This window comes from Lonchura striata, chromosome 3, assembly GCF_050655825.1.
Source record: "Lonchura striata isolate lonStrDom1 chromosome 3, ASM5065582v1, whole genome shotgun sequence".
Lineage (NCBI taxonomy): Eukaryota > Metazoa > Chordata > Aves > Passeriformes > Estrildidae > Lonchura > Lonchura striata.
The window spans coordinates 78,979,421-79,424,418 of NC_140705.1; the positions used below are offsets into that span (position 1 = coordinate 78,979,421).

At 41.2% G+C, this 444,998-nt stretch overlaps 8 protein-coding genes and 2 long non-coding RNA genes across 46 annotated transcripts; 6 read left to right on the forward strand and 4 right to left on the reverse strand.

Annotated features, from left to right (window-relative positions):
* Positions 1 to 3,681: 3,681 nt before the first annotated feature.
* On the forward strand, positions 3,682 to 9,846 carry LRRC73 (leucine rich repeat containing 73). The gene is made up of 6 exons (XM_021544117.3): positions 3,682 to 4,047; positions 4,518 to 4,678; positions 5,718 to 5,840; positions 7,021 to 7,121; positions 7,658 to 7,841; positions 9,405 to 9,846. Exons 1-6 carry the CDS (start codon positions 3,776 to 3,778, stop codon positions 9,473 to 9,475), a joined length of 912 nt encoding a protein of 303 aa, XP_021399792.1. The 5' UTR covers positions 3,682 to 3,775; the 3' UTR covers positions 9,476 to 9,846.
* Positions 9,847 to 11,690: 1,844 nt separating this feature from the next.
* On the reverse strand, positions 11,691 to 51,988 carry TJAP1 (tight junction associated protein 1). 10 transcript variants are annotated; one of them, XM_085576902.1, is made up of 12 exons: positions 51,949 to 51,988; positions 50,727 to 50,805; positions 34,160 to 34,220; positions 28,918 to 29,012; positions 26,735 to 26,788; positions 24,461 to 24,619; positions 21,404 to 21,432; positions 20,572 to 20,733; positions 19,897 to 19,963; positions 18,094 to 18,201; positions 17,326 to 17,409; positions 11,691 to 15,653 (listed from the first exon to the last, which is right to left on the reverse strand). In XM_085576902.1, exons 6-12 carry the CDS (start codon positions 24,584 to 24,586, stop codon positions 14,337 to 14,339), a joined length of 1,893 nt encoding a protein of 630 aa, XP_085433028.1. In that variant the 5' UTR covers positions 24,587 to 24,619; positions 26,735 to 26,788; positions 28,918 to 29,012; positions 34,160 to 34,220; positions 50,727 to 50,805; positions 51,949 to 51,988; the 3' UTR covers positions 11,691 to 14,336. The 10 variants fall into 10 exon arrangements, with proteins under 10 accessions (XP_085433028.1, XP_085433027.1, XP_021399790.3 ...); XM_085576901.1 differs by having other exon boundaries at positions 51,828 to 51,988; XM_021544115.3 differs by lacking the exon at positions 34,160 to 34,220.
* Positions 51,989 to 61,708: 9,720 nt separating this feature from the next.
* Positions 61,709 to 71,415, forward strand: DLK2 (delta like non-canonical Notch ligand 2). Of its 3 annotated transcripts, none has more exons than XM_085576908.1 (6): positions 61,709 to 61,840; positions 64,333 to 64,434; positions 65,986 to 66,049; positions 68,437 to 68,567; positions 69,177 to 69,321; positions 69,918 to 71,415. In XM_085576908.1, the coding sequence occupies exons 2-6, from the start codon at positions 64,362 to 64,364 to the stop codon at positions 70,690 to 70,692; spliced, it is 1,188 nt and encodes a 395-aa protein (XP_085433034.1). In that variant the 5' UTR covers positions 61,709 to 61,840; positions 64,333 to 64,361; the 3' UTR covers positions 70,693 to 71,415. The 3 variants fall into 3 exon arrangements, with proteins under 3 accessions (XP_085433034.1, XP_085433035.1, XP_021399785.2); XM_085576909.1 differs by having other exon boundaries at positions 61,815 to 61,933; XM_021544110.3 differs by lacking the exon at positions 61,709 to 61,840 and adding an exon at positions 62,073 to 62,220.
* Positions 71,416 to 72,794: 1,379 nt separating this feature from the next.
* ABCC10 (ATP binding cassette subfamily C member 10) lies at positions 72,795 to 95,979 on the reverse strand. Of its 6 annotated transcripts, none has more exons than XM_085576886.1 (22): positions 95,847 to 95,979; positions 88,553 to 88,747; positions 86,260 to 87,622; positions 84,799 to 85,026; positions 84,444 to 84,600; positions 83,611 to 83,750; positions 83,059 to 83,138; positions 82,738 to 82,909; positions 81,648 to 81,746; positions 81,256 to 81,445; positions 80,816 to 80,893; positions 80,253 to 80,444; positions 79,690 to 79,825; positions 79,119 to 79,314; positions 78,051 to 78,394; positions 77,713 to 77,882; positions 77,253 to 77,413; positions 76,581 to 76,834; positions 76,127 to 76,272; positions 75,604 to 75,701; positions 75,292 to 75,404; positions 72,795 to 73,300 (listed from the first exon to the last, which is right to left on the reverse strand). In XM_085576886.1, the coding sequence occupies exons 2-22, from the start codon at positions 88,711 to 88,713 to the stop codon at positions 73,165 to 73,167; spliced, it is 4,614 nt and encodes a 1,537-aa protein (XP_085433012.1). In that variant the 5' UTR covers positions 88,714 to 88,747; positions 95,847 to 95,979; the 3' UTR covers positions 72,795 to 73,164. The 6 variants fall into 6 exon arrangements, with proteins under 6 accessions (XP_085433012.1, XP_021399784.3, XP_077638194.2 ...); XM_021544109.3 differs by lacking the exon at positions 95,847 to 95,979 and adding an exon at positions 95,680 to 95,708; XM_077782068.2 differs by lacking the exon at positions 95,847 to 95,979 and adding an exon at positions 89,288 to 89,505.
* On the forward strand, positions 95,784 to 121,904 carry ZNF318 (zinc finger protein 318). 4 transcript variants are annotated; one of them, XR_004148009.3, is made up of 11 exons: positions 95,784 to 96,206; positions 101,153 to 101,298; positions 106,082 to 106,715; positions 107,808 to 109,232; positions 111,661 to 111,760; positions 112,466 to 112,752; positions 115,874 to 116,077; positions 116,543 to 116,642; positions 117,634 to 117,752; positions 118,143 to 121,554; positions 121,671 to 121,904. XR_004148009.3 is itself a non-coding variant. In XM_077782066.2 (11 exons), the coding sequence occupies exons 4-11, from the start codon at positions 106,089 to 106,091 to the stop codon at positions 120,891 to 120,893; spliced, it is 5,613 nt and encodes a 1,870-aa protein (XP_077638192.2). In that variant the 5' UTR covers positions 98,068 to 98,182; positions 99,234 to 99,330; positions 101,153 to 101,298; positions 106,082 to 106,088; the 3' UTR covers positions 120,894 to 121,904. The 4 variants fall into 4 exon arrangements, 3 of the variants coding, with proteins under 3 accessions (XP_021399881.3, XP_077638192.2, XP_077638191.2); XM_077782066.2 differs by lacking the exon at positions 95,784 to 96,206 and adding exons at positions 98,068 to 98,182; positions 99,234 to 99,330 and having other exon boundaries at positions 118,143 to 121,904; XM_021544206.3 differs by having other exon boundaries at positions 118,143 to 121,904.
* Positions 121,905 to 126,883: 4,979 nt separating this feature from the next.
* LOC146767955 (uncharacterized) lies at positions 126,884 to 128,387 on the forward strand. The gene is made up of 3 exons (XR_014954389.1): positions 126,884 to 127,023; positions 128,026 to 128,081; positions 128,254 to 128,387. It is a non-coding gene; the product is annotated as an uncharacterized LOC146767955 (long non-coding RNA).
* Positions 128,388 to 133,689: 5,302 nt separating this feature from the next.
* On the forward strand, positions 133,690 to 151,047 carry TSLIG3A (tRNA splicing ligase complex subunit 3A). The gene is made up of 9 exons (XM_021544103.4): positions 133,690 to 133,728; positions 133,922 to 134,000; positions 136,894 to 137,042; positions 138,424 to 138,558; positions 141,380 to 141,564; positions 143,774 to 143,854; positions 145,139 to 145,255; positions 147,535 to 147,702; positions 149,209 to 151,047. Exons 2-9 carry the CDS (start codon positions 133,948 to 133,950, stop codon positions 149,953 to 149,955), a joined length of 1,635 nt encoding a protein of 544 aa, XP_021399778.1. The 5' UTR covers positions 133,690 to 133,728; positions 133,922 to 133,947; the 3' UTR covers positions 149,956 to 151,047.
* A 7,722-nt stretch (positions 151,048 to 158,769) lies between these two features.
* RASGRP3 (RAS guanyl releasing protein 3) lies at positions 158,770 to 217,083 on the reverse strand. 7 transcript variants are annotated; one of them, XM_085576895.1, is made up of 17 exons: positions 216,901 to 217,083; positions 187,295 to 187,487; positions 185,688 to 185,790; positions 184,972 to 185,034; positions 183,673 to 183,804; positions 182,565 to 182,712; positions 180,849 to 181,022; positions 180,315 to 180,431; positions 179,735 to 180,010; positions 174,087 to 174,164; positions 170,140 to 170,253; positions 167,886 to 168,001; positions 166,969 to 167,116; positions 163,471 to 163,507; positions 160,833 to 160,958; positions 159,998 to 160,362; positions 158,770 to 159,493 (listed from the first exon to the last, which is right to left on the reverse strand). In XM_085576895.1, the coding sequence occupies exons 2-17, from the start codon at positions 187,362 to 187,364 to the stop codon at positions 159,485 to 159,487; spliced, it is 2,076 nt and encodes a 691-aa protein (XP_085433021.1). In that variant the 5' UTR covers positions 187,365 to 187,487; positions 216,901 to 217,083; the 3' UTR covers positions 158,770 to 159,484. The 7 variants fall into 7 exon arrangements, with proteins under 7 accessions (XP_085433021.1, XP_085433018.1, XP_085433022.1 ...); XM_085576892.1 differs by having other exon boundaries at positions 170,140 to 170,256; XM_085576896.1 differs by lacking the exon at positions 216,901 to 217,083 and adding an exon at positions 204,176 to 204,312.
* A 13,609-nt stretch (positions 217,084 to 230,692) lies between these two features.
* On the reverse strand, positions 230,693 to 420,011 carry LTBP1 (latent transforming growth factor beta binding protein 1). Of its 11 annotated transcripts, XM_085576881.1 has the most exons (34): positions 419,920 to 420,011; positions 418,818 to 419,208; positions 418,352 to 418,422; positions 403,406 to 403,694; positions 369,913 to 370,088; positions 353,224 to 353,391; positions 335,510 to 335,734; positions 332,039 to 332,316; positions 317,287 to 317,389; positions 311,371 to 311,442; positions 298,047 to 298,169; positions 296,373 to 296,540; positions 293,267 to 293,500; positions 292,366 to 292,388; positions 291,281 to 291,383; positions 290,842 to 290,940; positions 288,684 to 288,809; positions 287,409 to 287,534; positions 286,623 to 286,745; positions 283,869 to 283,988; positions 279,653 to 279,775; positions 277,508 to 277,630; positions 272,736 to 272,858; positions 270,089 to 270,214; positions 263,446 to 263,571; positions 261,122 to 261,265; positions 254,438 to 254,620; positions 253,042 to 253,128; positions 250,590 to 250,718; positions 249,118 to 249,258; positions 246,663 to 246,833; positions 237,085 to 237,207; positions 233,003 to 233,152; positions 230,693 to 231,745 (listed from the first exon to the last, which is right to left on the reverse strand). In XM_085576881.1, exons 2-34 carry the CDS (start codon positions 419,078 to 419,080, stop codon positions 231,576 to 231,578), a joined length of 4,809 nt encoding a protein of 1,602 aa, XP_085433007.1. In that variant the 5' UTR covers positions 419,081 to 419,208; positions 419,920 to 420,011; the 3' UTR covers positions 230,693 to 231,575. The 11 variants fall into 11 exon arrangements, with proteins under 11 accessions (XP_085433007.1, XP_077638186.2, XP_085433006.1 ...); XM_077782060.2 differs by lacking the exon at positions 419,920 to 420,011 and having other exon boundaries at positions 290,842 to 290,937; positions 293,267 to 293,335; positions 418,818 to 419,732; XM_085576880.1 differs by lacking the exon at positions 419,920 to 420,011 and having other exon boundaries at positions 293,267 to 293,335; positions 418,818 to 419,732.
* On the forward strand, positions 419,818 to 429,097 carry LOC146767956 (uncharacterized). Of its 2 annotated transcripts, XR_014954391.1 has the most exons (4): positions 419,863 to 420,116; positions 424,886 to 425,016; positions 426,999 to 427,174; positions 428,934 to 429,097. It is a non-coding gene; the product is annotated as an uncharacterized LOC146767956 (long non-coding RNA). The 2 variants fall into 2 exon arrangements; XR_014954390.1 differs by lacking the exon at positions 428,934 to 429,097 and having other exon boundaries at positions 419,818 to 420,116; positions 426,999 to 428,000.
* The last annotated feature ends 15,901 nt before the right edge of the window (positions 429,098 to 444,998 follow it).

A 444,998-nucleotide genomic window follows, 5' to 3' on the forward strand; every position in this document is an offset into this window, starting at 1 on the left:
CACAAGTGCACAAGGCAGTATGTCAGAACTGCCCTCTTTGGTCCCTTGTTTATATTAATGGGAGAGGATGCAGCTGTAGTAGCACTCAGACTAGTGCCAAGGTGCAATGAAAGAGAGGAAGATAGTGCCAGCTACTGTAGTCACGGTTCTCAACTGCTTCAGTAGAAAAAAAATGTCACTGGACAGGACTTGATTATTTTCAGTCACAGACCTACTTTTCACTATTTGCTTATTCCCACATTCATAATTTGTTCCCCTTTCAAGAGCAGAAAGCTTCACTGCACTGCTAACAATCGCATGCATAACAGACAGGTTCCCTCACTCTCTTCTCCCCTCCTGACCCTCTTCCTTGGGAAACATTTTGGCTGAAGAACAGCACTCAGAGCAAGCTACTTGGGGGAATTGTTAATTATTTTGGCTAGTAGTTTCCATGGGGGTTTTTGGATCAATTGAACCACTTTAAGCTCCTAGAATTTCTATTACTTCAAAACTTGACAAAATGGAAGTGTTAGTTTGTAATGCTGCTTCTGGTATTTCCCTCTTTCTATCTCCATGGGAGGTTTGTTTCGAATTCCAAGTTCTTGCCCTGGCAGCCTAGAATTGATCTATTTCTCTTGGTGCAAACTCTGGAAGTACTGGCAGAGGGGGAGGAAAGGAGAAAGACACAATTGTCACTGGAGTAAGTTCAGCTGAGAGGAAAAAATCTTTCTGCATAAAGCTTGGACCATTGCTAATCTTATGACATAATTGGAGAACATCGGTGCTCCCTCCTGCACTGAGCCACTCAGCTGAACCAGAGGGGTGAAGCTGTGCCCTGTGTTTTCACTCAAAGTACAGAGGAGAGCAGTGAGGGAACTCCTCATGCTTCCCCTGAGAAGCTTAGAGAAGCTTATGTGTTGTGTCAGCTGGAGACATGATCAGGGTGACAGCCAACCACCCTCTTGGAATCTGTGGGGCTTGCTCTGCTCCAGTTCTTTGGCCCTGATTAATTCTTTGTGCAGCAGCAGCTGGAAGCTGAACTGTTCTTTACTGCCAGAAATTCAGTACTCAGCTGAGAGCTTCAGCATTGCCTTTCACTGACAGAGAAGGACATGTTTTTTCAGAGAAATGCATGCATGCTGCAGTTCCAGGGAGCATGCTGAGCATGCAGGCTTAATGAAGTCCTTGTGGGAGGGCATCTCAATGCTTACTCAAGTCTTCTAGTTGCCAGAACAAGCCTTACAACCCTATCGTGCAATACTATCTCTTTGTTTCTTGCTGCAGGTCTTTCAGCAAATCTCAGATCATTTTTGCCGTTCTCCCTTGCAGCAAATCTGAAATAACCCACTCACCTCTTCCCCCTTTTGCGTAAAGGTAGCTCTGTGCCCCCCTTTATTAAATATGGAACAAACATATAAAGCTGTCAGATTAGAAAGCTGTATATTAAAGCTGAAAATGAATATTAAAGCATCTATGATCTCCTCCTCTTCTGTGCAGTACCTGAGAGTCCAGCTCTTCTTACAGTCTATCCTTGTTGCAGTAATGGTCACCTTAGTTGTGATTTTGGGTTACAGGTAGGCTCTTTCTTCTCTCATTTGTTTCCTTTCCTGGGTCTACTCTCACTGTAGTTGCTGTTCATCCAGTATTTTTCTCTATTTATGTGTTAACTCTCAATGGCATCACTCTTTCTGCCCCCAGCAGGTAAACAATAAATGACCTTCCTCATACCTGCTGGGCATTGCCAAAGTCCCCTCTGCATAGCCCTGCATTGGTTTGGTGAGCCAAAGCTTTGGACCATTAGGCCCCGTGCCACTTTCTCAATTAATTGAGCATAAAGTAGGTGGGATACTTGTCTCCTCAATGTGCTCTGGCTCCTGACAACAGGTAGTGATGAGGCACTAGGGCATCTTCAGTGTTTTGAAACTGCTGCTGTCAATAGAAGTGGGACATGTCCCAAGGGCTCTCCTCCAAGCACCTCTCTAATAATAGTCTGCTTAAAAAAGCATGGGTTGAGTAGTGCCTGGAGGTAATTGAGAAGTGAGTCTGAGTGTAGCCTTCTAGTTGACCTGTATGCAGTAGCAGCAGCTGGGATTTTCTTGGCTACCCCCTGCCTATAACTCTGAAAACCAGCCTTCTCACCATTTTGCAGTATGTAGGATCAGATTCTCACCTGGGTTTTTTAATGTGACCTTAGACATGAGCTGCTCCTTTTCTGAAAGCCATAGTACCACAGCTCTACCACAACTGGATGCTTGCAGCTGCTGCTCATATTGCAGCACAGATGAATTGCGAGGCCAGTAGTCTGTTCTTTCTGTAGACTGCTCTTGCAGGAGCAGTATCAAGGTCATGCATCTCTGCAACAGGGAAAGAAAGAGGAGGGTGTGTAGGTACTCTAGAGAACAGTAATGGATTAAAGGGCATGGTGATACCCACACTGAGAGTTTAAACCAAAGTCTTAAAGCTGTTGCTTCTCTAACCTTGTCCAGGACCTAATATGCATCCTCAGCTCAGGTGATCTGCTCCTCCATTTCAGTGGAGAAGTACTCCATATCTACCTCCACACCCTATTTTTCTCTTCACTTTCCATCCACTCTCTGGAGCCCTGGCCTGCAAATCAAGCAGAGGAGCCTGGTTTTGTCTCAGTGTTACCCACTGGGCTGAAACTCATTTGAGCACTGCTATATGCAGCAGCCAGATTAGTTACGTGCAGAAAGCTGCCTACTTAGGCGGTTTAACCTAATTTCCACATCACTGCCTTCCTTTTTCAGCTCAGTGAAGTTGAAAACGCAGGGGCCCTGCTTCCTATTTCTCTCCAAGAACAGAATTACTCAATGGGGAGAGAGTGGACAGATCCCTGTGATCCATACCTGTGATAGCAGGAGGTGGGGTGTGCCCTACATACCTCAGGTCAGGCTGAGGGCAGAGGCTGTGTAGTCGGGGATAAGGAACATTGTGGCCCTTCCCCAGCCCTCCAACTTCCACCTCCAAGCACTGGCTCTTGCACACTCTGGGCCGTGAGGAGCAGATCAGACTGACCTCGCCACTAAGTCATGGGTCGAGGATTCAGGCTTAGCGAGTTTAAGTATTAAACGCCACTGAAGCCTTGGAACACCACAGTTTCTCAGACCAAGCACTCAGAGTGCACCATGGCCCAATGGCTGGGGCCCCTTTCGCCAGGTGGGGAGCAGGGCTGGCATGGAGAGCCTTTCCCAGGTGCTTCCATCACCCCCAGTGGCTGGGACTCAACCCGGCCGGCCCTGGCCCCGCACCTCCTCAGGGCAGTGGGCTGGTGCCAGCGGGCGCTGCCGTCGCCCCTGGCGGGCTTTGAGCGGCGTCGGGGCCCGGGATGCCGGGCGGGATGCCGGGGTGAGATGAAGTCTGCCGGACCCCCCTCCCCGCCCGCTCCGTTGCGCGGGGAGGCGCTGGCCGGGCGGGAGGAGGGCTCGGAGCGGCGGCCGGGAGGAGGCGGGGCGGCCCGGCAGGTGCGGGCGGAGCGGGGCGGGGACCCGCGGGACTGCCCGGCCCCCGCCCGCCGCTGCGGGGCGGCGCGACCCTGCGGCCCGGTGCGGATCAGCCCCCGCCGATGGCTGCCCTGGGTCACACTGCCCCGCCGGGCGGAGCGGGGCGGCCCGGCCACCGCCGGTGAGGCAGTGCGGGGCCGCCCCCGGGGCCGCGGTGGGCCGGGCCGGGACTGCCCGGCAGCGGCGGCGGCGCCCGCCCCGGCGCGCAGCGCGGCTCTCCCCCGGCTCCCGGGCTGCGCGGCCCCGGGATCGGCGGCGCTCCCAGCCGGGGGAAGATGCTGCCGGGGTCTATCCAGATCTCCGGGGAGACGCTGTCGGGGGCGGAGATCCGGGACATCTGCGAGAGCCTGCGGGAGAATTCGGTGCGGCTGCTGTCGCTGCGGGGCTGCCAGCTCTCCGAGCGGGACTTCGGGCACGTCTGCCGCGGGGTGGCCGAGTCCCGCTCCCTCGCTCAGCTCAACCTCAACCTGGGCATCGTCTCCAATATCAACCGCGTCAAGCAGCTGGCCGAGGCCCTGAAGACGAACCGCTCCGTTCAGTCCCTCTTGTGAGTACAGTGCGGCGGGGGGCTGCCGAGGGGGTCCCGGTCCTCTCCCGGGCGGGGACGGCTCTTATGGAGGACTCTCAGCTCTGGGCCAGTCCCTGAATTTGAGTCTTGTCGGAGGGAAAATGCCCTTGATGCTGCAGAGGATAAACCCCTGCCCATCACCTGGCTGGGAGGGAGCCACCTCTGCCCCCGCCGGCTGGGCACGGCCCTGCCTCTCCGTCTCGGTCTTCCAGCCCCGGTGGTGGGGCTGCCCCTTCAACGCTGGCATTCCCTGCACGCCTCGTCCCGGCCGGGAGAGAATGGCCACCGTAGCGGCCAGCCGACCCTAGCGACAGAGGCTTCCCAAAGCTTTTTGCCCACTTGGGGTTAGTATTTGTCATTCACCTCAATTGGCTGCTTCTTCCTCCCTGTCAGGTTAGTTAGCCCTCAGGAAGAAGGCTCCGTAGTAATTTTCCCTTTTGCCTGCACAGCCTCCATGGGAGTCCCTTGACAGATGCAGGCTTGGCCCTACTCAACCCTGCTCTCTCCATCCACCCTTCGCTGGTGGCTCTGGATCTAGGAGACTGCATGCTGGGTGATGAAGGCATCAACCTTATCTGTGGGCTCCTGCCGCCTGACGGGGCCAAGTCTGGTAAGCACCAGGGGCTGTGGGCTGCTCAGTGACTGGTGGAGCTTTCACATAGATCAGATGTATGCAGCACTAAATCCTCAGCCCTGGAGGAGGCAGGCTCTGTGGTTTGCCAGGGCTAAGGATTTATTTCCCCTAACTTAAGAAAAGCAGATAAGCCAAGCAATAGATGAGTGATTCCCTTTGGCAGGTTTGGGCTTTCTACTACTGATCTATCCTGCTAGCAGTTTGGAGCTCAGGGACTAACAGGTTGCTTCTGGTTCATGTCAGCAGCATTGAAACTGGAGGAGAAGACAGCTTGAACTTAGAATTTATTGTTTTGCATTTTTGTGTTGATAATCACTATAGATAAATATATTGTGTGCCCCTATCTGAGCACTTAGCTTTATTATCAGTGCCTGGGAGTTGTCCCTGCCCGCGGGTGCACTCCATGAGCATGTAGTTGCATAGTGACAGACTTCATGCCAAGACTCAGGTCTTTGCAGGGAATGATCTTTGGTGGTGTGAGGCCAGTGACTTATTCAAGCTGAGAGCTGGCATGTGCTGAGGTAATACCACTCCTTTCTTCTGACTCTCAAAGTGCTTTCCACCTTTTCCCAGCACCTCCTTCTTCTGTGTGAGCACAATGCCACCGATGCTGTTATCTCTGCTGGGCACCCCTCTCAGGTGCAGGCTTCAGAGCCTACTGTCCCTGTTATCCTCTCTCCAGCCTGTCACTTCATGTCACCTTCTTTGCCCAGTCAGTTGTCTCACACACCCCTTAGTTTCCATTGAGTTTGCTGTTTAGGGTAAGCAGGACTCAGGTTGGGAGAGCAGATAAATGAGGCAGTTGCAGCATGATTAAATGAAGGGCTGCAGCTGAAGGCAGTGAAACATTTCACTGATCACTGAAATATGTGATGACAGTTGTCAGAGCAAACCAAGCCCTTAAGTCCTACAGAGTACAGGGGACACAACCCAAAGGTGTTCTGGTGAGCTGAACAAGTTCTGTGACTGCTCTGGGGACCCTAAGGCTCTGGTTTGGCTTCTCTCTCTTCTCCAGGCCTCAAAGAGCTAACACTGAGCGCCAACCCAGGCATCACAAGTAAAGGCTGGGGACGCCTAGCCATTGCAGTGGCTCACAGTTCACAGCTCCGTGTGCTGAACCTGGACTACAACCCCCTAGGTAAGCTGGGGGCTGGGGAGGAGGAGCACTCCTTCCTCTGTGTTTGTGTGATTTGCACCAGTGGGTGGCCAGGGACCAAGCTCTGGAAAGGTGGTAGAGCTTCAGCAGCAGGATGGGGCAGTTCCTTGCATAGGTGCCCTCTGTTCCCCAGCAGCAAGTTCACCCTGCCAGGCACCTTCAGCTGTAGGAGAAGCCACCCTCACTGCTCTGCTTTTGTGAGGTGGCCACATGCCCTGCAGGGAGGTGCAGAGAGGAGGCTGTACCTTGCCCACTCCATTGCCTTTGTCATCACGTTTGACCCTCCATGTCTCCCTTTCTCCTGAAGCCCTGAACGTTGAAGCTGGCTTGGCAGATGCAGTATGTCCCCGTGCTCCCCCCTTCATCTTCCTGGAGGAGCAGGGAGGAGGAGGAGGAGAGCCTGGCACTCGTTGCCATAGAAACAAACTCTCTCCTGCTCTGCTGCAAGGTGGTGAGGAGGAGATTGGGCCATGCCTGAGCATCAGGATGACACTCCCCTCCTCAACCTGTCTGCCAGCAGAGCCTCCCCCAGGCCCTCTTCTCTGACCAGGTATCTCCTTTTGGACAGGAAAAGCCCCACGTGTTACTTGACAGCAGTCTGGGTTTTGTTCCAAGAGAAGGTGTCTCAGTTGTATGGCATTTTGACACTCGACAGAGTGGAGTCCTCTCTTCACCAACATAAATCTTCAATGCTCCTCATCCTGTGGCATCCCCCATCAAAGTCTACCCCCTTCCCAGGGAGGCAGTCAGCCAGCTGGTGCAGAGTCCTCTGACTCCAGTCTTTCCCTAGACTGAAGTATTCAGCTGCTATTCTGTGTCTGGGATGCCCTGGGACTGTTAAAAGGCTCTTACCTCCTTGAGTAGGAAGGAGATTTGGGAAGATATGGTTCTTTGGGGAATAAAACCAATCTCACAGTGTTCCTTTGTGTTCCCTCGATAATCAGTGACTGCTCCCATAATCACAAATTGGTGCACCTTTTCCTTGTCTCTTTTCTCAGTTAACAGCTATTTTTTCCACCATGAGGCAACAGATTTGGAAGGCTGTCTGAAGGCAGATATACTCAGAGGATGTTCCCACGACAGCTTCAGGCACATGAGGGCATGTGGCATTACATGAGGGAAGGCAGGCACTGCTGACAGCCCTGGTTTGCTCCTCCCACAGGTGACCAGGTAGCCGGGATGCTCGCTGTCGCTGTGGCCTCCAGTCGAACCCTCGAAGTGCTGGACTTGGAGGGAACAGGACTTACCAATCAGTCAGCTCAGGTATGGGAGCCCACAGTTCCTCTACAGCATCACAGACACCTCAAGGGCCCAGGTCTGGGGTGTCTGCAGAGGCCCCAGGACTCACACCTGCCTCCAACCACACACTGGAGAGCACATGCATCCCCTTCCCTCCCTGCACCCAGGGGGGTTCTTGCTTTTCTGTGGCTGTTTTCTTGGAAGAAATGAGGTTGGATTTTTGACTGAGAATCAGAACTAAATCTCTGTGGACAGGCCAAGGCTCAGTTGCACAGACTCTCAGATCTCCAGCTTCTAGTGGTAAGAGGGAATGGACCTGGATATGTAACAGCAACAGTGTAGAGCACTCCTTTCTTTAGACAGAGGGAGAAAATCCAAACTTGGCTCTTCCCACAGGAAGATGGGAAGTTCTCAGTCTCTCATAAACCATAATGAAGAGAGGTCAAGGGAAGGCAGGAATAAGGGGAGGAGGGCTGGAGTTCACAGGGAGACAAAGCACTGACACTTTCTGCTCAGTCCTTGAGATGCTTGTCAGCCTGTTTATCTTACTCTCCCCCCAGACCTTGCTGGACATGGTAGAGAATTACCCCACAGCCCTACGAACACTCATCCTGGCAGAGAACAACATTAGTCCTGAGCTGCAGCAGCAGATCTCTGATCTTCTCTCAGAGGGCGAGGAAGAGGAGGAGACAGAGGTCCATGAAGTCACAGCCAGGGAGAAGAACCCCTGGATCTGCCAGAACAGTAAGAGCTCTGGGAGCTGGGCTGGGGGGCAGGAGCTGAGGGGCTCCTGGGGTGTCTTGGGTGTTTGCAGTGCCACTGGCCTCTTGCAGTGGGGCTGCTGAATGTGCCTGTCCCTTTTCCCCATGAACTGGAATACATACAACCTACATGGAATACATACGCCTCCAGGTGTGACCTTCATGTTAAACAGCATTGGGCTGTGCCTCTCTTGGAAAGGCAGCCTCCAAGGACAATGCAGCTGCTGCAAAGAGTAGAAATGGTACCTCTGAGACATTTTTCCTGATGCTGCAGGAACAAAATCTGAAAGTCTTAAAACTCAAGGGCAGGAATATTAAAGATCTTGGAAGCCTTTGCCAGATATCCTAGCCAAAACTTGTGTCATTCCTCACTGTTTCCAGAACCTCTTTGCAATCCACACAGCATCAGCTGTTCCTAGCTCTATGTCCCAAACATATGAAGGGTTAGCCAGGTGCCACTGTCTGTCTGTTGCTTATAATGAAAAAAAGGTGTGTTACAGAGATAGCAGTAGCCTGTTCTGTGTAGCTTGCATATATGATATTGTATTTTGTCATGCCTACCTTGTGATCCAAGTGGTTTGGGGGTTTGCTTTTTTTTACCTTCATTTGTCCTTCACCCCTCACAATTCTCATATCAGACTACCAGCAGACACGCACAACCAATCCTCCCAAAGCCTCAAAACATCTGAATCGTCATCTGTTAAACCCATAAAAATAATTCAGTGACAGTTTGGCCAACTTTTGGATTTAGCTTCCAGAAATTGATTCCTGAAATAGAGATTCCCCTGCAGTAGTTTTGAATGTGCAGGGCTGCCACTAGAGATCTCCTCCCTCCCACCCAGGAAAAAACAGGTTTTTTTTCAGTTTCAAAAGGCTTCTGGATGGGAAACTGGTACCCTGCTAAGTTTCTTACTTGCTATGCAGGCCCATTCTCCTTGCAGTTGATTCACTTGCTGTGGGGAGAGTTGCAGTGTTCCTGGCTGTGGCGCTGAGCCATGGCAGAGCCAGCAAGCTGCTCTCACCTCCCCGAGGCAGGCAGGGGAGAGCTGCACAAACCCTCCATTCATGCAGTGCAGAAAGTCACTATTTCCAGGCCTCTGCTGCTGTAACATGGCTGACTGCCCACAGCATTCCCTGCTCTTGGGAAGGCAATACCACCACCCTGTGTGGTGTTGGTTGGCTTGCAGCCTGAAGGCTGCCCCACCTGGACACTGTCTCTCAGCTGAAAAACACTTGATGAGTGTAGATTTCAAGGCCTGTGCAGGGCTGGGTCATGCACCCCCTGCATGTCAGGGGTACTCAGACCTGATGTTCCTCTGGCGTTTTGCTGCTCTCTCTGCTTTCTCATCCTTCACAAAAATTGGTTCTGTTCTGCTGTGAAGCCAGAGCAGGCCTAGTTCCTACCTAGTTCCTACACATCTTTCAGCAGTTTTCTTCCTGCCTTGCTGTGTTTTAATTCCTCATCCTCACCTCTGGATCTGCAGTACAGCCCCTGCACTCTCTGGCAGCCCGGATGGCTCATGGTTCTCTCCCTCTCTCCACGCAGATTCCAGCTCCCAGATGGTCCTGATGACATCAGGCCTCGGTGACAGCCTCTTAGCAGAAACAGAAATGTAGCTGGGCTACCCTGCCTGCTTCTGCCGAGAGAGCCCCGTGCACCTGCCAGCCCTAGCCTCCGCTGGGCTGCCCAGCCCTCTTCTCACACATCTCACCTCCTGTCGATGCCTCCCTCGGCTTCGAGCGCAGGAGCCTGCTCCAAGCGAATCTCTACACACGTCTGTGTCCTCACACGCCTCGTCGGCCGCTTGTGATTGTCCCTGTCGCCGCATGTGTAGCTCACGCCGCCTGCCACCCCCACGCCCGGCTGCGCCCGCAGGGCGCGGGCTGTATTTATTCAGATGCGCCTAAGAGATGTCCTTTCTATCGCTTGTACTGCTGTCGCGATGAGACTTTTATAAAGGTCACAGCTATGGTGGCACCACTCGGCAGCGTCCGCCTCCGCCACTGTGCGACCCCGCGAGGTGCCGGCGGGGCCGGGAGGTGCCGGCGGGGCCGGGAGGTGCCGGCGGGGCCGGGAGGTGCCGGCGGGGCCGGGAGGTGCCGGCGGGGCCGGGAGGTGCCGGCGCTGTGGGGCCGGGAGGTGCCGGCGCTGTGGGCCCGGGAGGTGCCGGCGGGGCCGGGAGGTGCCGGTGCTGTGGGGCCGGGAGGTGCCGGCGGGGCCGGGAGGTGCCGGCGGGGCCGGGAGGTGCCGGCGCTGTGGGGCCGGGAGGTGCCGGCGCTGTGGGGCCGGGAGGTGCCGGCGCTGTGGGGCCGGGAGGTGCCGGCGGGGCCGGGAGGTGCCGGCGGGGCCGGGAGGTGCCGGCGCTGTGGGGCCGGGAGGTGCCGGCGGGGCCGGGAGGTGCCGGCGGGGCCGGGAGGTGCCGGCGGGGCCGGGAGGTGCCGGCGGGGCCGGGAGGTGCCGGCGCTGTGGGGCCGGGAGGTGCCGGCGGGGCCGGGAGGTGCCGGCGCTGTGGGGCCGGGAGGTGCCGGCGGGGCCGGGAGGTGCCGGCGCTGTGGGGCCGGGAGGTGCCGGCGGGGCCGGGAGGTGCCGGCGCTGTGGGGCCGGGAGGTGCCGGCGGGGCCGGGAGGTGCCGGCGGGGCCGGGAGGTGCCGGCGGGGCCGGGAGGTGCCGGCGGGGCCGGGAGGTGCCGGCGGGGCCGGGAGGTGCCGGCGGGGCCGGGAGGTGCCGGCGGGGCCGGGAGGTGCCGGCGGGGCCGGGAGGTGCCGGCGCTGTGGGCCCGGAGCGCCGGCAGGGGGCGCGAGCCGCTCGCCCGCTGCCTCCCCGGCTCGCCCGCGCTCCCGACTCGATCCCGGCGCCGGGGACAGGTCGGTGCCAGCCCGATTTTTTTGTCCCCTGGGCCCTCCCTCGGGCCAGGAGGAAGCGCGCTGGGGTAATCCAGCTCTGCAGGGAGCTTGACACCAGCCGTGCACACCCTGGTGGAGGCTTCAGCCCGCACCAGCACCGTGGGTTGCGCTGCCTGCGCTTTACCAAGCGTCCCTTGCTGACAAGGAAGATCGTGTTTCAAGGCTCACATTAGGCTAGAAGATTAAATTGTGGTAGCAGCTGCTACTCAAGGGAACAAGGAATAAAATAATTAATTATGGGGACAAAGAAACAAGACACTCTTTCTGGTGTTAGCCTTGCATGCAGCCAGCTCAGAAAGGCACAGGGAACCTGACTTGGGAGATGGAAGAAAATTCTTCACAGCCCTCTGACCTCTGCATCACCCTTCAATGTGGAAACACTTCAATTGTCTGTATCCGCATCTTGCAGGAACTCTCTGCCTCATGTTTGGAGGGCTTCCTGACTAGGGTATGTGCAGTCATCCCCTCACACAAAATACTGAATCTAGAATTATAAACCTCTTAGGAACCCCAGCAAGGGGGTATGCTATGTGGTCCTATGTCACTCAGTTTCTGAAGTGAAATGATACTCTCAGATGACTCCAAAAGCTGGGACTACAAGAAAACCAAAAACTATTAAAAGGATTAGCTACACCATATCCTACACTAGATGAGAATGTGGAAATGGGCCAAGGCAGATCAGCCAGTACAACCAGCAAAATATGTGAAATGGAGTAAGCAGAATCTTATGAGTAACACTGAGGGGTGCTTACATTATCAGCTTACAGGTCACAGGATTGCTCTCCCTGGACAAGACAATGGGTGGCACACACAGTTCAAAAAACTTGGGACACTGTACCATGAGTAGCTAGCTCTATGCCTTCACATACTCAGGATCATTCCGGTTCGGGTCTTATTCAGTATAAAGTACAATTCTACCATTGCCATCTACTTTTAAAATAGTTTATTTCTGGTCTTAAAATATACATCAGTTTGAAAATCTCAGAAAAAAACACATTAGTTACAGATTAACAGTCTGGAGTTGGGACAGTGGAACTCAGATGGGCTCAAGGCCCAAGAGCCAATACTGCTGGAGGTGGGCAGGAGTGCACAGAACACAACGCCCACAGGGCAAGAGAGTGTTCCGCTGCTGCTTGAGGCCACCACTCCCCCTCAACCTCTGCCAGCATCCTAATGCTGCAAAGCCCAAGTGCCTGGTGAGGTGGTGGGCATGCACCTTTGCCGCCCCTCCACTTCATTGTTTTGCTTTTCAGTGTACCTTGACAAAAAGCAGAGAGAAGCCAGCTCTGTTCAGCATCATCAGCACCAGCTGCCTTAGCAAGAGTCTTGTCCACTGACCAGCATGCTAGGATTCAGAGGAGATGGGGCTGAGCCCTGGGGGGCCAATGCCACCCCCACTGCAGGCCACCAGCAGCCTCAGAGCTCACTCAGTGAGCAGCCAACCCCAGGTGACATCTGTGAGGCAGGATCTGGCAGCTGCTGCAGATGCAAATCCTCAGCAGTGCTGCAGAAGAACAAAAGAAATGCAGCAGTGGAGTGACTGATGGCAGCAAACCCAAGGACAACTCCCTGCCCCTCCACAATTGGGATAGGGGAGATAAACACTCTGCAGGCTCAGAGAAGGCTCCCACTCTCAGCCTGTCTGCACAGCGAAACACTGCAGTGAAATACCGAGTCCCACCTGCCCACCAGAGGGTGGCATCCAACTCTACAACTGTTCCAGGTGGGAAACAAGGTGAGTGTGTAGGCAGCAGCTCTGCCCAGGGTCCATAAAACAATCTACACAGCTTGCCAGAGAGGCCTGCAGCTCCCCTTCACTGGCCCTGGAGCCTCCAGGCTCAAGCTGAGGCCCTGGCTGGCCCCAGCTACAAGCTGCAAGCCCTTTACAGAGACATAGGTTTGGGGAGGGGAGCAGGCCCCCAGACAGCTCTTGGCTGCAAATCTTGATGTAAGCATATGAACAGATGCTCCCTTCTGGAGAGAATGCTCTCCCTCCAGCTCAGTGAAGAGCCTGCATGGTGTAGGGTGGGAGAACAACACAAATCCAACTCAAAAACCAGACAGCAGGCTGAGCGCAAGGTTTAAAGGGGGACTGGGCTGTTCTCTGCCCTGCACTCCCATGGAAGCCAAGAAACACCAGACAGATAAGAGCACAGGACAAAATTAAAACAGGAGGGCTTTGTAAGCTCTCAAAAAAATACCTACATCTACAGACCCCTCCCATTCCCTCCCCCCCCCAACAAGACACTGAGCACACAAGACTGAGAAGAAAAGTCACGCAATATCACACTACGCTAGGAAAAACACACAGAGAGCCCTACCCAGGAAGGGAGGCCCCAGAGTGGAACCAGAGCCTGGAGCTCCCTAGAGAAGGGGTGCAAGGAGACCCTGATGAAGGGCTGCTGCCGAGACATGAGGTAGTGTATCTGCAGGGAGCAGCTCCTCAGTGTGCTGCCCTCGCATCCCTGTTGGCCCTGCACTAAGCCCTTCCCAGAAAAGCCCAGTAGCATCCTTCATGCCTTGCTTGCCTGGGGAAAAACCTTGTTCCTAAATCTGGAGGGGTTTCTGCAGGCTGGAGGCCAGGATCAGAGGGGAGTGCAGCTCTGATAGCTGAGACTCCTCAACACACCCTCAGTGCAGGCATCGGACCGGCTGCCAACAGCTGTGTCTGTTTATGCGGGGTGGGGGAAAGAAAAAAACAATACACCCCAAAACCAAAGGCTTGGAAAGAAGAAAGAAGCCCACCCAAGAGCAAAGCATCAGCACTGTCCAAACAAAACAACAGCACAGAGAACAGGGGAAGAGGTGTGAGGGAGGAGACACACAAATACAAACCCCAGTGGCACCAGGCACTGCTTCCCCAAACCACCTCAGCAGGCAGCGCCCTTGCCCCACACCACAGCACCAGCCCTTGTGCACTGCTTCAGTGGGGACCAGGTGCTGAGCCCAGCCCTGGAGACACACGACAGCAACCTGCAGAGGCAGACTCTGGAGACCCACCCAGTGGGTGGCTGGGGAAAACAAAACCCAGGAGGAAAATGAGACAGCAGCAATCCCAGCTCATCCCCACGGCACACAGCCATCTGCTGGGAGAGTCCTCGTGCCCCACTCACAGCCGCTGGGGCTCCCAGGGAATCAGACACTACCACAAAGGCACTCTGCCCTGTTGGCACAAGTTAAAAGAGAGCAGAACAGCTGCAGGGAAGCAACACGAGAGCACCCAGGGCTTCAGGTACCTGAGTGGGAAGGGAGATGAGAGCAAAAAGAGGCACAGGCACCAGGACAAGGGGTACCAAGAACTAGCTCTGGTACAGGCACCAGTGTGAGGCTGTGAAGAGAGCTGCAGGTGTGTTGGGGCAGTGGGTGTGCTCCTGCACACTGTGTGTGCTTGTACTAAGGGTCTTAGGTGCCAGGGAAGGGAGATCCCAACTCTTCCAGGTAGCAAAAGAAGAGAATAAATATAAAATCTCCGAGATTTCCCCTGGGAGGAGGGTACTAAGGGAGGCTTCTCCCTCAGGTGGACTGATGGGGGCATCCCACAGCTCTGCTAAGCATGGCTGCTTCTTGCTCTGCTTCAGCTGAGAAGGTTGCCCTGTTCCTGGGCTTGTGTCAGACTGTCTTTGCGATGCAAGTGGTGCACCCCCATCCTCTTGGGGCTGCGGTGCGGCCGACTGAAATGAGGCCTGACCCTGCCTTCTCCACTTTCCTCTTGGACAGCTCCTTGGCTGCTCTCCTTGTTTCCCTGGAGCAGCATTTCTCTCTCCTCAGCTGGGCTCTCAGGAAAGCCAAGGTCTACATAGTCCTTGTGCTTTTCTGGTGAGGGGCTTTCAGGCTCAGCAGTGCCTCCACCACTTTCAAGCAACAGCTTCTGGGTTTCATCCTGGGAGAAATCTGTACCATAGTCTGAGGAGAAATGGCTCCTGCGGGCTCTGGACTCAGTGCTGTCTGTGTCCACGCTTGAGTCCCGGCTCACAGTCCAGCTGCAGCTCTGTGCAGACTCCTCACCATCTGAGTAAGCTGAGGCTGCCCTACCCAGCTCCTGCATGGAGCGGCTGAACCTCTTCTGGAGCTCGGGGGCCGTATCACGGCTGAAAGCCGTGCGGTTCATCAGCACTCGCTCTGAGGTGGGGGGTGCCTTATCCACAAACATACGCTGCCAGTTAGCCAGCAGGTCCTCCTCAGAGCTGGCAGAGCTGGCAAAGGCGCTCGGGATTTGGGGAGGGCTGCTGAATGGGCTGCTCTGTGAAGAGCCGTGTGCCCTGGCTGCTTTGGGGGACTGCTGACAGGAACAGCTGGAGACTGAGCGGTGCCCTTCTGAAGCAGGGCTGCTGGGGCCTGTCCGGTGCCTGTCGCAGCTCTCATCTTCACTCTGTACCAGGCTGAGGGAAATGGCCTGGCGCGTAGCATACGTACAGTTGGGCAGGGGGCTGTTCTTTGGGATCCTTACCTTGTCCTCAGAGAACTCAATCACTTTGCGCCCTGGGTACATAGGATGGGGAGGAGAGGGAGTAGGGTATGGGCTTAGCTTCTCAAAGGCAGGCACCTCCTCAGGCACCCCTTCCACACTGCTCTGTGGCTTGCAGCCACCATTCTGCTGTTTCCCCACATCTCCTCCCTCCTTCCCCATCTGCCCTGCACTGCTGCAGCCATCAGGAAGGGCTCCACTCATGTCCACATGAACAAAGACATCCTCAGCCATGGGACAGCTGCCACTGCTAGACTTGGCTGAATTTAGAACCAGAGATTCTGGTTTTTCCAAGACTCTGGCAATGACTGAGGTGGGCACAACATCAGATGGAGCCAAGGTGTGGGCTGCCTCTTGGCCAGGGCCTGCAGACTCTTGCATGCTGTGCAAATGCTTATTCACCATGTCCTGCAGCTCATAGGGAAGCTAGAGAGAAGGAAAAGAACATTAGAAGGGGACTGTCATGCAAGCAATTTAGTTTAATGAATCTGCTTTTTCCAACCAACCTACATGTGTATTTTGTAGTCATTATCTTGAACCTAACATTCACCTACCTTGCCTTCAGAAGGGTATCTTTTTTTAAAGCACACCTGCCCCATGAGTGACTAACAAGGTTCTCTAACTGTCACAGCAGTCATGGTTGTAGGCTGTGGTTCACAGGCCCCATGTGGCAAAGCAAACAGGTAAAGACAGCACATGGTCTCAGTCCCACATGTCTGTGAGCACAGAGATAAGGCCCAGCCAGCACATGCTAGGAAGGGACCTATTGATCTGTGGAAAATCAGCTGGTGGTTGCACTGAAGTGACTGTACAGCCCCCACTGCTGAGATCCACAGTGCTCCCTGAATGCATAATTGCAGCCATGCTGCCTTGGCAGCCTGCCCACAGACCAGGATCGATGCCTTCTTGTGTTCCTACCAACTTCAACACTTCACCCTGCTTCCTCACTCTCTCCATTTCAGAGAGACAAACATTGGGCTTATGACCAGCTGGGGTCTGGGGTCTCACCAGGGGATAAGCACTACCCCTAGTCTTGCAAATGGGCACTACTGCTCTCCCCATCACCCTGCCAAACTGTCCTCACCTGGGTCACCACAGGTAAGTGATGTATGAAATGGAGCACAGAGGACCCCAAGCCACTCAGTGGCACAGTGAGGTCTGTCCCATCACAGCCAGAAGGAAGCTGCACCCACATCTGGGTGTGCAGGGCACACTGCATAACAGCTGGCTGTGAGGCAGGCTGTCTGCATAGCTGCTCAGAACCAAACTCCCTCCAGTGGCAGCCATGTGGAACTCTGCTCTGGGGGGCAGAATTCAAAGCTCCGGAGAGGGGGGACAGCTGGGAGAGAGGTCAAGGTTACCCCAGCAGTAACTGATACACTGACCTCAAGAATGCTAATCTGAGACACAGTGGGGGAGGGTGACATGGTGGTCACTTGCTAAGATAAAAAAGACAAGCATGTACTTTTGCTGAGATGAACACAAGAAGGGACAGAGACTAGAGGTATGGTAAAGAGAGGGAAGGGTTAAAAGCCTGGACAATACTTTCAACCAAAGAATTGATACTACTAATGTGAAAGAAGATGAGAGCAGGATGAGCTGACCTGCCCCCACCCTCATCCCTCCCCATAAGGGGCAGTGAGTTGTTACCAGCTTCTCCTGCTCAGAAGGCCTAGAAAACCCTGAATGCTGCCTCACACATTTCTCCTCAGAGTAATAAGTGACATTGGATCAGACTACTGCTGCTTCTTATGAGGCAGTATGGCCCTTCCATGTGGCCAGGTGAGGAAGGAAAAAGGATGGAGCAGAGTAGAGAGAGGTCTATCCTCCTGCCAGCTACCAGCATGCACCCAGCAGACTATCAAGTTCAAGGTTATTGTGCTTTTTATAACAGCTCCTGGCTGAACTGTGAAATGGAGCTGTCATGAAAGGGGAGCTGGCAGAAGCTCTGTGCTGCCTTCTCAGTGGGAGTGGGAACAGGAACCTCCCTCCACCTCTGAGACTGAAGGATGAGAGGCCTCTGTGGAGAAAGCTAGAGAAAGCAAAATGCAGTCAAAGCCCATGAACCCTTCTCCACTTCATCAGGATTGCTACTCACATCAGCAAACTTGTGGTTCCTGAAGTGCGACTTGTTACACTTGAGCAGCTGTACTGCAAGGTTACAGTCCTGTCGATAGCGCTCCTGCAAGAGAGGGCACAGGTGTGCAATACTGTCAGACTTGCCCAAACTCTTACCCAAAAAGGCACCAACTGGCCAAATACTGCTTGAACAGAAGCCAGAAGAGGCAGCTGATGAATTGTCATGAGGGGACTGCCATTCCTTCCTCCCTGTACTTTTAAGTATTTTCTTACAACTCAGCCACAGTGTCCCTTTCAACTCAAGTCTTTGTTCCTGGCATATCCACTGTCAGTGTATCAAGCCCCACTTCCTCTGGGGATTTTAACTATCCCCAAAAATCCCACTTTTTCTCTCCCATCACACAGCTCAACTATATCTGATGATGCAGAGAGACTGGAAGGAGTTGAGAGCAGTTAGTGTCAAGCACTGGATCCAGGAACTTCTATATTAATGGTGTAGAAAAGGCTCCCTCCTAGTTCTGGAGGGAATGACCCCTCCTTAGGTACAGCCCAGACAAAAGTCAGACCCTAAGCCTAAAAGAGCAAATACATCAAACTTGAAGATCCATTCTTCCCTGTTCAACCCCACAGACCCTCTTTTGTTTGTCTGTCCCTGCTATCCTGTACAGCTCTTGCACTCCCATACACACTGGAGTCATTCATGTGCTCCTTTACTCTAATGACTTTGAACAAAAGCAAAAGCCCACGCCTCACACACTTTCACAGTCATTTGCAGAATGACACTTACATTGAGTTCCTCCAGCTTATTGATGGTGGTTTTGGCATCAAGCAATTTATTAGTGAGCTCTACAATCTCCCAGTCCAGCGTCTTGCGGTCCATTTCTGCCTTTTTGATCTGGGATGCAAGAATACCAGGTTTAAAACTCTCAAACACAGAACCTGGTTTTTCCACCCACCTCAGCCCAAGCATAGCACAATGACATGTACAGCTGGGATACAAAAAACTTCCAGACAGACAGACAGACAAGGGACACAACCTTCTTCAAAGAAGGTGATTCCAAAAGCCAAATGAGACCAGCTGCTCTGCTAGCTACAGAGACAACAGGTTGAGTCTGAACCTCCTTGATGCAGTATCCTTGCAGCACCAGCATGTTTCCTCTCTGTCCCTGGTTCCCATGGTGCCTCACAAAAAGCTAGTGGTCTTGAGCAATCAATCCCAACCTGCCACTGATAGTAAAGACCTCTCAGATTGTGATACTCAGTAGCCTTCCTTCCTGGGGAAACCAAAACAAGAATACTGCTTGAAAATAGCAGTCAATACTGAATGGACAAAAGGGGGAAGGGGAGGCACCATCTCACAAGAGTTTAAGCCTTGCTCTAGTAAGTAAAAGAACCTGTCGCTTCATTTGAAGTTCAGCTAATGTCCTCCATAAAGAAGGCAACCTTGTCTCTTCAGACTCTCTAACAGTTCAGGTACAGGGACAGCAGCTCAGAACAACCAAGCTGTTGCTGTCTCAAGAAGTTCTTCTAAACAGCCCAAGGGTGTTGTGAGGCTGTGTCCAGCAGGGCCAGCTGTGCATCACAGGTACAGCACAGCAACAGGCAAGTGGATAGGGAAGCCAGTACTTCACCAGTATACAGTCTCTTCAGGCACCAGCACAATGAATAATTGGTAGTGAATATTAATCCAAGAAATTCAAGTTCTAGAACCAAAGAAATCTCATCCTGGGCTACACAAAGGCAATCAGCACCTCAGCTATTTGACTTGCCTGCTCACAGCTCAAAAAGGGAAGGAAAGGGAGCAAACAAGGCTCACAGCCATCCACACCTTATGCAGTGCTGCAGCTTATGGGCACCACTTCCCAACATGTCATGCTCCAGCTGGCTCAGAGTCAAACACTGTTAAGATGGAGCCCTGCAAGCTAGGACCTGCTGCATCTGCGGGCAGCTGCTGGATACCAGGTGAGCCCTTGGCTGGACGAGGGCTGGGGCCCCTCCATCTGAGATGGTGTATGTGGGATTGACAATGAGACCAACAGGCCGAGACACATAAAGAGGAAAAAGGAAAAACACACAAACGAAAAGACGCAACTGCAAAAATCCAGCTTTGGCTGAGAGAGGCCTGAGAGGTGAGTGCACCCAGAGTGTGCCAGCGGCAGCGTGGGGAGGAGAAAGAGAAAGAGAGGGGGAGGGAGAGAAAAGAAACAGCCATGAGTGTTATGAATGCACACAACAGACATACACACACATTGGCTCTGCTCCAACTGCCCCGTCCTCCCAGGATGACCACCCCAAGACTAGCTGACACATCCCTGGCACTTTGAGAGGGACTGAAGCAACATGACAGGACAACATGCAATTTTGTTGTGAGGAACCAAAGCTCTCATGCATGACCAAGTATGGGCTCAGTAAATCAAGAAAACCTCTCATGACACCAGCCAGAATGGGGAGTAGATGATCATGGCCAGAATCTCACCCCTCACTCACTGCCACATCTGCTGGGTAAAGACAGGGCCCCTTCCCCCATCTGCTCCTAACACACATTGGTCTCTTCCACTTCATCTCTCTACTGACTTAATAGGGCACTCACCAGGGCATGCAGCTTCTCCTCCAGGTCTTGGTTGGTTCTCTGGGAAGCAGTGTAGCTGTTCTGTAACCTATAGAAACAAGTTTGTACGCTTGGGAATGGATCTCAGACACCTATTCAAGTTGGCTTTGTAGGTGCCAAGAAAACCACCAACTCCAGAACTCAGAAAGACTGCTACTAAGACAACCCTGCATATTAACTATGCCTCATCTCTGACACATGACGGCTTTCAGACCCCAAGTTACTGGAGGCAAGATGAGGCTGGCAGGGTGAAAGGATCCTGCAGGACGGGATGTAGATGACTTTAGAGGACTCCTCTCAGCTATGTCACATCCAAGCACATTACCAGTGACTGGCACTGATTTTTAAGATACTTTTCAGGTAAAGCAAGGATGTATTTTCTTGCAGCCACCAGTGGCTTTTTTTGCACACACGCTTACATCCAACAGATGAAGAATTCCCTGTCATCAGTCTTTCATGCTGGCAGCATTCCTACACTGTACTTGGGAAGAAATAATGGCTGCAGAGCCTTCATCTCCCCTAGAGTCTGGAGGTGCACCTTTTCAAGGATGCAGCACATCTTTGATTTGCACAACAGGGCACCGCCTGCTCACGCCAGCTGAGGGAGTCTTTGGTGTGAGGGATCTAACTCTATCCCTCTCATTTTCTTTGTCATACCTACGGAATTTGTCCTTGAACTTTTCCAGCTCCTCACGGTTCTGGCCCAGTTCCATCTCCAGGTAGTCCTGACCTGACTCCAGTTCCCGCTCCATTGCCTCCATTTTGTTAGTCACATATGTCAGCCGTCGTCGAAGCTCCTCATTCTCATGCTGCAGTAGCCTGGGGCAGGAACCAGGAGCAAGGTACCACTGAGTGCACAAGGAGTATTCCACACCAGCACCCCCACCCCACTGCCCTGCACTAGGGCCAAAGAGCCCTCACAGGGGCCTCAGGAAGTCAGGAACTGAACCCTCAGGAGACTCCAAGGCATGAAGCAAGAGGTACAGCTCTGTCAGGACAGACAGACCAACACTCTTGGAGCAGGGGAAAGAAGTACATGCCAGCTGGCCAGCCATGGCTCCCAGCTCCCTCTCGAGTTACAGTGCTTGCATAAAGACAGATGAGCTGCACAGCTCCAGTGTCCCTCACTGATGAATGAAAACCAATCAATAATTTAACCCCGTCCTGGCTGGATGAATAGAAGGGAAAAATCCTCTCTCCATCTCTGTTAAAGACTTAATCTACTTTTTTTCACACCCACCAACTCCTCTGCCTGCATCTGCACTGGGGATCCATGTTCCCTCCCCCTCCACCGGGAGGGACATGCAAGGCACAGGTTGGCAAGGCAAAGACCAAAGCTCTCCCCACACAGCCCCAAGAAGATTGAAGATCTGAGAGGAGCCTGCAGGGCCAGTCAGCTTCACTGCACAGGTGGCACAAGCAGGATGTGAGGAATCAGAACCCATACAGTTGCAGTATGACAGGCATAAAGGGGGAGCAGGACACTTACTTCATCCTTTCTGCATCCGTCAAGGGTTCCTGCACAGGGAGAAAACAGTTGTGAGATTCTTTTAGAAGAGGAGTTGGTCTCTCACACTGTCCTAAAAGGCAGTCCTGGTTGCTACACCCCAGCTGTGACTCTTCCTCTCCTGCTCTGACAGTTCATACTAGGCAAGCTTAGAACTACAAGAATTTGTACACATTGCTCATCTGTCTGAGACCAAAACACACTATACATTCTGGTTCAGGGTAGAAGACTAGAAACCACCACACAAGTTAGGTAACTTTACCCTTCCATGGTGCATTCTCAGCATCTCTTTGGTAACATCACCATCTTAGCAGGTCTTTCAGCTTCCTCCACATCCACAGCTGGTGGGCAGCAGGAATTTCACAGGCCAGCATACACAGGATTCACTAGTCACCACAGCAATCACTTGTGGAGCCCCTGAAGCCCCACAAAAATAATGAGCAAGAATCATTTGGGAGCTGAAAAATGTGGCTACCAATTATATGACCCAGACTCTGCTGCAAAAAAAGGTTTCTTTCTGCAGACCTGAAACCAACCACTGTAACTATTCTAGGATAGCAGAAGAAACACTAAAGGTCAGGAAAGCCTGTAAAAGATAATGTTATAGGCAAGATCCCCAGAGACAGCTGGATCAGAGCCCTGCAGAACAAGGAGACAGAGCAGTGACAAGAGCACACAGCTCAGCTATTCTGAACTCTTTGTGCTAACCCATGAGATGGCTGCTGCCTGCCAGGATGGCTGGGAGATATTTAATTAGCACTAGAAACAACTTTTTTTTGTGAAAGCCAAGTCTCTGACCATTATCACAAAGTCCAAACTGCCTATAGATTATTTTTGGTACTTGATACCAAGAGCACTTCACAAAGCCAAGTGTAGCCACACTTCTGATAGTCTATTAAGTGTCACAGTCAGCTCTGGGCTGCGAGACCATGTCAGACAGCCAAGGACGAAGCTGTTGAGCTGCTAACAATTCCATAAGATACAGCATCACAATTCTGGCCTTAAGACATCATGGAGCTGCTATCTTCATTAATTCACACTTTAAAAGAATGGTCTTTAACACCTGCATACACCCTCCTGCTCCTAAGAGCAAAGCATCAATTCATTATTTTCTTACCTCATGACTGCACATGGCAATCAGTTAATTCACACAGAATTACCTACCAATTGCCTCCCTTGCCCCCACAATATACAAACAGCAGATGATAGTGACCAGGCAAAGGGGATAATGTGATTCTTATTAATACAATGTAATGGCATTGCCTCAAAGCAGGCTAAAGAAAAGAGGAGAAAGCTTAAAGGACCTGAAACAGCCATCATACAAAGATCAAGTACCTTGAGGCACAGGGCACACACAAAGCACTAGGAACACCCCAGCACCTCCTGACAATGGAGCTGCCTGCCTCCTGCACACATCTACTACTCAGCAGCCTGAAGGGCCTCCAACCAGCAAACACCTGGGAAGTCTGCAGTGGGGAGAACCTTCCTTCCTTAACTCCTGGGGCCAAAGGGAAGCTGGTTACTCTCAGGAAGATATACCCAACCTCTAACACACCCACAAGAGAGCAACTTCTGGTGATTAAGCACCCACAACATGAGGTCTGGGGACCTGCTCTCAGTCTCTGCCCCTGGCATTACAGACTAGATGAGATCCACATAGGGGTTTGGCCTTTGTAAGAGCCCTGCCTGCAAGTCGGTGACCCTGGCACCTACCTTGTTTAGTGCCAGGTTGAAGGAAGGGGAGGATCTAGATGGGGTAGGCCCCTCCTCCGGACTCCAGCATGTTGGAGTGGAGCAGGATCCTTTCTCTGGGTAGTGTGGCTCCACTGTACGCTTCTGCCCAAGCTTAACACACTGATGGTGTGGCTGTAATAGCTGTGAACAGGGACTGCTTTCATCCTTTCTGCCCTCTGCACTGCTTTTCCATGAAGACAGTGAATGCTGCTGCCCAGAGGATATCCCTGCCAGCCCCAGGTCTGCCAGCTGCTGCAGCTCATACTGACACACATCTACTACCCTTCTCTCCAAGGAAAGGAGTTTTCCCTTACTGTCCTTCCTCCCAAGGACAGGTTTCTTTTTTAGTCTGGAAACTCTCTCAGTTTCCTCAGCATATGTTCTCTGGCCCGAAGCCATTCCCAGCCCCTCGCTTTTCTTTTCTGCTTTTCTTCTGCTTGGACAGGGGGATCTTTCCGTTGCATGCTTGGTTTTGACCCCTTTTAGGCGACCTGCCCCTTGGCCTTCTTGCATGGAGCTTCTAGGGAAAAGGGGAGAGTTCTGGTCTTGTTCTGCTCCCCTGCTCTTCCCCAGTGAGTGCAAGCGGCTGGGACTCAGCACCCGCTGGGTAATCTCATCCAGGAATTTGGAGAACTGCAGTTTTTCCTCTGTGATCTTCTCCCTGCGCTTGACAGAGTCAGCGGCCCTGGTACTGCTTTGCTCCAGGGAGCGCTTCTCCCTAGGGCTGAGACAGAGCTGAGGATCACTGTATTTGCGTGAGCCACGACCATGGCAAAGTGTCTCTACTGAGCGGGACTTGCATAAGCTCTCAGGGCATGAGCCAGTCATGTTGGTCTGCTTCAGGATCCCTTTGAGAGGCAGGTGTGTAGAGGAGACACGAAACTTCCTCGGTGTCAGGAGTTCAGGAGGCTCTTTAAATATAAGTGAGCGTTCCAGGCTTCTACTCTTGAAAGAGCAAGTGGGACGGTGTCTTTCATCTCCAGACACCAGAATTGTCTCCATGCTACAGCTCACAAATTTGCTGCAGTGCCCACGACTGCGGTTCGGGCACCGCTTCCCACTTCGCTGCCCCATCTTCCCACCACGCTGAAGTGCTGGAGAGATAGTCTGGCTCTTGATGTTCAGCTCTGCTCTGCGCCCTGCCACTTCCTTCTCACTGCTGGACTCCAGGGACCACGATGAGGAGAAGTTCAGGTTGCCAACCTCAAACCCCTCTGCCTGCTCGAGCTGGCCTGCCTCGGTGTAACTAAACCCTATTTGCTGGTGCAATGGTGTTAAGCCCTTTGTCACCCGGCAAGTTGTTACCTGACTCTGCTCAGCCAAGATCACTCCATCCTGGTCATCACGAATGATGGGCACCTCATGTCGGATTTCGCGATGCTGCGGGGGCGCCTTGCGGTAAGGCTTCTTTGACGGGGCCGTGCTCGACATCCTCCGACCTGCGTGGCTCTGAAAGCAGGTTACCTACCAACAGCAGAAAGTGCACAGAAGAGAGAGTCACAGCTGCTCCATCAAACCCTAGAAGTCACCCAGCAGGAATTTGGCTCCCCTGGAGTCCCAGAGCAGGTCCCCATGCAGAGTGCTAATAGAGCAGGTAAAGGGTATAGCCACAAGCCTTGAGCAGCAACTGCAGGAGAGGGAGCAAAGTAAGAGGCAGCTGTGTCCTTCTCCCAGCTAGTGAGAGCAGAGGGCTGGCACATCCTCTCCCCCCTCTACACACGCTTACTCACGTAGTTGTGTGTCCAGATTATATATAGCAAATGAGAACAGACCTCACAGCAGCATATTGATTAGGCTCTTTAGGAAAGGCCTTTTTCAATATGGAAACTGCAAGCCTTATAGGCAAGCAGTGACAGCTGGAGCAGGAGTTATTGATCATGTCCTGTCACTGTCAGCAGGGACTATGTGGGAGGAGACTTCAGCCATTAAAGAGCCCAGAATTTTTTGGCTTACACTGGGACCAGTGCAGCAGACCACAGGTGATTTGTTAGAAGGAGAACTGATTACTCTGTCAGAAAAGACAAAGACAACCCCCAAGTCACAGGTGGCATCAAATTAGGGAGCAATGGTTTTTACCCCTTGGTACTTAAGGCCAGATTTTGCAACACAGAATCATAGAATAGTTTGGGTTGGAAGGGACCTTAAAGATCATCTCATTCCAACCCCCCTGCCATGGGTAGGGACACCTTCCTCTAGACCAGGTTGCTCAGAGCCCCATCCAGCCTCAAACTTCCAGGGCTGAGGAGTTCACAACCTCTCCAGGCAACCTGTAACAGTGCCTCACCACCCCTAGAGGGAATAAGTGCACAGTATGTAGACATGCAGCTGTACCGCTAATGGAAAGATTAGGTTCTTCACCCTAGCTATGCTGGGATTCTTCCTGCTGCAGGAACAGTACAAGAGCAAAAAATAGGGTAGAAGAAAAGCAGCTGTATTGTATATATGGAAAAAACACCCTCCTTTCAATCTTCTAGGTCTGCAGTTGTAGGCAGGTAGACTTCCCCACAAGCAGCCAGAATGTCAACCACTCTGTTGTCCACAAGACATGAAGTCTTAGAGCTATCAAGCAGGTGCTGCAGAGCCCAATATCAGACTTCCCTCAGTGACAACATGTGCATCATTCATAGTTGTCCTGTATTTGGAGTAAGTGCCCAATTCTCATTCCCCTTGTGGGACCCTTACACTCAGCAAGCCTAGCATCTCTGCAATCCTCAGCACCTGACCTGCAGCCCTTCAAAGTGCAGGACCTGTGTCCATTTAGATCACATTCTCTCCCTACTTCAACAAGCAGGGCCACACAAGTCCCTTTTACATTTCTGCAGTCGATGACTACCACGGGGCCCATGACCCAGCAGACTTCACTTGCTTTGTGTGTTGGACAGCAGCATTTCACATGGTAAGAGTCTAAATGGAGCCTTGCAAATTCTCTCCAATTCTTACCTAGCTGCCTCTTTTGACATCCAGACTGAGTCCCCTGAGAGGAAGGCAAGTGGGAGGTGTCTGCACCAAGCACAGAGCAGTCCCAAGCTATAACAGGCTTTACACTTCACAGGTATATTTACAAACCATCCTTTACTCTGCTATTAACACGAGCTCACAAAAGTTTCTCACACCTTTCCACAAACACAAACAACTTCCTAGGACTGACCTGTAAATCTTCCCCATCAGAATGCTGGGAACTTCCCCTTGCTGCAGTAATTTCCACAAAATCACCCCTCCTAAGTGGAGATTCTACATATCTAATATTTTCTAAATAGTGGAGATTCTAAATATCTAATATTTTTTAAATAGTGGAGATTCTAAATATCTAATATTTTAGAAAAATTACATCCATAATGCCAAATGCACAGTTCATTGTATCTCTAAGCAAAGAAAATAGGTCTGATTTGCTGCGAAGACATTTCTCTTTTTTCAAAGAGAAAAGCCAGAAGAAGGTTTTAAATGGCCCACTATCAAACAGGTGGTTCTAGGGGACTCTTCTCTCAATTTCTGCCAGGCTAAGGACAGGAGATGTGCATGAAGATATGCCCAGCTGAAATCACAATCATTTTTCTAGTTCATAAGGACATGAACACTTACCAGCCTGGGCTCAAATTCAAAGCCTCATGAAGCCAGGACACTCACTCAGATGACCTGAAGAAGAGAAACAAATAGCTTAAGCATCCACCAAAACAGCCAGCTTGAAATTTCATCCCATAAATATATAAGGCATAGGGAATATTTACGGCCAAGGACAACTGGGATGGCCACTCATTCCAGGTACCTGCCTCAACCCACATCAGATCTTCTGAATGTAAAGAAAATGAACTTAGAAATACCTGGCCATATAGCGCAGCAAAAGCCGGAAAGGCACAGGGCAAGGAAATGTTCAAGGCACTCGGGCAACTCACAATTCATGAAGCAATGGCTTCAAAGCAACATTGGTTCCAGAAATGACTAAACACATCTCCTTTAGAATGGGACCCTCCCAGCTAATCTTCCCTGCCTCTTAGAGGGATACTAACTGTGAAGCCTTCAGTACAGAGGTTTGGTGATGCTAACAATGATCTCACTCATCCTTTTAAGTGAGTGCTTTTCACCCACAAATGAGCTGGCAATTATTAGGCTTTTGTTTGAGTCAAAACATTTGTGCCTAGAGCTGTGATAACCCACACCTCCACAAGGGAGGAAGGCAAGCTACTCTCTGATTGCCATCAAGCAACATATCATACTCTACCTTGCTGTTAACAGGCTTCTGTAAAATATCCAGCCAACCATGGACACAAAACAAGTTCAGAAACAACCTTCCTCTCTGGCTGGGGTATTTAATGCCTGGGGTATTTAACTGTTTTTGTCTGGGATAGAGTTAATTTTCTTCCTAGTAGCTAGTAAGTGCTGTGCTTTGGATTTAGGATAAGAATAATGTTGATAACACATTGATGTTTTAGACATTGCTAAGCAGTGTTTACATTAAGGCAAAGATTCTTCAGCTTCTCACCCTATCAGTGAGTAGGCTGAGGGGCACAAGAAGCTTCGAGGTGACATGGCCAGGACAGCTGACCCACACTGTCCAAAGGGATGTCCCATACTATATGGTATCATGGTCTATATACAAACTAGGGGGAAAGGTGGCCACAGGCCACAGCTCAGGAATTGGCTGGGCATTGGTCAGCAGGTGGTGAGCAATTACACTGTGCATGCCTTGTTTTGTATATTCCACTTATTTTATTATGACCCCTTCCTTTTCTGTCCCATTTAACTGCCAGTGTAAAAATTGACAAAATTTTACTTCTTTTCCAAACCTCTCCCCATTCCACTGAGAAGGTGAGGGGTGAGAGGGGTGAGAAGTGAGCCAACAGTTGTGTGTTGTTTAGTTGCCAGTGGAAATCAAACCACAAAAGGTACCTATCACTACAAGAAGTGAATGGGTAATCTGGGTTAGTCAGCTCTAAGAGAGTAGCTTTGTGGACATCACTCTGCCACTGGCATGAGAGACTTCAGTTAAAGCCTTCCTTTCCCTGAAGCACTACTGCTGCTGTGCTACTTTTTCCATGTCAGTGGCATGAAGCCCTGGAAGGTGGGACAAGAGCCAGGGTGTGGACCAGTTATACATGCGCACGGAGAGTCAGACTGAAGGTGAAAGGAACAAGCAGGCAACTAGGACCATGCAAAATCAAGTTCTGCCAAAACAAACTGAAGAGGTGCCCCAGTACTGGCCCTGCCCCAACAAGCTATCTGGCCATCTTCCTTGCTACAATGCTGGAGTCGGGTCTCAACTAGCACACGGAAAAACAGCTTCACAACAGCTTCACAGTGGAACTGCTCTGTGGGGCAAACTGTAAAGTATGACAGGAGAAAGAGAGGGAAAGCATGCACCTCCAGGAAGGATAAGACCAGCATACCAGCATAGTTTGAATCTGCTTTCCATCAACTCCCAGCAGAAGCTGGTTCAGCATCAGGGCATAACCACCAGCCACATGACAGACAGACAGAGGTTTCCAGGAACAGCTGCACCAGTGGGTCCACACATGTTTCCATTGCAGCTGTGCTCAGAATGAACATGCCAAAGGCCTTCCTGTCTCTCAGCACACTGTTCCTCAGGCTCAAACAGAACTCTTCTGCTTCCTATCCTAGAGGCAGCAACTATGCTACCTGCCATCTCATCCCCACTTAACTGGAAAACATACCAGGATTTGAAATCTACCCTCATGATCTGAGAATTTCCATAGATAGTTAAAAACTCACAGGACTGCCAGGCAACTTTCCCTCAAATAAGGACTTACAGATCCAAAGTGACGACATGTCCAAACATTTCTGGTCGTTTGTCTCTGAATCAGCTTTCTCCTGTCAGTATTCAGCAGCATCTGGCCAACAGCTCCTGAAACGTGAGAAAGGAAACCTGGTGTCAGTCACCTATCAGCACAAAACATGGAAAAAACCAGGCATGCTCAGAGCAACCCATAGCCAGCTGACAGGGCAGAAGTCAACAGCAAACTGCTGCACCATCAGACTACTATCTAATGCCAAGTAAAATGCCTCCACTGTAAAAGCTCTGTGTCTTCACTGTATCCCAGAAAGCACAGGTCTTTTAACCGTTTCTCCACTAAGCAGGATGCCTGTGCAGACCAGTAACTGACCTCAAAAAGGCAGCTGGTTTTTCTACATAGCTCCAGGGGTCCCTGCTTCCCCACCTGCTTTCCTGTCCACCATCAAGAATCCAGTCACTGTCATTCTGCTCTAACCACTCTTCTGCATCAACCTAATTTTGTTTTGCAGACATCCCGGCAGTGAACAGCACAGCCGAAGCCTCCTCATCTACAATACCTGAGCATCTCTTGGTACCACAGAGTGAGAATACCAAGGTGGTTCATTCGCCACACCTCTGTTCAGAGAAGAGCAGATACTCTCTCCAGAACAGATGGATCTGGTGCTCCAAAGCAGAAATGGATATAGGTGATATCCAGAAATAGAAGAAGGCACTAATTCTGCTCATTGCACTACTCACAAGTCTCTTTCTGAAGGAGCTTGCTGTCAAGTCCACATTAAGACTATCCTGCAGAAGCTCAATTTTAGCCTGGGGCTACAGTAGGAGACAGCTCTTCAGCTATTTCAATTAGCACTGTAATGCAAGAGGAAACTTAAACTCCTCGTTCTTTTTATCCATCCTTTCCACCTCTCAACAGTAATGCTCCTTAACATTTACAGTCCTCTTTCTACCAGTCTATCACGTGCACTAGGTCCAATTCTATTGTCTTCTAGCTATTACCCACTGTTGTTCCAGTACGATTTCTAAGGTCACTGATAGTAACAGCTTCACTGGAAAGGCTTACTAAGGGCCACAAGGCTCACACTGACAAAATACACACAAACTCTCTTTCTAACATGTCCTGGTTACAGCTGGGACAGAGTTAAATTTCTTTCTGGTACAGTGATGGGTTTTGGATTTGGGATGAGAATTATGTTGGCAACACAATGATGGTTTAGCTGTTACTATGCAGTGCTTACTCTAACTCAAGGAACTTTCAGTTTCTTGTGCCAGTGACAAGGTGCATGCATGAGAAGCTGGGAGGAAGCATAGTCAGGACAGCTGACCAAGCTCGGAGGGAGCACAGTCAGGACAGCTGACTCAAACCAAGCAAAGGAATATTCCACACTTAATGGCATTATGCTCAGTACATAAACTGAGGGGAGTTGCTGGGAAGGGCCAACTGCTGCTTGGGAAGAGGCTGGGCATTAGTCAGCGGGTGGTGACCAATTACATTGTGCATCCTTTGTTTTTCCTTGAGTTTTATTCCTCTCTCCCTCTCACCATTATAATTGTTATTATATTTTACTTTATTTAAATTATTAAACAGCTCTAATCCCAGCCCACAAATTTTACTTTGTTCCAGTTCTCCTCCCCATCCCCCTGGGAGCAGAGGGGAGAGTGACCAAGTGCCTGCGTGGTACTTGGTTGCCAGCTGGGATTAACCACAACACAGTGACAGAGTGCAGCTGCACAGGGAGCATGCAAGTTTAACTCTAAGTGACTTTACCAGAGTGCATCCCTCAGTGTAAAATCCACTTGCAGGGTAGCTCTGTTCTCTGTGTGATCTGAGAAAGCAAAACCTTTACCACACACCACAAACAGATGTCATCTCACACGGAATTGCTTAAGACAGTTCTGTGGGCCTTGTACAGAATAAACAGCCACTTGGCATGCATACAAAAACCACACCACCACCCATGAGCATTGCTTTATCTCCAGTAACAAGAAAGAGGTCCCTAGCAGAGAAAGGAAGGTTTAAACAGGAATGCTTTGGACAAAAAGGGAAAGAACAAGAGAAATAAAAAAAGCAACATTTGTAGGCACCTAGTGTCTTCCTCATATTTGGCAAATCCCTTGAAGCCTAAGGTAGCCAACACTTTGGTTCTAAGATGCACACAACTTCTGCCTGCTTGTAGTTGCAGCAGCTGAACATTCCCTGTAAAGAGGCAGAGGACTTACAGGCTTTTCCTCATCATCACCTTCTCTTGTGTTGCCTTTCCTGATCTTGTAAAACAGCCTTCTTGCCAGTGCTGAGGGTCAGCAGTGACCCTTCCTCAAGAGAAATACAGTGATTATGATGCAGATACAGTTTTTTATTTCAGGTACTGTATCACCTTTCCAGCTTTTTCCTCTTAACAGCATTTCTTTTGTGCTGCTTTTTATTCAGAAAGATAAACCTGTATTAATGAAAAAACACATCCCATAACACAATCACAGTCACATTTGTTTCTAATGCAACACTACAGAAAGATTTTTTTGTGGCTATCAGAGTCAGCACACTCCAAATACTTGCAGGTATAATACCCACAAGTAAAAAAAACCAAATGTCCTGTGACACATACCTGATCACCACAGTTAATCTGGAATATTGCTCTCCGTGGGCCAACCTATATTCTGCACACATATCCAATACAGGATATTGGCACATCTTGCTTTAGGAGGTATCAATATTTCCTATAGCTCCTATATCAATAGCTTCATGAAAAGCAAACACAAGAGAGTTTTGTCTAGTTGCCTTCCTGTGCTTATGTATAGAGGAAACCTTAGATTTCAGAGGTCTCAAGCCACACTACCTGAGAAGCTCCTGCAGAAAGCCTGTCCAAGACAACTAAACAGGGAGATGGACAATGCAATAACTGCACCAAGGGATGTCTGTCCAGGACAGGAAAACAAGCTGTGTGAAATTAAAATCAGCACCCCTAGACTGCTGGTGCCAAGCACAATAGAAAAGGACTGCAAGGTTATTAAAGGGCCCTTTAACATTTAATGAGAGAGATCTTTTCATTCAGAGAAGGCACCTCAAAAGAATGTTCAGATCCATTCTACTGCTGGCTATGCTGAAGCTCATTTTAAAATAAAAGGATGACAGCTCCAAGTGCAGACTCACATTTCAGTTCTGCTTGCATGTTAATGATCACGATTCAGATCTGAGTAATAGCATTATAGTGACTCTTGGATTAAAATAGAATTTCAGGAGGATTATTGCTCATTCCTGCTTTTCCATACCACTTAACCTTGACTGTTAGGCAGAAAACTCTGTTCTCTACATGAGAACAATTCCAAGAACTATCAAGAAAAAGGGATCAGGCTAGCTGTTGAACAGTCCATGTAACTAGCCCTACTTAACACCTAACACATTTCCAAAGAAAATTAAATCCCTGGACTCCAGTCATACATAGTTCCTGTTGAATGGAAATACCACAGGACATACCACATATAAGTCACATCCACTGCACCATGCAGAATTCTCTTAAAAAATTATCTCTTTTCTGACAGTCCTGTTCTCTCCTTCCACAACACATAGATCTCAGTCCCCATAATTCAGTTGCACTCCACACCCTTAAATGTGCGTTTTATTATCTACTTTCTGCTGTGTTAAGAGTAGCTTAGCTTCCCTAATTCTTTTACAGAAGCCAGGACTGGTCAACATTGACCAAGATATGCTAGCATCACTAACATGTAACTGGAATAGAATGCAACAGCTGATTAACATCTGAACAGGAACAGGACAGGAAGCAAAGAACCAGAATTCAATCCCCAGAAGGAATGTTAATGGAGAATAAAAATACCCAGGGGAGATTTTGACCAGGAAATGAGCACCAGCTTTTTAATACATATAAAGCATAGAATCACCTTTAATGGCTACACCTGAAATTGCACAAGAACCAGCTCAGCAAAAGGTCATTTACCAAGCTACCTTTAGCACAGACAGCTACATCAAGGGCTAATAACAGCTTCTCATTCAGAACTGCTGACACATCAGAAGCGTGTTTAGTTTGTTCAGTGATCCTTCCAACTCTCACAAGGTAGTTTAGGCTACAAACTTTCAGTCTCTTCATCTTAGCACCCTAGGTTTCATGTCCTTCCTCACTTTGTCTTCCTATGTTCTTTTAAGATCTCCCATGAGAAGATTTCTGGAGTATATTGCTCAGAAATTTAAAGAAATACCAGAACATTAGATAAAAACTCACGGAGATTAGGAAAACTCTCAAAAGTTTCTGGAAGTGTCTGAACCCAGCTAGAAAAAGCAAATCTTCATATTCTAACAACATGTATCTGGATAAAGCTGATAGGTCACATGAAGGAAATTTGGGAGCCATGGCCTTAAACTTTCTCTAACACGAGCAAGAGAATGGCTACCACAAGCAAACATTCAAAGAGAAGTGGAAGAGGAAGATTTCTGTAGAAAATCATCATGCAGAAATTCCTTTCCCAGACCTCCATCATATCCTGTGCTGTGTAGGAGGGGAAGAAGAGGGGGAAAATCATACATTACCTTCCTAGAGCATAAAATCAAAAGGCATTTAATTAGGACAAGGTAGAAGCAGCTTAAATTTTTCAACTACTGAAAGGCAGATTCTCAGCCCCTGTAAGTATTCCCTGAGTCTCACACAGCTCCCAGCAACTCATATCAGCAGTCCTCTTGTTTCAAGCTTTGGTTCCAAAGTTCTGGGCAAATGGCAATCTCCATCTCTTCAGTGCCAGGAACTGAATGTCACTGAGCTGTCCCTCTAACAGAGACACAGTAATGCTAGAGAATGCTCCATTGCTGGAGCACTCAATGATGCACTTGCCACAATCCACTGTCTAAAACATGCCCTCTGTCCAAGACTCTCAGTGGTGCACAGATGGCTGACACACTGTGCAGTATCTACATAGAGGAACAGTGGAGCAGAGCACATTATTTGCATTATTTACAGAGGACAGATGGACAAATTGCTACAGTGACCTAGCCTGCAGAGCATCTGCAGTGCTGAGAAGGCGCTAAGTCCAGGTCTAATGCTTGCAGGTGCTGACAAAAACAAATTCAAAAAATAGAACGGCTGCTTACAACAGTCAACTTTATTCTGAAATGCTATCACTACAACCACACTTGCAGAGTAATTCACATGCCAGTTTTGTTCCCATAGAGCCTTTACCAGCAAGCAGAACACAAGATGTATTGATTAGATTTATCCTTTTCCACCAGAAAGAGAACTGACATCTGCAGTACTTACTTATTCCTTGGCCGTAAGTTCTGTTTGTGTGTAAGTCACCACATATAGCAGGTGGTACATACTGTTGGGAGACACAGACCAGGAAGGAAACAGAAACAAAATTGGGTGACGTTTATTTCAAGCTATTGATGAAGAAAAGTAGCAAAATTCAGCTCAAACCTGCTCAGCCATCTGACTTTTTTCAAACATTAAACATTTGTGCCAGGTTTTAAGATGTTGCTTTTGCTGACTGAACAGACAGGACACTAACCACGTTGCAGGCACTTTCATTGGTAGGCTAAGAATGAAACTTAACATTACAAGGGTCTCACATCTGCTCTAGACAGGAAAAGGCCTCATTTACAAGAAGGATCAACCAACTTTAATTGAACACTACAGCTAAGAATGACCATGTTGTACAAAGGCTCACAATGATCAGTTCGCCCATCCTCCACCAACATGCACCACAACAGGCTCTTTCATTCCATGATCACATGGCTGCAGCCAAACATGACAGCAAGTAAAAAAAGGGATCAGCTTTTTCCCCAAGGTCTTGTCTACATATACACTGTACTAAATTAAATTGACTTAGAAAATAATATAAAGCAGTATAACGCTCCTGGGCAAATGTTCTTAATTCAGTTTAAGAGCACTTTATACTGAAACTACTTAAATAGATAGATACAAGACTCAAACTAAATTAAGGATGCCTATACAGGAATGCTGCACTAATATAATCACAGCTGTCTCTAATCTGATTAAGTTAAATCAGTACAACTTCCCTGCAATGGTGAAGTCCTTACCAATATTGACATTAACCCTCTTTTGCTCTTTTCTACTTCCAAAGGTTTTGTTGTTTTTGTGTTTGATTTGGGGTTTTTTCTTCCAAAAAAACCCAAACCCACAACAGTGTGGCCTCTCTCAGGATCAAAATAAACTAACTACACTATACAAGGTATATTAAGACACTAATGGTATCAACATTTATATGTCTTGAAAGTTTTAATAATCCTATGCCAAATAAACATCATAACAACGCTCAGACCAGCGTAGCTTAATACTTTCTCTACTTTCCCCAAGCAACATGGAAAAGGTGATCCCAAATACTCACACTGTACACTGTTTTCCATACTCCCACACAGCTTTTGCTTGCTGATGTCTAACATCCCTGGAGCAGTTCTGGGAAGACACTGTTCCCACTTGCCCATTCCTAAGGGTATGGCTCACCAACAGTTTATCTGAGTGAACTGGAGTGTGGAGTTAGAGCACATTATCTAACTGCCTCCAGGCACAGCCTCACTACTGACCCTCCTCTACCGAAATATGTTCTCCTGTTAACTGTGGGGTAAGCACATACACAAACTAAATCTTAGGTCACAGACCTAACATGCTACAAACCCACACTCTAACATCATCTCTCATCTCAGTTCTCACAGCGTTTCCCCAGGAAACATATCTGTAAAAATTAAATTTCAACAATTCTAAAATTAGTAGTGTTCTTTCCATTGCTCATTAAAAACTATACGAACTCTTCCTCCTGGATATCAAGATTTAATTTATCTTCATTCTCTTGGTACTCTTTCATGTCTACCTGCTTTTTCAATTGTGCCTCTTCAAGCTTACCTCACATCCATTCCAGCAACACAACCATTTCTCTCTCCTCAGGGCCACCTTCTACTGCTGTCTCTGAGCTACCATGTGTAGAACTAACTTCTTCTTCATTGCAAGTTTTCCAAGTTTAGCACAGAAAGACATCATCAACAATCCTCTCAGAGCCCCTTGAAGAGAACTAAATCCCTCATTGGCCTTCAGAAACTAAATTGTGCCACAACTTTGAATAAAATGGTGAACTGTAACTTAAGTACACAGAGCAGCCCTGAAATCAACCTCAGTTGTAAGTTCTTACCTTTTTTTTTTTTTTTTGAAAGAGCTATTTTGAAGCCCAGATTACATGGCATCAAAGATTTTAGGTACACAAGAGCTTGGCTGCTAAAGGAACCAAACAGACACATTTTTGGTTTTATAAGATTTAAACTTCAATTCTCAAAGTTCTGCAGATATATTTTTGCAATAAACTGTTTGGTCTTAAGTCTCAGATTCACACTGGTGCAACTATAAAGTTATGTGGCCCCACACCAAGTCTAGGATTCATTGTCACCATAAATACATGCAAAGAAGGTAGGAACAATTTCCATTCCAGAAGTAAAGGAACTGAGCCACTAGTACAAAAAACCAGTTTTTTGCACTGGTTTTGCATTAAATTGTAAGTTAAAGAAAAACAGACTCAGCTGACATAAGAAACAACTAAAAAAAATTAAAAAAAAAAGCAAGACAATCTTATTACTTGCACGTAAAACAAGACTGATTTGAGATAGAAAAGAGAAAGTGTGCATGAGCTAAAACCTACCTGACAGCAACTGAGTTGAATAGCCTGAAATTCTTTATAAGAACAAATAAAGCAGCAGCCCTGATCCCTGTTATCCCTGATAATATTTGTACTATACTCAATTTTTTCTGCTGCTGGGGTTTAATCTCAGTAAGAATCATTTTGGTTTAATTAGCATTTCCCTAGCAGATGGTCAGATATGAGGCAGAGAATGGCACAGGCTTAACTGTTGGGTGATTGTGCAGCTGCATCTGTAGCTGAACAGTTAAGCATGCCCAGGGGTCCAGCTGTTTGCATGACACAGACTATCTCTGCCATTAGCCAAATGTCAGCTTCCTCTTTTTCCAGATTATATACCAGTCAGAGGCACATCCAAAGGCAGGCAAACAAATAATATGCAGCTTCACCACCATCCCCTTTCTCAGACAAAATCCTCAAACCTTCATGATCTGGAAGTCCCTCTTTCTTTGATGACTGAAACACATTCAGAAGCATTGCTATGGGAACTTGAAACATCCTCTATGCTAGTCATCAGATAAGATCTAGCACAGAAATATTTTATGATCTCTACAACACAGAATACATACAGTAGTCAGTATAATGAAGTAGAACTAGTGACACCAGTGTTGTGTGAGGATAGCAGCGGGGTGTTCTTCAATCAAGCTGCCTGTACCTTGCATCACCTACAATGAGCAATAACTTGCTGTAAGCTGGAAGGGAAAAGCAGAGCAGCACTGAGAGATGCAAAGTGGTGTTTGAGGAACGAAACTATCCAGCCAAAGGGATGAAAGAGAAAAGTGGTCATCACAGCCCTTTCCCAAAGCTGATTAAATCCTGGCCCTTTCTCTTCCCAGAGGTTACAAGTGGTGTTGCTACTGACTCCTTTGTGAAGCAGGATTCCTACTAGGCACAGAGATCTCCCACTTAACCCATGTCACAGGCACTGCCTACTTTGGAGGCTAAAACAAGTATTCCTCATTGACTTCCACTCAGCCTCTGTATCCAGGCACAATGCTGAGTGTTAGAGCATCCACTCCTGTACACACTGGCACTAGTCATCTCAATAGGCCACAAAAGCAGAACAAGGAGATGGCTTTCAAATCCATGCTTTTGGCCTAGCATATTTAGAGCCAGGAGCAGGAATAGGCACAAAAGTTGTCTCAACTCTGTAAACAACACAGCAGCATGGCTCCTGAAGCACCATGTAACCCTGGAGCATCTTCTCTCTTTTTTATGGTGCGGTCCTGTAGTTAATCTGCTTCAGTTTGCCTCATTTGTTTGGTTTGGGTTCTTTGGTTTTGGTTGGGTTTTATTTAATGAGTCTCTTAGCCTTCAGCACCACTGAATAACTGAGAGACTTCATTCTGAATTCAGTCACAGAAATGCAACATGGCTTAATCCAGTTTAGGAAAAACAAACAGATCCACCCATCTATCTTTCACTCATGACCTGTGTAAAGCACGCAACTGACTACAGCTCCTCCCTCCCTGTTCCCCTGGGCTCCAGTCAGTCCTTTTAACAGCAGGATCCCAGCCACAGCAGAGGGGACTCACACCTCCACCCCCTGCCCTGCACAGGGAGGCTGCCTCTCAGTCATAGGCTGCACTGCTTGTCCTTTATATACTGTATTGTACCTCCTAGGTTCACCTTCCTCCCTTGGAGGGGGATAACCACAGATTCCCCACTTGTGACCAAGCTGGGCTGCTTCAGCACTTCCTCCAGACACAACTTCTCTCTGTGGCATGAGTCAGAGAGAGCTCCCATTAACTACCTCCTTCCACATCTGTCATCATTGCTAGCACCAGTGCTGTTCTTCAGCTGGAGCTCATTATGAGCATCAATTGTCTCAAGGGGCAATTGCAGGAAAGGCCCATCACTTACTTTCACCACAAGTTTTACCACAAGGTCAGCTTCTCCAGTCTACTTCACATCCCCTGCCTGGCATTGCTCTTGTAAAACTGAAATGCCTTTACCACTGTTGTCTTTTGGGATAGAATAAGTCCATTAATTATTCTAAGGTTAAGGAAAACCACTCCTTTCTAGTAATGCTAAACAGACAAGCTCCTTCCCTACACAGGGCTCCCTCCTGTAGATCCTCCACAAGTAAACCCTATGCAGCTCTTCAGAGAACAAGCAGGGAATGCAAAATATTTGAGCTACAAGTGAAATCACCTATCCTCAAAGGGGCTCTAATTGAGGACTAATAAAACCCCAGATATCTTAAAGAAAGCAAGCCATCACATTCCAGGTACCTTTTTTTGGTCAAGTGTTAGACAAGAACCCAAAGAGCTAGTAGCTCACTGCTCATCTAAGGGTAAAGACCATGGAGCAATGCCAGCATATAGCCAGGCAGATGTTGCACAAACAAGGTGTTTGCTCAGTATCAACAATGAGCTGTTCACTCATGCCTTCAGCTTCATGCAGCTGCACGAGTGCAGCTCTGCTAAGTCTGTGACTCTGGACTAAGGAATGTCTCAACTGGACAAACCCCACATCTGCTGACGGCTCAGTGTGCCCAGGATCAGACCAATTCCCTATTTTACCGTCCAGCCGCAGCAGTGCCTTCTACTCTCTATTCCACCAGGGGGAGATCTAGCTGCTTGTGAGGGTTACAGCTCTAGCCACAGGAACACATTGCCCGGATACGGCTGCAAAGAGGCCTGGATTCGTAGAGTCTTGAAGTTCAGAGCAGGGAAGCCAAAACAAGGAGTTAGTGACTTTCTCTCCATAACATATTAAAACTCACCGACAGGATGGAAAAAGGCCAATAATCAGCTGTACTTCCTCCTTGGCCAACACCACATCCATGTCATTCTTATTCCCTCACTCCTTTCCTGGCAACTGTAAAATGTCAGCAGAAGCAGTATCTAATCCAAAACGAGACCTCCATCTTTGCAGCCATAGCCCATATTGCATGACAAAGCTGAAACAGCCAGTATGGCAATGATGATACACACTTAAAATGCTCTGTCAGTAACCTGCCACACAATCCAATTTTGGACTTACTTATATTTTGCTACCACCTCTCATTGCTGCAGGGCATATTGTCCAATCTGCCACTACAGAACAGAGGAAGAAAAATGAAGATTCAGGCAACACACTCTCTCAGCATCCAAGCCCTAATAGTCATGTATGGAGTCAGTGGCAACTAGTTTGAAATGAAATGCACACTTTACATGAAACCAAAAGAGAAGAGAGTCCAATGTGAATAATTTCCAATTGTTTCATGATGCTAATAGCCTTGGAACAAGTAGCATTCCCTTAAACACTATTACTGAGATCCTGCTTTGAAAAGTGATACAGTCTTCTGGAGAGAGGGTGGCATGGACCTGTTTGCAGCGTGCTCTGCAGTGACTCACGTGGTGAGTGTGGTGACAGCTAAAAAGCAAAAACTAAGCTATAAAGCCAGAGAACCTTTGAGAGCAAATTCTTTAATTCCTGCTACTGTCTAAGGATGGCAGTAAGGAGGTCCTCTGCAAAAGACTAACTTTAATAAGGAAGTGACTGGCAGGTCACAGAATTTCAGGCTACTAGAATTTGCCAAAAGGGAAACTGCAAAAGATCCAAGCAAACAGGATAATGAACAGCCCAGGGCTTACCCAGAACAGAGAAGATGGTCTGCTGTTACTTCCACAAGCCTTACCTATGGGCTGCCTATAGTGATGCTACCAAACAGGATCACGTTTCCCTGTGCCAGGCAAATGAAAGAGTTGTATAGAGGACAAGGATGGCTTGCATGACGGGTGCATAGCAAACTAGTGACCATTTCTCAAAACATATATCATAACAAGGATCCCAAAACAACAGCTACATCCTGATCTGCCATCTTTCAGCAAACTTCCTGTCCTCAGTTCTTGGGGTACCAGCTAGAAAAGGAAAGATTTTCCAGAATAAGTTGGAACAGGATATTTACCTGCCGACTGGGGGAAGCACTCCTGCCCAGGTTAAATCTCAGAGCCAGGCAGACACCTCATGTACTGAGCAGAGATGGATGGCACAAACCACTCAATCATCTACTGACTGCCAAGAGCACACAGGCTGCAGGGGGAAAAAGCCAACCTTAATTTGCCTTATCGGTGTAAATTAAACCGTACAACACACCCAAGCAAACAGTCAGTTCCTTTGGAAAAGCAGGCATGAGTTATTTTGCTGCAGCTATAAAGGAAACATTGCTGCTAGGACATGCCCCTGGAGTGACTGTGCCGCTCAGCTCTCCCGGTGCATTCCTGGGGTTGTTTAGCATGGATTCAGCTCCAGCCTTTCCACAAGCAAGAAGTTTGAACCCTGAATGCCATCTGCAAACACAGCCAGACTCCACCTCTTGCATGCCTGCAGGCCACCAGGTGTGGCCAGGAATGGCACAAGCTACACACTAAATACACCTTTCATGTGGAGCTGAAAGCATGTAGCCACGGGGCATGAACAGCACGCCACCCGCCGCCGTGCTGACTCCCACTGCAGGAATGCGGCTGCAACCACAGGCCAAGAAAGGCAAACACATTGCATTCCTCATCAGGCAGAGAAGGAAAACAAGTAGCAAGCCCACACACCCACCCCGCTGACACCCACCATGCTCCCTCTCCACACTGCCTGCGTGGCCACCGTCAGGACCCCAACGACAACTTCAGCCCCTGATTCATTTGTGTGAAGGTCAAGTTCTCCAGGCAACTTCTTGATCCAAAAGGACAAGAGAAACAGAGCAAGGCAGGAGAGTTCTCGACTGGGCACGAAACCCACAGGGAGAAGGAGCTGCCACCCAGGCTGGAAAGTAGCCACAGTCCAGGGCAGGAACAGCTCTGTGCACTAGCCTGGGAAGGGAATTTCCCTGACTCTTCCTTTAAGACAAGGGGCAAATATTAACACTGACACCTTTTGTGCTGATGGGGCAGGGCTGAATAAGAAGTTGACTTTGGGCAACAGGGATGCTTGGAAGGATCCAGGTATTTTTCTATCCCTAGAAAACCATCCTACCTTAATTGAAGTAGCTTTTCTGGGATGGAGGGCCTTCCTCATTACCCCAAAAATTGTTCTGTAAATGCTTGTCTCCACTGCCCACACATACAGATCTGACCTTCACTTTACAACATTCTTCCATTACAGCACTGACACTGGGTCATTTCAGTGATCAAGAGAAGAAAAACTTAATGTACAAACACCCAAGACACCAGGTAACCTCTTATCTCAGAACCTCATCATTTTAGAGTTGCAAAGAGACTCTGTGCTCTAGTCAGAAAAAACCATTAATCCTCCCTCATGTGGCAATCCTACAAATCCTAAAGCTTTCCAAAGAATTCACATTCTCAAATATGAAGTTACTCTGAGGGATGCCTCAGATGTGAAACTGTCAGCAGAATTCTCAAGTCTATATTGTGAACTCCCCACATTGTAAATCTGCACTTACTCTGTGCAACATAACTAAACAACAACCCACTCCTGATAACCTTAAAAATCCATCCCAGTGCTAAGGACTAACTCTGAGACTCAACAACCAGTGCTCTCTCAGCACCAAACAGGAAAACCAACACTCTCAAGAGCACTGCAGCAAGAATATAACCCGACTTGAATGTAACAGACAGAAAACAGGGTCAGAAAATTCAGAGAAAACCAATTAAGGGCTGAAACACTGTAACCTCTAGGGAACCTCAAAAGTGAAAGGTCAATGTAACCATAAACTCCAGAGACATACCATTTAGTAGGCTGCTGGAGCAGGGATGATTTATAAGGCTTGCAGCACAGCTGCTCCACACCCCACATGTGCATTTCAAGGCCCTCACAGAGGGAAATGATCTGAGATTAAGTAACAAGAACAGACCAGACTGAGGTCCAGTAGACTTTCTCTTGCCTGTTGAAATTCAAGGCCTCAGGCTACCTGTTCCCTTCATAAGCTGCAGTAGCTCCAGTACTTGGAAGAATGAGGCATGAAAGGCAAATTTACCAATAGATTTATATCCAAAGATATAAATAGAAGTCTGGCAGGATTTGCAGATTAGGTGTCTAAATCACTGCAAGCAGGAGAATGGGCTTCTAACCACTCCATACCTCTCCAACCCCAAGCACCAACAGAAAGCCCATTTCAGACAGGACGGAAGCCCCTGCTGTTCTACACATTGCCAAGGACCATCCCTGTGCAATCCCCTTCCATGGTGACAGCAGGCAAACTCCACAAGTCTCAACAGTGCAACCTGCAATGGCTGCAGCTCTCACAGAATGTAGGTCTGCCTGTTTCCCAGAATAGGAGCTGGCTCTACAGCCTCTCCTCTCCCTTCCCCCACTACATCTTTACTTTTCATAGACTCAATACTGTTTCACGGTACCCTCATCCTGCCACCGGTGGGTGGGTGAGTGGGGGAAAGGGGCCCTTTATAATTGTAGTGTTGCAATCTGCCAGCCCAGCCAGGCAGCCTGTTCCCGCCTGCTCTGTATTAAATACTTTATAACTGATTACACCCCCATGGGGCATGATTAGCAGTCTTCAGAGAACAAAGTCTACTTTCATAAGAATAAGAACAGACACGTACTGCTAACCTACTACACAGCTGGGCAGGTGAGGAAACAGGGAAGAAAGGAGGGTGCGGGGGGGGGGGGGGGGGTTGGGGGGGATGAGTTAACTGTACTAACTCTATCCCTCCCCTTCCCTATTCTGGCTGAGCTGAGACTTCCAGTGCCCTGAACGGTATTACCCCTCAGACCCACACCACAAGATTCAGGTAACAAAAGCTCATAAACAAACTGCTGTCCGTAGAAGTCAAGCAAAGTCCTAACCTGGAGAGGCAGGGCCTCGAGGCAAAGTGGACTGAGCTTTGCTCTGGGTGACACCAATTCCTTTGCATCAGTTCCCAGGGAATGGGAAGGGTGAATTTCAACTTTAGTATCAAAAACACGGAAAAGGAGGGAAAGCTCAAAATACTATAACATATCCACACCCCTCTCTAAGCTTAGTATGCATCTGAAAGGTCTACATAAGTAACAGCAAAACATCTAATTCAATCTGGAGGTTAACAGCTCTCCAGGTGATGATTTTTTTCTTGTGGGGAGAGAGGAGGTAATGAAGAGGAGGAAAGCCCTCTCCATCTGAGATAGGTAATAGGGATCCCCAAACATACACAGTCCGTATGCATTGCTGCAACAAAGAACCAGCTCAATGGAAACTCAGCCAATCTGACATGAAATGACCTACAGCTCATCAGCAAAGAACCTTCCAAATCTCAAAATGCCCACACAAACAGCCACAAATATATTTGGCACTATCTGGCCTCCATCTCAGCAGATGGAGCCTTTCACCAAAAGCAGTAAGAAAAATAAGCCTAGGATAAGCCCCTCCAGCTACTCTCCCCAAACCTCCAACAGAAGCAAGCACAGCAGAAAGCTCCAGGAACATGGAACGTTTGAGAGAGAAGCCCATGCAGAAGTTTCAATAAAACAATAAGAAGTCTCCTAATTGTGTTGTATTGGAAACAATCACCTGCTTTACCCAGAGCCCACTGTCTTTGCCTGTGGCCCCATGGATGCTCATGGTACAGTCTGGAAGCACTCATGTTCAGCTTATGCATCTAGAAGGGACACACTGCTGACACATTCCATCTGGATTCTTACCCAACCCACCCAAGAAAGGCTTTGTTAATGAGTAACCAACCCAGCTGAAAATGATCTACTTATATCTGCTTTACTCAGCAGCTGGGCCTTCAACCAGCACACAGATCTCTGAACTGTACTGTCTAGTCCCATCTGTACAGAAAAACTTACATATTCTCTTTATTACAGGAAGACTTGAAGGTACCAATTGACTTTAGGTTCTGATGTACTTGCCATTGATATAAAGCATCAATACATTTAGAGTTATGCTACTAAACAGATTGTGCTTTCAGGGTTTGGATAAATGGAAGCTTTCACCATAAACACGAGTTAGTCATTAGAAGCTCTAGGAAGTAATTTAAATTATTGCAGCCAGAACAAAAATAGTTTTCCTTTGGGAGCTGAAGTTGCAAAGCTGTAATAAATCCAAGTGGCACAGTAAAACTTCTTATAAAAGCTTAAAATTAGTTGTGAAGCCCCAAATGGCCTTGCATATAATTTGATTCTGCTACCATGGGCTAGGAAAAGGGAAATCACTCATCACACTGTAAAAAAACAAAAAAACCACTGAAAAACTCTATCATCCTTCAGCTCCTAGGAGACAGAAGTAGGCTTACATTTTGTGTCTCTCTATATATGTGCAAAATACATAGAAATAATAAATACATAAATAAAATCTTAAGCCCACAGAACTAACCATGACTTATTCAACCCCATGCAGTGCTAGGCAGCTATCAATCAGGCATCAAAGCTCAAACTGGAGCATTGCAATCCAACACTCTCTCCTGGCTGCTGTACCCTCACAGATACCCTGTACCCACCCCCATTCCCAGAGTAAATTGCCTTCCACTGCTGAGAAGCACTCCTGCTATTCCAATACTGGTATTCACCATCAGAGCAAGAGACCCTAATTTAGCCCCGCACGGGCCTTCTGCAAACTGCTAATCCCCCACTCCACAGCTGCTTTTCAAATGTATGGGCATGAGCAAACCATAAACGATTTATGGCGCGTGGCAGGAAGACTCCTGGCTCCTTGAGTAGGCGGGGTTTTGGGACAAGATCATGCTTCGACTAATGTTTATATTGTGAGTTGTCAGTCAGGCAGTAAATCATCACTGGAGCTGCACAGTAATACAGCCCCATCCAGCTGGGGCCTTGACAACACTGAATTCTGTTACAGCCATTTCAGATAAACCTGGGGACCTTTTTGCAAAGGCATCATCTAATCATGGGAAAATGAATACACTTATAAGTAGAATCTACCAAAATTCTGTAGCCCAGCAAGGGTGATTTGCTTTCAGGAGTAAAACCAAACTGGTATGAGACATTTGCCAAAAATGACTCTCCACATCACTTGTAGAAGAAATTGGATTGAGTGCCTACACAGACATCTAATAACAGAGTGTATCTCTAGCAAAATGTAGTTACCTGAGAAAACCCTTTTGAGCAAAGTTTTCATTTCCCAGTATTCACATAACTGTGCTGTAAGCAATGCTTACATTTTAAAAGGGAAATAAAGATATTTTCCATACTTTAGTGCACAAAACACTTTCTGCTCACAAAACTAAATGCACTTAAAGGCAGGATGTAAGCTTGAAGTCCATTCTCAAGGAAGGTTACTCAAAACAACTTAATTTTAAGCACAAAAATCCTATCATTTTTCATTTTCTTTCTCCATTTGAAAATGCTTTTCATACAATACACTGGGTACAAATCTCCTAAAGATAAAAGAGGAGGGAGAAGAGTTCTTCATAATGAAAAAAATATTAATAAAATACTCAAGGGAAAAAAACCCCAGAACAGTAGCTTTAACTGCAATCACTATTCAGTTGTGAGAGACACCAGATCTCAACTCATTTCCCTAGAATATTTTTAATCTTCCAGTTGTGCAGCAGCAGAGTCATCACTAATGAACACTAAGCTGCAGGAAGAAATCTGATGTAGGAGACAGAGCAGCAATGTATCTTTGAGAATTGCAGAGAGCTTGTGAAGTAAGACATATGCAGGTCCAAAATCAGTTACTCTGAGTAGCATATGCCAAAATAATGGTCAAAAACCTTACAGCCACAACAATTATCTAATTATTACCTTGGGAAAATAACTTATATTCTTTTGAAACAAATGCTACAAAGTAAAACTCGCCTAAGGCTTTTTATGAGCCTATGTGTAATTCCTCAATAATTAGAGAGACTATCTCATCTGTCCCTTTTGATTTCAGAACCATTTGTGCATGAGTGTTACATTAACACAGCTGGACAACTGAGACTTTAAACATGAGAGTAAGAAAATCCAGTTACGACTCCTACAACATTCCCAAAACCAGCTTTATCACAGAGCTAAAATACAAATAGAGAACTCAACCAGAGACATAGAAATCACTGTGGGACTTGCACGTCTGAATTTCCTAACCCTTAAGAAATCAAAAATTTAAACCAGTTTTCTCTTGCCACCAGAAGCTGGTCAGATACTCTCTGCCTAAAAATCCGTCCAACCCTTGCAGGAAAACCTACTTTCCAATCCTGACCATTTTACTTTAACAGCAATACAAAACTTCTGTGACAGTCAGTAATTGTTTATTCTCAGCTGTTAGCCCTGCCACAAAAGGGTTAAAGACATGTGCCCTAAAGCACATGTTGTTGTTCCCAAAGACACCCATAGGACCCATACAGGGATCTTGTGCTTCTCTGAAAATACAGACACTTTCCTTCAGTTCCCCTTGCATTTATGCAAACATTACAAACACACAGCTTTTTATACATATTTTCATGCCACTGCCACTCATCTTTATTAGCCCATGCATCAAATTGAATTTATACCTACTTGCAGCACTGATGAATCTCCTGATCCTCAACAGATTGGACATGAGAGTACAGGACACGAACTGTCTTCACAGACATTAGTACATCCAGGCTCATGCTACAACATACCAGAACTCACTTGAACAGCCTTAAAGCCCTGTCTTTCAGACATTTCACAGACCAAAGTCCACAACAAGACTGCAACGTGGAGAGGCCAAACTCCACACATTCTTTCCCCTTACAAACAAAGGGAAGAAGCAGCAAGTGCTCTGCCTGACCACTCAGCATGAAAAGACAATAGCTGCACATCTCCATGTTTATCAGTAAGATGTTTCTCCTCTAGGAACCACACTATCCTTCCACAGACCTTGCTCTTCACCAGCTTAAAATCCTCAACTACCAGGACTAATCAGAGCAGCTGCAGTGCTTTGTGGATTTGTTCTTTGGTTGGTGATTTGTTGCTTTTATTTTTCTTTCCCCTAATGCAGTTACCACAAAAAGCAAGGTCAGCAAGCAACCTAACACAGCACAGAAGTGATTCAATACCTTGCCCCTGACACAGGCCAATACATTAAGGTGTTTTAGTAGCTGGAGCAAGAAGCCTTAGTGGACAATTATGGAACACATTGCCATTTCTTCAAACCTTTACCTGTTAAGAGATTGGATTAGGTCTGAAAAATACACCTTCCAAAACATGTTCTTTAAGTAAAGCAAGTCTGAACATTTCCACTCCTAAGTGCTTGATCTTTTCTGAATCCCACTCAGCTCTTAGCCTCAGCACTATTATGTGGTAGTGAATTTCCACAGATTAGACATCATGTGAAAATACTTTAAAATCATTATTCAGTTTGATGCCTATCAGTTTCACTGAATTGCATTCACCTCAACTGAAGAATACATTCCAGCTCCTTTACCCCTGCACAGCAGTCTTCCTCAGGCTTTGTTGAAAAGCAGAGGAAAACTGAGCCCACCCAAGTGATGCTTATACTGCATTCCAACCATTGCAAAGCTATTCTCACACTCCTACATGGTTTTCCACGCCATTTCCTTCCTAAGAGCAGCTTGTCCCAGGAGGACCCTCTGGAGAGGCTGGCTTATGTCATTCCAACTACAAAACATCCTGTAAGCTGCTGCTTTTGGCCCTCTCTGGCTGAGCATATTTGGAATAAAACCATACATGAACATCCTGACAATGAAGAGAATGTTACTCTGAGAATGGAACAAGCAATGAAGCAAAAAGGAGAAAATTGTCCTTGAAGTCAAAATGATTGAGGCAAGGTTAGACATGAGCAAAGCAAGCAAATAGTTCCTGGGAAGGCAAAAACAGTGAGGTCTCAGAGTGCCTACTTGCCTTAAACAAGGTAGCGCCTGGCTTGCACTCCATAGCAATTTCACCATACTACAGAATACACAGGACAATAGATCACATAGGGTTCTGCTTCATTTCAAAGTCAGAGCTTGAAATACCATTTCATTTCTCTTCCACCAAGCTTTACTAAAGCATTCAACACCATAGTATCTAAGCATCTACACACATCCTCAAATCCCTACTATGAATGGTGTTAATCTTTTCCAAGCAAAGAATGAAGAGTAAGAAACAGTAATGATCTGAACACAATAAATCTGTGGCAGAAATTAGGTATCTTTCTGACCATAACATTGCCCTTCCCCTCCAATGAGCTGTAAAGGTATTTCAACTTTAAAAAGTAACATTCTTCCTACTACAGTTACAGATTCAGCCAATCTAGATCTAAGGAAAAGCCCTCAGGTAGGGGAACTGGCAGGGAAACAGGATGGATGATTTCGTGCCCTAAGGCATTCGTCCTGTTTGCATAGGTTGCACACATAGTTCCTTTGCAGTCCTGCATAAAAGAATCTCAGAGAGGATCGTATTTACCCAGTTACTAGTGATCTGAAATACACACAGCTGGCACAAATGCCAACAAGCACTCTCTCTCCGAAGCTCAGGATGTCATACAGAAATGAGGTACCTTCCCCACCAAAAACCCTCAAGCAAGGAGATGAATATATCCAGTTTCAGGACCTTAAATTTACTCTCAAAGCATTAATCAAGTCAAATGGTCAAGAAAATCTGCTGTATTATCAGAATTACAGATCCTGGCAAGCCCAGTAAAAAGAGCAAGATGAATCAAAAAGGTGTCAAGCCAGATCCTCATTTATTAGCAGAGGAATCCTACCCTCAATCTGCATCACATGCAGGCTCATTTGAGACCTCTACATGTTGCATTTCCCCAGCAATACGTAAGGCAGAGAGTTCTGTTGTCACTCTGTGCTGGAGAAACAAGGCCTGTGACAACAAAACATAACACAGTAAATTTGTCAGGACCTAACCTCCAGAACTGATTCTTGGATCTACACTGTAGATGTGGTGACACATGGAAATATCAGAATCCAGTTTTCAGTAGATTCTCCATAAAACATGGCAGACATTTTAACAGGTTAGGGAGTTCACCTTCAGAAAAACCATCAGCCTCTAAGACTCACAAGCATGAAATCAACCACCAAAATATACAGATACATTTTCTAAAATTTGTCTTCTTTGCTACCTCTCAAATAGCTTGGCTTTCTTCACCTTTTTAAAAACACTTTATATGCCACACCAGCTGCCACAAGCCCTTTTTCCAAGCCACCTCTGATACTATTCAGACCAGTACACTGAACAAAAATAATTTGTCCCATCTAACTTGATTTCTTCTGTGCTGGGACAAGAAGCAGGCAGACCTGCAAAAGACTACAGCTTTTTCAAAGCTTTTACCTATCTCCCTGACAAGCTATACCATGACTGTATTTAGGGTGGATGGCAGAGATAAGAACTGAGGGTTTGTTGGCTGAAAAGCAAGTGACTTAGCAGCAGCTAACAAACAACTTTAAACAGAGTGGAAAAGCATGCAAGGTCATCTTTAGTTCAGAAAGCTGGTTTGGAGAGTGAAGAAGCAACAGGTCTTGGCAAGTAACTCATCCCCTCCTGACCCAATGCCTTGTTAATACTAAAGATGAAGATAACCACGGGCTGCCCTTTAGAACTCCACTGGCCCTGCTGAAATGCACTCAAGATTTCATGAGCACTGGGTGCCTGGGAAGGAATTAAAAACTCCTCTTGATACCACAGCTAAGACCCGGTAGCTTAAATGCTGATTTAGCACCCAGAAGCTAAAGCACACTGTATGCAAAGCACTGCTGGGATCTAGGTACTTTCTGCAGAGAAAGGAGTTGTTATAAAGGTGATCTGACAGTGTACAATAAAAAAACCAGCTGGGTACCAAACAACTGCTCCTCTAAACTGGATCTCAACAGTGAGTGCAGGTACACCTGCACCACCCATCACAGGCACAGTTAAAATTTGTGTGGAAAAATAACATGGTGGAATAAATAACCTGACAGAACAGAGGGCCACTAGAACCAGCTAACTTTGACACTGCCACTATTGCAAGAGCAGGATGGTCAGAAAGGATTTCATTTGGATTATGGCTGGGCAGATCCCTTGTGAATTATACGGCCAGCATGGCTACTTTGGCACTGATAAAGCACATTTAAGCTTGATTTCCCAGATGGCATGTCAAGAGCACTGGCTTACATCTTTAATTGAACTTTTCTTCCCAGAAGCTCTTGCTGAATTTCTCAGGGTCACTCCCATTTCACTAACACCCCTGGCCTCTCAATTCTGGCAACACAGGCCTACTATGATACAGAGAACACCACAAAGAGGGTTACTGTTTCAGGTATGTGGTTCATATGGTCTCAAAAAAATTCCACTAGTGGTACAAAAAAGCCACAGTCTGACTCAGCATCAGCTCATTCCTGACTTTCTTACCTGCTATCTGAAGATTTAGTAAAAATTCATTACTTCATTTTATATAGGTCCTTTATAGGTCCCAGTTCCTTCTCTGAATCTGTAAAACAGAAAAGTATAGCTCTGAAAAGCTTTCACTGGCACAGAACTATCTACCTGTGATGGGTGATTCTTTTCAGTGCACAAGAGCCACCTGGCATCTCTCAGATCTAGGTCATTCTCAGCCTTGCCAGATTTGTGTATCATTTGCACACCCTGATGCCTACCTCACGCACACCCAAAAATCTGTGTATTAGCACTCAATCCTTTACTCTGCTCCATGCAGTGCTCAAGCTCAGAGCCAGAAGCAGTACAGCATTTACTGTTCACCTGTTTGCCTTTAAAGTCTCCCCATTTTCTCAGAGGCTGCACACTGGTTCTACAGGGGAAGGCATCCCTTGCACTAGAGAGGATGTCCAGGCTGGCAGAGAATTTCCCATTAACCCCTGCCGAGTCCGACACCAGAGGAATGCTGATTCTTCTCTTCCAACCCTGCCTCTGCCAGTAACACTCTGGTTCTTTAACACAGCTGCTGGTCCAGACTTGTTCCATTTTGCAGCTCCTACTCCAGCAACGCTCCCTGCAGAGATACTGCTTTCTCATCCTCCGCACCATCTAAGTCTCCATCACACCACCTAACTCTCCATCACTCAGGAACAGCTACACCCTGCGAGGACCAGGTTCTCCCTGCTGATTCCGTGCCTGCGCTGCTCTCTGACACGGGTCTTCCCCGGGAGGAGGAGCTCCGTAACGCCCTGATGACCGAGGCAGTGGCATCACCACCCTTCCTCACGGACACCGTCCCTTCCCTGGGGCCTCGCCGTCCTCTCGCACCCAGCCCCCGCCCCACCTGGCTGACCCCGCCCCCCCCCCCGGCCACGGTGCAACTCGCCCGAACCCGCTGTCCTACGGAAATTCTACAATTCCTCGCCACACACGTGGACAGAAAAGGCCCACCCCGCTCGCTGGGCGTCGTCCGAAGCCCGCAGGGGCCCAGGAGCGCAGGGGGCCCCGCCCGGGGCTTCGTCCCCAGCCGGTCGCGCTCCCCGCTCCCCGCCCCCGGAGCCCCAGCCCGGCTCTGACCCGGTCGGGCTCGGCGCCACCAAGGGTCCCAGTGACTTTGCGGCCGGTTCGGCCTCGGTTCGACCCCGCCTCGGGCCCGCCCCAAACTTTGCCCCCGCCCGGCCCCGGCCCGCGCTCTCGCCTTAGGCCGCCATTTTGCCGCGGGGCACGCCGGGTAATCCGGCGGAATCCCCACGTCGCGGCGCGGTTGCGTCATCGGACGGCACGCGCGGAGGGGCGGGGCGGGGCAGTCCCGGCGGGGCGGGAGCGGCCGCCCTCAGTGTCGGGGGCCGGGAACCGCTCCTGCCCCTGCCCCTTCCTACGTGTCCCGCGTTCTGGGAAACGACCCGACAGCCTCGGGCGTATCCCAGCCTGTCTCTAGAGAAATAGAAACCCAACAGTGGGACCAGGTGGAGAGGGAGGGAGAAAGTAGAGTAGTAAATGGAGAAACCCACCTGAAAACCCCCAAGAACAACTCTCTGCTTCTTAAAGGAGGGATGCTGAGGACAGCGTGTGCCAGGCAAGAGCTAGTCAAACCCTGACACAATTTGTGAATGTGCTTTGGTATTCATTTGCAAAATCTTCTGCTGTGTTGCTCTAGTTTTGGGTTTTGAAAAATCAGTACATTTTAATTTCTAACTAAATCACCCCATTTATTCAATGCTGAGATCAGACAGGTACTTTTTCCATTGCTTTTCATGCCCAGTGCATAGACTTACCCACTGCTTCCATATCCTGTTGTTTCACAAACATCTCATGAATTGATGATTCACACAGTAAAAAATGAAGCCTAGTCCTGAGGAAATTTTCCCGGTTCAAAAAGGTTTTGATAGAACTTACATGATGTTCTTCAATGTACTACTACATTTACAAAGCCTTCAGATTTACATTCAGGTAGTACCAGGCTCACAGTACTGCAAACTCTGCCCAAGTGGTCCCCTCTCTTACACAATAAAAGACAGGTGCTCAGCAGGACCCCACTTCCATGACCTTGGGAATATTGTGCAAAAACGTCTGCTGAGCGCCCAGCAAGGGCTGTCTGCACAACACCACGCGTCAGCCAGGGATATTTCAAGAAAGCCTTCAGTATTTGTGCCCCCATACATTCTCCAAACCCTCCCTGTGCTGGAGTCAGATAACAAGCAGAAGGACAATGGCTCCAAGAATCCAGGCTGCCCATCTGCTCTGCACTTCCAGATTCTTGCTTCCACAGCGCCAGCTGATGAAATTTTCATAGCTGATGAGGTTTCTCATTTCCACCAGGCCTTGCTGCCCTGGAGCCTTCACAGCTGTGGTCTGTTCAGGTTTCCGTGGGTGAGCACTGATGGCAGCAATGATTAAAGTGCTTTGCTTTCTTTTAGTGACTTGTCAGAGTAGGATCTTCAAACTTTTCACGAGTCTAGGTGAAATAAGGCCTGAATGAAGAAGAGAGGCTGATTTTCAAATGGTCTTGTCATTTACTGCTTCCATTAAACTCTTCTCAAAATCAGATCTCAAGGTCAGACCACCAAGAAAGACAGGAACTCATCTTGTGCTGGTTGAGCACCAATCACCTGCTCTGAGCACCAAAACACACTCTTCCCTCAGATCCCAAAGGCCTTGATTCCCAATCCCGCTTCCTCTCCACATACATCCACCCTACCTTTCCCTATATCTGATATGCTTGTGAGCTGGACTCACCATTGCCCTGAGCCCAGAGATGTGACATGATGCAGAAGCATGACGCTAGGTTACATTATATTCATTTATATAACACCATTAATACCAAAGTGCAGCTCCCTGCTAGAGCCAGTTGCTCACTAATGCCTCTGAAGTTCAATTAACAAGCACCAGGTAATCTAACACTTGACTCCCAATAATCCTTTTATTTTAAGGGGCCTCTGGCAGATGTAAAGCCCTCAGCAAACAATCCTGGAAGTACATTTGAGATTCTTTCAGATACCAGCTGAATTTATGACCCTTAGTGAAGAGCAGGGAGGAATCTCTTCAAAATACTTTCCAGCTGGCAGCACTTTATATAGACCCTTGTAACTGAATAAAAGGAACCCCTGGAGGGGCAGGTGCCACCCTGTGGAAGGACAAATCCCTCTGAAGTGCCTATGGTCTTGGCTAGTGAAAAAGGAGATGCCAGAAATAATGTCTCCCCACCAGAAGAAGGCAGTGCAGGCTTGGTCCTCTCAAGTTTTCCATCAAACCTGATCAAGTGAGGAAGATGGTGGGTGCTGGACAGCCCCTTGGTGGCTGACTTGGAGGCTGTCACCTGCCTAAGAGTTGCAGTGGTAAAGAGACTTCTATGAAACACATGTCTCCTCAGCTACTTCTCTAACTCCAGTTGCACAGAGGATTCCCCAGTAGACATCAGCTGGGAAACCTTCAGAAGCAAAAGATGTTTCTTGGATGGATGAGTCCACCAAAACCAAAAAGAGCTGAGACTTAGTTTGAGCAGACATATCCCAGTTTTCACTCTGGGATATGTCAATACAAGAGGAGCTCAGCACACAAAACTAACAGCATTTCAGGAACAATAAGATCAATGAAATACTGCCAGCCTGTGACAGTCAAACAAGTCTGTGGATGCCGAATTGGACAGCCAAACACATTCTGCCAGTATGCCTGGAGCATACACTTACCAGACAAATATAACCAGCCCGCCAATAAAACAGTTGCTAAAAACATACCCACGTGTATAGTTCAGGCCATCCCGCCATGTAAGAGTGAGGGTAGACTCAATTTTCAGTTTAATGGAGATTCAACCATCAAAAAAACACTGGAGTCTTTTCACAAGCAAACATATTCCCCAGCATTGGCAGCTGAAGAACAAAACACTGCTGACCCAACCCAACACAAAATGCTGCTTGTCTTATGGGGACTGCCCAAAGGCACCCACTGTGGTTGGGATGTATCTGTGCTGGGCACTGCACAGAAAAACAAGCAGACACAATATCCTGCCCTTGAGGCTTGAATCTCTGAATCTTTTGAATCTCTCTCAAAGCACTTCTGGCAATATGAAACAGAAGATGCAGGCAGAACTGGGGAACAATGACAAAAATCCACCATTGCAGCATCCCAGTGCTTGGCACAGCTTGGTGCCATCACAGGTTTGAGCAGAGCACGACGTACAGCTCACAGTGGTATTTCAGACATACATAGGGGCACTTTCCCCCAGCCTCTATGCTTGAACAACATACTGCACTTCAATGCTTGCCCATTGCAATTGCTGCCTATGCAAGTCTTCTATAAATTTATAAAAGTGTGTGTATAAAAATAGAATAAAATAAATATATATCAGTGACCCCTACTGGCAATTTCTAACTAGCCACAAAATTGTGCAGCAACAGTGAGCTCTTGCCTGTTGCTGAGGTGCAGTATTCGATGTGAGGCACAGAGTGCAGAGTCTGGCAGTGGTATATTCCTGCTCTTTGCACTCACTTTGTACTGGCTGCATCACTCCTGGGGGCAGGCAGCTGAAATCAGGATTTTCTGACCTCAAGTATTTGTTTGTGGCATCCCACTCATTTCTCTGCTCACCACCAGCTCCATGCCACGATCCCAGCTCTTGCACTGAGCCCTGTACAGGTGCCTCCAACTCTTACTCTGCACAGTTGCAGGGCTCTGCAAGAGAACAGTATTGGGCTATAACATTATACAGGGTATTTTTTCCAGAAAAATTCAGTTCCCAGCTGGGATCCATACCACAGATACCACTGTTCCTCGAGGTCAACTCCCTACAGAAGAAGCTGCCCCAGCATTGCAGTTTCTCCTCCCTGCAGCTTCACCTTAGCCCCACCAAAGGTCACTGTAAATTCTTCATCCCACTGGGAGCTAAATCCAGCATGAGTGCTGCTGTGCACCAGAGACTGGTGAAGGAGTGGAGAGATTGTGCCTGACAGACAGGATGGCTGCTCCAATGCAAGGCAAACCCTATGGAAAGCAAAGGCTGGAGTCACTGTGGCAGCCTCAGACCAAGACTCAAGGGGCTCTGCCTCCCTTCCCCTTCGTCAAAACTTGTTTAGCTTGTCATGCTAATAAAGTGTTTGAAATGAACTGAGTTAAAAGTATGTGGAGAGGAAGGGGGAGGACGTCTACTGGAGCATATGGGTAGGTGGCAGAGAGTTAGGTGTAACACCAGCTCTCCTTGGTGTTTGCAGATAGACAGGGCTTCATCCAGGTCTGAGCACAGTGCTTACCATGTGCGAGAGGAGGACACCACACACTGGGGTGTGGGGATTGGCACTTCACCACGGTACACAAATGGGGAAGGAGTAGCTGATCCTCCAGGCCCTCTGAGGCAGAGCAGGGACTCACAGTCTCTATCATGTAGACACACATGGCTGTGTGTTGTCTCTCAAAGAGCCCTTCTGTGTGGCTAGCATGCACCTCCAACTCACAAAGACTTTTTTTTTTCCATGAAATCTGCAGTGCTGCTCTCCCTGTGGAGCTCTTGTTGTTTATAGGGACGAGTCCAGGCAGGCCAGGGAGGAATTACCTTTCCCTAGGACACGCTTGGTGCTTGGCTGAGCTCACCACTTCTCCGCTTCACGAGAACTGCTGAAGGCCAAGGAGACAGCCAGTCTACAATTAGCCTCCCGCCCAACACTCGTCCACATCCCCTGGGGCTGCTAATTATGGACTTCTCTGCAGCCGTGGTTCCAGTCTTTCTAAGCACAGGCCATAGTTTCATGAAATGACCTTGACATTCTCTGCAACAGGCTCTCCTGCCAGGTTTCACTGCAAACACCAAGATATGCCACCCCCTGTAAACACCCCAGAGCAAGCTCAGAGGCAAGCACTAAGAAAGTACAAAAGATTTGCTTCAAGAGTCTCCCATTAAATGCTTGTGTGATCCTGGTGAGATTGAGAGGTTTCATTGCTAGAACTGCCAGCTGGAAAGGCAAAGGGAGACTGCATAGCTGGAGACGGGCTTTGAGGAACCCATGGGTGTGTGCCAGCAAAGGGAAAGCCTGGCAGACATCTCCTTCCCACTTCAGCCCTTCCAGACCTCCTCCTGGCAGCAGGAGGCAGGTAGGGGGAACGGATACACTCCCTGAATCAGTGCCCTTGGGAGAGCCCTGACATTAGCTGTTATACATGCACCCAGAGAGAAGCCAGAAATCACAGGGCAAAACAAGATCCTACACCTTCTCATGAACTCAGAGGGTTTTTTGAAGGGGGCTTACTCAGCCTTTTGAGCTGTGGGGACACAGGTAAAACCTCTTTTCTCTAACTGCCCTCCATGTATACGTCATTCTCTTTTTCCCCCTCTTCAAGTCTAGGTCTTTTTCCTCTAGTATTTAATCTTTCTTTTTTAATTCTTTTTACCCTGATACCTTTGTTTTGTCTTGGATTGAAGTAGTGAGGGTGGATTTGAGGAATCTGTATCTCAAAATAACATGTGATTTAAGCTTACTTTTTTGCTGCTCCTCACAGCAGGTTTGAAGGCTGTCAGGTACTGAACTCGAGTCCATCACAATGACACATGCATTCTCCCACACTCAGAGGATCTGTTTTAGTGAAGCAGTCGAGCAGGCAGTCAGATTTTAGATAGTCCCAACAGAGCAGCTGCCTGGAGGCCAGTGGAGAGTGCAGACCGCCCCTCAGGAAGCAGCAGCCCTGGAGATGAGAACTCCCTGCATCTGGCTCTCAGAGAAGAAGCAAGCTGATGATCAGAATTTTGGATGCTTGGCTTTGAGCAGCTGGGAATCACTTCTCCAGGACATCTCACAGGCACCACCAGGGCATTGACACAGCTCATCCTGCCTTGGCCTCGCTAATGGCAAATGTGTGTAGTGGGTATGCATGGATGGTGCTTACCCGTGCCCAGCATCCTTCATCTCCCAGGGCTGGGCCTCCATGGCTCAGGGAAAGGTACAAACATTGCCTTGCACAAAATTACTGCAGAATCTGCCCTCGTGGAAAGCTGCTCCTTGTACCATCACCTAGAACTCATCTTCAATGCCCTGGAGCAAGAGGGTTTATAGCTCTTTGGAGTTCATTCCTATTTATTCTCATTGTCTATATAAATGTCTAGTCAGGTTTTTTTTTAATGAATGCCTTTCCTTGTTACCCAGTGGCAATAAGTTCACTGGATCATCAGTGTTTAGGATGAAAGTAATCCTCCCTGTCATTCATTTGGATTGCGTTTTTTTCTCATTTTGTCTTATATCCTGTCAGGTCACAAAAGAAGCAAATAAAAGAAGTTCATGCCAAGTCTAGGCAGTGTTCCCAGATTCTCTGGGGTCACAGAGACCGTGACATTGGACTTGGGCAGCATTCCTGGAGGCTTTGGACAAATAAAAAATACATCTTGGGGAAGCCTAGGATGGCTACTCTTAGTGCAGTACTGGAACGTACGAAGGTGAATCCAAGGGCAGCTCCCATTCCCTGAGGCACCCCTTGCAAACCCACCAGGCCAGGGGAATTGGGTACTTCCAAGTGGCATTTCTGGTGATTTGAAGGAATATTTGAAGAGTTTTTGGAGGCTTAACTGTGCTTTTGCCACCAGAGAGCAAAACCTGAGGCAGGGTAACACCAGAGAGAGTCACTGAGACCACAGCTTGTCCTTTTCTCCATCATTCCCCAGATATGCCATCAGTTCCACTGCTGAGTGCATGCATTGCTGTCTGCTAGCCTGGCCATGCTCCACAGTGTGGCAGAGCGTCGAGATGGTGCAAATTGTGAGAAAAGAGCCAGGAGGTTTTCTGCCTTCAAATCCCACCCCCTCCTGCTTCTCTTTTTCCTGCCCCCTCCACTTCCTTGCTGAAGGCACAAACACCTACTGCCCATGGAAGCTATTTCTAAGCAATCCCGGGCATCTGGGGAATGAGGCTCTGAACAAATATCAGAGCGTGTGTGTGCAGAGAGTGCACACACATGCACACACACACACACACATATGCACAGCTACGGTGCTGCTGCAAAGTCAAATATAGACCTTGTGGAAGGGGAACAATGGCTGGGGTTGGGTTACATGGCTGTAGGGCCAGTGAGCTGCTGTTTGTTGTGGGCTGGGGTGGAATTGGAAAAACAAGGGGGGTGGCATGGGGGAGAACATTTGTTTTAACCTAGAGACCCCGGGTTGGTGCTGTACGTAAGGCGGAGAGGGTGACCCAGAGCAAGAGCTGAAGAGGATGATCATTTGAGTTGGCAGCTCAGAGATGTTTGCAGTCTTTCTCCAGCTTCTTTGTGCTGCTTTTCCACCTTTCTTCAGGAATTAGAATGAGCAGGAAGGGGTGAATTTCTCTGGGCTTCTGCACAGGGAAGAGCTGCTGCTCTGAAGAAGGCTTCTTTGTGAAGGAAAAGAGGCATCATTATCTGTTTTCTTAGCTCACCATCTGCTTCTTGTCCCTGATGTCTGGCTGCCTCCAAGGTGCAGGTTCCAGACTCCGGAAGAAAGGGAAGCAGCTTCAGCTGGTTTTGACAGGTAATTCCTCCCTCTGTCTGTGAGTGGTGAAGGTGTGTTGGGATGGTGGTGGGGGAGGGAGTATTCATCTGGCATGCATTGGAGGGAAAACACTGACAAAAGTTTGCTCCTGTTCCCGCTCCAGGTCCCTGCTTTGTGGGGTTTCCTTTGCTGGAGGGAAAAGTCATGGAGGTACTCTTATGGCTAGGAAAAAATGCTCCCTAATTCTGATCTAGCAGCTGTTCCATCTGAGACGCCTCTAGGGATGGCACGGCACGGATCAGAGCCTGGTAGAGCAGGGTCTAAGCCAACCACAGGAATCCCTTCAATGCCCATTTCTTGGGTCTGCAAGTAGAGCTGCTCTGATTAAATAGTACTAGGCAGTCCACAGACTGACACAGCAAATCTGAGACAGGATTGTGCCCTGGGATGGGACTGGAGCCCTTCAGAGTGGAAGAAGGAGTGCACCCAAGGTTCCCATTGCATGGGTCTCTTCTCCCTCCTCTGTATTCCCCTTTTACTCCATCCATCCCTGCCTGCTTCTCTCTGTGATACTCAAATGCAAAGCCAAACCTCAAACCACTAAACACATTTCCTCAGTATCCCACCTTCTGAAATCCCACCCTGGATTTTGTTCTTCATTCCCCTTCCTTGGAGCTCAGATCTTCAGCAACCAACTTTATCTCCTCAGCCTGGAGAGCCCTCACTTGCTGGTACAGCTCTCACCTCCAAGAGAGGCAGCACAGGGAGAGCCACATGTCCGAGTCTGTTGGCTGCAACCTAGCCCCATCTCCATCTCTCACAGTGCTCATGCTGTGGACTCAGACACTTAGATATCAGCATATGTCGGAGCCCCTCTGCAGGCCCCCTCCTGTCTTCCCATTCAAATGCACACATGGCATCCAGAGGGTTTTTTAGGGACATTTAAGCAGGTGAGGTTTAAGAGCGCCGGGGCATGGCTGTGAAATGACATTGCACTGCAGTGCGGTCAGGAGCAGGGCAGATCCCAGAAGAGGAATACAGGAGCAGATGAGGATGTTGCAGTAGGTGGTGTTCTATCTGACACATTTAGTGAAGGTGGTAGGATTTCAGGGAGGAGGTGAGGTGAGGCTGAGCAGCCTACACTCAGTGTTGGAGGTGTTGCCTTAGCTTCCAACCATGACTGGCTAAGAGTGCAAGGCAGGGTGTTATGGGTGTCAGAGCAGAAATGTGGATCGTTCCAGACCCTAGAGCTGTAGCGATGGAAGGAGATGTTGTCTGGTTTTAAACCAAGTACCACAAGCTGTGCTTTTCCCTCAGTCTTCCCCTCTCCTTTTTGCTGTAAGCTCTAGACATGGTAGGAATCAGGGCTCAAAAGCAGGCTGAGCTGGCTGTGAGGGATCGGGGGATGAGAAGGGATGTAGAATCACAGGAAGTATCTCAGGATGGAGCTGGTGCCCACCTGTCCCATAAATATCCAAAGAGCTGATGGAGCAACCTAAGCAGGAGGTTTGGACTTCTCTGTCCCTCTGTCTGTGGGATGATAGAGACAGAAGGAGGAAGAAGGCAAGGGATGGAACAGGGCTCCTGGCTGACAGGAGAGCAGGAGGGAGGCAGGAAGGAGGCAGCTGCTGCACAGGTAGGCAGGGTGGTAGGCCTCCATTTTCCATTTTATCGCTCAATCATGTTGTGTTGTCCAGGCATGCCAAGGATGAGAAAGTAGGGGTCCCTGCTCAGAGCTGGTAGAGACCTTGGCTTTGATGGGGTTGCTGCTTGGGCTCTTACTGGGTCCTGAGGCCTGCAGAGCTACCTACCCATGGTTGCCACAGGGGACTGACAGGGCTGTCAGGAACTGCAGAGGGCTGGGGGGACTAGAGAAGGTGAGAGCAGGGATTTGTTGAGCTTTGTCTGATGAGATGAGATGGAGCATGAAAACATCCATTAAGTGCCTGTAGGACATGGTTCTTCTTCCTTCTGGGTAAAAAAAAGCAAACCTTGTGGGATACAAGGGTAGAAAAAAGCTGACTGATGTGAACTTGTAATTTAATTAAGGATTGCTAGGACCTTTGAAGGTGATGGATATCATCTTGTCAAGCAGCAGAAAGGCCATGCAAGGTGAGGAGGAGAGGGAGCAGTTGTTTCTTCTGAAGGTGTGACAGCCCAGACCCTCTCCCATAGTTTCCTGATTGTTCCTTATTGTCCACTGAAGTGCTGATGTCCAAATCCCATGAGTGGAAGTGAGAAAAATGTTGGGGACAACAGCTTCTCTGGATGGCTTCTTTTTTGTGGGGTGACTACTACAAGTTGAACCTTTATTTTAAGGATGGGGCTTCTACAGTTTGCCAGTGGAGGTGTTTTAGTGGACCCCAGGACATCAGGGAGGGGCTGCAGGAGGTGTTTTTGCTTATTAGTATTATTTCAGATAATCTGAGCAAAACGAAGGCTCGGATCATCGCGCACCTATTCCTGAGAGGGGCGCCGGGCTGAGAAACTCAGTGCCCCGCGGGACCGCGTCCCTGCCCCGGCGAGGGCGGGGAGCGCGGAAGCCCCCACGGAGCCCCGGGCGGGGTGCCCCCAGCAAGGCCGCGCCCCTGCGGGGATCGCCAGCCCGGGACACCTCTCCGTGCTCTGCGATCGGTGCTGGGAGCCGGGGCCGGTGAGCCCTCGCAGCCGCAGCTCCCCGGGGCGGTGGGGTCGGGCGGGGCCGTGCCGGGGTCCCCCCGCCCCCGGCGGCGGGAGCAGGGCAGGGGTGAGCGGGCAGGGCGGGCCGAATCGGGGGCTGCCTGCGGTTTGGGGCGGCGGGAGGCGGGATGTCCCGGGGAGGGAGCGGGGATGTGCAGGCACACGCAGCCGCTGGCAGGCGGCCGGGGCTGCACGGCGGCGGCGGCGGCGGCGGCGGGCGGAGCGGCGCGGCACACGCGGCGGCAGCTCCCTCCGCAGCCCCGCGCCTCCCCAGCCCGGCCGCCGCCGCACCGGGCATGGCCGTCCCCCGCCGCCGCACCCCGCGATAGCCCCGCGAGCCGCCGTGTCGCCGAGGTGAGCAGGGGCCGGGGACCCACAGCGCCCCAGCCCCGCCGACCCCCTTTTACCTGCCGCCGCCCCGGCCGCAGGGGCACCGGCGGGGCTCCGCGGAGGGTCCCCTCCGGGGACAGCCCTGGGGTGGGGCGGGACTGGGGGGAAGGCGAGCACCCCCGTGGCCGTGCCCCTCCGGGGGGCACTGGGCTTGGGGTGGTCCCAAAGCCCCGGGGGGATGGGGCGGGGGGACAGGCGCGGCGAGACGCAGCGGCGCGGCATCCCCTCGAGGTTCCCACCCTTGCCCCCGGACACCAGCCCGGAGGGGTCCCGATAGCCTTCGGACTTGGAGCAGTGCTGATAGCCCGAGTCCTGGGGATGTCCCTGCTAGTCCCCAAATGCACAGAGGTCTCTGATACCCTCGAAAGGGAGGTTAATAGACTCGGGGTCATACTCGCAGCACCCGGAGGTCTGGTAGCTCCCAGCCCGGCCAGGCAGAGGTGGATAAGTGGGATGGAGGGAGCTCCCTCACCCATGTCGTTGTGACCCCCAAAGCCAGGCCTGCCCAGGTGGGAACTGCTCACACCTCTCCCTGGCACCAGCTGCCTCCCAGGATGCTGGGGTCCGGGTTGACCCTGGGGGTTCTGCTGGGAGCAGCACACATGGGGTGACTAGGTGGGGAGGCCTGAGAGGCTATGCCTGAAGTGGGGAGCTGTCGGGGAAAATCAGCCTTTGCAATGGGGAAAAAAAACAGCCTTTGCAATGGCATATGATTGGAGCTTATGCTTCTCACAGCCCTGAAGGAATATTATACTCTTCAGCCCTAAATTATTTTATAAGTTTCATAGCAATTGCTTCACCCTCCCCTGAAATGCAGCAGCTGTTTGACACTGCCCAGTGTTTAGGGGCATGAGGTGAAGAAGAGTCCTGAAAGCATTTTGTCAAAGGGACTGTGGGGAGGGAAGATGCAGCAATCAATGGTGGGACTTGGCTGGGGCAGTGGCAGTAACATCCTGTAGCCCCTCTGAAAATGCTGCATCCTTCGTTGGTGGTGGTTTGTTTGCTGGAAAGATGCTTCAAACAACATCATTGCTTTTATGGGCTATTATGTCCAGTCCAGGCAGGTGAAGCTCTTAGCAGGGACCCCAAAACCTCTTCCTACAATTCATGTGTACATGTGAGTAGGAGGACTTATGTCCCCATCTTGGAAGTCTCTCACACAACTATGGACCAAACATAACCTTCCAGAATTGGAAGTGGAATGGCCCCTGTTCATCACACCCACGCAGCTGGATAGAGTCTGCTCCATACCTTCGCCATTCTCTTAACAGAACTGTTTAACTCCTCCCATCTCATTACAGTAATATATTTATGATATAACCCTTGAATTTCCTGCCCTTAACAATCCCAGAAGGCTGGGAGGGAGTGAAGCATTTTTGGAAAGTATTTAATGCTACTTCAAGAGGGCAGGAGGCTGTTGGAAAATAGATGGGTGCAGGAACCTTGAGCTGACGGGGCTCTCTTGTAGGGCAGCTGAGGAAAAGGACCGAACCCCACCTAGTGAGAAGTGTGTGTTCACATTTCCTGCCTGGGGCTGCAGCCCAGCAATAGTGCCTGTTGCTACACTCTTGCTTGGACAATGAAAGAGGGCTGCTGCTTTTTTGCCTGCTCCTCTGCTAGATCTGCTGGACTCCCTACTCTCATTGTAGGGTTTGAAAAGCAGCCTGGGCACTGTGAAGAACACTCAGCCCATTTATTCATTCAAATGTGCACAGGAGGACCTTAATTAACATGAAGCTGAAGCATCCCAGATCTAGGGAGGGAAGATGAAGGTCCCCACAGCTGGGTGGGTATTTCTCCTGACAGCAGCTTCAAGATGTCCTGTAACAGCCTGAGCCATTACACACTCAGGATTGAGTGTGCACCCTAGATTCTGCTATATACACATTCTCAAAAGCTTTTTAATTCTTAGTGCCCCAACACTGACTTAGAGGAAGGAGTCTGGATGGAACAGAGGGGAGTGTGGTGACAAAGCTGTATAAAACTGGATGTTTCAACTCAAACTCCCAGGCAGTAGAGAGGAGCTGTGGTGTCAGCCAAGGGATTTTGCTGAGCTTGCTCTTTTTCTCTCTGTAGGTGTTCATCTCGGTGGGGCCACACTGACCATGCTCAGGAACTTCTGTCTCCAGCTCATGTCCTTGATTTGGATCCTCTTGGCCCATCACCAGCTTGTGCAAGGTGAGTCTCTGTACACATGGGTCCTTCTCTTTCATTTCCATCTTTCCAAACCTGTCCTTGGCATTGCTGAAGTCTCCTCAGTTTTCCATGCAAAATTGAGATGGTCTGACTTGGAAAAGCAGAAAATGCTGCCCAGTCATGAATCACCCGAGGTATGACACTGGAAACTCTTACCCACAGGGGTGGCAATGCCTGAGCAGACTGACAGAGATATTCCTGCTGCTCTGGCTCTCTCAGTTAGGGCTAATGGGTTCCCAAATTTCCAGCTTGCTCAGGGGAAAGAAGGTCCCTAAAGTGAACAGCTAACCCTGGGTTCAGTGAGACAAAATCCTTCCCAAAGATTAGTTTGCTCTATCCCTGCTCTGGGTAAGCAATGAATTCCCAAAGCCTTGTGCCAGGAGAGATGGTTACAAATAGGAAAGGTGGCAATACCCAGGCTTGGGGCTGAGCAGTTCCAGGATGCTGCTCCAGCTCCATAGTGACTTGTTTTAGGAGGCTCTTACCCTGTGCAGTGGGACCTGCTGCCTACTGCAGCAAAATTGCATGCACAGGGGATTTCTTCCCCTGCACATTTTCCCAGGCAGCACAAGATGCTGCTTGGGAAAGCCTGAGCGCATCTTTAGGCATGGGGGCTTTAATCTGTTTCAGTCCAGGATGGAGGGGCTCAGGTAAGGACATCCACCTCCTGGGCCTGGCTTGCACAAGACTTGCACAAGACTTCTGGAGAAACCCCCCTGCTTCTTGACATCTGCTCTAGTTCTGCTGCTTATGGAGCCAGAGTGAACCAGCTCACCTCTGGAGCTAAGATGCAAGCGAGTAGTGGGGAAGAGGGGAAGGTGGAGATGAAAGGGAACACCTGGCACAAAGGAGAGAATGAGAAATGGCACAGTGAGGCCATGGCTCAGTTACAGCTTCTATGGCTTTTAAATAAATAAACAGAACTGGATACTTGGCCCCATGTGATGCCAAGTCCTGCTTCCCTGTGCTGGGAGGGGAGTTCTGGCAACTGGGTCCTGGAAGAGGGCAGGAGCCCCTGTCACACCACTCTTTGCCAATAGCTGTCCTTGGAGATGGTAACATCCTGGGAGGTAAAGAACCATTCTTTCCATTTCCATCCTTGGTCCCGTTGCGCCCCTTGCAGTACTTGGCTCTGAGCTTTCTCACCATACTTACTGCAAGACTATTGAGAGGAGGTCCCAGGTGGGTCAGTCCCTATTACACAAGTTGTCTTAATGCACAGGCAACCCCAGCTCTTGCCTAGAAGGGCCCAAAATCTAAGGGAGGCAGCAGAGAAAAGGTGGGAAAGATGACCAGAGACTGGGTAGTTTTGAAACAGAGCCCCATTTCTCAATAAAGACAGTGTTATAGACAGTGGACTGTGAAATCTTCATTTCTTGTGTGGCATCCAGTGAGTGAAAGGAAGGTCCCCCACCTTACAGTTCTGGGGACAGGTAGGCTAAGCACTTAAGGAAACACTTAGGGCCATGGGCAGATCTGGAATCATCTATAGTTCTCTGCTTAATCCAAGTCCACATGTCTCTTGTCTTGTAGGGGATGACTGCAGTGAGCGCTGCAATCTCTCCCATGGCTGCTGTGACCAGGATGGGAAGTGCAGGTATGGCTTGTGTTTGGCTCTCTGCTGCTCCTGACTGTAACTGCTCTCCCTCCCTTGACGTTGTGTCCCTGGTGCCTACTCCCCTGCCTGGAGCTGAAGCACCTCCTCTTCCACCCACCCACACCTGGAACCGATCACTCTGCTCTCTTCTTACCTGACACTTTCTGGAGTGAGAGATTTTGATGCCTCAGCCTCTTGCTGGTCCCCTCTAGCCTTTGCTCCAGTGCTTCCAGGGTGCCCACCTTCACCCACTGACCACTGTTATTCTGCTGAGCCCTTTTTGTCTAGAGGTAAGCCCAGGATAGCCTGGCCATGCCTGGGTGATGGGAAGCAGCCTTTAGGCTCAGATATGATGGGGCAATGTCATCAGGCAGCAGGGCAGGCATGAGGGTTGATCAGCTTGCTTGGCCTCCTTACTGATTGAGATGGAGGTGCTCTCCCTGAGGCATGGAAGAGAAGGGCTTCCAGCCATCCATATAACTGAGGGCTTCAGGGGTCCCCTCTCAGAAGCCTGAGCTGTGATGGGGATCTCCGGATATTTTCAAAAAGGGTTTACCAGCAAGCTGTGAGCTACAGCAGCAGAGGTGGTACTTGGCATCCCAGCTCCAGCTGGTGCTCAGATCCCGCAGGATCAAAGCTCAGAGCCTGACCCTGCACTTCAGTCTGGGGAGCACCCATATACCTGCTCTGGGCTGCCCCAGACCCACTGCCTGTTGTCCCACTGTAGGGCCATCTGGAGCCCCACTCTAAAAGGCAGCACCGGGAGGCAAAGGCTGGCTTTGGGCTGGCTTGGACACCTGTGGCTGCAAGGGGCAGACTGCTCTCCTCACCAGGGCATGGTCAATCCCCTTTCACAGAACAACCCCTGTTGTCACACCACACCTGGGCCACTTGTTCTTGCTGGCTGCTGCATCAGGGAGTGTCCAGCTCTGGTTTGGCTGGGGCCTCGTTTGCAGCTGCATAGAGCTCCTCCCTGAGCCCTTTCAGCAGCTGTGGCTGGTTGGGGGAGCACGGTGCTGCAAGCCCCAATGAGAAAGGCCACATGTCACATTGTGACAGGTGTCCCAGCTGCAGATCTTTCCACACATGAGTTGCTGCTGCTGATTTCAGGCCTTCAGAGCATTTGCTGAATCCTGTGGCTTGGTAGTACCTCAAAATCACCTCAAACTCAGGGAGACTTGGCTGCTTACCTGGCCCCCTTCCTGGCAAATTTTAGGTTGGCCAGCTCCCTTTTGGAGAAGTGGAAGAATTGGTAGCACCTGCTCTTTGCAGGTACTGGGGGTAGGGGTGTAAACATCCCTCTGCTCAGGGCTGTCCAGGTATTAATGTATTTCCCCAGACTATAACAGGCACATGGTATCACTTCCAGTCCCATTGAAAAGCCTCTAATTAATATATGTGTATGTATATATATTATTTTTTTTTTTTTTTTACCATTTTCCTCACTCGTCATCTCTTTGGAACAACATACAACAACAGCCAACCCAGGTTTGAAAGTGCAGCTGTAGGCCAGCTCAAAAAAACTGCAGTCACCACACATTGTGCTTAAATGAGCCCCAGCCATGAAAATGAACTCCCTTCCTTACTCTAGAAACTGTGTTGTTTTTGTTTGGTTCCATTGTGCTGGTTTTAGTATATCTTTTGTTGTGGCTTGGTGCCACCTCCTCTGAGCTCTCATCTTGTTATCACTTGCTTTCTGCCTTGGAGCTGGCAGGTCTGAGGGATGCCTGCCCCTGGAGCAATACAGCTTGGCTTTGCTTAGGCATTGCCACTGCCCTGCTCTTCTGGGGCCAGAAGACTCATTGTGTGCTGCAGGTTCTCCCATTGCACTGCCCTTGTGAGCTGGCTGATAAGACTGTTCTGTGCACCAGCCATAGCAAGCAAGGTTTCACAGCTGGCTTACTGTGCACTCCAGACAAAAAATGACACACATTATAATGCAGAGAGAAGCAGTGAAACACACGGACCTCAGCAGCCTCTTGACCCTTTCCCTCAGGAAGCTCAGGGTTAGGGATGGGCTCCTCTCTGCCTGTCAGAGTGGCTGCCTGCTGTGGGAGGCAGAATTGCTGAGCTAGTGCAGTGGTGTATACAGAGCGGCTGGTTGGAGGAGATCAGAGGGATGTGGGCAGTGAAAGTGAAATTGCTTAGCTCTGTTGCTGGCCACTCACCATCCCTGGCTGCAGGGGGTGTCTGCTTGCTTCCTCGGACAGATGAGATGCCAGTACTTACCTCTGGAAGAAGGAGCTAGGAGGTCCATGGGGCCTTTGGGAGGGTATCCGAGCACTGCTGTCTCTGTAGGGGCCCTGCACAGCACGTAGCCAGCTTTCCTGCTGGATTTGATTATTTGATTTGATTTGATTATGCTGCTATGCCCTGTCCTCCTGCAGGTGTGATCCAGGCTGGGAGGGGGAGTACTGTGAGGAGTGCGTGCGCATGCCAGGCTGTCTTCATGGGACATGCCACCAGCCTTGGCAGTGCATCTGTCACACTGGCTGGGCTGGCAAGTTCTGTGACAAAGGTGAGTTGTGGGCTGGGCATCCCCACATCTGGTGCTGAGAGTAGAAGCCCAGCACACCCTCATGGATATATCAGCTGGCATAGCCAGAAGCCACCTGGGTGATGCTGTTTTGGCTGCTTGGGAGATGGGATGTTGCCTGGCAGCCACAGCTGGGACCATTCTGTTCCTGCAAGAGAGGTCAGACTGCTGACACTTTTTCCATGGCTGTATGGCAGGAGCTGGTGTGAAGCTTGCTGGCCTCAGGAAATGGAGCAGATTAATTCCTTGCATTTCCCATGCTGCATCAGGACTCCAAGCATCATCCCCTGCTTTCCCCAAGGCTTCCTGCCTTCAGCAGGCATCTGGGGGACTCCCCTTCTCACTTCTCCCCTTCTCCCTAGGGACTTGTCTGTACAAGGGGATCTCCACTGGTCAGACAGTTGGCATGCACTGCATCTTCACAACCACGCAGGCACTGCACTTCTGTTGCTGCAGGTGCCTATTGGAGGGGAGAAGAGAGAAACTCTTGCCACTTATCCATCCCCAGGGGGTTCTGTGGGTTGTGTTTGCACTGAGTTGGCCACATCAACCCTCTTTTCTCTCTAATTGACACTATCTTTTTCCCCTCAGACATACACATCTGTCAACACCAGTCCCCCTGCCAGAACGGGGCACAGTGCATCTACGATCGAGATGGGGATTACTCCTGCCTGTGTCCAGAAGGTTTCCACGGGAAAGACTGTGAGATGAAGACAGGGCCATGTGAGAAGGCAGGGTGAGACACTGCAGTGAGATTACAGACAGCATTAACTTTGGGTCACACACTGCCAAGTAGAGGCCCAGCTTGGCTCATTACCTGTGAATTTCCATACAGTAATGGAGTTAAGCCAAAATCACCTTTGGCTTTGGTTTAGCAGCATGCACTGCGTGGTCCCACCAGGGTAACGGCTTTGTTGCAATCTGAACAGATTCCTGGCCTTGCTGTAAGAGGACAGGAATCTATTCATCATGCCTGGGACATCCTATCTCCCAGGCAGCCAAACTGCTGTAGGTGTGATGAGCTGACATCCATGATGCCTGTGGGGAGCATCAGGAGGGCATGTTTCCTCTTCAGATCATTTGGCTGAAGACCTTCCCTGGTGGGTGGTGGGCCTGTGCACAGCCACAGCCTTTGAGGAGGTCCCATGGCCTCTCACTCAAGGAAACAGGAACTCCCATCCAGTCTTCTCCTAGAGATAGCTGCTCCCATGGAAAGAACTGGACACACTGACCACGCAAGCAGCTCTGCGTGTTTACCTCAGGTACACACTTGGGGTGGGGGAAGCCGCTTGGTCTCCAGGACCATGACCTATCCTCGCTCTCTCCACACAGGTCTCCGTGCAAGAATGGTGGGCAATGTCAAGATGAAAATGGCTTTGCCAGTAGTTTCACCTGCCGGTGTCTCGCTGGCTTTGTGGGGGCTCTCTGTGAGCATGATGTGGATGACTGCCTGATGCGCCCCTGTGCTAATGGGGCCACCTGCCACGATGGTGTCAACCGCTTCTCCTGCCAGTGCCAGGTGGGCTTTGAAGGGCGTTTCTGCACCATCAACATCAACGACTGCGCCAGCCAGCCGTGCAAAAATGGAGCGAAGTGCTATGACCGCATCAATGACTATGACTGCTTGTGTCCTGACCGTTTCACTGGCAAAACCTGTGAGATCTCTATCCCTGAGCCCACCTGGTCTCCTCCCTACCACCCTGCAAACCATGAGAATGTTGGAGGTTTGAAAAGCACTAGTGAGACACCAGGGGTGACACAGCCAGAGCCAATCAGGACTGTGGTCACAGGGCGGCGTGTGGCCAACCACAGTGAGAAAGAGCCAGGGGGAGGGTTGTTGAAAATCTCTGTGAAGGAGGTGGTGACCCAAAGGGACTCAGGGCTGAGTGAAGCCCAGCTGGTGACAGTGCTGGTGTTTGGGGTGCTGACAGCAGTGCTGGTCCTCATCACTGTCCTGCTAATGCTGAGGAACTGGCAGAGAGGCCGTCAAAGGTCGAACTGGTGCCAAAGCCCTTCTCAGGCTGCAAGAAAGCTCCAAGACCAGGAGTGTCAGGTGGGCATGCTCAACACCATCTTGATTGAGCCAAGGAAGACCACAGAGCTGTGAGGACTCTGAACCAGGCCCTGGCAGGTCATCATGCTGGCAAACCCCTTGAACTGCACCCTGCAGAGCCACACCGGCACCAACTGGGCAGCGGGGAAGGGCTCCCAGGGCAGCAAACGCATCAACAAAACCCTGGGTGTTGAGCATTGGTGTGATGGCCCTGCCTGGGTCTGAGCTGTCTCCTGGCTGGCTGGCTCAGCTGGCACCCACGGGCATTTGAAGGCAGGGCTGTGTTGGGCCGGCCCTGCAGGGAAGTTGTGGTGTGCTGCCTGCAGCAGCCCGTGCCATGCAGGCACCACTGTCATCTGACTCCAGCACTCAGAAACAGGACACATAGTGCTGAGGAGGGCACAGCCCTCTTGCAAGCCCAAATACTGCCAGACCCTTTGTAACTCCTCTCTGCGACTACAGGAAGGGGCTTTATCCTCATTTCTGCTGGTGTTGGGATGCTTCTTCTGGGGCCTTTGGGACAGTTATAGCTGCATGGGTCTCCCTGCCACAGTACTGTATGGGGTAGTTCCTGGCTGTTTCTGGAGGCTGTCATTTCAGACGCCATGTCCCTAGGGAGTGAGCAAACACCCTTGCTCCCTAGCCTTGTGGTTCTGTAAAAAGAGACTTCAAAAATCATTGCAGGTCTCATGCCCTTCTTCTGCCCTGGCTGATGCACCCTCCTATTCCTGTCAGACTTGGGGGTTACAAACATGTTCCGTACTTTCCTCCTGATAATCCAGAGATCTCTATGACTCGCTTACTAAGCCGTCCTTTCTGGTCTGGCCACAAATGACCAAGATCCTTTGCCTCTCCAGTGGGCTCTCCTGCCTCACTATTTGCTCTCCTCTGGGCCTGAGCTGATCCTTCTCATATGTCCTCATAGGTGAAGCTGGAGATGCCAAGGCTGTGCTGTGGCTGGTTCAGGAGCAATACAGGATCCAGGTCCTCCTTTCCTCTCCCATTCACTCTAAGGCAGGCAGCAGCTGGCTCTAACCTCAGAACAGTCACTGCAGCTTTTCTCATACAAAGAAAGGCTAAACTCCCCACAGTGGATGTAAGCCTGGGATGAACATAGGAAGCAGACACAAAACTGCCTTCTCCACCATTGCTAAAGCATGGCTGAGAGGCAGCAGATGGTTGGGTCACTTACCCTTTGTATGAGGTCTGTTCCTGCCTCTGCTGGTCTGGTGTGCAGCAATCAGTGTCTCTGTCCCAGACCAGGGATTTCTGTGCCTCCTCATGGATGTAGTGGCTAAGCAGTGGGGCAAAACTCCCCACAACCCAAACCCTCCTACTGGCTTGTAGGGTTGCAGAGCTAGTTTCAAGGTGGTGTGAAGTGAGCAAAGAAGTGACTGCTCAGGTAGGAGTAAGACCTGGGAGAGGGGACTGGGACTTCATCAGAAAGATTATTTTTTTAATACACAGATGGATTATGTACCTTTATCAAATAAAATAAGTACAAGCTCAGAAACAGTGTATCAAAGAATCATAAAACAATTTAGGTTGCGAGGGACCTCTGAACACCAGCCTCCTGCTCTCAGCAGATCAATGTAGATCAGGTTGCTCAGAAACTTGCTGAAGATCTCCATCACTTTCCTCAAGAATGCAAACCCAGACTGTGGTACAGTTGTCCTGCCTTATTCTCCACCTGCAGGGATGGGGATGGCTCCTACAGCCTCAGGGGAAGGAATGGCACCTACCCCTGGACAGCATAGCAAAGATGTGGGTTAGACATTGCCTTAAGAGTGTTGGGAAGGAGTCCCAGGTGCCTATGGCAAAAGCAAGATCCTAAAACTGACAGCAACTGTGGGTTTTCTGCAGCTGGATGCAGGGCAGGAGGGATAGAGAATTTCCCTTGAGGGAGTGGTCTTGAAATAAACTATCCTTAGAGGCCTTTAATGCAATTGCATTCTAGCCCCTTCAGGGAAAGACCTCCACTGAAAACCAGAGGAAAAGTAGCAAGGTTCCTGGGTGCAACCTTCTGGGCTTGGAAAAGCCTTCTGGGAATAGTAGAGCGTAGGTAGGGTTGTCTTCATGTAGAGGGCACCACTCTTGTATCTCATAAGAATATAAGTGTCTGATGAGGAAAAGGGCCAAGGACCTGAATCAACAGCTCCACAAGGATATTTCCACTTTATTTTACATTGTGTATGTCAGACTAAGTCTCAAACAAGGAGTTACTGATTCTTCCATGAGTAAAAAATCCCTCTGTAATCTCAAAGGGAAGCATTGGAGGGGAGCAGGATCCCACCAACCAGGATTGCATAACTCTCAACAGCAGGTCACATCTTCCCTATTAAAGCAAAGGCCACAGTGCCACACTCCAGTCCATCCCTGAGGACACACAACTGCTGCCTGCAGGCAGGAATAAGCCCCTCCCTCATCTCAGCAGGTCCTTGACCTGCAGGGACAGGGCTGGTGTCTGAGGTGAGGAAAGCCAGGCACCCAGCTGATGGGCTGCCTGGGCTGAGCCCAGGAGGGAGATCATTGCTGCCTGCTGTGCAGGAGGTGCTGGAACAAGGAGCCATCTTTCTGGCTTAGGCGGGCAGGTGAATCCAGCTCTGCTACTCTCCCAGCTTGCATCACCAGCACACGGTCCGAGTCCAGGATGGTGTTTAGCCTGTGGACAACAAATGCCAGGACACACATTGTTGGATCTGAGGAGAACCTCTGGATACTGCTTCCCCTGCTGTTAAGGGTGGCCCAAGACATGCCCAGCATTAGGAGCTATGGAGGATCTCCCTCTCCACTCAAGGTCACAGTGCAGTGCAGCTCCCCAAAGAGCCTCTGCTTGCTGCTGAAATGCAGCACCTCTTAGGAGAGCACAGTGATGCCTTCCAGTTGCTGGGCATGGCAAGGCACCAGGAGCACAGAGGGAAGTTCTGTTCAGGAAAGCTCAGGGCATGCCTGTTTCTGGGGTTATACAAAATGTCTCCATCCCCACAGAGGTTAGTGAGTTACTTTATTTGCCCCAACATTTCCTCACTTGCCACCTCCCAAGGGCAGCAGAAATTGTGCATCAGCTGTTATTCCCCTGCAGTCTAGCATCTTTGCTTATGCTACCAACACCACTGGATTTGTACTTGCCAGACAGCCAACCACAGGACCCACTGCACACATACGTGCCCAGGTCTACCCAGACTGCCAGCAGAGCAGCAACCTCTGGCTCTGGATAGGGAAGACAGGGCAGCAGAAATGTTTTTGCACAGTCGTGCCCCATTTAGTGTGAAACTACAGCCCTACAAATCTGCAAATCATAAGGCAGACACTACACAGGATTTGAACAGGTAAAAGGCATTATGGAGTTCAAGATTCTGCTCTGTTTACACATTCATCTCCAACAGGGTGCAGGCTGCAGCACTGGAAGTGACTTGGCGGGGCAAGAGACAAGTACAGAGTCATCTCCCATCCTGGATTTTACCCAAAGCTGAATGGCATGGAAAAACCATGGATACAAAACAACCCCACCATCTCTCTCCTTACTGCTCTCCCCCATTGCTCTTTATCACAGTGGAAAAGGGGCTGGGGCCATCTTCAGCTCAGTCTTGCTGCTTTGCCTTCTGCCACTCCTTCCTCTGCTGTTTCTCCTTTTTAATTACTCTCCCATTAAGGGTGGCTTCCCCACACCCAACCCAAATACACAGCTCACAGTGCTCTTGCACTTCTACTCTATTTATGGCTAACATCCCAAGTGTAGGAACCACATTCCCTTCACACCCCTCCCATCTCCCTCCTACATAATGTATTTAACAAGACCCACTTGATTCCCTTGCCAGGCCCAGCCCACCCTGCCTGTCATCCATCACTCCCACTCCTGTGCAGCAGGACACCAGCCCCTGTCACCTGCTCATTTGATTTTTATTTTTGTGGTAACCTCTGTGCTTTGAAAACACCCTCCTTACAATTGCATAACCCTCCTCCAAATGCTCCTCCACTTGGCAAGAGTAAGAGCAGAGAACACCACCTAATGCTGATCCATCCCTTCTCTGCAGTATTCATGTTTTGCCCTCCTCCCTCTGACTGCAACCATCCACCAACTGTACTCTCAGTCTCTCAGATGGGAGGCAATCACTGTTGTCCTGTCCTGCCTGAGCAGTGTCTATCTTGCTGGCACAAGGTACAGGCTGAAACTAAAACTCAGGATTTTGGAAGACAGAGCTATACAGGAGCTGGCTGCAGCCCTTTGCTGCTGGCTGTCCTGCACTGCCCTCTACTGAGCCAAGGACACCTGCTCCTCCACTGTCTCCACATTGCCCCTTTCCATAGGATAGTTCTCCATTACTCCTCGCCCTATGTGGCAGAACCACAAGGAAGGTTTCACCTGCCCTACCGATGCCAGCAGGCAGTGCCCAGGAAGAGAAATCTGTGATATGATGTGGCATTTTGCCCTTTGCTGACACCACCTTCTGGGTACAACATTTTCCCTTTTTCACATCCAGTTGTACCCAGCACCCAGCAGAAAAAGCAAAAGGCAAGGAAGGTCCAGCTTTGGCACTTGAAAAACCTTATCACAGAGACCTCCATGCTCATCTTGAGGCCCAGGCATGGCATGTGCAGCCACCTCTCCCCGTGAGTGGTAGGATGACTTTAGGCACAGAGGTTCTTCCATACCTGTGAGCAATTGTCAAAACAGTTTTGTCAGCGAAGCGCTGGCGGATGGTCTGCTGCAGCAGCTGGTCTGTCTTCTGATCCACACTGGCTGTGGCCTCATCAATGCACAGCACCTGCCAGTGACAGAAAGTGAAGGGAGCTCCCAAACACCCCAGCAGAGACCCCACTCCCTGGCTAGACAAAGCCTGAGAAGTTAGGACAGGATATCTGTTCCCATTACACTTCCAGCTCTGCAGCACTCTCCTCTGCTATCCCCAGACAGCCACCAGCAGGTCACCCTCCCCCTTGCTCTGATGGAGGCAGTGCACTCACCTTGGCCTGTGTCAGGAGGGCTCTGGCCAGACACACCAGCTGCCTCTGTCCCACAGACAGACTCTTTCCCCTCTCTCCCAGCTCACTGTCCAGTCCACCTGCAGGGATCAAGATCAGCAGTCACCTGCATCATCTGCACAGGGCCCCAAACAGCTCCACCAGTCCAAGGTTTTCCCAGAAGCACACAAAATCCCAATTCTGCTCAGGCCCAGGCCTTAGGAACTGGAGCCTTTACACTTAGACACAAGCAACATGTGGCACAGTTCCCTTGCCTGGCTTATCTCTCAGCTACTCCTCTAACACCGCTGGTCTCACCAGGGAACTTCTGCCACCCAATCCATCACCTGCCAGTCCATTTACCTCCAAATGTCAGATAATGCCACCAGGTCCCACTGACCTGTTCCCACACTGGTTCTAACCCATTCCCTACTGCATCCACCTCAGTTCCCTGCCCCAGCTAAGGCCTTCCCTCCTCTCACAGAACCCACACTCATCAGCTGCTTCTCACTGGTTTCCAACTCACCCATCTGTGTAACAGCATCCCACAGGTGGCACTGCTCCAGCACCTCGCGGAGCTCAGCATCCGCCCATTTTCCCTGGGGGTCCAGGTTTTCTCTGATTGAGCCACTGAACAAAAACGGATCCTGCGGGATGATGGCCAACCTAGATCTGCAAGCAAACAAAAGCTGAGGGCTCATGGGATGGGTTCTGCAGAAAAACAAAGATCTGCTACTTCTTTTTTCATGGGGTGTCTTAGTTTGCTACAAATCCTGGAGGCACAGAGACATAGGTCACATATCCAGCCTGGTTTCCTTAGCACAACTATTGAGAAACAACAGAGAGACTCATAAAAAGCTGCCACAATCAGAAAAGAGTACCACAACAGTGAGTCCTTTGCTTCTCACTCTTTACTTTGGCATCCAGCCGCTGACAGCTCTCAGCCATTATCAGCTACCCTTCACTCTGTTCAGCCATACCTTAGCTCCTCCAAGCCCACCAGCTGGCTGTCAACACCATCGAGGAGAATCTGGCCTGATTTAATCTCCACCATACGGAAAAGGGCCAAGAAAAGGGTGGATTTCCCAGATCCTGTGCGACCCACAATCCCCAGCTTCTCTCCAGGGTAAACAGTGAAGCTCACGCCATCAAGTGCATTAGGCAAGCCTGCCCTGTATGCCAGGACCACTTGCTGGAACTCCACAAGCCCCTCACTTGGCCAGTCAGCAGAAACCTAAGAGGGATACACAGGTGAGAAAGGGTATGATAATGATTGATTGTCATCTTCAGCATCACCTCCCCACAGTCCAAGTCCCACCCTTCCCTTTAGATGGTTGCCTGGCTTCTGAGCAGAAACAACACACAGCCCAGTCCCACCTCCAGCTCATTCCTAGACTTGTTCTTCCATTACAGCTTGTATCTAGTACCCATTCTGCTTCCCTACTCCTTCCCATCACTCCAGCCTTCACCAGTTCCTGCCAGAGATTCATCTTCCCCAGGAGATACACTAGCAAAAGATGAATGATCAAGGTGGTTTCTGTGGTGAGGGCCCTCCATCTGTTCACTGGAACCCTGCGATCTCCCCAGGGGGCAAGTGCAAGGCAAAGGGTGAAAAGATGGGCCAGTACCTGAGAACACATTTGAGCTTTTACCTGAACCAATTTCTCCTGGGGCTCCATGGGGATGTCTGTGGTATACTCCTCTGTCCTCTCCACACTCACCATCAGCATCTCTGTGTGAGTGAAACTGGCTATGAGGCCCGAGAGCAGGTTTGTGACAGACAGGGCATATGAGAGTGCCAGGCCCACAAGTCCTGTGAGGACAAAAGCACAAGCAAGAATGTCAGTGGCAGGGAAGGAGCTGACATCTTGGTGGGTAGACAAAAAAACCCAAAGGAAAAGTCAGGACTCTGAAGTCTGGGGTCATACTTGAGGCTGGGGACATACAGGAGCAGAGACAGGAGCTGAAGCACTACACTGTGGGTGACTTGCTAGGGACATGAAGCAGGAGCTCTGGATCTTACCCCAGTGTAGGAAAATATTTAGCTCTGGGCTGGGAATGGAGAAACCCTTGGGCATGGCCTAGGACATAGATCAGTCCATGGCAGTCTACCTGGATTTCCCAGCTTCCTCTGGTGCTGGATGATGGCAATCCCTGCAATAGCAGTAACCACAGCAACCCCAATCATCTGCAAGCGGATGTCCAGCCACTCCATCACTGTGTTGCTGGCAAAGAGACAGCGCTGGTTCTGCTCCAGACACAGCTGATTCTCCAACTCAAACCTGTCAGGCACACAACAGAGTTTTGCATCACTCAAATTCCTCTCCCACTGCTCCAGACAAAGGGCATTCAAGGTAATAATGACACCCTATAACCAGCCCCATAAGGGGAAGGCCTTGGCCTATAAAGCCATAGCGCCGTCTCTCTGGGTGCTTGTGCTTCCTGCTCACCTCTTTGTTGCCCGCATGGCTCTGATAGTGCTCAGTCCTGAGAGGGTCTCTGAGAAGTGGGTGTAAATGGGAGACAGGGTGACACTGCAGAGGCGCTTGAGCTCCCGGGATGTGAATCGGTAATAGCGCTGAATGAAGAAGTAGACTACAGCCAGAGGGAGCAAGACCAGACCAATCCAAGGGAGGCCATAGGTCATTATCACCAGCATGCCCAAGAGCCCATAGATGTTGGCTAGGAAGATGTTGAGGATAAATGGCAGGCTGTCATCCACACAGTACAGGTCTGAGGAGAAGCGGTTCACGATCCGGCCTGTTGGTGTAGTGTCAAAGAAGGTGACTGTGGCCTGTAAGGAACCAGACAGTGAGAGCCAGTCAGCTGTGGTGAGATCCAACCACAGCATGAACAGAGAACAGTGTGCACGAGAGCAGCACCAAGGGGAGCAGATAAGGCCACAAGGAGATGGCCACCACAACCCACTTCCTCACCTCAGCCTCCAAAGCCAGCATCCACTAGTGGCCAAACAACTCATGCTGGTAGAAGGAAGCACTCCTTCTGTATCGAACAGCTGACAGCTACTGAGAAAACAAGCACTCAGACACCAGGATGGCCCAACAGTAGCCAGGCACATCTAGCCTCTAATCTGAATTTACAATCCCCTAATCCTAACTCTAGCCTAAGGACCCAAGGAAGCCAAAAACCTAAAGTTAACTGACACATGCCAGCATCAGCCCTAGATCTTGCTTAATAACTCCTTCCAATTTCATGTAAACCTGAACTCACCATTCTGTAAAAGCTACTTTGACTTGACTGGCTATACATCCAAGGCTAATGAGTGAACAGATGCAGGTGGGAGCCATAAATCATCCTTCCATGGGATGAACAGGACACATTTTGAACTCCAGTTTATTGGCCCTTTGTGCTGGCTGTGGTGCAGCCCTTTTTGAACACAGTCCTACCAGCCAATACCAACAGAAACCTTGATCTATCTCCCACACCTGTACTCCCAGCTATGAGAAGAAGGGCAGCTTGCAGGAGCCTCAGCCTGCTCTGGACTTTATGCCCATTACCTTTAGAACCCTTTGGAGCAGTCGGTCGTGAATGACAGCAGCAGCACGGAGAGCACCATAAGCAAAGAGGAACGCCCGAATAATGGTGAAGAGGGAATTGGCCCCTGCAATGGTCCCATAAACTATCAGGTAGAAATTCACATCCACTGAGCTATTGGGAGGGGCTGGGGTCTTGTCCAGTTCTTGAATGGGGGAGCTAGAAAAAAGGAGGAAGATTATGAATCTGCCAACATCCTCTTGGCAGTAAACTCACGGACAGGGCATGAGAACCCAAGAACATACTCCAAGGGAAATCAGGATACTTTAGCCTGGGACTCCTGTTACACCCCTTTGGCATGTTGGGACAAATACTATGAATACTATGCAGCTAGGGGTCTTCCATCAGCCCCAGACAGAAGCCTTTTTGGCACATCATGGGGTCAGGGATTTTGATTCTTTGTCAAAGCAGCCACACATATCCCCTGAAGTGAAATGGTCAGTTTATCTATCCCTGCTCTCCAAGATCTTCACAGGAAATGCACTTAAGGACATTTTCTGCTTCCTTTGGCACCTCTGGACCATATTCACTTACATAACCCCAGCAGTGGAGAAGAGAAGTAGCTCTGGAGAAGGCAGGGAAGCTGAGCAGGCCATCACAGAGGTATTTGCTGTCTGGGATATGCTGGACATCCAGTATGACAACCACCAATCTGAGATATTTCTGGATACTACAGAGAAAGACAGACTATATAAAGAGAAATTCTACCTCTGAATCAGCAAACATGAAGCAGACAAGCTGAAGGGGAAGCTGCTGGACAACTTTTGCATAGTCTTGTTGCACAGTATAGTCTTCCCCCTGTTAGTGGTAGAGCTGGAGCAAGTGAACAGCCTTGAGCTGCAGCAGCAACACAGCACTGCTACAGAAGTACAATAATGCAAATGCAGCAGCGAGATGCCAGGTACAGTTCCCACAGGTGCCTCCCCCTCCCTGCTCTTTGAGCTACTGTAATTTGGGGAACAGAAAAGCGGTCTTCCTGCTACAGGGAGAGTGTTTAAAGCTCTGGCATCTTTCCTTCCGGACTCCATGCAACCAGGGAATGAGACAAGAGGAGAGGAGTGTCTAAAGAGAGATGTGCTGCTGGGTCACTGCCTCACCTTGCATCAGGAACAGTGAGAAGAGGATTGATATTGCCAAGCAGCTGCCCATTGCCATCCAATAGGCCTTGTACACCTGAAAAGCCACTGCCCCTTCTTTCTTCTCTTCCTCCTTGTGGATGAGATTATTGTTTTGGGTTGGTTCTTCTGTCTCTATCTTTATGGCCTCTTCCTGTCCCTGTTCAATAGGGGCTGTGGGTATGGGTGCAAAAGTAAAGGTCAGTGAAGTGTTAAATTCTTCCTGCAGCTGTTCCTAAATGTGAACAGAGCAAGTCTAAACTATGAGTGACACTTTTTCCCTTCCTCTTTACTCTTTCAAGACAGGTGCACTAACCCTGGCAGCTCTTTGTGGAACAACAGCTTCAAATACTGCTCCAGACCAATACCCAATGGTATGTGGGCCTCCTGTCCTTCTGTGTATACACCACTCACATATCAGCACTGCCACAGCAGAACAAGATGGTGGGAGTTCTGCTCTAAAGCCAGAAGCCACCAGGTACAGGTTCTGTCTGGACGGTCAGCTGTGCTGCCCCAGCTACCCCTTAAGCTCATCAGGAACAGACCTTTATCCTTATGCCCCTTGTCTGTATCCTTGAACTTGGGGAAGGCTTCAATAAGTGGCAAGATATCAGCTGGTGTGCCTGCAAAGAGAGACATACAAATTCTTCAGTATCTGTGAGGAGCAGGTGACAACTTTTCATCTTCCCACTTCCTCTTGCTGTGAAATGACCCAGTTTTGTTCTCTCATAACACTCCCTATGTTACACATCAACTGTACCCTTGAAGGCTCCACTCCATTCAACCTGTTACATTCTTCTGCCTCATCAACTCCCCACATCTAGGGCTGTCCTGTTTTATCTGTACATCTGCACATTCCCTTCCACCCCATCTTCGCCCACATGCAGTGTTCTCTTTTATCACAGGGTTCCCCACTAGTTAATCCTAATCCCCTCAAGCCATTCCAAGACATAGGTATAAGTGAATCCCTGAGAAGACAGAGTACCTGTCTTAACTATCCTGCCATTGTCCATCAGCAACAAGGCATCGGCCTTCTCCAAAAACTCTGTCCTGTGAGTGCAAAGGACCCTGGTCTTATGTTTGAGAACTCCAAAAATGCATTTCCTCATAATATGGTTGGCTACATCTGCATCAACAGCAGCCAGGGGATCATCAAGGAGGTAAAGTTCTTTCTCCTGGGAGGAGGACAAAAGAAAAAAGGATGCAGCTGCTGGCCCTGTTGTAGAGAAAAGTCCAAGTGTCTCCATGTGGCAGCACCTTTAGGCTAGTACAATGTGCTTTAAAGACATGTGACCAGAACTGTACACCCCAGTGCTTCCAGCCTTGTTATATTTGACTCAGCATGATCTGCCATACAGTAACTCCTTTGTTATTTACCTGGTAAATGGCTCTGGCAAGGGCTATTCGAGCCTTCTGTCCCCCACTGAGTGTCACACCATTTTCACCCACCTCTGTCTGGTCACTTGCAGGTAAAATCTGAAATAGTCAAGAAAATGATTTAGAAAGGGACAAGAAACTACTGGGGTTCCCAAAACCAGGACACAGGGGCCCCTCTCCAGTTTCTGGCAGTAATTTCTAAGGCTGACACCTTACCAACAATTAAACAATGCAACAGTTTATACACTGGTTCTACAGACAACCAGCGAGCTTTATTTATGCAATGAAAATCTCTTACACTCCAGAAGGGTGGTCACATCTGAACTACCCATTAAGAGCAACTTCTGGTTCGAGGTAATTGCACACAGTAATTTTCTGTGAGAACAAGAGCTGTGCCTGCATCAAAATTATGTCAGGGTCCTTCCAAATAGTGTAGCAGTAAAAACTACTGAATTTCAGTACTTGGAAATAAGTTTGCTCTCAGTTTGGCAGCATAGGTGTATTCTACAAAATCTCAAATAAAAATTTTGCTTTTACAGAGTATTCATAGCTCCGGCCAAAATAAACAGGAGCTGCTAAAGCTTGGCACTTCAGAAAATCATGCATCAGCCATCAGCTTATAAACTGGGAGAAGGCTAGATTCCTACCATATATACAGCCAGGTTTACTGGCTAATAAAGTCATAACCTCAAATTTAGAATATATGTCAGGAGCACTGACTTAGCCCTTCAAAACTGCAAAGAACTTGCTTCTGATCCTCCCCTCAAAGAAGCATCAGCTGCTGATACGTTCTGCCTGAAAAACCCAACAGTCATCAGCTTTGCAAGAACAACTCCTTTCCCCAGCATGAAGAGCTTTTGGCTCAGCAGCAGAAGAAACCAGCCAAAGTGCTACAAGAGTGACTTCACACCTTAAAGAAGTATGGGCACACTAGGAATGGTGTGGGTTTGGTAATCGGAGCAACACTGCGAATGGACATTGGAACAGCAGTCTGCACACTGAAACAATAAACACTGATCCCAGTGAGGCTCAGGATGGATGCAAAAGCCTGCCAAGAAGGCCCAGGCAGGTTTCCAGCCTAGGCACTCACATTTAGGTCCTCGGAGAGGGCACAGGCCTCCAGCACCTCCTCGTACAGTCTGGCATCATATTCCCGCCCAAAAAGGATGTTTTTGCGGACAGTGGTAAACTGTATCCAAGGCTCCTGTGTGGCCACACCAAATCCTTGCTCCAGGTCACAAACATACACTCGTCCACCTTGTCTGCAAGCACAACAGAAGTGGGTATTAAAGGGGAACAAAGTAAAACTGCTGGCAGATCAAAATTACCTACAAGATGGGATAGCACTGAACAAATCCCACCTGCCATAGCATGGAGGGACCAGTCAGAGAAAAATCTTTAGGCTACTTACTTAATGAGTTCTCCAGTGATGGCTGCAAGCAGAGAGCTTTTGCCAGAGCCAACCTTCCCAACAACCCCCAGGAGCATTCCCTGCAAAGGGAAATAAAAAGAAGCAACCTGATGTGCTAATACAGGGTAGCTTGTCCAGATTTCTTCAGCCACATGTAGCCTGTAAGGAAGCTGACTGCTAGGACCATCTCATGTTCAGCAGTGTGTAGCTGGGTACGGTTGTCAGGTAAACCAGACTCCTGATATGACAGGACACAGATTTGCAAGGCATGTTAACTCTAGAGCCTTGCTCTGTTCCTTGTCTAGTTGCTTCCAGCAGCAATAGTAGAAAGCAGAGAGAACTATTTCATCTCCTGTCTGTAAGCCATGGATGTTCTCTAGCGCCTTTCAGCTCTGAGATGCAATATGTGTCCTGTGCCTCTTGACCAAGAGAAGATTTTGATGCATAGCTCCTAGACTGAGGAAACATGCCACCTCTGCTCCACTATTTCTAGTTTCCAGTATTTCTTCTGTAGTGCCAGTTTTCTATATTACCTCCCATGATCTTGCTTACCTTTCTGACTGACAGGTTCTCGATGTGTAGTTGCAGAGTGCCTGTGGATGAGGGCTGCCTGGTGCTTTCCTCCTCAACTGGCACCCATGAGAAGGCTGCACATTGCATCTCCATGGCAGTAGCAGTATCTGAAGGGCTATCTACAAGTGAAAAGCCAAACAACAAAGCACTGCTATGAGAAGACCAGAAAATTAAAGGCACCTGGCATCACAAATATCATCAGCTTTGTTCCCAAATGCAGAGACCATGGATGAGGCACTGCATGATGCCTCTGACCCAACCACAGAATGAGACTCTTGCCTACTGACTTGTCCTTAAACTTATACATCCCTTCTTTCAACCCTTCTGCCTCCAGCTCACATGGCTGCCAGGGAGACACTGTAAGGATATAACCTGGTTTTATTATTGGTGAAGGTAAAAGAATGGCAGGGAGCTGGCCAAAGGCAATGAAAGGAGGAAAGGGAGGTAATATGGCTCAGGAGAGGGGCAGCCACTCAAGCCTTTCCGCCACATGAAGCCAAGTTTGTTGATGGCTTCAGTGTCAGAAGAGCCCTGCCCTCTGACAGAGCTGCTTGTTCTACTGGGATATTAATAGCTCTGCTGGGACAAGCAGCAGCTTATGGTTCGTAAATAGAATGTTATAGCCTTGTCTCCTGCTTTCCACAGAAATTAAGTGAAGTGTATCCACTCCACCTCTACCCAACTGAACATCCTGAATCACAGGGTGACAGCCAGCTGCCCTTCAACAGTGGCCTGGGGCCTCACATATCAGCTCTCTGCTCTGAATATCTGCTGACCAGAGTCTCAGGCCTGGCAGATTCCTTAACCATTACCTAGGGCATAATAAGCTTCCAGGTCCTGGTCCATGAGTTCAAAGAATTGCTGGATTCGATCCAGGGAAACTTTGGCCTCCAGGATTGCATTCAACACCCATGGGAATCCGTTGAGGGGTAGAATAAGCATCCCAACAAGGGCCAATGCTGTGAACACCTGCATGGGTAAGCAAACAGCCATCAGCTGGAGCCCATACCTCCCCTGTATCCTCCAAACAACTTCACCAGTCAGAGCCTGAAGAGCTGTGGAGAGACATGGATTAATTTCCCAGAGAAGATGCCTCAGGACTGAAGTTCCACTGTAGACTGTGTTCTGTACAAGAAAAGTTCAGAGCTCTCCCTACTACCTACTCACCTTTGTGGCAGTGAGCTGGTGACCCAACAGGACATAGGTGACAAAGATGGCAATGGAGACAACAACAGGGAGTGCTGCCCACATGTACACGCACAAAGCATCCAGATATCTGACAGCCCGTAACTTCTGCAGCTCTTTAGCCCGGCAGGATTTTATCCTGGTGCTGAAGTGCTTCTCCCAGGTGTAAAACTTGATCACACGAATGCCACACAGGAACTCTGTCATTAGCTGCAGGCAACGAGAAAAAGAACATTAAGCAAACAGTGCCCAGGCAGCCTGGGCTGTGCCCGGGTGTGCAGCTCTCTCCTGCTAAGGGTCAGGCTAGACATGTCAGGAACCATTTATTGCTAACAAAGGCATAAACTTAAGTGACAACTACTGGAATCTTTGTGTTCATCTATCCCACCAGCTTCTTCAGCTACCCATGCTGCGTATGACCAAGGAAAAGGCATCGTATTACACTATTTTCCAAATGAAAGATGAACAACACAGGTGAAGGGATGTGTGGAATTGCTAGCTCCAGCCTGGATACTATTTACTTGTGTTGACTTTACAGTGCCTTGAGATAACATCTGAATCTCAGGCCTGGTCCTGCTCTGACACAGCTAGTCTGTATCTACAGCCTGGCTGGTTGATTTCCAGAACTCTGGTGTTCATGCACAATGCAGTCCTGTCATTTCTGCTCTCAGGTCAGCATATGTAGAGCAAGCGGACTGCCCAACATTAAAGAAAACTAACAAGAGCAACTTTATTCAGCAAACCAGTCTTACAACAGTTGGAGAAAGTTCAACATAATCAGATGCAACTCCGTAAGATGGAAAGTAAGTTGAGAAAATAAGTATTTTTAAAGCTGCCAACAGTTTTTACAGGGAGTTCACCTATGTTTCATGCTCCCAAAGCATGAGTGAAACGGCTGTCCCCTCAAATTAGAGATACAATGCTAAAAGGTGGGAATCAAATGTCTAACATGGAGAGAAGAGATGGCACTGCAAATAGGGGAAAAGCAGTGGAAAAGATGACTGAGAGTGCCAAGCCTAGAGCCATATAAAATTACATCCATGATCATTGCCATATAAAATTACATCCATGATCATTGCCTTTGTCCAGACTGAAAGCCACTTCATCATTGATGGCATCACTGGAGCAATAGGATGGGTGCATATCTAAAGGAAGCCATGGGGAGCCTTACCTTTACTATACACAGAAAAGAAACTTGCAAGGGAACCTAAATTAGCCCAGGGGACAAGACAAGCATTAAAGGGTCACAATCTTATGGGTGGTGAAACTACATCACCCTGAAACACTTTTGACCACAGCGTGTGTATGTGCCCCTTCTGGCATTTTTCTCAACAGCTGGGATTCAATTAATCTGCCTTGGACTATGATTAGTGGACAAGAAGCCAGCGTTCTGGGACAAACAGGGAAAAAACACAAATCCAGAGAGACACCACTGCCCCTCACCTTGACTCGCGTGTCCTTGTGTTTCAGCATCTTCTTGTTGCTCTCCATGATGCTGTTAGCTATGATCTTGTTGATGGGCACAAGCAGCAGCGCCAGTGCCACGCCTCCCAGAAAGGCTACACCTACTTGCTGGTAGAGGAGATAGAGGGTAATGGCAAACTGGACAGGCAGGCTCCACAACTCGTGGAAGCTGCGGCAGAAGTTGATCAACCTATTGGTGTCTGTGCTCATGAAGTTGACAATTTCCCCCACAGTGAAGCGGGCAAGGCTGGCGCTGCTGACACGCAGAGCCTTGCGGTAGATGGCAGAGATGACGGCAGCCCTCACCATCAGCGCCATCTTGTTCATCTCATACCTGAACTGGCTCCGCAAGAGAGCACCCAGGAAGGAGCCAGCAAAGAGCCCAAGGGCATACAGAATCCCATGGCTCAGGGGCTCCTGACACGACTCCATGAAGTTCACCAGCAAGTTCAGAAGCAGAGGACCTGAAAAATCCAGCAGATTGCCAGCCAACTTGAGAAGTCCAAGGGAGTAGAAACGAAGCCCAAAGGCTGCATGAAGGACTGACAAGAGGCACACAGCTTCCTGGGCATGGTGTGGGCTGTCTGAAGCATCACTACTCCCATCACCTCCAGCAATGATTGGGCTGGTAAGAGAGACTGTCTCCTCATCTGCTTGCTGAAGAGCTGCCTTCTTCTGCCAGCAAGAGTAGAAATGGTCACAGACCCTGGCAGCCTGGAGCTGGTGAGGAAGCACATAGACGTCCTGCAGCTGGTTCAGCTTCTGCTGGTAGCCACGCTTCATAAGGGGGTTCATCCAGACATAAAAGAAGTGTGAGAGCCAGCTCTCACCATCTTCTGCCACTCTCTGCAGGTCAGGCATTGGGATCCCTGGCTCTGAGATGGGCTGGTCTTGTTGCCAGGAGTAATTGATGGAGAGGAAGTCTTGCCTGCCAGCAGTGGGGAAGAGGTAGCTGACCACATAGGCAAGCAGAGAGGCCAGCTGCAGACAGAGAATGGCGAACCTGGTGGAGGCACCAGGGTGGGCAGGGGACCAAGCTATCCCACTCTGGCAATACCACACCAGCGTTATGATGAAGGAAGGTAGAGGCGAGAGGGTGAGGAGAGCCAGGGCTGCAGGGCCCCTCGTAAAGCCATGAATGGACCTGCAGAGCATGAAAAGGGAGAAGCCATGCACCAGCCACGTCACGGCAGCAGTGCCATTGGCCAGCACTTCCAGGTACACAGGGCCCAGCTCCTGCTGGGAAATGGTGGCTGGAATGGTGTCAGCAAGGAACAAGCCAGCAAGTAAGAAGGAGGTAGCGATTCTCCATCCCCAGCTTGGCCTGCAAGGCACACCAGAGCTAGACATTGAGGAGGAAAGACCAGTGAAATAAATTAGTTGGAATTCCACTACCTCTCAGTTAGTCCTTTCTTCCTCTCCTCTTCCCCATGTTTATAAATCCACTCCTTCTTAACCTTCTGGATACACCTCCCTAGATCTGTAATATTTTCTGACTGTAGGCATTGCTAAACTACATCAGGTCAATATAGCCCACTCTTTGGTCAACAACAAAGACTTAGATGCTACCAAAGAAAAGCATTTCTTTACAGAAATTTGTTTGCAAACGATGATATTCTGTGGTCAAATCAGATTCTAATCCTTGAGGATTAACAGCAAGAAAAAGTATATTTAACCTCTTTAACACAAATTTTGGATGATGGAATTCTTGGTCACATCTCTGATCCTTGATTTCCTTGTCTGTTGGTTATTTTTTCTTGAAACATCATTTTTATCACTGTGAGTTTCAGTGATGATGTGCTTGTAAAGTCTATAATCTATTGCCCATCAAAATACTTAATTATCACTGGATTCTTTGTGGCCTTTCAGTATCAGTGAATGTTATCATATTTAGGAATTTCAGAAGAGGGTAAACAGAAAAACAATTTTGCATTTGCATTTCTCTAAACTTCTTATTGCCGTATATACATCTTCCATGCCACCTTGGATTTATATCCTCTACCAGAATACGCCCAGTTTCCCCAGTCCTCATTCACTGATAAAGTTTTTAATTACTTTCTGTGACTTAATGCCCACAATCCCCTCTACTCTTTCTCCATTCCTTTCTGTACACTGAATTAAAACAGATTCTGACAAATATAATAGCATTATAATAGTGTGTCCTTCCCTAATTATATATACAGCACATGACAGGGAGATACAACTTCCAGCCTTTTCACCCCACCTCCAGTCCCACACAGTAATAAGAAGCCAGATAAGTCAGTTGTCATACCTTGGAGTGCCAAGGAAGCAGGCACTGACCACTGCAAGGATCACATGAGGAATCACACTTAGTGTCAGCTGGTTAAAGCAATGGCCAATGCTGCCATGAACCCACACAGGGAGTGGATCTTCTGGGCTGGTCCCACACAAACTAGCCAGAATGTTCTCCATCCTTTGCTGGTAATTCAGTGTGAGACAGGATGTCCTAGGGTAAAAAAAAAAGTAGCATGAGGTAAAAAACATAAGAACTACAGCCCCAGTCCAAGATGGAGTGATGAGTAATTAGCATAAAGCTAGAAGCAAGTTCCTGGGTCATAGTCCAACCCTGGCTATTGTTCACTCATGATCATATAATCGATCTCATAAAATGATCAAGCTCCACCTGAAAATAAATTATCTTGTTTATTCCCTTAAGTCACCGCGGGACTGCAATGCCCTGTGGAATTTGACGCTTTCTTATTTCCACGTTGTTTTTGTTTTTGTTTTGGGTTTTTTCTTTTCCCATGGTGAGTTTATCCTCTGTAAATATTACAAGGAAATATCTTCCTGTCTATGGATTGGTATCCATTCTATTTCCATGTTCACATTTCCCACCAAGGTACTCCTTAAGGCAGCGTGTAACATGAAACACCCCGAGTCGGCAGGGAGGATGCCGGTGCCCATCCTGAGAAGCAGGCGATACCCGTAATCCACCCACGGCTGGCCAACCAGCCCCCTGTGTGCCGCCCCGCGGGCTGAAGCACACCTGGCAAGGCCTCGGCTTTAAAAGGATTTCTGCTCGCACCAGCCCCGTCCCCTCTCCAGCCCGAGGCCGGCTGAGCGCACCGGCAGTGTGCCGCACCGAGCTCGGAACGCAGAGGGGGCACGGCAGCACCCCGGCACGGCGGCCCCGGCACGGGTCCGGGCCGGCGCCGGCCCGAGGCGATCCCAGGCGGGCGGGGGCGGGCGCTGCGGCCGCCACGTGCCCGGGGCGCGCGGGCCCCGCCCCCCCGCTGTGCCGCCCCGGTACCGCCGCTGCCCTGCGGCGCGGGCCCCGCGCGCCCCCGGCGGTCCGGAGGACGCGCCGCAGCCCCGGCAGCGTCCCGGCCGGAGCAGCAGCTGAGAGGAAAACACCGAGCCAATGCAGCACGCACAGCCCGCTCAGACTTCAACCTTCCGGTTAAAAAATATAAATTACCCAAACTAAAAGCTAGGCTCCAGCCATGAACAAGAGTGATTTCCCCCAAAATTCCTCTAGTTCTGTCCTGGTGATCATATCCCTCCATTCCTTCTATGATTTCTGGCTCACAGCATCTGAACAGTTTGCAAACGGACAGACACCGGATGCACATTACAGACTTGCAGTGTCACCGTTGTCAACCAGCACAGGATTATTTATGGACCACTGTGTTATCCAAACATCAGCAGGTATAGCCCAAGCTGTTATGAACAAAACAGCCTGGCTGAGACACTTCGGCTTGAGCTAAGTACTGACATTGAAATGTTAGTTAGCCAATTGCTCCTGGGAATCACCTACACCCCCACCCACACTAGGACCGGGATGCAAAATAATCCAGTGGAATCATGGGAGGGGATTTTGGGGATGAAAAACACCCCTAAATGAAAAATATGGGCACAGTGGAGGGGGCTGGATGAGTGTGCAGGTTGGGGAAAAGGGAAACCCATCCCTAGTCTGTGTTTGACCTGTCACCATAACCTGAGGACCAGACTGGACTGGCCTGTGGGAAGTGGGCACAAGGAGAGCAAACACTCTTCCTAGTGCTACCAGGAGGGAAGGAGAGGGATAGCTGCTGCTGGGTTTTGGCAGCAGGCTCTGCACATCCCCTCACACTTTGGCTACCAGTGTGCCAGGAGGAAAGGAGAGGATGGTCTGCTGGGATTTCAGATACAGACTGGACACCTCTTCACCTCCAGCTACCAGTGTGCCACGGAGACTCCAGGGACAGACTCTGCATGCCTTCTCCCCTTTTGGCTACTGGAAAAGCTACAACACCCCCCTGCCGAGCTGGCTTTTTAATAAAGAGCTGAACATTAATAAAAGCATAGACTCTGTTCATTTCACAAGCAGTGCTTTTACAGGTATAAATGTACTTTTACAGGTACAGCATTCTTTGGTTGTAGACATTACTACTAGATTAAAATAACATTACTATAAGAGCACCTTGCCAATAACACATCAGTCTACTCACAATGGCAGAGGTCTCCTAGCACAGTGAGAGATCGTGATGTTAACCTAACACAACCATCTGAATAACACAGGGTACAGGAATCCTCTCTGTTTCACCTATGTTGTGTTCAGGTCTGGAGCATGAACACACATGTAAGCAGAACCCCCAAATGTGACGCTCATTCTTTACTGTAAGAGTATGTTGCATTGATGTGGGGGGAGTAAATGTGCAACTTTGCAGATGAGAGAAAGCAATCTGGAGAGGACATCCAGCTCCATCTGCTCTGGACTATTACACAGTACCAGGAGAGTGCTGTGAATGTCACCACACTACCTAGCAATTTTAGTTGCTACTGGTGATTTTTATAGCAGATTATCTGAATGCTTCAACTGTCCCAAACCCTTCCTCAGTATTCTCTTGACAGGAAAAATAAGCATATAATCACCACAGGTAGGAAACTTTACTTTCAACATGCAGCTCACCAGAGATACAAAAAGCATTCTCTGAACTTGGAGGTGTTATCAGTGCTGTGCTGAGGAAGGAAAGTATCAGTGACATTCCCGAGACAACAGAGCAATCTGGCTAAGGGAGTGTGGAACAGCAGCTAAGACCAAGAGCTCAGTGGCCACACTACTCTCTAATCATAGCTTCCTTGAAAGGAGCAGGAGATTGCATTTTCTGCAAGTCTCTCTCTCTCCTTGTTTAATAATCTTTTTTTCACATGCCTGACAGCAATCTTTGTGTGTCAGAGTTGAAAGTTTGCCTTTATATGACCAAGCTACTCATACTGTACACTGTATTTGGCCAACCTAGTCTTTTCCCCCACAGGTCATCCAAAGGTTTCTAGACTAAACTTTCCTGAGGAGGCCTTGAGAGTAAGCTTTATGTCCTCTCTGCTCAGGAAAGCTTCCCTTCAACGAAAATGCTGTGAAAGCAGTAAACTCTCAAAACAGCAAGTAGGGTTGTGTGATGTTGAAGCACTGAATTGCACACAAGTGAAGCTGATTTCCAATTTCATGGTTCTGATGTCTTATTTATTTCCAAATGAAAACAAACAAACCCAAACAACTTAGAAATGTCAAAAAACCAACCAACCAAATACCCTCAAAATACCCACAACCCCAATCGGACAAGTACATTCTTAGTAAGATACCAGACAAGTTCTCAGATATCAACAAAGGACAACCTTTCTCCCCTGGACTAATCACCCTCGGAGCTTTTCCATTCAGCCACACTGTATTTTAGCTATCTTTTTTCATGAGCTGCATTCTGCTTGCTCAACTCTCCTAACCTCTTCAGGTTCAAAACCATGAGCTTTATCACTTCAACTGAAAGATGGAAAACTTTCACATGCCTCAGATTCCTTTTTGGTCCAGACAGCATTGCCTACATGCATATGGGAAAATAAACACAAAGGGTATTAAAAAAGGAACTCCAGGAAAATACCAGTCCATCCTAACTGATCTGAAATCACTTTGCCTATTCTGAATAAATGCATTTAAATAGCATCACAGCAAGAATTTAAGTAGACATTCCTCCTTTTCCTGCTTCCTTTTGGCTATTTCTTCTGTTTCTGAATATTGCTGCCTACACCATTTACTGCTATATATTTGACAGATTTAAAATGTGTGGGCACGTGGAGTGGTGGCTCTATTGCATACAAAGTACCTTGCGCACTATAAATAATCATATACCTGGCAATTATAAAAAAATCACAGCATTCAAAATTTTAAAAAACCCTCACCAATATCAGGTGTAAATTAACTCACCCCACAGACCATGCAGGCCAGATTTTATTTACTATTATCCAGAGTTTGTTAATGCTCTAGATTGAAAAATCCCAAGTGAGGAAGCCCTATTTGGCAAAGGGAGACTGCTCCCCCCCCCCCCCCCCCCTTTTCTGATGAATTTGTTTTGTAACAGATTACTTAATACCAATCCCAGGACTCGGGGAATCAGTGTAGGCTACATGCCCATTCTACTTCCCAGCTGTAAGTAAATATTGAGCTGAAACAGAAGCCAGCCTAGACAAGCCTTAAATTCAGAAATATCAACCTTGTAATTATAGATGTAAAATCTCTGAAAGCAATTGTCTGTTTGGATGTTTTCTGTGCTCCCAGCCAGGACTCTGCTATCAGCTGAACCATCCTCAAATTCCATGACGACAAATTCCATGAACAGGCTGCTTTGCCTGGACCTGAAGGCACAAGATATATACTGTGCCCTGTTTTCCAGGGAAAAAGTTAATGCCAAGTTCAGAAGAGAGATGAGTATCTTCTACTGCACCTCCTTGTGAGAACACCAGTTCTGTAATTGAAACACAGAAACTGTCTTTGTTGTTACTCATAACCTAGCCATTCAACATTAGACTGTTGTCTCATGCCCCTGGATCTAGTCTTGACTCAGACAAGAAGGTAAAAAATTATAATTAAGGTATTACGTTTTTCTCTTCCACTGTTCTGCTTCTTAACCTAATGGTCCAATCTGAATTAACTTCAATTCTGATTTCTGTTTACTTGTTCATACAAAGCTACTCCTAACTTTTCTTACTCTGTTCCTCCTGAATGTCATTTGTTCCCCTTTCTTATTTGGGGCCTAATGAGAATTCAAAAATCTTATTACCCCAACATTGCCCTCAGCATCCAATTAGCTAAAGCCTCTTCAAGCAGCAGCTAATTGCAAGCTCAACTATGAGCCTTGGAATTCCAAAGAGGAGTTTAGGAGCTGAACTACCAGAACAGACTGATTGGCATCTCTGTCATCCAGGGATTGTCTAGAACACCAATTGCAGGGATGTTACCAAAACCTCTGCAAAGCAGGTAAGGCTCTTGCCTGATTTATTCAATCCCTGAGACAACCTATAGTGCTTCCTCTTCCAAAGATGTGAAAAGTCTCAATTTGCTCTGCACTAATGGGCCCAGATTTCAGTACTGATTTAGGAATAATTTAACTGGATCCCACTATGGATGCTCAGTCCCTTTAAAAGCTTAGCTTCTAAGGTATGTGGTTAAAAGATGATACTACATCTAGTTGAATATAAGTTTACAAATTGCAATTATAAATTGTAATTGTAAGGCAATGCTCAGTAAGATGACAGGGTGCTAGAAAATGCTAATGAGCACTGGTCAGTCTCCAACAAATGGAATTTTTCTCTTAGGAACTCTTTTAACATCACAACACACAGGGTGTTTGCTTTCTTTCTACCCCTTCTCCCATGAGCAGATTTCTTACTGGTGTGCAGATAAGCCACTTTAATGAACTTTCTCTTCAGGTTTTATTATCTAGATTCTTTCACCTTCTAAATGCCACTAAAATCTATGATCAGAAACCACTAGAATACCTCCTGTAGACTGCCTTTGGCTCCAAGGCAACAAAGTTAGAAAAAATTATTTTCTGGCATTTTGCAAAGTTTTTAGTTATTAGATGCACAACTATTATAGAAAACCGTATTTCAAAATATTTTGCAGTTTCTTGGGTTTGTGGCTTTTTACTTGTCCATTTAAAAACCAAACTATAGTTAAAAACTGATGTAAAGAAAGCAACAGCATGGAAGAAATGTCAAAAACCAAACAAGTAATTTTTCTCACTCTTTTTAGCACATTCAGCTATTTTTATTTACTTCAGTTGGTGAAACTGAGTGCTTGATACAGACACCTGGCACTAAGGCATGAAAACATGTTCCTCCTTTGAATAAAGTAACAGAACATATCTGTATGTCTATTTCTTACAGTGATAAACTACTAGCATGTGATCTACCACAAAACACTAGAGGGGAAATTCCAAAATGCATAACAGTTTTGTGGTTCTCTCAAAGTGTTCTGCTTCTCTGGGCAGCACTGAGTTTGCTGCTTAGGGTAGTTAATTAGAACATGTCGAGCATCCATTGGTCCCACAGGAAGTATATTCGCAGCCTGCTGCACATCCTCAAAGATTAAATTCTTATCCCAGGAATTCTTACAGTTGAATTAAGGTCACTGATAAACACTGCAAGCCTTAGGACAGAAAGGTGAGGACAATGGTAACAGAAAATAAGTCTTTATATAGCTCATGCTTGTTTTGGCGACTGAGTGCATTTTCTGAGCCTGGGTAGTGATGCACTCATTCAGAAAATCTTAAAGGGGGTCAGTTTTAATACAATTGTAGCATACTATTGCCAGTAGAAATATCAGACAGATCACCATCCTGCTGCTCTTTGTTGCTACTGCTTATAAATAGTATGCTTCAAAATCGTGACTATGTTCAAGCAAATACATTCCCAAACACACAAGCAAAAATTCAGCCAAAAATCGACTGGCTCTTCAAATACAAGCCCTCACATGTCAGTCAGCTAAGACTAAATTACAAATCAAGATACAGAAGCTTGTGGATTTTGGAAACGAAGCTGAAGAGTTTTATGAGAACCTTCATTCCTCTGATTTCACTACTTTTGACCAATACCCCATTATAGTAAATTGAAAACCCGCTTCCTCTCTGGAGACAGGCCCCAGAATCATGTAAGAGAAGTGTTTCAGCCGTAGCAGGAGAGTCGGAGCTGTCCCAGGCGCGGTCCAGCAGGCAGCGCGGTCGGTGGGCAGCAGGCTCAGGAAAGGGAGGAGGCGGGAGCCATTTCCTGCCCTGCCATCCCTGCCCCGGCAGCCAGGAGCACGGAAATCCGTTCAGGAGTTTGCTGAGCTGGAGGCTCAGCCCCGGCACCGCCTGATCCATCAGGCAGGGATCGCTTTCGAACGCACTTCTGCTTGAAGACAACACCACCTGTACCGACCAGCTCCGCAGCACAGCGCGCGTGCAGGGGAGGGGACAAAAAGCAACCACAACAAGCAAATAAACAACCAAAAAATATCCCTAACAACAAAAAAAAAACCACCAAAGCCCAGCGTGCCATAGTCACAGTCGCTGGGGGCCGAAGCGCGGAGGAAGGCAAAGAGGATCGGCGCAGCCGAACGCAGCAGCAGCAGAAACCCCCACCTACCAGCGTCCGCCATTTTGTGCGGGCGTCCCCAGGCCCCGCCCCCCCGCCCCGGCCCCCCCTCCCCCGCCCGGCTCGGGGGCGCGCAGGGCGGCGGGGAGCGCGCACGCCGTGGGGGGGCCGGCCCGGAGGAGCCGCGGGACCCCCGGGCCGCTGGCGCCATCATGTACCGCTCCAGCAGCGGCCGCTCCGGCCCTTCGTCCTCCTCCTCCTCCCACCGGCTGAAGGAGGGCGGCTCGTCGGCGTCCCGCGCCTCCCGCTTCAGCACATCGGGGCCGGGGCCAGGCCACGGCCGGCCTCCCCCGCCGATGCCCGCCGCCGCTTGCGCCGCCGACTCGCCGCCGCGCTCCGCTTCGCCCCGTCCGCCGCCGCTTCGCCGCCACCGCTCCCCGTCGGGCCACCGCGGGCCCTGCCGCCGCTCTCCGTCGCCGCATCGCAGCCGGAGGTTGCCATCGCCGCCGGGAGGAGCGGGGCTCGGCGGGCCTCGGGGCCGCCGGGGCAGCGAGCACGGAGACGGCGGCAGCAGCCGGGTAAATACCGCCGTGCACCGAGGGGCTCGGTGCGGGCCCTGACCCCTCCCCTGGCGGCTGTCAGAGCCCCAGGCTCGGCGTGGCCAAGTCCTTGCGAATTTACACCAGCCCCGGGCTCTCCCTATGCGGACGGAGAGCGGCAGTTTCCCCCCTATTCCTTAGAGAGCCAAATGGGGGAAAAAAATATTGATTTCCATTTTAAGTGATGTTTTCTCACTCGTTTCCATTGCATTTTTATTTGTCTTACTGGCTAGAGCCATTTTAGAGAAGATTCGAAGTCAGAGGATGTAGTTTTCCTCCATTCAACACATTGGGTTGTGTTACTACATAAATATCGTTTAACTTATGGGAGTATAACTTTCTAGATAGCATAAATTGAATGAGTACTTTGAATTCTTTCTGCTCTCACGGCGGGCGTACAAAGAGGACTTTTACTGATTTACATCTTTGATAGGTATTCTTTGGTAGGCACTGCTTTGTAGTTGAGGCTGTGCACAGGGTGTTCCAATCTTCTCACTTTCTCTTGGCAAAGTCTGATTTGGGCATGCAAAGCTCTGTTTTGGTATCTGTGCTGGATGGCATCTTGGGATGCCGACACCTTCGTAATAAATCAAAGTGTGTGTGTGTGAAGACTTTTTTTTGTGTGTGTGAGTGGGATTCGCTCACTTGGGTTTTATCTTCTTGCTCCTTGGCATAGTGATTGTTTTGTCTGGTGACTTTGAGCTGTGGAGTTCATTGTGCATTTGAACTACCATGAAAGAAGAGATTTTCATAGTGGGGTATTCTAAGCAGTGGTTGCATGGTCACTCAATCCAGAATACATACAGTTGCAAAAAACGGTATAATTGCCTTTCCCTCTTGCTCTGCAGTATATTCTGCCCTCTCCTGTGTGCTCAGGCATGCATTTGTGAGCTGCAGGGTGGGCTGATGTGAGGAAACGATGTAGCTGAAAGTTAGTCCCACAAAAATGTGTTTATCTGCTGGTTCATTGCTTGGTGGAACTCCCAAGAGAGAATGGGGATTGCCCTTTCTTGTGGTGATACATGTTCTTACCGGATTTCTTTGGAGCTGCAACCGTAGAAGAGGTCATGAGTGATTGTAGTGACATTAAAATTCAGGTATTGGTGTTATTTCTTATTGCAAGGTGAGTTGCCTTGGAGATCCAGGAAGATAATGTCTTGGACAGTTAAGCCAAGCCAGGCTAAGAAACTTGCCTCTGCCCATTTGTTTTCACGTGGTATTTCACCCTTATCTCCATCCTCTTTAGCTTCCTGTATGGTACCCTTGCAAATTGCATTACTAGTAACATCCACGATGAAAATAAGTCGTTTTTAAAAAGGAAATGTTTTTCTATTGGATTAATGTCAGTTTGTGTTGTAACTTGATGGACAGTTGCATGTTCACAACTGATGGGTGGCAACCTGGGATACAGGACAGAACTTTCTTAAACTGACTTCACCATCAGTCCGTTACCCATTTCACTGTGTCCACGGTAGGCTGTGAACCTGTGCTGGCTGTAAGAAAACTTTCAATGCTGACTGTATTGGTGGTTCAGACTTGGTGAAATTTTATCTAGGAGTTTTGACTAGAACCCCTCTTTGGTGGGGGGGAAGGCCACCAAAAACATCCACTTTACACAAACATTATTTTTTACAAATGCCACGCTTCTAGTGTTACTTTACATCCTCCTGGCTCAAGTTAAATCAGTCATCTCAGCAAATTGTTACAGAATAATGTTTTTTTTTCTTGCGTGTTCTAACTTCAGAGGGTTGAAAAAATATTTATCCTATATTTAAGTAGGCCTTAGCTAATGCTGTACTGATGAGCCAAATGGATTTTTTGTTTATTTACAGGATTACTGCATTTAAGGAAAGCCCTTCTGTAGGAAGCAATTGTCACAATAAGAGATCTTGAGACAATTAAGTAGAGTTCTTCCACCTATATTGTGCTGACTCTTGTGTTTGCTAAAGCCCAGTGTAAGTAATTCTTAGAATGTAACATCCACATTTTTTCCATGGAAGCTTTTGTCCCCCAATAGGTGTTTGACAACTGGCACTATTTCTTCAAAAGTAATGTTACAAAGCATAAAATACGTATGTAGGTTTTTTTTATGTTTTAAAGGTACTGTTTACAAAATAAATGTTAATTAGAGAAAGATAAAAGCTGGGATTATGCTGTCATTTTCCAAAGAATGGCACTAAATATGATGGAAACAGAGCAGACAGCAGATGTGTTGGGTTATCATGACTGGCTGGGGTAAAGTTTTAATAAAACTTTTAGGATTTTATGACTTAAGATGTTTTCTTCAGAAGTTTGAGAATACGATATGTGTAGATATGGGAAATTACACAAATAACTGATAAGTAAGTGGCATTTTGGAGCTGTCACTGTAAGGACATGAATTCAGAAGCCCAAGGAAGAGGAATTTAGGTTGCAACAAGGAAAGAGGACTTGAAAGAGGGGAATATATGCATAAAGGTGGGAGATGTAATATGTAGAATGAAGACACTGATGGGATAAGGGCATGGGGTTGATATGGAGAAAATAAATTTGAGTACAAGTTCCTGGTTGTTGTCCCTATCCTACATATGAATTGAGGTATGAAAGCAGCAGCCTTAGAGATTTCTTACTACATTTTCTTGTTTCTGGGAGTTGTTTTGTTTTTGTTGTTGTTGTGATTTTTTAAAAATGGTTATTATTTGTGAGATGGATTTAATGCATTTCCAGGCTACAGCATTGTTACACATTTTGTTGTGCATAACTGGGATGCTGGCAGTGGAGCCATGTATTGGGTGTTATAAGTAGGAGTGGTGTTAATTTCTTAATAGCTGAGGAAAACTTTGTGGTGATTGGAAGAACATGGAGTAACAGCAAAGGTTTGGGGTGAGTACTGAGAAATGTAATGGAGGAGAGGAAGGTCAGGGCTTTACAGTGAGAGATTTTGGCAGACTTTTATTTGTTCTTGCAAGGCTGACATGTACTGCTTCTATTTATCCCTGCTGACCTGCGTGCTTGTTCTTTTTAAAGGTATGCTTTAGCTTCTTTGCTTTCTTGTAAGAAAATTGGCTGAGATTAGAGGACTGGAGCATGTGGGGTCAACAGAGGATGGAGAAATGACAAGCAGGTATGCAACCTGTTCAGTAATATGGCAGTGGTAACTGTGGTTTAGGTGACAGAACAGGAAGGGAGAAAAATGCAGTGCAATGTACACATAGGTATGGCTAGTGGGGGTGTTCAGTGCTCCAGATATACTTTTAAACCTTTTAAAAGTGGAACTTTTCCAGTTTAAAAAAATAGTATTAAAAAATAATAAAGTTCAAATATTTACTGCCCTAACTGCTGTCTCTGGACAATTTGTATAGATCAGTCATAAGCAATCCAAACATCCCAAACATTCTTAATGTAAAGTATTTTTTTCCTTTGCTCAGAGTTTGTTCTGAGGTGTAATCATCACTTCTCTGTCTTCAGTGGAGGTGATTGTCATCTGTATGCCCACAGTCTTGATGACAAGAAGATGGCCTTGAAGAAAGCAATTTCTTGAGGCAGCCCTCAAAATTCAGTGTTACAATGGGCCCAAGTTAGAATGTGTTTGTATGAGACACATGCACCTTGAATATGTTGTATCTCAGACAGGCTGTTGCAGGATTGTATTGTGCTGGGATGGTTGGTCTTCAAAAGCAATTAAAGTGTGTTCTTATATTTGCTGGGATTCAGCTTAATAAGCAAAACAGAAATCACTAATATGTTACCTTAGAATAAAGCTATATGCACAATGGATTCTAGTACAGGTTTGTACTGCAAGTGGATTTTGTTAGGTAAACTTGTAAAGGAATTCTTTTGCTTTTGTTGGAGATTATGTACTGTTCCTATGGTCTCTTGGAGGACTGAGCTGAACCTGCTGCATGTTCTCAGGGTGGATGTGGACGATGCAGTGCACCTGCTGCTTGCTACTGCAGTTTTCAGCAGTAAAAGCAGAGTGCAATGCATGACTGGTTTGGCAGAACTGAAGCTGGTTCACAGCTTCGTGTTAGTCAGAATCTATTTAGTGTTTGTTTAAAAAAGCGAATCAGGTATCTCTGTCTTTAGGGAGTCTCACCTGTTTTTTATGGAACTCCCCTTAACTCTGACCAGTCCTGTATTCCACTGCTGTATTTTAGAATAATGTGAGGCATAACTAGTTAAACATAACTTACCAGTGATGGTGTTTTGTGTACTGTGTATGTGTATGAAGGAAGGTCTGTGCAGAGGCAATGAGCTCAGGTCTTCTCTGCTGTAGATTTTTCAGAGGCAACTTTATTTAGTTTACTATGGTTTATCTCTACCAGCTTTAAATAATGGTAATGTGAATGTTAGACACCTATAGAAGGTGTTTTTAGTGGCATTGGTGTTTTTAGTATTATGTTGTGCTTATCTGCTGAAAAAGCAGCATGAGGTGAGGAAAGCTGTTAAAACCAGAACTGCTAGGAAAATCTTTGTTTACACTGGTTCATGTTGTTACTAAAGTTGTAAAGGACCAGAAATACAGACACTTCGTTCAGGAATTCCTGGCACTATTTTTTATGCTATTTTTATATAGCTGCTTCTTCTCTACAAAGAAGGGAGAACAGCAGCAAATTTGGCACTTTGTGACTTTCTCTTTGGTTTTATATTTTCCACAATGTTGCTTTATAAAATGTCTATTGAGTTGAAAATTTCTAGATAAGTTAAATATAGAGCATGTTTATCAGCACCTGGAATGAGACGTTAAATGCAGTAAATACCCTCCCCTTTCTTTAGTAACTAAATAGAATTTAAGTATTTGGAACAGTTGTTCTTCTAGTTTGATTTTTTTAATTGATCCATCCCCTCAAGTCAAATTTATTAAGCACAGCAGAATCACTTTCCTTTCTGTACCTGAGATTAAAATCCCCTTGTTGATGGGCTTGCACTCTTTCTTCAATTTACAGAGGCGCTCACCGAGTCTCCGCTCGGAGTCTTCCCTGGAACACAGTTTGCGGATTACTGTTGGTAATGACCGGTATTGCATTGGCACGCCAGAGCGAAGGAGACTGCCTGATAGACTGGGCTCACCAGTTGATAACCTGAGTGACAGGTATGGTCCTCTGCAGGTGGGGATTCACGTGGGTTAAACAGTGTGGGAGTGGCTCTACTGGATGAGACCAAACATCTCCTTAGCCCACTGAATGCCTAGGGAATGAGGGTAAGCACATAGCAGTGCTTCCCAGGAATATTCCTCCAGCCTCTCACAAGTTGTGGTGCAGAGAATTCCTGAATGAAAGTCTCTGCCTGTGTAACTCTAAATAGATACTTCTTCTCTAATCCTTGTCAGCTGCTTCTAAATCCCATATAAACTAAGCATGCACATCATATATTGCAGGAAGGAGTCTGATGTCAATCCCTGGGGTGCTTCCTTCCCCTTAATGGAGGGATGTCACATGGAGAAAATTCATTTGACATTTTACTGCTTCAGCCACCTTCTGTTTCTTATGAACTACCTAGTCCTTACTTAAAGGAAGGTTGTTTAATATAAGGATAGTGTAAAGCTTCAACCTCCTCATTTATTGGGAGGAATTGTCTACTTCCCTGATTTTTGAGACTTGTCTAGAAGAAAACTCTAAAAACAGCTTGAAGGAGATTATTATTTTGACTTTAAAAACCCTGCAGAAGAGAACATAGACAGTCTGATACATTATAAAGGAAGTGTTAGAATTCTTAAGATCCCTTGACTGAAATTGGAAGGAAACAGTTAATGGAGAGAATTGTTTCATGTTAAAATACTTCACTGCTCTTAACAGTGAAATATAAATTTTAGTAGATACGATTAGGAACTCTTTGCCTTCAGTAGGAGAACTGGTAAAATCTGGTGAAAGAAAATCAGAAAACTGTGCAAATAATTCTCTTTGTCTTGAATGGCAAAATTCAAGATGGCATAGCTTGTGCCCTAGAGCATACAGTTGCACTTTCAGGTCAAGGATAAACATCCAGCACAGAAAAAAAACATTACTACTTCCATTTTTGATGTAAATATCATCAACTGTTAAAAAAAAAAAGATGAGAGAGAGGGAAGTTAGCAGAATAAATTAATTTCCTGTCTTTCTCAGGTGTGAAGTTAAGTTTCAGCAGGTGTAGACAACAAAATGAGAGTTTGGTTTTTAGTACTGCCACTGTTATGCCTTTGCCTCAGTTCTCTTGGCATCAGTGTTTGACTTGTAAATCCCTTGTGCAGTCTGCTGTCTTCTAAATGAAATGAGTGTGTATGCTCAGGGAGGGTACAGTGGTTGGAAGGAAAAGGAAGTTGTATGTTGGGAACTGGCACTTCTCTGGCAAATTGGGAACATTTGAGGACAGGGGGTGATGGTGTTTGTCCCATTGCTTCATGTTCTCAGGTGAGATTTTAGATTTGATCTCTTCTGTGGTGCTGATGCATGGTTACAAGTAACATCAGGTATAGCACAATTTATTTAGCGTAAGAGTGAGAAATCACAGAAGTTGACTTCTTTGTTACAGAACCCATATATGTGAAACAGAATGGTAAGAATAGACTCCAGAGAAAGTTTAAAAGTGACAGATGAGTTAGAATGAAAAGAAAACAAAGAGACCACGTAGACTTTAATCTTTAAGTGATTTCCCTGTATTTGTAGTGTAAGTATGCGAGAACTTAATATTGTTACATTTGCTTTTTTTTTTTTTTTTTTTTTTTTGTCTGATCTGTGCTGGCTGCACTTTACTGACTGATGCTCTTTGTCCCTTATGTGACAACCAAGTCACCTGTTAATTTTCCTAAATCATCTAGGTACTACTTCTGAAGAAACTTAGAAGTTTCTTCACTGCTAGCTATTTTATTTGTTTTCAAAAGACACTTGGTATTTGGTTAAGGACATTTGTTTATCAAGTATTTTTCATCATGTATTTTTTTCCCCTCCCTGAGAGGCTGCCCTGGTATCAGAACACTGACTTTATATCTATCACTGGGCCATAAAATGGTCCTTATTGTTACTACTCATATCACATTTTTATTTACCATGTGGTACTTTCTAATTAAAAAAAAAAAGGCAAAAGAAAAAAAGTGTTTCCTGAAGATGTCTCCTCAAATTTTGAAGTAATTGGAGCAAATAATTCTGAATTTAGTTATTCTCAGTTATTTTTGCTAAAAGTACTCTACTTTGATATTTGAAGCAATCACTTTGACACATTATTCTCTGTAATTTGTAGGGCCTTGGGAGGGTAGAGATGTTCATTAGTCTATAAAGGAAATAAAAAAGCCTTTTAGAGTCTCCTGCAGCAGTGGATTTTCAGGATGCCCGAGGAGACTTTCTAAAGGTGTATGTTCCCATGCAGGTCTCTCCTAAAACATCTGTAAGAACTTGCCACAAGTTTCTAGGGAAGCTGGTCTCCTGCACATGTCTAAATAGGCACACTGAATGCTGCTGGACTGTGTCTTCAAGATCTCCTAAGCAGCTCCACTCTCTTGCTTGGACCAATAAGTGTATTTTTGTCTTCCAGAATCTCAATCTGTCAAAGTGAAAAATAAATCTTTTTCTCCCTCCCAATCTTCCATCTGTCCAGCTCTCAGTATTTTTAAGACATTCTACTACTATCTGAGCTGGCACAAGTTCTGGAGAGCATCCCACCAATTCTTTCATCTGAGGTTAATACGAAAGACCAAATCACTGCAGAGACTTGGTCTGTGTTAAGCTGTCTTCTGAAATAGAGTTTTTTGGCATGATATCAAGAATAACAGTTGGTCTGAATATGAGCAACTCATCTAGCTCCCTATTCAAATACTGTGTATTAAAGTGGAGTCCTGATGATTGCTGACAGCAGAATGCCACTATTTATTTCTATTTCTGCATATGTGAATAAACATGCCAAAAAGTAAATTACCTTACACTAGTTGTAGGTCTCTGAGGCATCATGTATGTGTAGCCTGTGGTTTGTTTTCCACCTCTGAAACAGCAAATTCCAGTGATTCATGGATTCTTTGTTAGTGAAGGAAGTGGGATGGTCACAGTGGTACCACCTTGTATCCTCTCTCAGGGATGCAGTAGCCAGTAGTGGACATCACTGGCTGAAAGCACCCAAACCAATTAAGAGGGATGTAACTCTATTGGACTGTGCACAGAAAACATGTTTCAAAGAATCCTGTAAGGCAAATAATAATTTTTTCCCACAGCTGTATTTAATTTTCAGGTTTTAAATTTGCATTTTAGCTGTTCAAAGTATATTTGGAATTTCTTGCTAGTTTAAAATACAGTATATTTGTTGTTTCTTTTTTTCCAAAGTATGATTAAAAACTCCTGTGCTTTGTCACCTCAGTCAGTGTGTTTGAATTTTAGGTGACAGCGGCCAGACACGCATCTAAATAATTTGCACAAAAATCGGCTGAAGGTGTATGGTGAAGCACATCTGTTACTCCATCAAGTGTGTTCATGCAGCTTGTACAGGTTTAGCAGGCTCTCAGAAAACGTGCCACTGGGAATAGACACCTTTATGTAGGTTGTGAAAACAACATTTATTTATGAAATTTAATTTAGCTATTTGTAGATACTTTTGTGCTTTTGGAGGAGGATGTGTGTAGTTTGCTTTTGGATATGTGTAGTTTGCTGAAAACTGGAAAGACACCATGTAATACAGTGCATGCCAGATTTATTTTATGTGTTGGACTGATAAAATATCTAATAGATGCTTTGCAATGATGCAGGGTAAAATGAAGGTTTGTGTTGATTTTGTTCTTAAATATGCATGTGTAAACTATGAAAATACCCAAAAGACCTTATCTGTGCATCTCTGTATCTCTGCTTTTCTTTAGTCTGTTGTGAAAAACTGGGGCTGTAATTTATTTGCAGATTTTTTTGAAGATGTCTTCTGGCATTGCTTGATTTGTCCCTTCTCAAATTTATGGAGGGACCTTTTTGAGTAGGAGGAGGTGATTTTTGTGGATTCAGGCCCTTATATGTAGTTTATCTCAAATTGATTCACTCAGGAAAGTCTTCTGTCTCATTGATGTCAATTAGGGAGCACATATTGTTTCTTGGATGATCTTGCTAGATTTTGAAATATCAATGAGTAAAACCAGCAGCTGGTAAATTTTAAAGAAAAGTCCCAGAAAAGTTTTTAGGCATACAGAAAAAGGCCTTAGTTTAAAAAGTACCCCTAATTTTAGGTGTCTGTAGGAATAGGTCCAAAAGTAGATAGTCCAAGAGAAGAAGCTGGTTATTCTTATGCTCTGACAGTTGCACATCCACTATGTGTAATAATGCAGGGGCTGGCACAGAAGAATGGTACCATTACGCTTAATCTCCTTGGTTTATAGATACCAGAAATTGTGTTTTCTTTCATGTAGGGGGTTTGTGTGATTAGAGACAGTGCTGTCTGCATATCTGTTGCAAAAGAAAATGTTGATAGAATTTGTGGTCCTTGTCCACAGCTGAGGATAAAAAGAGGATGTGGTTGCATTTGCCAGTGTGAAACTGAATTATACCTTGAATAATTCATAGCAAATCTGACCTTGGCATCTTACTGGGAGAGGCAAGGAAAGGGATTGTGGTCTGAAATACAATAGTAAGGGTTTTTTAAAACCTGTAGTCTCTCACATTCACAGAAACTAATCCATCCTGTCATTTTTCAAGGCTCTTATTCTTCAGTATGAGTTGAATTGTTCATGTGACTGTGTTTGCAGGTAACTTCCTGGAGGGATGTACAGTACTATTAAAAATAAAAGTCTCCTTCTCTACCCTGCCTTTTAAATACATAAAATGTTGGTTCTGTTTAGTGAGGGAGATGTTATTTTGAAACTGGTTTGGAAATTTCTTTCCCTTGAGTAGGAGTTGTTTACTCTGATTCAGGTTCTTCTATTCTGTGTTTCTCTCACACAGGGATGATATGGCTGATGGCCCAATATTCACTAGAGGCCTCACATGTCCTCGTGGCCTTGAGAGATACCCAGCACATGAAGATCAGCCTTCAAGTCCCTTCATTCCGAGGCATGATGAAGACTACCGCAACCGAGATGTTTTCCTCCACCGTTCAGATTACAGTCCACACTATGGCCGTCGGGAGGAGCTGCCTCGTGGGTCTGACAGAGATGGTGACAAACTGAGGAGATCCCCCTACCCACTGAGGGCAGAGGAGAGGGGACGAGAAATAAAGCGTCCACGGTACGAAAAGGATGAGAAGATGCATGGTGTGAGTGGAGAGCATCAAGGTTTCTCATCAGGAACGCGAAACTACCGCAGGCGAAGCCGCAGCCGTAGTAGAAGCCTGAGCCCGTCGTACCTGAATGAAGAATTCCGAGAGCTTGACCGTGCAAGGAGGAAAAGAGAAGAAGAAGAGCGCAGTAGAAACTTGAATCATGATGTTTCAGGCACTGGCTATACGATCCCTGGCTTGACTAACACATTACAGACTTCTGAGCCTCGGTATACATACAGGCCTGAAGAAATCCCACCCATGCCCAAAAAATCTATTTTGAAGAAACGAGTAGAGATGGAAGTAGATTCTGCTGTTCAGGTTTGGTGTCTATGTGTCTGTCTGTGTGCTTCTACTTTCCAAAGCAGTTACTTCATGATACAGAATGTTAGTTTGATTTCCAAAATAGGAAAGCCAAATCTTTGTGTACCTTTCCTTAAGAGGACAGGTATCTTTCTGCAGGGCAGTATAAGTTTGAAGTGGATTAGAAACTTTAAATGGTTATGGCATAAAATGTCTTTGTGGAAATGCAACCCATGATGCAGAGATCTGGGCCAGGTTTCATAGAAAAGCTGACTCTCATAGTACCACAGGCAGTCAGGATATTGATTGAAGCTCTTCCCCTGTCACAGTGTCTCTTTCTTGTTTCTTTGTAGATTTAGTGAACTGCCTAATGCATCCTCAGTACCTCTGCTTGAAAACAGCTTTTAAATTGCCTTATTTTTTTCTCTTTGAACTACAGACTAGGATCAACCCTACTTAATTTATATCAAACCTATACCAACTGAGTCTCAAAATTAAAGCAGTGGACAGATAAGTGGTTGTGACTACTGTGATAAACTGACTTTTTGTATTTTAACATATCACTTTGATTTGCCTGTTTTACTGATCAGTGTTGGTTTGACAGTGACATATTTATCTCAGGAGTGTTCAGATACTGAGCATCCCTTTCCATACCTATTAATGGAAATGCTATTTAATATGGCATTAATTATGGATATCTAAAGAAGTGAATATCTGGGAATAACCCCAATGCAGTAGTTTTTATCTGACTTAAGGTATTGAAATCCTATGTCCATAGTCCCTGTGACTATGACTAAACTCAAAGCATATCCAAAATGATGTAACAGGGTTTCAATTTTAAAAATTCAGTTCTTATGCTTGCAAAAAATGTGTGAAATATAACTTATTTTGTGTGTTCTCTGAGATAAGCATTCATTGTTGGGCATAGCATTCCAGAATTATTGGGCAACTTGGTTTGTAATATTCTGTGTTCTCTGCATATGTCTTCAACTGCATATTGTCTCTTCTAACAGTTTTATTCAGCTGTGAACTCAAGGAGCAATGAACACTTTCATTTGTTCTGTGAGGTGCATAGTGCATTAGAAGTAAATAGTATCTTCTCTCTTTCAGCCTGAGGGCTTTTCAAGCAGTCCAGCCCCCAGCAAGGATCCTCCTCTTCTTTCTAGTCAGTCTTCTTTGCCCCAGAGCAACAACATAGCTCCTTTTGCTTCTGAAGTGGAAAACTTTCTCAAACGGTTTAACAAAGGCTCTCTTGTGGAGTCTTCAAACAAGGAGTTGTGTGAAGGTTTGTGTGAGTGGAACCCCCCCTCTGGGCCTCCTAAAGACACTTTGATGTTTGAAGAGAAGTTTGGAAGCTTCTTAAGTCACAAAGAAAAAGTAGAACCCAAGTCAGAGCCCACTGATCGCCATACTGACTTCCTGCTGCCTCATGAGAGGGCCAGTCAGGATGGCAGTGGTTTCTCCCGAATTCTGGGCATGATGGCTGATTCTGTCAGTGCTCAGGAGAAGAGGAGGCGTAGCTTTCCTGACATTGAGGATGAAGAAAAATTTCTTTATGGTGATGAGGATGAAGAGACCAAAATTGAATCTCTTCCCATAGAGAAGCCTCCAGTTAATTGTGGCAATGAGATAATAATACAGAAAATGAGCCCGCCTCCTTCTCCTGCTCCAGCTGTCAAGATGGATCCTTCAGAAGAGCCAAATGCAGAGTATGCAAAGATCCATGACTTACTCAAAACCATTGGACTTGACATTGGTGTTGCTGAAATTGGAAAACTGGCTGTTCGTACCCAGGAACGCCTTCATGGCAAAAAGCTGGCATCTCGTTCTCCAGATCGTCGTTCTTCAGACACTCGCAGGCTGGACGCTTGGGAGCTGCGCCGCAGCCGCAGTGACACTCGTTCTCCTGAGTCGGGCCAGCAGCGTTCAGTGTCACCTCCAGGCTCTTTCCAGCAGCCTAAAGATGCGTCCTCTTTTCAGAAATCAGACTATATGAAGAACAGGCCAGTGGGACAGGAGATACCTGCACATGCACCAGAACAGCCTCTTCCTTCTGTCTCTCTCATTCCTTCAATTCCACCAACTCCTGCTAGTTTGCCACCTACACCTACTTCTGTTTCCCAATACCAGATTCCCAGCTATTCCCATTACACTGCTGCTCAAATGCCCCAAAACTATCCCACTTCCACAATGGCACCTCCAGGATACGATGCATATGGGCACTATATGGCATATGCAGCTCCTGGCTGGCCCATGTACCCCACTGCCCAACAGCCTAATACTACACTACCAGAAGCTCATGGTCTTCTTACTATGGCCATGTCAGCGAACCCCACACGTCCCAATCTCCGGGTGATTGAGACAGTCTCTCTGGGAAAGGATGTCCCTGATGTAAAAAGAGATGGTTCTGTGCTTGTTCAAGTCCCTACCACTCCTTCTCATTCCAAAGCACCCCTTCGTCTGTCGTCACACCCTCTCAAAAATACCACAGAAAGGATGTCGGATGAAAAAAATCGGGCAGCTCAAAAGCAGAAGGTATGTTAGGTATTCTGGTACTTCAGAATGTGTTGGACTGCGTGATTGGTGGGGCGGAAGCTTTTTCTCTTCAGGTGCACCTTTTATTTTTTTTTTTCTGAGTTGCTCCAGTTCAGCCCTCTGCTCCAGTTTAAAAATAGTTTGACCTAGTTTACTTCTGTTGAAGATTTCTAAGTATTTGTCTGTATTAATCTGTGACACTTGTAAAAAATGCATTGTAAATCTCCTGAAGTTGTATGCCATTGGTTATGACAGAGCAGATGAAATCTAAAACAAAGTTGAATTTCTTTGAACCAGCCAAAATCTTACAGAGAAAACACACGTTGGCCACAGCTTGGCTTTATTCTGGTGAGATTTAGATATTGAAATACCTGAAGATACCTGGGGATATGTGAAAATCTGAAGGGACAGTGTAAAGAAAATTAAATGGCTTTTTTTACTGATGTCCAGTGGCAGAACAAGAGGCAGGAGGCACAAACTAAAACATAGGAGGCTCCATCAGGACATGCTACATTGTACAAAATACCATGGTTACATTCTTAAATATACTCTAAAGGATATCATCATTCACCATCACATATAACCTTCCCTCTAAATTTATATTAATTCTCTTAAAAAAATCACAAAATGAGAAGAATTTAGGGGAAACTACCTAGGGGCTTTGACACCAGTTCAGGTCACATGTGTTAGTGTTTTCCTCTTTTAATTATCTTGGTTTATACAATAATCAGAGAGTTGTGGGAAAGAATGTATTTTAAAATGTACTTACACAACTGTCAAAAATCTGGATGACTCCCAAAAGTTGAGTTTTCAGACTGGTGTCCACTTGGTCTTTATTGTTAAAATAAAGGCATAGAATTATTTGCGTATGAAGGGACAATTAAAAACATCTTGTTCCTCCTCCCACTGCCATAGACAGGGACACATTCTACTAGACCAGATTGCTCAGAGCCCCATCCAACCTGGCCTTGAAGACTTCAGGGCTGGAGAGTCCACAGTCTCTATGGGCAACCTGTTTCCATGCCTCACCATCCACCTTGTAAAGAAATGCTTCCTTTATATCTAGTTTAAATCTATCCTCTTTTAGTTTGAAACTGTTACCACTTTTCCTGTCACTACAGACCTTGGTAAAATATCTGTACGCATTTTTCTTTCAAACCACTTTAGGTTTGGAGGCTGCAATATGATCTTTTATTATAAGAACTTTTTATTCACTTGTATGAAGTGCCACGTCAGCAAATAAGTGAGCTTCCACTTCTTGCAGGAATAATTTATTCAGCTGACATAGCTGAAATTTTGTTCTTAATGAAATTTAGTACCTTTGGAAGAGCTGTCTTGGCTGAAGGTGTATGGTTTTCTCCTGCCCTGACATACCTTGGTAGCTCATTTGTGAATCTTGGTAAAACTTCTAAGGATTTATTTGCAGTACAGAAATCTTTGTCTTGGGCTTAGTCCACTGGGTTTTTGCTGGGATGACTTGGAGTATAAAAATTGCCATGCTCCACTTGATGCTCCCATGCTGCAGAAAACTCAGAAGGAGAGAATGGTGCTTTGATGATAAAAAAAAATAGCATACAAAACCAAAATAATAATAATTTTAAAAACTCCTTATGTTGTTTAAGATGTAGCTTAACTATGTGGGTAGAACTACTTCAGGAAGTATTCAGGGATCCTGCCAACGTTGACATTGCTATAGTAGAAGAGATTGTCTAGGGAAGTCAAGATCACTTGTTTGTTAAGGGAAGAGTCTGTAATAAGATTTAATAGCCTTGTGAAGGTAAAAAAATGGGATTTTTCTCTTGAAAAGTGAACCTGGAAAAGAAACTGAAAGAACTTTTCAGATTTAATTTTAGCATATTGCTTTGTTTCCTCTATGAGAATCAATGAAAACCAATAAAAAAAGGATTTGTGAGCTTCTCATGCCACAGTTTACCTTACTGAACAAGAAACAAATTTCATCCTGATGTTTAATGTCAGATTGAAGCACAACCTAACAGCTAAAATGGGTCAGAGTCAAAGCAGGAAGCAAGGTGAAGGGCTGTGAAGGTCGATGGAATATGCTTGCTGTAGAGATTCTGCATGAGTTTGGAACAACCATTTGTCATTGATCTTGATTAGCTCTGTAGAAGACAGTCAGCTGAGCCCAGGGGCCTTAGAAGTGTTACAACAAACAGAGCAGTTTAGAGGAAAACACTGCCCAAAAGAAAAAAAAATCCTACAAACTGGCTTGAGGCATGACCACACAATACAGTTACTTTCAGATACAGAGGGAGAGGTGTATTTATTGTGTTAAAATACTCAAGAACATTTTGGGAATAGTGAGGAGTGTTCTGTGTCTATAAAGCTGAGTTCTTCCTGTCATTCTTGCAAGACTTTTTAACTTGTGTTGGGAAGAGAAGAAAATCCAGACACCTTCCAATTTATTTAGGTGATAGAAGAAAGAGAAAAACTGAAGAGTGATCGAGAAGCACGGCAGAAGAAGCTTTACTATCTTAAGACTGAATTGGACAGGCTTCGTAAACAGCAAGGTAAAGTGCATTACCACTCTTCAACCCCCTGCTTCTTTTTTTTCCCCCATTGGGATGTATCACAAGTCCTGGTATCTAACAGGAGAAGGAGGACCAAAATAAGAATAGTCCATAATGTATTTTCATACTCCTGGCAATGCACAACTCTTGAAAAAGCAGTGACCTAGTTAAGCAGACAATTGCTCTTGCATCTTCTTGGCTTGATTGTACTTTACGCATTTTAGTGATTCTTCAGAAGAAGTGAGAAATAGTGACTGAAGATGTAATTGTGTCTTTAAATTTTTCATGAATCTTATCTGGAGATGGAAAAGTCCTCTCTCAAGAGAGTTAATTTTTTGCGTCTTTAAAATTTGTTTAGTCCGAGTAAATACTTAATTTCCTCATCTTTGGAAAATTATAATTTCAGGTTAAAATGGGCAATTTAACTTTTGCTTGTTTTGTCACACAGGGAAAACAGTGATTATAAATGGATAACTCTGAAGGTGCCTTTCTTGGGGTGTGTGTTATCGTAGTCCCTATAGAGGCACATCATGCAGATTTAGTGATGTTGTACCTGAGAGTCAGTTCCATCTTTACAACTTTATAGTGAAGATTTAGCCATAACATTTTATATTAGTATTTTACTTGTTGCTGGAATTATTGTACAGATATAAAGTCAGTTTTCCTGTTGCATTTCTGACTCTTCTGCTTCCTTGGTTGGCTCAGGTGAGATGTTGAGGAAAAAACGTCGTGAGAAGGACGGACACAAAGACCCCTTGTTGGTTGAGGTGAACAGACTACAAGAGAATATTATGAAGGAGATTGCAGAGCTGCATAAAGAATCTGATGCAGCTGACAAGAAGCAGTCTGAGCTTGACAAAGTAGCACAAATCCTGGGGATTAACATATTTGAAAAAGCCCGGAAACCATCTGTGGAAACTAAAGATTCCTCAGAAAAGAACAGCAAGTCAGAAAATGCAAAAGGTGTAGAGAAAACATCTTCCGCCAACAAGGTAAAGTCTTAAAGTTTGTGTGCTAATGACTTTCCCACTAAGAGAAGAGGGCACTGGAGAGACAGCTGGTCCCAAACATTTATTGAAGGATCATTTAATGTCATTTGTTACCACATCTCATACACTGGCTTTGATGGTGCACGTAGGTGAGAGTCAATGTATCAGTGTATATAATGTCCTTCAGGTTTTGTGCAGTTCAGCACCACTTACTGTTTTTTATCTTGGTATTGCTGAGGTGTTGGTTGGATTGAACAGTATCATGAGTGTGTGTAGCTGTTTGGTCTCAGTACCATACCAGGAGGACAGACTTCTTTTTTCTCTACATATTTTCTGTCATGGCCTTTCGGGGAGGAGTATTAATAGCAGCAGAGCTATTAATAAAGTTGGGATGCACATTGGTTTTCTCACTGTAACAAAGATGATGGTCAGCATAAGATGTTTTTTGTATACATATGTTCTCTTGTAAGAAATACCAGTATGTATCAGTATGGTCTCTCTGATGTGGTCTGTACTACTCTGTGATGGATGTACCAGAACAGGCTTACTGCATTCCAGAAGACAGTTTTACTTTGAAAGTAGGATGGATACTACCATCTGAAAGGTTATATTTGTGTTCAGGAAATCTATTATCCTGCTTTTCAGATGTTTATTCAAATATGTAACAGAAATAGCTAATGGGAAATTGTAGATTATTTTTATATAGATCTTAACATATATATTTTTTGCAGCGAGGAAAATGTTAGTAGGGTAAGAGGTATAAGAAAACTGAGGGGTTACCTCATCAGTTTATCTGAAGGGAGGATGTCAAGAATGTGGAGCCAGGTTCTTCTTATCGGTGGTGTCAAGCAATAGGACAAGAGGCAGTGGGCAGAAACTGATGAACAGGAGGTTCCAGTTGAACGTGAGGAAGAACTTTTCATTGTTGGGTGACTGAACACTCAAATTGCCCAGAGAGGTTGTGGAGTCTTCATCACTGGAGATACTCCAGTACCATCTGGACACAATCCTGTGCCGTGTGCTCTCGGATTACCCTGCTTGAGCTTGGAGGTTGGACCAGATGACCCACTGTGGTCCCTTCAAACCTTACCCATTTTGTGATTCTGTATTTCTTCCAAAGCCACTCAAATCTGAAGTTTTTCTTTTGCTTTACTGTGGTCTGAGAACTCATTAGGTACATTTAATTTAGAGACTTGCTTTTAGTTTTTTATTGTTTCTCGAAACATCTCTGAAGTTTACTGTCCACTTACTTGAACAAACGGTTTGCTTCAGTCACCACTTTATAAAACTAAAGTAGGCCAAAATGTTTGTTAAGTCCTACATTGCATTAAGTTATATTGTTTTCTTTTCTTGAGATATGGCATGTATGAATATATTTCTCATTATTTTAATTTGCATTGTCTGTGTCATCCAAACCCATAATGACTTGATCTCCTTTTCATAGTTCCTTATTTTAACATGGAAAATTGTGAGTCCTGGACAGGAACATTTATTATTTTCATACATATGTAGGCACATAGGACATGGCCTTTAGCCTCTAAAATTCATATTGTAGTTCTGATAATTTTTTTTTTCATGAAAAGAAAGATGGTGCTGGCCTTTCAACACTGAAATTGGCTGACTTTGCCAACCTGAGGGCAAAAGCCTTTGCCTTTCTGCTTATTTGCAAGACACCTTGTGGTCCCTTGCTGCTGACCCTGTGTCTGTGTGTTGTAGTTATACAGTCAGTGCAGAGGTGAAGCCAGTGTTACTGTGCTAAACAGACCGGCTCTAAATAATAGCAAATTTTAAAGGCATCATTGAGCTGGGGTAATGCACAAACTGGAGTTAAGAGTGGGCTGAGAAGCATTGTCTTTTTAAAGTTTTGATTGAGATAGTATTTTTATAGGTGTATGTCTATAAATAACATAAACATTGATCCTTGTGTGGCATTGTGAACATCCTTCCATGAACCTCCTGCAGATCATAAGTTTATCTCACTGTTAAAGAAAATGTATGCTATGTTCTTGCTGACAGAATACATGCAAATATTCATTGGGTCACTTCTTATTCTGCTACCAAGAACTAGATTATATTGGGATATGGGTATCTGTGGTGTGCATAGTGGCCTGGCTGTGTCTTCATTCTTTGATTTGCAGTGTATGTTGTGCGGGGTGGTGTTAAGGAATTTAAAGTAAGGCAGATATTATTTGACAATTTTCAATCTACTTAAATAAATTTGTTCAGTGCTGGTAGTGAATAATTTGGAAATCATACAACCAACTTGAATCTGCTAAATTAACATGCTGTTCTTTCCAGACTGCCTTGCAAAATGATAACATGATGGACTTTATGCCATTGAAAATATAACTGAGAACTCAAAATACATCTACTACTACTGTAATCTAAATTACCAGGACTCATTAACGGTATATTTCAGATAATACTTGTTTTGCTACAAGTTCAGTTTAGTATTAATTTTCGATAGAGTTCTGAAATGTCTGTATATCACTATATGGCGTCTTTCTGTACAGATCAATGTAAATGCAAACATCACATGTTTAAATCACAAGATCCTTCACTCTCTATACTTAGGTAATTAACAAAACACCATCTTTCTTTTATTATTAAGCAATAAGTTTTCTGGAGAGTTCAGGAACACTCAAATAATCTGATAAAGCTGATGTAGTTAAATACTTGTAGTCACCTGATTTTTGCTTCCTTTTCCATTCTGCTTTCATCCAAGCTACTTTTACAGTAACTTCTGAATGCCTCTAGGGGAACCATTTGAGGTCTTCTGGGCACTGATTGGCTAGTATGGTAAATTGGAACTGTTATGTGAAACCAATAAAGTAGGAAGGGTGCATGCCACAGGGAATTTGTTCATTTGGTTCCTTGATTACCTACAACCATCCAGCCATTACATCTGGGACCCTTATTGGAAACGCTTCACTGCAGCCACGCAGCATCTTAGTCGGCAATACCAGCTCTCTGAAACAGTGGAATTAACCTGGGCGCTGAAAAGCAGGTGATATATTTTTTTTTTTGTGTGTGTATGGCTTCTGCTGGAGGCAGGTTCTGAGTTCTTGAGCATTTTGCCTGTCCTGCCTTGTCTTAGAGAAATGTTTCCTTCTGTTCAATTTAGGAATCAAAAACTACTAATGAAAAATCCAGAGGTAGAAGCCCGAAGCCAGCAGAATCCTCTTCACAGTCCTCCAAACATCCTTTCCAGTTGGCCAATATTTATGAATATTATGATGCAGGGAACCACTGGTGCAAAGACTGCAATACCATCTGCGGGACCATGTTTGACTTTTTCACACACATGCATAATAAGAAACACAGACAGGTATGTTGCAGGCTTCCTTCACTAAGTGCATTTCATATTGCTATGAGTATTAACATTAAAACATACATCACGGAACTACATTTTACAAGAGAACCTGAAGTAATAATGAACCCAAGAAGTAACTTATGAAATTCTTTTCCCCTAATGTTGGACTTGAGCAGTTGTACAGCTATTGGTGTATTCCAAATAGTGTAAATGTGTTCAGTTTGCTCGGGTTTGCCACTTGTGTTTCACATTTTTACGTGTTATTTGTGGTCATTTATATTTTACACTTTCCACAGGTTATTTTGTCATTGTAAATTGCAAAATGGGAGGGAAAAGAGAGGAAAATTAATTGTTGTAAATATTTGCACATTGATTTTGATATTCAGTGTTCTAAAAGAATATTAAAAAGAAAAAAGACAAGTGTACTTGCCTTGCTAGTGTAATATATGAGCCTATATACCTCTATCACTGTGCAAATAGACCCTGGATCCTTACAACAGACCTTGGGCTTCGAAGACCCAGAGCGAGACCAAACAAGAGTCCATAAAACGCATTGATAAGATAACGGTTCCTGCCAAAGGTATGTTAATTTTTATTAACTTGGCTATCATCCATCTTTGCCCTCCAGCAAGTCCCACTTGGTCAGAGAAAGGAATTTTCAAAACTTTACCTTGGTATAGGAGCACATACAGATACTGTATTATTAGGAAAAAGGCAAAGTATTTAGTTTCTTGACTGTTCTTGTGGAAAAGGTCTTGAAGCAAGAGTTTAGGAAAAGTGTGGTTTCTTCTCTTTCAGTGTAGTTCTGAAGTAATTTTTGCCAACATGTTAGAATTCAGAGCATAACCACAATAGTTGTCAGTGTTTGGGTAGATCTTGCACAGTATTCCACACAGTCTTGTAGTAGACTTTTCCATTCAGTACATTTTTAGCAGAGGTCTCCCTGAAAATTGACCAGTAAGTACTTGTTATAGTGCAGATATAGGAAATCTGATACAGAAATACGGAAGAAGCTGTAACTGAGTTGAAAATTACTATAGAACTTAAAATATGAATGTCTAAAAGGCCTGCCAGTGATCAACTCCTTTTATTAATCTGTTACATATTTCTAGTAGTGCCTCCTAAAGAAGAATCGGCAGTGCCTACAGAATCCTTGTGCCTACAGAACCTGCTTAGATAACTGTAGCAGGTTCTATAGGCACAAGGATGCAATCTTGCTGAATGTCAAAGAAAATATTTGTGTTCTGTTTATAAACCAGGTATTTAGTATTTGAGCAGGCTATACCACAAAGATGGAAAATAGATCAAAGCTGTAGGAAACATTAACCTACTTGAATGCTCAATTACCTTAATATGATGGAGAGCACCTAAATCTTGAACCATAGTAATAAACTTCTTCACTTTGCATGTTTGTTCTGGTAGTGGTAGTTCCTGTGTAACTGTAAAGAGAGCAGCATTAACTGTTCCAAAAAGAACATTACTGGAGGTTTTGCTGTTCTTTGACCAGCTTTGTTAAGAGCTTGGCATTTATTAGGTTTTGTTTCTCTGATAATATTCTTTGGCCTTTTCAGGCTCTGAGTTTCTGATTCCCATCACTGGATATTATTGCCAGCTCTGTCATGAATTTTTTGGAGATCAGATCTCAGCAGAGCAGCATGTGAAAAGTCATCCCCACAATGAGAAGTATAAGGTTGGTAACTGATGTACTATGAAAGAGACATTCCCTAAATTAGGTTCCATTTGTTCTGTCTTCCTTTCCTGAAGAATCACATTTAACTCCTTGGAGTGTATGTATTTGGTTATCTCTACTACATTCTACTGAACTAAATAAGCAGAACTTCCCACTACACCAGTATGTAGAGATATTTTACCTGCATGAAACTGAAATGTGTCTACTGTAAAGTGACAGCACTACTGCATGCAGTTTGTAGTACCTCACTTTCTTGGTAGGAGAAAGTTCCCTGTTCTCTTAGTGTTGAGTTGGCACTTACTGAGCAAGTCAAAAGTGTCAGAGAGATGCATTTATGTATTTATTTTTCAAGGAAATGGTGGCTAAAATGTTGCTATTTTATTTCCACAGAAATACATAGATGAAAACCCACTCTATGAAGAGAGGAGAAATCTAGACCGTCAGGCTGGATTGGCTGTAGTTCTGGAAACAGAGCGCAGGCGGCAAAACGAGCTGAAACGGAAACTGGTTGAGAAACAGAAGGAAGAGAAGGATGAGAAAACCCCAAAAATAATAAAGAAAGAGGAAGTAAAGAGCATCCCAGAGTCTGGAGAAGGGAATAATGAAACTCAAGGCAAAACAGATTCTTCTGGGCGAAAAATGGGTATCACGGTAAAGCTAAAGAAGGAAGAGAAGACAGAGGAGAAAAAAGAAGAAAAGAAAGAGGAATCTAAAAAGGAATCACCAACCCAGACCTCCTTCGGGAAATTCAGCTGGAAAAAGACTGAGAGAGAGGATAAAACACCAGGAGCTATTGCAAAAGAAGAGAATACAGAAGGAAACAAAGAGGAGAACAAGTGTCAGTCTGTGAAATCCCATATCAAGCCCATTGAAATCAAGTTGTCTGGGAAAACTGTTATTCCACACACTAGCCCATGGATACCAGTTGTTTCCACACCGACACCAACAAAAATTCTTCCCAATCTACCAGTCCCCACCATGATTTTCAGGAAGTCTAGTACTGCAACAGTTAGTAAACCTCCACCTTTGAACACCTTTTTATCCATAAAATCCTCTGGAACTACCACCAAACCACTGCCAGTAGTAAAAGAAACAAATGCAGATCTTCTACTGCCTCCAGAAATCATATCAAAAGCTTTTGGAGGAGAAGAAGTAATTTTAAAAGGCTCAGAGGAGGATTTGAAAGCAGCAGAGAAAAATGAGTCTTCTCAGACAGCAGATAGACTACCTCCACCTTGTCCTCCACCAGCAGTCCAGCCAGCAGCTCTCATCCCCGCAGATGAAGTAGCTCCAGGTGTGTCTGAAAGTGAACAGACAATGTTGGCAATGCCTGTGAGACCACCACCACCTTCAACTGCTTTCAGTGAACAAGCGAAAAAGATAGAGAAACGAAATTCTTGCTTGGCCACAGCCAATGCTAAAGATCTCTATGATATTTTCTACAGTAGTGGTGGAAAGGGTTCAGCTGACAGCAGGCTTGCAAATTCTGCGCTTCCAAATGGAGAAAACCCTAACATAACAAAACCTGCAGATTTATCTGCAAATCATAGAACAAACAGTAGTTCATCCTCATTGAAAGAGGATTCTGAGAATGTGGATTCTTCACAGTGTAATAATCAAGTGACAGGGAGTTTGGTTCCTGTTGAAAATCAGGCTGACATGAACAAGAAATCACTTCAGCCTCACCTATCAGAAATGTCAGTCATAGAATTAGCAGAAAAAAACCCTGTTTCTGGTATCCAGATGTCTGCAGAAATTGGACTTGTTGATACAGGAAGTGGAGAGCAGGCAGGCAGTCTGGAATACTGTGCTCTACAGAAAACTGAGGTCCAAGAGAAGATTGGACAGGAAGATGGAAATAGAACTCCAGTTACAAACACAAATATTCCTAGTACCTTGGAGACAAGGATAAAAGACTGGGAAATAAAAGCAGTAAAGCCTAAGCATAGTCTACACCCAAACACCTTGTCACCTGAGATGCAGAACGAAATTCAAAGTTTGGGAAATTCCCATTTGGTAGAGGAAAAGTTAAATGATAACTGTAGAACTCACTCAGAAACTGATAGTCCAGACTTGCTCTGGGGCACTTCCAGAACTAGTAATGGAAAAGAACAGAGAGTCACAACTGATTCTTGTTCTGAAAGTGGTTGGGATCTACCAAGTACTTCAAATCCAGAAATAAAGTCTGGTTCTAATGAGGTTAATGCTTCAGAATTGACAGAAGGACAGACAGAAACGAAAAACACCCTATTAGAAGCTCAAGAAAAAGTTCAACCTAAACCTTCAGGCCATACCGTGTTAGACAACCAAACCCAGAAGCAGGGAGTTGAACGGTTAGTCAGTACCTGCTTGAACATTGCTGAATTCAGATCTGGTCTAGAATTAGTAGCTGAAAATGAAAAAAAGTCATTAGGACACACTGGATCTGATGCAAGAGCAGATAATCTTCTTTTCAATAGACCATCAGAGGATATGAAACACATGAAGACTCCCTCCCAGAAAGCAGACCTTGAGGTGAAAAGCACTGATTTCAATTTGGGAGGCAATAAGGTAAAACGTGAATGTTTCAGCATCCTTTCAGAAGGACTTTTAAAGGAAAATACAGAAGAAGTCACAAAACCAGAAACTATTGCTTCCATTAGGCGGGAGTCCAGTAAACTTAAAAAACTGGGCATTGAAAGAACAGTGAATGAAACAGGGATTACTGATTTTGCTACATTGACTTCTGGTAGTTGTGAAGATAAAATTTGCACACAAATTTCTCAGAAACCTATGCTGCAGCCTGGATCACAGACCTCAAGTAGTGACACTGAAGAAATGGTCACGCCGGTTCTAGAAATGCAGGGCATTTCTCCCACGTCTGAGATACTTGTGCCAGTGGAGGAGACCAAAGGTGGCACTGTTGAAATGCTGTCACTGAGTTGTGACAGAGGCAGCACAGAAAGTCAGGCATCTGGCTGTGTGGAAACTTTAATGCCTGGGCTCAAAGAAATACATGGGAAGGTGGGTGGCTCAGGAAGCAAGGGAATGTGCACCATCTGGAGCAAGAAGACTGAGCAAACAGAAGCTCCTGACAGTAGTTTGGAAGCTACAATGCATTTGGGAATTGCTAAAAGCATAGCAGAAAGCCCAGTGGGTTGAAGTAAACCCAGCTAGTCCCAATATTTGAGGAGCCAGAGCTGGGATTATGTATATGGTTTTTCTTTTTGCTCCAGCTGAGAGTTTTGGGTGTATTTTGCATTCTGTGGTAGGACTTGACTAAAGTGAAACGTAAATCATCAGAAGGTAGCCACATACTTTAATTCTGTACATAATTAATTGTGTAAAATGCTTTTTCATGTGAATTTTTTTTGCCAATTTTTTTTCTACACACTGCTATTAAAATGGACTCTCATTTACAATGCGTACGTCGTCTTTATTTTGGGGGCTTTTATTCTTTGACCATTCCTGGGTGATTTCCAGCTTACCCAGTTTGTGTCAGTAGCACCGTGAATAGCCCAGCTGGTGAGACAAGCACAAGAACAGCAATTTAGAACTGAGGAAATGGAGACTTGCAGAAGACCTAAACTGATCATTTCTTTGAACTGTAATGCATGGGTTTGTTTACTTTTTTGTTTGAAATGCAGGAATGTTTAGAGTTAATTTTATTTGTTTATCTGTCTCTGTGATTTGTAATTACTGTTGTATTACATCTGTACTTAAGGTGTTTCACTGTATTGTATAAGCACATGTATGGATGCCACATCACTAAGCAAGGGGAGAAAATCTGTCCCGACTGGCTTTTGGAGAAGAAAACTATTCGGTAAGGCTCTGTGGCCTGACAACTGGACCAGACGTATTGAGGTCACTTACATGATTTGAAATGGGCTTTCTTTAATTTTATTGTGATCCAGTAACTATTTGTGTTAAATCATTTAGCAGCTGACCAGCTCTGAAGAAGTAGAAGATGAGAACCCTGGTGTCAGGAATTGGACTCGCTTCATGTGATACAGACACATGCATGCCTGCCCTGAATGGTCCTTGAGATATTGAATGTTATTGTTCTCATTTGTGTAGCTTGTTAAAGACTAAAGTATTAAATGTGTTTCCTTGGATAAATATAACATTTTTATTTGTAAATGGTTTTAAAAATAAACATGGAGGTCAACAAAACTTTCTTTTTGGTTTTCTTTTTTCCTTAACTCAGTAAAAGTGTTTTTTTTTTAAATTAGTTTCTGACTCCTGTAGTAGTTGATAAAATTGAGAAACTGTAGAGGATGAAGATACTCAACAGTTAGCCTGCTCAATAAAAACCAGTTTATTCCCAGCTGAAGTCAATGGAAGAACTACTGTCAACATCATCAGTGGAAGTTTGTTTGAAGTCCTGAACCCTGTGTAAAACCAGAGCTGGGGCATCAGGGGTTGACCCCAGCAGAGCTTGAATTTCTGTAATCAGCGCATGGACTTCTGGAGAAGGCAAAATCACCGTTTGTCTCATTTTCCATGACTGTGTGAGGAAGGTACGAACTGTTTCTCAGAGTTTTATGATGTTTCCATATAAGAAATGTATGAACTGTCTAAGCTGCATTTGGAAATCTAGTATAAATGGTCAAGTCAACAATAAAAAGGTAATTAAGAAGGGAAGAGAGTTTTGAGAAAATCTCTTGCAGCTGGTTTTATGATGTCAAGCAGTTACTGCATTGAATATAGGAAATCTTTGTTAGCATTGTTGCCCTACTTCCATCAGATGGCTGATTGACTGTCAAAACCAAAGCAAGCAAGGTTTGACATGCTTTGATATTTTAAAATGGAGTTGGGGCATGAGTAGAGATTGCTTAAATCCTGATTTATTAAAAAATCCTTTGTAGTTGCTTCTTGGTTTTCATCTTTATTTTTTTATCATATACCTGAGTTTGTTGGTTTACATTTGACAGATAAGTTTTTCCCCACGTTTTCTTTCCAGTTTTTTCAGTAAAGTGCTTCTTGTAAATCCACACAGGAGAAGGGGAATTAAGAAAATTTATTATTATTATTATTATTATTATTATATTGAGAGATATAAGTGCAGGGAAGGGAATTAGTAAATATTAAATTATTAAATATGAACTTTTCTAGAGTTCTGCACTTTAGATGGTGCTGTTTTGAAATACACACATGCTTTCTGGTTAGTTTCCTTCTGTAGATTGGTTTTTATGAAGGTCTCAGTGCATAGAGTGGCAAACATTAATCTGGACAGTGTTCTTCAGACAAGCTTATTCAATGCTGTGTTACCTGTGTGGAACTTAATTTTAAAAATTAACTTTATTTTTGGGGAAAGGACAATATAATTCTGTTATCCTTGTTCTGTGCTCTACAGTTGTTTCTACAAATAGCAGTCATGGTCAGTGCTGAAGGTGGCTGGCCATGAATGGAGAGGGGCTAGCACGAAGGGCAAGCAAGAACTTTGCAAAGGAGAAACTGGAAGTTGTTACCCATATATGTCTAAAGCTTTCCAGAATATTTAGACCACTTTCCTGTGGTCTAAATTAAATACTACTTCTCTTCATGCCCTTAGTCTATCCCTGAGGGGAGGTAGAGCTCTTTACTCCTGGAAGGAAGATTAACTTGGTCTCTTTTGGGAAAGAAGTAAACGGTAATCCTTGAACCTCTGGAATGGACATTAATATAATGGGTGGTGTCTGCCAATCTGGGCAGATTGGCAGACAAGAATCATTAGCACTGTAATTTCATGAAATGGCATGTGTTTTTATTTATGTATTTTTTTCTTTCTTTTTTTTTTCCTGTTTGTTTGTTTGTTTGTTTGTGTTTCCCTGTGGTTTCCAGAGGCTTGCAGTAAATAATTTATCCACTGTACTCATCCCCTGTGCTGGCAGAGCTGTAGGATAGTGCACTGACTGGGAAGCCTAATTTCTAGGCTGGCCTTCTACTCTTCAAGATCCTCAGGAGGAGGGGTGAGTTAATGGGGATTTATTTATCTGTTTGAGTGGTGTAATATCTTACCTCTCCTTCCTGACATACTTCTCTAAAATCTGCATAAAGCACAAGAAGTTACCTTTTCCTGGTTTTCAGAAAGCTTCTGATAGGAAGGAAACAAATATAGTTTGAATGTTTCTATTTTTACACTACTTCAAACCAGGCACAAATACCTAGTAAATCTAAAGAACAGTGGATTAACTCTTAACTGATTTGATGCTGTAATTTTTAGTTTGTCATGATGGAGGCTGGTACATCCTTTCTCCTGGATGAAGTTTGTTGCAAAGCCAAGCTTGATTAAGAAGCACTTGGAGAAGAGACATAGAAAAGCTGCAGTCATGCTATCAGTCTGTTTTAAGGCCAGGTGAGTTTTAAATACTTCTTCAAGTCTTTTTGAATGTACATTTGGAAAGGAGGAGAAAACCTTCAAATGTTTTAGGCAAAACTATTTTTTTCTGGGGTAGTCTGTTATGTAGGTAAGCCTTGCTTCTAGCTTGAGGGAATCTTGTTTTTGACTAAGCTTTAACTAAGCAATACATAGGCTTTTGGGAGGATTTTTTGTTTGTTTTAGAATTTTAAATAGTGTGTGAGCAGGTGAGAAATATAGCAACCATCATTCTGTTAGTAAATTTTTTACAAATGTATTTATGCTCTAGTGATAAAAAGTATAAGTAGTAGATTAAGATATAAGGTCTCTGCTGTTTGGCAGAATCATCATGCTGTTTCTGGAATCATCATCCCTGGAAGTATTCAAAAGACACTTAAATATGGCACTTGAGGACAGGGGTCAGTGGTGAACACAATGGTGCTGGGTTAACAGTTGGACTCCATGATTTTAGAAATCTTTTCCAGTCTTTGTGGTTTTATGATTCCTTAATTTTTGCCAAGGGTGGAAATAAATGCTTAATTCTTATCTAAGAGAAGCTTCACAGAGAACTTAAATTTTCTCATGGAAACAATAGGAAATGTGGGCAAATGTCAATTTTTTTTTATCCTGGTAAACCCCAAACAGGTTTTAGAAATACCTATGAAAGTAAGTGATGATAGCAGAAGATTAAAAAAAAACCAAACAAACAACCACCCACCAAACCATTGCATCCTAAAGCATGACAAAGCTATATTTCTTTAGTGCAGAGGGCAAGAGAAGTCACCTGAGACAGGTTTTCATGTGGCACCTGATGTAATACTGTGGTGGTTTATTATTCCCTCAGAACATTACAAAAGGTTAAAGGCAGCAAAATCATTCTTTGAGACAGACCTCAGCTCTTTTGTGCCTGTTGCACGGTTATGTGCAACCAGCTTACGTGCCAGCAGTGTGGGAGTACAAAGCAGCCATAAGATTTATTTTACTTGACTCCTCTACTTCTGTCTGGAAAGAAGGAGAGGGAGATGCAAGTTATGGTTGCTAGACTATCCTTTCTGTCAGCTGTTTTCAGACAATGTGGATGTATTCATGTTTGTAACCAACTTGAGCAGAATAACGCAGCTGCAGATGGTTACATTCTGCCTTAGAGCAGAAATCCAAGGCTCCACAGTTAAAATTACTTTCTGGATTTTATTTTCTGATCCCACCTCCACCTCTTCTTGGGCTGTCATCTTGCTTGTGATGAGAAGGCTGATTACCATATCTTAGGAGTTCTAGGCTCTGGTAAAATGAGTCAAGCTGCTGTTACAATTCTCATGAAGCTGTCTGCATCAATGCTGGATGCAGAGAGCAGAGCCATTAGAATTGGTTGGGCAGGTGGTGGAGAATAGTTGAGCACCTACAGGTAATAAAACCTGCATCAAAGCTGCTTCCAAGGTGAAATGAACGGGGTCTATGCCTTTATTAAAGTTCAGCTCTTTATTAAAAAGTCAGCTTGGCAGGGGGGTGTTGTAGCTTTTCCAGTAGCTGAAAGGGGAGAAGGTGTGTGGCACACTGGTAGCTGGAGGTGAAGAGGTGTCCAGTCTGTATCTGAAATCCCAGCAGACCATCCTCTCCTTTCCTCCTGGCACACTGGTAGCCAAAGTGTGAGGGGATGGGCAGAGCCTGCTGCCAAAACCCAGCAGCAGCTATCCCTCTCCTTCCCTCCTGGTAGCACTAGGAAGAGTGTTTGCTCTCCTTGTGCCCACTTCCCACAGGCCAGTCCAGTCTGGTCCTCAGGTTATGGTGACAGGTCAAACACAGACTAGGGATGGGGTTCCCTTTTCCCCAACCCGCACACTCATCCAGCCCCCTCCACTGTGCCCATATTTTTCATTTAGGGGTGTTTTTCATCCCCAAAATCCCCTCCCATGATTCCACTGGATTATTTTGCATCCCAGTCCTAGTGTGGGTGGGGGTGTAGGTGATTCCCAGGAGCAATTGGCTAACATTTCAATGTCAGTATTTAGCTCAAGCCGAAGTGTCTCAGCCAGGCTGTTTTGTTCATAACACAAGGCAAACAGTATTTCCTTTTCCAGCAGCCTGACTGAAGAATCTTCATTTTACAGACAGTAGAGCACACAAAGTAATGTTTTCAATTCTTAATCAAATACAATTTTTGTTCAAGAATCTGCTTTTGTGGGGGAGTTTCATCCAGAACCTTAGAAACACTGAAATAGTACAAGCCATTTATGTTACCACCTTGTTTCATTTGTTTACAAACTTTAGATGAATGTAGAAACAAAATAACACTTTAGGAGGAGCCATGGTAGCTGTGATGGATAAAAAGCCCTTGTAATAGCTATCTGGTAAAGAAATTACAGGGATGGTCTTCATATCAGATCTCACTCGCATTAAGCTTTATTCATATCCTATCAGAGATGAAAAAACCAGGAATTAAATGTAAGTGCCAGTAATTAGATGAGAGGAGTCTTGTAGCTAGGCACCTGCAGGATAAGTATTTAGACATGCTTGATTAGTGGGGAAAACAATTAAAAGTCAATTAGCAAAGGAATATCTGTCACTGCATTTTCTCTTAAGAACTGAAAGCTTAATGCAATTAAACCAATTTAATATGTTGCCTTCCAGGTACTGTTTAAATTTCATGTCCTCTGCTAATTATTTTAATATGTTATATTGCTTTACCAAGGTGAGGAATGGTTCAAAATCAGTGTATCCCCGTTGAGTCCAAACTAGGGTTACAAAAGTAATTCACACTTCTATTGTATGTTTTCAGTTGGAATGAAGTCATGCAATGGATTCAGTTTGGCTGGGTGAAAAAAACATCCCATATTTGCATTGCTATAGTCCTTCATCATTCACATTTGATCTATCTGGCATTTGATACAAGATACAGGCACGGACAATTTGCCTCAAACTGCTACAATGTTTACAGAAGAGAGATCATCCAAGATAGTAAGTGCAATTACTTCTCCAGGAATTGAATTTGTGGTTCAGAATACAAGAAAGGCTTACAGGTTGAACATTTATTTCAGGTTTGTAAGATGAAACCTTATGCTTTATATGTTTCGCATCCTAGACTAAAGCATCAAATACACAGCTTTTAGTTATAATTCTTCTTACAAATCCCTTCTCCTAGTGAACTGTCTACATTCACAGTGTGTTCTTTGACAGCTGTTTTCATTTTGTATTATGCTTGTGTTATGACCCATCCTTGAAGGTGAGGTAACTGAGGTTCTTGTTAATAATCCATCCCTTGGGGAGTGGATTAGAGTAAAATGACACTAAATGACCAGTGTTTATAAAAATAAATAAATAAATAAATATGCCAGGTTTATTTCAGAACAATTTGGTTGCAAAGGATAGGAGGTATATAGGTTTGATTATTATCTGTAGAAATATAACAATACAGATGCATAAAAATAACACATAAGAAAATGTATAAAGAAAAGAGAAAGGATAGGTGAAAGGCCTCAAATTAGTTTGAGGGCACTTTGGGGGTCTTTGTGGTTTATGACACCTTCTAAGACATGGCAGCATATTTTATGCCCTGAGGGATGAACACCTTCAGGCCTATGTGTGAATGCCCCATACCTCCCCAGCTATTCCACTTCCAAAGGGTCTTTTTATCAGCCTTGTCCCTTATCTGGCTCAAACCCCAGCTGTAGCCCCCTCTGCACCTGGGCTGTGAGATGCACATCCAGCAAAAGCACCCAAGTGGCTGATTGTTTGAGTCATTGTCCATTAACGGTTCCAGCCTAACAGCTTGACAAATTCCTTCCAGACTAGCTGTTACTGAAGGTTTTTGATGCAGAGGGGAGAGAAACAATTAAAAGGGTCTAAGATTTGGGATTATAACAGTCAAATCCACCAGATGCTCCAGCAAGTGGGATTTTAGGATGAACATATTTTCATGTAAGAAGTCTTTGCCTCTTTGTCTCTTGTTACTTTGCACAGGAGCTAAGAAAATGTTATCTTGAATTTCCAGACTTCTGGAAACCTGTTCTGAGAAGGTGAGTGCAGATTTGTATGACTGGAATGGTATCCTTTGCTCCTCTCTTTGGAGGGCACATTCTTTTTCTTATTATTAATGTGACTAATTGCGGTGGTGTGTTTTTCTTTCATTTAATATTTGTTTAATATCTGTTTCCCCCCCCCAACCCCCCAATCTCCTCCTCTCCCCAGTGTCAGTCTTCCCTAGCTCTCCCCTAACCCCCCCCTCATCTCCAAGTGGTCAATCTTCCCTTTCCCTGCCCCTTTCCCTGGAACCTTCCCTGTCATGTTAGTTCTGCCCTAAACTCCTCCCCTGCTATTCCCTTAGTGGTTACTGTTCCTACACCCCTCCTCCTGAGTTCTGTATAAAACCTCTGCTCCCGCCCCCGAGGGGGTCTTGGGGCTCACTAAATAAAACCATCCCGTTCACCCCCCAAGTCCCGTGTCGCCTTCGTCTGTCCCCGCGCACCACGAACTGAACTGCAGAGCTTGCAGGGGAGAGCGGCCGCCCGTTCTCTTCCCTCACCGCCCAGCCTGGCACGGCTCGGAGTGCCGCGGCGAGAGGAGCGTGTACCGCGCTACAACATATGGTAGCAGAGGATCATGCCGCGCCACAACAACTAATCAGTGAGACTTTCTCTATATTCTTACTGGTTAAACCTGCTGGTCATGGGTATGGCTCTAATTTAAGTTCTTTTGCCACCATCCAAGAAGACTGTATGTGTGGATTCCTTTCTCGATTAAATAGAGTTATTTTAAAAACAAACATTAAACTTTTTGAAATTATACTGATTGCTGAGTGTTTGTTTAAAAATTATTCTCTAAAGAGGATTTTAAAAGTGCAGGCTTCTACAAGATGTTAATAGTGGCACTGGATTCTGAAGCTTTTTGATTCATAGGTTTTTTGTATCACTTGGAAAAGCTGCTTAAAATAGAGGAAAAGGCTTTTTAAAGTTCCTGTCTCTATACTTAATTTGGAATATTGCAGCTATTTTTGAACTCAGCTACCCTGTTAAATTATTCATGCAAACTTCTTTGTCATGTTTTCACAAAAGTGCCTTGTTAACTCTTGTCACAAGTATTTCATCTCAAGGGAAGTGGTGTTGTGTTTCACCAACAAAAGTATCCTGACAGCAGCTGCCAGGCATGTAAAAGAATAAAGACAGTCCATGCTTATTTTTTTTCCCCAAAGATTTATTATAACTGTTGATTATTCTCAAAAATAATGTGTGAGAGATGGCTTTACAGTGTGTAGACTCATCCTGCTTTATATATGACTAAAACCCCACAAACTAGCTTGTTGCAGCTACTCAGGGAAGAACATTTTAGAAATTCTTATTTTTGCCACACAGACTTCACACAGTCAAGTCATACCCATCAGTATAAACCTAAGTATTGAATTGTCATCTGTTGTGTTATAGATCCACTTTCTCCTTCATTGCTGCTGCAGAGGCTGACTGGTAAACTGATTACCATAGCACTGACATCTTTTGGCCAACGGAGGTGTAATGCAGAGGTGGATTCAAACAGCCTGCCTAGAAGGGATTACCAATACTTTAATCATAATTAAAGCATCACAGCAGCAGAGATCCAGCTGCTCCAGAAAATATTCGGGAACATGGTCTGTGAAAAAATTATTTGCTACACAAAGGCTGCATTTTATCCATGTTCTTTAGCAGAAATTACCTCCTGCCTGCAGTAGAAGTGTTGGTTGGAGTTGATAAACCTGGTAGCACAACAGAAGTGAAGCTGCCTGCATCTTTGTCTCGCCAGGTCTAGGCAGCATGAAGGCTGTGTGTGTACTCCCAGTAAGCACACAAACACGCTGATGTGTGTGCACATGGCCAGCCACACAGACAAACACATATAAAACTAGAAAACAGCACTTCTGCAAATGGAAACAGGACCAATGCCATAATCCTCTTCCCCTCTCTGGAATGAAGGTGTGCAGTGGAACATACAGAGAAGACATACAGCATGGGCCTTTTAGTAACAGGACAGATGCTCGTTTATCCAGTAGTCAGCCCTGGATCCTTGTTCCATCCAGCTGCAGATACCTGATCATGGCAAGACCTCAAGGCTCACTGCCCCAGTTAGTTTGCTGGCACCCACAGACTGCACATCCACTCAATATCCAGCCTTGGGCAGTTCCCCTGTTAGCTGGCCCTGGTACCCTCTGGTCTTTGATCCTCTCAGGCAGATCCTCTGGTCAGATCCTCTGATCCTCTCATGGCACAGCAGTAAGGACTGAAGAAAGTCCAGAGAGCTGAAAGTAGTCAAAAGCTGGGTGAGTAGTAGGGGAAGTGCCATTTGTCATTGTCCTGCTCTTGATCTTTCATGGTATCCAGCATGCTCTGAGCCAGAACTGACATTCCTTGATACCTGGCAAATCCAGCTGTATGTCTGACAGACAGTGGGCTTTTAGCTTCAGCACAGTGGCTGGATTCTGTTGCATCCAGACACTGAAGAAACTGCAGCATCCTGCAAAAATCAGTAAAAAAATCGGTTTTGATACAAAAGTGCTTAGCAGCACTTTACCACTCTGCATCTGGTAACACTCATGTGTGTTTCATGCTATTCTGTAAGTACAGATTTCATATTTAATGTCTCTGTCATGGGATTTTTGACAGCCACAGAGCCAACCTGAGGTGGGGTGGTGTAAACCCTGTGAAAATAAATTGTCTGTAATGAAATAAACCCTGCCTTAAAGTTGTTGGTTTTGGCTAGCTTTCCTGTGGAAGTGAGGTTTAAACCATCAGGGTGTGTCTTCAGTGACCTGGGCAAATTCAACAAGCCTCCTCCACACTGGTGACAGGTTCTTTTGGTGCAAAGCTGAAGGAGGGGCTACAGCCTTACTTTATTACCTGTGAGAGAATATGCACAGGAGGAAGTAGTTTATCTTCAGTCAGAGCTCACAGCATCTCAAACATCAAAACAAATCAATCACAAAAGGCAAGTACACAGGAAACCAATTGTCTTTGTTTAATGACAACTGGCATCCAAGCAGTGGAGCACCTCATACCTCTCAGAATAAATATATTTGGGTTGCAGAGCTTCAGGGCATGCATGAACTGCCTTTTCCTTAACCTGTATGTAACAGCCTGGAAGCACCTGACCAATATCCACCACATCATCCCCATCCCTCCAGGGCTAAAGGGGCCAGGAGGGGTTTAGAGGGGTTCCATGAAGAGGACAGCTGCAGTCTGGGCTGGTTTTCTTCTTCCCATAGGAGAAATCAGTACTACATGGCTTTTCCAGTGGTGACATAGTGCAGGGAGCCATGGATGGCTCCAGCCAGGGCATTGCGGTCAAGCTGCCTGAGGGACATTGGATTCCCAGTCGTGCAGCTCTCTGTGAGTCAGGGTGGGGAGGGAAGTAGATGTAACAAGCCTACCCCAGGGAGAGAACAAACCCAAGGAGAGTTGAGCTCAGTTCTGCAGGTTGACAAGTTTGCAGAGCCTTGTGTAGCTTAGGGAAATCTACGCCAGTTACAGCTCTTCCCTGAGCCAATAGCCCGAGTGGCTGCTGCTTTCAGAAGTAACCTGTCTGCAGAGCTCTGGATCTCATTGTGCAACAGCAAACTTCTCAGGACAATATTATTTTGTTCAAGAAGTACTCAAAAACTGTCCAATTGCAAAATTAATTTCTTCTAGGGGGTCAGGATGCTGCACAGTGGCCATTCACACCTCCCATGCCTCCAAAATTAGTGTGGTGAAAACCCTAGGCTGGTAGGAAAAGAAAAAGTCATGACTGATAAGAGACAATGACAAAACAAAACTCTCATCCCTGTCCCCAGGAAAAAATTGTAGCTGCCTGCTCCAAGCTAGCATCACACCTCCAACTGTTCTCCCCAGCCACAAGATCCTTCTGTTTTTCAAGAAACTGCTGGTCCTCACAGCACAGAAGGGATGTTAAAGCAGTCATGGAACTGAGTGATACAGACTGGAGGAGATGCCTACCAGACTGTCCCTACCCTGCAGTGTTGGCACAACTGAACCTGAGAGAAATACTTTTATTTGTTTCAGAAGGCAGATGTCATCAGCTGGGTGCCAAGATGAATATGACCCTTCTGTGCCAATGCTCATCTGAGCAGTAAATGTAAGATGACAGTAAATGTCCTCCTGAAATTAGCACAAAATCCTCGTATCTCAACATGTGCAGATTCAGGAGTGGACACAGGAACAGTGTCAATGTGACAAAATTAATTACTTCATGTACTGCTTGCTCCTATGAATGCTTTTAAACCCTATATTTAGGGCAAGAAAAAAGAAGGTTCAGAAATAAGGGGTAAACATTATCATGACAACAAGCAGCATAGCAGAGTCCACACTCTGTGGACATACTACCCAGCTTTGTATACTTCCACCTGTGCAAGCAAGGTGAATCCAACCATTACATAAAAATAAAAAAAAAACAAAAGCAAAACAACAAAACAAAAACCAAACAGAACCCGCCAAGTCGACCAAACAAGCAAAAGGTCATAGCTTTCAGGAGCAGTGTTGAATTAGTGAGGAAAATCCTAATTGCCCAGATCTCCAGTTTAGGCTACCCACCCTGCCAAGGCTCCCAAGCACAACACCTGAGATACTTTGGATCAAAAATGAATGGACAAAGGGAAAATCAGTTAATTCTCAGAGCTCAGCAGTGATAAGGCAGCTTGCCAGAAGCCTTTATCTCTTTTATTTTTAAAAAATCAGAGTGGGCTGCGGCCACACTATACTAACCACTATACAACTAAAAGCAAATACACAAAGCAGAATGCCTGTATTATTCATTTGACATTAAGATTTTAGTCTTTAGGAGGCAATTTTCCTACAAATGTGTAAATTGACATGTCTTTAGTAATATAACTGGTGACTACAATGCCTATTCTTTATCTTCCTACCTATCTTGAGGCTACAAGATCCTTCATATTTTGACTGCAGCTTTTCTTCACCGTGCCTGCCAAGGGCAGTTTCATGAAGAACAGGAGTCGGTCCTGCAGCACCAGCTCGCTACTGGTGACAGACTGGCATAATTTTTGGCACGAATGGTTTTGGCTTTTCCCAGCGTGGTGTAGCCATCCCAACATAACCTCTCACCGTGCCTCCCTTCCAGCACTGACGTGCTTTCTGTGGGATTGCTGCGTGCCCGGCATCGATTTATTAATTTTATGAATTTTATTAATTTTATTCGGCGCCAGCCGCCTCCCGCCCTGTCGTGCGCAAGGCATGCCGGGATTTGTGGTCCCGGCCGTAGCGCGGGGTCCTGAAAGGGGGGGACGGACTCTCGTTCCCTGGCACGATTTGACCCTTCTGCCGCCCCGTCCTATCCCCCTGCCCCCGCCCATTGCCGCGACGCCGCTCGCCGCAGCACATTCCTGCGCGGGCTGCGCTTCCGGGTCTGCCCTACCGGCGCCTGAACACAAAAGTGAGATCCTCGGCTCGCCCCGGGCTCCTTTCCCGCAAGAACGGCCTGTTGTCCGGCCTCGCATCCGCGTCCCAGTTTAGCAATGGTGTTCCGCTCGGCGGATAGGCGGACACCGCCGCGGACGGGGGCGGCGCCGATCAGGCAGCGGGGCTGGCGGCCCTAGAGCAGCCGGATGAAGAGGGAGGCCGGGGGCCTTCGGCGCGGCTCTCCCCGCCCTGAGATGCCAGCCCGGCAGTTGGCGGCGCAGCTGCGAGCGTGGTGCGTGCGGCCGGGCGGGACAGCGGGCTGGGGCGGCCCGGGACAGGGGCTGTGGCGCCGGGAGCTCTCCCTCGCCGCGGGGCAGGGGGTGAGACTTGAGTCTCCACCACGAGGCCGGGATGGGCTGGAGAAGGGGGAACGGCGGGCGGTGGGAGTGCGAGAACTGGTAGCGCTGAGTCCCGCTGTCGCGCAGGTCCAGCTGTCGTGCCCCGCCGCAGGATGGAGTTCGAGTTCCTGGAGAACGATGTGCTGGAGTCGCTGGAGGACCTGGGGTACGTGTCCGAGGCTGGGGGCGCGGGGCGGCCCCGGCAGGGACACGGCGACGCTTTCCGCCCCGCACGGGCGGGGCCGCTGCCGCTCCGGAGGGCCGCGGCTCGGGGCAGTGCATGGAATGGTCCTTTTGGTCACAGCCGGCCTCAGGGCCGGGCTGCTGCTGATGCCCCAAGCCAGACGCGCAGGCTTGTAGCTGCATGGCCTTGGCGAGTCTCTCGCTTCTCCGTGCGAGCTGATCCCCTCGATTCTTGGATGCCATCTGGTCTGTTGCTGCTCTGTTCTGCACAGCGGCCCTAGCTGAGGGTGGGGTGGGATAAAGAGATACGTTAGACAATAAAAAAGCCTTCAAGCTTAGTATTTTTTGGCGGGGAGGGCGGAGAAAGAGTAAAAAGCATTGCAAATGAGCAAGTGTTTTTCTTCTTAACATATTTTAAAGGGTACTATAGTACAGGAAACTTCTGCTGTGTAAACCTGTTACTTTGTCAGAGTCAGGAAAGGCTGCATAAAAAAAGAAAAGCATGAAAGGAAGAGCGTGGAGAACATGTCCTGCTGTAAGCTCCCAAGTCTGTAACCTGCTAAGAGTTCAGAAGACAGGCAGCTACAATTTCACTCTACTGCCAGTTCCATGCAAACAGCTGTATTTACTCACATTGGCCCCATTCCCATAAATCACTTTGTGACTAGAGTCATTATGCTCCAACAAAGATTGTATTTTCAGGTTACATTAGTGATAGTTGCAATGCTTGACAAATAGATTTCTGTTTCAGCAGGTATTTCTCTGACTGAAATGTGAAAAGGCATCTCTTTCACAATGAAAATACTGTGATTGGCTTATTTTTTTGTGTTTAAAAGGACACTAGTGGCTTGAAGGTGATTTGTGCTTCTGATCTGTGCAGTTATAGACAGAAAGTGTTGTTGATTTTTGACGTAAATGCGTAAAGCGAACAGTGAAAGTAGATGAACAAATAAATTATATGAAGCAAAATTGACAACAGTAAAAAAAAGAAAATTTTGAGGATGAAAGACATAAGACCCCAGCAATATTGGGAACAACTGGGAAAACTATTGCACGTGTCTAAAGGACTTCTGATTTTTGGTGTCTGGAAAGACAGGTGTTTGAGGCTTTATGTTTTGGCAGTAGCTCCATGGTCTTCATGGTTCATCTTATTTTTTCTCATCAGATACTGAAGATATTCCTAATATATCACTTGATTTTTTTTTCTTATATCAGTACATGTTAGAGAGCTGTTTCTTTTTCTAGTTGTGCTCGAGGTGTTCAGATGGTGGCCTCTTGTCTTGTACATCAGCTTGTTGAACTGTTGAAAGAGCAAACAGATGGGATAGCACGAAGTTACCAAAAGAGAGCATAGCTCTGGAACACATGTCATTGGCAGCAACAGAAGGAAAAAGCTGCTTGCAATTAGGAATCTGCAAGTTGGATTATTGGCCAGATTGATGTGTAGCTGAAGTCATAATTATAAGAAATTACACACTCAAGACATTACCTCTGTTAAAAAAACTTTCTAGAAAAGGTGCCTCTAGAAGATCTGAGCAGGGACTTAAATCCCAATCCTGCCAAAGCAAAAGGCTTTCCATTGCTTCCTTGCTACTTTGACCTGTAACTGGCTGCTTCTATTCTGAGTCCCAGATGTTCCTAGACCTACACATGTAGAGATGGGATGGGACTGAAACTTGCTCTGATTAGCTTCTTGAAGTGTCCAGCCTGCTGTGGTCATGCAGTAGGGTTGTAATACATGAGATTACAGCTTCTGTCCAGCTGCCAGTAGATTAACTGTGTCACCAATCAAGCTGCTCTGTGAGGTAAAAGTTATTTTTGAGCGTGGCTTCTTTATTTTACTTGGCTGAAGTAACAGGCCACTACAGTGAAGGCCAAATCCTTTGTATGTCGTATTAAGCACAGGAGCAGAGTGAGGAGAATTTCATTTCAATTTGAGATGTTCTTTTATTGCCGAGGTTTGGCAAGAGTTGCCTGGACTTGTTGGATTGTTGTGAGGTAGTGGATGACTTTACCCAGAAGTTCCCAAGAGAGATTTCGTTTAGTTATGAGCACTCTTGGATGTCTTTGTCTTTTGGGGGCAGTATATCAAAATTATATTGTACGTGTTTTTTCTAAAATACTGAAGTAAACTCTGACTTGTGCTTCTACCTGGTTAATAAGGCAGCCTTGTCTCTACTCTTCATTCTCCCCCTGAGAGATGGTCAGTACACAGATGTTCTGAAAACTCAGTTTTCTAAGATCTGATCTGTAAACACATGCTTTCTTTCGGTAGGTCTGATTTTTGGCTTATTTTGCTTTTGCAAAGAACCAATTCCATTAATTTTTCTTGTGTATATTTAGGGAGGTTGGTTTTTCAAGAGATGATATTGTTATGCAGATCACTTTTGTAATATTTCTATCAAAGGCTTTGTTTTGTAAGGCAGCCCTTTCATATGTGATAGGAAATGACAGTAAAGATGCACTTGTTCAGCAGTAATTATTTAACATACTGTAAAGCAGTATGTAGAGCTCAGGAAGGATTCTTTGAGACTGCAGTTGCCCTGGATAGGTCTGTTGTCTGTAACATGTTCAGGAGGTGGCAGCAGTGAAGTTGCCACTATACATGGTAATATTGTGGAGGAAACTTTTGACAATGCAATTTTGTGACAGTTTTTGTGATGGTAAGTTAATGTGCACACAAATTCTGAGTTTACTCTGATGTTTTCCATGTGGTTCTTGATACAGTTCAGTCCAGGAATCACCATTCCATGACATCAGCACTTCAGATGTCTTGTGATTGTATTTCTAAATATGTATACAGCATAAAATAAATCTGTCAAAGGACATTGGTCACAGCAAACATTAATAAACCGTGCTTTTGTTTTATTTCTCAGTTACAAAGGTCCACTGTTAGTTGACGGAGCACTGGCTCAGGCAGTCTCCCATGGAGCCAGTTCCCCTGAATTCACCAAACTCTGCGCTTGGTTGGTATCGGAGTTACGGCTCTTCTGTAAACTAGAGGAGAATGTGCAAGCAACCAACAGTAAGTAGTCATAACTCCAGCACAAACATGCACTTAATTTGTGTTCTTGCATGCCACAGAGATTAGGGCTGGCCTGTGTATTGTACCATGGAGTGTTGTCTTCACGCTGCCAGATTTTGGGTATTTTCCACCTCAAATTTGCCGAATGAACAGCCAGTAGAAGTTGAAATGATAGTGGTGATCAGTCTTCTGAAATTAGATTTTTCTGTTAATTTTTCAAGCATATTATTTTTTTAAAGTTCTTAGATGGATTTAGGGAAACATTAATACTAGTGGGGTTTTTACTAGATCATAAAATATTTTTGTTTCAATGCTTCTGTTTTTGGTAGAGGAAGCAAACCGTAGCTTTCAGGAAAAAAAGTTAATTTTGGTCAACTAGTCATGACAATCTACAGATTAAATTATTAAATTGGTGTAATAACCCATATTCCTGAGTATCTAATATATTAACTCATAATGCTTTCGTGAGCTAAGCTTTGTATTTACTCAGTGGCCAAAGGTTGCTGCCTTTTAGCTCAGCATCTGTTACTTTCCTTTCTCTCTGTTTTTGACATATTCATTCATTCTTCTTTGAGTGTGTTTCATATTCTTTCTGTGTGACAATACAGTATCTCACCCCTTCTAGTCGTAAAAGGTTCCTATTTGTTTTGTGTAAAAATACAATCCAGAAATCTTCCAACACCTATCTCAAATTCTTTAAACACCGTGACAGAAACATGTTAGCTGGAGTACCATCAAGTCCTACCTACCTTCATTTTGTATGTCTTAAGTTTAGGAATAGCAGAAATTTGGGGTTGAAGTCTCCTTCCAAAAGATCAAAAAATGCTATTTCTCATCACTTTTTTTTTACCTAACAAATTCTTTCTTATCACTGTTTTTTTTTTTTTACCTAATAAATTCTGATTAATGTCAGTAATCTCGACTGAATAAATTCTGAGTAATGTCAGTATTGTTGACAGAAATATCGGTCTAAGGTTTGGTTTATGCGACTTCCTTATTTTTACTGGATATTGATATGAAATAAAATCGGTTGACAAATGAGAGCTTACAGGGAGAAGTAATAGAAAAAAAGTGAGAACTCATAAGCCATATTTATTATTCATGATAGTTTTTAATGTCCCCTTTCTTTGTAGAAGTTGCCAGTGCCTGTCTGTTGTAGCTTGGAAAAGCAGTCAGTGAAACGTAATTTTATATTAATGGAGCATATAGTGGGTTCAGATAGGTTGTGCTGTGTCAAGAAATGCGCTTGGCCTCCATTAAAAATGGGTCTTAATCTTAAATAGCAACTTGAGCAAAATACATATTTTTAAATAGCTAATTTATTCTAATCATACCCCCTATATATTAGCAATGGATGAATTTTTATTTATTTTTTTCTAAGGTCCAAATGAAGCAGAAGAATTTCAGCTTGAAATGAGTGGGTTGCTGTCTGAAATGAATTGTCCATATGCGTCATTAACATCAGGAGATGTGACAAAACGCCTTCATAATCAAAAGAACTGTCTCTTGCTGCTTAGTAAGTTAAAGGGTGCTTGCAAGAAAACCTGATTTTCTGCAAGATTTATAGTATTGTTTCTTACACTTAATGAGATACTGGTTACTTTACCACAATGTACTACACTATAGTTACCTAAAAATATGCATTGTTTTTACTGTAATTTACAGCTTCAGAATATTATACTTCCGTGTTTACTAGTCAATATGTACCCAGTATATGATGGAAAATACTCTTGAGTGTTAACATTTTTCACAGGTTAACAAAAAGCCTTTCCTATTACTTCTTAAAAGGCACCACAAAGAAGGAATTATTTGAAGATTTCTGCCAGAATTTACCCACTGAACTCTACTTAGCATGGTTGTAAAAATGATCACTAACATCAGGTGCATCATAACTTTAGAGGCTCCCACTGTGATGACTTGCAAGGTGCAACAAAACTTACATTTTCCTACACTGACAGCAATTGGAATTGTTACTAAAGAGAGCATGTTTTAACCCACCTCCCAGTTATTTTGATCAACATCCTTAGCAAATAGCTTCACTGTTGCTTTCTGCTGATGGAAAGGAAATTAACGTTAGCAATGGTGATGTCTTCCCTTTTCCACCCATCAGATCTCAATAGATAAATTGGTTTTTTTTCTCCTTATGAAATGTTAGAGGAGAAGAAATAGTAGTGGAATTTGTAAAAGGTGTGTGATATTAATTCACATTATAATAAAAAAAATACAAGCTGGAGTTAGAAGCTGTAGTACTAATTTTAAAATCAAGATGAGTTAATATTTTATTTGCTTCCTCAGTTGCTGCTGATTCTTTAACTTTTCAAAATAGAAATTTAGTTCTGCCTTCTTCTGAGATACAAGAAATTATTTACAGAGTAGGTTCTTGTATTTCAGCAGTAGGAGAAAGATGATTAGAGTTAATCTGAATGCTTCTTATAGTATGTTTAAAAATCCCAGATGAAGCGAGATAGTTTGAGCTACAAACTACTTCAAATGAAACTATGTTCTCTTCAGCTTGTTTTCTGTAAGACAAGCCGTTCAATAAATTTGGCTTGTCTGTGACACACAGTTTATCACAGAGGTCCTTTGGGATGTACATTTTGGTAATATAAGGCCATGTTCAGGAGCTGGACGCTGGTATTCCATCTAGCAGGGATGCTGTGTTTACTATCAAATGTGAAATTGCAGTAGTGCCAAATTCCTTTTTTCTGTACCACTAAAGTTGCATAGCTTTCTTCAGCTGTGTTAAGTGAGCTTATTAGATATCCTGTTGTGTGTGAGCCATAAAACTAGGTTTTTTGAGGAGAAACAGGATAACCCTCTGTAGTGAAATGCCAGGGTATTTTACATTTTAATGAAATGCAGCACAGTTTATGTCACTTGGAAGATGTAGCAGTATTGCTGGGAGATGAAAGCACCAAATAAGCCCAAGTAGTTGGGATTGATTGTCTACTGTGCAGCATCACTAAAATACAGTGTTAGGCACTACCATCTACAAAACAAAAGTACAAGAGTTTCAGGCTGGTTCAGAAAGGGTGTGCAAAAAAATAATCGCTATCTAAAAAACATTCATCTTAGTAATAGACTTAAAAAATTCTGTCATTGTTAGAGGAGGTTGAAGATAGCTTAAATGCGATCTCTAAATTTTTGAAACAAAATTCTCCTGCTAGTTTCTTTTTCAGTAGACCTGAAAAGAGTGTAAATAATTGAAAAGTCAATGTAAGAAAAAACTACATAAAGTGTTGCTGAAAGAACTTACGAAGGATACTTCATTGTTTTACATATTCTAAGAAGATTTTTATTTATAAGGTATTCTGTGTCTTTAGGAGATGACATTCTAGAGATCATAAAAATGCTGTGTTCTTAATCTTTTTATCTGTCCCAGTTTTATAAGTAATAAGATTCTCTTATATATCTGTGGGTTTACTTCCCTGCTCATGAGTGTGTCTGCAGTATCAGTTTTTCTTATTTTTAGAAGTGTTTATGTATGTTATTGTTATGGCCACTCACTATGATTAATGACAAAAGTATTGTTAAACTTGTGCTTTTTTAAAAATTCAAACCTTAAAGTTGTGACACCTGCAAACAGAGGCTGTTTATATAATTGTAAACTTATATCCCTGTAAATTACACCTGATGCTGAAATTCTGGGCATAGACCATGTTCAGAAATTGTGATTTTGATTTTTTCTCTTTTTGTTTGATGAAGGCGTTAAAATGTAATGGTGGGCTCTTACAGTTCTGATATTGAAGAAAACTTCAGCCTTCTAACTTCTATTCTAGCTTCTATTTCATCAGTTACAGCCTTCCTTTCTGAAGTTATTATAAACATGAATTCTCAATAGTGCTTCTTGGTGGGATTATTCTTCCACTCTATATTTTGTGTGGGGAGGTAGAGGAGATTCATCTGACATTTCACTTTTCTCTACTCGTTACCTTGCTTGTTTCCTAGACCCTCAAGAAGTGCTTGCTTGTCTACCCTAAAATGCACAGCTCAGTCCCTCATCCTGCTTGTTTCCATGTTCCTGGTTTCCTGTCTTTGCTGGGTAAAACCTGAAGGAAAAGAACCGTGCTTCGTTGAACTCTGGGATTAATACTTGCTGGAATCAGGGATTTTTTCCAGGCTTTAATTGGTTGTACTAAACCTGTCCTCTGTTTCTTGTGTTTCTAGCTCTGAACTCAGTAATTGTAAATATGAGTTTTCTTAGATACAAAATTTCTATCCCACACTATCTAAAACAGTCAATTTGCATGTTTGTTGGTTGTAAGCACTTGAGTTTTCACTAACTCTAAAATAACTCTTTTATATCTGATGGTCAAATTTAATTCTTGTTACCTCAGCATACCTCATCTCAGAACTGGAAGCTGCCAGAATGCTGTGTGTGAATGCCCCTCCTAAAAAAGCCCAGGAAGGGGGTGGCAGTGAAGTCTTTCAGGAGCTAAAAGGCATCTGTATTGCTTTAGGCATGTCCAAGCCTCCCGCCAACATAACGATGTTCCAGTTCTTCAGCGGAATTGAAAAAAAAGTAAGATCCAAAGGAAGAAAAATTTGGATATTTATGATGTTATTGTTTTGATAGAAAATAGTTCTGCTGCCTGGGCGAGATTTGCCTCTTGTGAAACTCCAGTGTTTGAATTGTGAAGGAGAGTTAATGTGTTTTACTGCATATACAAAGAGTCAGAATCTTGAAAATTGTTTTGAAGGCTTTTTCCATGCCAAGGCATGAGGTCAGGGACTTCTGCTATCATTGCTTTCCAGGGTGACTGCTCTAGGTTTTGATGCCATCACTTGTTGCAGAAGACATAGAAAATGCTCATCTTATGCCTCAGGAAGAACATTAAAGAGAAATGTTTTTCAAGAAGTACACCTAAACAAATTTGTATGGGGAACCTAATGTTTTAAAGATGCTTTGGTTAAAAGGTGGTGTAACTAAAGTAAAACTTAACAGCTTCTCCCTAAGACTTCATAATTTCTTGTGATTACATTTATTTTTATTCCTTGCACGTGTGTGTTCTCCAGGCTGTTGTGATTTTTTAAAAAAAATAATTTACTTTTGAATAACTTTTATAAATCAGAGAAATTAAATGGAATGGGCTGTCCACTTCACACACCAAGGGTCCAGGACAGAAAGTTTTAAAATCACATTTAGTGACTTAATTTGCAGGATAGGGGAGAGGAGAACAGCAGATAGGGAACAACAGAAGACAGCCCTTAACTTTAAAGAACAGATATGGGTCCCTTCTAATGCAAAGCTCCCCAAAACACTCTGAATTTGACAGACCATTTAGTTGCATTTTACTTAAACAAAACCAAGAAACGCAAAATAGTGTTTTGTTTCTATGCAAGATATCAGTTTGGTTTGACCTGTTTAAGAAGAGGAGGAGTATGTTTTTCCACTAGAAGTCCAAGGTGTAGAATGAAAGCAGTTCTTCTAGTTTTGGAATTATTGTGAGCACTACACAGATGCATAAGAAATGCTGTGCTTCTATTTTATATAAAAGGTAGAAAATAATCATAATAATGGACAATGCTAGGAAGCTTTGCAGTTGAAAGAGACTCTCTAAAAATACAGAATATAACGTAGATTAAAATCCTCTTAATCTGAGGATTCTGTTATGTTTTCCTAACTTCTGTTTTACATTGTCTGGTAAGGTTAAATGAATATTCTCTTAATGATTTACAGTAACCTCCCTCCTCCTTAACCATCCTTACAGCGTAATGAAGTACAGTCAGGAATTTCTAACCTATAGTTTTAGCAGAAATTGTATATAACTTGTATTTACAGTCTGAATACTTGCTAGCAGTACTTGAGAATGAGACGGTAAAGCTGACTAATAACTGAAAAACTTATTTCATTTTGTAAATGAACACATCACAGTGTTCTTGGTTTTAAAAAATGAGTCGTAGAATGGCAATATTCTGATTGAATGTGTGAAAATCAAACTGTTTCTTCACATATATGTAATACAGTTGGGGTGAGGATCTTTGTGTAGTTGACTCTGTTAATGATCCATCATATTAAGAAAAGGGACTGCTGATACTTGAATGAACTGCCTGTGCTATTTGAATGCACTTAGGTTTAAAATCTTAAATAAATTTGATTCAGTATCATTGGAAAACCAGGTCTCTGAATGTGTTAGATCACATGCTGGAATGAACAGGTTGGTGGTTTTTTTCCAAACTCCTTTGGAAGTTTTTGTCACTGCCACTCCATTTCTTCCCCCTTGAAGTCCTAACAAATTTTGAGATGGGATAGATAATTTAAATTGTGCCCAAACTCCTAAAACGTGAGCTAGAGTTAAAATTTCATACCAAAGATTTTTCTCCTTTTGATTGTAAAGAGGGGTCCTTCTCTGGGTTGTGTTATATTTTACATCAGCTTAAAATAAGCCTTTTGATACAAATGTGGGTATTTTTCTGGATTAAAGAGATGATGTGTAGAATAATCCCTCTGGCTTCAAGAGTATCGGTACCTCATGTTGTCTTTGTTTTTACTGTTGATCTACTCTATAGTCCCTTCTCTTAATTTTAAAATAATTATAGCTGAGACTACCAGAAATCTAAAAACAGTTGCTTTCCAAAAAGTGTGCTTGGCTCTCTGTTCCAGAGAAAATAACTTGATATTGAAGGTTTCTGTGTGATGTCTTTCACTGTCCAGCAGTCCTCTCCTTTAATTTGAATCTTGAAAAACTATTTTTTTTAGCCAAAGCTTCTATTTTTATGTCTCCTAACAGCTGAAGGAAACTCTAGCAAAGGTTCCACCTAATCATGTTGGAAAACCTTTATTAAAGAAACAGCTGGGACCAGCTCACTGGGTGAGTAGATGCAGGTATTAGAGCCCATTTACCTTTTTCAACTGTACAAAGTATTGATCTTGATTCTCTATGTTGCAAAATGATTTTTTTTTTCAGAAGACAAGAAGATGATTTCTTGCGGTACAATGTATGTGTTGGTGCAATAAATGTACAGCAACTGTAAGATCTTAGACTTATGAACCTCTAGGTCCAGGAGCAGGCTAAACTTTTCCAAAATGAGAGACCTACAGTGGTGATGCTGGACCAGCATGCTTGTGCAGTAGCTTAAACCTTCCTCTCTTGCCCTTTACCAGCACTGTCTGTGTGGCCTAGTCCTGCTGAGATGGTGTCACGTCTGCTTCTGGGGCTTCTTTTTATCTAAGCCGTGGGTCTGTTTGTAATGTCCCCCTCTTTTTCTCACTTGGAGTAGTCTGCTTCCTGCATAGCCTCTCCAAGAAGCAATGAGTATGCAGGTAGGAGCTGGGAGAGATATTGTACACCCAGGCTGCAGAGCTGTGATGTTCTCCAGCTGGGATTTGTCACCTGCTGTACCAGGAACACAGTCCTGGGTTAATCACTGCTGCACCAAGCTCAATGCTATGGCTGCTGCTGCAAGACTTCAGGTCTCTCTTGTCTCTTTCACTTAAGGCTGAAGCACATAATTCCCCAGCAGTCTGCTTCCTTCAGTGCTTGTATTGTTGAGACTGAAAGTGGGCCTGCTGCCCTCCCTCCAGCCAGGCCTCTTTAAATATGTATATTACTTCTCTAATGGTGCATGTCTCACCTGCTGCTCTAACCGAACCACTGTCTGCTACAAGGTATTTCTCATTATGAGTTTTTCCTACAGGGCACTCTGTTGTTTTGCCTGTATGGAGACTGCTTTAATCAAGATCCTCTTGCAGTACTGTACTTATTTTAGTCCTTTATCTTTGCTTTATCTTTATCCTTAATCTTTCTGCTTTTTAAGAAGGCACAAACATCTGTTTCTTAGGAGTTACGTATGCCCTTGCTTCAGCTTATTGCGTGTAGTATCTTCTCACCTTTGTTTCTCTGTCCTGGTGGATGTTGAGAAGTGGCTCAGCAGTTTTTATGCTGTTAGAAATGGTAGAAGGCTGAGCATGAGCCTTGGAAGCTTCAGGAAAATAACATCAGCAGGCACAGCTTGGCTGTGAGTCCATTTGACAAGGTAGATAATTGCAGTCTTAAGCCATGCATATTATCTCTGTATCATACTCTCTTTCATCTACACAGTTTATTAAGTAGAAACACTTTAATCTATAGATTGTTTGCAAATTTTTGTTTCAGGAAAAAATTGAAGCAATTAATCAAGCCATAGCCAACGAATACGAAGTCCGAAGAAAACTGTTAGTCAAACGTTTGGATGTTACTGTGCAATCCTTTGGCTGGTCAGACAGAGCTAAGGTACAGACAACTTGCTGTGAAGTCCTGGTTGTTGGTAACCCTTTATAATGAGTCTCTCTAGAAAACTGCGTCATTGTTTTGTCCTTCGTGAGTCAAAAATAATCGCAGTTGTCTGGTTTTGTTTTGAATTTCTAAAGAAATTTATGACAATGGAATATGATTAAAAATATTTTACTAAGAACTGATCTGTTGGATTTTAAATCAGTCTGTAAAATGAGAAGTCAGAGTGTGTGTAACTACACACCAAAGCCACTGGAAAAAGTAGAGATTACTGATCCAACCATGTTCCAAGTACCATAATGTGAACCATTAAGTGCTGTGTCTTGTGTGATGATAGAAGAGTATCTTCTTGTTGACTGTCCCTTCTCTTACTTTGTGCTATCCACAGTGACCAGATTTTCTTAACTCAAAGTGTGTCTGCAATCACAACTCCACAGATGCACATGAGAAGCTGCTAAGGCACTTCTTCTTACCTTATAGACAGGGTAATGCTTTTGTCTTTGAACCGTGCAAGTGGCTGTGACATGAGATCTGTTCTTCCTTGGGTACATGATACATATTGTGTTTTTAGAAATAGTTACATGGTTTCCTTATTTCCTATATCTTAGAAATAAATTATAGGATTTTTAGAAATAGTACACAGAATTTATTTTCCAGGACTAAACCAGATCTGCTAACATAATATTAAGTATGCTGCTGACAGTGTTTGAGATGGAGTTATTAGTGCTAAACTGTGACACATAAATCATTGAGTGTTTTTTCTTGATAAGTGTTTTTTTTTAAAAAGCAGCTATAATTTACTAATAAACTGTAACCTGTCCCATTTTGTTTCATCATCTGAAAAGGACTTCTGGTGTACTCTCTATTAAACCTTATGTTCTTCAGGGTGTTTAGTAGATGACTGAAGAACTAGCTTACTGTTTAAATGTTTTAGTAGAGAATAAAAATGACTTGACTAGCTACACAAAATCTTTTCACAAAACCCACAAATTGTGTATATGCATTTAGATCTATTAGAATGCAAATATTTTTTAGAGGTGTAACAATAAATATTTGGAGAATGTTGCTGTATTATTCCAGACATATAAAACAGTTTGTTTTAACAGTAACTTTTAGCAAGATAATAATTCTCTTTTTTATTTGAAAAGTATCATAATACAGTAGTATGACGAAATAGCCACTTCTCCAGATAGTGGAAACACCAGGGAAAAAAACCCCTTGCAGTCTATTATTGGGGTTTTTTTTAAAGCTAAAATTTGGAGTTTTACCTAAAACGGTATCATAGAACCAAAATATTGTGCTCGGAGCTCAGTCAAACTTACCAGGGAAAAACACAGTAGTACTCTGGTGAATACTGTTGCTTCTCCTACCTTTACCCAGTGCCATATTCCAGTTTTCTGCCTTTGGATGGAAAACAAGATTTTAGGATTTTAAAACATGCTCTTAAGTTTTTGCATGGTTAAGGTATTTTGAAAAACCTGGTTTGCCTGACCCCACTGCCGTCATCTGCATTCAGATAGCAATGTGGTTTATCCTAACTGCATTACACACCACGCTCTGTTGATAACTGAAGGGAGATGTAACTTGTGTAGTAACTCCTGTGTGGTAGCACAGATTTCTCCTGTGGAGAAATCTGCTGGAAATTTTCAGCTGGAAAATTTTTGAGGCGTTCAAAAAGGCTGGAATGGTTAATGCTGAAAGACAGTAGAGGAAGAGACATTGCATGCAATTCAAAGTTGAGTGTAGGATCTCATTTCTAACTCTGCCAGGCCCTCTTGGTGACTTTTCAGCCCAGTCAGCTTCTTCACAAAGACAAGTGAAATGAGTTAACAGGGCCTTTTTCTGCTGATAAGTGTTGGAGATGGGGTGATGCTGGCCCAGTTGGAATGGGTGCAGGCCAGGGTGAAAGCACAGAAGGCTGTCTGGAGGCTAAACACAGATGTGTTTCGCTTTCAGTATCTTCTGGATTTTGGCAGTTATTGATATGACTATATAGCACGCTTCTATTTTGTGTTTGACTGCCTGGAAGTAATGCAGTCTGATGTGTATGTTGTTGAAATTGTCAGCTCAATTGTGTTTCCTATTTACTTAATAAATTAATGTGACAAATACTAGTTTGATTGAAGTAATCATCAGTAATAAAATGGTTCTCACTGATTTTATATTAACCTTTTGTTCTATTTGCAGTAGTGGCTTGTTATTCAGTGCTGATTTGATTGTTTTCATGCAATGTCCCATTGCTTTAACTGACTGGGTTTTATTTTTCTTTGCTCCAACAGAGTCAAACAGAAAAACTGGCTAAAGTCTACCAGCCGAAACGTGCCCTCTTATCTACGAAGTGCACTATATCAATTGCAAATCTTTTGGCAGCTCGGCAGGATCTGTCAAAGATTATGAGAACAAGCAGCGGATCCATCCGAGAGAAGACTGCATGTGCCATTAATAAGGTACCTTTGGTGACAAATGCCTTGTTCTTTTAGGAATATTTAAGTAACTTGAATGTAATAGTAAATCCTGATTTTTTTCAGAATTGTGAGTAGAATTTGGAAATAAAGGATAAGGAACTTGGTGTTTATATATTGCAGATAACGCATCAGTGGATTATGGATAGTGCAGTTTCAGCTGTTGAGGTTCACAGTGTCCCTTCTTTGGGGCAGTAAAAATTGCTGAAATACCTCGGATTGCTTTCACTGGGAGTAGGTCTGCCCTGTCTTGCCAGAATTACAGAAGCCATTACTCTACTGCTACCTGATTCTGCCACCATGTCTAAAATAACATCTACATGGTAACTGTGTTTCTGGTTGTGTAAATAGAATGTGCTAAGATCACAAGGCAAGGATCCCACTAATTAGATTGCCCTGGGTACACAAATAAATTACAGTCAAGTGTATAGTTCTAATAATGCCATAGGATAAACATGACTCAGACAAAACAATTTGCCTTATTTCAAAAATTATGATTTTACAAGAGTAATAGGCTCAAAAAAATGTATGTGCTGAATTTGCAGCTCAATAGCTATGTAACAGCTGCATACTTGGCGCTTCAAAATTGTGGGTATAGGTGCATTCTCTTCTACCTTTTGAGTACCAACTGTACCTCTGATAAAGTTCTAATTAATTTAGGAGAGAATAGTGGTGTGCTGATTTGGCCACAGCCCATCCAACCCAAATAATTTCTGCACCTTTTTAGTGTTGTTGGTGTGTAAGAAATTAAGTAGTAAGATAGGTTGATTCTACCATCAGACTGTATGTAAGTTTTAGTAGGAATGCAATACTGTCCTGCTGCTGATGTATATAATCTGTTAACTTATCTCCAATATCAATATTGAATGTTTTCCAAGACAGTAGCATGAAATAGCAAAGTAGCCCACTTCTGTTGAAGTTCCTTTACTATATTACTTGAAAACTTCAAGCAGTACAAATGTCCTGTCCCATTTTGCCTTGCTAAATTTTTAAGGTCAGACCATCCTTAGACAGCTAAAGACCTCTAGAGTCGTGTTCCACTCTGGTTGGTGCTGCCTCATATCTATCTGTTCTTAAGTTTCTGCATATCCCCACTGAAAAATAGAAATTTTTCCCTTTATTTACTGAATCAATGGCTTCTACAGGAACTCAGAGCACTAGTTAGGAGAGATAGTATGTTGCATTGTACTTGTGCTTATTTGAGTTTAGCACTCTGCACTAATATAGAGTTAAGTGAAAGACTGTGTTGGTGGTGTGCCTGCTGCTTGAACACAAAGCACAGGTCTCCTGACTTGTCTTGTTAGTAGTGCGTCAAGTACAAGATAATACCTATTTAACTTTTAATTGGACACAGAGGTCTGTCACATTCAAACACACAGAATTTGCCTGGATGTAAAAGCCTTGGAGTGAGTGCTGTGGTGTGTCTCAGTAAATGTGACTCTTGTGTGAGGTGTCACAGCTCCTATGGCAGTTCTCCCTTTCCCTTTGCAGGTGCTAATGGGCAGAGTGCCTGACAGAGGAGGAAGGCCCAATGAAATTGAACCTCCACCTCCTGAGATGCCACCGTGGCAGAAAAGACCAGAGGGTGGCTCACAGCAAGGTGGTGGCAGAGGAGGTAGAGGTGCCTACGACTCTTCCTATGGAGGGCGGGGAGGTTATGACCACGGGGGTCATGACCGAGGAGGAAGAGGAGGCTATGACCCATCATACGGAGGGCGAGGAGGTCATGAACAAGGAAGCCATGATCGAGGTGGACGAGGAGGACGTGGTGGTTATGATCATGGTGGCAGAGGAGGAAGAGGAAACAAGCTTCAAGGAGGCTGGACAGATGGTGGAAGTGGTGGCTACCAGGATGGCAGCTACAGGGAGAGCAACTACAGAGATGCAGGTTTTCAAACAGGTGGCTACCATGGTGGTGGTGGCTACCAAGGAGGAGGCTATGGCAGCTACCAGTCGTCTTCTTATTCTGGAGGTGGCTACCAAGGGGGTGGTGGCAGTGGTTACCAGCAAGACAACAGATATCAAGATGGTGGGTCCCACAGTGACCGAGGGGGTGGGCGTGGAGGAGGAAGGGGTGGCCGTGGTGGTCGCGGTGGCCGAGGAGGTCAAGGAGGTGGCTGGGGGGGCAGAGGTGGACAGAGCTTTAATCAAGGAGGGCAGTTTGAACAGCACTTCCAGCATGGAGGTTATCAGTATAATCAGTCTGGCTTTGGACAAGGAAGACACTTCACTAGCTGAGGCTGCTAAAATTTTAGACTTCAGCAGAGCTCACATAATAGAAACCTGGTTTCAGAGGCCTGACTTAAATGCTGCTTGAATTAGTACAGGTTTGTACACAGCAGGTAGAATCTTTTGGGTGGGATGTTTGGCATAGAGCAAAGCACAACTTCGTGTAGACCTGTCCTTTCCACCCACCTCTGTCTGAATGAAAGACATTGTCACTACCCCCTACACTCTAAACATCAACTAATACCCATGCTTTTTGTATGTTGGATGGTTCCCTCTGCTCAAAACACTTTTGTGTTTGCCGCTATTTTGGTTTGGAGAAATACAAAGACATGTCAAATTTGTCTCTTACAGTACACAGTAAAACTTCTGTATTTTTCCCCCCACATCATCGTTGAGTTACATGTTCTAAACCAGTCTGGAGTGTTGCTTTTCTTCTTGCTGACCTCTTGTTTCAATCACAATGGCGTTACAGCGCGTGTGTATGTGCACAGGCAACTCCTCTGACAGGCAGGGTTTCGTGTTATCTGAGCTCTACTGTGGATGCCATGTTCAGCAGCCTTATCTCCTGCTAAACCACGTTTTCCCACCTGCTCAACTCTGAAGACTGACCGCCACCAAAATCTGCAAAGATCATTTCAAACTAAGCTAAATTGTGAACCGATAGTGTGTGTAGGCCTGTAGTTAGGTGTAGCAATTCAAACTGACCTGCATCCATCCAAAACAAGTTGCTCCTCCTCCAAACCTAATTTTTACTTGAAATCAGCTAGAAGAAATGACAAACTGAATTTTATTTGCAAGTTAAATACCACTGGCTCAGCAAATCTAGGGCAATTTGTTTTGGGGGTTGTCTTTTTAAAGAAATGCACTACGGCCTGGGAAGATTAGTTCCTGCCTAGAGGAAGCCCTTTTATTATTGCTGCAGAAAACAAAACCTGGCTGAGTTTGGTGTTCTGATGTTTGGGTTTTTTTCTTTACTGAAAGCCACATAATGCTTCTTGCTGGGTTTTTTGTGTACATAAACATTGTCAAAAAGCTGTGAAAGAAAATGGCTGAAGGTGTGCCGTTGTATAAAAGGTGAGCAATAAAAGTATCTGTATGTTCTGTTTGCTTTAGTTTCTTTTCCTTGACAGTAAAAAACAGTTGCTGCAGTAGCTGGGAATTCATGGGGATTTCTGTCTTCTTCATCTCTTTTTTTTATTGTTACCTGTTTTGTACTTTGTAGTTGTCCTGGCTGTACCATGTATTCTGCCCTTTGAGGGCTGTCAGAACAGCAGCAGTTGGGAGGAACTAATCTTCAGTTGCTCTGACTTTTTTCTGTTCCTCCCTCTGACCTGGTGTAGCAGCTCATGGTACTCTCTCCTGCTGTGTAAAGTTATTCTTAGGCTGTGTGAGCATGTGTCTCCCAGGTTATGCTCCGGCATGCCATGTGAACTTGGTATGCTGCTTCTGGGAACCTCATGATGCTCTCCAGCCTTGTGGAAATGTAGGTTCTTGTTACTGTACTCAGATCACTGTAGCAGAGGCTGTGGTGATGGCAGTCTACCTGTTTTGTCCTTGGGGATGAATCCAGATTGATGCAGGCAGGAGAACTTCCTTGGCTTACAGTAATAGCATGAGTATCTGAGAGAATCTCTGTAACACTGGTGCTGCCAGTAGTAGTAACTGGTAGTCACGTAACTAAGTTAAAAAACACTATTTAGAACTGATTAGCCTGTATTTTGTGACACAGTCAACCTGAAAAATCTGATTTATTGCAGCCACTAGATGCTGCTAGCGATTCATGGGCTTGGAAGCAAAGGTCCCTGAGAAAGACACTTGGGAATCTGACTTAAGGGCTATTCTCCTTTAGTGTTTCAAACAAATTTAACAAACCTGATGAGGGAAAAGCTTTCTGTATTGAATCCAGGTCTTTGAGGATCACTGATACAGATCTGTGCCTCCAGAGCTGGTGACTAGCTGCGTTCCTGCAAAAATAATTAGTGTTGTTTTTTTTTTTTTTTTAAGAATTAGGGTTTCTACAGGGGGGTCAGTCCTGGACTAGCAAATGCAAAGAGATTGACAAAAGAGTCTTTTGCTGGGAATGTAATCTCTTCAAGCTAACAGCTTCTGCTTTTCTTCACACCCATCACTGCAAACAGAATGGTATTTTCTGTCAGTGCATTAACAGTGCTGTAAACTTGTCCTTAGCAAGTGGGAACACAGAGGGAGACTCTTCAGAGAGCCCCTGCTGGAGTTACATCAGTGCCTTCAGAGATTGCTTTCTGTGCCAGAGCTGCCAGTTCCTCTGCAAGACTATAGCTGTTGCTGCAGTGGAGTCTCACCTTTGCACGCTGTGACATGGTGAATTGATGCTGAGGTGGGGTAGGAGCTTCCCCTTCCAGATAGCTTTTTCTCATCAAAATATGTTGCTTCTCCTCCTTTCTCTTCCAGGACTTGGGGTAAGCCAAGTCCCAATTTATTCCTGTTTGAGGGGGAAAGTTAAAAAAAAAAAAAAAATCAGAAGTCAAAACCAGGAGGCCTTACTCTTCCAACAGGAAAGAAAACACTTTGCTTCTGCCAGCTGTTGTTGTTTTTCCTTACTCTATTGTTTCCTTCTAGTGTTCTGTGACTTCTTTGTTCCCCAGAGAAAACAAGCTTTGTGTATGTGAAGAGAGCAGCTTTGATTAATTGAAGCAAACAGCCACTGCTTTGTTATTCTCTGTATGGTGCTCTTATATTTACTGTTTTCTAAACACCATTTCTGCACTGCTGCACTGGGAGGAATCTCTTAAATAGAAGCTGGGAGAGGAGAGATGGGTTGTGGATATTATTAGACTGTGGTGGATTGGATATACATGGCTTGATTTCATTGTACATCATGATCAAAAGCAGACTCCAGCAGATGAAAAAGGCAAGTAAGCAAGCAAGGGGAGCAGTGTTCTTCCTCTTGGCCTTCCTGTTCTTGCCACTCTTCTCCCACAAGCTGTAGACATCTTGTTCTGTTTTTTACAGCTGCCTTTTTTTCTCTAGCAGCTTTTGTTTCCTAAAGGCTTTACTTGCACTCACTTTCCATTCCCTGGGTTAGGATCACTGTCTCTCAAGCATTGTCACTGTGCAGTAACATAACTATGGGGAGAGAGGGGCACACTTGCTTCCCACACCAGGTGCATTATTACCTGACTTGGAATACCATGATCCATATGCACTGTAGTCATAGTTGGGTTTTCCTTGCAGGTCTGAGGAAAAGATGTGAGTAACAACAAGGGAAAGTGGGTCAAACTGAGCTTTGCACCATACATAACTCACCCCAGAGAGCCTTTTGGCTTGTAGCTGTTCCCTGAGTAGATTTCTCCTTAGCTGGCTGGTAATCTCTCACTTGATGAGATTCCTCTACTTCAGCAGCCAAAATCCTGAACTGTGCAGCTCCATGGTGATGTACCATGATGGCTGATGGCACCAGAGGGGCTCTTCAAGGCCAGAGCTTGTGGGTAACCTGCCTTAAGATTTTGGCTTGCTGTCTCCATGAAACTATTATTTGCATCTGAATTGAGGAAAGTGGCAAGTGCCCCAACCAAGCCCAGGCTCAATTAGAACCTAGAGACTTACCAGCCAAGTATCTAAGATAGGACTGGCGAGAAGGGAAGCAAGATTCATGGCAGTAGTTAGTTACAAGAAGTCTTTGGAGCTTGAAAAGTCCTGTGATGTAGGAGTACTCCCCGTGACAGGTTATGCACCTAGGAAATGAAAAACTGCTGAAGCGGCAAGAATGCAGTGGGGAATAAGGATTCTCACTGGGATTTTCAGACTTTTGAGTGTCCAAAAGGCTTTTGTCAATTCTTGTGGTACTAGAAGTTAATTCAGTTCCCTGTTAGGCTAATGAAGGCCTGCAAACAAAGCCCTCAAACACCTTTTTATTGCACATAATTTAGTCTTAGTTCTGCCACATTTAGTCTGCAGGAGAGAATCCAGGTGTTGACTGTTAGGCTCTCTCTGAACTTCTGTTTTCCCTGGACAACAGGAATGGTACAGATGTATCAATGCACTTCTAAGGTGTTGAGCATGATTTATCAGTCCCAAACAAGCCGGCTCATGGTGAACTCCAAGTTTGCTTTATCAGCCTTCTAGCAAACCCTTAGATTAGAGTCACAGCAGTTTTGTGATTGGAGAGCAGTATACCAAGGTGTTTCCCCTGTGCAGGCTCTCAGCATACTCACGTGCGTGCTTGCTTCAGGTTATGACTTTTCAAGGGGACACAGTCTGAAAAAGCAAGTGTTATTACCAGCTGTAAACATTGCCTTCTCCCCTCTTTGGCTGAAAATAGGTCACACCTCTAATGGCTTGACAAACAAGGGTAGAAGGGAAAAAATATTTTTCCTTTGTGTTTACTTGGTGCTTTTTATAGCTCTGACTGCTGTCAGTGTCATTGTTTCCCTTTTATTGTCCAGTAATTTCCTCTCTTGTCCACGTGGGCCTTTCCCACAACAGAGGAAAGAAAAACAAGTACAAAAAGTAGGAAAACGCTATTGTAAGACCAAAGAAAGAGGGAGTCTGCCTACGCTGTGGGCAGGTGGAAGGTCATGACTTGTTTTCACACATGAAGCAGAGATGAAGGTGATAAAGGCCTCTTTAAACTTTCCGGCATTAGCTCCACTCATGGCAAAAGCAGACTTTTTGGCTAAATTTCATACAGCCCCAGCAGTAGCCCTTTGCTGATGGCTTTTCTGTCTCCTAGGACCAGATTGTCTGTGGCTGTAAACAGCACTTTAAAGTTCAGCGCACAGATTTTTCCATTGAATTTACCCTGTTGGCTGCAGTGCTTATTTTGAAAATCCAGATCAGTGCTGATAACGCAAAAACTTTTTTCCAAAGTTGCATCCATTTCTGCAATGACCCTGCCAGCTCTTTTTTCAAGGCTTTCTTGAGAAGTACTTGGAACTATTTTTTGTGCTGTATAGATGTTCACCAGTTAGCGGGCTGATGCTGAAGGAAGGAAACCTTGATTAGATTTTCTTTGTGGCTATAATAGTCACAAAACAAACAAAACCTTGTTTCTCCTGCCTCTACAAAACCCCCTCCTTCCTTCCCTCCTTCCTTCCCTCGTGTCACATAGAGAAAGAGTGTACTTGTTCCTGCATTTACTCTTTGTCTTGTTACTTGTTCTCTCTTTTTGGTGAGTTTTGTTTTGTTTTTTTCCCAGCCTCTGTCCAGTATACTTCACATGCAGCCTTCTTTCTTGTGAAATCTATTTCCCAGATGCCTAAAGCTTCTAGAACCAGTGTCCAAGGCTGCTCAGGCCATCTCAGCCAAAGGCTTCCAGGCTTCCCATGAGGAAGACCTTGTGGGGGCACATAAGGCATGTAGAGGAGTCCTTGAACAACAGTCCACAGAGGTGACATGCTGTTTAATTTGGGAAAAATGTAAAATTTTAGGCAATGGCTGCCCCCAACCTTGCTCTGCAGCTCAGTTGATCTGCTGTACTGAAAGGGATATGGCTCAACTTTCCCAGCTGGGGAAAATCCATGCTTCAGACTAGTTCTGATCAGCAAGCATATTCTCCCTGCCCAAGACTTCACCTGCCTGAAGAAGGTGCCTCTGAGAAGATACCTTCTGTCTAGGAAGATATTTCTTTGTAAAGCTGAGTTTATTCTTTTAAAGCCCAAAAGCTGAGTAGAACTGGGGGTAGGGGGTAGAGGAGGGCAAGACTCTGGGGATGTTCAGAGCAGAGGAGAGAGGTGGGGTTCAAACCTGACTTTGCATTTCCCTCTGAGGGAGCCAGATGTCTCTCTGACTCCTTAAGAAGCACTCAGGGCTACTCCATAAAGTTGGAAGCAAAGCTGAAGCTCCCTTATGTGCAACATGAGGCTTTGCAGAGGTTTTAAATAAGCACAGAAAGTCCTACTGGGTTTGGCTCAAACAACCAAATAATCTCTTACATGGTCTGTCCAAGCACTTGTATTTTTCACCTACTCTTATTGCTTGTATTTTTTGGCATTTGCAGATCAAGCTGTAAATAAGGTTTGACATAATCTTCTTTCTTTCCACTGTGGTGTTTTGGAGAGTCTGTTTCTTAAACAATCCCTCAGTCTCCCCCCATGTTTTTTAAAAGATCATGAGACAAGAGAGAGTGGATGGGGTGGAAGTATCCAGCATCATTTGGGATTGTATCTGACTTTAGCTAATTCATTAATCCAGCATTCTTGTCATTATGACACACTTTCTCCTGGACACTCTCCTGGAATTGCTGTACTTCTAGCAGGCAGGATTTCACCAAGACCAGCAAAGACACACAGATCAGGCAGGAACTCTGATGGCTGATGCTTTCTGCATTTTCTTAAGTTAGAGAGAGTGAACAATAAAGTCTTTGTTCCTTTGCCTAGATTGGGGAACTAAAATTGGTTTTGTGAAGTAAAGTCTTTCCCCTGTTCAGAAAAAGATGACCACTTGAAATAAGAAAAAGATTTTCTACGCTTTGTATATTCAGGTCTCCCCACAGCAAAAAAAAAAACCCCAAAAACCTCATCTTACATCAACTTCTAAAAATGTTCAAGCCCTGTCAGCTCTCTCTAGTCAGATTCTTGTGGAACTAGGAGATCCACATTCTGTAAACAGCCTATGAATGCTTTTCAAAATATATTATTACACTGTCTAAGAAATCTATTGCTTCTTGGGCAGTGAGGGGTGTGTGTGCACAAAAAAAAAAAAGGCTGCATTTCTACCCAGTGTCTTTCTTCTTTTCAAAGGCCATGAACACTTACTGCCAACAATACACTCTGTGCTCCCCTTCCTTAAATGCCTGTAGCAAAGGGTTTCCAGCTGTACCAGGTGCTTGAAATTTTCACCTAATCCTTTTCAATTTCAGGAAGAATTTCTTCATGGTTGGGGTTGTTAAGCATTGGAATGGACTGCCCAGGGAGGTGGTGGAGTCATCCTCTTTGGATGTGTTCAAGAAACAACTGGATGTGGCATTTAGTCCCATGGTTTAGTTGACAAGGTGAAGTCAAATGTTGGACTTGCTGATCTTAGAGGTCTGTCCAAGGGTGATGTTATGGTGTTTGTATCTCCAATCGTGTGTTCTGTTTATGTTTGATATTATGTTCTGTGCTTTCAGAACTGACTCTGAAAGTGAAGGTTTGTTTTGCCTTGTTATCAGCCGGTTCACCTCCCCCCATGGTCTGCAGTCTAGAAAAGGCTGGTGCTTGCTTGCTTGCTTGCTTTGCTTGCTTCTGCTTTTGCCTTTGCTTCCTAGCTAGTTTAACTAAGCAGTCCAAATCTTTCCCTGGACTGTTTCCTTTCCTTTCCTTTTCCTGAATACCATCCATCCTGCTCTGGACTGGGACCTGGAAACACTGAGGAACACCCAGAGCCTGCATTTCGTGATCTGCAGCAGCCATCCCCAGTGAAGGAGAGCAATCCCCAGCGTCCAGACCCAGGCGACCACTCCCAGGAAAGACTTTCTGGATTTGTTCATATCTTCAGAGTGGTGAAAGAGTTTTGTTGTCATCTGGTGTTGTCATTTTCTTTGGTGCTGGGGAGTGCTTTGTTTGTTAAATAAACAGGTTCTTTTCCACTTCTCTCACAGAAATTTGTTTTTCCTGAACCAGGTGGGTGGGGAGGGGCCGTGGGGATTTGTTTTCTGGGGGCTCCTTCCAGAGGGTTTTCCCCAAATTTGCCCTAAACTAGGATAAGGTCTTTTCAAACCTTAATGATTTTGTGATTCTCCTTGGAGGCTGCAGTATTTTGCTTAGCAGGATCAGTTGTGTGAGCCTGCAGACTATCCTTGAACTGCAACTGCTGCTGAGGTTAGCATATAACTGACTGAAGCTACCAGGCTTGCAAGAGATTTATTGATGAGATGAGTAAGTCAAGGACTACAAATAACTTTTAAAAGCCTGCAAGAAATGAGCTGAGGTTTACAGACTAAATGCTGATCAAAACTATGTGATGTTAAAAATGAAGTTGCTCATGAACATTTCATTTATAGAGCATTAAGAGGCTTATCTCAACAGATCCATCAACAGTAACCAAATTTCTCTATTCAAATTCTCCGCCACACCATTTTCACGGTGAGCCAGCCGTGAGCTGTAACAGTGAGCTGTAACGGTAGCTGTATGGCCAGCTGGCTGTGACCTGTCAGCTGACCCGCCACAGGAAATAAAGACCATGCTTTTGCTAATGCTTGTGCTTTGCCCGCTGAAGTATAAGAATGAAGTGTTGCTTCTGGCCCTCATTCCCAGTTTGGAAGCCAGTACTTATTCCTCTTGAGTTTACAACAGTAAAGAGAACGGTTTTATCTCCACATATTTACTATTGCTGGTTGTGCTGGAAAACAAACCTGCAGGATGCGAGATGCAAACCTGGGTGGGTATCATGTAGTCCCAGTGCAGTTTACAGTCAAATTAACACAGAGGAGTGCAGCTGTAAGTTTTGCATTAGGGAAGTCTATGAAAGTACTCTTATCTTGAAGGCTTATAACATGTTGAAGGGTGCAATAACTTGAATTTTGTGCTACATCTTACAACTAGGTGTTATATCAGAGTGTGTGCTACATCTGCACACACCCACCCCCTGGGGAGATGGGATAAGAAGACTAACATGTGTGCCAGTTTTTCAGGTTTGTGTTTTGTTTCTCTCTCTTTTTCCAGATGAACACTGTCCTCTTTCAATAACTTAACAGTTTTGGGAAATGAAACTTCAAACCAGACCATTATAATTCAGGTGCTAGATCCTACCTTAGCAATCTGCTGATTTGGAGATTGCTCTTCAGAACATTTAGTCTTAACATGTACAGCTTTCTAACCAGAGAAAAGTACCACATCCACATAGATACACAGACACAAACACACACACACTCAAAACTAAAGTTTTTATTGCATGCTACTGTTACCATAATTAGTGCTGGCAAAGATATAGCCAGAAAAACACATAGTGTCTTGGATTTTCTTCAGTCTCAGCCAGCTGCTGCCTATTTGAAGGATCCCCAGTCTGGGAACCAATATCACTGTGCTGAACACCAACATGCTCACTGTAGCAATGTAAACATGGCCAAAATTCAAAACTCCAGGTGCATAAAGAATTTCAGTATAGAGGACTTTGTGAGAGATTTTTGTTTGAGATTTAATCAACACACACACCTACTTCTTTCCTTAAATTATCATTATAAGCCTCAGGAAAGGGGTGTTATTGAACAAACTTGGATGCTTGGCTTCTGTCCTCACCACTGCTGTTGCTGGCAGACATACTGAAATGATGCAGTGCATTTAAAGAAGGCCGAATATATCCTCACTGGCATGTAGAGGAAGTTTCCACAGAAGTCATACAAAAGAAAACACTGAGCACAGAGATCTGTTCTGCTGTGGCTGTGCAATGTTCATCGAAATGGCTTACTCGTGAGAAAATAAATAGTGCCTTATAACACCTTTCAGCTAAGAAAACAGGGCAATGGTTGGGTTTAAAAGAATGAGGTATGGGAGCACCCCTTATGGCCAAATGTGGTCTGTGACCGTCCATCAACACTTGCTGTAGTTGTCATCTTTAGTTTTCTGTGCTTCAGGGTGCGCAATCAGCTATCCTGTAAGCAGAAGAAAATAAGCATTTATGTGCTGACAGAGATGGTCAATAAAAGCACGAGGCTTTGGAAGTATAAACTTTATGGATGACAGCAAGAGACATCAGATCAGTACCCTGGCCTGGACTCCTATATTTGTCAGAATGGTAATTGTTGTGAGTCTCTCATGGAGCCCTGAACTGTGCAGTGCGAGGGTACAACAGCACAGAAGGTGGCCAGATATCCACCAGTTTATTTTAATGGCTTTCAAAATGAGAATTACCCAACTACTAAAAAGCACATACTGACACCAGAACCCAAACTGCCAGTTACAGTGTCATAGTACACGTGTAGTGCAGTGTAGAAAACAAGGATCTATGGATTATTTAGCATTCTTCTGAAAGTGACTCTTGTGCAAGAAGCAATGACAAATTTGAATGAAAAAGCATCCTGAAATACATCAAATAACCTTATGAGACTTCAGACTTTAGCAGATTTTAAACTGTTTTGGCTTCTTTTGGAACTCACCTTGGAGTCTTGTCTTTCTGGGAGAGTTTCTATTCCATTATGATCCTGTATATCTTGTGGGGCCTCGGCTTCTAGCTCTACATCAGCCTGCATGCTGGGCTTTTCATTCTCCCACTTTGCAAAGCCTTTGTTCTTCCCAGCTTTTCCATGGAATTTGGACTTCATTTTGGGGAAAGTGTGGGACCCTGAATCATTCCAACCTGGCTCATGCCAGAGTGGCTCTGTCTGTGTTGCTTGGCTGGTGGTCACCCGCTGCAGACGCACAGAAATTTTCTGTGAAGAGCCAGTGACAAGGGTGATAGCTCTGCCATCAAGGTCCTGGTGTTCTGCCGCAACGCTAGGAAATTCAAATACTTCATCTTGGACTGAAAGAGAGAGTGGAATTGTTTTGTTTAAGTATTCTGGGGGAGGGTGGGGAATGAAGCAGTGCTCTAATTATTAATATTTATATGCTGCTTGGAAACTGTTTCTGACACTGTGTGCACAGATCTTATTGCCTCACCATCTGCATGCTCAGGGGGTAAGACAGTGCTAGAATTGTGCCCTATGTCTCCTTCCTCCTAAGTGACAAAAAAGGAGAAATATAATTTCATTTCTTTTCAGCTGGAATAGGGGTGCCAGTAAGAGGGTAGTGAGCCTTAGGCAGGACACTAAGGCCATCACTGGAGAAAAGGATGTTGTAATTTGAGGAGTGAACACAAGCCATAGTGCAGCAAAAAGGACAGGTGTTGCTTTGTGTGTTGATACAAAGGGAAAATTAAAAATGGCAGCAAGAATACTGGCCATTAGAGAGGATTCCAGAAATGGTTTAAAATAGGAGGAAAACTGTTCTTACCTGGAGGCAGAGATGGACTGCTAGGCAGAGACCCATGGTTGCTACCTACTGAAGTTCCTCTGGAAAATTTCCTGCAAGCCAGCACAAGCAGGTCTCTGCATTGCTTGTGACAGTTGGCACCACAATCTGTAAAAAAAGAAATTGTCAAATCATCAAATGGAAAGCCACAACTATCTGGTAATCTCTCAGGGCTATCAGCAGGCAGATACCAAGAAAGGACTTTGAAGGAACAAAAAAGTTTGACAAGAAGGTGTGAAGGATGTTACAAAAATGGATCATTTGGTGTGAAGTGCATTACAAAAAAAATTGATAATTTCCATGACAGCCATTAGTAGAAAAATGGCAGCAAAAGAGAAGAGGAAGGATAATATTTTAATCATAAAATAGTCTCAAGGAAGAGATGTGGAATGATATGATCCTGTGTATGCCCTACATAAAACTTCTGCTCTACTGCATGAGTCTCCCCAAGAGTGGGGGTTATTTATTTGGCTGGCTTTTATTTGACCCAGCAGGGCCCATTATAGTAAACAGGTTTGGTTAGAAGACACCAGAGCATCCACACCCTGAACATCTGGAAGGACTGCTGGAGGTCAGTGTAGACTACTGTAGGTTGAAACTACTCTAAGTAGCTCAGCAAACAACATTAGCACATGAATGAGCTCTGTGGAAGTGTATCATATACTCAGAAAAGACTTTTTGAGTTCCTGCACTCCAGGCCTCTGCTGGGATTTAAATCACTGTGGATACATCATCATTAGGTACATTTATCTGAAGTATGGCTGGAGTATGAATCTTATATGCAAGAAAGGACTGAAGGGTGGAGCATGTGCCCCAAACACTGTCTTGCTCTCTGTATTCTTTTTCATTGTTTAAAAATTCCCATCTCCCTTATTTCTCTGTTGCTGCTCCATAGCCCAACATTTTGTTCTAGATGAGCATTGTCAAGGTCCTGCATTTGCAGCTCTGCTGTAGGAACCACTCTGCTCAGGGCAGCAGTGCTGCATGATGGGTGAGAGTTCTGCTTTCTAACAACACCTTGTTCATACGACTAATGCAGCAGTCCATGCCCAGCTCTGGCTTTCTCTGCCTCAAAGGTAACACACTCCCTCACATACTAAAGATCTCTCTTGAAGTGCAGGACTCCTTCTATCACTTGCAGACCATGCAGTCTAACTTTTATCTCATTACTCACAGTGCTGGGGTAAGCAGCAGGCCTGGAAGGAGGAACTCCCTCCCTCCCCCTGCTGTGTTCAAACTGAGGATGACAGCTCTGTGTTAAAGGCAGAGTTCATCCCTAATGGGTGTCACACTGCAGTGATGCTGGAACACAGAGCAGCTGGTAGCTGCTGCAACAAAAGGCAGGCACCGTCACACCAGTTGACCAGTGCAGGATTTGAGCAGCTTTGCTCTCCTAATTTCATGCTTCATTGCCTGTAACTTTGACTTTACAGAACCACTTTTGCTCAGTCTCCACTGGGCCACTGCTACAGGCAGTGATGCAGGACAGAAGCTCAAACTTTCAGATTTCAGATTGAGTTTACAGGTCAGTGTGACAAAACTTTCCCTTCCTTTCCTCATCCTACCAGTAAAACTATAGACAGCAACCAGCCCTTTCAAAGTTTCTAAGATGACAGTAATCAGGAATTATCAAGGAATTTCAAGTAATCAGGAATTATTATTCCTGACATTAATCAGGAATCTGAATTACATATATTGATTTAGCCATGGACATTTTCCCCATTGCACTCTGAGGAAGAGAAGTTTGTGGCTGGAGAGACACAGAGTATGGTGTAGCCTAAAAAAAAAATTACTGCAAATTCTTTATCCTTTTCCTTGGAGTCTATGTAAGACTCAGTGGAAAGAGTGCAAATGTGAATCTTCCCCTTTGAATAACTGAGATGTAGCTACAGCTATGAAAATCAACAGTGCCCTTCAGCCAGAGTTGGGCTGCTTGAGAAATAAATAAGTCCAGGATTTTACAGCCAATGAGGACCACTGTAATGCCCTTTTTGGTCTGACCTGCTTAATATGATACAAGTAGTACATAAGAAATTAAGTATTTTATGAAGGCAAAGGAGAGGGATGTAAGAGCTCTAGCATTTTTTATGAGTTGAATGTCTGAAGAAGATTTTGCAGTAAGATCTGCTGGGCAGTCTAAGAATTAAATATTTCTTTATTTCTAGCTCAGCCTAGAAATAGAGAAATATTTATTGCATGTAGACTTCACTACAGGCACATGGATGTACATGGATATACAAACAACAGTTTGTTGTTTGCCAGCAGACTTTTTCCTGACCTGAATCTCATGTTAGGATGTCTCCATGTTAGGATAAGAATACTTGGTTTTCCAATTTACAAAGTCTTTACTGGTAGAAAGTGGCAGCTTATGGAGTCAGTGGCTGCTCTGGACCTTTATCTCAAAGAATCTGTGCATTCCTACTGCATTCTAATATAGTAAAGTGCATTGTAATGCAGTGAAACTTCATAGTGTGCCAGCAGTCACTGCTCGTGGACAATACCAAATGTAGATGCAGGATGTGTTTGAACATATACCATTTTAGTTAAAGGTATGGTTGACTATCTTGTTCTTAAACCTACCACCAATAGCTTGAAAAAAATCCTTGTAATATTTATTTACCTTTGCATTTGTAGCCTTGTTTGATTATACCCCAGAGCTGCAAAGAAAGACAAAAGAACGTCAAGGAATTAGAAAAGAAAGCTGGAAGGAAAACAAGGTCACAACGAGGAAGTACCAATGGCTACAAAAACACAAACAGGATGCAACTGCTCTTAACACCCTTCCTGTCAGGCAGACCTCCCCCTCTATTTGTGATAAGGCTTGTGTGGCTTTTCCCTTACTTCTGCTACTTACTTGTAGTAATGGGACTGCCAGAGAAGCAGACACACAGATGACTTTTGCTTCCAGGAATGGATTAAAATGTGCTATCATATCAAGCTTAGTGAAAACAGCAGAGCACATTCTGCTTCTAGGCTCCCTTCATGTTATCTGCAGGAGAATTTCCTGTGTACATCCATTCTCCAGATACATCACTGACCCGTAACATTCAAGCACAGCAGAAGAAAACACCACTTGGGATAAAAGCTAGGTTCTTGGTTCCCATACTGGTTGCCAACATGCCTAGCCGTAGCAATCTGATTTGTGCACCTGCCTTTTCCAACTTAAAAAAAATCCAACCCAAACAGATGAAGAATGAAACAGGCAGAAAAGCTACTAAATTCCATCTTTGCCTTCCCTCAGAAGCTGTTCTTGTTGACATACACTTGCAACTACTAAATGCTAAACATCCAAGGGCCAGTGTTTGTGGTCCCAGTTTTGGGAAGCTTTCACTGCCACATGAGCAGGATTGCTTGGAAAGAGGGAAACTCCCTAGTAAATTGTTTTCTATGTACTCAGAAGCACTGTATCTACAGCTGCAGCATTATAAAAACAAGCATTTCCACTCTTGAGAGGCAGTGAGAGGAAGGGGCAGGTTTTCTAACCAGCATAAAAGGAAAAAAACTGAGGACCTTGGTGTTTATTTTTCCTGAACTCATTCAGCAGAGAAAGTGAGCACATTCAGCCAACTGAAACTGCGTGCATCTCCTCACCAGATTTATAAGTATTCATGCACAGAAAGCAGGGGGTGAATATGGTCATTAAAGAAAGGTTTAAAGGAAGAGATGAAGATCATTCAGAATACAAAGGAAAGAGTAAAATAAACAGGATAGAAAGATTCTGGGTGAAATTAAAACTACCCCACACACTACACAAAAGAAGTAGCAAGCAAAAATGGGGCTCTGGAGAGAGCAGAAATAGATTGGACAAGGTTGAAGAATGGTGAACAAAAGAATAGAAAGGACAACAGTGGGAGCTGGGTCCATAGAAGGCCTGTGTCTTATTCTTTTTTTGCTAATGCCATATATGTGCACAGTGATCACAGTTGCTGTGCTCAGGCAGTGACAGGGAAGCACCCCAGTCCCCCTTGAAAGAGCAGAGATGACCTATTTTCCCAGATCTCTTTCACAGGATCACTTTAAGAGACATGGATTTTTACTTATTTAATTTAAGCTCTAATCTGTTCCCACGTAAGATCTCTCTCCTCCCTTCTCACCTTCTTATCTCTGTACCTTCTTCCCACTCAAATTTGGCACCACTGTTGTAATTACACACTGCAGTGGAAGCTTAGCTGAAGTGTCATGTCATGAATTCTGACCTAAAGTTTTGAGTGTGTCTGACACAGCTTTGCTGCAAAACTGGCTTGAGCCAGCTCCAAGGTAAGAGGATCTGTGCAAATTCAGATTATAAAGCTTAGCAGGATGGCCGGTCACCTATCCTGCCACATGGTGCAACTCAAATTTTGGGACGGAACTGTGACTGGCCATGGGCATATCAACTTTGTGCTGCTTAATGGCATTAGGTCTTAGCTTGACCTTCAAAGTTTGTAGCATTGTGTGCATTGCACTGTCATGTCAATTTATCCTGCTGCATGGTCAGTGCACATTATTTTGACTGTGAATCAGTGCATAGGTTTGAAATTATGTTTCCACCCGTGGATGAGTAGCCCTGAAATGAAGAACAAATGTGCAGCATATTCTGTAGCTGGTTCCTGTCCTATCAGTCCAACTCATCCACAGAACAATGCCAATGACTTCAGTTAGCTGACAGGAAAAATGACCTTATTTCTATTTCCTGTACAACCCCTTACTCTTTTGTATTCCTGCACTGGATGTAATCAGGGAGACGTGAAAAATCTAACAACGGCCAATTAGCAAATTGATGCAGGAGAAAAATATCTACAGGAGAGGACATTTCAGGGCAGTCCTTGGGCCTTGCTTTGCTGTGGAAACCTCCCAAACACACACTGAGTGTCACGGACACCATGACGTCTTCCCAAGGCAGCCTGGAACAATGGGCTCAGGCCAGTGGCTGTCCCTGCCCCACGGGTCTGCTGGAGCTGTCAGCTCCAGACCCACCAGCACGCTCCTACTCAGCACTGGCCATGTCACCACCAGAGCTCTTGCAGCTCTAGCGGAAATAAGTGGGATTCCTTCCTCCCCGTGGCATTAATCAGCGGCAGCGGTTGCGATAGGGGCTTCAAGCATCCAAACAAAAGTGACACGTTGCAAAAGAAGTGAGTGGAAAATGGGAGCATGGGCTAGAGCAGGAAAGCCACAGCAAGTCTGAAAGGAGGCATATTTTCTGTGCTTTGCAGTGCTGCTGTTGTTACTTTCAACCATGAAGGAATACTGCTTAGTGGAAAAGATAACGGAATAAAGTTACTGCCGAGTGCAGAGGCAGATCTGTTCTGGAGAGCAGGGACAGGGTCTGAGCTTACAGCCTGTTATGTGAGCCACGCACAAGCAGAGGACATGGCCCTCTGCCCTTACTGCTTTAGCTGTCTAAATGTGGATATTTGATTTCAGCCAAGTGTGTCCACTAAAGTAACCTCTATATCACAGTAATTCTTCTCTACATTTGGTTTGAAGTGGAAACCTTAGAGAAGGTTTACAAGCAACACAAATGTCCAAAAGATAAATCATTTCCCAGATATGTAGAGAGCACTCTTATAAGTGACATCTGGTAAGTTACAGCTGAGAGAAAAAGCAAATTAAAAAAACTCCAACTAATAAATTCTAAAAATTCTTATTGTACAGAACTACTGGAAGCACTTTTGATTTCTTTACCAAATTAGAAGATCTGTTAATCCAATACAGGGAAAATTAGGGCTGTTACAGCCATTCAGAGAATTATGAACATATCTATGTTGCCATGTGCAATTTCCTAAGAAAGAACAGCTTTTGCCTCATCTACATCCTCTGCTCCAGACATCTATTTTCTCTTGAGCTTGTTTACATGGGAAATCAAGCCAAATTAAAGAACTTAAGATAAACCAGTAAGACCATTCATATAGTCTCTAACATCCTTTAGCTAATGTAATTTTTCCCCCCTTGGCAGAAATTCCTACAAATGGCAGTTTTCAGAAACCACTATATCAGAACTGGATACACAGCTACAACATGAGTAAATGTTTTGTGCTTCTGTACCATGAGATATTATTTGGCCAAGAGACATTAGCAGTGTATGGAGCCAGTTCCACTCCATATACATTAAAGGCTACATTAAAATCATACTTACAAATCCTGCACAATGCTCGCAGAAAGTTGGTTTAAGATAGGTCATTTCCTGAAAGTTATGAATAAACCCTGGTCCCATTTTACACTGAAACTGTGATTTAGCTCTCAGAAAGTAAGCCATCATTTCTTCTTTGCTTATAAGACCATCTCTGTAAGAGAAATAAAAAGTAGAGTAGATCTATCACTGCTCATAGGACTGAAAAATTTGGGGTTTTCTCATTGCAGAAAGAAAGCTGCACACAAAGCATATCCTTTGAAAGAGCTGCAACAGTCCTGGAAGGAAAAAACCCTTACAGCCTTTGTGGTGCTTATATTTCTTTAAACAGTAACACTGAACCTTGTTATCTCACCTGTTAGTGGTATGAGAGCACAGACCAGGCCACTAAATGAAGGAGCTTGACTTACTACTCACACAGAACAAGTGGTAATACCTCTGGCTGGCCACCAGCCTTCACAGTCAAATAAATTATTGATAACAAGAATTACCAAGCCAAATTGGCTAGGAAATGGATGCTATATATACCTTCTAGAGTGTTTGTTACCCCCTCTCTGCTACATGCACTCATTTCCCATGTGCTGTACAGAACTTATGTGTTTCTTCAGTCTGATGCCTGGTCTGGATAGAGTATTTCCACTGCAGTTTCACAGTACTCTAGGGTTTTGACTCAGTCCCAGCAGGAATTTGTCATGAAGTTACTATATAAATGATTTTTAAATTATCACATAAAGCAGGACTCCAACCTAGCACTTAAAGAACTGACTAGAGTATAAGAATTTAAATTATAATAGAATTTGGCTTTCAGTAACCTTGTCAGGCACAAGAAACTTGGAGGCTGCTGTTTCTTCAATATTTGTATTTTCTGAATTTTAAAATTGAGGAAAAGGGGAAAAAAACCACAAAGAGATTTCCAAGCTTACTGGTCTTTGTCCAGCACACAGAAAGAGTCCAAGAAGGGGAAGTTGGCAGCTATACTCTCGAAGTCTTCCTGAGATATATAATCATCATGGTTGTGATCATAGTTCCTAAAGACAGACTGGAGGGGAGGAAAAAATATTATTGTATTATTATCTAGCTTATCCTGTACTATTATTTAGCTTATCCTGAGTCTATACCAGCTTCTTCAATATTATAATTACATGTAAACTAATGTTTTAGTCAGCTATTCAGATGCTCTGTTGCATCTGTTTTTTTTCCTTTTATTTTCCTTATGCATATTATTGGACTCTACTGGAAAAATGGCTGATTTTTAAAGAAAATTTGACATCAACATTTATCTAGTGATGATCCTCCACATGTATTCATATAATTATTCTTGCTTTACTTTTCTTCTTTGATGGAAATGTCACTAAAATTTTGCCCCAGGTGATGACATATTCCTTTTGCTTCATTAAGTATACTTTTTAATAATGAAAAAAAGGAAGAAATAAACCAAAAACAACAGCAGATTTCCCACGAGTATTTCAGATGGTTTTGGCTTCATTTTTCTTTTAGGTGGTCACTTCTCCTCTGTCACAGTACTGTTTCAATCTATTTTGTTTACTAATATTTTGACACCCCAATCATGAGCAATTTGTGTCTAACAACTATTCTCTTCCATCAACCCATCCCAATCCACCACTAAGTAAAAACACATTGGATAAAATTTAAAGGTCACATACAGGGATGGGTGCCCTCCTTAGCTGCTAAGGAGCTACTGTATTCTGTCTTCCTGTTTGCAGAGATGTGCAAGTGGTGTTAAAGTTACGTGCGATACTGATGGGAAAAATGAGTGTCAAAGTCAACATGACTACCTGAGAGGCACATAATGAAGTACAGGGTCCTTCATTAGATTAAAATGTTGTTGATAAAGACATTACATCAATATAGTGAGACTCATGAAAGGCATCTGTAGTATCCTTGTTTTAACAAGAACCTGATGAAACCCATTTCTATGAAATGACTGTTACTGATGATTGGCAGACCTCAAAAAAACATCATAAAGAAGGAACTAAAACACAAACTCAAGTAGTATTCAACACTTCTTGTAATAAAAACAATGGCTAAAAGCACAACTCAAAGCAGCAAGTAAACAACAAATACTGGCAAAGTGAAAACAATTGTAGCTCCAAACCATGTTTTAATTCTGTCAAACTCAAATCACATGTCCTGAACCAGGCCAAAATTGTGGAATGGGGATCTGCAACTCCCTTAACTATAGGAACAAACTCCCACCCAGCACATTCTGGAAAGATTAAGGAATTTTGACAGACTTCCTATTTAACAAGCTATCAAAGAGAGGTTTGGATGTGGAGTAATTTTTATCAACACATATGGCCCTGACAAAGGCAATTCAGGAACAGCATGTGCATTTCTGGCATCCCATATTAGAAGAAAAATTAAACTATTTTTTAAAAAGGGCATGTACAAAAAGTAAACTACAAGATATATTTGAAATCTGGGTGAGAGAACTGGAGAGTTTGTTTAGGTTATCTTAACAACATGACCCCAATTATTGATCTGTAACACAGACAAAATCAGAATTTAATAGTTCCTCTCAGAGATACTTATTAACTTATAGAAAGCAGAAAGAAAAGTTCAGTCTCTGCAAAGGAATCTGGAGGTGCTGTTTGCATTACCTAGCACAACACATCACCTTTTAAACTGGAGCTCTAATTCTGCATGACCTTGTGTCTGCATTTTTTAAGTGACATCAAGACAACGCTATCTTGACCATACATAACATGCTCTGGGCAGTAAACTTACAGCAAGTTCAAAATCAGAAATAGAGTTTCAAGAAAAGTTCATTGGACCTATGGTCCAACAAGGTCTGAGACCTTGTTTCTGAGTTGCTTTCTTTTCAGCTATCTGCTACCAGACATGAACTGTGTGGCTAGAGCTGTAGAAACTAAACTTTGCACACTGAATTTATATTTGCTAGACAAATCTATTCAACAGCAGCCAGGTTTTGGATGTTTCTGAAAGTCTGCTCCTTTGCACTCAGACCTCTTTACATTAGTCCCATTGCTGACTGCAGGAATAAAATAAGTATTTCTGAATGGCTCAAATATGTTATGGTATGTCTGAAATTGACCCCAACCATAACAATCTCATTATAAGCTTGAAATTAATTGTAATGATGAAAATATCAAATCTACCATTCTCTTAGGCCAGTGTAATGTTCCAAATACTTACATCCACCAGTTTCCGTATGTGCTTGTTGATGACTGTAGGGTCAGGTTTAGGTACCACTCCAGATGCCCACTCCAGTGGCACTACTGGCTTGTTGGGGGTGGTTGGGGAGGTAGGCTGCTAAGAGATGGATCAGAACACAAGGATTTTCAAATCTGAATTAAGAATTTGAATTTCCCAGTAAACGCAGCTCAAAATATCAGAGCTATAACTAGAAAACTACTAGAGTACTCATGCTGTAAAAATGTGCTTAGCAGAATATCAGGCAAGGTTTTAAAGGGCTTCACTAACAGCTTCAGTCAGGCTCTCTGTGGCACCTTGTAGCTACACTGCCACCACCCAGCGAGCTCAGAAGAAAACCCAAGCAGTCTTTCCTCACTGGCACCTCCAGAAGGTTCAAGAGAAATGAGACTTGAAAGAAGAGGGAAGGAAGGAGAGTCTGTAGGGTTTGTCAACACAGTGAGCATCGGAAATAGGTGAGACCAGAAACTGCTTTGCTCCTCAGTGAAAACTCTGAGGAGATCACGACAGTCTGCCCTCAACTCCCTGCTGGAGGCACCATGCCCAGAAGCCCCACGAGGGATTGCCTCAACCAGAAGAAGTTCATGCTCCTGCTCTGTGTGGCACCAGCAACACAGCAGGATGCAGAAGCAAGGCAGAATTGTTCTCAGCAATCCCTCTGGTTTCCAGCTGAGATGTGCCAGGATGCACATCTTGATTAATCTAGGCAGCTTGAGTAGAAAGGCTCTAAACTTTGCCTTCTTCTGCAGATAACACTAGCCAGACTATTTTATTTTAAAAAATCTTGGTTTTGACAGAACAGTAGCTGACAACTCACAGGATGCACAGACTTCACAACCTGACTCTTTTCACACCACTACAGTGCTTTGGGACTAGCCCTGGAATGCAGCTCAGACTCTTCAAGTAGAAAATACAGGACAAACCTGAACACATTTTCAGGTAAGGATTCAAAAATAACTAGTTAGCATGAAAAACATTGCAAGACAAACTGGCCTTTCCCTTATCTGCCACTGGGCATCTAGCAGGTGAAGCAGTGTCAAGCAGAAAAAATTCAGTGTGTTTTGGATCAGAAGGGAGAGGGTCCACAGTCTCAGAAGGCCCCTGTGTTAGTTGACGAGCAAAGAATCTGGGGCTCATTTGTCTCACTCTGAATTGGCATGACTTGAAAGGGAGACAATTAAGACCTGTAAAGATGTTACAGGTATCATGGTGTATAGCCTTTGACATCCAGATGAGAAATAGTCAAAGGTTCATATTTTACTGTGTTTGGTTGGAAAAGGAAAAAAGGATTTGTTAGTTAGTTGCTTTATTAATTTGGCTTTTCCTTTTTAAAGTGTTAGAACAGCTTTTATCAACACCTTCATAGATTTTGACCCAAACAAATGTGCACAAGTAAGTATGGGAGGAAAACATCCCTATATCAACAAAATTAAATTTTCATAAGAAGTACAGTGGACCTGAACATCCAGCTCTATCTGCCAAAAGCACGGACTCAAAGCATCCATATTAAAAGTGTCAGTGTGGTGCTAGACTACCAACACCTTACAGGGAGCTTTTAACATCTGCTAGTCTGAGTGAACAGTTGCAGAAAGAGACTGAATTCACTGGAGCCTTCCTCTTCCTTCTGCGCTATTTAATTTGAAGTCTCATTTAATTTTTATGCTTTTTTGACAAGTTGCAATGAAATCCTCATGTTACTGACCACTAACCAAAGGGAATGATTTGTTCTTCTATTGCACTCATAGACTCAAATGAACAAAGGTGATTTTATTTATGCATTTGAAATGCATCCTATGAGGAAAGGTGCTAACTGCCTGTCCAGAGACTACCAAGCTGAACTTATTAAACATTCCAGAACACTGTATCTGGCCATGCAGTTTGTGATTCAGACTGTATCTCCCATTTATTTTACCAGCACAGGGACCATGATATTGTAGACTGAGAAAGCATTTTTGGATGTTTGCAAACATCTATGTATTTTGGCATTGAAGTGAGTTCTACTGAAAACCAAAAAAATTACCTAAATGCATCATCAGTGGCATAATTGCACCAGGCAGAGCTGTCCTTTAGATAATAGCTGTATTAGTGAAAACCCCCAGCAAGATACCTAATGGGTGTGGAAAAGCAGGAGACTGACAATGAGGTGCTATACTATGACTGGTGGTAATTCCTCAGAGCTTTTTAGGCTGCTATACTGACTGGAGGGTCTCCTCCCAGTTTTAGCAAAAGGAAAGTCTTGCTCAAGACCCTGTTGACAGCAGACTCATATGCTAACAGATCAGCTCCACTTTTACCTTGAAAATGATTGCAGCAGCATGAGGCATTTCCTCCATAGTGCACCTGCATGGGAGTGGTACCCATATAACAATAAATCATGGAGCAGTTGGACTGACATAACTATGCTGTCACATTGCCTTTGACAAGTTTTTCCACATACAAAAGCCCTACAGATTCTTTCCCCTGTAATAGAGCCTGTGTGCTTTGGCACTCCATCAAAGAGAGGAAAGCTTCAAATCCTGTGGCTTCTGTCGATTCAGCTGCAGCTTTTTACCCATCAGGGTGCTGCAACAGTTCCATGTCACTGGCTATTCATTGATCCTTATGTAGGAGTCTCCCACAACTGCTGGGCACTGTTAAAGTTCACAGCATTGTTTATATTGCTTTTGTCCTGCTTAAAGCTCAGGCTGGAGATCAAAGCAGCAATTTGATAATTTTCTTCATTTACAGAAGCAGTCTGTTAGTCCTTCCACAGCCCAGGGCTGCAACATTTCAACTTTGCTGGCAGTAATGAGAGCATGAGGGACCCAGAAAGACTGAAATAAACAACTGTTGTGGTCAAATCATATCCAACAAGGACTGGAGACTCAGTAATGCAATTTCAAATGTTCAAGCTGAGCTAGTGTTGACTGTGGAAAGATTCATTAGTTTCCTTATCATTGTTCACAATACATCACTGGGAGCACACACACAGTCCTCAAACTGGCCTTCGAGAGTGATGAACAATTTTAAACCCCAGAGAAGACTTATACTTGGAAATTAAAGGGTTCTGCTTCCTTGCTTGCTTTTAAGAATGCTTCAAAACCTTAAAGAGCATTGGAATGCATAATCAGACTCTTGGACCCTGCTCCCATCCCCTGTGAAGCATTTCCAGCCACTCTCATCTTCTGCTGCTCTCAGACTTGAGAGGGCTCAGCCTGAGAGCATCATAGGCTGGATATGAAAGGTAATAAGAATTTTAATACACTGAAGAAATGCTCAGATGAAAGCAGAGTCTCCAACCTTTGGCAGCAGAAGAAAGTGAATAATTAATACTTGAAGAGAAATTCAACTATTAATTATGAGGTTTACCTGTATCCTTTGACTTTCAAAAATAAAGGAAAATGCATAAATGCAGCATTATCTTTAGTTGCACATAACCAAATAAAGATTAATATCTATTCTTGTTTGTTTAAACATTGCTTGAGAGCCCAAGATGCAGCCAATTATACCTAAAACAGTACAAAAATACTACAGTATTTTTATAACAGTTCTAAAATACTACAGTAATCATTTGCCTTGCCTTAAACAAACCTTTTAACTCAGTGTTGTTTTATGTAACTGCACCAGTATCCAAAAAATCAGCTAAGGGTCACACAATAAATAATTGATATAAACTATTATATATAGCAAAAGCAGAACTTTGTTTTCCAGGACTGGCAGAGGTATTTCTGAAAAGTAACTAACAATAATATTTGGTATATTCCACTATTTATTGCTCCCAATATGTACTAAAACCTATAAATAGTTCCTGTGTTTTCCACACAAATAAAACACTAAAAAGCTTTATATACATATGAATAAGGAAACACATTAACTGTCATTTAAAAATTTAATCAACTGCATGCAGACAAAATAAGCAAGATGCCAAAATGCAGTAAAACATGACATACAGATTTGGAGTTCCTTGGCTCCAGCATCAGAGAGAGCTTGTAGATATCATCCTCAGTGTGGTAGAGGTCCAGGGACAGCTATACATAAGAAAGAATGGAAAATGGTAATATTTACTAGACTGGGCTGGATATGACAGCCTTTTAAGCTATGCCTCCCACTGAAGGTAAACACAAGGTTGGCTACTTTGAGTTCAGGAGCCATGCCAAAGCTGCATGCAGCTGCTGGGGAAGTGGATTTTCCCAGAGTGAACACAAGCCAGGCTGGTGGAGAACACGCTGCTGCTCACGGCAGGCACTGCACTTGAGGGCTGGCACAGTCCTCAACCTGACCCCACAGGTGAGAGGGGCTGCATGCTCACCTCATGCACAGAGGGACTCCAAAGATCACCCCTACACAAACCACTGTCTTCTAGCAGCTCATGTTCATGAGAGACCTCAGAGAAACAACCCGGTGAATGCAAAAACTTCAGGACAGTAGTCATAGGAGGGCTAGGCTGGAAGGATTTCAGATTTTATTCTGGTCAAATTTTGTTCCTCGAGAAGGGTCATAGTAGTGCAGCTCTTCCACAAAGATCAGCCCATAGAGCAAATGCCTCTTTGGAAAGCCCTGGGCAGACAGAGACCTGGGAGAGGCAGGCTGGGTTTGCCACTGCTGCTGATGCAGAAAAGTGCTCCATTGAGAGCAGTCCCAGTGTAGTCCAGCTTGGCCTGCTCCTGGTCACCTCTCAGCAAGTCAGGCAAATTGCCTTCCAGCTGTTTCTAGATAAGGGAAAGATTTTTCTATCACATTCTCATTCTTTTCCCTGGAGGATTTATTGAGGAAAAAAAGAGAAGGTACACAAATATACTTAAAGTAGGATGAATCCGTTTTTACTTTGTCAGCTGGAGTCTTGTACTGATCAATGTCTGTAGTGAACTCTTCTGGAGTGATGAAGGAGAAAGGTAACCAACACTGTAGCTAATGTTTTACAAGGAGAGGAAACAAAGATTGGATGTTTCCTGCGATCGTGTTCCTGCATTAACTGGCTTTGAAGAATTGACACGATTTGAAGTTATCATCCACCTTGCAAATCCCCAGTTAAGCTAAGATTGAATTAAAAGGATTTTGTGCTGTTCCCGAGCAGACAGATAGAATTACTACTGACTAAGTGACTATGACAGAAGGTTATTTTTAGAAAATCTGAAGTGCCAAGTAAGTAGCAAGCAGAACCAGTGACATCTACTGCAGAACCACCTCTAGGAACCACCCTCTTTTAGGCACAGTTTTGTGTGATGAGCAAGACAAAAGTTGTGCCCTTTCCCAAGATAAGTTTCCAAAGCAAACACATGGCTTTAGAGAAGTCTGGAGATCACATGATTCATTTTGTCTAGCAGAAACATTGCTGATTTTTGCACTTTGTAATTAAGGGTACAATGAAAGGCTGTGCATCCTGCAGGTTCTTTTACCCAGCCAGCATGCTGCTGTCACAGGATTAGGTAAGGGCCTGTCCTAAAAACAAAATTGAGCCAGCAAGTGCTGTAATAAATACTGTTCATGTGGTGAGATGTTCAGTGACTGTATTCTGAGGTTCCTTGGTGGCATAAAATAAGCAGCACTCCATCGGGTGCATGATGTTGTCAGGTCAGACTGGGAGAGCAGAAATGGTAGTTCAAAAGGTGTTGTTTGGTTCCTGTGAAAGAACACAGTTTTCTCAGCAGGCCAGGTGAGCTGGGTGTGGATTTAGGAGTGGAAATGTATTAGTATTTATTGAGCAAGCTTGTAGCTCTCCCTCCCTGAATTATATGACCTTATCTTAAGCAGTGGATATAACTTCATTAGGCACAATGTGTAAACATGCAGTGCTTGTCTAGGTCAGCAGTTTCATCCATTAGCACAAAAATTACACGCATGATGATTATGCAGTTATGTAAGCATTCATTTTATATTTTATTTACAGTTTTGCTATGACAAATAAAATATAATAAGAATTTTCCTAGAATAAGCTTTAAAGTGAGTGGCAGTTTCTATTCTAATTTGACTATCATTGCTGTCCTATTTTTTTTCTGAGCAATTTGGAATGGCATAGGGAAAGGTAGGGGAGTGATCAGAAATGCATGATTTTTTTTTTTTTTTTTTTTTTTTTTTTTTTTTTTACCTAAGTGGAACTTACTGAACACAAGTTAGGGAGGGTGAGTTTCAATTTGATTGTTTAGGTAGTTTTCATTCTCTTCACCAGATTGTACAAATGCCTGGGACTTTCCAGTCATTTGCATATAGTCTCAGAACTATATGCAGGCTAGATAAATAGATACTGAGACATAAAAATAGCAAGGGAAAAATGGTGGCACTGAATAAGATTTAACACAGTTCATATAAATACACTGTGGTCTAGCTGAGAAACTGAGATCCACTTCCAATCCACAGAAAGTGATGAAACATGTATGCACAGGTTTTTATTCACATTGGGGGAAAAAAAACCAAACAGTGTGGAAATACTGCACAGCAGGTAAGGTTAAGTATCCTTACTAAATATAAGTTTTCTAAAGGCAAAACTGTCATTAAAGCTGCTTTTCCTCTATGTTGCACTGCCAAGCTTGTATTTAGGTCCTCTTTTACTACCTCTTAGCTCCACATTTTGGATTCCAGGGAGCGATACAGAACCAGGTACAAGGTTCAGTGAAGGTGGAGCAAGTGTGGCTGGTAAATCAGGAAAAGAGGAATAATCACAGACTAAGAGCAATCATGCCCTAAGAAGTGAGTCTATCATCATGTAACATACTCTGGCTCACTGGCAGCTGAATTGTAACACATTTACTTCCCTTGTCCATGTAACTCAGACTCATTTACACAGCCCAAGGCAGAACTTGCATCCCCCTCAGCTTTCGTAGTCTCCTGTGCCAGTAAACCTGTCATGTGTCCCTGCTGTCCATGCACCAAAACTTTCCCTTGTTTGTGGCATGCTAATTTCCATGCAAAATGCTGGCTTTTTGCAGCTGCTTGCTAAAAGCTAAAGTTCTGTGAGCTAGAAACTGACTTTTCATGCTTACAAAAAGATGAGATGGGCTGGAGAGGTGTGGGAATGGGGTGAAAGCAGAGTTCTGTGTGCAGATATCCAAGGCACGAGAAGATCAACTTTCCAAACTGCTGACCATTCAGCAGCAACCACTGAAACCAAGTGTCCTCTTGTTCCCCATGAACCCTTTTGGTCTATACTCAAAATAGCATCTTTAAAATGCCTGTACGTCCCTTGAGGAATTGGCCTGAAGTTTACTACCCACCTCTCACCCAAGCATTTAACCCAACTTCATAGCTCCTATCAAAGTCTCTCCAAACACCACCATTTCCAAGCCACTTGAAAGGTATCATCTCCCCTAGAGCAAACAGGACTCTACCACTGGGGAAGAGAAAAACCTGGCCAAATTCCCACATGCCCATGAAATGCCCATTTTATCTGTTTGTGCAAGCTGTTGGACTAACAAACCAGTGATTTATTTGTGAAGCAAGCACAGGCGAGGCACTTGCTCAGTGTGGTGTAAAAGGCAACACTGCAAGGGAGGGAGGCCAGGCAAGACATTTACACATTGGTTATCAGGACAAGAGACCAACTAAAAGCTTGCTCAGATAAAAGCTGCTCAATGGCAAAACAGCAGAAAGGAAGAAACATTTGGCTCAGCCAATTCACACACACCTGGAAAGCATTCTACACATTTATATTAATTTACTAGATTTGAAAGGGAATTTCTCTAAATAAGGTAAAAATGGAAAAAAAATTACAGTTGACTTTAGAGAGATAAGACCTAGCAATAAAATGAATTGTTAATTCTTCATGCTCTGAAAACTGAAGATGATGTAGGTAGCAGGGGAGGCTAAATCTGCTAATAGACCATTTGCACATAGCAAGGTCAACTGTTCTTAGTTGTCAGTTCTTGTCAGCTTTGGGTCGCAATCCTTTCCTTGCCCTCTTTCTCTGAACCCAGCCAATGATCTAAAATTTTCCTTTCAACAACAAGATAGACAGAAACATTTAATCTTCAACATAAATCCATTATTTCTATTTAAGAGATTAGCACAAAAAAAAATTTATTGTGTTCATATACACTGATAAGGACAAAATCTACGTACAGGAAAAAAAATGAGAATATTCATATTATGGCATGTATCAAAATCCTGGCCCAGGAACTTTTCATAGAAGTCTGTTGTTTTTTCTCTTTCCAGAAGTCATAATTTTAAATCAATACTCTGACACAAATGTACTTGATCTACAACTACACTTCCAGTGACTTATATGAAGACAGAATTAGCCTGGAAAGGGTTTAGGTTACCTACACCTGTCTACCTTATTTATAACCCTAGATCAGGTCTGTAATCAACATTGCAGAATGCAACTTCATTTCTTATGATCAGATTGGCTCAACTGTAAAAAAGTCAGCAGAGTTATATTATGAATGAATGCATCACAGTATCTATCATAAGTGAGAAAGTGCCCATCATATACTCAATTATTTCTAGTAAATAGAATACACTGAAAGAATACAAATAAAATCCCTGTCATTTTGCTGAAAACAAAGAAAACAAGGAAAAATCAAAAATTGAAAAACAGATATGCTATATGAGCTTAGGCTGATAGAATGATGAATATATGAAGACTTGCAAGGTCTTAAAAAAACCTTTAGCTTTTTGCTCCTTTTGGAAAAAAGGCTGTCACCAAGAAGAGAGAACAGCTAATGAAAGTGGTGGTAGCGGCAGTTCAGCTTCCATCTCTCACTTCACATTGTCTAATTTCTATCCTTTTGGACTCACTTTTTTATTGCTCAGTTCCCTAAAGCCTGAGGTTCCACTTCCCCCTATTCAAAGCCAAGCTTGTAAGAAATGACCAGGAAGGGAAAGAGGGCCACAAGAAAGCAGCTCTCAGTCACTACAAAAACAAAACAATAAATATCTACCTTTATAGCTCAAAATTTAAGTTAAAGGATTGTTGCAGGGTTCAACATCTGGGGCCTGCTCTTTCCTGTCACTAATCAGGATTAAGACTTGTTCCCAGGTTGTTCCACACAAAGCACAACTGAAGAAGGTTTTCCAAATTCCCCAAATTTCCCCAGTCCTCATTACAATGAAGCCATAGTTATATCCACACCAGCTTGGTTTCTCCAAACTCAGGCTCATATTTGACAGCTTCCTTAGTGTAAAATTCTATACCTGATCAGTCCCAGTATAAATCCATCACATTTTTATTGACTGGACAGGAAGGGTACTGTGTCACAAGGAAAGCACAGGGGAGCAAAAATTGCATGATGCTCAGGCTGGAATTTCTCTCATGTGCTGATACCAGCATGTCTGCGAATTGTTCCAGAAGAGACATAAATCTCCATTCTAAGTAGTCAGAACTGAGTTTTACTTCTTCTGACATAAATACAGCCCTCCATCTGTCATTCTTAAAAGAGGTCATTTATAACAATCCTGTTGCTGCTTCCAGCCATCCCATACGACCGTACTAAAACTCTGATTTTCTTAGCACCTCATGTGAACTTGTTTCTGGTTTATATTTTTTCCCTTTTCTTTTTCAAAACTGAGATAAAAATATGCACTTAACTTTATAGATATGAGTATTCCTATTCTGACACTCAACACTTGAATCATAGGAGTGAATTGAAACATGTTCAATACTTACGGTTAGCAGGTTAATTAAATCCAAATTAGGCTCTAAATGATGAGAAGCAGTTTGCAGGGAAACCAGTTCACTCAAGGTGATGGAAAGCTGCTGCATTTTCACTATGTTAACTTTGTTCTCATCTATCCAGTCAGGAAAAATGACATGGACAGCAATCAAGTCTTTCAAATGGACTCCTAAAATAGGAATTTTGAAGCCAACACAGTCAGCAAAAGCCTTGCGGTAGTTGCAGTAGTTTCCATTGGAAGAGACCAGCTCTGTCATTTCGTTCCAGTCCTACAAACAGACAGAGAAGCAAGTCCCTGTGAAAGCATTCATTGCATTTCCTTAATCTGTTTTAAATGAACACAACTCTTGTCAGGGTGTCGACAGTGTTAATTTCCTCTCTGCAGAGGCAATCAGCCAGAGGATCTCTGTGAGCTTATCCTGCTCCATTGAGAGGAATGCAACCTAGTGCCTTTCAGGATGCTCTGCCTCGATCCAAATATTGTGCTGGTGAGACACCTGCACTGTAGAACCCATCAGACCTCAAAGAGGTGATGCTCACCTCAATATGTCTGTACTCTGGAGTTCACCATACCTTTGTGACTTCTGAGGACAGATGAGAATGAGTCTCTTTCAGGCGAGAAATAGAGCTGTGGCTTAGACCTCCCACCACTGCCATCAGTGTGTTGAAGTTCTGGAGGTGAAGGAGCTTCTGCAGGAGAGATTAATAACGCATAATTAAAAATTAACAAAATACAAGTAGCAGCTACTCAATGTCATACACAACAAGTTAAAGGAGTCAACCCATCATGGCTAAGACACAAATCAATAAACCAGGCCACATAACAGAATGGTTCAGCATTTTGTTTTAAAATTAGCTTAGGTCCAGAAGAAGCACACAATAGTGACAGTTGCCAACTGGAATACAACAAAGAAAAATTATTATAAAGTTATGTCTTCTAGTTAAAAATTGCAGGCACATCACACCTGAACAAATAATCTCCAGTGATATTGAACAGGCTGCTCACTGAGGAGATAGCACAAAGAGAAACAGCTAATTTGTTTACTGTAATCTCCATTTATATTCCTGCTTTGTACTGGAAGAAAAAGACTAATCTGCAAGATTTACCTGTGCAACATTGATAAACTTTGTGATTACTTCTGCTCTTTGCTGGGGTGTTGGTTTGCTGAGAACCATGAGCTGGACCCATTTAGAGATACCATTAAATAAAGCAATAGATCTCTCCAAAGTAGGATTGTTTTCCAAGCAGCCATGGATCACATAGCTTTGATAATCTGTGAACTAAAAGAGAAAAGACACTTTCAGTAAAACAGTGGACAAACTGGAGAAACAATTGAAACTTTGATACTTTTCTTTCTAAAGCTCCTCTTGTTAAGAAAGTGATCATGATTCAGGGTCAGCAGACCCTGCTGCACAATATCTCCTCCTTAAAATATTTTTGCAGCTGTTTTGGTGTGGCTTACAAACGACTTACAATTTGTTTGTGTGTCAGGAAATACAGAAACCTGCAAGATCAGTGTGATTGGTGCTTCCATCTTTCCCATAATTTGCTCAACACATTTTATTCTTTGTAGCTATATTTGACACCTTCAAGCCATGGCATTCTATAGGATCCCAAAAATTGAATTTTCCTAAATGTTTGAAAAACAGTTTTCAGCTGTCCCATAAAGGGAGGTTTTAAGTAACTTAGGACATGATTTTAGCTTGTCTAGGGAGTTGCTAGCACTGCCAGACAAGATGGATTTAGCTGTTCAAAACCAGCCTGCTATAAAAACATGAGGGCATATGCCCCAACACAACAGATACTTGTCTCCCAGCTGCAGATAGACAGTATTTTAGTGTTCAGATAATATTTTTTTGTTAGAGTTAACGCTGCCCTTCCGTCTCCCCCATTTTTTTTAATGAGTAAAACCAAACACAGGATTCAAACTAATCATACTCTACAATTACATATCTTTGAGAGAACAAGTGGTACAAGATCAATTAACTCTCACTGGTTGCAGAGGATCATCTGTGACAGCAAAATTCAAGCTTAAGAATTAACAAAGAAGCTAGAAACAGCAAGGAAAAAAAAAAGAAAATTCATTGCAGGTTTGAGTTTTCTTCCTGGAATCCCCAAAGGAACGAAAATGCATCTTAAATCTAATTAGAAATCCATGCTTTTTTTCCTGTCCTTCCCTCCATCTTTGAGGTTAGCATTGCACAGATCACAGTAGGGTGTTTTCCTACGATTTGAAGCCTAGAGTAATTAACCTTTGAACATTATTAAGTGACATCAAAAGTGATTCTATTTAGACTGGTCTCAGCTCCTCATTGATATCTTTTTCCTTCCTCCCTTGAAACAAACAAAAAAACTCATACATACATTTTTCTTAGTTTGGGAGTTTGATTTCTCTCATGCTTCTGAACACTCTAAAAAAAACTGATTTGTCATCTTGAGAACTTACTGCTTCCATTTGCCACATGATACAGTAACATCACATGACCCTTTCATATAGATATTTGCCAGCAGAAATCAGCATTTCTTTTGGCATTTCTCTTACTCGTTTTGTTTTAGCTTCAAATTTAGTTTTCATCCACTTTTGCCTCTTGTCCTTGTACAATCCTCTGTGAAAAAAAGCAACTGTGCCTGAATTTCCCTCAGTGTCAAAAATCATCAGGCACAAAAAGTTCAAGGAAGAGCATGGCTATGTATATCCTATGAGAGAGTATAAGGATTCACTACACTGAAATGTTGAGAAAAAAGTCATGAATGTGAAACCATGTGAACATTCTTTAAAGACAGGCTCCTAATTGCAAGTGACAAAGCTGTGGGCTTCTTACAGAAATTCTCCTAAAAGATTTATGCTCCAGAAAAGTGAGATGTTCAGCTAGCTCGATGGGCTCCAGATGGTCAAACAGCAGGCAGGCTTTTCCTTTCTTGGAAATCTTCTTCCTCTGTGTAACTCTTCTCATCCAGTCATAGGAAGGACTGCAACAGAATAGGAAAAAGTCTCAGTTCTGTTTGGGTGTATGTCAGTGTAGCCAACAGCTGGAACGTGTCATGTAAAATTGACCACAGAAGCACCATGACACTTTGGGTCCGTGACATCCAGCACATTACAAACACTTAGAATGAGACCTGTTCCAGAGGTAACAGAAGCTAGGAGTTCTGCATGCACTACTCCAAGTGATGTGTAGTAGCAGGTTTCTATCACAACAAAAGGATGGCATATTCTTCCCCATGATACAGGATGCCATAATTAAAGATGCTTTAAAATACAAGAAGAGCTCAAAACAAATTCTGATACAGAATAAAAACATACTTGAAAAACATCAAGGATTAATTTTCCTCTGTAAGTCCACAGGTCCCCAAAGTAATGGAACAACAGAGACAGCCAAATACTGTGCATATTTTAAAATAAAATCTAAAATATCAGATGAGATGCAAAAGCATGCCTGGTGTTCATTCCAGCTTGCCAAGGAAATAGTAGGGGTAATCATTTTGATGTAATAAAACTACATATGTGAATGCTAAAAGTTCTCCAGTTAAATAATAGAAAATACTGCAAAAAATGAAAAAATTACAGATGAGAAGACAAGAAAGCTTCCCTGAGAAGATCTAAGATTTAAACAGCATACTAGCCACTACATTGCTTGCTATTTTGTATGAAAACTTGTACAAGAAAAGTAATACTAATCACTTAATTGGCACTTGCTTTGTCAGAAAAATCATTTATTTCCTGTTTATATGAAAAATTCACATACATATAGGAGTGTAGTTATTGTGTAACTATAGCTTCAAATTTTTAGTAGCTTCAAATTTAAAGACAATTTTGCAAGTGCTTTTTTTTGCTCAAGATCAAGATGGGCTCTGATATTTTTGTACTTTGTACAGAACTAGAATTCTGCTGTTCCAGACATAAAGATGTCTTTGACATGACATCCTTACATGCTAGAGATATCAATAAGATGGATGTGATCCTCATATCCAAGCTGGCTGGCTACTTCTTGAAACTCTTCGGTCAAACGAATCAGCCCAAGATCCAAGTTAAACTCTGCAGGAAATTCCAAAATCCAGTATCTGAAATCCACAGACAGGAGTTAAGAGATGCCCAGAGACTCAAGGTACAATATTCAGTGCCTGCATATATTTTACATACATTTTTTTCATAGGATTTATTTCAGGACTTATTTAGACAGAGAGTGAACTCAGCCTATTTCTTCTGTAATTATTTTTGACACTGAAGTGGCAAAAGCTATTTTATCTTTTAATTTTTTTTTTTTTGCTTAACTCACAACAGCACAACAAAGCAGCATTCTATTGAAATGCAAAATTAAAGTGATGTCTCAAGTTAGACCCACAGAAGTACACAGTGTCCTGACTCAGGCTGCCAAGGCACTCAGATAACACTTGCACTTAGTCCCTGTCCAAGTGAGACAACTTTGTCTCCTCAGAAAATATTTGTCAATGAAAATGCAAACGTGCATTTGAGTGGCAGTTCCACCAGGATAACTGTGTAAAGAAGATGTAAGCCACATAAGCTTACATGTAAAACATGCAAGCCTCCTCCTCTATGTAAGGGGGAGTGGAAAAGGCTTTATCAGCCCTGACTTGAGTAGCCCTCTTCATTTTCTTATCAGTGATGTAACATCATCCAGAGGAGGGAGGAAAAAGCATTTGTTTGAGTGAAGCAAGTTATATCATGATTACTTAAAAATTCATACTTTTACAGAGAAATGTTCCTACACCAGAACAGCCCAACACATGGAAGCTTTCCCATGGAAACAAGGTCAGAGCAGGTGGTGCAAGGTTTGGAATACACCCAATGTGTAACAACTTTGTCATCACTAACACACTCCTGTCACCATAAATTATGTAGGCATTGCAAGGGATTGGATGAAGTCTACAATCCAGAGACAATTTCCTTCTCCCACACTATGTTACAGCTGGAAGCAAAATGTGTCACTCCTCCTTGTGGCACTGAACTTGTCACCCTCTGACAGGCTGATAAATCATAACACTCATGAGCCAGATAAATAATAACACAAATTCTCTGTCAGTTTTTTAGCTCGAATCAGTTAGGTGTCTTAAAAGCTGGATAGCTCAACTTAATTCTTTTACACACACAGAATTTCCCACTTCTCTGTAGAATGGAGACCAAGTAAAAAATCCAAAAAACCAAAATTACATTGATAGTATTAACAGAACCATAACACCAAAAGGCTAGAGGACCAGAAGTGCATTTACCTCATGAAGTAGCAGATTTTCAATCGGAATTCATTGCTGTTCTCCCCATCAGCATCTCTGTAAGTATGTCAGCTAAAGAAAGCTTTGTGTGCCTTGACTCAGCAATGTTGTTTTTACTCACTGGAGGTTGATACTAGAGCAGCTGAATTTACAAAATTATCAAACTTTTCTTGTAGAGGTAACCACATTATGCCTCTGGTATTTCATTCACTTTCACAACATCCTAGGGGACAGAGGCTATTTCCTGGCTGCTCCTTCCCCCCTCCCCCCCCCCCCCCATAAAAAATACCTCTATTCTACACTTCTGAATATTCTACTGAAAGGCTTCTTGCCAGCTCTGGCTAACCAAATATGATAATAGTTATGATTACTGTGTTAAGAGGTATAAATTACATGTATGTAGTTAGATATCACTGAAAATTCATAGCATTCATAGGTCAACCTGCTGTGATACGCTTGAAAAATTGTCTTGGCCTCCTATTTGCAGTTATTCAAGATTGATGCACAGTTAGTATTCTTGTACATATGTAGAAAACCTACAAAGTCTTTATGTGAACATAAAGAAGCTCACAAACTCCCACCTTTTAGGTTGAAGAAAAATTCACCTTCTAAACCTTGTTTGTCATTAATTAATTAGCACATTTTTACAAGCACTCAGGAAAACAATCTGCTTTTGACACTGTAATGCCAACTTGCAGCACTTTGTGAAAGGATATGTGGACAGAAGCTTGCCAGCCAGCTCTGTGGAAGGCAGATACCACCGATGCATTAAAAGAAAGGTTCTTGGCAAATGGCTGGAGCACGGGTTTCCTTTGTCATCTGCAAAAGAGAAACAATGAGTTAACCTCACCATAAAAGAGGGCAGCTTTTACTCTTCAAGCACAGTCAGACAGAAAGGATCAAAAGTGGAAATGTTGGCTCGTTATCTAACAAAAAGGTAGGAAAGAACACCAGAGCACAAGAATGCCCCTTGAACTGTAACTTGCTAGAATGCAGTGACAGTTATTTAAACAGAGGAAAAAACCCAAACCAGTTCAGATAACAGGCCACAGCTAAAAAAATAGGGCATGGGCAGCACTGTGCTAAACTTTATATAGACAGTGCCAGTAATCTAAGGGACAAATCCAAAATTAGTCCATCAAGAGGACAACTACTGTACAACTGCTTCCAATATTTATTTTATTGCAACTTTATAGCTTTAAGTTAGCAGTTAAATTATTTTGAAAAATGGATCTGCTGCAAGGAATTCAATATTGAAGCAGTACCTAGAACCTCATACCTGTGCCCAAGGTCACATCTACAGCTGCCTAACAGAGACCCTTGTGTCTTTGCAGTGTAGCCACTGAAACTACACAGAGTTATTCCCTGGCAGACTGGCTGACCATCAGTCTTCTCCAACATCTGCGATTTAGATTATTCTGTCACTTTATTGAAGACTGTAGATGATGTGATGTATGAAAACAGGAGCCACACACTGACTATGCTTGTCAAGAGAATGTGTATACAAGAAGAGACACTATTTCTAGCAGCAACAAGTGCATGGGCTCTGCTAATACTTAAATGAAGTTCTAGAGCAACCAGTTGGTGGCCTACAGAAGCACATGCATGGGATTCACTGCAGCAAGGTCTGTCCATCCATCAATTGTTCAAAGTCTCTCGCCTTTAGATAGTTGTTTCTCTTTACATGACATATGAAATTAATACTTCATTCCAATCAAAATCTGTCCTGCATCTCCAGGGAATCTAAATGTAGCTTTGTGAATCAAAGCCCCATTTGAAAACACTTAAGCCTATCCATGAACTTATTTGACTGTAATGTGATATATGGCATGATTAATGGTGTTATGGATCAAGGTCTTTTTCATCACTTCTTTCACTCAGACCTGGTACATCACATTTTAATAAGAGTAAAAAGATTACATGAGCCTTAGGTCATATTCTTACCAATTATTGCATGATGATTTGGAAAACCTTTAAAAAAATGACTGGCCAAAACCACAGCTGTGTAACTACTCAAGACAAAGATCAATGCCAGCAATAACTCCATGAATAATTCATCTAAACATTTCTCTTGGTAAAGGCCAGCATTGTATAAACCACCATACCCACAATTGTGCATTATCTGTATTAAGAAAATTTAATACGGTATGCACATGATTAAAATTCTGGCTTGCATGATTCTGTGCCAAATTGAAACATGGAAAATTTTACAGAACAGAAATGTTCTTAGCCAAGAGAAAGACTGGCTAAACCGGAGAACAGCAGGATTTATATTAAAAGATTAATTTCAATAACAACAAAATAAAAATTTGAAAGAGCATACCAAATATTTCAATACAAGTGTTCAAAAGCTCATCTAATGTTGCAGCCTTTCCAAGAGTGTTTGACCCCATTGTCTTTTAATCGTTGTCAAAAAATAAGAGACATTTTCACCAAGTAGAAGGATGCTTCTTCAAATGCCCAGCTTTTTCACTTTATTTTGTTGATTGCATTCTTAGCTGGACTTCAATGAAAATCTGAAGAAAGTAAAAGAAATCATAATTATATGACTATATGTAAGAATTCTCAGGATGCAATGCTTACAGTTCAACTCATCTTTTCTATAAACTGCTTTTCCCCGACATGATACAGAGCATGTGAAAGATTGCCATAAGCTTTCCCTACATTCCAGCCTGTGTTTCTAAGCCTTGTCCAATTGTTTGTCCACTAGCACAAAATAAATTCATAGCTAGGGTCATCAAACAGAAACCAGATGGCAAATGAGGGCCTGCATGTACAATGACGCACATTTTGTTCAAGTCAGTCTATTTACACTTGATAAGTCACTTTTTGTTAATAACCCTTCTTTTATGTTTTTAAGCATAACCATCTTCCCCTGAGGTTATTGGCTTGTGATAACACTAATGGTCTTAATTGGCACAGATTGCATAAAGTATTTAATGAAGTTCATAGCAAACATTAAACTAGGAGGCAATTTTTCCAAGGACCCTAAGATCACCTTTTTTAAAATAAAATAAATCTTCCCACAGTATCTGGGCAGTCATTGAGACCTGAACACATACAGAAACTTCTAAATTTTATTATACATCTACTATGCATTTAAATATCAAATATCCATTTACCTGAAGATGCACAGAATACTCTGTTATAGGCTTTCAGAAGTAATTTTACAGGTTACATTTAAAGAACAAATCAGTACTTTATTACATATCTGTGACTAAGCCCTACTACTGCCTGATCACACCAAGTGTTTGAAATGTGACAAGTACATCCAGCAACTTATCTAGAAAACAAAAAGCCAAGAGTAGAACTAAAATAGTCCTTAAAGTGAAACAACACAGGAATTAATTTTCAGAAGTCATTGCCCATGGCATATGTAAGCTGATCATTCCTGGCCTATGCTAGATCCCACCTGCACCTCATCACCATTTAGGACACCAGTGACAGGCCAGGGGGGCTCTAGCAGCACCGTGCACTGCATCCCAGCAGCTGGAATGTGTCCTGCACTGGACACTTCTTTACACACCCAACCTCAGAGTCCTGCAGTGCTCAGCCTGTTTGAAGCATGCAGCAGTGTTTTGCTTGGAAGAGCTTCAAAATATTCTATTCAGCCAAAGATGCAAGTCGTATGAGGAGCAGCTGAGAAAGCTGGCATTGTTAATCTGTAAAAAGGTAAACTGAGGGGAGATCTTACCACTGTCTAAAACTACCTGAAAGGAGCTGGTAGCAGCTGGGGGTCAGCATCTTCTCCCAGGGAACAAGAAACAGAATGAGAGGAAATGGTCTTAAGTTCCTCCAGGGGAAAAATTTAGATTGGATATTAGGGAAAATCTCTTCACTGGAAGGCTGGCCAAGCACAGGCTGCTTAGGGAAGTGGCTGAATCCCTGGAGGCATGTAAAAGATGCGTAAATGTGACACTTAGGGACATGGTTTGGTGATGGACTTGGCAGTGTTTTGTTAATGGTTGGATTTGATGATCTTACATTTGTGTTTTCCAACCTAAACAATCCTATGATTCTGTAGTATGGTTTTCAGATGTGTTCCTACAGCTGGGCTCTTTCTGGTCCCATACAGCAATGATTTGGACATGACACTCTCTTCCCTGAAGACAAGAGGATCCTGGAGGATGTAAGCACAACTCATGGATCAATCAGTGAACACACAATGCCTCAGTCCAAGCCAGCCAACAAGAAACTTGATCAGAGAGGTGCAGACATTGGATCCTGCCCCTTCCTCCTCTGAAAGAAAGTACTCTCCTCTGAATCTGGTGGTGCAGAACCCCCTCTTCAAAGAACATGCCTGTTTTTCTAGGAATCATACAGAGATGCTACTTGCAACGAAGCAAGGGGAAACGAAACAAATCCTTTCACACAACAGCATACAGAGCATGCACTTAAGAAAAAGGGGGAGGTGAGTAGACAGTGGTCCCTGGCTTCCCAGCCTGTGTAGCAGGTGTTGTCCTAGGGGTTGGCTCTGGGGCTGGACTGGCCTCAACCCTCCCTGCTAGAGCTGGGCTAACACTGAAACCCAAAGCGGTGCGAAGTGAACAAGATAATGCAGAGTTGTGTGACTCTCTGCCCTGCTAGTCAGGCCACAAGAGCTATGGTTACTCTAGGGTTAATCTTTCTTCCCAGACTGTTTACGTATTTAAAGTGGAAAAAAAAAAAAAGTAAGCAGAACATCAGAACATTTGCTTCATTTTCTTTCTGAGTTAACCAGAAGCTGTGCAGTTTTTTTCAAGATCACAACCTTGTACCCTTAACTTTTGCTAGAATCCCACTTCGGGCATGGTTTTCCTTTTTGGTCATACCCAAATCCTCCTCTAAGTGCTTAAATAATTGGTGTAATTTTCACAAAGCCAGCTATCTAGCTCTTCCAGATTCATCTAACTTAGGTCTGCTTTCAAGAGGAGAAAAATAAAATAATTTGCCTTTTTGAAATATATTTTAGTCAGTGCTTCAGAAAATTAAATGGGCAAAAACTATTGCATTTTCTGTCTAAGCCTAGAAAATTGCTGAGCATGAAATGTAGGAGTGTAAGAAATTTGATCTGGCTTTTAAATTTTTGTTGGTATTCCCATCATCCATAAAATATAGCATAGGAGAGTATCATCTCTGTCTTCCACTGACAACAGTATAAAGGCAGCCATATGGTAATAAATAAATAATGTCCTGGGTAAAATTGAAAGTTTGGTGGTTTTCTTCAATTTTACAACTATTTAAGTATCAGACACCTAGAACCTGACACTACAGAGCTATCCTCCCATATAGCCTATCTGATCTCTAAAGGTCAGAGCATTATTATAATAATGCTTCTTAAAGAAGAATAAAGTATTTCCACCAAGTGAAGAACTGGCTGACTGGGTCTGAGTCAAAACCTGATATCACATCTCCTGACTGCAGACTCCAAACCCCACAACCATTACATCATTACTTGTGTAATAAAGCACTGCTGTTCTACTAAAACAATAAAGGAATTGTCTATAATCATGCTACAATGGTATCCAACTACACACCAGCACCTGTAGAGATGGATGAGTAAAATACAACTCTAAACTGAATCTATATAAATTAAATAAACTATATTCTGCCAACAGTTCAGCTCAAGAAAGACAAAATTAAAAATAAAACAGAATCATCACAGAGTATTTCTACAAATAAAAAATTAAAAATGTTTTTAATATGTGGGAATTATTAAAAAATTGATTGCCAAAAGTGCAGTTGGACTTTCAAACAAAGATCACTTTGAGGATCTCTGCCCTCAGCTGCTTTCCAGCATAACACTGAAATATCTTATTGCCAACCAGCTGTTTCAGGGAATAATTGCCCACTATAATGAAACAAATAAATTTTTTGCCTTACAATGGAATTATAAATCTGATTTGGTTTACTGTGATTAACATGGGCTGTTAAGGACACAAGAGGCACACAGTCCTCCACAGCCACTCATTCTCATTTCTTCATCAAGCCACTTGGAATTACAATCTCCCCTGCAAGTTTTGCTCGTAACCCACCACATGCTGGGAAGGGTTTTCAGGGGATAATCAGGAATAGATGAAGACTGCAACAGCAGCAATACCATCAACATAGACCTTAGCACTCACTCAAAGCCAACAGCTTTTTTTTCCCCCTTCATTTAAGCAATAGAAACAACCATAATATCCGTATGAACCAAGTCATGGTTTCAGGCAGGTTGTGCTTTATTTTATGCAATGTTTCTATCATGGGATGTGCACTTTCTCCCTAGGGGGAAAGCAGAAACAACTGCAGTGATGTGCTCAGAGGTTAGATGTTTGCTGTGGACTGAACTACAAAATATGGGGTTCCTTCCAAGTCCTGCCATCACCCTGACTGCCACATGCACATGGTTCCTTTGAGCAGATGGGTTTCCTTAGTACTTTTGTGCAGTGTAATTACATTTTGTATTCAACGTTTTGGAAGTCTTGAGATGACGCTATTGTGGACTGACTGTCCTGATAGATTACTTGTTTCAAGCATATAGGCTGTGACCTCTTGAGAGAGATGTGATCAGGTGCAATACATTAGTTTTTAGAAGAAATAGGATGCCCTGCCAGCAAACTTGTAATCTTATGCAAAAGAACCAAGTGATGTAAACAGGGTGGGCAGCATGAAGCCAAGGTTTAAATGTTGGCTACTGTCATTAGTAAAATCAAAAGACTTCACTTCTACCACTGGAGGCTACTAAGGGAGGGGGTCCACACTCACAACCTACAGCAGTTTAAATAATATTAAAATGCCAAGCCTGTACAAATCCATGTGTGGGCATTCTCAGGTGATTTCAGGAAAGTTGTATCAGTTACAGGTGCAAGCTAATTCAATAAGTCAGTTTTAAACAAGCTTAAATGTGACATACAAGTTAATATTTATTCAGCTAAATTAAATTCAAGCAGCTTTTAGCCAGGCCAAATTAAATGTACATGTAGTATTTTCCCCCATTTATTAAAAGTGGGCTATTTTCCTTCTAATTAGAGACAATAAATAGAAGCACATGCAAAGAGTCCCACCTTGATACAGAGGCACCTCTATGGGTCTCAGTTTATCTATAAACTTTCCAGATGCCTGCACACATAAGACTTGTATTCTTTACAAGGTTAGGACATTCTTGGGGCTTTAAATAAGGCAGCTCTCCCCTCCTCCAAGCCTACACAACACATCAGTGAATGCTTGCATTAAACAACTTCACCTGGCAGCTGGAGGACTGCTAAGTGGGAGCAGCTCAACAGGGAAATCCAATCAGTAGTAGTATGCAGAAAAAGAAGTTGAGAAGAAATCATTAGTCTCATGAAAATGGTTAAGGGTACCTTCCCTTGTTACAACTCTTGCCATTGTTCTGTCTTAATCATACCCAGGGGCAAGCTTTTCAGGACAGATGTTATCTGCTACCCTGTAGATGTAATGGAAGCTCTCACAGTAAGACCCTTTCTCTCACTAGTCTACACAAATATTAGTGTAATTACCATAATAAAAATCCCAGGTGGGACTGCACCTGTGCCTACACAGATGCAAGCAATTAATCTGTTTGGGCTCAAGTCAGCACAGACCTTAGCTTGCCTATTGTGTGGTCCTGGAGTAACTCTCTCCCAGCAGTTACTATTTCTTGCAGCTGCTCAGTACCAGTTTGTTTATTACGGTGCACATGGGGCTGTTTCTAGAAAACTCCGAGCAAGTGACACGGGGGCTCAGGTTCCTCCAGTGTGACACAGGCAGGAGCTGAGCTAGGCAGGACAGGGCAGAGATGCTGGGCTGTCAGGCAGCCTGATGCCCCTGCTTCTGCTCAGCCCCTGACCTCAGCCAGCACATGCAGCTGGCTGCAGGATGGCACATCTAGCTTGCCAATGACATTTGTTGTATGGAGCAGGGACACAGAACAAGGGGAACATTGTGGCACTGCTCCATGAACGCAGGATGCAATTCTTGCTGTAGGCAGGAGAGGAATGAAGATGGAATATGGGAGTCTGGGGCTCATCTGACTTTCCAGTACTCGTTCACCTTTGTTGCACACCTTCAGATCGTAGTTATACAATAAACTGATAAACTACAGCAACTGTCTGCAGCCTCCTATTGCTTTGATTCTCTTTTCTTTTTTTTGATCAAAGGGGAGCTTCAAAAGACACTGAACAACAGAGTGGGATATCTGTGTTTGAAAAGAAGATAGGACAGGTACTCTGCTGGTGGCTAGCCAAAGCCAATCCTTTGGTGAGACAGCCAGCAGTGAACAAGGTCAGGGTCTGTACTCAGCAGTTTCTCTTCACTGTTACTCCCTTCTTACTCTGGTCCTATGCTCCAGCATGGGTTCTGTGAGGGCCACAGTCCCTTCCGAGGTGCACTTGCTCCTCCATGAACTTATCAATGGGCCAGAAGCTCTTCAGGGAAATACCTGCTCTGCCCCAGAGCGCCTCCTTGTCCTCTGACCTTATTATTCCCTCTCTTCTTCTCTCCTCCTTTCCATTTGCTTGTTGTCTCTGTGTTTCCCCCTCCTCAGAATTTTCTGCCTTTTCTTAAATATGTTTTTCCAGAGGTGCCACAAACTTAGCTGATGGTCTCAGCTGCATGGGGTCCCTTGCAAAGACAGCTGGAAGTGTCTGTGTCTGACACAGGGCAGCCCCATGCCTTCTCCCACAGAGGCCATTCTCTGCTGCCAAAAACCCTTGCTATTTGCATCCAGTATAGCCTCTAAGGGATGAGCATTTGTGCCTTAGCACAAAAGTATTCAAGTTAAAAATACTCAAAATATATTTTATTATGCTTAATTTTGAGAGAAGGCTCTACTAAGCTTAATAATTACTTTCACAAGTCATCCAATCAACACAGAAGAGTATTACAAGCCATGTCAAGCCCTAAACATCTAGTCTTCTATGGAAACAGAGGTTAAATTAATAGGGTCACAGGTAAGATCTCAAGTGGATATATGGATCCACTCCCATGGACTACCCAGGTGTTAGTTCACACCCACACACATAAGACCATTATGTCTTGTACAAGTTCATAAAATAGCATATGGAGTACAATACATGCTGACCTAAGATAAAAGAGAAGCTTATAGAAATAATGAGGAAAACCAATAGACAGTCACACGACCAAAAACTTTCAGTAATCAGAAAGTCACTTGATTAAGGCTTGAGCTGCTTAGATAACATTTTGTCTAGCATTCTTCCTGTGAAACATAACCAAGAAGATTTCAGAGACAACAGACCAGCTCTACTATTACCACCCCCAGGTTTTCTCCCTTATAATTCACCTAAAATAACAGACAGCTTAATAACTAGATTTGGAAAAACAACAAAGGTTACATTCCTAATAGCAATACTAGCATTTTATGGAATTGGTTATCTACCCTACTTTATGTTTGTCCCATCCATTTCTAAATTCGTTTCCTCTATATACTTTGTTAGTATTTGCCTCTGTAATTTAACTCCAGCTAATAAATGGCAGGAAAATCTGAGCAGACATGCTTGGTTTGTTCCATATACTATGCTGATGACATCTTCCACTTTCCATGCATCAAGGTAGTAGAATTGTCCAGAATGCATCAGGTTAAAAGGGAGCACTAAGGAAGACTTTAGTTTGTTTTCAAAAGCAGGAAAACTCCCAGCCATACTTCTCTGTAGATTTGTGATGAAAATGATTTTGCTATTCCCAGTAAAGTCAAATTACCAATATTAGACATTTGATTAACATGTGTGACACCAGTGGGTACAGATCTTCTGAGAATCTTTGTGCTTCAGACACATTAGCAATCTCCAGCACTGAGGGAGAGGACAGCAATAGCAATAAGAGTTTCACACACTCTAACTTGATCTTTTTTCAGAAGCCAAGCAAAACACTATCAAAACCTCCTACAAGTTATCCTATTGCCTGTAAGCCTTCTGAGAAACTCTTGACAATTACCTTTGCTATTCACAGACTTGAGTAGAGCATCTTTCAAGAGTAAGTCTGCTTTGTTAGCCTTATCAAGTCAGGGTTAAAATACATATTTATCAGCATATATTAACAACTCATTACACTGTTACATGCCTATAATGAGGCTGGTCCATCCCAAGTGAAAACCAATTCTTTTAGTTGTTTTATAAAAACATCTGATGAAGTAATCAACCTTTCAGTTCTGAAAGACAAACCCTCGGAGTATTTATTACCATATATCTGTTACAAAATATTTTAATATTTTATTATTGTTTACCTTAACCAGCTATGTTCTCTTCAAGACAAGCCAGAAAAATCACATTTATTAATTAGATTACTAAGAAATCCTAGGCCTTATCTGCTTAGACTTTCTTATATATTCAGCTTGAAAATCTATCACAACACTTGTTATGTCTTATTTTTAACTAAGCCAAAATTTTTCAGTAGTAGCATAGTCCCCGGGTAGTGACTTTTTCAAGCTGTGAAATATTCCAAGAGTTAGGACAGTTTTAGAAGTCAGCACTGCTTTTAGTTTCATACAACTTTTCAATCAATTTTAAGGCAAAGAGGAGTCATAAGATCATGTAATTCCTATTAAAATTCAGCAAGTTATCAAGGTATCAAGTTCTTGTCTAAAAAACCCATAGCTTCTAAATAATTTTTGCCTTAGAAAAAGCTTTTTTCACTCCATATAGTTTTGTAATTTCCAATTGTTTCCCACTGTAGACAAATTTCTCATGGAACAGTACTTTCTGGGCCCCACAATGGGAGACAGGCACCCTGCAAACATTGGTGCCACCCTTTGTATTGATGCCACAGGAATTGCAGACACATAAGGAGTTTCTCAAGCCCACCAAGCTCTACAGGCTTCTGCTGGTCACCCAAACAGTAGTAGAGATTATAATTAAGTATCCCAAAAGGTAAAATTTTAAACCACTCTCCTTCTTCCACTGGCCATCTCTGCAGCTATGTTATATCAAGGTAAGACAAAATAATTATCTGCAGTCACAGATACCACTACGGAGAATTCAACACCTCCTACTTACCTGCTATCGTTTTCAGCAATGATGATCATATTTTATTTCTCACTCTTTCTGGTTTCTGGCCTTTCACAAACTGAAGAAAAACTGCAGTTACTGTACATCTACTTTTCACCTTGTGGAAAGGGGAGGTTAAGTGCATGTTCCAGTTTTTCTTCTTCAGTCCTGTTAACCCCTATATTCCCTGGCATCTCTCCCCATGAATTCACAATCTATACCCACCCTAGTGTGAGGAGTGGCCTCCCTGTGTAGTGAGAGCAGTTTTGCTGCTGACCTTTCCTCCTGTGACTACAATCAAAGCCTAGATTGGCTTCAGAAATGTCTCAACCACATATTTACAGCCTGGGAAGTACTTATCAGCACAGTAAATGGAAGGCAGCAACTGGTAAAACAATAAAGGCAGGAAGAGGCTTTCAGAGACTTAAGTAATGGGAAATTTGATGTCTGAGATGGAGCAAGACAGAGTTAAAAGGACAGAGGACAGGACAGAGCTTTGGCTGCTTTCACTCCTTTGGCTGTTACTGTGCATTTGTGATCGGATAATCCTTTGTTTTCCCTTTGATGAGCGTAGGAAATGATTCACATGTAACTGCTATTTCCCCATGGACCTGTTAATAGGTCCCACAGTAGGAGTGTGGCTGGGCCAGTTGCTAATGGCCAGCAACAATTCTCAGCCCCTGGTGGCAGCTGCCATTCTTTGGGAGCATTGCTCTTTGGGGAGAGAACGCAAATGAAAATGACACGACGTGCACGGCGCAGCCAGACCTGCTGCATGACCCTTGGAGCCCGTGCAAATTGCAGGCTCCTGCATGCTCACACCATGCAGGGCTCTGCCTTGGGTAGTGCTGAGGTTTTGCAGCTGCAGAAGTCATCAGTGCCTCAGGACTCACAGGCAAGAAGGCCTGCAAGAAACTGGTAGAGTAAAAACACAGCCCCAAGGTCAGGAGAGATCCAGTATCTTTCTTTGTGGAATTCTGTCAGCAGATGCTGGGCATCAAAACACGTAAGCAGTTTCTCACCTCTAGTTATTATTTTTGGGTTTCCCTTGGGAATATGGGTAGAACAATGGCAGCTTCAGATTTTTTAATGTTGAAATAATTAATAATAATGGACCAGAATTAGTTTTATTAATAACCACATACCTTTCTAACAATAAGGCAGCTTGCAGCCAGCAAGAGTAATGCCTTCTTTAAAAAGAGAATAATGTACAAATGTGCTGTATATACAAATATACAGAACAGGAAGAGAGCATTTTAAACACAGGCATACAGTGCTTCTTAGGTCAGTTAAGGGTTTTTTTAAATACTAAGCCTCCAACAGAGAAGAGCAGCAAAGAGATTATTACCTGGTTTCAGTGCGTCTGACTAGATTTTGTACTCTTTCTTCAGAGGTAACAAAGCAACCATTAGTGAGCTGAGTAAACTTTGTTTCCTCACAAAGCAATCTACTAAGAAACATGTACTGGTTAGTACAAACACGAAGAAACAGCAAACCTCTAAAGCTATTTATGATACAAGAAGTCTACAGAGTACAGGATATGAGAACAGAATCACCACAGTACAGGATATGAGAACAGTGTCACCTATATTCCTATATCCAAGCTCTTGGGCCAGAGTGAGTTTTATTAATAACCACAAACCTTCCTGACAATAAGACAGCTTGCAGCCAACAAGTTAAATGCCTTCTTTAAAAAGAGAGTAATGTAAGAATGTGCTGTATATAAAAATATACAGAACAGCAAGACAATTAGAAAAAGGGGAAGGAGCAGTGTAAAAACAAAATCTTAAAGAAAAAAGAGGAAAAGCATCTTACAGTTCCTGCTTTAATAAGTAATACTTCAAAGAAGTAACTTTGCTATTTATTTTGCTAATGCTATTTTGGCAGTTATATATTTATTGTATGAAAGAATATTCATCACAGGATTGCAGCTACACAAATATCCCACTTCCACAGCCACAGAACACACTACTACCATAGGAACTCAGAAAAAAAACCTTATCAAAACCCTTTGGTTGAGTTTGAAAAGCTCACGTCTTAAGATACAACACGGTAATTCTTTAAAGCTCATGGATGCTAAAGATCCACCATTATTTGAAAAGCAACAAGAGCAGTTGTTGTAGCTGTAACAGCTGAGAATCACATACTGCACCCAGTACACTTGTTGTGTGGTAGTTAATTGGTAGTATAACAACTTTGTAGTGGCCAGTTCAGACCATCCCAAACAACTTGAAAGACTCTTACTGAATTAATCCAAACCTGTTTGTTTTGAATTTATAGAGGACACCCATAACTCTTTACTCCTTAGCATACAAGTATCAAATTTAAGGACGTTATCAGAATTTCCTTACAGTTCTGCTAAACTCCAATAATTCTAAAAAAAACCAACAAAACCTGTGGCTATGTAGTAAAGCTAATATCAAGTGAAAAATGTGGTCAAGTAAGAGGAAGAAATTAAAGGGTGAAGGGGTTGGGAAGATCTTGATTTAAAAGCTGATTTAGAGGCTTAGGGACTTGTTTTTCTTCCTCAGGCATTTAGCATTGAAACACTGGCTACTGTTGAAGTCAAGTTTTCAAAACAGCTCAGTCCTTTTCAAGCATACTTACAGGAGCAAACTATAATTCTATAAGCACCAGTATACCAGGTAACCATACTCAAGTCAAATTTTACACCAATTTCTAATTAGTATCATTAACTCAGTACAAGTATTCAAAAAGGAGATGGTTTTGAAGCAGACATGAAGCAAACTCAAGATACATTAATCTGAAAACCACGTCTCTTTTTTTAGTTCTGCAATATGAGTTGAGAACTAGATCCAAATGAAGGATTAAGAACCCAAATTCTGGCTGCCTTTTACTTCTACAGCCTGGCTCCAGGGGTATGTTTCTCAGCCTAGTCTCACTTCTCACCTCCTCACCCCAGAAGGTGACTGTCTAGAACTTGTAACCTCTTTCTTCACTTTTGATATCAAAGCCTGAGTCAGTAACATCAAGAAGCTCCCTACTTAGGTCACTCCTAAATCCTTTTGGGGTCTGTACACACTGTACACTCTGCCTTGTCTGTGCTAAGCATCCTTTAGTCACACCTAACATGTCAATCCCACACTACATAGGTGCAGTCATGATGCCCAAATTCTTTTCCCAAGAGCTCTGAGCACTCCTTAAAGCCATGACAGGTACAGGATGAACTCTTCCACTTAATGGAAGGATTGCAGGTCTCTCATTACCTTGGCTGAGACTACAGAGGAGATTTATCATCCTCAGAATCTCATGTAATTTCATGTTGCTTGAAATAATGAAGTTTCTTTGGTCTGCAGGGAGCAAGCAAGCAAGAGCACGACTGTGTAATTTAAGGGGAAGAGCATTCACTCAAGAAGAGGGGAAAAAGGTGAATTCTAGTTCCTGCCCCAATTCCCACTTAAGATAAAACTCTACAGACAGTAATTAGGGCAGGGTCTGGAAACCAAGAGTTTTAGGAAGGGTGACAGCTGTTCCAGGAAGTATGTGTTCATGAATTCAGCAAAGTAGACTATGAGTAAGCAAGCTAAAGCAGGCAAGACATCTTTACCAGAGGAGATTATTAGTCTTTTAAGGAAGCTATTTCATGAACAGTGTGATAAGGCTGGAACGTCATGGCTATTCTAATTTGGAGGACAAAAACCACTATATATCCAGATAGTGAGTTGACTCAAACCCTAATTCAGCAGACTTTTTCTGATGTAATTTTCCTGACTGGTAATCAATTATGTATTTGCATAAGATGGGGTTTTTTTTACTTCTCACTAGCAACACCAGAAATTTCCAAACAAGCTCTGGGCTTGAACAATGTGTTGCTGTGAAACAAACAATTTACCAATGTGTGCCACAAGAACTAGCACCAAGATTATGAATTGGGTGGACCTAAGTGAATTATGGGTTATGAATAGAAGCCTTTCTGTAATAATGCTACTTCAGATTAGGGGTATTCAATTTGTTGAGACCAGAATTTAAGCTGGAGAAATGTTCATCTTTCTAAACAACATGAACAAGAACAGCATTACAACAAAGAATTTAAGAACCTTTGGTCATGTGTCCAAGGCAGCCTTATCAGCATGTTTAGCAAGCATGCAAATACCCCCATATACAAGCCATGTTCTGTCTATTTGACCATATCATGTACGACTTACTTAAATTCCAGTCTCTAAGACTGATTTATATGTTGAAAATCTTCAACCTATTTCAGGCATGGGGAGTAAAACATACTTCAGAAATAATGGAAAATCCTTGTTCATCTCAGAGATCCTGTCCCTGCACACACTTGCATTCCTGACCCCTTGCCCATCACTGCTCTGAGTGGAACAGGCTTCCATAGATGGGGTTGAAAAGAAAGGCAGTTTTAACAGGAGTGGAAGGAGTTGTATATGGAAATGTATCAATATATATAATGTTATATCAATATATGTATATCAGCTACTGTATATTAAGCTTGGTAAGACTTTTGTGGTAGTCCAAAGCAGACATACTCCTGAATCATTAGTATTAAATTTGTGTTAATTTAAGATGATACAGTTATTTTCTCTTTGCAGAAACTAAATATATGAGGTATCTGAACAAGAATAGCTCATGTCTCACTAATTTTGCATGTATTATTATGCCTGGCAGATTCTCAAGATGCTGAAGCCCACTCCCCTTGCCTGAGAAACTCCAGATTATTAGCAAGAAGCATATGCATAAATGGCAGGTGGGAGAGTACTCTGTAGAGAGAGTCAAAGCATTTCACTTATTTGAATATGGTCAAGGGGAGCAGTTATTCAGAGAAGTGAGATAGCAGATGGCCAACCAAAACAACCAGAGTAGTTCTCAGGGGTAATTGTATTTTCTGCTGAGCTGTAAACATAAGCCCTGTGGGTATTTCCACACACCCACATGTTGATCCTGGCCTCATACACACTTCGAGGTTAGCTGAGCTTTCTGATGGGATCTCTCAAGACTTCAAGTCTTTGTAGCTGAACTGGACTCACCAAATCTGTTTTGTTGATGTTGCTGGTGCTTGTAGTTGAGAGAAAAGGGAAAGCACCCCCCCCCCCCCCCCATCACAACACCTCTATTCTGCTGGTCAGGTGGTTTTTAGATATGTTATACCAATAAGAAAAAAATTAATAATAAAGTACTACTTCACTGGCTATTCACATTGAATAGAAAAAGTACAGAGAAAAGCAATGAAGAGTGAAAACCAGAAGACCTGAGAATTTGTTTCAGGCTTTTGATTCAAACTCTTAGGTATAAAACCTTGATATTTCTGACTTGTAAGGAAGGGCCAACTTGAAAACAAATTTATCAAATTCAGCAGTGAAAAGTGAATATGCCATAAATTTGTTAAAGGAAAACACTCAGTGCAAGTTGTTTAGAGTACCTGTAAAAATGTATTGTAGCCAGGCCTGGGTAGTTTAGGAAAAAAAGAAAATGACACAAGTGCCCTTACAGTATTTTTAAAAGTAGTTTCCTCTCTTTATTCAAGAATATCCTGGGAGTGGCTCCTTGGTACAATGGCATTTTCAGCTAGAGAGAGGGGCTAGCACAACTGCAGCTGCTCCTCAGCTACATGTTTTGATATAGAGCAGAAATAAACCCATTCAGAGAACTGCCAGGCTGCCCTGATCATTTCCTCAGAGTAAAGGGAAAAAAAATTAACAGGAACCTTGTGACACTCTCAGTGACAAGGGTATGCACCGAGTTTCTGCACAGGGACAGCACTGTTACCCAATCTCCTGTACAATGTAATAAAAAACAATCCAGGATGAACTTTCAGTTATATATTGGGCTTTCTAGAGACCCATCAAGGGGAAATGCAAGGGCAGAGCCCTTCCCCAAACAAAGAATGCAGAAATTTAATTAATGTGCTTCATGCCTATGCAGACCTGCCTTGACTTACATGAACATAATGGGGGTGTATATTCAAGAAGCTGAGCACTGTTTTTTATGAGATCAGGATATTATAAAATAATATAAAAAGGTGGTGGAACAGAGGTTGTGTTTTCTGCACAAGTGCAAAATCAGTGTGTGCCCCAGTGGTGTTCCATGTCTGGTGCTGCAGTGACAGATATTGCAGTTAGAATTCATGAGAAAAGCCAAAAAATGAGGAGAGCCTGAAGACTGCAGTTATTTCTCAAAGTACACCGGCTGTGTTTAACAGTAAATATCCTTGCCAAAATGAGTTAGTGATAAGGATTGAAACAATTACACTCCTGAGAATCTTGTGATGTTGATCAAGCTTTCTTCATTTTGTAGACAGAGAATTTAAAAGTCTAGCCATGAGTCTTGAATTTAATTCAGAATCAGATACAGTAATGACAGTTGGAAGTAAATAAAGCAGGGTTTTTTTTCCTTAAACTTTGCAGATCCAAGTGATGAGTTATTCTCCTTGATTGCAAATTACCTTTATAACCAACAGTAAAGAGGTACAAAACTGACCTCTCCCACCACATTTATTTGAGACAATTCAGTTACCACTGTAGCAAGATGTTTTCAGAAATTATTACCTGAAGACAAGCTCAGTATTGCAGTTATTTAATATTTACTTTGTAATCACAATTTTGTCTCTTTTATATCACGCTTAACTCCCAGCTCTGCCAGAGAATTAATCAGCTGCACAAGAGGCACACATAGCTGGCTCACAGTCCAGCTGATGTAGGGCCATATGGCTTTACATCAACCTTCTGCACCAATGATGGCACAGTGGTTGTGGAGAAGCAGGAAGGAAGAAGTTACAGCAGGTATGGACTGAGCTCGTATCTGTTTTCTGGTGGATTTGGGGTTTAACTTAGGTTTACAGCAAGTCCTGGACAGTTTGCTTAACACAAAGCACTCACTACAAATACAAAATGCAGTGTCTGGAAACAAGCACACCATGGCATAATCCTACTCAAAATCAGAATTCCTACAGTTCTGAAGAAAAATAAACTTATTCTGGAATCAGAATAAAAAGTGACAGGAAAAAAGTTATTCTCTCTGCCTCACATGGAATGGAGATGTGGACAGGCTGGAGGGGCCCCATTGCAGTCTACCCTTGGAGACACAAATAGGCAGGACAAAAACAGACTTCTGGTTTTGTGAACAGTTGAAACCAATTGGTATTTTCCTATAAAATTTCTAATTAACTGTCAAAATTATAAACTGTGGTTTAAAAGAAAAGTAAAAGTCTTAAAAGATAAATAATGTTCCACTTTCTTATGAAGGAAATATTTGAAAAGCTTATTCTCCTCATCTTTAAAGGAGAGACTGCATGCAACCTGTCAGTGTTTACTCTTAGACCCCCCTCAACAGGACCCCACTGCTCTGTCTGCCCCTCTTTAACCTTCCCCAGAGCACCTTAGTCTCATCACATCTCAAGATCCATCACTCATTCACCTGTTCCTGTTACTCCTAAATAACCTCTAAGTTTCTTCCTCCAAAGAAACCTGATTCATCTCTACATAAATAATTGATCAAAAGTTCTTTTTTATGTATCCTACACTCTGGCTTTGAAAAAATCTTCAGACCATGAGAGTCAAAAATTATCAGACAGGGACATCAATCTTTCATGAAGTAAAACCACAAAACATTCAAGTACCCAAAAATAAATTGAATTAGGAACTTGGAGAAATTTAGGAGACTCCTTCCCTGTTCTTTGCAATCTTTCAATCTTCACAGTCTAATTATGCATTATTATTCAAAATAGCTCAATAGTATCTTAATCAGTACATCTTCAGTCTTCCTGCATTTCTCTACTTGTACCTTTTGCTTTTAAAAAAATCTCTCCATTCACCCTCAGAAAGTAACCAGTCACAAGCAATTTTGCTCAGATTGATCATACTGTTTTGAGGGAGTATCCCTCTAAATTCCTTACACTAATACTTTTAAGCCAAACACTGAAATTTCTCCATACTCAAGTTGCATCACTACCAATTGACTAGCTCTACAGAGAAAGGAAAATACAATCATCATAAACAACCTCCTCACTCCATCATCTGGGTAAATAAGCACCACAGTCCTTTCCTGGCTAGCAGGAGTGCGAAACACTGTACCTGCCTTGTTCCCACAAGCCCAAAAACAATGCTGTTAATCACAGGTCTGAAAAATGTAGGAAATCTGAGCATGAAGGACTGCTTATCAATGAAGTTTTAAAAATATGCTTCACTCTTTCAAATATTTTTATGAAAGGTCTAGGACGAAAACGGGAAAGTAGTGACAGTTTAGAAAAAAAATCAAAAACATGGAAAATCACTTACTGTACTTGGTTCTGCAGAGGTATTCAACACAAACATCACCCTTCCTTGTCCAGCTGCCAAGTGCTAAAGCATGAAATGAGCAGCTGTTTCCTTCAAGCTGGGGCTGTGTGTCTTAACTAGTCACATGCCCCTCCTGATAAACCTCACTGCCGTGCCAGGAGGTTAGAATCTGAAGATCATTATTCCCCGTATTAAAAAATCCTTTTCATAATAGCAGCCTTTGCTAAAGCATTTGACTGGAACGTGGCGCTATGTGCTCCATAACTTCTGTTTTTTTGTTGATAGATTGTTTTTAATGACTAACACAGTAGATAAGCCTTAATCGACAGTAGGGGCAGCACAAGTGGAAAGTTAAACACATCCCTGTTGATAGTTTCAGGTTTTTTCCTGACTTCAGACTTTGCTGCGTTTTAATACAGGAATTTAAACAGGAACAGTAACATTTAAAACACTGCTGCAGTCCTAGTGTCTTTAACACCAGGCCACTCCAGTGATCATGCAAAATACATGAATAATCCCACTTTTGGGGATTAGTTGTTCTTAAGGGTAACATTACACACTTTTGTATTTGGACAGTAGAGTGGTGAATATTAATACTGGAGATAATTTTTAATTTTGGCATCTGGTACTTTTACATCATGGATTATGTAGCTGCATTTTGCCAGACATTGTATAGTCAGACTGAGACAGACCCTCTGGGGTGAGGACTATCAGTCTAAACAGAGAGAGCAAAAAAAGCATCCTTATCCCCACGTTCCCAGATGTAGGACAAATGAAGGAGAAATTATGAAGTCAAGAAAGGAACAGGTTTTGATGAAATTTTCCAGGGTGATATGTAGTCACACATTACTGAAATTCAACTGAGAATTTACACTTAACTCCCTTTAGCTTGGTCACATATTTAAAGATATTTAGGTATTTAAGGACAAAGGTGTACAGTCAACGATATTTCAAGGCTGAGATGCAAAAGATAATTTTCTGAATTTCTGAAATTCCCATCCCACATAAAGGATACACTGTGCTGAAATCCTGGCAGTACTGCAAATTGGCAAGATTGAAAGTACACAGGCAATTGTCCATCAGTATAGGATGTGGTAATGGTATTTTGATGTTTGGTAAGCAATCCAGATCCTCCAAGACAGCATGGTCTCATTGGATTACAAAGGGCATTATAGGGCATTTTTCTGAAATACAAACTGCACCAATACATAGTGCTGTAACCAAGATTTGGGCAAATAAAGGGAATTTCTCAGAGCCAGGTGCCTGTTTTTAAAATTGTTAAAATAGAACAGCATATCTAACTGGCATATTTGTCAGAATCCATTGAAAGCCAGCAAATCCCTGCAGTGTCAAGGGTAACTCAGGTCGCTTCCTTTGACCTTACCCAGCTCTTCATATTATATAAACCAGCACATGGTTACAAAACCATGCAGGCACCAGTGCTGCCAGCATAGCCTGGAGCAGGGAAGAAGGCCTTGTGCTAATTACCCATGCCTGCCTTTGTGAGCTTCTCCTGTTTCTTGAACAACAAGTTTCCAGAGAACAACTCCCGCCTTAAAGGAGCTCTCTCAGCCCAGCCAGGCACGGGTGCACCCAGCTGTGGGGAGGCCAAGGAGCTGGGAGGTTGGGGTTCCTCCTCAAAAGGGTTTGAGCTTTGCATGAGACCTGGCCTCCTCTCGGCCTGAGTGAGGGGGTCAGTGCAGAGGGAGGAGGAAGGCCTGGAAACAGGGAATATTTGCTGCGGGTGTGCCCTGATACGCAGTCAGGCCGGGCAGCCTCAGCAAGCTGCTCCTCGTGGTGTCCTGGGAGACTCCAAGAGACTGTCCCAGGGAATGGGGCTCTGTGACCCAGCACAGCTGCTGAGGAGGCTTTAAAAAATGAGGTTGTAAAAATGATGACTTTAAAAATGAGAAATTAGCCCTTGAGAAATGAGTTTGTTTAAATTTAAGCCACTGGAGGAATGGCAATTTCAAAAAGGGAGTGAGAGCTGCCCTGGCAGAACTGAGTTGGAAGTGCCAGCAGATTCTGGCTGTGGATCTCAGAACTGGGTGTAAACACCAGGCCTCGCTCAGAGAGAGAAGAAAGTACTCACTGTGCTTTAAGCCACAGCCCATTGACCAAATGAGTTATCCTTGATAAATGCCATTTTTTTTCCCCTAAAATGCACTGAGATCAAGGATAACAGAACTTTACATGAAGCTTTAAAATTACTTTACAACTAAATTTCTTTACAACTTTGTACAAAATTACTCCTTGTTGATACTGAAGAAAACCTGACTGAAGTGTGTTCCAAAATAATCTATTTGTTCACAAATACCATTTTTGTTATTTTTGTCTATTTCTCTGATTATGCAGTGTCAACTGCACTATTTTACATTTTTTCAGCAACCGTTCATATAATGTATTAAATACTGGTAGTACCTGGGCCATTTGAAATAGCAGAGAGTACAATGTCATCACACTGCACTGAATAGCTCTCTCCATTTGGTAGTCATGTTCCACACAGGAACATAATTTCATGATAAATGACTGAATGGCAATATCCCACAAACCACTTGGGATACACTCCCTTAAAAGAAAAGTAGCCTTTGTACTTTCTGAAATGAGTCGGCAAATAAATTTATTTTTATGGCTCTGTAAATACTGTCGTAAACTGCAGTTTACGTGGGAAAAAGTTTATCCTCATGCAATTTTAAGTCATTAAAATGCCTTAAAATATAAAATAGCACAGACAATTTTAAGTCCTTGTGAAACAGAACAGAGAAATAATTTGGGTGTAATTCCTGAAAATAAAGGTCTTAACAATTTTGTGGAAGTTTTTCCTTTGTTTCTATTCTTTCCTGTTTTTTAATAGAAATACTGACATACAAAAGAAGATCAGGTAGTTAACGCAGCTAGAAAAAATTAAGTGTTTTTACATTTATCAGATAGCATCTTAAATATGACAAAATCTTTGTTGTATGGAATACAACAGTATTCTGCCTTCTCTTTTTCTTGAGAAAACAAATTAAGACTGGATTGAAAAGGGTACATTTCTTTCTCCATGGTCATTAATTTGTGAGTAGGACATGATGATCCTTGTGGGTTCCTTACAACTCAAAAGATTCCGTGATTGATGCCTCAAATAAAAACTAAGAGATGAACACAGATTTCTCAGTCATGCTGAAATGTGACATGAGAAATACTGAAAAGGAGCAATAAAAAATAAGCACAGTTAGCACTGAATTGTGATAGGGATGTGCACATGCAAGGTAAAATTTTTTATGTCACATAGTATGCATAGCTTTTAGAATAGCCTCAAGGAACTAAAGAATGGAACAATTGTCCATTTTGGTTTGGGTCAAGATCAGGAAGATTTTTGCTTTTACTGATGCTGGATAAATGGATCAAGAGCCTCTCTTTACTGTAGGAGAAGCTTTATTTCATGGCTTGTTTTTAACTCTTGTTTCTCTCATTTTTTTTATTTTTAGTTTTTTTTAGATGCACATGGGTGTGTCTAGCTTATGTGTCATTTAATTAACTGTAGGTGTTTTAATTTAGAAATTGATCACTGATAGAGATCTTATCTCAACATCAGTGCTTTGATACTGTGCAGAATTTTGAACTATAGAGTTATTTTCTGCACATGGCAGTTATGGACCTCTGTTTTGTGGGTTTCCTGGAAATGTCTCTTTTCTGTTAACATGCTCTGTAATTTAAGGAAGAGGTGTAAGACTCTTACTGGACATAATGTCAGGTTACTGCACTACTTTTGGACTTCAGCCTTTTAGAAGATATGGAACTCAAACCTAACAGAGAAACTGCCTGATTTGCTGGTCTGCCTCACTGTCCCAGCTATTATACAGCCTTCACTATCAGTTGAAGTGAATGAAAGCAGACCATGGAAGTCTTCACCAGACAGGATGTTTTATAAACACTTAAGTCTGATTAAAGGGGCTGCTATAAGTAGTGCAACATTACTTATACATAGCTTCCAGCTAAAGGACATGTGAGGAGCATATCACATAGGAAATATTGCTGAAAATGCTGCAAAAAGGCTCTCAACCTTACATTACATTAAATCAGTTTTAAACATTTATGGGCTATATTACATCCCTAGCAATCTAAGTCAGTTCCAGGTTCTTCAGTGTAATGCTCTAGGAGGCACAGGAGTACTGCAAATGCCCAGTGTACCTCCCCTTTCGTGCCCAAGGGTGCACCCAGTAGTCACATTACCTCTAAGAGAGTAAGAGGTGAGAGGATAAGTTATCAAATTAGGCCATCCCTATATATGACGCTTTAAATCAGTCCTTCAATTATATCATCAATTAAATGTCATAAGGTGAGTCTAGAGCAATACTTAGAGTCAAGGCTTCTGGTTGCTTTTCATTGGCAAACAGTGCCCTTCAGTGATTTAAGTATATGAGAAAATAATAATTTAAATGGAAGTTTGATATGCTTCGTACCCATCTGAACTTCAGAGTTTGTGAATTTAGCCAAAGTATCCAATAATTCTATTGCCAGAAATTATGGATGGAAAAAATTTTTGTACTCTGTTAAACATTTCTTTCAAGTTGAAAAACTGTAATAGTTCTAGTCTATGAAGTACAGACCTGCTTTTTTGACAGCTCAGCTGCACCATGGCAGGCAGTGGGTTTTTTTTTTTTGTTGAACTAGCAAACATTCAGCCCAGCTATAAGCCTCTGACAAAGGTTTTCACTTGTTACTGTGACTCCTGAATTCTTTGGGACTTAAGCCAACTCTGCCAGTAGTCTGTGCCCACAGTGCTTCTTATGCCATGTTCCACAGGGGCTCTGGCTTATCCTGTAGGCTGTCTTACCACTACTTTTGTATAGCTCTTAGTTTTCTCCTAAGCACTTGGTCTGCTTAGTGGAAAACCCAGAAGCAGTATGCCTGGAATGGAAGGAATGGGAGAGAGAATGGAACGGAATGGAACGGAACGGAACGGAACAGAACAGAACAGAATAGAATAGAATAGAATAGAATAGAATAGAATAGAATAGAATAGAATAGAATATTTCAGTTTGAAGGGACTTGTGAGGATTGCCTCTTTAGATGAACATCATCCAACCATGTAGCACAGACTGTAAGAGTAGAGGAGAGGATCCAAGAGGTGGAGATGGGAAGTGTAAGGATGAAGCTTAATGATAAAGGTGGAAGGCAGCCTTTTCTCTCATATATGTTACTGGTGGGACCTCCCTCCTTTTCTTTCTTTTCTCCTCTTGATGTCCAGCTTGGAATCTGTACACTGGTTTGTGGAAATGCTGTGTACTCACAGCTGCAGGTTAATGGGGATTGTCTCTTAATTTATGTGATATTTTCCTTAAAGAAGTATAGGGAGATACCAGATTTTAGGGATTACAAATTTTGCATGAAAGATAGGGGATGGTCTTATTTTTTCTCTATCCTTGGTTCTCATATTTAAAAGGCAGATGACAATGACTGATGGGATGAATTAAAACCTCAAGCCTACTCAAACAAAAATACACCCATCCACAAGACAACCCTTATCACACTTATTCCTGCCTTTCCAAAGCCCACAGTATTCACAGAGAAGCTGGAAATTTATAGTTTCGTCCTCATAAAGACAGGTGTAAGAAATTTTAAACTTGTTACTATTATTGTAAGAACACTGTTTTGTATTTCCATTTCATTTTACTTGGTTTTGTTTAACCTTGAAGTAGAGAGGTCGAATGAAAAATGAAAGTTGTTCTGCACTCTGAGTGCCAAAGCGGGATGGCATCTCCCTTACTAAGAGATAGGGTGTCCTTTGTGCCATGCAGTGATAGCAGGCACTAAGGACAGCAGTGACAATAGACCCATGATTACAAAAAACCCAAAAAACTAAAGCAGTAAAGCTCTTCGTTGTCTGTTACCAACTACACTGAATAGTTGTATTCCAGAGCGTGGATATGCTCATTTCAGAAACAAAGCTTGAAGAGTGTGTTCCAGTAATTCTAGATTTAGATACAGTGGCACAAAAGCACATCTATCATAAAGGGATTTTTTTTCCAATACTGACTAGACTGAAGATTTCTAAACAGACTTGTGTGTTTGGAAGAAATTTGTTCTCTGGGTTTCTCTAGCCTTCCTCATTGCGAGTGATGTGCTGAACAATGATGGGCCATTGCTGTAATGTTGAATGCACAGCAGATCTCAGTTTTTGTTGTCTTTTCTGCATCTGGTAAGTTTGAGCTAATCAGTAGTTCCTTTACCATTTAAAAATCTCCAGTAATTATGGCTTTTTCCCACACTTGGTGCAAACAAATACAAGAGATCATGAGTATGACATCAGGGTTTTTTTCCAAGTTCTTCATTACATCCTCTCTCAGACTTTAAATGAAATTGTAGTTACACAGAAAGTTTTCAATTCAGTGAACATGTTTTAAAATGCACTTATTTCTGTTTTATTCAAAGTACCTAGCTTTCTGCATTTTACTTGCCTCTCCTATTATAAGTTCAACTGATATTAACTTTGTCTTGTATAAATAATTTCTGAGAATTATTTTCACTCAAATTTTACAACAGAGAGAATATTATCTGTCAAATTTGTATTACATATGAATAGTGAAAAACTTTTTTTCACTTTATTAATTTTGATAAACATATTGTCACCACTGATGTCACAATGGTTCTTGGTTTGGTAAGCCAGTCTTTCCTCAGTGACTCAGCAGAGGCTGGTACTGAGTATCTAAGTATCAACTTAGAGCACTACATGCCACATTGCAGCATGACATAGTCCATTTGCATTGACATTACAAGAGTGGAAACAATGGAGACTAGTAAAAGACCCAGAAAAGAGAAAAAAAAAAAAAGCCTGTTTCCTTCTTCTCTCTAGAAAAAAAAAACAACTGACCTTTTTTTTAACAGTTTCTGTCAAAGTACTAAAAATTAATGCACTGCTTGCTTATGAACAGCAGCATTTTTATGCACTGTAAAATGAGGCATGGATCACAAATGCCTACTCTGCCAGAACTGTCAGGTAGGATCTCCACTTAGTCCAACAAAGAGCATGTTTATCAGCCAGACTCTGTTATCCAGTAGCCTGTTTGAAATCTGCTGCAAATGTCTGAGGGTTCATACGAATTTGCTTCCATCTGTGCCTTTACTATGTATGAAGTATTTAGACCAAAGACAAGAGAGAGTCTATTGCTTCCATGCCCCTTAGTTGAAAGGAGATTTGCTTATTATAGTCACAACACTTAATATTTTGTATGACAGAGCCCCTTGGGCCAAGGTCTCTATATTTAACTGCTGGATTTATTACACTTGTTTTACTCTGGGCCCTTCTCTGTTGTTAGTTCCAGTTCCATTTCTTTTAGTGGTATAAAGACATTATCCTGCTCTTTTATGTTTTTACTGCTTTAATTATTGCTTAAGACTGTTATGTCTAATAGAACATATCTGAATGAACAGAACAATATTGCTGGGTCCAGAATTCCACACAGGCTGTGTTCCAGTATAAAACTATAGCATTATATGAAAGCAGTATGAAAGTTCTTTCTTTTAAGAGAGAAAGAAGAGACTACCCATGCTTGGGAAGAAGGTCAAGCAGCATGGAAAAATTCAGCATTAATCCACTTCTCTCTCTTGCCTGTTCCCATTTATGAAGTTATGAAGCATATTCTGTAGTTCAATTGAGACTGAGTTTAGTTTTCCTTTTCCACTTAGTAATGACCTCATCTTTGAAGATTTATCTTTGTCTCCAGCCTTCCAAGATAATTGTGGTACAGTAATAATCCGAAATAACAATGGAACACTATGCTGGAACACTGTGCTGGAAAAAAAGGTGTATTAGAATATAAGGGATTCTAAGAATGCTGAGCTGTCTAAACAGAGATGTTGGTACACCTTAATTTCTGTTCTTTCTGACTTGAATGAATTACAGCTCTATAATGAAAAGTCATTAGTCAATTAGTGAGACAGTTAGCTTGACTTTAAATTCTTCTCTCCAGCCCCACCAATGGAGTTATTTGGTGCATGGCTGGACCATGCTGGCAGAGCAGACTGCACACAATGCTCTGTGTCACACCATAACCACTCTGGCTGTTCACTGCTTTTATGCTATCTTGACCAAGTGGCACATCTTCATTGCAATACTAGCACTGGCCACTTGGCATTTTCATTTTCCTGGGGCTGTGTGGTGCTCCACTACAGAACCATTAGAGTAGGGTTGTGTTTTGCACTGTGCAGTTTTTTGAGTCCACAGAGTCTGTTTGGGACCATTTTGATAAATGGGTCTGCAGCCATTACTAGGCAGGGGTTGGGAAATGACACGTCAGAGATGACATCCAGATGAGAGCAAACTGATGCAGGGAGTTTAGAGAAGAGCAGAGGACTGAATCTACCTCTACATAAGGTAGAGTGTGTGCCATTTCCCCCTACTGCCAAAAGCTGGGAAAAGCTCTTCCTTCCCCTAGGGAACCCCTCTACTTCCCAGGAAGTACTATACTAACTAACAAGGAGATTACCAACCCTGAAACTCAGTGTAAATAGGAAGAAGATGAAGACAAAAATAAAATACTGCTCAAAGCCAATTTTTTTGTTTGTTTGTTTGTTTGTTTTTGGTGGTAACCTAAGACATGAAGATACCTGTATAGTTATTGACCAGGTGGACTTGTACTCCAAGACAGTCTTTTTTTTTTTTTTTTTTTTTTTTGGTTAATACTATATGTTCTACATATCCTTCAACACCACTGCTGCCACTATTGTGTTCATGCAGCAGAAACCCACTGCTACTAATCCTTGGAAAGGAGACCCCAGGTCAAGTCTCCTACTTTTTCTCATATATTGTTCAGGTAGTAAGTCTTTTTAAACTGCCTAGGTGTGACCAAGTAAGGGATTTGACAAATTCATTCTAGATGTATTTTCCGATTTGATTAATGTATCTATGTCTCGTCTATTTGTGAACAATGGCTCCTAATTTTGTACCACAATTTGCACATTGCCTGGGGTGAATGAGAGAATTTAAGGTAAAAAAATATATCTGCAGTTTGGCATAAGATTGTTTTTAAAGAAGCTTTTTTTAAATTCCTTGCTTTTGCAACAGTACTTTTCTAGTCCACTAGAAGAGTAGGAAAGCAATCAAAATAAAGCTAATGGCTTTTTCTGATAGCACAGAGACTTCTGGGAGAAACAGTCCATCGTCCGTACACACATTGACCTTCACTCTTGTGCAGTAAGTTGGTGCAAAGTCTGCACACTTAATTCCCATTTGAGCTAAAGGATTTGTGTCAGTCTGAACAATTCTCACTGTTGTGGGTTGCTACTCATGTGTGTAGAACATTGTGATCTTCCCCTTAAATTTTAGTCCATACTCTTCTGTTGTAAGCAGGAAAGCTTTTGGGTTTTGGATAAAAGAAATGGTGAATTTAACATGCTTGTAGTCAGACTAGATGGCCTAATGACTCTGCCAAGCTTCACATTTTATCATACTGTTGAAATAATTTTGCTTGAAATCAATGAGACTACCCATAAGCTTAAATTTAAGCACCTGCATAAAGATTTTCATGAGTCAGGATGTTATTCTGCACATAGTTATGATCTAGGTGTTTTAGACATTATCAAAAAAATTATTTGTTAACACTAATATTTCTGTTGTGTTGAATAGCTGCATCTCATTGTAGAACTATTTTGATGCTATCCAATACTGAATGTTGATGTCTTAATGTGTTTTAACTGGGTTTCTTTTTGTGTCCCCTCTTGAGCGAGAGTTCTGTAGACTGTACATGTGTTCTTCAAAAATCTTGCTTTGACTACTCCAAACACTTGTAATTCTCTGCTCTTTTCTTTGTTGTAATGTTAGTGGGCCTGACTAAATGGTGACTTGGAGCACAAAGCTTCCTTGTAAGAGTGTCTGGTACAGTGGAATAAGGGCTTAGAGAGAAATTAAGATACTTACACTGGAGCAATTGCATGAGGAATAATAAATCTTCCTAAACCTGGACTAGATTTGCAGGAAAGCAAGGCATGACTTGTCACCCAAAGTGCTTTACTTTTTAAGTCATGTGATTTTTCTTCAAGTCAGTCAGCTTTCCTGGAACCAGAAATCCATACTGCCCACACAGTAGTGACAGCTGACTGAGGTATTTATTTTACAACCCTAAACCTCTTTAATTACCTGGTAAAATGTCAGAGTAGGAAGCATGTGAACCTCAACTTCCTTCTGGTATATCAAATTCTCATATTTAATTTTTAGCTTGGAGCTTTCATAATTGCAGCCCTGTTAATACTTGTGAACACTCAAAAGTGTTTATGTAGAAAGAATCTCCTGCAGAGTACTTAGACCCTGGCAGGTGGTAATGTTTTATAAGGTTCAGGGGTGTAAATTTCATTCTAAGGCCTTCTGAAAACACAGAATCACAGAATAAACTAGTTTGGAAAAAACCTTTGAGATCATGGAGTCCAACCTGTGACCTATCAATACCTTATCAGTTAAACCATGGCACTGAGTGCCTCATCAAGTCTTTTTTTTAAACACCTCCAGGGGCAGTGACTCAGCCACCTTCCTGGGCAGCCCATACCAGTGCTCAGTCACACTTTCAGTGAAGTATTTTTTCCTCATGATTTTATCTTCAGGACAAAACCCTCCGTTTGCAAACTTTGAGCTCATGAACATGTGAACTCTTGCAGTTTAGAAACAAATCTTTATATGTGTGTATTAAGAGTATTAATTAGGCAATTTTTAAGTACCATCTTAAAAAATAATTAGGGAATTCCCATCAATTAGGGGCTTTTTAATACTGCCATCTGTAGTATTTTTTCCAAAGGCAAATGTGAGAGTGCATCAGTATGTTTTTGTTCACCTTTTCCTGTAAACTACACTATAACTGGCTGATTTGTAAGTGATCTTCTCCGTATAGCTAAGGAATGGTTTCTGTTTTGCTACTTTTATGCAGTGGTACCAAGCTTTAAAAAAACCACGGTGAGTCCTGCTGACCTGAATAAACAAATCTGAATGACACGGTGTGCACTGTTTAGTTGTATTGCAGTCGCTGTGCAACTGACATTTCATGGAAACAATTGTATTTATTCAGCTCCAGAAATTGCAATGCTTCCTAAAATTTTAAATTAAATCACTCTTTTTCTGTTTCTGCTTAGTTTTTGTGCAGGGCAACCAGTTACTGAAATTGAAAACAAAGAATGTTACCTGCATTAGAGCATGCTATGCTAGTAAATCAAATTGCAATCTAGAGAGCTTTCTCTTGCAAATATCTGTACAAGCTTCTAGTTGTACTGCCATTTTAGTCTTCACAAAACCAGGCTTATAACCACCTAGAACTACTGTAAATTACTGAGAATCACTGGAACTGTTGAGTACTTTGAAATTGGACAAAGAAAAGCCCCATCCTTTCCACGAGCCTTGGCTTACATCTGCTTCATTGGAGTTGCTGCTTGGCACCTCCCTGGGTCAGAGTTTCAGCTGACTGCTGCTGTTTACAATGACCCTATCGTGGCTTTTCACCTACATGGGGGACATCCTGCCTTGCTATCTTCACAATAGCAGACTCTAAACATAATAGCATCCTATGGGGATACAGCAGAATAACAACACATCACACTTCCTTTTAGTCACCAGCAACCTTTTGCCATAAACCGCTAATCCTAGACAACATCTGAATAACAAATTAATAATCTGAATACCATATGCTTAGAGGCAATGTGTTAACACAAATGAGATGGATACAAAGGTTATTCTCATAGATCTTTCAAAGAAGATAAAATTTGCATGATGAAAACCTGAGTCTGTTATTCTACAGCTTCTATTCTGCTGCCAGCAAATCACAACAGCATTTCCTTTGTTAGAAGTGCAAAGGATATGTTGAGAGTTGAAGAAATCACACAATCTTAAAAAACCCCTCAATTTTTCCATCTTAAAAGTCTGTCTTGTTGATGGTAACTCAGTAAATTAATATGGTCTGTACACTGATCTATCTTAAAATGGAACTTTTGACGCACTCAGTCATGACAGTGTGATATTGTGTATAGTATCTGAAAATCAGCAGATTAGAAATTTCCACTCATATTCTACTATCAGTTTAAATTAGACCTCAGAATGGCAACATGTAGTATTTCAATGCAAGCAACAATGAATAATATATCTTGATTTGGTATCTCTATGTAGCATATTTTTGTATATATGCATGCACACACACATGAATTACCTATCATAATAAATTCTAAAACTCTAGAAACTTTCGGGTACTTTAATTCAGGCTAAGTTCCTATCTTCAAATCTACATCATAAGACCAAATTATCACAAAATTTGCATTATATACATTTTGATGTATTTCTCTATTCCATATTAACACATCTTGTATAAATATATATTTCATATACTTCTCCCTCCCTCTGTCTTTCTCTAAATCTATATTTTTAAATTAATGCAGAGTTGACATAATATTTTCCTTTGGGGCATATGTTTAGCATAACTTTTCTCTAGTACTTAATCACAATCTGCAAGATGAACATGACACAAGTCAGAAAAACAGCAGTTATGGCATGGATTTATGGCAAAGGCTTCTTTTGCTTAACAAAAGTTCTGAGGACTCCATAAGTGAATTCAGATTTCTTTATCTAAAAATCAGACATCCTGCCAAACCTTTATCTAAAAGTCAGTTGCCATTCCTTTGCCAAAGCTCATTCTTTTTCATTTACCAGCCTGGCCACACCTGAAAAGAACTGGAGCATGCAGCAAGCAGAAATGCCAGAAGGAGGCACTTACCTTAATTTGATAGGTATCCAACTTACACCACTCTCCTTATTTCAGAGTTCTTCTCAGGATCTGGAGATGCTGAGGTTCTTTGCTCCCAGCAGTGTCCTGCCCATGGCTATCCCACTCAGCAGCCCTGGCAGGGCTGGAGAGAGAAGCAGGATTTGTGCTCTGTTCCCTCCCAGCAGCTTCACTGAGGCTGGGGCTCCTTTGAGCTCATTTAGTTCTAGATTGTTTGGCTAAATGGCAGCCACACTTCCTTCTATTCTTTCCCAACTTAGTTTTCCTGCCTCCAGTGGTGCTTTTTCCTTTCTTTGGACTAAAAATAGGCCTGTCACAACACAGTCTATAGCAGTAAGGAAGGCAGGAAATGCATTTAAACAAAGGAAAGATCTTAGAGGGTTTTGCCCTCCCCTGCCAAGACAAGTAAAAGAACTTGATAGGGACTGCTCTGCAGATAGTTCTCTTTGCATGAGGAAATAACTTGCTCAAAAACATGCTAAGGTGTCATCTTTTGTAGTCCACAAAAAAAAAAAAAATTGAGGAGGCACAGCAGTAGTAGGCCTTAGTCTCTTGGGTAATTATTACTTCTTTAAAGGATTTCATTATGGTTAAATATTTGAATTTCTTTGGGACTGGAGTGTTGGAAAAAGGATTTTTTTTTTTTTTTTGGCTTGGAAAAGAGGACAAAATTGGCTGACATACTTTAAGAAGACAAAATAGGTCTCACAGGATCTGCAAATCTCCCATGGTTAAGAGTGATTGTTTAAAGTCTATGAATCTTCATTTTGTCTGAGTACTCTCTTCTTCAGTGGAACTTATCCTGCAGACTAGAAGTATTTAAGCAAACTGGGTTTACATGCAGGGAAACAGAATTGCTGTGCATATATTCAATGAAGATGGCTGTGCAGCTATAGCTGTTAGATAGCAACTATGTTGAAATCCTCAAATATGTTCCATGAATTAATTTGAGAAAAAGAAAATAATTATTCTGATACTTTTTTTTAAATCAGAGCTTCCAATTTAATTATTTTCAGCTTAATGGTCTTAAAAATACATACCAAGCTTCCAAGACACTCTCAATCTTGAAAAACGAAATTATTGATTTTCACATTCTACTCAGTTAAGATGGGAATATAGTGGGGTATTTCTTTATCTCTTTGCCCTACCCTGACATTTTCTGTTGTTAACAGTACATGTCTTTCCTTCACTTTATATAAATTAAGTAAATCGCTGTAAAATACCTTTCTGCTGCTTCTTACATTGGTAGTTTTTGTGTTAGAATAGCTGTGTGTTTACTGAAGACCCTAATGCATAGTTTGGGATTGGTGATTATTTTAGTGGGAAGGTAGAGACTTGAAAGGTAGCTGTTGCTATGTGGATGAAAAATCTTTCTTCTCTTTAAGATTTGTATCTGAAATATACAGATGAGAGGTCACGCTGAAAGTGGTGAGAGTTAAGGACCTGTGGCACTTAAGGAATTTGGAGAATGTTAAACCTTTTGTTTCAGACATGATGTAGGCAAGGATCACTATTGTTAGCCAGTATGCTGTTTTGTGTACAAATCAGTAAATCTGTGTTAACTTTAGGTAGACTACATGATACCAGAGTAATTTATATAAAAGTCATCTTCAGGAAAGTGCCTGCCTTGTTGAGAACTTTGCAAAGATCCCATCTGCCATTACAAGAACGTGATTGTTTATGATAAAGAAGAGACATACTAGTGGTGTGTGAATAAACATTGTTGTTGATTTTTTTGAGAATCAGTAGTAATCCAGGAGCAAGGTTTTTCTTGAAAGTGCCTTTTAAAATAAAGTTAAACCAAAATGGAATGCTGCAAGAAAAACTCCTTTCAAAATCAATACTTTAATTTATAGAAGAACCTGAAAGTTGTATTTACAGTACTTTTTTATTGTGTTAATAATCATATTTATCTGACTAAGAGAAATATAATTCTTTGTAGTGAACAGTGGATCAAATACCAACTTCAGGTGAGACATGGAAGCAGATTTTGCTTTAAAGACTCTGTCATGGAGATGACTGAAGGCAAGCTGCAGTCTTTCTGGTTCTTTTGTACCTCAGACCAAGGCTGATGTGTAAAAGCTGATTGAGCAGCTGTGGAATTGGCCTTACCAACCCTGTTTCTGCAAAGTTGGTCTCCATGGTATAACAGCACTGAAATGCAAAGCTGCTTAGCACTAATAAACCTGCACATACCTTTATTCAGATGTAGTTGAATTGAAATCTTAAATCCCCTCAATGATTACTAGTGGCTACAGCCTTGAATTGGCATCACACATGCTCTGTGTGCTGTTAGCACCAGGCAGTGCCAGAGCCTTGGAGAGGCTTAGTCTGGAATAGCTGCTTGCCTCGTGCCAGCAGAGCCCAATTGCACGAGACTGCACAATTTTGCTGGTAGCCCTTCTTTCAAAACCACACACATACTTTTTCAGTGTCATTCAAAACATCTCTAAACATTAAAAATAGATTGCAAAATTAAAGCAGAATTATTCTCCTCAGTTGTTCTGACTTTGCATGCCGGAAGAAATTCCCACCCGGTATGCAAACTTTCTCACTCCCACTTTACCGTTTCAGTCTTGAGAAGAGTCTGTCTTGAAAGAGTTTTCACTACAGACTTTCCCATGGGAATTGATCAGGTAGCTGGTGAAACCAAAAGAGAGCTTGGAGCAGGGTGAGAAATTGTTGCCAAGGGCAGATGCTTGTAAAGTGCAGTGTATTTTTCCCATGTCAAAGCTGAAGAGATGCATTTTCTCTGGTGTCTCATTTTCACTCATCCTTATGGATGAGCCTCCAGGACAAACAATGACTACATGAGCAGATACAGGGTAACACTGTGGTGTCTAGAACTTTTGAGATCTTCTTGGTCCCCTGGAATTCAAAGCAGTTCATTTACACTCCATGCCCTGAAAATACCTGCATGTATGCATGTGTTACTGACATAAACAAACTTTCTTTTCAGTGAGTTCCTGTGTGCAGATGCAGCTTCTTCAAAGTAAAGAGAATCATAAATTTCTCACCACAGGATACTTAAGACTGAGTTATCACATGGCAGCATGACAAAAGCACTGCTTTTTGCTGGACATCCCAGAAGGGCTTTGCAAAAATAATACAGATTTCTACCACTGAGCCGCAAAACATGAATTTAAATGTATTGATATTCTCTCCCCTCACCACTTCCCCTCTCCCTTCCCTGTGAGCACCTGCTAGTTTTATCTCTGCATCTGACTTTTAACAATTAGAATGCTAACAATGGTATCCAAATTCCATGAACGCTGAATACAGAAGATTCTCAGTATTGCTTCCAAAATAAAAAGCTGAACTACCTGAACCTTCTCCTCTGCTTTTACACTGCCCCTCCCTTGGGCTGATGAGCATCATTGTGTAATGCCACTCTTTCCACTGACATCAGTGGGAAAGGGTCTGACATCAATTCAACATAAGCAGAGAAGCACACTTTAGTGCCTGCAATTCATTAAGTAGCTTGGATTCCTTATTCTGTTATTCCTGTCCTTCTTACCTCCTCAGTTGTCACCTTGCCTTCACTTTTCATTGCCTCGTGGAATATGTTGCAAGAAATTACATAACCTTTCCTGGTAAAACTATACAGAGGAAGAAACAAAGAACTAGTTTTTATCTTCTATAGCTCTTGTTTAGTCTACCTAACTTAATGCCATGTCTCAACACCATGTCTCTTAATCACTTGTCTCAGTAATACTGAGTAAATTATAAAGACTTTCCTTTTGATTTCTGATGCTGTCTTTCTGGACTGCAGCACAGGCTGTGGGCCAGATCCCCAGCTTCTACACATTGGGGCTGCTCCATAAGCTTCAGTGGAGTGACACTGATTTGAGCTGCCTGAGGAATCCTGCCAATTAGTTTTAATGCATGTGTGCCAATTCACATCAGCTGAGGAGCTGTGAATTTAAGGGCCTTTCTAACTGTAGCTTATGTTCACTGCATAGAAGATTTATTGGTTTTCTCCCCTCTGCCACTCAAGCAAATCATCAAAGCATAGACAGCCATGGGGCAAGGTGAAGGAATGCTCATGGTCATCTTAAAAAAAGGAAGGGAAAACCACAGGTCAGACTCTAGGCTGTGTGTCAGCATACAAGTAGAGAAGACTGATTGTCTTCCTGTGTGCGGCCTCCCGAGTTTAGCACAGCTGGGGGCTGTAATTCCTCATGCCATAACCTATCTCTCTGTGCTTTTGATTGGTTGTGTGGTTGTGAAGGGTGACCACAAATAGAAGTCTAATTTATTCTTCACCTGGTTGTTTACCAAAACAGAATGCATATTTTTTCATTCCATATGTTAAAGAACATGCCTTAAACCTGATGGCAGCATAATAGTGAATATTAAAATTAAAAGTTCACTTACAGAATGCTGAAGTTCTTAAGGCCCAAACCTTCTGTATATCCTCACCATCTTTCTCTGTGATTGATTTCTCTGCAAACAATCAGGAGTTTAAAGTTTTTAGGGATGTGATGACAGCAGGAAATATTATCTCCATGGTATTGATGGAGAAATAATTTGCCAAAGGTCTCACAGGATGTAATACTTTTATTTGGAAAGCTTATGCTGTTTGTTTCTTCTGCTTTTAATATTTCTTTCTTTTTTTTTTTCTCTTGTTTAATTGTATTTTGTGTTTCTCCTGTTCTGTTTTCAGTCACATCTTTATATCAAGGTTCTTTATGTGCTACTTCTGTACTTCTGTCCTGCTCAGGGTGTGCGTAATTTGGTTTGCTTCCAGACAGCTGAAAATTTCATGTTATTTCCACTTGTAAAATTGTCATATAAGTACTCATGTGCTATCTTTCCCCCTCATGAGAAGCTGCTACAAACAACTGCCACATTACAGCACTGTTTGGCAAAACTTTTCCTTGTGCCACCATCCTCCAAAAATGTCAACACTGCTGCTGCAGGGCAGCAGGTGGTGTTTTATTCCAGGAATGTAAAAGGGGCTACATAAAATTTCAACAAGTTCCTGGACTGTCAGAAATTATCACAAACAGGTTCTTCTGGTAATGCCTATCTTTTTGGGTGGTGTCTCTGCTCTTCTGACTGCTCAGGATGCCATGTCAGAAATCCCCATTCCTGATGGCATCCTGAGTTTGTACAGGGTGGGCAGCTGCTCTCACTGTTACTAGTGTTATCTCATTTATTTGCGTACTTTTTCCACCTCTATCCATCTTATTTTCTCATTTGATACCTCTGTTGAGAGAAAGTCTTTTTACAGCACTTGGCTCAGCAAGGTGCCTGTTTTTGACTCCCAAACATTATGACTCAAAGGTATTAGTAATGGGTAGATGACCTCAGGAAATACAGTCCTGTACTTCAAACTTTATATCTTTTCTATTCTTGCATTTCTTATAATGTGTGTCATTTAGAATTGAAGTTTCCAAGGGAAAAAAGTGACAAAGCACATAGCTGTGACATTTTTTTTCCTCCTTTGTATATAATGTATTAAAGAATGAGTGATAAGACATTTTACAGCTAATGCACCCCTGGCAAAAATGCTTCCTACAGGAATAGGTTGACTTTTTCATGGTTGCTTGAAGCTGTGTGTACATCATTTTACTTATCCTCAGAGTCAGATATAGATTAGGGAAGAAAATATTTTTAAATGGCTAAAATATTTCTGCTTTCTTTTGGGTTATGGAATTAGGTTCTTATTTGCACTGGTTTCACTTAGTTATAGTTCATTGACCAAGATGAATTATTTTCCCCATATGTCTGTATGAATTTATTCTCCTGGTTTCCTTTGCCACTATGCCAAGAGGAGAAACCAACTGCTAACCAAATATTTTTGGATTTCAAGGTGTTGATTTCCTGCATCTACAAGAGCAGGGGAGACAGGTTAAGTTGTGATAAATGTCTTTGTGTGAGTTTATGGAAACATTGCAGCCCAAGTCTCTTTGCTGCCATTTGAGGCAGGGCAGCCTGTTCTAAATGGCTTTTGGAAGTATTGCTATGCAGTTCTTTGCTCAAGTCATGCTTGCAAACTTGTGCTCTTCTGCTACAGTGGTGGATTGAACACCAGAAATTCTACCAGAACACATGTGAGGAGGGGAAGTAACTAATTTGATTGCCACAAGGTGACATTTCTTCAGTGCCAAACCTCTCTCCCTTGCACCTGTCTTGAGAGCAGATGACTGCTCCAGTCTCCTCTTCTAAAAGGAAGAGGAAGAGCTGCTCCACCACGATTCCTATCAAGTGCTGTGATAGCTGTCACCTCCTGGCTGGAGGGGAGCCCATCCCAGGACAGGACTAATGGCAGAGTCCCGAACCACAAGGTTTATTCAGTGACATCAAGGATCACAGTGGATATCTCTTTTGTTATGTTGGGAAGATGACTGTCTGTTCCTTTTTTTATTCAGGAATTGTTCCAGAGCAGTTAATGCTTTCCCTCTCCTTGTCCTGCCTGTTCGAGCTAGATTTACATGAGCTAAACCAGCTGTTCCCAGCCTGGGGTAAGAATTTTGTTATGCAGGGAGATTAAGCAATTTATTTTTCATGCATCAGGAAGAACCCTCGGAGTGTTAGCTGCACTGTTAGGTGACAACTTCTACCTTAGACTAAAGGCTGTTTTAAAACAGCCATTGTTACACTTAGCTCTGGGGGAAACCTTCAACATCTAGTGTGCTTTTATGCTGATTTGGGCTCCGGCTTTTCAGTACCAGCTTTTCTTCTTTTTCCGGGGCCTCCCGTTTCTCCCCTTGCAGAAGCACAAATTCTGTCCTCTTGGAGCTGTTTTATCTTAAGACCACTGTTTGCCTCTGGGAGCTGGGGCTTTTGTTAGCTTTCCTTAAAGGGACCAGCCTGGCGCAGGGGCACTGCGCTGACCTCTAGTGACAGGTCAGGAGGACAGAAAGCGTCTTTGCTGTTCAAATCCACCGCCAGCAGCTTCCCTCGGAGCATCCCCCTTTCCTGCAGTGTTTAGTCCAAACAAATCCTAAGGGCTTCATCTCTCCTACAGTATCTTCAAGCCTTTATAATATTTGCCTAAATTTCTGTCCAGTTGCTGAACAGCTGGTGTTGGACTCAGATCTTCTGCTGGCTGTGATATGGCAGAATTCTATTAACTTTTATTAATACTTATTAATTTAAAAATGAACACATTTTGCAAGCTGATGATACTCCATTCAATTTATAATCCTACAATAAAATTATTTATATGAAGATAACTCTTGAAACCCAAAGTTTAAAAAGCTTGTTTTGACTCTTACAATTTGCCTTTTAACTACGTTTCAGTCCATATGTCTTGTTGCCAACAGGGGAGTTGGAAGGGTTCAGTGAGATGCTACTTGTTATGAAACACAGAGAAAGAGTTTATAATTAGCAAACGTCTCTAGGGTTGATAGATGTCTTTCAAAAAGTTTTAGACACTTCATGCCTCACAGTTTTAAATTTTTTGGGTTTTGAAGTGTTAGAAAATTGTCTATAAACTGGGAGCAGTTACTCCCTGTGTGAGTCACTGAAGTCAGTTGAGTGCACCAAAAATTGAATTGCGCCAAAATTAGGTGGGACAGTCTTCATATTAACAGATACTGTCACCTGTACTTGTACAGAAGAATGAAGAGATGACAGTGGAAATCACAGGGAAATACACCAGAGTCAATAGAAGTATAAGGGAATAAAAATGTGAAAAAGACACTGCAGGGACCTTTTGTTTGGCCTGCCCTCAAGACTGGTAGATCATGTGCCAGAGGATCTTGTTTGTGGTCCTTGCCCTTGAGACCTGAGTGTTCCTGGGTCTCTAGCACCTGTTTTAAGTTAGGGGTTTAGACAGGGAAAATACCCCTGGTGTTAGATTCTCCTAGGCTATTGTCCTTGGGGTACACATTTGCAAGTGTTTTGTTAAGCCTCATATATGGTAGATGTAATGTGTTTAGCAAAGCCTTAAACATAAATGGAATTTTACTGGATGAGGTAAGGTCCATTTTGGCTAAAAATAGTTATTGCTGCCTTCTGGTGAAATAACCCAATACCAGAACTATTACCAGATGTGAAATTAAAATATATGTCTAAATGCACTATGCACTCAGCAGTGAAATCCTCAAAAGCTCCCTATCATCTGCTTTGGTTTTTCTCCAGTGTGCTACAATGAATCAACATCGCAATCAGTAATACAGCTAATGTAGTTCCTTTTTTTTCCTTAGCAGCCTAAGAGAATTTAAAAATACTAATTCTCCTTTTTTTTTTTTAAAAAAAAAAAAGCATAATCATGAGCAAATGTGAATGAAAATTCCGTGTTCATTCAGCTCACTGTTGTTTCCTTAGTTTTGAAACTTCCTTATTCTATGTTTGCTGTTCAGCTCAGTTTGGTGATGCTGCAGGCCAAAAAACACATTCATTGCTAAAGGCATATTTGAAATTTCTTGCTTATGGTAAAAGAAGGACAAAGACATCACATCTCTCTGGGTAGTTTTGCTACTTGGTGGTGGTGGCTTCTATTCCTGTGAGGACAGGGATCACTGTGGGGGAAACGACTGGCTTACCTTGGTGGAAGGTTTTCCTAAGTACCGGAGAGAAGCTATCAGTTTCATCACGTGCCAAATCTTTATTTAGAGATTGAAAGCTACTTTTGTGGCCTCCAATGCCAATGAACAGGAAGGATGGGATACATGAGATGCTGAGGCTTTGGATCATGAGCAAATGACAGGATGTACTGGAGGCAAATAGCAAAAGAAGGATTTCAGTGAAGTCAGCTCCTGGAAAGGGTTATCAAATGGAACAGAAAGTGGGGAATGCCCTTGTGCCCAGAGATGAGCTGGGTGGCTGCCTGCAGCAAGAAGGAGAGGTGTGTCACATCCTGAGAAGGGTGCCCACTCACAGAATTACAGGGACAACCCTGATAACAGTAAAGTTTCATTCAGTTTTAGTTGAAAACAGACAAAATCCTGCTGGGGATTTTGGAGCACATCTTACCCACTCTTCCGGGCAGCTACTGCCTGGATGAGAAGTGGCAGAAATTGAACTTTTAATGTGAAAGAAACAAAAAAATCTGCTTAGCTGCACTCAAAATTTTTCTGCCAGAGACATTCCTCATTAAAACACATGGTGGGATTTTTTTCAAAATAGTTTGGCACAGCCTTTTCCCTGATCCCACTGGAATCCATGTAGGTGCCACAGGTTTCAGTGGGAGGAGAGCTAAATCAATATGGAGTGCTTTGGAAAAATGCAACTCAGAATGGATCCTGGCAGCCTGAGTAGATAGGGATTGGAGGTGATGCTGAAATTGTCACGTAGAGATTTTCCATGCTGGCTAGCATTATCCTCTCCATCCTCCTCGGTTCTCAGCTAATAGAAAGCAGTGTGTAGCAAAGCAAGACTTGAGGGGAAGGGAAAGTCAGTGCTGAATAAAATAAGAATATCCTGATTTCCCCCTCCTCTGTGTCTTTTATCAGGACAAAAATTGCAGAACTTCCCTTCTTCCTGAGATTGTAATTTAACTCTTCAAGAACATATGAGATAATTGCAAGCAAGAGTGCACATTGTGCATACTGCTCATTCTGGATGGGATTCTTCTGACGTGGTCTGAGCAGGCTGGTGCTCTGTTCTCTCCAAAGTGCACCTGGCACATGCTCAGGTGTGGGAGAAGTAGGAGAGGAGGTCATGTTCCCTCTGTCCCCTTACCTATCTCATATAAAGGCAGGTCACAGAGGCTGCTGTGCCAGGTGACATGGAAATATGTAGCCTGGAAGTGACCTCTGGAGGCCCCTAATGCAATCTCCTATCTTTGGCAGGGAAAGCTTCAGAGTTCCGTGAGGTTGTTCAGGTGCTGAGGCACAGCAGTGATATCTCCAGTCTAGAGGGGAAAGAGCAAAATGAGCACAGGCCTCAGATGTATGTGGGGCAAAACATGCAGCCTGAAGACTGTCAAAATATCTATCTGGTGATCCAGTGGTCTTGAAGGAAACCTGACATAGCTGACATCCTGCATTTCCTTGGTTTATGCCATTCTTTCCCCATCAGGTACTACAATCTCTTACTAATACAGGTTGTCACAGGATAATCCTGTTTCATTACATGTTCTCTTGGCACACGGGCACTGAAGGCTGGTGAGGAGCAAACTGGTCTTTGGATTCAAGATCTTGCACAGCTGTGCCAGCTGTGGAGGTGGTACCCTAGATGGGTCCAGATTTTCTAGTCCTGCTGAAAGTAGTGAGTAGGCCAGTCCTGTAGCAGCCTTTGTTACTCTCACAAGGTGCCATTCATTGAGAAACCTTCAGCATGTGGCTGATCTTCCTCATTCCTTCATTTATTCTGCTTCTCTTTTGGATGCCTCGCGTTCAGCTTCCTAGGTAAATTTCAGATCTTCTGATAGAAAAAGCTATAAAAATACCAAATAATCACAGAATCACAGAATCAATCGGTTTGAAAAAGACCTCTGAGATCATTGAGTCCAACCTATGATCAAAAAGCACCATGTGAACTGGACCATGGCACTGAATGCCATATCCAGTCTTTCCTTAAAACATTCCAGGGACAGTAACTACACCAGTCACGGTCTCAGAAGTGAACAATAGCCTCTGTTACACACAGCAATTCACCCCTTCTTTGCTTGAATGGCTCCTTAATAACTCCCTTGGCCTGCTTGGTGTTAAAAGAGACCCCAGCACGCAAAACTGTTTTTCAAAGTGGGTGGCATTGTTAAAAGAACAATACTGTAGTGTCTTTTAGAGGCAGCAGCAGGGTTCCTAAGTTCGCCATGCACTTTGAAGGAATGCACTGTGGTTTAGTTGCTGCCCAGATCAGGCCTGTGACATGCTCTAATTGGGTCTGCCACCTTTCTTTTTGAGGAATTAGGAAAGTGCCAAAGCCAGGAGCCCATCTGTTTCCAAACTCAGGTTCAACCCACATGAGGGTAACAATGTGAGCTAATAGGTCATGACAACTCCTTTGGTGCCTTCAGCATTCTAGGATTTCTCTTAGTCAGGAATTTACTTGAGTATGTCTGTTGCCACTGACTAGCTGAATATTTGTCATCACTGTGAGTTCTGTCTCTTGGATCCAAATGATCTGTCCAGCTGTGAGTTTTTTTCCCAAGGAATGTTAGTGTTCCCTTTGATAGTTTTAACACTGGCTATTTTTTTCACTGCATAGAATCCCAACATGAAAGTATCTGTTCATATCAAGTATCTTTCTAGCTGAAATGCACATAACTCCAGTTCCATAGTAACTTCATTCTCATTAACATGGCAGCATTAAAAGGGAACTAGCAGAATTCAGTTCTACCATGTCAGCAATTTTATTTTTTGTAGCAAGGAAATGTCTGCCTGAAAAAGGACTGATTTTTTTTAGAGGATCCATATGGATATATAAAGTATTGGTGCCATTTAGTATAAATTGTAATCAGTTCCAGATTCTGCTGTACTCAGAAACTTGAATCATGGAACTGTACGTGGTAGTTTCTGTATTTTGAAGGCTCTCACCTAAACCGCAGCTCTTGTAACAACTAAAATGGCTACACCCATGGTGTCCAATCCCTTGTCTTAATCATGTTAAGAAAATGTTTGTTTAACTATGAATCAAAATTGTATTCCTAAGCCCTGCGGCTTTTCAGGTGAAATGACAGAACCAGCCTTGCTATACTGGGGCAAAGTAGGTGGGCTCCAGAGGCTGAATTTCACTAAATTCCTTCAATTGTGGTTCCTTTGTCAAAGCATTTCTGAAGACCTGGAGCCAGGCAATGTGGAATACTAAACACTGGGATGTAAGTGGGATTTAGGCTGCTTGGTCTGCCTTTGGCTCCCTGCGTGTGTTTTAAGGCATATTAGAAGTACAAAGAGGTGGAAGGGAAAGGCACAAGCATGCACAAAGTCTGCTGCTTATGCAGTGTCTGTAATTGATAGAAGTGTGTGGCTGTAACAAGCACATGGCTATTGAACCAGCAGAATGTTTCAAGCTTCATTCAGGGCTTGGATCAACTGCTGCCCTCTTGAATTAGGTAGGGGAGATGGAAGATGGCTGGACACACCAAAAGGTTTTTTGATAATTGCTGCCAACAGAAACTGAGAGGTGAAGAGATAGTTTAGGTTTGCTGGGGGATTTATTTTCCATGGAACCAGAGCCAGCATAAGGCATTACTCTGAACCTACTGGTAGCTTTCAATGCAGTGACCAATTTCAACCATATCTATAAGGCAAACTAGAGCAAAAGTCCAGCCCAATCTGAGGTCTGTGAACTACGATGAACAGCTAGAGACAAATGACCCAACTAATCCTCCCTGCTGAGAGCATGGACAATATCTAGTGTAGCAGCAGTCATGCCAATCCATCTGCCTCTGTCAGCCTGTCTGGCCCTCACACCTGCAAAGAGGTGCTACCTGCCTATGGATTGATGGAGTACGGGGATGGTAAAAATCTGAGGCTGGGGTGAGAGCTGCAGTGGTGGCTTGGGACTTAGGCTGTCTTACAGAGATGAACACATCTGGTTACTGAAGCAGAAGGAGGTGGGAGTCAGGAGAGCACTGTCTTGTCTATGAATTTTCGTGGTGGCTGAAAGCAGCCCAGGGCTCATCCTGAATGAACCCAGTGAAAGTTGTAACTGTGACCTTGCTCTTTATTAAGATCATAGGATTAACTCAAGCAGGACAACTAAGAGCCCTTTATAGTTACAGCATTCACTAGTAAGACTAGACCTTCCTTCCTTCTTCCTTAACCACAGCAGGTACGCAAAAAAATATTTTTTGTGAGTGGAATTATAGAGCAGCTTTAATGTTTGTAATCCACCTCTTTTTGACTAGAAGAGTAACTGGCTCTCCACCCTCTCCTGCCCAATTCTAGAAAAGTAAAGAGAGTTTGGCACTTCACAAAGAATCTCTTCCCTAAGGATGCCCCTTTCTAGAGTTTTACTGAGAATGTTTTAATGCATTTTTACAGTATCTCCACTAGTCCTAGTGTCAGGTTCCAGCAGACAGAGAAAAGGTTCCTGGGAAGGACAGATGCTCCTGCACATTTACAGTCACATGGACTGTATGCACACTACAGTATGACCTACTGTAGTGTGCAGAACTGAAAGGGATAGACCTTATATTTTTGGTTCAGTGGATGACATGAATATTGAAAAATAAATTTTATTCAGAATCAAAACAACTTTTGATTTTTTTTTTGTGAAATGAGCAATAATAACCTAACTTTTGGACAATTGGACTGAATTTAAAAATCTCAAGTTATCCTTCTTTTAATTCAGGACAGGTCTACAAGACACAGCAAAACATTTCATTTGAGAAATATGAAAAGGACCTCTTTCAGGATTTCTGAAATAAACTCTTGCACTCTGGAGAAGGTCAAAGTGAAACATCTCAGTCTCCTAATCTCTTTCTCCCCTTCCACTGAAAAATAAGAGCTGATGGGAAGGTACAGTTCATCAAGAAAAGGAAATTCTCTCCCTTCTCCTCAGTATTTCTGAAAATCAGGCCATCATACTGTAGAGTGTTATTTGCAGATTAAGTGGGAAACATGCCTAATCCAAGAAAGAAAAAAAATTCCATGTGAATCAGCTTCCAAGTCAAACAGTTTCTTTAGGTCTGTGTTTGAAATCTTCCCCCTGGAAGCCTAACTTCAGGCATTAACTAATTCAGGTTCTGGTCTTATTAAAACAGAATGAGAAGGAAAAACCAGCCAGACAACTCCCTAAAACTATTGAAATGTAAATTAAATTTAGTGCTGAGAGTCTGATTTTTGTAAACACCTGAGAGCTGATTTTTGTGAAACAACATTAAAAAAAAAAAAAAAAAGAGGGTGGGGAGCAGAGGAAATAAGCCAAAATTAGTAAATAGTACTTTTTTTTCTAAAAAAATGTGATTTTATTGAGTTTTAATATACAGCTTTAATATGTTAGGGTAATCATACAAGATCTCTCTTGCGTTCAATTTACACATTACAATAGAGATGTGAGCTAAAATCTTTTGGTTTAATGTACAAAAAGGAATCCAATGTTGTCCACTAGCAGCTTTGAACTTGGCAAGAAAGGTTTTAAAGACTTTAAGTGCAGTAACAACCATACAGGATACAAAATTAATATAAGGACTTTTCGCCAAGGTATATAAACATTTGAAAACAAATGGTGCCTGCTCCACAGGGCAGACAACTAGCAAATTAAAAAAAAGTCACTGACCAATGTTCCAGGGAAGGAGGAGCATCACCCTGTGTGACAGTTCTTATAAAATGGACTAAGAATATCTGTATCATAGAATTTGTACTGATCAGAAAAAAGGTCTGAAAAGAAACAGTAGGCAAGGAAATGAACAATCAAAAAAATGACATAGTAATATGAAATATTTCCATCAGCATTTAAATGCCAAATTAATCAAGCAATAGTAAAAAAATCCAAAACAAAACAAAAGCAACAACAACAACAACAACAAAAAAACAAAACCAAAGCTCTTCTGTTTCAAATAACAGCACTGTTTTTGATTATTTAAAAAAAATTTTATGAACACACTATATACTTGTTTCTTTCATACAGAGCAATGTGTCCATTTGGTCTGTCATTTCAGTGAAGCTGATAAACAACCAACCCATCATGTCTCACCTTTGATACATTTTAACCCTTTTCTCCCCTTTTGTTTGCTACTCTGGTGCCTTCTCAAATTAAATACTTTTCTTCCTTTTCTTTATACAGTGCAGAGTATACGGGCTTAGGATGTAGAGATTTTTCCTTTACTCCAGTTCACTCTCTGGTTCTGAGTTCAGTGGTGTGCAGTAGTTTGGCTTTTCTGAAGGCATGTACCCAGGGAGACACAAGCACTTGTAGGACCCTTCCGTGTTAATGCATTTGGCATTCTTGCAGAGGGACATCCTGTTGTTCAGCTCATTGCACTCATTCACATCTGCAAAATGGAGACATCAAAAGACACATGTACTTAAGTGTGGTGTGTAGTTAATGCTCATTTAGTTCCAGCACTGTAAGGACTAGAACAATCTGCACAAATGCCCTGAGAACTTTATTTTCAGTTCTGACTGGGTGGAATTAGGCTGGGCCAAGGCTCTAAAAGATTAATTGGGAAGAGGTGGAAGTTATCATAGGAAATCAATAGAATATTAAAGGGCCTTAAACTGTTGGATTACCAAGTCCAAATTCAGCCCAGCTGCACAACAAAATTAAGTAACAACTTACATGTGTTTATCTGACGACTGAAAAGTGTCTTTTAAGAAAGAATCTTGAAGTTCTTAGCATAACATATGTACTTTACCAGCTGAATACTTTAGGAGCTACTGGTGTTGTTGACTGAATAGTTGTGAGGACATTCTACCTGCACTCAACACATGCAGCTTTGGACAGACATACAAGCAGCCACATCTTTTCTTATTAAGGAGGCCAGCTTGCCATAAAGTTCTGAAGATTACAAGGCACACAGGCAGCTCCTCCTCATAGAGCTGGGGGTTTTCAGCTGTGTGTCACAAAGCAAAATGCTAAACAAGGTTAGTGCAGACCTTAAACTGAAATAAGCACACTGTTTGTACTAGGCTTCTACACCTAGGGGTGGTTGTTTTGCTTCATCTTCTCACTGACATTTGCAGTTCCCATGTTTAGTAGTTTTAATTGAAGATATGGATGTCTTGGTTAGTAAACATGCAGATTTACTAGTCTGAGAATGAGAGAAATAGTTGAGTCTGTTGACTGTTGAAATTTCTGAAAATCAGGGGCCAAACTTCACCAGCTGGTTATATGCATATTTAGGCAATCACTCTGAATCCACTCTAAAAATCCATTCTTAAAATCACTCTTCTGCTCTGGATCCAGTTCCATCCTCCTAGCTTACTAAAGCCTTTGAAAAACATTTGGTCTGCACATTAAAATCTTGATATAATTTTAAGCTTTATTCCACAAACGTGTGTCTGTTCACTTCCACTCTCTAAACTGAACACAGCTGTAATGACCGAGATGCACTGAGGAACACCAAGATATTTTTGTAACAATAATTACTAGCCTTTGAAGCAAATAAAACTAAGCTTGGATCTTTAATACAATTCAGGTGATCATCCTTACATCCTTTGTTTGAGGCCTCCTAAGGTCAAGTGACTGAGTAAACTGACAGACTATCAGGAGATAACAGGGGATATTACAGCTGATATGCTATTCTCACCAACACAGGTCATTTTGGCCATGTCCAGGTGATAACCATCAAAACAGTCACAGGTGTAGCCTTCCTGGACTCTTACACATCGGCCATTTTCACATCCATTCAGAATACCACATTCCTCTGCTTGTAGCTCCTCAAAGCTGTTCAGAAAACCTGGGAGAAGAAAGAATTGCAAACAAGTAGGTCACAGAGCTATTGAATCAGTATACCCAAATATATAGTGGAAGACTGAAATTCTCTCAGAAGTTTATTGGAATGTAACTTGACTTTGCAGAAAATAGGTCAGCTTTAGCAGAGCTGCACCATCTGGAGTTTTAAATGTACCAGAAAAGTACTGTGATACACTTCAAGATGGAAACTGAATACTTTGGTTACCTCTTAGGGTTTATTTTGCGTTAAAAATCTGTGATTATTTTTTGTTTTTTTGTAGAATGGAAACTCCATAATTTCATTGTTTATTTTTTAAAGGGTAAGTCAGTGTTTTCTAAATAGCACCTTTTATTTCAATTGTTATGTTTATCAGCCTTTAAGGAAACAAGTGGTCATGCAAATTGGGAAAGTTTCTTAAAACAGGATTGTAGAAAAATAAGGTGTGTGTGTAGAGGGGTAAGAGATGCATTATAATTTATCCAGAAGAAAACATATTAAAAAAAAAAATCAATCCCAGCTGCCATAAGGAAAATAAGAATTCAGAGACTGCTTTCCTGTTGTGGTTTTTTGCTAACAGCCATTTGGCTTGTGCTTCAGTGACTGGTGCCAGTACAAATACCTATAATCTACCAATTCCTCCTTGTCATAATTCTAGATGGTGAGCAGTCAAAGCTCAAAGAGTTGAGCGTTTTTTTTTTCCCTCTTATACAAAGAGTTGTCTTTGTATTCAGTGGTTTGTATAATGCTTTTTGTGCTCCCTGCCTTAGGGCTTTTGCGACAGTTATGCTTTTATATATAAGGAAAAATTTATAATTACAAAATTATTTTACATTTTTACATGTTCAGAGCTTGTCTCTAGGACTGAACTGTTCCTCTAAGTCCTAAGTTTTTTTTCCACTAGCTTTCTGTTCATGGAGCAGTGATGTAACAGGACTGCAGATGGCAGCCCATCACATCAAACAGACTTCTGTGGAAAAAGCTGAGACTGTTTGAGTCATAAGTTTAATATCACAGTGAATACAAAGGGGAAATTGGAGCTGGAGTGGAATAGAGTAGGATATATCTCCCCATCTGTCCTGTAACAGGTAGTGGCTCCACCAACAAGCCAGCAACTTATTGAAAAGCTGTTTACTCATTCATATTGCAACAGCTGTGATACATGTATTTGCTAAGCTACCTAGGAATATGAATTTTTCCCTTCCTTATGTTTTTTTCTCTTATTTACTCCATCCTGTCTTGGTCCTTGAGGCCCTCTTTTCTACTGACCTGCTTTTTTTCCTTTTCTACTCTGCCCTTTCCATATCTTTGTCCATTTAACTTCCATACTGACATTTCCACTCCCTTTTTGACTACAAATACTGTTCCTATCCTGGATTTTCTAGCATGGTGGGCTTCTGAGTAAGGATCAAGCTGGTCAGTAATAGGCTAAATGGATTCTGCAGACACTGAACACATAATGTGAAGCAAGTACTTGCTGACAGATGTCACATCTCAAGAACATAGATAATACACAGGATGGATACACATGCACATTAAATGGGAAATATTGCAGTCTTTTTCATAAGCCTAGTAAATCACTTCTCAGTGCAATAGTATTGAGGATATTGAGCACCATCATGATGTAGGTAACCAAGTTTCATTACTTGCTGGAGTCCTTTGCCAGAACTTGTAGAGAAATCAGGAGAGACCTTTAAAGTAAAGACCTTTTCTAATTTAGAAAACAGTGCAAAGAAAGGGAAAGGTGTGGAGTTGTGCAATTTATATGTTTTAATATTTCTGTATTACCCATCGGTTTGTTCCTGTACACCCCTATTACCACTTGGTTTGTTCCCTGTTTTCCCGCCTGGTCCTCCCTTCCCGCCTTTCCAGTACTTGTCCATCATTCTGGAAAGTGCAGAGTCATTCCCCTGTCTCCTCCCAGGTGCCTTGTCTGTCACTCGGTGTTCCTTCCCCTCCATCTAGAAGCTTCTGCTCAGGGCACCGAGTGGTTGGACGAGGGCCTGGGCCCCCTCCCATATCCTCCCCCCATTGGACCAGGTCAGATCACCCCATCCCGGAGCCACTCCCTTCCCCTCTCCTCATTGGATTACCGATATCCCTCCCTAAAGGTTTACCCCTCCCCAAAGGTTTATAATCCAGTGTCAGACCCCCGTTCGGGGTTCCAGTTGGCTGGCGCTGTTCCTGTACGTTTGGCCCGTTGGCCAGAATAAAGTGGACTTAGCCCCCAGCTGGATCCGCCCTTTCTTTCCTCACCGACGAGGCTTGCCTGCGCCGCCCAGGGACCCACGAAGGCACCCTCTAAACCCCATCCGGGAGCAGCAGAGGGTGCCTCCACCGCCCACTCTCGCCCCAGGAACAGCCAGCCGGGGCTAGAGAGACCAGGGATCTGGGGCAGGAGTGCGGCAGAAAGGAGCCCTCCCAAACACACAGATATTTTTCAAATATTTACCAGAAATATAGCTTATATGTAGGCATATATACACATGCATAAACATATATACACATTTTTTCTCTCCCTCTCTCTGTCATGAATACAGAATGTTGTAATTTCAACTAGCTAAAACTAAAATATGTATTACTCACAGCAAGTTCTACTTCACAAAATATACTTTAGTTCAAACCGCTCAATGGGACCTGTATTTTAATTCTGAGGCATGTATTTGCTTCTGTAGAAATTGAATGCACAATGACAAATATTGCACTGAAGTACATGGCCCTGCCATGGGATGTGTTGTTGTATTCCTCACACAGCCTGCAGCAGGATTGTGATCTTGAACTCTCTGATGCCCTAAATAGGATGCCCCATCTGGTTCAGTGATAGGATTGGAGCAAGAGCCATGAGTTCTTAAGCCTCTGTCCCTAAGAGGTTGGAACTAGATGATTTTTAAGGTCCCTTCCCACTGCAGCCATTCTATGATGTGGTCTCAGCTGTGGATTCAAAACTTTTCACAATTTATAGTATTTATTTACCACTAAATTATATACCTTGTTTATACCTTGCAAAATGCTTCTTTCCAGATTAACAGTACATTAAGATTGCTTACCCAGTCATTGTTCTGTGTTTTTTGTGGTGTAGTCTGTAGTTTTCAGCTGTGTGACATTTCAGTTGCACATCAACACTCAGTAACACTGACTGGGGAAGTGCAGAGTGGCAACTTGCAGGCCATATGTATGTAAAGCATGAGGAAATTATAATCTCCTTCTGATACTTCCACTTTTCTTCTCTAAAACTGTCATGAAGTATTCTGGACCTGTACAGGGTGCCTGATTTTGAGGAAGATGCTGAAATCTGTAAGCATTTATCTCCTGCAAATTTTAACAGTCATCTGTTGGGCCCAACCCAACATAAAAAGCCCTGATATTCCTCAAGTACAAATGAGATGTTGTGTACAATCCCTCACACCCTGCTTGGCAGGCCATAGCATCCAGCCTGAAGTCCATGCATATGTGTATTCTCTAATCACAATGTGCTGTACATTTTCTCTGTTGAGCAAGAATGACTTGCTCTCATTTCACTCATACAAGTTCTGTGGGGAAATCATGGAAAGATTAAGGTTTTTTTTTTCTTATAAATTTAATGCACTCTGGAGAAATCTGTCCCATGCTCCAAAGGAAACCCAATTTGAGAGAAGGAAAATTGGCAAGCCTTTTGACCTCGAGCTGTAAAACTGTTGGTAAACACAAATTTAGTATACTTGGCACAAACTGTTTCACTAGATTAAATATTGATTGTACACTCAGCCCAACTGTACTCTCATACAAACCTGGCTCTTGAACTGGAACACTTGACTGAAAGCTAGTGTCTTAGGAATAACTAAAACATAAATAGGCCACTCTACCCAGAAGCAAGAGAAGAATGAAACTGGCTACAGGGAGAAAAAACTGAAGTAAAAATCTCATTTCAAGTCTTTTACATAACAGAGAATCTCGCTTACGGTCTTCAACAAAGTATGGATTGGTTTCTGGAGTGTAGTGCTCCTCAAAGTCAACTAAAGCATCCTGTCCATATGGCCGTCGAGATCCTGGAACAGGAATGTTGCACAGCTGGGCGTAATCCTCTGAGGGGGAAAGAAAATAAGATATAAAAGTAAACACACTTGTAACACAGGCTGCATTACATTAGTCCCAGTGAGCTGTGGTTCATACTTGCTGGAAATAAACTTATCTTCCTAGAAACACCACAAATCTGCAGGAAAGAAAATTTCCAGAAAGCATTCTCTCTTCAAGAAAGATGTCATTAAAATGTTAATGAGCCAAATATATACTATTAAGTCATAATAGGGATAACACCAGGGATAGATTTGCATCAATAACAGTACAAAAAGTTATAGGTCAGGTTTTTCTGTTCTGCATGGGAAGCAAGAGCTGAGGGATGCTGTGTGCATCTGAAGTGCACTGCTGATGCACAGAATTCTCTCCAGGGTTATCTCTGTTTATACTCCTCATTCTGTGGAACAAAGGCTATCCCAAACTGTCATTGCTGCTAGCAGAAGCTTCCTCAGGGGAAGTAAATTGGGATGGATACAGCCAATATTTCTGGCACTATAAGCCAACCTGATAAATGAGAATGAAAAATACTTCTAAAATAGCCCACACTTATGTACAAACTGTATCTTCAACCCACAGGCTTAGAAGTGTCAGTGCTGTCCAAAGTCTCCTTGGCTGTGAAGCTCAGAACATGGGGAAATACACAAGAGAAAGAGTTACATCTGATTTTGTGTCTCTCTAAAAGCTAGACAACACAAGTTGAGACCAAAGCAACTCTTCATTTTAGGTGTCAGAGTCCATGTTTGAAATGCTTATGTAGAATTTGACTCTTTTATAAATAAAATAAAAATTGTGTCAATTCTGTTTCTACTACCCATTACTAAAAGACATAAAATTTATTCGAAAACAGAAATATTGTTAAAATACAGCAACCCAGGTGCTCCCTTACTGTTGCTACAGTCTATTTAGCTTCTGGTTGTGAAGATTGCCTGGTGTTCTGAGAATCAGGCAGAGAAAGGACGGGAAAGAAAAACCACCAAAGGAGAGGGAGGAAAAAAAGCCCTAAGCAGATACAGAATCCAAGAATTGCAGATGGTTGCAGAGCCAGAAACCTCATGCTGTGTAGAACTGTCCCAGACAGCAAATAGTTGGGTAAGTCCAGACTGCCTCTAGACAGTACAGAGCACAGCCCTACTTGCTGTCCAGCACTGTAGTTTTATTTTTACAGGTAGTATCTCCTCCACCTGGAACGATTTTATTTTGTACTGAAAACACCGAAGTGTTCAAACAATCTGTTTGAATTCTGTAGTCAACAACTTGGCCCTTTGAGAGCACAAGACGGAGCAGTACAGGCAAAGCTTGTCTGTGCACACCCAGAGCTGCCATGGCTGACAGTCCAAGTTTGCACCATGAACTCCCCAGAGAACTGAAAAATCATTGTAAATCCCACCACATTCTGCTGCAAGAGCAAAGTGGTTTCCTTTGAGCTATGTCCTCCAGAATATATTTATATACAGCAATAATATTAAAACACCACTTTACTCTCCCAGAGAACAAAGTACGCTGCCCAAGAGCAACATCCTAGGGCACAGGAAACAAAGCCAGCATGGCAAAATAAACAACATGTAGCAAAAGTTACTTACATCCCTGACTGCACAGCTTCCCACTGAGATACTGTGAGCACAGCTTAAGAGTTGTCACAGGACCAGAAACACCCTATTCTTTCTTCCCCACATCTAACTCCAGATTAACATCCATGCATGGGGACAGGTTATCACCTCAAAGTGATCCCTTCATTCATATGGAATGGACACACAGGAAAGCTATGCAGAATAGTAAAAACACTTCCTCACAGATGCCCACAAATGTTCTTGGCAAAGGAAATCTATGTTCTGCCACAAAATACTAATTCATCTGGCTTGTGTGGAAGAAACCACTCCATAAAAACAGTCAGTGAAAGGCAGAGGGACAAGACAAGCAGCTCTTAGGGATCACTGCCTCTTCTACATGAATGTGATCTGATGGGAAGGCCTGAGCAGAACCTGTACACTGCTTCCCAGATTACTCAGTGCTACTTTTACCATTAGTGATACTGGTACTATAAACAATGTTTTAGTTCTAAGAAAGCAGTTGGAAATTTTGAAAATCCATAGAGCTGGAGCTCTCACATACATGAGGGTTGCATAGTCCAAAGATTATGCAAGATTATTTTATATCGCATGTCTGCAATGCAAAAAACTAAGAAATGTTGACAACAAAACTTGTTTCCTGCCCTTCTGGTCCCTCAAAAATCAAGTTCTGAAAGTCTGCATTTTTAGGTCTTATACCTGTAATACTCTCTTAATATTGTATGTTCTGTTTAGCTGTCCAAGTAGTGTAGAATAAATCTCTTGTCTTTTATAATGTGTTAATTCAGTCACTAGGTGCTTGGGCAATAGACACAAGGGGAGCAACAGCAACTCACCTAAGAAACCAACAGTAGAAATCAGAATCAATAACAATGGTAAGTTATCTATTCCACCTTTCTCAGCTTGTCTTTTTCTTCTTCTTTCTCGTTCTTTTTTTTTTTTTTTTCCCTTTTTTTCTCCCCAGGGTAAAAAAGGGTTTGTAGAGAGCTGAGTACAAAGACTGAAAGATATATAGGGGTCCACGTTCTGGAAAGGTCATGAGAACTGGTGTTTTTAAATAAGGTAGACTTGAGACTTGGATCTCTGACAGAAATGAACCCATCACAGTGCCCCTGTGGAGGATAGAATAAGTTACAGCAATCACAATTTCTGTTGTTTTAAATTTTCCCTTTTTTATGCTATGTTCCTTCAGTTCAAATTAAAAATAATGTATTTTAGGTCACTGTGATGTGTGTTAGTCACAGTTTTCCAGAGGAGGGAATGACATGAACAGAGTGCTGTAAGGTGTGTGGGTGAAAGTGTGACTGGTGCACAGAAACTTGCAGGCAAGTATTCAAATGGGAGAACAGCATGACATTGCCCTAGGGAAATGAGAACAGGAAACTGAGAGCAAGAAGGCAGTAAGGAGGCAGAGACCAAGACAGAACAGGTAACTACCCCTGAATAACAGAAGCATTTTAGTTGTCACAGAAATTAATGTTCTCTTTGAAATGAATCTTTCAAGTAAAGTTGAAAGAAAATACCCTATAATTCACAATGAATGAAGAAACCTTTTTCTGCCTTTTTCTGTTCACTCATCTCTTGGCTGTGATCAGGGACAGACAATATAACTACAGTTCAAGAGGAAAAAAACCTCTTTGTTTTTAATACAGCTAGTCTACATTGGTCTATGGGTTTCTAAGTTTTTCTCATAACTTGCAAATGAAACATTGAGACAGCTTGCTGTATAACTTAGGGTGGCTACAATAAAAGGAAGCTGATATACGCTTCCAAAAATGTAAAGGACATTTTTAAAGTCAGAAGTATTGTTTATTAAACAAGTGTTAAGGGATTACATCTAGACACACATGTGTACTGGCACAGATGTTAGCTGTAATTGGTGATGAAAGCTTGGCTGACAGAGACGACACAATATAAATTGTATGGCTTTTAGGTGTTTGTTAGCAAAAATGCAGCTGTGAAAATGTGCATCTAATTTGCACATATAGTTGTAACTGAGCAAGCCCTTGTGAATCTTACTTGTACCCAGAAGCCTAAAAATCCTAATGTCAGAAACATTATTCCATATTTCAAGTATTTAAAGCAAAATATTATATAGAAGTTTTTCCTGACACAACCATGAAACAACTACACCACAGCCAGTCCAGCTCTGCCCATAAAGAAACCTTTATTTCTGTTCCAGCTCCTCAGAATTGTCACCATCACACACACAAAAGAAGCCAAGACTAAGAAACCAAATCAGATTCTTCAAATTATTTAAGAATGCAACAGTTTCACCAAAGGTTCTGGACATCAATCTGAATTGGTTAAGTTTATGCTGTCTCAGGAGATTGCATCACATGAGAACCAAAGCTAAAGGTATTTCTGCTCTGTATTTAGACTGTGCTATTTCACAGCTTTGAAAGCTTCACTGATGTTGCCCATGGATAGATGCTAAGGTTTGCAGTGAACAGCATTGATATCTATTCTACAGCACAAGAAAAAGGTAAGGGTGTCAGTCTTAAAGGTTATTTTTCATTAGTTAAGAAGGATGTTCATATTGTCTCATGAACACACTCTAAATGAAATCCCTGGAAAAGATTCACAGGGGATGTAAAGCACTTGCTAAACTGGAATAATTACCAAATTGATTGTCTCAAAACTTCTTGGTAGTGATCTTTTGTTCCTCTACTAATGCTGCTCAAGTTTTCTAAAATGATCTTCCCATTTCTTTTGCTCCAAGTAGATAGTTAAAAGTTGTAGTAAAAGTCAGGTTGTTTCTGGCACAACTTTGCACATGACCTTCTGACTCCTTGCTGATTTCCATGTACACTTGGAATGTGAGGTTCCATGAGAAAGAACCTTTAGCCAAAGCTACTCTGTATGTCTCTCCTAACCTTCAGAAAAATCACTGAAACTCTTCATCAACAGAAATTAAATGAGCCAAAAATCTGCACAACCAAACACATGAATTTGCATATTCAAGGCCCAATTAGTGCAATATTTTAAGCCCAGAGGATAATCCATTTGACCAGAGTCCTTATCACAAAGGAAGGAGGAATAATGCCATTCTAAATAGAAAGATGAGCAATGATCTACAGAAGTGAACCAGTGCCTTCCTGCTGATCTTTACCATCCCAGAAGAGGAGAGATGAAAACTTATCCTTTACACATTGTTTTTTCCCTGTACTTCCAGATCTTCATGAACTAGCCAGAACTTAAAGGGAACACTATGTTCTCATAATATGGAAGTTCAGCCCAGAACTAACTCATAATGTTTACAAAGGATACACAGAGTTCCTTTCCAGCAAAAATGCAATCCAAACAATCTGTTCTGCCAGAAATGGGCAGTATTCAACTCCATGTAGGCATCTCTAAGGGTCTGCATCTGAATTAGTTGTTCATTGTCCATTTTGATCCATGGAAAGAGATAACCACTTCTGGGACAGCATCACATTGTAAAGCATGTGTCTAGAACAGGTTAGGGGAATATATTGCTCAGGGTGCTAATTTATCTTTCCTGATGGAAGGAAAAACTGGAAGGACCAGCACTGGCATGGGTTTCTGTATAAAAACCACAATATGAAATTGTCCAAGAGAAATCCTACATTATACAATAGCCCAGGTGATCCACATTACCCACTACTCTTAGTGCTCTTCCAGCATGGTCTTTGCAAATGCTAAGGTGGAAATAAATAGAAACTTCAAATACAATATAAACAGCAGTTCTTTATGTGACTTCTAATCCGACAGAACATCTTAAACATTTACTTACTGAAGATCTACCATTGTCTTTTCTGCAGATCTTCTAAACATAAAGCAGTTCCATAAAACCCCACCAAGTAATAGAATTTAAAACTTAAGAGTAGAAAAAGTATTTCTAAGGATATACAAATAAGCAGGCTGATAAACTGACTGCTGGTGCCTTTTCCAGTTGCCTAAGAATGTGTTCATGACATTATCTTAGTACTCACACCAAAAAAGTCTAAGTTACAGATGTAGTAATGTACCCCCACTCTCAACAGTTATTAAAATATCTGCTAAAGCTGATGAGTCCCAGACCTACCTCACCCAGGTTTTCTGTACGAAAGCTTCTCCAGGCAGCCAGCTACAGAAAAGGAAGTACCCTCCCTTAAAATGATTAACATCTCTTTGGTTCAGGGGCTCCTAATACCACCTTACCAGCACCTTAAGGTGTTATTGAAGCAAAGGTGGTACTGCACTACAATAGCCTCGAAATTATCATTTTGCAAATATGAAAATAGGCTGTCTCTGTAAATTAAATGCTGACCCCCCCGCACACCACATTACTCAACATTTTCTAGTTGTTAGTTCTATCTCCTCTCCTCAAATTTCCTGTAAACATACACCTTGCCTAAAATTCATTCCAGTCCCCTACGGGTCTCACAGGAGTTTCTGGAGTCTCAGAACATTTACAGTTCAGGTCCTACAAGTTCAAACTAGCTTGAGGTGTATATCGCTTTATTTTAGATTTCAGATTTTTTTCAGTCTGGGCCAGTTGCTCTGTTTTCTGGCATGGAAGCTTTGACCCAGCTGCTAAACCTCTTGGTGCCTGTCCTGCTACCAGTTTTTAGACCATGGACTCTGGATGGAGAGAGTTGGGCAGGTAGGCACTAAGAGGAAATTGACCAAGGAAGCAAAATTTCCAAAGGCCAGGCATCCAACATGCATTTTTATGGGTGGGTGAAATTAAGAAAGGATGCTTTACTGTTGTTTCCTGTTCTGTTGTTTTCTAAACCAAAAAGTATCCAATTTTCTAATTTTCCTCAACTGGTTAATTTCTACAGATTGCCATTGACAAACCTTAAACACGGGAGTTTTTTAAGAATAATTACGAAACTGTTATTACTGCTCTTTGGGCAAATACAGACTAATGACATATGAGCTCAGAGAGAATACACTTCAGTAGTCAACATTTTGGTACTGATGAAATCTGTGAAACTTTTTATCTGCAGTGGTGATATCAAAAGATAATAATGTAAGTGAAAACAATGTCTTCACAATCCCTTGTTTGCACAAGTCAGACATACTCAACCACAGCACTGCAGCTTGTGTTTGCAGTATTTTGATCAGGACTTTGAACTAATATTTTGAATTTGTTCCTCAATGTTGTCATCAAAATACTTATCAGTCTTACTGTTAAGATTTTGCTATTAATATTTGTTGCAATATCAAACAGTACTACTTATTTTTGTCTCAGTCTCTGAATGTTTGGAGTAATTTCAGTGGAGTTTGTTTAATTAAGCACTGATTAGTAGTTTTTAGAAACAGTAGCAACCATATAAGTTCTGTTTTCAGGCTGATTTAAGATTGTATTTCTTTTTGCTTAATATGGATAATTCTTACAAAAGTGGTCTATCTTCTCACTGGTTTTATGCTGGGTCCTACTTGAAAAGGATATTTAAATCTTAATCACAAAAAATGGAAGCACTTTAAAGAAAAGCTGGATTACAAAAGCTAGAGGTTATTTTTAATAAAACATTAATATCTTTAGAAGGGACTTGCAAAAGTATCACGGTGGCAGGCCTGTATTTCCTTCTAAGGGTGGTGACTAGATCTTCAAATACATGGGACTTCAAATACAAATGGGACTATAAACAAGGTAAAAGGAAACCACAGATCTGTACTATGATCCAAGTGATTTAATGGTGAAAGTCTTGTGGTGATAATGCTTTTCACATCGGCAGGTCTTCTTTAACATGTGTTAAAAAGCTTCAGAAAGCCCCTAAGTGGGGAAATAAGCAAACACCTTTAGTAGTAAACCCAGCCAACACAATACCTAAGTATTTAAAAATGGAGAAATTCCAGGTTCCCCAGCCAGGATTTGAACCTGTGACCTGATGGCCTGGAGGTGTGAAAGCACTCTCTTGAGCCAATGATATCATTTTAAGTGCTACAGACTAAAGACATGTCAAACGAATAATTTATTCAGTTCAGTCAGCTTTACATTTTTCTTGGTAAACATTCCTGGACACAGAAAAAGGCTTCCAGGTTTCTGTGTGGGTGAGTGCACATGTATGTGAGGACAAATGTGCACATACCATCTCCACTAAAGAAATGAGAGCTTGTATGTTTGTTCTGACATAATAAACATGCTTTTATTTTTAGCTTTGTTCCAATCTAGGGATAATTTAAAGTATTTGGGATCACAGTATGCCTCAGTTTCAGTTAAAGCAGCTACTTCTCAATGCAAAAGTTATTTTGTGTCTGGAGGGAGAAAGATTTCATTATCCAACATAATGCTCTTCAGCTTTGACTAAGGATCATCCAACTGATATTTAGGATGTCATCCACTGGGAACCTCCATGTGATTTTGAAATTAATTTTTCAATTTTCTCCATCAAGCTAGTGGGGATTTGCACCCTACTGTTGGCACAGGATCTAGAATCCTGTGTTCCTAATGATCAAAATACATCTAGTATTTTCAGACTGAAATAGTTCCAATTTTTTTCCCTGCACTTTTGTTTAAATTAAAAGCTTCTGGGAGTCCTCCATAATTGTGCTCTAGAGAAGATTCTTAGAATTTGCAGCCTTTGTTTGATAGCTATGCTTGAAATTTTTCATCTTCTCTTGTGAGGCAGGTTCTCTTTGACCAAAGCTGGTGGTCCTTCTCTCTTTCTTTTCAGATTTATCCTGCTGTAAATGTACCTATCTAGAAATCTCCAGAAGTAAATCTTGTACCTAATTTAACAGGAACAGCTCTTCTTTGCTCCCTCAGGATTGCATGCTTGCATGACATAGATGGGTCACTCTCACCAGGTGATGAACTTTGTACGAAGAAAAACTCCTTTAATCTGCTCAATCTTTCCACTTGAGGAGTTCCAGGCCATAGCAACAATTCTTGCTATTAGCTGTTGCCCTGTATTTATCTTTCAAATACAGGGCAACATTACATGTCTTTCCACTGCATTTGTTATTCTAGCAGGTATAGTAATTTGATGTCCTCATAAAAGATTTGTTCTGACAAAGACATTTCAGAGATTTCCAAATCTTATAAATCAAGCTGCTGTCATGCCCTGTTTTTATTCTTCAGTCTCCTCCTGGGGTAAGTAAGCATCAGCCAGCAGTTACTCCAGCTAACATCATCAAAATCAGATGCTTTTTTTTCAGTTGCTGCATTTCCAAAGAAAACTCAAACAAGTAAAGGTATCTAAGAACAGGTTCAGGGACCTTGCAAGTAAATTATACAAGCATAAAACCAAGCAGACAGAAACAACCACATTAATGCTTCACTGAGCTTCTCTTTGCAGTTTTTTAACTCCTGCGTTATTCCTACAAGTAAAACATGTATTGCTTTAGCCACAATATTACCATAGAGTAACTCAGGCCCAAGTGAAAATCCAGGAATGTTCACAATAAAATGCTTTATCAGTGCAGGTTGGTATTCCTACATGGAAAGATATGTCACTGAAAGACACATTTGTAGTAAGAAAGCTGCATCTAAACTAGACGTTGGAACAGTTTATATAGGATGGGGAGAAGTTTGTATCATATCATCAGACTGTGTAACCAGGGCTGATGTATCTCAGGCAAAGCACAACATACACCTATGCTGCTTCCACTAGTCCCTTCTCCAGTCCCCAGAAATAAATCTGTGTCAATGACATTGACATTCAGCTTCTGTAGTCACCACAAGTAACACCTTCTACCTGAAATATCATGAAGAGTATCTGATTCCCTAACACATGAACAAAATACATCAACCAGCTTTCTTTTTAACACTAAATTATATTCCCTGGAAATTCTTCAGTCCTTATTGGTAACCCATTTCTCTTAACTTGAGTGGATAGGGGTTTTTTACTCTTTCTCACATTATTGGTGCAGGTACAAATGCAAGGGATTGAAGCAATGAAGTGTTTCAGGTTTGGCTCCAAGCAGCGACGTGTGCGTTTCCTTACCTGACTCCTTCATAGGACACAGCGCGCACTGCATGCCCCAGGCCTCCCCATACAGGCAGCAGCACTCTGTGTACGTGGTCTGCTTTCCAACCAGCGGCCGACTGCAGACAAAATCATCACTTAGGTGCTGCCAGCAAAGGTCCTGGTAGACCTCAGCTTCTTCAGTTTGTTCTGATGGAAAAGACAGGATTAGGTCATCATTACAGCATTGTTATTTAAAATAAGACACTGGTATAATGATACATTTTATAAATTTAGACTAGAAAAATAACTTAGACTTGCTGAATACAAATTTAAGCTTAGAAGTCATGACCTTTTTAAAGTGCCTGAGGTGGCTCATCCTTTGTATGTTCAGCTTTGGAAAAATCTTAAAAGTCTCCAAGAGGTCACATTAGGCCAATTTAAAAGCACATTGTGTTGGATATCCAAAAACCAGATCTTTCTAAATCATAGTCATTGCTGAACACTTAACACGGATTCAGCTCAGCTCCCATGGAAGTTAACAGAGCTTGACAAAAACCAGCACCGAGAGAGAGAGGTGAATGTCTGGGGAACTTCATCCACATAATGTATCTTTAAAAGTTGTTATTTAGCTTTTTCTTATATTGCTGTCAATGCATCTGAAAGAACTTTTACAACTGGGGCAGAGATGAACAAAAATTTTACATGGGCTCCCTGGGAGACTGGACAAATACTTGGAAGAGAGAGTCTCATTAACTAAACAGACAAACTACATCAGTCTCAGGAAATCCCCTGAGCTGAAAATAGCTGGAGGCTGAGAAAGTGCTGGGGAGAGTGAAGAGAAGTATTGTTTATCTGCTCTCCTGGTCTCTAATCATTCACTTACAGCTATTGTTAAAGACAGAACACTGCTGTGAACTACTGTCACATTCTTATGAACATTAACAAAAATCTGTATTTTTCCAAGGCTGGAATATTTCAGAGGCATAATAGTTTTGACACAGATCTCAGAAGAGACCATTCCCAGTCCCAGCAAGTTCTGATCACTGCTGATTGGAAGGAGAGGAACCATAAACTTAATCTTCCACTTGGAATGTAAAAACCTCAGCACAATCATTTTGTGAAGACATCTGCAAAGTTTTGATTTTGTTCCAACACAGAGTGAAAAATAAGTGTTGTCACAAACCAAGGTTCTGTTTTGTCTGTGCATATCAATTTCCTGCATTTTTACATTATGCATGGGTGAGTACAGAACTGAAACCTTGCTCAAGAGAAAAACTGAGTTCTGAAACTACAAAGGTGATCACAACTTAGACACCTATTCTAAGAACTTGCCAGAATATGCAGTGAAAAGCAGCAGTGGGTCTCTGCAACCGACTCCAACTTCTGCTGGCAGCAAAAGAACCAGCCTGCCCCCTCTCCCTCTGCATGAGGAGGACATTGCCAGTAGGGATACAAGGCTTGAGTGCTCTGTGCTGGCTGAGATGATCACTACTGTGTCAGCTGAATGTCTCATGACAGAAGACCCTTTGGGCTCTTGCATTCTCTTCACATCCTAGATAAACCCAAAGGACAATCCTGCTCTTGGTTTGTTTAAGTGAAGATAGAACAATAGAAATGCTGTGGTTCTTTCACAGTTCCACACAACAGGGCAACCACATTACTTCTCAAAATATCAGCCTTACAATTCGGAGTGACTAAAGCAGGCATTCACTCTGTATTCCCATTTCCTTTTACACAAGCATCTCAGGAAAAGTTGCAGGAACAAGAGGTTTGGATTTATAGGTTATACAGCGCCAGCATTAAATCAAACCCATTGTAACACTTCATTCGAAGACATGAGTGGCATAGACAAAGCTGTGTAGACTGCATAATGATCTGGATTTCTGAGACATTTCCAAGAATCTCATAATATCTAACATTTTTTTCTGAAATCAGTGTCTACTGAAATTAAAAGGGAACACAAAAATGTTACTTTAACAGTGACATTGAAGCCCACAGCTTGAAACTGTGAGCTCAATGTACCTTCAAAGCTAATCAATTGAAAGCACACATACAATTTTAGCTATTTCCTCCTATACCCTGTCATTCCTGCTTTTATTTTACTTTGGTAGAACTGAATGCAAGACTTAGCCTGCAGCCAAACTCCAGCCTTACTGAGACAGAAAGCAGGCTGAGTCTCATTACCTACAAGGCTGGACAAGGCAGACGCAGAGCTGGTGAACTGGCTGAAGACTCCTCAGCCCGAGCCTAATCTCACAATACTTCCAGCAATGTCCTGTCTGTATAGGCAAAGTGGAGCACTGTGGAATCCTACATCATGATGCCTTCTGGATCAATAGATGATGGGCCAAGCATTGCCTTCCAAAATCCTCCAGAAGAGCAGGCTCATCCAAGGATGACCCAGTCTAAGCATAGACTTGGGGTCTGTAGCCATGTCAGCACCACCTTGTAGAGGTGTACTCACTTCAGTAATATGTATAACAGATCATACCATTTGAATCTGCTGGTCTGACGCATCGCTTTTCTGTTGTGTCCAAAACCATTGGGTGTGTACAGAAACAGTTGTAAGATCCTTCTGTGTTAATGCACTGGCCATCAATACAGCTGTTTGGGTCCTGACATTCATCTGTGTCTTTAAAATGGAAGGAAATGTATCAAGGAAAGCCAGCACAAAGTATTTGCATTGTGTTAATCTATGTTTCTCTTTTCCTGTATTACGAGCAGACTTTCCGCTGCATGCCTTCTATAAATGACCACAAATACCCATTGCTGGCAAAAAAATCCTGCCTGTGCCCATGGAGAAAGACAGACATCTGAAGGATGCTAACTGCTGATCCTCAAGTCTTAGGGAGCTCGTATAGAGAAGTACTAGGGAGGATAAGGAGGCTTGCTGCATGGGTTGCAGTGCCAGGAATACCCTGCACCCTGCTGCCACTGCTTCCCACATTTGTCTCCCTTTAGAACAATACCAGCAGGCATTAGAGTTGGGCATACTCTTAGTGATTCCTCGTGAGCTTGTCAGAAGAAGGGATCACCTTACCTAGCCATAGTAGTTATTTTTCTTAATTTGTCTTGGAAAGCAAAAGCTGAAATTTAGCTCAACAGAAGGGCAGGACACTTCAGATAAATTACATTTAATCAGTTAAAATCCCACCCTTTGTAAAGAATAATCATAGAATCCCAAGGTAAAAGGCTCTCTTATTGCAGTTGCAAAAATTGCTTCCTTTCATTCTGCTATTCTGCACATTATACATGGTGCTCTGCTTACAAAGTAAAAGCCAGGGTCATAGTCATGAGTAATTTTCAGTTGAATACCAGAACCAAAGGAGTACAGGGTTCTGCAGGCTAAAATGGGCTTATCAATGACCTCAACTGTAATTTCACATTGCATATTAACTCCTTGGGGAAAATAGCTATCCTTGAAACAAACAAACAAACAAAAAAGTCTGCATTAATTTCATTTAATATAGTAAACCCAGAACACTTACCAAATGAAAGGTGAGCTTCAACATTTCACTGCTCACCCCATACAGAAAGAAAGAAGGCTAAACTGTACCTTGGCAGAGTAAGCAGCAGTATGCATGTAAGAAGGGAGCCCCCTCTGATCACTTTGTGCTGCCCACATTAAGGCTGGCACCAGCTCTTGACTATACACTCAGAGGAGTACAAAAGGCTATTCTGCAGATGCAAACTCCTGGGAGTAATTTGCTGGAAAAGGAGGCAAATAAAGCAAACCCTGCTCCACATGCCACAGCTATGTCATCCAGAATTGCTGCTCAGCCAAGCAGAAGAAAGGGAAATGACCCAATGCATCTTACAAAACTGCTACAGAAGTCCAGAGGCCCAGTGTTTCTCCCCTTACTGGAAATGCCACAGCTCTGATGGGAATCCTGCTGTAGGAGTCTGCTTGTTTTGCCCATCTGCATACCATTATAGTGACAAGACCACTTTAAATAAACTTACCAAAGCACTGGAGCTTAACAGGGTCATAGTATGTTCCTTGCTTGCAGTAGCACTCATAACCTGGCTGTGTATTCAAACAGAAGCCATTTTTACAGATTTCTTGTCCAAAGAGCTGGCATTCATCAGCATCTGGGGAGAAAACATTAAAGGCTGTGTTACCATTTTTATTGTGATGCCATGTAGACAAGCAAGATGGAATAAATCCTATACACTTCTCTGTTTAAACAGAAAATACCAGGAACACAGATATCCACAGAAAAAGAAACCCATCAGACAACTAGTGTGAAAGAGGCTATGTAGAGAGAATGGAAAAGGAAAAATTGGTGGACCATTACTTCCCCTTTCAGAACTAAGTCCCATGGCACACAGAGACTGGAATAATCTGCAGTTTCCCTTTCATTCCTTTAGTATCACATTGCTCCCAACTCCAAGCAAAAGAGATGAACCATATAACCTGTATTTTCCCATATAATTTGCTTTACTGAAGGTATTCTCACCATGGATAAAATTTAAGTACACCATCTGGTTACCAAACTAACTAAGCAGTTATGCTTATGGATGGACTCTCTGACTGCTCTTCTTTTTGCACAGTTTGGTGACTGTGCTGTGCACAGTAGGAAATCTTCCTATTTGCACTGCTCATGGCTTTGTTGCTCAAAGCACAAATTCAGTGCAGCCTTTCCCCTCACAGGACCAATTGTGTCTGTGGCTGAACACAGGTGGCAATCACTACAGAACTAGTAATGCCTGACAAAGAGAATCTATCATGATTTCAAATGAGGCTAAATGTTTTCAGGGAAGTTTCATAGAAAATACATGCCAGCTCATATATTGCTTTTCACAGTTGTACACATTTTTTCCCAGTCTTATATTTATGTATTTGTTACTGTTGGAATTCCATTCACTTCCTTTTTTCCAGACTACTTTTCATTTGCTAGACTTACTTAGAGTAATCTGCTAAAGCTAGGTTGGTAGTAAAACTGACTATAAAAGGCACAACTTAAAGTAGGTCATTCTTCTCTCAATACCAATTGTTTTAATTCACTGTCTTCTATATATTTACTCTCCATTTATTCTGGGGCACCACAGATTTTATACCAAAGCTGTAATTTTCAACTGTACAGTAGTTTTAAAGGTGAATCTTTCAAATGCTTCCTTTTTTCAAGAAGAACTGAAAGATCTAGAAAACGATTTATTTTAACATCCGCTCTTCCAGCCACTAAGTGGCTACAAACATTAAATATTTTGACTGTTTAGCAGCAAGAATAATACAAAGATTAATAAGAAATGTCATGTTCACATCTTTCTTTTTCCTGTGGATCACAGATTTGTGTCTGGAGAAAAATGGGAAAGCCTGGAAGCAAAACCAAGGAAAGCTAGCAGGCTATTCACTTCTAACAAAAAATTCCAGTAAGAAAATAGGAATTGCCCCTACAAGCAGAAACTTGTGGACAAAAGCAACAGTAACATTTAAGTTAGTGTAACAGAGAAAGAACACATTACAAAAAGTGCACTTTAGTAAAAAGTTATTTATCTATTTAGAGTTTGTCCTTTGTGCCATTCCTAAGGTTTCACAATATAAATTTACTGAAAAGGGAAATAGTCTTATTATGGCAGGGATTTATGGAAGATATTTCCAGGTGAACTATTTCTACATTTCAGTATTTATAGCAGCTAGAGATATTACTAACCCTCGTAGCACAAAAACAACACAGATTTTATCTGAGATGAATTTAGATATGCTGCACACACAGCAAGTTCCAAACCCCCATTATGAATATACACAGAAATCTTAGATCTGTAAAGATAAACAACAACCTTAAACAATCCCTCAACAAAAATACTCTCAGGGACTTTAAGATGAGCTCTGTGACAGTCTTAAAAATTATTAATATTGATGGCTACTTCTCAAAACTGAAAAGAAATTTTGCTGATCTCACTTTTCCTTCTTGGTGATGCCAGCTCCCCTCCACCTTCACCAACTTTTATCACTCTGGTTTCTTTACTACCACTGGACTACCACCATTACATTAAATTCTGTAATGAAAATATTGTTCCTGAACTTCTCTTCAGTTTTAATATTCATTTGCCCTTGCAGGCCAAATGTTCAACAGAACTATTTCCCCTCTTCCAACTCCCCATAATATATTTACAAATTTAAGCTGGCATTGTATTCCATATGTAAACAAGTATCTGTGGTTTGTGGTCACAGCACGTAGTCTCACAGTATATAGCACTTAGTAGAAATTAAACCAGAATATTACAGAGCCTGTGTAATTGACATTCTTAACAACCTGTAGAATGATGATTTTCAGTAATGTTTTTGTACTACAAACTGTTTTTATCACCTAATAAAATGTGAATTAGTATGCTTACATTCCTGGCTCACATTTCTAGTCAATCAACTACCAAAATTTCTGAAATAATTAAACTTAATACAGTCAGTACTGACCTTTGTAATTCTGAGCAAGAAGCCCGTAAGATGATTCTCCAGAGGGAATGAAACCTTTTCCTTCAGGACACAAATCAGTAAATTCAGCTGGGAGAGAAAGAAAAAAAATATTATGTTGTTAAGAAGAAGGTATTCACATACGTAGTGTTACATGTATTTCAGGGTAATTTGAGATATTAGCCTTGTTTACATCTATCAGGCAATCATACACACCTTTAGTTTAATGAGGGATGTTAAATGCTGCAGCCTGACTTTCCCCTGTTCTCAGTTTGCAGAGTGAGCTTTCACAAACCTCGCTGGGGTGCCCACAGCATCACATAGCTTCAGGCAAACTCATTTCTCTTGCTCTTTGGCAGGAGAATGTGGTTCTTACTAGGTTTCATGGTGCACTGCAGTTATAACAATACCAGTAGCCAAATTATCTTAATTAAAGCTAGCATGGGCCTTCTGACCTATGCTGCGAGCTGTAATCTAGGCATACTCCAACTGAGATACAAACCCTGTCAACATTCTTCAGTCCTCATACAGGAAAAACACTAACTGACTGCAACAGGAGAACATGGTGTACATTACAGAGATAAATTATTTCAAGTGTCTTGGAGACTATACAGAATCAAACAAACCAATCCAAGCAGAGAGGCTCCTTTTTCATTTTGCATTTCATTTCAATTTGACAGATTCTAAGGTGTAATTAAAACAGGAATTAAACATGAGGATGCATTTCTGTGAAAAGTAATCTTCAGCATTTAATCTCAAGGATGACACATGTTCTCTCCTGTGATTTTTTTCCAGCTGGATTCTGAATTTCAGCCATCCTTGTTTATGTTTCAAGTGCTGTTTTTAAAATTTGTGACAAATATCACATGGCTCTGTGTGTCTAATTTAATATTTAGAGGTTAAACAATAATTTAGAGGTTAATAATGTTCTCCAGAGAAGATTATTAACTGATGCTCTGTAAATTGCAAAATATAAAACTAATGCCATAATATATATTGGCAAGCTATAGTGCTGTAGAAACAGCATTACAAAGAATAGAGGCAGTCTCAAAAATGTTGTAATGGTTACCTTTGTTTTCCAGCTTGTGGAAAAAATCTAACATGTTACCATAGCATCTGGAAAAAGCTCTTGTGAGAATCCATATTTACTTAAAATCACTATTCAGTAATAGGCTCTTTTTATCCTTAGGGCAACAACAGAAAAGCCAATGGATTTATACCAGGTACGAATTATTCTTATCACTCTTTCCTCTGTTGAGGGTTCCTATGGATAAGTCATGACTAAATATTACAAAATATGGGATTTAATGGGCAACCCTTCTCTGAAGGGAAAGCACACTCTGTTAACACAAACGCAATGCTTCAAAAGCTTGCAAAGGGACAGAAGGCCTCCTCTTACCAGTTCCAATGACAGGGCATGGGAAGATTTCACAGTTATCACCCCAACCAGCACCCAAGGTACAGCAGCATTCCTGTTTGGTTACATTGGATGTAAGCACATTGTCACAGAAATTAGCATCATTCAGGTTGTAGTAGCACTCCTTCTTTCCATCTTCCTGTTGATCAGCCTCTATTGGCATTTCTAAGGTAGAAAAGAAAACATAAACCACACAAGATGACACATTAAATTAGTCACTTTTCCAGGAGGTCAAAAGAGCAGAAAAGAAAATGGTTAAGTACAAATTTTAGTTTAACTTTTTGATATCAGAAAGAATTATAGAAGTTGATGACTTTCCTTTGGCTTTTTCAGACTTGTTCTCCAACTTGGCCATAAAAGGGTTTCTCCAATTTGCACTTCTCTATTTTCAAGCAATGCATTAAGTACCTGCTCTCATGTTCTGCTACTAATGGACATGGCCAGTTTTTGACATGATGCTCCTCATGTATGAACCCAAAAGCTCTTTGCAGAGTTAAGAAAATATTACAGTCTCATCTTCTCAGATAAAGAAGCCAAGGCATGACCTGAAAACACTCAATTTTCAAAAGCATTCAAGAGTATTTACAGCCCCTTTTATTTTCACTGTGAAAAAGCATGCTCCACATTTGAATACAACACCCTTTATGATTTTTGCAAAAGTAACTTACTGACTTCATGGTAAGCAGAGGAATATAATACAGCTGTCAAGTTAACTGACTCTGTGTTTTACTTCAAAATAGGAATCCAGACAAGAAGGAAGATTTATTGCCTTAAGCATCAAGTGGGTCCTCTCACAATATTTATATGGACTGGAGGCTAAAATAGTCTGTCCCACAGATCCAATAAATACCCTATTACTATAATAGTCAAAGGCCTTTCAAAAGCAAAGCACTCCTAAAATACACCAAGAAGCAATCTTGAAAAGAAGTACCTATTTAAAAAGCTTCTGTGTTTGCAGAACTCTGTCTACCTAATATTTCACTTCACAAAAATTATTATCAAGGGCTTAGAAATGGGAACTACCACATAAAATTGTTATCACACTTGATCAATATGAGAAACTTCACAGGTCTTTAGTGAAGTCACCAAGTTCTAAAATTATGTATGCCCACATTTATCAATCAAACTCAAAACTTTATTCAGGAATTTGAGATAGATAAATCTTGAGGTGACTAGTTCATTTCCTTTTTATCTAGGGAAATTCTTTATGCTTAGTACTTAACATATGTTTAACTCACAAAAAACCTATTAAAATTATTGCATGTTGGCTGATTTCTCACTCTTTGAGATTTCACTGATTTTTACCCAGGCTCTTGCACAATAAGGTAAGCATGAGACATGTCTCAAGAAACACAGCTATTGTGGCAGGAATCAGAACCTCTGTTTTACAGAGTGGCACAGCATTTCAAGATACAACTGCAACAAATGTTTGCTCCATTGTGTAGCAGGAAAACTATAATAGAGTTGCTTCCAGAGACATGGTGGGATGACTCACACAACTGGAGCACTGCAATGACCACTGTAAACTCTTGAGAAGGGACAGACAAGGAAAGAGAGGTGGTGGAGTAGCTCTGTGTGTTAGGGAGTGTCTCAGTTGTGTGGAGTTAGACAATGAGGATGTTAGGGTTGAATGTTTATGAGTAAGAATCAGGGGAAAGGCAGAAGAAATATTCTAAAAGCAGTTGGGATAAATCTTGTGATCCCTGGTCCTTACTGTTGTGGCAGACTTCAGCATACCAGATGTCTGCTAGAAAATACAACACAGAGAGGAAGCAGTCTAGGAGATTCCTGGAGTGCGCGGAAGAGAACTTCCTGACGTATCTGGTGAGGAAGCCAGCCCGGGGAGGTGCCCCACAGGACTTGCTGTTTGTGAACAGAGAAGGACTGGCAGGTGATGTGATGGTCAGAGGCTGTCTTGGGAAAAGCAATCAGGAAATGATAGTGATTTTGATTCTTTGGAAGTGAGAAGGGGTGCTAGCAGATCTGCCACCTTGGACTTCCAAAGGGCAGACTTTCATCTCTTTAGGAGACTGGTTGAGAGACTCCCTAAGGCAGCAGTCCTGAAGGGCATAAGAGTCCATGAGGGCTGGATGTACTTTTGGAAGAAAATCTTAAAGGTGCAGGAGCAGGCCATCCCCATGTGCTGAAAGATGTGAACCATGATCTCAAGAGGGAAGATGATCAGCCTGCCTGAACAGAGACCTTTGGCAAAAACTTGGGAAAAAAAGTGAATCACCTTTGAAACAAAAGACAAGCAATTCTGCAGTGGGTTTTAAGATCTCACTTAAGAAGTGTTTGTGAGGTAGAGCTTGAAGAGAGTGATGTCTAACAAATGCTGAAGGAATTAAATGAACTCCAGCTCTTGCTATTTCAATCCTGTTATCACTGCCCACCCACGTTTCCCAAAGCAGATGGAACAAGGGAACTTTACTGTGCATGTAAATACTAGATCCATTCGGAGAAAAGATTTTAAAATGTCAGCATGGATCGCCTATTATTGAACTTCAATAGTATGAACATGTGTAATAGTTCTTTTGGTTTCTAATTAGAGACAGACCATTGGATTTACTTCTATTTTCCTCAGAAAAGTGACTTCAGTTTTGGGAGGCTGAGGAGCTGGCAGACACCTCCATTCAGATTTAGTATAATGTTGCCACCTACAAGGCTTTGCAGTTTTGCCAATATAACTAAATTGTTCATTAAAGGATACACCCAGCTGGCTGCTTATTTCACCTTTGTTATTTAGCCTGTGGCCAACCCTCATCTGATAATTACAATTTTCCATGTGTAGAATTTCATCAATTGAGGTGGTTTTGTAGTATCAGTTGCTATCCAATAGGAACTATATTAAGACTATCACAGCACAGAAATGCAGCTGAACTAAATCTGTCATTCCAAGGTGAGAGAGCAGTACTTCAGTCACCAATTTATAATTTTTCCTTGGCCATTTGCCATCTGTCTAACTGAATTAAAGCCAAATCTTCATAAGAAGAGAAAGCATGGCTGCTTTCATGGTGTTTATCAGAGAAAGAACATCAGAAGCTGCCCTGGAAGGGGAGACAGTCTCATCATGTCTTTGTTTATTCCCATTTTACATATGATGTGTTGGTTTCTCCTCCCATTATATATTCAGCAGCTTAAATGGCTGTTTACACAGCTGTAAGTGAGGGTTAGTCAAGAAGGTGTCATGAATGTTTGGAAAGCAAATGAGACACAAGTATTCTTTTATTCTTTTTAAACTAAGACCAGTCTATGTCTACAATCTTATAATTTCTCTGTCATAGATTAGTAAACATTTAGCAAACAGGCTGTTTCTGAAAGTGATTTCACTAGGTATGTTGACAAAACATGACAGAAAATGAATGTTTATTTTTTGTATCATTGTTGGTTTTTTATTTTTTATTTTTTTTGGTTATAAAATTTAAAATATCTCTATACCTAAGGCATGCTGGTAAAGGAAAATAATTTTACCACATTTTTGATATAACTGTTCTATTCTAGTTGCTGCTGAATTGGATTCTTAAGTATCTCTTAGAAATAGATTTATATATCTTAGCATAACCTTAATCCTACAATATGTTTGATGCAAAATCATGCATCAGTAAGATTCAGTGGATAAGACAGATTAGCATACGCTTAGACTTCAGCATACACTGAAATGTTTGTCTAAATAGCGTTGTTAAAAACTGTGATCTGAAAAAACCAAATCATAGAACTAACAGGATCTTAAATACTGCAACCGTGTATCAACAACGCTTACAGATGCAATCAGAAAACTGGTTGTAAAAATGAAAAATAGTCATTATAGCTTTGTGACTTTTAAAAACTCAGCAAATACTCAGATGACTCTGAGTAAACAGCTTGAGTAACAATTCTCACTTTCAGAATCTGATTACTTCTGAAACATTTCCTCCATCTATGAATGGCAGGGCTGAGAAGAGGGGAATGAGACAATCTAAGTCTTGAACAATTTTTTGCACTTTTTTGGGTTTTTTGACTGGAAAGTGACAATAGGGATTTAAATTCCTGATATATCCACTGGGAGGATTGTTTCAAGGCACAGCTAACAACAGACAAATTTCCACCAAGTGGAATCTAAATAAAAGGAAATCTTGAGAGCCCTAAGGACAAGTAGAGAAAAGCGTGAACACACAGCACTCCACAAATCCAACAGCCTTTTAACCACATGGAAGAAAAGTCCCAAATTAAAGTAACATTTGAACAAATGTCACCTATGTGCACTTCATACAAGGGGGACAAACACTGCTTTATGCACAAAAATAAAGAACGAGAAATAAACAAGAGCTGGGTGAACAAGCCTGAACTACAGATATCTGCAACAGGATAACACAGATCAAGTTCTTCCTTTCTGCCTTTTAAGTTCTGCCTTTCATAGGCATGGTGCAAACTAATGCTGACAGATGATGTCCATATGCACCACAGGAACTCTGGAAGCACCATGCCTGACTTGAGTATGTGGCTTGTCAAAGCCGGAGAGGATGTGTGGCTATTCCAGCATTCTTTGCAGCAAGAATAGTTTATATGAATAACTAATAACAGTCTTTGCTCCTTTTTTACTTTGGAAGAAAAAAGGAGAGTAAGATCTTTGTTCCAGGTACTGCCATTTTGCCTTACTCTAGTCCAACACCGTATGATGTGAAGTACTTCTCATTAGCTCCTTGTGGTTTCCTATGAGAGATCTTGATGACCTTATCAGAGAAGAGACAAAGGCAAAGCATGTGTTTTGTTAGAGCCTGATGAATCCTGGAGGGGAAGGAAGAACAGTTACTCTCCAGACTGATCACAGCAAAGCTGTGCTCACTGCTGATAGCATAATGGAATTAGTACTGACAGTAGAGTATCCATCTGTTGACAGTAGAGTCGGTCATACTGTGCTCTTCATCCCCTTCCTCCCCAGAGTAATGTTACGGTATGTCCTCAAATGTCTCTTGGATGCGAATTCTTTTTACATGACTCAGGTCCTGTGGTATTTTTTTAGTTCTGGTTTTGTTTCATCAGCTAGATGAACTCTCCTGAGTACTGCCTCCTCACAGGCCCAAAACATTAATCAATCAGCTGTTAATGGTATTGCACAGGCAACTTCTTGAGTGCTGCTGAGTGCTACATTTACTGATCTAAATATTTGTGACAATTAGATCATGGATATTTCAACCCTCTTTACAAGTCAGAAAGAGCATGAGTGATAGGAGAAAACAGCCATAGTCTGGAAGCTATAAAGTTAGCATTCTGGCAAAAAAGCCAATTCCTCTAAGGATTTCTGGAAGCTACATCAGCCTGCAGTATAAGAAAACAAGGAAAAAAAATACTAAGATTTGCATTCTGGAGGGGAAAAAAGCTATGCAAGTAAACCCTGTCATTTCTTGTAATCTGTTCATCCTCCTGTGGATCTCCAAACTGGATCAGTGCAGAAATGTGAAGGCAGCTTTAAGGCACTAATTTTCAATTAGTATATTTCTAGTAGTATTTTCAACACCCAAAACACTTTATAAGAAAAGCTCAAAAATCTAGTACAATGGACTAGTAGGAAAAACAGGAGTAAACCAGGCAAGGACACCTCAAGAGAGACTGACAACAGAGGTAGATTGACACCAATGTAGTGGTTTGAGTTTTTGCTTTCCCAACAACCCTCTCCCAGGACTAATTAATTCTAAATAATGCTAATAAGAGAAGAATATTGTGCTGATTTTGGCTGGTACAGAGTTCTTCAGAGTGGCTGCTATGGGTTTGGTTTTTGGATTTGTGCTGAACACAGGGTTGATAACATAGGGATTTTGTTATTACTGAGCAGGGCTTACACTGAGCCAAAGCCTTTTCTGCTTTCATCACTGGTGATGAAGTTGGGGGTGCATAGGAGGTTGGGAGGAGACACAGCCAGGACAGGTGACCCAAACTGACCAAAAGGATATTCCAGACTGAATGACATCATGCTCAGTATATAAAATGAGGAGAAGAAGGAGGAAGAGGGAGGATGCTTGGAGTGATGGCTTTTGTCTTCCCAAGTCACTATTATGTGTGATGGGGCCCTGCTCTCCCAGAGATGGCTGAACACCTGCCTGCCCATGGGAAGCAGTCAATTAATTCCTTGATTTGCTTTGCATGTGTGTGTGGCTTTTACTTTCCCTTTTAATCTGTCTTTATCTCAACCCATGAGCTTTCTAGGGGACTGAGTAAGTTGCTGCTTGGGGCTTGGTTGCCATCTGGGGTGAAACCACAACAACTAAATATAACTCTTGGTTTTAATAATGCTCTCTTAAACATACTGATGAGTGTTTGTAAAAGTTTGGGCAAAAACCAAAATCACTCAGGTTATAGACTTGATTCCATATCAGATTTCATTGTTACAGTACAGTCAGCGAGACTGTTTACTCCTACCTGTAGTAATTGCTCAATATCACTGCCAAGTCTCTTGATGTATAACATTTAGAAGATACTTCTGCTGTATTTTCACTGCTAATGATTCACTGCTAACACATTTCATCCTAGAAAATCTTCCTCTCATGCACACACTTTCAAGACAATGATGAAGTTTTAAATTTTTCTGCTGTAGTTAAAGCAACACCAATACTTGAACCAGGTTTGCCTTTCCAATGGCTCTGTGTGTAGTTGAAATTATGCCAAGCATGCAAAAATCTGCTGGCATTTTACCTGGTGAGGTTCGGAAGCGACACTGTCCGGTCATTGGATCATACTCCTGGTTTTCATCAGAGCACAGACACAGGAAAGAACCATCAACATTTTCACAGAGGGCTTCGCCACATACTCCACTCAACATTTCACATTCATTCACATCTGGGGAAAAAATCCAAAACATAAATCAACTGAGACCCACTACCGACTGCTCTTTTATCTGCTGTATCTGTGTCAATATTATCTGCCAGATTACAGATGTGATCTCTGGAGAAGGATTAAAAACTCACTAATACCTAAGTGGATTCATAAACAAGTAGTAAGTCCTTTGAAATAAAGAACCCTGAAAGTCACAGTGCAGTTTATAGACTATTTGTGTTGATTAGGTCCTGACTGTAGATCAGAACACATTTCTCATTATTAAATACTTGTTTATCTGTGTATTCTCTTATTGGCATTTAAGACTTGGAGTGATTCATTTGGTTTCTTATCTTTATTACCAAACTTTCACTAAACTCAAGGAGCAAAATGAACAGGTTTTGGTGAGATTCAGACTGCACTACAAAAAAGAGAATTTCCTCTCCAAAACACCAGTTTTCTTGTAAACAACCACCAAACAGAGAATTCCCCAGCCCCACTGCCACCATATGTCTATGCATGGACTCACAGGCTGCTCTGGGACCCACAGAAGTTGTGCCCAGGTCACCCAGGGATCCCGGCTGAACACTGCAAAATTCCTCCCTCCAAAAAATTCCACATATTTTTAATTTGGATTCCATACACCTGCTAACGAGCCAACCTGAAATTCTTTTTTGACTGATAGAATTGTCTGTTGTTTAAACAAGGATTACCAAATACTACCAAGATAATTTAATTTTACTTTCTTTTTAGTTGCTAACGTTGACATTTGAAAACTTACTTCTAATGAGTGAACCTCATTAGTAGACAGAAATTATGCTGATTAGCATCAGAAATAGTAATTTCTTTATCACAATTTAGAAATTCCTATAACTGAGTATGGTCTAACTTGTGAAGCAGTATTTCACCCTTTTTACCTCTTGCTTATCAAAATCTAGTTATCTCAATAAATGTTGATTTTTGTGTGTTTTTATATAAAGATGCTCACATTTAAAAAAATGCATTCAGGGTTTTTTTTATCTTTTTACTGGCATACTGTCATAGGGCATAAGTCTTCTTTGGGGAACATTGCCTAGTCAGGAACTAGAGACTTAAGCTCTCCTTAAATTGTTTTGGCTGATAACTCACTTCAAAATTTATAGGAGTATTTTATACTATAAAGTATTATGCAAGAAAAAAATAAACAAATGCATTATTTTGTGGTTCAGGATTACTTCAGTGCATGCTCAAAATTAAATTTAGTTTCACACCATCCTTTCCTTTCCCCTTTTATTTTTTATCTGCTTCATTTGTTTTCATCCATGAAAAGTCACTATATGACAAAATATACCTTGGTATGCAGCAAAGTAAATGTCAAATGGCATAAAGAATTTTGAACAAAACTACTTAATATATTAGAAAATGCATACAAACACTCTGTAAAACTCCTAATTCCTCCTCTCTGATTGGTATTCCATTTAGGTCTCTGTTACTGATAAATGTGTTTCATCCTGAGTCTGCCTTGAAGAAATTGCTTAATGAATACATCTCCTTGATCTGATATTAATTTTATGTTACAAATTTGTGCTGCCTCAAGTAGTTCTCCAGCCATCACTATTAACAACAGATCTAGAAACCTATTAGTCACAAAAGAAATGTGCAGTATTTACACACCTACAAAAATCCCACATCATTTCAGGATGATAGGTGTCTTTCCTGAAGCTGGAAACTAATGTTAAAATCTGTTTAAACACCATATGCCTAGGGAGGTGCCATCTAATTCAGCCTGGCTGCGCCACATTCCAGATGTTATTTCCTGCAGGGGGTAATGCAGGGTCCTGGCTACTCAACTAAGAGACTAAACAGATGTAGCACTTAAATAGGCTAAGATATTAAATTCATGCAATTATATTTGCGAATGGTTCTGACATGCACAAACAGGGAGGTTTCTTGGGTTTTTTAAAAGAAATAAAATAAGTGGTTCAGTTTATCTGCTGTTGCCTCCTGTTTGTCCTAATAACATGTTTTCATTAAATAGATACAAAGTAAAGTTTCCATCTGGCACAAAGTTCAGTGAGTAAAGAAGAGCTCAACCCTATTTTACTAGTAAGTGGCATAACTTTAATAAAAAATGTCAGAAAACAAATGTGAAATGCATTTTGTTGGAATGCTGTTTTTGCTCCCTTGAACTTTGCAGCTGTGACTACCAGCACCCATGAGCTCACCTGTACACCCTTGCCCATCCTGTGTGTCCTGGTAGCCTTGGTAACAGAGGCAGCGGTAGGAGCCATCCATGTTTTCACAGAACCCATGGGTGCCACACACCGTTCCATTCATACATTCATCCACATCTGCAAGGAAGAATTTTAACATCAGACAGGCTGTGTGACAGCCAACGGCAGGCATTCACAAAGAGTGCAGAACACCCACAAATGGGCCATTTTGCAAACAGATGCACCTATGTCTCAACACATTGGGAAGGAACATAAGGACAAGACAAAAAATTAATATAAGCACACAAACAGTTTAAGAAATTGCTTCAGTGTTAGCTTTGCAGTAAGAATGTCAGCAATGGTCAACTGCCTCCACCCATCTATTTCACCAAACTTGCTAACCACAACATGATGTTACATACCACAGACTAAGGCATAGTTTAAATAATTTCTCTGACTGACTTATAGATTCTAGTATTATATAGTCAACAATGTGAGTGAAACTGAACTCACTGTGCCTACAGAAAGAGTTCAAGGGTATAGCTACATCCCCTGTGCAGAAGTGCTGCACAGATTTCATTCTGGCTCTCAGCACAGATCACAGTTTCATAGTGTAAGTGATAAATATCTGTGGACTGAGCCTTCTGTCTGAAGTCCTGTAAATTTACACATACAAGTCATCTAACTCAGGTACACAAAGTAATTCCAGTGCTGGAATGTTTTCTGTTCTGGCCTTTTCATTTGTAGGTGCAGTTTTGGTTTGCTGGCTTTACAAGTAAGTCATTTGCACGTGTTCAGTTTGTTCTTTGACTCATCTGCCTATCAAATTATAATGAAGCAGAGCTGCCTGTGGCAGACTGTGGTTTATTTTTGTAAGTGTATTACAAGTGCTAGGAATGCATTATTTTTATCTCCACTCAAAGTAAGACCTAAACTCAAAACCCTGGCCATATATGGTCATTAAAGATGTCATGAGGTGCTTTTCAAGAGGAAGAAGATCAGCTGAAACTGTGAACCTTCCAGGGAATTATTAGGATTAGTACCTTCGACCATCTATATTCCTCTGCAGTCTGAAGCAGAGAAATTATTGCTGTATTTCTTTCCTAAAAAACATTATGTTGTTAAGTAAGGTCACTGTCTGCTTTCCTTCTGCACATGTCCTCAAGGGATAATTGCATTTTAAATGGGGATAAAGTATGGGGAATTTATCTCAGTGCTTGTAACTATCATTAATTCTGCACATTTTGGCAGCCTTTCATCTGATGGACTCTATTGTCATTTTACCTCCAGTGGCACTCCCTGAACTAAAGAACTGCTGGAACTGAATCCTGCAATGCCACAGAGAGAATGCTTCTCCAAACAGGTGAGCAGCACCTGGTGCTTTTCTGTAAGAACAGAGAAGGGCTGAAATGTAGTCTTGTTAACTCCTCCAGCTCTTCACAGCTGTCAAATAAAAACCTAGACATGTCAGCAAAGATACAAAGATACACTGCATTCTTATCCTGACAGTACTCACCATGCAAGGACTTTTCCACTTTTAAATGGTGTTTTATGCTCAGCTGAAAGGGAACTCTTGGTCTTTGAACCATGTGGTCACCATCCCCCAAGCTACCAAAGGTACCAAAATTTGAGCAGCATGTTATTACCATCCACACCTGTTACCTCTTTTGCAGCCCTCTTGCAACCCAAGTGCTCAAATTCATCCATACAAGCTTTGCATGCCTCAGGGAGTGGTGTTTTTGGGATCTGTAGCAACACATTTCTACCTCTCTCAGGATTTTTCATAGAAGTACACAGAGAAAAATAAACAGAGAAAATAATTTTTATTTTTATTCTTTATTTTTCTCTGCGTACTTCTATGAAAAATCCTGAGAGAGGAAGAAATGTGTTGCTACAGGGATCTTGAAAAACAGCTTTTCCTGTGTGCTGTGGTGGGGTCTGAACAGGTTTGGAATCGCATGTAGACTTTTAAGGCCAGAAGAGTCTATCCAGAGCATCTTAAAAAGGTTTAAAAAACTGTCCCTGGCAATTTCTGTACAAACTGGACATTTCTGGAACAAACTGTGAAATTTTAACATTTTTCTCAGAAAGGCATATAGTTTCATGTTAGGGTGTTTAAGTGATAGAAAACTTACTTGTCCCACTGAGCTGATCCATTGGTTAACAAACTTCAGCCTACATATGAAATGCAGGCAACAACTGTATGTACTAAATACACCAAAATCTAGGACACATACATAATTGATGGTTATAAAAAAGTTGCAGATGGAACTGGCAGAAAAATTGGTTTTTAAGTTTTGTAGAAAAGATTTTAATGATCTTTTCATCTTGATTTATTAAACAAAGGAAAAATATTCAAAGAATTTACTTTAGAAAGGCTATTGTATTTGGCAAAGAATACAATAGCCAGTATGCTTATTCTCAAGAAATTGAATATGAAAATTTGGATGGTTTCTAGATATTGAACTTATTGAAACCTACCACAAAGCCCTTTCAGTAGAATTAATTCAGCAACACGAATAAACAACTTACCTGTGCTAAAGATTGTCAGAAGTGAAGGGTCAAGAGCTACCTTTTATACATTTTTCTTTTCAAGCCCCCACAGTGACAAAATTATAAAATGATGCATACAGAGTTAGTGGGAGGAAGACAGTAAAAAATTTTTACAGTGTTTTTCTGGTCCCTCCTTCTTGCTGCTGTTCACTGCATAACATATCTGATATTAATAGTCTCATGTGATTAGCAGAGTTTCACCTATCTAGTAAAAACATCTGAATACTCTGTCTCTTAATCAGAAAACTCTGTTAAGAAAATAAATTCAAAATGCGTAAACAATGGTGGCTTGACAGCCTGGAATTTCAGACAACAGACAATAACACAGTGTTTGTGTTTTCAGTGAACAACTACAAAAAGTTCCTGAGCCACGGAACAGCTACTGTTAAAAACCTACGCAGAAGAAAATACAACTGGAAATTTTAGAATGACCCCAATTACAGAACTCTTCTTAAAACCTAAATGTTAAAGGTAACAGGGAGATGGTTCATGAAGCTGGATCTTCACAGGTAACCCAAGGTAATTAACTAAAAAAGTCACAGAAACAAAACTTGTGATTGCAGCAAGTGTCCTCATTCAATGTATAATACAGCCACAGAAGACAGGTTTTCTTCTATAAAGTACACTCTGAACATCTTTCAGTGCATGGGATATTACAGAGAAGGTCCAAGCACCAAATATTTTTCCTTGTCTAGACAGTTCACTCCAAGGACTCTTTTTTACAGCCGGAAAGGACATTTGTTTCTTAAATCACCCCATAAAAAGTGAGGCTTGTAATCAGCAATTATCTTGCTACATGGAAACAAAGTCAGGGGAAAAAAAAATATGAAACTAATATCCTCTGTCTATAGAGTGACTAAAACAGTTCTCTGTAATTAGAACCTATTTTAGAATCCATTAATCAGTGCTGCCTGCTTTAAACAAAAGGCAAGATGTGTGCACTCATGCACACTTTTGTGGAGCTCAACACTGTGTTCCTGTTTTCTGACTACCTGTACAAGCTGAAGGCAACCTCAAGCATGATATTTAAATCTCACTGAAATCTACTTAACATAACAATATGTCTGGAAGAGGAACTGGCTCCTAAGACAGGTCTGTAAAGTGATTATATAGAAGCAGAGCTCAGATTCTGAAACTTCCAAGGCTACCCATAACATGCATGCATAAAAAGGAAGAAGCAGAGGTCGGAGAGCTCTGGTGGGACGAATAAGTTTTTTTGGACTGCCTGTTGCAGCAGTGAGAGACATATGGGATGGGACATGGAGACAGAAGAGATGCTTGAGGCAGGGTATTGACTTAAACATCAGAGAACCTCTAACTTGAGGTTTTGCCAACATATTTGACTAGCAGCCAGCTGGGTAAAACACCATTTTTACATGAACCCCAGAGAGCTCAACAAGGACCTAAGGAGCACTCTGAGTTCAGAGAGCCCAGTGCAGTCAGATTTCTGAGCCTGGGGCCAGGCTGCAGTGGAATGTCACTGCTGCAACAAAAGTTTGTCCACACCTTGGAAGAAGAAACAGTTTCCACAGCTGTTCAGTTTACTTTGGTCAATGGTAAAAAAACTCCATACCAGAACTAAACCACATGAAGCTCTTAAATGTTTTATGCTGTTGTTGTTTCAAACTTCAAAAAAAGTCTGGAGATATGGAAAATCTACTCTCCAGGTACAGAGAGGTGTGTGAATCCAGGAAAATTTTCTCAGGTTCTTCCTCTGATGGTATAAACAGTTCTTTTCACTGACTTACCTAGAATTAAATTCAGAGGGTCTTAGTGTAAAGAACAGTAGCTCCTGCGGCTGGAAGCCACATGCTTTCTCAGTACCTGGAATGTCACACATTCCTTTTGTTCCATCTTGCTGTTTAGCATGAAGCTGACACCACTACAAATATTGACACTGATGCCATCAGTGCTCTCTTAAAATGAGTTTTTTCAAAATTATGGAGTAGTTTTTATGAAAATGACAGAAGGGAGAAACTAATTGTGGTGGAAAAGGAGTGCTGCTGCTTCAGGGACTAGAAGTACCCTTGCTTTGCCAAGTTATTAAAATTCTTTTCCAAGTGCTGAATATAAAGTCTGATCTGTATTCCATACACAACACCAATTACTCATGAAGCATGCTCAACTGGTTTTGTACTTGTTTTATTCTTCATTAAAAAGTTCCAAAACTAGTCACAATCCTGGAAATAAGATCTTGTGACTTCATATTTTTCTATTTAGTAAAGGTTTGGCTTTTTTGTTCTAATGGAGATTAACTTTGTATTACCTCATCATATATGACAGCAACCTTTCCCTGGAAACTGCTATTTTATTAAATGTCAGAGATGCAAAGGACCTCATTGTTTCTGGTATGTCTCCTAACAGTAGATGCCAATGACTTTGGATTTTTTTTAAAGCTGTGTTCCCTTTCAGTTGTGCTTTTTTTAATTTCTGGGAGTTTGATTTCACAAGGTTAATAAGTGTTCTTCTAGCTTCATTTTTAGATGAAGTGTTTGGCTTTGACAAAGAGAAGCCTGTATTCTTCTCTAGCACTTTTTTTCCTCTCTATGCTCAAGAATGAGGCAAAACACCTGCTACTACTTTTCTTGCAGAGCAATTGAAGATATGTGGCCATATCCTTCCTGAACACTAGGTGAAATGTATACATGCTGATGAAAAAGTCCACAAACATGCTTTGGAATTATCCCCATTATTTCAAATCATAAAATACTGCCTCCTCCATGAATCAGTGGAGTTACTCAGATTCACTCTCTCTAGCCTACTTGGCCAGGCTTTTGTCTTGGCAGTAAGAGAATATTTCTTTCAACTTATGCCATGATTACAAAATGAAGTAAATGTTTAGAGAGAAAAAAGCACTAAAGAACACTGGAGAATTTTTTATAATTATCAATAATAGTTAAAACACAAGTGGTATGTTTGATGTTATGCTATATCTAAATATACAGCACTTATTCCCTGACATCAAGCATAGCAGTGTTCCTGCCAGCATAAGCATTTCATTTCATGAGAGATCACATTACTAAATACATGGCAGGTGATATGCCAGCTTCAGTAATAAAACTGTAATGCTCGTTCTCCTCTGGTATTAGTAGGGAGATGCAACAGTCAGACACAAGTTTCAGTGTAAAGAACTCTCATCCACCAAAGGACAACATTTTCACTACAGTTTACTAAGTGAACTATGAGAAGTGGCCTGTGAAAACAAATCACATATGGATTAACTGGCTGATAATTTGGGAGAGAGAACAGTTGCTTACTTCTTGGGTGCTTAAAATCCACTACCTATTGGTTCTAACACTGAACTATCATTGGCTCAGTGCTTCTCCTCAGCATGCATCCAGTTGAAATACTACCATATAATTTTTTGCCCTTCTGAACTTTTCCCACAAGCCTTACTGTCTTGAACACTCCTCTTAACCACAAGAATAGCCATTCTTAATCTAGTCAGGGGAGTGTTTATTTTCTATAAGCATCACTGACTTCACAAAGACACATTCCGTCTTGGTATCACTGAGCACAAGTGTCCTGTTTTAAATTCAGTCCAGGAGAGCAGCATCAGTTGCAAATGTGTGTACACCATTAGCAACAGGATATATTCTCATGACATAGCAACATAAAAAACATAGTTACCCTAAATTCCAGGCTCCCAGTTGGTGTTTCTATAAAGATCTAATTACTGCTATTTACTCAATTTCTGCCATTTCAAAATCCCTGAAGTTCTATAACAGAACTACTGTATTGCACTACAACTTCTCACTAGAAATACTTTTCTGCTGCTTAATCTGTATATTTTAAATAATAGTTTGGACAAGCAAGGTTCTGTTGTCTTCCACACAGCAATGAGAACATTCAGGTACCTCAGGCTTGCTGATAAAGCACTTAAGCTTCAAATTAGATAATCCTAAATATTCATGTGGTGTCTTACTCACAGAAACGTATCAGAAGCTGGAGTTCCAAACACACTTTGCACATCATCTATTTACAAGAAAAAGAACAAATGGCCCTTAAGTGGCAGATTTTAGAGTTGGCAGGGACTGGCTATTTTTCTCACCCTCCTAATAACAGCAAATCAATGGGAATGAATTATTATAACTTGTCTCACCTTCGCATGTTCGGCCATCTGCAGACACAGAAAAGCCCCGCTCACATATGCACTGGTAGGAGCCATCTGTGTTTAGGCATTCTCCATGTGGTGAACAGAGGTCAGATCTCTCACATTCATTGATATCTGAAAGCACAGAGACATTAAGAGCTTTGCAAAGCATCACAGCCTTAATATTAAGCCTAAATTCAATTAATCTTAAAAGCAGCTTCTATTTCCACTGGCTATGTAAACAGCCATGTGAACGGCTCATCTTCCAGAGTAACCAAATATCCTGGGATCATTCTTAAACTCTGCATAGATGTCAATATGTTCTGCTGCATCATACTCTTGCCACATCACTCTGTGATGAGGATAAGCAGAGAGTGATTTGGGGGAAATCAGCATAAGTGCCATCCTACCAACATTTCTCCTACGTTACAGGTATTCTCAGCCCCATCTCACTGCTTTTTGGTGGCTGCACACTGGTCAACTTGGGTATTTGACTCTACATGTTACTAGCAGGTTTGGAGCTGCATTTTTCCCAGAAGGCTGATTTTACATAATTTAAAGACAAATGCTCTTTTTTTTGCTGATGGGGAGTGGGAATGATCTCAAAAGATTGCTGTATAACAGCTTACCATAGTCTTTTTTGTTTGGTTCTATTTTTAACTTAGAAAGCATTTTTCAAACTTGTGAACCTGAAAAACAAGTATTTCCTTTTTTTTGATGTCTCATGTCAGCAATCAAATCTGCCCTCAGAACTTAAGGACTTTATTATTTCATGAAGGTACTACCACTTTTATATCCATTATCATTCATGTTGTAATTGCACTTTTGTATCTTTTACTTTACAAAAACCCATTAAGAAGCATTCAGTACCATGCTGAAATCAAACACAAATTTACAAACAAAACTTACCCATGAGGTTTATTCACCCCTTATCCAAATAGTAGAATTTCTCATTGTTAACTGTACCTTTTGTTGCCTACAGCCATCCAGAATGTATCAAAGTAGCCAGCAATTTTGATACACTAGAGAAATTATGGTTTCAATATTATTGTCTCAAAACCATGACATTGATGATAGAATTTTCTCTAGCTACAAACAGATTCTAGCCTGTGTGTAAACCTTCCAACCAGTGTCCTGAAATCATGGCCATAAGAGGAAAGAAAAGAGGCAGGCAGCTCGGGGAAGTTGTATCTGCATGAGGTGCCTAAGGAAAACTAAGTGCACTGTGGTGAACACAACACCTACATATATAAAGCTTTCTCTGAATTCTTAGCAAATGCAAACCAACAACTACTTCCTGAAGCCCTCTCAAAGTCAAGAATGGTGGGAGATCAGCAATGACAAGGATAGTATTGTACCTCCTCATACTGTACTCAAGATTTAGCTGTCTTAAAACTGCCACAAAATACTGGATACTGAAACAGCTGATTACACAAGGTAGAATGATGTATTAAAAGACAGGAAAACAAAAAAAGCAATGTCAAGGAAATTTGGTACAATACCTCTGAAAGAGCAAACTGCATTTCCTCATGTTTTGGAGTATTTTCCACTTTCTCCTTACCAAAACACATATCCCTAACTTCTAGTCTAGTCCAGATTCAACTTGCAGACACTGCACTCTGTGATAAATTTGCCAGTTTAATTCAATAAGTCTCTGTTTGGACTGTCTGCCCGTTAGTTGGCTCATAAGTGCTTTCAGTTTTGTTATATTTATCCATTTAAAATATGAGGCATATATCTACTACTTTAGATGGCAAAGTGAAGAGATTAGAGGGGTATCAAAACTACCATTAATTTCAGCTTGTGGTCAATTCTCTTTTATCTGCTAAAGCAAGGTGTAATACAGCACTTCTGTATGCTCAATGCAACATTTTTTGAATTAGAAAGCAGTCACACAGAATACTCAGAACTTTTACAGTGAATTTAGCATTTGTTGCAGAAGATTTTCAATGTGGCTGGGCTGGAATTCAGTTTCTCACCTCAAGTCTAAACTGTGCATAAGTAAGCAGTCACAGCCAAGTCCAGTGTTCTGGTCCTTTGGCCATTTAGAACATGATCATGTTATCACTTTCCAGCTCTAATACTGTGGTTTCTGTCGCACAAAAATGGTGGGCAAAAGTGATGAGGCATGCCTGGGTGTTGTGCCAACACGAAGATGGGATTGTTCAGTGTTAAAAACTGGGAAGTGTTTTCCTGGGTTTGGCAATGCTAACTCAATATCAAATAACATATTCTCTTTGTCCCCACCCGTCCTCCACAAAGTACTGCAAGCGTTTTAAAGAGGAGATATTCAATGTGACTTGATCCTAACAATGCAGCTCTTGTTACATCTCTGATTCACAATACATAGAACGTTCTGTCAAAATAAATGTTTTCAAGATTTAGGAAAAAAGCAGCACTGCATCTTTATTAGTTCTAACACAGATTCTCTTTCAAGTTATGAAGGCTGAGACTTCAGCCACTTGAAGCAATTTCTCAGCATATATTTACAGACAGAATAGAATGCATGATAATAGAAAATAAGAAGAGTAAGAAAGTACTACAAATGATAAATGAGTTTCTCTTCCTTAGCATGATCTGTGACTATCACAAGTTACATATACAAACCTGCACATTTATAATAATGATGCAGGGGTTTTTTACACCTCTTTCATACCTTGACATCCCCTATTTGCTATCTGCTGGAAACCATCTGGACAAGTGCATTTGTAAGACCCTTCAGTATTTATGCAGCTTCCTCTTAGGCAAACATTGCTGTCTTGAAGGCATTCATCAACATCTGAAATAAAAAGGCAACGAAATTATTAGCTGATGTAAGAACTGATGAAACTTTTAATAGTTTCAACATAACTTGAAGCAACTGTGCGCACACACAGAAACCAAGTTTACTACGCTTTAGGATTCTTCGTTATTTTCCTTTCATCATGTAATCAAATTCTCATATTTCTAGAGGGCTTTGAAATTTGAGTTTTATTCCTAGCAAATATGACTTATCTGCATCTCTCACAAAAGCACACCATAACAGTAATGCAGTTAAAAAGAAATCCAAGCAGCTGCACATTTAGAAAACAGACACAATATCTACTAAAGAAAATTTAAAATAGTCTTCTTTGGACATGCTTAAACCTCCACACAGAAAACCCTGAGCTGGAAGTGACCTGACTCATGCACCCCCTGAGAGCGGGCGAGCCCAAGCACAGCTGGTGTGTCACACTGGACAGGATGTGCCTGGAGAGACTGCCCACACAACAACCACGTGGGAGAGGGACCACACCGTGGGCACTGCTGTGCAAATGTGTGGCTTTTCATGTGGTTCATGAGATGCAACACAGCCATTTCACAGGCTTCTGGCAGCTGGGTCATGCAGATGAATGGCTGCTTTTGCACAGTGCTGCACCCCAGCAATAAATCCAGCTCCAGCGTCCCAGCACACAGAATCTTGTTTTCCAGCTGCCTATACACCATGTTCAGGATCAAGACACAGGCCTGTACACTCTGCCCTAGTGTCTGGATATCCATGAGATAAATGGCTGACACACAGCAGGGATAGTTTCAGGATACAAACTAGACATGAGATAATAAAATATTTCAAGAACGGGAAACTGGCATTGTCTCCACCCAAAGTCTTTTCTTCCCGTTCTCTTTCAAAGGGCTTAAAGGCAGCTCAGTGGAGGAAATGGAGTACAGCTACTATGGGTACAGGATTAAGGCAGCAAGTGCCGACATTCCAGTGATATTATACAGTTTTGGTTTCATTGCAGCTAAAGATCACAAGGTATTTGGTGCCTGTGCCTCTAAGTTTTAAAAGCAAACAGAAAGCAAGAGAGTTGAATTAAAAAAACTGTCTCATGAGCAACTTCCCTCACCCTCCACCGAGCCCTACCTAATAATCTACCCAGTCTATTGCTTTGATAAAGTAGTTAGCTTTGAAAAACAGTAATCAAAGACTTTTCCCAGTACCTTTGATTATTCTGGTTTCTTAAATATATTTCACTCTAAATATGGATTTTAGCTGATTAGAATTGTAACTTTTTCCTGTACTGCAGGAATGAATAGCAATTGTAATTAAAAAGAGGACATGACTTCATTTCTACATTTATCTTTGGAAGCCCACACTATATCATTCTCCTTGGGATTTATTCTATTTAAGAAAAGTAAGAAATAGGGAAGCTTTCTTAAACAAATGAATGTCATTGAAGATAATATTGCACTTAATGTTGACAAATTTGTGACCTTTAGATAACCACATGTTTTATAACCATTTTCAACAACTAATTAAGTTGTGGCTTATTTAAAAAGCAATTAATTTTGACTAGGAGCATGAGAAAGATTAATGACTCCTTTGTGTTAAGTTAATGCCAAGTCTCACAACAAGAAGGTGTCTTCTGCCAAATTCAGTAGAAATGCATTATTTTCCATATAGGATGCAAACCTCTCTCTCTCTGATGCAACCCTTTACAGACCCTATGAGTGCTGCATGAGAATCCCCAGGAAAATCAGAGGCAGTAACTCATGCTTGAGGCATACAATGCTTTTCCACCACTCTTTTCACATGCATGTTTTGAACAATTTGGCTAGCAAAATCTCTGGAAGTCTAGGAGAACACTGGACACTCATGCTTCAGACTTCCTTCCAGTAACGCAGGTTCTTTGAGATGTACAGTCTGTATGCAAGTCCTGCTCGTGCATATTCTGGTTAAGACAAGGCCTCACAGATGCCCTCACACTTCGTGTTCCCTCTTATTCAGGACAACAAAGAGAGAAAGTGTCAATGTCACTTCATCTCAAGAACAAGATGCTGAATGACAGACTAAGGCAGAAGATAAATGTGCATGTGGGTGTGTATCTTGAAGATATACTGCATGTATACTTGTATACATCCACATATACAAGTTATTTGCAAATAACTTTCATTCTTACACAAATAAAACACTGCACAAGGGCTTCCAGATAACTTCAGCCATGGAGTTGCAAAAAGCATAGCTGAAAATGAGAACAGCATAATTCTGCTGAATTCTGCAATGCCCCTAGAAGTTTGCACAAGTTATAACAATCATACCAGCAAAATGCTTCTTGCATGCAATATCTTTAAGAAAACGTGTGCACCAGAAGAAAACCTAATTAAACAAACACATTTCTTGCAAGTGGTTTGCTAATCACATTTGTTTTACAGCATCATACATTTTTTGGGTATCCTCTGATATGACAAATGTCCATACCTGGCTCTTAGAGAAACTGGACAAAATTTGAACCAATTTGTTCTTTCCAGACAATTGTGCTGTGCTATGCTCACAGTTTTTGTCATCTCTTTTCTGCTTTCTCTATGAAGTGTTATAAAACATTCATGTAAATAGGCTAATTCAAAAATCAGAGGCCGTTATGTGGAGAAACACTGCATGTCTTCTTAAGGTGATTTTTCTCTTTAGTTTCCAAGGTGCAAAAGGCAGTCTATAACATCCTGTACTTCAGAAAATTTTGAGGGGATATAATGAAAGCACAGAAGAACTTCTTCCACTTCAAGAGATTAATTATTTTTGCAGGACTTGCAATGTCTTCAGTGAACAAAACGTGACTACTCTGTCACTGGATGGAAAAGCTGTAAATTTGGTTGCAGACTTTTAAATTAGACAAAAGTCCTGGGGTAAGGGAATGGTTTTAGCCTTTTTCCTTGTTTGATACAATCCCTCTTCCTTTGCCTTGAAAATGTCTGAAACTATTTTGTCTTGAAAACTGCCTTTGAGCAGGATCAAGAAAGAGCTAAAGATAAAGCATGGACTTATCCTGATAGTCCAGGTGATGGAGAGCTGCAATAGGTACCATGACTTCTTGGGCTGTTTGAATTGCACCAAAGCAGTCTGAAGAGAAGTTTGAAATCTCGTCTGAAGTCTACTCAGAGCAAGTCAGATGAGTAGTTGTCAGGAACGATACCATATTATCAGTTCTGTCTTTGGGAGGCAGAAGGACCTGTGATCCATTACATCACATCTTTCTTCGATTCTTGAGAGAGTATCTCCACATCTGCTGTAATTAATGAAGATCTTGAAGCCAGATGAGAGCAAAATTGTTTGATGCAAATTTCTAGTGCATTGCATCATCAGCCCACATTTCTTGAAGCTGATGCTAGAGATGCTGGTACTCAGCATAGATGATGAGAGGACTGTGTTAAGTTCTTCCATGAATATTCTCCAAATAGCTCAGGACCAAAGAGTATCAGTGTGCTGAGGAGATTTTATAAGATATCCTTATTCTTTGTTGATGAGAACTTTAAGAGATGCTGTCACTCATGGAATGTGGACAGTTGAATATAATCAGTTGTGATAAAGTCTGTTATAAGTTTGTCTTCAGAAAATAGCATTTGGTTAGCCCAGAGGGAACTGCTCTTCTACATGCATCACTTGAAGTGGAGGATTCCTGACCTATTTCTGTGAGGGAGAAGGTGAGAATTGCTTTCCAAGTGCTGTGTGGAAGATAACCTAGCAGCAGAACACTATTTGGTGGAACAGCTGTAAGAAGCTGTATCTTGCAAGGTATCAGCAATTACAGAAAGCACACCAGAGACCAGAAAGCTTTCATGAGCTAATGCCACATGTACAGTGAGACCTTAACAAAGAGCTACATCTCCCTGCTAGTGTGAGATAAGAAAGCAATTAAGGTAGAATCTTTCATGGAGCTCACTAGTAAGTAATCTTACCTTCTCAAGGTGACCATGAGTAGTGCATCAGATGGTATAGCCAGCAACAGAGAAGAGAGAGTAGCTTTGAAATGCTTCATTAGAAAAATATATCAGCTGCCAATTACTAGACGATTAAATTCCTTTAATTGAGAGATAAGAGAATGGCTTTTTTCTATAACACAGCATTTCTTGCTACATATATTGTACATCTTTCACTTCTTACTTTTGTTTTTGCAAGCTCAGTACTTAGACTGCATTTTGAGACAGTGCAAGCTGTGAGCTCCAGTAGATCGTCCTGGAATTTGTCATCTACTAAATACTTTCTCTTGCCAGTGCACTGTGATTGTGGTGGCTGGCTGCAGGTTCCCAAAACCAGCTGGAGAAGAAATTGTAACTAGCAGGCCCCCATGAGAACAGTGTATGCTGGCAGAAGCTTTTGTAATAGAGAGTCTCTGTGTCAGAACTTAAACAACAAGGTTTGGAAAGGCTAACTTACTCTCAGTAATAATGTCAACTAGTCTTCCAGTCTTACTGTTGGAAGCACAATCTTTTTGTACGTGGAAAGATGACAGTGACTATTTCTAAGAAGCCATTAAATATGCAGCTGTGTTGGTGGGAACAAATGGCTGGCAGCGTACAGAAAGAAAGAGAGGCAACATATATTTCTACTCCACTCTTGAGAGTTCACTCCTATAGCTGAAATAGTCAAGATCTTATTGAAAAATGTGAGTCAGTAGCTGAAGTCCCTAAGCTTACCTTCACACTGATCTCCAGCAGATGACAATGAGTAGCCTTGGCTACAGATACATCTGAAAGATCCTTCTGTGTTTCTGCAGCGTCCATTTGTACAGACTGATCGCTGCTGGCATTCGTTAATATCTGCAGCAGCAGAGACAGTGATTTGTTACACATCTGAAAATACTCATCAAATGGTACAAAGACCAAGTCTGAACAAAACAGTAAAGCACAGTATCAATATTCAGACCTGCTTAACTTGTTTGTATTTATTAAATACAGACAGTCATAAAATTATATGAAACTGCAGACCATGTGTTTTCCTTGAGATGGCTGTGTTCAACATTCTCTCCTGTAACAAGAATTTATTCCTCATGCACAATCGGGCACACACAGACTCACAAATTCGCACACACATGCTGCCTGAGAGCTGCTTTTGTTTCTATTGTATCTGGCAGAGGTAACAAGTCAGCCGCTCCAGTGAATCAGCAAAACCCACAAAATACTTTCCAGCAGGATCACCACCTTTTAACAGGGTGTGGTTTTCAGATGCACACTGACAGGCTAATCCCCTATTAAGTTAAGGCTCCTTAAAATTCTTGCCTTGTAGCAGTATTAATCATCTACCAGTGGGGAAATGTCTCTTTGCTTCCACAACACTGCTAATCCCTCTGTGTTTCAGTTCTCGTAAACTGAGGTCAGCCTGAGCTAACAAATGGATTTGAACAACAAACTTACATTTTCCTATGGAAAACTCAAAGTATTGGAGGCGAGTGGCAGTTTGAATTCAGAACACAGCACGTGCCTTGTTTGAGCTAGGAAGCCTATTTTCCCTCTGTTATTTGTAAAATATCTATTAAGAAGCAGTATTTAAATTGACATGGCGAGTTCTTGGTCACTTCTAGCATTTTGGCACAGCTGAATGTCTTTCTCGCAATACACTTCAATTCAAACAGGAGAATGTTACTCAATGAGGTTTTTCAGGTCTGTGTTATGGCTGTACAGTCTAACCTCTTAAGTAACGGTTCCTTGCAACCACAGAAGTTTAGAATTTAAGGATCACTGGAATCTGTGGGGCTCCATGAAGCACTGAGCATGTGTACAGGACCTTACTTTAGAAGGGTGCACTTTAAGAAGAACATGCCAGCTCAGCTTGGCAAGGGCTCTTTTCCATGAAAGGCTCAGAGGAAGCAGTCAAATTTTGTCTACATATTTTCCCCAAGATCAGTCTGCTGTGTGTCCTGAACAGCACATTTAACTCACTCAAGACACTTAACTTACACTGATGTTTTGTTTCAAATTTCCCGACAAATTTATATTTGAATGATCATTTAGTTTTACTATATTACTTTTAGCACTCAGAAGTCTGAAAGTGTTTGGTGCTGTACAGAAATACTTAGGGAAGGCTAAGGAAAATGAAAAAGAAAGAAATCCAACATCTGACAAGAAACAGGTAGGTTTCTGTGCACTTCCACAGTCTGGAGACACTGTCCCAGATTTTCACCATTAGGGAAAAGTTTAAAGTACCCTCTAGTTAAGGAGAGGAATATTCATACCTCCTGTACATGATCTAGGTTCTCCTTCAGACTACTTCACTCTAACTTTAGACCTAATTTTTTTCCACTGGAGCAGTCCTGATGGGAATTTTAGATATGGAAGAAATGGGGAAACTGACATTTTGGAGGTACAGGAACTGTTCCTAGAAATACACCACCAAGCTCTCTCTCGGTCAGTACACTACTGGAAATACAGAGACACCAGTGCTGGCAGGGTTAACCGCTCAGTGTAACTGATACTGCTGGGCTCCAAAGGGGAGTAGGCTAGGCTTTTTGATTCTGCTCAACCACATGGTAGAAAAAAAAGAAATAAAGAAAGAAAAGCAAAAGCCACTTTCCTTAAACCTCTGAAATGCCAGATATGCCATGGATTTTGCAAAAATTCCAGTGTAGCAATATAAATATTACCACATGTTCTTGACTGACTTTATAACACATGTCAAGATCTACAATGTGATCATATAAACCATAAAATGCAAATACACATTCTTACATTTCTGTGTTTTTAGCATCAGTGTTGTACATTTAAAAGCAAGATTAAAAAAAATATTAAAAATATTATCTAAAAGGTAAGTGCAAACTTATGAATTTTTATAATATTCTTTCTTACCTTCACACTGATCCTTTGATGCAGAGAGTTTGAAACCCTGGGCACAAAAACACCTGAAGGATCCCTCTGTATTTTCACAGCGTCCGTTTGTACAGTGATTGTCATACTGACATTCATTTATGTCTGTGAATAGAAAGAAAGTGCAAGAAATTAACTGGGGTACAACCACCTTTCAGTTGAGCTTGGGAATATATTAAAATTATATCATAAGCATGATTATTATTCCTGAGGAATTTATTTCAATCGGATTTTAGCACTTCATACAGGTCCCTTTGTAAGGCTGCTCTATATACTCATCAAGGAACTTAACTGGATTGTGCAAAATCTCTCTTCCTAGTTACAAACCATCGTTTCTTTAGAAGGACTTGAAAGCAGCTTTTATTTCCTATATGGTATACCATAGACATCTTCTTGCATCCTTCTCTGAAAGGCATTAATTAAATGGGCCACTTTCTTTAGCCAACATGAAAATTGCTGTGTTGCTACTTAATAGTAATTTTCAAGAATTCCTTCTGAATGCAATTTGTATAAATCAACAAAGCAAAAAGCAAACATAAAAATAAAATAAGAAACATATTTTGCTATAAATCCAGCCAGAATTAGTTCTGTATTCTAAAATAACAGTTACTGGTCTTCCTCTAGCAGTGGTTTTCAAAGAAAAAAAAAATTAGTTTTCAAATTTTATTTATTTCAGGGTTGCAGTAGTCACCACACGTCCTTGTTTTATGGAAAAATGCTGTATTTTTTTATCTTCACTGATGCAGGAAAAGAACTACCCTTTCTTTGGTTTTATGTGCCAGAAATCACATTACTCCCAATTATCTTGTCTTTTGCCACCACAAAGCACACAAACCCCATCAGCATAAAAAAAGCACACAAAACCCATCAGCTAAGTATTTGATGCACTTGAGCCACTTAGACAGCTGTGGCACAGGGGGAGCTGGAAGATTCAACACCTTTAAGTCATCACCATAACCCTTATTAGCTACTGTAAATATGTGCAGTAACTATTTTCCTGACATGTATTTAGAGGCACGGCTCTTGGCAAGCTCCTGTACCACCCGCCTTTGGCAAAAGCCATCTTTCCCCCAGACACACGAAAATCACCATTACCATCCACATTCCCACTGACCTAAAACTCTCAGCTCCTTACTTGAGCCTCTAGCTCTGTAAATAAGATGTCCTGCTGCAGCCTGGCCAAGCAGAAGTGACACCCTCGGAGAGGTGACAGCACAGATCCACAGGTGCTGTGCTATGGCATTCAGTAGGTGTTACTCCTTATTCCTTTCTCCAAGGCTTATTTCTCAGCTCACTACTGTTGCAAAATGTGTTTGCTCTACAAAACACAATCTTTGCTCTCAATGTACATATCCAATGCTCTAACTGAAGAATCTGTTCAAACACAGAGAACCCAATTCAAGCACACAAATTTCCAACCAAACAACAAAATTGCTTCTTACAGATTCATTTTCATCTCCAAGCTGCTTGTCAAAAAAATCTGGAATACTGGATCTGATTTTTGCATGGCATTCAAAGATCAAGAAACTTCCCCATAGAACCAACAGAAAAGCCAGGAACAGAATTTCAATCTTTCGAGATGAAATCCAGAATTATAACTGATTCTGTTGGCGCTCCCTACAGTAGGGCTAGAAGTATTTGGATTAGCTCTGGTTACCTCTGTATTAGTTTTGGTATCTTCTAACAGGATCCTTAAAACTGTACAATTTGAATATTGATAGTTAACCATGCAGCTTCAAAACCCACCACAGTGATATCCACAAGGATGAAGTGATCTAGAAAGTTTTGTCAACCTATTTTTTAAATTTCTTCATCAATACACAGAAGTGTGCTCTAGACACATAATGATATATGAATTTATTTGAATGCAAAAGTGTGCAGAGAGAAAAATTGAATAAAAATGAATCAGTGGTTGAAAGTAACTTAAAAACCAATTATTCAAATAGTCCCTGTACAACATAAATGCACTGAGGGGCCTGGGACAGTGACAATTTCAAGACAATGAGGAGGCAGGCTGTGGAGGTGTCCTTTTCCATTTCTTCCAACATACATTGAACATTCCCACCTAAACTCCAATTCAATATAGTCTACCCAAGTTTGAAGTGAACTGTTTGACTTGGCTTAATGAAACAGAAATGGCTATGTTCCTGGCTTTAAATTCAGCAAGATTACAATATAAATGGCATCAAAGATCCATCTGTAGGATTGTTACACTAGATTTTCTATGGCATAAAGCACAGGCAGAGAAATGAAGTGAGGTAAAAAAATACTGAAAACAGCACTGTGGAAAGTCAGAAGAGCTGCAACTGATCTAACTAACAGGAGAAACAAATAAATGTATGGAACAATGGATTTAAATACCCTTCACAGATAATGGGAAATATTTTCCTTTTTGGTGTATTTAAATGGTGCCATGCTGTAGAACTACAGATAAAAGAAAAATTGTCTGCATTATGTTTTCTAAAATACATATAGCTCATTTCCAACATGATGTAAGCCTAGGATAAACAAAAAAACGGACTGATCACATCGCTAATGAAGTAAGAATGTCTAGGCTTAGAACATTTCATAAAACAAAGGAGAAAAAGGGAAGATACATGCAGTAATACAATTAAAAAAATTATCTCTTTAAACCAAGACATATTCCTTACATGACTTAGCTCTGAGCAAAGAACTGCCTTCCCTCATTTCCCTCCTATTAACCTGGTTAGCATGAATGAAACAGCTGGAAGTTATGCCAGGGAATTTTCAACCAAGCTATTTTCATAAATAGGTACAGAAATGAAGCTTAATATTGGAAAAGAAGGCAAAATTAGGCCAACATTTTGCAAAAAAAAAAAAATAGAGTTAAGTAAGAGCACTCTAACAGAGTACATATGCCATGGTCTTTGCAAGGGCATCAGGAATCCAGGCAGGTGGGCAGGAACAAAACAAAAATCAATGTGGAGTAATTTGTGCAAAAAGAAACCCATTAATTTGTTGCAGACATTTCGTAGCTTGTTACAACTTCATTAAAATCCATGAAATTACTTGAGAAATACATTCCTCCACAGTAAGTCAAATGACAAGACCAAATATGCAGCTATGACATGGCAGATCTGTTGAGACAGTATGACTTCTTCAGAAGATAAGGTAGTTGAAAACAGTGTAATCTCTACAGCAAAATTGGTGGTGGGACTCTGACAGCCATGCCATTGCTTCACTGCAACTTGGCTCTAATCTTGATCCCTAGATCAGCACCACACTTGCAGCAGATCCCAGCCAACAGAGCTGTTTCAACCAAACACTACTCTTGGACTGCTTTGTGAACTGAACCGAATCACAGCACTGGGAGCCATTACAAAATAAGCCACTGACAATCTGCCCTACAACAGTAATGCAAACGCCCCCTCAGTGTATGTTACTGCACACCGGTTTAAGCAACATGGTTATTCCAACAATCACAAATTACAGGGCATGTGTTACATGGCATGGGCAGGAGTATTCGCAACAGACAGCAGATCCTTCACAACTGATGCTAAATGTAAGTTTCTGTTAGTGTCTCAAAAAGTGGCACTCCAAAACTGCAAAATATTATTTCTTTTCGCACAATGGATTAATTTCCTCTTTCTCACCTCTATTTCAAATAGTCAAAACTGATTTTGAAAAAAAAAAACAATTAATCTAACATTTACAAACAAATCAACAAAAGTAAAATGTGTGAAATCTGTCCTAAACCCCAACCTAAGGTTAGACAAGGGGCTTTAGGATATGCTAACGTTTTGCTAGAAGTACAGATAATAAAGAAGTTTAATTAAAATGCTCCATGAGCAAAGTCCCATATTCTACTGAAAAACCTGAGTCACACTGATGTATTATCACTCACTTGCCTTTCCATTTCCAAACAACCACCTACTAGTATTTCACTGACAATACATCCCCTTTCTGTCCCATACTTTCTATTTCAAGAATTTTATTTTGTAATTATATCATTTGTAGTCTAGATTCAGTACTCATTTATCTACAGTAAAACAAGATTTCCTCTTATATACCATGTCCGAGAACATAAATTTCAAAAATCTCGTATTTTCAGTTATTCTTGAAAGAAATGGGGACCCAGGGCACAGTGCTGTCATCAGGTCACAACACTGATTGAATATGAAAAACAGCACCTCGGAACAAGAACTATAAGCAGAGAGACAAAGAGTACTAAACATACCATGGCACTGTCCATTCCAGCCTCTGAACCCCACTCTGCAAGGAATACACTGGTAAGAGCCAGGGGTATTAAGGCACTGTGCATCTGGACAGGTAGTTGGAGTCAGGCATTCATCGATGTCTTCAAAAGAGAAGATAAAAGGAAAAACTGGTCAAAGCCATAGCAGAACACTGAACAATAATCTGGTTACTCTGACTCTCCTCCTGTGATACTAAAGCATTTAAAGAGTTGTGTAATTTATCTGTTAGAGACATAGGAAAGAACAAGTTCACACAGATGTATACCAGTGAAGGGGCATCTCTGAGAAATACAGTAGCTCATAATACATGCAACTGAATCTGAATACTCTGCTATACTAAAAATCTTTGGTCTTCCAGAACATACAGTATATCAGATTTCTGGCTACCAGGGTAAAAATAACTTTCCTTATGTTACTCCTTTACCATACTGAAGTGCCTGAGGTTCTTGCTATAGTAAGATTTCAGAAGTTCATTGGAACAACAGTAAAATTGTAACTGCCTTCCAAAAGCAAAGCACAGTTTAGTATTCTCCAACATTGTAGAGCTATTCAGCATGCAAGTGCTATTGGGACTAAAAACATAATTGTGTGAATGAGAATCAAAGAGGTTTACATGGAGTAAGGAGTTAATTTTGTCTGAAAGAAGGCACAAGCCACATCACTGAGGCTGGCAATGTTCAGGGTGAAAGAGGGACTTTCTGCATCAGGCAAGGTCCTAGATTGACCATGACAAGAGCAGATAAGTCCTGAAAAAGTCATGGAACTCATCTTAAGGCTCTGAGCAAGAACAACTTCTTATCCTGCCCCAAGGAAACCCAGAATACATCCAACATATGCAATCTAGAGGAGACTGCAAACAAAAAAACAACACTCAATGACAAGTTGCTGTTAAGTGACCAATGATCAGGAAATTTTGGAATTAAAACTGTGTAGGCAGTCTCCTTGCAGTCTGCTCACATGTGTGAGATGATTTAATAATAAGGTATTTAATTACACAATAATTATAATCTTTCCCATGAAATACTTCATGCAGTGCACAGAACTAATTAAATTGTCAGTCACCTCTAAACTCAGCTTCCTAAGCTTCCATCCTTCTCCTGCCCTAGGCCTAGCAGTTTTGTCTTCTGAAATTAAGGACTGCTTGAGCACAGGTCAAAGGGAGGAAATTCACTCCTAGTTTTGAGAAAAAGCTCACAAAACTCAAAGAGCTCCCAACAGCCATAATTTAACTGGACAATACTCCAAGCTTGGAGAATTGAATATTCCAGCTCCAAACAACTCACTGGATGTAGGCAAATCACAATTTTTCATAGAATCACAATTGCCCAGCTTAGAATACTTTCTCGTAAAAACACCAACAGGCTTCTTCAGTTGCTATAATGCAGACCTGCAAAAGTTTCTCCTGAAAGTACTGTGGGAGTTTTGGGGTTTTCTTATTTCATTAAAAAAGAAAATTAAACTTCTGCTGTAATTTCTTCTCAAAACTGTCTGAACTGTGTCTGCCTTCAAAACATGAATGATGTACTTGGTCCGGAGATTTTTAGTCAAAGTCTAAATGTGGAAAAGCATAAAAAAATCACAAAAAGATTCTATAAGAATTCTTCATCCTACGCAATGATGTTCTGCTATGACTACAACACTGTTCTACAGAATCAACAGACTCTACAGCAACATATATGCACTCTTTACATTCCCCTGGCTAGGCCAGTGACAGAGCTTGTGTGAGTACAGCTTGAAGGCAGAATGAGGATGGGGTGAGGAAGTGCAAGTGAACTGTATTGTGTGCAGCTTGGAGGATTCTTGCCTTTGTTTTTGAACTGTGGAGGGAGTGGAAGGCAGTTTTTTGTGAAATAAAAAATCTGCCAGTAAAGTGATGACATGGTGAAATGATTCCCTGAATGTGTAATTTCCTTGGTTTGATGGATTAATGTAGGTGGATTTTCCCCTTAAGCAACCTTAAAAAATTCAACAGAGAATTTGGTTTCAGAAATTACATTTTGTTAAGTTAAATTATAGAGGACTACCACCACATTATTTAATAACAAATTTGATGTAATTGTCTGATTTCTACCCTAACTGAATTACAGATTCCCTAGTCACAGAGATTTGCAAAGACTAGTTCTAAGATCAAAGTCTGTGAAACATTTAAATAAATAAAAAAATTGAAAATGAAAAAAATTCCAGGAAAAAAGACAAAAATATCACACTAAAAAGTAATGTGAAGCTTTGAAGGTCAGATTTGCTAGGATCTCCTGCTACATGAAATATCTGCTTGATATAGATATTAAAAAGTCAACCTGTCACTTGCTACCTGATATAATATATGGAAAATTAACTTTTTTTTTTTTACAAAAACTTAGCAAGCAGGCAGGGACTAACAATGAAGTTAGTGATTCCTTGGCAAGAGATGATAAAATGGCTGTTCCAAGATGGTTCTTTACACAGTGGGGGAACTAATTTGCAGCATTTTAAATTTAAATAGCAGGAATTCAACTGCAGTTCCAGACACCAAATAAAAACAAAGATTGAAGAGTATTCACAAAGGCTTCTTGTTGAAGATTGCACCCTCTAAGATTTGTCCCTTTGCAGCTCAAGCTGCAGTGCTAAGCCTCCGTTGAACAGCAGGGAATGTTAACAGGAGTAGTTTGTCACTGTTTTTGTGCTATTGATAAATGGTGCAATGAAGTGCTATCAGTATCAATCATCATTGGCACTAGGGAAGAGTCCAAACCTACCTTCACATTCCCCTCTCCTGTTCATTTGGTATCCACTATCACAATATTCACATCTGTATGAGCCAAGAATGTTTATACAAAAGCCTTCTCCACAAGTGTGAGGTCTTGAACATTCATCAAAATCTGCAGATGACAAAGAAAAGAGAAGCTGCTTCACCATCAAAGCATTGAATTATTGCATCTCTTCAAAACTCTGCTTTAACTGAACACTAGGTATTAAGTTTGGATTTTTGAAGCTGTTTGCAAGCCACGTCACTGCTTATAATCACAGAGAGAGTGAATTTGAGAAAAAAACAGGGTATAGAAAACCAGGCTTCAAACACAATGTGTGTTGCTGCATGTATGCAGTGCCCAAGGCAGCACTAAGCTAAGGCAGACCACAGCCCCTTCAGGCTGTTTGTGTTGCTTTGTGAAGTCTGTGGCTGTTTGCAGCTGTATTTAAAAATAGTTTGTTTCAGCTTCTACTCATTGAAAGAGTGTTGAATATTTTTATTTTACACAGCAGGTGTTTTTACTAATTGGTAGTTTTCCTAAATAATGATGTACTGAATAAATTACTGTTTTTCAACAAACAAACATTTTGAAAAGGAGTATCAGCTAAACAGCTGTATCAGCTTTGCTCACCACAACACCTGGCGAGAGACAGTGAAATATACTTCCAGAAATCAGTCCAGTACCACTGACACTGAGGAAAAAAGAGCTGGAAAGGGGACTTTAAGAGGGTTTAGCTTTGCTTCCTGAATAATTTTGGTATTTTTATTTTCTATAAAGGAGACTAGTTATTACCAATGCAGTCAGTTCCATCTTCACTGGCCATGAATCCAGCTTGGCAAATACATAGGAAACTTCCTTCTGTATTTTCACAGCGTCCAAGGGAACAGAGATGTGGTGCCTGATCACACTCATTAATATCTGTAAAAGAAATGAAAACATTAGACTATAGAATAAAGTATATAATTGTTATTCTTTTTGCGCATTCTATGCCATGCATTTGAAAAGAACTGATATTGTAATTACTTTAACTATTTGAAAAGATATATATGTTTTCTCTCAGAGATGAAAAAAATATGCATTAAATAGTTTTGGTTGGAGAAAAATGCTCTTATTGGCTTAGACTGTAAGAATATTGCATTGGCCTGAAGAACGTGACATGATTACAGTTCAAATCACTACACTGTGTGCAACATAAGCACAAGCTCCAAGCATGGAACGTTAATAAAATTTGGACGAAGTAAAGGCATTTTAAGTTGCCATTTGGCTGTTTTGCATAATTTATTTTTCAATACTGCAGTTGCACCTGACAGCATGTGTTACAGTGTGATACTACTGAGCTTTGGTGTCATGAACATTTTATAGCATTTAATCTGTAGATACAATACACTCTTTCTGATCCGAGTTACAGAGGAACCAGTATACTCTGAATGAAGAAAAGATACCAATATAGCTGCTTCCAAATCTGAAATGGCTCATGTAGGACCCCTTTGTGCTCTGTCTTATGCTCATCAGAGAATCATCATCTAGAATTTACTAGCTTAAAAGGGGGTGAAGACCTTACTTTGCAGATCTCTCACTGTGCTTCTGAGTTTGTTTAGGATATACTTTTCTCTTTTCACTAGCAGGCTGAAAGGAATGATCTAACTAAATGCCTGGACTTAGTCTGCCTGCAGAGCTGGTAGCTGGGTAAATCATTGTGAGAAACAGGCACAAATTCATTCTTTTTCTGAACTGAAGTGTATTTCTTCCTAGTAGTCTAACTTTTAGATACCTGATACACAGCTGAGAGGAGATGGACTGCCTATATCACTTTTTCTCTCACATCACAATGGAAGACATTTTCATTCAGTTTAGTTAAATTCACACTGGCAGAGCAGCTGGAAGGCTGTATTAGAGACTACTTTGCAAGTTTTATTTGGCATAGAAAAAAAATGCCTTGTAGTTTGGAAACATTCAACAGAGGAAAGAACACCTGACTGCTCTGTAGAGATTTCCCCTAACCAGATTTTTCATTTCAGGCATTTAATAGCATGATTATTTCAGATTTTTGAAAGCATCATTTCATACCAATGCACTTCGTCTGCTGATCATTAAGTTTGTACCCCTTGTAGCAGATGCAAGTGTATCCCACAGGCAAATTAATACAGTGTCCTGCTCCACAGATATCAGGATTAACTGTACATTCGTTGATTTCTAAGCAAACAAAGAAATTTAATGTTAAACTTACATAGTTCAGTAAGTGCACAATACTCCATAATCCAAGTAGAAAGCTCAGGCATGAAAACAACTGTAAATCAAGTTTGCAACTCCTGAATTTCTCTAATGGATACCTTATCTGGAAGAATCTAGAAACCACCTGCACTTTTCCTAGTGACATAATCTTATGTCCCATCCAAGATCTATAAATCAGTACATAAAATTTAAAGTACAATGAAGGTAAGATAAAATAAAAAAAAATATATATGGCTCAACCTTTGCATTGCACATTAAGAAAATAACTGCAATGAGTTTCTGATTACAGTGGGTGTCCTGATTTACAGGATACTCATCTACTAATGGCTTGGATGTATTTTGTAAGATAAGGAGATTCAGATATGGGCAGCATTGGATGTTAAATCCTTACAGTAGTTTTAGAAATTCCTGAAGTATATGTGTTACTGCAGAAAATACTAATGACTGTCTTCAGTCGCAACAAACTAAGGTTATACTGTGGTATGGAACTGTATTTCCTGAAAAAGAAGAAATTAAGTGTATAGAAGAATTGTTTATCTAGACAATTTAGAAACAGGTCACATTTAAATTTAACTAAATTTTAAAGTACAGAAATAAGGCACTCAAAAACAACTCAGCTTGAGTTGCAGTCAGTTTTTAAAATCCTGTTTAGGATTTTGTCCTACAAAGCTTACTACATTTTTACTTTATTATCTCTGAACAACATATTAATGTACAGCACACAGCAATTTCTAGAACTACTAATTTTCCTGAAGAAATAAAAAACAGAACATGGAAAATTTCTATTTTCTTTTTACTAACTGATGTTAGCTTCCAGCAGGTTAACTTTCTCTCCTTGTAAAGAAGCTGGGAGCTGGCTGGCAGATGGGGCACAGTCACAGAAGAGCTGACTTCCAAGTTCTAGTTTGATGATCACAACTATTTGAACCTTTGTATGGGATTGATAAACTGTAATTACAGCAAACTGAAGGCAGCAGTTGAATACTTACAGATGGACAGGATACTTTCTCTACTCTTACAGTATATTCAGGAGGATTTAACTGACAGAATTGTACAAACAGCTTTAGACCCCATGTGCACTGCATCAACTCAAAAATCCATTCCTGCATAAATGAAAGCCATTTTGAAGAGATCACTTTTTATTAAAGTATGTGAAATTTCTCACTTTGAATGGAAACCAGGAAACCTCTTTGTAGGTCTAAGTATCTCTACAATATACAAGAATGCATCTTAGAGTATTTATCAGGATATTAAAATAATTTCAAAGCCTGTGTTCATTCTGGTTCACTCTAACCAATGTGAACTGTAATGCTCTCATGTATACAAATATAGGACATTCACCTTTTGGTTTCTAAATGTATAGCAAAAGAAATTTTGATATCTTTTTGATACAGCTGTCATTTAGACAAATTTCAGCTATGGCAGGTGCATTACTTGCATTTCTGTTATTTTCACTTCGTGACACATAGATGTAGATGAGGCAACTATAATACATCAAAAAAGGATGAAGCACAAACATCAAAAGAACGTTTCAAAGTAGACCTTATAGTAATGGCTCGCCTACTTTTTGTAGAACATTCTGATCTACATCCCTTAAACTCTACATCCTCAATGAACATCATAATTTATACTTCATGAAAACACATGTAGACTGTCTAACAACCTGACTTGTATTCAAGAAGTATTCAGTTCTGGACTTGCCTTGCAGATCTGCAAAGAAAGTCCAGAACTGAATCTGAGGTGAATTATTAATTTTATCTTCTATCCTTTACTTGTGGACACAAAAACAGCAGGTACATCCTAGAAGGACCTGGGCCTGGCTCTCTTGGTAGTAGTCTGATTGTTGGGCTGTTCTGCACCTTCTCCAGAATATTCCTTTTGCTCTACGACCACCTTATCTTCACTATGGTAATTCAGCAACAGCACAGAACAATAGTGTCAAGAACTCAGCCTTTTCTTAATTTACTGCAGTTCTAAAAGAGAAGTACAATACCTGTAACTTGAGTAGGTGCAATAACTTGACTTGCACTTGAAGTAGACACTTCGGGAGCAACTTCAACAGGCAAAGGAGGGGATGTTTTCTCAATCACTACTGTGTGACATGGAATGGAAATCAATTGCATCCAAAAAACCCATCTTAAAGCATTGAAAACACCCAACCCTCAAGAATTCACATGTGAATAAGCTAGGCACTGTGGATACCACTCCTTCTAAAAATATGTCTTTATCTCCTAAATAAGTCACTAAGCCAATGCCAACCTCTCGATTTCTCCCACTTCTGCTTCAATTTTTTTTTTTTTTTTGATCATGGAGAAATTGCTTTTGAAGCTCCAATAATTTTTTCATTAACCTCTGTTAGAATTGTTATTTTCCCATTCTTTTAAGAACCGTAAGTACTCTCTCATACTGAAAGAAACGATAAAATAAGTTACCTGGAAACTGTGGATGCAGGTTAATTGTTGAAATTCCAGGAGAAAGCTGAGGCTGCCCAGGCTCTAGGTAAGGCTGCTTTTCTTGATCAATGGAAGCCAATTCCTAGAATGATAAAAAAAAATCTGAAACATTCTGGAAACATTGTCTTAAATCATAGCTACCCACAAACTCCTGGCTTGAGACACTGCTAAAATTCCCACATGAGAATCTGCTTTAGATAGCAGATCATTAACCACCACCACTTTAAATCTGAATGAACATGAAATACTATGTTTATACAACAGCATACAATTTAACATTGATTTCACTTGAAGCAGCCATTTCCTAGAGTTTTTAATTGTATCTTTGGCTTTGTCATTCCATAATTCTCCCATTCTCTGGTCTTTAATTGTTTACAAATAGCATTTGAATGCAGTTCAGCATCACACAAAAGTATACAATCACATCTAGGTGTCTGACAACTGTGAAAGGTTCCTTCTTAGATACTGAACCCATCATCTTATTTGCATAGAAATGTAAGATGTTTTTAAGTCTGTAGGAAAATTAAATGGAGCACAGCTACAATTATTCACAACAAATCCCATTCTCTCTAGCACAGAGAACCTGAAACCTCCAGAATGGGGGACTTAATACAGATATACACTTGCTCTTCTCCAATGAACACAGGACACCCTAAGCAATAAAATTAACTTAGGCACTAATACCAGTCTCATAAACAGGTGTCACAAATGCTTTTCAGAGCTTAATGATGTTTCTCTCTGATTTATTTTCTCTAGCTGTTAGTACCTGTGTCTTTTCTTCACATTCTCTGCATTTCTCAGTATCCTCTTTAAAATACAGTCTCCAGAATGAGATAGAGTGATATATACTACACCCTCCACCAAATGTCTCTAAGAGAGGTTAAAGTAATCTCTTTCCTGTACCTCACTATCTGCTTGTTATTGTACATTATAACCAAGGAGCTCTTTTTGCCTCAGGGTTTGAAAAAGTCCACAGTGACTTGTTTGTTCATCATAAATTCTAAATCCTTCCAGTTTTCTGTATCCCATCTAATAATTCCTAGCTAAATTACATCATGTTTTACCTGATCAGGAGCTGCAGTTGCCACTAAAATCAGAAAGAAAAAAAGAGAATTAATCAGTTTTGACAAAATATTTTATTACAATTTATATTTTATCACATTTGAAAGTGGTTGTCGCCATCTCACAAAAAATCCAGGCTCAAACTTCATTCCAAAATAGTGGAAACGTGAAATGATGTTCCTGAAGCAAGTCTAAAAACTAACCTGAAACCAGAATAAGATTCTACACACAATCTAATGTTTATTTACTCAGTGTTCAGCTCCCTTGTAGATTTCTTAATTGTTTACCTGCTTCCTCAGAAGCAATTTGACAAGCACATAGGTAACTCACTGATTAAACCTTTTCAGTTCCTTCCAAGGGATATCAACATCTGTAAACACTTTAAAGGTAAACTAATGTCATAACGATGTATAATTTGCCACCAACAAATCTGCAAGGATTTATTGAAGAAAAACAAAATCAAGTTTTAAATTTTCTTTAGACAAATAAGAGTGGTTTGGGTTTTTTTTCCCCACAAATATGACCTTTTATCTGGGAAGGAGTGGTAGGAATTTCATATGAATTCTTATTTTCCATTGCAGTTTTCCTTTTTAGAATTCATTAATCTATATATCTATATATATAATTTTTTAGAAAGTCTTACAACAAATATGTACTATTTCTGATCATAAAAATTATTGAGATTAAAGCAGTCTCATTCTCTCTCCATGGTCTCAGCATCTGGCAGGACCTACCCACAACCTGTGAGAAGTAAATCCCGTGATGCAACACACTGGTTATCACAGAATGTTCTGCTGTGGGGAGTGGTGCCTCTCAGCCCTGCACTGTCCACAGTTGCCATGCAAAGACACAATGAAGACACATGCACAGAAACAGAGAAAGACTAAATTTCCCCACTCTCACCTTCTTGTACAGCCATCTCAGTCTCACTTTTCTGTGAGAAGGTCAGTGCCTCCACTGGCTCTTCCTTTGCTGGGAGAGGTGGAGGAGAAGTACCTTTAGCAACAGGCTGAGTAATCGGGGTCTTGCCAATGGCAGGTGGCTGTACTCTAACTGCAGGGTGATGATATAGCTTGTTTCTGTGAGGGCCAGAAACCGTATAACCCATTCCACCAGGGCAGATTTCCTTAAAAGCAGCTAGATTTGGGATGGGAAAATATTCCTTTTAGGAGTCTAAAAGTGCAATATGTTGACATAGTGGAAAATATAATGACTACCACTAAGAATATTAATCTCAAATTGTATATACATATTCACAAAAACTTTTTAAACAGAAGCTATGCATAGCATGATAATATGACTGAGCATTTTCCCAAAAGCATGTTCTGGCAGTTTTTCCCAGGAGGTTTTCACTCCGGTTTACCATTTTTCTTAGTTATGCTTATCTGTCAATATATCAAGATTATTTTTTAATTAATCCCCTTCAAACAGTATATCTGTGTATTAATTTAAATGTGCAAATAGTCTTTAACATCTATACTGCATAATGAATGAAGACTACTACTGCTATAATTTTCTTTTTTGTAGAAATCAAAGGGAAAAAGCTCACAGGTCCTGTACTATAAGAGTGGAATACTATCAACCAGTATCCACATTGATCCAAAAGATCCCACCTGACTACATAAGAAGCCTCATACCAGTCCAGATCCAAATTCCACTGAATTGAAAAAGGCTGGCTAAAAACAAGATGGGGATCATAAGAAGTCAACTCATTACTGGAGGAGAGGGGAAATAACCTTATTTATAAAGCTGCTACAGAAAAAGTTAATTAAAGTCAGGCAACAGCACCTGCTCTATCTCTACAGCTGCTCTATATGAGCATCGTGTTTTGCAGTTCTATTGGAAGAGTAAAAGGAGAAAGAAACACAAGTCAGTCTTCCTCCCCATCAAAGGGAATAGTTATACTCCTGTCAGGGTCAGGGAAACCTTTAGGAGTCTTGAGGGGGCAGTGCTTAATTGTCCTTATTGCTCTAGGTAAAGCTATGTTGGGATGAAACAAAAAAGATTTAATCTCCCGTGTGGGAATTCTTATGGCTGCCTGAGGAATGAGCCAAGTGGGACATTGGTAAGTTCACAAATTCTGCTTTGAACACATCAGGGTTTTAAAATGAATTAGCATCTAAAGTAAAAGCAGAAAGCACTAGCTAAAAGCACTCTATAGATGAGTTAAACTATACATTAATCACAGTATGCATTACCTGCACAATATGTTCTGATGGTGTCTTAGTAATAGAAAATATGAAGGGACAAACTAATTAAATTGAGTGGATTCAGAATAAGGAAACACTTTTTTTGCTGGGACAACAAATACCAAAACTTGCCATTAAAGCACCCAACTACTGAGGGTGGCAATTCCGGTCAAAGGAATAAGACAAAAAAATTTGATGTCCATCTATTCAGATGCATACTTAGGACATAGGAAATCTTGCTTCAGGTCATATTCTCTCAAATGAAAACAAGAAATGTGAGCCTTATTCTACTACAGCTCTGATAAGAGCTCTCAACACCTGGGCATACAAATCTGGTCTCTAAGTGTCTCTTTAGGAGATGGTTTACTTTGTACAAATATTTTAGAAGCTTTTTATTTTAGTGGCTTTTATACTAACATGGGATGCTGCAGCAAATACATTACCCCCTTCTGGAGTATCCCACTTTCACACATTTTTCATAGAAAACTCTGAAACACTATGAATTTAACCTGTTACAGAAAGGAACATGTTTTTAAATCATGCAAGGACTCATTAAAGGGAAAAGCTCATCAGAATTTTCTACAAACAGATTTTCTCTCTAAAGTCTTTCCATTAAGAAAAAAAAAATCACTAAAATAACCAATTCCATATGGCACTCAATATATTTTTGTGACTATATAGTAGTCAACATAAGGATGCATTCTGTGCTCCACTATACACACTATTGGGCATAAAGCCTCATGCAATATTCTCACAGATGTAAGACACCTGCACTTAAATTGCAAGTCATCTCATCAGAATAGATTTTTTTTCTCCATTAAAAAGCCATATAAATATTATTTATCCAAAAGTGAACTGGTGTTTTAAGATCCTTATCAATGATCTAGTGACCCAATGGTCATGAAGAAAACAGTGGCTTTAGAAATCTATTGAAATGCTCAGAACTGTTGGTCACTTTCATTTCTGTAAGTGAAACTTCAAAAAGTAAGGTATCTGCTCATCATATCTCACAATAACTCTGATAGTAGCTGTGGATTTCCCAAAGCAGCTAGCTGGTTTGAAAATGTAAATCTTTACAAAATACTTCAGAGAAATACATGACCTGTATCATGACAGTGACATCTGCAGCAGCAACTTCAAGTAAGCACAGTGGATTGTCACTACAAATACCTGGGATAAAATACTCAAGAGACTGGACATCATGTATATTAAAACAAACAATGATGCTTCTAAAACAGATTATTTTGACCATACATTTGGGAAAAAAGATAATATTAAATTGATTTTCATTAAAGACTCCATGGGCATTTAAGTTTTAAGCAACATCAGGGAGTAAAAAGTATTTGAAAACTAGCAATCGGTATCTATAATATGTGGTATCTTAATCAATAACCAGCCAAAGTGAGAGTGGTGACCAAATAGATTGATATTTTTTAACTCCTTATATATTTAAATAACAGCAGAACTCCAAGGGAACATTCATAACACAAGAGAGCTTTATGTAAGTAAGTAAGGAATAGCATATTCCTCAAAATGGATGATAAAGATATGAAGGAAGGTGAGAAAGCCGAGATGTTACCGTGCATATCCTGCTCACTGTAATACAAACTACATCCCATGTTGCTCTGTAACTGAATTCTCAAAAGCTGCCATTGTTTCACCAGAGCATTTAAGCATGGAAGAATATTAACTACATTTTGGGTTACTTTTCCTCTATCTTAAGTATATACTCTGGTGGTTGTTTTGGTTTTTCTATAAGCACACGTAACAAACTAGGGGGCAGGGGCCAAGAGCTTGTATTTTTAGCGGGAAGTTCTTACCTGTTCCTGGCAATGGACACTTCTCACAGTGTGGGCCCCAGGCTTTGCCAACACTGCAACAGCAAAGCTGCTTGCTGAGCTGCACAGAAAGAGGATGCATGCACTGCTTTCCTGCACTAACAAACCGGTAGCAGGGTCCTTTCTCTTCAGCAACTATAGGGTTATCAGCTGCAATTAAAGTGGAAGAGAGGATGGTACTGTTCACATGAAAAGCAAAACAGAGAAACACCACTAGACTTCCAACACCACTTAAACAGATCAATATTCTGTCAGCAGAAGTTTTATTTCAAACACCTATCTCAGATGAGAATCACAACATTAAAAATACTTCTTCTGCATCAAACACTCCAGCTTACTCTAGATTAAGGATAAGAAGTATTTGAAAGAAAAAAAAAACAACAAAAAGTAAATTCAAAACCAGCAATTGCCATGCTGTCACACTAAAGAGTGAGAATCATCTCTCTCACTTGCACACAGCTTCTGAAGATCAGCCACCGGCACTACTACACAGTTGTGTCAAGTTGTAAAGCCAAAGGAATGTCCATCTATAAGTAAGCTAAGTCAGTAAGTCTGCAAAAGCTTTAAATATCATATATGACATTTTTTTTCATAAAAGAGTACATATCTACATTTTGTTGTGCTTAGTTTTAATGTGGAAGAGACATAAGCTATGATTAGTATGAGGTAACAGAAAGCTAAGGTCCATCCAGCTTTCTAATTTATGCATCTACATTAACATACAGTTAACAATTCTGCATAACATGTTCACATAACTCAAAAAAGGCAGACACCTGATTTTCAACATGACATGTAAAAGCAAAACCAAAACCCAACAACCAACTCCTTTCTTCTGGTATTCAACTGCAAAGTAGAAGGAAGTTTTTCAAACTGCTGAGAAACTCTGTCAGCAATTGAGTGACATTAACTAGTAGCATAAGATAGTTAAGCTAGGAAAAAAAACCTCACCTATGACTTGAGACTATATTTTATAAATTTAAAGATAGCTCAGAGAAAGAACTTAGTATTATAGCTACTTTTCACTTGTACATATTCTTCACAAAAAAAAAAAAGTGAAAAATTTAGTTGTTCTCTGCATTGTCTTTTCTTCTTGCAGATGTCATTGATTGCAACCAAAATAAAAACTAACTAATAGAGGGAAATATTTGCATTCATGTCATTCACAATCTTTTCTTTCTCCTAATTATCTCTTAATTTTCAAATCTTCTTAATTAAAAGGAAAATGTGCCAAAGGCCATCCTGGGCTATATCTTTATTAATGGAAACAACCCAGATCAAAGCTGCAGAGGTGGAAAAGGGGAGAGCAGGATACAAAGATTATTTTGGCTGAGACTAGCAGAGAGAGGAGTAGAAGAAAAAAGTGGCTACTGAAAAATGTACGTGGGAGCTGGAGATGGCCTTGAAGATTTGGTGACAAGAAAATCAGGAAAAGATAGAAAGGATCCTGGGCAGCCACCAGTGGAGATCAAGGTTTCCAGGACAAAGAAACAGAAAAGAGGCAGGAGCATTGAGACTAAGTAAATAAAGTGAATAAACTGAGAATATGAGTTGGGGACAGAAAAAGAAAGGTGGCAGATGAGAATAATTGGGGCCAGTCAAATCTTCATCTGATAACTAATTATCTAATTTGGTACTTTGACTAGCAGTATTACTTACATATGCATCTTGAGAGGGTAGGATCTGGAACAAATCCCATTTTGCAGGTACATCTGTAGCTGCCCATGGTATTCAAGCACTCACCATTAGGGCATACTCCCTGTAACTGACACTCATTGATGTCTGTGGGAAAATTGAAAAAAATTAGATGCTGAAACATGTACTAATATTTCTCTTTCTTTAGAAGTTCTCTCTTTTTTAAAAAAATATACGAAGGATAACTGTTACAAGTTAATAACACTCTAATCAACACTTTTCCCCATACTAACATGTGATTTATAACCTTTTAAAACATTGCTGAGAACATAACAGAAACATAATTATATTTATACATCATTCTTAAGTACTCTGAATTAGAAAAACAAATACACTTTGAGCGGCTTATCAACCCTTCTTCTCCTGACTAGACGATTGCTTGCACAGCTCAACACAGCTCACAAGAACATTCAAAGAGACAAGTTTTCCCCAATCTAATATATTTTACAAAGCGTAGAACACTGCTTGCCACACTTTAATAAAGTTTTTTATTAGTATTTATATTTTAGAGTGCTCAATGGTCCATTATACTGAAAGAAAAGCAATGCAAGAACATAATCTGTAGCCCAAGGAGGACCATGAGGATAGTGGAGGACCTTGAGGAGAAGTCATATGAGGAGCAGCTGAGGTCACTTGATCTGTTCAGCCTGGAGGAGACTGAGGGGAGACCTCCCTGCAGCTACAGCTTCCTCATGGGGGGAAGGGGAGGGGCAGGCACTGATCTCTGCCCTGTGGTGACAGTGACAGCACCCAAAGGCATGGCCTGAGTTTGTGTCAGGGGAGGTTTAGTTTGGATATTAGGAAAAGGTTTTTCACCCCACAGGGTTTATTACTGGAACGGCTCCCCAGGAAACTGGTCACAGCACCAGCCTGACACAGTTCAAGAAGTGTTTGGACAACACTCTTGGGCACCTGGTGTGATTCCTGGGAATGGTGCTGTGCAGGGCCAGGAGTTGGAATCTCTGACCCTTGTGGGTCTCTTCCACCTCTGCATGTTCAGTGATTCTGTGAACTGCTTTAATAACGTTTGCTGCTACTAGGCCGCCTGTGCAAGTGTTGCTTTCAGGGTCTGACTGAATAATCCTCCCATTCCCCAAGCACTGGGCCTCAGGTCTATATCACACTCATGGTTGCATTTGTAGTTCACTTACTCTTACAACAGGACCTGTCTAATAATCATCTGGACACCATCTGTAACTAAGTCAGCCAAACTAGGTTTTTATTTCAGGGGACAGCAACAACATAGTTTCCACTGATAATCCAAACATCAAAAGAGTAAAAAAAAGAAAATTAAAAAATAATGTAATTTATAATTATCTGTGTCATAAATTGTGATCTCTTCTTTCACAAAAATTGAGAGAGTAGATTGAAATAGACCTACCTTAAAATATTTACATCTATTATTTTCCATCAGACTTTTCTTCCCTACCCTTAAGGCTAGGAAAAATGACTTACCTTGCTGGGTAAAGAAACTTCATGTGGAAGTTAGAAATTTCAGCTAGTTCTTTGAAAATCAGGTATTAGTGATCATTTACCTAAAATATATAATATTTATTATCTTTCCTTTTAGCTTTTATAATACCAACCTCATGATATTTGACCTCATTGTATGTTGCTTCCTAACTCAATACCATCACTTAGTGTAAGAGGTTGAATATACAAAACATAACAGATGTGCCAAAGTTTGCATTTGGAAACCTATAGAAAGATTCTTTTTTCATTTTTCTCCATTAGTTTGGCTACCTGTCCAATGATACAAGAGTGCACAGTACAGCAGACTCTGGCAGTTGCCATATCAGGCACATTTTTTTTCTAAATACTGTGTTGAGTTTATCCCTCAGCTCTTCCAGTGTTATACCTAATATAGTATCTTGACACCACCTGGATAAACTTCACTTCTATGCACTTAGCTGCATATGACAAGCAGTAATAATTTATATCCCAGAACTTTGGATGAAATGTGATGGAAACCACATGAATTACAAAGGATCAGCTCTGCCTCAACGGAATTTTTAAGTGAAATTCCCAGACTATATGGCTTTCTGACCTCAGAGGGAGTGGACTATTTAAAGAGGAGAATGGTACGAGAAAAGAGCAGAAAAAGCAGCTGAAATACTTTTGTACAGCACTCTACTTTTTGTCTTGTCCAATGTTTAAGCAGGATGACATCCCATGTAAGAACAGGAGGATCTTATATAAGGATTGCATTAATACAGAATATTTATAAAGCTAGACACTTTCAGATGCACTTGAATTTTATGAAGTTTCTTCATCAGACTAGGTTCTTTTACCCTGAAATCACAAAATATGATTGAAGGCATCTACCCAGTCCCTACTGATACCAGAAGGAAGATTAGCACCATTTCAATACCATTATAATTTGTGAGCATTAAAGAAATAAACTTAAATCTTAAAAGTTAGTAAACTAAAGACATTATTGAAACATCCCTAAATAGAAACACAGGGTGCTGCTGTAAAGTTGTTGGGAGGAAAGGACATATTTACCACTAATGTTCAATTTTCTAAAATTAGGCTCAACTAGGACCTGGTGGAACAAAAGACTCTGAAATATCTAGAAGCTAATACAAAGAAAATACTGGAACACTCAAGAACCCTCTATTGAATTTTCTATCTGTTGGCAATTTGAGTTGTCAGATCAGTCTTCAAATGCTAAACCACAGAATGATTTTACTTACTTTGATAAAGCATTTTCTCTAATGCCAGAAATAAGCTAGAGAAAGAGACAGTATCCTTTACTCTGAGTACAGCAAAAATGTCGTTATCTGGGTTCATTTCAAAATGAAAGTCACCAACACAATTACACATACACTTATGAACAGAAACCACATACAGATTTTGGAGGAAGAGGAAAAACACAGGAGAAATTGATACACATAATGAAAATAATTTCTCTACTTCCTACATTGTAATACCCAGACATTTTTAAACAACTTTCTCCCTTTCCAAATTCTCAGTATACGTTTTTCTTTACAGGAAAATTAACGTATATGACTGCAGGAAAATGGAAGACAAATGCCAAGTGATACACATAACGTATCAATTTTTTGATGACTTTTTCTGGAATTCTAATTAGCAAGAATGCTTTGTCTAATGAAAACAGCATTTAAGTTTTATATCAGCAAAGAAGACAGCTTATTTTAAATAATGACAATTTGACTTAGATTTTACAATTCTTATTTTCAGTAAAAAGACTAAGTCTCTTGTTTGTTAATCATTAAAATACATTGCTATTTACATATATGTCAGCATGAAATGGCATGGAACTTTTTCTTTCTACCTAGGAGAATAAATCCACCGTTCTGTATGTTTTTAAGCAAGATAAGTAATTATATGGCTTAACATAAGTGCATGTGTATTTTCAATGTTAAAAATTATTAATGATGCATTCTTCACTTTACTCATTTGCATCCATCTTCATTTAAAGGAATGTTAAGAAACCTATATATGGACAGACTTTATTATTTGAATATTAGAGGTATGAATTCTTCAAAGCATTATTTCCTGGAGTGGCTGGTTTGTGGATACATGAGATTTTCCTATAATTCAGAATACACAGTCATCCTTCTTTCCAAATGATTCAACCATTCTGCAGGAAACATTCATACATGCTGTCATTATTGCCTTCGTATTCAATCTCTTTACAGATAAACTGTTCTTGTATGTATGTATACTAAAAACATAATTCCCCACTCACATGAGCTCTGCTATTGCTATTTAGTGTGGGCACTGCTACATTTAAGAACCAGCTCATACATATGTAAATATCAACTAACATTTCTTCTAGAGTTACTGATAAAGACATTATTTTTTCTAAATTTGTCCAATTTTTTAAAGTTAACTTCATCGTGCATGTTCCAGTTCCTCTGCATAACTTAATTATAGTGTACTTTAATGCCTCTTTTCCTGGTCATGTCTACTCAATGAGCTCATAGAATACCTGAGCTAATGCTCTATACTGAATTACACAAGCTCATTTAGGGATTCCACAGAAACAAGCCAGAAGCTGATAAAAAAACCCAAACCAAACAACTCAGATTTTCAAAAGAAACATATATACAAATAAGAATAGTGTTTATTTAACAACTTGAGCAGAAAAAAAAAATTCCTCCCAGATTTACTACCTGCTTCACTTCAGGCTGTGATAAAAGGCCACCTATCCAAACTGTTTCCTACCACCTGCCAGCCTGCCCAGCTGTGCAAATTGCATTGGAATCAACATGTGCAAGCAGCTTGAAAGGAAATCTGATTCAAGATTAGAAGACTTTTTTTTTAGCCCTCTATTTCTTGTATATGGACATTAAAAATATTTAAATTTTACATTAGAATAGGAATAAGAATTCATTTGCTCCATTGTAAAAACTAGAGAAAAATGTCTGAATTATGTTTTGTGCAGAAGCACAAACTGGTGGCATACTTGAGGAGTAATTTGATCAAGTGCCTTCATCTACACAGAGGAAATACTAAGGGGCCAGGTAGCAGTACTATAAAACCACACATATGCAAATAAAGCTTTCTGAAGAACAACTCAATATAGACTTTAAGTTTTTGAGGAAAGCAGAGCAATGTAGATCCATTGGTAAAAAGCCTCTCTACCAGTGATACAAAAATCTGAGAATTCAAACAAGGAAATATTCCACACACCTCACATGGCTCCATAATGAGGTCTTAAAATAAGCGCTGTCATTTATAATTTATACAGAACTGGTAAATAAAGAATTGACTTTTTAACAGTTGGTGTTTGATAATATGAATGACTTGACTCTTTCTCAATGGTAATAAATGGGAATAATCCCACTGGCATGAAAGAAGCATTGCCAATTCTGTGTTGACTGACAGCCTAACCCTTTGCTGTTACCCTTTAGTATTATCCATGTCAAACATGTGGAACTGGTCCTTGACACACTGTGTCCCTGGATTTGGTAGTCCATCCCCATGGAAGTCTGACTCATCCTTACAATCAGTTGAGATGGCAGTGGAAGTCAAATGCCATTCCAGTGGCCCTGTTGGTGACTCTTCTCTCACAAGTTCACCCAAATACACAGAGCCTTTGTCACAACCAGGGTCTTAACAGTGATGCTGCAGCCCAGATGAGTCTGCTGTGACTCAGCTCCTCCTATACCCTTTTCTAAGCATAGCTTGATACATGGTGAGGTCAGCCACCATGCTCTCCAGAGCCACCACCGTGCTCTGAGCTTCAAATAACCCAGACACTAACTAAACTTCTGCTAATCTGTCCCACTAAGGAGAATTTAAAACAGGCTCTCTTAACAACAACAGTTGGTATTTGATACCTTCCCACATATTTCTATAGAAATATTTCTATAGGTCTTCTGGGTGTTAGGTCAGCCTGCTCTCAGAAAATGCAGTGTGTGAATGACTCACTGCCACTGAATTTCCTGGTGAAAAAAAGCAAGCTGTAACAGCCATTTTCTAACTGCACGCCTGTCTGCTTATATGGAGAGTACAACTATGAGCACAGTACTATCTTTGTGAATTAAAAAACTCCAACAACTACAAGAAACAACTATCAAAACCAACCAAGCAAAGCAGGAAGGTGGGAACAATATAACATGGTGTTCATTTAAACAAGTAAGCACATAGTAATATTGAACTTCTTATAAATCATGTTAATTATATAACTTTACTAAGGCAAAACCAAGTTTTCTTTTTGTTATCTGACTTACCAATTCATTTTCATCTTTTATCTTCTAAGAACTTTACATCCATCGTTAGAAGATAAAAGATGAAAATGAATTGGTAAGTCAGATAACAAAAAGAAAATTTATTTTGCTCATGTTTTTTATTTCTTGCTTTCTATGAATGTTCACAAGGAAATTTTAATTGGATTTTTGTCCAGTGTAGGGCAATCGTCAAGATTTCATATTAGAAGTATCCCAAAGCACTTTACTAGAATCTTGGTCCACATATATTTAACACAATCAGATGTTCTTACTCATGACCACACATAGACATTTGCATGAGCTGAGTATCACACTACTAAACTAAATTTCATCCAGTCTAAGTGCAGGCAACAGCAGTTAATATCACCTATTTTCTTCTAATAACTGCAATTTAGAGAAGGACTGAACACTCCAGAAGAAACAAAAAATGCAGGAAGCTTCTGAAAAAAAACTGACTCTTATCTGTTACTCTTCTCTAAACAGCTCTTGCTTGCCTAAAGATCAAAATCCCCAGTGATTTTTCAAATCTCCCCCCATATTTCCTCAAGTATGGATTTACTCGTTCAACTGTCTTACATACACGATGACTGAAAATGAAATGCATCAACCAAAACTTCAAATTCTGTCCTAAGGGACTTAAATTTCAGTGACAAACATTTTCACACCTAATGGAAGGTCTCCCTCTTGCTAATGTAAAGGTATTTATGTTCAGAAAAGTACAATCTCTTTCTCAACTGAATGACAAAGCACAGAACTCTGTGCTGGAGGGGAGGACATGCTGCAGAAGGTCTTAACTTCTAATATTCTGCTTGCATTCTCCAATTCTACACTGGCTTTTAAAATAGATTAAAACAGTGCTTGTGACTGCGTTATCTACTGCTCAGCAGTACTTTGGTTCTTTACTGGAAACCTACAAGCAAGTTCTCTCACATTTCCTTGAGCAATGTTATACCTAATTCAATCACATCCAGGAAGTGAATAATTTCAGCTTTATTCCAGGATTAATGACATTTAACACAGCATGAGTATCCTCTATCCAAGAATAACAAACCATGCTAAGTGTAAACATCCAATCCTAGGAAAAATTCTTGTGCCTGCTTAAAATGAGATCTGTACCTGTCACTTACTGTTTAAAGAATATGTTTGCTTGGTTACTGTAAAACATGCAGTTATTTACTACAACATTAACCTCTTTTAATTTCCCCTTTTACTGAAATACCAAGCAAATACGGAAATGCCTTACAGCCTGCTTCTGTTCTACACATTAACAGGCCAATACAGCCTGAAGGTGATGGCTGCTACAGCCAAGCAAAGGGGTGCAGAAGGATTGCTGATCAGCAGAGAGCTGCTCTGCTACAGAGCACAGTAGAAAAGCTGATAGTTGGAATATCAGCTCTGCAGCGTTACCCTTTGGCAGCTTCCAGCTGTAAAACAATTTAGGAAGAGAAGTTCACTGTGTTTTGGCTGTGTGAGCCATTACAACATCTTTTTAGACCACCCAGGCCCAGCTGGCCCAATGCAGAAATGTTGAGGTGGTGTAAAGCTGTCTTCTCTGCCTCCAGACTAGTCAGTCATTCGGACACACGGAGCAAGGCCACTGCCCACCCTTTTTGGATGGTGAGCAATGCCCATATTTGGTCACAGAATGCAGGAATTTGAAACATTCCTATAAAATTAAATTAATTCTTTCATTTACAGGCTTAGCACATTGAATTTGTGCTTATGAAAATCACTGCTGCTTGGAAATCTTAACTATATTTACAACTGAATGTACATGTTTATTATTTTGTTATGCAATCTTCTGATATTACATTATTTAAATCTATCTATTAATTTTAAAGAAAACATTTTTACTCAAGAAAAGCAGTCTGTGAATTAAAGAAGGTCAGGGGTTACTGCAAAAATTTTGAACAAAGTAAATACAAAAAAATAGCCTTTGTTTTTTGAAAGAGACCACTGCTATTATTGATGTAAATAATGCAGTCAAATTTCTTTTCAGGAGAACTGACAGCTTGGAAAGGATAGGTTCCACTATCAAAATGGGACTGAGGTTTGATTTTATTACTATTTTATGCTGAAGTAACTAAAAAAGGCATTTAACATTCTTCAGACTTGTTTATGAAAATTTTAAGTGATTTAGTATAAGTTAAAAAAATAATGCCTCTTCTGAAACAATAGATCTCTCTTGTATCATTGAGTTTGCTGTATTACAAATTTGGTAGGTAATTTTTGATTACATGAATGAATATGACTCAAAAAACAATTAAGTCCAATTTTCAAAGTCACATTACATGCATTAGAAGAAAACAACATATAATTTTACCATTTTTAATACAACACATAACAAGGCATGAAAAACTAAATATGCAACCACTTTCAGCTAAGACAGTCATGATATCAAGAAGGTTCTTATAAAATTTGGACCAAGAATAGGAACTTCTAGAAGTAAGGATTTCTAGTCAGACCACCACAGCCCTGGTAACATCACTGAACTATTCAGAATAAACTTGTGGCTAGAGACTGCATCCCATTTCACCCCCTTGGTCCCAAGGGGCTGGTGCTGGAGGACACCTGTTTTAAGCAATCTCAATAGCTGACTACAGGCCTAAGCACTGTGGAAAGATACATTTCTGAATGGGGACTTCTACAGTTAGCTCTGAAATCCTACCTCTATGTTTATCAAAAACTGACTGACTTTGTTTAAATTACTAAGTAATAAAACCAAATGGAAAATATTTGTCCCATTCTGATGCAAAGAGAACAACTTGCCTTTCAATAAGACCCACACACCCTTAAAACACTCTGCTATATTTAAGCAAAGAAAGACGTCTAGATCAATTATATACTAAGTAGAATTTGCCAAAGTATTTAGCCAACTTCTTAATTAAAAATGACCTAGTGGTCAGTCATTAAATGTTATTTAGTAATATGTGCCTTGATAAATGTTTTCATGCTGTAAGTGCTTTAATATGCATAATAAATCATGCTGTAAATTTAGACTGCAACATTTAATTTATGTCAATTGTGAAAATTTGATACTTTCTGGTAAGTTAAATACTAGGCTTCACTGCAAGTGCCATCTGTCTGACCTCCGAATCGACTCAATATGCAGGTATCAGATTTTATTCTCCTTATGAAAATCAATTATAATCAATTACCTATTAACACCATAGAAAATACCTTTCCAACTGTTTCTGCTATAGCTACATTAACCACTATTAATATCCTCTAAGAAAAATACAATGTCCAGATTTTACTGCCTCCATTATAGTTGATTGTTTCAATAATAACTTTATTAGTGAGAATGAGGGGTAAAAGAAACAAAAAACAAGGCTTTCTTTCTAAATAGACTATTGCAATGTTTTTTAAAATCACAGAAAAACCAGTTGCTTATTCTAAAAAATGACCCACTGATTTCTGTGAGCTAGCAGAATAGCAGCAAAGGAAATCAGTCCAACTAGTTTTGTGCTTTTGCATGGAATTTACTAGAACGCAAGTTTGCAGAGCCACACTTCTCAAACACATAATCAGTGTCCAAACAGCAACCCAGCCCAGTTTCTGGAGATATATTTATTTCTTATTATGATCATTACAAAAGAACTTCTTTGAAAGACGATTGTTGTTTTAGTGAGTAACATTAAACAGCATTTCTTATTAATGAAGCTCTTTTATTACTTAAAAGGAGTAAAATAAATATGCAACATGCAGAGAAAACAAATTTATTACTGAATTTCAGGGACAAATGTAGGAGGGAAGAATACACTTTCAAAATTTATCTTAAATCATGATGAAGCAAAGGGAAAAGTGCTTCAAGTCCCCCAAGCATTGACTTTAGAATTTGATCTACCAACATACAAGTAACTAGTTTCTGCAAGCTCATAAACATTTAATTTTAAGAATATAGGGACTTTCCAAGAACTTCCATGCACTTTTTACTCCATTGCAAAACAACAAGCATTCAGGTATTTTTCCAGTTCTTCAAGATAAGATTTCTAAAGTGTTCTGTTGGCAATATGCTAAGTTTCCTGAAAAATGAATCAAACCTTTTCACCAGCTGTTTTTTCCATTCTATTTCAGTTTTCCAAGAAAACCATTAGCAGACTAAGGAAACAGTAAGTATAAATTTACTGAACCAGAAATTAGCATTGCACATGGATTCTAACAAAGAACTTGCAACACTGATAAGCTGTATTTTGGCTCTAATGACAACCTTAGGGCATCCATGTGTGTACATGTAATAAATCACCCAATTGAAAAGATAATTACTATGGGGGGAAAAGATTTCTTGATAGTTATTACACTAAACTGCTTGAATTAACATACCCACAGATGGTTCTTTGTGGTCCTACTTACACATTAGAGAGAAGAATGCTTGATTACATTAGTTCACTCACTTGAAAGGAAAAAAGAAATGATCTAGTAATTATTCACACTAATACTCCTTAGCTGATGAACCCTATGTAGTCTTTTGACTGCAAAACCGAAGTAGAACAAAAGGTTAATTAGGCTTTTAGGCCTGAGTTTTCAAAGGGAGTGAAAGTTGGACAACATCTAGGTGAAAAAAAAAATCTCTTTTAGCTGCAGGCAAGGATTCAGAAATATATCCCCATTACTATTTGGTCTGGCAGCCCTGGCCCTTTCTAAGCACAACACAGCCTGTGTACCCTTTCAGCAAAGAATAATCTAATTAAAACTTACACTTGCATATAGACATGCTGTTCCACTCCCTCCCAATTTAATTGTAAGGATTCTTAAAGGAATATGAATCCTCCCACACCAGCAGCTTAAGCAGTTTCCTTCTGCCATCTGGGGCTGTCCTTGTTAGTGATATGGACAGCTCTTTCTTCATTAGCCCTGACTTCTTTTCTTATAGAAAAGCATGTCTGCTTCAGATAAACAAACAGGACACTTCTGGCTGACCCATTGAGTAGCACATGCTAATAACCATTTCAGGGCTGAAATGCACTCTGCCAGCAGCTTTCACAAATGAAGCTAGCTTTCCTGAACAGTGTTCAAACAGAGGTTAAAATGCTGACCCTCTGAAAAAAAATGGTAATCTTATTACTTACTTCAATAGGACTAAATTCCATCGTAGTTTTGTTTCATGGGCATTCCTTCTCCCATTTGTATCTCCTTATTGGAGTGTGTTAGTAAGCAAATTACAAAGGAGCTATTTAAATCTCAGTAAAGTAATAAGGGGAACCTTCAACAGCCACTACCAAATCCCTCTACAGAAAGCTAGGAGATTGTCCCCATCCTAAATTCATCAACAGGCTGGTAAGACAATCCTACTATCATTTTATGATTAAACACTACATAATATATTTCCATGTATCAACTACAAGTTATATTTAGAGTCTACAGATCACTCTCTTCTGGGATAGCAGCATAAAACAAATTGTTAAAAGACTCATATTTCTTGCAGTTTTAGTCATGTAGTACAAAAATGTGTCAGGAGAAGAATTATCAAAATTCAGCGCAAAACCTAATGATTAGCCTACCAGGTACAGATCTATTTCTGTACACTACCATGGCAGTATTCAGCTCCTTCTTGTGCTCCTACCCAGAGACATATGTTCTCTCTCTATCAGCCTGTCACTGCTCAGTGAAACAACTTCCTGGCCTATTTCTGGCAACCTTCACAAGCACCAGACCATTTCTAACTGTCCATAACCTCTGAAAATTATCCTAGTTTCCATGAAATAAGGTTTGCCAACACCTAGTGTCAACCTCTTGAAACAAACAGAATGCCCTATTTGCCTTTAAATGCCTGCTGGGTTGCTGCTGTCTGAAACCATTGTGTGTTCTGTGGGGTATACATGTGACTACTGAAGATATTAAAAGCTCCGGTCTCTCCTGAATCATGCTCAGAGGGTTGCACGAGGGCACCAATCCATCATAGCATCTTCTAGACACTTTCCAGGGTTAAAGTTAGAAAACCTCTCTTTTGCAGTCTCTGAAAAACCTTGTGACTGATACATGGAACAAGACAATCTCTTTCAAAATACCTGGAACCGTCTTGCTGAAATACATCCATCATCTGCATGTTTAATTTGAGGAATAAAAAGGCTGCTCATTTAAATCTGACACTCACTTCCTTCTCCTTTTCACTTTGCATTAGCAAATTGCCATCAATATCTCCCTATTCTTTTTACTTACTAACAGGACTGTACAGTCTTCCACTGCACAGCAGGGAACAAGCTCTTAAGATGCAATTGGCAGCTCTCCTCCATTTACTTTTTTAGTGTTTTGACCCATCCAGTCCTCCAAATGCCCCTACCCTGCAAGCTGGTAAACTACTAGGTAGAGATCTGAGCAACAGGTAGGCTCAGGTAGATCACATCTCCCTCAGCAGTGAAACAGCAAGATGTTAGTGTTTAGTGCTCTAAAAACTTTATTATTTTGGTGGGCAAATAATGTCTTTATGCACCCTGGCTATTGTACATTCCCTCACTAGCATTCAAAGTGAAAATTTTCAGTTAAATAAGATTAAATGTATGTCCAAAATGCCTACAAATATCCTTTAACATCAACTATTCTTTCATTTGGTGACTCTTCATCAGTACTATTTGTTGGGACCTCTTTATCTCTTGCATATCAACACTGATCAAGAATTCTGGCCACAGCAGTATCAGCTTCACTTGAACTCATTTTTCCTCTTCTTCCCAAATCTCTGTCCAGAACAGTACTGCAAGATCGCTTACATTATCTCAGAGCTCCTTGTTCTTGTTTACCTGTGCTGTGCCAAACAAGTCAGACAAATAATTAAGCTTTTACCTACATCCTCACCTGGCAGCTCTGTGCAGTGCTCTAAGATACACAGAAAGGTCCTCTGTGGTACACTGTGGTCCTCTCTTCAGCTTTGTCAGATAGAGATGCAATAGACCAGGAGAATCCAAATGTCCCAAGTCTTGCTTTCTAGCTGCATGATCATGCAGACCCCACAACCCTGTATGTTTTGATAACTTCTGTATTTGCCACCCGGCAATAATAATCTCAGAGTAACACAACTAGCCCATATCTAATTCCATACATCCTCACTTGCACTATGCAGATTCTGGAAACAGGTGGGTCACTTTACATAACCAGGTACTCATTCTTTTCATCTCCACTTGCCAGGGATGTTATCTGGTTTTTCTCAGTACTGTTGTGCCTAGCCTCTTGAGTCGAAAATAATTGTTCTCTGATTACTCTACACTTTCATGATAACAAAAATAGTTTTGTATTGCTAGTTTCATCTGACTTAGCTGAATAACTACACAGATTCACTGTTTAGCAAAAAAACTGACAAAACAGTGTATTTCTACAGAAAAACAAAGTAAAAGAATCCTTATGAAGTCATCTTTATATATCATCAAAGAAAATGAGGGTATACATAGAAGTTTCAGAAGTTATTTTCCCTGGAGGAAAAAACTCACTCTTAGAGACTTGCCAATATTTAGAAAGAGTCAAAAATATACTCAAAGTTTTTTCCCAAATATAAATCAAAGGGCTGGACTAATTAATCTAAATCATCAATATCAAAGAAGCTGTCACAGAAAGCCAGTACTAAAAATAAACACAACCAATTTGGGTACTTATTTTACCTTGACAAAATGTAGCATTGATTCTCTTGTAGCCTTGTGGGCATTCCATCATAGGACCATATCCATGGTAAGCTGAAAAAAAAAAACAATTATTTAAATACTGAAAATTTATATGCTTGCAGAGCCTAACAGCTAATTTATTATATAACTATATTTAAAAAATTGTAAGGTTTTTGCAAAAAATGGTTAAGAAAAAAAGAAAAAGAAATTAAATTTAAAGATTGTAGAGGCAAACTTAATTCCATCTTTTTCAACCACTAAAGTCTTAAGTTATCCAGCCAAATTTATGTTAAAAAACTAAACAAATCTGTGAAATCAGGATACCTTTCATCCTAGTTGTTTTGAAATATTCAAATAATTACTTTAGCAAATCAGCCACAAATATCACGTTTGAAAAAGATAAAGTTGAAGATTCATTATGGAAACATCTAGGATTTACCCAACAGAGCTGTTGAATTTTAGAATAATAAACTTCACTTCACTTACTGGCTGATCAGTGTAAACAGTCACAGATATAACAACACTGCAAAACAAATACTGAATTGAATTTTGCCAAACTAGAAAGCTTTCAGTTAACCAGATTTTTATTTCTATTTATTGTTTCTTTCCTCCATTTATTAAACATCATGAATGAAAGCAGTAACTTCTTTGTATGGTTATGCACTAAAAGCTAACTTCTTGGCAAACCCCAGTACTTTATTAAGCATATAGGACTAAACTTTTGGCACTATGAGCACATAAATGCTTTTAATAAGAGTCAAGAGAGTTTTTCATAATTTGAATGTTACAACAGAGATACCTTACATTTTGTCAGATCTTTTGCTTCATTTCAAAAGTGTTCCAAATGTTCAACAGACAAAACCCCCCCAAAACCCACCAGATTAATTCCTTTCCATCTTTACTGTATATAAACAGCGAAGATAGAACAACTGAGTTGCCATTGATTGGCTTCCCTTCACATAATGCCTGAATTGCACATTTATCCCTGCAGCTTACTTTAAAACTGGAGCTTAGTTGACTGCAATGATGGGGAAAAAAAAAAAAAGATAATTATTTTAACTAGTTATAAAGCTCTACCTATTATTTGGAAAAATTTAAGTGATGATCTTGAATAGCAGGCTTTGGAGTGAGATAGTTTTCTTTCAAATTTCAGTGAATTATTTAAAATACTTGCTTAAATAAAACATTGAGATTCTCCTTAGATACTGCATAAAGTGTAAAATGATTAAACACACATAGTAAAAATACAGCAATGTTATTACGGTTCTGAACACATACTTTTCCATCTTAACACTGACTACAATAATTTTAACACCAACTACAACTTGAAAATTTTGTCTCGTTACTCAAGTGGCAGCTACACATTTCGTTTCCAAGGCAGATTTTTCAGTCTTTTCCTAATGTTAATATTAAAATCAGTTGAAATTTAAGGAGACTTCCAAAAGCACAATGCATTACTCTACTTCTGATCCCCAAAAGTGTCAATGAAACTCCTAGTACTTTTGTTGGCAGATCCAAACTCATAATTGCACTCATTATGTCCTAACCAATCTATTTTTTGCCATGACAGACCTAATTTAATCCACACTAAAACCAGAAGAGTCTCTGTAACTTTCTGTGGGCAGGAATGGTACCCTTTAGTGCAGCCTGCTGAATGAAAACAGCTTCCAGTTGCAGAAGACCAGCCCATAACCTATGCCAGGTGTTTTCCAGTGCTGCAACACATTTTCCCTCCCAAGGTGACTCAGCTGCTCTAGAAAGTGCAGTGGTGGACTGAGGTCAGAGATTTTAACCTCTCCCTCCCTTCCTCATCCTCCTACTCTCACAACAAACAGGAAACTGGCAGCTTACTAGCAGCTGTTTTCTTCCTTTCAACAAAGAGCAAAAATGTAAGCAAGTCACAGTAGAGAAGCAGCTTGTTCAGTGGTGGCTGGTGATCCATGTGAGAGCTGGATGGAGTCCAACATTACTTACCCTTTACTCACCTAAAGAACCTGTTTGTAATTACTAAGTTAGCAAGAAGCCTGACCAATTACAACATCCCCCATGTTACACAGAAAGACCCTGCTTCTTAAAAGCTGTCTTCTGCTAGAAGCCCTTAACAATGGAGATCTGTTCTAAAACTTCTTTTGGTTTTCAATAATACTGAACAACCCATAAACTTACAGATATGGCAGCTGTCTCAGGCCAAGGCACTTAGATTTGCAATAGGACAGAAGCCCTGACTGAGCAGTGGCTGTTACCCAAAATACTCAAGTCCTTACAAAGATGACAGAACCCTCTCTAAGACCACAGGAACAAGACACATGCAAACTTATGCATGTCCTTAAGTAGTTGATTGAAGAGAGAAGTGCCTGCTAGTGACACTAAACTATGTGCTCAAATATTTTGCTGAAGTGGGTTATGCAGAAGATTACAATCTGATTATGTATTATTATAAAAACATGTCCACTTTTAATGAAGTTTATGAGGCATAAAACCATAAGGAAGTTTGCTTCCAAAGGAAGTCTACTTCCAAAGGAAGTTTTCTTCCAAAACATCTACAATAAGAAGGGTAATACCATTTTAATGAAATATCAGACAGGTCAGAATTATGTGGGAAGACTGTGAGACTAACTTAACCTGTTGAGACACATGCATAGATATCACTTCACTGACAACATACTAACTTGACTCCCAAGTTTTTCCATCCAATATCATATAAATTTATGTTTATAATATATGCATATACTTTTTACCACTAAAGCATTCACAGTGTTGTAAAAATAAAAACACTTAATGAATATAAATCCTTCAACATCCATTCTAGACTGCCATTAAATCTTCTAACAAATTTACATTTATCTTTGGAAATTATTAACTCGACAGAACCATAACACTTTGAGATCCAGAAGAGATTTTTAGGTTTCAGGTTTTGTGCCAAAGTTCAAACTGAACATCTATAACATTTGAAGATGCTGTAAGATCACTTAAACACCTGCAACACACTAAATGTATTACCTTCAATTCTTAAAAATCTAAAAATTCACCATTTGCATCCATCTAGAATTGCATAAGATTGATGTATGTATAAGATGCATGATTAAATAGCATCATGCTTAGAATCATTCCTAAATCAAATGTAGCCTAGAGAAAATACATACACTGCTACTCAACCTTCTTGACAGATTAAATGGATATTCCTGACACATTCACCTACCAAATCACACTCTTGATATAATGATACTGTATTTTAATCTGGATAAAATAGGTAGTGTACCCTTCTCCTCCTACCTTCTTAAAACACTAACATACAGTGAGAACACCCACCTAGAAAGATGAGAAATGTGTCCTATTATGGCTAGGAGAACACAAATCCTAACTTTCCAGGAGTGCTTTAATCAGAAGAAGAGGATTATTCCAAGTGGCACCATGCTCTGTCTCTTCCTGAAATCATTCCGTTACATTCAAAAAAGCAATTCCAAATTGAGCCAGAAAGCAGGAGTGAGCGTGACTCATACTGTGAGTAATTAAGGGCTCTGGGAAAGGGACTGGGTTCCTAGATCTGTTCCAAGAATTGTTTCTACATTTTATGGGTTAGGGCATCTCCTCATAGGTATAAAATGTAGATTAGAAATTATTCTGGCAGATAAAGGAACTCTGAAATGTCCCATCTTGAGCAAGCATGCTAGTCATTGAACTTTTTTATAACAAAAGGACATTGCTCATGTCATTAGCATTTAGACAAATTATTCAGTGCTTTGAAAAAAGAATGGTGGACTTCCCTTTAGAAGAGGTCTTTAGGTTGGATTCAAGCACTTCTCTGTATCCACTTAGGAAGCATCTGTGGATCAGAAGTTTTTCAGTTTCCCTGTTTGCTTGCTTTTAATGCTGTGCTGAGCAGCATGCCATTAAGCAGCTGCCTGATCTACACTACAACTGTAGACTCCAGGTTGATGCAATCAGTATTTTACCTGAACTGTGAAGAACTAGCAAGTGTGATTCCCTTCAAACCAGGCACCAAAAATTTGTATTAGTAGCTCCAACCAGTTTTTGGTTGAAACACATTTCAGGCTTTTGTGATTTTTCTCATAGCACACCTACATCCCAAATAAGCAAATTTCACTTGTCACTATGATTCTGATGAACTAGATTTCAGATGTAGCTCAATTGTATTGCCCGAATGCTTCTTGAGCTCTGTCAGGCTGGTGCTGTGACCACTTCCTAGAGGAGCTGCTCCAGAGCCCAGCCATCCTCAGGGTGAAAAACCTTTTCCTAATATCCAACCTAAAGCTCCCCTGACACAATGTCAGGCCATTCTCTCGGCCCCTGTCACTGTCACCACAGAGCAGAGATCAGCGCCTGCCCCACCCCTTCCCCCCATGAGGAAGCTGTAGCTGCAGTGAGGTCTCCCTTCAGTCTCTCCAGGCTGAGCAGACCAAATGGCCTCAGCTGCTCCTCACACGGCTTCTCCTCAAGGCCCTTCACCATCATCATGGTCCTCCTTTGGACACTCTCTACAGTTCAGTGTCTTTTTTACATTGTGTCACACAACACTGCCCCCAGCACTCGAGGTGAGGCTGCCCCAGCTCAGAGCAGAGCAGGACAATCCCCTCCCTTGCCCGGCTGGCGATGCTGTGCCTGATGCCCCCCAGGCCAGGGTTGGCCCTCCTGGCTGCCAGGGCACTGCTGGCTCATATTCAACTTTCTGACTGGCACTGCTCTCTCATTCTGCAGTTTCTGTGTACATCCAGGGTTGTCCAGGGCCAGGTGCAGAATCTGGCATTTGTCTTTGTTAAATTTTACATGGTTGGCATATATGCTCCTTTTACATGCTACAGGAATAAAACAGATACCTGAGTCTTATTAACTATGATATTCAAACATCCAAGGAGGGTCTCCTTCTAAAGCATGTCAGAAGATAGACATACTCAAATGCACAAAATGTTTCAGAAACTAAAACCAGACTGAGTCACCATAAATTTATACCGAAGTCTCCTATGGAAGGAGGAGCCAGAGAAATAGGAGTAATAGCAGATTTTCTTTTGGAATTGTATTTACATCCACATTAAGATTTACAGAGAAACACACACTTCCAAAAGAGAAAAATCAAACACTGAACGTATTTCCAGCATTTCTACCTGAATAACAGTGTCCTAGAAGAACTAGGTAAGAATTACTGCAATTTAATGACCTATTTTTGGCCCAGTAAGGTCCACTCCATCCACAAAACAGAGATCATATTTATAATTTCCCATCTTTAATTTAATGCTGAAAATATGACATGACACAGAAGGATTATTATTCCTGTGCAACAGTAATGTAATTTACAAAAAGTTCAAGAGGTTATCCTCACCAATCATGCAAATACTTGTAAATTATTTTCTCATTATAATATGATGTCAAATCATAATAAAATGCTGAAGAAAGTCTTTGTCATTGTCTAATTGTTGGGGAAGATATTTCAAAAGCAGAGGAAAAAAAAGCAACCAGCAATTTAGAGCCTGGAAGACCTTGGCTCCAAACATGAAATTTCATCTGCAGTCCCGAGAGGTCACTGCATTCTCTCCAAGCAGAAACTGGCGCCTCTATAATTCAAGATTTCTGTGCAAACTTTAAATAAAAAAGAAGAAGTCCAGCTGGAAAAATCAATGTGATTACTCTTCCTGCACTGAGTAAATGCAACAGTCCATCACTGACTCAAAGGAGGAAGAAGCAGGGGAAAAAACCCTATGACATCAACTTTGCTGGCTGCACCAAGTTCCTGCATATTGTAATTCTGCTGGCATGCAAGGGAATTCCAGTTTCTACAACCTGTCCCTAATCAAATCATAGCACATTTTTTCTACTAGGTTCCTTTGGTATTTTTTCCCTCTGAAAAAAAGGAAAATACTACTTGAGGGGGAAAAGCCACAATAATAATAAAATAGCACTTACACGGCTTCTTTGGACATTTCTGGCATTTGTTAAAACCCCAGGAAGTACCCACGGTTCCACAGCAGTCTTCTTGCTTGGAAAGGCCAGGAAGTGCTTTGCCACACTGAAATAGTCAGGTAAAGAATACTCTGGTTAGTATACTGTTCAACACTCACTTCCAGCACAATGTTCTTTTTCAGTCATTTTGGGTCAACCTCTTGCTGAGATACTGAAGATACAATGGAGCTCTTATATGAACTTGAATGGTGCTCACACATTGCAGAGGCTCTCTACACATGCATAAGTAAATTACGTGACATTATTATCTTCCCCCAAGTCAATTTGAAAAGGAGAAAAAAACAGAAGAAAACAGTATATCATAGGAATGACTGAACATATTTCTAGCATAGTAACTCACCATTGGCAGCTATAGTTTTCATCATAAAAACATGCTTGTCCACTTTTTCAAAAACTATATGAATTATCTCAAATATCTTATTATTTCTGAGGTCAATTTCTATTTCCCCATCATTCAATAACATATGTATTATGCTTCATAATGATAAGACTATTAATATTTGGAAACTTACAACATACTAGTTATATTCTTGACTTTTGCAATTTTCTTCCATTTTGCATGGTAAAGAAAGCTTAAATGTGTTTCAGCTGCAGACACTAAAAAGACCCCCGACCACCCCCCACCCCCCCAAACATCTAAACCTGCCAATCAGGTATACAATAGAACACACAAAGCCCAGGAGAAGTCCACAACAGCTGCACTCAGGAATACTTCCAAAGCAAATGTGATATAAATAGGCACTGCAGCAAACACTTCTAATGTGCTGAAGTGTGAATCCTCAATATGGTGTGAATAGACTTTCCCTAATCTAACTCTGCTTTCTGACAGCACATAAACATCTGACCCAAATGTTCATTGCCACAGAGCTTTCAGCTCAAGATAGCTGGCTCATCCTATGCCACAGGCTTTGGCCTTGTGGCTGCTCTCAGCTGGTAACACAGTTATCCGCAGTGCAGATGCATGCTGAATGCACAGGCACTGACAGCTTTCCCCAGCTTTCCCAAAATTTTTCCAATGTGCTCTTAATCATACTGTCACACATGAGCCAATGATGTTTCTAAAGCAAAGTTACCCTGTGTAGCTTTCCACTGTGACTACAAACAGGACAGCAAGCTACGCTGCAAGGGTTCTGACTCATCAGAGAGTCCCCTCTTCATGGAGAGGGCCAGCAAGGCATCATCCCAGCCATCTTCTCTGTCCCTTTTTCACAGATACTCCCCAGACTCATTCTGAGGTATCTCAAGAAAATAAAAACAGCACCAGTTCAATATTTAAACATCAGACTGCAGCTCAGGATGTGCAGCACGTGAAGCTTAGATTTGTGTCAAGGGATGTGTGAGAAGTGTGAAGTGTCCTCTATTTCAGTGACAGCCAGCCACACATGTCCAAGTTTCTAGCACCAGGGCAACTTGGCATGGCTATGGTGTCCCTCTGCCCACTACCCATATACAGGTTAGCATCACCTGTGCTTTGAGCCTCAGTTTGGCATGGCACATGAACAGCAAAAAGAACAGAGAGGCCAAACAGGTTCAAAGAGACTGCTCAGTTATTGTGCAACTTTAGGAGTATATTTTCACATTACTGTCTGGAGTGGGTCTGGTGACAAATTTTCCTATGTTGCAAGGGATGAGAAACACTCCTTCCCTGGATGGTATTTGGCTGCTTTAAAATAGCAGAATATCTCAGCAAGTCCTATCTTTCAGATGAAGACCCAGGCTTACCCTAGGTGAATGCATATCCTTCAGCTGTCTTGCATTCCTCTGGCTTAGGCACTGGTAGGATTAATACAAGGCTGACCATTGACTATCTGACCATCAGTCAGAGTCCACTGAGTTCTGCACCCATAAGTAGGTCCCAGCCTGGTACTTCAGAAATACCATCAAGATGCAAAAATGAGGAATTTTGTACAACCTCCTCTGCCATAGGAGCTCTGCTGTTTACAAAAATGAAATAAACTCTTCCAACTGCCCCTAGCTAGAAAATATACAGATTGTGCTGCACAGAAGCTCAAAAAATCTTTCAACTGGAGAGCACTCATAATGCCTCCTCTATGTTGTTACCCTAAAAACTTAAGAGAGTTCAAGTTACATCTTTACACAATGCTGGCTTTCTCAACCTGCAATCCCAGGTAGGTATGCTCCAAGGAAGGACCATTTTACTTTATAACCACAGCTACCTTTGCTTCATAGTTACAGATGCTCAATCCCTTTTCTAGAGCTTCAAAGACAGAGAAGCCACTTGCTAAAGTTGTACACTGTACCTGTGTACAACTCAGAGCTACCAAGAATCAGCTAAAGCATTTTGCACCCAGCTCTTCTTCTGCCACTGTATCTCAGTTTTACAACTCTCCATTCCGCAAAAAGAAAGGGGAGGAATCAAAGACAGGGTTGCATCTCCCCTTATGATCTCAGAAATGGAGCATTTGGGAAGTAAGGCACATTACCTAAACACTAGTGTTTCTCTTCAAGGTCAAAACCTCAAGGACACATCCCAGGAGCTCGTATGTGTCAAGGCAAGATTCCACTAACATGAGAGCCAACGTGTCATCATGAATTGGTCGTCCCATCGCCATTTTTTTTTCCCTTTTCCCCAAAATAGAAAAGGTATCATCTAATAGTAACAAGGTAAAAAAGAAGGGAAAAAAGAAAGGAGGGGAGAAAGAGGAGGATGGACTAAAGCCCACTTATAATTTAGGTGTGGTGCTACAGTATTTGCACTCTACTGAAAATCATGATCTTTGTGGTCATAACTTTTTCGAATTTCCATATAAAAATCATGAGCAAAAATAAGGATGCCAAAGTCTGAGTCATCTGGCAGCTATGGTTTGCAGTTCTGTCAGTAAAAGCTGGCAATGATTAAAGCTGCTGCTCCCACTGCCTCTATGGTGAATTAAAGCTTGAAGAATCAATGATAATTTGGTTAACATCCAGATCATTGTAGAAACTGGGCAGCAAGGAAAAGCACCTCCCACATGGGGCTCCTATTGCCTCAAGATCTGTGTAATTTTGGAGCTATGCATCACAGAACATGAGTGCTCTGCAAAGTCCTAATCCAAGCTACTAAACCCTGATTTCTCTGGTACATCTAGTAGTGCTTCAGATACTCTAAACACTCATGGCACTGCACAAACTGTTCCCTAGCCAGCTACATTTTCTTAAGACTATCCCTACTTTCATCAACCATAAGCATATGTGAACTGAAGTTCGATTGCTACAGTCTCAAAAATTTTATAGGTAATTCCTTTCCACTTCAAAAGTCTTAACACACTTCCTACTACCAAGACAAACTCATTAGCTCTTCAGACAGTCTTTTTCAGTCTCTGACTCACAAGTGACTGGAAAAGTCACTTGGAGAAATTCATAACAATTTTTTAGTTTGTTTCACCATTCTACACAACTCCAACGCATACTTACGAGCCTAAAATAAGCAGGAAAGCTAAAGAGAGGCATGCTTGACTATGCATAAAGATAATGCCATTCTTTAAGCTTAGGTTTACACTTTTCTATCCATCATCTACACATATTTTAAACTAATCTAGTCTGTATTCCTGAGGGCTCCTGGAAAAGAGTACAGATTTTCATGAATGATATCTCTGTCATAAGCTTATGATTTGGAAATAAGTCTTACTGATTCAGAAGGCAAAGAAGCCATGAAGGTTTGGTATAAAAGAGCTCAACTGTGCTGAAAGAGGCTCAGCAGTAGCAGCAGTATGATGCACACATGGTACTGCTATAAAACAAAGTTCTTACTGGTTAAAGCACTCAGAGACACTGAAAGCATTGTTTCAAATCCACATATTTTTCCTCATGCGTGCCTGGGCTCCTATGCCAATATTTTATATAACTGACCGAAGTACTGAATATTCCCACTGGAAGACTGAAATTCTGGCTGACCCTATGCTGGTGCACAAAAGCCACCCCAAGCCACATCACCTCTTTGTTACCCTGTCCAGACTCCAGCCTCTGCCCCATCTTCACAGTCTTAGTGTGCTAAGCTGTGTACTCCCACCAGTGCTGCACGTATTTTCCAATGCCAGGGAAAAGGAAGGATTATATCCTTGCAACTCATCTGCTAAGGCTGTAGAGGAAATTTATTCAGCTCCCTGTAAAGTGCAATAGGGAGCCCAGTCTGGCAATTACTCTCAGGGCAACCACAGAGAATTCTGGCCAAGGGACCACAAGGTTTCCTGGGACTCCCACTCCTGTGTGACCCATCTACAAATCCCTGTCACAAGCTGTTAGATAAAACCACAATATAGGCATAAATAAAGGAGTGTCACATTATTAACTATGATTGAAATTGATAGGTGCTTTGCCTGAGCTAATAGCTAATGACTCTGGGATTCAGGTCAAAAGACTGCATTTCACATACCACAATAGCAGAACTGAATGGATACACTGTTTAACTTTCTGCAAACTATTCAACAGGCACAGACCTTGGATTGTTGCTTCTTTTTTTTTCCCTATAGGAATGACAAACAGAGCAAGAAATCTCAAAATTAGTACACTGTATTACTGAAACAATTAACAGACATACTTAATTAGCTTACGGACCAGCTGAATGACAGGTTGCTACAAATGAAGAGTGTTTCCCATGTAGCACTGGCTCACTAATAGGCATTGTCTCATAAGCAGAGGAGAGAAACTTAAATACTTCCAGACTTCCCAGAAGAACTGGTAAAGAATTTGTTTTGGCTTAAGCAGAACATTCTTCATAAGCAAGTAAAAATTATCCAGCTTTCTTCTATTTGAGTAATTAAAACAATGTTTGGCGTTTTTGGTATCTGATACATCTTTAATCTTCTGATATTTCAGAGTACTGATCTTGAAAAGAAACTACTGCAAATGAACCATTAATCCTGGAAATGAATCCACACCAATTTCTGACAGTCTATTTGTTTAAGAACGTCAGAAGCCAAACCACGAGCTTCAAGGAATTCCAGACAGTTATTTAATTTTATGAGATGGTATTTTTAAGACTATTCTAAAGAAAAGAAGTTTTAAAAGTGCTCTAAGAGGAAAATGTACCAGTATGAAGCACAAATTGTATCACTTCTCCTGCCTTAAGAAGATAAATACCAAAGTTCATTTCATACAGCTGTCAAAAAAAAGAAAATACCTGAAATTTATCTCCCCAGGAAAGGTTTTCTTAAATCTGAAGTTCTACAGGGATGCTCATACAGTTGAATGAATAATTTCAACAGGCATAGTACTACTGTCATCACCTCCACACTACGTTATGATTGTATTGCATACAGCAGTATCAGTAGGTTACATTAGGCTTTAAAGGCTATCAATATATTTTGCTGTTCTGATTTCAAAAACTTCAGTGTCTTTGTTTAATATTTCCCATAAGGAAAAACTCATAAATTATCTAAGCTCAGTTTTTAAAACTTGTATGCATATTCTCAAAGTCAATTCCCAGTCAGTGTATGCCCATGTCTGAATGAAGTAAACACTTAATGATTTGCAGTCAGAGTCAAGACCATGATACAATGTTGATAATTTCTGACCTTTTCCAGCTGCCTCCTATCACTTGGCTCTATTTTGTATTCTATTAAGTCTGACAGCAGACAGAAATGTGTTGCTCAAACCAAAGCAAATATTTCCTGTAAAAGACAGTGCTGAAACAAAGTATTAAATAAACTGTCTCCTAGAAATTTATCCCACTTGAGATGCTGGTTAACTAATATCTGTTGATCAGAAATACTAAGCAGCATTTGAATCACATTTGAATGTATATGTGAGAGTTTTGATTGCACTGAAATATGGACAATCCTTATAAATTTTCAGAAGTCTTTCCTAGTATTCATCATTAATGTTATTTATTAAGCCATTTAAATAATTAAAACAAATTAATTAAAACCATTAATCTATCAAAATACCCTTCTTTTGTCTCCTATAGATGCTATATTGTGATTTTCTTTAAGACGATTTTTCAAAGTATCACTATAATCCACCAAATTTCACTTCATGATACCAAAACAACTCTAACTTAGGTGTCCTTTTGAACAAAGCATGTAACCTTTTAACAAGCATGGACCTTTTCTGCAACACCTTTCAAAGCACTTTGCAAGGGAAGCACAAAGCATCATGCAGCAAACCACTGGAAAGTGAGGAACATATACCCCAACACAGCAATCTGGAACAGACTTGAATTTGAAGTACCACAACAAGAAGGAGAGATCAGAAGACAGTATTTCTGAAATTCTTGCAGTGATCATTTCAGAGAGCAGTCCAGCTCTTCTCAGCAGTTACACAAGGAGGAATGAACAAGCATAGGCAGACATGACTTCATAGCCAGCTTTTCTTCTGTACATTTTGCCATGTGGTCCCTTCATCAAGGTAAGCAACTTCAGTACCTGTTTCTCTATGGAATAACAACGGCTTTTTATTTTGTGTTTAAACTACAGATGCTGAGATCACTAGAAGTCTCCTTCCATAAACCTAATACCCAAAAATATCTGCAGAAGAGAACAGTTTTACATGTGACTCTAGACAAAAAGAGCCTGATTTAGATTGTTTTCAGTACCAGCTTCTCCAATTTCTTGTTGTTTTGCAAATTTTTTTACATTGAAGCAAAGAAGAGACCTAAACACTTCGACCAAAAAAACCCCATTTTCTAGTGATAATACCGCAATGCAGTAACCATAGGAAAACAGAAAACACGTGTTTTAAACACGTGTAGTAAACACAAGTGTTTACTAATATACTTAGTAAACACTTCAAAGTGATCTTAAGGGGTGAAAAAAGTAGTGCTCAATTATCTTTATATGGATTTTCATGGCAAATGCATCCTTTTCTTGATTTAAATGCAAAGAAATTATACGCAAAATCAACAGAACTCAAAAACACCAACACAATTTACTAGGTGTACCACTGATGCTGTAGAAGTATTTTGGGAAATAAGATATCCTGTGTCATAATAAAGGCATTTTTATTAGAATTAAAAATAAAATCATCTGAAGAAGAGGCATTAAAAAAACCCCAATATCTTATTTGTTTGCTTCCTAAATAGGACTTAGAGAATCAGTGGTCTAAGATGACCAACTCCTTGGATTTCAGAAATAAAGGACTACATTGCTGTAAAATATTTTGCAAGACACTACACCCAGTCTCCAGCTTTTGAAGGCATCATTATAGAGTGCTCTCTAAAAATTTACTGCTCTCCATCTTAATTGGGATTTTTGTCCTACTGCTTCCATTATGTCTGTTTCCCAACTTCAAGTCTCTATTTCCTCTACATAATTTTTCTATATAACAATGGGCAAGTTTAGGTAAAGGTTTGTTTCCTATATCTTTATGCCAACAGGAAGTTTATGGGCTGCAGCTTAACATGGTTTATGACATACCCTGCAAAAATATCTGTGTTACTAGGAAAGAGTTTGATAAGCCACAGCTTTTGTGTGGGATGTATCATTGTGGGCTACCATGTAACATGATACAAGCTATCCTGGAGAAATCACTATCAACATGTCCCAGAGGAGAAATAAATGCTGTGTGTTCCACTCAGAGAAAAGACAGCAAACAGGAAAAATGAATTGACTTGAGAACAAAATGGAACCATCCAAAACACTATTTGCTTCCTATAACACCTTTTAAAAATTCAAATAGTAATGATACTTTTATAGTTTTCTTTCCACTTTACTTCACAGTGCTGAGGATGCTTCAGAAAAGTGCGGTGGTGTGTTTTTCTTTCATTTAATATTTGTTTAATATCTGTTTCCCCCCCAACCCCCCAATCTCCTCCTCTCCCCAGTGTCAGTCTTCCCTAGCCCACTCCTCAGCCTCTGCCCTAAACTCCTCCCCTGCTATTCCCTTAGTGGTTACTGTTCCTACACCCCTCCTCCTGAGTTCTGTATAAAACCTCTGCTCCCGCCCCCGAGGGGGTCTTGGGGCTCATGGAATAAAACCATCCCGTTCACCCCCAAGTCCCGTGTCGCCTTCGTCTGTCCCCGCGCGCCACGAACTGAACTGCAGAGCTTGCGGGGGAAAGCGGCCGCCCGTTCTCTTCCCTCACCACCCAGCCCGGCACGGCTCGGAGTGCCGCAGCGAGAGGAGCGTGTACCGCGCTACAACATATGGTAGCGAGAGGATGGTTCCCTCCTTCGTCTTGTAAAAAAAACGGGCAAATTCGTGGGGGCGCCTGCCTCACAGAAGAAGAAGGAGGGAAGAGGAACATCTACGGCCGTAAAAGCTCTGCCGGATGCTAAGAGGAGCTGAGCGCCGAGCGAAAAACTGACGCTCCGGGACCCTCTTTGTTCTCGCCATCTACCCGCCCGGAAGCAGCCGCGCTGCACGGGCAGCCGGGCTGCAGAGCTTTTTGGCGGGCAGACTTACCCGAGGACAGAGAGAGCGGTTTTGGCAGCGGCTCGGGGGAGCTTGAAGAAAGGCTGACCGAGAAGAGGTTCGTTCCTCGGTCAGCATCTGCAGCGAGACCACCGGAGGCTGATAGTGGCCGAAACCAAGGCTTCGGGGACGAGTCTTGGTTTAACGGGAACACCCAGGCCTCCGGAAGGGCCAAAACCGGGAAGGAACATCCCCAGTTTTCAGCGCGACTTTTCCATCGAGTCGAGGAGAAGATCCAAGCCATCTCCGTCCGAGCCTGCAAGGTAAGGTGGGCTATACGGGTGCGGGGTCGCCCCGACGGACGGCTGGGTTTGCCGCTTTTTTTTTTCCCGCGTTTTAACCCCCGTCTGCGCCCAGACTGGGGCTGTAGCCTTGCATGTCCCTGGCAAGCGGGTGGGTTTTCTTTTTCTGGGGGAAGCTAGCACTGAGTGCTATCCTTCGCCTAGTCTTCTGTGGGGACCTAGATTGGATCGCTTTTTCTTCTCCTCGAAAAAGTTGTCTTCTCTATCCTCCCCTCCCCATTCTGGGCTGGATGGAGGGGGTAGAAAAGACACCAGTAGGGAACAGCTAAGAGGGCGACACGTTAGCTATAGGAGCGTTGTTAAAACGGGGCCCTTTACACCCACGCATTGCGCCGACATCCAGCTGCGTCGGGCGGCCCCCCCCCCCGCTCCTATAGATTTCCCCTTTTTGCTTCTGTGAAGCTCCCTATATCCCCATCCCCTCGGACTTTCCTACAACCCTTTCCTATCCTCCCTTGGGGATTGCTGTGGCCGAGCCGCCCCAAGTGCCCTGCCGGACACTGCTCAGGCCAAGTGCAGTGTATCTGGCACCCCCTCCCAAGATGGCGCTGGCCACGCCGCTCGGGACCCATTTCCCGCCTTGACCCTTCTTTTCCGCCCCTGGTTTCCCGCCAGTCCCATTTCTCTCCCAATAGCCCTGCACCGTCCCTGCACGAGGCTAGTCCCTGTTGGGGGAGGCGGGGTTGGATATTCCCCAATCCTTCTTCGGGCTCGTCCTCCGAGGGGAAGGTCGGGAGGGATCTTCTCCCGAGGAAATGGAGCCGAAACCCGGGACTGAGGATCCGTCATTTTGTCTTCCCCCTGGAATGGCGGCGCCCCGGTCCACCCCTTACCAATACCCCCTGTTAATCATGGCAATCACTAATTAAGTGATTGTCTGATTCCCCTATCCTATTCCTTAATGTACTCTACCCAATATTCCTTTTTAATTAACTACAAATTCCTCTTTTTGCTTTTGATTATTTTTAAATAATCTATTTGTTGAGTTATATTTTATAGAAAAAAAGATCATCTCAGTTAATTAATACTCAAGATATTAGGCCCACCTCTCAAACGGACATTCAAATTGAACAAACCACATCGCTATCCGCTGACTCTACTTTAAGACAAGCGCCGTTATCCGCTGACTCTGCTTTAAGAATTTAAGAAGCTGAACATCGCAAGCGCCGCGACGAAGCAAATTCTAAATCAGATAAAGTCACAAATCCTACTGTGCTTTGTACCCTTAATTTGGACTTTCATTTAGGACAATTTTATATATTCCAGATGAAGTTTTTATATGTTTCATATGTTGTAATCACAATTAGTTTATAATTTTTTAATGTCTTTCAACTTATGTTTTTTTAATAATATGTAATGTTACAATTTGATTTTATATTAAGTTGTTTTGTTGTAATTATAATTAATTCAGTCTTTTCTGATATTTTTTGACTTAAAGGCTGTGTTTAACCATTATTGCTACAGGAATCACTCAGCTACTATATCGCTTCAGGCTTGCTGCATTGCTGCGAAATTTAAAAATTTATTAGTTATATTTAGTTGATTTTTTATTATATTTAATTCCAATAATTCCATTTAATTATTTTATTTAAATTAAATAATTGTGATTTTAATCATTCTAATTCAATTTTTTAATTTAATTTCTGTTAACTATTTCATTTTATTTCAATCGCCTGACTTTATCTGATTTCAATTCTATTTCAATTATTTCAATTATTTACATTATTTTAGATTGTTACTCAGAGCAGCAAAACAGCAAGTTTTGTGCAGTCTTGTGTCTAATTTAGGATATTACTACTCTTCCTGCCCTATAAATGCAATAATGTATCTTTCATGTCCTTTAAGTAATTTACAATGTTATCATATGATTTTATATTATTTAGATGTTATATTAATCTGCTTAAACCACAAAATTCTCCTTCTTTTTGTAAAAGGAAAGGAGGAGATGCGGTGGTGTGTTTTTCTTTCATTTAATATTTGTTTAATATCTGTTTCCCCCCCAACCCCCCAATCTCCTCCTCTTCCCAGTGTCAGTCTTCCCTAGCCCACTCCTCAGCCTCTGCCCTAAACTCCTCCCCTGCTATTCCCTCATTGGTTGCTGTTCCTACACCCGTCCTCCTGAGTTCTTGTATAAAACCTTTGCCCCCCCGCCCGCCGGGGTCTTGGGGCTCATGGAATAAAACCATCCCGTTCACCCCCAAGTCCCGTTTTGCCTTCGTCTGTCCCTGCGCGCCACGAACTGAACTGCAGAGCTTGCAGGGGAAAGCGGCCGCCCGTTCTCTTCCCTCACTGCCCAGCACGGCACGGCTCAGAGTGCCGCGGCGAGAGGAGCGCGTACCGCGCTACAACAGAAAAGAATCACAATTGAACAACACATACACACATTTGTACATGTATTTACAAAAAATTATGTCTTTATTTATCTATTCTTATTAAACTAGGAAATTTCATTCCTCTTGTCCCTCTACTCTCCCTGTCTGTTACAGTGAGCTCATGGGCACTCTGTGCCCCCTTCCCCGGGACCCTGTGACTCTGATCAAGATAAACCTGGACCCCTCCTTCCTGCCCCAGCGGGGTTGGCAGAGAGCCAGAGAAGCCCAGCCTGTCCAAAGTCTATATAGAACCCTGACATTTCCTGTTCATTCTCTTTTGCCCCACTCTCCACATGGACATCAAAGAATAAAGAGAGCTGAAGCAATGTATTTCGGGGTAAGAGTCTCTTTCGGAAATCTTTGCCATCTCCTGATATTCCTCCCCTCACAGCCTAGAACCTCTGAGCTAGCCTAATATTTAGGGGGCTGTGCAAGGGGGGGAACGTTACCTGTCCTTCTGAGCTGGTAGACCGGTATCTTTTCATTCACCTTTAACTAGCTTGTTCTTATGGCTACTGTCTTTTATGGTACTACAGACAGCTAACGAAAGAGAAGGACTGAAAGAATTCCTATATCATTAATGAAAAGTGATTGCAGGCCAGGCAGTATGACCAGATTCTTTAACTGTCTGTGCCACAATGTCCTCTGAAATTCAGTTCAAGGTGGCTCCAGTTGCCAACTGTAATAATAGGCATTCCCTTGGAAATTCACTGCAGAAAATGTACTCTGACTTGGACATTGAGTATCCTACTGGTTTTGAATGGGGCAAGGGAGAATGTGCTGGGAGATTAAAAATATTCCACACAAGATTATGGAAAAAGACCTCAGAGCACTAAAATCAAAGGACCTGTAACTGAAGGGCAGCTGAAATTCAAGGAATAAGAAGGAGAGAACAAGGGATGGGGAGAAACACAGAATGGTAGAAATTACACATGCACACAAAACCCAAAAGAGATCCTGATACAGTTTTAATCCTGTGCTTTTAGTGTGGACCAAGAGTAAGTTCAGCCAAGCCCTAATCAACTTAGTTGACTTGTCTACAAGAGGCCACACAAAAATCCTTCAACCAATCTGCTCTACAGACAGTAAAGCCATCTCAAGATCCCAGGATTTTAATAAAACATTTCTGAAGCCAAATACACAATCCACCCTACCAAAAAAAAAAAAAGTATAAACACTGATGATTGTTGAACTAAGTATGGGTATCAAAATTATCCAGCATCAACTCCAGAAAGGACTTGCATCACATTGCTACTATTAGGGAAAGCTCATTTTAGCATTGCATCTCAACAAAAAGAGAGAACCCACAGACATAGTAAAGCAAATATGAAAGAAACTGAAAAGCTAATTCTTTAAGAGTAGGTCTACTAAGGACTTAAAATAAAAAAGTTGTCTTTCCCAGTTCAAGGCATATTTAACATAAATAATTAGTACTGACTGGCTGCAGGAAAAACAACATTTCAGATTCAAATTTGAAAGGTAAATGAGCCACTTAGATCTATATCTATGGCAAGGTCTTAAATGAATATTCTACAAAATGCCATTCTATAATTCCAATTCTAAATTAAACAATCACAGTAACAGAATGCCTCTGAAATCCTTACTATGCTCTTCCTCAAGATTGACACTGATCAATGAAATCTGTAAAAATTGAGAACATGCATTGCTCTAAACTAGGAGGCACTACCCTTTCTTGAGTATTTCCAGGGAAATACTGAAAAAAAAGTTATAAAAATTGGTGACTAAACATTTAGTAGGATTCCAAGTCAGACATGAGGGTAATACAAGCTTATTTTCCCTTTTCTCGCCCTTTAAAAGGAGATGGGAGAAAAGCGGCACCCACTGCAAAGTGTAAGACCAAGGAAGTAACATGTATTCCTTTATATATGAGTACAAAGACAAATATCAAAAAATAATAAACAACTATTAATTATCACACTTATTTCCAGGTTTTTAGGCTTGCACATTATGATGCCATGCTTCTTAGATTGCTCATTTCAGGAAACAGAGAGAAATGGTTGTTTGACACAGGCTCTCTTTCATTTTTTCATGTAAAATCCATGAACTTTCATTTGACCATGTGCTTTAACACTTGTTGAAAAAAAAATGAACATTTTAATATGCTTGAAACAGACAAGCAAAAATAACTCACCAGTGTAAATTAAAACTGTAGATATCAAACCAATCATTTGAAAATTAGTAAAGTCTAGCCTTTAACTTTCCATATGCAAGCTTAACTCTGGTCTTCTAAAAAAATCCTTGGTGTGTGATAACATTTAAATTAACTTCTTTCATTACATTTTGCAGAATGGATTACCTTCAAGCATCCTCATGTCAACTCGTTAGAGATGGCAGGAGACTGAGACTAAGGAGCTTTGATTTCAAGTTCAACGTTCTGCCCATAGTAGGTGGAGCTCAGTACCTTAGGACCTGACAACTATGTCGCTTTCAGCCTGCTTCTGACTGCATCCTATTTCTGCTCCTGTCTGTTCCCCATTACTGATCTTTTCCAAACTCCTTGCCCATCTGTGAGTAAGGCATTGAGGTCTCTTCCCTCTTTTATTTGTGGGGTGAAGGCAGGGGTTGCACACAACTTAGAAGCCTTTAAAAAAATTCACTGACAGCTGGAAAAAACAGCCAGAAGAAACACTTGTAAAGGGCATTTTGCTCCAGTCCTACATCTCAGAAGCAATGGGTGATGTCCCTTTGAGGGGAAGGCATGCTCTGTGCTGGTGAATTCTTTGGATAATTTTGCTGCCAACATCTAACAAGCATTTGTGAAATATACTGGAAATACACATAATATTTAATATTTGAAAACTGGCAAACTTTAGGTGCTTATTAATGGAAGGACCAAAAGCAAAGCAACCCTTGTAATATACTTAAAATTCACATCTTCAATGATAGAGTCATAAAGTATTTTTAGCCTGAATAACAACATACTTATTCTCTAACATTACCTCCCAAAATTAGTGATTTTTCCTGAAACCTCACACATTATTTCAGTCTGAAGCATGCATTCACCTTAAAGACATTTGATCTGAAAAGCCAAATTTCAGAAAGGTAATCAGCAATAAATTATGGGATTTTACTGACTTCTTAATCATCTTTTCACATATCCTTATATTCTCTCTCTCTATATATATATTCTAATATATATACAAATATAAAAATATGTGTCACTACTAGAATGCTTTTAGGACTGAAAGAAGATACACAATTTTAAAAAGTCATATGAAAAATAGTATGTGAACATACTATTTTTAAGTGAACTAAGGTTTTAATGTTCTAGTGAACAATCAGTTGGCTTTCATGATTTTTCTACCCCATTCAATAGTCACATTTCAACAGATTCAAGACATTAGTCTAAAATAATGTAAAACATATAAAGTTGTTGAATAGGAATTTTCACGAGAAAAAGCTATGGAAAAATAATTGAAACCAAAATGTCAGGGACTCAAGTCCACAGAAAATAAAGACATTATCTTAAAGGAGAAAGAGATTCAGAAAAATGTTACAAATGTTACATTCTCAAAATAATTTTCTTGCAGAAAAGAATTTCAAATGTGTCCTTTCCCTCCAATTGATGGATTTTTTTTTTTTTTTTGCTATTCCTTTATAAGAGAGTTTTAAAGCTACCTAATTCAACAAGTCTAAGCAAACATTTCTTACCTGTGTCCCAACAGTCTCCTGAAAGCAGCGCCCAAGCTGAGTTTTAACTGAAACAGGAAACATATGAGGAATGGGTTGTTGATTTGTGTAAGTTGTATGTCCTTTCTGGGCCTTCTGATACGGAAGACCTTGGTAAGAGACCTGTGGATGTACTGGCTGAGGTACTTTCGCTTTTTGTCCTGTTGATGTGCTGTCAATCCTTGACACTTGATGGATCTGAACTGAGGCTTCAGGGGGATGTTTCACATGGATATTCACTATGTTAGGAGGGAACTTCACTAAAATAATTGAAGGAAAAACACATAAGAGAAATTGGTAACAAAATATGTGAAAAAGACATCTTAGGCACCTCTAAGACATTCTTTTTTGTATATCAGAATTTTTACAGAGTGCCTTGAAGTAACTGAAATATAAATGAAGCCCAAATTTTGGCGTTAGAAGGAAGGCTAAAGAACACATTGAGTCTCATTAACAAAGCAAGAAAATGAAAAATCTTCATGAAGGAAAGAACAATATTATAGGATTGTAAAGACAGCTGGACTGCTGCAAAGACTTCTAGATAAATATGGATGTCCAAATTGGCTGGTATGACATTAATATTTGTGGTCATACTATGTAATAGGAACCCCATTCAAAGTTCCAGAATTCATACTCTACTAGGTTATTTTTGAAAATATACTAAGTTTATTTTCATTTTCAGACCCATCATCTTTCTCTGGAACACAGAAGTTGTTTCAGATTTCATGTCTTCATCTTTATATACCTGCCAAGTCCCAGGTTTGCCCCTGCAAGAGCTGCCAGCATCTCAACCATCTAAAATCACCACTCCCTTTGTTGAACTTTGAATTCAGGGTTTGGCAGATAAAGGGGGAGGAAATGATTTTCAGACACTTCCGTTTTTAAATATGGTTGTAGTTTTAAGTCTTGGTATGTAGACTGAGACCCTCCAGTCAATGCAAGTTCACAGAACTGCTTGTGACCCTTAAGCCTCTTTTCACTGGAACACAAAATGCCCTTTAAAGTAAATCAAACTATTATTGGGATGGGCAGGGAAAAAAGGTGTGTAACAGGCTGTGGAGTTTTCAAGCTGCATAACTAAGTTAGCATTTCCTGTGTCTGGCTGGGCCTCTCTCGTCAGCGAGTACTGCACAGGCTACTTGAGGCCACACAATCCATCAGAGGCAGCACCCCTTCCAAACAGCAAGAAACAAAAAATACCATTTGACACACCTATCTCTATAATGCACACTGCATTGTTCAGTCTTTTGGATTTTCTCCTTGTCTCCTGAAGTTTGAACTGTTCCTTTGAACTTCATTAGGTATTTTCAGCTCCACTCTTCAGGAGGCATATTTCATTTATTGGAGATGCTTTAAAATTATAATATTTTGGAGAAAGTGCTTTTGGTTTTTGACATTGTTTTCATTTCTCTAGGTACATTATCAGTATTAATTGGTCTCACATAGGACTTCCTTAAAAGAAACAGACTTATTTTTACACTGTCTGCATTGTTTCAATTTATGAAAATTGTCAACATACTTAGACAGAAACATCAGGAAGAAGATGGCAGAAAGTCAGCAAAATATGGCTGCAGGTAAAGATCTTGCCTGTAGCTGAAAACAACCCACAAGCAAAATGTATGCTACATGAGGTCTGCTAGAGGCAAACCCACAGGGGAAAGCTTCAGTGTTACAAGCAGAAGCAGTGAGATCCTTTTCAGGCTATTAGACTGGGTTTGGAGGGCATGACAAGACAGCCTAGCCTGTCTGTAAAAAGAACAAAACTCACCCCAACATTTTTATGTATGAAGAGGGATCCCTTCAACTAGTTTCTCTAGCTGCTAAATCTAAAAAATATAGTGATTCAAAAGAAATAGTGATTAAAAATATAGTTTTTCAAAAGAAATCACTGAATTTCTCTGCTTTAGTGTCTCAGTCCATCCAGAAATGTTCAGATGCTGAAAACATCAAATTTAGGCTAGGTTCTCCCCTACAGTATTATTATCACAATCCTCTCCAGGTCTTGGATCACTGCCTAGATGTGCTCATTTTTATTTCTGCCAGCCATTTCAGGATGAATTGTTTTATTCTTTCCTTTAAAGAAATAACATATTTGTCTCTCAACAATCCAACATCCTCATTTGGACACACAAAGAGAAGAAAAGGCATTGTTACTGCTAATGATTCCTATGAGGATTTGAAGGTCAGGAAAAAATATTCAAGAGATCAGACCCTTTAGCAATGAGAAACCTATAGTGCATTTTAGGAGAGAATCTGAAAAATAACTGTCTTAAAAATTTGGGGATTGTCAGCCACTGTATTGTCTAAAATTAATTCATCTGGAATTACATAGGCAGAGAAATAAACTGATGCTCTGCTAAATGTTTAGGTAATTACATTCTCTTCTTCAGATGGAGGAGATACTCAAAAGTACTTATAAAACATTGCATTTCTAGGATACTGTCAACAGTTCCTTCACAGCTATGTCCCTTTCTGAATACAGAGTTACTACCTTAGATTATATTTATCACAAAAATTTTTAGCAAAGTTATTCAGAAAGTTATATGCCAGTAACTAAGCCTCCTCAGATCTTTCCCTATATATTTTCTTTTTACTCAGAGATACCAACCTTGGAGAGGTAATTTTAAAATTACCCTTGACAAAAAAAATAAATCTGGCAAAAATCAATCAAACAAGCAAACAAAATTCACATTAGGTCATATGTTGAGAATCTGAGTTGCAGGGGTCACTTTATATGGACAAGATTTCACCCAGATAAAATGATACCTAGACTCATAGGACACATAAGAAATATATTCAACACTTCTCTTCAAAGTCATCAGAAGTATTCACCTCACAACAAAAGTATGAGAGGAAACAGTAATCTAAAGCTGAATGAACTTTCTTTGACTGGGAAAATTAGATTAACATAACTGGTTTCCTTTTTAACTAAAAAGTTTTTAACTAAAAAGTACACGACAAAATTAACTTGTAAGACTCTACCAAGTAGTATAAGATAAACACAGCTCATATTTTTAGTTTTACATTAGATTTAACATTTTTTATGTTGAAAAGCATGGTCTCTTCCCTCAATTAGTAACCATGGAATAACTTGTAACTTGCTGTCTTAGCTACACTGCAATTTATGGACTCTGTACAACCACAATCACTGTCTATTTGAACAGGTCTACACTTCTGGAAGAAATCCCCTGCATTATCCCTTGACTCTACAATTTTCATTAAATTCTACCATAAAGCAAAATAAATTTACCTAGCAACTCTTTTCAATAACACTGTTATTTCTTATTATTTCAGTCATTGAGGAAAATATGTTCACATTCTGGTGAGCTCATGATTCAAGTTGCGGTGTCAATACTTGATGTATGTAAATGCAGCATTATTGTTACTGGTTGAACACTCAAAATAATTAATTTAAACCAACAAGTTAAAAATCTTTATTAAGAAAGAAGTTACCTTTTACACCTTGTTGTCCAGACATTGTCAGTGGTAAAGTATGAGTAGAGTGGATAACTTGTGATCCTACAGCCTTGTTCACCTGTTGTGGGTGATGGTAGAGTTTTGGAGAACTGGCAGTCTGCACGGGAATCTGACAAAGTTTACCAGTGTAATTAGGAGGGCACTGGCATTTATCTCTAGAACTACACTGGCCTCCATTCATGCACGGAAGGTGGCAAATAACTGAAATGAAACCAGAAATAAAAATTTTGTTAATGACTTTAGATTTAGCATTATCTGACCTGGTATCACACACAAGTTGAAGAGGAAAGGAATAGAGCTGGCAAGCTTCATTCCTCATTCAGACATCTGAGGAACCACTTCCCTTCCCCTCCTCATGATCTCTGACCTCTGCCTCGTTTGCATCTTCTCTCCATGACAAACAGAAAGCAACTCTTCCCTTAGATATCCCAGCTATTTTATTTCATCATGCTATTAAGCAAGACACTAAACTAATATAGTGTCTGGCCACCTATCTTATTCACACTTTGGTACAGATACTCTTATTTGCCTCCTGTTTCTGAAAATCCTGAACTACTTACCCTTTCCTGGAAGTCTGTGAAAAAACTCATCTGAGAATAGAAAGTAGTGGGGGCAAATTTTCCATTTTGACTTCAAGTCTTGGCTGCTCTCTAGAAATTGTGACTATTCTAGAAAACTATTTCTAGAATACTATTTCTTGTAGAGTATCTGGATTTTTTCTTAACATTTATTTCTCAGATAAAAGAAGATTATTTGTATCCACACATAAAGATCATAAAATATCAAGAGATTCTACTGAAATTATTGCATAGACACACTCCAAAGCATTAAAACCTTGTAACTCCAATATAAAGACAGGGCTAATTATTTCTGTGCTAGCTAGCACTTGCACATTTACAGTAATATAAATTATCAGATGAAACATGAAAAACATCAACATCAAATGAAAAATATTTCTCAACTCATCAGAGATACACACAGTAATAGGCATGGTTCAGCACTTTCTAAAAAATATAATGTGGGACATTGTAATCAATCACAATGTAAATGAGCTGTCAGAATTTCCAAGAACTTAATGATGTGAAAACAACAGGAAAAATACCATAAGTTTTTGTTCAAGACAAACAGAGGTCATTTTTGTCAGGAATCAAATAGTATTTGAGAAATAGAGCTCAGTATCCATTTAAGATTTAAGATAAGTTTCTGACTTTAAAAAATAAAAATTTTTGCAATAATCATGGTATTTTGCTAGACTGGTATATTGCTTGGTCTGTAAGGAATTACAATAAAAATTACAAACTGTAGATAATTCAAGGTAATTAAGAACCTAGTGCTCATTATTCCAATTGCTGTGACCTCTGGACAACCACAGGGTATTACTGTTATGAAAACCATAGAAGGCCAGTGTTGGAAAAGGAACTTGCATGCTGTGTGCTGCAAGAAGACAAAGCAAAACACTCAGCAGCCCAAAGAGCTCCAACCCAGCTGTGTAATTCCCTTGGCCCAGGAAACACATTCAAGAAACAGCGCACTCAGCCCAGCTTGTTGCAGGGCACCCTCACATTGCCTGGACAGGGTTTGGAACGCCAACGCCTGATTGTCGGATGGGTCCAGACACAATGCAAACTGCCACAATTGTTTCTTCACTGTGTTCTGCAAAAGTATATTTGACATTTTTCTTGTCTTACCTTATATTTACATTTAATATAAACTGACTGAAAGTACTTCAAGCTGTAGCATTGTGCTAATGGTACTAAGTCAACCTTGGAAGACTACCCATGACAACAAAAGCCTTATTTTTGGGTCCAAACCCTTGTTGGGAATTCATTTGAGTATATAAAAGGCATCCCTACAGAACTGCTGTTACTTCAGAGCAAAATGAAGGAGGGTTGACAACAGCAGGGCTAAAGCATAAGAGACACCTCTCTCTCTGTGGTACCATCTCTTCCTGAGCAGCCATAAACAAGTGGCTGCATTGTAAAAGGGATAACATACAAAGAATTGGAGTGCTTTTAAAGATCTGGCTGAACAAGGTTGAACACCGAGGTGGTTTTCATGCAAAGCAAAATCACACAATGAAAGAATATGAAATAGCATTAAGGGTGGAGCAGTGTGGTGTTTGAAGGAAGTACAGTGAAACAAAGGCTAACAAAAATAGTTTTGCTGTGGAATTCCTTGAGTGCAAGAGGTCTACCCCATAGATTTTCTTCCCCCTCTCTTCAGGGTCGAGGCAACAAAGTAACATGCAAAATCCACCTTTTAAACAACATAAATATATCCAGAATTTCAATCCAAATAAGTAAATAAATTTATTCTGTGCTATTTAAAAACAATCCCTATAAAGCAATTGAAGGCATCTAGAAGGCCATATTGCATGGGTATCCCAGCACCACCAGGCACTCTTCACTTGTTCCTCTCCTGAAGGAATCTGGTGGGTAATGAATGAATAGGCACATGAAAAGCTTTGTTTTTGAGCAGCAAGTTTGTGCTAATAATACTGGGAAGGAAGATGCCAACAGAAAAGAGTTGGTTCATATACCTTCTCACAACTGTTTGCTTTGGCTATCCACCCGAATAATTTGTGCAAATAAGTGTGAACAAATGACAATAAAAGGTACAGTATGAGGTAAATAATTAAGAATATTTAATGCCTCAGTATTTAAACATAACAGAAAATAAAAATTCCAAGCTTTGGACATTATCACATGGTGTAAATCACTCAGTTAACTGATATTGATTTATATCTCTGGCCTAATGTGTGAGGAAGGAAGTTTAAGTGAGAATACATGAAATCTCTTATGAGAATATAAAGTTCTGTAATAAAAATTCGAAATTTTGAAATATACAATTGTAAGCTCAAATCAGCCATGCAAAAACAAATAGGATGTAATTTCCAGGCTAAACTGAAAACTTGACATTCTCAAACAGCAAATATATGAGAACTTAAAAAAAATAAACAACAAAACAACCTCAAAACAACAGATGAAATAAAAAATAAAGAAAAGAACCCACACAATACTGAAATAAAATTTCCAATTATTTTAAATAGGTGTAAGCAGCCCACACTCTTGTTCCATGATTTCTTCAGGTAGTTTATGGCCAGGAAAAGTGGCTGCATTCGATTATTACACAGGCACACAGCTTCACTAGAAGTGGAATATACATACAGACCATTTGAGAAAAGTGAGCTGGAGGAGCATAAGCCCTCAAAAAGGCATAGGAAGGAACCCTACTTTTCCTTGACGAGGCTCTGGGAATCTCTGCTTAACAAAGAGCCCCAGGGAAAGGACCACTTAAGACAGAAACAGGATGTAAAGCCAGGGCATGTTTGAACAGCTCAACCTCTCCTCTAAGTTTTTTGCTTTGTTTTGTCTTGTCACTGAGGCTAAAGAATCTAAACAGAATGGCAGAATACCGCCAGAGGCATTAGGGACATTTCTGACAAAAAACAGACCCATGCTTTTTGGGAGAGACCATTTGAAGATGCTGGGTTTGCACGTAAGCTCTCAACTGACATTCAGAAAAAGGGTACACTGAAGCCTGATTCTCACTGGGTCGTTACTATTTCCTCCAAAAAGAAAAAAAGCAGAAGAAATACAAGTATCCATTATGGAGTGAAACTTTCTAGCTCAGACCTTGATAAAAACGTGAAGATATGTCTGCATAGGATGAGAAGAAATTTCAGTTCACATGTGGGTATCTTACAAACTAAGCAAAGGAAGGAACTATAAGAAAGCAACAATTTCCTCACTCAGGTCTCCTGTAAACTAAATCTCTCAATGGTCTCTTAAGGAACAGCCAACGTATGATTGAACAAGCTTAATTATTTTTTTACTATAAATGAAGACACATCCTTTAGAAATGTGGAGGCAAGTTTAAGAAAACACAAACACTTTAAGTATTCTTCCCATTCTTGGGCATTTAATTGGTAATAGCAAGCTTTGATTCTTCTGGCATCCAAAATCATTAACTCTTCCCAGTCTGGCACAGCTTGCTGGGTATCAATGTTCAAAATGAGCCAAGCAGGTAAGGTGCATCAAGATCCCCCCACAGGGAATCTCTGAATAGCTCAATACATAGAAAAAGAACATTTCCAAGACGAATTCCAACAAAGCTGCCACAGCAATGGCTTGGAAACACTAGTACAGGGTATGAAATCATCAACAAAGCAGCTGGGAAACCACTGATAAATACAGTTTGTTCATGTAATTACATAATCTAATTTGTTTTCAATACTCAAACAACCCCAAACAGCTCCAAATAAACTAATTTAATCAAGTCCAAATGTTTTCATTTAATCAAGACAACGTGTAACATAACAAATTCCAAGCACCTAAAGCCTCCTAATCCTTAAAAAATAGCCCTTGCTTACCCAAACAAGCCCTTAGGATGGAAGGAAACTCCCTTCCTGTAACCAGTGTTAGAGAAAGTGAAGATGGGTTTTGAAATGTTCCTCATCAGACTCTCCAAATTCCTTTTCTTTTACACCTCAGGGAACATATGAGTTTCCCTTACCACCCTTTGCTTTTTCTACTTGCATGCTATCAACAACTCATGCGTAAGCACTATTCAATCACACCAATAGGCTTGCCAAGGAAAACTTTGAACTGCTTATGTAGATTACAGTATTTCCACTGGATGCATCACAAAGACCAGATTAATTTTGTCTCTGAGTATTGCGGTTATCCAGTATTACTACATGCCCCCAGCTGTTTGGGCATCTTTCATCCACCCTGTTACTAAGTACACAGAAAGCACAGGGACTCCTACACAGACCTACTAAGTACAAATTGTCACACTGCCATATGCAACATTCTTATAATACAGTGCTCTGGAACACCACAAGCTTTAGGTAAAAGTTGAAATCCAGAGGTGCCACATATGGATCTGCACAATTGTTCTAAACTTATTTCCACTTTCTAATTGCAACAACACTTACAATTAACTCAAAAAAGGCACAGAAGTGTGAACTACAGTAGTGATGCTATCTCTCTGGTTTAGACTCTTCAATACCTTTTTTCTTGACTTGTGGTACCTCAACTTTTTAACTAATTGATCTGAAACTCTCTTCAGATTTCTGGTTGTAATTCAGAGGTGTTATGTAAAGAAGTTGCAAGTTAAAAATTAACTATTTCATTACTTTAGTAGCATTCAGATAATCTTGATATCACAAACTTGTGCTTGGGGATGCAAAGGGAGAAAAGAAAATCTTTAAGTGGCCTTAGAAGTACAATACATATGCATTCACCTCTGAATTTATCCTAATGTTTGTATTTTGACTTTTAATATAAACATTCCATTGCAACAAGAAAAGGCAATTTTAAAAAGTAGATCTGATAGCAAGAGCTCCAGCACCACATGTAAGAATGATTTTTTCTGCTCCAAAAGCACCAAAACACCTCTGTATTTGTCAGTGGTGTTACACCACTGAAAACAGTGAAGTGATGCTCAGCTCCTGTGACTGGCCGAGTTATATGAACATGATACTGAAAGCACTTGAGATGTTTCTTCCGGAAAGAGGTAAAATCTGCAACAATGCAGGGAGAAAATTTAAACAGGAACCTAGCTCAAACCTAATGGTATGTTTAAAAAACACGCAGCTACTAAAATGGGTTCTCAGCTATTGTAAATTAATATGATTACTGACTCCATTAAACTTACCTTATATTTTTCAACTAATATTACCAAGAGACCTTTAAAAAAAGTAATGCCCCCCCCACTTGGGAATGGAATCATAAATACTGCTATTTAACCAGGTAAGTAAACCAAATTACTGCCAAAATAAGCAAGCTTGTGGTGCTATTCCAGTCTGCATCACACATGTTTTTTGGAGCGAATGGAGGCTACACTGTCAACTATGGAACATCCTGATACTGAAATTTGGGGAGCTAATTCAGATCATAAAGGACAAGGCTGCAATATGTTATAGAGAAATATATTTTTTCGAGTGAGCATCATGATCAGCAGGAAATCCAGAATGAACATGCACTAGATAATTTCAATATACTACTCATCTGTCTTCCTAAGTTTTAAACTCACTACTTTAAAATGGCTCAGGAAGAAAAGTTGGATGTTGATAACTTGAAGACGTGTTCACAAAGTCAACCAAGAGACATCCAATATGTCTCCAGGTATTTAATTCATCATTGTGGGTCCCAATGGGATGGAAGTCTCATTGGCACTGTATCAGATCTTTCCAAACTCATGTAATGAGCCACCTATCCTCAGCCATGTCAAATGCAACATAGGTGTAGGTGTTGTGTAGGTGCCTGATATGATCACCATCTGACCAACAGCTGCCAATAAAACTCTTATTGTTACAGTCTAGAAAATACGGAATGGATGAAAAACAGTCTTAGAATATTCAAATACTAGCAGAAAAATTAAATGCATGCTGTAGCATGGAAAATGGCCTAAAGCTGTGCTTACTCAATATTGAAAGGGTATAGCAAAAATTATGGTAGTTGCAAATGATTGACAGGAAGATTCTTACTAACAGGCATGATGCTTAGTCAATTCTTGCTAACTCTGCTTCTAATATTCCCAGTATCTGAGATGATTCAGAAACTATTTTGGGAGGCAAGAAGACACTGCTAAGGAGTCATCTGAGTCACTCCTACACTGATCATAAATAGGTGGGAAATTTCCTGACGTTACTAGACATCACCCTGAGTGATATACTGAGTATATCACAGCAGTTAGGTTTATACTCAGTATACTTAGAAAAACAAAAATCCCACAAGTTGCTGTTTATCAGGAATTAAAGTCTTGCAAATGGCCAGGGTCAGACCTTTGATAATGACGCTAACATATACAAAAAAGCTACTCAAGACATTTATTTGGATTTCTATTGTATTGATATTTATTTTCCTCAGAAATAAAATAACCAGGAAAAGCTGGCTTTAGAAGGGTAACAAGTTGGCACCCTTGCTTAAAACAAGTGTGCTGTAGTATAAAAACTTTATAGGTATTAATTTAAGCAGTCCTGAATAACTTCCTAGTTGCCATCGTCAAAGTAGGAATATTGACATCAAGGTGCAGTGTCTGATGAAAAGTACCCTTCCTATGTTCTCAGGGGTTTTAAGACTTACCCTTATGTAAAGTGTTCAATGTGCCTGAGTAATACTAGCATGTATTAGTTAATGTTGTTGAAACATACCCATTTTCAATAGACCAAGAATTCAAGAGAAGGACAGGTAAAAATGAACAGCAAGCATCTTTATTGCTACAGGAGCCTTCCAGACTGTATTCTTCCCTTCAGTTGCCAGCTGAACAGCCCTACCCCCCTTTAAGGACAACAGGATTAATTTGACTATAATGACACTAGGTTGTCATTGCTCACACACTGTTACAATCTGAAGACATCAGTGAACTGATTCTCTGCTCTGACACCTATTGTGGCTATTTCCAAAAAAACAGACTGGACTGTAACATGGAGTAACAGCCAGTAGCATAAGGCAGAGAAAAGAGTTCCTCCTAGACATCTAACTACTTGATTACCATCAGACAAAATAGCAACATGTTCTGAGAAACACTGGCCGTGCTTCTGTTCTGCAAAGGCTCTGAAGACCACAGAAGTAGCAAAGCTGACACTGGCCAGGGACATCAGCATCCTTAAAATTTCTGGCAACTGAATAATGGATATTTAAGCTGATGTTCTGGCTTCAGCTGGGGTAGAGCTAATTTTCCCCACAGTGGCTGGTATGGGGCTTTGTTTTGGGTTTGTGCTGACCATAGTGTTGATAATGTAGAGATGTTGTTATTGCTGAGCAGAGCCATGGCCTTTTTTTTGTGCATTTCTACACTGGCAAAGAGGCTGGGGATACACAGGAAGCAGAGAAGACACAGCCAGGACTGGTGACCACAAATGACCAAAGGGATATTTTGGACCATATAATATCATACTCAGTGTAAAAAGCTGGAGGGAACAAGGAGGAAGGGAGGGACATACTGTTACATGTGGTGAGGCCCTGCTCTGTTGGGAGTGGCTGAACACCTGCCCACCCATGGGAAGCAGTGGATTAATTCCTAGTTTTACATTGCTTGCATGCATGGCTTTCTGCTTTCTCTCTTAAAGTTCTTTATCTCAACTCAAGAGTTTTCCAGCTTTTACCCTCCCAATTCTCTTCCCAGTCCCACTGATGAGGAAGTGAGTGGCTGTGTGGTAATTGGTTGCTGGCCAGGGTTAAATCACAACAGCTGAGATTCATTCCCATTTAACCTTTTGTGTGTTCTTGAGCTACACAAGTTAGGAGTGCTGTTATCTGAGGTTTTCTGGTCTGACAGTGAAGACAGGCTGGCCCAGCAGACCCATAAGGACATCAACAAGCCAACTTGACATACAGGTGCATCTCATCACCCACTCACAACTAGGCTCTTGACTGAGCTATCTCAGTATGGTTTGGTGAGCCAGATGAACCCCCAAACTTAGATCGAAATGGTCTATAAACACTGATCTACTGCATCCCACCATACCACAAGACAAATAACAATAACAAAATTATGTTTAAAATATAAAAAGAAAAGCCACAGAAACCATAGTAATTAGAAAAATTTCCAAACATCAGGAGACTGATTACTGTAGCATTACCACAGTGCTCATTTTGGTGTAAAAACATCTACAAGAAGAATAAAATAAGAACAGACTCTTAAAAGTGGATATTCATTAGCATAAAAATAGCAGCTCATAATCCAGGCATTCATGGAAGAGTTAAAAAACATGAAAAACATAGGCTATGCTTTTCTGGCACTGGCTACATCACAAGAAATTGGAAAGTTTTCTAGGGAGTTGACCTTGCCGCAGTGACACAATGTGAGAATAGGATGGATATTGTTCAGAGTTTGAGTAATAAATTAGGTCATCAGAGACCAGTAAAAAGCTAGAGACTCAAATCCTGGAGTTCTGAGAGGAAAGGAGAAAAGTCACTGGTAGTGAATAGGAAGGATAAAAGTTACTCTGCAAAGAATGTACAGTTGGAAATTCACTTGAAAAAACCCACAACTTTATCACCCATTGTAGTTCTTACAACCATAATAGATGTATAAATTGTTGCACAAGCTGTGTAAACCTAAAGCACAGTCAATGCCTGGTCTGTCCAGTTCCAAGCAACTTAACCATGCAACAAATTCCCCTGAGCTGTGTACAGCCTCATTGAGAAGCTTCACACCACAATGTTGTTCCCAGCCCTGTGTGCTGCAATGCATACAAGTATGAAAAATCCCTTTTCTCCCTTGTCACAAAAGGCTTTCTGTGTAACTCTGGTTAGACAGAAGATGTTCTAGCACCTACATTTATAGCATCTAACATAACAGACTCAATTTAATATACTCAATAAATAAGATAGATTAATGTACACGTTAATTGCATAAAAGTAGTACTACAGCTTATGTTATGAAGCTGGTCTCCCCTATTTACCTATACCAGCAGCTTCCAAAGCAGGGTGCACTCATCCCACACAGTGTGCCAGAAAATGCACTGAGATGCAGGAAAGAACTATGTTTTGCACTGTTAATAAATAAAATGAATTCTCAGAAGAGTTCACTTAGTTTTTTTCTCATCCATTTTTACTTTCTATTTTGTCTATAGTTTATAATGACAAATAGATGATATATACAGTAGTAGGTATATATAATTTATAAATATATACATATTGGAAAGAGTGTTCAAAATATTTTACTGATAGGAATGTGCAATCATTTGCCCTATACATGCTATGGATGGAGGTAGTCCTTCTCAGGGAGAAGTCAAAGAACTCATTTCTAAATGATGAGATGAACAGCTGCTAAAAGTTCTCCTAAACTTGAAATACCTGAGTAATATCAAATACAAAAAATTGATTTAATAGCTCATCTTAGCATCTTTAAATTAAACTGAAAATACAACCAAAATGAGAAATCAACAAATTATTTGGATGAATAAAATATAGATGAGAAATACTCTGTTTGGGTTCTTAAAACTCAATCCACTTCCTGTGCAATCAGAAAATATCTTTTTTTCTTTCTATTCATTGACTATCATTTCTCAAGACTTAGCAAGAGATGAGTGGGCAAAAAAAAAAAAAAAGAGTTTAAAACTCCCATAGATTTCAACTTGATTCACATTCACATAACCCTGGTTGAAAATTCATGGTCCACCCTCTTAACAGGTTTTTATGGATATATAGAAAACTCACTGAATTTAAGTGTGTACATAATGAAGATAAAGTTCATGTTCCAAAAGAAAAATCCAGGAATCCCAGTGCATCTACAAAATAGGACTCTCAATTACAGTGATACTCAAATCTAAGAGCTAATTACAAGTGGAATGGATAGATGAACTCTATACAGACTACTCAGGCACAGAGATGAGACCTATCCGAAGCAGAATAAAAAACCAGAACAAGCAGCAGAAAGTCTGAATGGAGAAAGACTGTGATCAACAGAGCAGTGATAGTTGCTTGCTTCCTTCTGACTGTGCTAAGCACAGAAGGACACACTAAACACAAACCCATTTGCTAAGAAACCTATTAATGGTAAACGCCATATTTTAACATGTAGAGAAAATTTTCAGACTCTTTCTTCTGTACTTGCATAATTTAGAGACAATTTCTTTTCTAAGCCAAGGTTGGCATATACTTGATCTTCAGTGAGGTATGTGCAAAGACATTTAGTTTAGCAATAGCACAGTTATAGCTGTACAAAGTAGTGTGTCTAATGAATATGCAGCAATGTAATCATTCACACAAATGCACTCTTAGTTCTCTTTTTATAGTACTTCAAGTCAGATTTACATAAACTAATTTCTATAAATTAAAACCATATACAGTAAAATAAAACATTATGCATTTTAACTCAGTGTTCTGTTTTGCTTTAACTTTGAGGGAAACATACTCCACGTGTTTTTGAATGGCTGCAGGTGTGGATTTTGTACCATTTCCATTTGTGATTTTTCCTACGACTGCACATCCAAAACTGTGCTCTCTGTAATAGATGTTTTGGGGAGTACTCTGAGAGCAGATGGACTTTTGTTTCATGGTGATGGTCTGAAATCTTTAAGGTAAGCATGGAAGCTTCAGAAACAAGTTGCTAACAGACTTGTATGAGTTCAACCTCATTAAAATCATCTAACTGAACAATCGCTTTTCTATCAATTAGCTTCTGGCCTCCACTGGAATCTGAGGTAAAGATGTCTATTTTGAATAATTATTTTAAGATTATGAAGAAAGAGCTCACAGTTGCTGTAAGTTCCATGCAGAAACCAGAACTACTTCATGATGACAAGTTCAGATAAATAAATACATGGGGGAATGAAAACATTCTTTTTGAACAGATGTGGATATCAAAACCAACAAAATCGTTAAAATACGATTTTTCTCAGTAACTTTAGCACTGGAAGCCCATAATTGAAAATGCATTAAAACCCTGAGCTTTGCTCAGCCTATAGAATGATACACTTATATTACAGAATAGAATTGTAGTGCACCAGTATTTCAGATTAGAAAAGCCTATACTATACTACCTGGACTGTAAATAAATTAATTAATTCTGCTGTCAGCTCAGATTTATTTCCAGAACAAAGGGAGACTGGAAAAATTGTCTTTTTAATTCATGGTCATAATTGGTTCCTCCCAAATAATTTTGCATTGGCTTTTCAGGCTAGGAAATGCCTTTTAACTACTATCTTCTATAAGGCATGGGGTAACTTATAATAATAATCTCACCATTGTCATTATTTTAGCTAGTCAGTTCACTGTTTGAGGAAAAACACTTGGCTGTCATTCTGCTACAGCTATTACAATCTTGCTGCAAGAATATTTCTAGCATAGTCATCATTTGTACAGATTAAATTTCAAATTACTAGATAAAGCTGTGGATAAATCCTAATGTCCTTTTCGTATTTTTTTTTCCTGAGACACATATACTGGCAGACTCATAAGCTTCTTTGACTACTGTTGAAGAAAGTTTAAAAAGTTATTCTTTTAGCCAAGTTGTCCGAGAATTCTGAAGTTTTTATGTGTATATTAAAGGAAATAATATTTCATCTGGCAGCAAAAAAAGCATAAACCAACTAAGCCTGACAAGGCACAAATTATAATTACTGCAAGAACAGAAGAAACAAAGCTTTTACCAAATAAGGCTACAAGGTAGCTACCAGAAACAGTAAGAGGACAAAAGTGATAATGCTAAAGGAATACTAAAGTTCTTGCACCACAACTTCTTCATATTTGCAAGTTCAAGTACAAAATTCAAGATATTTCAAAGCAACACTTCACTCTTACCCACAGAGAATATTTACTAAAAAACCGCATGAATTATCATGTGCTCTTCTTGAGCTATGTAGTTTTTCCAGAAATAAGCTTTTCTTCAATTAAGTTGCCTGATGGAACACAAAGTTGAAAATAAAAGCATTTAAAAAAAATTAAAATAAAATCACTTCTCACTTATGTTGCCAAAAGAAATTTTTAAACTATTGCATGACATGTGTTAACAATTATTTTAATTCCTCCACATGTTTATCTGCTATGTCTCAGATGAAGCCACAGGAATAGTGTTTTGCTGGGGCAGAGTTACATAGGACAGACACGATGAGTTACCTACACAGACTGACACCATTCACCAAATAGCAAACACCATTTCAAAACAGAGAATAAAGTATCTCTTCTAACATGTTACCTTTTTAGCAACTCTTACTAAACCCAGTAAAACAAAAGAGTAAAATGTGATGGGTAAAAAACTGAAGCTGCCAGAAGAGACTGTGTCCATAAATTCCAACAAATCTGCACAAACACTTCAAGATGTTAGTATTTTGTATGCATTTTCATGTCATCAAATTAGTTTTCCAATACTGTTTAAAATATGCCTTTTCACCAAAAGGATACTAGAAAATCCTCCTCCCATATCAGTCTTACAGTTCCTCTTCAGTGTAGTAGGACATATGCAGTATGTATCATAAGGAGCAATGAATAAACAACTTTAGTACCAATGGTAGCAAGAAAGTCCAAGAGAAGTGATTTGGGTTATCTGTCATATCTAAACTACAGAGAAAGGCAGGTGGGTGCCTTGCTAACAGGCTGCCTTGCTTGCAGGTAATTGCCATTTTTAACCAACACTACTCTTCGATAATGCCTGAAGTGCTTGAAGAAAAAGCAATGCTACTCCTACAACACTTACAGTAATTCGTGATCACATAAGTCTGAAAAAAATTCAGGAATTCTGTCAACATTCTGTAAAATAACTGCTTTAAATTTTCACAATTCTAAATTATTATGCTTACTAAACTCTTTCCTAGATTGGAAAGTCTGTTAGAATAACAATTACATAGTGGGTCTTCTTACTAAATTTCCTTTGAATAACCTATTGTTTTAAAATATATTGGTCAAAATTTCTTTCACTGCTTTCAACAGAAGAGCAAATAAAATTTGAGCAAAATGCTTCTGCTGCTTCTTGGAAGTTTCAGTCTATACATAATTGGAAACTTCTGGACAATCTCCATTATCTAAAAACATTTACACAGAGTCAACACAGTAAAGTTTGAAAATTTTTTGTTAGAAAATTACAATAGGAAAAGCACCAAAATTCAAGAGGTAACATAATTTGAGCATTATATTAATAAGAGTACAGAATATCCAGGCTACTGTGATCTATGCTGAAAGTTCAGAATTTATGATTAAATATGAAGGACCAGACACATTTTTATTTAAGACACCATGTTCACCTGGAGAAGGCTTCAAGGTGACCTCACAGCAACCTTCCAGCATCTAAAGGAGGTCTTAAAGAGAGCTGGAGAGGGACTTTTTACATGATCATGGACAGGACAAGAGGGAGTGGCTTTAGATTGAAAGAGGGTAGATTTAGATTAGACAGGGGAAGAAATTCTTTACTGTGAGGGTGGTGAGGCCCTGGCACAGGTTGCCCAGAGAAGCTGTGGATGCCCCATCCCTGGAAATGCCTTAGGCCAGGTTGGATAGGGCTTTGGGCAACCTGGTCTAGTGGAAGGAGTCCCTGCCCATGGCTGGTCCCTTCCAACCCAAACCCTTCTATAATTCTATGATTCTGTTTCCAGATAATGCCAAGTGCTCAGACACAAATTTTTTATAGAAAGATATGCACTTCCACTGCCAAGCATGCAACTTTGACTTCTCATTTATAACAGTTAGAATTTACCGCTTTAAATGAGATGCAGGGCTGCAAATGAACAGTGAATATGAACCTAAGTATTAAATGACTGCTTCCTTTATTAAGTTCTGTCATTCCTGTTCAATGAATGAAGCACAGATCCTGGGGGAAGAATCTAAAATGAAATAAATATATACAACAGTGGTGGAGCAAAAAAAAGCATGAAAATATTAATTTGGGCATTTACTAATTCCTTATTGCTTTATTTTACAGTTACAAATTAGTCATTGCCCTCCCACTCCTTACAGGAAGAGAATTCATTTCAAAATTGGAACGTGGAATAATTTTGAGTAGAAACAGGACACCTCACTGAGTAACTTCAACACTCAGAGAAACAGAAAACTCATGTGCTATTCTATTCCCATCCTTTCCTATGCACACATATTGACCCTGTTTTACAAGCCTCAGTAGATGTATCAGGACTGAAATACAATATAAACTGTTGCTGTTCGGACCCACAATAAACTGCACATGCATCAATCCAAGAAGATACTTCTATTCAGCAGAAGTTTCCACTCAGATTAAATGCTTTCATTCTCCAAGCCAATGAAATATTGGAGGTTGGTTAGTTTAGTTGCAACATATCCCATTCACAAAATGAAACTGCAAAAAACCCCCAAGTTTCACTGAAGCAGCCTGGCAATCAAAGAGGCCATTCCTTTTAAATACCAAGTTTTCATCACCTTAAATTGCAGTGCTAGGAGCTATTCTTCACCACAGCCAAAAATCTCAGTTACCTGAGAAAGGCAGCATTCCCCCTAGTCCTTCCCTTGTTGTGGGCTTTTGTTTTTAATGGCTTATCCATATTGTATAAAATTTTTAGGAAACGGGATTTGTTCCTTGCCTGGGCTTGCTGCTACCAAACTTCAGCTGAGTTGACAAACTGCACACATTTTAAGAATTTGAAATAATCCATGACAAAGCTTGAGTAGCTGTAGTACAGGTATTGCAACTTATTCTCTCTGACAATGCAGTGCTTACAAAGTTCAGCACAAAGTTGAAAAGAAACAAAAAAAATTACTCTGGCTCATTATTAGAAATAATTTATTATTAAGAACAAGGCAAACTGATATCTAACTAATCTGTCATCTGAGAACCTGAATTCAGTCTCATGTACTAGAATGTTGCTCCTACTAAAGAAATGCATTTTAAACTTTTCCAAATAGGGCATGTGACTGTTTTTTCTAGTTTTAGGAAGAACAAATATATTTTTAAACCCATACTGAAAAAGTGCTGTTCACTGCTTTAAATATGTATTTCCTGACATGACATTCTGTTTCATGGGTGCATTTTAAATACCAAGTCATCTAAATAAGAATTTGCACACATTTTGGCTTAACAGTAAGTAAGGAAGTTTAGAACAGGGACTTCAAAGCAAAATTATGAATTTTAAATAAGTTAAACATAATTCAGCTGTTAAAAATATGAAGTTAATGATCTTAGAAGACACAAATTACTTCTACTTTATGTATCACGAGATACCAGGACTTTGCTAGTGAGAGGCAATACTTAGAGAACAGATATGAAAAATTATTTCAGTAGTATGTATTTAAAACTCTGATTCAAAAGCTCCTGAAAACTGTGATTGGTGAAACAATTCAATCTACAGTTATAGGATTCCTCTTCTCTAGTTATTAAGACGTTCATGCAGCATTTCTATATTTATTTGGAGATCCTCTAAGCGCTAGTTCAGACCTTCCTATTCTTCTGTGAAAATGACAATACCTAGAGCTGCCCTAAATTCTTATCATCTTTTAAATGTAATAGGGAAGATACCTAACAGCCAAGCTAAAAATCCTTATCCAAGTGTAGCAACTTGCTTTTATACATTTTTCAGCAGAAGACTCCCTTATCTTTCCATTGGGGACTACAGTAGGCTGCTTTTGTTGAAAGCTTCTAGCAGCCCGTTGTACCCAGTGCGCCAGAGCTGCGTGGCCTGAGGCCAGGAAGGAAGGTGTGGAACACGTCTCCACAGGTCAATTTCCACTCTCCAAGTTTTCAAGTATTTGAGAGAAGGTCATGTTACAGCACAGATTTACACAGCAGACAAGTTACATGACTGCCTGTTCTCAGCATTTCATAATTTCGATAGAAAAATTAGGTCAAATGAAAGGGGGAAGAATAACCCTATCCTTTCATGCTAGTCAGAAAATTAAACAGAAAACTTATTTAGCTAGGGTTCTTGCCAAAACCTTGGTAAAAATCTGCATTGGCAGTAAACACAAATTAAAATTATAAGGTTTACCATTCTTCATCAAAATACTTTTTTTTGGTACCTCCAAACTACCACAAACAAACCCCAAAATTTGCTCTATTCTTGTTTTAAAACACTGATTTTACTATTAGTCCAAAACACATAGATTTTTACAAACATGCATACTATGAAGGAATGAGTTTGTAATTTCAAGGGTTTTTTCCCACAGCCTGACAGTTTAGTAGGAGTGTTAAAAGAGGGAACTGCTCTTTGTATCATCTGTCCAGAAGAAAAGAATAATAGTTTCAAATGGTTTTCCCCCCACCCTCAGAGCATGAAATACACTGCACTTGAAAAACAGCAATATTGGCCAGCCTCAGCACTGCCTGAACTCTATGTTTATTCTAGAGAGAGACTAAAATTACAGTGTTCATATTTGGCATTCTTTGACTAGAAATTCACTTTTTTTTTTTCCAGAAAACAACACTGATATTTTCAGGGTAACTACAAAATTACTTTCCAAGAGCAGCTCAGGGTATCATAATGTGAAATGACAAATTTGAAGTGTTTAGGTATGTACCCATATATCTGTATATCTTAACTTACAAGGTAAATAATTGCACACAAATACCTATTTAATATACAGTTAAAATATGCTAATCATTATCCTAGGTAGATTTCAGGATTTATTTCAACAGAGTCAAAGAGTTGTAGGGTTTAGTCTGGCATACTGTTGATATTCGTACTGAGCAAGTAGAAAGAATAAACGAAGAAATTACTGTCTTCAATAACTTTAATTAGGCTTAACATTATTTCAGTTTCTAAAAATAGCAAATATGAAATCCGACTTATTTTCAGCAGTAAGAAAAGTTTTAAGCTGCTGCATATTTAAGAAGGGTTGTAGTTTTAGGGAGCTGCTGAACAAATTTTTGAAGACAGAGTCACTATTAGCTGTTCACTAGGTTTTACGTGCATTTGATACATATTAAACATGTAAAAAAGAGGAAACAGAACTTTTTGTGTAATCTGTCATTTTCCCTATTTACTAACACAAACTCTGAGGAAGGAATTTTACCAAAGCTTCAGCTTAGCATGTTGCATCCCTGCATGTTAAAATTCAGATGAAAAATATGGGAGCTTTTTTCCTCTGACACAAAAGGAACTTTTGGGAACATTTCCGAAGGACACCAGAAAGCTTGTCTAGCATACAATGGTTTCTACTCAGCAGAGCCCTCCAAACAAAGAGGAACAGATGCACAACTGGTATTAATAAGAAAACATCTCCTCCCTCTGTTAGTCAAGAGAGGACAGCTAAGGACAAATACAGTTTCAGGGTACTCACCTACTCGGAAGTTAGTGGCTGTCAGAGTGTCAGCAGCATGGCCGTTTTCACTGATCAGGGTGGTTGTATTTCCCTTCTCACAGTTGTTCTGACAGTTGCCTTTGGTACAAGTCACTTTACAGATGCTGGGTGTAAAGACCACCTTGATGCGACCAGTGTGATTTCCCACTGTCAGCAGAGGCAAAGAGAAACAGAAAAATAAACAGATCACTTTGATATCCATTGATTTCCTTCAAAAAGTTTTTTGGGGAAAAAAAAAGGCACGGGGAGGGGGGAAGGTGACAGGTCTACAGGAGGAGGGCAGTCTGCAGTGCTCTCTCTCATAGATCTCCAGTGGTGTCTCTGAAACAGGAGTAGGAAGCTTAGCAAACAGAACTCTGGGATCCGCTCCAAAACCACATTTAAAGTCAAGTCACTGGAGTGGGATTAGTAATCACAATGCTGCACTTTATTCACAGGCAGACAAAGAGCAATACCAAGGGCATGACAGCTTAAATAGCCAACCCTAACAGGCAGATGTAATGTAAAGAGCTGGCTGTGCACCTAGAGGTGAATAAACTCTTGTGTACTCCTACATACTTTCACTGTTTCTGCACTTATTAAGTCACTATTTGTAGCTCAACCCCTGGAAATGTTTTAGGCATGCGGCATGTCTGAAAACATCTGTCTCAAATCTCCTGGCACCCCAGCCTGAAGTGGTCAAACCTTGTGACGCAGCTTCCTGGACCCATTTTTTCTTCACAGTTTTTTCACACTATTTTTCCACAAGAATTTACATATTATAGACTGAGCTCCACTGTCAGCCTTTGTTTTAGTAATAAATAGCTCAGAAAAAAGAGTGAGAATTACCAGTGCTTTAAAATACTGAGATCAAAGATAAAAAATGGCTAGTTTCGCTTTTTTTATATACTTCCCTGTAGTCATTTAAAAAAAAAATGAATGTAATAAAGACTGCATAAGCACTAATTTGTTACTAAGCTAGTTATAAGAATTTCTTGTTACAGAATTATATGCAAAACCAGATTTATTTGATTCTATACCTAACAGCTGAAGACAAAACCTCTATTAAAACTACTTTTTAGGAAAAATGGGGAAAAGAACAGATTCCATTTGCAATTATTTTAAAAGAAAACATTTTGTCCTCTGCATATAACTAATAAATCCAGCAAATTCTTCAAAATATATCATAGCATCTTTGTGGAAACTATTAATAAGTACTTTCATATCAAACCTAAGAATGCCAAGAAACAATGCACAGAAAGAGAAGAATCTCTTCTTCCGGATGTCATAGAAATAAAAAAGTTGCTGGATAGTTGCCTAGCCTAGTTCATTAAATACCTCCCAGACAAACACTTTTTTGAAAATATCAAGAAAATCTTACAAATCTTCCAATTTTGAAAGAATATAGAGCCTCCTTATTTCTGGCTCTTCATAAACAAAGACATTTAAGCAATTGTGCCAATTGTTTTGTCTACAGTAAAGGCATTCCTCTATTTGAACACCAGCTGTACTACAGATGCTCCCACCTTATTATCCATAAACAATTCTTAGAAAAGAAAAAGCCTTGACAGATACAAGAATAAAATATTTTTATCAAAGCCGAATATTACGATTTAAAAGACATCTTGGATTTTAGGATGCCATACATTTCTTACAAAAATGAATACACCTTAAACAGATATAAGGGATCTATGAACTGCTGAGGGTAGAATTTTTAAGGTTTTTTAAAGCATAGCTTCACAAGCAATATTGCCATCTTTGTATTTTACTTGTATAGTTTTATATATATATTTTCCTAGAAAAGAGTCCATTTTATAACTTATATTTTCAGATGTTTTAGCAATACTTTTCTTTTAGGATGTGATCTAATTGAAAAAACAGGAGTAGTTGAGTCAGAAAAGTTGGTCCTGCCTACACTGTAGAAACCAGTATTGGGGGACCCAAACAAGCTTTCTGGCTTAACTAAATAGAACCAAACAAATAATTTGACTTTGTCAGTGTTGGAAGGGCAGAAAATGCAGAGCTCAATACGAGATGGAGCTTACAGTGCAAACACTGAAACTGAATGGTCACATGGTTTGTGTTGCTATGGCATGGGGAAGGAATATGGGAGAAAAGTGGAAGCTAAGCGGGTCTGATTCTTCTACCTGATCCCCAGAGATGTTTTGTACAAACAAGTACACCTTCTACCAAGAAATATTCTGTACAACGTGTCCACAAAGAACAGAAGGTTTGACCACAGTCCCACTACCTGGCACAACCATAGTTGAGTTATAAGAAACTGCCATTTTCTATCTACCCCCAGGAGATGAGAATTCGACATGAAATTGTGCAGGGACAGACGAACAGGTTTGTCATCCTCACCCTCCCAGAGGGACACCTTTCAATATGTCTTGACCCCTCAGCTCTGCTGAGTGTTGACTTGGGACACAAAGCTCATGAAGACAATAGTGTTGTTAGTGCTAAATGCACCTACTCTGCAGTTAATGCATTTGGCACCAGCAATCTAGAAGAACCATCCACATGTGTTACATTCAATAAAATGTGCTATTTGTGAACACAAGCAGTTCTTTTGAATGTGACCAAACTAAAAGCACAATAGACTGTCTGTACACCCAGGGTTAGGCCCAGAGTTATGTTTTTGAAATAGTAAAGATGAAACTAAACCATCATTTAATTCTCCTTCACAGTATTCTGTATGATGATGTTGAGTGCTGAGCTATATACTTGGGCATGGTGCTCACAACAAAAAAAAATTTAAAATAATTTTTACCAGAAAATCCTGTAGCACAATTATTTTAGTAAAAGAGATGCCTTTTTATGAGAGTCAACAGAAATGGTAACATTTGCTTTTCAATGCTTTTGGATGAGAAAATACTAGTATCTAAGTTTGGGATTAACAGTACTTTCAAAAACACAGATTAATATCTAGAGATCTAAAGAGTAAAACAATGTTTAAGTGGAGTTTTTCAGGAAGAAGTCTTAAAAACGACATGATGAAAGCCCTAGCCTCTACAAATATTAAAATCATTATTCAGCAAAGTTTTTAATAGAATATCTCGAGTTAGAAGGTACTTACACAGAGTACAGCTTCTGATTCTGCACAGGACACCCCAAGAGTCACATCATGTGCCTGAGAGCATTGTCCAAACGCTTCTTGAGCTCTGTCAGGCTGGTGCTGTAACCACTTCTCTGGGGAGCCTGTTCCAGTGCCCAACCAGCTGCTAGGAGAAGAACCTTTTCCTAATACCCAGCCAAAACTTTGCGTGACACAACTTCAGGCCATGCCCTTGGGTGCTGTCACTGTCACCACAGAGCAGAGATCAGCGCCTGCCCCACCCCTTCCCCCCATGAGGAAGCTGTAGCTGCAGTGAGGTCTCCCTTCAGTCTCTCCAGGCTGAGCAGACCAAATGGCCTCAGCTGCTCCTCACACGGCTTCTCCTCAAGGCCCTTCCTGTTTTCATGGTCCTTCTTTGGACACTGTCCAATTGCTTTATGGGCTTCTTATAGTGTGGCACCCAAAACTGTGTTGAAGAGCAGTGACCCTAAAATGTTGCCCTATGGACACCCATTAGTCACCAGCCTGATGTAACCCCATTTACTACAACCTTTTGTGCTTAACCTGTCAGCTGGTTGGTAAACCATCACATAATGTGTTTATCTAGCTGTCTGCTAGTTATTTTTGCTATAAAGCAAATTCTCAGCTATTCCTGTTTTGATAGTTGCAAAGAGACAGAAAAAAGACACCTTCATATTCTTTAGACATGGGAAGATTTTCTTCGTCTAAGATTTATGAAAACTATAAAAACACTTAGTTTGCTCTTTTGACTAACTCGTATTAAAGGACAGTATATTTTTAAGCATACGGAGTATTTTCTTCAAACTCCAGAACCTCTACTGATGATGCCACTGTGACATAGGCATGACAAAATCTGCAGCTTAGATTACCTCAAATCCATTTTTGGAAAAAATTGATAGTGCTGCAACAACACACCTGGAATAATTTTTTTTAATACATATATAGACAGATGTAAATCAAACTCATCTAGACCAATTTTAAACATGTGCAAATGAAACACCTCACTGTGCTCCTAAGTATAACAGCAAACTGAAAAAATACAAATATGAGACCAGATAAACAAAAAAGCCTAATAAAAAAACAAAAGTAGAAGATGCAAACACCAAATAAATAGCAAAAATACTGAAGAAAACAGCCAAACTAAAGACAGACTGTTGTTTCAGTAAAGACAAGACAATCAAGATGACTAACAGTGGATAAAACTGCATCCCTCAGCCAGACACCACAGTCATAATGAGATTCAGCCAACAGCGCCATCATCCTGCCTCCTAGTCCAGGCTCTCTTGTACTTAAGAGCCCTGTGATACATTTGTCAAAAGAGATCACTGGAAGAATGTAGCCATAATTTCCAAAATCTGTAAAACTATTGAGCCAGATTAAAAAAAAAAAAAAGAAAAATGTCTTGGTAAAGTGATGAGATTTTAGTTGAAAGTTGGCATGACATGCATGTGATTTGTTTCCATCTCTGTAAGTCACTATGATATCATGAACACAGCAAACTCCTGCTGTGATAAATTTATGATTTAGCAACAACTGCAGGAGAACTGGAAAATGCAAGCAAAAGGATTTCTTAATAGAAGCCTTTCTGCCCCCACTATCCATTATGCCATTTTTTTTACCTTTGCATTAGCAAAAAAGGTGAAGTAGTTATGACAGGGCAGGTATTAGATTTTATGTTCAAGTGGCCACAATAGCTTACACAGCCATGCCTGGAAAGAACTGTATAAGGGGAAGGATTCCTCCTCAACCTCCTGAGTTGTTGTGTAATGCAACTCAGACTTGTTTCTTCTGAGAAAAAATTCTATAAACACTTATTTTCCTTGGGTTTATGGCTGCTCTCACAGCTCCAACAATCTGACAGTATTCAATAGCTGCAGTGGAGCTCAGATGATTTGTGGTATGTCCCTGTTTTGCAGGAAGGCAACAGGCTAGCAACAATAGTGAAAACAGGACTGGTATTCAGTTAAATAGATAGCTACATAGCTCAAGGGGCAAAGAGAATAAAATATTTTAATGTGTCAAAAACATTGATGTTATTTTCATGATTGTTTTGTGCTTCACAGTGATCTAACCAAAAGGATTCACAATTAAAAAAAAAATTCACAAGCAGTAGCTTCTACCAGCTGCGTACACTGGTACACAGAGTAGCTTATGGACACATCTCCCATACTCCTTGTACACACATTTCTAAAACTATTTTAAGAAGCCAGTTTGGGTGGGGGTTGTTGTTCTCTTTTATTTTGTTTGTTTGATTTTGTTTTTGTTTTTGTTCTTCTTGTTTTTTGTTTTTTTTTTTTTTTTTTAATGCCTTCACTTATGACAAACATCCTGAGGTAAATATCCTAAGGAAACAGAACTAGCAGAACTATAGGCATTCCATCAGTACCTCCAATAATGATATACACAACTCTCTTTTCATTACATTCTACCTCTGCATTGTTCCCAGTATGTTTTCATATGTTTATCTACACAGTGTGTTATCAGACCTGAAGAATCTATTTTAAACTTACATTCTCTTCACAATGAGAATAGATTATTTCAGGCTATTTCACATTTTCAAATTATAACCATGATGCCTGAGGAGATCATTTAAATCTCCTAAAATCAAACCAAATTAGCTTTTAAACAGCTAACAGATTCAACATTTTAACTTCTTAGATGACCAACACTGTCTTTTTTCTTAGATAAATGCTGACACAAAAAAATCCCCCCAAAAAACCACCAAAACCAAACAACCAAAAAAAAACCAAAAAAACCCACAAAAAAACCAACAAAAAAACCCAACAAAAAAAAAAAAAAAGAAAAAAAAGAAAAAAAAAACACAACAAAAGAAGCAGAAGGAAATTACTTATTTCCTAAAAAAGGTGTATCCCGGTTATTTCACCAATCCACCTGGTTTAGTCCTTACACTAGATATGCTTGTTCAGCTAAAAGGAAAGAGGACATTGTATAAAAACCAGCCACACAAGTAAGACAATTAAGCTCTTAGAACTATTGTCAAATGACCTTTTTACACTTTTGACTATATATGAGGAAGTTCTGTCTTGTCACCTCTTAGTCATCAATTAAAAATAAAATTAAAAAACCCAATCAACAATAAAACCTAGTTTGCAAAGATCAGAACAAGCTGAACTTAGCTGTCATACAACTTAGAAATAGTATCATCTAGAAGATTTATAATGTTAGGAACTAAAAAAGGAAAAAAAAAAAAAACACAGAAAAAAAAAAATAAAGACACAGTAGATTGACATATAGGCCAGAGACAGATTTTCCCTAAATTTTTGATTACACATTGAGCAAAAAACAGGCTTTAAAAGGCACAGAAAGGGCTGAAAGAGATTCTGAGAAATCACTTGATCTCCCCATCTTCATTTTCCCAGGATAAAACAGCAACATTAAACAAAACATTTGTCCAGATTGTCCTCAAACCCCTTCTATTATGCAGATTCCACAGCCTCTCCTAAGAACTTATTCCAGCACTTCAGCCTCTCTTATTGTAAAGGTATTCCTAATAAGTAACCCACATTTCCACTGTAGCAACTCAAGCAAACTATTGTCCTGCTTTATCTACAGCAAGCTTTAACAAAACTTTATTCATCTGTGGATCATTTTCTAACATACTTGAAGACCACTGCCATCAATCTCCCTCAGTCTCATTTTGACCAGACCAAAACCATCTAAACAGCCAGTCTAGCAGCCTGTATTTTGCAGATTTACATCTTTTTTGTTTTGCTTTTGATACCAGTCACTTGGTCCTAATTTTTCTTCACAAACCCTGTCCAAAACCACATTATACTGCAGCTGAGGTCTGAGCAGTGGTGTAGAGAGCAGCAGAATTACTTAACACAGCTTTACTTAAAATGCCTCTATGATTTTAATTTATTTTTGTCTCCCAATAATGCACTGATACTTCACATCCAGAACCAATTTGCAGGATAGGCCAAAGGGGCACACATCTCACAAATCCCTCTCCGATCTGTTGATACAGATATCATCCCAGTAAAACAAATATAGAACACCCCTGCACAACCTTACCAGGACTGAGCTCAACCCTTACTCTGCTCTGCGCACAGGAGTAAAATCTGCATTCAAACCTCACTCATCTAAAAATCATGTAGAATATAAGTCTTAATCATTCTGTAACAGTCACAAGCACAAACAAGTCTGAAAACTACATGGATTAAATAAAGGTAAGGCACAGCTGTTGAGTAATTTCATTTTTGGCTTCAATACGCAATGTCTACCTTTGCTCTTTCCAGAAATGTGGTTACTGTTCCCTAAGTCATCTCACAGCCAGTTCTCTTTTCACAAGCATTGGGAGAAATCAGACATGACAATGAAATTAAAAATAAGATGATCCAGATTTATTTCATCCAAGATCCAATGCCTTCTCTAATGCTTACATGTACACCCCCAGTTCAGCATGAGGTGAGGTGTATGTGTGCACATCCACCCAGTCGAACACTGTGAGCAAGATGACAGCATGGCAAACTGTACTTGATTTAACATGTCTAGACAGCTATAGGAACACATTATTGAAATGTAATTAGTTTAGCACTCCTACTTTTTGTTGTTTCTGTACTTCATATTTTTGCTTCATTTGTATGATGTTAAATATATTTCATTAGTTGTTACAGCTTAACCTTTGATTTCATCACTTTCCAAGTACTCAGTTCCACTGTCTTGATGCAAACTAAAAAGGCTTCCAAAAAAGCAAAACACGACCCAACTACTTAATATGACAGTAACTGAAGAGGGATATGCACTGATATTTTTGTTGCCATTCTTATTGCCACTATTGCTATTACACACACTTCTCAAGACACCTATTTCTGACTAGCCATGTCTTTACATCTTCACATCACTTCCTCCTCCTGTCTTGCTCAGAAGCTCCTACCACAATCTTCTCCCTGCAGTCAGAATTGAGCTCTCAGACTTCCCGCTTCTATTTCACTCTTGTTTCTCTACCCTCTTTTTAAGCTCTGCTTGCTTCTTCAGCATGCTTAACAAACAGGAAAAGAAACAATTTCAAATGAAAATGTGATGCTTCCAGGAAGCATTAGATAGGAAGCTTCCAGGAAGGAAGAAGGTAACTGAAAAGAAAATAGGGAAAGTGTTTTTCCCTTCCTGATTATCAAAGGGATACAATCTCTTCCTTGCTCTCTGTCAAGGAATAGAACAGAGAATACCACTATCTTCCTCATCACCACCTCCCACCACCCTCCAAAACATTTACAATTTTTTAGTAGTCTATTCTAGGAGAGGCAAAGAATCCACTCGTCAATTATCTCAATCACAGTTTAAAATAGAGATGAGTGTGAACAATGTACTGTTTGAAGTCATTTACAGCAACACTTATTTCATTCAAGTAGGTTTCCTCTATTAATTTTGACAAATCCCAAAAAGCTCTCTACTATCTGCAACACAGGTTTTTTGTGTTTTCTATGGACGGCGTCACTTAAAAGTACCAAAGGAGCATATGCAGGCACAAGTGCTGAGATCGTTTAGAAAGACCTAACTGTGTTTACATGCCACAAGCCCTGTGCAGATAAATTTTCTCACTGACACAGCCTTTTAGAGCAGGAGAGGAATTCACAGAAATTACATTCAATTTTGTCCTGTAGAAACCTATAATGTACAAATCACACACAGATTTGAAATCTGAGGTCTCTGCCAACAGGTTTATGAATCACCTTTTTTCTTCCTTGTCTTTTTGACCACTACAAGGATTCTTTATATACAATCCTCAGGCAATGAACATCCTATCTTAAACTACAGCCATTCTCCCTGGTAATGAGATACATAACTATCATTTCCCTTCACATAGTTGAGAGTGATCAGAAAAAGGTACCAATCCAAATAGAGCATGCAGTGTGGTTTGATGTAATGGCTTCAACTCATTTCAATAAACTTATTGGGCAATAATTATTTTAATCTGTATTGCATTTATTTTGTTTAAATAAATTATATTTAAACTAGGTCCACAAATGGTTACGATGATAAAAAGCTAAATTTTAGCCTTGAGTTACACCATTTATCAGTCCTAGGTCTCTTTTCCAAGGGATGAGAGAAATTGATTGCATGGAGCAAGCAGAACGTTGAACAGGAGGAGTGTGCCCAACCCATTCAGAAGTAAATGCTGATGACCTAAGACTGTTTAGTTCAAATCCTTAGTTCAAGACTGCTTAGTTTAAGGCTCAAACACTTTTCTTTGAAGAACTATGTGACTTCACTTCAGCTGGATTCCAGATACCACTATGCTATATAGCAGTCTTAGGGAGCTTAATCCTGTGGGAGAGTTCAGCTGAGTGTACTTCTAAGGATAGGCAGGCAGTCAAGGGCTTCAGCTGCAATTTCAAATATTAATTACACAAAATATGAGCATCAAGATGGCCTAACTTTCCCAGAGTGAAGTACTTGTCCTGAAAAAAAACTTCAAGTTCTTCAAGCATCTCATGCTCAAGTTCACATCAGTGCTTCAGGTTTGAGGCTGCATACTACTCCAGCTGTAAGCACAGCATTCAGGTGAACAAGGCTTTTTAAGCTTCTATTCAAATTATCCAGCTTCTTAGGTATGTAAGCATACCTAGAGCCAAAAGGCTTTCACTTGAGCGATATGCCAAAAGCCACATTTAGACACAGACCTGTATCTGAGGCACATAGCTAGGGTTAGGGTTACAATCCTCATCTCGGCTGTAATAAAGCAGCAGTAACTTTACAGCCCACCGCAAGCAATTTTCCACTGATGAAAGCTGCTGCAATGCACAGTCTGCTAATGAAGTCAACATCTTTACACACAAACTTACAACCATATGGGAGCTTTAATATTATCAGCTAAATACTATGCCACTGTCCACTTTATCAACAGGACTCTTTCATGAGGTGATCTGAATTCGGTCTTATACACTAAGAATGAGGCTCACTGCAACCTTAAATTCAGTACTCATCTGAAATTATGCCTTTTCCCCAGTGTTATTATTTAGGCTTCTTTCACAATAATAGTACAAATATTAGAAAACAGTATTACAAATCTTAAGCTGGAAGAGCATTTCTCAAGAAAATACATAACTTATCAAGAAAATAAGTTCTGGAGAGAGTTTCCCCCTCCCAACATACACAACTCCTTCAAATGAAAAAAGTCTAAATTGCAAGAGCTCATAATTTCCAGGAGGAATAGGGAATAAAAATTAAATTAATATTATCTTACTAAAGTATATCCACATGACATCTCATTTCCTGAAGGGAAACAACAAAAAAGCACTAGGGAAGTCAACAAACTGTAAACAGTGACAAAGGACAGGACATAAAGAAATTAAGTTATAAATGAGTACAGCCACCTCTGCATGCTGAATCATCATTTAAAAATCTTCTCTCTCAGCAGTATATGAAGCCAAGATCTTTTTTTCCCCCCTAATTTTCAGAAGAGGGAAAAAATGACAACAGACATAAGGATGTCACTGATTCTGAAATCTCAGCTTCACAGGGTATGAACCTTCTTACAGTAATTTTTTTTGTCTACATTTGTTCATTCTTTCTAGCATAGGCAATGGCACTGACAGAAGAGCACTTTCATATCTCCTATGAAGAAAACCAGACTCAGCTACTTGCAACAATCGGAATCAATTCTCGATATCAAAAACTTGTATTACAGCAACTCTGGAGTTAGCCAGGCTAAGGGACTTTTAATGTTTAATTGTGTGAGTTCAATAGGTCTCTATATCCACCTAAATTAACATTTTTAAAACATCATAAAGGCTTTCCCCTACAGAATTTTCTGGACAACCTCTTTTTATCTTCTTGAGAAATTTTTGCTTTTGGAGCCAATACTCTTTCATCTCAGAAGTTGAGACGCATTTGTCTCAGTCTGTATTTTCCCCCAGCAATTACATGCTTTGAACTGATTTTAATTCCGATTGCCAGATCACCATGTTTTCCAACATTCTTCCTCATTCTGTAGTACATCCGTCTCTGTATTTTAAAGCATAGAGATGAGAATTCATTTTTGGATGAATGCAACATTTAAAACAGTTTCTATAAAAGCACCAGCAGCCTTTGCCTGTCAGGCAGACATTTATTTTCTAATGAGCTCAGGCCATAAAATCTTTTCAGAGTCCAAAGAGAAAAAATACAGTGCATTTTGGGGGGGGGATGCTGATTTTCTGGACTCCTCAATTGTGAGCCCTTTATGGATACAAAAACAATCACAGACAGCTTAGCAAGGGTATTGTTAGAATTCCTAGAGCAACAGTATACTGAGTGAAATAGCTTGCATTTATACAGAGCTATTCTGTCTCCAAGATTTTCAAAGAAGTCTATAGTCTTTTATAATTACTAAACAAACTGTATTCATTTGTTAGTTATTTTTTCAGAATTTGTCACTCTATTTTTGAGGAAAAAGCAAGCTAAATTTGCTGCTTGGTTTGCTAGTTAGCTGCACTAATGTGAATCTACATAACTCAATTTGTACCTAGAATTTATCCTGTTGTTTCCAAGTCTTGCTGGAATCAAAGTAAACTTTAACTGGCTGTTATGAATCACCATACTGTTCAATAGCAGGAAGAATAATGCTCTTAAATGGAAGAGAGGAAAATAATGCTTCACACTAAAATTGTTCTTTGAAAAAGCCCCAGTGCTGTTTGACCCTGATGCTGACAAGACCAAAATTTTTTCTTAAACTTTTTAGTTTATGTTTTAAAAATCCCTTCTGCCTCTGGAATGAGAGGACAGGCTTTGAACACACATGCATTTGAGAAAATGAAACAAGAAAGTCCCCAACATTTATGCACTTACCCCATTCTCTTGCAACTTACTATATACAATTTTAGGAGTAATACATGAATGTTGCCAGGAGTGACTGAAGCAAATTTGACTGCATTCCCCCAAAAAGACTATGTTGTAATTGTTCAGTTATTTCTTAATGTTAGTCTTCTAAGTGCTCATTCTGGTTTCATTCACCTCATTCTGCTGGCTGTACCTTGTTCAGAGTTTGGCCTTAAGAGCCTCCTTATCTCCAAATTTACCAAAACTTCTAGCTGGGAATACTAACACTGTAATTTAATATCTATAAATACATTGAGAGGCACAAGTTACAAAGATCACTATGTAGTGATCTAGTTAAGAAAAGCCAGAGAGAATTATTTTGCTGTTCATGAAGAGCAGTTCCACAAAGCAATATCAAGAATGGTGGAAAGAGTATCTGACCCAGTGAAGACCAGAGGGAGTTTTTCCTCCAAAGTCTGAACTTGGGTAGAATGTCAAATCATACAGATACATTTATATGCAACACACATCATATCCCTGTGTGCACTTTTTTAAGCAGTAAAATATTTATGCCTTTTGCAGCTGTTTACCCATACTTCCTGGCAGGGAAATACTATTATTATGAAGTGTCATTTAATGAAGTCAGAATGGGGCAATTCCTCAAAAGTAGTTTAAATTAGAATTTCAAAGTGACACCTGGGATTTGCTCAAATCAACCTCTGAAGTCATCAGTGAAGCCAGCATATGTAATTACATATAAACTTACAGAGGAGATTCACTAAGTTACACTAAGCATATTGTGCTGCCAATATAGAAAAGCTCTTGTTATGCCAAATTTGGAGCAGGGTATTCTGCACATCGGAACTCTTAAGTGCTGGGACATTTTTCTTCCACATTAAGTTTATTTCATGTGTATAAACTTATGTAAAATATGCTGCAATATAATGCATCCACAGTTAGAGGAGTTACACGACTTTCATATTGTTTCAGCCTTACACAAGAATTTAAGAGCTGTCCACAGAACCATGAGCAGATCCTAATAGTCCAAAAGCCATACAGGCATATTTGTCCAATTTCTAGCCACAATACATACAACTAAGACACAGTGCTGCAAGCCCAAATTCACTAAACTTTATGTAACCTTTACTACTTAAATTCCAGACATGTTTTCATTTACTACCTAAAGTAGAGACAAGTTCTCTTTAATGAATTTTATAAAGAATTTTGGTGAAGATCTAAACAATTCAATCTACCTAGAAGAAAGTAGTTGTCCGTAGTGCTTAATTTTATCAACCTAACATGTAACGTCAATTGCAAAATTCACTTACTTCTCACATTATCTTCCTGAATAGAGAGATTAGTCTCATGTTCTTTCTTATCCTCCCTTCTTCCTTGGGATAAGTTCATTATACAAACACATGCCTTATTTACTTCACATAATACACTTCCAGATGTAGGTAAAGTACTCTTGAGTTTTTCTTCTGCTGTCAAAGTGCATTCTGTAGTTGCCTTAGTCACTAATTAATATATTTTCTCAACATGCCTCTACAACAGGGAAGTAGTGGCATCATCACTGTGCTTATGAGGAACTGTACCCTGGCGAGGGGGTGTACAAAATTGTCCTCCAGATGCAGGCAACACCAGACAACTGATTTCAGAAGCAGAAATTTCACTGTTTTCAGCTCAATGAGCAAAACACACAATGCCACTAAACACTAGTCCACAGACATCTCAGGCTGAAAAATATAGCAACCAGGAGTGGATGGAGTGAAATTGAGAACTTCCTAGCCTCTTCCTGCTGTAGTAAGCAGTTCTCACAATAGCTATGTTGAAAGGAGTTCCAAAAAGACTACATTTAGAATTTGTTTACTACCGTATATATTTTAGACCAACAGAAACCACACAAATTCCTTTAACTAATTTTCTTCAGCACTACATTTATAAATCCAGGAATACAAGCACTGATATTTAGAGGATTCATGCTCAGATAATTAGTGGTTACTATTTAACAGTGCCATTAAGGGACTAGTGGGAAATGTCTGGTAGATGTACCTGAATTACTAAATTACTAAAAAAAAAAATCTTCCTACTGTTTTATGAACTACCAGGTTGCAAATAGAGTTATTCCAGACCACCCATTTTATATCACTGGATTGAAAGAATCTATATAAGTTCAGAAAAATCAAAACCAGCTACAGCTAGAGAAAAAAGTTTATTCTACTGGGTACATTTTTCACAATTGCCAGTCTCTGGCACAGTGTTAATACTTTGAAGTAAAATGCATAGAAATGCTCATAAAAACCCAATAGAATGAGTAGCTTTGCACTCCGTGTTAATTGATAGGTATGAACTCTTGGGCCATGCTATCAAGTATTGCCTGGATACTATTTCTTCTCATTTAAAAAAACAAATAATTCTTTAATGTTACCATAAATAAAAGGTTATGAAGCATTCAGTACTAACTTTCTGGCTTTTGCTATTTAATAAAATCATTACATTTTCCCCCTCTTCCTTTTCAAGTATCTCCACATGGCCGTTACCAAATCCTCTGCTCAATGAAATGAGAGCCTGTCCCATGAAATAAAATTATACATTTAAAAGCAATGGCAAAGCACCATGAGATCATCAACTACTCTCATAAATGAACTAGACAATGAACATCAACCATAAGCATGAGCTAATTCACAGGGTCCATCTCTGGTCAAGACAAGACTAAGAACTGTATATTTGTGGTTATCACAGAACACCTGACACAAAGATTCACATCCTAATCTTACCTCACTGTAGTTAATTCAAACATCCCTAACATTAAAATATTGACAACTGGAATTTAGAACTCAATTTTTATGAAAATAAGCAGTCTTCTAATCTTCAAGTTCATCCCAGCACCTCCAGAAACCAGAAAACCCCAACAGATATGGCTGACCAAGTTCTAGGTCTCCTGTTCAGGCCAGCAATACAAAATGCTAGACTCTAACAACATACAGCTTGAACTGCACTCTGTACTAGCAGATATCTAAACTGCTTCATCAGAAGTTGCTGTCACCGACTCCCACCTCACAGATGTAGAAAACAGGTGAAAAAGGCAATGGGACAGTGTTTTTAGGCTGACAGAGAGCTCAGAATCAGAAATTTTGACACCATCCAAATAGCTTGCATTTTACCTCTGAGTCAACACTTAAGTCATGGCTGACCTTATCAGGCCATAGAATCTCTTTTTACTACTTGTCCTCTGGCTGTTTTAGGACTCTTAAGCTTTTCAATAAGGCTAGAATGTTTTACTAATGCACTGCTCAATAAGGGGCTTCTTAGAATTTGATAAAAACCACTCCTGTCTTCAGCTCCTGGTTGTCCTTCTCTTAGTCATGTCCTTCAGAGCACTGTAAGTAACAGTATGGCTCAAATTAGCTAGAGAGGCAGAAGCATTGGCTCCCTTGTCTTACAGCTGCATACTCATCTCATTATGCTATCATAGAAGAAAAATAAAAAACCTCACAGAATCCATCAATTTAGTGGCAGCTTGATACTTGTGAGTACTGTGTGTACTGAAGATAGACTAGAATAGAATAAACAGCCTGGAAAAGGGAACCAAAAGGAAAGATTCTTTTTTGTCAGAATCCAACTTGGCACAGTCACTCCAAATACTGGAGAACCATAAACCTGGAATTTGTAAACTCTTTTACAAGTAAGAGTCAGAAGAGATGGTCACAATCCAGTCCTGGTGGCCATTAATATTTTATTTGAAGGAAAACAACTGCTGACTGGAAAAAAAGCAAAAAAGCAGTATTATCTTATTTACAAAAGAGACTATTGCTTGACATTGATAGTGTGACTAAAAAAAAAAAAAAAATCAATATTTCTGTAACTTCTAAGAAAGGGAGATAGTGCTTTTCAAGAAGTATACTTCACCACTCTGAAAATGTTATTTGAAAGACCTCCAGCTGCCCACTGTTCTTCCCATTAGAGCCAATAGTCTCATTTACCATCAACAAACTTATACTTGAAGGAAGCAAGGAGTTGTATTTAAGTGTAAATGGACAGACCATAAAGATGCGCAACACAGAAATGCAAACATACACAAAGGAATTCTAGTTAAAGATTTAGAAGGAAAGGCTCTTCCCTAAAACCTCAGCAGAATCTAATTCTTTGTGCTACAGCAAAGGAAGTCTGTCAGGAGACTGCAAGTACCTTAAGGTCTCAATGTTAATCAGTCCATTATTCAGCTGCAGAACTTTTCTCCAAATCAAGCCAGCAGATGTTCTGTAATACCTAATCCATAATTCATCAAACTCAATCTCTTAAGCCAAAACTTGTCCTCAAGCTCTGCACACAATGGGGCATAAGCCAAGGCCACAAGCTGGGCACCTACACAATCTTTTTTTTATAAATATGAAGCAAAAACTCTCAGGCAGCTCCATACTGTGCAGAAGTTCATACACGTAATAAATTATAGAGAAAATTAGTCACCAATGAAACCACAGTCCTGAACTCCAGCTTTCCAAAAAGGTATCCATTATACTGACACTGACTACACTCATAGATGCGCCTATTCTAGCAAAGCATTCACAAAGCACCCTTTTCTGAAGAAAAAACTATTATCTAGAAATAATGATACATTTTCCACAGTGAATCAGGTTCAATATTTTTTCTCATCCACGAAATCCATTTTGTTTCTCCACAAAATGCTGAATATTGAAGCATTTGCTAATCTAAGAATTCTCACGTATAGTTGTTTTGACCTTTCTCTGTCTTCAAGTGCTACTGCAGAAAATGTCAAGATCTTAAAAAATCAGGGAGTGGGGGCTTTGTTGCGGGAGAGAAGGCAGTATGCTTTTTGTACTTGTACTCACATCGCAAGGGTGATGCAGGTTGATCCTGGCCCAGTCTCAGTGGTAATGAGCCCTCAGTGGACTGCTCTCCTGAAATCACCTTTTTTACTGGATAATATTTGGGTTTAATCACATATTCCTGTGTTTGGCCATGATGAAGATTCATCATTAATGTCTGAGATGAAAGGGGTATCATCCTGTTTTGGAAAGAGATAGAAAAGACAGAACAATGTAAGAATTAATAAATTAGACTTAGAAATTACTTGTAAAAAATTGAAGACAAATTCAACTGTACTCCAAATTCTCAAAATGCAGCTTGGGAAACCTGCTACCTTACAAGTAAGCATCTAATTTTCCAAGCATTTAGCACCCTCATTGTCTTGTCAGCTCAAACACCTAAGAAAGACTACAGGAATTACATAACTGTCATGGTTTGACACTGGCACAATGCCAGTGCCCCCATGAAAATGCAATCTCTCAATTGAATGCTGTGAAATAAAATCGAGAACAGAGCAAAGCAGGACCAAGCTTAATAACAGAAAGAAAATTTTATTAAGCTACTACTATAAAAGGAAAAAAAAAGGAAAAAAAAACCACACAAAGCTCAAAATTAAAACCTTGCAAAGCATTCCTTGCATTCCTCCTCCCACCACCCAACTCCAACAAACCACAGCGAGACACAATCTGGACCTCAATCAGGTTTCCACCCTCCAGACAATCGATACTCAGTCCATCGAGGGAACAGAGTCTCTCCTGTGCCACAGACCCCCCAAGAAACACAGCTCCACATCCTGTGTTTCCATGTCACACATGGCACTGCCCGGAGAAAAGTTTGCCATGGTGACCCTTCTCCTTTCCATGCACAGTGCTCTCACCACCAATGCATGGATGGACAGATGCTTTTAGGATTTTTCCTTTCAAGGATGCCCTGCCAAGAGGAGGGAAAAAAACAACAGTTCAGTTTTTCATTTTTTTGGACCACAGTCCCCCCCTCATTTTCCCCTGGGGCTGAGGGTCCAAGAACAGAGATCTTCTCCTTCTTTGAGGACAGGGGGCACCACCACAAACCCCCTACTTTTCTCTGTTCACTCTACTTCTGTCTTTTCCCAGCTGAAGCAGGTCTCTTGGCTCACTGGCATCCTCCTAAAATACAGTCTCTCTTGGAGGAGAAAAATCGATTCAGTCTATGGCTAACAAGGAAAAGTCCAGCCAAAAAACCACTCCGTCATATCCTCCCACCTAGAATTTCTCCTTCTAACATCCCAGGGTCCAAGCTATCTCTCTTCCTCTCATTCAAATCAAGGAGGGGAAAAATTTCATAAAGCATTCATTTCTCAAGGAAGGGTTAAAAGTCCCGACTCCCTGGCTGGCTCTCTGTCCAGATTCTCCAGCTCCCACAGGCAGCTGGGCACCTTGTGGCCCCCCCGCTCTTCTCCTTCCCCATGATGAACTGCTGATAAAAACTGCTGCTGCTATTTCTTGCTCTCTCCAGAGAGAGAGACTCTGGGGGGGAACGGAGACATCCCAGATTTCTCCACCCTTCCATCTGCAGGGGCCAGCCCGGTTCCAGCCCCTCCACCCTTGGGCCCACCTCAGTCAGGCCATGGGCCTTCCCCTCCCCACCCAGCCACGGCCAGGCAGGGGAGAGGCTGCACTGCGCCCTGACCGGAACCAAAGAGAGCGAGTTCTCCTGGGAATTCTGCTTTTAACCCCTCTGTGTTCTCAGAGGCGTGTCCATCTTCAATTGGTCAATATTCAAATTGACCTCTTCCTTCCAAGAAAATACTTTTTCTGTGTCAAACCATGACACTAACTTTCTTTTTGACATGGCAAGAGAATTATCATGGACAGCTCAGAAAATAGGGATGAACAGGGAAAAGCCCTGATCAAAATGAAATGCAGCACAAATTTGTTAACAAACAGAGCTTTCCAGGCAGGTCAGAGAAGCAGTGAGACATGCAAACCTTATTCCATTTCTTACAAAGGTATATTAAGTAGAACCTAAACCCTTCCCCTTCTGTTCCCAGAAATCACTCCCCTCTTCACCATATCTCATATCTAGCAAAAGAGCAAAGTGCTACTCCTCTTCCCCTTTTTCAGACTGCTTCCCACCTAATCACAAGGTTTGTGTCCCAGAGTCACATTGCTTTGTCCGTCCACTTTGTCTTTGCCTGCACTATTGAACATCTCTGACAAATGTCCTATAACCACAAGTGTCCCATAACCACATGGCCTCCCTTAACAACAAAGCCATTTTCCTTTCCTGCTGAACAAGGAGATTCCTTCAAGCTCAGGATTCTCTGACTGTTAATCCTGACTCATATGGTTACATTCCTCCCTATGACCTTAGCTTGTCACTGCACAAGGCCTTACCAACTTTCAATAACAATTCCCTTCTCTCCCTATCAAAAAACACATGGTTATTTAGCAAGCATCAGCAGTAGGAATAATTTCTTCACTAACAAACTGGCCTTCACTCTTCCAGCAATTTATAAGGCAGCAGATTGGCCAGCTCTTAGCCACATGCAGTGAAACTGCAAGCTGCTTTGGGGCCCCAAGGCTGAAGAATCCCATCACCTAGCAAGTAATAACACACTTTAAAAATAACAACCTTACTGATAACACACCTTCAAGGAGCCATAGCTAGTACAGACAAGACACTCCTTGGAGAGTAGAATCAATTACTAACCTAATAACAGTGGCAATCAGGACTACATAATCCTTTGCTCAAATAAAGGCATACAGAGTGGAATGCTGTAAGCCTCCTTTACTTCATTCTCTGCTGAGGATCTGTAACTATTCTGGTCTTCAAAAATGGAGGAAATAGGGAAAAAAGTTATGGGATTTGAAACCATCATCCGTCAGAGCCACAGTTCTGCAGGGTAAATAACTGTCCTCTGAGAATAAGTCATGAACCCTATATTAAAAAGGACAGCTGGTCAGCACCTTCCCCACAGAGGAGACTGCAGAGTTTCAGCTAAGAACTTAGATGACTACTGCATTGTTTTCTGACATATGGAGTCTAAGCCAGCCCCTATCTCCAAAGCAATGCCTAACTCCTTGGTCATGTTATTCAAGATTCTTGCTAACTGCTGTAGCCAATGGATTTGTGGATAGAACAAACAATGGGGTTTTGTTCTACACAGATGCTCTTTTTCTCAAACTGATCCAAATTAACAAGAGCATTCATTAATAGTGACATTCTAAGCCTCACATGTAGAACAGAAACATAACTGCTCAGGCTGTCTCCAAGTCAATATTTCTAATACAGTACTTACACAGTCTCATTACATTCACTAGAAGTCCTTTTGCCAGACTAAGAGAAAATACTGTATTTTTTATGTTGTCTTTAGGGCTTCTACCAGAAGATCAAAAGAGAGACTTCACTGCTATTGAAGGTCAGGCTTGGAATTCAAAACAGTCTGATAAGAAGTATGACTGGGAAACCCTCAGCCTGAGATAAAGCTAAAGTTGTTGCCTTCAGTACTGCTTACATATGAATTTCATTTTTTCGAAGAATCACTGCAATCACTCCTGTACAACCTCTTTTTCCCTAATGGATCCCATTTGATGCCTACACATAAGGACATCCATTCCTGGTTTTACACACAGAAGAGTGTCTATACTGAATGGAGAAGTAGAACTTAACAGCAGAGATCAAAATACTAAATACAGACGCTGTCATTTAAGTGGCTGAGCATTTTCTGTCAAGGTTATAATCAGTTGTAAAGCATTACAGAATCCCAAAATGGTTAAGGTTGGAAGGGACCATTGGTGGGGTCAACTTCTGCTCAAGCAAGTCTTCCTTATGATCTCTTATTACCAGTCCCCTAAATACGTTTGCTGCCCTCTCCTCAAACCCGCACCCAGAGCTCCCCATCTCTCTTGACCTGAGGAGCCCAGGACTGGACTCGGCACTCCAGATGTGCCTCACCAGGGCTGGGCAGAGGGGCAGGATCACCTCCCTTGAGCTGCTGGCAGTGCCCTTCCAAGTGCACCCAGGATTCCATTGGCCTTCTTGGCCACAAGGACACACTGCTGGCTCATGGATGGCTTGTTGCTCACTATGACCCCCAGGTCCTCCTCCACAGAGCTGCTTTCCAGCAGGTCAGCCCCCCGCCTGTGCTGGTACAGGACCCTTCATTTGCTTTTGAACTTCAGAAAGGATGGGCAGTTCTTCTCTGCCCCTCCTCTAGCCTGTCAGGATCCTTCTGCACAGCACTCTGGGATATCAGCCAGAGATATTTTCCCAATTTTGTGTCATCGGTGAACTTGCTGAGGAGGCATCTACCCCTTCATCCAACTCACTGATGAATGAGTGAACAGTATGGAACCTGGTCAAGTCTTCTGCCATTCAGCCATTTCTCAAACCACCTCACTGTCTGCTCCTCCAGTCTGCACCTCCCAAGTTTGCCTATAAGGATGTTGTGAGAGACAGTGTTGAAATGCTTGGTGAAGTCCAGGAAGAAAATATTCACTCCTCTCCCCTCATCCATCCAGGTAGTTTTGTCACTGTAGAAGACAATTGGGTTGGTTGAGCATGATTTACCTTTAGTGAATCCATGCTGACTATTCCTGCTCACTTTCTGGTCTGCCACAGTTAAAGATGGCCTTCAGAACAAGGCGCTCCATTACATTTCCAGAGACTGAGGTGAGGTAGTTACCCAGGCACTCCTTCTTGCCCTTTTTGAGGGCAGAGGTGACATTTGCTTTCTTCTAGTCCTCAAGCACCACTTCTGACTGCTATGACCTTTCAAAGATGACCATGAGTGGCTAGCTATAATGTCTGCCATCTCTCTCAGCCCTCATGGATGCATCCCATCATGGCCCATGGACTTGTTGATGTTAAGTTTGCCTAGGTGATCTCTAACCCAAGCCTTCTTGATGAAGCAGAAGTCTTCCTTTCACCATTCCTTTAAGGTCTGGTCTTGTCAGTGAAGACTGATGGAAAGAAGGCATTCAGTAATTCTGCCTTCTTTGTATTCTCTATTACCAGAGTCCCCACTTCATTTAAAAACAGGCCCACATTTTCCTTAATTTTCTATTTGTTATTGATGTATTTTCTTCCTGTACTTGATATCCTTGGTCAGGTTTTTAATTCCAGATGGGCCTCAGCCTTCCTTGTTGCATTTCTGCATAATCTGACAACACCTCTACCTATGTTTCAAGTGTTCTGTCCCTGCTTCCTTCTCATGTGCATCTCTCATTTGTGCTGGGGTACTGACAGGGGTTCCATATTCATCCATGCAGGTCTCTTGCCCATTTTGGTCAATTTCTTGCTCATAAGGATGCACCATTTTTGAGTCCTAAAAAAAAAAAAATCCTTGAATATTGACCAGTTGCTGGAAGAATCCAACTGTCTTGGATCTTTCTTCCCTGAAGGCACATTCCAATGATATTTGTCAAAAAAAAGTTCCTGAATAGGCTAAAGTTAACTCTCTGGAAGTCCAGGGTTGCAATCTTAATTGCTGCCCCTCTTCCTTCGTGTAAGGTACTGAGCTCCACCATGTCCTGGTCACTGTAGCCAAGGCTGGCCCAATCTTCACGTGTTCAACCAGGCCTTCCTTGTTTCTTCGTATTAGGTCCTTTTATTTGTATTTACCCTTTATCTTGCCACATATCCAACCACACTGAAGTCCAACTGTCAACCTACTAAAATCCATCATAACACTTGAAATTATATTTAAAAAAAAAATAATTTTTAAAATGCAACAACACACCATACCACACCAAAATCATGAATGCCATATGTTGGAGGCTGAAAGCTTAACCACTAAACTCGAATTTACAAAAGTTGCCTCTTCCTTCCTTCTCAGGTATTATAACTTAGTTTGTATTAAATATTAATGTTAATAAATTACTGCTAAGACAGCTTTGTTTTCTAAGAGTGGCTTACTCAGTACTACACAGGAAAGCTGTAAACTTTATCAATCCAATTCTTTAAAAGGAAACACTTCCTCATGATATGCAAGTTGTTAAATTTTTGTTTCAATGCAGACTAAACCACCTAATCTAAATCACCAAGTTATCTGCTTACAATAATCGCACAAAACCAAAGTTAAGACTTGTCTAGGCCCTTTTTCTTAAACAATTATGCTCAGCTTTGATTATCTTGGTATATAACTGACATTAGCTTAATAACCTTGACAAAAACTTCCCATTGCTTAAGTGTACACCAGGCAGATAAACAAATGTCTAAATTCATCTTCAAGAAACGAACAATATGATAAATAGTAATAAGGTTACAAGAGCACTACAGAGGAAGAAGGAACATTTTCAGCTATCATGCAAAAGAAAGCTCTCGATTGATAAACCAGAGAAAGAATGTGATGTATCAGAATAACTCTAGCAAGCAGAAATAAGATCGACAACATTTGGCATGAAAAGTACTGTCTAGACTAAACTAAGACAGATCTCACTCAGGTTGCTTTCTTTATTTTATTTACTGAAAGCCTGATGCTCCCATGCCTGGCTCCTAGATAGCAACATTTCAGAAAATATGAATTGTTAACACTGCTGCTTCATGAACGTACAAATTACTTCCTTCTTCATTATTTCCTCCCAAAGTCACAATGAAATATCAAAAGGAGAAGAAAACTAGTATTTTCTAAAACTATGAGATAATAAAGAAAATATGCAGGCCAGGCCAGTTCAAAAGGCATGGAAATAGAACTAACCCCCTACCCTACCGTAAATTGTTAAAATTCAGTTGCTAGTTCAGTCTGACCTTTGCCAGCTGTTTCCTCCTTCCACTGCTTCTCTAATTTTTTTTTTTTTTTAACGATACATGAAAAGGTTTAACTTCCCAGGTGATGATGAACAGATGGGATTTCTCCAAAGCCCTTTACAATATCATACCCATCGTTAATCAAATATGGCCTATTTTACAAAGTCCTACCAGTAACCAAACATAAAAGAGAAACATTCAGCTTTTCTTTATTTTCACCATTGCAAAAGATCTGCAAAAAATTGATTTTATGTGCAAACATGTATTTTTAGGGCATATTAAAAAGCTCTGTCCTTGAAATACAGGGCAAACACTGCAAAACAACCACTGAGACCTGCTTGTCCTACAAGAACAACCCTACAACATTGCATTAATATCTTCTTTATAAAACTGCCTTGATTTATATCTTTGCAATACAGTTTTTCCCCAGGCAAAATTTTGCAAAGACAGTAGTTTGGATATGACTAAATAGCTTTCAAATAATACCATCAAGCTATTAATTTCTACTTTTTCTACCACCTTAAAGAGGTAGAATATTATTTATAATATAAAAAATATCTTATTCAATTATAATCAAATTGATAATGAAATACAACAAATTTTAATAAAGATATTCAATCTACACCAAGATAAAAAGGGTAAAAAGGAATTCAAAGTTGTTTATAAAGGTTCACACAGAAATGTGAAACATTAACTTTTATCCACATGTACCAGTTTTGCCCCTCTTATATGTAATTTCTGTGGTAAAAGCCTTGTCCAAGATACTTTCAGGGATTATCTAACTCCTAAGTGATTGCTCATAAAGTGATTGCTTGTATTCGCAGGCTCAACTGAATTGTTCACTGGTTGGATCCCATTTGCCAGCATAACCTGGTGTAAGCTCTGTGAAACAAAACTCTCTGAAAAGAGCCCAACTATGACTTAATTTTTTACATACAACACAAACTGAAATGTGTAGATAACAAACATTCTCCCAGGTCTCTACAGAAATATGCTGAGTTTTCCAGAATCACAAGCAATGATTCATTTTCTAGATGTCAAAAGCACAAAGAGCTCTTAAGGCAAGAGAAATGTATCTGATGGTTAAATATTCAGATGCAGAGCAACAGTAGAGATGCTTAGTGGCACAAGTTGAAGGAAGCTACAGATCTTGCAAGTTATGCAACAGCAGGCAAGCACTCCTCATGTAATACAGCATTCAAATATTAAATTTGAAGAACATTCCTTCTGTAAAAACTTAAAACTATAAGTGTTAATTCTATCAGTAAAAAAAAGGCAATTTTTACCTACTGCATCTTTTCATTGAAAGAGGTATAAAAATTTGCTCCACCCTACTCCCAAAGTGCCATCAAGATACAAGTGACACCAATTTTTAAAAACTCTTCTTGTAGTATTAAGTATCCTAAACCACCATTAAAGAAACAGTCTGCATTAAGGCTAGAAAAGTCTGAGACAATGATGAGCACAAACCAGCTGAGTCTGTCCCACATTAACAGCAATTCACAAACTTCCCTTTTTACCACTCACCAAAGGAACAACTAGGAGTCACAAATTATTTGTTACCTCATGCATACTTTCACTAACACTTAACCCATGAAGTCTTCACAAATCCAGATGAATTAATTTGACATCTGGATTATTCTGTATAGATTTTCAGCCATAGCTGTATCTTCAACATTCCAGACACCTCTTATCATTGAAGCTCAAGGAGGCAAAAAAGAAAAAAACTCCACAACAGAAAACCTACATGCTGACTTGTTCTTGTTACTCTGCTTTTATTGGTTAACTCTTCATTTTGAGGTTTTTTGTTGTAATTTTCCAGGATGCTACATTGATAATACTACAGTCAGCTAAGATATTTTGTCACTATCAAACTCAGCTTTTAAAAGAGTGGCTGCTAATGTCACCAACATCTGCAGCAAGAAATTGCCCTTCAAGCATCCACTATGTTGCAGCACTGGGTCAAGATGAAATTTGCTAGTTAGCAGCAGACTTACTTAACCACAGCACTCTGTCATTTCAATATAGTCCCTTCTGTAAATTCAAGTATGTTTTTCCCTTTCCCATTTCACATTATATTTTCTACAGAAAAATTGTTTCCATAATACTAGTGGCATCTTATACTGACACTGTAAAAAGAAGTTACTTGGATCAAGACATATTAATTAGTGATAATTTCTAATCTGTCAACTCGTGAGACAGACTTTGGTATTAGAAAAGCATGTTAAAATGAAAACTAAAAATAGAAACAAACTCCCACAATGGATGTTATACAATAAAGGCAACTGAGCACAGCTGCTGTGAAGCAAAACCATGCATCACTAATCTACTCAAATTCCTGAGTGTGGAAAATAGCAGGCTCCAGCACGGTGTAGATGAATGGAGGCAGAGATCTCTGAAGTTTGCTCTTGGGGAAAGAGGTTTATTGGGGGTGCAGAAGGTTCTGCCTCATGCTCCCAGGCACAGCACGTGGCCGAGCCTGAGAGGGTGGGGAGGGGAGAGACAGAAGGATGCTCAAGGAGAGGGGAAGCTCCAAGAGAGGGGAGGAGGTTCCAAGAGGGGAGGAAGTTCCAAGAGACCACGCGGCCCCTCAAAGCCTCCTTATCAAGGGGCTCCGAGGTGGGTTGGGATGAGGCATATCCAACGGGGTTGCATATACTAATGTTTTAGGGGAGGGTACAGAGGTGCGGGGTGAACCATACATCTTTTGGGGGGTGGGATGGAACAGTCCATTTCACCCCAGGATCCATCCGTAGGCAGGGGCATAGTCCGGCTAGCTGGGAGAACTGTTCTCATCCCAATGTATTATTTATGAACAATTATATTTATCTATCATCTGCAACACCTGAGCATGTTAAACAAGAGACAAAGGAGACAAAGAATCTAGTAGGTTGATGTGATTTATTTGAAATTTGAATAGAACTTTGAAAATTTATATTACAAGAGACTACTAAGAAATCTTAGATTATTAAACAGTGCTGTAAGCTTAAAATGGGCAATTATATGGAACATAAAAGATTCATTTTCTTGAATATGTAGTAATTATAATATTTCCTTTTGAAGTTTATTAACATTTACATCGTTTGATAATACCTCAATTCAGGTTAATAAGTAACTTAAAACTGTATACAATTTTGTTACAGTAGTTCAGAAAAACCTCAATTATTATTTTGTCTTCCAGACTAGCAATTATATTCACGCAAGATAAATGCTCTCCAGGAATATACTTATATCCTTGCCTGAATTAAGCAGAAATCTCTCATTTAGGAATATAATACCAAAATAGAAGTAAAAATGCTAGCAAAGAGCTGAAAACCTTGGCCTGTCTTTCATATTCTAACAGATTCATTAATGATTATGAAAAACATAAATGCAAAGAGCAAATAACTACCCCATCAAGTTTTTGCAAAGATGCAGATGGAATAGAAAAAAATATTTCTTACTACTGCTTGTTATGCCTAGAAAATATTTTAGAAGTATGATCTTGCTAGCATAAACCAAGTTTCTCAGGAGTAAGATATAAAGGAATACATCATAGGTTTATAACCTTTTTATAAACTAGACCTATGTACAAGTAGGCAAATACACAAACCCCCAAGACAATTAATGGTGGCTAGACAAGAAGACGTGAAGACTCTGAGTACCTGGACTGCAGAGGAAATTGAGCACTGATGAACAGGACAATATGCATCAGAAGCAACCAAGCACATGCCACACACGTAAATGACATCTCTGATGACTGCAGCCAAACAACCAAGAGACTCTCATCCAGCCCAAAGTTTCCAGCGTACAGAATTGGATCAAAAGATAAAACTCAAAGCATTACTAAGGTGCAAAGAGCTGAGGCAAAATAACAAGGAAGGCTTTTAAAGGCATTGATATTCATAAATCTAAGAGTGTTCAGAAAGGGCACAGGCAGGGAAAAGCCTGACTGCAATTCCAGAGAAAATTCTTTAGGGAATACATGAGAGAAAGACACAAAATAACCCTAATTAAAAATTAACGGCAGTAAGTTCTAGACTAAAAAAATAAATACTTTTTCCACATAATGCATAATCAGAACTATGACAAGATATAATTGATCATTATTACTTTCAAGAGTGCCAGTGTAATCGTTCATGACAAAACCTCAAATTTGATTGAGATCACTGAAAGTCAGAAATCCTTATGCTTAAGGATATCAGTTTCCTAACATCAGAAAAAATGTAAACAGACCTTACTTTCCTCCTGCTTAAGAAGTGTCAAGTGTGCAAGTTGGAGCACTTTATCCCTCTGTAATACATACTGATTTCTTACATAAGCAACTACTAGCAGATGTATACAATACTGACTTTGCCCAAGTACTATACACAAGAAGTGCTCATAGGAGAACAAATTATGTCGGCACATTTGAGAGGGAAAATGGTCACTGCACATTAGGAATCTTCACCACATTAACTGAAGGCTTTCTAAATATACTTGACAAGAAGTATAATTTATGATGAACAAGCCTTGAGAATTTCAAGACTAAATCCAGATTCCATGTTCAATATGTGTATTCATCAGCAGAAGCTTTTTCTGGTATATGAAATCAGCAGTAAGAAGCTCTGACAGACTGTACTGGCTACAGGATATGCCCCCTGAAACACCATAAGGGCTGCTCTTCCTAAGTTACAGCACAAAATTTAGCAATCCTAAAGATGGAGGGCCAGAAAAAGCCCAAACCCCAAAGTTTACCCAAGTCCTCCACAACAGTCACATAAATTCAAGTGATGAAACAATGGCAAGCTTCCTACCACATATGGGAAGTCTGGAAATGATGCATGACAAGAAGAGAAGTACACGTTGTGCTGTACTCCAGAGATTGAAAAGATTAGTGATGAAAAGTTTTGGACATAGAAATAATATTTGCATTAGGCCAAGAATATGTTTAACATCTAAGTTTTCAGATGTATAATTACTTTCTTACCTGAACTAGATAAACAACTCATATGATCTATTTCTTCATACCACAAAATTGAGCAATAAAGACATGTTAAGTCACCACCAAAATGGAATGCTTCCAGCTGTGGGCAGAACTAGAGAAAGAGGGGACAGCTACACTTATCAACAGCCTAATTTTGGGGTAAAGGAACTTCAAAAACCTTGCAACATATATACACAAATATTTTGAACATAACATTACACAAAAAAAGATTTTCTAATTAATTAGGATAGTAAACTTATGCAGGATCAGAGGGCAGCAACTTCAAAAATTGTTAGTGAATTGTAGTTTGTTGAATTTCAGCCAAATAACATTTTATTCACTAAAAATACATATATATGGTGCATTATAACTATGGGTTCATCATCATGTATTTTTAGAAAAACAACATCCAGAGAAATAGTTTGTGCCTACATCCTTTTTGTGTTAGTACAAGGTCCCTGATGTAAAAGGGTCACTTTAGTAGAGCTAAAGAACAGACTAAACATAACAGAACTGATAAAGCACTTATTCACTCTCATGAACCAAGACATTTCTCTGCAGAGAGAACCTTGACTAAGAACCTTGACAACAGATTAAAGTCAACATGCTTTATTTATACTTCTATTAGAGATACCATTAAAAAAAAATCAAACTCTACCACAATGCTATTTATCAGCTTATCAAGCTTGTTTCATAGTGGAGACCAACTATGGTAAATTTTAGCTACATGACTAATCACTTTAAGACTTAATAGGAGCATTTTAGGAGTATTTCTGTATTGGCTTAGTGTCCCAGCATCAGGAGAGATACAACATATTCCTTTTCATTTCAGACATTAAAAAAAGAAAAAGTTTTGTACATCAACAGTAGCTGTTGGCGTACATAGACCACTGCAACATTTCATACAGCTAGCAAATCTAAAAACAGCATGCAAGGAATCTAGATTTAAAAATAGGCCAGTTTTCCTAATTTACTTGCTTAATTTAATACTGCCTTAAAAAGACTGGCTGCTTGAAAACTGTCTTAAAATAATTATTCAGAAAGCAAACCTAGAAAATATAAAGACAATAATATTTTTGTCTGAGAAGTGTTCATGATTTTCAGCAACAATTACAGGGCTGAGAGTGTAGATTTCAATTCAGTAGTGCCTCACCCCTCCCCCCCTCCCACTGTTAATGGGCCCAACAAATGCTATAATTATGAGTACTATCATAATTATGCCCTTGCTTTATTTCTAAAATAATTAGGTAAAAGGTAAGATTTTCTAGTGCATCAAGGTCAAGGACAAAAGTTAAACTGTATGAAATTCTCATTTTTCCTACTGACAGTGCTCTACTGAGCCATACAGATTGCTTCAGAGACAGAGAAGTTTGCATAGAATAGGCACACATTTTTTCTTTTTCACTTCTCCATCTGTCAAAGATCTACATCACCATCTAATAAGAGATTGCAGAGATTTTTACAGTGAAAGGTTGGTACACAGCTTGGTCCATACACAAAAGAAAACCAAACAGTTTAACTGGTCTTCATACAAGCTGTTTTCCCATACACTAGTATAAAATCCTGATTTAACTGAAGTCAACAGCAGAACTCTGATTTATTTAATTTCTGGCCATGATATCATCCCAGGACTTTGTTACTTGTCAGACACAGCTTTGCATCCCTGGACTTTAAACCTGTAGATGCTACATTCAGTGCTCTTTACTCTGCCTTGGAATGCCAAAGCAGAGATTCCTTGTGGTTCCTAGCTCTAGTTCCTAAAACCCACATTTGTCACCCTGGAAGACAGTGAAATGCAAACAAACATAAAGAGCACTGTATCCCTGACTTCAGCCCATGATCAATACAGGGATAGGGTATGTGAAAACAATCTAATTCATTATTATAAAAATAAGTCCACCTACAGTTCAAATTCAGCTTGCAAGAAAGCAGCTATGAAGCATTTCTAACATACGGCTGAAGCAACAATGTCTGGAGGAACTTGGATCTCCTATTCCAAACCACTCTGCCTACTTACAAAAAAAAAAAAAAAAAAAAAAAAAAAAAAAAAATATATACTGTGACCAAAAGCCCAGACTGCATTCCAGAGGTCTAGGAATAGCTTGTTTTCCTATTTGCATTTGATACATTTGAAGTCTGTGAGGCATTCCTCTGGTTTTTAAGGATGTCTCCGATTTCTCCTCAAAAAGTCACTTTTCTTTTTTCTCTACATGTAAATTTTTTATTTCCTTAGAACTACAGGCAATGTTATATGAAATATTTTTCATAGTCATTTTTGAGAAAAAGTAATTCAATACATTCCTTCTTTCTGATACCGTCCCAGTCCTTAGTGCAATATACCAAATATTTATACACAACACCAGGCATTTATTTTAAGTTGCTGAATCCTGAGACTTAAAGGCTCAGGCTATACACAGGCATAACAGTAAACCACATTTGACAATACTTATATTTCTCCCTGTTGCATAAGGGACAACTTATAAGCATCAGCTGAATGCTGTCATTCCAGCAAGTCTAAACTATAAAAAGGACAGGTTATATAGCGTTTGAAATTACATCCTTAGGGTTCAATTTAGAATCTTCTCCTCACATTCTTTTGATTTGTGTGCTTCGTTATTGAAATTGTCTATTAGAGTTCTTTTTCTATCCTCATCAATGAGTTCAAAGAAATACATGCTTGAACTCCTAAATATATTAAAATTAAATTACCTTTAAACATCCAGTGACTGCTTAGCAAACCAGAAAAAGCAAACTGCACTTCTGGAAATAGTACATTATTTAGCTAGGGAACTGCATGCATAATGAATCACAAAATAAACACATCTAATTAAAGAATACCACCAATATATATTTCATATCATTTGAATTTTTAAAGCTATTTATTCATCACAGTAACATAGAAACAAAAATCAATTTAAAAACTGAAAGTAGGTATTTCTTAATTATTTGTTTTAAATGTTTTCATGACATACTGTTTATGCTTTTCATTTTCTACGGGGGAAAATAAAAGAAAAAAGCAAACAATTATGCACCTTTCACAAAGAAACAATTCAGATGTACAATTTACCTCTAGAAACTCATTTGTTTATGGTATAATTTGCAAGAGCATGTGTTATAATTAAGTTTATTAACTTGAAAAATTTAAATATAGCATTACCCTCTAGAATTCTATTACTGAATTCTGAAAATTAAAATTTAGTTTCAATGGAACTGAAAAACCATCCTTTATTTGGCCATATTTTTGGCTCCACAGAAAAGGATAAAATTATTCTGTTACTCAAAGAGGCATCCTAATTATAAAACAGATCAGAATTTGTATTTTCAAGTAGGATGATTGGCAATGACAGCTTCTTGCCAAAACGAATAGAAAACTCACTCTTCAAAATATTTGCATAGACGAATATACGTTGACTCACTAAACTGATGAAACAACCTCATGAACATACTAAGGCAGACAACCTGCAAACAAAATCTGCTGAGATGGTAGGAATATAAATAAATTAGTACCATCTCAGGATCACTGTTAATAGGCTGTATTTTGGAAACATTCTGTGGTGCCAGCTGGTTTGTAAATTACACAAGCTCAGCAGCAGCTTGGCTGAACTTGTTCCTCTGAATTTCTGGAAACTGGCATTCCTGCCAAAGAGACATGTTGGTTCTGCATGAGGCAAATTCACCTCTACCTTGCTAAAGCAACCAGGATGTCAGAAAAATCTGGATTGTACTATGAAACCGACATTACGCATTCCCAGGCCACTTCACTAATTTGAATCACGATGATACCGAGCACATTCTTCCCGTTTCCAGCACTTGAATGTTCCTGTAACTGATGGGTATTTCTCAACACTTTCTGAGGTTTTTTGGCAGTACTTACTGCTCAGTGCTATTTTTGGAAACTCCTGCAATAAATGCCATAGGCACCCACTCTTATACATTTAATGATGAAAAAAAGTAGCTGTTTGGAATCCATGGGCTTAACACACTACTTTTGAACAGAGTGAAAGATGGAGCGGTTGCTACTTATCTCCAGTACTTTAAACTCAGTACTTTGAACTCAGCTTATTCAAATGCCTTCTTTCTCCCAGCTGCTCACATCCATAACCAATGAGCAAACACTCTCAGCTCCACTGTGCACAGCCTGAGACAGGAGGCTGGAATGATGAAGGCCCTGGCTCTGTCTGCCATTCCAGCTGACTAGAAGTGACCCAAGTCCTGCGCTCCCTACTGCAGCCTGCCACGTGGAGATTGGCTCCTATCTGAGGTGGGACATGGCTGAATCACCCACATTCACTTCTCAAACCTGCAGCTTGGGGAGATGCCCAGAAATGGATTGGTGAAAGACCCCCACTTCATTCCAGCCATGGGGAGGTACCAGAAGCATCCTGCACACAGAGATGGCTTACCTAACCACCCTGCTCAGGATAATGATAGGTGACTACTGATTCTGTTAGGTAGGCAGCTGACAATCCTCTGCTGCCAGTATCAGCCTCACAACAGAACAAAATGGGACTAGGGGCTGGAAATTAAACACAAGGTTGGGAGCAGGAAAAAGGCAAAAAGTTCCACACAGGAGACATAATACACCACTGTTATTTGGCTTTGGATTTTCATAAGCAGAGCTGTCTTCCTGACCTGCAATTTTTAGAGCCTGCTGCTTCTTAGCTTATAAGAAGTTTTATCTTATACAGAGTTCTACATATATGGAAACAGAAACTGTTAGAGTCTTGTTTTCATAATTAAAGCAATCTAGTTACAGCAAAATATCTCCTGTGCATACTTGTTATCAAAGAGCAGCTTTTTTTATTCAGCTTGACTCTTGATACAGCACAAATATACTTAACAATTAGTCAAGAAATATCCCAACTATCTTCCTTGACAGAAATAAAGATAAAATGCACCAAGCACCTGAAAAAATATCTGATTTCAAACTACAGGACACACAGCAATTTCCTACTATAATTAATCAGTTGGATGTTGAGAGTATTTTGATTGTCAAAGTACCCTTAAATTTGTTCGTGCTCTCTGTTCTGTAACTCACACCACAAGTTGCTTTAATTCTTAGTTGCTCTTGTTCTGTACTATATGAATCTCTGCAGTTTCCCAGTTGTGAATGCTATATTAATAACTGTGAAATACCACACAACAGTAAAAAGAACAGTATTTTATAACAACATACCAAAGGGTAAAATTTGGGCTGTACTTCTAGCCATAACTACTTTTTCTGCCTAGTGTAGTTAACAACTTCAGTTCTTAACTACAGCTTCTGTGAATGCCAAAATATTCTGTATGAGTCTGACACAGAGTACTGCATGCAAACTGCAATTATTTAATTTTACAAAATTATAAAACAATTTCAAAAACCAATAACAATAAATATAGCACACAACAAATGCAACTGATTTAAACTATATAGGATATTGGGGTTTTCTGGTTTCATTTGGTTTTTCCCCCAATAACATCGGAGGGAATGGGAGAAAGAGAAGCAGAATGGATCAGAAAAGCCAAGAGCTGACATTTGAATTTTACAATAAAGGCACTACTACTTCCTCAATTCTCTCCAACAAGTTTGAAAATTAAATGCTTTCAGAAGACAACCACTGTAATTCATAATTTAATTGAATCTAAAACTATTTATGTGAATTTTGTAGCCCCAGCCAAAAGCAGCTATGGTTCTTCATAGCACATGTTTAAGAGAAGAGCACAAATAATGTGTCAAGCATGCTAAAAGTTGACAAATAAGCCTTTTCTAACAAACTACCATGTTAAAAAGATTTTAAGAACACATGCATACTGTTTTCTGTATAGTTAGGAAAGCTAATAAATCTGTATTGAATGACTAACTGCATTATACTCTATGTACCTCTCAGGGTCTGGGTGTCGAGGTGACCCCGAGAATGTAAAAGACCTTGTTCCCCAGCCTGCAGAGCCAAAGAAGAAGTCTGAATACATAGGATTGTCTTCTCAAGGTTATTTTTTCTTATCTCTAACATTTTTCCTCTGACCTGCTGAGCTCTGTCTAGCAAGTCAGCCATGGCATTGTCTGCCCTCCAAGGTGGTGTTTACATTTTATACGAAAAACTACATGTAGTATGTTTACAATAATGTGCCAATACCTACCATTTATGTTAGGCAGTGTGTCTCTGCCTTAAACCAATAGAAAAGTGCCACCATCATACCAAGACATGGAGGACAAGAAGAAGGAGAAGAGGGTCAGGACACGCCCAAATCCCTCCATCTTGTCCCCTGGAACCCCATTCTAAGAGCCCCAAAATTCTACTTTTTTACCCTGTGTTAATTCAACTACCACACTACTCAAATCCTTGTGGCTTGTAATTCCTCACTCAAAGTTGGCAGTTTTTTCCACAGGCTAAAATTGAAGCCACAGGTGTTTTTGACTTCATGCCAAGGTCTCCAAGCCCCCTGCCAGGGTCTCAAGACAGCCAGGGCAGCCAGAGGGATGTCCTATGTTCCACCATGTACTGGGAGGATGTTGAATCAGAACAGCAACAACTTCTGATGTGAGTCACTGGTGTTTTCGAACTTCACAAATATATTCAAGAGACACAAACCTAGGAAAGCCACACCAAATTCAACATGTCAGGAAGCCTGACAAAAAGTATGTTCAGAGCTTATGATCTACCCCTCTCAGCTCAAAAAAATAACTCCAGGTTTGAGGTGAACTTCTTGAAATCGAAACATTTAAGGAGCCTTCCCACAGTATTTTCTATCTAGAACCATGCAGCTACCACAGACTTAACAGAAAAAAATGTGTGGCAATTAGCAGCTTTTATTGCCTCTTTGGTTTTATTCTTTTCAACTGGAAGAATCTCTCCCCCACCCCATTCAATGAGAAAATAACTACTCAAGTATTTTTTAAAATGTCATTATCTAAGAAAATGGTACTGTTCAACCATTTGTGTTAGATATGCAGTGTAAATAATATAATCTAAGAAACTGGAAATTAGGCCCATTAAACTCTGAACCTTCAAGTCTAGGTACACAACTCCTGTAGCCTTCAGGACATGTTTTATAACATACATGACACACATCTTCTGTCTTAAATGACTTAAAACTGTAATTTGGCACTCTTGGTCTTGTTTCAAAAACAAAAAGTTTCTTTACTAGATATTTTCAGCTTGGAAGAGAAAAAAAGATTCTATTTATGACTTAAAAAAAACAAACAGAAAGCTAAGAAAACAGCTGTCCTATGTTTTAAAACTCTTAACATATCTTAATCAAGATGAATATTTTGCCCATTTAAAGAAAACTAGATTAATCAGAAATGTTGTAGAGTGCCTGTGAAGTATGTCAGTTTCAAGAAGGGAGCACAGCCAATGAAAGCAATGAATGTTCATATTAAATTGAGAATAATCTAGTTTCCATAGCTACATTTTAAACAATTGCACGCTCTTATAATTTCTTAGAACAACCTTATTTACTATGAATAACATTAAAACAGCTGTTCTCAGAAAGAGCTACTTAAAAGCATTTAGAAAAAAGTACAATCATCAGCAGCAGGTGCTACTTTAAACTTTTAAAGAAGACTAATAGTGTTAGAATACAAAATAAAAGTAGATAATGCATTTACCTTTTTCATAATATTACTTGTAATAGAGTATAAGCCTTAGGCATCTCAGCCTGGATTCCAATTTTGCTATGGGAAACACTTCAGAAACACCCAGAAGTGTAGAAATTACAGTGCAAGGATCATACAGGCCACACGATCACTACAACAAGTGGGAGCTTAAGAAGAGATGCTCCAAGAGCATAACAAACATTACCAAGCGAAAATTTGTCACCAGAGCTCCCTCAGGTAATTTTCATAACTGTTTGCTTCATTTCAACACAATATAAGTAAACATCAAAAAAGCAGATAACAACTATAAAGTCTCATCCTGGTATGAATAAACTATGCATCACGTAGAAAAAGCAACATGTTACAAGACTACACACAACAATGTGATGCCACCCTGTACAGAGCGGCCTCGAGAGTGTGTAACTTCACAGAATTCAGGGTTTCCATCGACTTCTATTCACCTCAGGGGCAGTATGCCTGGGACTTTCCACTCACTTGGCTGAATAGACAGGCTGTGTGTCTCCCTCTCCTCCAAGGAGAACCTATGTGATGCCATCACTCCAAGGAGATTGCTACAGAAAGGACTGACTGACTACTCTGGAATCTTCCCAAAATTATCTCCATTACAAGGAGCACATAGAATTATCCTCTACTCTTTCAATTATAGTGGAAATTGGCAATGACTGAGAAGAATGGAAGGAGGGAAAGGGAAAAAAAATACGTAATTATATTGCTGAATTTATACGCCTCTTTTTCCTTTTACAGTCTGAAGTTCTTCAGTCTTCATCACCTGAATTCCCATTAGAAATGTTCTGACTGTACATCTGTGGGTTATATTTATTTCTAATATCACTTCCAGAAGTACATCAAAAGACAATCCAATTTAGGAATTCACTGGGTTTCTAAATAGAACATCAGAACATAAAAAGTTTAATAGATACAGCCCTCCAGGGTGCAACAGAAGGAAAACTCTTCAGGATTCAAAGTGTACTCTACAGCAAAAAGCCGCTATAAGCCAAAAAGGGGAATGGGGGGAGTTGGCTTCTTCTTAAGGATTTGCATGTGTGCAACAGCTGGAATACCCAAACAGGCATTACATAATAACAACAGAAGCTGTTCGAAGCAGTAAGGAGGCACAGCTGGAGCTGGGAATCCAGTGGCCAGTTGTCATTCAATTCAGAGCTTTGAGGTTCCAGTTCAGGAAGCAAGACAGACACCAGAACTTTTGTTCCAGTATATAAGCGTATATATGTATTTCTGCTTCACCATCATTATTAATTTGGCAGTGGCATCAATTCTACAACTATCCCTGTCCATCATGCAGAAACCAGAACAGCATCCATTTTATAGTAGTATTTAAGATCAGATTATACATCAATTGAACACAGTTTATGCCTGTTTGCTACCTTTTCCAGAAGGAGTGATGCTACTTCTCAAAGAATAGCCTGTCAAATTAGATCAGCAAGTTATCCATACCATTTCAGTCATAACAGAAGATCTCTGTGATCTGTAATTTCAATAAAAAGGAGAAAAACCCACAGCATTAGGAGTATGTTACTAGCTGCCTAAGATGATAACAGCTATCATAGTGCTATCATAGATTGTGACAGCTCTCTACCTCACTAAAGGTAGAAAGTGAGGAAACAACAGTAGTATGAAATTTCAGTTACCCCCCAAAGAACAGCACAACACTAAACCAGAATTTTTAGATGTAATTAACACCACCTTCAGGGATCAGCTCATTCAGGATTGCAGAAGAAAATAATAAAATCTTGCTTTGGCCTAACCTGTATACAGGATCCAGTTCAGATATTACTACTGAACAGATGCTTCAAGAGTAAGCAAAACAGACTTCACAACACTGAAGGTGAAAAAAACCCAAAGAGTCTCTACAGCACTTCATATTTCCAAAACAGAAGAATGAACATAAAATGGAAGTGAGCTCAAAATGTTTAATGAACTGAAAAACTGCCCAAATTTAGACCCAATTAAGAAATCTATTAAATAAACACACAGAAGGAAAGACCAAAGAAGACAGTCCCAATTAAGTCTTCTCATGTAAGCTCACAAATACACTTAGAAAGGTTCTTATGCTTTCTCCATGAAGGATTCTCAGGATCTATTTCAGATTGAAGCACTAGAGAAGGTGGCAGAACAGACAAGAAACACCAATAGGTCATAAGACAAGGTAATTATCATACAAAACTTGTAGGAGTTAAACAAGATCCTACCTCTATTTTGTAGTGCTCTGAGCACAACAAAACCCAATAGAGAAGAATACAGTAACTTTCAATAACAAAAAAAAAAAAAAAAATACCACACCAAAATTAGATGAGTGTTAACTTTCTTTACTATTCACGTGGAACATAGGTTTTTTGTATAGTTTGTTACAATTCATGCACAGTGCCTGGAGAGGTTAATCACACGCAATAAACTCTTAAGAGACTGACTGGAATCTTGGAATCTCAACAGAGCTGTTTCCTCCCTCTTACTGTAGTGAAACTTGTTCATGTTGGCTTCCTGACAGATGAGTTGTGAATGACAGGAGAAGGGGTGGAGGATTCTCCTACAAGCATTTAGTTGATCCTTCCTTCACACTCAAGATGAAATTAGTAGTGGAAATTGTTCAACAGCATGGGCAGGCAACAGTTTCCCTGCTAGTACTCCAACACTAACCACCCTTTTCTTGCACCAAAGCTTTACTCAGGCCAGTGATGTCACACAGACACATAAAACCAATTGTTGCCATCACACAGAATAACTTTCTTCTCTTGTCTGGAATAAGCTCCGGCTGGCTTGAGAACCCTGTTGGCTCCCTACAATTTAAGTCTCTGTTTCAAAAAGATTTTATTTCTGAGAATCCTTTTTCTGTCAAAGATACTAATGAAAAGACTGAATATCCTCTAACAGCTGTTTGTGAGACCTTCACTTAACGAGAGGATAGCTAAAGTGTGGCTAAAACAAGACATTCCTGCAAAAGTAGGCTATGTCATCCAGGAACATCAATAATTTGAAGTATAGGACTGCAGCTGCATCCCCCGAGTGCCTTGCAGGCTGCTGCAGTACTGATAGCCTATATTTTCAACATTCTTTCCAAGATACCTCTCTTTTTCTGGTGGACACAAGTTCACTGTACATGCACAGTACCTGACATGGCCAGATACTACGTGGGTCTAGTCCCTTGAAAAGAGTCTGTGTGGAACTCTCAACAGAAGTGGATACTTGCAGCCTCAAAAATTTCAACCCAAACAGTTGAAGAAATCTGAAGAAACAGTGGTAGATATCACAAATATTCACATTCAAAAGGTCTTATAAACCAGTCATTAGAACAGACTGGACTTGGGCTAAACACTAAATGCTTCCTCAAGGCTGTTTGCCATAATGATCAGCCCACTTCTCACACCATTGTGAGCTAACAAGACCTATCAAATTATTAGCCCATTTTGTAATAGTCCCAGGGTTTTTTGCCTTTCACACCACACTTTAGGCCATAGTGTTTAGACCCCAGTCTACTACAACCCAATTAACAGAAAGTACACAGTCCAGCAGAGGTAACAACATATTATCTGTTAGTGTAATGGCTTAGCACTAAAATGTGCACTAGCAGTGTTCAAAAAAGACACCAAGACTGACATTATTTTAATCAAAAAATCATCTCCACATTCTCTGCCAACACAAATGATCCCAGTCCTGAAGGAGACCAGCCTTTTGAACTAAACAGTGACTTCAGCTCCTGCAGCCCAATGACTACATTTCCCTAGAATGATGAATGGAAATGCTCTTGAGGGCTGACTCAGTGCCTGGCAGCACAAAGAGATGAGTAACTACCTTTGAACCAGTTTTTGTTCTAGCACACATAGATCATACCACTGCCAAAGACTACAGAAGCAAGAGTTAACCACAGTATCAGGATCTCAAAACTCTGGTCTCAATTTACCAATAGTTGATGTCAAAGATAGTTTTAGCCTGGTGCTCCTGCACACCCTCAACTGACAGCGCAGGTCTGCATTATCAGTCCCCAAACAGATCTGATCTTCATTAGGAATTGTCCTCTTTCATGAGGACAAACTTTCAGCAGTGAAACTGTAAATTCATATGGAGTCTCTATGTACATAAGGAGACCTCTCCTTGCAGAATGCCCTACCATAATAAGAAGAAAATGTTAATTACTGTTTTAGAATTTCTAGAACAACATAATTGAATTACTATGTTGATGACTGGGATCAAGGATATCCAAAATAGCTGATCTTCCTCAAGCAATTATAAAGTACACCTAGGATGCAGTGACTGAGAAAGAGAGGCATGTACATTTTTTAATCCAGAACAAACTTTCCCAAAACTTCAATAGCAAAGCAAGAAGAACTCTAACTCATTTATTATGAGGAAAGTAAAATAATTAACTTGGTTAATGAATAAAAATTGTTCTAGAGAACTGTCAGAACTCAAAATGTCCCTCAGACATTTCTGGATGTTCCGGGCCCAGATCAGAAGCATTTCAGACCCTGGCAGGCAGCTGGAAACAGCTGTGATTTTGGATTTGAACCATGGAATGATTTACCAACCTTGCAGGAAGAACAAGAAGTCACAAAAGTTTAGATATTGTAGTAGAAGTAGTCACAAAGTAAAGGGAAGAATTTTTGAGTGCTGTACAGGGGAGTTTTAAGTCTTGTACAGGGGGGGTTTGGTTTTGTACATGGGGGTCAGAAGTTTTAAGATGGAGGGATTTGGGCCTGCCCTGTCCTCCCTCTTTCTTCTTCCTCACCTCCCTGTTCTTGTTGGCACTCACAGATTGGTTTAGAGTAGAAAAGCACCATTTAATATCGGTAATAGGCATTGGGGAAAAACTATAAACATTTAACACGCAATGTACCATATAAAAGATAGCACCAGCCAGGGGTTGGGGGAGAAAGAAGTCAGGAGTCAGAGAGGATGTTAGGAGTGTGTGTGCCTCTGCCTGAGCTGCTGAGCAAACAACAGCAGCTCAAGAAGAAAATCTTTTAGATAACATGCAATAAACTACCTTGAGACCAAACAACAGAAGAATACTGAGTCTTTCTTTGAAAACACGGGTTGGAGGAGAGATTTTTCCATCACACAGAGCCACCCCTGACCCAGAGGTGAGCTCCAGCAGAGAACAGCTGAGAATGTCTAAGTTGGAAAACAGCTGAGATGAACTGCATAGGAGCAGGGGTTCTACATCCCTGGTATCCTTGGTAAAGATACAGAGCTGATCACTAATTCATCAGCTGCCAGGTCCTTTGCTCTAGGCAAGAAATCCGAGCAGAGAAAGGCTATAGACAGTCACCCCCAATAGAAAGTTCCTAAAGACAAGCACTCTAGCATTGCCCTTTCTATACAACCTTAGTTTTAGCTGGACAATTTGCTGCTGCTGTTTTACTGTCCCAATGCTGAATCCAACACATCAGCAGAGCAGGCTGAGTTTGTGAGGACAGCTACAGCAATTCAGGGGGAATGGAATGGAGGATGTGAGCACAAACTGGAACAGGACATGACAAATCATAACAAAGGCAAATAAACATTCTATTATTTTTTCTTTAGATTTACTAGTTACCAGGATGGTCCCTGGCTGTACTGTGGTCCACAACAGAACTGAACAGGAAGATCCCAAATAATTTCAGATTGCCTGTGACTTCACCTCATGTGTGTAATTCCTTTTAGTAATCTGCCCACAGAAGTCATGAGACAATACAACAGAGCTCACATTTCTTGATTTGCATCCATCATTTGAAAAGAGGCTTTCCTTCAGTATTCAATAGCAAGACAATTATCCACAATGAACAAAAGAAATTGTTAAAGAAATGTGCTGCCAAAAAATGACATAATCTAGTGAATTTAAACCACTCCTCTAAAAATTCTGGCATTCCGCAACATGAAAATAAACCCTAAGTAGAAGGAAAAGCAAAGCTTGCCACCTACTGCCCAATGACATAATAGTATATACTAATACTGTCTATCTCCTTTTAACAAAATCCCTTTTCTTGACACAGAGCATACAGAACTGCATCTTGTTTCTTTAATGAAACAAAATACAAAACCAGCATACGGAATATCCAAAAGCAGTCTTTTGGATATTCTTTTCTATAAAACCACTTATAAAATCCCTGACAAGCCTGAAACATAATTTCTCACAGCATCCAAGCTAACAAAGAATTCCTTTTAATATCCTCCAGTGGTGCTAGAGGCTTTATTAAAAGTCTCTACCTCAGCTGCATGGTAAGTTTTAAAGACAGTACTTAAAACTTAAAAAAAATGCAACAGATAAAACCTATCAGAAAATATTTTTTTCCTGTACATATATGGAGGAGATATTTTCAAAGCTATAGACTACATTAGTAAAAAACAGGGCTGTAGCAAACACTGTAGCAAAGCCAGCTTATTGCATATACTTTATTTGTTCTACAAACTTCATGTCTCAGCATCAGAAATGAAGCTTTGTTATGTTTCCAAGTACAGAGAAATTCTCTTCAATAATTACAATGCTTTGTTGAGCTATTACTCCAAAGGTATTAATTTTCCTAGTATATAACATATAAAAAGTAATTTCTGAACAACAACAGGTCCTTTGCTTAGTGTAGGAAGTTGCTTAACTCAATGTCAAGTAGTCATAATTCAGCTGCCTACAAAACTTCTGAGTACACCTGCAGATTTATCTTCAGAAACGATACTGTGCTGCACACTGAAATTAGCCAACAGTTCACATTCTGGCCCTGCAGCACTGCTCTCTACAGCCATGGATAATTTAGGGAAAATTAGATTAAGGGGAAATAAACAAGGATTTACTGCAGAGTCCCTCTAATAGACTGCTGGCTGGTTACAAAGTCTCAATGTATATTTGAACAATAACACCAAGAGAAGAACCCACTGCCTTCATCTGCCTAGTGCTCTTCACCAGTTATAAAAAAAGAAATACCAGTCTCAACAGGTACTGATGAACAGTAATCCCTAAACTTTAGCACAAGATGACATGAGCAATAAACCACCTTAGAAGTGGTTAGATTAGCAACTGATTACACTTGGTATCAAACAGTAATTTGGATTCCTGGGAAAAGTACAAGGGTACATGGCATAGGTAAGCTTTATGGAAACTGCTTCTCAATTAAGTACTTGGACTCTAGCACTGAAGAAAATAAGTTCACTGGAGATGAAATACTTGTCTCTCAGGGTTCCTAAATCATGAGCAGAACAGGCTATTCATAATGAAATCAATGAGGCATTTGTAATTAATCAGACAGACTGATTAAGATACTGCTGATACATCTGCCTGAAGATACATCTGCCTTTGTCTAAGGCCAGTCCACATCACCTTAATGAAGATTGTTAATCCATCTAGTTAGCATTTTGCTAGTGTAGCAGATAAGACTAAGTAAAACCCCTGAAGAGGGCTTCTTTGTGTCTTTGTTATCTACTTAATAAGGTTATTAACAACGGAGTCTCAATAGCAACTGGAATTTAAGACAATACCAAAAGTTATATTGATACACAAGACATATAAATCAGCTAATTGGAGCAACTAATAATTATAAGGGCTAAAAATTTAAAGGACTTTAGATCAAATATTAAGCAAGATTTATGACACAAAGACCAAAGATCTACAAATACAAGTTCAAAATACCTGAAACAGAGGAAAAGGTCCCTGCTTCAGTGATCATTTGATAATTATTCTCACGTTGTGTTTCTTCCTTTGAAAGTTTAAGGTACAGATGTATTTTGACAGGACACAGTTTTCCAAATCAAGCTATTAAGGTCTATTTACAGCTCTAAAGAAGGGAATGAAAAATCACATGAAAACAATTCCCACTTGTTGCAAGGAAAACAGCTATTTGAAGAGTTGATTTTATTTCAGGCACATCCCATAATCATTACTGTTGCACAGTAGTTTATTAAAGTAACCAGAATGGGTTACTTTTATCTGCTTGGCTAAAAAGTCTCAGTTAAGTATAAAACTGTTGCATAATTGTTTTACAATCAAACACTTGCTAACAGAGAAATCTCTTTAGCAACAAAGGTTATAAATGGCACAATGTTGTGAATGACACAAACAGCAATATATCAAACCAAACTAACAATACAAATATATTTTTGTGAAACTGAAGACACACTGTCATGCTTTCCAAGAAAAGCTGTGCTCCTTCAGTCCCACAAGCCCCTGGAAAGAAGTTCTTCTGATAGTTTCCCAACATCTCCCAAAATAATTAATTGATGTAAAATACTGTAATTTCCAACAGTTACAGAAAAAAAGCAAAACAAACCAAAAAAGCCAAACCACAACCTGAAAAAGCCACTTTGGAAGAGAACAGACCATATTGCAACAGAGTAACAAGTAACATTAAGAACACCTCACTAAAGCCCTCCCCACCTATGCATTTAAACACTAAATGGTCAGGCACATGTGTTTTCAAACTAGGAAAAAAAAAATGCTATGGTTTGAAATGGTAGCTTACTGTCTGCTTTTCAACTGAGCTGACAGCACCATTACAGCTAAGAGGCAATTTTCTTTCTTGAAAAGCAGTGCCTTGAAAGCCAGACAATGATTTCCACACACATGGAATTTGCCTAAATCACTGACTCTTTTTGCTGTATTGACATACAGGAGCATAGACATATTCCAGTAGCAGTCAAAAAAAACCACAAACTTAAAAGTCAACTTTACCTCATTGAATGTGTTCAAGTTGCTGGGATTGTGAGAGGGAAGTGTACACTGACATTCTCAAAAGGAACATGCCTTACAGGATAATATGGATAACTGAGCTGCATAAACTCTTTACAAGTCTATTAGGAAGAACATGAATAACCTGATGGCTAATAGGGTCCACTGTGCTTCCTTGCAAAAAACACTGTGCAAAAGGCATCTCAGAATCCACCCCAAAGAGCTCACAATGGAAAAGTTATTTTCCTGATTCTCCCTGGAGCCACCTTGCACTAGCAATCCTAAGACAAGCACGCCATGAGTTCATTACACATTAGAAGTCTATACTGAAGTAATGCAGTTGTAAGCATAACCTGCAGACAGAATGCCAGTTTTGCATCTCCCTGACACAAAGCAGTGAGCTTAAGAACTGCTGGAAAAATCTCACCTCTGACTACCAGAGTTAAATTTTGCAGTCTGTGAACAGTAACACACAGTGCTAATACAAGCTCAAACAGCTCTGTCACTGGGCTCTAGGAGGGCAGAACCAGAAGTCCATGACTTATAGACCAAAGCTCTGAAGCAGCAGATAACAATCCATGGTTGTATCTCTGTGCAAGAGTATATAGATTTGGTACCAAAATGGCTGAAAAGTAGCCCTACAAAAAGTGGGGGTCCTAATGGGTGAGCTGAACATGTGTCAGCAGCATATCCTCACATGAAGAATGCCAATCTCATACTGGGCAGCAGCACAGTCACACAGGTCAAGGGAGAGATTACTGCCTCCATCATGCACTCATGAAACTGCATCTCAAATACTGTGACCAGTTTTGGTTTCCCCAAATCAAGACAGCAGTACAGTGGAGCAAGGCCAGTAGAGGGCCACCAAGACTGTCAGAGAATGGACTCGCAACATAAGAGGAGAAAGATTTCTCAGTTCTTAAAAAAAAAATAATAGCTCAAAGGGATGATACTGAAATCTACAACTGCCTTTTGAGAATCTGTAGAGGAGGCTGAGCCAGACTTCTTAGAGGAATACAGCAAAAAGACACAGATAACAATAAATGTGCAACAATGGAAACTTCAGCTATAAAAGGAGAATACTTTTTTTCTCTGATGGTAGTCAAACACTGCAACAGAAATCTGCAAATATTGGAGATCTCCAACCTTGTAATCTTGAAATCTCAACCACACAAAGCCCAGAGCAACCTCTTGTAAGTGATCCTGCTATAAGCAAAGGTTTGGACCCAATTGCTTTATACTTCCAACCTAAGTTTTAACCCTGCTGTTCTTAAAAAAGTTCCCTTAAAAAAAAAGACAACGTATTTTTGGACAGAAGTTCAATATCATCAAGAGTTTCCATAAATTATTTTCAAACAGATTTCACACTTAAGTTCAAGTGCAAGGCTCTTGTAAATAAAGAGTTTCTCTTGCTCTGCACATCTTCAGTACAAAACTATCATAATGGTGGTGAAAAAGGATGCCCTCCAGATGCTACTTTCACACTAGCTTCAAAAAGCCCATCTATAATCTTTTTTAGATCATCACCTGATATGTCATCATATTAACCAATCACAGAACCAAAAGTTCTAGAAAATAAATTACATGCAAAGATACAAAAAAAAAAAAAAAATACTGCTATGCAAGAAAGGAAATAGCCAAAAGAGCAGTCTCTTATACTTTACAGTGACCCTCAGACTACAGGAACTTGCACAACAGAAAATCAATAATCTCTACAGATTTAAAATATATATGTAAACATTTAACTTGAAATTATATATTATACAAAGCATGTATTCAGTTCTCTGTTATGACTGTCCCACATTGTTGATTTCAGTAGGGTCACAACAGTATGCCCAGTTCTTATTTCAGGCATGTTTTTCCAATCTAAATTCACACTGATTTGCCATCAACTAGTTAAAAATGGGAAAAAATAGTTTAAACTGGAAAAAATACTACATCTTTGAACAGAAGTCAAAAACCATCTTTTAAGACATCAGTTGATAAGCTTACTGAAATCAGCAGACAATACATCTGCTTGTCATATCATGGGACTAGACCCAGTGACCCAGGAACACAGGTTTGGAAGGGACCTCTCAGCAGAGATTCCTGGGCACATAAGGCACACCAGTAAGTCCAAATCTGTCACCTGGAGTCTGTGTGTTCACCACTCCTTTGATGAGCTTTGCTTTGTACACCATTAAAGCAGATTTTCACATTTCATCACCATCTGCCTCCAAAGGAGGCTGAAGGAGCAATGCTATGACACTTCAGTGTGTTACTGACTCCAGTTAATTGATGCTGTACTCATTCTGGTGATCATTTCCAAAACTGTACAAGAAAGATCCCTTAAAAAAAAAAAAAAGTTCTTCTCACACAGATGGTAAATTCAGAAAATCAAGCTGTTGGAGCTATCTTGCTGCCAACAAGTGAGAACACAAGATGTGAAAGGAACACCCAGAGTTACTGGAGAGCTATCACAGGAATTCACAAAGGCCCACAAAGCACGCCTGTTACTGAGATCAGAATTCCCTACAGGTGCCAATAAGAAGCAGATTTTTGTTTCTGAAACACCACTTGCTTTCAATTACAGAAATCTATACCTTCTGCTAACATTTTTCTGAGATGAGACCTTGTACCTGACAGTATATCCATCTTCAGAGCACAGCTATGACAGACTTGCTGAACCCAGGATATTCCAGGAAATTAATCTCTCTCTAGCTCTCCTTCTGTTCAGCACCTTATTCTTCAAAAAAAGATATCTGGAAAGAAATAAATTAATTCCCTGCTTTCCTAAATATCATTGCCATCATGATCCTAAGAAAGCATGCATGAATATATCTTCATGACTGAAGTTAGAAAAGTTGCACTGCTATATAAAACAGAAAAAAATTAACAGAGGATGGCAAAACAGAAGCTCTGTTGAGGAAAGCCTCCTCTAGGAGCTAATTTAGGTGTTCCAGGTTGTGTTCTGCCCTGTCTCTCACCAGTCCAGCCCTTGGCTGCAGAGCAGCAGTGTCCAGATCAGCATACCTACCACACTGACAATGTGGATGCTCCAAGAGTGGGAAAAGGAAAAGCCATTCCTAAAGTATCTGGGCAGCCTCACACAACACCCAAGATCACAACATACCCAAAAAGGAATTTAAACAGGAACTAGCCTGTCTACCCCTCTCAGTGTTAGAGACCTGATCTCAGAAGGATCTTTCATCCCTGTAAATTGTCCTAACAGTCATACATGAGAACTATCACTGGCACACATTTCAACAGCTGTATCTAAGCATCCACCTTCTGTTACACTTGATACAACAGCTTTGGTTTGTGCAGTCCCTTTCCTCTCCATCTCCAGCTCCTACACCTGGCTTCAGCCAAGGTTGTAGGCTGGCGTTCTCAGGACCTCAGAGACTCGGTTTCCCATTTTCCCATGCCAATATTAAGCTGACTGAAATAGATTCATCTTCATGCCACCTCAAAGAGTAACAGTTCTACCTGAAAAAGTCTCTCCACAGGAAAAAATCCTAGGCTGATAAGGCTCACATGAACAACAAAGCCCACTGCATATGGAAGCATGCAGAAGCAATTTGGATAGCAGGTAACGGGGGACTGGTTTTGTCAGTCTGAAGTTGCTCCCTCTACATCTGTGATGATATCTCATGCAAGCAGGTAGAGATTTCAGTGCAGCATAAAATGCTATAGGTATCCTCTAAAAATACTTTGAGCATCATAGCCCAACAACCATCATATAGCATAGAAAAATATCAACTTACCATCTTTTCTTTTTTTTTTTACAAGAGGAACCCTTTATCCCTGACATTATTCCTGGAATAATGGAAAGTAAGCCTTCTCTAGAGGCTGCCACAAACCTTCTGAGTACAATTTTAGAGTGCTTAAAAGATGACAATTCTTTTTTTTCAGGCAAGAACAAATTACATTCTTTTATCTTTCTTCCCCCTTCTCCTTTTTTATTTTTTGTTTTAAGTATATTTTACTACCCAGTTTGGACAACTGGCCTTTATTGCAAGAGAAAGGAAAAATCCGTGAGAATGCTTTTGTGTAGAGGGAGGGAGAAAAAAAAAAAAAGTGTACTGTACAGAAATCAGTACTGATAAGACAGGAATTGTCTAGCCTTTTGTACTGATTTGTTGCGCTGATCTTTATGAGGCCAAGTAGAGAGATCAGGTGATAAGTCCAGCTGGTCTGGAGAGGAACAGGAAAAAAGCCTGATGATTTTACTGGAAATTTCCCCTTCACATTAGTCACTTCAATAAACTTTGCTTCACTGGTAGGAATGAAACTGGACTCAGAGTACTAGGAAGTACTAAAACTAGGTAGCAATTCCTCTGTCTTTCAAGACTGTGGGTGTATTTGGTCCTAAAGCCCCTTCTACCTTCTACCTTTCTGAAAGAACATACTGGCTTACAGCTTAGAACTCCAAGAGAATTCAGGTAAATTTCTCTTATTATTACACAAGACATGTAGGAACCTAGTTGAGCTTGTGGATCTACAGTTATTACAAAGAAATAGAAGGATTTAGGAGGAAAAAAACCTTATAAAGGGGTTATGAGACCACAAATAACACTTGAGTGTCCAATGATCTCTGTTCTCAGATGTAGCTTTGGAAAGGAAGTGGCACTTTGTTGTCAAGAGCCTATGATGACTCAGGTGCAGAATTGTATAATCATATACCACCCACCCTTCCACATTCATTTTTACAGTTTCAAACACAGGATTATCCTGATTATCTTTCTCTGGAGACTAGAAGCAAGACAGACTACACCTTCCTTAAAAGCAAAAGCAACCTCTCCAAAAGCAACACCTCCTACAGGACAGAAAACCTTTTGCCACTGACTTCACCTGAAAGCAGAAGAACAACAGTAGCTGAAAACACCTAAAACTGTTCACATTCCACTTGATTGCCACCTTCTTGTGCACCTCCCTCCCCAAATTATCAAAAGGGATCTTGAAATAAATTAATGTTGCACACATCAATAAAAACAACAGTACAATTAGAGAATTGTAACTCACATTAAGTATTTAAAGCTCAGAGAAAAAATATCAAAGACTGGCTAAGTCACCAGCTACACTAAAGAGAAAAAATTCTCTAACAAGATGGGTATTTCCTTGCTGCTTATGGCAGTCAGACACAATGCTGAACCTCAAACACAAGCAAGCAGAAATATTCATTGTAGCACAGACACGCACACTTCTATTAAAAGAGAAAACATAATGCAAATAGAAGAAACTAGAATAGAAGCACCAAATCTTACTCTCCTCAGTTACACAATGTGTCAGAATTCCATGTCAGACTTTGTTCTAGGATAAACCCAAAAGGTCACCAGTGTAAATTAAGACTAATTCCTCCAAAATTAGTACAGCAGTATCATTCTAAGGAAAACAGATGTTGACTGATACCATGGGATATTTTGTTCAGGTAAGGAAATCTGGCTCATAAGGAATAACAGTCTAAACATCCACTGAAATCTTACAGTTAAAACAAGAAGCCATTTAAAAAAAAATCTGTGACAGTTTACAAATCAGATTTTTTGAAAACACTTACAAGGAACAAGGTTTTATAAATCTGACATACTGAACTACTTTGAGAGCAAAGAAAACACTTACTGTGGTTGCATTTGCTGAGTTAACCCAACAGGAGGCTTCTGCTTGATTGTGAATGCCATCTGAGCCATAGGGCTGACCTTTGGTGGGACCTGCACCTTCTGAGAGAAGGTCTGATGGGCAGCCTGCTGGGGTATGGGCCACGGGGGAACAGCAGGGCTCCGGCCTCCAGTGGAAGATGTATCTTGCACGATTGTATCCTCACAGGAATTACCTTTTGTTCCTGGTTTACACACACAAAGCTGAGGTCGCAGGCACATCCCTCCATTTTGGCATGGTGGTGCACAGTTAGCTAAGGAAAGACATTTTAAAAAGTACCTGTGAAACAAAGCATGAAGGAAAATGCAAACCCACCCCACAATAAAAAAAAGTATTAACTGTTATTGTTAACTGGAGTAGGAGAGAGAAACATTGCTAAGCTCCACAAAAAATAATGTACAAGTTGGTACAGCTTCTACTGATTTCTAGCAAAACAGACTTGCACAACATTTGAACAACTTCAAAAAGTAATTTTCTGCATCTAAAAAGTGCACCAGTTAAATAGTGAAATATAGCATTATTTCCAATCTTAGTCCTTTCTGTTCAGTATCCCTTCTCATAGTTTAAAAACCTAAACTGCATCTGATGAAACAATACTACACAGATACAGAATTCTGCTACTGATTCAGGCTGGGATTCATTTTACTACTATTTTAAAATTAGATGCTGCATAGGTACATAGAATGAAACCCTACAGCCACATTATAGATCACCGAAACATTGCAGAGGAGCAGGAAGCAATTCAACCCTTCCCACTCTAAAACCCAAGTGACGTTTCCTGCAGTACCCCCACTGTAATAACACAAGAGACCTGAACTGCTGCTACAAAGACTTGCTACACCTAGGCAGAAATGACAGGTGCTTGTGATTATCCCAGACCAGCTTCTACAGATTCTTTGTTTCATCAGTGAAAAGGGATCAGATTATTTAAAATACACTTTGCCTTCGGAGAGGAATAATTACACTGCTTTACACTGCTCTATCTAGTGACTACAGAGGGAGTCTGAATAACCAGCCTAAACTCAACATCTAGCTTGTAGATGCAGTTAATGCAATATCAACTCCACTCTGAATGACAAGAAACTTGGAGGTGCAGCAAATCCCATCCAAAAAATGGAGGGAGGGAGGAAGGAAGAAAAGCAAAAGCAACTGCTGATTATATATATACATAATACTGCAAAGGCATGTCTACCTTGAGGATTTATTTTGGATCCTGAAATTTTTCCATCACGTAAAGATGGAAAAACAAATTAATTATCTTATCTAAAGGACACAATTTAGCATTAAAAGAAAGAAAATAATTCTTCATTATTCTCATTAAAGATGGTATACAATGAAGCATGTATAAGAAAAAAGCATGGCTGAGCTTAGTTCCTACAAACTAAGTATATTTTAATATTGTTAATGATCCTTTAACATCAACAAAATTATATGTCAGGTGATAAATTTTTTTACTAGAATAGGCGAGTTTTTTACTAGAATAGGCAAGTTAATATCTTGAACATGGGAGTCTACACCATAGATTAACTCAATAGGTTAGGACTGTGTTAGTTTGGAGGCCTAGTTCATCCACTGGCAGGTGTATCATATATACCAGCTGCACGCAACACCAGAATTGCCCTACAACTTAAATCTGAGTTTTGCATGGGGTTTTTTCACATACATTTTCCCCTCTATGTGAAACTTACCTTATTTTCAATAATACTTAGCTAGGCTACCTTAACTGCATATTATGCACCTCCCTGGCAACACAAAATTAATAATTTGCTCACTTCTATTTATTTTTGAGACTCTGTCTTGTCTTTGAGTTCTGAAAAAATGAAGACTATTTTCATTGTAAACTTGAGAAGGGATTTGCAACAAGCATATGCTGTAACAGATAAGCCAAATCTTCCTTGTGCCTTATTTATAAAACTTAGATTTTGCCATAAACAGTGAAAATTCCTTTATATGCACATGACTGAAATAAATCATATCTTGGAAAATAAATTCAGGAGCCTAAAATTCTAGTTAAATTTCAGTGACTTCGGAGAGACTCATGAGATCAGAAGAGTGACCCCATCACCTGGGCCATCTGTATAAAATGTGTAAAGATCACAGTAAAGAATCTGGGCCCATTTGAGAGTGCTTCAGAAAAACATCTCAAAAAAAAAATCTTTAAAAAAAGGCAAGACTTTCAAAAGACACATTTTTACATTAAGAAAGCATTCTTATATTTCTGGAGATTTATGGACACATGCCTATATTAATCTCTAAGTTTCTCAAGAAATTATTTAAAAACCAATGACAACACAGAAGTAAACTAAGAAGACCACACCAGAAGTCAGTATGAAAAAATAACCACTCTGCTGGGACACTGATTATGCCATATCTCCTCTCAAAAGTGAAGTAACAATGTATAGATACACAAAAGACAACCCTGGAAAGACTGCAACTCTTTTTCCTGTAGTTAAGAACCAAAGTTGTGCTTCAGAAGCCTACAAACACTTGAGTTTCTACTGATTAAAGTGAAGGTTGCAGAATTTAAAACTATAAAGCTAGAAACAGAACCGGTTTTGAAATTACCTCATCTTTTTTTGCCCACACAGACATGAACACTCTTACTTCACTGACAGTAATGTAAACCCTAAAACACATTACACTTACATAAAGCAAATGCTCTGCAGGACAAACAGCATTACTCTGACTGGCCATTAACAAAAGAACCATCAGGAAATCCAGCAACTATAAGACCAGTGACAACAGGCTGAAAACCCCATCCATTAAATCTTCACAGCAATGAACATTTTGACTGAAGTTCTTCATTAATGTTGCATTATAGAAGATCACACAACTGGATAAAAGATCATGTTTTTAAGAAATAATTAAAATGAACATTTTAATTGACATAATACAGCAGTTTAGTTTCTAAAATGTTGAAGACAGCTGTACTGTGCCAAATGAATGACCTAATTATTTTGTTTGAAGACAACAATAATGGCCCATAAAACTGAAAACACCAGTATTTTCCATAAAGCTAAGCTTCCAAAAACTGAAGCATGGAAGTATTAAGTTCAAAACTGAAAAGCAGGCCAATATACTGCTGTTAAAGGCAATTGGCTTCATCCTATTCAATTCAAGGAGGTCATGACTGGAAATTCAAAATGGAGCTTGGCAAAGATGCAGATAATGAGACTAAGCTTAGTGGATCAGATTAGAGCTCCACTTTGTCCAGTGTTCTCCCTCCATTACTAAGGTAGATAATTAAGGACAGGGTGAGACACAATAAGAGTTTATACCACTACAGCTTTTAAGAATTAGAGGCTCAGCAACTTCCTGAGCAAGAGTGCTAGTTTTATGTTTAATAAGTCTCAATAGATTTTTCTGTCAGAGGTTGACTGATCTGCCCTTTGAGCTTCTTCGCAGCAACATCCAAAACTTGCTGTGCAACAGAAGTTGGCCACATTGAAAGGCCAGGCATAGACAATATATCCAATCTTCCCTCACTTTCCAGAAGTATGGTTGTGGTGTGGTTGACCTGGGCTGGATGCCAGGTGACCACTAAGCTGCTCTACCAGTCTCCCACTAGACAGGGGAAAGAGAATAAGATCAAAATCAACTCATAGGTACAGATTACTAAAGAGAAAGTTTGTGTGCACACAAATAAAGCAGAAAAAAAAACCAGGTTTATTCTTTACTTCCCATCAGCAACTGATGTTCAGCCACTTTCCAGGAAGCAGGGCTTCAGCAGTTTGTAGGGGCTGCATCAGAAGGCAAACTTTGTAAATAAAAAATGCCATCTGTTTCTTCACCTTTACTTAGCTTTTCTATCTGAGCCAATGTCATTTAGTATGCAATATTCCTTTGGTCAGCTTTCCCAGTTGTGTCCTCCCCCAGAATCTTGCCCATCCAGCCCATTGATGGGGGGAAGGGAATGTTGGGAGACATTGCTGGTGCTGTGCCAGCGTTGGTCAGCGGTAGCCAAAATCCGGGAATGTTACCAATACCTTTCTAGGTACCAATGCAAAGCACAGCTCCAGCTCAGCCAGACCCAATGCAGTAGGGAAGGAACAAGGATTGTCTTGGGTTGGTTTATGTTTTAAACCATGTAATCTGAATCTACTGAAAATAAAGTCACAGTGACACATTTGCTTTGGGAGTACCTAAGTCACAGAAAACCCAAAATTGTATCCCATATGCTCATCCTTTTTAGACATCTTTCCCTAATCAACTACTGCTCACCACTCTCTCAGACAGACTACTATCAAGTTTGACAAATGCCTATCAGCATATCATGGTTGTATTTGTGACATTCTTTCAGAAAAGCAAGGCTAAAACAACATTAACATTAGGTTTATACACACCCCTTCCAAAACATCTTATGTTGGTTTGGGACTGATCTATACATATACACTTTTCAGTCCACATGCTCATGTCATTACAGTTAAAGTATATATAAATATTTGCACAAGCAAGACCTAAAATAAAAGATTTATAATAGTTTCAAAACAAATATGTTAAAACTTCTATATATACAGAGTGTAATTTGTTTCAATACATTCTAAATGAAGCACAATTTATTATCTGGCATCAGTAAGTATAAAATATTGTCATTTATGGAAGTTTAGATAAAAATGTATTTTTTTTTCCACTTCAAATGAACAAAAATACAAGTATAACTGACTCTACTTGTCCTAAAAATGTTTCTATTAAAATAATATCAAACTAACACTAATTCTCGGATTAAGATCATTATAATCTCATTCCTATGCTAATCACTTCTTTTAACTTCCTCAAAAGTAACAACACATATACAAGTTTATTTCCTTGTGTAGAACAGAAATCCACAAAAAATTATTTTTCAGTGCAAAACTCATAACAAACAAATTTAAATATCCCAAAAATTGTCTGCACACTAGTATCTAGCCTTTTAGCCTCAGCTCCACCTTTAAGTATTTCCTTTAACAAACAATTGCTGCTGGTTTGTACTTAAAAGTCCATAAATATTTTTCAATGTCATTCCTAAAGTTCTAATATTTTAACACAATTACTGTAACAGTGTTGTGAGTCTTATGCTATTTCTAACACACCCATCCACCAGATTTCTTTTTCCACATGAAACTTACTTTTTTTTTTTTCTCCTCTTGAGCACACAAAATAATTCAGCACCAGTTTAAAGAGAATGCAACTACTTCCAATAAATTTCATCACAGTGCACACTGGCAGAGTATGTATCAACTTCTCCCACAGGAGTGTGTAAATCCTGTCAGGCACAATACATGCCAGAGGGCAAATAATAGAAAATACAGCAATTGGAAAGAGTATTTTAAGTATAGGGCTGTTTCAGATTCCAGCACAAAATGACTGAGAAACGATGCATGCATCAAGTTTATAGAAAGGGGAAAAACCAACACTATGACATCTGTGCACATCTGTCTGTGCTGATGGTAGAGTTTTCAAGTTTCTTTACATGCAACATAGGAATACTGTTAAAAGCATACCAAATACTGGCTTATTGCATGAATGCAAGATTTTTATTCCTCAGTCACACAAGGAAACCAAACCAAAGCTCATTTTGGTTGAGTGCACATCCTAAACAAAAAGCTGTGATACAAAGGTGCAGCGTCCCCGCCCCAGAGCACTGTCCTCAGCCCCAGCTAGCTCTACTGCGGGGCGAATAGGGCGAGTGGAAGCACCCTCCGCTGTACCCGGCTGGGCTTTGGAGAGTGCTTTGTGGGTCCTGAGGTCGCTGCTGATTCCAACGGCGAGGAAATGAGGAGAGACACTTGTTGGGGGCAAAAATCCGATGTTTATTGAGGTCCTGTGGACCCAACAGCACCGGAGGGGGCCAGCCAACAAGAGCAACTGAGGGGTGCTGGCAACATGTTACATAGGGAGAGGGAGGGGGCCCGATCAGCCAGTGGGGAACAGACAGGAGTGACTCTTGTGGGGATTGACATCTGGGGGATGCAGTGAGGGGGAGACAGGGTAGGGGTCCCAGGACCTCATCCAATCACTCGGTGCCCTGGATGGAAGTTTCTAGAGGTAGGGGAAGGGGCACCGAGTGACAGACAAGGCACTTGGGAGGGGACAGGGGACTGACTTGGCATTTTCTAGGGAAACTGACACTTGGGGAAAGGCGGGAAAACTCAGGGAGAAACCAAAACAGTATGGGGATACACTGGAACAAACCATGACAGAATAAAGATGTAATAAAACATATAAAACCGCAACTCCACACAAAGGCACCTTTAACTCCTGCTGGATTGAAAGACAGAGTGATGATCCCCCACGGATTCCAGAAGAAAAACAGAGAAGCACTTTCCTTGGAAAGCAACAAGCTGTGGGTTCTGAAAGTACAGAGGCATATTACAGTTTGCCTCAGAAAAATCTGAATATGGTGCTGACATCCTGAAGATCAATGGTTTCAAAGAATTTCCTGTTCTCCAAACTATGCTACTGCTTAGCTCACCACTTACTTTTTCACTTTCACTCTGAATACCCTTTTAAGTATTAAGTCATTGCCAGGACTGAGGATGCAACTGGAGTCTAGAAACCCAAAAGTTCACTGAAAAGTTGAACTGATTTTTCTGGGGACCTAGTTCTCCGAGTATCTCACACCAAAGAGGTTTCAAAAATTGAAAAGTTTACCAGATATTTATCCAGTAATCTAAACATTCATTGAGAATTAAGGAGAGAGGAATTTGCAACCAAGGGTGATACAACCTTGTAAAAGCATTATATAAAAAAAAAGTAGAAATTACTTCTATATAATCCTAAGAAATTACATTAACTGCAGAAAACCTGTGTGACTGCTACACTACTAATGGAGGTAGTATTACAACCATCTGTGTCTTTCTACACAGGAACTTGTTTTTATCATAACTATATGGTCTTAAGGAATTCTTTCCCTAAATATACTTCAAATGAAAGCATGTGTTGGAATTCTTTGCTGTCCATTTCAAACCACCAGATTCATTCCCACAACGGCATGTAAACATGACATCCAGGAAGGGAGGAAAAAAAAAATGCTTTTAGCATACATATTTCTTTTAAAACAAACACACAAAAAATCAGTTTCTCCCTTAACCTAGTGTCAACAATGTACTTTACTAATATTATATTCTATGTATCTCCATAATATAATCTCTGAATGCCAAGACTCATCAGAATTGAATAGCAACTGTACTCAAATACTTCAAAAGCTTAACTTTAGCAAAAGGATGCATTATTCTATCAGCAACAAGAATGTAACACACTGTTACATAATTTTCATTCATGTTGTGTTTACTGGAGTTTATATAATATAAATATTTAAGACTGTACCATCTGAGAGACATTTTAAAGTATTAAATTATAGGAAATTATAACTTTGCACATTCTGACAATACAAACATTTCACATGCTACAAATCCCTTTATCATTCCAGTGCCCACAAATAAAAATGAAAATTGTTCATAACAGAATGGACTAAGCCAAGGAAACCAGCAAATCTACATGTTACACTCTGGTTTTGCTGCTTGAGTGGTTAACACTCCAGAATGCAATCCCTTTTAATTCTCTTAATGTTTCTCAATACACTGCTTACTCATTTTGTTACAAAATACTTCGTAATAAATTTGCAGGAAATTGAACTAAGACAAGCTCAGTAAAAAGGCAACTGGAAATATTTAACTGGATGCAAGATTCAGATAACTGAAGTGTTATAAAAAGAGACTAGAGAAAAAACTATTAATTACAATAATGTAACAAAACAGTAAGCACAATAAAGTTTTCTCTAAATTCAACCAATTCTCAATAAGAGTTCATAATTCAACTGAACTTCTCTGAAATTCCAGGCCTAAACTTCCATCTAGGGATAATAAAAACCCAATCTCAATTATAAAAAAAGCAAATCTTGCCATAGGACACAAACCAATTTCCCACATGCAGGGATTACTATCTGCAGTTCACAAAAAAAGAACATGCCCAAGCAGACCTATTTTTAGCTCTGTATTTAAATGAACATCTTGCCTTACTAAATGTAAAATGTTTCTTTCCTCTGTGTTTGCAGTCATAGGTGTGGAGAAATGCTAAACATTTGCTTTCTTTCTTTAGTCAATGCACAGGATCTGTTTTCTAGGCGTAAATTAGACTACACAAGTACTGCTGCTTTTAAAGGTAGAACAAAAGCCAACTAAAGAAAGAAACCTCAATCCTAACCCAACATCAATCTAACAACTAACATATCAGTTACACAGCATGGACTGATTTGGCCACACGAACCATCAATAATCTATTAACACCCAGTACTCCAGAGTTTGAACAAGGAGACAGTTTAGGGAGATGTGTGCCCCTTTTCATCTACCCTCCACAAATCCTACAGCTCCCAGGCAATCCAAGCTTCCTTTAAGGCAGGATCAGTTGGCACAAGCAGCCCTTGGTGGTGAGTGCTGCACTTTTCTCAAGGCCTCACAGAGAGCAGAACCCCACCCCTCACTACAGCCCTGCTTATCCCAAGGTTGGGAAGCTCACTGATCCCATACACAAAGCCACTTTGCAGGACAGGAAGGAGAGGGGAGGGCCCCTCCTTCCAGCTCTTCCCTTCTCCATTCTCAGGAAGAGTGGCCGTAAGGAGAAAGGTGTAAGACTGGTACTGTGAGTATCAAAGTATCACTTCTCTATCAATACAACATTTTCTTCCTACACACACGCAGAACGAGGCAGTGCACAACTGAGGGACAAACTATGGCTTTCCCTGGCATATACACAGCTTTCTACTCCACTTCCAAGTTACACACTGAAAACAAACAGCCAACAAATTGAAAGCGAGGGGGAAAAAAATAAAACCAAAACACCTCAGTTTTCAGTGTTCCTCCTGAGTCTCTATTAAGAAGATAAGTGTTCAGGAGGTTTTATCCACTGTAGACTTACCACAACTTTACTGCAGGTCTTGCTTCTTTTGTTAACAATGTCTGCTGCAATGAGCTGAACAAGTTCACTATCAATCTGTCATCTGCTCCAGTGTGAGAGCACATCATCTTGACAAGTTTTTTTAAAGGTTCTCTTTTTTTTTTTCATTCTGTCTTAATTTTATACACACCTGTAGCACTTGTATGAAACAGACTATGTACCATTATGAGCTTGTTTCCAGTAAAGTCCCCAGTGTCTCACAAAGAGAAGGCCGGGGAGGTTTCACTTCATACTAATTGTGGACTTAAGTTTCCTCACCAAAATGCGGGAATGGCACATGGCATGGTCATGTGTAGAGCAGGCAGCAGCTAACAGCTCCCCCATCTTCTCACAGTGTTTTTACAGCCAGGTCTCACAGGAGGGAGGTTGGCTGCCAACCATGGCTAGGAGACAGACACTGTGTTCAAAGTCTGCATTAGTGCTGATTCAGGTCAGCCTCCCCTGAAGCTGTCATACCAATTGCACTTACAGAGATTTGTTTTGTGTTGTGGGACCATCTTCAGGTGTGAGCACTCTATTTCTTTTAAGATGCAAAGAAAAAAATATGTTGAAATAATAAAAAGCTAAACTCAAAACACAAGCACTCTAAGAATGCACCTAAATGTATTTCAACCTTATAATGGTGTTCATTCCACAAGACCAGACTACACCTTGTCCAAAATAAAACACTAAGCCCTGAAACACACGTGCACTGGGCCTCACGTCATCAAACCCAAAGGGTTTCCATGCTATTTGCTAATGTAGACAAAGACTACAAGAATTTGGACCCTGCAGTTCTACCCTTTCAGTAAGTGAAAAAATAAAGCAAAGTAGAATTACCACCAAGGCCTAACAAGAGCTTTCCCACTACAAAAGCCCATTTACAGTACATGAAAATCAAAAATTTTATTTACATATTACAGTAGCAAGCACAGCAAAGGCAAAACCAAGTTTCTCAAACTTTCAGTTTTTCAATTCTGAATTGTTTAAAAATCGCATCAAAGGATAGATTAAAAAGGACTAATGTCAAAGTAGTTTGTCTCTTTAAAACTCAGATATTAAATTTTGATTTAGGCATGATTTGAAGGAGACCGATATTGCTTTTACTGAGATGATGGTCTTGGAATGAGAAGAAACAACACTGGGGACAGTATGTTATAGTTAGGCTTTGTATACACAATATAAGTAAACAGAACTTGGTAAAATTCAAAGCCACAAAACTGATTAAGCACAAGCCTCGAGAACCAGTTGTGACCAGAAAGCCACCAGGAAGAACAGCTGCAAACATTTGGAGTACTTGGTTCTGATGATGAAAATACAGCTCTCCTGGATACCCCTTTCTAAGAGCTGAAGACAGAAAAAGAGTAGATTCTGAGCAACCCATACTAAAATGTTTAGTGACACAGTTTTACATCTAAATTGGAGGACTCTTTTAAGTTTCCAGGTCCGGATCCTAACCCTATTCCAGGACAAGACCTAAACATGCAATCTTTCCCTCACCTTCCCCAAGAAATTCAGGAGCACAAGGTGGCAAGAACTTAGGGCACACTCTATCCAGGTGATCAGGAGCCTCTGGGTTACACTGCCATGTGCCCATGTCCTGAAGGGGATACAAAGCTGTAGCATGCTTATTCAGCTACAGCAAGAAGTACAGCTCTTGAAATTTAGGGAGGAGGTGGCTCAAATTGAACAGAAGTACACAAGCAGAGGCCATGCAGATTCCGAAAGTGAACAAAAGGGGCCCTTCCTCAGGGCAAGTATTCACACAATTTTCTAGTCTCCTGCCTCTACAGCAGCAAGAGTCTACTGCTGTGCATTTTCTTATTCTGAAAAATAAATTAAACCTCTGTAATGTCTTTATTTAACATTGAGTCAGGCAGCCTTTTTAAAAAGAGAATTAGGAAGATAATACTTTAATAGAAAGAAAAAGCCAATTCTTTCCTGCTTTCATATTTTCTGATGACCTTCCCAAGGTGCCCAAGCACATGACAGACAGCTCATGATCAAACTCATAGAATTCAGTCCAGTTCCAACACTAAAGTACTAGCCCTATGCAGGGAATACACGCATGCACACACACACAACACCTTCAGCTAAGAAAGACTTAACGCCCTTTTAATCTTAATTGACAATGATGGCATACCTGGATTCTACACAGACAGCAATTTCTTTCCCTATAGGAAATTTACTCTGAATGTGTTGCTTCAAATTCCACTTCCTCGCCTCTTTGCCCTATGAGCCTTTCTTACACCCCTGCAGTAAAAAACTCATGCCATTAAAAACTTCTGGCTCTCTCCTTCCCATTTTTTTAACCATCCAGTTTACATTGAGATCACTCACAAACAACTGCTATTAATACTCCAGACAGAACATATTATACATTTCACAAGGGGTTTACTACTACAAGGTGGCTCTTCCCATTTATCTTTTTAAGATATCAGATTCTCCATGCAATAGGTAATTTTCTCTTACATTCCCAATATGAAAAACAGCTCCTTGTATCATTAAGCAAACAAAACCAGAACAAGCAGAAGAGCCCATTTTGTAGAAGTAGCTTTAACTAACAGAAATTTAGTAGTAAGTAATGAAGTAGGAGACAACAGACTTCAACAAGATAAACATGCATTTGGGTGGTGGGAACTCCTGACTTCCAGCACAGGTCTTTCTGACAGTTGTTATAACTTGTCCAAGACCACATTTAATCTATGGCTTAATTTCCATAAATGAAATAACAAAAACCCCACACTCTAAGCTTTACTTGCCTTACAGACATGTTACAGAGCTAATTAACGTTTCTATAAAGCTCTGTTATGCAACAAGTACTAAACAAAAGTGGTTTTTCCAGCCTTGGTGGTATCTCATTACTGCACTTGCACAGATTATAACCTATGATAACTATGACTGGAAGACAATCCTCATCCTAAACCCTTTCACATGCTTCTGACTTTCCAAGATGTTTACTGTTGTGGTTCAATTTTTCCCACCTTTTTCTTTACCCAAAGTTGGATGATGTTATGAAAGCTTCAAAAATGTTAGTTTTCATTGTTAGGCATCAATGCCCAGCATAAAGCAATTCTGAATACTTTTAATGCTGTTAGCGTTTCATCTTTTTAATTAGAATGATGTAGCTCTTCATAATTTAAGTCACTTTGAGTTTGAAAAAAGTTCTTAAAACTTTACAGTGTAAAACAAATATTAGGGACAGAGGGGGGAAAACCCTACATGCCTAAATTGGATATGGTAGGCACTCTCATACAGTTTACAGAAAGACAGAAGCTCACCTTCTGAGGACTGTCAGGCTTCCAAGAGAACATGAACAAATGTAAACACAACAGGCAGTTCAGCTTCAGACTAAAATTTAAATAAAAAGACTTGCAAAGTTCCCTTGCCTCCTCTATACAGATGCTGCCCTCTGACCTGCACAGGAACATTTCAAACACCCCCTGTTGCTGCTACTGAGGGAAAAGCAATGTGGCTGCCACTGCTCCCTGTGAGACTGCCACCTACCCAGGCAGAAGTCACCCAAGGGAGCAGCAGCCACAGCCTCACGCGTGAGAAAGCAGGGCTGGCAAACACCACCAGGCAAGGCAAAGGGAAGGGAAGGCAAGGCAGCCTAGCTGCAAGACCAGACCTCCACCCTTCACCCCCTCTTTCTGAGGGTTCCAGGCAGGCTTATTCACACAGGTGCAGCAGAGCAGAAACACATGCTACTTGTTCCAGCCTGGGATTACACCTGAGCTAATAAACCTCGCTGATCAGAGCTGGCTCTCAGCACTCTGGTTCTGGAAGCATGATGCAGACAAATGGAAGTTGGCTCTGGAAAGAGCCAGTATGGGTCTGGGGTTTATTAACTCGGGCTTTGCACCATGCAAAATAATAAAATCTGACCCTAGAGACTAAATAGCTTATTAAAGTGATACCGAGCCTGAACTAATAAACCCTGACAGAATCAAACTGACTTTGCATCAAGTCAGCTCAGGTGTGCCAGCATCTGTGGCACAGTTAATCCATTGCTGCAATAAGCCACTCAAAACCAACAGAGCCTGCTATCTGAATTCTAAAAACTCACTTAAAATTTTACAGGAAACAAAGGGGTTAACTGTTGTTCAGTTACAGATTTTCTTTTCTTCTGAAAGGAACATCAGGAGCTTCCAGAAAAGGTGATATCTGGCTTTTATGACTGTGAGACTAATCTTCCATAGCTGAATCAAGTCAATGCTGTCTCATGGTTTGCCTAAGCTACAAAACGGACAACTTCAGTACGTTCAGTGCTTCCCTTGGCCTGCCAAGAGAGGGGTGAAACTGAGAAAATCAAAGCCAAGTGTATTATACCACTGCCAGGAGGAATTAGAGTAGCATCAGACCAGGGAATAAAAATATTTAATGCTAAGGAGAGCCTAATATCAGAGGCACAAAATGAGAAAATCCCGCTACTTTCTTTCTTTTAACTTTGTCTCTGCTACTCCATTCCTCCAGTTAACTGTATGAATTAGCCAAGTAATTAATGGATTTTAATTAAATTCTACATAAAAATCCAACTGTCTTAGTCCTTACTGAAGACTCTAAAAATAAAAGGGGATCAAAAAGAAAAGATGAATGATAATCAGAGAAGTGAAAAAGACAAACATAAAGGACAAAAACCAAAGAAAATTACTTAATTTACAAACAAAAAAAGTTGCCTGGAAATGAAAGTTACTAGAAGACAGAGGAAAAGACATTAAAAAACCCAAAACATTGTTTGGGTCTTGTTTAAAATAGTGAAAATAAAATTGGTTGAAAATAACACAGTGAATACATTTTTCACCTAATGTCCTGAAATTACAAAGAGATTTTCTTAGCTAGTCTTTAAGCTAAGGTAGCTTAATTATCAAGCTCTGCAGTTAGCCTAAAAATACCACTATAAGCTGAAGGAAAATATTGTAGTACTTATAAGGTGTTAAGCAAAATGTGACTAACCTAACATAGCAACATGCATTTGAAAATGTTAATTTAGAAGAATATCTTAAATACATGTCTAACTTAGTAGGGAAATAGTGAAGTTTTGTCTTTAACTACTGTCATAAAGTCTTTGCTTCTTAGCAACAGGTCCGTGCAGGTCAAAGGTACTTGACCTTAGTCAGGATGACTAAAGTGATTGCTCCCTATTGTAAAAAATCCCACACAAGCACAAAAACCACTGGAAAAAAAAAATCTTTTAAGCATTGCTTACTGCAACTCTCTCAGGGACAGCAATGTGTCCTGTTGAACTACAGCAATATTCCCAGACCTATCCAATCTCACTGATACTTAAAGGAGTTTCTTGAAGACTTATGCCCTTCCAGTCTTTCCTGACCTCATGACATCACTCCAGTTTAGCCTTTTGCAATCATTCTGAGTCTTGGCTGAAACAGCAGAAATTCTTCTGCTTTCCCATCAGAAAGAACAATTGGACCATAGGAGGACTGACTCAATCAGTGTTATTTTATGCACAAATTTTGTGCTTCTAGTTATCCCAGTAAAGGTACATCACTCTACCTTCACCAAACCTACTTCTTTCATGTTGTTTAGTGCTTCAAAAATTCCATGGTGCAAGCACAGGATCATTCATGTGTCATACTGGTGAAGGGATAGTGTGGGTAGGTGGCAATTCCCTGCTCCCCACCTGTGCTCCTCTGGTAGATTCTTTACCCTGTTAAGCCCCCCATTCTGAAAACTCCTAAAAACCAAGAACTGATGGGGAGGGGATGTTCACACATACAAAGCCTCTACAAAGCTCTCTCCAAAAATGTCACTGTCTGTGCTACAAATAAATGCAAGAGACACCCACTATCCACCCTTTAGCAAAGGTGAAGGTTAGGAAGGAACGATTTAAAAGGATGGAAAGATCTGCCCTGTGGTTTCTGCAGCTCAGTCAGCACCCCTCTACCCACAGAGGATCCCAGCATCCGCCACCTCGCCAGGTGTAAGCCTGGTCACCTCGGGTCCCCCCACACGCCCCTCCCCGACCGCACGGCTACTTACGTTTGATGCACCGCTGGGAGCCCGTGGCCTTGCTCCAGCCGTGGCAGCACTGCCCCCCGCACACATTGACCCTGCGGGAACAGCAAACAAGGACGAGTGTCCGGCGGGGCGCGGGCGGGCCGCGGGGCGGGCGCCGGGCCGGGGAGGCAAAAGGCGGGAAGGACGCTCCCGGTTGAACGCGACGCCGCAGCCGGGCACGGGGCCGCCGCAGGCTCCCGGCACGGGGGATCTGGCCTCGCGCCCCGCCTCACGTGCCGCGGGTGTTCCACGCCCAAGGCGCGCGCGCCGGGCAAGGGGCCGGGCCGGTGATGCCGCGGTGCCCCCGGAGCCCGGCAGGCAATGCCGCCGTGCCCCCGGACAGCCCCCCGCCCTCTCCCCCCTCCCTCCGACCGCGACGGAGATGCCGGCGGTGGTCGGGAGCTGCGGCGGTGGAGCGGGGGACGTGCGGGACGGAAGGGCGCCTTACCCCGGCAGCGGCGGCAGCTGGTGCTTCTGGCGAAGGGGCAGGGCGGCGCTGCTGTTGCCGTGGGGGCCCGGCGGCGCCTTGAGCCGCGAGCTGAAGCGGGCCGGCTTGGCGGAGGAGGCGTGAGCGGCGGAGCTGGAGTGGATCTGGCCGGCGGGGCCCAAGCGGAGCTGGACGGCGGCGCTGCCCGGCTTGCTTATCCGCCGGCTCCGCTCCAGGGGTCCGCCGCCGGCACCGTAGCGCGTGTTCAGCTGCACATTGAACATACGCTGCTGCTGCTGCTCCCCCCCGAGGAGGGTCGGGCGCTGCTGCTGGCTGCCAGAGGAGCTCCCCCGACCGGGCTGCAGGATGTACGTGATCCTCCTTAGCCTGCCCTTTTCGGAAGCTGCGAGCCCTGGTGACAAAAGCGCACAGGCAGTGAGGAGGAGAAGGAAGCCCCATCTGATCCGACCCATTTCCACAGCGGGAGCCCCTGCAGCTGGCGAACTTCGCGGAGCTGTGGTGCGAGGGTTTTCTCTCCGCCAAAGGACGCGTGTGCCTGCGACCTGCGCCCGGGGCGCGGATCCCTCCTCCGCTCGCTGCCCCCCAACCTGCTCCGGGCGGGGCAGAGACGGAAAAAGCCTCAGGATCCTCCCGTCCTCCCCCCAAACTGTTAGGAAAGTTCAGCAAACACTTCGCCCCGTAGAGCACGAAAACATCGTTGGAAGAAAGGAAGCGACGGGTGCGAGCCGAGCTGCGAGCCGGAGCGGGAAGGGAGGAGGAGCAGCAGGGGAAGGGTGTTTGCTGGAGGGGGGGTGGTCGCAATGGAGAGCAGATGTCTCGGTTGCCGGAGCTGCCAGGGGTCTGCCCGCGTGTGTAAGGAACGGCCCTAAAGCCAGTGCGGGCTGTTCCGAAGCCCCTCTTTAAGAGTTTCTCGGCGAGTGAGCGTGTGCGGAGGGGAGGGGGCGGGCGGAGGGTGCCCCGGTGCCGGCCCCGGCCCCGCGCAGCCAATCTGGGCCGCCGTGACGTCAGGGGCGCTCCCGGGCGGAGGGGCCCAGCCGGGCCAGGTGACCGCGGGTGGGGAGGGGGAGGCCGCGGGGTCCGGCCTCCGGAGCCTCGGGAATACCTGTTCGAACCTGCCGTCTGCCTGGGACCCGGCCCGCACAGCTGCCCCAGCTGCTGTGGCAGCGTGCGTGTACTTCGGCAACAGCTGAACCTCTCTCTTGTATTTCAATGGAGGTGAGGCTTTAAAGCCCCAAATGCGTAATATACGTGCTTCACTGTAGGTGGAGACTCGATGAAAGCGCTTTACACAAGTTTAAGGTAAGCACATTCCTCCGTCTCAGCCAGAGGTTGCTCTTAGCAGGATTAGGAGGGACTGTATTGTTCCTTGTTTTTCTTTATGTTCGTAAAGCAGTATGTATTAGTAAAGACTGAAATACAAACCACAATTGTATACTCGTAATTAATGTATAAGCAAAACTGCCCACGTTTTTCTCCAGTGTGTCTTAACCACTTTAGCACTGTAAACAAAAAAAGTTCACAAATTAACCTGAAGGTACATATTTTAAAATACTCAGAAGCTGATATGTCCAAGTTCTTTCCAAGAAACTATGTGGAGAATCAGTTTGCAAATCCAATAGATTGGAATTCAGGTCCTCCTCCCAGGGTTCTCCTCTGCTCTTTTCCAGAACTTTAAGGACACTGACCCCAGCTCCAAACTGATGAGATTTTGCTCTTAAATGCTCTTAGCACAACTACACAGACGGCAAGGGGAACAGGAGGATTTTATGTTGACTCGATTCTAGGCAAAAGCCAGTGTTAGGAGCACAACAGTCCCTTCCTCTTCAGTTCTCATCTATTTAAAACTGCTCAAAATTAAATAGATGTTTTAAATAGATGATGATTTGGAGCTTGCTATAGTCACAGTGTAAGGGATCCACATCAATGTTAAAGGCTTTTGCTTCTGTGCCTCCAGTGGTCTGAACTGAATTGAAACCCAGTGTTTGAAAAGAAAATGCTACAAGTACTTGGGTATTCTAAATCCAGAGTGGGTTAAATGAGAATCAAACTCTGTGATGCTTCAGAGAAAAACTAAGATAAAGCCTAAACATTTCAGAGCCCCAGTTTGAAGTTAGCTGGGAAGTTAACTGTGAGACTACTGCCTCTTCTCATAGCAAACATATACAACTATTGTCTTTTTAACTTGGAAGACATTCCCAGCAAGTGAACTCTTCAGCCTTCCAGAAGCTAATTACTGTGAATCCCTACTATGCTGTTTTTATAGTATTTAGGGAACAAAAAACCACCTTGAAACCAGTGTAGGGAGGTGGGGACTAAGTGGTGAGAAACTGATGTGATACTCAGGACTGTTGCTCTGCACAAGGCTACTGTCCTTCAGAAGTTTTCCAGAATGAGATCACAACTCTGTGTGTGGCTGGGTTTGTTACACAGAGGGCAAACACTGCATCATTCCACAGCAGAAGCCAGTTGCTTTTAAGAAATGTGAGGTTTAAGTCATGTCAAGCAGGGGGCAAATGTGGTGTATTACTGGCTACTGTACAGCAAATGGTAAGGAACCTCAAGGGAAAAAGGGAAATATAGCCATAAAGGTGGATGCCTTGCATAGAGTCACCAAGGCATAAAACCATTTTAGTATTATCTGAAATTAATTGCTAGAGGTCAAGCACTTGTCACAAATTTACATGACAGATCTGATTTTCAGTGTTCTCTCTTTTTTTTTTTCTCCTCTAGCAAGGAAATCCACACTTGTCAATTTGTGTGCTATCTGGTTTTGTTTCTTCCCTCCCTCTCCTTCTTTTCCACAAGGTCTTGGATGTTAGGGACCAGGTTTGGCTTCAGTAACACATCAGGTTGGCCACATAAGTTTTGACAGCTAAAAGAGGACTTCAGTGAACCACCACTGCAAACTAAATCTCAGCTCAAAATTTCTTCACCTGTAGAAGTTTCTGCTTCCAAAGGACAAGAAGTTCATCCAGCACAGATCAGCATCAGAAAGATGCTGCCCTTTTAAAATCAAGCCAGGTGACTATAAAAGTTCTGAGGATTCTTTAGTAAATGGTGGCACTGCTTGTGGGAAACCTGCTCTGGCTGCCTTCCTAGCTCCTGTGGAAAAGACACAGACTTGAGTTAGCAGTGACAAACAGGAATTAGTATCTCACACCACCTTTCAGGCACAGCCCTCTTTTTTGAAGAAGAGTTGGGAAAGCAGTTTGCACTGTTTCTGTTCTTATCCCCTGTGGTTTGTGACTAAGTGGTGGACATAAGGAACATAAGTTCCTTAGTCTGTACACCACCCACCAGAGGGGCAGACCTCTGGATGCTCTGCTGTAAGGGTGAGGCTGAGAAGGTCAGAGCTGGTAGGAAGACTGGGAGCAGGACAGATGCAGGAGGCAGAACTGCTGCCCTCATGAGATGATATGACTGCTTCAAGGTTTGAAAGCTTAATGGACAGAGGAGAAGCCAGTTTGACAGTGTGAATATCTATAAGAAGACCCAAAATAGCATTATTCAAACCAAAAGAAAAGGAAGAACTAAACTGCCATATATGTTTTTGCTCAAGTCTCACGACTTTGGGGTCAGTCCCATGAGTTGAATGAAGGACAATAGTTTTGAGCTGTCAAAGCTGGCAGCACTCAGACCTCCACTGTTCTTTTCATCAAACTGTTGTCCTGTCTCATGGACGATGTGTTTGGGGCATTGGCTCACAGAACACAGGGACCTTTGCAGGATGCTTGGATGTGCTGTGTGTTATGCTGAGGGTGAAGCCATCTGAGCCAGCAATAAGCATCACAGTGCCACCACATCTCCCTGTGACTTGATACCCACATTAGCCAGGCAGTAAACTGAATGATCAGCAATGCCTGATGCGTCCAGCTACAGGGTCAGTAAATGGCCCTGGTGGGCTCCTAGATCCTTACAAGCAAGTCTTGGCTTGTAAGGAAAGCTGGACTGGGAGCTCACATTTAACACTAGAGTTTAACATGGCTAAATGCTGTATTTAGCCTCAATTTTGGCTATTTAAGAAAACTTCTACAGTACCGTAGCTCCATTAGCTTCAGTAATATTACTTCAAACTTCTTTTGAGCTAAAGGAGGAAAAGCAGTCTATAATTTCTTGTAAGCTGAGAATCAGCTGGAGACCTGTATTTGCTCTTTTCCTTTTCTGTACTATACAATTATCTGAAAAAAAGTCCTGTGTTTTACAGTATAAATTACATCCTTAGCCTTAACTCTGTACAGGTAACATGACTCTAATGTGGAGAGTATTTATTTTGAACAAAAGCAAACAGCTTAGTCTAGCTTTCATCAGAGCAGGAAAAAGAAGTAATTGGTGTTTATTATGTCACTAAAATGTATAGCACACGTGACTCTGAATCCATATGTGATTTGCAGAGTAAGACCATGTAGGTATAATTTCTGCATGCTATTTTTCAAACAGAACTGTACCTTCCAACTCTGATTGTTTGTTCCTTCAGGCAAAAACTGCAATTACTCTACAGTCTGTACTAATATCCTAAGGCCTCAAGGATCCTAAGGCCCTGTTCCTGAGTGCTACCACAGTATAAGTATCATTAATAGTGTTTCACAAAAGGACAAGTCCTGCTCAGTCTGTTCATGTAGGTACTTAACACTCACTTCCTAACTCACTCACTAACTCAGACTAGGCCTGGATGGATGTGTGAGGCTTTGGAAGGAAGCAGCTGAGCTTTGCTGAACCCATTCACTAATGGTGACCTTCCTTGTGATTTGGAGGTCTCTGGTGACCATACTTGGCACATCCCTGTAATTCCAGACTCACACTACATTACCTTGGGTAACCAATCTTCTGTCTCCCCCTTCTTGGATTTGCTGAATCCAAGATGCATGAATGTGTCTACCCAAACACTTTTTCTGAAAGAACTCATCATCTCCCAAGGCCACACTCCCACTTGGCACTGCAATCAGTGACTGCTGCATTAGGCACTGTAAACACAGCCTAAGCAACAAATCCTGCCAGCTCTTCTGACTGGAGCCACATGGCCCCTGAAGCAGCCTAGATCTTCAGGGGCCAAGAAGCTTTCATAATGAGCTTGCTCCATTATATGAATTCACACCTTGGAGCAGTACAGATCCTGTGTGGCACTCAGTTTCCAAAGCAGACAGATTAGCATGCAGATATTCCAGAGCCACAAGTCTGGATGAGAAAAGAAAACAAATATAGTGGGGGTAGGGGTCATCATTCCCACTCTGACTACTACCAAAAGAGAATGCAATACGGACTTTGTTTTTTTCTTCATTAAGTCACACTGAAAGTTGGATCCTTTTTGCAAAATCTAATGCCAGTCTGTCACCACTGACCAACACCATATCCAACAAAATACACACTTAAGGCAAGTAGGAGTAAGCTTCTTTATAAATTACTGGCAATAGCTGTAGTTAAAGAAGTTACATAGGTTTGTATAGTCTTAAATTCTGTTTTACCAAGCCAGCAGAAATCCCTTCCAAGATATTTGGCAGTTTCACACTCATCCTCACATACAGAAAATAACTTATTCAGAAATACAAGATTTTTTTCAAGATATGAAAATATCCACACTGTGTTGGTGCAATTATTCTTCCCCTCCAGGAAATAAATATATCTTGTCTACAAAACAATTAAAATATCTATAGAATTTTTTTGTTACACTATTCCTTAAAATTTGTTTGTTTCTTTGTACAGCCCCATGTACACTGAAAATAAATAAACCACAGAGGAAATTAGGTGGAAAGGACCACAAAAATAAGAAAATGCATACAATTATTTCACTTTACCTTAGAAGTCATGTTTAAACTAACATATTATTCACAAAATCAAAGTAAATATTATAACTAATATTTGAAAACTTTCGCAGCATGACTATGTTGTATGCCAAAAATATTAATCTCTACAAAAATAAACTTCAGCAGTGGACCCTGATTTTTCAGTGTTGCACCATGTGCTTCTCAGACTTTTGAAAGCTGAAAGAAAGAGTCTGTGTAAAATAAAGCTGCTTCTGACTGCAATTAGCATTGAAAAATGTCTTAAAATTTCCATAATTGTACATAATCTAGGCAGACCAGCAAATCAGTGGAAATGGAAGTGAAGCAGACAGAAGTAGTATGAAACTATGGAAAGAGGAGCCATGGTTCGTGGGAACACCAGCCATGACTACCCCTGCAGCAGCTGCTGAATAACCTGAAAGGTAATGTGTTCACAGCCTTTTCTGTTTTGTTTCCCCCTCTGACAGCCTGGGATGAAGTTGGGTGGACAGCTTGGGTATCTACTGTCCTGTTTAATCTTGCTTTGCCTGTCACAGAGACAGGAAGCCAGCCCTATTTAGCACCTGAGCTTGATTGTCAGGGTACAAAATAGTTAAAAGACTTGCTGGGCACATGGAGCAGCAGATCCTGGCTCTCCAAATTAAAAAAGGGCAGAATACTACTTCTAATGATCCACTTGGAGCAGCTCCCAGCACACCAATGCTAGAGGTTAGGAGCATGTGTATAGGTTCTCTACTGCTCTTTCAAGGTTTGTGGTGGAAGGTGACGAAATAAAACTTAAAATTTTTTTTCCCCACGTTTTTAAAGGTAGTTCGTTAATAAAATGCTGGGCTTTCATTTCCATCACTTTTCCTCCAATAGCAAGACATGTCTGCAGAGATGTTTAATGTCAGTCTGTAGCATGTCTGTGTTTTGCATCAGGATGCTTAAACACTGACCCTGGTCTGAGCAGGACCTTTGAGGGTCCCCTCCACCCTTAATTAACATTTGCATCTGTGATGAGGTGTGGCATCACACCTACAAGCAGCCTCAGGTGGAAGCAAGCACAGCTGCTGCCCATGAGCAGACTCCAGGAAAACCTAAACACCTAAACATTACAGATAATGCCAGGCACAGTCTGAACTGATCTTGCCACCAGTCAGGTTGTAACACAATAGTACCGTAGAGAGACACACCAGCCCAGCACCTGCATTGAGAAAATACAAATTCAGTCTGGCTTTATAGCAAAGAGGCTTAGTCAAGAGGGACATGGTAGGGCCTGATAATCAAAACATAGTCCCTAATTAGCCAGATCAAAGTGATGTGAGGGTCTATTTGACTAGAATCTTTCTCAGGTTAGTCAGTTTTGAAGTGTTCACCTGCGCCTAAGAAAAAAAGGCATGATTATGAAAATCATATTTTTTTTATCCTCCCTTGTATCTAAAACAAGTCTCTATGACCGTCAGATTGTTTCAAAGCTGCCCTCGTAATTCACCATGAGCAGCAGCAGATGCATGTAAACAGCAGAGGGCCTGTGCTCCGTCCCGGCACGGCCGCGCCACCGGCAAACCCTGCCGTGCCCGCAGCTCCTCTGCCGCCACCGGGGCCACCTGAGGGGCAGCCTGAGCCTCCGGTGCCTCCCTGCTCCCAGTGCGGCTGGCCCCGGCGCTGGCTCCGTGTCCCGGCAGAGGCGCGGATGTCTCTGGGCGAGCCCCACGGCTGCACATCTGCGGGATGCTTTGTTGGAGTGCGCGCGTCTGCAGGCTGCATCGCATCGCACGCGTCTGCAACATCACATCGCACGCGACACACGCCAGCAGCAGGCAGAGCCTTTCAGCTCTACACATCAGCATTCCTATCAGAAAAAAACAGTCTGAAGGATATGCCCCAGCGCTAAAGAGCCTGTCTGTGAGTGAGATTCTTGTTTGAGTCATGTGTAGGCGGGCTGTAAAGCGAAGAACAATTATCTGTCCAGAACAGGGTCATCCAGGTAAGCAGGCATTTGTAGCATGAAGTTTCAGTTCATGCAGCCTCTTTTTCTCATTTTCCTTGTGTCGACCTTTAGCCAGCAGCACACAAAAAAATTCAAATTCTCTAGATTCAAGATCCTAGTGTTTTGTTCATATTAAAGTTTAAAATTTTATGAAAAAAAAAAAAAGAAAAATGAAAAGGAATTAGGTACCTATCCATTTCTTCCAAAACAAATGTAGCATTTTCAAGGACCACAGTTTTGACCTATCAGTGTATGTACAATCTTGAACGAAAAAGAAGTAATCTGAAGACAAAAGGAATTATCTACCCTGCACAGAAGCTTCTCGTCTGTTCCTATTCAAAGCACATTGATGTCCATCTCTGACCTAAAATCAAGTAGTACCTTCACTCCTTCAAAGCTGAACTAACCTGTGTTCCCCCTCATTTTCTGTAGGGCTGTAGCCATGGCTGACAAGGATCAGGATTCTGCTCCAGGACTGTTAAGTTTGATGATTTCCAGAGTTGGTTTAAAGGCAACTGCACAATTATGAAAATCAGAAATTATGATTGCCAACAATTTAAATTGAGAGAAAGCCTCTCCAGTCAAGAAAACCTGAACAAAGGCCATATGTAAGTGCTGACTGGCAAAAACACCAGTGGGTTTTTTGAGTGTTTGTCAGTTTTGTGAAAGATACAGTACATAACATCTTCAGGGTCTGCAGGAATCTCTTGTGATTCTTTAGTTAAACTCATCAAGTACTGACATCTTCATCTACAGCATTTAAAGAAGCTTTTCCAAGCCAAAATTGTACAGCACTTCAGTCTTCTCTTGTCCTCTATTACCATATATCCTTCAAAGACTAGAATAGATTTATACTAATTGATTTAGCTCTTCTCAAAGACAGGGCTAATAAATTGAACTTTCACACCTGCTACCTTTTCTTAGGCTTTCTTAGTCTTAAAATGAGGTGGGCTTTTCCCCTCTGAAATAATTTAGGATTCGTTTCTATTGCAGAGAGGATCTCATTTACTGAAGAATACAATTAGGTAGAACAAAGTCTTTTTACAAATAGTTAGTTATGCTGAACAAAATATTAACAAAAACAGCTTCAGTATTTCCTCACAATTTGATGTGGGGTTTGTAAAAAAAAAAAAAAAAGAGGATCCATATTTATAACTCACCTATTAAAAATGTTTTGATGCAGCATCCAAATCTTGTCTTATCTCTATGACCTCCAACTTTCCAAGCAGGCTGTACCTCAGGGTTAAGTTCTACCCTGTTCTGGAGAAACTGGGGAGTTTTCTTAACTTATGTGTGTTGTAGGTTACTATTAAGAGCTCTGATCAGCACATCAGGGAAGTGGGGGGGGAAGGGGGGGGCTTCTTTTAAAGCTTGTTTGTATAGATGAGCTGAGGCTGACTTTGCATTTAAACTAAATAAACCTCTTTAGCAAGTAATTTTCTTGTATATTACTCTTTCCCAATGCTTCCACAGCTAATTTTTTTTCAAGTACCCATAGTAATGTCAATAGACAGGTTGCTTATTATTGACATTACAAATAAAAATAATAAAATAGTTTTGAGTGAATTCTCTAAGGAGAATTTTTTAATTCTCTATGGAGAATATGTGTGTTATTGTTGAGAGAGCTCCTAAGGATCCTCAAAGCAGGGAGAATTTCTCCTTATTTTTCATTAAGTGTACCTGCTGTAAATAAATGTTTGATGGTTTGTCTTGTGTATTGAAAGAAAAAGAGTTAATGTAGTTAGGTATATGTGTTGAATATTTCATTAGCTAATTTTCACAGCTAAAAATCCCCATCCTTTAAAGGATATTTTTCCTCTCTGGCTGTGCAATAATCTTCAGTACATGTTAGCCTGTATCATGAAAGCTTATCTTCTCAGCAAATGAGACTTCAAGTTCTCTCTTACTGGTAAAGTAGTTTAGCTCTATGCCAAGCTGGAAAACTTCACCCTCCCCCAGGGGTAAATAAAATCCCTATAAGCAAGAGTTCAAGTTGAGCAAGTTCTTCACTAGCTACTCTTTCCATGAGTCACACACTTCTCTTCTGCAGAATCTGTCCAGTTCCTTGTCTCAGTGATATAAGATCAACATAATCTAAATTACCCTTCATAGCTGGAAACAATACTAACCCCTAATACTAATGAGAATAAAGGCCCTCTGCAGTAACAACCCAAAATCTCTTCTTTCCTTCTGCAGTTTTTTGCACTCTCTTATTCTTGCTGTTTTTCCTAGGTCTGGCTCTCTAATCAAAACAACATGCTTACCTTCTCAATTGATTATTTCTAAAGTAGCCACTAATCTTCTTAAAGTTTTTTAGTCACGGAGTTGCTCTTCTTTTCTTATAATTTCTGATCATGTCTCTGTCAGGAAATGATGCTGTTGGCATGTGGTCATTCCTCGCAGCACTCCAGTGTACAAGGCTTAGACAGAAACCAGCATCAGTGTGGTGGAGGACACAGAACCTGGTTTCAAGGGCTAGAACTGCCTGTTAAAGTCCACTTATAATTTGAATAAAGATTCTTAAACTGGGGAAAAGCTAATACTCTGAGAATATTTTCTGATCCTGTAATCAACTAGTCTTGCATAGTCTTAACAATTATATACAACCATTGTTTCCACAGTGTAATTCCAGCGAGAACTATAAATAAGAAAATGTTTTTACTTTTGTGACTTACTAAACCAGAAACACTGACTGGAGAATAATCTATTTTATCCAAAGAGGGATGTAAAATACAGTGATTAGCATCTTCCAGGCCTAGGTGTTATTTTAGGAGGCTACATAAGAAACCTTTCTTCAAAAGGAAGAAAATAACATTCAAAGTAACAGAGAATGCTTAAACTGAAAATGTGGGTGAGCAACCATGAGTTAGTTTCCATGGTAGTGCTGAATCCTCATATTTCCAGCCCATCTGAAATACTGTGCACAGCAAGCAGAGCAGTCCCAAGGGGGACTTCTGATTTTTATTGGGTATTATGGTGATATATGCACAAAAGTTTGTGTGTTGTCAAGAAAATCTTCTCAAAGGTAATCATTCCACTGAACTTTCTTGGAATGTTCTCGCAGTTTCATTTTCCAAGATATCTCCAGAAGTGTAGCTGGTATTATGGAACATGAATGACATTCTCCTGACCTTTAGTAGTAGATTAAGCCACTAGGTAGCCTGTTGAGTCCAAAAGGAGTTACACCAATATTGTGGCTGCATAAACCTACAATTTAAAGATGTTTGAGGTCACAGGATTACGAGCAAACTGAAGTAACAGAAACTATGTCGCAAAACACTTTCAATTGCAGGGAATTAATTATTTTCTGTTTATCTCTTTGTTTTACTAGGTCTTTTTTCTACTTATATGTTTTGTGGTATACAAGAATTAATTCATTAGGATTTTTATGTAGGACGTGCTAATGTACTTAGAGGAAAAATCAAAGCCCCATAACAGGTTTTGCTCTGTTTTGAAAGCATAACATGTGAAAGCCAAGGTATTGGTTTAGATTCCCTTTTATTGCTTTAGAGTGCTGTCTGGCTTTTGCAAACCATATACATAAATATGACTGGATAATCTGGAGATAGGAAAGCACTTATTTAAACATGTGCATGCCCACAGCACCACAATTTACAAAAAAAGAGCTGGCACCATGTTTTGACACAGAAATTTAGGGCTGCACCATGCTTACTGAACAATTGCTCTAATGTTTGAAATACAATGGCTACACTGTTTTGTTTCCAAGTTCTTTAGGAAAAATCAGTACAAATTTTTTTTGTACCATAGTACCTCTCTAGATACTCTAAAAATATATTCAATGTATTATTTCTCAATTAGCTGTTACTTACTATACTCTAAAAAAATCTTCAGATTAAAGCTTAGGCACAACTAACTGGCACTTAGGGAAAAATCTTTGAAATGCAGTGGAAATGCTTTAGTAGCTTGTGGATTCAGAAGTGGCAGGTGGAACACAAACAAATAAAAAAGGCTAAGAAAAATCTCTAAGTTACATATACTGGTTTCATTATTATAAGCCAGCAAGTCAACCAAGCACTTTGTTTTATGAGGTGTGACAGAGTCAGAGGAAAAGAGGTTAGGGGACTGTACCAAAAAGTAACAGTGCAAGGTAATGAAGAAAAAACCCCACATTTGTCCCCATTAGAAGCCAATTCCCTGTGTTGGTTGCAGTTGTGATATACTGTGATATACTGTATAAACACAGCCTGGTGCTGCTCAGCCCAGAGAAGCTGACTTGGAAAACCCAATGTGTTTTCTCAGCTTAGCGTCACAGTTTCCCCCTCCATAATTCTGCCATGGGTAACAGCCCGGTCACTTCTGCATATGGCCACTCTCAGTGAGCAGCTGTGAAACAGAAAGATTTTGGTGGCATGTTGATTCCAAGCTCATTTCTTGATGGCAAATCATACTTGTTGGTCTCCAAAACTGATTTTGTCATCCTGACTCAAGGAAAGCACCTGTGTGGGACAAAGGCACGGAGCACAAGGCTGCCAGAAGGTATGATAGGAGATACTAACCTGTAAGGAAATCTCTGTGAAGCTCTAAGAGAAAGAAAAGGTGCTTAGCTTTTCAAAATTATATTTTTTTGAAAGAGACACTGAAAAAATGTGGGCTAAAAAGTGTTATTTTCAGCCTTGGTCTCTGCTGCATTTTACTCAGGTAGAAATTTTGATGGAATTACAGGAATGCTACAGTAATTTTTTTTTCCTTATACTTCAGCAGTTATTAGCAAAAATGTCAAGTTACCTGGGTTTAAGCTGACACTGCTGTTGCTCATTGTATCAGGTTCATTTGTACCACTGTCTAGTTCTATTAAGCAGCTAATAATACTTACACCTATGCAACACTTTTCATTTATAGACTTCAACACACTGGCACATCTGTACCCCCATTTCACACAGGGGAAAAGTCAAGGAAAGCAAAGCCAACACTTGACTTCCTAATGCACACAGCAGTTTGGGTGGCAAAAGGATGTCGGATATTACTTAGTTTTTTTCCCTGGTGTGCTGGAAAAGGGTTTAATTAGGCACAGTGGAATTGAAGTGTGCAGCTATTTATGGGGCTGAAGGCTCAACAGGGTTCCCGTGTCTCGCAGGCACAGCTGGTTGTGTTTTGGGGGCAGAGGCTCAGCCTGAAGTGTGAAAATCCCCTGTTGCCCCAGCCCCGGGCACAGCACATCTGCTGCACCCAACCACTGCCTGCTCCCACCTTACAAGGACAAGCAGAAACACAGAGGGGAGAGACACAGCCTCGGAAATGTCAGTGGCATGGGATCAGAGGGAATGTGAAGGGGAGGCTGTGAAAAGGGGAAAAAGCAGAAACTTCCAGGACAGTGTGAGAAAATACATTCAGGGAAGAAGAGGTGGGACATGCTGCACCTCATACATGAAAGTTTTGATTCAGCAAAGAATGTAAGCATTGCTTAGGTGTCCTTTTAAATTTGAGGAGCTGGAATACAAAGGTACCTGAGCTTTGCAGTCTTAACACATTTTCACTCATATGTCTGTCTCTTTTCTTGCCCTGTGCTGGAAATATTTGCAGAATTATAGTCCAGTTCTCCTGAGTACTATGCCCAGGTAAATGGAAGCTTAACAGGACAGGAAGCCAGCCCCTTTCATTACACAAGAACAAGAAGGACCATAAAGCAAGATCCCAGGGTAAGACTGCCAGCAGTGCAGTCCTCATTGTCAGGAGCAACCCAATCAGCCCTGCGGCACAGGTATACCAATGCTATTTTCCTAGCCTCATTTCCATTGCCCCACCACTTTGTGAAGCTGACACTCTCTTTTAATTTCCAGCCTCCATTTATGCACCACCACTTTGTACTGACTCCCTGCTTTCCATGTGAGAATTTTCTTTCCACCTTAGCAAAGTTCAGGCTTTTCCTGAGTGGGTAATATGTATGTCAAGTTATCTGCAAGTCTATTAGCACTTCACTTACAGATTAATAACAACCTCTATGTTTATGCAGGACTTTATATCCAGTGTACTTCCTAGCACCTTGTAATTGTTAATATAAATTTCTTTTACAGAGGTGTAGACAACGGTTATGACTTAAATCACTGAAGAAGGTGTGATATTTAAGAATTATTAACTAGACCAATAGATTTATCAGTTAAGCTTTAGCCTTAAAAAAATATTTAAATAACATAGCCTTAACATTAAGACTTTTATCATTAGATATATTACAGAAAACACACTTCAACAACATTTTAGAAAACACCAAATATTATAATGTTTAGTCTGATGGTGAAGCTTATCAGTTTAAAAACTCATGAAATATTGGCATACAGTTACTTGACAATCACATCCTGACTCATGTATTGAACATGAAATTCACACTGGACCCCTCTATTGAAAACAAAATACTTTTTATGTGGTTTAAGTTTTAAGGGATTTGTACATTCACCAGTTCAACTGCTAGGTAAAAAAAAAAAAAAATTAACAATGAGCAGAAGTATACTCTAAGGATAAGCTATCAGGTGACCAAATATTCAAAAAAATCATAATCTGACTTTCTAAAACACTTTAAGAAAAGTCACAGCAGCTGTTAGGTTCTGATTTCCTTTCAAAATTAGATTATTAATTTAGATACAACTAGAAGGTAAATTTGGCTATACCAGTTTAAGTATCAGTCTTCATATAATGTTATTGTTCCCTATTTTGCAACAATTCCCTAGTTACAAAGAAATTCTAAGTTGCTGGAAAGCTGTGCCATCAGGCAGCTGGCTCAGCCAATCAAAACTAGGATTTTATTTTTAAAGTTAATATTGCCATTCATGGCCATGGGCTGCATGCAGCTCTACCCCAGCTGTTCAGGATAACAAGGGAGCAGACAAAGGCATGTTTCACCCTTTCAAACCTTGCTGCACTGCTTCTGCTTAGCTTTTGCTTTGGAAAAAGATGGGAGGGCACATGCTTTTGGCAGGGGCACAGCGCTGGGAGCTGGCTGAGGGGACACGCCAGGCTGGTGCAGACACCTCCAAGGGCTCCCCTCCTTGCCAGGGCTGCTGCCTCCTGAACACTCACCTTAACCCATTCTGAGCAGAGAGCAAATTTCTGCCTACTGTTTGCAAAGGAGAAAACCAAAACCAGGCCCCTGTAGCAGTTTGAATCTTTGGTTATGTCTGAGTGAGTGATTGCACAGAAGTGCCCTGGTACCTCTCTGCCCATGGGACACGCATGTGGGAGGTATGCACAAAACCCTAAAAATACAAGGCTGTAAGTGTATTGCAGAGTCAACAGTAAGTAAAATGTTTTCAGAAAATCCTAAAGAGAAGAAGGGAAAAAAAGCAGACCAGCCCTCTGGGAACTCCGCTTTCTTAAGTCATAAAGCCCTCAGTTTTCCCTGTCTGGAAAAGCTATCCACAATGCTCAGAACAATATGCTTTTATTTTTAGTCTTTTATACCAAATAACCATGAGGAAAAAATACCCAGTGTCAAATGTCGTGAGTGGGCAAAAGTACCATCTAGTAGTTAAACCAGATATGTTTTTAAAAGCTGGAGTTTGAGACATGAAATTGAAATTGTTCAACAAAGTTTACAAGTAAATTTAATATTTCAGGAGCATGTTTATGTCTTTAACTGAAACATGTTTTCAAACTGCTTTAGTTTTTTATGCCATGTGTAAAAATATTTCGTGTTCTTCACTTTGAAATTCACAAAAATTAAGAATCTTAAAAAAGGCCTGAAAAATGCCAAATGTGTTGTTAATAAACCAAAAAAAAAAATTTATTTAATAAAATGGCTTGAAATCAAGCCAAACTTCCAAAATAGAAAGAAAGATACATTTTTTCTTCTTTTTCTGAAGGCATCCAACAGTGTAGGAATGCTTTGTTGAAAATCTAAAGATGGACAAATAATCAAAAACTTGGTGGAGCAGCAGACTGTATTAATTAAACCACAATTAACTTTGCAGCCGTATTTGGTTTTGCATGGTCGCACAGTATATTCGTGCATATTGTATCTAATCCTGCTATCACCAGATAGACAAAACTCCAGACACCAGGAATTTGGTTTGGCTAAGTCAAGCACAGTGACTTATTTCAGATGCTGATCTGTTTCTTAAAAAGAAGCATCGTTACTTTTCCCTGTATATTCCACAGCCCAACTCAGCTGAGGCTCAGTTGTGTGGGTGTGCTCAAGGCAGACCTTCAGAGAACACCCAGCTATTGCAGAAATTTATAAAGATGTTAATGAGGCTTTGCCTGGGTGTGTTGCTGTATCTGCAGCTGAACTGGGCCAGAGACTGAAGCTCCTGGGCACCCTCCCAGCTGCTCACTGTTGTTTTTTGTTTTTTTCACTGCCAGAGGTCACCCTCTTTTGAGATCTGTCTCTGTCACTGCATGCTTATGTTGACACTGTGAAATGACAGAATTGTCAGTGTCATGATTGCTTTATCATTGGTACCTCTCAGTAGGTACTCACACTACAGACAGTGAAGAACAGAGTGAACTGCTTTGGTCAGTGGGCTTGCTAACACCTGCATCCACCGGTGTGGCTCAGGCTGCTGCAAGAGTTCAGAGTTTACAGCAGTAGAAAGTCATCAGAGGCACTTCTCACTTCGAGGGGCTGGCAAATCCCTCTGGGTACATGAGCCCCTCTTTTGCACCCTTCCTGAGAGATGGAGACCTCTACTCCAGCTCACTGGGCTAGTCTGCATTCTCAGCCTCTGCTGTGCCATAAATGCAGACCCTCTCGGATGCCAAACAAAGGCAACCTTTTAATTTGGCACAGCACAGGATAGGTGTTTAGAAACAGATACAGATAGGGTTTCACTGCATTAACACCTGTGGCAGGGTTTCCCAGAAATCTAATAAACTGTAAGGGGAAGAGGTGATAAGAGGCAGGGTAGTTTTGGCAGCCTGCCACCACAAACTGTTGTATGCTGAATTTATGTCACAGGCAGATCCTATGCAAAGGTCACAGCAAGCTAAACATTAAAAATCCTAAAATGTCCTTGCACAATTAACATTTAAAAAATCATGTATATTATATAAGCTGCTGTGATTAAAAGAGGCCAGGAACAGGGAAAGGTAGCCCCCAGCCAGGATTGTGCTAATTAAAGTACACAATAGAAATATTAATCAAGTGAACTTAAGTGTGGGAAGCAGGCAGAAGGAAGGGGGAATAATCCCCTTAGTACCATGTGATATTCCAGTGCCCTGAAAAACAGGAGAGGCAGGCAGAAAGAGAGCAGTCCTGCCATCCTGGCTGGAAAAAGCTGTCTGTACCAAGGCAGGGGTACTGCCTGGGATGCAAAGCCACAATGTCTCTGAGTGCCCACAGTACACACCACAGCTGGGGTACACAGCCAGCAGCAACATCACAAACCCAGGAAGGCCTTGAAGAGGATGCTTTCCAAATGTAGCTTTAATAAGGAGTTTTGTTTTACTTTTTCCTACCTTGGTATTACAGACTGATGGTCTGAAGCCCTGTCTTTAAGGGAAAATCTCACTGTGAGTAACCTCACACACTAAAGCTCTCTGCTCCTGCGAGCATGGCAATGTTCAAAGCTTGTAACCAGCATTCCTAGCTATATTTTTCAGGATACCCTAATGATAATATAGTCATCCTCATCTTAGTCACAAGGCTGCTTGGGAGATGATATCTCTGGGTCTGAGGTGGGGGAGCATCTGCCAGCAGACTGCTTTAGCCAGGAAAAGCCTCTGGCACAGAGGGTGAGTTGAGAGCCTGCCAAGTACAGAGCACTACAAGGGAGTTTATAATGAAGCAGTGAAACCTGTGCATGCTTCTACATTCATTTGCTTGCTGCTATGGAGGATCACCCTTATGTTACAGCCCAGCTCTGCCTTGTTTTGTTTAGATCTACCAGCTCAACTCAACTTCCTTTTCTGTCCTCAGCTGATCTTGCCAGTAAGCTGGGCACTTCTATTGAAAAATCCTTTTTGTCTTTATTCCTTCTTCCTCAGTACCACCCTCGTGTGTGGCTGTGAAATTCCTTATTTCTATCCCTTGATCAACATCTTTATCAGCCTCTGATGTTCAGGTTGCTAGGCATGCAGCACACAGCACCTTGGGGCTGGATTTCCCTGGCAGGAGCTGCCAACAGCAGTAATGAGGAAGAAGGATGGAGAATCTCAGCCAGATTCTGTCACATGAATACACTATCTTACAGTAATTAGGAACCTCACAGCAGCTTGGATATACATGCCCTTTACACTCATACTCACTTGCATACTCTATTTTTCTTTACGTTTTTTTTTTTCCACAGATGTTTTGAACAGTATTTTGGAGCAGCTCTCAGTCTCAGCAGTATAAATAGGGTAGTCCTGTTCAACTTTAATTAGTAGTTTGCAGCAAGGATAGTATTCAAATATGAGCTCTTACTATCATAATTACATAAACTTTCTTGCATGCAAGCACCCAGACAAAGGAATGCATATGCCCATACCAAAAGTTCTTTCAATACCTTTGCTGGCATCTGTTATATATTGACTGAACAAAGCAAAAGAATGGATCTTTTCAGCCATATAGCCATTCATACCTAAGGTCTTTGTTTCTGGGGCACAGGAATGAAGCTAGTCCCCAAGAAAAAAAAAAAAAAAGGTTAAAAAGACCTCAATGTAATCTTGTTTCCCTTCATGATTAACTGAAGTTGGGAAAAAAGGGATCTCTTTCATGAGCCTTAGGTCACCAGAGACATATTGGAGTCATGCTGCTCTGTCAGCTGAACAGGAGCTCCCTGTGTTACATGCTGCTGAAAGAGACAATGCTGCTCTTGGATACATGAGCAGATACCCAGGGGTTGTATCCAGTGGACAGCTATTGGATGGCTGCACGCAGTCCTGAGCAAATATTGCTGGAATACTGTCCTGACCTAGTGCCTGCAGTTCAAAAGGGTTGCTGATAAATTCTAGTAACTTCAGAGAAAAGCCATATGAGTTTTTAGCAAGGACATAACTAATCTTCCTTGTCCTATAAGCTCCATACCAAAATCACTGTTTGAATAAAAGTCAGCCATGTGGAATACCAGGAATAATTAGAAGAGGACAAAACTGGTGCCCTGCAAATCCCACTGCTCAGTGCATGGAAGATGAAACAAGGCCATGATAGAAAATAGTTTGGTCTCTCACCTCTTCCATAACCATGCCACAGTCTTGGCAGGAGTTGCACCTTAATACTTCCATTTAATATAGCTGGAACACTGCTAATCATTTACCTGGAAAATGAACATCATCTATGAGGAAGCCCATTAATTATGACTATTTAGTTCATCAAAAGGAGGTTAAGGACTGAGTTCAGAGTCTGATACATAAAAAAGATTTTGATAACAACTGTTTCAATTCGGTAAAGGGGAAGGACTCTGAAGGTTGAATATGAATATTGTCTTCATTTCTTAAGGTGAAAAACTATTTTTGAACATAATACAGCATTTGAAAATTTGAAAAAGAAAGTTCAATAAAAGCAAGCAATAATCTCATTTTCATTTTCTTTCTTAAAGCCATTATCCTCTTCACAATCAGGTGAGCAAGTATTGCTTATTAACATGGTAAATGGCTATAGCTGCATAACTAAGAGAAATTTAATTTAAAATATTATTTTCTTAATCTTACATTGAAAAGAACAAATAAAATTTTCATGCTTATTTCTAACTTTTACTTTGGAAGTATCTATTTATGACATAGAAATTAATTAAACTGGAATAAAAACCTCATACCCCAAATTCTAAGCAATCCAGCTACTCTGGCAACTTGTCTCTTTTTTGATGGCAGCACACAGCTACTGACCATACATATCTACCAGTACATGGTGCAGGGTTTCAGACTTACTACAGAAAAAAAAACAATTGTTCAGAAGCCTTTAGCCAGGATGACCCCTGCTAGCAGTTTTAAAATGTCACAGTGGATTAAGGCACAGAGAGATTTTATTTGCAGGCCAAAGGTATGCAGAAGAGCTACTAGGAGATGAAGAAAAGCAGGGGATTCCGGGAAGCCAACACTCGCATTACAAACTTTTAAATAACATTAAATGTATTTTTATGAAACAGCACAATCCCTCTTCCTTGGCCTCCTTAAGAATAGGCTAATAGGAATCACATGACAATGATAAGTGCTTCAGCAACCATTATTGTGGCTAGTGGGGTTTTAAAACAGCAACATAATTATTGTATGTTCCTATTCAATCCTCTTTGTCACCATTGATAGAATTGATCGAGTGCTCTTCAGTGAATAAACACATTGGTGAATGACTCTTTTTCTTGGTCAGCTGTTGTGTTGACAGGACTCTTTTATCCTTTGAGTGGCAGATGGTATGTGTGGCTGCTGGGAGGCAGCAGACAAAAAGTCAAGTCCAGGGCTTAGGGAAGAGCCTAAGAAACACAGTGGAAGCTTGTGCAATGTGTGAGAATCAGCCAGATCCAGAAGGGAAGGAGATGCCCTGTCTAGTGTCTGTTGAGACTGATTTGGGATAGCCATGAGGATTATCTTCCTGATGACACAGATGATTTTAAAGATGCCATAGTGATTTTAAACATTTGATTCCCCCAGCAGTTTCAGAAACTGTCTCAGCTTCCTAGAAATCAGATGCTGCTGAAATACCTTACCACAGAGGACAATACCAACAAAACAGCAAAGGGAAATGCCACTTTTTCACATGTAAACATATTAGAGGAAAAGTGATTAGAAGAGTCTTCCTCTAAATTTAAATGTTGCACATCATAACTCTCTTGGAAGTCCAAATGTTTGGGTATTTTTAGCACCACTCTACCAAATTAAGAGGAGACATTGACACCAGCAAATCAACCTATTCTTGCTTTCTGTACCTTAACACATCCATCCAGTATGCCTGTGGTTTCCAGTGATCAGAGAAACAGCAGCCTGTGAAATTAAACAGGCATTTTTTTCCTCAGCAGTAACCTTTTGTTTCCCATTTGTCCCTAAGCACTCTCCTGCCTCCAGCAGCAGACCCAGCCCTGGCATTCCAGCACCATCTCTACTCTTGTGTGCCAGCTGGGCAGGGAGAGTTGGTGCAATGAATTTTGCAGTTACTCTCTGTGTACACCCGTCAGTGCCACTGACCACATTCCTGGGACCTGACACACACTGGAACACCTCTCCTACGCATTTTTCTCCTCCAGTTTTGGCTCATTCCAGTGGTTTTCTTAGAAAAACTAACTAACTATGGTCGTATTACTTTAAAATGTAAAGCAGACATTTTGACCCCTCAGCAAAACATCTTTAGAGTCAAATACCGTAGAAATGTACAGAAGATATTTTGACCACTAGAGGGGGTCTATATTGTCCCAAATTTAAAGCAAAATCAGAAAAGCATGTTTTGGGAGAGACCAAAAACAGGAAGTATGTATTTGTACCAGGGTAGCACCTACAGGCATGAGGTAATAATCCGTTCATTCCCTGGGATGAAGGGAAAACAAGTTTGTGTGGCGTGAGCAGGGAGTGCTATCTGCTACCCACTCCATCAGCTGTGCTCAGAAGGTATTCTACAGAGGAAATTCTTGAGGAATAATATGACTTTTTCTGTGAATCTGTAGGTGAAATATAATGAGATTATTTTGGCTGTTGCTTTTAATCGCTGCCTTCTCCATGCACATTTCAGTAAAAATAATGCTGTAGATGCAAGTCAAGTCTTCAAGGCTCTTATCATATGTCATGGTATTAATATCTCTGTCGTAACTTCAAATGGGACCTTTTAAAACCATCAATATTTTATCAATATTTGCATAGATATAAGACAGGGTTAGGTATCCAGTTAAAGTACAAAGAATAGCCACTTCAGAAATACAGTTTCCAGTTAATACTTCTAATTATAGTGAGAAATCCTAGCACAAAAGTTAACATATAAGGTTGGAAAAGCCTAAAAGAAGGTTTTTTCACCCTAAGAAAATGAACTGATCTACAACTGAAAGATACCATTTTCCAGTACCTACTTAGTTATTGTACTGTTTATCTCAAAAGTAATTTTTTCCCTTTATCTCCACTTTGCTTTTTTAATCTGTGTAGAACAAATACAAACCATGTGTAATGCCATACTCCATGCTTGCAGTCTAAAGCAACTTTCAAAATGCATTCATATATCATCATACTAATAACTAGGCAGCAGAAACTCTAATCCAGCATTTAATGCAAAAAATCCTGTTTATGTTCTGTGACTTTTACAGCACACTGTCTATACAAAACAACAGCATTAACACTACCACAAAAAAAAATAAAAGATTGGAAAGTTACTGCTGTTTGAATAGGAATTGACAATCTTGCATGTTCTTGCTTTGAAACATTGTTCAAAGGAAACAAATCTTCCAGCTGAAAGCCTCATTCCTAGAGTCATCCAATAACACATAAATAGGACCACTTAGACACAGCATTTGTCCCACACTCTAACTTATTCATCTATTTGTAGCAGATATGAGAGCTTGTGGGTGGCCTGACATGGTCCTCATTCAATTTTATTTAGTTACTCACTTGATTTCACTTGAAAGAACTATTAAAATGGCATCTTAATTGCTCAGTATTATCCAGAATCTTTTTCAAAGCCCATTAACTGTCAGGGATTAAAAATTATGTGACTTTTCTGAATTTCCTATTCAGAGGCAAAAAGAAAAAAAAAATCTCCATCCAAGCCAAAATAAATACATAAAAATACACAGCCCTTGAGGAGGGGGCCAACTCTTTCCCTCCTCCTATGCTGCACTTCTGCTGTGAGCAGGATTTCAGGAAAGCAGATGAAGCACTACAGCCATAAAGGTTTAGACAGGAGAGGAAAGTCACATTTGGGATCATCAGATCCTGGATGATGACAGCCCACTCCACTCCCCAAACACAGAACACTGCCACCCCTGGGTAGATGAAAGGTCCATCCAGCCCAATATCCTGCCTTAGACAACAGACAAAGGCAGATGCTTAGGAAAAGAATATAAGAACAGGGTGCATTCAGAGTGATTCCCCCTCCACACACCCCCCTCTCTTAATATCCTCTGTGTTTCCAACATTCAGGAGTTTAGGGATTTCCTGAGCCAGATGTTGCATCTGGACCACTGTTTTTAATAATCAAATAGAAATAGAGACCCTCTTCTACAGGAGCTTGGCTGTAACTGCAGCTAGCCCAACACAGCAGCAGCCAGAGTGAGTGGCTGTACTACTTCCCTGAATCTACAGAACACTTCTTCCTGTTTCTTTATACATAAAAATGCTATAAATTCAGGATTAGCCCTAAGAAGCCGCTATTGGACTTTATAAAGATAGATTATCCCATCAGGAGTCTTATTAAGAAATCTATTAGTTGAGTGGAAAGCCCTGTTTTTACATGCACAAATACAAGCTACATCTGCAAGCAGATGTTATCTGCAAGACATATGGAATCTACCCCTTGAATATCTTAAATATCAGAAAAGTTTGGTTAGATATTTGATTCAAGTGTACTTCAATCTATCTCAGAACTGGAAAACTAGAAAAAAAATAGATAAATGTTGGTATAGAAGCATGGGGCACTAGTGCATTGGGCCATAACTTCCCTTGCAGCACTGCAGATTCCTTGTATAGCAGATATCACATAAACACTATGAGGACCAGCTCTCATGGATCTAAAAATTAGATTAATTTTTACCTTTGGAGAAGGGAGGAAGGCAACAGAGGATACCACCTGTCAAACCACACCACCTGTTTTGTGCTTGATGTCTATGCATAGCTTTGCTTTTTCTTTGTTTAATTAACCAATTTGAAAGAAAAAGTGCCTTTTATTTCTGCATTAAATAAAATCATCTCCCTTTCTTCTCCTGATCAAATGACACACACTTAAAAAATATTTATTTTTATAGAGTTAACTCAAAAATAACTGAAGTCTGGAACCTGGCATGCAAATAGTTCTAATCTTAGTGTACACACATGTTCGAGCTTGAACACAAACTGACTAAGATAAAAATAAAGGTGTTGGCAATTCTGAATATGGCTGCTTGGCATCTGTTAAGACCTTTAGAATGTCCTGATTTAATTTCCCCATATTTTGTGACTTGACACAGATACACCTGCCTGATCTCAATGCTCAGAAGGCTCTGCAGAGGCAGCAGACAATGAACGACAGCAATGCCTCACAGTTATCCCAGCAGAGCCTTGGGGATAGTGAGGGAAAAGAAAGAAGAAATTTCCTAAGCACAGACACACTGGAGAGTGTTTTCTTCTGAGAACTGCAGCTCCCAAATACTTATATTGCATTCTGGTACTTTAAGCTCTGCAGTTGACTTTTTGGACTTGACTGTAAGCAGTTCCAGTCTCTCAGTCCCTCAGTGTATCACAATATACATCAAACTGGTCACACCACATTCCATTCCAGTGAAACAAGAGCAGCATCACTGACTAGTTTTATGATAATTCAGCTACTGATTCATCAGTGTTTAGTTGCATGTTCAAGAAAGAAGGATCTCATTTACATTTCATCCTTCAGGAAAGAAGGATCTAATTTACATACCCAAGTGACTTAGTTGGAGTTTAGTTTGCAGTTTACCTGCAACGAAACCCAAAAGTCATAAACCCTAATGGCCCTCAACTGGAGTTTCCAGTACTTTGAAGCTGCCTAAAGGAAACTTAAAATTGAGACATTCTCCCAGCATCAGGGTCAGACATTCCATTAGGTAAGGATGTGCAGGCCTTCTCTATTTCTCCCTTTCTTTCTCAGCAGCCTTTAGAGAAATCAAATATCTTCAAGGAGCTGGGATCCTCTCAAAACTCTTGATGTCTCATGGAGGCAGTGGAAATAATGCTCACTATCTTTCAATCTCCACCCCTTCTTCTTTTGCTCTTCTGCCCAAACTTTTCTGCACTTCCCCCCACATTCACCAGTTCTGCCATCCCTGTGCAGCAAGAGAGTCTGTCTGCAAGGCAGGAAAGGGAAGACAATGTAGATGGAGAAACCAAAATCATCCTCTTCCATGGACCCCCTTCAATTAACGATGCCCATCTTGCCCATCACTTTTAGCAAGCTTGTTACTTTTAAATGTTAGTAACTGAGCTCCACGTTGTCAGTAAATTATTTTAAAGTAATGAGAAACTACTGCTATCTACAGAGAAATTGTCACAGACTTTACACACCGATATAGTGAGTTAGGATTGCCAGAAATACCCACCTGCACGTCTCAGGCAGTGACTCCTGCTGAAGTCTATTTTACTTCACACAGGGGTGTGCACAGCACTCAAGAAGTGTCCAGCCTGAGCTGTGCTATAGTCATGCTGGGCTTAAAGCTAAACATTAATTCGCTGCAAAGAAGAGGATGGGCAGTTCTGGGTACCAAGGAGACACACACATGTAAGTAAAATAGGTACTGACAATCTTCAGAGCTCCTGAGATGTAATGCATCATCCACGTGGAAAGTCTTTTCTATCATACGAGAAAGTGCATTAAATGACATCTCAATTTTCTGAGCATGAAGCATGGACATCTTCTCTCAAAAAGATACAAATATTGAAAAACTTCAAAGCATGTTTTAACTCTAAGTTGGATTTATCATGAAGAAATATGTCTGGTTTATAAATTAGAATTTGTCTTTTTCTTAGGCATGAGTTAAAAAGAGAAGAAATGGATCAGTTTCCTCTGTGCTTAGGTATGTGTATTCATGGACACACCTACGTACAAGAACAGCAGCCATAACATATGCTTTATCATTTAAAAAGCATCCTTCGCTGGGAAAATAATGCCCAAAGTGGCTTTTCTCATTTCATTAATTAGAACTCAAATGTTTCCAATTTTGACATAGCTCTCCAGAAATATGTGTTTCTGCCTGTGACTTACCTGATTTACATTCCATGTCACTTAAAATTCAAGGAGTCATTCATCTTTACATCACCTACTGTCATGTGCTGATTGTAGACACAGTCCTGCAAGCTTGTACCACTCCCATCAGTCTCAAGAACTGTTTAAAAAATGCAGCAATAACAATTCATTTCAAATGAGATAGTCCAGTAGTTGGAGTTACACTGTAACCAGAACTGTCAGTGGAAGCAGCATATTTTCTGACTAAGAAATTGCTGATCACTTCAGGCCTACACAAAATAAGGGGGAAAAACCAACCCCAGCTAATTAAAAACTTGACTTGCAATATTATGTTAAAGATTTTTTGAACTGTTTTTTTCCCATTTGTTGCTTGCCAGATGTTAACAGGATTGCAGCGCATTTGCACAGCTTACAGAGATTTTTGACTGCAAAGTTTAGAAGAGACACATAAAATGCATCTCCTAGCCTCTGACACAATTTATTTTTAACCAGCCTAAGTGAAAGCACTAAAATTCCCTGCTCAACACTTGAGGAATGAGTATCTGACAAGGAATGCAGCACAATTGCCCCCAAATAACTTTGTCCTGACCCACCAAACACAAGGATAAAACAAATGAGATGGTTCTTGCCCCTCATCCTTTTCTGAGAAGTCAGCATTCTCCACTGAAAATAAACCAGTGTCAGTAAGTGAC

What these genes read in the sequence shown, in the direction of transcription:
- LRRC73 (XM_021544117.3), top strand. Translation starts at nt 3,776, where the DNA reads ATGCTGCCGGGGTCTATCCAGATCTCCGGGGAGACGCTGTCGGGGGCG. An exon ending in GCCTGACGGGGCCAAGTCTG is followed by an intron (nt 4,679 to 5,717) that starts GTAAGCACCAGG and finishes TCTCTTCTCCAG; the next exon opens with GCCTCAAAGAGCTAACACTG. An exon ending in CCTGGACTACAACCCCCTAG is followed by an intron (nt 5,841 to 7,020) that starts GTAAGCTGGGGG and finishes CTCCTCCCACAG; the next exon opens with GTGACCAGGTAGCCGGGATG.
- TJAP1 (XM_085576907.1), bottom strand. Translation starts at nt 24,229, where the DNA reads ATGGGGCAGCGAAGTGGGAAGCGGTGCCCGAACCGCAGTCGTGGGCAC. An exon ending in TTCAAGGACAAATTCCGTAG is followed by an intron (nt 19,964 to 20,571) that starts GTATGACAAAGA and finishes TTGTTTCTATAG; the next exon opens with GTTACAGAACAGCTACACTG. An exon ending in ATAAGCTGGAGGAACTCAAT is followed by an intron (nt 17,410 to 18,093) that starts GTAAGTGTCATT and finishes CCTCTCTTGCAG; the next exon opens with GAGCGCTATCGACAGGACTG.
- DLK2 (XM_085576908.1), top strand. Translation starts at nt 64,362, where the DNA reads ATGCTCAGGAACTTCTGTCTCCAGCTCATGTCCTTGATTTGGATCCTC. An exon ending in CCATCACCAGCTTGTGCAAG is followed by an intron (nt 64,435 to 65,985) that starts GTGAGTCTCTGT and finishes CTTGTCTTGTAG; the next exon opens with GGGATGACTGCAGTGAGCGC. An exon ending in GGGCCATGTGAGAAGGCAGG is followed by an intron (nt 69,322 to 69,917) that starts GTGAGACACTGC and finishes CTCTCCACACAG; the next exon opens with GTCTCCGTGCAAGAATGGTG.
- ABCC10 (XM_085576885.1), bottom strand. Translation starts at nt 88,785, where the DNA reads ATGTTTTTTACCTCATGCTACTTTTTTTTTTACCCTAGGACATCCTGT. An exon ending in AGAACCTGTCAGTCAGAAAG is followed by an intron (nt 83,139 to 83,610) that starts GTAAGCAAGATC and finishes TTCCCTTTGCAG; the next exon opens with GGAATGCTCCTGGGGGTTGT. An exon ending in TTGCCAGAGCCATTTACCAG is followed by an intron (nt 81,446 to 81,647) that starts GTAAATAACAAA and finishes TCCTCCTCCCAG; the next exon opens with GAGAAAGAACTTTACCTCCT.
- ZNF318 (XM_021544206.3), top strand. Translation starts at nt 95,841, where the DNA reads ATGTACCGCTCCAGCAGCGGCCGCTCCGGCCCTTCGTCCTCCTCCTCC. An exon ending in GAGACGGCGGCAGCAGCCGG is followed by an intron (nt 96,207 to 101,152) that starts GTAAATACCGCC and finishes TTCAATTTACAG; the next exon opens with AGGCGCTCACCGAGTCTCCG. An exon ending in AAACATCTTCCGCCAACAAG is followed by an intron (nt 112,753 to 115,873) that starts GTAAAGTCTTAA and finishes TGTTCAATTTAG; the next exon opens with GAATCAAAAACTACTAATGA.
- TSLIG3A (XM_021544103.4), top strand. Translation starts at nt 133,948, where the DNA reads ATGGAGTTCGAGTTCCTGGAGAACGATGTGCTGGAGTCGCTGGAGGAC. An exon ending in GAATGTGCAAGCAACCAACA is followed by an intron (nt 137,043 to 138,423) that starts GTAAGTAGTCAT and finishes TTTTTTTCTAAG; the next exon opens with GTCCAAATGAAGCAGAAGAA. An exon ending in GCTGGTCAGACAGAGCTAAG is followed by an intron (nt 145,256 to 147,534) that starts GTACAGACAACT and finishes TTGCTCCAACAG; the next exon opens with AGTCAAACAGAAAAACTGGC.
- RASGRP3 (XM_085576892.1), bottom strand. Translation starts at nt 187,364, where the DNA reads ATGGGGTCAAACACTCTTGGAAAGGCTGCAACATTAGATGAGCTTTTG. An exon ending in AATCTTTTAGGAGAATTTCT is followed by an intron (nt 181,023 to 182,564) that starts GTAAGAAGCCCA and finishes TTTCTCTTTTAG; the next exon opens with TTCACAGATTATCAAAGCTA. An exon ending in CAGTCCATCTCTGCCTCCAG is followed by an intron (nt 160,363 to 160,832) that starts GTAAGAACAGTT and finishes TCTCTCTTTCAG; the next exon opens with TCCAAGATGAAGTATTTGAA.
- LTBP1 (XM_031504314.3), bottom strand. Translation starts at nt 419,269, where the DNA reads ATGGGTCGGATCAGATGGGGCTTCCTTCTCCTCCTCACTGCCTGTGCG. An exon ending in ACCTGCATCACCCTTGCGAT is followed by an intron (nt 353,392 to 369,912) that starts GTGAGTACAAGT and finishes CTCTGCTGACAG; the next exon opens with TGGGAAATCACACTGGTCGC. An exon ending in AGCAAATAGGGGATGTCAAG is followed by an intron (nt 270,215 to 272,735) that starts GTATGAAAGAGG and finishes CTGTGCTTTCAG; the next exon opens with ATATCAATGAATGTGAGAGA.